Source organism: Caenorhabditis remanei, chromosome V, assembly GCF_010183535.1.
Source record: "Caenorhabditis remanei strain PX506 chromosome V, whole genome shotgun sequence".
NCBI lineage: Eukaryota > Metazoa > Nematoda > Chromadorea > Rhabditida > Rhabditidae > Caenorhabditis > Caenorhabditis remanei.
The window spans coordinates 13,425,905-13,955,453 of record NC_071332.1 but is presented as its reverse complement, the minus strand read 5'-3'; the positions used below and the strand labels follow the sequence as shown (position 1 = coordinate 13,955,453).

Genomic DNA, 529,549 nt, shown 5'->3' with positions numbered 1-529,549 from the left:
GTGGCAACACTTGCGGTGTATGCTTTGAGAATTTGGAGCCACTTGCACGGGCAATAGTACTCAAAGCAACGACAAGAGTGCGAGTCTGAGAAGTTTGTGATGTAGATGCCTTTGCGAGTTCAGTAAGAAGTTCGGTGACAAGCTCATCATAAAGCTGAGCATTGATTACGGAAGCGAGATGACCAATTCCAATGATTGCCTTCTTGCGGATAGCTGAACGAGATGAGTACAAGTGGTCCACCATCACTTTCAGACACGATTTATGCATTTCAGGCACCTGGAATTAGAGAAAAATGAGTAATTATCTGAACTGACAAGTAACTTACAGCATCTCCAAATCTCAACAAAACTTCTCCGATCAAATCAAGCACATCAATACGAGCAGCATCATCCGGAGCACACGAGGGCAACGAATCAATGAATTTCGGAAGCATTCTCTTGATAACTGTTGATGTAGCATTGTTAGTGGCAGTTGGAGCCAAATTGAGTATCATTGCTTTCAAAGTCAGCGCATGGATGTCACGCGCTTGCTCGATTTTTGAGAAGACGTGTGGAGTCAACTCCTCAACCAGATACTCCAAATGATGAGACTTGATTTTCGAGGGTTGAGCCAACATTCCAATGCACTTGATTGCTAGATTCTGGACTTCTCCGCTAGGATCGCTGAGCAAACGAATCAAAGCACGCATCACCTGAAAACTAAGGGTTGGAATGACGACTATGAACTTAAGGTTTGCTTTGGAAGCCGTTTTTGTGTAGTTCTTTTACCTTAGCAGTGGAATCATCTTCAAGTGTGATAGTATTTAAAGATAAATCTTTCATCAAGTCGTTACACGCCATGAAACGGAAATCCTTGTCAGGATTCGACATCTTGTCGACGAGCTGACCGATAATATAGCCACTCATCTGAAAAACTAATCTGTAAGATCTGGAAAAAAAAGAACGGTATATAACAAATAAGATAACCATTCGATGTGGCTAGTATAAGAAACTGAAAACGATCGATGATTTCAAGTTTTAGAACGTCTGAAACTCTAGAACGATTTTCATCGGGTTGAAAATGGTACGAACACGGGTCAACAATGTAACGAATATCCGGGTAAGGACAATAAAGGGAAACAAGAATTACGTAGAAAAAGAACATGGCTAGGAATGAAGGTAGAAAACAAGGAACAACAAGAGGAAAACACACGACCACAAAATTCAAAACTGGAAAAGAAAAATGCGCGAATAAATGTGAATTGCTCAAAAACGAGTGGAAAAATTAATATTTTTGCGTAATAGAAATAACAAGGTACTTTAAAATTGAGAGCATATATAAAGATACGAAGAACACTAGAAAAAATGTGAAGAAGAAACAAAATTAGTGGAAAGAGGCGAGTCTTTGAGTTCCTGGAGTCGCATTTCCGTTAATTTTCAACTTGTCCAGCATTTCTCCAACAAGATCTCCAGATGTCGATGAAGACGACTTCTGAAGTCCATCAAGAAGGGATCCCTCCTCTGCAACAACTTGAAGAGCAGGACTTCTAGACCCAGAGAAATAAGAGGTGAGTTGACCAGTAGCGGCGAGAAGAAGACCAAAGAATGGTGGAGATGGAGTGAGTGGATGAGAAAGATATTCTGGATGAAATTGAGCACCAACGAAGTATGGGTGATCTGGAATAGAATGAAGGAAATGAAACACTCAATAACAGTGACTATCGATTCTAGAGCCTATGGTCGCGCACTGTGCTATAGCAAGAAAGAAGTGAATGGAGGATATAAGAAAGGCAGGTCTAGATTACTCAATAAGACGGTAATTAGCAGAGAGAGATGATGAGAGTCACATCTTTCCGTTCAAGACCAGACTCAATACATTCAAAAAACGGTTAGCAGTGGAGCGCATTCACAAACTACTCTTCAATTTTGATGTCTCATCAAATTGTAATGAGCAATATTGATTTTTCGAATTATGTTTCTACTGATGTCAATAATCCCTTCGGTTTTTAATTTTAAAACTTGCTTCCTAGATTTAAGTTTTCAGTTACTTGTTTCCTTACCCTTCATTTCGAACATTTCCATTCGAACGGCTGGCCGAGTGACCCCGTCCCCTCCTCTTTGACACAAATCGTCAATCTTATGCAATAAATCGATCTCAGCTTGATCAGCCATCTGCATCAATTCAGCGGAGCTGTCTGTCCTCTTCTTTATATTCCAAATGTCCGTATTCTGCTCATCAACACCCATTCCAACGAACAAGAATCCCTTACGAGCCATTTGTGGAACGACACGTGGATTCACCTCGTAACGATGACGATGGCGTTCTTCCACGGTGTGAGCTCCATAGAGACGATCTGAAATTTTGTTTCATAATTTCTTATTATTTAGAATTCGATCAATCAATTTCAAATAGACATGGAGTCAAGTGTAGAACTGATAAGACAACCGTTCTTCGGTAATAAGGTCAATTTCGACACTACAGTTTTGTTAAAGACTGGTTTTCTTTCTTCTCCTGTTACTTACGAAGAATGCAATCATCAGTAAGAAAAACAGTTGAACGTCTACCAAGACGCATAGTTCCACCCAATCCATTCTCTTCAACGTTGTGCTCTGGCATGTCGATCACTGAAAATGTCATCGTAGATACATTCAAAAGTCATCTCATTCGATTTCCATACCGATTTGTTGATCCTCGTGCAATTCAGAGTTGAATTCCGTTGAATTGGCTCCTTTGATACCAAGAACGTTTCTAGCAAACTCGACAGCCGCCACTTGCATTCCGAGGCATACTCCCAAATATGGAACATTGTTCTTTCGGCAATACTCAGCGGCTTTAATCATTCCTTCCACACCACGAATATCGAATCCACCCGGAACGATGATTCCACTGAAATTTTTTTTTAAAACTCCAACTTTCCAAAAAATGCTCATGAAGTTAGTTTCCACGAGAGAAAACCTATACTTTATCGATCAACTTCGTTGTTTAGCTGCTCAACAAGAGATGCGGCTCGAGTCACTCTCTTCTATTAGCATGCTATTGCGGCCCAGAAAATGACTCTTAACTCACTCAGCAGCCTTGACCATGTTCCATGCCGCTGCGGATTGTTCTTCGAATCCTGGCTTATTCTCGAGAAGCTCAGAATCAACATAAGTGATCTTCAGCTTTCTCTTGGCGTGTATGGCAGCATGAGACAACGCTTTGTTGACTGATGCATAGGCATCGGCGATTTTAACGTATTTTCCGACCAAAGCAATGTTCACGACTTGTTGGAAGGCATCGCAACTGAAAACAACAAAATTTTTAAAAAACAAGTGTTTTTTTTTTCAAAAAACCATACAGATCAGAAAGATGTGACCAGTGCGTCATGTTGAATTTCAAATCCTTCTTCAAGTCTTCGCAAACTTCAGTAAGACAAAGACGGTGTTTTATTGCTTCAAGAACTCCTTGATCTTGCAAAAGCAACGGAACTTTGTATATATTTGAAACATCATGAACTCCAACAACTTGTTCCAAATCCATCATACCAAATCTTGAGATCTTCTCTCTCAAATGTGGATCCAACTTCTCCGTCGAACGACAGATCAACAAATCCGGTACAAGACCAGCAGCACGTAAATGGCGGACAGAATTTTGCATCGGTTTGGTTTTTGGCTCTCCAGTTGCATTTGGGTGCAATATTAATGAAACATGAACGTTCATCAAATGATTTTTAAGTGTTGGGCGTTGGAATCGTTCGAATGCCGAGAGATAAGTCATTCCTTCAATGTCCCCAATAGTTCCGCCCAATTCGATGATACATACATCCGGCTGCTCATTTGTTCCATCAACTGGAATCTTTGCGACACGTTCAACCCAATCAACAATAGCATCAGTCAAATGAGGAATCATTTGAACTGTTTTTCCACAGTAATCTCCTCGTCTCTCTTTTTCCATCACGTGTTTGAACATTTTTCCGGTTGTGATATTGTTATCCCTTGTGAGACGAATATCCAAAAATCGTTCGTAATTTCCCAAATCCAAGTCAACTTCACCTCCATCGTCGAGAACGAAAACTTCTCCGTGTTCGTATGGAGAGAAGGTTCCAGCATCAATATTGAGATAAGGGTCGATTTTTATGGCTGTGACCTGAAAGTGAAATTTTATTAATTTCATCAACTTTCCCTGGTATAATCCCTCATATTAGTTTGAACACCTTCTTCCATATTCTGAGATTACTCGCACCTTCTTACCTTATATCCGTTGTTTTTGAGCAAAACTCCCAAACTCGACGAGATGATGCCTTTGCCGACGCCAGAGATGACTCCTCCCGTCACCAGAATGTACTTGACGCGCTTCTCCGCCGGCATCTCTGAAAACGACATTTTCAAAGCGGCCGTAGTGGAAATTGCGATTATCGAAGGTTTTTATCATGAAAATTGAGGCCAAACTTCAAAATTGGCGGTGTTTTTAGGCAGAAATCGTCATAACAAAGATGTTTTTAAAAATTTTCGCGGGCACGAAAATTGCGTCAATGATATGGCGGGAAAAAAGCCAGTAAATTTGTTGGCGTGTCTTTCAAAAAAATTTTTTTTTGCTGGTTTTTTAAAGTTTTCGGAGGATTTTAGACAATTTCTCATCACTTTCTTGCTTTTTCTGTATGAAAAATTGATGCCATCTAGTTTCTCTATCTTAATTAAATGGTTTCAGGCGGATTTCGTCCGTTGGATGCTCAAACAACTGCTGCAAAGGCTTACCCGAATCATGACAAAGACAATTGAAGAGCCTGTTGCCGATAAGCTCAACCATGTTCAATCGGGTGGTGTGCACAAAGAGCCAAAAAAGCCAAGAGTGAAGCAGGCAAAATATGCTATGCTTTTGGGGTATCAAGGCAAAAAATACTACGGGATGCAGGTGATAAGATAACAAACTTTTTGAGGTCAAATGTGATAATTTTTTGATTTTTTCAGTTGCAAAAAGATCTTCCCACGATTGAGTCTAAACTTCTTGAGGCTATGGAAAAGGCTGGATGGATTACAGCTGCACAAAGAGACAAACCGTTCGATTTCTTCTTCCAGAGAGCAGCGAGAACTGATAGAGCAGTATCAGCTGCTAGACAGGTTCGATTCTTGAACGAAGTGAAATAATGATAAAAACATCACTGATTTCATTGAAAATTTCAACGAAAAATGATAAAATTTCATGTTTTTATTGTTTCAGATGTGCGGAATGCAATTACCACGAGACGATGATAAGTATCAAACTGATGGAGCTGGAGTTCTGAATAATTTGCTTCCCGATGATATTCGTGTATTTGGAATGAGAAGGACTATTAATTTCTTCCATCCCCAGAAACAATGTGATTATCGGACTTACAGTTATACTTGTCCATCGTTTGTATTTGCAAAACCGACAGAGGTACCTGAACCCTTCAAAAACTTGAATAGCGTCTATTTTTTCAGCTCACAAACTCTGCATTTCGATTACCGAAAGAGACGCTAGCAGAAGTAAATGACATCCTCTCAATCTATAAAGGAACTCACAATTTCTTTAATTACACTGCTAAACGGTATGAAACATTCTTGAATTCGAATTATTCAGTATTCCTCAGTTTTCAGCGCCTACAATGACATGAGCTCCAATCGATACATCGTATCATTCGAATGTAAGGAACCATTTTTGTTCCGGGACGAATTCAGGAAAGAAGATGTCGAATTCGTTCAGATTGTTGTCAAGGGACAGTCATTCGTTCTTCATCAAATCCGAAAAATGGTTGGAATGGTGATTACTGTTGTCAGAGAGCTTCACTTGAAATCTGCGATTCAGAGATCGTTTGAAGGACAAAGAGTGAGTTTTATCGTATTTCAATTATGTTCTTATTGAATTGTTTCTGCAGATGGATATTCCAATGGCTCCTGGATTGGGTCTTCTTCTTGAGAGAACTCATTATGATTGTTACGATAAGAAGAATGCAAAAGACCATCAGCCACTGACTGATTGGGGAGAGATTATCGAGAAGGAAGTGGAACGAACCAAGTTCGAGCTCATTACAAAAGACATGCTGGAGACGGAGTTAGTGTCACAAGGAATGATGAAATGGCTCGCTGACTTGGTTCATCACGATTTCACGTCTAATCCAGAAGCAGAAGAGCCGGAGAAGAAGACGTTCGTAACAATGGCAGCAGCATGCGCGAGCAATGCAGCTAAGGAGCAAGAAGCCGCTTCATCAGAAACTTCGGAAGCTGCCAAGGAGCAAGAATCCACTGAGCCAAAAATAGTTCCAGCTCCAGTCGAAGATTTGGAAGTGGAATCAGAAGGTCTCAAGATAGTAGAACCAGAGGATGACAAACAGCCGGTAGCTGCCTCGGCGTCACAGTAATAATCTTGTCTCCTCGAAAAACTTGTAATATTTGTTATCTTTTGTTTTGTTGGTTTAATTTTCAAACTTGTTCACTTTTTTCGCATTATAAATTAATTTTTTATTAAAACTGTAAAAAAGAAATGTAAAAAAAGAAACAGGGAATGAAAGAAACCGAAATTGAAGATTGCTAGTAATAGCAAAGCGGAGTGAGGTAAGTAGAAATCAATCAAATTCTCTTATTATACTTGCATACGACATATTCCTCATGAATCGACAACTCTTTTCTGTTCACTTTATCCTCGAGGAGATCGAAAAGGGCACAACACAATGCATCCATTTCTTTATTTGTTCCCTTCTTGCATCCCTCATAGATCCTCTTCATACACTTCACATCTTCAGTTTGCTCGGTTTCAGAGAACTTGGAGAGGGCATCGAGACGTATTTCCGAGACGTGAATGGCGATTGTTCGGAGCACTAAATGATTAGGAATTAGTTGATTGTGTTTTGTAAATGCAGAGTACCGGTCAATAGGTGAACTTTGGCCGTTTTCAGTGGAAATTGTCCAACTTTGAGAGTGTATCAAGGTAATACTGATTGTCCCTTAAAGTTGATTTTTAATGAATCAAACAGATCAAAAGTAGTACGTTTTTGTACGGGCACTGTCTGGAGAGTTATGATCATTTTAAGGCGACAGCTCAAAAATCGCACTAATTTGCACTGAAATTGGTCGAATTGAGGGAGATTACTTTGTCGATACGTAACTTGCTAGGAAGTGCTCGTACAAAAAAGTTGGCAACTACAAAAATGCAGCTCTACTTTTGATCTGTATGATTTATTAAAAACCTACTGGGTGTGACACTCAGAATTACCTTGATACACTTTCAAAGTTGGACAATTTCAACTGAAAACGGCCAAATTCCATATCTTTTTGACCGATACTGTAAACAGAGAAACTCACTTTCAGCTCCCCACTCGAAATATTTGTTGAACTTTTTGTGTACTTCCTCTTTTGTTTCCCTGCTGAAGCTGAGTTTATGATTGGTTTCATTGCTAGAGAAACCGCTTCTGGAGGTTGAAAACGTCGACGATGAAGTAGAAGAGCCAATTGAAGAACACGTGGATCCAATGGAGTTGACCTTTTGTCTTGGCACTTCGGGTGTACGGTAATCCAAGTTCATCTGATCGAACTTATTTCTCAGATTGTCGTATCCACCTGCTTTGCGATGGAGTTGACGAAGGATTGGGGTCTCGACGAGAGGCCGGACAGGCACTTTCTTCTTTTCTGGTGATGACTTTGGAGTTGAAGTGAACAGAATTGTTCGAGGTTTTGGGACTGGTGGCTGTTCATTTGATACAAACACCGGGTCCTCAAAGATACTCTCATCCAGATCCCACTCCTCAGAATCCTGCTCCAATACACTCTCCTCCACCGTCAAATCCAGTTGTCCCGTCTCAAACTTGTTCAATAATTTCGAAACTTTTCCAACTCCAGAAATAGTTTCATCTTCGAAACTCTTCTTCTTTTGCTCTGTTCTCGGTGTATAGAGCATATCATGGAGTGTTTGACGGTAGAGACCAGCGTTCGCGTACATGGAGTCAGAGGAGAATGGCATATTGAGTTTCTGGAAATGGGAAGATGGGGGAGGAAACGAAACGAAGGACGGAATAAGATGGAAATAGAGAGGTGGTTACAGTGAGACTCTGGGGGATAGGAAGACGCCGTAATGATGTCAGACGACGCTATTTCTCTGAATCGATAACTGGAAGCGAGTGTCTGAAATTCGAATTTCGAATAATTCCAACTGCAGAAATTGGGCTATAAATCATAATAAATGAATTATCTGAAGCAGCAGAAATCAATAAAAGAAGTAGAAATTGTGGATTAAAGAGCAGGTGAGAGTGAAATGACGGTGTTATGTGAGAAGACGAGTCAATTACTCTTCCTGGAGAACGCATAGATGTAGTGTTTCTCTTGGAGCAGAATTGTGTCTTTGGGAAGATTCTGATGGAAAGGGCAAACGAGAAAATCTATCGGAATGTTTGTTGATTCAGATAAGATAAACATTTGATTGTTCCATCGCTTCCTGATACTCGTAGTGCATGTTGAAAACGTTGAGAAAAAATCTGGAACCATTGAGCTTTGTTCAAACAAGAGCAAACTTGAAAACATATTCTTCACTGAAAGACATTACAAACACTACTACACACAAAAATACGAAATTGGTGGATTCTATTACAGATCAATAAGTAGAACGAATCGAGGTAAGAGCGGCATGAGCCAACAAAAGACGGGAAAGAAGAAGAGCTTCTTGTTGACGACGTGCATCTTCAATGAAATCAGCAGCCACTCGTCTGGTGGCACCATCGGTCATCTGAAGTACACGAATAGCGTCTCCTTTCTTTCCAGATTTCCACAATTGTTCAGCACGTGTCAGCAGGGTGAAATTGGTTTCAGCGGCAGGAATGAGACTCTCAGTAGTTCCTTGTTTAGGCTTCAATTCGATGGTCAGTGAGGATTTGAGCCAGGAATAGAGATGAGCGAGGGCACCTCCTTCATTCACATATGCAACACGACGACCAATTCGGCAGACTTTATTAAAACGAGTATTGAGATCTTCTTCAGTGTATTCTCCACGAACTTTTGATGCTTTCGCCATGGATGAGTCAACGGTTTTGACGAATTCATCTGAGTTGCCACCACACGAAAGAAGAGTTTTCATCTGATCTCCCAATGGCGCACGTCTTCCCTCCATACAGCACTTAGCACGATTTCCGAAAATAACAGTTTCTTTCAGATTTTGAGTGGCCAACCACATTTGTTTTGATCTTAAAATGAGGAATTAATTGGTAAAATATACTACTTGGTAACTGACTTTCTATTCTGAATATCCATTTGAATATGTCCGGCAAGTGCTCTCTCAATTCCTTCCAACTGAGCCAGTGCTTTTCCGACGGCTGATGAGTGTACCTGAAAAAATAGTTCTTTCAAACTCGGGTCCGAACTTTTTATTTTACATTTCTCTCTTTTTGAACAGCGTCATCTACATCCTTCGCATGTTCTATGTCATACAATTGCTTCTGAGTTCGAACGACTTCTTTCAACTTTTCATCGTACTTCTTTTGAATTTCAGCAGTTGCATGAGCAAGTTCCTCGTCTAACTTCTTCTTATCAACCTCTGGAATCGCAGCAAGCTTGGAGTTCGCTTCGAGACGAAACTTTTCGAGAAGATCATTTTTCTTTTTCGAAACAATTGACTGAACGCGTTTTTCTTCGTTTAACTGAAATAAATACACATTATCTTTTTACTTAATAGTTAGTTTTGGATACAACCTTATTATCAATCAACTTCTGACTGAGTTGATCAATTCTCAAATGAGCATGAGCAAGAATTGTCTGCAAATCAGTCTTTTTCAGTTTCATTCCCTCTTCATAATTCAAATTCGGATGAACCGCTTTCAATTCCAACTGAAATTTCTTTCGGCTTTCTGCCACTCGATCACTGTAATCATGCACGAAAATTCGCTCCGAGTCCACGTGTTTCACATTGGAAATCATTTCATCTAGTTCGTTGGTCAGTTTTGTTGCAGTTGCTTTCGAGATTGGAACGAGTGGATTGAGCTGTGTGGTCTCTCCTTGTCCACCGAGATTGGCTTCCTAAAAATGATAATTCAAAACTTTCGATGTTTTCTACAAGCAGTTTCCTACCGTAACAAGTTCAGCCACCGCATTTCTTGCTTTTTTCTCCCATTCCAAATCCTGTTCAGCCAACCGTTTAGCCTTCAAATGAGCTACAGTCACCGCGTCCCAATCTCCTTCTTTCCCTGCTTCAATCGCCTCTCGAATAGTTTGAATATGATGTTCAATAGCTCTAATCGTCTCCAACTTTGCTCCCGTTGCATTTTTCGTGGCTTTCTCAGCTTTGACCAAATGTTTTTTGAGGGAGTCAGTAAGATTTTCATTCTTTTGCTCAGGATTTGTCGAACTTTTGCCTCCTATATATGGGTTATCCGCCTTTTTAATACGTTTTTCAATTTTTGTAACAGTTTCCACAAATTTTACTTCGCCGGGTGAACTGTCTTTCGCATTTTCTTTCGAATCTTCTACTGCTTTTGGCTCGAATGGTTTTGGTGGAACTTTCGGATCAGCAGAGAATTGCAACGGACGAAGATCTTTCAGACGTGGTGCTGGTGGCTCTTGAACTCCAATAGCATAATTCAACAAGTTTTGAGAACCGGGAATCGAATTTTCCAACTGAAAAACGCATCAAATTTTTAGACAACGGGAAAAAGTTCTTATACCGTTTTTCTAAAATTGCTGTCGTATGAGGCGTATCCGGCAACTCCTGCCGCTCCAGCTGCTGCTGCACCGACAGCGATTCCAACGAACTTCACGCCTCCAGAAGCCCCGGAAGCACGGGACGAAGCCATTCGTTGAGTCTGTAACAATATACGTTAACTTGACGTTCCAGAGAACATTTGTGCCAACTTACTAATAAATTACGACTTCCACGCATTGTCTTTATCTTCAAATTACGACTGAAACCAATCAAAATCGTTGAAAATGAACAAGAAACAGAAAAATTCTATTTTGAAAAAAAGCGCGAGGCGAAGACACACTATCACGTCGCAATGCACAGAAACATTTCTACCGTAGTTGTTGGGAGAAAACGGTACCGCGCGACCCAATTTGTTTTTTGGGGTTATATTTTTTGCAGTTTTTCAAACGTTAACGTTTATTTATGAAACAAAGCCATATCATACCAAAAAGAAGTTTCTGAATTAATACAATTTTTGGAAAAAAAAATCGAAAAGTGCAAAATGTCAGTTACTCTCTTGTCTTCTTAAAAAATGTCTCCTAAAAATCGGCGACTTTGAATAAATACTTGTTTTGTATTGTTTTCTTTATCCGGTGATGATGTAGAAAATTATAAACTCATATATTCTTTCAGAAATGTCACATACAGAAGAAGTCAACACTCCGATCAGTAATGACGAAGTAGTAAGAGAATACTGCGATTCGGCATCAACAATCTCAACTTCGGATGTTCGAAAGAGAGCAGTTATTGAGAAGGAATTATACGAGAAAGAAATGAACGAAATGATTGATTACATCTCTGAAATAGCCAAGGATCCGGTACAGCCAATAAGCATGGGGCAGTTAGGCAAAGATTTCAAAGCAAGAAGTGGATCAAAGGAGAGTGCCAACTGTTTGAGAGTTCGGTTCGTTTCTATATATTTTCAATTTAAAACTGGCAGGACTTATAACAATAAAAGAAAACAACTTTCAGAATTTCGAGATATCGCTCAAAGATTCATGAATTGGATAGTGTCGACAAGAACACAAAAGTAAAAATGTTGTTTGTATTGGCTGCTCCAGTTCCAGAAGAGTTTCTGAATGAGTGAGTAGTCATCACTTGTTGAGAATCATACAATTCTGTTTTTAGACTCCGACAAGACGCCGTAGTAGAAGTGGACGACAGCAATCGAATTGCGGTGTACAAGGCGAATGACGGCACCTTGGATTTACAAAGAGAAGATATTCCGAACGAGAGAATCAGAAAGCAAGAATGTGGTCAAACTGAAAGTAAGGCTGTCATTTCGTCCACAAAAACCGTCTCCGGCATTGAAGAGAAAGAGCAGGACAAGAAGGTATTGGTGACCAGAAGTGGAAGAGTGTAAGCGACAATGATATTGCTTTTAAGATCTAAATTTATTGTATTTTAGATCGAAAAAACGAAATCTTAGCATTTCCGATCAATGCCACGCGCAAATAAGTTCCCAAAAAAGATCCTGCATCAGTTCTTCAATCTCGCATCTTCATAGTGATGATGGTATGGACAAGGCAATGAGTTCCGGTGATCCTAATGACACACAGAGATCAGTCGTTCATTCAACTGTCGAAGCTTGTGAAGATTCGAGGAATGTCTGTAATGATTCCATTCAACATGAGGAAGATGATTTAGAACTATATTCACGAATTGAAAACGACGATGAAGGTATGGGAGTACCTAAAAAGAAGTCTAGAAGAAGAAGACGTAAACCAAATACTGATGTGCCAGTTGAAGAACAAGAGGAAACAAATGTCCCACCATTAGACGAGACATTCCACAATCAAAGCGTTCTAACGAGTGACGAAAAGAATATCGAGCTGATGAATTTCTTTATCGAACGATCTATTCACGCAGTATCTCCTGTAAAAATGTATAAATTATGCACGGAATACAAAAAAGAAATGAATTGTGATCTCGCTGTTCTGAGTATTTATCATAGGTGAGTCTTGTCGTCTTCTCGATATCAAAATCACCCAAAATTCAGAATTAAAAGACTCCTCCCCGTAATTCACCTCATGGAAGATTTGGATCTCGATACCAAAATCAAAATGGTTTTTCTTCTTAGCGCTCCAATCGACCCGGACTTTTTGTTCGAGTAAGTTTCAAAAACTGAACTGTTTCGTTTCAATTTTTGTATTTCACAGGTTGAGACAGCATGCAGAAGTGAAGATAGATGATCGACAGAGGATTATTGAATACAAGAGAAATGGAGGTGGACTAGAATTGAAAGGAACTCATGTAAGACTTGAATTTTTTACATCGAATTGTCTGCTATTTGAACCAATAATTTTTAGTCAGCGGGCAATCGTGAAGTTGAAACGAAAGAAAAGGCAATTATGATGTTCTTGGAAGAGATATCGAAGACTGTAGACACTCCAATGCAACCTGGTTCACTTCTCAAAGAGTTTCAAGAATCCACTGGAACAAAGGACGCAAGGACAACATTAGATAGACTGTAATCATTTAAAAAATTTACAGATTTGAAATTTGAATTTCAGATATAAATCCGTCCGAAACAACATCTACTGGTCTCCAGATTTTGATAAGATCACAAAAGCGAAAATGATGTTTATTTCTAGCTCGAGAGTACCTGAATGTTTCTTGAAAGAGTTAGTGAACAATTAATTCTGAAATTTCATGAAAGAAGTAATTCTCATTGTTTCAGACTTCGAGAAATTGCATTCGTTGAGGTAGACGAAGCAAATATAATTCTAAAATTCAAAGTGGACGATGGAAGTGTCGAGTTCAGTGGAGATTCGAGTTTTTCTGCAAAAATGAGGGCATTGTGGTTTCATCGGAAGAGTGTTGGTGTCATGAACTCAACAGTTGAAATCGAAAATGAGGAATCAGAGAATAATGATACAGAGTTGGCGGATGAGCATGAAGAAAGAGAAGCAGCGGATGAAACAGTTGAAGATATGAATGAGTCATTTGTGATGAGAAGTGGGAGAGTGTAAGTTAGATGAAACCGATAATAATCTGTTGTATATAATTCAATTTCAGATCGAGAAAGCGAGTTCCCAACAAATCTCTATTTTCTGATGATGATGACTCTGAATTGGCAGGAAAGAAACGAAGCAATTCATATGCTCCGGTGTCAAAGATGATGAAGCCACCGAATGAAGACTCTGCTTCTGCGTCCTCTGGGAACACCTCGAAACCTGAGTTGGTTGATGAGCAGAAGCCATGTCAAATCGAAGAAAGTAGCATGAAGAGCACCGATGGATTATGCGAAGCTTCGAGAGAACAGAAGTCAAATAACATCTCAAACGTCTTTGATGATTCTGTCCAAAACGAAGGAAATTATGTGGAAACTCACGAAAATGATGATATGGACCTCAGTGTAACAGAATATGATTCTCGACGAAGAGAAGATGAATCGGATCCTTCTTTAATGGATATTACATCAATTGATAAAGATATCACATCAAGTTCTCACAAAGTTGACGATTCACATAGACGTTTGGAAGAATCGAGAGCAAGTTCTTCTCATCTCACCCATCCTAAAACGGAAGTCGTAACAAGAAAATCATCTGTTCGTCCCATTTCTAAAGCGCAGAAAGTATCAGATCGCCCACTGAAGTCAAGTGTGACGAGATCTCCCGAAGCGACGGCTTACTCTTCCTCATCTCCGCCAAGCAACGAGAAGATGGACACCGTCCGCAAGAGTTCTGAATCTCGTTCTAACATGACATCTGAAAATCAAGAGATCAGTTCAATAAGTGAATATATGCAGGAGACCTATATTCCCTTATATGATTCAATTACGATCGATCCAATGATAGTTGACCACGAGGAAGTGATTAGTGACACTGAATATAGAAATGACTATTCAAATCATCAAAGCGAAGACTCCAATCATCCAAATGCGGAAGCAACAGAGGATACAAGAACTGTTTCTGCGATTGACTTGAATTCAATTGAGTCTGACGAAATGCCTTTGAATATCCGTAAGAAATCATCGTCTATCGAATCGAAAAGGAGATCTAATCGCATGAATTCTGAAACAACTGTAATTTCTGTATCTACACAAACGTCAAACTTGGAACCGGCAATGGAAAAGAGTAAGCCGGAAACTTGTAATAGTGACTGTGAAATCATTGGTGTATTCAATGATGGGACACCTGCTGAACCTCTCGAGAATTTGAAGGACTTTTTCAAGCTTCTACGCGCTCATGTTTCAATGTTAAAGACAACAAATCTCGCCGACTTGCATATGAGAATAGGTGATATGATCACGAAACAGGGAGATAAAGTGAGCTTGTTTATTCTAAAGTCTGACTTTCAATGTGTTCTTCATTTCAGCCAGTTTCAATTGACAATATACGTGTTTCTCTTGAAACATGTTTCCTCTCACTGATTCAAAAAGGAGCACTGAAGTCACCACCAGAAGAAGAGTGGAGAAGTCTCCGTAATTTGATGGTTTCTCTGAAAACTATTACTTGTTTTTTCGAACATCCATCGCTTAATTCTTTCAAAGAAAAGTTGGAATGTGTTATTCGAGATCTTTCAATTCAGGATAAGGTTTAGCTCGTTTTGCTTGTTCGATAATAAATTCTGTCATTTTTCAGAGAATCACAATCGATGAAATTCGCTCTGCATTGGAGAGAACTCTCAACTTCGTCTCCTTTTGATATTTCCAACTGTTTTTTGTTACTTTGTTTTTTTGTTACTGTTGTTGTTCAAATCTGCTTCTTTAAAGCCAATCTGTATTATCGCATCTTGAAACGTGGCCGACTCCACTTGAATTAGGAAATTAGAGCTATTATTTGCAATATTTCACCTAATTGTTACTCATTATTGGCACGTCATTCTCATAATCCTAATGAATGAAAACTTGTTTCTTTTTTTTATTGTCGAATGATTATCGTTTCCAATCAACAGTAGTATTTTCATTACAGTTTCTTGCATTATTTCATTGATATCAGACCAGCAACGGTATTCTGATTTGTATGTATATTTTATTCTTAACGTACATCTTATTCAAAAGTTTTGCTTGTTTCAGCATGTCAGGTAAAAATACCAGTTTCGAACTGGAAAACTACGAAGAAACGAAGGAATGGATCAATTTTATAATTGAAAAGGCAGGAAAGGCAGTGGCACCTCTGAACCTCACTCAGCTTTGCGAAACGTTTAGGAAAGAAACGAAATCTGAACAATCGCTCAACTTCTTTTATAATAAGTAATTGGAGCAATTGAGAATAAAATGATGACAAGAATTTCAGATGCTATAGATTTCGTTCGAAAATTCATCAATTGAAAGATGTGGATACAGATACCAAAGTCAGAATGATTTTCTCACTGAATGCTTCGATTGACGCAGATTTTTATAATGAGTGAGATTGCAACAAATCAATCAATCGTACTTATTTCTGTTTTTACAGATTGAAGAAAGATGCAGAAGTTGTACTTGATGATGGCCGAAGAATTGTAAAATACAGAAAAAATGGAGGAGGATTGAGTCTTTTACGAAAAATAGTAAGACAAACACCACTAATCAGAATTCCGAATACTCATTTTTCCAGCCAATGCAAGAACGCGAAACCGAAAGAAAAGACGAAAAAATCCTGAGTTTTCTGGCAGAGAAATCAAACGTCGTTAACACGACTATCTCTTCTATTTCGTTCTTGAAAGACTTCAAAGAGAAAACTAAAAGCCCGCTCGCGTTGAGTTCACTGGAAACAAGGTATACACAAAACGTTTTTGTGTATATCAAAAGCTATTTTCAGATATCGATGCAGCAAGAATAAAATCTATTGGTCTCCACATTACGATCAAGCAACAAAGCTGAAAATGATGTTTATCTCTGGGGCGAAAGTGCCGGAATGTTTTCTAAAGCAGTAAGTGAAAATATGATAAGAAGATGTGAATCTGGTTGTATTTTGCAGGCTCCGAGAAGACGGTGTTATGGTAGAAATCGACGAAATGAATAGAATTACAAATTTCAAACTAAATGAAGAGTTAGGAAGAGATCAAAATGTGTCTTCCAGTACAAACGATTATCGAGCACAAGATGTTGGTAACGTAAACTCCACATTGGGGTCCACAGTAGGAAATGACGAAGGCAGTGACGAAGAAATGATAGATGATAATGGAAGAAATGCCATCTTGGAAACGAAAGCTGGAAAAATGTGTGTGATGGATGTGTAATCTGAAACCTATGACTCAATTTCAGATCGACGAACAATGAATATGATCGGGGAGCAGAATTTGATTACGAAGATCTTATACAAACAGATGGCGATCAAAAATATGTGAAGAGAGGGTTGCTACCGAAAAGTGAAAGATTGTGAGTACCAGTAATAAGGAAATATTTAAAAAAAAAATCTAATTTAGAGAAAAACATTGAGCCCGTAACAACGAAATCTTAGCTCTCCTGATAATAATGATATTAAGCAACCGTTTAAAATAATAAATCATTGACTTCATTTCAGTTCAAAAAAGAGATCTCTCAATGCTGGTACGTCATCAAATCCTGAAATGGAAGATGAGACGGATATGACAATAGATTCTTCTCATTCTGAAACTGTATATGCAATAGACAAGAAGAATATGATAATAACGGAAGAACTTTATATTGTCAGTCCAGATGGCGAAGATCTTGTTGAAGAAACGACTGAATCTACTGATTCTGTATCTCGGAAGAAACAACAGAACCCAACATCATCGATAACTGTTCATCCAATCATTAAGAGTGATTATCGAGTTCCCTTCAATCAGAAACCGTCGAAAGAATTGTCCAACTCTGCCTCTTCTTCTTCTTCAGAAGTCGTTAAGATGCTCATTCAACCAAAACTCTCTATGAAGACTGAACGATTGGATAAGATTAACGACAATTTTCTACAAGGACCAAGAACAGAGAAGAAGTGTGAAAAAGGGTTTCAGAATACTGTGAGAGCAGGGAAATTGACGAAATCTAGTAATATCCGTCTGGATGATCGACAAGTCTCTACGTCATCTTTCGTCAATTCACGCAAAAAATCAATTTGTGTTGAATCAGAGTCTATTGGAAATCCTACGAAAACTCACAATCAGATTCCGACAGAACCACCACTGAAAGTATGTAAAGTAGAAACAACAAGTTGTGATTTAGAAGTCATCGCAATTGTGAATGCGGGACATGATGGAATAGAAGGATCTGTTGAGAGTTTGGAAGGATTTTTGAAGCTTCTCCGTGCTCATGTATCCATGTTGAATTCTAGGAGTCTCGACGATTTCGAAATAAAAATTGACTACTTGACCACGACGCTCGGAGATAAGGTGAGACTTCTGAAATATGAACCTCAATAATCTCGTCATTTCAGCCTATTTCGATCGACAATATTCGTGTTTCTCTCGAGACATGTTTCCTCTCATTAGCTCAAAAAGGAGCATTGAAATCACCACCAGGAGAAGAAACGAAAAGTCTCCGGAACTTGATGGTTTCTCTGAAAACAATCACTTGTTACTTCCGACATTCTTCACTCAATTCTTTCAAAGAAAAGTTGGAAAACTTTATCAATGGTCTCTTCGTTAAGGACAAGGTTCAGTTTACTCACATACTTGAAACTTGTTGTTTCTTTCAGAGAATAACAATCGATGAGGTCCGTTCGGCGTTGGAGAGAGCTCTCGATTTTGTCACTCTATAATTCGCTTATTGTTTTCAAAGTTGCAGTTCCAACCCGGTCTCATTCAAATGATTATCTGTATAATGTATTATCAATGTTTATGTTATTCGAAATTTTGAACAATTTGTTAGCAATTTATCACCCAGTTAGCGCAAATCATTATTTGCACGTCCTTGTTATGTTCTCAATAAAGTAATATTTTGTTGTTGATCTATTCCTTTAACGTTCGTTAAAAATATCGTTTCACATCGATTGTCTTACTTTCCAAAAAGATTTTTCAGTTAAAAAATTTCATTCCTATTTTTACTGGAATTCTGTTTTTTTAATAGTCACTTTATCAGCACTGTCTCTTTTGATAATTTGTCACGCTTGCTCGTCTAACGTGATTACAGCATTTTAAGAGACAATGTCTCGCTCAAGCCACCAGGCCATGTTACACATAAACCAAAGTGATCCGTTTCAGCTGATTTTTTGATATGTTAGTATCCTAAAAATTCTAAGAATTTTATACCATACCAGATTAGGCTCCGCCCCCTTTTACCTACCGAAACGATCGATTGAAGTTGAAAAATGAAAATTTTTCTTTCGAAAGATAGGACCGAAATCTCTTCAGAAATGAATTGCCAGCCTTATCCATGGTAAAAAATGACTGGGTGACGAAAATCAAAAATATTTTTGATTTGAGTTATTTGAAGCTAAAATAATATTCACACAAGTTTTCAGACAATTCTAGCCATGTTTCAGTAAGTTTCAGGCACCTCCTCCATTTTTTCGAGCCAAAAAGTTTGAGCTCTCGTAACTTTCCAGATTATGACTCAAAGTTTATGAAACTTTGGGAAGGAAGTGAAATATACTTTAAAAACTTTGACTATTTTTTCAAAAATGTGATTTTTCTATATGATGCAGGAGAGTTAGAAAAAAGTTGTTATCTTGTAAAATGCACAAAATAAGGCTGGCAATTCATTTCTGAAGAGATTTCGGTCCTATCTTTCGAAAGAAAAATTTTCATTTTTCAATTTCAATCGATCGTTTCGGTAGGTAAAAGGGAGCGGAGCCTAATAATGGTATGGTATAAAATTCTTAGAATTCCTAGGGTAGTAACATATCGAAAAATCAGCTGAAACGGATCACTTTGGTTTATGTGTAACATGGCCTGGTGGCCTATGCTCGAGGCAGTCAGAGATTGTCTCTTAAGAAGTCTCCATATTTAAATGAAATTACCTGCTATTTATGTCGTTTCAGAATTTTCAGAAAAGATCCCTTTAAGAAGTCTTCATATTTAAATTAAATTATTACCTTGTTTCAGAACTAATTTTTTGCATGAAGATCTCTTCGAAACTCCGTATTATTTTGAAGTTTTAATTTGTTATCTCATTATATAAATCACATCATTTGTATTTATTTAGTGAAAAAAAATGCAAATTTGGAAATAATCATACTTACAAACCGGGCCGAAACGGGATGGCGCGTATCTCGCTTAGTACCCAATGTTCTGGGCTGAAAAGTATACCAAAATCTATATCAAAAAACGCGAAAATGGCCAAAACAAGCCATTCTAGCCCTGCCCGCTGGGAGATTAACGTTTAGCCATCCGGCCCTTAGTATTTAGGTTAGAGATATAGAACTCGCTGAGATCTACATTTTGGTATATTTTTAAGCTCATAAAACTAAGCTTGAAGTGAATTACGCCCCAGCCCGTTTCGGCCCGGTTTCAAATATGAAAATTACTGTGACACATTTCTGCAGCATCACATATTTTTTCTGTAATAATGTCAATATATCTGCAGAAATGCCGTAAATTTCGAAACCAAGCTAACTGTTCCAATTAGATAAAAACCGGAAGTTTCATAGCTGGACTTTATAACATTTCAGAGAACATGTCAACTACTGACATTCACCGTGAGCTGATGGAATTCATTATCAGAAAAGCAGAAAACATCAAATCTCCATTTAAAATTTCTCAGTTGATCAATGGTTTCAAACGAGAGTACAAAAGAATGGATTCTGCGGATAGTTTGAGACACAAGTAAGGGATTCATTATCTTCGTTTTCGAGAAATATGCAAAAACTGTCTCATTGCAGAATTGAAACTCTTCGCTCAAAAATTCCCGAATTAGAAGGAATAGAAACCGAGATGAAGGTCAAAATGCTATTCGGATTGCATGCTCCAGTTGATCCAGATTTTCTAGAAAAGTAAGAAAACGTGATAATACTGAAATAATTAATGATTTACAGGCTTAAAGTGAATGCTGATTCTTTGAAATTAGATGAATTTCAACGCATCATTGAATACACAGATACAAAGAGAGGCCTAGAGTTGAAAGGAAGACATGTGAGTTTGTATTAGCTTTTTTCAAATAAACACATTTTTTCTGTTTCAGCAGGCCTTAAAAGCTCGAGACGAAACAACAGATAAACAGTTATTGAAGTTTTTGGTAGAAAAATCAAAAAATGTGGATGCTCCACTTGTTGGCAATTCATTCTTGAGAGAATTCAAATCTTTGACTAGAAATTCTTCTTCACTTAAATCTCTGAAATTTAGGTTAGTTTGACTAGGTTGTGCTTGTCAGATTTTTTTTCAGTTTTGATCTTCTCAAGAAAAAATTATTTCGAAGCTCCAATTTCGATAAGAATACACGTGTCAAACTGTTATTCATTTCGAGTGCCAAAATTCCCGGATGTTTCCTAAAAGAGTGAGTACAATTTTTATAGGAAGCCACTAAAAGTACGAAGACATACTGAAAAATTTCAGACTTCAAAAAGATGCAACCGTGGTTGTTGATGAGAAAGGAAGAATTACGAAATACGAGGGAAATGATGGAAGTCTAATACTGAAGGGAGATCAAAGTAATTTGTCGAAAATGAAACTATCTCTCGCAGAAAGATGGAATAGTATTCGTCAAAAAATTGAATGTGGAAAAAACAAGGACAGCGATACGGACAGCGATAATAACCATGGCTACGAGAGAGAAATGTCTCAATTGATCAAATTTGTGATTGAGAGAGCAAAAAGTGTGAATATGCCAATGAACATTCGCAGTATGTGTGAAGATTTCAAGAGGTTGTATGGATCTTCTAACAAACTTTCTTGTTTGTATATGAGGTAAATTAATGTTGCACATTCCATGAAACTAAACTAAAACCTCAATTACAGAGTAAGAAATTTTGGTGAGAAAATCTGTCGAATGAATGAGTTCGACATATCTGTAAAAGTCAGGACGATGTTCGCTCTTTCTACTCGAGTTTCAGACGAATTCTTGAATGAGTTAGTCATAAATCAATCCCATGTAGCAAACTGATAATTACAGACTTCGAAAAGATGCCGTCGTGCAAGTTGATAGTCTTAAGAGAATAATCAAATATCAAGCAAATGACGGAACTTTGAGCTTGGAAGGAGAGCATAGTATATCAGCGAAACGAAAATTGGCATCGGTTGCTCGACGAAATAAAATTGCCGCTAGAGCAGAAAACGATGAAGTAACTGATGAGGAGGCAGAAACTGAAAGAAAGAAAATGAAAGCGACAAAAAGGAAGACTCCAGAAACAGAAAATGGAAAAAGGTGAATGAGATTGCAGTTATTGAAATTTTCCTTCTATATTTTTTGATTAATTTCGGTGCGTGGTCTGTTTGCAAAACTTGAGTTATCTACGAAATTACCCCAATTTGTTTCAGATCGAGAGTGGATCTCCTCAAAAATGTTTCTGAATTCGATGAAGATGAATCGGAGACATCTCCAGACGAATCAGATGAATCATATGAACCAGAAGAGACTATCTTTTCTCGTTCGAATGAAGAATTTGGAAGAGATCAAAATGTGTCTTCCAGTACAAACGATTATCGAGCACAATATGTTGGTAACTTAAACACTACATTGGGGTCTACTGTAGGAAATGAAGAAGACAGTGATGAAGAAATTTTAGATAATGATGAAGGAAATGTCATCTTGAAAACGAAAGCTGGAAAAATGTGAGTGATGGATGTGTAACCTGAAACTCATTACTCAATTTCAGATTGACACATAAAGAATATGATCGGGGAGCAGAATTTGATTATGAAGATCTTATACAAATCACAGAACAAGATAATCTGAAAATGTGCAGGAATCAAGATGTCAGCTCGAAGTATTCGCTGCAAAACAAAGATGTGCCAACCGTTTCTCCTGCTATGACAGATGGGGATCAAGAATATGTAAAGAGAGGATTGAAAAGTGAAAGATTGTGAGTACCAGTAATAGAGGAAACTTTTTAAAATCTAAAATAGAGAAAAACATTGAGCCCGTAACAACGAAATCTAAACAGTTCAAAATAATAAATCATTGACTTCATTTCAGTTCAAAAAAGAGATCTCTCAATGCTGGTACGTCATCAAAACTTGAAATGGAAGAAGATGGGAATATGACAAACGCTTCTCCTTCTTCTGCATACTCAACAGACAAGAAGAATATGATAATAACGGAAGAACTTTATATTGTCAGTCCAGATGGCGAAGATCTTGTTGAAGAAACGACTGAATCTACTGATTCTGTATTTCGGAAGACACAACAGGACCCAACATCATCGATCACTGTTCATCCAATCAATAAGAGTGATTATCGAGTTCCCTTCAATCAGAAACCGTCGAAAGAATTGTCCAACTATGCCTCTTCTTCTTCTTCAGAAGTCGTTAAGAAGCTCATTCAACCAAAACTTTATATGAAAACTGAACGATTGGATAAGATTAACGACAATTTTCAACAAAAGCCAACAACAGAGAAGAAGTGTGAAAAAGGGTTTCAGAATACTGTGAGAGCAGGAAAATTAAGGAAATCTAGTAATATCCGTCTGGATGATCGACAAGTCTCTACGTCATCTTTCGTCAATTCACGCAAAAAATCAATTTGTGTTGAATCAGAGTCTATTGGAAATCCTACGAAAACTCACAATCAGATTCCGACAGAACCACCACTGAAAGTATGTAAAGTAGAAACAACAAGTTGTGATTTAGAAGTCATCGCAATTGTGAATGCGGGACATGAAGGAATAGAAGGATCTGTTGAGAGTTTGGAAGGATTTTTGAAGCTTCTCCGTGCTCATGTATCCATGTTGAATTCTAGGAGTCTCGACGATTTCGAAATAAAAATAGACTACTTGACCACGACGCTCGGAGATAAGGTGAGACTTCTGAAGTATGAACCTCAATAATCTCGTCATTTCAGCCTATTTCGATCGACAATATTCGTGTTTCTCTTGAGACATGTTTCCTCTCATTAGCTCAAAAAGGAGCATTGAAATCACCACCAGGAGAAGAAACGAAAAGTCTCCGGAACTTGATGGTTTCTCTGAAAACAATCACTTGTTACTTCCGACATTCTTCACTCAATTCTTTCAAAGAAAAGTTGGAAAACTTTATCAATGGCCTCTTCGTTAAGGACAAGGTTCAGTTTACTCACATACTTGAAACTTGTTGTTTCTTTCAGAGAATAACAATCGATGAGGTCCGTTCGGCGTTGGAGAGAGCTCTCGATTTTGTCACTCTATAATTCGCTTATTGTTTTCAAAGTTGCAGTTCCAACCCGGTCTCATTCAAATGATTATCTGTATAATGTATTATCAATGTTTATGTTATTCGAAATTTTGAACAATTTGTTAGCAATTTATCACCCAGTTAGCGCAAATCATTATTTGCACGTCCTTGTTATGTTCTCAATAAAGTAATATTTTGTTGTTGATCTATTCCTTTAACGTTCGTTAAAAATATCGTTTCACATCGATTGTCTTACTTTCCAAAAAGATTTTTCAGTTAAAAAATTTCATTCCTATTTTTACTGGAATTCTGTTTTTTTAATAGTCACTTTATCAGCACTGTCTCTTTTGATAATTTGTCACGCTTGCTCGTCTAACGTGATTACAGCATTTTAAGAGACAATGTCTCGCTCAAGCCACCAGGCCATGTTACACATAAACCAAAGTGATCCGTTTCAGCTGATTTTTTGATATGTTAGTATCCTAAAAATTCTAAGAATTTTATACCATACCAGATTAGGCTCCGCCCCCTTTTACCTACCGAAACGATCGATTGAAGTTGAAAAATGAAAATTTTTCTTTCGAAAGATAGGACCGAAATCTCTTCAGAAATGAATTGCCAGCCTTATCCATGGTAAAAAATGACTGGGTGACGAAAATCAAAAATATTTTTGATTTGAGTTATTTGAAGCTAAAATAATATTCACACAAGTTTTCAGACAATTCTAGCCATGTTTCAGTAAGTTTCAGGCACCTCCTCCATTTTTTCGAGCCAAAAAGTTTGAGCTCTCGTAACTTTCCAGATTATGACTCAAAGTTTATGAAACTTTGGGAAGGAAGTGAAATATACTTTAAAAACTTTGACTATTTTTTCAAAAATGTGATTTTTCTATATGATGCAGGAGAGTTAGAAAAAAGTTGTTATCTTGTAAAATGCACAAAATAAGGCTGGCAATTCATTTCTGAAGAGATTTCGGTCCTATCTTTCGAAAGAAAAATTTTCATTTTTCAATTTCAATCGATCGTTTCGGTAGGTAAAAGGGAGCGGAGCCTAATAATGGTATGGTATAAAATTCTTAGAATTCCTAGGGTAGTAACATATCGAAAAATCAGCTGAAACGGATCACTTTGGTTTATGTGTAACATGGCCTGGTGGCCTATGCTCGAGGCAGTCAGAGATTGTCTCTTAAGAAGTCTCCATATTTAAATGAAATTACCTGCTATTTATGTCGTTTCAGAATTTTCAGAAAAGATCCCTTTAAGAAGTCTTCATATTTAAATTAAATTATTACCTTGTTTCAGAACTAATTTTTTGCATGAAGATCTCTTCGAAACTCCGTATTATTTTGAAGTTTTAATTTGTTATCTCATTATATAAATCACATCATTTGTATTTATTTAGTGAAAAAAAATGCAAATTTGGAAATAATCATACTTACAAACCGGGCCGAAACGGGATGGCGCGTATCTCGCTTAGTACCCAATGTTCTGGGCTGAAAAGTATACCAAAATCTATATCAAAAAACGCGAAAATGGCCAAAACAAGCCATTCTAGCCCTGCCCGCTGGGAGATTAACGTTTAGCCATCCGGCCCTTAGTATTTAGGTTAGAGATATAGAACTCGCTGAGATCTACATTTTGGTATATTTTTAAGCTCATAAAACTAAGCTTGAAGTGAATTACGCCCCAGCCCGTTTCGGCCCGGTTTCAAATATGAAAATTACTGTGACACATTTCTGCAGCATCACATATTTTTTCTGTAATAATGTCAATATATCTGCAGAAATGCCGTAAATTTCGAAACCAAGCTAACTGTTCCAATTAGATAAAAACCGGAAGTTTCATAGCTGGACTTTATAACATTTCAGAGAACATGTCAACTACTGACATTCACCGTGAGCTGATGGAATTCATTATCAGAAAAGCAGAAAACATCAAATCTCCATTTAAAATTTCTCAGTTGATCAATGGTTTCAAACGAGAGTACAAAAGAATGGATTCTGCGGATAGTTTGAGACACAAGTAAGGGATTCATTATCTTCGTTTTCGAGAAATATGCAAAAACTGTCTCATTGCAGAATTGAAACTCTTCGCTCAAAAATTCCCGAATTAGAAGGAATAGAAACCGAGATGAAGGTCAAAATGCTATTCGGATTGCATGCTCCAGTTGATCCAGATTTTCTAGAAAAGTAAGAAAACGTGATAATACTGAAATAATTAATGATTTACAGGCTTAAAGTGAATGCTGATTCTTTGAAATTAGATGAATTTCAACGCATCATTGAATACACAGATACAAAGAGAGGCCTAGAGTTGAAAGGAAGACATGTGAGTTTGTATTAGCTTTTTTCAAATAAACACATTTTTTCTGTTTCAGCAGGCCTTAAAAGCTCGAGACGAAACAACAGATAAACAGTTATTGAAGTTTTTGGTAGAAAAATCAAAAAATGTGGATGCTCCACTTGTTGGCAATTCATTCTTGAGAGAATTCAAATCTTTGACTAGAAATTCTTCTTCACTTAAATCTCTGAAATTTAGGTTAGTTTGACTAGGTTGTGCTTGTCAGATTTTTTTTCAGTTTTGATCTTCTCAAGAAAAAATTATTTCGAAGCTCCAATTTCGATAAGAATACACGTGTCAAACTGTTATTCATTTCGAGTGCCAAAATTCCCGGATGTTTCCTAAAAGAGTGAGTACAATTTTTATAGGAAGCCACTAAAAGTACGAAGACATACTGAAAAATTTCAGACTTCAAAAAGATGCAACCGTGGTTGTTGATGAGAAAGGAAGAATTACGAAATACGAGGGAAATGATGGAAGTCTAATACTGAAGGGAGATCAAAGTAATTTGTCGAAAATGAAACTATCTCTCGCAGAAAGATGGAATAGTATTCGTCAAAAAATTGAATGTGGAAAAAACAAGGACAGCGATACGGACAGCGATAATAACCATGGCTACGAGAGAGAAATGTCTCAATTGATCAAATTTGTGATTGAGAGAGCAAAAAGTGTGAATATGCCAATGAACATTCGCAGTATGTGTGAAGATTTCAAGAGGTTGTATGGATCTTCTAACAAACTTTCTTGTTTGTATATGAGGTAAATTAATGTTGCACATTCCATGAAACTAAACTAAAACCTCAATTACAGAGTAAGAAATTTTGGTGAGAAAATCTGTCGAATGAATGAGTTCGACATATCTGTAAAAGTCAGGACGATGTTCGCTCTTTCTACTCGAGTTTCAGACGAATTCTTGAATGAGTTAGTCATAAATCAATCCCATGTAGCAAACTGATAATTACAGACTTCGAAAAGATGCCGTCGTGCAAGTTGATAGTCTTAAGAGAATAATCAAATATCAAGCAAATGACGGAACTTTGAGCTTGGAAGGAGAGCATAGTATATCAGCGAAACGAAAATTGGCATCGGTTGCTCGACGAAATAAAATTGCCGCTAGAGCAGAAAACGATGAAGTAACTGATGAGGAGGCAGAAACTGAAAGAAAGAAAATGAAAGCGACAAAAAGGAAGACTCCAGAAACAGAAAATGGAAAAAGGTGAATGAGATTGCAGTTATTGAAATTTTCCTTCTATATTTTTTGATTAATTTCGGTGCGTGGTCTGTTTGCAAAACTTGAGTTATCTACGAAATTACCCCAATTTGTTTCAGATCGAGAGTGGATCTCCTCAAAAATGTTTCTGAATTCGATGAAGATGAATCGGAGACATCTCCAGACGAATCAGATGAATCATATGAACCAGAAGAGACTATCTTTTCTCGTTCGAATGAAGAATTTGGAAGAGATCAAAATGTGTCTTCCAGTACAAACGATTATCGAGCACAATATGTTGGTAACTTAAACACTACATTGGGGTCTACTGTAGGAAATGAAGAAGACAGTGATGAAGAAATTTTAGATAATGATGAAGGAAATGTCATCTTGAAAACGAAAGCTGGAAAAATGTGAGTGATGGATGTGTAACCTGAAACTCATTACTCAATTTCAGATTGACACATAAAGAATATGATCGGGGAGCAGAATTTGATTATGAAGATCTTATACAAATCACAGAACAAGATAATCTGAAAATGTGCAGGAATCAAGATGTCAGCTCGAAGTATTCGCTGCAAAACAAAGATGTGCCAACCGTTTCTCCTGCTATGACAGATGGGGATCAAGAATATGTAAAGAGAGGATTGAAAAGTGAAAGATTGTGAGTACCAGTAATAGAGGAAACTTTTTAAAATCTAAAATAGAGAAAAACATTGAGCCCGTAACAACGAAATCTAAACAGTTCAAAATAATAAATCATTGACTTCATTTCAGTTCAAAAAAGAGATCTCTCAATGCTGGTACGTCATCAAAACTTGAAATGGAAGAAGATGGGAATATGACAAACGCTTCTCCTTCTTCTGCATACTCAACAGACAAGAAGAATATGATAATAACGGAAGAACTTTATATTGTCAGTCCAGATGGCGAAGATCTTGTTGAAGAAACGACTGAATCTACTGATTCTGTATTTCGGAAGACACAACAGGACCCAACATCATCGATCACTGTTCATCCAATCAATAAGAGTGATTATCGAGTTCCCTTCAATCAGAAACCGTCGAAAGAATTGTCCAACTATGCCTCTTCTTCTTCTTCAGAAGTCGTTAAGAAGCTCATTCAACCAAAACTTTATATGAAAACTGAACGATTGGATAAGATTAACGACAATTTTCAACAAAAGCCAACAACAGAGAAGAAGTGTGAAAAAGGGTTTCAGAATACTGTGAGAGCAGGAAAATTAAGGAAATCTAGTAATATCCGTCTGGATGATCGACAAGTCTCTACGTCATCTTTCGTCAATTCACGCAAAAAATCAATTTGTGTTGAATCAGAGTCTATTGGAAATCCTACGAAAACTCACAATCAGATTCCGACAGAACCACCACTGAAAGTATGTAAAGTAGAAACAACAAGTTGTGATTTAGAAGTCATCGCAATTGTGAATGCGGGACATGAAGGAATAGAAGGATCTGTTGAGAGTTTGGAAGGATTTTTGAAGCTTCTCCGTGCTCATGTATCCATGTTGAATTCTAGGAGTCTCGACGATTTCGAAATAAAAATAGACTACTTGACCACGACGCTCGGAGATAAGGTGAGACTTCTGAAGTATGAACCTCAATAATCTCGTCATTTCAGCCTATTTCGATCGACAATATTCGTGTTTCTCTTGAGACATGTTTCCTCTCATTAGCTCAAAAAGGAGCATTGAAATCACCACCAGGAGAAGAAACGAAAAGTCTCCGGAACTTGATGGTTTCTCTGAAAACAATCACTTGTTACTTCCGACATTCTTCACTCAATTCTTTCAAAGAAAAGTTGGAAAACTTTATCAATGGCCTCTTCGTTAAGGACAAGGTTCAGTTTACTCACATACTTGAAACTTGTTGTTTCTTTCAGAGAATAACAATCGATGAGGTCCGTTCGGCGTTGGAGAGAGCTCTCGATTTTGTCACTCTATAATTCGCTTATTGTTTTCAAAGTTGCAGTTCCAACCCGGTCTCATTCAAATGATTATCTGTATAATGTATTATCAATGTTATATGTTATTCGAAATTTTGAACAATTTGTTAGCAGTTTATCACCCAGTTAGTGCAAATCATTATTTGTATTTGCACGTCCTTGTTATGTTCTCAATAAAGTAATATTTTGTTGTTAATCCATTCCTCTAACGTTCGTTGAAAAATGTCGTTTCACATCGATTGTTTTATTTACCAAAACGATTTTCACTTGAAAAATTTGCATTCGTATTCTTTCAGATAATGTCTCTTCCTGACAAATATGAAGAGGAAAATGCTCACCTAATGAGATATGCGGCAGAAAAGTCGAAAAATGTAAAATCTCCACTGTCTATTGCAAAACTATGCAAACAGTTTAAAGAAGAAATTGGTTCAGATAAAACAATGGAGTGTTTGAGGCAAAGGTTAATGGAACTCACGAAGATTTCAACTAATTTCTTATTTCAGAATCCAAAGACTTCGCATGAAAATTCATGAATCGGACGAGTTTGACATGGACACTAAAGTTGAAATGCTTTTTGCATTGAGCGTTCAAATTGAACCAGATTTTTTGACTGAGTAAGGACCTTTTATATAACATTTCTGAACACTTTTATATTACAGATTAAGAAAAGAAGCGTACGTGAAAGTGGATAGATACCAGCGAATCATTGAATACAAGAAGAATGGAGGAGGTCTCGAAATGAGCGGAAAACATGTTTGTAATCGTGATAGCAATCAAAAAAAAAATTGAAGTTTTTCAGATGGCCAATCCGAATCTCTGCGAATCAAAACATAAACTGATTCTTCAGTTTTTGGCAAATAAATCAGAAACAATGAAAACTCCACTTCCAGATAGACTGTTTTTGAGAGAATTCAAAGCGTTGAATTTGACTTCGAACGAGTTTCTAACTCTGAAGAGAAGGTTGGCGATGGGAATTTAATGAGAGTTTCAGAAGAATCAACACAACTGTTTCAGATATCCACGTATCAAAGATGAGATTTATGAATCTCCTAATTTCGATAAGGCCACAAAAATCCGAATGATGTTCATTTCAAGCACGAAACTTCCAGAACGTGTTCTCAAAGAGTATGTTGATATAATTTTTCTGGAAAAAGTTTTTATTGTAGACTTCGAGAAGACGCTGAAGTAGGAGTAGATGAAAAGAATCGAATTACAACGTACAGAGCAAATGACGGAAGTTTGGAATTAGAGGGTGAACACAGTCATTCTTCAAAAATTAGAGAAGGCCATAGAGCTGGACGGCAGCGGAAATGGGAAGAATACAATGAGGAAGAAGGCAAAGAGGATTATAATCAATCAGATAGATGTCGTAGGATCAATTTGTTGAAAGTCTTGATGAATCGAACGGAAAATGCTACCTCGCCTGTCAATATTGAACAATTAGCTTCAGAAATTAAGATGCAATTTGGTAGGCATCAAAGAGTCAGTCGTTTGAGAAGCAGGTAGTTGGTAGATATTAACTATATGCCATATGAAATTATTTATAGAATCGAGAGTATCCGTGAGAACATTCTTGAATACAAAAATATGGAAACTCCTACGAAAGTTAAGATGATGTTCGCATTGAGTGGTACTGTTAATCCTGATTTTCTTCGTCTGTAAGAGCAAATCTAGACTGCAAACGAAACACGCATACATTATTTTTAGACTTCGAAACGAGGCAATTGTCGAGGTGGATGAAAATAACAGAATTATTCGATACGAAGCATATGATGGGAGTTTGAAACTTGAAGGGAAACATTCTGAAGAACTCGATGTTAGTAGAAGACAGAGAGTTAGTAACATAGTTCTTCCCAGTGATTTGGATGAAACAGATGAGGGTGAAGAAGAGGATGAAAATACAGATGATACGTCTGATAATGGAGGAAGTGACTCTGATTTAAGTGAGATTGAGGACTTAGAAGAAGAACCCGCACAGGTGGAGGAGAAGAAGAAAGTTCCAATCATCACGAGAAGTGGAAGAGTGTAAGTCGGATGATATCATTTAGCTTTCCTTTAAAAAATAAATTTAGATCAAGAAAACGAAGTTTGAGTATCCGTTCTTCTTGTTTCGATAATGGAACTACATCCGAGATCAACCAGCGTCATGATATTGATAGAACCAAACGAACCAAACAGTCTTCAGGGGAAAGTTCTGGAGATTTCGGTTTACTAGCTCTTAGAGAACATTTGAAAATAGAGAATATGGAATGGGAATCCATTGCAATTAAACAAGAATCATCAATGGATTATGAGCATATTCCGATTTCTTCCTCCACCTCTAGACAACTTGTTGAGAGTAAGCAAGAGATTCCACTGGCCTGTTTTCCCAATGATGACGAATGGGTGGGCAGTGAGCAAACAGTTCCGATGGAGATTCAGCCAACTCTCAAAGAATGTAAAGTAGAGGAAATAATCGATGATTTTGAGAGCATCCCGGATATTCTTGCAAATGAAGATGAAACAGCACTCAAGGAGTATTTAGAAGCTCTTCATGGACTTGTACTGAAATTGAACACTCCAAATTTATCTGATGTCGATCTTAAAATTAAGTCTATGCTCGAGAAGTTCCAGTATGACGTGAGAGTTGTTCACAATCGCCTGATTATTCTGTTTGTTTTTCCAGGAAGTTCCAATCGATTATATTTCAATTTCCCTCGAGACTTGTCTCCTCATGGTTGTCAAGAACTCAACAATGAAATCAGAACCAGACAATGAGTCAAAAAGTCTCAAAAACTTCATTTACCATCTAGAAAACTCCATTTTCTGCATCAAGAACACATCGTTAGAGGCATTTAAACATAAATTGAGAGGACTACTCGTAGAACTACCAATTTTAGAAAAAGTTACACACAACCAGGAAGTTTGAAAATAATACTTGAATGTTACAGAAAATTTCCATCGACACGATTCGCCTTGCACTGAACACGACACTCGACATTTTGGCTCCTACTAATAGTCCCCAATAATTATTTCCGAAAATTGTCACTTTCAAAATTTTACTAGTATACAGTTACACAATAAAGCATTCATTTTAAAATACTGTATCACTCTCAATACTGTGAAAAAAATAAAGTTTGGCCAAGGATTTTCACAGTATGTTAATGTTAATGCTTTTCAGTGATCTTGCATGATTGTCTTCGCTTCTGAAACTGACACAACCAAGCTGTTTTGTTGTTGATTATTTTGTTCTCTATTTGATTACCCATTTTTGAGAATCAAAAACAGATTATTGAAAGTACTTATGACCGCTGTCTTTTATCAAGTTTCCGTGTCACAAAATTAAAATAGACTTGCAAATTTGTATCCCGCAACTGCGCGCAAAGTTTCAGCAAATTGCCGCACAAATTCCTCGCCCCGCCCATTATCATATAACTTCGCTATTTTTTCTTGTCTGTTTTCTTTTTCGCACAAGTTCAATGTTGATTCATTTATCTACTATTTTCGCAATTCCAGCAAGTATTTTTTCAGTCTAATTTGTCCATTAAACGCTTGAAAGGGTGCTAAATACTTCGTTTAAGAACTGCGCGAATAAGACCTGTACCGTTTATTAAAAAACGGGTTTAAATACTCTTCCGCGGAATCAGTTCTTAAACGGGACAATTCTTATTCTCGCAAATCTTAAACAAAGTATTTACCTCCTTTGAAAGAGCATTGTCGAGATTATTATTCCTATCCGTGCCGCCGACGCCGAGCCATTTTTCCTTCTAATTAAAGTTTTCTTTTCAGAAAATGTCTGCCGGGCAAGCAGAAAATATCGAAAGCGATGAGGAAACAACTAATCTGCTGTACAATTTCTTGATTGAAAAAGCGAAAACCGCCGAATCTCCGTTGAAAATCAAAGAATTGTGTAAAGAATTTCTGACAGAAACGAAGTCGGCGCTCACAGTCAATAGTTTGAGTACAAAGTAAGAATGAATCAGTTCGATGTCATAAAAACTCCTAATTAATTGTTATAGAATCTTTGAATATCGTGTAAAAATTCATGAACTCGAAAACATGGACGAAGAGACGAAAATTCGAATGATATTCGCTTTGAGCGCTTCGGTCGACAGTGGTTTTCTTTTAAAAATTAAGGAATCTGGAGACGTTCAAACAGATCATGCACGGAGAATTACTGAGTACAAAAAGAAAGGAGGCGGTTTCGAATTGAGAGGAATTCATGTAAGAACACCGGTATATATTGGTAACAATTCGTTTATTTTCAGCTCTGTCCACACCGTTTGAGCCAGGAAAGAGAAAAGAAAATGTTGGAGTTTCTAGCGAAAAAGTCACAGACGACCGATTATGTGTTGACTGACTCTACATTTATAACAGAATTTCAAAATTACTCTAAGACTTCAGTCTCACTCTCGATATTAGATAGCAGGTTTTAGAAGGTTCGCAACGCAAAACGAAATCATTATTACATTCAGATATCGGGCCATCAAAAGACACTTGCATTCGTCCACTCACTTCGCTGACAGTACTAAAGTCAAAATGATGTTTATATCTGGAGCGGTGGTTTCAGAAAAATATTTGAAGAAGTGGGTGGAAATTCATCGTCTGTTTTAACAAATGTATTATTTTAGACTTGAAGAAAACGCCGAAGTGAAGCTTGATTCCAAAAACAGAATCACCAAATACGTGGCAAATGACAAAAGTCTGAAGTTGAAAGGAGAACACAGTTTGTCTGCGAAAAGAAGATCAGAGATGACTCACAGGATCAATGACACCGTGGATGATGCTCTCGAATCTGATAAAGATGACAAAGAAAGCGTGAAAAATGATGAGAAAAAAGATGAATTGACAAGAAGTGGAAGAGTGTAAGTAATGACGAACGGAGGAAATGAGTGAATGCCAATGATATTTCAGGTCAAGAAAAAGAGTGTCAAGCTACGGTGTACTGTTTGATCAAAATGATTTGGAAAGGAAGCCGTTGACAAGTTATATAGATGTCACTAATATTGCTGAATCTATTAGCCGGAAGAAACCGAAGATAAGCGAAAAGAGTTCTGAGAAAACTATCAAAACTGAAGACACTGTGAATGGTGATTCAAACTGTAATCTGGGAAGTGATAACGTCTCAATTTCTATGAATGTGGAGTTGATCAAAAATGAAGAAGTTTCATCGCCGAGCCCGATTAATCATCAGGATATTTCAAAGGATTCAGGAACAGAAAGTGTTGACTCGAAGCCAGATGTGCAATCACGAACATTGGATTCTACTGGAGTCAAAACTATAAAAACCGAGAATAATCAAGACAAACGTGATGTATTAACAGAACAATCACAGGACTGGGTTAGTCTTCAAGAGTTTCTGAAATTGTTGTATTCTCCTGTCGTCACTTTGGATTCCGTCAAGCTTTACATAATTCAACAGAAGATGAAAGAAAAGATCAAGGAATTGAGACATCAAGATGAAGTGAGTTTTTTCTACAAAATAAAGCAATGCATTTTTATTTTTCAGGAAGTTCCAATCGAAGTTATTCGTTCTTCTTTGGAATCATGCCTCTACATATTCACAAAAAGTGCGGAACTGAGTGCAACACCAGAAGATACGACGCCGAAGCTGAAAGATTTAGTTCTGATTCTACTAATGGTCACTTGTTATTATGATCGATCCCTTTATGAGCTCCAACGGAAATTGAGGACCTTGACAAATGATCCCGAAAATCAGACGAAGGTTGGATTTTACTCAAATAAAAATATTTATCGATATGTTTCAGACAGTGGCAATGGAGAAGGTCTTATCTGCTTTCGAGACGATGCTCAATATTGTCTGCCATTAATTTCTTGTTGTTTATGTTGTCTATATCATTAGTTATCCGCTGAATAACATGTATTTATTAGAAATAACTTCGATACTATTGTTTTATTTTCTGTTATGTTTTATATATTTAGAATCAATTTGCAAATTCGTTTTAAATGTTCCGATCTTCGGTAACTATCGAAAGAATGATGAATGTTTCCCTTCAATTTGTTTTCGGTTTCTTTCTAATTGAATATTCTTTTTCATGACTTCTCAAGGTTTCAAACCTCGGCCAGGTGTCGTTATTTTCTAAAAACAAACATTATCATTTGTACATCAACTGATAACAAATCCCGTAATAGTGAACTCAACAATTACATTAATAGTTTCATGTTCTGTTCCATTCTGGTTAATCTCGGGATTGTTTTCCGCCGTATGTGTCTTTCGGTGAAAGTTAATATTATTTTATACCGTCAATAAAGTTAAAGGCTTATATTTTCTCCTTGAATTTAAATATTTAACTTCTCTGTAATTCGTGTTGTGAACCATTACATTCTGCAGAAAAGCACATAATTATTTCGCTCGCGGTATTCGTCGAGTAGAGTCTCTTTGACTTGTTCTTACACGTTTCTTATTGAAGAAAATAGCACGTGAACAACCGAACACTATGAATGAAAAACCTTGTTTTGTTCCAACTCATTTTCTTATTTCAGAAGATGAATTCTGGAAGTGACAACGAAGAAGATTTGTGCTTTGAATTGATGAAATACGTGGCATATCGATCGAGTAGACGAGAATCTTATTCATCACCGGCTCAATTGTTGAGACGGTTCATCGAAAAGTACAGATGCCCTCTTTCAGAAACAGCACTACGCGAGAAGTAAAATTTTGATAAATTCTCTGTTTTTATCGATGGAACATCAAACTCAACTTTCAGGCTCAATGAGCATCTTCTGAAACTTCACGAGAGGAAAGATGTTGATGAAGAAACAAAAGTGAGGATACTTTTCGCTCTACAAGCTCCAGTTCATCCCTCATTTCTGAAAGAGTAAGTAATTGTTTTCTGAAATTTGACAAGAGCCATCGAACAACGAGAATTGTCGCTTTCAGATTACACAAACACGCAATAGTGAGAACTCGAGACGTTAACAAAAGACGAATTGTGCAGTACAAGAAGACCGACGGAAGCATTGAATTGAGCGATAATGAAGTACTCTTCTATTTTTTAATTTTTATGTTGTATTGAAATCTTTTTTTCAGCGACAAAAATACCTTCTACAAATGAGAAATATTCTGAGTTACTGCGCGAGAATATCAAAGAAAGTTTCTCCGAATCGTATGCCGGCTATCGAAATGTTGAGATTTTATGAAGAAGAATATGAAATTGTGGAACTGAGAGAAAATGAAACTTTCGAAGACTTGTGAGAAAAAATAACAAACCGTGTTTTTATGAAAACTATATTTCAGAGTTCGCCTTTTGAATGAAGAGATTTATGAATATGTGCATAAAGATAAGGAGACGAGAATACGAATGTTGTATGTAATGAAAACAGAAATTGGAGAGGAACTTCTCGAAGAGTAAGCTATTTTGACATGATTCACAGATGGGAAATCGTGGAAATGTTTCAGACTTCAAAGAGATGGAATAGTAGAATTGGATGCCGAACAGAGAATCAAGAGATATGAAACAAAAGATGGAAACTTGAAGTTAGAAGTTATTCAGAGAAGTTCAGAAGAAGATGAGAGGAAAGAGGAAGTCGAAGAACGAGAAGATGCGAATGAAGATACTTTTGATAGTTCCGATAGAGTTGTGACAAATTCAGATGATTCTGAATCATGTCAGAGAAAGAGGAAATTGAGAAATAGCTCATCGAAGACGAATGCAACTGATCACATCTCTGATGAATCTCATCGAGTCGAAGACGATTACAAACAAAATGTCTTGCAAATACCAATCAGTTCGTCACAAAAGGCTAATGGAAACAGTACTGAAAGACAAGATTTGCTTACACCAAAACCAGAGGAACCATCGGATGATAGTGATCATTCTGGAGAGAAGGAAATTGGAGGGTTATCTACAAGTAAAGGAATCAGAAAACGAACGGATCCTGGCGACCTCAATCCGAGTAGTTCCAAGAGAATTAAACTGGAAAATAGTAATAATATGGAGCAAAGTGATAATCATACAATTAAAACAGAAAACCATCAGAGTTCACCAATGCGTGATAATATCGAATCCGAGCAGCAGTGGCTAGAAGATGTCGATGCTCTGATACCGGAACCAATAAACGATCTGATGCAGTTTAAGGACGAAGTCGAAGAATATCCTCTCGAAAATTTCGAAGCGGTTCCATTGATAAAGCCGGAGATTCTATATGAAACACTAGAAGAACCAGTTGATGACTCAACAAGCCTCAAAGATTTTCTACATCTTCTACTCGGAGTAGTTGGGACATTAGATACAAATTTTAGTTATAAATCTGTGAGCAAAATCAATGAACGGCTTCTAAAATTGGGAAGCAGAGATGTCGTAAGTGTTTCTCTGCTGTTTTCAGAATAATTTATTTTGTTTTCAGAGTGTTCCAATCAATAAAGTGCTCGTCGCCATGGGATCTTGTCTTCAAATTGTCAATCCGACGGCAAAGACCTGCGTGCCAGACAGTGTAGAAACTATGAGTCTTGGAGAATTCATTCTACTTTTGCAAGGATCTATACCCTTCATTGATCATCCGAAATTCGATTCTTTCCGAGAGAAGCTCAACCAAATTATGAATGAAGGTCAAGATAAGGTGAAAAAGAAGTGAGCAGGGCATAGAGTTAATCTTTTCGTTTCAGAAAATTCCAATTTCTTCGATTTGTCTTGCCATCACCATGACAGTTAGCACCGTTGCTCCCATGTGTCAATTGTAATTTTTTATGTTTGTTTTCAATCATTATTGTATTCTCGTTTCGATTTCGTCCTAGTTTTGTCATAGAAATTATCATGTTAGAGATCACTCGTAAAATCAAATGTTTTTACTATGTAGCATATTAAGATATAAATAATGTTCAATAAAACTATTTTATCAGTAAAAATCTGCGAACAGAAGTAAAACCTATATGAATGAAATTAAACACTTTCATAAGCGAACAGTGTCATACAATAAAACGAATTTTAGATGAATAATAAAAATGATAATTATAGGATGAGAAGTAATTGATGATTGATCGAACAGCAGAGAACACTCATATTTTTGTCAAAAGGAGAATGGTTTCGAATGCTGGCCGGATCTTCTCTATGGACACAGTCTGAAATAATACATTTATTTTCTGAAACAACTAGAAATTCTAGAAATTCAAACCTTATCGTCTTTTCCTATTTTATTGATTTCTTGTTTGATTTCTTCTCCAAAAGCACCCAGATCGGAAATTTCAAAATTGTTGAGAGTATGTCGAAGAACAGTGAGAAAACTTTTCAAACTTAATGAGCTATTCGAATTCTCTTCTGGTTTTGCAGAGTTTACAGTTACATAGAGAAGTGTTTGGAGTACTGAAATGATTCCTTGAATTGGAATTTTCTGAAAAAAAGATTGAAGATAAGATAATACTGTTAACCACCCTCACCTTGTCTTTAATTGTATTGAAATTGTCTTCAACTGCTTTACGAAGATCCACGAGTAATGGAGAATCCAAAGTTATTATTATAGCACGTAACTGGTGAAGCAATGCTTTAGAGTATATGAACCATTCCACTGGTTTAGATGAATCTTCTTCTCTTTTTGGTGACAGAAATTCAGGTTTCGGTTTTTTATCAGCAGTTGAATCAATTGAATCAATTTCAGAAGAACTTAATCCGACGTCTTCTGGATTCTCTTCAGTCCCAATCGGAGCACGTTTACTCTTTTCGTAACTGTCAGGAGCAGTCGAAATCAGAGAGTGTTCCGTATAAATGTTTTCTTTAATTGAGATTTTTGAGTTGGGAATCGAAGACCTGTGGATCTTTTCTGGTGGAATAACTATCGTTGGCTTTGTAGACGCCTTTTCTACACTAGATACCGAGCTTTTTGGGGCAATACGAGTTTCAGATTTATGAATGGCAGTCTCGTTGCTCTTCTTGGGATTTTGAATGCGAAAACTTGCAAGAATCGATGACCTTTCCTCCGGAAGTTCTTCTCTAGGTCTTTTCGGTGCAAAGCGAAACGACGGCGAAACTGATTTCTGTTTGTCCTGTATTTCATTATTGTGCGTTACAGGGATTTGAACGGATTGGCATCTTTGAGTACTTGTTGAGTGTCCGGAGACATCAGAGTAGATAAGCGGATTAGTCAAATCATGAGTTCTCTTCTGCGCGCATTTGTTGTTAATTGACACATCCAAAACATTGTTCAGATCTTGATTATTCGAAACGAAGTCCATCTCAAGTTGTGAGGCAATTATAGTTTCCTGAAGATTTGGTTCTGTGTCGCCCATTGCCACTGATTCAACTTCTTTCTGAGTTCTTTCCAAATTTAGTTCTTCTCTCGAACCCTCTGATTCCATATTGCAGCCAGTGCCAATAGCTTCCTTCACAATTTCAGATGATTCTTGGATTTCATTTCCCAATTCATTTGAAGCGAACTCTGTGGACTCTTCCGTAGAGTCGAGCCCATTTTCTGTAAATGTCTCAGTTACAATTATGAATTCAATCATCTTGCTACCTATTTGATCAGATGATCTGATTGAAACATTGGCTTCAACCGTTGAAACGTCTTCAACTTCTTTCTGAGTGATCTTCATATTATGTTCTTGCTCTCCTTCTCTCGAACGTTCTGTTTCCATTTCATAATCGTTGTGAATAGTTTCTTCAAAAGCCTCAGCTAATTCCTGGTTCACTTTATTGCTTATCAAAACGACATCTGGTGACTCTTCACCAGAATAGTGTTGGTTTCCTGTAATTTCACAATTTTTAAATGTTCGAAACTCTGACTGTAAATACCATTTCGTTCGGATGATTCGATTGGAATATTCGGATCGACGGGAATCGAATCATTCTGTTTTTGAGCGTTTTCCAAATTCATTTCATGGTCTCTTTCTTCAGAATCCTTTATCAATACATTACAATCCTTGTCAACAGTTTCTGTTAAAAAATATTTGGTACTTCGAAGAAACTTTGGATTTTTATTTACCTTGTTCATCAATACGTTTATCGGACACTTCTGAGGTTGAAAGAAACTTAGATTCTGCGAAACTTTGATAAAAAGGAAATTCGGCTGGTGAATCATCCTTTCTGTCTGCCGACTCATGACATCCGCCAATTCCAGAATCTTCTCTCTGAACTTTACAATCCATATTATTTCTATACTCTTCGATTTCAGTAGACTTTTCATTCGAATTTACAGCTCCATCGTGCTGAAACAATACATTTCCTCCACACTGCTCCTCCTCTCTTCGTTCAGAATTGATCTCTTCTGATATAGTTTCAATATCGATCAATTCCTCATCCTCATCTTCATTTTGAATATTTTCAGCCTCTTCCTGAGTTGAATTGATTTCTGGTTTGGGGAAATGTTGCGTTTGAGTTTGGATTAAAGACGTAGTGAAATAACTGGAACCTTCAGAATCTTGAAACTTGTTGTCTCTGATCTGATGATATTCTCCGCCACTTTGCTCATATTTCTCTCTTCTCGAATTTTTATAAAGCAGAAATTCCTCTTGTGTGTCTAGTAATTCTCTTTCATCTTCACTTTCAACCATCTCCTTGAGTGGTGGAATGTTCCACGGTGATGAATACTTCCCAGTCGACGACGTTTGCATGTTTTCTGCTAGAACTATCGGTCCCGACGAAAAATCATCTGGTTTAGAAAAATAATTTTCAGTCATTGTCGACGAGAAACGGAGGCCAGTTCCCATTGGCGCATCACTTGAAGAAGGACCAGATCCATCAGCATTGAGATAAGTGGATCGATCGAACGGAGACGTTGATGTACAAATGCGATGTCTTCTAGTATCTTCTGCTTCCCTTACATCTGATCTATTTCGTGCCGGTGCGTAATGATTGAGTATTCTCAACACTTTCTCATCATCAATCGAATATCGGCCTGTATGAGAATTTGGTTCGACGTTTTCTCTTCTAAAATCTGCCGTTTTCGATGTTGATTTTTCCGTAGTAGACTTCTTCTTCTTCTTCTGTTTTCTATCTGGTGTTTTTATAGGAGAGTATCGCACTCGTTTATGAATATTTCTTTTGGACCTATTTGAGGAAGAGGGGCCATCGGAAAACCGACTGAAGGCTGGATCGACGAACGAATCTTTAAGTGCTATGTTCTCTATTTCTCCGTCAGTGCCATCTAATTCATCTGATGCAGTAATTGACTCATTTACAATCGGCGTTTCCAATCGGTGTTTTTCTCTCAAGTTTCCGATTTGAGCGTTAAGCATTGTTGGCGGATTTTTGATTTTCGATTTTTTAGTCGACACTTTGCTTTTCTGAAAATACTTTTGTATATTTTCTCATACGAGTTCAATCTCATCTCATACCGATTTCATCGCCAATTCCAATCCTCCATCATATTTCTTGTATGAAATTATTCGTCCAGGACGATTGACTTCTACTTCGGCATTCTTTCGAAGTCTGTAATTAGTTGATATTTCAGAGTGGGCGGAGCCTGTTTACTAACACGACAAGAAATTCCGAATTGACTGGCACACGCAGAGCAAACATCATTCTCACTCTTAAATCCATGTCGTATTCGTTCTTTTCGTGAATTTTCAGACGCAATTTGCAGAATCTGAAACTCATTCTATAGGTTTTTATTCTGTGCAAGAAAGAGGAGCTCTCCACATTCTGTTCTCACTCACATTACTTTCAAATCATTGTGTGTAATATCAGTTTCGTATTTTTTCCTGAATTTACTGCAAAACGAGTTCAGTTCAAACGGAGAAGTGGCATTTTCCGATTCTTCTGCGAAGAATTTGAAGATTTGAGCCTCTTCTTCTTCGTTCAGTTGACGTGGCATTGACTGAAAAAATTTGAATAGAAAAGGCGAAGTAACTTTTTTAAAGATATTGACGATGTAGTAGTTTAGCATCCAAACTATCAAAAATTTAAATTTTTAAATTGCTCATTATTATCTGAAAAACGAAGATAAAGGTAATAAATGAAATCATGTTTGGGGCCTCTCAAAGCATGTGCACACCGACAAACAAAAACTCGAGAAAAATAAAGGAATTCGTCGTGAGACTCACAATGATTTGATATGTAATGCGCCTTTATTTCTTACGGTAGCTTCGAGCTTTCAAGGATGATTTGGCAAAAGCTCATTCGAATAAGAACACAGTAAATCACTTTCAAAATCAGAGTAATAAATATATTATTCACATTTCAATACCCAAAGATTCATTTGACAACCGGTACATAATGATATACAACAGAATAGACACATCGGTATGAAATGACACAAAATAAATAGGTTACAAAACGAGTGGGGAAAGTTTTCTCAAAATTAACGTATTTAAAGCACCAGAATATTGATAATATTTAGCGGATTCTGTAATTTTTCTGATATGATCCAAATCCGTGATTAGTTTCATATATTTTTCAAGAACTTTGTTCAAACCGTGTTTATCCGCGAGATAGAGAACGTCACCGACACCGAGATCACAGTTTTTCGTCAGCAAGTTTTTGATTTTTCTCAATAATATAGTTGTTTCAAATATGTTTCCGTATTCCAGAAAGTAATCCAAGTCTTCACCTGAAAGTAATCATTGCTGATACTCAGGCAACTCGATGTTAGTCTAATTAGACAACCGAAGTCTAATTAGACAGAATAACAATCTAAATACAATCTAGTTAGATTAGCTCGTTTTGAAAGTCTAATTAGACAGTTTTATAGTCTAAATAGACAGTTTTAAAGTCTAATTAGACAGACAAGTCTATTTAGATTATATGTTAGTTGGATTAGACAAAATTGTAGTCTAATTAGACAAAATGCTAGTCTAATTAGACTGTGGGTCAATCTAACTGGGTCGCGTTAGTCTCTAAATTTACTAGAATTAGATTAATATCGAGTTGCCTGAGTATTCTAATCAGTTTGTACTCACTCGTCGGGATATGAGACTCAAATTCATAAAATTCATTCAGAAATTTACAGAATTTCTTCCACTTGATAGTTTCTGTTTCCTCAATTATAATAACTGGGTTGTCTATTTCCTCGTACATTCTTTTGAAATATTTCGAAGATTTGTAGATACTCTGAAATTAGTAATTAGAATTTCAAAATTGTGACTCAGAAATTCCTTACGTTTCTCACAAGAAGTAATTTTGTGCCCGCATAAATTTCTATGTTCTTCGCGTATCCTCCTTTACCAAATCGTTGCGTGAATTCTTCCTTTAACGTCTCTTTCTCGAACTTCAAACTGAAATCACAATAACAGTAAATCGGCAGATTCTCTTTCAATTTTTCGACAGTTTCAATCATATAACCAGGATTGAAGCCAGTTAGACCACTCTGATCAATGAGAATATTGTTAATAATATTCCGTTCGCCGTCGGCCGATTTCGTATAGAATGACATGAAGCCATTACAGTACATATCGTCTATTCCGAATTTTTTTGTTTCCGAATAATCGAAAGTCAGTTTGGCAAAAGCGAAGAGTCTGAGTTCCACTTCCTCTTCTTCCTCATCCTCCTCTTCTTCTTCCTCTTCTTCTATTTTTTCTTTTTTCTTGTCTTTTCTTTCTTCCTTTTCTTCTTCTTTTTCCTCTTTCTCTTCTTCTTCTTCTTCCACTTTTTCCTCAACTTCTTCCACTTTTTCCTCTACTTTTTCTACTTTTCCCTCTTCATCTCCCTCGCTTTTCTTCCCATCACTCTGCTCGTTTTCAACTGAAGCTTCAACCTCTACTTTCTTTTCTCGAAACATTGAATAGTCATAAAATACATCCAATCTCCATTTGATTCCTCCTGACAAAACTCCATTTGTGATTTTTTTATTGAGAAACCCGTCGAAGTCCACCTGTCTCTCTCTTATACTGTGTTTGATAACCGTTTTTTCATCGATTTGAATCTTCTTGGGCATATGCTGAAAAAGGAACAGTTATTGTTTGAAATACTATGCGTTTGAAAAGACTGAAAATGAGACAAATTTTGTTCAAAAGAAAATAAATTTCGTTTGCTTTAAAACTTAAAAAATGAAGAAGTAGCGCCGATTTCGGAAATATCTTGCCTGCGTCTCACACTCTCTCGCACGTGTCAATAAAGCAAGTTTGCTATTTTGTCGTTTAGATGGCAGGTCTAATCGACGAACATTTTGCTAATACGTTTCAGTTTGTAGAGAATTCAAAGATGGTCATTTTGAGATCCTAACGAAAAAATTGAACCACTTTCCGAAAGTTTAGAGTGAAAAGCGTATTTTTTAAAAGTAATTTGCCAGTTTTTTCGGAATTTCATGTCTGAAGTTTTGTTAAATTCCATAAAAGACAAATGTATTCCTATTTATATGAAATCTCTGGCACTTTTGGAGACCGAAGTCTAATTCTCGACGATGTTATTCCATGGAAGGCTATCACCTTTTGTAAGTTTCTGTATAAAATAAACACAAATAAACCAATTTGTTTAGAATTCATTCAATACATCATACACATATAAATAATTCTTAAAAGAAGAAAAATTTTGATTTTTGGAAGAGGATTTGATCATTTGACATGAAAAATTGGGGTGATTGTGTGATTTTTTGACAAATTTGAGTCAATTTTTCGACAAAAAAACAATTTCGAAGATCATATGGCAAATTGTGTGTGCTGCGCGTTTTTCGGGATGGAGACAATTTTTTTGGGTTTGAAAAGGTGAAAACTAGATATTTCAGACTAGGAATGTATATGGAACAAGAGAAAACACGGGATGCAAAATATAAAACTGGGAAGAGAAAATTGAGAGAAAAGAGAAGGAAACGAAGAGATATGTGACAAGAAGATGCAAAATATAAAATGGGAAATGGATCAGCGGAGATTCAGATATTTTCAGAAAATTAGAATTCTATGACATGGAATTTTAGACGTAGACCGGAGTGACATTGTGCTCTTTCTCGTATGCATGCCACCGGACATCATCACTTTCATGCGTCACAAATCGTTGACCGACAGCTTTTTCGAGCACTCGGAGATCTGACCAGAGGGTATAGTTCTGAAAATTAAGAGAGAGTTAGAAGAGGAATGAAATAGGTTTGAAATTTCAGGTCAACAGGCCCTTTGAACCGTACCTGCATCCAAATCTGCGATTGCGCCTTTGCCACCGTATACCGTTTGCTCATTTTCACTTGCAACAGTCCGTTGATGAATTCGATTGCGTTCTCCGAAATCTCTTTCCACGGTGACGGTGGATACATGAATTCAGCATTCTGAATCTGGTCATTGATATCTTCGTCTTCATTGAATGGGAATGTTCCAGACAATGATACATAGACAATGACACCGACACTCCACATATCGAGAGATCGATTGAATCCTTTGTTGCGGAGAACCTCAGGTGCTAAATAAGCGGGCGTCCCGACTACACTCCTTCTGAAACTCTTCTCTCCAATAATTCGGGCAAATCCAAAGTCACACAGTTTGACTTGTGGGAAATCGGAATTCGAATTGAGCAGAATGTTCTCTGGTTTCAAATCACAATGAACTATATTTTGATGATGAAGATATCTGAAATCAGATGAGTTTTATCGACGTCTTCAGAACTCAAAATTCAATACCTCAAAGCCTCGAGAATCTGTGCAACGAGGAACTGTGTCGTTCTCTCGGAAAGTCGTCCTTTCTCACTTGACAATATCATTTCGAGCATATCTCCCTTCAATTTCTCCATCACCACAAAGATTCGATCAGTTGTTTCAAGCATTTGCATGAAATGGACGACTCCTGGATGATCGACTTGCTGAAAATCAATCAATCAATTCTAGTTTCGAAAATCTCTCCTCACCTCTAAAATCTGCACTTCAGCCCTCAACAAATCCTCTTTATTCGGTGGAAACTTCAATTTATCAATTAATTTCACTGCAACGTGTTGTCCATTTCTTCGATGAATACCACCATAAACAGTTCCGAATTGTCCCGATCCGAGAACTTCTTCGGCGAATATTTGATATAATTGAGAGAATTCTTGTTCCGTTTGAATCTTCGCTCCCAAATGACCCGTTTCTCCTGGAAACAAAAACAATGGTTGCCACGTGGAGAGATTCTAGTTTTTTTTGATGCTTCTGATTCATACGTCATCAGAATTCATCCTTTTGTTATATATTTGTTATTGTTTCTATTGTTTCCAAAAGTTGTCTAACATTAAAACCAGAAGTTCAGAATTCCCCTCAGATGACGTCGTCCAAGAAATAAACATGGTCCAGACAAATTTCTTGATTTTTGACCGAATAAATAACTCTAATTTGCAGGGAGAAAAATCAACAAAATCCTACAGAATTCTTCGTCAAATATTCAGAATCTCGCGTGTGTGGAATTAAATCTATAAACATGTTGTTCTTTTGTTTTTTCTCTCCTTCGTCAATCACCTTTTTACGACTAACTGACTGACTTCTTCCGATGACGTCACAACAAGAACACAGACAGTAATTGATCTCTTTTTCTCTTGAAGAGGAGGACCGTTAATGATATAACCGGAAAAAAGGGAGAGAGTAATAAACTAATAGTCACGGGTGATATGGAGACGAAGAAAGTTGAAAAGTCAAAATGTAGAAAATGAACAGAAAAAAAACGACCGGAGACTAAATGAAAAGAACGGTCACACTTTTTTCGAATGAGAAAAAAATGTCTAGGGAAGCTAGATAAACATCCAAAACTATTGGGTTACTGTATCTAAACTCTGAATCATCTTACCTTCTGTCGGCACTTTCAGCTTATCCACTCGTTTTCCACCAACAACTGAACTTTGTGGTGTCACTGGCATCAAAGCTGACTGAATGGCTGTTGTCCATGATTGAGCATCCAATGTTCCGGATCCCTTTTCATCGGCTGGTGAGCCAGCTGAAAACAAATACACAATTAAAATCAGAACACTTCCAGTTTTTAAAAGTTTTTATAAGTCAGGAAAGAATAGAAACCTCTGAAAATCTCCTCATCGTCATCTTCTTCTTCTTCTTCTTCCCGATCACCACCACTCCATCCATTCCGTTTTGTCATCAAAACGAGACAATCCGCTGCTCTTCCCAAATATTTCGAAGCTGTCGATGCAATCGATGAGAAACTTGAATAACTTTTCTCAGAATCCGCTTCTGAATTCCCTTCAGAAGACGTCGTCGACCCTCCACGCCTTGTCCGATCTACCGTAATCGTAGAACTGACAGTTGAGCCTTCACGACTTCTGACACATGAAGAAGATGCTCCAGAAGACCCAAGATACCCAGAATCCGTTGAAGATACTGTAGATGGTTTCCGGGCGATCGGAGATGCATGAATGATGTTATACAGCTCTTCATCTGTCATACTGGAGTCTTTGATGACATCAGAATCACCAACGCTGATAATCGTTCGGAATTTTTGATGCCGTCGTGGAGAGAAGTGAACGAGAGGATAGTCATTGGCTGATTGGGATGTTGTTGGCTCATCAGCATGCGGCAGACGGAGAATGTTTAGTATCATTCTCGTGTCTCAAGGGGGAGGTTTCGAGGGGAATCGTTTGTGTTTTTGTAGGTACGTATTCTGAAGGATTCATGGTGAAAATTGAGAACCGAAAGAGAACAAGAGTGAGAAAAAGTGAGGAATAGAAGAGAACAAACGAGAGTTAGTTGAGCTTTTTAAAAAGTTATTTGAAGTCTCAGGGCACTAAGTCTAACCTAGATGACATATGAAATCTGGAAATCAAGACAAAACCAGAAGAGTCTATACCCTAAATGAACCTTTTATTGACCACCCCTCTTCCCAATTCTCTAAGCCCCACCCCCTCTTCCTTATCAAACTTTTTGTACTCTAACTAACTATCTAAAGTACGATCACGTTCTATTTGTTGTGTTACGTTTAACGAAATCCTGATGGACCCTCGCGAGAGGAGAAAAACAACAAAAAGTTCATGTCTAAATTTACAGTGAATGTAAAAGTGACGGAGAGGTAAAATCAGATCAAGTGCATCATCTGAATACAAAACATACTTTCAGTCGACTACTTTGACAATTAGTACGATGAGAGAAAACAATACAAATGTATAAATGAAACTAGGAACTAGAAGAACAAGAGAAGAGACAAGAAGTGAACGCCTAAGAAAAAGAGAGAGAGGAAGAAACAAAACAATTAGATAATGAGTGAATGGACATGAATAAATCAAGAGGAGGAGGTAAGTGGGTGAACGGGCTGAAAATAGGTACAAAAACACGGGTTATTCTAGGTGACAAGCAGGAAGTAGTAGACTGAAAGGGTTACTGTAGCTAAGAGTTCTTAGCCTTTGACCTACTTCTTCCCAAAAGAAATCCACGTGTTGCTAACTTTCCTTTTTATATATATACAAGCTAATACATGTTTTTTTATTCCCAGAGTGTCCAGAGATAAAATCAGAGAACGAAAAGAGGAAACAGACCGGAATACTTCTCCTCATCAATTTGGAGAGAAATTAGGTGAAAAAAAGAGGAAAATGGGAGAGAGTAACTTTTGAAAGTTCTCAATATTTTCAGGTTGACTGGTTAAGCAACCTGCGAGACAAAAATTGTTTTTGTTTTTGCGCGTTTTTTGAATGTTTTCTGAAAGATGCGATAATCAATCAGTCGGATTTTAAAACTTCTGGTTTTTTATGAAAAGGGGCGTGGCTAAAAGGAACCACGTGACTCAGCTACTAGCATCTGGGAAGCTTTCTAGTTAGCATAATCCCTATAGCGGTTAGCCCACTGAATCCATCATCAAATCGGAAACAGGCGCCGTTCCAAATCCTTTCATCGGAAGGACAGAGGAGAGGACAGGTGGAAAAAAGGGAAATTGCTTCTTTTCCGTAGAAAAAAGTGACAAAAAGAAGGAAACGTAATGTTTTGTCATTCCTGCCAAGTCGTCATCTTTTCATAATTCAATCAGAAAAGATTCCGAAAATAGGCAGAGAACAGGTGCTAATTGGTCTAACCGAACATACTGATGGTCGGACATTGGTGGTCTAGAAAAAACAAAAAGTTAGGCCAGTAATCTACAGTAACCAATGCTTCCAGATCTTTGCAAACGAAATCAAAAACCAAACATCCAATTTTCAAAAAACAAAAAAAAGAACGTTTTTTTCTTCCTAACATGAGGTCTTTTTGGATGTTCAATTGGACAGTTTTCTCTCTTTTCAAACCTAAACCACCTAATTGAAAATCTCTTTTTCCCTCATCAAGTGTCTATTTATTTATTTGTGTGTAGGTGTGTTGTCCTTCAAAGATGTTCTTCTCCTTCTTCAAAAAATAAGTGGGAGGTGATGGTCTAAAAGTTGAAAGAAAGACCAAAAACTTGATCGAAAATATTCTGGCAACGTGCCAAATAGGACTACTGTAGGTGGAATTGATCTAATTAGGATCAGGATGGATTTCTATCTAAACGTCGGGAGAACGGTAGATTTCATGAGAATGAATTTTCAGCTTTTCCTACCTATAAAGCTATAAAAACTTCGATCAAGAACCGAAACCTATGAATAAATTAGAATCGGATCAAAAAGCGACAATGAGGGAAATGAAAAGAGGGGAATCTAGATTATAATCTATGCAAATTGCGCAACTTTTCGCACTCTCTCTCCTCCCCAGATATATCGGAAGACGATGGCTACAAACAGACTACAGTATGATGATGGCTAGATGATGTAGTCAATGAGAAAACAATACGTATCTGATGCACTTTCTGATTAGACAATGACAGAAACCACGAAAAATGCAGATTGTTACAATTGAGAATACCGAAAATCGACCGAGAACGCTCAAAAATGCTGAGAAATTTCAAATGTTTTGAGAACCTCTTCCAGCTTTCTCAGTTCTCAAAATTCCACAAAAACCTTTGAAAAACTCAAAATACTATAGACTACAGACGAAACGATTCGTAGTGATAATCGGAGAGATTTTTGCAGAAAAGATATGGTTTCGCTATTCGATGATGACGATTCAAAAAAGTGATAAGATGATAATAATGATGAGAAACGGAACAAAGTGACGTATTTTTTGAAAGAATGTTGGATTCAAATATGGGAAAAAGCGCTCTAGCGCTAAAATTTCCGAAAATACAAAAGAGCGCATTGGAATCTTGTTTCAGCCTATTTTCAGTATTTTAACAGTTCTGTGAATCGAGACGAATATAGAATTTTCAGAAACCTTCGGCTTTAAATGTCCCTTTTCAGTGATGTCATTTTTTTGTTGACTCAAAGAAAAATAAACAAACAGAATAGGTAAATTAGTTGAAGACGAACAACATAAAAATGGAACAACTGGTTCGCCAAATTTCAATTTGTGGATATTTTTTTTTATAAAAAAAGTTTTTTTCAGTAATAATAAACTTCATACGAATGTAAGTGGTCCATCTGAAGTGTACTTTAGACCACCAGCTGATCTTCGAAAATAAAGTGAAAAAAACGAGAGAAAACGGAGAACATTTTGGTCTAAAAATAGAAGAAGTGACCTAGCTTTTGGGGAAGAGGGACTAAAACTATGTAAACTGATCAAGAGTCTAGATTCCAACTGCTAATCCAAAAAAGCCTGATCTGAGACACCGTAATAAGCTCCGCCCCCTTTTTCCAGAGAGAAATAAGACAGACCGTGTGACTCTCGTCAACCGTAAAATCAGTTCATAATCGTTCAAAAATTCCAGAATTTTTTAGAAAAAAACCAAAGGAACCACGAGGAAAAAAGTGACTAATGTTTGTACGAGATGATGATTTTCAGAAAACGATCGGTGGCAGAAAAAGGAAAAAAGAAGAGTAAGAGAAATGATCGGAGAAGGAACAAATGTTTGTTTTGTAGACAAAAAAGTGAGAAAATGCAAAAAAAAACAGAAAAGAACACATATGTATAAAGTGCATGAGTCATGTATGTATTCAGAAGGCGTGACGTCGTCTGAAAAGATTCTGAAAGCTTCGAAATCGTACAAAATCGTATTCAAGCTTTCCAGAAGACCTCTTGGGTTCAATTTCCAAAACTTTCCCAGAAAGTTCCAAAAACCTAAAATCTAGATTCTGGAATCCAGTTTCTCTCCCACCTCCAATAGACTCCGCCCACTTCCCTTTATAAGCTCCGCCCATTTTATGTAAATGTTAAAGAAGAGAGTGGTGTGTGATAGTATAAATGAAGTGGTTGATATGACATCAGAATAATCAGAAGACGTCGAGAAAGAGAAAAAGAAGACAATGGAAGTGTAATTGAAGCAAGATAGAGTAGTTAACTATACCGAATTTTACACCATTCGTTTAGATGAATAAATGGAATTGATGTGTACGTCTTCTGAATTTAAATTCTGAATTCTGGAAATAGAATCCACGCATTCAGAAGTTCGAAAGAAATTCAGATGACGTAGAATACAGTAGTACACTGTTTTTCAAACATATCTTCTCGAAACGAACAAAAATAAAGTGAAGTTAAGGAAAAAGATAGAAGATGGGTGACTTCTCCGTTATCATTTGCCTACGTCATCTGTGACGTCGTCAACGTCTTCTGAATTCTCGAGGACAATCCGAAGACAACGACGGGATCGAAACCCTTTTTTGGTGTATGTGTTTGTTGGGATCACCCGACGACACATGATTGATTCGATTTCTCGGTCGGTCGACTCGTTGGACACAGAAAAGACGCTGATGGACTTTTGCGAAAAGTCGTCTTGTCAATTAGAGGAAAATGAAGAAGAAGAAGAAGAAGAAGTGTTGATACGTAGGAAGATGGAGTGTGACGTAGTGCACAAATCATACTCCCAGGAATACACGTGGCAGAGAGCCATAGATTCCTGTGAATCCAACTAGGAAAGCTGAAGTTGGAACACAGAAAGCTAGTCCATCAGGCTACGTGACCTGAGCCTTCGACTTGATTACTGTAGCCCTCAGGATCACTAGGAGCATAGCCTATGAAATGTTTCCTAAGGTTAACGTTTCTACTTTCCATAGAAGATTAATATAACATTCAGAAGCTAGTTCTACCTATCGTATTGACTCACCTGAGAAACAGTACTAGCCAACTACAGTAACCCCAAAACTAATTTTATCAGAGAAACGAAGTAACAAGTTGTCCAATCTCCTCCTCATTTCCATCCATTTATCTACTCTAGAACGACGGCGCCTCGAAGGTGTAAAACACACACATTCATGTATTGATAGGAAATGAAAAATAAGTGATAGTTACGAGGAGAATTTGTTTTTGTTCAATTGACTTCTTGAACAGTTTCCGAAAAGTGGAGACTTTCGAAGTTGAGATCAGTAAATTAGACGAGTTGATTGAGACGATGATCATACTAGATACGATGGAAATTTGAGCATCTCATCTGTGACACTGATAGTTTGAATAAATGGTAAGGGGTCGGAGGACTAGGATCTGAGAAGAATATGTTGGGGGCGTCAATTTTAATGAAGATTACATCTGGAACGCGAAATTGTCTCAAATCTCATTTTGATTTTTCAGATCTTTCAGAACCTTTAAATCACTTCAGGGTTACGGTTCCTACGTCACAAACCCCAAACTATCACCTAACAACAAACATCGCAACATCTCGACCACAATATCATCAACGTCTTCTGACTATTTTCCTGAGATCTATCCACTCACTATCAGATCAAAAACTTAAGAACACGAGTTCTTTCTTCTTTTTTCCCTTCCAAAGAACTACGTCATAAAAATGAAACGGATAGCGTCTGTAGGAAGGGGAGGAGACGACGGTTTGCAAACCATTCTCACCGCGATTTCCAAAAAACGCGTCAACGTCTTCTTCTCTCTCTTTGCTTCTTGAATCGGAAGTGAAGGACATGCTGCTAAACTAATACTATCAAAAAAGAAGACGTGAAAAAGATAAAAGTATATGGAGATATGAAAAAGCTGCGTGCGGTCGTATAACACCTATCGTAAAATTGGAACCTAGTCTCACTTTATTTGAAAATGAGAGGTGCAAATTGAGGGAAGAGAAGAGGTCTAAAATCACCGATCGAAAAACACTTTGTTTCTTGCAGAAGAAAAGAGTCTAGGAGGATAGCAACTACAGTATCCGGTTACGGTTTCCGATACATCTGTATCAACAGGTCAAAGAGTTTTTACAACCGTCCGAATGAACAGTTTGAGGGAGTACTGTAGGTTGGCACGTAGCCATCCGCCTGCAAATCTCCCTATTCTTTACTCTCAACGTCATCAGTACGTTATAGCTTCCGGTCATCCTGCACCATCTGCTTCTTATCGTTCTTTCAAGGTTGCGCAGGCGGAGGTTCAAAACCTCTTGGCGCCGTATACGTATAACCTAGTCTATGAAAACAAAATACCATCATTCAAAGAATGAAATGAAGACAATTTGATCATGATATAATTGTGGTAGTCTAGGTTAAGTTGACAATGAATTTTGGTCAAACTGGAATGATGTACTTTTGGTGGAGGTTGGAAAAACAGAGTGCGACAAAAATGTTTCAAAAAAGCTCCAGGATAATGAAATTGGTCTAGGTCCACTTGTACTCAGGTCAGTATGACCTCGTCCGTTTAACCATGCCAAAACAATGTCCGCCTTATCAAATAATCAAATAATTTTGAACTTGATCTCTTGTCACCTCTTCCATCTCCCCCCGTAGAAGATATCATATCACAAATCATAATATTAATATCAGTCCATCTCTCCGCCTCGAAACGCCGTCTGAATTATCATGTAACACAGCAAAAAGGACATGTTGCGAACGTGCGGATCATGATGGTACGGGCGGTCAAAAAGTTGGAAGACGATGAAAAGGTGTAGACAGGGACCGCCGCCTGAATGACGGAGGACGGGAAGCGGATATCTTCGCCCCAGGAGAAGAGGAAAGTTGATAAGGGGAAGGAGAAGAACAAGAAAATAAAGTTGAAGAAGACATAGAGGGTGAAGATCATCTGAAGATCCATTCACCGGAAGAAATAAAAAAAGCAAGAAAATGAAGAGAACAACACATGGTTACTATCATATTAGTGTACGAGACTATCAGCAGTGTTTTTGAAATTTCCAGGTGGGTCTGACGTGAGATCGTAATCTTATTAGGAGTTAATGAACAGATGATGAGACATTTGGAGAAGGTCAGAAAATCAACAAAATACTGGTCGAGATCAGGAAGAAATTGACTTCAAACTGGAAAAGTTATGCCCCACATCTACAGTACCCTCCACAAGTTTCTAGAACCTTCTCCTCTCCAAAAAGTGTTCAAATATTCAAAAGGAAACCCTTTTCTCACCTTCTTCATCAACATCTTTTTCTCCTTCTAAATTTCCATACTCAAGTACTCGGAACGCCCCCGTCTTCTTCTTCGTCTTCTCGTCGTATCTCTGACTGTAAGCGACCCACAAAATTTAATGATCCAAGGAGAAAAATAAGGAGGGGAAGAGGGATGAAACAAGACACAAAAATGTTTTCTTTTTTTGATTTTCAGAGGTCGAAAAGGTGTTGACAGGGAGAGACAGTGATGCATCTGAGCTCTATTGAACTCGAGTTCCACAGTAATTTCATGTTTCTCAATAGAGCGCGTTTGCCAGAATCTTAAACTCTTCGTACTAAAAATGTACTTTTCACCAGTAGTTTGTTTTTCTATATTATTGGTTCGCAGAACATCTGAAACAGTGTAAAAAATATAGAGTGACCATCACTATCTATACACTTTACACTTGCAGAGAAGAAGCAGAAGTAGTTTCAACGAAAAAAAAGTATCACCGAAAAAAGAGAAGAAGTTGAAAATGTAGTCGAAAATGTGACCGACTAGAACAACTTCTGAAAATGAAGGTCAATGGGGGAAACCGGGGGGAAGGACAGAGTGACCGGTAGAAGAAATGGTGATTGCTTCTGGTCAAGCATGTGGAGAGAGAAAGTTCAGAGATAGTTTGTTAATTGGAACTAGAACGACATTCTTGAAGAATTCGGAAAAATTTTGGAAACATTCCGAGTGTTGCATGTCGTGAGTTACAGAGGTGATAGGTCTATTTTAGTCAGTGTTTCAGGCTTGAACAGCCTATTTTTTTCGAGAATTGAATTGTTCAGCCGCATTCAGAACTCTCAACTCAAAAAAAGGAACAAAAAACTACTAAAAATACATCGTAAAGCATATCACCCGACTCGATCTATGTCCTATTTCCGTACGCATTTTCATTCGGAATTGAGAAAAAGAGATACTGAGCATCTGAATGTCGTCAAGTGAAAAAGAGAGCGAAGAAGAAGAGTGAAAATGAAAAATTTATGAAGAGATGACGTTCGTTTCAAAAAAGAAACGAGAACCGGAAAAATGTTCAAAAATCTTTTGAAAAATTGATTCTGTTTGCAAAAAAATAATTCTCGGAAAACAGGAACTGTCAGCGGAAAATAAGAAACCGACGACTGAATGGTCATTCTATTTCTGAAATCGCCGAATTGCCATTCCAATTGATAAGACGAAACTTCTCACTGATAACACCTCTCTCGACCCACTAACCCCTATTACCCACCTAAGCTCCGCCCTCTTTTTCACCTAAATTCCCAATTCTGCATTATCTCTCGTAATCTTATCATTCATTTCCATTTGGCACATGATAACCTATACCATTGAGAACAAAGAGAAATCTCTGCCATCATCAACATCTCGAGACGAAATTGAAAATTGAGGGGCGGAGTCACTGTTGACCGTCAAAACGTTTTTTTGCGGTAGTCGGACGGTGGCGCCACGCTTGACCTCCACTTTACTACGTAGGGCTTCTTCTAGTTTATATTTGATTGCTTTTCAGTAAGAGAAGCAAAGAGAATCAGAGAGTTGTTTTATGGTTGGAACAAAAATTCTTGGAAATTTGAAAGAAAAATAGTAAGAAAAGTGAATGGAAACGATCAAGAAAAACATTAATAGTGAAGGAAAATGGAGGAGTTTTGACAAAAGACCAAGACAATTCATGGAACTGAAAATGATAGAAAACCGGCAATAATTTTTAAAGATCCCGATTCAGTCGAGAGTTCAGAAAACGGTTGGTACATACTTGGAAGATTCGAAAATGTACTGAAAATCTATTGCAAAGAAATGTAAAAATTTCAGAAAAACTACGCGAAAATTCCGTTTAAACCGACCGAAAATTGGTTAAATCTGAAGTCTAAAAATGGGTCAAAAAAGTGAGAAAACAATAACATGGAATGGACACAAAACAACTGATGGGCTTTTGTGGTAAAGAAATTTGTTACACTCTTTTTTCATTTTTTCTGATCATCATCATCATCATCACAATTTCTTCTCAAAAATAACAACAGAAATGACAATTTTGGGTTGACCGAGACTGTCTCATGTTCCTTTTTTCTCTTCTCCCACATGCTTCTCCTCCTATCAAAATAACATCAAAACAACCCAACGATTTTACGATTTTGTTGTCTATTTTCAGAGATGAGAAGCATGAAAAATGGGAGTGGACAGTCAGAGAATCGTAATGATTCCTTGAAATTTGAAAAATAGAAAAAAAGCTGGAAATGGTCAGAATGCTGGTTATGGTAATTGGCAAATCGAAATTTCAGAGAGAAATTCCGAAAAAGCTGTTCGATTTGTTGTGATTCAAGAGTTCTGGCAGTGGACTGTTTTTCAGTGTCAAAATGAAAAAATCTTAAATTTTGCTCTCAACTTGCTGCCAACACATATACGTTCCTATCAGCTAAAACTGTTTGTTTTTGAGTTCAAAACAGTCAAAAACTCTCTAATCACGAAAGATCCAAATACAAAAGTCACCAGACTGTTCAAAGCACGGAATTCAGAAAAGTTCAATTTTCAGCCAATTTCCAATCTTCAAAGTATTCCCCAACTTCTTCTCATTTTCTCTCCGACCACCCCATCAATTTTCAATTTTCTCACTCTCTAAATGAAAATTGACAGTTTCAGACCGGTTTACATTTAGGTATAGTAGGTATACGGGACTATTCAGGAAGTGATTTCTAGAAAGAGAAAACCTCTTTACTGAAAAAATAAGGTTCCTTATCAGAAAAAGTTGAAGAGAAATGTCAGAAAATGTTATCAGCTGACGAAATTTCAGTGATCTGATACCGAAAACCACTGACTATAATAACTGGTTTTTGATTCTGGAAACGGGTGGCCTAGGCTGTGCAAAATCTAGTCCATCAAAAGCCTGGAAGTTTATGGGCTTTGCTTCTGATGGCCTAGAATCAGAGGCTGGGTCCTCAACGTTTCTCCTCCAGAATCCGACCCGAAAAGTGTCAATCTTCCATTTTGACTACATTTAAAATTCATAACCAATTGACATCTTACTCTTTTCTAATTCTTCATTTCTTCTCTTTTTCCTAATAGATTCTGAAACATAGATACTGAAAGTCATGTCTGTAACAGTCTGAATCTCTCACTGATTTTTCCTCTCGATTCTTCTGCGGTCGGGAATCGGCGATCGAGAAATCATAGAGAAGAAGAGAGTGGAGGTAATCAAGGGGAATGAGAAGAGAGAGGGAAATTTGGAAGAAAAAAAGAAATAGAGGAAAGTGATTTTTGAAAATCAAAAGTGAAAGAAGGATAGGAATTGACATGTTCTATTAGCTCGGAACAGTTCTTACAACTGCGCTCCACCGAAATCCCCTTGAGAAACGTCTTTTTTCTCTGAGTCTCTCAATTTCGCACGCTATTTACTTAGGTTTCGATAGAGTGCGGTTGTTAGAAACGTGCCGTGCTAATAGATGTTGAAAATCTGGAATTTTGGCGCATCAGAAGCATCGTGATCAAAATTTCAGAAATCTGAAACCAAAACATCATAATTATCAAAACCTTAACGATTTTCAGAAAAACCAGAAATATATGATGATAAGATGGTTGGAAAACTTTGTTACAGCTCCAAGAGGTCTTCTGAATATTCTCGAGTAGTCCAACTACCATTTCCACAGTCTTCTCGAGAAAAGACAAGAGAAGTGGGAGATGGTAAGGAGGAGGACACAAATTGACTATGCAAGAGAAAAAAGTAGAAGATGTGATGATGATTCTGATGAACAAAAAAAACCAAGGAGGGGAGACAGAGATGCTAATGTGGTGTCGCTTATGATGAACGTGTCGAGAATAAAAGTAGAAGACGTTGACGACGTCTTCTGTGTTATTCTGATTCTCGAGACAAGAAGAAGTAACTGCCGAAGATTGCGGGAATTCTCCCCCTCTCCGTTCAATTCTGTAAAGTTATTGGATTCCCGTGGAGGAGAAGTTACATTCTATAACAGATGAAATCTTCTTCTTATGAAGATGATGAACAATTCCAGTGGAATGTGAGAAGACTACGGGAAATGACAAAAAAAGAGAACATGAATCAAGTGGCAGGTGTGTGGAGATGAGTGGAAATGGAGAGAGAAATCTATCTAGAAGGTAATTGACTGTATAAAGAGAATAAGTAGAAGATGAAGATGCTTAAAGTAGGTAAGGATGTTTCCTTAAACCTTGAGGAAGTACTAGATTTTCACATTTTTCAGAGAGAATCTTGCCCTAAAAAAGGGACTAGACACTTTCCATGACCAAATTGAATACCTAACTCTGGAAAGCATGAAATTGTGTAAATAACAGTCAGACACTTTCAATTTTCGACAGTTTTTGATCAGAAAAAAGAAAAATGATTCCGAAAACTCCACTTCCGAATTGGACGTTCAAATTGTTATTCACCGAACTCATCGTCCTTTTTGGTCGACGGACTGACCTAAGTAGCTTATATGAATCATTCCGTGGTTTTTGTTTTATTTTATATTTTGCAATTTTGTTTTGCAAATACAACATTTGATGACTCAGAGAGAGTTCGAAAAAGTAGAAACCAAAACAAAACCCAGAGAAGAAATCCAGAATCTTCCCCCAAAACTTCTGTGCCCCAATACTCGGACAACAGCTGTCCTTTATCAAATAAATGAGTCCAGGTACCCCCAGTGACAACTGTTACATTCTCTCTTCATGGAATGAGGAAGCAGTAATTGAACAGAAAAAAGTGGGGAACGAGAGGAGCGAAGAAGAAGAAGAAGAAGAAGCTTAAGAATCTGGCAGTCTTCTTCTTCTTCCAAAATGAACAATGAAGAACAGTTGAACACCTTCTTGTGCCCTTCTTCTGTTTGTCCTTTTTTCGAAAGGTAGTGACAGAAAAGACAAGAGGTCACACTCATTAGGCATCTCTTCATCTGAAGAATAAGACGTCAAGAAGCACAAAAAGAAGGTGTTATCTAGATGAACATGAACAAGAGGAACATGGGGAAATGTGGGAGGCGACAAGAGCGACGGCGACGAGGAAATGTTCAAAAAATCTGAGATTTTGAGAACTTTGCGGCTCGAAACTCAGAAAAATTCGAAAAAAAACATTTCTTCTTATTCTTGTTAAAAAACTAAGCATTGAAGAAACCAAAACGTCGTCATCCCTCCCTCTCCTACGCCTGTCGGCGGATTATTGTGGTAAAGAGAAAACCGTCCAAAAAATATATTCATGGCGATGGTTTGTGTTGGTGACGCATAAATTTGACGGCAAAAGAGACGAAAGAAGCATTAAAAATATTGTAGAGAGAGAAGCCTACCGGTAGAAAAGGGACACGGGGATTTGACCTTCATTGGGGACGGGAAATGGGAGGAAGAAGATTCGAGAAAAAATATAAATAAATAAACAGAAAAAGGGGGCGAGAACTGGATGATGAAGCAGCTGGTTGAGGTAGCAAAAGTGATAAAATATCTATAAACTAGACGGAGGAATGGAGGTTGGTTGGAAGTAGAAGGAAGTTGCGATGGGAGTGACACGAATTGATAAAGAGGAAGTATGAGTAAGTTTCAGAGAATTTGATGTTTGTTTATTCGGATGCCTGGTTGAATCTGGATCAGGGCTGTGTCTTTTTGGTGGTTTTCGAAAAATTTTGTGAATTTATAATGAAATTTTTTTTGAATTTATAATGAAATTTCCAAAATAGTAATTTTTCGATATTTTTCTGAAACTCTGGGGGTCTTTCTTTAAATACTTACAGTTTTCATACATTTTCAAGATTTTTACTTCCGAAAAACTCATTTTTTTCAGCCAGTTTTCTGGAATTTTTTTTTCGAATTTTTCGGAATTTTTTTTAAAAGATTTTCGAAAAATAAGTTTGTCGAAAATTTTTCGGAAAAGCTTTTTCGCACAGCCCTGATCTGGATGTCTAATCCACAATTTTCTGGATGCCTCCATGACATCGGATTACTATTCGCTGAACCAAGTTTTCAAAATGTGTACTTTGGCCAAGAAAAACCGCCGTGAACAAGAGAAATAAGCCGTCTCAAGTGGTCTCTTGTCTTGGTTTTCACTCCTTTTTTTGAATTCGGTGGAAAAGGTCAAAAATTTCTTGAGAAGGAATTACAGAGAGCAAGCGTGTACTAGGTGCGAAGGTATTATAGGGAATTGGTACGAAGTTAGCAAGGGGAGTTCAACGACTAATCTTGTACAAAAAATGTGAGGAGGTCACGACAGTACACTTAGAAGAGATCCTGTATAATGTATGGAGTACCGAAGTGGAGAAAATAAAGACGAAAAGAATTACTGTAGAACCAGGACAACCGGAAAATTTAGAATTTCAGCATTTCAGCAAGAACCCGATTTTCCAACAAGACAAAATAATACAAAACCAAAATATTCATAAAGAACGGCAGCCTCCTTCTCTTTCTACCTCAAAAACATTTCAATGGCTTGTTTTATGGTCAAAACGGCTGCTTTTCCTGCGTCTTTTTGTTCTGCGGGGGAGGAGGTAAAGGTGGTCAAAAGAGGCGAAACGGAACCAATACCAAAACGAGAATGACCCATAGAAAAGAATCTACTATCAAATAAATCAATCAAGGTTCTGTTCTTTACACCTTTTCTTTTTACGGTTTCAAGTGTTTTCATGAATACTTTTAAAGAAAGCCAGTCGAAGATCGTGAATAGATGGATCAACGAAACACTTTTTGCCCACAAAACTACGAAAAATTAGGAAAAACTTGAACTTTTGCAATTAAAAGTACATGAAAAACTGTATAGTTCGGGATCATTTCGAACAAGTGGTCATGTGGAAATTAGCGGAGAAAAATACCTGATTTTCTACGAGAATTGTAATTTGGTGATTTGGTTACAGAAACATGCCAATTCAGAACCTCTTCATCATTGTTTCATTGCAAAATGTAATGCGAAAAGAGCATTACGAACCTCAGCTCAAAAATAGACTAGAATCAACCAATATTTAATATTCTTATTACTTTTAATAACCGCAATCAACCTATAGAATACCTAAATACAAACTCAAACAGAAAAGTTTCAAATTTCGAAGAAACCGAAATAAAATAAGTTCAAAAGTGATAAATAGTGTCAATCAAATAACGGATTGATAGGTTAGTTTGTTCAATTATAAAACCAGAAATGCTTGCTCCGAGAGAGCTCAGAGAGCATGAGTACACACGCAAAGGAGGAGGAATTTGACAGTTTTGAACCCGTCAAGAGCAGCAAGAACCTGTCGATTACACTTGTTTTTTCGGGGAATTTTGGAGGTTTTTGATGAGTGAAAATGTCAGTCTGTCCATCTGTTCATCCGGATGTCCAGGATTTCATCTGGATTTCTTGATGTCCCGATGTACGGTTTGTGTATCCACTTGTCCGGATATTTCCAACTTACCATTTTCAGAGATTTTCAGAGGTTTTTCTTTTCTTTCCCAAACTCTAAAACTCAAAAACTAATGAAAAAAATCAACTCACAAATGAAATAAATGCATACTCCAGTTCGAATTTCGAATAAATATTCTGACACTTTTTCAGGCGGTGACGTCATCACTCCGAGAATTTCGTTCAATGGAATCTCCTTATAATATCTCGTCGAATTCTCATCTTGATACATTGTGATTCCTTTCGTATCCAGTCGCCAATAGTGTTTTTTGCGCTGAAAGAATATAGGTGGTGAGAAAACTTATAGAAGAATTGTAGGTGCTTACCATATTCTGTTGATCCGTATAATGAACAATCCATCCTTCTTTCAGCAATTTATTATTTTTCCTCTTCGTCTGCTTCTTCGACATGACAACTCTCATCAAAGGTATATTCGCTGATTCTGAACTGATGACGTCATCATCTGGAACATTCGAAAGAGCACTGGCAAAGGAGACGACGGCTCCTGGTGATCCCGTTCCCTCGGATCCCTGGAAAACTCATTTCTTCGCCCATCATTCAAAAGTGTACTACCTGAAGTGGAGCACTCGGCGTATTCTGTGCTTTTTTGTGTCCTCCACTTCCACTTCTAAGCGACAAATCGTCGTCATGGCCCTCTGAGACACCTGAAATGAAGGAGATGAGTGCTGGAATTCAGAGATGTTTGGGGGTGATATAAACGTGATACCTTCTACAAAAACATTCCAGTTTTACGATATGAAACATATAGATTGTGGGAGTGTAACGGGTGAGTTAATGGTTGGAAATTAAAAAGGAATTGGATTGCGTTTGGACTACGGTAGGATAAGAAATACTGTCACTATAGAAAGTTTAAATTGAGAAAATGGTTTGAGAGTTCTTTTTATCTTGAAAATGAATTTCCAACTTGAGTCTAAATGCAACCCAACTCCTGATTGAAATCCCACTGGGTTACGGTAGCTACCGTAATCTACCGGGTGTTTCTTATAATTAACAGAAAAGGGGGTTTAGAGAAACTGAAAGAAGCCACACACTTGTTTAAGCACCATTTTTCTATAATAAGCCGTGCCATTTTTTTTGATTCTCGAATACAAAAGCGCTATAGGGTGAGTGAGATTATTCGTGTAATAATAAAATTAATAGAAACTGAAAATTCTAAAGAAAAAACGTTGTTTAGATAGGGGGTGTGAGTGTATGTGTGATATATATATATATAGATGATAGGGTGCTATATATGGTATTACGGTACCCGATGTTGACTGATCCGAACCGAATGGTACACTGCACATTCGCAGATTATCCATACTTCCCGACAAACTCGTACCTGTATATTGAGAGAGAAATGAGTGGGGGAATTCGATAAGTTAGAAATTTGAAAAAGAAGGAGAGGGAGAGAAGCTACAGTAATCTGAAGAAGAGAGGAGTACTGTAGGCACTTACCGTCGTCAGCTGTTCCCAAGAAGAATTGAGATGCCTTCGTGTTTCCAGAACAGTCTTTTGCCACGTGTTCCGAACACTTTTTGTGACAATTGTACTTGCAATCTGAAGGAAGGATTGGTTAGGATGGTCTGTGTGTCCGGATGTCTCTCACCTCTACACTGCATTCCTTGCCTCAATAATCCTTTGAGTAACTTCTTACAATGCTGGCAGACCGTCGGTAGTTTGTAGCTATGAACTTGGAATGTATGGGGCACCTGAATCTTCGAAACGTGTTGTTTAGGGGAAGACATTGAGTGGAATCGGAAGCGAAGGAAGTCGTTTTTATAGTCAAATTCGAATTCGTCAGTCGAAAAATTTTCAAAATTTTCATGTTTTACGTGTTTTTTTTTGTCTTTTCGTCAAGTGGAAATGTGACGAATTTATTAAAACTTTTCCATTTTTTCCAAGAGTCGGAAAGTCCGGAAATCAAAAGGAGAAAGTCGTAAAAATTTGAAGAATTCTTTAAGAAAAACCATAAAGTTTCGGAAAAGAAAGCGGACTGAAAAAGATCGTAAATCATCAGGAAAATTACATTCAGCTCGAAATTTTGGAAGAAAGTTTTCTAATCGAAATGAGGCAAAAAAGGAATGATTACTGCTTCCCAATTTCTAGGGCAAACGATATGATACTTACCTTAACCCTCGTCGCCTCTGCAATTTCCATCCAAAGTGGCCGACCACTCCACGAGCAAGAACGATCTTTTCGAGGCATTTGGAGAAACTGAAAATCACATTTTTCCTTCCTTCAAAATTGCATTTTCTGTGGGAGAGATTCCCAGTCGAAATGTTCTCTCTAAATGAGTCCTCATAAAAATATTCTCACATTTCCACCGACGGGGTCTCCACAATCATCTGAAGTTATGAATATATTCGGAGTGGCTGCCCCACCAAGAGTCGATGAAGGACGGGCGGCGTCGAGTGCTTCGAGACAAGAATCACGGCGAGATTGCTGGAAAAACTAAAAATTTAGAAATATCTGGAGTGTCTTCTGATTATATGGGAATAACTGAACTCATAGATAGAAAAATTTGGAGACTAACAGAGTATAAATGGAGGTGCGTCTTATTTCGAAAAGCGAACCCTTTAACTGGCGTACCTTCGGCGCGATTCTGGTACGTTCATTATTAATAAAACTCAAGAGTATTAGGAATTCAAAACATCTGGTATGTCTAGTATGACCTTATCTCTTTGCAAATTCTGAAATTTCAATAATTTCCGGGTTCTCTCCTCCTATTAAATAAAAACTGAAATGAACTAACCCTTCTCTCATTCAAATTCAAAATATTTGAATTCGATGGTGACAATGGAATGGCCGAAGGTCGTCTTTGTTTCGATCCATTACAGTTATTCGGTATTTTCGATGCACATCTTTTATGGTAGTTGAGTCCACACCCGAAACATTTGAGTCCTTGTTTGACGAGACCGAATAGAAGTTCTCCACAGAAATCACAGAATGTTGGAACTTTGTAGGAGTGGACGAATAGAGTATGAGGATGGACAACGATTCGTTCATTCTGTGGGCATGCTGAAATTATTGAGAATTTGAGATGTTTAGATGAACTTTGGGAGTTGTAAATTAAAAATTTTTTATTTTGAGAAAGTCAAGATTCTAGAACGTCACCAACATTGAATTTACAAGAGTTTTGAAAGAATTAAACGACGCGCAGCGATATCAACTTGAGTTTCAACATTCATCGTTTTCCTGTCTTAATTGTCCGGCTGTATTCATCGAATATGAGCTACTAGAGCAGCAGAGTTCTTACAACTGCGCTCCACCGAAATCATCTTGATAAATATCTCTATTTCTCTGCGCCTCTCACTTTTCCACCCTATAACCCTGAGCTTCAGTAGAGCGCAATCGTAAGTAAACTGTGGTGCTAATAACTACTAACTTCGATACTTCTAGATCTGTTTGTATGTTTGCTTGTCTAAGATGTCTCTCAGATCTCTGTTTTATAATTGCTCGTTTACCCCCAATAACAATCAGCGTCCTTCTTCCAACATCCGGTGCTTTCTCCTTTTTCCGTTGTTTCTCCTTCTCTTCTAATAACTTCAAATCCTTGAAATCTTCAACTATTTGAAATGAAGCCTGTTGTTGAAAAATGAATCGTTGCGCCGTCGGCGACGATGATATTGTCATTGCTTTCACTTCAAGACGAGGCGATTTTCTGCCCGAGTTTGGTGTCGCACAACTCTTCGCTCTTTGCTGTTTTTTCATCATTTTTAATGATGATGAGGTGTTGGAAAGAAGAGAATTCGATGATGAAGACGACGTCGTTGTATTGGTAGAAGGCGTCTGTTGATCCGTCATTTTTGTTGTTGTTTGAGAAGAAGGAGATGAAGCAAGATTGGTTGGGTTGGGTGTGTATATTGGGATGAGTAGTAATATAGTAGTAGTATCCAGTAGATATGGTGGGAGTTATTATAGATCCATGTATTGGAATGAGAAGATTCTGAAGTGAACGAAAAATATGAGATGACAAGAAGTGATGCAAGAGAAAGAACAGGAATAGAAGCGATTCAAAAATCAGGAATGAGATCATAAAGTTTATCTCAGAACAGGAGTGAAAAAACTGAGGGCGAATGAGGTGTTACAATAGAAAACCACAGCAAGAACTAAAAGATTTTCGAGTTTGTCATGGCTACGGTAGTTGTGGCAGACACTTGACTTCAGACAAGCTGCAGGAATATGTCAACTGCACATCAAAACTAACGAAAACTCTATTTTTAGAAATTTTCCGTTTAGAATGTTGAGAAAGTTGCTAGGATCCCTCCCTATAAAGCCAGTTCGAAGTCTCTCAAGTTCAAAAGTACTACAGTAAGCTGTGAAACAGATAGAGACTACAGTAGTTTCAGCCCATGATCTTTTATCCAATTTATAGAAGTTGTAAAAGGAATAATTCATAAAATCTCCAGCAAAAATCTGAGAAATGAAATAGATTGGAGATATGTATAGATTATCAGTCTCTCCTCTCTTATATAGAGATTCAGACAGTTAGATGAGCTTCTCGGATAATCCTCTCTCCACAAATTTGTCTCTTTCCTCCTATTTCTCGGAATTTTCTCTCGGAAAATGAGTGGGGGATAGCCAATTTCAGAGTGATAAATTGCTCATTTTGCTTCAAAGATTTCCTTGAATATAATCCGTTCGTTTCTATTTCCATATCTTCGCAGACGACGGATTTGTCTAATTGGGCAGCCAATTGATCTCTAATAATGATTAGAGGGAGGTGTCTAAATCCGTCCAAAGTGAGGGTGGGATTAAAAAATAGGAGAAAAAAGGGGAGAAGTTGAAAGAAAAAAGGCGGGAAATGGAAGGGCGGGAGTGGGGGACGACGACAGGGAGATGCGTGGATATACACAGATATGAATTATTCTATTTCTCCCCGTATGAAGAAGAAAAAAATGTAGAAAAAGGAAAGGGAAAAGCCCCCAGGAGCTGCTATGTCATATATGGAAGAGAAGAGCACATATACGTATATAAAGATACTTCTCCAGACGTATGGATATATGTTTGTCTTCTATATTTGTGGTGGTGAAGGAAAAGACGATGATGAAAAATATTATTATGATGAAGAAGAAAAAAAAAGAATGGAGAAAGATGAAGAATGGGTAAAAATAGATGATGATGATGCTTCGAGATGGTTCAAAGGTTAGGAGGAGCGGTGGCGGTGTTATTCGTTCTCTGAATACTTGGGATTTTTCTAGAACTATGAACTGGAATTCTGCTGAGATCAAGTCAGACGTGATCCCAGTAGAAATGCCTTCGGAACATCGAAACATGAGAGAGCTTCGCAGCCAGCTACAGTACCTTCCGAGCTATCTGTGTCGCAGATTCGAGTTTCAAGAAGTTCTTGACAAGAACACGAGTTCGCTATGACTGCCTCAAAACTCATTGCCTTTCACTAACAAAGCGAAGCCTCTATTTATACACACGAGCCTCTGCTTCTTTGATCCAGAACTTTAAAGCCACCTCTGGTTGCTCCGAGAGCTCCCGAATGCTCCGACATATGCTACATTCGCATTTCAAAATTACAAAAAAAAACGAATACGAAAAAACTCCGACATTGCTAACGACAACGAGCCGAGAAGAAAGTTTCTGTCTCTATGAGAAACGTGGATTGAGATATCCTCCAGAGCACTCCCCCTTTCGTCTATCGGAGAAAAGAGCACATGATGAAGATGATGAGGACGACAACGACGACGCAAAACCTATTTGATAAACAAGATTTAGAAAAAGAAAAAAAAGAAGAAGACACGATGAAGACGACGTAGATGAAGAGAAGGAGCAAAAGATTGGAGATGATGACGAAGAGAACGTTTGTTTATATACTTGAAAGAGAAACCCTCAAATGCACTTTCGAAAACGAAAAGGCGTCAAAGACAACAAATTTCCAACGGGAGGAAAAGCTCATGTTTGGTTTTCTTCGGATTTACATTGGTTTCCTGAACACGTGGCAATGAAGGAAGTAGAGGGGGATCGGAAGGAAGATGCTAAAGGATAGAGATTCCGTGACGTGGAATCAAATCCACTGAAATCTTTAATCGCACGGATTTATGATCATTCAAGCTGCTTTCGAGACGATCATCATAAACAATGGCTTATGAGAAAGATAGAGGACTAGAGGGTAGTGGTCAAGAAATGTTTGAATTATCTTTCAAACGGGAAGAAGATAAGCTTAACGATATTACACCGTACGCCGTGAAAAAAACAAATTGTCGGTTGGATCAATGACCGAGAGTGTATTTAACCGGAAGAACATTTCAAATCCCAAAATTTGACGGTCTTGCCGCTAGACTATCAGATCTTCAGACGCAACGAGCCAGTTTGGTTCCAGAATGGCGATCGAGAGAGCCTGAGAATATGAACTCGAACCAAATCAGTCGAAGTTTATCTACAGCCCGCGAATATAGTTAATCTCGTTAAGAAATCGTCAGATCAACAGTCTGAGCCTTCTCTTAATAATGGTCTGCGTTTTCAGCAAGAACTACACAAATAGCTTGGTAACTTTGCGGTGAAAAAAGAATCGGAGAAAAGCATCGAGCATCCAGAAGTTGGAGATATGAAGATATAGAAGAAGAGAGTGGCAACATCTTATTTTTCTTCTTCGTAATCTGATGAGCTTCTTCTCTCTTTTTCTCTTCATTTAATCCACACAAAACATCTTCTTCCATCTTCTGCTCTCTCTTCGTCATCATACCTTCGAATTTGAAAAAAAAACTGGAGAAGAGCATCACAAACTGACATAAAACTGGAACATTCAAAAGGGAATGAGAGTGAAAAACAAACAAAATTGATCTGGAAAAGCGGATTGTGATGCCTGATACTACTTGATGTAGCAGTAGTGTTTAGCCTTCAGTGGATAGGATATTCGACGTAAAAAAGTCTGAGAGGATGATAATGTCAAAGTGAGTCAGGGGGAACAAAGAGAGAGGAAATTGACTGGAAAATAGGGAAAACTTGACGAATTCGAAAATTTGGGAGGTCTAAGAAGCTGAAGACCGGAAAAAGATTTGTGAAATTCGGCAAAATGGAAGGCTTCTTTTTGTTAGAGATCAAACGGTTTTTTGAGGAAGGGATTCAGGAGGACTAGACTACAGAATCCACTTCTTGATTTTTTGATTCTCACAATCGAAAACTTCAGAAAAACGACACAGAGACTGTCAGTCTGAGAAAGTCTTCAGAATATGTGAGAATATGGAGGAGGAGAAGTACTTTTTGTGGACATATCCATATACTAAAAGTGTGAAAAAAGAGTAACGAAGTATGTTGTAAATGTAAATCAAGCTAATTTCATCACACTTCTCTTCATCAGAATCCTCGACGTCTTCTAAAGATATTCTGGATCAAGACACATTTTGAAGTGCTCCTTCAAGAGCATTCAATTTTCCAGAAGGCGATTCGAAAGTACTTTGAAAAAACTGAAATTGGAGGAAGAGGAAATGTGAAAAAAGAAACATAAAAGTGTAGAGAACATCGACAAAATGGAGCATTAGAATGCAAAATGAAGAGAAAAAAGAGCAAAAAAAAGTGGGAACCGGCTTCTCTTTTTGTCTGTCTGCGTCTCTTCATCTCTCATCTCTTTTTCAGAAAAAAGGCTCCGGAAGTCTATGGGAACAGACAAAAAAAAAAGAGAAAAAGAAACATAGTGACAATTGAAATAGAGTGGAAATGGAAGGGATCGGAAAGAGGGGTTGAGAAGAGAGGATTGGATCGAAAATAAAACAGAAAAAGAGAGAATAAAAACGAAAAAAAAAGAAACAGACCGAAAAAAGTTCAGCGGAAATTGAAAAAAAAAAAGAAACTGCTGTTCGAATTTAGTATTTCGGTCAGAAACCTTGTCTAAATTTAATAAATTTTCGTGTATTTCTCACTTTAAATTGTTAAAAACATTTCTGAAATCTTGACTTTCTCAAATTTTCACATCGAAAAATTTCAAAAACTCACATCCAATAACAACTTCAACGAGTGTTCCATCTGTTACATCTGATGACGTGGTGATTAATTGAAGAATATTGATTGATCGGAGATCATGTTTGTACAGTAAGATGTAGTCTTCTAGTGATCCACATTTCTTTTCCGGGTACTGTAATAATTTTGATTCTCATTTGTCTGTAAAAGTCTGGAATCAAAAAACTCACAATCTCCTTGACAAACTGGAACGCCTCATGTCTCAAATCTCTCAAAGCGATTTCATTTGCTTCGACAGCAACTGATTTTTTGTGAATTCCAGATTGAAGTTGGAATGTGAGACCACTCATCATCGGTTCACTTGATGATGAATATTGACGAGATGGTGGGTGATATGGGGATTGTGGAGGGAAGAATATATCGTCGTCTGGAAAATTAAATAATAGAATTAGAATTCTGAAATTTCTGTGTCTGAAATGTCCAATTATCCTTCAACTTCTCTAACGGAGCGTCCAGTAAGTTACGTATCGTCAAAGTAATTTCTCCTTCAAATCGACCCATATCAGTGCAAAATAGTGCGATTTTTGAGCTGTCGTCTCAAAATGACCGTTACTCTTTGGAGAGAGCCCGTACAAAAAAGTCGTTAACTACAAAAATTGAGCTTTACTTTTGATCTGCATAATTCATTAAAAATCTAGTTGATGGGACCATCAGTATTACCATGACACACTATCAAAGTTGGGCATTTCAACTGAAAAGGCAAAACTTAATACACTTTTGAGCGGTACTGTATCTGTCCCTCATCCCTTACCGTTCTGATCGAAAACCGTGGATGGCGTTGAAGTAACAAGAAGCGTTGGCAATTGGAAATGATGCGGTGGCTGTTGTGGTTGAGGACTATTCTCAGTTGGCTCATCTACAAAAGCCACGTGACCGTCGAATCCGAACGACGAATTGAGGCTTCTGGAGTCTGCGACGTCGTCTGATGAATTCTGCTGATTGGTGTTGAATGTACGGTTTTGATCATCCGGTGTGAGAGTTTTGTCGTGGGTGTTTCTACTGCAAAGAAAAGAAAATGGGAGATATTTGGGGGAGGAGCGATAAGACAGATTGGAGCAGGCAGCAAATGAGCTCTACTCGACAAAGTCATTTATCAATCGAGCATGCTTGCAGCCTCGAAAATCTAAATTTCTCAAAAAGTGACACATAATCTCGGAGCTTGAGATAGATATATAAAAGAGCACAAAGAGGTGCCTCCTATTCGAAATTGGGGGGGTGCTGAACAAACAAAACGAAACACGTCGTCGTCTCATCGAATGTCACAAAAAAAGGACGAGGAGAAGAAGGTAGTTGAAAAATTGTTTGAGAGCGATTTGGAAGAAATTGGGAAGAAGGAGAACTGGGAGTGTAGAAGGAGGAGGTAATCGGTTGGGAGACTTGACTATTGAGGATACGAATAGGAAGAGGAAAGAAGAAGAAGATGAAGTTGAAATCGGGAAAAGTGGTGGAGATTTTAGAAATGGCTCATTGAGCACCACCTGAGATGATGGATAAATGGGAGGACAGCTTCTGGAGGGAGCTTCAAAATGGAGACAAAATCAAACCACCAGAAGTCCAAAGGCATCTAGATCAGCTCAGCACAGTTTTTACAATTGTGCTCCACCGAAATGCCTTTGAAAAATGTCTCCTTTTCTCTGAGTCTCTCAATTTCGCATACTTATTCTATCATTACGGTAGAGCGCGGTTGTACGACGCGTGTCGTGCTAATAGATCAGGAGATTTACAGACGTTGACAGGAAGCAAACAGGACGGTCTATGACATTTAAAAATTTAAATTCTGACGAAATGACAGACATATAACTGATGAATATACAGATAAACAAGCTTGTGACCTTTCTGCTCTAAAATTTTTTCTTATTCACTGGTTCTAATACAGCCAAAATCGCAATTTTCTCGAAAATTGAAAAGATTCGAAAAAATCGACATTAAATTTTTGCACTGAAAAACGGAAAATAATATCGAGCAGATAGGTCATAAGCTTGTTTCAGAATGATTTGGTAGGCTGAATTCAAACTACAGTAATATAGATATCTGGTAGTGTAGAAGTTCCGGTAGACCGAACATATTTCGTCCGGGAACTTGGTCATCTAGACACACAGACTGACGTCGGAATTCTCGTTCAGAGTGGACACACAAAACGAAAGGACTCATTTTTCCATCGAAAAAACGATGTCATTTCAAGAAAACCAATATATTCTCATTCTCCGATCCACTATCAGGATTCAGTGTTTGAACAACTAACGCTTCTTTTCTTCTGGAAACTGAACAAAAATAGTAAAAAAGGGGGGAAAAGAATGCTTTTCCCCATGATCATTATCCTGACCAAATTCTTCTTTCAGTGTGGGTAAACAAGAAGAAAAAAGAAGGAGAGAAAAGAAAGAGGAATCCATGTCTTCTGTTGTCAAGCTGGGGAATTCCCAAAGAATTCCCAAAACTAGAAGAGGAAACAACTCTTTTATTCTTTAAAAAAATAGGAAAGAAAATGAAAGAAAAATAGAGAAAAAAATGAGAAAAAATGGAAAAAGAGAGGGAGTGAATAAAAACGGAGCAAAGTTTTTTTTCTCGTTTTCGCACAAAAAATTGAATTCACCGGAGGAGTCTAAAAAGTAGAAGACGTCAGGATAGAGAGAGAGAGAGCGAATAAGAAGAAGAAAGAAGTTGAGCAGGAAAGTCTCTTTTTTTGTGTGTCGGATGATGGGAAAAACCGGAGGAAAATAAAAGAAAAGAAGGTGGTGACGGAAAGAAGATTGATACAGATGAATCAAGGGGAAATGGGCGGGAGGACAGTCGGAAAGACGGATGGACATGCGGTGGGCGGATGAGAAGAATTGGGGATATTGGAAAAGCATTTTGTAACAATTTTAAGATTGGAACATTTTTTGGATATGTGGGCGGTCGACTAATGGGAATGAAAAATCTGAGAAACTGTGTCTTTTGAACACTTCCCTCTGATAAATCTGATTTTCCAAATATCCAGATGTCTTGTGACTACGATGAGTTTCAGTATAATAAAAAAGTGATCCCGGGCTACTGTAGCTTCAACGCCACGGAAAAATTACTCCACGGAAAACACCAGATCTGATAACACGTTGGGGAGAACTGTTTAGAAGAACGGAGTGAGAAAAAAAAGAATGAGTTCGAACTAGAAAACGAGATTAAGCGCTGCTGAACTTACTGAAAAAAAACGACAATTTTCACATTTAGGACCTTCCAAGTCTAAAGAACTTTCAGCTTTGCCATTTACAAAATATAAAAATTCCAGAAGTTTTCAAAAATTTCGCTTTTTTTTCAAGTTTCTTTCTACCAAAACTTTTCCAAAAATTTGAACACATACTTTCCACCCTTCCTCTTCCTAATCTTCCATCCCTTCCAGCCCATTTTGATGCATCATAAAATTGTGCACTTATAGAGCACTCAACACTTTCTCTCTCTCTCTTGGGAAGAAAAATGGGAGGTGTCTAAAATGTCTCAAGACGAGAGAAGAGAGACAGAGTTCGAGACATAGACAGTGAGAGAAAAAAGAAGAAATCTTTTTGCAATGTGTGTGTGAAAAGAATGAAAAATTTAGTAGGAGGGGAGAAGGCTAGAAACCTTTCTTATTTTTTTGAAGGAGCTTAGATTAAAAAGAAGAACAAAGTCTAGAGAAAAGTTGTAAAAAGAGGAAAGGTGTCATCACTTCGTTTTCTAATTAAAAAACCATGGAAAAATGAATTGACACGGAGAAGAAAAAAAAAACAGAAGCAGAAGTGACGACGTCTACTGAATCCATGTCTTCTAGAAATTCAGATGCTTCGTCTAACAGGGTTAAGGGGTCGCCCCAAAATGAAGCAAAGAGGGAAAACGGGGAGGGACAACTGGGAGGAGGAAAAACGAAAAGGGATCGAATTTCAGACATGACTAAACCACGATGGTCGTGGTTTCTTGGCTAAGAAGATGACAGAGAAAATTCTAGATTTTCATTTGGAATATCAAGAAAAGAACGAAGACCTGGAGGTTCTGAATCTATTAAAAAAAAACTACAAAAATAAGGAAAACCACTCTCAAAAAGTCATACTTATATCTAAAATCCAAATCCCTACATTTGAAATCCTACCAAAAGCAGATTGATTCGATTGCAAATCATCCAGAAGGCCAGTTTTTAACAAAATGAGTTTCTAGCGGTTTCGGATTTGGAAAAACCTACAAATCCAACAAAAAATCTAGGATAAGCCGATAAAAATACATCAGATTCTACAAAAAAGGTGACGAATCAAGTGAGACTGAAAGGTGGAACGGGCTAAGATTGAAATTTTCGGGATTTCAGCATTTGCAAAGCCTAGATTACGGAAAAAAGAACATCTGAAAATCCGAAGTGCAGAACACACACTGATCTCGGGGAATCCAAAAATGGAACAAGAAGAAAAAGAAGAACGATCTGAATAATCCCTATAATCCTGATCAATTATAGCGGATATAAAAAGTGTCTGACACAAAGTTCAGTGCACTCCCATTGTGGACAACGTCTTCTGAACTTCAGAATCTTCAGAAGTCGAAGGTGTGTAGCTCCTCCTCCTTCTCTTTGTGAGTTTAAATTTAAAAAGCAACACAAAGTATTGCGAGGGAAGTGAAGGATGTGTAGAAAACGAAAGGAAAACGAGAAGATGGAGAAGACGTGACGAGAGAGAAACGAAGGAGAGCTTTTCTTCTGAAGACGTGTGAAAACGAAAACGAGATAGTATTGAATCCAATTGGAGACGCAGACATGTAGACAACGGCTACTAAGGACGTGAATAAGGAGCCGAATAAGGAGAGAATCGGTGAGCTCTCTCTCTCGTAAACTGAGAGAGAGAGACAACTTGTATCCTTGGATAGGAATTCATTTCGGAAGAAGATCCCCCCTCTTCGAAAAATGAAATAAAAATTTCATTCTTTTCTCTTGTCAAACGGATGAATTCTCTTCTAATTATAACGGGGACCTCGCTTCACTGCACTTTCCCTCCGAGAGCTGATGTATCCATTTGGGAGAATGAGAAGAAATTTTCGTTTTTCACAAATTTTTTGGGTTTAGAGAGATAGATTCCAAATGTCATTTGGTCAAAGATGGAATCGGTTGGAATTGAAAATTAAATATTGTGTAGGATTCAGTCTCTTTTTTTTTTAGATCTAAACGATAAAATTGAGGATTTCAGATAAGACTAAAATATGAATTTCTCCACCTTCAGCTCAGTTAATGAGAGAATTATAAGAAAGGAGTTGGCTTAAGACAATAGCTCAATAAGTTGAGCAAATAAGTTGAACTACAGTTTCCAGGACTGCTAAATGTATGATACCTATCTATGATGTTTATATTTAGATTAGGACAGAAAAACCAAAAATCTCAAAAATCAAAACATCAACCTGGAGCATAAGTAGATTTTCTAAATTTTGTTTCTGGAATTCTCTGATATATTTAGTCTGATGATCCAGAATGTAGCCTAGATATGATCTTAGTGACTGGAACCTTAACTGGAACTACTCCAAGACTTGCTACAGTACTATTTTTGTGCAAAATCCTAAATCCTAATAGAAAAGAGCAACGAACCAATCTAGTCTGATTTTCAAAGATTGCTCCTCTCCTTCTCATCATTCCAATATTGTGTCTAATGAGAAACCCAACAATGGACAATTTTAAAAAAGGTCGCCTCTTGCATTATTCAAAGATCAAGATGTCTGGTCAGAAATAATGAAAACGATGAGAATAGAGGAGAGTACAATAGATTATACTCGTTCGTTTTCATTTGTTAAAGAAAAAAAAACGTTCTTAGGATTTTGATTAGGTTGGGGAGAGCTTTGAATCTATCATTGGAAAACGGCGTTTCGAATTGAGAAATCGAGAAAATTCGAATGCTTGCAGGAAATGTTTTCTTATTGAAAAAGTGTCTTCAGGATAAGCTAACATATCCGCTTATCGTATTCCCTTTTTCCAAGGGAAGATTTCTCATCATCACCACAAACCACTGGGAATATGAGGGGAAATTCGAATTTCCGGGTGTGCCGAATGGGGACGGCACGGTGCCCAAATGGACGTGTCTGGCTGATACCAGATGACTAGAAGCAAATTATAGTCGTTCCATTCGGTGTTTCAGATCTCACGGAAAATATTTAGGTGAATCAAAAAAACCTAGGTCAAGCACCTACTGATATATTCTGACCAACGAAGAAACGATTCATAAAAAGAAGAAAAATAAGGTGAATGAAAAAGAGAGTTCTCACGCTCTCACGCACACCGTCCCCAACTCTCCATAAAATGAGAGAAATAAAAAATAGAGAGACTGAATGAATTGAGAGATTGTTGATGCCTTTTACACCTGAGATTTCCTAATATTTGGTCAGAAATTGGAGTAAGGATACAAAAATATGGAGCGAAATGTCAGAAGATTTATCGATTTCTTTTGCCAAAATGAAGATGATCGAACAACATGAGAGGCCGGCACACGATAAAGAGACGTTTCAGATGTGCTGGATACCAAGATTCCCAGAATCCGGGGAGGTCTACAGGATCAACTGCTCTACAATACATAAGGAAGACATGAATCCGACCATCTCCGAAACAGAAAAAAAACAGAAGAAGCACAATACCCGACAAAAAGTGAAGAAAACTGGAGACCCCCAAACACTTTTAATGTACCCTTCTCTCCCCTTTTTTCTCTTCCTCCATATCCATTGCGTGCCCTCAAACAAACGGTCTCCAGGGGAATTCGGAAGAAGAGCTCTCTTGTTTTTTTTTTTGAGAAAGAGAAGAGGAATGGAGAGAAAAAGAAATCAACGTCTTCTGAATATATGGATGATGAAGACGTCGTTTGTCAGAAGACTTGGTAGAAGACATCTAGGAGAAGGTGTGTCGTGCCAGAAGACAAGGGTGAAGACGTCGGACGACGACGACTACAAGTATCTCTTTCTCATAGTCAGAAGAAGGGGAAGCAATGAATATCGATGATGAATTAGATTAATCTATTTGTGGAGAAGAAGAAGAAGACGTCGGAAAAGTAGAAGAAGAAGAAAATGATGACACGAAACTGCATTAATTTTCAAAAGTATAGTCAGTCAGGAGAGCAAAAAAAAGTGGAGAAGAAGAAAGAGTTATCGGGAAGAGGTTGAGCATTTTTTATTCGGAGAGATCTATCTTCTCGTGAGATATGAATATTAAATGAATTCAGAGAAGAAGATACCTCAGGATTCGGAAGAGAGAATGAAAGTATGTCCGGTTGTCTGTTCGTCCGGATGTCCGATTGATATGAAACTAGAGGGTTAGATTAGGAAGAGTTACTGTTTCTCCAGATGTCTCGGCTTTCGAAATTATAAATTTTTAAAATATCGTCACAAAGATCGTCTAGAAGTGTTGCTGGAACTGTGGATATGTTTAGCTGAATTTCAGTCTGTCAGTATATCCGGATGACTGCCTAGATGTCCAGATAATCAGCATCAAAAGGCTGGGACATTCAAATACCGCAAACCGAGACAGTCCAACGAAACAACGAAAAGTTAGGTTATCCCAGGGATCTTTAAATCTGAAAACTGCCAGAAAATGCAGCAAAAATGCTCCAAAAACTGCGTGGCTAACTCCGAAATGAACAAGTGAAAAGGAGGGGAACACCGGTGGGAACAACAATAATAACACCGACTTCCCTTTTCTTTATTTCCAGAAAAAGAAAGAGACAACACCAATTTCAATTCGAAAAAAGGGAGTCGAGCGGTGAAGAGAATGGAGAAAACGGGCGGTCCGATGGGGCGGATAATTGAATTTTTTGGGGGTTGGAAGGGGAGAAAAATTGAGAAAAAAGGGGAATGGAATGGAATAGAGGAGGGGAAGAAGAAGATGAATTTTAAGGATATTTAGAGGAAATTAGATGAATTTTTCATTTTGAGTTATGGATAGTTTTGGGTATTTTAGTAGTTGTCATCAGGCAAAAAGACGAAGAAAAATTAGAAACGGATAATAGATACGGACTGTTTTAGTCAAAGAATGGAAGGAGAGACAAGATTTATTTGAAAAGAAGGAAAAAAGGGGAACATTTTATGTTTCTGACTTGAAAATTCAAGAAGAGGGACCGATTTTTATGGAAAACAAGACTGAATTTCGTAGTTTTACTCCGTGTTTTTTGTGAGACATACCTGATCATTGAAGTGACCTCGTGAGCAGTGTAGAATGTATTCAGTGAGTAGTCGCAGTCCGACACTGGAATAAGATTTACATTTTTGAGAATTAGTGAACAAACTTCTAGAGTTTGAATGATTTTTCGCAGACTTTTCATTTAAAATTCGACGGAAAACGATCATTGACGATTTTTCTAATTAGCAATGTTTCGAAATTTTTGGCTTTTCACTTTTTGAAGACATTTCATCGAAACTTCGAAAAAGTTTGTCAAAAAATTGTGTTTTTATTATTTGTGTTCAAGTATTCAAGGAATTCGCCAAACAAAATCAATTAAAATTTCTGCTTGCTTTCAAATTTTGCCAGTTTTCAGCATATTTTTCTACGATTTTTTAATAGTTTTCTTTTTTAAGACACAAATAATACTCACCTCTCGTCTCCTCGATTTTCTCCGAAAGTTCAGATTTCACCGACACAATTTCCACGTTTTCTTCTTCTGAATTCTTCTTTGTCTCCACCGATTCGTTTGAAGAAGACGTGGGAAAAGAAGAAGACGTCGAGTGTCTTCTGAAGTCTTCACGAAGAATTAACGGCGAAAAACAAGCCGAAAATCTGTCGGAGCGGTAGGTTGAAGTGCTGCTCGAGGGCATCTGCAAACCGATTTATATTTTTATTTTTTCGGATTATTTCCTTTTTGAAAAAAAACTTTGAGAATCAAAAATCGACTGACACTTGTGTAAAAAAGTCTTGGAAAATCATTGGCGTCCATGAAAAATTCCGCAATTTTGACGGCGAATCGACGGATCGCTTCGATGGCGCCGCCCAATACTGATGAAACCTGAATTTTATTTAGAAAGTATATTATAATTATCAGAAATAATGTAAGTTTTAGAAACTCAAAAGTTATTTTGCAATACAAGCGAAATTGAAGAACATTAGAGAAAAATGCAAAAAATGGAGTGTAAAAGAGTAGTCAAATCAACTTTTTTTCGCAAAATCGAAGTGCAAACTTATCAGTGACGGTGATGGCCGGGCGGCCTCTCTTATCAGCTGATAATAGAAAAAGAATGAAGTCAAACTGAAAATTATTGATGGGGAAATTGAACATTTTGCTGTAAAATATGGAATACTACTGGTATTCCTTCCAATTTTGAATTACCCGCTGAAATTTTTAAAGGCGCATTGACTATTTTTTCTCTGGGTCTCGCAGAGAGTACAGTCTTCTCAGTATTCTGCTCTAATATTTTCTGCTTCGTTCAGAAAAAAAGTGTCTAAAAATGTGGTTTCGGGAAAATTCACATTACTTCAACTTCGAAAAAACGACAAAACAATCAATCTGGAAAACATAAATTGGTATTCACGCTGACGCTTTAGAATAAATTTTGTTTCAGAAAAAAATTCTCCATCGAAAGCAGTTTATTTTTAATTTTTTCTTAGATTGTTTGTAAAATAACACATTTCATTTACAAGTCAGTGTACAATTAGTGAAACGACTGAAAACAATTGAAAAAAGTCAAAATTCAGATGAGTTGCTGCTGGTCTATCATAAAATGTCCGTTTCAATGTTGCAGCTGTGGTGAGTGATTTACAGAGATTTATGAACTGGATTATATGAGTGAAAAACGAGAAGGATGGCTCTTACTACATATATTTTCAGTGCTGATGTCCACTTGTCTGCTTCCATTGTGTTGTTTCACCATCCTCATCGGAATATTTCTCTTCTTTTTCTTCCACGTGGAAATTATGGGATTCAAGAAAGAGGCGGAACATTTTTTCGGTGTTCATCATGAATAAAGATTCGTATTTTACTTCTTGTACGGGGAAATTGAAAAGAGGGTATAGGTACTCGTCTATTTTTATAATCTTTCTCAATTCTCTTTTTAATTTCTGCTATAAAATATAATATAATCGTGACCTCCCCTGTTCTCGGGTTCTTATGCTACGTGTCACTTTAGGCAAATATTCAAGACAGTCAATAGAAATCTATTCTTGATTCTCTCCGTTTTGGTCTCAAAGAATGATGGAATGGAGTGTTTTGCCGGATGAATCGAAGAGAGAAGTCATCAAGAGATTGGATTTTATGAGCAGGTACTGTAGACCACCGAGCCCCGACTTTACCAATTTCCAGACATGCTATGAGAAATGTCTCTCGTACTGATATGGAAGTTGAAAATTCCACTGAACTCTACGTTCCACGTGTTAGACTTTCGATCAAAGACGACAAGTGTCTGGTTGTGGTTTACACTGGAATCGACAAGTTTTTGAGAATGGAGATTTCGAAAGGAGAGAATGGTTGTGTGATTCATAAGTGAGCAGTGAAGGCACTCCTTCCAACTCACATTTCTTTTCAGAATGGAGAACAGTTATGACCTTAAAAAGGCAATTGTTAAAGTATTCACTGAATCTGTCCCTACTGTTTTGGCATGTTCCATCCTCAGAAACCTCTTCAATTATGAATCAACTCTCATTGGAACTTTTGAACTTGAATTCGATACTTGCAATTTCTTAAGCCAAATCAACCAATTAGAACGTATTCTTTCTGTAATTGGATCCAAGGCAAAAACGGGATCGAGTCAATTCAATGTGAAGAGATTCCATGCGAACTGGATGACTTCTCTTCAAATCATCGATGCATGTCATTTGTCACTATTCAATTGTATGGTGTTGGAAGAGGTGGAAAGAGAGGGAATTGTATGGGAAACAGAGTCACTGACACCGAGAATAACGATGGAAACATCTAAAAGATACGGAGAACAGATCATTCGTGAGTCTCTAGATCGTTGTTAGCTAGAGATATTTCTTCATTCCAGGTCTAAATGATATCTATATGGCGGAGCGTCGGGCTGATTGTCGTTTCAAAATGGTGGAAAAGGCCATGGAAACTGAAAATGGGTATACAACGTGTCGTTGGTCCAAAATTCAGGACGTATTCCTGTGGGACCATCAGAAAATTACTAGTGAGAGGTGAGACATCCGGATGAACAGACAAACATCTCTTCCTTACAGACTCAATAAAGATGTTGAGATGAAACGTGTCGTTGTTCCTCAAATTGACATAGTCACTCGCTGGAATAAGTCAAAGTGTGGTGTCTGGGTTCACATAATGAAAATGTATAACGAGAAAAAATACGTTAATTTTTTCAAGGTTTTCACATGTTTCATGTTTTTCCATATGAATTTCAGTAATTCCAGAACGAAACTTGTGGTCTTCGCTACCTTTGCGAGAAGTGCTCTGATCCATTCGACTACTGGTTCTATCAAAACTTGCCACGTCGTATCCATCATGAACCGGAATGGAGTGATGTAGGAATTCTTTCCCAAGATGCAAATAAAGACACAAAAGATATCGAAATGATAGAAAATGCAATGAAATTGAAAAAGAAATTTCAAGACGAAGACAAGAAAAGTAAGAGGAAACAGAAGAAACAGAAGAAATCCAAGACACTCACAAAGAAAGACGATGAGTTCAACTCGTGGGGATTTGGAATTCAAAAGAAAATTGAGATGGATCAACTTGTGAAATCAACAGCTCAAATGTCAGTTCATGAGAACTCTGGAGAGGTTAGCAAAAAATTATAAAACTGAAAGAAATCTAAATTTCCAGATCATCGTCTAGTCTATGCGTTCTCCGTTTCAAACATCTCGCCACCAACAATTCTTGAATATTCTCTTTTGAAGAATAAAGTATTGTAAATCATCTGATCCAGCTTTCTCCTTTTTCTTCTTCTTTCTTGTCTTATTCGATCGACATGTATCAGTTTTCTTGGTGCATGAGAATTTCTTTCATTCACTGACCAGCTTGTTCTCTAACAATTTGGGGCTCAAAAACGTTCAGTTTCTGATATTCAAGTTCAAGCGTTTAAAACAATTAGTGAAAAACGTGAAAAATTCGTTTCACGTGACCTTGCAGTTCTTTGTGGAGGCCGTGACGTGTCACTTTGTTTTTGTGTTTTGCCACGTGTTACACGAGAAGAAAAGCGAAAACTGCCAGTTACGGGATTTTTTTCATTTCCTTTTCTATTATTTCTCTGATATTTTTTTGTCTTCAAATGGAGTGGATTGATTTGCCGGATGACTCCAAGAGAGAGGTCTTCAAGAGATTGGATCTCATGAGCAGGTAAGCGAAGAGGAGTCTCTACAATAACCTGTTTCAATTTCCAGATATGCCATGAGATGTGTCTCTCATGCCGATCGGGAAGTCGTGGACTCCACTGATTTGTATGTTCCACGTGTCAGATTCTCGCAGGGACGTGATAACAAAGCTCTGATTGTTGTTTACACTGGAATTGAGGAGTTCTTGAGAATGGAGTTCTCGGAGATGAAAGAGGCAAGAGGAACTATGATTCATCGGTGAGTTGTTGGATTCAAACAGATTATTTTTTCTCTCACTGCTCATTTTTCATTTCTTCCATTTCAGCCTTCAAAACAGCTACGACTTGAACGAGGCCTCTGTTAAAGTGCTCCCTTACGATGAGAAAACGTCTGTTGAAGTAGCTGGATCAATCCTCAAAACTCTCTTTGTCCATAAATCAATTCTCATCGGAACAATGGAATTCGAGTTTTCAGAAGGAAGTGAAATGATTCAAATAATAACTTTCGGTTTGCTTACTCGTTCTCTGGATGGTAATCCATTGTACCCAGTCAATGTATTCCGAGTGAAGAAGATGGCAACCAATTGGTACATGAAAAGTGAAGTTATCAATGCAATTCGAGAAGTACTTCTCTCCAAAGAAGACTTGGTTGAATCGGATAATGATATTCTCAAAATTTATCCAAACATGGCACCTCCAGTAATGGCTTTCGACAGAACTTTTGAAATTGATGATCGCCAGAAAATCTTTCGTGAGTTTCTGTTTATTTGCCTGATTGAACTAATTCTTTCTCAGGTCAAACTCGAACTTTTATGGGTGTGAATATGCAGACGTTGCTGAATTATGCAAGAACTACCGATGGAATGACAACTGGTCGTTTTATTAAAGATGAACAACGTGCTATTTGGGATCTAGATCCTACTCCAATCACGAGGTACAGTCTCACAAATCATTTGTTATGAAATCAATTTCTATTTTGTTTTTCAGATTCAGCGACCAAATTCAGATGAAACGTTTCATGAACGAGTCATACGGTCTTGTGGTTCGCTATTACAAATCTGATTGTGGAGTCTGGATGCATATAATGCCACCACACTTCGAGAAGAAATTTGCCACTTTCTTGAAGGTATTTTTCTTTATTCTTTTAGCACTCACCATCAAAATTTTTAGAATGAAACCTGTGGTCTCCGCTATCTTTGCAAGAAGTGTGCAGATCCATTCGAGTATTGGTTCTATCAGAATCTGCCACGTCGTCTCTGCAATGAACCGGAATGGCTCAACATCATCTATCGTCCTTATGCTCGTTTCCCAAATGAACTCAAGAAATACAACAAAATAGTTGAGGAGTCGTTGAAAGTCGCTGCAGAGGACGAGAAAAGAAGAAAGAAGGCGGCGAAGAATAAGAGAAGAAAGGAGAAACAATTGGCTGGCGTCGAGACTCCAGAAGTTGAAGTTATCAAGTCGTGGGGATTCAAAAAGACTGCCGCCAAAAATAATTGATGTTTTTATAATGTCTACTGTTCTAGTTTTAGTGAACAAGTCAATGTTCTGTTTAATTCCTACGTCTGTTTTATCGTATTGTTCCCATTTCAAGTGATCCCATTTGTATGAAGTTTCTCTTTTGGGACATCTAGTTTTGTGAATTCAAAAAAAAAAACTATTTTCAATATAACGTGAACTTACGTAGTTGCTTTATCTCAAACCACGTGTCAAATGTTTACGTGGAGCTTTTGAAATATTCCACGTTGGTTTTCTAAACCAGTTCCACGTAAGAAAGGGAGAAAATTCAGTTTCAGTTTTTCCCAGCAGCTCACTGACAATGTTGAAATCGAGTGGTTTACCGAAGAAATTTGTTCCACGTATCAGACTTGCTGTTAAAGAAGACAAATGCTTGATTGTGGTTTACATAGATGTCGACGATTTTGAGAGGTTTGAGATTATACAAACTTCATCTGGAACCGCGAACATCTATCAGTGAGTACTTTTGCAACATGAAATATTGTTATCCATAATAATTCAGAATGAGAAACACATACGATCGGAGAAATGTTAAACCTCAACATTTTTCTATTCCATCCGATGAAGACTCATTTTCTTCGATTCTTTTTGGAACTTCTGCTATTCTCAAACACTATATCAACGATCCAACGATAATTGGAACTTTCGAGCTCGAATTTTCTGAAAGAGACGAGATGAAACAAGAAAAAATTGTAGAGGATATTGAACGTCATCTGAAATTAATCGATGGGCCTGATTCGAAACTTCTCATCAAGAAACTAGTGACTAATAGTGTTGTACATGAAAATGTTGCTGCATACGCATTAGCTCTACTTTTTCAATTTGATGGTGGAATTGGAGACACGAATGCGGAGAAATTGGTTATTCATTCGAAGGCAGCTTTCCCAATACAAGCTTTTGACAGCGTTTTCGAGTTAACGAACAATGGAGATATGTATCGTAAGTGGAGATACTGTCAATAGTGAAGGGTAAGTTTGATTTCAGGTAACTCTATGATCACATGCTATGGCTCAGAAGGGGTTTCGCTTCTGTACAAACTGGCAGAAGAAACCGAATGTTTTGCCACTTTACGCTTTTCACAAAAATATGGATCATGTGTTTTTGATGATCAAAAGTTCCCGATTAGAAGGTAAATTGAAAGATTGAATAGGTATTAACCCAATTTACAACATGTTTCAGACTCAACGAGAAAGTGGAATTGAAAAGATTTGTCAATAAGGAGAGGAATCAAGTAACTCGTATGAATAAGTCTGCGTGTGGAGTATGGTTTCATTGTTTGAGTCTGGAGAATGAGAAAAAGTATGAAGAGTATTTCAAGGTATCGTTGTTTTTTTCTGTTACATTAACAACTTTATAATATTTCAGAAAGAAACCTGCGGTCTCCGTTGGTTCTGCAAGGAATGCTCTGATCCATTTGAGTATTGGTTTTATCATAACCTACCACGTCGTGTCTATCATGAAACAGAATGGTGTGATGTCGTCGATCGTCCAGAATCAAAAGAAAAACTTCTGAAATATGAGAAAGAGTTAGAAGTAGTGAAGGCAAAAGTTGAGAAAGAAGAAAAGGAGAAGCAGAAAGAGTTGGAAGAGGAAAAACAAAGAATTTGGGAGGAGCAGGTTTCATTTTTTGTAACTTCTCATGTTTTAATCCTACTTGTTTTTCAGAATCTTCCTAGAAACTGCTGGACACGTTTACCATTGGAACTGAAACACGAAGTTATCAAGAAATTGGATCTAATGAGCAGGTTGGTGCGGATATTTACATATTCAAAACGGTTTATCATTTTCAGGCATGCCATGAGAACTGTCTCTCGTAGAGATCGTGTTGCTGTCGACTCGTCTCATTTTCATGTGCCACGAGTTAGACTTTCAATCAAGGAGGACAAGTGTATGCTAATGGTTTATATTGGCATTGAAACGTTTTTGAGATTGGAGCTTAGAAGAGGAAAGGGCGGAGTGGCGATCTATAAGTGCGTCTGATCTATATTTTTTGATAATGCAGTTTTAGAATTTTTAGGCTAGAAAACAGTTATAATCTGAAAGAAGCTGACATCAAACAAATTCCAAAGACCGCCTTGTTGCCACTGTCGATTTCAATTCTCAAGAGTCTTTTCCTTCACAAATCAGTCCTTCTCGGAACTATGGAAATCGAGTTTTTTGGAAAAGACGAGTTGATTCATATTGAGTTGACTTCTCAAATTTTGAAACGTCTGTGGAAAGAAATAGGAGAAAAAAGATCGTTCCGTGTGAAGAGACTCGTTTTCAGTCCTAATATGTCTCGGGAAATTCAAGGATTCTTCGTGGGTTTATTTGGTGACAATACTGTAAGAAAGGAAGCTAGAGTTGATGAAATTCTGATCGGAGCCGACCATCTCGTCCCAGAAGTGTTGGTGACTAAAGTCTGTATTCAAGATGAGATGAACTTGAGAAACAGTGAGTCTATACTGATTTATATTAATAATTTTGTTGTATTAACTCAACTTTTTTAGCCAGAACGGCACATAATATGTTAAAATGGGTGGGAGATGATGTCCTTGGAAGAATGAAATGGTTCGAAAACGCTTATGATGTTGGATTCACATCAATGCGCTTCAGCAAGCCTTACAAATTTCCTGCTGGTGGATTCGAAGTGGTTTCTAATGAAATGTTAGTGGTACTGATTGTGTAAAAAAGATATTTGCATAGTTGCATACAGAGAAAATTGTCTATTAATTTAATTATTTTATAGGCTTAATGAACATGTGAAGATGAGTCGTTGCGTAAATAAGGAGGAGAATCTAGTTCTTCGTATGAATCAGTCGTCGTGTGGTTTCTGGATGAATATGGTCAAAGCTGAAAATGAGGCCGAGTATCTCGAATATTTCAAGGTAGCACACTGTACAAGTTATTTTTTGTACCGAACTCTTTCAGACTGAAACTTGCGGCCTTGAAACTCTTTGCAAGAAGTGTTGTGATCCATTCGACTACTGGTTCTACCGTACTCTGCCACGTCGATTATACTACGAACCAGAATGGTGTGATGTTGTATTGTGTCAAACAGAAGAAGTTAGACCTAGTGTGGAATATTTGGCTGGATGCGCTGGAAAACTAATAAAAGATATAGTAGCTGAGGAGAAGTTGTCCATACCGGATGAGAAGAATCAAGTGAAATCGTGGGGATTTCGAAAAATGGTGGAGAATGTGGAGAGGTCTTCTGAATCCGAGGAATCAGGTGAACCCTCTGAAGTTGAGGAAGTGGAGCAAGAAGTCGAAGTGGAGGAGAAAAGTTCTGAAACAATTTGCGAATTACGAGTGGAGGCTTCAAGCGAGTTTTCTAAAAACGTTTACCACTTCATCGATGTTATCTTGTTCTCTATTATGTTCTTTTACATGTTCTACTCGTTTGTTTATTGATCATTTGCTAGTTGATACCAATGGTTTTCTTCCGTGTTTTACACGTGCCCTCCCACGAACACTGTTTTTTTTCTAATTGAGATTTGTTTCGATTAAATGAAGCCACTTATATAAACTATTCGTCTTAATTTTTCATTGACTAAACAGCATGTCGAATGAAATTCCCATCAAGTCGCAGTTGGATCTTCTTCAAGAAGCTGACTCGATTGTCAGGTATTGCTTACATTAATTTTGCAAATTATCCGAAGTGTTCATTTCCAGAAACTCCTCCTCAAACTCTTATGTACCACGTGCCAGATTTTCATTCAAGGACTTGGATAGATGTCTTGTTGTGATTTATACAGGAGTCCAGAGATTTCTGAGAATGGAGTTTGTGAGAGGATGCGGCGGAGTTGTTGTTCACAGGTAGACACATTATAATTCAGGTTTCATAATTCTGATAGTTTCAGATCAGAGAATAGTTATAACCAAGAGGATACTGTATCTGCAAAAGTCAATGATGTCTCCCCAATCCGTTTTGCATCTGCTATACTCAAGAGTGTCATTATCGACCAGTCTATACTTATCGGGGCTCTGGAAATCGAATTCTCGGATCCAGATCCTCAAGAACAGATGAAGATTTTTAAAGAGATGACAAAAGTATTGGGGTCAAAAGATAAGAGACCGGGAACCGTATTTCGTGCCAAAAAGTTCATCACCAACTCCTCCACTCATTCTCAAATTGAATCATACTTCCATCAATTCATAATTGATTTTTCTGTTCTCACAGAGGTCGCTATGGAAGGAATCTTCTTTGAAACTAACTACATAACCCCTCGGAAAGTGTTCGATACGACTGAAATTTGTGGTGAAATGACGCTTTGTGAGTTGAGAGAACAGAGGTATCTTCTTTAACTAAACTGTAATTTTTCTGCTCAGCTGAAACCCAAATGTTCATGTCTGGACCTTGTAAAGAAGACACAAATATGTTGATGCAGAAGGCTTGGAAAGTCGATGGAGTTGCCACGTGTCGTCTGTTGGATAAACGAGATGTTCGACTGTGGGAGGTTGAGAAGACGAAGAGTACAAAGTAAGCGTCTGCCTGTGTGTCTTTTTGTCCATTATTTCTTTATAGACTCAACCGTAAAGTTGAACTGAAACGAGTGGAAGCGCCTAACTTGAATCTTGTGCTCCGTTGGAATAAATCGGAATGTGGACTTTGGATTCACATGGTCAAAATGGATCGAGAAGAGAATTATTTGGAGTATTTCAAGGTAAATGTAACATGGGGAGAGAGTCTTCTCACATCAACATTCTTTTCAGAATGAAACTTGCGGTCTTCGTTGGTTTTGCAAGAAATGCTCTGACCCTTTTGACTATTGGTTCTACCGTAATCTGCCTCGTCGTGTCTACCATGAGCCACAGTGGACTGATATCGGATATCGACCGACGAACAAGAAGGAAATGTCAGGATTTTTGAGAACCGTGCGGACATTGAGAGAAAAAATAAGGGAGGAGCTGATGAAGGAACCAACAGATAACGATGAGATGAAGACGGTGGATTCAGGAGATCAAAAAAGTAAAAAACTGTTGAAATTGGTGTTGTCAATAGTGTTTCCAATTCTTCTCTCTATGTTGTTCTTTCTCTTTTTTTCTATCTTTCCGCTTGATTTCCAATAAATTTTTCAACAATTTATTTCACGTGACCTTTGGTATACAGTTTTGATGCTCATGTTATAAACAACACAAGAAAACGTGGCAATCATCAAATATTAATTCGAAAACTCATTCGTTCTCGTTTTTTCGTCTGTAGAACTAGAAAACGAAGAGGAATGGTTATCGAAGAGAAGTGAGTATCTATTTTTATTCTTCTTGCTACGTATATTTTTGTAAACTCTTTCAGACGAGTACTGCTCCAACTTGGTCCCGGCGATTTTGGTGCCTGTTGCTGGGCTAGTGCGACGGAAGATGGGAAAATAATGATTCACGAGACGGATCCACAGAAAATAAGAGTCTTCAAGGCTTATGGACAATTCAGGGATATTTTCGTTTATGAAGTGGAGGAGAAATTGAAGAAGAGTAAGAATAGATCGGTACGTGACCTGGAATATTGTATGCTCTTGACTAATTATTTTTTCTTTTAGAAAGTCAACAACAATGGAATTCTGACTGTTCCGGATATCATGACGGCAGCAATCCGCAGAGCTGAAGAGAGACGCAACTTTGCTCAAGGGAAAGGGAAAAACGCCAGATCGCCTCCGACTCCAGCTTATCGAAAACAGTCTCCGGAACCAAAGAAGACTGTTCCAGCAGCTCCCAAAAAGAAGACGAACACAAAGAAAACACCAGTTCCACTGAAATCAGAAGATCCAATTGTTGAGATTACCCCGAAGCCCAAAAATCTGATTTCAGTTGAGAAAAATCACGCGGAGAAGGAGTCAGATCCCATTCCAACTGCTTCCGAAATTTCAGCCCAAGCTGAGAAGGAAGCGTTTGAGCGAATGCTTCCCAATCTAATCCAGAAAAAATGTATTCCAAACTCTTCCGAAATCAACTGGAAACAAGTCTACTTCTATCTTTTTGTCCTTGCTCCCATCTATGTTCCACTCATTTGTTATGTCGGCTCCCCTCTTTTCGATGCTATCATCTTGTTCTTCAAACAACTTGTCATGTAAAATTATAGATATTTGGAAGATAAAACTTGTATTTATAAAATAGAAAATGTTTTAGAGATTCAGATAGAAACGTGACAGTCTGAGTTTCAACCTGTCCCTTCTGTTTGGATTCCACGTGGAAAATGTTTCCAAGCGGTTCTGAAAACATTGAATTCAGTTTCTATATTTAAATTCAGCAGAACAAAGAAAAATGGCTCAAAAGTAGGTTTTGAAGTTTCAAACAAAAGGAACCGTTTGTGTTTTCCAGAAGACAAATGCTCGTATTCGGTTCGATAGAAAATGGAATGTACTCTTATAGCAGTGTGACTGATGATGGAAAAATATTGATACACAGTCCGACTGAGAAAATAAAGAAAGAGCTCGGAAAGTACCCACAACTCAGAGATGCAATTATTTTTGACGATGAGGGAATCAAAAAAGAGGAGAAAAAGAAGACTGCAAAGGCTGGTGATCGAGGAAATCATGTAGAAAAAAGAGTCTTCAGAATCCAATGCCACTTGAACTTGTTTTCAGAAATTCCCACCTATGAAACCAACTCCGTTTGTCCATGATATCCTCGCATACGCAACTATGAAATACCGTGCCGAACGTGGAATTCCTATAATCGTAGATGTCCAAAATAAGAAACCAATGATAGTTCCCAGCTATCCAATCTTCACAATGGCTGTGCAGAACGGCAAGAAGACAGTCAGAACAAACAGCAGATGGTCTTGTTTCTGTGTTTTTATAGTTGTTCCTGTCCTTGTTGCAGTCATCTTTTATTTTCTCTACCCATTATGCTATAGAGTCGTCAAGCGTTATTTAAATTAATTTTTCAAGAGATTATGATGCATGATGTAAACATTTTTAAATAAACACGTTTGTTTAATCGCTTGTTCTCAATTTTTTGCATTTTTGACATGTGTCACTAGCAACTTTATTTATCTTGCTGCAAGAACTATTTCAGCAGTTTACAATGCCGAGAACCAAGAATAACTATCGGTAAGTCTTTGAACAATTGTTGAGAGTCGAACACGACTGAAATCATCGAAACAATTGTATCATTTAGACCACAAATGATCAAACGGCGAAAAATGAGAGCTTCTCAATATAGCAGAATGTTGCGTCTGGATACAGCAGACTGGGAGAATGATGATGGAGATATAGTGGACGAATACGCCGCTCTCTTTCTTCGTAAATTTGCAGAATTCTTCAATATTCCGAGAGATGGAACGGTAGGCGAGATGTGGTTATGAAATGTTCAATCATCTTGTTTTTCAGGAAAAACCATTGCTCGCCAACTTCTGTCTTCTCGTCTTGTATTTTATCTTCTACGTCATCCCTTTTCTTTTCAAATTATTCCTAGCTTGCTGTGGATGTTCATTTATGTGTTTGGGTGATTTCATAAATGAAAGTCATGTTTATTTCTGCCCTCAGTTCTTGTAGCAACAGTGCACTGTGCACTGTACAGTGTAGATAATCAGTTTCGAATGCTCGAAAGCATCATCATACTCTTCTCCAATTCTATATCAAAAAGTGAACTTTGTGTTGATTATTCACGTTTTTAACTCAAACTATAAGAAACTGAATTTTCTACAATTATGACGAATATGGCGTTTTGCGATTATTGAGACGGCTCAAAACCTTGAAACAAAGAATTGAATAAAAACGTGAAAAATTCGGATACACACTTCCACGTGAAAAGTCCACGTAAAAAGTTCAAACTGCGTCGTGGAAATTTCCGAGAAAGTCATCAGCATTTTGCCACGTCGTCTCTCTTTCTCTCCTCGAAAAATTCGTCGTTCACTTCAGTCAATAGTTCTGAATCATTTCAAAAATGGCTGTTGAATGGTCTGCTCTCCCACCCGAAGTGAAACAAGAAGCTTACAAAAAGCTGGATTTTATCAGCAGGTAATTGAACTTAATTTATAAAATCCTATAAAATCTATCAGAAATGCCATGAGTCTTACTTGTCATTGTGAAATGGACATCATTAAGTCGATGGAGTTGTACGTTCCACGTGTCAGATTCGGTATAAAAGAAGACAAATGCCTGGTTGTGATTCATACGGGAATCGGCCAGTTTTATAGATTGGAATTTGTGAAAAAGGAAGGAGGAACTTTGGTCTACAGGTAAGAGATTTTGAGATGTTCGGTCAATCAGAAAATCTTTTTTTCTTCTTAGAACCCAGAATAGCTATGACCCAAAAGAGGCTACTATCAAGTTTCTCCCTTCTGAAGATCCACACAAAACGGGTGCGTTCCTCCTGAGACAATTTTTCAATCGGAATCCCCATAGTCTCATCGAAACTTTCGAATGGGATTTGGAGTATTTCAATGAAAAGGATTCATGTGGAATCAGTTGGGAAACTATCAACATCCTTAATCATTTCCGTGCTTGCAAGTTTCGAATCAAAAAGTTGGTAATGGATGATACGACGCAGCTGGATATGCGAAAAGTGATGAGTTTGATCTGCGATTGGGAAATATTGGAGAGAATCGAGAGTCTCCGATTGGAAGTTGATCCGGAATGTCTGACACCGAGAAAGTTCTTCGATAGAACTGATTTGTTCTCGAGAACTGTTCCGTTCCGTGAGTCTTTTCTAGGAGTAGTTTCTGAAAGTCTTGTTTATTTCTAGATGATTCCGCCATCTGGATGTCTGATCGTCGTGGTGAAACACCCGGTTTCCTAGCACAGATTGCTCAAATCTCGACAAAAGATTGTGTGACAACTGCTCGTTTCGCCGAGATGGATGACTTGTGTCTTTTTGATGCACAGAATTTCCCCGCAACCAAGTTGGTTCTGAAAATCTTGCTTTCAGGATAGTATCTCGTTTTCAGAGTGAATGATAAAGTAACAGGAAAAAGACAATTGCATCGAAATATCAACGTTGTCTTCCGCTACTGTAAGTCTGAATGTGGATTCTGGTGCCATGCTGTCAAAAAAGAATACGAGAAGTTATTCATAGATTACTTCAAGGTTTGTTGTCAACAACAATAATCTCAGTATTCATTTCGTCGTTTCAGAATGAGAAATGCGGTCTCCGTTGGCTCTGCAAGAAGTGTTCAGATCCCTTCGAGTACTGGTACTATCAAAATATCGGTCGCCGCGTTCTGGATGAACCGGAATGGCTCGGAATTGTTGAAAAACCAGATGATGAGGATGAGGCGGAATTTTTAAAATTGAAATGTGAAACTATGAGACAGGAGTTTGAAAATAATGATAAGAAACAAAAAAAGGAGAATGTTCAAAAGCATGTTATTCAGAAGGCATGGGGATTCAGGACCTCTAACTCGGATAAGGTAAGAATTAGTGTCAGAGTTATTTGCAGATTTGAATTTTTCAGAATTTGGATGAGATTATCACGGAATTCTCACAAACAAAAATCTCGAGCTCTTCCGATTCTGCATCTTCTTCCGCCTTGAAACATGATAAAGAGGAGGAATTGGATTCGAAAGCTCTGAGAAGAGCTGAAAAGAACAAGAAGAGAAGTCAAAGAAATAGAGAGAAGCTGAAAAATAAGAAGCAGATAAAAAAAGCTGCGAAAAAGAGGGATTCAGATTCAACTGAATCTGAAACTTCAGGAAAGCTGCAATCTGAGAAAAGTGAAAAATGATGGACTTTAATTCTACTCGTTATCTTTCTATTAAATTATTCGCATGAACACTTCTATTCGTTCCATTATTTGAATAAAATGCTTTATTTAGATTTTCATAATTTTCATATGCACTTCAAGAAGATAATTTATAAATAAAAGTGAAGACGTTTTGTGATTAGACAAAACAGAAAAAGCAATAAGAAGGAAATAAGAAAGATAATAAAAATTGAGGCACACACGTTTCCTTGACACGAGCCTCTCTTCATTTTTTCCCGAAATTTCAATTATTTTCCATACTCTCAGTTTATTGATTTTCGAATCGAAGGAAAGCCATGGATGCCCCCAAAGATCTTGTATTGAATGCAACATATGAGTTGGTTGGTTTGAATGGAAAAGATAGAGAAATGGTTTGTGAAACTTCTTTTTTCCTGAAAATTATTCAGTTTTCAGGCGCTGAAAAACCCCATTCTTATGAGAATTATTATGCAATTGAGTTCAGAAATCATGAAGAATTCAAAGTCGGAGGTAAGAATTAGAAGTGATGGATTCATTGGAATCATGGAAGATGAGGAGAAAGTTCTGAAATTTTGTGAACAGATAAAGAAAGAAAGCGCGGAGAACGTTATGAAGTTAATGGCTTTAAAGGAAGTAATTTTTGGAAATATTGGCCCGGAAAAGAAGGATTCGGAAACAAAGGAGTCTGCGAGTGAAGTAAAGAAGAACTCTTCTTTCTATTCGAAAGCTCGCGAAATGGAGGAAAACAAAGAGGAAATAATGAAGCTGAAAGAGTATGAGAAGAGGTTGAAAACTGTTGTGGAGAACAGTTCTGAAGTGGCTATTATTTGGAAGTAGGGTGAGATTCTGTTTGTTTCTCTATTTGTTTCAAATGAAAGAAGTTTCAGGTCATGTCGGTATCGTGTGAACTTTCTACTTCGGTCTCGACTTTTTTTCATGTTTCATTCGGAAGGGTTGACTTGCATTTGTGTCTTTTAACCATTCCTTAAATAAAGTGCTATTTTCAACGAACAATCTTTTTTCCTGGGAAAAATACCCATCTTCCAGTCCTCAAAGAACAAGTATCTGAACTTGTTTATATAACTTATAAAGAAGAATCCAACAAACGCAGACAATCATGTAACCTGATCTCTCTCAGGTAATGCCTGAATTACACATTTACTCTGAAAAAATAAAATTCTAACAAGGATTTTCAAAAAAAATTTACGAGCTGAAACGCAAGTGCGGCAAGGGATGGTGGGCGGAGCTTAAACTGCAAGCGGCGCGGATGAAATTCCAGTTGATTTTATAATGAGCAAGATTGCATTTCAAGATAAACTCGTATGTTAATCGATTTTTTCAACGTTGTATGTTGGATATTTGCATATTTTTGATGTTTGATTAACTAAAACGCACGAATTTGTTTTTTTTTTCATATAGCCCGTCAAAAAATCAGCTGGAATTTCATCCGCGCCGGGTGCCGTCTCGCGTTTCAGCCCGCAAATTTTTCTCTGCAAATTCTTGTCGGAACTTTTTTTTTCATAGTACACAAATTACACTAAAATAAGAAAAATATTTCAGTGAGACAATGATAAATGATGAATATCTCGAAAGTATCGCTGTTGTATCGATGATGTTGTTGGACCCGGAAGGATTCAGAAGAAAAATGGAAACTGATGAAGAGTTCCGCAAGAAACAAATGGCATGGTACGAAAAACAAAAAGCTGTTTATGCAGAAGAGGAGAGATTGGAGAAAGAGATGAAGAAAAAGTGCAATTTGAAGGAGAAAGTTGAAGAGTTGGATCCAAAAGCTTTGGAAATGGCTGAAAAGAAGAAGGAGAGAAACAAAAGAAGCCGAGAGAATAAGAAAAAAAAGAAGTTGATTCAGAAGGAGGCAGAAGCTGTGAAAAAGATGGATTCAGATGCCAATAGATCTGACGAAGTAAGTGTCTTTCAGTCTATTTTACAGTATTCATTTGCTTAATTTTCAGATCAGAAACATCAACGACTAACCATGATCACTGTTCACGTCTTGTCTTCTAATAAAACTTGTTTTCTCAAGCATAGTTTTCAAGATTCATCTGTCAACTTTTTGTGCTAAATAAAATATTGTTTCTTTTTATAAAAATTTTTGCCGAATACTTTATAAGATCCGGTCTATGTGCTGGATCCCAACCATTTATGAGAGTATTGGCGCGATTAAAAAAAAATTACAGAAAATCGTTAATAATTTCGACTTGCACTGACCATGACCCTGGCGTCTGCCCTGCTTTCTCTTTTTCTCATTACGTGTAGTTTCAGTCTTCCAAATTTTACTCTTCAGGGACAATCGAGCTAACCAAAACTATTGATGTCTTCCAAGTATGTTCGAAAAACATTTCAGAACACGTCTTTCTCAGATTTGAATCCTTAGAACTTTTCAGAAAATTGAGAGCCCAGTTTCTTGAAATCTGCGTGATATCCGGATTTTCAAAAGAGCAATATAATCAGGTATCAAGCAGGATAAAATTAGTTTGAAAAATATCGTATTTTCAGATGAAATTCAGCGAAAGGTGTATGCAATTGATATATGTGGGTGTTTGTAAAGTGTTGAAGCGTCGCGGAATTATTAAACAAGATAATGTAAGTGAAGATTCAAGCTTCATGATTAAAGGCTACATAGTCTGCTATTTTTTGCAGTTTTAGCTTTCAAAAAACACAGATCCCGAATTCATTATTTCCAGACAGCATGTGCAGATCTTCTGGAATTGCTTGGAAGTGCCAGTGTGGCAAACGATATCTTGGATGAATTACTTCTTGGAACTCCTCATGACACAACTGATCCTTCTGAAATGAAATTGCGAAAATTCGTGGTGACTCAAATGGTGAAAAGATACAAAAAAGAATGGAATATGAAACCAAAAGAGGCAGAGGAATTGCATAAGCAACTAATGGGAACTGATAATTTAACAGCTATGCTTTCGGAGATTCCAGATGTGGAGAAGTTGGATTCGGAAGCTCACGAAATAGCTGAAAAGAAGAAAGAGAGAAATAAAAGAAGTCGGGAGAATAAGAAAAAGAAAAAGTTGATGCAACAAGCAACTGTCCCGGGGTTGAAAGAGAACGACACGGTTGAAAAGGACTCCGAAGACAATTCTCGACCTGATTCTTCAGAAACCACTGCATCTGTTGAGCATCTTGACACCAAACTCACGAGGGACACTTCTGCTGAAAAACCAAAGCCAGAGGTTAAAATCTTTTCTGTGATTAGTTTTATATCCACAGATGTTTCAGGGTTTCAATGAGAAGGCACCTACTTCTGTTGCAATTATCTGATGTCTTCGAGAAACTTCATCTCCAGCCAGAATTCTTCTATCTCTCTCTTTTCACTCTTTTTTTGTCTTTCAACAGTTCATCTGATCACGCAATGAATTATTCGAAAACCACCGATTTTTTCACTCTATAAGAATGGATTTCTGTCATTTTATTGGACGAAATCATAATTCATCAATAGATTCATCAACAGTTCTCAACATGTGCACCGTGCGTTAAATAATGTTTCAAACAAAATAATAGACAATCAACATCATTAAACCAGCCACAAAACCAAATGAATTTTCTCCTGATCCATTTCCAACTTTAGCCATTCCAGCTACCACATTCGACTCGATTCCACACTCGTTCGTTCCTCTTCTGATCTTGAAAAATCCTTTATCTCCGAAAGAAGTACCCCATGAGTTGGTGACAAGCCAGTAATCGACTCCTTTCTCGGTTCCCCATCCGATGATTTTTACGGCGTGACCTCCTGTATCTTTTCCAGTTACATGATGATATACTCCCGATTTGTAATGGTAGAAATCATCGTATACAGTGTATGCAACTTCGACAGGTCCATTCTGGTAGATCTCGTTTTGGATGATTGGAACGGCGTTAGAAGAAGTATCGAGACGGTAAGCAGAAGTACCTGAAGAAAAGATTTAATTTAATTTTGAAATTATTTCTCAATTAAGGTTAGAGTTATAAGAAATCAGACATTCTAAATGTTTGTGTCTCTCCGTGACCTTTCCTTCATTCTTACCGTAATGTTTATCTCCTTTATAGTTTGTTACCGTATACGTGGACTGACATTTACTTTGACACGAAGGTGTTGTCTTTGACTCCACACAATTACTACATGGAGCAAATGAATACGGTTTACATCCATCACCTTTATAATCTCCTCCGGTTACTGCTCCGTAAGTTGTCCAAAATTTCATAGCCTCCAACCCTTGTCCTCCTTGACATCCGTTACCACACGATTTGCCACAACAAGTGAGAATATCTTCAGCGGAAATCACAGGTTGTTCCTTTCCATTTGAATGAATGCATATACGATCAGAGATAACTTCAGCTGCTCCAAATGCCCAACACGAACCACAGTTAGACTGATCACGAACCATTTTGATAGAATTGCATTTCGGCCAGTTTGTACGAGCATCGAATGTGGTTGGGATACTTGGTAAAATACGTTGATTGCGGAGGACATATGAATCATCTTCATCCAAAGATGGATTGGCATATCTTGAGTCCATAACTTTAGACTTCTTCTCAGATTCCGAAATTTCAGTGTATTCAGCCACCCAAGATGATTGGACCTTGTTGATGTGCTCCACTAGAGCTTTTCCAGTCAGATGCACTTCTATTCGAGGAGATGGTGCATCTTGGATCACGAATACAGATTAAATCGCTATGAGAGCAAAGAAATAAATCATTTTCAGATATCAGAAAACTAGAAACAATGATGTTAGCCCAAATAGAGAGCTTTGTGACTTCCCAGTTCTCTCAACTCCTATTTGTAGCAATTTTCCTTAGCTCGTTGTCTTCCGCCCATTTCTCCTTGATAATATCTCAAAATTCAAAAGTTTAGTCACAGAAAGGAAGGGAAGGGATACAAAAGTGTTAGAGAGAAAATGTCAAATGAATCATTCTCATTTTCTAGAAGAAGTTTTCCAACACGAAACAGTACCCAGCAGGAAGTTTTTTTGAAATTCCTTAACGTTTTCAACTAATCAGTGTTTGTAGTCAAGTTGCTCTAATCTGACTTTTTGGAAATAGTCACGTAAAATACAGTATACCTTTCGGTCTACATATTGAGCACATTGTGTTTCATTTTCATCGCTGTATATTCTGATTCTCAAATCGCAACAGATTACAAATAGTGTTATGAGAGATCCACAGTTCCGTGGATTATCTCATACTTAAAAAAACTTATTTTACAAAATGAAAATGTTTCTCAAACTCTCAATTACTCTCGTGACCTCACCAATAAACATCACAATATGACAAAATGCAGTTTTGCCACGTAGCTTTTCCACAGAAATGAAAATTACCGGTTTTGTTGTTTCTACTGATATTCAAACTATCAACTGACATTCAAAGATGATGCACGATGCTGAAAAGAATAAGGCCTTCCAATCAATTTTTCATTATGTTGGATTGAGTGATGATCTGAAAATCAAGGTATGATTTCATTAAATAAAAGTTCAGAAAGAATGTCTGTTTCAGATGTTCAGAGATGCCAAAATCAATGAAATCATTAGAAAAGCGCTGAACGAGTGTATGTTAATTTGCAAGGAGCGTGAAGTAAGTGGGACTCGGAAAGTCCTTTTTATAGCTTCATTGGATCTGTAGCCATCTCTAACTCCAGTAAGAATATTTTTGCAATTCAGGAACGTAAAGAAAGGACTATGACTGTTGAATACCGTGAAATGATGTTTAGATTCTTGCAAAAATCCAATCCAGGAATGTTCAAATTCGCTAAAAACGGAGCGATCGAGTTGAGTGAGGAGTATCAGAAAAAGAAAGATGAGTTAGGAAAAACGGAAACTTTGGTATGAATACGTCCTAGATAATTTAGAAGTTTTCAGTTTTTTCAGGTAGCAAACGAAAGCACAGAATCTAACGACGATGTGGATCAAAGCTCCGACGACGAGAATAATGACAACAAAGTCACCGGAGTTCAAAGCTATCTTGTTTCCAGAATGACTCGTCAGAATTCAATCATCTTCACGCTTGGTTTTCTCTTCCCAATTCTGGTATCTCTTATTTTGTATTTATTTGTTAACGATTCCCTGTTTTTGATGGGTTACTAGAACTCATGAGTTCGTGAATGAACATTTTGTGATTTGATCCAGAAAGAACGTTCGAGACCACATTTATTCCTGATTTACATGTCAGAAACCGACAAAGAGTTAGAGAATTTCCTTGTATGAAATAATGCGTCTGGTTCTAATCTGTTACAATCTTATGTACTGAGAAGGGCACTTCCCTCGAATCAACATGAGACATCTCCGTGAAATGAATGTTCGATCCTTCGTTTACATACACCCGTGTGTCATTTATAACCGTCTTGCGTTCAAATAGATACATTCGGGTGTTGCACTGTCTTCTTATTATTATATTTAAATTTTGCCAGAAATTGTATGTAATTTGTTTTGATAAGGTGTGACACTCCCTCGATTGACTATTTATTTTCGTTGCTCTCGAAATAAAGTTGATACTCAACCAAACTCAAAATCCATTCATACTTATTTGAGCTGAAACAGGATAAAGCCAATTATTAAATTATTAACCGTTGAACTGTCCTCCCAAAAAAAACCGCTAGTAAATAAAAGACCATCCTGATAGCATCTGCACCCCACGTCATTCCTCTTTCTCTCTCAAAAACTATTCTTCAGTCTATATGCACTCTCTCCTTTTTTCTCGGTCTGAATCTCTCTTTTCGATCGGAAAGAAAAGTGTTTGAAATATTGCAAATAGAGATCAAAAGGTCTGTTTTTTGAGCATTGGAGAACTTTTTTTTTCTGTTCGTCGTTCGTTTTTTCAAAATGTTTCCAGGAATTAATATTGCAAAAATTTATATAGTTTTTTATTTTTCCACAATGTTGTTTTTTTTAACTAAATTCTGTTGTCTGACCATCGAAACAGACACATAAAACCTGGCAAATAAATGCACCCTCTTTGCAAAACAAAGAGAAACGAAATGAGTCATTTCATTTGTTTCCATGTCAACAACTCGGAAAATGAATTCATGTTTTATGATTTTTTTTTGAATTTCCTTGAGCTGCGGGCACCCGTTTTTTGTGCACATCACTATTTTTGATACTCTTTTATGATTAAATCTCTCAAAAACTCATTTTTCTCTCAACTCTTTAAATAATTTCAGCAAATGTGTCTAATATGCGGGGCACCGGAAGGTGAACCACATTTTGGAGGAATTTGTTGTCGGTAAGTTCACCTTCTGATTTGCAGTTTTCTATTGAATACACTCATTTTAAGAGCGTGTGCAGCCTTCTTCCGACGATATTTTCATTCCAAAAAAGTGTCCAAAAAGTGTACATGTAAAGAGAGAACAATAAAATCACATCCATGTAGAAAGTGTCGAGTTGAGAAATGTTTGAAGATTGGAATGACACCTGAAAGTGAGTTCTTTTTTCAGATTTTGAAAAATGTTGATTCAAAAACCTTCAAACGTGGCATTGCCCATAAATTTTTTGCTTTCAGAAATTCAAGGTGGTCGAGACAGAAACACAATGGATCATCTACAAATGATACCATCTGGAAGCTGCTCTCCAAGCAGTCCACCGTCTTTACTTACCGTTAGTTTCCGTCGAAAGAGTTTACTTTTGAATCGCTCTTTTTTTTAGGCTCGAATAATTTCCCGAGCTACATCTAATTTAGAATTCGCATATTCAAACTGGAAACAATTCAACAGGATGAGACGAGAAGTTGGTGGAATAACATACGATATGAATATTTATGATTTAACCTCTTTGACTAAAATAGATATTGAATTGACATGGAATATGGTCATTTCTATGTTCCCTTCTACCAGAAAACTAGAGGAATCTGATAAGGTTAGTCCAGAAAATATGAAAATGGTAACTATTTTATAGATTTCAGGCAGCTCTATTACGGAACTTTCATATGAAATTTTGGATGATTGTACCTATTTTCGATTGCATAGAAAATCCGGAATTTTATGAAAACACGAAAGAAGAAGATCATAAAAACATGATGGTCGAATTTTATGACGGATCATTTGAGAAAGGGAAAGAATTGACGAAAAAAGAGATTGTGAGGTAGGATATTTAGAAAACATATTTATAATATGTTCTAGAATTTTTTAGAATATTTGAACCATATTGGGGTTCATTCTATACAAAAACGGTCCCTCCGATAGTTGGATTGAATTTGGAAAAAGAGGAATTGATGGCGGTTCTTTGGTTATTGTTTTTTGATAATGGTTAGTTACATTAAACCTTTTTGAAGAAATTCATCAATACCTACTTGTTCCAGGATTCATAAACATATCTTCCGAGTGTTTGGAAATGTGTCGAAACATCAGAAAAATGATTCTTCGAGAACTGAAAAACTACCAAACGGACCGAAACTACGATGAAATGCGTTTCTTCGACACTGTCGAAACATTGGATATAATAGAGAAAGGAGAGCAGAAATTTATGGAAGAATTGCTGGTTTGTGAGATGCACAATGTCAGGATACATGACGACTTCAAAGCGATTCTCAAGGAAAACAAGTATTGATGTATTGTATTTATTTTTGAATTTTATCTGGAGAAACAATGAATTCTTTGGTTTTTTTTCTGAATTAGGACACTCATGAGAGAATACAAATTATTATTAGCCAATCTTTGGTCTTACTTGAAAATTTTTTGATAACATTGACAAAGTGTTGCAAATAGTTGAATGCCCGCGGGAGAGTAGCATTTCAGAACAAATTGTAGTACTGGCGAGACAAATGAGCAGAAAATCGAATCCTCTATTCTTCAATAAATGTTTTGATTTTGAGGAGATGACTTCAGTTACTCTAAAACTTTGTTTCAAGAAATCGCTTTTTGGTTCCATATTAAAGATAAGTTCAATTGTAACGACTAACGAATCTTCAAAAACCAATGAATTCTAGTTTTTCCTTGCAAAGTTCTGTACCAAATACACTTATTTCATCTGAAACTTCCCTAAAATGTATCTATTTTAGTCAATTTAGTTACATTCCCTCCAATCTACTTTCTGAATCTCCGACAAGTACCTCTGACCTTCAACCGATGTACTTATCTTCTCAATCATGCCTTTTCTAATTTACAAAACATCACGTTCTCATTCATGTCACCTCCATTTCGATGATGTTTTCCAATTGAATTTCAAAATTTGGCATTCAAAATGTTCCAATTAAGTTTCAAGTTTTCAATTTGGTCTTTTTACAATCTATTTAATGGAAACAAAGTCACACATAATCAATATGGCGTCCAACTGATATAATCTTCTCTACGTCACTCCAACCCACTTCTTCTCCCCGTGTGTCTGACTTTCTAAAACTCTCATCTCTTCGACTGCTGACCAAAAATGAAAAACGTGTTGATACTCAATGTGTCATATCGTTTATATACTCTACTTTGTAGTTTTTGGTTTTGTTTTTTCTCTGATTTGAACGTTTATTAGTTTTCTGCTTTTGTGAAAAAGTAGTCGGGTGCAATGAAACATTATTCATGTCCATTAAACCATTGAAACATATCAATTCTTATTGGAAAATAAAACAAAGTTCGAGGTAAAGAACTAAATAAAAACCATTTGGAATTTAAACAAATCTTGGAACGTTTTTTGACAACTGGAATATAAATAATTCATAAAGTTTCAAAGTAAGCATTTGTGAACTTTTTCATTCATACGTAACTTTTGAAAAAACCTTCATAAATCCGTTTGCAGATTCCTCACCCCTCCTCTCATGTGCCTAATCTGCGGATCCGAAGAATCTGAGCCTCACTTCGGAGGGACTTCTTGTCGGTGAGTCATAGTGTTCTCTCATCTCTCATTACTATGTATTTTGCAGAGCATGTGCCGCTTTCTTCCGTCGTTACTTCAAATCCAAAAAAGAGAATATAAATTGTACATGTAAACAAAGACAATCACGATCACATCCATGTAGAAAGTGTCGGATAGAGAAGTGTTTTAGTACTGGGATGACACCGGACAGTGAGTTTTTTAAAACTTGACCAATAATAAAAATGTAGTTCTGATTCTCAGAACTCCAAGGAAATCGAGACAGAAATTCAATTGATTTTCTGCCAATGACACCGTCTGGAAGTTCTTCAGAGAGCTCACCACCATCATTATTATCTGTCAGTTTGAATTCTTGAATTCAAATTTAACTTTCTTGAAACTTTCCAGACTCAAATAGTCCCACGAACGACAGCAAACTTAGATTTTGCAATTCCGAATTGGCAAAGATACGAAAAAATGAGAGAAAAATATATAGGCGGAATAATGGAATGGATGAATATATACGAATTGACTAAAATGACAGAAACGAATTATGAATTGACGTGGAATATGGTCAGTATTATGTTCCCATCCACAAGTAAACTGGAGGAAAAAGATAAGGTTTGTCTATCTTGACAGGAGAAAATATTCGGCGAATTCTAATATTTTCAGTCAGCTCTTTTACGAAACTTCATTCCAAAATTATGGCAGATTGCACCGATTTTCGATTGCATAAAGAATTATGATTATTACGAAAAGTTGAATGATACTCAGTATGAGAAAATGATAGTTTCGTTTTATAAAGGATCATTTGTGGAAGGAAAAGAGTTATCCAATAAGGAAATTATGAGGTGAGAAGGAGTGAGTATGAATCAAAATTATAGGAATTTCCAGAGTTTTTGAACCTTTTTGGGATTCATTTTACAACAAAACTGCTCCTCCGATAATTGGATTGAACCTGGAGAAAGAAGAGTTAATGGCTATCATACAGGGTGCGGCAGAATTACCCGCACAAGCTATAAGTGCTATATCTAAAAAAGTAAAAGTCAGAAAACCATGGGAATCAACAAAAAGTTTATTCATGACCATATCAACAATTATCAGCTAATCTTGTTCCATCCGACCTCCTCTCTTTTCGATGACAGCACGAAGACGTCTAGGGTAGGCATCGATGGTTGCACGCAGGTACTCCGGAGACAAAGCGTCCCATTCCTTGACCAGGGTCTTCTTCAGCGCCTCGATACTTGAGTGGGGTTTAGCGTTGACCTTGTTTTGTAAAACCCCCCAGATGGAGTAGTCCAAAGGATTGAGGTCTGGCGAGGACGGTGGCCATTCGTCCTTCGGGATGAACGCAGGGAAATGGGTTTCGCACCACTGTTGCGACAACTTGGCAGTGTGTGCTGGTGCGCCGTCTTGTTGGAACACCCAGCGACGTCCATTGAAGTGCTTCTGGGCCCAGGGAAGAAGTGTCTTTTCCAAAATCTGCGAAATGTAGACTTCTTTATTGATTTTGACTCCCTGATCGACAAAAAGCAATGGTGACTTGCCATCAGCACACACTGCTCCAAAAACCATCACACTAGCGGGATGAGAAGCTTGATGAATGGTCTTTCCGTTTGCAAAAGCTTCCTCAGATGTCTCAGCTAGTACTCGATGATTTTGAGGATTGAATTCGGCCTGTACCGTGAACAGCTTCTCGTCGGAGAACACTGTCACCAAGTGTTCACCATTGCGCGTGCGCTGAAGGAGCTTTTTTGACCTTTCGAGCCGTTTCTTCGTTGTAGCTTCCGAGAGAATGGCTGCTTTTCTTACACGGTAGCAGGTAAGTTTCAGCTTGTCTTTGACAATCCTTCCCATCGAACGTGAACTAATTTTCATACCTTTCGCCATTTTTCTGATGCTCCGATGTGGATTTCTTCTGATTCTCTCTTTCACAGCTTTAATCCGATCTGGAGTCACGACTGTTGGTTTTCTGCCTCTCCCACATCTATCCAAAAACGTGCCAAGCTTTTTGAAACGAGAAATCGAATCATAGACGGTTCTACTTGGGACTCCGAGCCGTTTAATGATGTCAACCGGAGGGACTCCTGCTTTGAAAAGGTTCAAAATAGAAGAGCGATGTGGACTCGGCGGTGCCATTTACCTAAAACAAAACCGATCAATCTGAAATTTGGCACAATGATAAAAAATGAAATAATTAACAAAAATTTAAATAATACGCGCGCCAGAATTGCGTCAATCGCCTTGCTTTATGGCGCCAAACTTTTGTGCGGGTAATTCTGCCGCACCCTGTATGGTTACTGTTTTTCGATAATTGTAAGTTTTTTTGAACTTCGAAAAAATATTATTTCTGTATTTTCATTTCAGGCTACACAAACATCTCGTTGGAATGTCTGGAAATGTGTCGAAATATCAAGAAAGTGATACTCCGAGAACTGAAAAACTTCCAAAACGAGAAGAATTACGATGAGATGCGATTCTTCGACACAGTTGAAACATTAGAAATAATTGATCGAGGAGAGAAAAAGTTTATGGGTGAAATGACGATTTGTGAAATGCATAATGTCAGGTTACACGACGAGTTCAAAGCGATTCTTATGGAAAATAAATATTAGAGATTCATGACGATGAGAATAAATGGATATTCTGAAACACTCATTTATGATCAAAATGAAGACTTCTATAAGATACTCGTCGATATTGGACAGTTCATTTTGTAATGAAAGAATTGACTCTCCGTGACGTGGATGGTGTAATCTAAAATACAGAATAGAAATTATTCCATTCGAAACAACAAAACAAGCATTTAGCGTATCCTGATACTCTTTCGATACGATTAATACTACTAACGGTCGGATAACAGCTCCAATTACTTGTTAGTCTCGATAATTCTGAAGAGAGAACGGCACTCGGTCTGAAAATTTGTATCTGAGAAAAGAGTACTACATATATGCCATAAAACATGTATCAGAAGTTCTACAAAATGATACTTCTAATACAGCTTTTACGATAAGTAACTCACTGCTCAGAAAATTCTCCATCTTCACAAGTCAACCATTTCCAATAATTAATAGCGTCAGAGAAAAAGGAAACGACGACGAAATAGAAAACCGGGCCCGTAGTTCTCTTGTTTTTGTTGTTCACTATTTTTCTTTCGAGTTTCATCAAATAAATGACATAAAACAAAATAAACACATATCTTACTATCTATGAATCCATTGCAGTTTGGGTCAAAAAATTACAAATTGTAGTCATCCAGTTAGAGTTATTTAGCATATACTTTTGGAATAGACTTAACGTCACTATTTATTTCATTTTTTTTTTAAATAAATTGATTATGAAAACTGTTCCAAAATACAGAAAATTTTTTAATGACATTTTCCCAGTTCCACATTCCATCATAACTTATAGTTTACTCTCCTTGAGTATCGCTTTGAAATCATCGTGTATTCTGACATTATACATTTCACAAATCATCATTTCTTCCATAAACTTTTTCTCTCCTCTCTCGATAAGTTGTAATGTCTCGATTGTTTCAATGAATCGCATATCATCGAAATCCTTTTCGTTTTGATAATTCTTCAGTTCCCGAAGAATCACTTTCTTAATATTTCGACACATTTCCATACAGTCCGGAGAGATATTCGTGTATCCTGAAATCGGAAATGATTTCCTTTCGTTTCCTTTACAATAAAATGCTTACCGTTATCAAAGAAAAGTAACCAAATGATCGCCATCAACTCAGCTCTCTCCAAATCCATATAAACTATTGGCAACACCATTTTCGTATAATAATATATCCAGATTGATTGGAATATTCTAAACGTTTGAGTATTAGAATTCAGATCACGATGTTCTAAAAATACTTCAAAATTTCAGTTTTCGACAATTCTTGTCCCTTTGGGAAAGTTCCTTCGTAGAAGTGTACAATGAGATTCTCAAATTCTTCTGCATCCATCATTGCATACTTCTCCGCGTTTTCTATATTTTCCAAAATTGGCTCAATTTGCCATAATTTCAACTGGAAGTTCCGGAGAAGAGCTGACTGAAAATCGATACTTTAAGAAAAAAGTGAACACCAAATAAATTAATTTACCTTATCAGTATCTTCCAAATTCACTGTCGCTGGGAATAAATTGTAGACCATTTTCCATGTCAATTCAATGTCTTGTCTTACTGTACTACTCAATTGGAATATGTTCATGTATCCGATCTTTCCTCCATTCATTTTGTCTCTCAATATTTCAAACTCCCGCCAGTTTGACGTAGCGAAAGTAAGACTCGACGAGTCCCGGGATACTATTCGGGCCTGGAAAAAACCATCGGAATGTAGAAAATTATGAAGATATTCTCTTACAGATAACAAGGACGGAAGAGTGCCGGTAGGTGAGTTTTCCAGAGATTTCTTTGAATGTTTATCACGAGTAGCTTGCACTTCTGAACAATTTTTTGTTTGAAGTCTTGAAAAAGAGGACAACTCACTGTCTGGCTTCATTCCAGCTGCAAAGCACTTCACTATTCTACAATTTCTACACGGATGAGAGTTCGATTCTCTTGTTTTGCATGTACATCTGGTGAAAACCTTTTTGGAATGGAAGTATCGACGAAAAAATGCAGCACAGGCACTGAAATAGCATGGAAATTAAAACCAAATAGTGTTTGCTCACCGACATGAGATCCCACCAAAATGAGGTTCAGCATCTGGAGATCCACAGACTAGACACATGACTTTAAAGCTTTAAAAGCTTGCCAGCAATAGGAAAATAACAGTTGAAAAGTAAAGTTGAATGTAAGAAATTGGCATGCAACAACCAATAAAAATTTTAAATCAGAATGTTGAAAAGAAGAAACATTTATCAGCAAGTTGTACATTGAGCAAATAAAACTAGAAAAACGAATTCCAGACCATAGATGTTGTAGTTTTCAGTCAATATTGTAAATTTTCAAATCCTCTGTTTCTTAACAATTTCTCTGAAGTCGTCATGTACTCTTATCTGATTCAGTTCACATATAATAAACTCATCCAGAAATTTCTGCTCTCCTCGTTCCACTATCATTGGTATTTCCAGAATATCCATGAAACGTATTGCAGCAGCCTCTTCGTTTCCGACTTTCTCCATTAGATAGTTTTTCAGCTCTCGATGTATCACTTTTCTTATATTCCAACAGAGATCAATGCTTTTCGAACTGATGTCGATGTAAGCTGAAAGAAAAAAGATTGATGAGAGTAGGTATTTAAGTGACAAGTATATAATACCATGATCGAAAAACAATATCCAGATTACTGCCATGAGCTCAATTCTGTCCAGAGATAGGAAAACAATAGCTTCAATGACTTTTTCGAAGAAATAAATCCAATGAGGACCGAAAATTCTGAAAAGAAGTTTTAGGAGGCATGTTTACGGTAAGGAAATGTTGTTGACTCACCTCCAAATATCATTTTCTGACAACTCAGAACCTTTCATGAAACTTCCATTGAAAAACGGAAATATAATATTCTGAATATCTTTTTCTTCCATCTTCCGATATTCTACTCGATTTGCCACGTGGTCCAATGCTGGCTCGATTTGCCATAATTTCAATACAAATCCATTTATCAAAGATCTTTTATCACTTGAAGACAACTTCCCAAAATCTGGGAAAACGTCGGCTACAAGGTCCTCAGTTAACAAGGTATCATTTTTAGTAAGGCTTGTAATGGCATAAACATTTTGAAGTCCGAGAGATGAGAACATGTGGATTCGTTTCTTTTCGAAAACTGAAAAATTGGAGATAGTGGAGGTGATGTTTGTGGTGTCCTTTGGAGGAATGTAGGGCTGAAAACGGAATTATAACCTGTGAAATTTACTGCAATGCTTACTGTGAGAGCCAGCTGGACGTTTTCGTTAGCTGAAGCGATGAGCCTATTTGAAGAACCATTGGGGTCTCGTTGTCCGCAGAGTTCTCAAAATTTCAAAACTTGATACTCAACTCTTCAATTCCCTAGATCCACTCACTTTGAGGTGTCATTCCAACTGCAAAACATTTGGCAACTCGACAACTTCGACATGGATGAGAATTGATAGTTTTTGACTTGCAAGAGCATTTGATTATAAACTTTTTCGAGTTGAAATACCGACGGAAGAATGCGGCACATGCTCTGAAATATCAGCATTTTTGAAACTATGTTTGATATCTCAGATTAAAGAAAACTCACCGACACGAGTTTCCTCCAAAATGTGATTCAGATTGACGGGAGCCACAGACAAGGCAAGTCATGGTTTTTTGAGAAAAAAACTGAGTTGAGAGATCTAAAGGGAAGAATTAGTGTCATATCAGAAAAAAAAATTTAAAAAATATAAATATGGTTATGTCAACCATAGTTATTGAAATAGCGAAATACAAACGAAGGGAAACACGAGTTTATCAGCATAAATTAGCCTGATTTATTTTGTTTTTTTATATAGAACTCAGTTCATATCATACGAATTTCAAATCCTTTGTTTCTTCATCATCACCCTGAAATCATCATGCATCCGAAGCTTATAAAGTTCACACAGAATCATCTCCTCGTGGAATTGCTTCTCTCCTCGTTCAACTATCAATGGGATTTCTAGAATTTCCAGAAATCGAGATTGTGCTTGTTCCTCAGTGAAATTCTTTTCCAGTTCATAATTTTTGAGTTCTTGAAGTATAACTTTTCTCATGTTCCAACTGAAATCGGAACAGTTTTGGCTGATATTAATGTAGGCTGAAAATTAGATGAATTTTTGATTGAAAAGTAGAATAGACTAACCATAATCAAAGAATAGTATCCATATAACTGCCATCATTTCCATTTTATCTAGAGCCAATGTGATTAGTGGGTCAATGAGCAAAGAAAAATAACGGTTCCAATGAACACCAAAAGTTCTGAAAAAAAGAGTGATGCGAGCAAAACAAGTGTAATTTATTAGACTTACCTCCAAATTTCATCCTTTCCCATCTCTTCTCCTTCCAAAAAACTTCCGTCGTACATAGGAAAAGCGACGGTCATCATTTCCTCTTCATTCATTTTCTCGTACTTCACCCGTTCTGCTACGTGGTCCATCACTGGCTCAATGTTCCAGATTTTTATCAAGAAATTGTTCAACATTGCTTTTTTATCACTTGCTAGCAGTTTTTGAAATTCTGGGAAACTTTCACTGACAAATTCCCACGTTATATCAAAATCTTGTTTTGTGAATGATGTGGCTTTGTAGAGACCAATCGATTCAGGTCTCTGAAATATTTCCCATCTTTTCTTTTCGTATTCAACAAAATTTGGAAGAGATAAACTGATGTTAGAAGTGTGTCTGGGTGAGATGTGAGTCTGAATATGTAGGATTCAAATGACACAACGAATTATTAAGAACTTACTGTGTAGGTTGGAAATTTCAGATCAAGCGGCGAAATTGATTTTTCAAGTTTTCTCGGAGATGAGCCATTCGGATCTCGTTGTCCATGGATTTCTAGAAACTTTGTACGTAGAGAATCTTTTGTAAAACATTCACAAAAACATTTAACATCTGTTCTACACATCATAAACTCATCATCACTTACTTAGAGGTGTCATTCCAATTGCAAAACATTTCGCCATTCGGCAACTTCTGCATGGATGAGAGTTGACTTTTTTGGTTTTGCATATACAAACGATGACTGACTTATTTGAGTTGAAATAACGGCGAAAGAATGCAGCACATGCACTGAAATTTGAGAGTTTTGAATAGGTTGGAGTGACGACAAAAGTTCAAGAACTTTATGAGAAAAGTTGGTTTATTTACCGACAAGAGTTGCCACCAAAATGGGGTTCGGACTGACGGGATCCACAAACCAGGCAAGTCATCTTTTGACTAGATAGGGGACGAAGATATCTGAAAAAAAATGTATTTAAGTATCGATAAAAATATCTTATCAAATACAGAGTAAAACGACTTGTGACCGGTTGATACAATTCTCACTGTCTCTTGAAATTATATAACATACGATTGTCTACTGTTGTCATGGTAGTCACTACACTCGGTTTATGCAGAAGTTGCCCTGCCGCTCGACGGACTAGCATAATGTATTTTTTGTTTGCCTCCCGTTGAAATAGAATTTGTTTCAATGGTCAGACCACACAACGCTATGAAATCAAAAAATCACTTGAACTCTAATTGACTTTTACAACAAAGAAATGGAAATCAGACTGTATAGTTTAGGAATTTTGAGTATCATGAATAATTTTTTTAAGGTTACAAATAACATACTTTTTACATTTTTGCAGTCCTTAGAATTGCTAGTCCAAAAAGTGTCTAGGTTTTCTAATGAGAATAGTTTTTCAGGAAAAAACGAATGAATAAAACAGAAAAAGGAAACCGAGTGCATCGAAACAAGACGGAATACACCTTTTGATTATTTTCTCCTCTATTTCTGCGACCACATGGCAAACAAAGTTTCCGTCATTTCTCTGTCTCCTCGTAAAAAAGAACAAAAAGAGGAGTAGTGTAGATTTAGACAACTAGAGAAATGGTTGAAAGAATCAGAGTACGTAAAGGATTTTAGATGACGTGGGTCGAATTTCAAAAAGTTGGAAACAGGAAATATTGGATTACAATTAGTTGCTCGAAATGTTTTATCAGCTCAAAAAATTTCGAGTCTCAACTGAAAACAGGAAAATAGTTCGAATAGGTGAAAAGCGTGTTTTGTAGCCAGCCGAGAAAAGAAAGTCAACAGATCAATATCTGTAATCAAATTAGAACGATCCGCCAGAACTACTACTTGAAATTACGTGTTTAGAGCGTGAAACCCAAGAAATACTTTTAAAAAGAAACAGATACGTAATACACTTTTATAAAAGTGTGTTCAATTCGGATGGTTCGTGGTTTGTTCCAAATGAAAGTCTGGTCTCTGCTGGACATGCAATCATAAAACATCTACAAAATTCTAAAATCTCTTTATTTACATAATGCATGAAATAAATGCTCAACCATTCAACTCATTCATTAATAACCTATAATCATCATGTAGATGCACATGGTGCATATCACAAATAAGCAACTCCTCGTGGAACTTTCTTTCTCCTTTCTCAACCATACTCAACGTATCCAAAGTGTCTATGAACTGCATCTCATCGTAGTTCTTGTCCATTTGGTATCCTTTCAGTTCTCGATATATCAGATTTCTGATATTTCGGCACATTTCAGAGCACTCCACGCTGATGTTCGTGTAGGCTGCAACGAAGTATAATAATTATTGTATCACAAACCTTTCAGAATAACCTCCATCAAAAAGAATAAGCAAAGCAAGAGCCATATATTCCGCTTTGTCTAAACTTTTTGCATGTATTGGAAGGATGACATGTTGCCCATAGTAGGCTAGTATTGGACCGAATGTTCTGAAACACTTTTTGTTGAAACTGCTTACATATCTCAGTTGTTCTCACTCTAATATATTTTCCGGTGTCATTCGGTACCGATTCGGAATTGAATCCGTATAAAAATTAACTATCAACCTCTTACAATCCTCTAAATTATTGAATTTCGAATATCTTTGTACATTCGCTTCCATGTCAATTGCAGCCGTCAACACTGACCATTTCGGCAAGAAGTTTCGGAGAAGGGCTTCCTGAAAAAAAGTAATTTTCTGTGAATTTCAGTTCTTACACTTGGTGTCAAGTCCCTTGCTCCTTACCTTATCCAACTTTCTCAAATTCCACGTGGCAGACGGGAACAAGTCTTCCACTATCTTCCAAACCATCGAACAATCCTCTCTCATGATGCATGATAATTCATAGTAATTAGTTTGATCCAATGTTTTATTGAACATCAGACTCCGTTTGTTTTGCACTTTCTGCCAACTCAAAGCTGTCAACGCAATTGTTGAAGAGTCTCGGGGAATGATTTGAAGCTGAAAAGAGGTCATTGTTCCATGAATAAAAAGTTTCAAAACTCACTGGTAACGGAGACATCGGAAGAGATGGTGGACTTGATGAAATATATGGATTATTTGAAGTTGAGGCCACCATTGAAACCTCCTCTTGAAGAACCCTCTTCTTTGGTGGATGCTTTTCACGTTTCTGTTGAACTTCTGAATACAGAATTTCGAAAAAATTATAATCTCACAAAACTAACTCTCCGGATTCATTCCTGCTTCCAGACACTTCAAAATCCTACATTCTCTACAAGGATGACTGTTTCGGAATCTGACTTGACAAGTGCATGATGCCACTGACTTTTTGGAATGGAAGTAGCGACGGAAGAATGCGGCACAAGCGCTGCAAAATAGAAAGGTGGGGAATGAAAATCAAATTAAGATAATCTGAATTACCTGCATGACACTCCACCAAAGTGAGGTTCTGTCTCTGATGCTCCGCATATGTGGCACGACATTTTCATTTTAAAACCTGGAAAAGTTAGAATTCTAAAATTAAGATTAATCTGTCAGAAATTAAAAAATTTTTAAATTAAAAAATTTTTCTAAAATTAAGATTAATCTGTCAAATATTTAGGCACTGGTTAAAAACCGATTAAATAAGCGAAGAAGGATAGTAAAAATATATTCATTTGTTTCTAGGAGAACCCGTGAGTAGTATGAAAGATGAAATAATAATATCAATCAATAATTATGTTCTCTAATCATCAACCGATAATCATCATGAATATGTACATTATTCATTTCGCACACCAATAGTTCCTCTTGGAACTTTGATTCTCCTTTCTGCATTAACTGTAGCACATCAATGGTTTCAATGAACCTCATCTCTTCCACATTTCTATCAGCATAATATCCACGTAATTCTCGAAGAACAATATTTTTGACATTATGGCAGAGTTCTGCACATTCTGAGCTGATGTTCGTGTGTGCTCCATCAAAAAACGCCATTACAGCAACTGCCATATACTCCACTGCATTGAAATCTTTACCACAAATCGGCAGTGCCAAATCAAATGCATAATATCGGAGATACGGTTCGAAAATTCTGCAGAATCACATTATGTGAAAACTCAAATGAACGATTTTCCCACCTCAAGATCTCATTTGGTTCCATTTGACAATTTTCGTACATCGATTGGCTATAGAATTTGATAACCATCCCATAGTAGTCAACAATACTTGTGCAATAGCCTTCGTAGACCGCCCGATTCCTTTCAAAATCAATTGCAGCTACCAAGAGTGCCCATTTGGGATAGAAGTTCCTCAGCAAAGAATTCTAGAAATTATACAAAAGTGAAGAGGGAAAAAAACTGAAACTTTTCAACTTACCTTATCCCAAGTGGAAAGCTCAATCAGTTGAGGGAATATCATCTCGATAACACTAAGCATAATTTCCACATCATTCTTAGTGGCTAGACATGTTTCGTAGTAAGTCACCTCGTCCAGTCGTTTTCCATAAAGCATACTTCTCTTTCCTTGAACATCAGCCCATCTAGAGACAACGCGGGAGATATTAGATTTATCTCGAGAGGTTATTTGAAACTGAAATGGATTTGAGAAACTTCATCTACTAGTTAGTCTCACTAACCGGAATTGGAGTCAAAGAGTGAGATGATGGGCTCTGTGATCCTGAAGACGAAGATGATGCTGTCACTTCAATTACCTCCATATTGTTCTGTTGCTTCGGTGCTTTCTGAAGATGCTTCTCCCTTTTGTGTTGAACTTCTGAAATATACCTCAACGTTAATATATACCCGAAATGCACGAAGTCTCACTTTCAGGGTTCATCCCTGCATCTAGACACTTTTGAATCCGACATTCTCTACATGGATGACTGTTTCGGAATCTTGTTCGACAAGTGCACGAAACACCTGACTTTTTCGAGTGAAAATAACGACGGAAAAATGCGGCACAGGCTCTGTAATTTGTGACTCTCTCAATTGAAGCAGCAAGAGGGCTATAAAATCCAAAAGATCTCACTCACCTACAAGTTATCCCTCCAAAATGTGGTTCAGAATCTGCGGCACCGCACACTCTACATGACGTTGACATCTTGAAGCTTGAATACTGTAGAAATTATATAGTTCTTATGGAAAAATTCTATTGGAAATAAGGATTTCGGTTGAAAACCTTTCAACACAACAGTAAAAATGCTAGTGATACAAATAATTTATTATTTCTTTACGAATTTGTATATAATATTTTTTCCGTTTTGGCAGGGTTTATTCATAAGGAAAGATGCAGAGGGATTGGAATTCATATTGAAGGGGTTGAGATCATTTTGAAAGTTGAACTAGAGACTACAAAGCATATTGTTTTCGATTACATGAAAAAACGGATTCAATAATTATGTTCTCTAATCATCAACCGATAATCATCATGAATATGCACATTATTCATTTCGCACACCAATAGTTCCTCTTGGAACTTTGATTCTCCTTTCTGCATTAACTGTAGCACATCAATGGTTTCAATGAACCTCATCTCTTCCACATTTCTATCAGCATAATATCCACGTAATTCTCGAAGAACAATATTTTTGACATTATGACAGAGGTCTGCACATTCCGAGCTGATGTTCGTGTGTGCTGTTACGAAAGAAAACAATTAGGTTGAGTTTCAGTTTTCTCCCTTTATTACCTCCATCAAAAAATATCATCAAAGCGATTGCCATGTACTCCACTGCATTAAACTTTTTCTCACAGATTGGCAGCGCCAAGACGAATGCGTAGTAGCGGAGAAATGGCTCGAATATTCTAAAAACTCACCAATAAGTAAACTCTCAAAGACGTCAAGGCTAACCTCAATATCTCCTTGGGCTCCATTTCACAATTCTCGTACATTGAGGAGTTCCAGAACTTAATTACCATCTGACAGTAGTCCTCTGGTGTGCAGATTCCTTCATAAACGGCACGATTCTTATCAAAATCAATAGAAGAGACTAGAAGAGACCACTTGGGATGGAAATTTCGGAGGAGAGCGCCCTAGAATCCAAATGTAAATAAACAGGAACATAGAGAGCGATTACCTTGTCCCAAGTAGGGAGCTCATGCAATTGTGGAAATATCACTTCAATGACACTCCACATAATTTCGACGTCTATTTTTGTTGCGAGACACATTTCATAATAGGTCACTTCATCTAGACGTCTTCCATACAATTGACTTCTTCTTCCTTGAACATTGACCCATTTTGAGACGACATGGGAGATGTTGGAGTTGTCTCGAGGTATGATTTGGAACTGAAAGAAGATGAAAACATACTTACAAGCATTGAGTTACTTACTGGTATTGGAGATAATGGGAGAGATGGTGGACTTTGAGAAGCAGATGATGAAGATGATGAGGTGGAAGTTATGTCAAGAATCTCCACCTCTTTTTGTGGTTTCTGAGGTTTCTGTGGATGTTTTTCTCGTTTGTGTTGAACTTCTGGAACGAGAATTTCGAAAAGTAGTTTCATCTTATAAAACTCACTTTCCGGAGTCATCCCGGCATCTAGACACTTTTGAATTCGACACTCTCTACACGGATGACTATTTTGGAATCTGATTTGGCAAGTACATGAGATCACAGCTTTCTTCGAGTGAAAATAACGACGGAAGAATGCGGCACAGGCTCTACAAGACATCCCACCAAAATGGGGCTCAGCCTCTGGTGCTCCACACACGTGGCAAGACATGGATTGGCTGGAAATTCAATTTTTCTGGCAGAAATGAAAACTGAATTCAAGCAACAACGAGTAAACTGTTTGAGCTATGAAACAAATACATAAATCCAACGTCTACGTTATGTGTCCATGGAAAAAAACACTAGCCTTTGCCTCGTCTGTCTACATGCTTATTGAATTGTTGCTAGGAAGCAAAACGGAGCAAAAGCAAAAGATTCAAACATCACACCACAACACATTAGATCAAAAAGTGAAAGTTTTCGGGTTGAGAGGTGACGCCAGATAAAGGAAACCAAATAAAATGTTGAAAAGAGATCTCTGATTTGGCAGAAAAAAGTTCAGGGAAATAATTTTCAGACAGGTGTGATTTTTGATGTGGAGAGAAGGTTTCTATGGCAGATTTCGTAATGTTTGCCAAGTTTTTGCTGGATACATTTTGCAAAAAAAGGTGTCTGGAATAGAAAAAATAGAGAATGTATTTGCTATTTTGAGGATCAGAAAGATAATTAACAATTAGGAAGTTCAAGTTAAGAAGTGGAGAATGAAACATTATAGTATTGCAAGATGCCAAAGAACTTTTCCAAAAACTACAAAAACCATGAAATGAGAAAAACCAAATGGAAAAGGAGGGGGTTTCCACGGAAAACTATTAAAATCAAAAAGTGTTTACAAAAGTGACAAATAATAATAGTCATCATAATGTCACATGTACTTTTTGTCTGTCTATCCCGAAAAAAGAGGGAGCAACAAGAAAGAGACCTTTTGATCTTCTGGGTCTCTCTGTCTACATAGAAAACGCAAACAAATTTCTTCCGTCGTAAAATATGAACAAAGAGAGAGAAAAGGGAGTTGAAATGAAAAGAGAGGATTAGAGGGAGAGACAAATTGCAGGTGGTTAGTCAGAAATAGTGAGTAGAATGGAGATGAAGAGAGAGAAAGAGGTGACGTGGCTTCAGAAAGTTACGTCAACATCTGACATTTGAAAAGTCAGTCATTAATTATCAGTCAGTATCTTCTTTATCAAGAACGAAGTACCACTGATTTTTATGATTTTTCTTTTTTCAATTTTCGATCAAGTATTACGCATCTTTTTAACAATCTGTAAATGTCAACGGAACACATTCAAATATTTGATCATGTTCGGATGTGATATTTGAGTAAAAGTTGGGATTTAAGATTCCGTCTATTTGTCCGCTTGCAAAACTTGTTTCCAGTTTTTCTGAAAGTGAAATTTTGATCTCATCTGTTTATTTCAGAAACTGAACCATCTACTCTCTAACAAAAAACACCAATTAAAATAACACACCTCCGCAAAACTCAAAAAATTCTAACTAGTCAAAAATCCATCAGAACCAAAAAACCATTTCCTCCGGTTGATCGGATTTTGTGGTTTGAGTGTAGACAGAAATGATGATCTTTTTTTGAATGAGAGAAATGGTTTTCCCCTTTTTTATTGCTGTCATCGGCCAATTTAGTGTCGTGTAAACTTTTCATATTTGTTGGTATTTAAAATATGAGTCACCCGACTAATAATTAAAAAAAAAGAGGTCTACTACAGACTAGTGTTCACAAATCAACTGGCGTGCCTGAAGAACGTTTTTCAGAAATCATGCTAATTCACGATCATACAAAAATTTATTCGCCTTATTACGTGTTGTCCTCCAACCTTTTTACATCAGTGTTCAAAAAATCATTTAGACGGTCGACCAACGAAACAGAAAGAGAAGTTCTCGTCACTTTTCTTGTTGCCTCCATTGCTTTTTCTCCCGCCGCTTCTTCTCAAAGAAAACTTTGAACTGAATGATTTTATAACTTTTTCTTTTAAACTATTTTCTCCATTTTTTCAGAAAAAAAAACAAAAATTCTATGGAGTCGTTGGGAGAAACTGACATTTTATCATTGTAAGTTTTGAAATTCCTAATTTGAGTCGTAATTTCAACAGTTTTAGGTTGAACAACCAGCCTATAACCAGAATTCACATCCGCCTTTATTCTGACTACATTTCTCTATTCTTGGCTTCTCCTGAAAAAGAAGTAGCCATTGATTACGAGAAGCATCCAGATGGATCTGCGATTACAGTTTTTCAAGGAAAGGAAAAACACTCTGAAGTTGTGAACAATTCATATTTTGCTCATGTGGCTTGTCAACACATTCAAACTGTTTTGATCAACCAGTCGTCTTCTCTTGATGAATTGGCCGTTGTAATGCTATTCAAACTCGACGAGAAAAGAGAACTGAATCAATGCGGAAAGTATACATTTGAGAAACTGAAGGAAATTCTTAAATCAAGAGAATGCCTTCTGAAGGTCGATAGTTTCATCGTAACGGTGACCGACGGATATCAAGTTCTTCAACTTCTCCCTCATATTTGCTCAGAATCACTGAGGAGATTGACAATAAATAATGCAAAAGAACCAAATCAGCAGAAGTCGGAGGAGTTGCTGGACATGGAAGAAATTGTGAAAACGATGCAATATGAGAAAGCAAAAGAGCTGGCTATTTTGGGCTTTGCTATAGAGCCGATGGTAGAGAGTTTAGTCGGATTTAGGACGGTGCAAGTAGCAGTGAAATCAATTTCTTTTGAGTGGTTTATGGAACTGAAAAAGGTATATCAGCTTGAAGTTTGTTTTGTGTTGATGTTTCATGTCTTCCAGTCCCTAGGAGAGTCCTCGAACTTCGAATTCATCCAACTTCGATTCCTGGAAGCTGATATTGATCAACTTATAGAGGCGCTGTACGGATTTCCATCAGGAGAAACTGACCAACTTGGACACAAACGAAGACAATGGTTTCTAAAAACTTCAGATCCCAAGAAAGTCGATTCTATCATAATTTTTCTTGATAATGTTCTGTATAGCCGAATGGAATCGAGCCGTGTTCCTGATGATGCACAAATTGTTTGATAGCTTTATGGTTTGAAAGTCATCACAAAATTTTATTTAAAGTTATTAAACGGTTTTGATTTATGAATATTTTACAAATAAAACAATTTTAGATTTACTGTCCATGTGGTCCATCTCCTCCACGATGCTCAGTATCTTTCCCTGAACACTCCTTCCGACAGTTACATCCGTTTTCACCAGAATGATCTCCGTGTTTATATACAACAACAAAGTCGTGTCCATGTGGTCCGTCTCCTTCATCGGGTCCACAATTGCATTTACAACGATCTTCACGATGATCTTCTCCATGTCTCAATTTCAGTGTCTTGACCGCAGGAGTGATACCTGAAAATGAGCTTGTAAATACTCACGATTTGTCTTCAATCATCTTACCGCAACACTGCACAAATCCACCAGCATCAGTGTTTCCTTCTTTCAGTATAATAAAACATTCTGTGGCCAGAATCGAGAAAGCAATCAAGAGCAAAATTATTTTCATTTTGAAAATACTGATACTGGCACGAAGTTGTGCTAGCTTTTATACTGACCCTCATTTTTCTCAATGTTTCAGAAAACAGAAAGAAAAGATTACTCATCAATTCCTTCCTGTTGTTATTTTTTTGACGATGATAAGAAAAACATTGAAACTTTTGTTGGTTCAGCCGACACTTTTATTTTTCATTTTATTTTAGAACATGTATTCAAACTTTCCATTCCGAGAATAATAACTGTTTTTGTTCAATTCGTTGCAGTAAAGTTTGCAATGTTTCCACTTCTCTCTTGTGTAATTGACGAGGAATGCTCGTAGCCAAGTTTTATCTTCACAGAAGATACCAAATCTGAATTTCAGCAAATGATGAATGCGAAAGTAGACGTACGTAACTACTCACTTCTGAAACATCTTCCATATTCCGATACGCAGTACATAATGCAAATTGAGTCGATAGCTGGATAAACTGTAAATCCACTCGCAAAAATGCTCGACGGAAAACTGATATTCAAATCGGCATAAGGAATGGATAGCATGAAGAAAACAGGAGAGAACAAGAAAATGGAAGGGGCAAATGTCTGGAATTGCAGACTCTCGATTTTTAGAGTCGACTTAATAATGCGTGAATGAGCTCATACCTGAATCAAAAGTGCCTTATAAAATTGGTTGTGAATTCTCCGATGCAATGGTGACATCGCTAACAATTTCTCTCTCATTCCTTTATACATCTTGAACGCACAGACACAAATTATAGTATACTGAACTGTAGATATGCCCGTAATCATTGAAAGTCCGTATAAACTTTCCCATTTTATACTATTCTTTTCATAGGATAACAAAGTGAGAATAGGAATATCCGAGATATTTTTATGGTATTTCACGACAAATTCATCTGCTAAATATTGTTTTCCATGGTCATCGAGAGCAAAAAAATAGCCAACTGCAAACGCCCAAAGAGCTCCAAAAAATATGTAGTATACTATCCAGATGAAATAGTTGAAACCGTCAAAATAAATTAGTTTTGGAGTATCGAAAACCGACCAGAATCGATACAAAAACTGAATGGCTAAAATGCACAGAGTAGCTGCAAATATTCCACAATAGGCAGCAGACATCCATTGGAGAATATAATTTGGAAGTTGGAAAGGGTGGAAGAAACTGAAGTAGACGAGTGTACGGTTATAAGTGTGGAGGAGCTGAAAAAGAATTCTTCATGATTTATTCATTAATGAAAACCCCACAGTGGGAAACACGTAATCAAAAGAGGCAAATATGAATCCAACCACTTGGAAGTTGACGAGTAATTTCTTATACGATCCGAACTGTCTTTTGATACAAAACACGGTCAAATATACTAGAATTCCACCGAATATAGCATTTGAGAAAAAGCCAAACTTTCCGACAAGTATACAATACTCTGTGATGGTGAGGAAAGCAAACGTCATGTTACTAATGACTGCCACGAAAAAAACACGAGTGTTAATGACAAGAAAGAAAATATGTATACTATTTTGTAGGCAAGAATAATATTCGTACTTTAAATCAGTGAAAAGCGGAGATCTCTTTGATAATACAAAAAGATGGGTGACGAAGTGAAATGAATTACTTCGTTTGACTGACTTCCCGGTTCACAGTGAACACAAACTGCGGATTCACTGATCCATATTTTATTCGGTCTGCTTCGCGGAGTTTTTACTACCCTTAATAATCAAACACATCCAACTTTTATATTGAAACATCGCCCTGCGTTCGGGAGAACTGAAACCTGAAAAGATGAATCATGTTTGTTTTAAATTCATGTTGAACCTACTGTTTTCGGTTTTTTCTTCTTGAGTCCAAACATTTCTCTAATCGCTTTTCTGTATTGTGATGATATTCCTACACAAATAAAGAAATGAGTCGATGAATTCAAAGTTTCAAAAATTAGGAGAATACCCATAATGTCATTAATAATATATCTGAAACTTCGGAACATTTCTAACAACTGATTCAGATGCATTAATCTACATACAGTAATCCCGTATGATTCGTTGCAAGACCATCAAGGACTACAACTATTCCAAGAGGTCCTTCGGTTAAGGAGAATATTATTGTCATAATGAAAACCAAATTTGAAGTGTGATCTAATTTTGACCTGCAAGAAAATTATTAACTTCAATAAAACTTTTAAAACTTGGCTGTTACTCTTCAGTCTTGCTTGAAACCTTTCGTTTGACATTTCCAGCCAGTTTTATCTGTTTGATCAGTAGACATGCAAGAATTGGCAAGAGTATAGACGGCACTATCTGAAAAACGAAACCATCTGATTTGAAAAAAAGACGCTTAATAAACCTTCAAGAGTCCTTCCAATAAAACAAATATCTCATAAATCCAGTCGGCACTGAGAAACCACTCTCTATCGACGATATCATAATCAGGAAAGCTAGTATTCTTGGGGAGCGTGCAGTTTTCTGCAGGTTTCCATCTCTCTGGAAGTTCCACAAACTTCACTCGTACAGAATAATACAGGGACATCAGTAAGCTGCATATGAATAGAATAATAACGAATCTTTGACCGGTTGCTTTTTTTGATAAGTTTTGGAAGTTTGATTTGAGAGCATACTTCATAACGAGATAACGAATAGACGCCATAATAACGGCGAGCCACGTGGATATTAGATGGAAACTCTCTCTGGCAGAAAGGAGGTAGAAATCAATGAGTTGGAGATAATAACTCATTGGTGGAAGACTGAAATTGTTTAATTATGTAAGTACAGGATTATGACGGACTGAACCTACCAATCATCAGAAACATTTGGCTGTGAGAAAAACAAAACAAATTGATAAACTAGTATACTCATTGAGAATAAATCGCTGATAGCAATACCAATCAACAAAACATTTATGCTGTTTGTGTTCATTGACTTTCTCGAAAGAATTGCCAAATGGAGAATGTTAATTATGACCCCAACAAAAGCAAATAGAAGATTAAATTTATATAAAGATAAAGAAACTGAACCGATGATGTTACCGATTCTCACTAAAGTTTGTTGTGTTGATCTACTGAATTCTTTAAAATCGGAAGCTGAATAAGTTAGAGACATGTGTAACGAGTAATGTGAGCCTTTGCTTTGTGGTCAGACTCAACAGATTATAATTTACTGGAATTTCTAGAATGCTTTTTAGAACAAGAACAATGATCAGCTTTTATGAATAAACCAGATATCGAGAAATATGTTTTTTGAACCAAAATCATGTTGCTTTGGTTTAACGAGATTCTATTACCACCAGGGTTGTGTTTTGTGTAATAGTTGAGACAAGGAAACAAAAAATACGTGAACATCACGCAGTAGATGAAATGCGAAACATGTTCATATGCATGTTTTTTTCAACGAAGTCAAAACACAAAACTATTTGAATAAATTCCAAATATGTAGAAAACGAATCTCTCCAGTTTATTTATAGAAAAATATATGAGAAATAAACAATAAACGGTGAAATTATCACAGAACACATTATTTCCCTTCTTTTCCATCATGACCATCGTGTCCTGCATGTCCACCAACACCTCCTGGTCCACCTTTTCCTCCTTCTCCTCCATGTCCACCAACTCCTCCGTTGCCACCGTTACCTCCATTTCCTCCGTTCCCTCCATGTCCACCATTTCCTCCTGGGCCACCGTTTCTGCCGTGTCCTCCGTTACCACCATTACCGGGATTCTCGGCAAAAATGAAATTTTCACCTCCACCAGATCCTCCGTTGCCACCGTTTCCGCCGTTTCCTCCATCACCGGCACTTTTGGCATAATTCACGTCAACAGTTTCATATCCTCCATGTCCTCCATTCCCTCCGTCGCCTCCATTGCCTCCATTTCCTCCATTGCCTCCATTGCCTCCATTTCCTCCATTTCCTCCGTTACCGCAATGTCTTCCAGCACCACCGTCGCCACCTCTTCCACCGTCTCCACCTCGACCTCCTTGTCCAGGTTTTCCATCTTCTCCCGGTTGTCCAGGTTGACCACAACCTCCTCCAGAGCCATCAGCTCCACCAGCTCCTCCTGAAATAAAATACGCGATGTTATTACAGTAAGGGAACACTTACCATGACTATTATCACCACCAGCAGGATACTGCTCCTGTTTCAAAACAAACGAGTTGACCACAACTAGAAAACAAACGGAGCACAAAATAATGTGTTTCATTTTGAATGCACACAGTATCGTCTTTCGAACTATCAGCTTTTATATTAGATCATACCAGTGAAATTGTTTCAAAATAACAGGTTGCGTTTCGAAATTGCCTTCCTGTTTGATACTTTGATAAACAAAGAAGAAGGAAGTTTTAGAACATCATTTCTATACACGATAACAAAAACAAATGTAATATGCCTTTTAGCTTTTCTTATTTTTGTGCTCCCATCTGAAGTAGACGGCAAAGATTTGGAGACAGAGAAAGCCACTGAAAACACTTTTTCATTTTTTTTTGAAAGCAGGGTAAGACCAATAACAAAATGACAGGCTATTTTGGAGAAAGCAAATTATTTGTTCTATGGCTTATAGGTAATCTGAAATCCCAAAATCCCAGAGAAAATCAACTGTTCAAACTGAAAAAGTTTATACAATCATGTCTTTTAAAAACATTTAAAAAAATAATCCAACAGACTCCTTAAAGAAAATATACCAAGGCATACAGACGGAAATTAAATCTTCCAGTGTGGATGATCATGAAACAGCGTATCTCGAAGTGATTTCATTCATAGAAATCGCAGTTTCCGTTCCAACTCGACTTTCTGGAGAAATCTTTTTGCAGCATTTCAGATAACCTGGAAACTAAATGACGATTCATGCATTTGAAATAGTCGACAGAAGAAATATTCGATAAAGTCATATCGTTAGCCTCCTATTCCCTCATTCTCTCCGATTTCTTACCAAAAACTGTCTCCCGATAAGGTTTGATGATGAAGATTGTTGGGAGTGCATCTGTTGCCAGGTAAAAAGAAATAGTGGTCGCCTGAAGTTTTCCGAAAAATGGAGTGGAGATATTCAGAAACAATGTCAAATAAAGGACGGACAAAGGGATTTGCATAAAAAGTATTGGAATGACTGTTTGAAAAACTAAAGCATAGAAAAGTTGCCATTGAAGTTTCCGAAAGTTTGGAGAGCAAGTAGACGCCATTAGTGTTTTTGTGATCAAGTAAGATCTTACTGCGTAGTAAACCATGAGAGTTTCCGAGCCAAACTGAAAATGAAATCAGCAGTTTCTGGCTGGATATGAAGGCTATCAACTGACCAGAATGCAAGTGCAAAGAGCCATCCCAATGAAAGAATTCAAATTTATTACGGTCATTCCGTTCTCTAGTTTTGGGTAGAAGTAGATTCCCACAAAACCAATGGTTTTGTTCTCCAAATTGCTTGGAAAATAATCTTGTCTGAAAGTTCATTTTGTTGATCGTCTCGATTGAATTCTCATACCTCATAACCATATCCACATACTCATTCCTCCCCAAAAATATCCAACAAGATAGTGTCCAAAGCATTGCAACAAGCAGAGGGATTCCGCCCCAAAAAGTAAAGTTGGCAAGACTGTAAGCAGTCCATGTGGTGTTACTGGAAGGTTAAATATTATACATGACGTGCAAAAAGTAGATTAACCAACCCTTGGAGAACCTGGTAACGATATGCGAACTGGACTCCAAAGATGGCAAGAGAGGTAGCAAAAGATCCACAGTAGATTACTAAAAAGTCTATTTTTTTAAATTTATTCTCTGTGTGATTTTATTCCTTACTACTGATTCTTTTCACTCACATATAGAAATCTGCAATGCACTATCCGGAAGAACTGCGTTATCAGGATCAATTGTCACAATGAAAGCAGATCCTTGAGTGAACAATTGGGGTACTGTCATTAACTCCAACCATCCGAAAAACAATTCGAAGACAGCAATGTACATCATGAGGAATTTGTAGACTCCGATATCAGATGGAGATCGATATAATATCATTGGAAGGAGAATGGCATTTGAGAACATTCCATAACAGGTGCATCCTCGTTCGATTTGATTGATGAGATCATCGGAATTAGATGATTCAAATTCAGAAGAGGCATCCATCAGATCCGAAACTTTTTGACGAATAGCCGAGGTAAGAGTCGGATCCATAGCTGCTGAAGGAACAGACGGGATATTACGTGAACGTCTCTTTCTAGACAATTCCCGTCTGGGGACCTACTTTACGATTAATTTCGTAGACGATAACAGTTTTTGTCTGGCCAAGCATCACTGTCTGGGTACGAGAGCACGAAAACACTGGTGGGCTGTAGAGCCATGGGACGGGAAAGGATCAGAACACACTTTTTAATTGACAGTGGAGTAGAAATTTCAATGATCAGATCAAAGATTTATAATATTTATCAGGTGTTTATTATCGAAATAAAAAAGTTCCGACATTTTTTACCGACGCGTGTTTGCGGACTCAGTGTAAAATTTAATAATTTAGCACTAAGTCCGCAAACACGCGTCGGTAAAAAATGTCGGAACTTTTTTGTCGCGACAATATAGTAAGGGAAAATTACCAATAATAAAGTTTGAGAAAACTTTAAAAGTCAGGAAACCTAACTTGTGAGAGTTTGATATCCAGAACGATCTCTTTGATTACGGTACCTTTTGGATATTTTATTTTAAACATGGGGAACTTCATTGTGCTGTAACATCGAACACATGAATCCCTTGAACACACACTCTTCTGGACATCGGGATCCTCGGAAACATACCACTTGTTATTTCTCATTGGCATTAAACTTTCGTATAGTTGTAGTCTATGTGTTACATCACCGTCACATTCTGACTTGTCTACATGGTCCCAAAGGGGTTCCATTTTCTGTCTCGACTCTGTTATTGCGTGCTTTTCCCATTTATCACTTTGCCACCTGCCTACCCAATTTCATTGATCATTGTCATCATGACAATGCAATCGTGGCTTCCCATATTCAACAAAATTCAACGCGGGGCCACATGCTTTGGAATGGCAGTTAATGCCTTTTTGGTCCCTCTCATCATATTTCGATCACCAAAAGATTTGGGTCTTTACAAGTATCTTATGATCTACATTTCATGTTTCGAAATATTCTTCGGTTGTGTCGAGCTTTTGATTATTCCGGTAAAGTAACAGAATTGGTGATCTTACCTGAAAATGTGAATTCCAGGACTTTTTCACCAAGGACTCTGCGTTTTTTGTGATGGTTGACCCGAGAAAAACTATTGTTCCAGAAAGTTTGATCCAGGAAGCAGATTGTAGGTCACATCTAATAATGAAGTTTTTTTTCACTCTTCGATGGTTACAGTACTCTTCTGCGGTTCTTTCGCTGTGTCTCTTGGGATATTCGGGTTTCAGTTTGCCTATCGATATCAGGTTCTGAGAGGGTGAGTAACAGTGTAAATTTCCGGAACGTTCAGGTAATTTACCGGACTTTTCAGAAACGCAGCATGGACTTCCAGTCGCCCAATAAACTTCATCTTTTGGTTAGGATCTCCACTCGTTTTTGCCAGTGTTTGGACAACCGCCCTTGGTATTTTCATGCCTCTAAATAACTACGGAAAAGCTGTATTGATGTATGAACTGTCTTTCTGAAAAAATTTAAACCTTTTCTTGTTAAGTAGAGAATCAATATTTCCCAGTGATGTAGATCTTGACAAAATTGGATTTGTTGGTGCACTATTCTACCCCAAACTGGATGATGGCACAGAAGTGATCAATTGGGATTCGCTGAGAGGAGTATCGGTGACTACTACTATATTGGTGAGAGCTGGAAATCATAGACATCTCCTAGTTTCTCACGTTGAGAATATTCCAGATGAGCTCTGAATTCGCCATGTTTTTTTTCGCCACGAAGTGTTTTCTGGCCACAAAAGGCCTTATGGCTCAAGCAGGTCATTCGAAAAGTTTCCGTCGTCTCCAATGGCAGCTTTTTTATGCTTTGGTTCTTCAAACAATGATTCCAATTACTTTCATCCAGGGACCTTTCTCGGTCATCTACTTTTTCACAATCATCATGGATGGCGCGTTTCCATTTTTGGGTCATTTTCTTGCACTCACTATCACATTGTATCTGGCAACTGATGCACTACCAACCATCTTTATTATCAAGCAGTATCGGGATACTGTATTGAGTACGCTGTCTGAAAAGTTGCCTGTTTCTTGATATGTTTCGTTTTTAGGTTACTTCAAAAGATTCAAAGTGATCCAAGTGCAACCACAACAGCCTATTTCAGTGACCTCTGTCAATTTCAAAAATTTATAATTTTTATTTAATTTTCAGTACTAACTTTCTGATCGGTGATGTCTGAAATACAATTTCTTTTGTCTGTCTATAAAGATCATAAAGTGAACCTTCATCATACAATTCTTTGGACTTCCCTTGTACTAGTCTCACACTGACGAGGAACCAAAATTGAGCATTTTTTCTTTATAAATTTCGTGTTTTTTCGTACTTTCGAGTCGAGTCAAAGAGGAGTCCGCTTCATTACCTTTTCCTGTCTTACGTGACATCAAAAACACATTATCTTTGATCTCCAACTGAACTCATCTACCGGAAATTAAAGACGAAAGTCTAGAAGGTATACGTTCTTCTTACTTGTTTTAATGAGCAGAGTCGACCCCCAAACTCCGAAAGTCGCCATCAGAACTTTTTTCAGTTTTTTCCTTTTAACATGTTCGCTCTTCACCCGGTACTAAATCTCTGCCAAAGAATACTAACTTGTGTTGGAATGTTATCAAACGTGCTGTTGATCAATTTGGTTATTTTTCAATCACCAAAAGACCTGGGTCTTTACAAATACCTGATGGTTTATATCTCTTGTTTCGAACTATTTTTCTCTACTCTGGAAATTCTCGTCCTTCCGGAACTAATCACTTTGGACTCTGAATTCTTTATTGTTGTAAATCCAGAGCACTCGTACCTACCACAACAATTTCTGCAATTTGTGGATTGTGAGTTCTGAAACTCTGAAATTTAAAAAAAATTTAATTTAAAAAAAATTTAAATTTTAAAAAACCTCTAATTTTCAGTGCTCTATTGTGGATCTTTCGCTGTTTCGCTAGTCATTTTCAGTTGCCAATTTGCTTATCGATATCAGGTTTTGAAAGGAAACAGCTCTTGGGTTGCAACCAAACCCATGAATTTATTCTTCTGGCTTGGTACTCCTCTACTTCTTGCCAGTTTTTATTCGTTTTTTGTCCACGAGTTCTTACAGAAAAATGATTTCTGTGATGTTGTTCTGAGGTACAAAAATTAAAAAAGGATTAAGTACAGTTGTACCTTTTAGAGAGCTTGGATACAGCGAAGATCTTATCTCGGATATGGGCTTTTATGGGATGGTGTTCTATCCGAAACTTAAAGATGGAACTTTCCTCATCAATTGGATTTCATTTTTGGGTGTTTCTGTTACTACTGGAACATTGGTGAGTATCTTATATAATCTCTTCTGAATCCATCGTTTTGTTTCAGATTGCGTCGGAGATCACCATGATTTATTTTGCCTATAAATGCTTCGACGCAACAAAATCACTCATAAAGAAGGGAAACTGCTCCTCGAATTTCCGACGTCTTCAATGGCAATTGTTCTATGCTCTCGTCGCCCAGACTACAATTCCGATACTCTTCATGCAGATTCCAATGACTATGATCTATTTCTCTACAATGGTTTTGAAAAGTTCGAAGCCATTTTTCGGACATTTGCAGTCAATTACAATATCGATATACCTTGCAACTGACACCCTTCCAACTATTTTTATAATCAAACATTATCGAGATACCGTCATGAGAATGATATGTTTCTGGAAGAAAGGGAGCATGTACAAAGTGGGTCCAAGACAGTTACATGTGACGGAATCCAGCCATTCGAAACATCTTCATGCGTCAATAATCTCCACTCATCTTTGATGTTTTTTTTTCGTTTCATCTCTTTCTTAAAATAAATACTTTTTTCTAATGTTTTAAAATATAGAAACAAGAAGTTTGGTTTTGGGGGACTATCCATCACTTATCCCAACACAGGGGTGTGAAGCGTAAGGTCGCGGCATGGTGCCAAAAAAGACTTGGCTGAGTGCCAAACTCAAATTTAGCGTTTATTTGTCGTATTTTTCAATAAAAACACCTCGCACCTATTTGTCCCAAAACATATTCAAGACCGGTGGTCGTGTACTATGACGTTGCTTTCCATCGGTAATATTTGAACTTTGAGGATCTTTCTGATAACAAGACTCGTGATAAAAGCAAATTTTATAAGATTTGTAGTTTTTTAAGGTTTTGGAGTCTTTCAAAATTTCCAAACTACTAATTACTTTTTTTATACTTCCTTGTACGTTCTTAGACATAGACTTTTCCAAAAATCAGAAAATGATTTCAGTCAAAAGTTCCTTGTCTGACCTACATCTAAACAGAAGATCAGATACAAAACAAGTAATTCATCATTCCACTTCTTCAGATCCCACCCCTACGCGTGTGTCAAAAACGTATCACCAATGATCTTCCGTAGTCCACTACGAAACCTTTGAACCGAAAAGTAAACATTAGTCTAGAAGAACTAGAGTATATAAAATAATTTGTTATTATCTCTTCTGCTCTGGTTATCTTATTCAACACTGTTTCATCCTCTCCTAGAATGACGAGCATATTTCTTACCATCACAGAATATTGTATGATTGTCGGGAAGATTGGATTCCTTTCGAATGCAATCTTCGGAGGAGTTCTGGTTTTGCTCACACTGTTTTGTATCAAAAGACAGTTCGGGTCGTATAAGAAATTGTTGGTCAATTTTCAAGTTGTTGGTTTTATATTCGCGTTGATTGAGTTTTTATTTCCAGTTGTAAGTTGTTGAGTTGAAAAAAAACTTCGATTGAAGAAAATGATTTATTTTTTAGATCCTCCACACATACAATCGTTCACTAGCCTACTTCAGTCACTCTCCTGTCTTCCATTTAACAAAATGTTCTCTTGAATTGTTGATTGGCATTTCGACTGGAGTATTCGCTGCAACTTTATGTCTTCTAGCAATCCAATTTTTATACCGATACTGGGCGGTATTTGACACATCAAAACTGGTGTATTTTGAAGGATGGTATTATCTCATTTGGATAGTGTACATGTTCGTTTTTGGTTTCTTCTGGGCGTATTCTGTTAGCTACTGTTTCTCACTTGATGATGCCGGAAAACAATATCTAGCCGACGAGATTTACTCTAAATATCAGGAAAATGTATCTGAAATTCCAATATTGAGTTTGATGTCTTATGAAGTGTCAAATGGGAAAGTATTTATGGAGTTTTGTTGATCACTATGGTATCTATCGTCCAATATTCAGTTATTTGTGTATGCGCCTTTAAAATGTATCGAGAAATGAGTGAGAAGTTATTGAAATTGTCTCCATCCCATCAGAGAATTCACAACCAATTTTATAAGGCACTCTTGATTCAGGTATCTATCGTTTTGATTCAACTTGTCATAACTATCAAATTTCCAGACATTCGCCCCTTCCACGTTTCTGTTCACTCCCGTCTTCTTCATGCTGTTCATCCCATATGCTGACTTACACTTCAGTTTTCCATCCGTCATTTTTGCGAGTGGATTCACAGTATACCCAGCTATCGACTCCATTTGCATCATGCTTTGTGTTTCAGAATATGGAAAATGTTTCAAGAGTGAGTTACTTAAGTTAATGGGTTCAGATAAGTATCTGGATGTTGAACCAGATGAACTACATCATAATTAATTGCCATGTATGTAGTTGTCATAAAGTATGTTTTCAGAGCTATTATCATCTGTGAAATCAAAATTCGGTTGTGCTGAAGTCACGTCATTATACTCAACAACACAAGAAGCCAGCGGAGGTTTTCACAGAGTGACAGGCACAATTTAAATGATTTTTTTGTTTTTGTTTCTTTCGTTAAATAATGAAAAATTATGTATTTAAATATGTATTCGAAGGCTCGGGGTTGCTGTTGTCCCCCAACTTTTTTGTTCAGATTTTCAACAACTTGTGAGCATTTTCTTGTGAGCAAAACCGATTTCATTGATGTGAATTCGGCAATGATTTTTGTACTAGACGGAATTCTAGTAATACTGAAATTATCTTTGTTCATAAAAACAATTCGTATAGTAGAAGTACGTTCTCAACCCTCAGGGATCTTCCTGTATTTCCGCCTACTCTTCGTTTGTTTTTAAATTTATAGGCATTTGAATCGTATCCACTTTCAATGAATATTACTACCGATTCTTCAATGAGTTCTGACTCGAACAGTACTCCATGGACCATCATAATCTCTCGAACCCAACGAGGATCTACTTGTTTTGGAATGCTCACAAACTTCATTTTAATTCTATTAATTTGGTTCAAATCTCCCAAAAATTTGGGTGTTTATAAGTACCTTATGATCTACGTTGCAAGTCTTGAGGTGGCATTCGGAGTTCTTGATTTACTGACAGTACCCGATATGTACTCACAAGACTCTGCATTTTTTGTTATGGTAGATCCAAGGAAGTCAGCTTTGCCAGAGAGTTTTATACAGGTGGCAGATTGTAAGTTGACTTGTGACAGACAGAAAGACAAAGTTGATGTTCAGTGGCATTCTGTGGAGCATTTGGAGTCTCTCTTGCCATTTTTGGTGTTCAATTCGCTTATCGATATTTTGTATTAACTGGGTAATTACAGCAAAAGAAAATCCACTTAAACATTTATTCAGACACTCATTCCTAGCCACCAATAAGCATAGAAATTTCGTAATCTGGCTTGGATCTCCGATACTTTTTGCCAGTGTTTGGACATTTTCATGTGCGACTTTTATGGGAAGAAATGATTTCGTCGATCAAGTTTTGAGGTGAGAGCAGATAACTCTTGTTAAGTAATCGCCTTGAGAATTTCAGAGAAGATGTTCTTCCCAACATATTGGATAATTTGGAAATTGACCGGCTGGCTTTTGTTGGCGTTATATTCTTTCCGAAACAAGAAAATTCAACAAAACCTACAGTTAACTTGGATTCGTTTTATGCGATGGGGATTTGCTCGGTCGTACTCGTAAACCATTCAGCTGTGTCTTTGCTAAAATTTCAGTTTTAATTTCCAGTCTTCCACTGAATTCATAATGTTCTTTTTTGCCATCAAAACTTATTTAGCTACAAAACGTTTCATGGCTCAAGCATCCGGCTCAACCAAACTAAAACGTCTCCAATGGCAGTTATTTTATGCAACTGTCTCCCAGTCTTGTATCCCTATATTTTTCATGCAGATCCCTATAACGGCAATTTACATCTCAACTTTTTTCAACAGTTCTTCTCAAATCTTCGGACAAATTCAAGCAATTACAGTATCTTTTTATCTGGCCACTGACGCACTTCCGACAATTTTCATCATCAAACCTTACAGAGAAACAATATTGAATTACTTCAGATGCATTAAAATTGAAATAACATTTGTTTGGCCAAAGAAGAGAAAAGGAGATACAACTGGAGGAACTACTTCTAATATTCAGCCAAAAGTTTCATAAGTGAAGTAGCTATAATAAGAATAAATGTTTGTGATTGCCAATGAATGTTGTGTAAAACAATAATTTTATAGACTTTATGTGAAAAATGTGTGAGAGCAACATTTCTCATTGGTCCACCTTAATTGATTATTATTTCAAATCCATCATAATGTACTCAAGAACTTGTGAGACCTGACTTATTTCAACTTAAGTTTAATTGTATGTACACAATTTTACTTTAAATTATTTTATTCTTATTATTTCAAATCTTCAGACTATCTTTAAAACAAGGCAGCATTATCTTATGCCTTATGATGAGGTGAAGCACGAGTTGGGCGACTTTTGGATACTTTTCTATCCGTAGAATTATGATACAATTTATGCAAGTAATGACCATGAGTAGCACGGTGATAATTTTTGAAGTCGCTTCCGTTGGTACCATTACCTGAAACAATCACACAATTTTTCAGAAAACTTGTGTTCCTGAGACGGGTTTACCGTTTCCAGAGGCGTTTTTCGGAGTATTGTGGTAAAATGGTGTGTATCTCCAACGACGAGTGGTTGCATTATTGTGATTCTTCGAATCATTCATGAAGATGGTACGATTGAATTTGGGATACATTGGTGTCCATTTTGGGGTGTTGTTGCGAGTTCGATAATAATTTCTCGTCATAGTATTCGAGTTTAATCTATCACCGTACGGAGGAAAATAATCAATTGTTTCGAATATTTTGGAGTTATTTCCTCGAATTCCTTTCTGAATTGTGTAGTTTCCTAGAAACGGAAAATGTTGACTGCAGCCTATTCATCTAGTGGCCTACCAGTATCTGATACATTCTCAGGTCTCGTACCATTGAAAGATGGATAACTTCTTCCACGTGTCGTTTGATTGTGTCTGTGGTCATACCTTACCGTGGTTCGGTAGAAACGAGGGTAGCTGTGATTCCGCGAGGCCAGATTTTGATGGATTCCGGAGTGATTCCTGATTGAGGTATCGTTTTCTGAAAGTTCTACGGTTAAGTCCTTTTCTGATACTTCGTTAACAAATTTCCGAGATTCATATTCATAAATCAAAGAAAATGTGTATTATGAATGAAACTAATAGCCTTTTGATTTCATAATTATTTTAATGGAACATACCAAACTCTGAGATATTTCTCCGGTTGTTGTTATACAACGGCGTAAATCTCCAACGACGAGTAGTTGCTTTATTGTGATTCTTCGAGTCATTCATGAAGATGGTACGATTGAATCTGGGATACATTGGTGTCCATTTCGGAGTGTTGTTGTAAATTCGATAATAATTCCTCGTCGTAGCATTCGAGTTTAATCTATCACCGTATGGAGGGAGAGAATCAATTTTTTCGAATATTCTGGAGTTATTTCCGTGAGTTCCATTTCGAACTGTGTAGTTTCCTACAAACGGAAAATGTTGAATGTAGCCTATTCATCTAGTGACCTACCAGTATCTGACGCATTCACAGGACTCGTACGGTTCCAAGATGGATAACTTCTTCCACGTGTCGTTTGATTGTGTCTGTGGTCATACCTTACCGTGGTTCGGTAGAAACGAGGGTAACTCTGATTCCGCGAGGTCAGATTTTGATGGATTCCGGAGTGATTCCTGATTTTGGTATCGTATTCTGAAAGTTCTAGGGGTAAGGAGCGGATACAAACATTTGAATGGAACATACCAAACTCTGAAATATTTCTCCGACTGCTGTTATAAAATGGCGTAAATCTCGATCGACGAGTTGTTGCATTAGTATAAGTCCAGGATTCTCTCATGAAGATGGTACGATTGTATCTGGGATACATTGGTGTCCATTTTGGAGTGTTGTTGTGAGCTCGATGATAATTCCTTGTCGTGGAGTTTGAATTGATTTTGTAGCTGTTCTCGTATGTTCCATTCCGAGTTGTGTAGTTTCCTAGAAACAAAATGTGTTCAGTAGTCACTTCGTCTAATCGCCTACCAGATACATTTGCATATATCGTACGATAGAACGGCGGATAACTCCATCCGCGTACCGTTTGATTGTGTCTGATGTCATAACTCATCGTGGTTCGGTTGAATCTCGGGTACTTCGGTGTCCGTGTAGTCTCATTTTGATTGATTCTAGAGCCATTGTTGACCGTATTATTCCGAAAGAGTCGATCATTGTATGGAGCATATGGTATTTTGTAAGATCCAGTATTGTGCGTGCCAGTACCATTCTCTCAAAATTTAAACATGTTTTTTTCAGATTACAGTGGTTTCGCTAGTGCACTTCTGTGCGACTGAATGCGAGCTGTTATGCGGATCTTTAGAATTGATGCGAGCAGCTACTTGTAGTATTGCATATGAGCTACCTGGAGTGGCAGTTTTGAAGGTTCTGCTTCTGTAGAATCTCGGATCTTTGGCAACTCGTGTAGTCCCATATGTTTCATTTCGGAGGATAGCGGCACTCAGATGGTGAAACACTCCTGAAAACGAGAAAAACGTTAAAAAAATGGATATGCCGGAATCTAGGAATGTGAGCTCACCAAAGAACAATAACGCCAGGAGGAGACGCTTCATCGCAGGTGGATTTCAAAAAATCACAAACGATTAAAACGATTAATGAAAGACAGAAGCAGTTTTTTTTTCGATAAACAAACCAAGTGTCACTAACATGGCACGTTGTAGTTTACGTTCAAAACATAGTGAACTTGGAATTTTGAAGTGACTATGACTGTTCAACTGGGGGTCACGTCTCTAACGTTATTCTCGTGTTATCTGAAAATAAAAATAAAAAATAATATTGGGCTGTGGTTCTGACGAAAACTATGTAGTCTCCACCTTTCTACTTTCTCTGAAACGCTCATTACTTTATTACAAATCTTTACAATCTCTCATTGCAAATCTTTTATTCACACAATTTATATTTATTTATTATTACGAGACCCATATTAATAACTAGAATTACAATCTCTTCCAGTTAACTTCCATGTCATCATCATCATCCGATGGAGTAGTTTCCTCATGAACGGTTTCTCCGAGAGACGGCGGAGGAGATCCAAATGCTTCAATATCTCCATCAAGTTTCGAGACACACAGTCCATCTTCCACATCATCATCTCCACAATCGGAACCAGGTGGACCATATTTCACCGTATGGAATGATCGTCTGAAATCAAACAATCAGTTTGTGTGTCTTCTTATCCGGATGTCTTACTGTGGTCCGATCAAACATTGAGATGAGTACTCAGCATACAACTGTCTTCTATAACCTCGGTATGACATTTGCTTATGAACAGAAGCACATCCAATTCTAGTTTGCAGAGGGAGCAGTGGTTCAAACCGGAAAACAGTATAGTTTTCATTCTTCTCAGACCATTTTGTGAATGCGGGCGAATCGTTCATCATATAATATTCAGTCCAATTGAATAGTTTGTTATCCAAGTCCATAGCATCTTTATTTCTCCCAACGAAGAAATATCGATAATTAGGCTGGAGTCCTCTCCACTCTTTCGGCATGTTCTTTCCAGTTTCCGCCAGTGATTCACTCCATTTCTGAAACATGAAAATCATCATGAACTAGTTGAAACTGAACAAACCAGTTTGTACATATTTGAAATGTTCATCGCTTTTGCGAACTCTCTTCTCTCGTAATTCAACTTAGCGAGAAGTTCTACGTATCCATGAGTAGCACTGTAGTCTACTGTAGGCCCTGGTTGTAGGTTTCTTTGAGGAGGAAGTGGAGGATATGGCAACTCAAAAAGCTTGAACTCTCCATGAAGCTTCGATACACATAAACCATCTTCCACATCATCGTCGCCACAAGCCGATCAAGCAGACCCTCTTATTTGACTCGTGTTTGTAGCTCTTAAAGATAATTTTGTGCTAATCTATCATTTGTTTAACTGTAAGAAACTTACTTCGGTCCAATTAGGCATATGGAAGAATATACGTTGTGGAAGTTTGAAGTCGTATAGTTGGTAGGTAAAGGATAACACCCGATTCCTCTAATACTCGAGGTAAACCTCTCAAGGACCAGTAGTGGGCTGGACTCTTCCATTCTCGATAGTTCTTGTATCTCTTCAACTTCGTCAACGTCACTTTTCTTTGAATAAGCCCATTCCAATGATTCGGCCCAATTATCGAATCTCATGGCGTCTTTGTTCCTTCCAGCCGGCACATAACGAAAGTTTGGCTTGTAGTCCCCATAACCAACCACCACTCTTGCCAGCTCATCGTTCCATTCCTGAAAGAAAATAATGAAAATAATTGCTCAGACTCTCACAGGCTAACCCACCAACTTGTACATGTTTGGAATATTGTTTGCCTTCGCGTATTCTCTTCTTTCGTAGTTGAATTTCGCGAGAAGTTCTTCATAGTTGTGAGCGGTACTTTGATGTACTGTGGCTCCGAAGAGCACTACTCCAATGATCAGAAGATTCATTCTTACCCAGGGGTCTAGGGAAGAGACGTAAACTGAGGTCTTTGGGGGTAATTGGTTTATTTATAATGAATTTAAATAGAGCACGAGATTTCAAGGCCGCTCACGTAATTTGTAGAGCGTGTTAGGCAGTTCAGGCAGACAATTCCTTAAAGTATTAGGCTGAGTCATAAGTTTCTTTCTTTTTTGAGATGATTTTTGACACGCAATTTCTCGAAGGCTAATAACTCATATAATGAGAAATATAATTGGTCAGTACTTATAACTCATTGTGATTCTACCTGTGACTTGACGTCCGCCATCTGCTTAATCTCAGCCGTAGACAAGTCAAAACACTAGATGAATCCTTTTTTGGTACCATTTTTCGACTCCATTTTTTTCCTAGAAAATGTTGACGAGAGTGTGTGAGCTATTGAGAATTAAAACAAGCAAGTACAATTATGTATAAAAAATCAATAAAGACATTTGAACTAAACAACGATGGTTTAATGCGGGTCTTTGAAGAACGGTGAGCATAAGCAATTTAGAGAGGTGCGAGTATTTTCGATTTTTCTTTAACGCTAGATAAGGAAATCAGTGGAAATGCTTATTATTAAATAGAGTAGACATTGATGTTTCTAAATTTATTTTGTTTCGGATATTCACATCATTTGTCTTTTTTCGCAAGAAGCCCGAAGTCAACATCATCAAATTCACGTGATTTTTGAGTTAGATGAAGCCTACTGCTCGTACTTTTGAATCAATGTACTAGATATTTTGCACAATTTTAGAACAATGTATCTACTGTTGATTACTAGTAACAAAATAATTCAGACTTGTTTGGGTGCGTTGAAAAGAGACCTAGACTTCACTCAGGTCTACTTCACTAATATTCTCAAAAGTTTGAAAATCTTAACAATCCAACCAAGTTTTATCACTTATTCGAATGACTTTGGTATATAGTTTTTTGTTGCATGACTTGCTTATGTTACTGTCTAACTTTTACAAACAGTTTGATATAAATGCTCTCTCCAATATTTTAGTAATTGATTTAAAACCAGGAGAACATTGTTTTCTCATACCTGTCGGTCGTCTGATCATAACTTCTTTGTCTTGGAGAGTTTCATCCAAAACTGAATTGTTATAACAAGACAAAGTCTTTCTTTTTAAATACCATTTGTTTTGTCATGAAAATCACAGAATTTTGATATAAATCCGACTAGAATCAAAAACCTTTTCAAAATAGAACTTTGATTGGAGACAGAAAAAACTGTCGTTTTCACGACTGGACTGTCTGTGCACTAACTTAAAACATTGTTTGTTAGCCACTGAGAAGTTCATTAGAATGCAAAAAAGTTTGGGTCGATAAACAATCACAGTATCTAGAAACCGTGAGTCAAAGTCCAACACCAAAAAAAGAAAGAAACTTATGACTCAACCTAATAGAAGGACTCCGTTGTGCCACCTGGATGGGATCGGCAAGATGTGACAAAAATGAGTGAAATTAACTCACGACTTAAACGGAAACTGATAGAACTCATCATTTACATTTACAATTCCTCTGGCAAATGAATGAAATAAATTAGAAAATTAGCCACTAAAACTAGACCTTTGCCTCCTATGCCATTTTTTCTTGCAACAAAATAGTTTCTGTAGAAACAAAATTTATTTGTGTATCTAAATACAACTACTGATAAATATGGGTTAAATGATAAGTATGTGAATTGATATTTTGAAGATTATTGCGGAACAAGCATCTCGTTACTGTGCTAAGTTTTCGATAAATCAAGCTCATTCCAACATCGCGGGTGTCTTCAAGAAACATGACCCCATATCATTTGGTGGACTATATTTTGATAATTTTTAATTTGAACGGAATGATCCAAAAATCCTGCCATCGGAGACAAAACAGTCTGAAGAGTTCAAACCAAGCGACAACAATGTACTCAAATTGTGTCTCCGAATGTTATGAAAAGAGCAAATTTACTAAGTTTTCTGATTCTGAATTGCGAGCTGGAACTGATGATGCACTGTTGCGACCATTTTTGCTGTCCACTTGAATCGACACGTTTCAACAAAGCTAGAAAACTTTTAATTTTATTATCACAATTTATATGCATTATTACGGTTGTTATAATCATTATTAGACCCTCAATTACACTTTCTTCCAGTCAATTTCGAGGTCAGAATTATCCAATGGAGGACGTGGTGTTCTCTCCGCATCACTATCGTTTTCTCCGAGATCATCATCCGATGGAGTTGTTTCCTCATGAGCGGTTTCTCCGAAAGAAGAATGTGGAGGTGATCCGAATGCTTCAATATCTCCGTCACGTTTCGAGACACACAGTCCATCTTCCTCATCATCATCTCCGCAATCGGAACCAGGTAACCCAAGTTTTCGAATCGAGTTCTTGAACGAACGTCTGAAATCAAATAATCGGTTTGTGTGTCTTCTTATCCGGATGTCTTACTCTGGTCCGATCAAACATTGAGATGAGTACTCAGCATACAACTGTCCTCTATAACCTCGGTATGACATTTCCTTGTGAACAGAAGCACATCCGATTCTAGTTTGTAAAGGAAGCAGTGGCTCAAACAGGAAAACAGAATAGTTTTCATTCTTGTCAGTCCATTTTTTGAGAGCTGACCAATTGTTTTTCAACTGAGCATCTGTCCAATTAAAAAGTTTATTTTCCAAGTCCATAGCATCTTTATTTCTCCCAACGAAGAAATATCGATAGTTTGGCTGGAGTCCTCTCCACTCTTTCGGCATGTTCTTTCCCATTTCCGCCAGTGATTCACTCCATTTCTGAAACATGAAAATGACCATAGACTAGTTGAAACTTAACACACCAGTTTGTACATATTTGAAATGTTCATCGCTTTTGCGAACTCTCTTCTCTCGTAATTCAACTTAGCGAGAAGTTCTACGTATCCATGAGTAGCACTGTAGTCTACTGTAGGCTCTGGTTGTAGGTTAGTTTGAGGATGAGAAGAAGGAGGGGGAGGAGGAGGAGGAAGTGCAGGATGTGGTAACTCATAAAGCTTGAACTCTCCATGAAGCTTCGATACACATAAACCATCTTCCACATCATCGTCGCCACAAGCCGATCCAGCAGGCCCTCTTATTTGACTCGTGTTTGTGTATCTAAAAAATGAGTGCGGGAAAATATGTCGTATTCTATATTGATAAATAGTTCCCCGAACTTACTTTGTTCCAATAAAGCACACAGATGAATAGTTTCTTTTGAAAACCGCTCCAGCAAAAGATCTTTGCCAATAACGACATCCAATTCCTCGTCTGTTTGAGGCAAATTTCTCGAAAGCTTCCTTGAAATCGAGCTCTCTTGAATTGAGTGTGTTTTGTATTTCTTCAATCTCGTCGACAACATATTTCTTTGAGTGAGCCCATTCCAATGATTCAACCCAATTATCGAATCTCATCGCATCTCTATTCCTTCCAACTTTTATTAACCGAAAATTTGGCTTGTAACTCGAAAAAGCTTCCCCTTTTTGAGCCAACTCTTCTCGGCAAGTGTCGCCAAGTCTAGGCCGAACTCCTCGCCTCCACAAGTCTGGGAGAAGGCTGCCACAAGTCTTGGCCAAACTTTGCGCCTGTCGCCGCATTGAGAGACTGGTTCCCAAGTCTTGGCCTTGATCCAAGAACTTTTTCCAATTTATTAAATCCGAATATAAAGGAAACACTGATATACCATCGATGAAATGCAGTCATAGTGATGAAGTCATCGTGGATGATGAGTCTAAATCCGAACTATTTGGATCGTGTTTTAGTGAATATTTCAACATGGACAAACAGGATATTCTTGATATTGCTAATCCAATAATTACCACATGTACTGATATTTTATTCTCGCCGGCTCAAATCGAACTATTACTGTCTAAATTGAAAAGCAGAAATAACACGTCTCCAGACAACATTCCTTCTATATTTCTCAAGATGGCCTGCACGTCTCTTGCTCTTCCTTTAACAATCATATTCAATGAAAGCTATAGAGTCGGTAGGTTACCAAGCTTATGGAAAACTGCCATAGTTCTTCCACTCCACAAAAAGGGCTCCCGTTCTGATCCCTCGAATTATCGTCCGATTTCTCTCACATCAAATATTTGCAAAGTTATGGAGAAAATGGTGAGAAAACATGTCGTGGATCATTTAACCGAATTTGAACTAATTTCCAAACGACAATTCGGTTTTCGGAATCGGAGAAGCACTGTATCTCAATTATTAGTTTATCAGAACAAACTGATTTCAAATATGCTCAATGGACTGGACACTCATAGTATCTATATCGACTTCCAACGTGCTTTCGATACTGTTCCAATCACTAAACTTATTCACAAACTACAATCATTTGGAATTTCAAACAAACTGATTAAGTGGATTGATTCATTTATTTCTAACAGAAGATTCCAAGTAATGGTAAACGGAACTTTATCTAGCGAAAGACCAGTGTTATCGGGAGTCCCTCAAGGCTCAGTTCTTGGACCAACTCTGTTTCTCCTATATATTAACTGCATTGGAACCGAACTCATAAGCAACCACTTGTTGTTTGCTGACGATTTAAAAATATATTCGCCATGTAACAAGTCGATCGACACTGATTTAAGAACGTTGGAAAAGTGGTGTGATACGTGGAAGATGAAAGTAGCTCCTATGAAGTGTGAACATATAATATTCTCGCACAAAAACAAACCAGCTATTGATAATGATCTGAATCTAAAATTGAATGATATGTCGATTCCAGCTGTGACCACAGTCCGCGATCTCGGAATCTATTTCTCCAGTCAACTTAGCTTTACTCATCATCACGCTCTGATTATTCGGAAAGCTCATCAAAGGATTAATATATTTTTTTCGGTCCTTAAATATGCGTCGTGGAAAGTATTCATCAAATGTTACGTGGTTTACATTCGTCCTCTACTGGAATATGGCACTGTGGTCACATCACCTATTCAGAAGGAGAATGTCATAATGCTGGAATCAGTCCAGAAATCTTTTATTTTCAGAGTTTATAAGAAATTCAAAATGTCGTATTCATCGTATTTCGAGGCTCTTGAAGAATGTGATCTAAAATCACTGGAACATCGAAGACTATGTATTGATTTAATCTTCACCTATAAACTGATGGTTACCAAGGAAATTATTATTGATGATCCTATATTCGAATTTTTGGAGCATTCAAGGCTAAGGCGGCATAGATATTATCTCAAATCCCTAACTACGAACTCGAATAAATTATCTTCTCAAATACTCTCTAATAGAGTTCTCCGTTGTTGGAATTCTTTATCAGAATTGGTGTTTCCGGTTAAACCGAGCACAGCTGTCTTTAAGAGCAGAATATGTAAATATGATCTCAATCATTTCCTGTCATTAAACCCAACAAATTATTAATTTTACTTTACCTCCTATGGATAGTGGAGCTAGTCTCGAGGTAGCAGAAAGTGCAGAAAACTATTTTTTTCTTTATTAAAAAGTAGTTTTTTGCTTTTTTTTTGCTACCGCTAGAATAGGCCCATTATCATTATGTATGTATTCTTTCTCTTTTTATTAACCATCTCTCACATGTAAATTCAAAAACCATTCCATTTTCTCGTGTTAGTGGTTTCCGCCCTTCGATGAAATAAAGAAATTAAAAAAATTAAATTAAAATCGAGCTCTCTTGAATTGAGTGTGTTTTGTATTTCTTCAATCTCGTCGACAACATATTTCTTTGAGTGAGCCCATTCCAATGATTCAACCCAATTATCGAATCTCATCGCATCTCTATTCCTTCCAACTTTTATTAACCGAAAATTTGGCTTGTAACTCGAAAAAGCTTCCCCTTTTTGAGCCAACTCTTCTCGGCAAGTGTCGCCAAGTCTAGGCCGAACTCCTCGCCTCCACAAGTCTGGGAGAAGGCTGCCACAAGTCTTGGCCAAACTTTGCGCCTGTCGCCGCATTGAGAGACTGGTTCCCAAGTCTTGGCCAAAGTTTGAATATTGATTTTTCAGCATTCAACCTCTTTATTAATTATTCGATTTTTATCACTTTTCACTTATTTTCAGTCTCTTTCGAATGTCGTTTACCTTATTTGGGTTTTTCTAACTGATTTTATTCCACTACCGTATTCAGAGAAAAATGAAAAGGACGGCATTTCGAGAAAAATTCGATATAGAAAAGGAACGATTGGAGAGAAGAAAGGTTCAAATCAGGAGAAAAACACGTGAGTGTTAAGAAAAAACGTTATTGAATAAGAAATTCTCGATAGCGCCCTTATTAGAAAAATAAGAGAAATCGGAGAGTTCGAGAATAGGATATCAAACAATGTCTCAATCGAAGACAATTTCGAAATTTTGGAACCGATGAGCTCTGAAATGATCAACTTGAACTTTGAACCACAACCTTCTATTCTACATTTTCATGGTAGGTTATTACTTTTTCTTCTTACCTCCGAGGAATTTTTTTCATTTTCAGACTTTGGATTCGATGCTCTCGGATGCTATCTTTCAGTAAACTTGTTATCTGGAGATATTGACGAAGAGAATGAGTAAGTGCAAATCAGTAATACTGCTTGAACTAATCATTTTCAAGTTTTTCATCAAACTTGGATCCGAGGCTCACGACGAAATCAAATATCGTCGTCAAGTGAGGGATACTGTGGAATCAGTGATCAATTCAAGCATCTACTACTCGCTGTGAGTCCATTCCTATGGGGATAAATAATCAACAGTCATTTAATACAGACAAAACCTTCGTAACTACTACTACGACATTGATCTGGAGCAACTTATTTATTGCTCGGTAAGTTAGAAATCCGCATTTCAAAAAAAAAAAACAAATATCGTCTTCAGAATCGGAAATTCTGCCATTTGCACTACCGATGGGACGATGTGAAGGCAATGAGACAGAGACGCCGAGAAGCAGGTTTAGATGTGGAGAATTACACAATTCAAGATGTGATGAGAATGTAAGAATATTCGAAAAAAACTTGAAAATATACTGATATTCTTATTCAGGTCTCGCCGAAGCGCATCGGATTCTCCAATCGACGACGACATGAGCCCGTATCCCATCAACGAAAACTAACAAATGTTTTCCCAGTTCCTTTTTTCATGTTCCCATTATTATATTCATTATTTGTTATTATGTTCTTTTCTATTTTTCTTTCAAATAAATTAAATCGATACAAACATTTTAGAACAAAAATGAGAAAGCCAATACAACAAATCTACAAGTTTAGGACAAGCTTTCCACAAGTCTAGGCGCACATCTCCCACAAGTCTTGGCCTGCTTTTACGTAACACTTGTGGGAGATGTGCGCCTAGACTTGTGGGAGGCTCGTGCTAGACTTGGCGACACTTGCCGAGTTGGTTCCATTCCTGAAAGAATATTATGAAAATAATTGCTCCGGCTTTCACAGGCTAACCCACCAACTTGTACATGTTTGGAATATTGTTTGCCTTCGCGTATTCTCTTCTTTCGTAATTGAGTTTTGCGAGAAGTTCTTCATAGTTGTGAGCGGTACTTTGATGTACTGTGGCTCCGAAGAGCACTACTCCAATGATCAGAAGATTCATTCTTACCCAGGGGTCTAGGGAAGAGACGTAAACTGAGGTCTTTGGGGGTAATTGGTTTATTTATAATGAATTTAAATAGAGCACGAGATTTCAAGACGGGTCATGTCAAGTTTTTTTTTTATGAAAAAAGTTAAAGAAAACTCAGTCACGTTACAAATAAAAAAATAGAGCATTGACCTCTTGCCACGTTTAGAAAATAATCTTCAGATTGACAAGATTTAGTCACAGTTTTTCTCTCACTGTCAACATGATTTTCAATCAACTTCTCATCTCTTCACTGCTGTTTGGATTGGTCATGGCAAAACGATACGAGGATATGTCGGCGGATGAGAAACAGAATGCTGAAACTGTCTTGATCGTGTGCATTGTGGTTGGAGTGCTCATATGTATCTCTGGAAGTGCTGCTGGTGGATTCTTCTACATGATGAGAAAGAGAAATAGCAACAATAATAATCCAGGAGTGATGGTCGTTCATTGATATGGGAGAGGATGGAAACAACCAATCGGTCAGATCAAATTAAAGAAGATTACATTATTTGGAAATAAAGATTTGTAATATTGTTATGTTTCAAGTTTACTTTTCAGCGCTTTTTAGAGTCAGAGAAAAGTTATAATAGACTTGAGAATACGGAAACAGCCAACAATTCACATAGTCGCTAACTAAACCTTTATTACTAATCAGGAAAAATAATAAAAGAAGACGAGGCTGAGCAAACTTCCCATAACAAGCATCCCACTGGAACCGTTGGTTTTAGTAGCATTCTCATTAAAATTTTTCCAATCGAACGTCTCTCCATAATCCGGAAGCACTTTCTTCTTTTTCTTATTTTTAGATTTACTGTTTGATCGTTTTGATGGTGTGGGAGTTGTAGATTCTTGAGTGGTTTTTCTGGTAGACGAGTGCTCAGAAACCGACGACTTTACTAGAAATTTAGATGAAGTCTCCTTGAATATCGGCTTCTCGAAAGCTGACACAGTCACATCACTCGAAGTTTCTATGACATCTTCTCGTTTTCGAATTGGCGAAGACCAAATGAGAGTTGAGTAAACTGAAATAATATTTATTTTTTACCAGAGGGAAGAACTGAATACCAATGAATAAGTATCCAAGGAGCAACCAACTTGTCTTCATTTCTGTGGATTTTTGATATTTCAGAGTGAAAAATATATTCGTTCGATTCCTGTACTGAAGTTGAACCGAACCGACCTTTCCTGTAATGGTCATCTTTGGTCAAAAACGTTTTTAGAAGAATATTTTCTGCCACCTTCTCTTCTTAAACCCACTAGGTATGGGGGGTGAATGTTTTGTAATTTGAAAAACGTTACAATTTTTCATTTCTCACTAGCAAAAATGTCACGCTTTGTTGACCGTTAATAACTTTGTCCGTTTTTCACATTTTCACCTAATTTTTATTTGACTATTAGGAATAGGCTGTCCCGTCATTCCTGGAAAATTTGGTGTTGATACCATCATTGGTGACCGAGCTATGGGCCATAGAGTGAAAGTCACTTTTTTTAGCTTGAAAAGTTTGTATTTTTAAGTGTTTTTCAGTGAAAATACATTCGTGACCTTTCAATGACCAAGGCCTAGAACAGTGACAATAACAAATTTATTTCCATTCATTTCAATTAGGAGTAAGTAGGCGGCTATAATTAAAGGCCCGGGAAGAACGTCACCCGCCTAATAAAAAAAAAATAAAGGTGGCAGACAGGGCCGAAGGCCCGGTTTTACTCTGGCTCAGGGCCGCAGGCCCTGGAACTCTTGAAGACCCGGGAAGCATAGCGGACCCCGCCGGCAGGCGGGTGACGCTAGTCCTGAAGTCTATAGATGCCCTAGAGGGTCCAATCGCCGTGTGTCATCTCGATTTCCCACAGCTCATTTTCGTTATTTTTCTTCCCACAGAGCTACATAGTCATCTCCTCGTTTGAATACATACCCAACCCGTTCAATCTCTCGTTTTGAATATTTTCCGCCAATACAAGTGAACATGGAAAATTTCGAACGTCTTGTTACAATCCTCAAGAACTTTGCCATGGCGGCTAACTCTGATCCTCCGATTCCATTGATTAGGACACGTATCAGACTACTAGCTCTTCCACAAAAGGCATTTGAGAATGTTTTGAGGCAGATGGATTTCATTTTTGTGTAAGTTTGCATTTTCTTTCAAACAAAAATAGTTTCGTATTCATAATTACAGATTCGACTTGTCGCTAACATCAAAGAGAATCAGAGGCTTGATTAAGGAGATGAATTTTCAATTTGACTGTGTGGAAATCAATAATATGCACAGAAGAAAATCAATAGTTTTTCGAAATAACTATAAGGAGCCCGACCTCATTTTCCGTTTTGATGAGAAATGTTGCGAGTGGGGATGGCAAATTCAAATGGGAAAGCAGGCGATTTTAGTACGGTGAGTATGTTTCTTCACTAGTTTGTCCCGATGTCTGTCTCTGTCTGTGTGTCCTCTGAATCCTGATGTCCTCAAATATCAATCAGCTTTGTTTCAGTGGACGGAACAACATGCAACGTGAATACTACTGCGAAACAAAATCATTCGAGTCAGATCTCAAACCAATGCTTGACTATATTTCCAGTGTATTTCGTTTCCGGGCAGGTTTTGCTCAAATTGAGTTGAATCAAAGAGCCGCAAAACTCAGAGAGCTCATTGAACACCCGATTTTTAACAACCGGTTGGTTATCCAATTGTCAGGATATTTGAGAGATGGATACAGAGGATTGGAGTCATTATTGCATACTTATCGAAATTTGGAAGGACTTTTGATCAACTTCCAGTTCATCAGGGGGTACTTTGACTTTAAAGACGTAAGTTAAATATTTGTTTGTAAAAAGAAATGACGTTTTCCTTTCAGATTTTTCATCTGAAACGTATCTGCTTTCTGGACGCAATGTGGATGACACGTGAAGATCTTCTGAGTCTTGAATTCCAGCGCTTGAAATTACTGTGTCATAATCTGTGCGGAGAAGACGTAAACTTGTTCATCAAGCACTGGCAGGCAGGTGGAAACCCTGGATTACGTCGTCTGGATCTGTCGACTGCTTATGGAAGAAATATTGAAATGGTGAAAGTTCTCGATGGATTGAATGTAGTTCTCTGGGATAAACAGAGAAGAGACGGAGATTATGTGTAAGTAATTCTGTGTGAAATTCACTAAAAATCATAGCTTTTACAGCATGGATATGATCCAAAGTCCCTACACAATAGACGCTCGCCGTGGGTACGATATCGAAAGAAGTGACGGTCTCCTTGCTACAATTCTCCAGACAGACGTCTCATTCTATTTTCTGGTTTGGCACAACCCATTCAATACTCAATTTTCTTATCCGAATAAGGCTTATCGGATTGTTAATAATCTGTAATTATCGTTCTTGTTCTTTTTTCTTTGATTTTTATATATTATTTTTTAATGATTGATTCATTTTTTCTAATTTTCAGAGTTTTATTTTTTCAAAAATGAAAATAACAAAAAATCACATCTTATCGAGATAATCATTAAGATCCGGAATACTCTCTTTGAGTCCTTTCCTTTTTCTGATATCCAACATAATTTTATTCGCCATTGTCCCGTCTTCAAGTGGATCTCCTGGTAGCAACTGCCAGTGATCGAATACATATTGAGGAATGGACAAAACACCCGGGATAGAGCGGGAATCAGTTATGAAACCAATAGATTCGTTGACAGGTAAATAGCCCTTCAGGGTGAATATTGATGCTCCGAAGGTTTTGAATTTTTCAAATACTTGACCTCTCCTACCGCTCAGCAATTCAGAAGTTTCTGGAAATATGTAGATGAATTTCAAATTCTATCGCAAAACCTATCAATTTACCTTCAATGGCGTCTTCTAAACATTGAATTTCCACCAAATAAACTGGTTCCAGAAGACGTGGTTCAGCAGTGAGAGCACATGAATAGAAATTACGACGGAATCCACAGATGATTTGACCACTTCCTCTTTCATTTGACCTTTGATGAAGGTTCATATCGACAATATTGAATTGAACACCACGCATATTCTCTTGACAAAGTACTCCCTCCGCGGTTGTCCATCGGAAACCAGCGATCACTGACTTTTTGATTTCATGGTTAAATTCAGAGTGTTTCGTGTTATCACATAAAATGTTTGGTCCAGCAACTTGAGTTCCGAAGCACCAAATGTTATCCGCATCCGCGATTCCATGTTTTTTAGCAAGAGTCACTCCATTATCTTTAGATACGTACCCTTCGATACCATTAACGTGATCACTTTCGAGATCTTTAATGAGATCAACTGGAACTGGTTCCGCAGTACAGAAAAATCTGTTCATCTTATTTGGTGATTTAGCCATACAAAGCTGATTAGACTTGGATAGAACTGTTTCTCGATATAAGACGAATGGCTCAGAAGTGTTGAGTGGAATGTATCCGTCGTCTTCCAGTATTTTGATACATGTCTCCAGATGATGATCGCTTGATCCTGCAATGAAGAGCTCTCCTTCTTCTTCACTAATAAACTGAACCGTCGGATCTACTTCAGTTAGTCTTTTCAGTCCATCAAGAAGTTTGGGAAGATCATCTGGATTCTTTGGTTCAACTGAAACTCTCATTACTGGAGAGACAGAGTATTTCATTGATCGAATGTTATGGGCATCTTTTAATGTGGTCAGAGTCCCTCCTTTCACAAGATATTGATCGATTCCAACGAGACAACAGACATTTCCAACTGGAATTTCATCGATAAACTCAATGAATCTTCCCATCAAGAATACAATTTGTTTAATCGGTGCTTCGTATAAATCCTTCTTCTGTCCTGACACATAACTTGGCCCTTGAATTCTGGCTTTCTGCCCGGTTACCACTTTTCCAGAGAAGACACGCCCAAATGCGTAAAACCTTTCCTTATTAGAAGTTGGAAGCATTTTGGATACATACATCATGAGTGGTCCATTAGAATCGCAAGCTCTGATTGCTAGAGCTGTTTCGTCGTCTAGTGATCCCTCGTATAAAATTTCCATTCTGTATTTCTGAGCAGTCACTGGAGAAGGTAAGTGGATAGCAGCCATCTGAAGAATACTGTCTCCTCCAGGAAGCCATTTCCTCATGAATGCTTTCATCACTGCTTGTCCTTCTAAATCTTTCTCGTAGTCAGTCAATTCAACACCAAGTTTTTCGGAGATTGTTTCGATTTTCTCTTTTTCAAGATTCAGGGTTGCATCCATGACCATGAAAATTGGCTCAAGTACGAATTGATTGAATCCACGTTTCTGATTTTCATTTGTCTTCGTGCTACTCCACTTTTTGGTGGTTGAATCAAAGAATCTATTGCCCCAGAGGTTTTTCATTATCTTGTCAACCTGGAATTATGATTTTAGTTAAAATACAAATTGGGGACTAGGACTCACCGAGATTCCAAACTTTTCAGCATACATTTCAGCAAACTGTTTTAATGTGAAGCCCCATCTTTGGACTGCAGATCCGAATCCGACATTTCCAATTGATGGATTCATTGGTTCAAATGGTGCATCTTCATTACCAAAAGTGGAAATTACGGTGTTGATGTTGTCAACGATATCCTGAGAAAAGTTGGATTGGGTTCTCAATTGAATGATTTTACAACACGAAATATAATGAAGAGACTTTGACTAGATTTCAAGCATAAACTAACTTTGAAGGTTTGATAAATCTCCTCTGGTCCCAGTTTCAATTCCAGAAGAGTTCTATCCATTTTGTTGATAAAAAGAATTTGTTTGACTCGTTCAGGAATTGCCTGGCGGAGTACAGATTCCGTTTGAATCTCAACACCAGAGACACAATCAACAACTACAATGGCTCCATCGACGATACGAAGTTGAGAAGACATTTCAGGAGAGAAGTTAGTAAGACGGGGTGATTCAATTAGATTGATCAGGAAACTATTCACTTTTTCTGTCTTCCCATCAATTTCGACAGTTTCCATTTGGTCTTCTCCTTTCACGAAATCCAAATCATCATTTTTCATTTTGAGTTCGAGTGAAATTGCTCTGAAAATCAAAATCCCTGTGTAAATGACAAAGAGTCTGTATATTTATGCATCTATTACTCACGCCGATGTGACAGTAATATACATTTCCGTTGTATCTTTCTCCATAATCATTATCCCAGCACTCGAAGTGAGACAGTTCGTAACGGACGTCTTCCCGTGTTCATTATTACCAATTACAGAGATATTACGAATATTTCGTGTGCGTCCCATCAGAGAACGCACCTCATTTATTGTGTAATTCACCTAAATCAGAGACAAATTCTGGAGAATATCTCACAAAAAATGCTTACCATGTTCAATTTTCAATATTCAGTTATAAGAAAAGGTTAGTATTACAGAGAATCAGGAATAAATACTTCAAAATTCATAAACTTTTAGAATATATCAACTCCATTCAATGCGGAAATTGCGAAATTTTTCCAAACGTTATTTCTCTCTGTTTGACTATGCATCGGTGTGTTTATCATCAACACATATGTTGAATTCTGCCCTGCAAATTGTTCTTTTGAACTCAAGATTTTTGATTTTTATGACTTTTATTATGACATTTTTCTAACAGATATTCGAAGTTGAAGTGGCTAGCTGCAAGATTTTCTGAAAACGGAGAGAACTTCGTTGTATTTTCAAAATGTCTCTCTTCTTCTCGAAAACTGCACTCATTAACGGAATTCCTGATATACTTTATCAAAATTACGATCACAAATTCGATGTAAATACTTTAAATTTATGAAAAATGAGCTTGAAACCATCCAAAACCCGGCTAGAAAGACTCCAAACACTTCAATTATTCCCTGTCGATTTACGGTAAACAAGGCGCTTTGGCGGAATAATGGCGTGTCGTTGCCAATTTCAAGCGATGACTCATTAAATTTCGAGGCCCCACAAATCGGGGAGAAACGTGGTGCGGGAAACACGAATCGGGGAGAAACAAATCGGGGAAATACCATTCGGGGAAATACAATTCGGGGAGAAAGGGGCGGAGTCGCGAAAAAACTGTGCGGCAGTTGCAAAACAAATTTTTTACAGTAATTTTTAAGAGGAAAAATTACCATGAGCAAATTTTTTTGCAACTGCCGCACAGTTTTTTCGCGACTCCGCCCCTTTCTCCCCGAATTGTATTTCCCCGAATAGTATTTCCCCGATTTGTTTCTCCCCGTTTCGTGTTTCCCGCACCACGTTTCTCCCCGATTTGTGGGGCCTCTAAATTTCAACCAATAGCTCATGCATTCACAGGAATTTATTAATTCTATTTGGTTCATAAAACTCTAAACATTGCACAGAACATGGAAAAGTTGAAATTGAAGTGAAAATACCCGGTATGGGAAGGGAAAAAGGCGGAAACAATCAAATGAAGAGTGAATTTGTTTTAGAATCTGATAGTGGAATCCGTATATATCAACATGTACAAAAAACAACGGGAAATTTTGGGGCCATTAGTGATGTGAATTAATAGAAATGTTAGATTAAGAAGTGCATAAATTAGTGTTAGAATTAGTCTTCGTGTTCACCGCCTTCTCCATCATTGAGAAGAGGCGATTCTTCTCCGCTTCGCAATTTCCGGAGAGATTTCATGTCGATGATGCAACGTTTGAGGATAGCGAGGATGGCAAATCCATTCTGAAATAAGAATGTGTTTGGAGAGAAAACAGAGCAGAAAAATTGGCAGAAAACATTCAAAAAATATAGAATTTGAGCGACGAATAGCTTACCAATAGCATAAATACATAGAAAACAGCCTTCCATCCCAAATCATCTTGAATAATCGGAATGAATAGTTGTCCAATAGCCGATCCAGCTGATCCAGTACCATCCAACAATCCGGATACTGTAGACATTGCCTGTGTGTTTCCAGCGAGTGCCGGTTGTGATCCGAGATCAATCGAAATTGAGCCAACGATCAAATTGTATGGTCCAGATACAGTCACACCGACAGTTGTCATTACGAGAGCATTCCAGAACATGTATGGACCGACGTGAGCGTAGAAGTAGAGAGATCCGATGGAACATATGAGCATCGCAACGATAAGAGGGGATCGTTTGCCCATTTTGTCCTGAAAAGAAGCAGATAAACGACGAACTATTTCCTCATCAACTCACCGTAATATATCCACCCAAAACACTTCCAATAATTCCACCGAAATCGTACCAAATACTCAATTGATCTGCTTGTGATTCTTCCCAGTGATATGCATCAGTCAAATACAATGGAAGCCAGAAGAAGAAGGCGTAATTCACAAGTTTCAGACATGCGTTACAGATACAATAGGCGAGAACTCCGGGAAGAAGAATTGCTTTGAATAGGGAAATGGGTTCGCCGTGGAAGTTGTGATGCGGTTCGTTGCTGGAATAATTTAGACATTTTCACAAAGAAATTGAACATGGAAGGGTGTTGAGGAAGTGGAAAACTCAGAAAACTCGAGATGAGTGACTAGAATCAGTGAGAAGTGGGATTACATGCTAAAACTTATTGTAAATATAAAACTGTCAGCTATGTTGGGCTTACGAAAACTCAAATTACATGCAAAAACCACTACAAAACAGAAGTAATAACGAACTTTCTAGAATTAGAGTCCCACCTGTTAGACCGGCGGAGTAGTCGGATTCTACAAAAACAAAATTTTAGTTTCGGTTCAAAATTCTGAATGGGATATAACTGAAAAGGAAAAGTCAGGGTCACGTGAGGCCCGTTTAAAATAATAAGTGCCGACTGTATGCATGTCTGTAAGTCTGTCTATGTGCAGTTAATGTCTTCTTGTCTGTAAGTCTTCTTGTCATTACTACTCACCTATTAGCCTCAACTCCAGCCTCCTGTTCTTCGTTTGGTGATGAATCAATAGCTGTCACTACAACGATTGCACCAACAGCAATGAGCACTGAATTGAGCAAGAAAGTATATTCATAACCCAATGGAAGAACCATTGCAGTAAAAATCGATCCGAATATATTTCCAACTGGTTGACATGCCGCCCATACACCCATCACGAATCCACGATTTCCTTTTCCGAACCAGTTGGCCATGATCGCGATTTCACTGGGCCATCCACAGGCTTGAACAAGACCGAACGCGATGTAAGTGATGACATAATAAGGGGCATGATAGAAATTGAGCCATTTTGGAATTGTTCCGAATAGAGTGAGCTGAAATGGTTGAGAAAGTATTACAAACATTTCGAAGAGAATATGCTAGCGCAATGACGACTAGCTACTTTCGACATGTTCGCAGGCATACTCCTGCTACTCCTGTGGATTTTCTTACCGTGACAGCAGATCCAATCATTCCAGCAGCTACAACGTATTTCGGGTTGAGACGATCACCCAACCATCCCCAAAAGAAGAGAGCCGCAGCATATGCAGCCATGAAAATGGCATCCAATGACCCCAAAAAGTGCTTGGCGTCTGCTTCATTTGCGAATAATGGTTCGTGTCCAGAGGTGTTACTCAACCAATCTGATTTTATCGACGATTTCACTCCGGATAATGATTTTCTGCTCGCGTGGTATAGGCCGTAACTGAAATAAGGCGAAATTTGGTTTGGGAGAATGAGAAATCGAATAGAAACTGTTGAAAATCAGCCAAAATTGTGAAACCTCTAGGAAACCTGTAGAAAAACTTGGTCTGAGGAGCGAAGTTATCGCTCATTTGTCGATTTTTTCCGAAAAATAAACCGAAAAACGAGTTTTCATATCATCTGAATGTAAAAAAACCGTTAAAATTTTATTTTCTGGCTAATTTATCATTCATGAGTTGTACCTCGTGAAGTCAAAGTTAGCGTATTGAAGAGACAACTAATGAAATAATAGTTATTTGTTATAAACAGTTGCCCTTTGGCAATCTAACATTATCTATTTTCGATTTTTATTTAACTTCATTCACTTTTCACATCTGATTCCGAAAAATAACTTTTCTATTTTTTTCTTACCTGACAAACGTTACGACGAAGACGAGCGCCTTCCGTGACGACGTCGACATCTGCACCATATGGAAAAATGTAAAAATTAAAAAGAAAGAGATGGGAATGGACTGTTACTTAAAACGAGCCATTCTGTGTGTGCATTCGTTATCATATCAACTGATAAGAGCGAAATACAAAGGAGAAGGACAAAAGTACTTGAAAAGTTGATAATAACTACATCTATAAGTTAATGAGTGGAGTGTCTGAAGAGAAGGGGTAGAAACTATAAAATATCACTTTTATTGGTGTTGAAATTAGATTGAAATACGATGAAAAGGGAATTTTGAATAAAATGAAACAAGTAGAAAATTGGAGGGAAAACAGAGAAATGATGGTAGAAAATCGAAAAAATAGAGGGGAAAGTGAGGATGGTTGTTGATGAATCATGAGACAAAAGAGAAAAAAGACAGAAAAATAAACAAAACCATGGGGGAAATTTGTAGAAACATTGAAAATCATGAGGTCTCGAAACGAAATGTTGCGAATTTGTCGAAAACTGGGCTTTTTACTACTCAGATTTTCCAACTTTAACTCATGATTCCCCACAACGAAATGGACAGAAGACAAAATTATTCAAGAATTCAGAACTGAAGGAACACAATTATTTAATGTATTTATCCATAAATTTCTTGTGGAATTCTGATCGAATGGCGTCATTAATGAATGTGACATTCTTCTTTCTCTCCTCAACTCCTTTCGCACAATTCTTGAATACAACATCATCATCCCATCGCCTCTTTACAGTGAAGTCCCCAGCAGAAGTCGATGCTCCAGATGATCCACTTGGTCCCTCATTCAACAATGGATTTCCTGCCAGAATATTCGCCATTCTCTGTTTCTCCTCTTTCTCTTTGATCTCTTCATCTCTTGCAGCCTTCTCCTCGGCTCTTTCTTTCTTGATTTTCTCCAATTCTGCCATCAATGCGGCAGTGTCATCCTCATCCGAATCATCGTCATCTGATGAGTTCAACTCGTCGACAGCTTCATCTGCGTCCACGGCTGCAGCCGATTCAGCGGCGATTTGATCCATCCGTTGACGTTTTGAGTGACTAGAAGAGGATGTAGATGAGGCAGATTCACGTGCACGTTTCTCACGGATTGCATTGCGCTCCTTGTCCTCCAATTCACGGCGGAGATCCTGAAAAAATTAATTAGGTTGACGACATCTATAGCTTTGCGGATATTCAAATGATCCAAATTAGTTATTTAGATTTAAAAGCAAAACTGGAATTTTGAGATTGTGTTGTCTACAGTTTCAGTATTGAGTTATGACTCAAAAAAAATGAAATTTCAGCAACATCAACGGCGGAGATTTTAAAAACTAGAAAAATTAAACTTTTATCTCCAGACAAATATTCCGAGTTCATTCGAACTTCCATAACTAGTTTTTCTCATTTTCGTTGATTTTTTTCTCACCTTCTTTCTCAAGTCTTCCTCAGTTCCCTGTCCGGTTTGTCTGTACTTCATTTTTGTGTGCGATGGCATGTCTTTTGACGAATATTGAGCCGAGAGCTTCGACAGATCACCCTCACCACGGGCGGTTCCTCCGCGAGCCGGGAAAAAGGTCGGACGATGGGCCGTAGTCATTTTGCTGGAAAATTGCAAAGTTATTTAGGTAAAAAGTACAAAAAACCGGCCAGCGGAAGAAAGAAAATCAACATGATTGAGCATAAATAATGTCATATGAATTAACGACGTAAAGTGCTACTTAGAACCATACATTGAGATCAGACGACGATATAAGTATACGAAGAGCTATTGTCAGTTGTTTGGATTTGATTATTATAAAAATATTTATTTCTGTGTTGAATTTCTCTAAATTTTTCAAATAAAACACATGAAACAAGTTATTAGTTTCACAAAAACTAGCTTTTAAGACAGAATCATTACGAAACATAGTTGAAAAAGTATTGCAAACGGGGAAGAACGAATAACGAGAAAAACAACAATAGTTTCTAGGGAACAATGCACGAAACTAACGCGTTTTTTTTTCGAAAATTGAATCTGTTTTGTGCTTTTCAGTTTTCGAATAAGAAAACTACACAAAACGACGGGAAGTGAAAGAAAACGGCTGAAAAATCGTTCGAAAATTGATTTGGCCGAAATGGAAGAGAAAGTCGCCTGCTAGTCCGCGCACACTCTTCCACGGCCAAAACAAACGGCGGGAGTTTGAATTAGGGTTTTCATTCGACGTAACAAGTTTTTTCAGTTTTTCAATGATTCAGACATTTTTTTCGAAATAATTTATTAATTATGAAAGATATACAACAAAATATCCATTCAAAATTTATCTGACACTCTGCTAGTCACTACTGACAGACTATGACCAGATCTTCGTTTGCGAATCAATGATATAATCCATCGACGATATTCTGCATTGAAGAAACATATGACTATTCTGTAATTCGTAACGTTTATTGTTTAGATGGAAAATACGAATTTGTGCTCTACTGCACTCCAACTCACGGTGCAATACAGTTGACTCCAGTTGAAGAAAGCGTAGTTGTTGTGAATATCTTCCAGTCTAATCTCTTTCCAGGCAGAAATGTATATCCAGACACATACCACATCCCAACAAACATCATTACTGATCCTTGGACTAATACCTAAAAGATATTATCAATAGAGCGCATGTGCATAGTTAAGAAACCTGCATTGCAAAATTGATCTCCCGTTTTCGAATATCTTTACTTTGTGATTTGAAAATTTTTCGACGACAAGTTACCAGTATGATAAAAGTGACAATATCGAACACCGAGATGGCAAAAACCAACAAAAATTGGAAGGTTAAACTTAAAAGGAGAAGTTTAGAGCCACATTTCTAAAATTTTTGAGAAATTTTAGGTTAGAAAGATGATGAATTTTCGATACCTCATTCCTCAGAGCTTCCATAAACACCCATCCAAATTGGAAAAATGGAAAATAACACCCGTGAAAAATATAGAAATAGGAATATACCACAGGTGGAACTGTCCAATTGATTATTATATAGATTATAACTGTTTTCGGACTGAAAGTTACACAGCGATAAGGAGCTCTAAAAGTTACCAACAGAGCGCATTCCCAACTTACCTGAAAACTTTCCTATAGCTAAATGGCATACTGGAAGCACAGAATCTGTTGAAAGCCATCAATGTATGAGATCCCAGAATAATTGGGAAAATAATCAAAGAAATGTTTCCAAATATTTCAGAATGACTAACAATTGCTAACCAATTTCTGAAATATATCATGTCTTCTCACCCAAATTTTGCAGTGAAAACATACAAAGTTAATCCAAAAAAGAAGAATGAAAAACTGAAAACAGTGGCTGCAAACTGTCCAAACGTCTCATTTAGAATAAGAGCCCCGAAAACAGATCCCTTGATATTTTTGATATTATAAGCCCCAGTGACAACAGCTGACTGGATAGTGACACCTAATATGCAAACCTGAAAAAAAGAGTAACACAAGGAAAGAAGCTCTCTCTAATGCTAAAATGATATCAAGTGATCAATTGACATGGTTGCTCTTCAAAAGTAACAAAAAATCAAAAACTTACAGAACTAATAATTATCCCAATAAGTGTATCTTCTGGTCCAAACTTGTAATTTTCATCGGCCTCTTTGAAATACGAGTCATTTCGAAATGTCGATCTGAAAGATGTATGACAAATTTAAACATTTAAAAAAAAGAGAGAATAACATCCGAAGAATTTCAAACTTCGGGGTGTAATACATAGAATAGAACATGCTGTCTTTAGGACAATTGGATGGGCAGCAGACATCCGGATATATCGACATACACGTGGACAGACAGACATACACACTCAAAATAGAAAATCGCCCCGACTTACACCATTTACTGACGTCGACACTTGACACTTGTAGATCATAGAATCCAAGCAGAGAGCACGAATGAAGGAAGGAATGTGTCTCCAATTTTAGAAAACACGAAAAGCAGCTGTTTTGTCACTTCCAAAGGTATCATAATTTCAGGGTTTGACTGGTCTCCGCCTACTTTTTTCCCTTCACTTTTTCTTTTCAACATCAGCACAGAAATGCATGACTACAAAGAGCAAATTGAGGGATAATTGATGGTTTGGACACTTTCTAAGCAAGAAAAAGAGAGTGGGTTGGTTGAAGAGTTTGAGGTAACACTGGGGGAAACAGGGAACAAGTTAGAAATTTCCGTATGGAAAACCGGAGAAATTGGGGGATCGACGGGTTTATGAGTGATCACGAGTCCTAGTTTCCCGATGTTGGAAAAAAAGTCTAGCTGTACTTTTATCTAGAAATAAATTCCACCTGGCCTTCCTCTCTATATTTTCATATTGATCCGAATGTCCAAATGTCCGATGGCTGTCTTCAACCAATCTGGAAACAGATGCCTGTTCAGTTGTTGAAATTTTTCCGATTTAGAATCTGGAAAACTCGCCTAAATATGGAATGATGTCATTGAGAAGCCTGGATTTTATCTGAATGTTCATTGCAGCTGTCCATCTGTCTGTCTCTCTGTCCGTCCGAAAATCTGAATGTCTTTTGTCAGTTCCCACTCTAGATGCATTCTTTCAATGTTCAAATTTTTCAAACTTTGATTTATTGAACACTTCTCCCTCGACCGAATAAATAGAATTCGAGTAAACAAAAATATAAGCAAACCTCCGAAAATGAAGTTAGTTAATTGGATTTGAACAAAATGTGAAACTTGAGGAGAGGAAACATTTAGATAATGGAATGAGCAGGTACCGGGGGAGTATAAAGTTCAACTGGATATTGCTGAGACGGCAGTCACTTGGTTCTTTTTGAAAGCGGAGTGATGGAATCTGATGATCCATCTACGGAATTCGGGGTTGAAGAGGAATACGATGAGACTGGAAAATGAATATTAGAAGAGCAGAATCAGACAGAAACGAACTTACGGATCAAACGTGTGAAGCAAGTTAGAAGAGAACGAGGTAGTGAAGAAGTACTTCCATCTCTCATCGTTTCCAGGAAGCCAAGAGTATCCCATATCGTACCAGAAACCGTGCATAAAGAATACGATTCCTTGGATTAAGACCTGAATAGTTATGAGGTGAAATGATTACTGTAAAGTGTAGCCTCACCTGCCCTGCAAAACTCATCTCTCGTTTACGGACGGAGGCACTCTGTTTCTTGTAGACACGACCCTGAACATTTTGGTTCATTTTATACAGTTTTCCTTCTATTAAAACTCACTCTCCCACAGACCAAGATACAGAGAGTGGCCACATCCAACACGAAAATGAGAGATGTCATGGTGAGTTGGACGACAGTATTGTAAGTAATTATAAGATCTCTACAGATTTCAGTGTAGACATCTCCAGTGAAAATCCATCCGTAGTGAAAGAAGACGAAATTACATTCACCTGAAAATAGAATTCTCATTAGAGTATTGCTGCCTACTGGAAGGAAACTAACGTGATAAGATCACCCAGGCCCAGAAGACACCTGAGAAAGCCCAGTTGAAAATTATAAAGCGACGTATATTCTCATTACTAAAGAAATGTTATATTTTATCTATATCTCTGTAAAATTGAAACTGAAACTTACGAGAAAATAGTTTTATAAGTAAAAACCATTGTCGACGCACAGAATCTATTCAAAGACATCAAGAAGAAGCTTCCAATAACCACCGGCAGCAGACAAATGGTGAAGTTTCCGAAGTAGTTGCTGTGATCCAACACGACTTTGATATTCCTAAAATGTATCAGACTCTTATTCGGTAATTTCCAGGCCAACAAAGTCAAGCCAAGCTGAAACCTACAGTAACACTCCCAGGAAGAAGAAGCTTCCACTAGTGAGGCATGCAATGAGTTGAGTAATGTTCTGATTCATCATGAGTATTCCGAATGGACTGCGCATAGCTGGAATTCTGTGACATCCCACAATGACAGCAAAGATCATCCAGAATCCAATAAAACATTCCTGAAATATTCATAAAGTTTATTCTATAAGTTTTGAACAAAACTCACCACAGAAACCATTGATCCTACCAGAGCGTCATCGCTGGAATAGATAAAACTCTGGTCTAGAATCTTCATCGCAGTCACATTACGGACGACCATCTAGGACGGTTTCGAAGGTATCTGATTTCAAGTCAAGGCGCGATTAGTCTGAAAAATAGAGTATATTTTGTATGGAAAATGAAATGGAATGATTATGATCAGAAGTAAAATGAGTAGAAAATAAACATGAATCCCTGAAGAGGAGCTTAGGGAAAAAAGCAGCGAGATTTTGAATCACGTTTCATAACATCACTTTGAAAAGTCTGATTAGAGGGAGGAGTCATCCGAGTGGTCTGTGGAGCACGTTTTAGTCGATGTCTTAATTAGTTGAGTAGAACCAGTTTTCTTGCGGAAAAGCAAATGTCTAGTAGAGCACACTTGCTGAATCTTTGCAAGCTTGCTAGAGAGTGATTCAAGTTGTTCATGTGATTGGTGAGACATTCAGATCCGGTTAAAAGTATTCAGTGGGATTGTGCTGTAGAACACTTCTCACAAAATTAACACAGTCTGTGAGAAAGAGAGTGAGAGGGAGAGGAAGAGGAAGAGATTTGGCATGCTGATGCTGAAAAATATTTTTATATGTAGTACATACAGACAAGTGCAGCGTCTTACTCGATCCCGGGAGACAAAGGGTTATACATAGTTCGGTATTAATACATGTACTTTTTACTGCTTTTTATATCTCTTTGTTTCCATAAAAGTACAATGCTTTTTGATCGTTTTTCTTTCCAAAAATATCTAATCCTTCCCCCATCTGAATACCATTTTCAAAGACACAAAAAAGTTTTCGACCACGGCAGGACTCGAACCTACAATCCCCAGATCCGAAGTCTGGTGCCTTATCCATTAGGCCACGCGGCCACGTCTTCTTCATGTATTCAACGAAAACATGTTTTGAGCAAGGAGGAATGGAGAAGGAAAAGAAGGGACACATTGGGAGAAGAAAAGAGGAGAACGTTCCCCTTGGAAGGAAGCAAGATGTCATGGAGAAGGGGAGCGAGGAGAGAGTGTGTAGGAGGAAGAGAAGCAGAGAATGGAGTTTTGGAAAAATGAGGATTAGTGGAAATAAATGGAAATGGATTGAGCCTTGAGCCGTACGGCCGAAATAAATTTTTTAAGAAAAACATTTAGAAGAATAATTTCTAAACGTGTACTCTTTATATTCGAAAGTACAACAAGTGAATAACAAAATCATCCGAAAATTAGAAATCGTATAGTGGGCGAGAGTCCTCGGAGAGCTATCTCACCTGATATTCAGAGTTTGTGATCGTGTGATTCATTAGTAGACACCAAATTCATCGGATGATAATTGGACTCTAGACATGAAAGACATAGAGAAAACATAGAGGTTAGTGCTTGTATTTACACCCCGAGGGGGCATGAGGGTGTTATGTAGAACACGCGTACATCCCAATAATAAATTAATAGGCGTGATTTTCGTTTTATTTTAGAGTGGAATTTTCACGCGAAAATTTATAAAATACTAAAATCATTTTTCCTGAATGAAAAAATACGAGCAGATAGAGCAGCGGTTAAAGCAGTTAAACGCAAAATAAACCACGCTGGTTCAATTCCTTCCAAATTTTTGTCCAATTTTTTTCTTAGCACTCTGGAAACAGTGATTACCTTAAAACAGGGACACCCTGGAGCTTGCTCTCGCCCCGCCCATAGGCTTCGAACCCCGGAAGCAGTGATTACCTTAAAACAGGGACACCCTGGAGCTTGCTCTCGCCCCGCCCCTAAGCTCAGCACCCGGAAGCAGTGATTACCTTAAAACAGGGACACCCTGGAGCTTGCTCTCGCCCCGTCCATAGGCTTCGAACCCCAGAAGCAGTGATTACCTTAAAACAGGGACACCCTGGAGCTTGCTCTCGCCCCGCCCATAGGCTTCGAACCTCGGAAGCAGTGATTACCTTAAAACAGGGACACCCTGGAGCTTGCTCTCGCCCTGTCCATCAGCTCTTTTTTTCAGCAATCCCTCCAAGCTTCTTTAACTGAAGGGCGCTAAAGGAGTTGGGGGCACTGAACTTTTTTTCGGTGATTCCGAATCAGTGTGCTGAAAGAGGAGAAAAGTTCACACAATGTCTGAAATATGTGATTCATATGAGGGATTTCATATGAGGGGGTCTTCACCATTCTCTTAGGCTTAGGTTTCTTAGAAATTCGGAAAAAACTTGACAAACACGGTTATTAATAGTTTTTGACAGTTTTTTTCCGCATTTCTAAGAAACCTAAGCCTAAGAGAAAGCAGAGGTAACAAAACAAGTGCGGTGAAGTCAATCACTCTCTACCGTTCTTTAGCATATTCTGCTAAAAGTGGTGAGTAAAAGTAACGAACAAAATTTTGTTAACGTGATGCAATAAATGCCAAAAAATCACAATACGAGAAAAATCACGCAGAAAATCTGGGGTTTTGGAAAATCGAAATGACGTGAAGTTATAATAACCAAAAAATTGTAACTTAGATGTGACCGTTTGGAGAAATGGTTATCGTGGATGGATTAGAATCGAAAGGTTCTTGGTTCGATTCCGGCTGAATGCAATCGTGTTTTGTATTCGAGCTAGGAGTCGGCCAGTCCACCCTCATGCCCCAGCCCCTGGGAAATTGAAACACCCCCATGCCCCCTCGGGTACGGATACGGGCGCGTCATAGAGGTCCCTTAGGGGAATTAGATCAGAAGCAGAAGATGAGTATTATGAAAAACAAGCAAAGTAGAGTTTAGCTAATTGTTTATAGTTTGGAAATTTTCAGATGTCCTCAGAGCGACTGAGACCAAATGGATCAAACAGTTCAGTTAAAAAGAAACGAAACGCGGAAAGACCGTATTACAAGAACAGCTTCCAATTTCCAGTCTGCTCTCTCCTCGTTCCAAACGGAACACCTGACCATTCCATTTCGTGACGAGACCTAAAAACCTGGAATTAAAATATTTTTCCTCGTGGTAATCTGTCATATAAGTTCCATCTTCTCGGAAAGAACACTGTTAATTTCTGACTGAGCCTTCACTCTGAGAAATCTGTAATTAATTTTTCGCTCTTTTTGTTTTTTGAAGAGGTTCTCTTTTTCTAGAAAATTAAGCAAAGATCAGTGTATCAGGTTTTCATCCAGGTGTCCAGATAAAAAACATTGATGAGCATTTTGATTATTGCAGAACGTTTCAAAAAAATTTCCCCCACCATAGAATAACAGTCCCCCACCGTAGTATAACACGCCCCCACCGTAGTATAACACGCCCCCACCATTGAAGAACTGAAGAATAAGCCCCCACCGTAGTATAACAGCCCCCCCCCCACCAACGGTTGACTAGTAGTTACCGTAATCTATACTTTTGGTTATACCGTAATCTTTACTTTTTTCTTACAACCACAAAAACTGATACATCATCCTCCAAATCTTCAGGCTTAGGTAAAAATGCTGGAGAGAAGCGTTTTTGGAAGGTCTCTTATTCTATGGTGGGGGTCTCTTATTCTATGGTGGGGGTATCTTATTCTATGGTGGGGGGCTGATATTCAATAGTGGGAGGCTGATGTTCAATAGTTCGATGATTAAAGTTAAATGATTTCCTCACGTAGTGGGGGGCTCTAGAGGGGTGGGGGCTATAAGTAAAGAATACCAGGTTCTTGAACAATCGTCCCCCACTTAGTACTGGTGGGGGGTTCTAGTTCAACGCACAAATTTAAGTAGAACCCCCCGCCGTGAGGAAGAAGCCCCCACCAGTTTTGTACTGGGTGGGGGGCTCTTCTAAGGTTGATTTCAACGTGGGGGGTTCTACTGCGGTGGGGGGCGATAAGTAAATAATACCAAAAATTCGTTTCACCGTGGGTTTCCGACAAACTAGTAACTCTCTCTAGCTATCCACTACAGATCACAAATAACTTTCAAAATACTTTATTATTACTAATTAAATTATTATCATTATAAAATTAGACACTGAATAGTAGAGCAGACATCAAAGCGAAGTACGGTGTTTGGCGTGATTCCACCGACTGTTTCCTACTGATTACTGGAATTAGATTCTTCTGAGCTTTGTCTGAAGATACACAATCCATCGTCATTAACGGCACTGTCAGTTGTCTCATCTACATTACACCATGATCCAGCTAATCCCACTTTTCGAGTAGCGTTTTTGAATGAAGATCTGGAAAAAGTCAATTCAATTCCACCCCAGTATGGAAAGACTCACTCTGGTCCAATGATACAAACTGTTGAATATTTCAAGTCAAATCTTCTTCTATCCCAAACGTCTTGGAAGTCAGATGGGTGTGCCCATGGAGCACATCCAATATTTCTTTGCATTGGAACAAGTTGTTCCAGGGCTGGGATGAAGAGGTGTTCTAGAGGAGCAGTGTATTTTTTCATGTCCTCCCAGTCCTCAACATGTGCAATATCATTTATCGCATTCGTAAATTTTGTCTCATAGTCAATAGTATCCCCGTCTCTTCCAGCGTGAAAGAAGCGAAATGGGCCACGAGGGATATCGCGATCTGTTGAGAATTTTTTGGCAATTTCAGCCAGAGTTTCACTCCATTCCTAAAAAAAACGAAGGGTAATATAAAACGGTTGAGTGATAATCGCTCACCAACTTGAACATATTTGCTACGTTTCTAGCTTTTGCGTACTCTCTTCTATCATAGTTCAACTTCACAACAAGATCCGAGTAATTTCCAGCAGTAGAAGTTTTCGATGTGGTTGCAGCAGTTTCGGTTGATTCAGCAGAAGTAGTCGATTCAGCAGTAGTAGTTGTGGCTGCAGAAGTAGAAGTAGTTGTAGTTCGTGTAGATTTCTCAGGAAATGGAACTCTGTAGACTTCAGATTCATCATTTTCTGAGATACACAGTCCATCTTCAATTTCACTGTATCGACAGAAAGAAGCTGGAGAACCCGCCTCCCAAGAACTGTTCGCGAATGAATATCTGGAAAAATATCATTTTCCTTGTATGGAACCTCGTTTCAAGCTCGAGTGATAACTTACTCTGGCCCAATCAAGCAAATTGAAGAATACTTCACTGTAAAGTTCTTTCCGAAAGCAGCTGCATCGATTGTATGTGATGATGGAGCACATCCAATGCTTGTTTGTAGTGGTACGAGATACTCAAGTTTGTTTAATTTTCTCTCTTTTTTCTCGCTTGCCCATGGATTCAATACTGGTTCCTTCTTCCTTCTCGTAATTTCGAGAGATTCAGATACGTAACTCTCAAAAACGATAGCATCTTCATTTCTTCCGACATAGAAGTGGCGGAAATTTGGTTGAAAGTACTTCCAATCTTCTGGGAGAGTTTTTCCAGCTACTGCTAATTTTTCGCTCCATTTCTGAAGAACCACTTTTGTTTAAAAAAAGAATCAGACATTATACTTATAAAGTACCCCTATTTCATTTTAAGACAAACCCAACTCACCAACTTGTACATATTCGAAATGTTCATGGCTTTCGCGTACTCTCTTCTCTCATAATTCAACTTGGCAAGCAGTTCCACGTATCCATGATTTGCACTGTAGTCCACTGTTGGTCCTGGTAGTTCATGTCCTCTGGTTGATGCTCTTCGTTTTGGAACAGATGGGGAGTTGTATATTTCAAAGTCTTCATCTAATTTTGACACACAGAGTCCATCCTCAACTTCATCACAGGAAATGGATTCCACTTCTTCTAGCTTCGGAAAAATATCCTCATTCACTATATTTCGACTAAAATAGTTTAACGTTTCTAATGCTTTCTATGCCCGATAGCTTACTGCGGTCCAATGAAACAAATCGAAGTGTACATTGTTTTCAGTGTGCTAGTTATTTTTCCTGTATTTGGGCTGACCAATGTTCTTTCCTTACTTCTATTATAAAGAGAACATCCAATTACTTTTTGCGTTGGGACAAGTTTTTCGAAAACTTCCGATTGAGACTCGTTCGGTTTCATAGGCTTGAAAGGGAGCACTTTATTGTGATTGTAGTCCCGTGTCTCTATTTTTCTAGAAAATGTTATGTCCCATAAAATAGCATCTTTGTTTTTGCCCACGAAAAAGACACGGAAATTTGGATTGAAGTTTTTCAGTTTGAATGGATAGTGTCTCGTTTCTTCTGCCATTTTTTCGTTCCATTCCTATAAATGACTATTTGAACCAGATCGGGAATCAGGGGTAAATGGAAACTCACCAACTTGAACATATTCGAAATGTTCCTCGCTTTGGCATGTTCTCTTCTGTCATAGTTCAACTTGGCAAGCAGTTCCTCATAGTTGTGAGCATCACTGTGGTGTACGGTAGCTGCGAGGAGCACAACTCCAATGAGAAGGAGATTCATCTTTGTCCAGATTTCAGAAATCCGGAGAAGAAGACAAATATTGAGGTTTTGTGAACGGACAGTTTCTTTTATGCGGAGAAAAATAGGGCATGAAACTTGGGAAGGGTCAGGTTATTAGGAAATGCGGTTGGGTCATTCGTTTTTTGTTTTTTATTTTTTTAAGTGTGAATTGACGTAATGAACTCCCAATCATGGAAAAACTGTTTGAAAAAATACAGGAGATATGTGGATGAATCGATAGAATAATCTAGAATACTCTAACAAAAAACAGTTTTTAAAGCATTTTTGTTCTGGGAGAATGAAATAAAAAATGTTCTGTATTCGAGTTCAACGGTTTAGGCAGGACGAGACGGCAACAATTGAATTTTGTTTTCCAAACGCCTTCCGGATGTATCTTTGAATGTCGGAGTTGTACAATATTGTTGTCAAGCTGGAATTTCAAAAAATTTGTACAGTAGCGAGCATAAGTGAGTACCCCTAGGTACTTTTATGTGTAACTCAGCTGAATCATGTCCGTTTCGCTTAAACTTTTATTTGAAAGGAAGCCAAAATATTCAGCAATACGAATATATGTTTTTTGAAAAATTTCCATCACTGATTTTTTCGATAATCGATTTTTCCTGATCTTGATTTGAAAATCCGAAAAAACTTTTTTATTTTTCTCTTGGAGTTATTGAGTTTTTTGTTTCAAAATGTTGGAAAATGATCAGATAAACAAAAAATTATGTTGAATTGGCTTCTCAACTCCTGAGCATCATGCTAGAGCTCCAGAAGTCAAAAGTAGTGCCCTCGGAAAAATCTTCATAACTCATAAAAAAAGGCTTCAAATTAGCCGAAACATGCACTAAAAGACGTGTCTTGTGTTTTTCTACAAATCAACATTAAAACTACAGTTTAAGAAAAAATAATTTTTCTAATTTTTTTCACTCAAAATTTTTTTATTCCTATTTTTTCTGAATTTCTGGTATTTTCTGGATGAAAAACAAACATAACTTTTAAAAACTGCTCGCAAAATGCTTTATCACACATAATAAAACAGATTTATGTGTTCCTTGTTCGTGCTGTAGTCAGAAAATACCAAAAATTGAGAAAAGAAAGGAATTTAAAAAAATTTTAAATGAAAAAAATTAGAAAAATTATTTTTTCCTAAACTGTAATTTTTTAAAGTTGGTTTGTAGAAAAACTTAAGACACGTCTTTTGGTGCATGTTTCGATTTCTGGTATTTTCTGACTACAGCACGAACAAGGAACACATAAATGTGTTTTATTATGTGTGATAAAGCATTTTGCGAGCAGTTTTTAAAAGTTATGTTTGTTTTTCATCCAGAAAATACCAGAAATTCAGAAAAAATAGGAATAAAAAAATTTTGAGTGAAAAAAATTAGAAAAATTATTTTTTCTTAAACTGTAGTTTTAATGTTGATTTGTAGAAAAACACAAGACACGTCTTTTAGTGCATGTTTCGGCTAATTTGAAGCCTTTTTTTATGAGTTATGAAGATTTTTCCGAGGGCACTACTTTTGACTTCTGGAGCTCTAGCATGATGCTCAGGAGTTGAGAAGCCAATTCAACATAATTTTTTGTTTATCTGATCATTTTCCAACATTTTGAAACAAAAAACTCAATAACTCCAAGAGAAAAATAAAAAAGTTTTTTCGGATTTTCAAATCAAGATCAGGAAAAATCGATTATCGAAAAAATCAGTGATGGAAATTTTTCAAAAAACATATATTCGTATTGCTGAATATTTTGGCTTCCTTTCAAAAAAAAGTTTAGGCAAAACGGACATGATTCAGTTGAGTTACACATGAAAGTACAAAGGGGTGCTCACTTATGCTCGCTACTGTATGTTTATCATGGATGAGTAACTGGTACGATTAGCAACTATTATGAGAAAGGCTGTTTCTTTGAAATCAGTAAAACTTGTTTTTCAGACTAATACTCTCAAGCATGATTGTTTTTTCAATCTTCCCACCCATCAAAAGCATGTAGAAAACACCAAAACAAGGAAGACATGAGGAATGCTCTCATTGGATCCATCACCATTTCCGGAGCAAAAATGAAAACTGAAAGTCCCAAAAATAACATGATTCCTTGACTGAATGACTGAAACATTACATATGTAGAAATAATTCAGATTCTCATTGACTTATTTACCTGTTTCAAAAAATCTATCTCTTTTTTGTTCAGCACGGAAGGCATGGAATTTGTTGATTTTTGGAGCTGAAATGTCAATTAGTTCAAGTCTACAACAGATCTATGAGCACCTTTTGTTTCTTGTAACATAATCTTGTCACAGTTATCGTGTCCAGAACCACATTTGAAATTGCAAAAAATGTGATTTTTCCCAAGTCATTAAATTTGAGATACGTTTGACAGATAGTCTGTTCAGAGTACTCAAACATCCACATAGTGTCGAGGTACGCCATTCTACAGTCAACTGAAAGCGTTGATCTATTTTCATTGTTTAGGATCTCTGAAACTTACGAAATCTGAAAAACAGAGTAATGATCGAAAAGGAAACTGCAAATGAAACTATGCATACTAGTTTTGTAATTCTCTGGCTGAAGATTTTTGCATATAAAAATGGAGTGAATACAGCTAAGAGCCTATTGATAGTCATTATAAAATGAATTTGCATCGAAGAGTCATAGCAAACCAATATCAGGTATCCAATATGATATGATTCATCTTTCAGGTAGGCGGAGTCTAGTGAGATCATAGGAAATACATAAAATAAATATATAGATGAGTGGATTGCCTGAAATTGGAGAGAAATTCCCATGTGATTCATCAGTATGAGGAATTGATGATCCTTATAGATCCGATGACAAAGATATGTACAAACCATGTTTTTTCGGAGAAAAACCCAATAACTGATGTTTGTGTATCAAAACCATAGTTGTCAAGGCCCGGCCCGAAGGCCCGGGCAAATTGGCGCGAAAGTCAAATTTTCAAATTTTTTCAAATTTTTTCGAATTTTTTGAATTTTTTCGCGAAAAAGTCAAATTTTCGACTATGATTCAGAATTAGAAGAAAATCTGAAAAATAGTAAAAAAATGGTCACATTTTCGATAAAAAATTGAAAAAATATCGAAAAAAAATTAGGAAAAAAAGGGTCATTTTTTGAAGCCGGGCCTTGAAAATTTTCTACCGGCCCGGCCCGGCCCGGCCCGGGCCTTGACAACTATGATCAAAACCCACCTGAAAAAATGATTGATTTGCAGTGAGAGTAACAAATGAATGTGAGAAGCTTCCAGACTTCCAGATAACAAAAACAATCATCCAGTTGCATACAAAACCAAGAAGACCGAACTGAAAATAGAGCATTTTAGACCTGGTTAAAGTTACTTCGTCAAGACTACATGAGTATGTTTATGAGGTATTTGATTTTCAAATATGTTTTTACTGAACGACTAATCTAATAGCAACAAAACTCACTGGTAACAAAGTAAATCCCATCCACTGTTGAGTTTCCATTACGAGTTTCTCTCGAAAACAAAGCGGACTCCAAATCAAATGGAAAACTGAAACCAAGATTTTTCTGATTAATGAAAGAATTTCTATCGTTTTGTTTTCTGTCTCCATTACGAGCTAGAGTGAAATAGTCTGAACCCTCTCAACGTAAACCCCCAAGATTTCAGGAAAAGTTCGTATTCTGAATGGAACTAATTTAATTTGAAATTGCCAGGTATCGAGTAAAAGAACCGATAACAATATAATTTTTTACAATCTAATTCTCATGCCCATTGTTTACTTACTACATGACTGGAAAATGATGACTGGTGGGAGATCCAACAAAAACATTTTTTCCTTGTTTTCTGTAACGAGTTTTGATTATTCAATCCAATCGTTTTCTGATTTATGAGTGAATTTCAAAGTTTGTTTTCTAAATACAGTTTCAAACACATTAAAAATATTCTTCACGTTTATATGATCCTCAATGTGCAATCATGTGACGCGACAACAAATTAAAATTTTAAGTGAAATGTTACACAGTACCCTGCACGAGGAACGAGCTCACAAAAAACGCGAAACGCGCACAGCTTTCAAAATTCCTCCCACTATCTGCGTATCTCTAATTCGCCTACTCTCTCGCATAGTGATTAGATAAATCAGCATAGTTTTGAGATTTTTCGACATTTACAGCATCAGAAAGTCATAAAAATGGAAAAACAATGTCTCTTGAGAGTCGGCGATCAACAAAAATCAGATTTTGTGAATTTTCGAAAATTTGAGAAATTCACAAAATCAGAGATTTTACACTATGTTTTTCTCATTTTCTGATTTGTTTCTGTTCAGAAACAGTATTCCGACTTCGAAAATTGAAAATCCAGCTGAAATAACACCGAAAAACTCGGTTTTTTAGGCGCCGTTGAAATACTGATTTTGCATAAATCTCGAGTCGGCACCACGAATACACAATATTAGAGTGTGAAAATTGACGAAATCATACAAAAAGTCTTCCTCTACACGAAATGGATATGCATTCTGAGAGCAAATTTCGGGAAATCGAGATATTCAAGATTTTATGCGCCCGACTCGGTAAAAATTTGACTTTTCTGTTGAGTATTACTGTAAGCAATGCGAACGTGCCCTACGGCTAATTTTTTTTTTGTTTGCGCGTTGCTGTGTGTTAACCTAAATTTGCCATCACTTTTGTGTAATGTAAGATATTGTGATTTCTAATCAGCGAGCTAATGCTTTTGGTATTTTTGAACAGTTCATTTAATGGTAATTCAGTTTGATCATGAGTCCAAGTCTAATGGAATTTGCTCTTCGCACCCGGCTGCATAAAACACCTGAGACCAATTTAATTTTCTAGGAGAAGCAGATGAATAAGTGCCATTTGATTCTGATAATTCCGCCTATTACTCCCTGAGATTCGAGTATAAGTCATTCTTTCTCACATTCGCAAAATGGATAACTTGAATAAATATATTGGAAATGAGCCTAGTTTAGTGAATAAAATCATTGTCTTCTTTTCTGCAATTTTGTTTTTTTTCTTGTTTTTATTTTTTCTAGTTCTTCTGATTCTGGTCTTCCCTCTTTTTGTTTTTGTTTATAAATCCAATCGAGAACGAGAACGAAAGGTAAGTATTCAATGAATGATTTTTGAATAACCATTTTATAGACGGCTGTGTTTCCTTTGATTAATCATTTCTACAAAGTAACCTGTTTCTATTATGTTTTATTCTTCCTTTTAGTTTCCTCTTTTCTTCTTCGTAGAATCTCCAAACCTTCAAAAACAAAGTTTATGTAAGTATTAAGATTAAAGAATTAGAAACTTATCCAATCACACAGGTTGCCGTATAATTTGACCGAAAAAGAAATTTATGAGGCAATATGTATTTGGATGATATTCATCATTGTTATCTATGTGCATATTCATCATTTAATCACTTCCTTGTTGGCCCTACAGAGATTTCTTCTTTACTTTTTTCCCAGCGTGGATAGATACGTCAATATTCCGGAAAAGTCAATGAATATTGTTTTATTCGGAATTTATGGAGTGTTTTATTCTTGTTGTCTTCTATTCACCGCAGTATATGAATATCTTGTCTTACAAGATTCCGAAAACTATGAGAAGATTTCCGATTCAAGTGTAATAATTGCAGTGGTGAGATGAGTTTTTGAAATGCTTCGAAAGCAAATATTCAGGTATATTACGGGATCATCATCACGATTCTCTTTCTATCTTCATCTTTATATGTTCTAATTGTGTTTCATGTTCGGAAACACTCATTTTTAATTTCGGTAATCAAAAAAAAGCCGGATAAATATATTTTGTACCAAACAAAGTTGATTATAGCTTTCAAAATTGTAAGTTGATTTTGTTCAACATTTAGCTTTTTATTCTCGTAAGACAACATTTTCAGATGCATTTCATTTCTTTCCTGAGTAACTATGTAGCTGCACGCCCTCTTTCATCGGTGAGAAAAAAGGGAATCGTAATTGAACGTTTTCATTTTATTTTATTAATTTTAATTTTATTTTATTTACGTCCGCAAGGGTACGTGATAGACAAAAATATGTATCAGTTCAATTTAGCCGTGTTCCAATTTCCTGTATTCGTAGCACAAATGCAACTTTTTCTTTTTCTTATTTCTTGGAACGAACGTTTTTTCGAGGGAGATTGGAGATGGATTAGCATGCTTATAGTTCTTTAACTCGATCCCCAGTGTGTCCAAAGTCACGATTTCAGTTCTTGGCTTACTTCTTGATGTGTTATATAATTACAACTCCTTTGATTATTCAAGTCTCATACTTTTTCTGCAACAAACAAAATTTACAAACTTTCAAAACTGCTTTTTCTCTCAAAACATGGTGCTGCATATTTTCAAGAACTCCGAGAGTTGATCCAACTCTTCACGGATTCAATGGAATTACAACTGCCTTTCCGTAACTTTTTATTTTGGAAAAATACACACATTGAAAAAATAAATATAGTTTAAGTAGTGTCTACTTACACTTATAACGTTCACCTGGCATTTATATGTTTTTTGTTTCTTTAAAAATGCTCACAGATTAAAACTGCACATTTGAGTTTTGCAGAGATTCAGCTGAATCTCTCAAAATAAAATAATTTTAAAAAAACATAACGTCTCATGAACCACACCAAACAATACTTCTCTCCAACTACAGAAAAATGGGTAGTTACTGTTTTCAACTTCACGATGGTTATACTTATTTTCGGCTTTGTCGTCATCTTAATTATTGTATTTCCATTATTTTTGATTGTGTATTGAGAGAATCGGAAACATGATGAATCAGTGAGAGCTTCGTACATCTGACCTCAAAACTTTCATTGTTATTTCAGGCTCCGATATATCCTATCATGAATCATTTCTACCAAGCAAATCAAGCATTTTACGTTGTTTTTGTGATGTTTATAACTAATTTTCTGTAAGTTTCTTCTTTTCTTGTTTCTATTCTCATAACTTGGTTCCCACGTTTTCAAAAATTGAGTTTTTCTAGATATTACACTTTGTTCAACCGACAGTCCATTTTTAACTACACACTCATCTTCTTCGCTGTCACAATTGTCATACTTGTTCACGTGCATCATTGTATCATCGCTTTATTGGGTCTACAGAGATTCCTCCTTTATTTTTTCAAAAAACTGGAAACTCGCATCAGTCTGAAAGAAAAGTTCATGAAATGGGTTATTTATAGTTTATATATACTTCTTTATAGTACATACAGCATAAGTGGAGGAGTTTATAAGTATTTGAGTACTTATAAGAACCAGGGTGATGAATCGGTTGCAGAAATTGGGTATAACATGTACCTGGTAAGTTTTATAGAGGCTTAACATCTCCAACAAAACAATTCAGATATACTACCTCATGATCAACATTATTCTACTAGTTTCTGCCTCTCTTTATATTCCAATATCCGTTAGTGTACATAGACTTGCAAAATTATCATCGTCTGTGACAAACAAGCCTCATAGATACATTCTAAATCAAACTATATCCACTGTTTTCTTCAAAAGTGTAAGTCGCTGCATGGCTTCCGATATTTTTTGTTTCAGCTACACCTGCTAATCTACTTCGTTCATGTTGTTACCTCACTTTCTAAAATTTTGGTAAGACTGAAGTTATTCAGTTTTATTGATAGAAAATGTTGCAGCTGTTCTCATATCTGCTACTTTTTGACATATTCTCAACCCCTTTGATTATTCAAATTTCTTATCTTTTTTGCAACAAAAGAAACTATTTGTCGTTGAGGAAACATATGACTTTAAAGAATGTTTGTTGTTTCTGTTGTTCCGGAAACAATCAAAGTACAACAAACTCTCAATTACGAATTCGTACAGTTACAGCTTTATAAAATGAATAAATTTGTTTCATGCAAAATTGATAGTGTATTTCATTTTTGACCCAATCAAAGATACACTAATAAATTGTAAAACAATCGCTGCCTGCCTTTTTTTTTTTCCGTTCGGCATTTAATTTTGAGGGTACAACAATTCTAGGGTACAACAGGGTACAACATTTTTAGGGTACAACTTTTTCAATTTTAGGGCACAACTTTCTCAATTCTAGGGTACAAAAATTCTAGGGTACATTAATTCTAGGGCGCAACTTTTCTAGGGTACAACTTCTCTATAATTCTAGGGTACAACTCGAATTAATTTGAGGGTACAACAAATATAATTCGAGGGTTCAACTTTTTCTGCTAGAAGTTTAACAGTTCGCAACCAAAAATATGATAAAACGCATAGGACAGTAAGCGAGAGAAATGCGGTTAGGAATGTAAACTGAACAGAGAGGTTTTGACAAATTAAAAACGCAACGTCACTAAAATGGTGGTGAATTGCTCGAATTCTACATTATGAAACAACATCTGAGCGGTATCGTATTTCTTGCCATTAACAGTTTGTTTCCCGGGCAAACACTCTTTCACTTCACCTTTCTCAATCACTACATAATTTGAATAGCTCTAATATTTATGACTCCAGAAATCAGTAAGCAGTTTTTGTGGAGTTCTAGAATCATTTTGGATCGTTAACTGAATATCTTGAGTAGGAGCTACAACATTAATTTCTATTAAATTGAAATATTAATCTACCATCACCGTTTTCCCTGTTCTAGGAATATTTGTGTGAGCAACCTACTAAAGTTTTGATTAACAACTCATGGCAATCCACTAAATTCAAACAATCTAAGTTGCTTGAGATATTGGAAAATAAGAGATCTATTCAACGTTTGAACTGTAGAATCTCCAACTTTCTAATTAGAACACTTTTTCGACTAGATCCATACCCGAGTTGCATGGAAATGAACATTGTTTATCCTGAAGTCGGAAATCGGGATCACATGAAACTCTGTTCTAGTCCAAAAAGAGGAATGTTAAAAGTGGTTGTGATTATAACTAATTGTTTTTCATTGGCAAAATTGACTATCCATTCACATGCAAACTGTTTAACTAACTCTCTGAGGCTCTAGTCAATATAGGATGTTCAGAGATCTTCCAACTATATAGAAGAAGGTGTATTCAAATAGACACTATTAGGAAAGTTAAATCAAAGAGACATAGGAGTCAAAGAGTGTTTGCCGGGAAAAAAAACTGTTAATGACAAGAATTACTGTTTCGCCCAGATGTTGAATGCTGAATTTTTAGAATGTAGAATTCGAGCAATTCACCACCATTTTAGTGACGTTGCGTTTTTAATTTGTCAAAACCTCTCTGTTCAGTTTACATTCATAACCGCATTTCTCTCGCTTACTGTCCTATGCGTTTTATCATATTTTTGGTTGCGAACTGTTAAACTTCTAGCAGAAAAAGTTGAACCCTCGAATTATATTTGTTGTACCCTTAAATTAATTCAAGTTGTACCCTAGAATTACAGAGAAGTTGTACCCTAGAAAAGTTGCGCCCTAGAATTAATGTACCCTAGAATTTTTGTACCCTAGAATTGAGAAAGTTGTGCCCTAAAATTGAAAAAGTTGTACCCTAAAAATGTTGTACCCTGTTGTACCCTAGAATTGTTGTACCCTCATAATTAAATGCCTTTCCGTTCCAATACATAGTGAACTGATTAGATTTCGTTCTCTTGTAATCCGGGTACTGATTGTCGGTGAGCACTGAAGAGTCAGAAAATTTATTTGTAAATCCTTTAGTGCATTTGTTCCAATGTGATTTCGCACCATCTTTGCAGTATGCTGTTGGATCGTCTCTGCAAGGAAAATGTACCATGAGAGATTTCACCAGCTCGTAGTAGCAAAGTTTCTGAAAATAATTATATAATGAGTTTAAGAAAGTTAAAAAGCAACATACCTCTTCATAATCAGGATCTGAAGAAAGTGGAAGCTCTGGAACTTCAGCCGAAATCATCTTGTCAACTTGAGCAGCGTTTGTGATGTGTTCTTTCAGCGACAACAACATATGGACATGATGCATTCCTCTTTGTTGGAACTCGACCGAATATACCACCAAAGCAATTTGCCAAACATTCCTTTCAAATTGCAATGTTTACCTTTTCTGCTGGAATTCTTCTTTTTCAATCCGATTACATCTTTTAACAATGTCTCGAATTTCGCGCGGAAAACGGTGTTTACCGGAGTTGGAATGCCCTCAGCCCATGTCACTCCCAATCTCTTGCATTCTCTCTGAATCTCTGGTCATTTTGGGTTGCCGGTGAATGTGAGAAATAAGTCTGTCTCAAGATTGTTCGCGAGAGTGACAGCAGACATGACCAATTCCCTTTGGTACTTTGCCGTTCCAGGTACACTTGATGGAATCGTGACCAATAGACCGAACTTCTTCAATCCTTTCAACTTCACAGCAATCAATTTCTGAAGGAACTGGAACACTCAGCGTCTTTTTGAGAAACTCTTGAATTCTGCTCGATTCATAACAATTGCTCCCATTCTTTCTTCGATCATTCGACATGCATAATCGATGACAAAAAGTTGACCGAGAATTCTGGATGCTCCTTGAAATCGACAGGGAATCTCATCCCGGTGTTGGAATAGAAAGTTGCCACATTCGGCTATACTTGAAACTCTCGTTGACCAACGTTTTGGACTTTGACACCGTCATTTTTACGTCCCAATGCAGATGGTTCTGCGTCATGTTCATCTTCATAGAACATCTCTACCGTATCAATTTCTGAAGCCGCCAAGTCTTCTTCTTGATCGATATCTATATTTTGGAAACTATCTGGATCGAAGTCATCGTATTTATCAGTTCCATCGATTGTACGGCGGTTCTTCTTCTCATAACTCTCCGATGTCTTCTGAACCGAATGGGTTGCCCGATACGAATGGAATATCAACTGCGGCGTTTGTCCTATCCACCATCGGATACATTTCATGATAACATTAGTTTGCTGACCGATGCATGAATCAATAGGTGCATCTTGCTCGTCTTCCAGAATTCTGTACAGAAGAATTTGCACGTTGTTGAGGCTGAAAAAAAGAACTATTCGAAATGCATAAAAAATCAAATCACTTTGTAGGATGTTCCTCTTCTTCTTCCAAGTCTTCCTCTTCTGAAATTTCATCTCTTTGATGCACAAATTCTGGAGATTGTTCTATTGAAACGTCTCCACTTTTAGATTTTCGGTCTGGCTCTAGATTTTCAGGCATTTCCTCAAACCCTGGCTCCAATATGTAGTAGTCAGCTGGATCTTCCCCATTCCTTCTCATTTCTTTGATATCATCCCTGATTCGTTCTTCATACGATGGCTTCGGTGTTTTAACTGTCCATTTTCGATATTTGTGAAGCGCATAAGCCTTTTCCATCTGGGAACAATAAAGGATAGCTGAGCGCATCGCAGAAGAGATTCGAAAAGATGGAAATTGATTCTTGAGGATTCCGGTTTGATGGGTTTTTTGGATAAATCGTCAGTCCTCTGGGCAGAATGGTTGAATCTTCTGGATTCAGACTGAATGCCACAGAAAGGAAATCTTTCCCAATCTGTTTCTCTCTTCCATACACTTTGTGATGAGCAGCTAAAACGTCTTGTCGATCCAACTCGTGTGGAGATATCAACTTGAACCGAAGATTGTCATTGCTTGATTCGTTTCCATCCAATCCAATTTCAATGAGCATCTCTTTTTCCATTTCTGCCATATTCTTATAGCATTAGTAAAGAGCGTTGTTTTCATTGAGATATAAGTGAACGTCTTCAAATATCTTCTTCAGGTTGATATTCTTCACTCTCAAAGTGTCAAATCTCATAGATTCAATTTACTCGTTTCCATGCTCCAGAACAATGAAGTTCGCATATCTCGGCCTTGCAGAGTCATGTGGATGAATTGCCGAGGGTAGGAAGCTGACCGCTCCACAAATTTTCAACGATTAAACACCATGAGGCTTCTGTTCTTGATGTGTGAAGTTTATACTCGCCATCAAGAAAGCTGCGTCTGTTTGAACAAGAGTGAATAAGTTTAGAATGGTGATTTTTGAAAAAAAAAACAGATTCTCAGAAAGATGAGTGGAATTTTTTCGGCAAAAAACATTTTCATACAGAAATTGCACATAAAGTACTGGAGGATTCTCTGAAACTGTTATATTATTTAGAAAATGAAATATTAGCTGAAATGGCCGAAAAAGTTTTGAATTGAAAATCGCAAAAACTATGATTTTCGATATAATTTGAAACAAAAGCAACGAAAGTCGTTAATTTGTGAAGCGAAATTTACCTTTTAATTTTTTAAATCATTGGAGTAGTCACCATTCTTGTTATTCCAATGAAACATACCTCTTTCTGTAAAACTTTGAATTTCTGGCGCGTAAATCAATGAATGTTCTCAAATTAAAAGCGGAAAAATAAAAAATAGTTATATTTATTTCATATAATCATTATTTCAACAAAAAAGCAAAACAAGTTGCTTTAAAAAACATAATTTATTGTTAGAACGATGAGAAAATAAAAAAATGCATGTGAAAAGCTGAAAACGCAAACGCGCTCCGCTGCAAAAGGCGTCTCCCGTTTTTTTAAACGAGATGGCTGGGATTAGCATTTGTGATGTACAGTCAATAAAAAAGAGTGCGAAATTCACAAAATCCTGATTACCTCAAGCATTTTCAATTTCACAGAATGCCCCTTTTCTATCTCTCTATCCTATTTTATTCATTTTTATAAATTTCATCATTTCCCACACAAAAACTACTCGCATCTGTTTTGAAACGATAATTTCTTTTTTTTCTTATTTTTTCGATTTTTGTACGTAACTGATAGTGACAAAACTAAAACATCTGTTTATATCCAACTTTTTTTGTTGGTGAATGTGAATGTGTTTGAAATGAAGGTTATCAAAGAATACTTCATGCACGTGTCATAGAATGTCCATATGAAGCAACTGCGCTCCAAAAAAAATTAGCGTAAAATTAACGCGAAATTCAAAAAATGTATCCAAAAATTTTTTTTGTGTATTAAAAATTTGTATTTTTTCTCTTTTTTAATGAATTCGATATTTTTTGTGCGAAGTTTTCTCGAAAATACCGAGAAAAATGGAAGAAAAGTACAGCTTCATTCGAAAAATTTGACTCCCTATCGTTCGTCTTACTGTGTCCACGTTATCAGGTCCCGCATTATGCTGAGTGGCGACTAAATTGGCAATCTGCCAAGTCGTGTGCAAACGCGCTTCACTGAGCTTCCGGTTTTGCGGGAAAATAATTTGAATTTATATGGACAAAATTTGACCCTGCACGGTGATTTTTTCTGTACATTTCCCGTTGACAAATTTTCGCCCCGTGGGGCGCAGAAAAATGGAAAAAATGTCAAACTAATAATCAGAATATGGCAGGAAGTCGTGATAGCTGAAATTGTTATGGTAGAAGAAAGTAGAATACAGAGTTTACAAACTTACTAATTAAATTTGTAAAAAAAACAATATTCAAGTTGTTAAATTTTTAAAAAGATTCATTCTGAAACCCAGCAGGAGTTTATCAAATACAACAAATTGAGGCAGAAATATATTCTTTTCAGTATAAACTTTAACAGACAACATATTTAGAAACTGTTATTAATAGTGAAAAACAAGACATTCACAATTACAACAATGAAAATAGAAATTCCAAACGACGATCCACTGGGCGGAGTTGGTGACACGTGTGGTCCGACACAGTTATTGGTAGTGCAACAACATCCAGAAAAACCCGAAGTTTTCTCGGAGCAAGAGTTAGATAAACCTGTAATTTTAAACATCGTTTTTTCTTTTTGAAGTGTTTTCTTCTTACCGAAAGAATCGCAGACAAATGTTGTATCACAGGTGTAGAGAGTCAAAATACTCTTGGATGAATTGAAAAGAGATGTGTAGGACACTGTAGCACACTGTCCATGACAAAGGCTGTAACTATCTTGCGTGATCGCAACTTCATTCAGATATATTGAAGAGCGACATGCAATTAAGTTGGGGTGTGCAATTTCCTGAAAAAAATTTGATGAATGTTTTTATTGTTTCAGTATTAAAAAAACGACTTACCGGTGATATCAAGTTTGTTGTGTTTACAGCTGGCTCCGTGACGTGACAGTTCGATCCAGCGGTACAGCAATAACCAGTGACGTTTTTATCCGTAGATATTGGGTTTTTCTTGTTAACCAAATTGAGCGATTTGCAAACAGACCTTGGCACACAATGATAAGACTTGTAAAAAGTGTTTTCGATAGTTATCTCCATAGATCCACAGTAACCATCACATGGTACAGTGGCTCCGTAATTGGTTTTGTTGTCAGAAGCATAAACTCCCACGTAGCAATTCACAGGTCCCGGCCAGGAATCAGTATACGGGTTCAAACAGCCATCGGTATTACAACAACATCCAGAAAGTCCTGATTAAAGAGTGTAACAGCCATTTGTGAGGTTAAGATACTGACAGATAGATGTAGAGTCACACGTATATAATGTTGAAATATGATTCTGTTTTTGTCCCGAGGTAGTGACGGTGAGTGAAGCACAATAACCATTGCATTCTTGAATAGTTAGATAATTCTTTTGACCATCGAGGACAAGTCCCTGGTAGCAAGAAACTGGTACAGCAGGAATTACTGGTGGCTTTGGTTTGAAATTGGGATCTTTGACGTTACAATTGTCAGAGCTGTTACAGCAGCAGCCAATAAGCTTTCCATAGCCCACCAGATTTGCACAGTTGTTTGTGATTTTCAGAGAATCACATACCTGGATCGAGAGACAGTGATAAGTGGTGACATTGTAACCTCCGACGACTCCATTGAACGAAGCACATTGACCGTCACATGCAATTTGAGACCCAAGACTTAATGCATCATAAGTTGACTGGATTCCGACAAAACAATTGAGAGGATGAGCAGGAGTAGGTGGTTGTGTTGTTAGTGTAGAAGTCGAGGCAAATGGAAGGGTAGAAGAAGAAATTGGAGAAAAAGTAGGAGAAGAAGATGAAGTGACGAGAGATACAGTGGATGTTGAAATGGTTGTCAGACGGGGAGTCGGTGTGACATTCGGACCAAGGCAAGCATTATCAGAACAGCAGCATCCAGTGAGACCTTGTTGAATTGAAAAACACGTATTGCTTAATCCTAATCGGTTGCAGTTTGTTTGATCACAGAAGTAAGACGTTGTATTCATCGGAGCATCAAAATTTGTTGTAGTGAAAGTAACAGATGCACATTCTCCAAAACATAACTGCCATCCTAAAGTTGACATTGGCTGACCATTGACAAAAAGTCCAGAGTAACAGCTGATTGGAATGTTGGAAAGGTTTGCAATCGGTTGGCTCGTGTCGATTTTTCCAGTCAAGCCAGCGAGATCAACATTGCAGTTGTCGTAGTTGTCACAGCAGCATGTTTTCTTATCACCAAATAAGGTTTCACACGAGTTATCCAGTTCTAATTGATGACAATACTTAGGATGGACACATTCAAAGAGTGTCACTGGATCATTGTTGACTGTTGTAGATATGGAGGCGCATGATCCATCACATAACACTTCCGATCCATTGGATTTTTCTTGAGCATAGATACCAGAGAAACATTTTTGTGGGGTATATGGAATAGTTCTGTTCTTTGTTGGGTCCATGCATAGATCAGAGTCACAGCAACACTCTACAACTCCCGGTGTCAAGGCGTAGCATCCATTTTTTATGTCTAGTTCCTCGCAAATAGTTTTTGGACTACAGCTGTATAGTTTTGCAATGTGGATTTGGCCTTGGATGGCGCTGGTATACTGGATAGATGTGCATCGTCCTTGACATACTTCTTTAGTGTCTGAACTCGTTGAAAGAGGGCTCCCGTCCACATAAAGACCGGAATAACAAACAATAGAATCATCGGAAGGTGTCAGTGGTGGTGGGATGATATCTGTGTTCTGCACGTTACAATTGTCAACATTGTTACAACAACAGAATGTAATAGCTCTGTCTTCATACAGTCTACGACATGAGTCTTTTATCTGCATACTTTTACATAATGAGTCATCGACGCAATGGTATGATGTCACATTATAACCGCCGACAATTCCTTCGAGAGAAGCACATTGCCCGTTACAATACACTTCGGATCCCAAACTGATGGACTCGTAGCTGCTTACAAAGCCCACATAGCATTTCAGCGGCGACTCTGGAGTTCGTGGCGGGACTACAGTTGGGTCGAGACAAGCATCTGAAGAGCAGCAACATCCGGAAACGCCTGACTCAATATTGGTGCAATTATTATTCATTTCAAGCTGGTAACATGTACTAGGAGTAGTACATGAATACATTGTCGCATTATTCGATTTTCCATTGAGGTTTGTAGTGAAACTGAATGAGGAACATACTCCTGTACAAGACTGCCAGCCGATGACAGATGCTGGTGCATTGTTGATGAAAAGACCATTGTAACACGAAATTGGATAATCACGAAGGTTAGAGGCAGGCAGAATGACGTTAATTTTTCCTTGGAGACCAGCGAAATCAATGTTGCAATTATTGTAATTGTCGCAACAGCAGGAAGTGATATCACGATCCGCTGCCACGGTGTTGCATTCGTTGTAAAGTTCCAGTTGACGACAAAATTTAGTTTCGATGCATCCAAGAATTGTTACGGGATCGTCGTTGATTAACGAGGACATTGAGAAGCATGATCCTTCGCAGATCATTTCAGATCCAATACCTCGACCTTGTTCATAAACTCCTGTGAAACATGTACGAACTACTGCGGGAGCTGTTTTGTTCAAAGCAGGATCCAAACAAACATCCGTATTGCAACAACATCCTTGGACTCCCGGAGAGACAGTGGAACACAAGTTGTTCATATTCAGTTGCTGGCACACAGGAGTTGCATCACATCCGTAATATGTTGCACTTGCAACAACTCCATCGGCAGAGCTGTTCAAAGAAGTGGATGAACACTGTCCTTGACAAACTTCCAAAGTGACTGGTGTTATAGCAATTCCATTGACATATACTCCACTATGACAGGCAATTGGAAAATCTGTGGTTTTCTGTGGTGGTGGCAGTATAATGCCGGTGGAAGCTATGTTACAGTTGTTTGCGTTGTTACAGCAACACACAGTGAATGTGCCATTGTGTTGGCAACTGTTGTGGAGACCAAATGAGTCACAAATCGAATTGGGAACACATTTGTAGCTAGTAGTGATATTTCCATTGACAAATCCAGAGAACGACGCACATTGTCCGTCACATGCAATTTGAGCTCCAATACTAATAGTATTCGACGGAGATACTGAATGGAGTCCAGAGTAGCACATCAGTTGATTTGCCGTTTCGATTATTCTAAAACAGATACATTTGAAATCTCAGTTATAAAACAAAACAACTCACTTTGAAACACTTCTCATTATCCCAATGGGAATATTTTCCTCCAACTCTACTTTATTACACTTGTCTCCGTTACAAAAACATGAAACTTCAAGCTCACTGCTGGAACATGACTGAACTCGTTCATCCATAATATTATTTTCACATGTCAATGAAACCAAGTGACCCACAGAAGATGGTAGGGTTTGTTTTCTGCATAAACCATGACACAACTTCTGGAAAGTAAATGTTCACACAAGCTTCTGGTCAGACCAACTCACAGATTCAACTGATTTGGAAACAATTAAATTTTCAAGAACTAGAAGATTTCCAACCAAACAGTCCTGAGAAGCATGGGCACAACTGAGAAGTCCGGCGGCAACAAGAAAGATGATCGACCACTTCATCTGAAAATTGTTAGGTTTTTTTGTGAAAAACTGTTTAAAGTTCTTGAAAAAAAGTAGGTCAACGTATTTAGAGTAAGAATGAACAAATGAAATGCGTTTTACAAATATATGAATTGTGAAATAATTACCAATATTTCATGATTTTTCTTAAGAAAGCTTTTTAAATAGGAGAATACTGTACATTGAGACCAATCGTCATTTGTTATTTTGTTTAAACAATTTTAATAAAAAGATGCGACTTAATGGGAGCCACTGACATCATTTGTGCCATTATTTATGACATTATACCTGATTTTTATCACATGAAACTAAGATGAAAAGGAAGATGTTTCTTATCAAACTATTCTTATTAATCATACTTAATCTTAAGCTTATCACTGATAAAACATTATTTCGCTGTGCAACAGTGTCTTATAATTCATTCTAATACAAGAATTTGATCATTCGAACTTCCAAATTTCAAAATGAATTAGGACCTTGTCGATTGTATGACAAATTTCGAAAATACAGACACCAATACTGGTTGCTCTTGTAGAACGTACCCGTGCTCCAAATGTTTCATTTCTGAAATACATTTTCTTAGTGAACCGATGGCACAAACAATAAATGCAACGGGCGATCTCGTAACTTCCTGCAATCAGTTCGTTTGTTCAAACTCTCTAGTTATCTTTCATTTCATCTATCTCATACTCAGGTTTAAGTCGGCTAAATCACAAACTTCACTCTATTCCATTCTCCGTGCTGAAAATTACTAATATGTCGTGTTATCAAACCTTTTCTCGTCATTACACTTCATTGAATCTGTTCAGTTTCATCTATTCTTATGTATGGTATTGTTAGTATTATACATTAATAATGTACGAAGTACGAAACCATCAAGATTAAAAAATACTAAAATTTCTTCCGTTTAACATTCAGTCGTTCTGAGAAAAGTACCACAAGTCCAGTCAAACATCAACAGATACAATGCTGACACTTAGAACATGAGAGTAATATTATGATAACATTTCACTAATCCTACTACGATTGTTTCAGTTTTATCCTCATTTATGATTATGATGCTCCAATACCACGGTTCAATATCCATATTGACAACGATGGTGACAAACAATATATAATGGAGATCCTCGCGCGGGTGCCAGTGTATTCAAAAAAGTGAGTGGAGTTCCCATTATGAACAATTGATTTTTATGTATTCGCTGTAATTGAATATAAAATGCATCAAAATAGGTGTTTCACTTTTATATCAGGCTGTGGTTCTACGCTCATCGCTTAAACTCGATCACTTTATGACCACTCTTTTCTTATCAATTTTTATTATTTTTTATTTTATTGGAAACCTCGCGCATTATCAAAAACCAAACTAGAGCGATTTTGAATGATTCATAAAACTTTATCAAATGATCAATGGAAAATGATGAAGAAGCACATTAGAACAGTGACGAAAAGAGAAATGCGATTCGAAGATGCTTTCAACAACTCAAAATCGATATAGATTCCATTACTCAAGTCGTCCTTAGAATCAAATTCAACGAGCAATGTGTCTCCGACAACTTGAATGACCTGATTCATAGCTGGTAGGTTGTAGGCAGAGAAGCTGAAACATAGAAGATAGATATTCCAAAAATATCCCTGATTGATACGCTCTCACCTTTGTCCATATGCAGCACTATCTCCGTTAGAAACTGTGATATTGAACTGACTGGATTTAGTAACATCAGCGGTTCGGATTACAATTGAGAACTTGGTCGGTGTGTTCTCTGGTGCTGAAATCTTTGCAGAAGCCCATTGAAGAGTCTTTTCAGTGTAATGATTAGAGACAATGAATCCTTTTCTTCCCATTTGACTCTTTTCGGAAGCAGTGTATAGAAGAGTGAAATTGATAGTAGCCCGTGCATTGGCACCATTCAACACATATGTTCTTGCATTTCCATTGAAAGATTGTGGAAGCCGGATTGCGCTGTTGTCAATTCTGAAAAGTGGAAGTCTAATAAGGAACAACATTTGCAACTATACTGACGGGTATGAAGCAATGAGATTCTTTTTATTCGCTGTGACACCTCCAATGTACACATCCAATGTTCCATTTCCACTCAAACTTGTCACTGTCTCGTATCCAAAATCTCCATTCAAGTATGTCACGAACGCAGATAATCCCTTCGAGTTATCGAGAACCCCTTGGCAGTCTCCGGATAACAGACTAGAACAAGCAACTCCTTTCAGATTATTGAGATTTTTAGTGTTCTCGTATTCTTGTAATAAAATATGCGTGTCACTGCAATCTTGTTCGAAAAGAGTTTGTATAGTGAGTTGATTTCCGGAAGATACCAATTGATTACCACTTTCAGAGAGTTGTTTAGCCGTTCCGAGGTATGTAGAGTTCCAGTTGGGTCCGTCGTAGAAGACAATTCCACGGAGAAGAGAAGAGAATTCGGGAGTTGACGTGGGGATAACTAAAGCTGATACTCTGGATTGGGCAGTGACTAGGGTGAGGTTAGGATGACAATAGCTGATGACTTGAGGTTCAGTATCCGATTGGTTCAGTTGGATGCTGTTGGGTTTGAATGTGGATGGATCTGAAATCAAAATGATTTCACTTCTTACAAAGTCGGTAACTGTTACATTGACGCCAATGAATGGAAAATGCGAAGCTGGAATTAGTCATAACAGTTGCCAATGTGATATTACCGCCAGTTGACATGAAATAGAAGAATTCTTTGTTAGCAGAGAGGATGCTGAAATTTCGAAATTAAAATGCTTTATATCAAACAGGACCGTCACTTTTCTGTTCTTCCTAATGAATCAGTGACAGTAACCAGAGGTAATGAAAAAGTTGTTCCAGTCGTTATGATAGTCATAACTACTTCTGCATATTGACCTTGAGGCACATTGATACGATAAGTGCAATTATAATTGGTTGGGAAGACGACAGGAGTATTGCCATTATACCCATCCGGGTATAATTCGATTAAATCATTTCCACTGAAGAATGGAGGAGGATTGTATTCGATGTAACCGCTATCGCATGAAGCTAAAATAAGAAAACATTATTGTACGGTGCTAATTGGATATCATTTTGAATATCAACAGTTAAGAAAACTTACGCTCGATCTTCGCTGCCCAGCATACTGTAGCAGCAAGCACTGAAAACAAGATTAACTTCATGTCCTGAGTGCAAGATGGTCTCCTATCAAATGTTAGTATTTTATATGAAACAAGAATGTTGATAAGAAGCCCATTACGTCATATTGATGCGTTCTTCGGCAGGTTGGTTGTGTGGGAAATCAAATGATCAGGTACAACTTTGACTCATAAAAGTTTCCTGTGGATGACAAAAGTCTAGTCACGGGACAACATTTTATTTATTTCTGACACGTCAGACTTATTTTTTGATGAACGAAACTCTCATATGTTTTGTAAAATTTGCTCTTGCACCCAGCCGGATCTCGGCTATCATATCCAGGTGTATCGGTCGCTCTAAATACTTTCAAATGTAATGATTTGATTTTTTGATCATTTTTTGATTGCACAAATAACTGTTTCTGCAATCACCACAATCTCAATATGATGTGATGTGTTTACAAGAAAAGTAACGAATAGAAAGGGCGGTTTTTGACCGGAAAAATTAGTATAAGACGACACACGTTGATAAGAGCGAGCTTATTTCCCGTGAGATAGCCTTGGTTTGTATTAACTAATTAAATAATATTTCTGATTGAACCCAATCTCCGAATTCCAAATGATCCACCTCATTCTTCTATTCTTGGTTTGTACTAACTTTTCTCTTGTATATTCTTCAACATCGTGTGTAACTGGGTACACATTAGTCAATCAGAAATGCTGGATGTTAGTCTCTCAATCTGCCGATGAGCCAACTGCAGATGAATATTGTCGACTTAACGGAGGAGGAGTTATCGCGACATTGAAGAATGCAATCGTATGTCAATTGCTTGCTCATTTTGCTTTCAGTGTATTGAGATTTTGTTTAAAAAATAATATCCTTCAGGACAATCGAGGACTACTCACAATTCTCAATGGAACAAGTGTTAGCCGTTTGTGGATTGGAATGATATGTACTGGACTTTCACCGTCTACTTGTCGATGGGCGGATACAACTACTGTACAGTATACAAGTTTCTCTAGTGGTAATTTAGACTTTATGATTCGAGAGCTAACGCTGCAGACTTTAGGTTTTCCGAATGATCGTTTCGGACAGTGTGTCTACTATTCAGCAGATGGCTATCCAGCGGGTCAGTGGGCTAGCGGACCTTGTGAGGAACAGCTTCCATTTGTGTGTGAACTTCCGACAACTTCTCCAGGTGGATTAATTTGTTCGATGCAAAAACTAATCAGATCAACATTTTACAGATGTGACCGGAGACTGTCTCGATTATGCAAACTATAATAACTACTGTTACATGAAAGAAGAAGATGTTCAATCCTTTTCGTGGGCTCAGAAAGACTGTGCTCGACACGGTGCAAACTTAGTATCTATTCACTCTTACCTGGAGAATCGATTCATCACTTCTCTTTTTCAAGAAGGAAAAATGGATTTGTGGATTGGAGCACTCGCTCCTGGATCTGCACTCATCGTTTGGACTGATGGAACACCGAATAATTATTACAATTTGAAGAATAGTGGGAATGGAAGTTGTGTTTCAATGGGTTTCGACCCGAATACTAATTCTACTGGAGACTGGTCTTCAGGTGACTGCGAAGCGGAATATCCGTCACTTTGTAAACGCCCTAATCAGAGTTCCTGAATAAATCATTTTTGTCATTCTCAAATAAATCACAATTCACAATACACACCCAAAATTACAGTTCACTCGAGAAAACGATGAATGGAAATTTTTAGTCACAAAACTTCTTTCAGTGTACACACGGAAAACCACTTTTGTTCATTGTGCATTCATCAGCACAAACTCAAAAGATCAGTGCGGACGTGTGAAAAGGTTTATCATCACACAAGAACTACATTAAATTTAGAAAATGATGCGAATTCTGACTTACATGTCAAAAAGATTATGTGAAATTATTGCATCGCAGAAACTATAAAACCGCAAAGTGCGGTAGATAGCCACAAATTTTCATTTTGTATTAGTTTCACTTCTTCTAAAATTTTCGTCTCATTTTGTGTCTTTTTCAGTCTAAACAATGCATAAACTCACTCATCTTATTTTCTCGTTTGTCCTCTTTTCAATAATCTCCGCGGATCCGATATGTACTTTGGGTTACACAATGGTCAATAATAAATGCTGGAAGCTATTCACTAAACATGAAAATCAAACATCTGCAGATGAGCGATGCAGAGAAAACGGAGGAGGAATATTAGTGACAATGAAAAACGCCATCGTAAGATTCCGTGTGCTGCCTGTTAAATCTTGACCGTATACATTTTCAGGACAACAGAGCGTTGCTAACCGTACTTAATGGAACAGGAATTCATCGTCTTTGGATGGGAATGACGTGTAGGGAATCATCAGTTTCCTGGTGTCAATGGGCGGATAAAACCGATGTGCAATACAATAGTTTTTCTAGTGGTAAGGTTATGGTTTTTTGCGAGAAAGTTCCAATCTCTGACATTAGGATATCCAAATAGTCAAGTTGGTAAATGTGTCTACTACAATTCGTACGGCGATCTAACAGGCCAGTGGACTAGTGAGCCATGTGAAGAGAAACTGCCGTTCGTGTGCGAAATTTTGTCATCCACTCCAGGTTAGTGAACAGACATACCGACAGACATAATAGCAGGAAATTTCAGAAATTGTTGGATCAGATTGTTACAGTCAATATAATAATTTTTGCTACACTCGTGTTCGTGATAAGTTGTCATTCAAAGCAGCTCAACAGAATTGTGTCCTGAAGAATTCTAGCTTAATTTCGATTCATTCCTATCTGGAAAACCGTTACATTACTACACTGTTTAATATTGATGGAAGTGTCTGGTTGGGAGGACAAATAACTCCGTACGATACACTTGAATGGACTGATATGACCCCATATGATTACTCTAATCTGAAACATGTTGGTAATGGAACTTGTGTTTCAATTGGTCTTGTCAAGTATACAAATGCAATGGATTGGTCAACTGGAAACTGTGAATCTACTTATCCATCTATTTGTAAACGACCTTTAACCATTTGATGAATAAAAACGTTTATCGACATACTTAAAGAGCTATACCGCAACATTCGGAACAACTGATAGCGGAACACGTGCAAAACGAGAGCGTTGATAGGAAAAGAAAAAATAAAGAGCATCGTCCGTAAAAGGAATTTTGAAATACCACTCCATTTCTTTGGATTTGTTGTTCGTGGTAGATGGAGGTCCAAAAGTCTCCCGAAGTCGTCTGTTCTCCAGAATTATTCGTCGCAGGTAGGAAATACCGTCATCCACAAAGTGCCTGTAGTGCAGCAAGAAATGTTTGAAGTGGCGGTTTTCAAGAAACGCCTGGAAAAAGTTTCGATGCTTTAAAGTTAACAAGACTTAGGTGTTATTTCTAGGTTGCCCATATCAAAGTAGCAACTTACTTCTTTCAACAGAAACAGCTCTTCCACTGTCACCCTATAAACTGTGATTTCAGCTCTTGATAAATGAATAAAGCACTCGACGCGTCCCAGAATAATTATATTCTCCATGTATAGTTCTTTTGTGTCATGAAATCGATCCATGAACTCCAGTTGTTCTGTCTCAATTTCTGTCGGTTTAGCCAGATGCAGTTCGATTCGAGACAGTGATTTAGGAGAAATATTTGACAGGATTTCGAACACTTGGTGCTTATCCGCTTTTATTTGAAAGTATTCAACTTCTAATTCTTGAAATTCATTTTTGTTTTTTAATGTTCTTTTCAATAACTTTGAAAACTCGGAATCGTATTCAGTGAGATTCAATCGGAAGCTATTCAGAAGTGACTTTTGCCTCGATAGTAAGAAATCGAGCTCTTCATAAAAGACGTTGAAGTAATCAGCATCTTCTAACACTTTTTTCTTCTTCCCGCATACGACCATTGTTCCGTTTCGATATTTTCGATAAAAAATATGATGAGAACTTTTAGAAGCCATGAGAATCAATGAAACTTCTCTGGCTCTTTGTCTTGTTAGTCCAATAGAAATTTCAATGCATTTAATCTGAAGATCCGGTTTAACGTCGTCAATGTAATTCCTCAGATCTCTACAGACTTTACGGAGAACCAATCTGAAGATGAAAACAAGTTTAACACACATACATTTTTCAAAAACTCACATCGATCGAGGATCGGAATTCGAAAAAATGTTATTTAATACCAAATCTGGCATATCAATTAGTGAGACCGGTAAAGTCATATTTCTGAGTTTCGGGTCAAAAAAGAAAAGAAAATAAATTTCAGTTTCGAAATGTTTCACAATTTGCTATTGATAATACTTTTCTGTTATCTACGTCTCTACCAATAATTCCACTCCGGGGTTGTTAGGTGTAGTTTGTTTGCCGATAAGTTTATTGACACGAAAAATCTAAGCTTTTACAGAAACGAAATTAATCATGAATTATTAAAAGGGAATCCAAAAGTATCCATCCTTCTGCTTCAACATATTTGAACAGAACCCATTTAGATGTGATCTCAATGCAAAGTTCTTCATTTTCATTTCCTGGTATTGGAAATGACCATCCCTTTTTGGCAAACTCGCCGACACTTTCAGTAGTTGCATTTCCAAGCAGTTCCAGGAGATGGTCCATGTTCACAAAATTAATATACCAAAATGTTAATTCTTTCCGCGTTTGTAGAAGAAGCTGCGAAATTTCGAATTGATAAAACTTTTTGAAACTCTCTACCGAACCTCTTTCAAGAAAAGAACATTCTCTGCTGAGATTGTGTGAAGAGCAACACGAACTTTCGAAAAATGAAGAAAGTCATGAACAGTCAAGTCAAATTTTATTCCTACAACACTGACATCGTCTGCATTTTTCCAATGATCCATTTCTGTGATTACCAGTTTCTCCTTTTTATGATCATGGATGTGTAAATCAAGTGATTTAATTGATTTTGGATCAAAATACGGTAGAACTTGAAGTATTTCCTTTTCAGTTGCGTACATTTCAAATTTTTTAACTTTGACCAATGCGTGTTTTGATCGAAGATTGGTGTTCAGCAGACCAATTGTTCCTGCATTTATTTTCTTATATTCCTCGGTTCCTAACCAATTTCGACAATCCAATTGTAAAAAAAACAAAGAAAAGTTGTTATTGTGCACTTCCATTATTGCATTCAAATCATGAAATGCTTTTGAGATAAAGTCCATTCCTTCAAACCGTGTTCCTTGTTCTTCCAGTGGTATATTTTTATTAACTCTAGAAAAAGTTCTGTCGAGCCATTCGGATTGACCATTTTGTAGTCTATAAAGTCTCTTAAGACTAACTTTTGTTTCGTGGAGTTGTACAACAACAGATACAAGTTCTGGTGGCCTGAAACATCTTTTTGGAACTAAAATTATGAAAAAGGAGACCTACTTCTGTTGTGTCATTTTCGCAAAGTCATCCATAACAATATTAACTTTATCATCAACAGAAGACATTTTCCAAAGAAAAATGGTTTCTTGAAATAAAATGAGTTAACTGAATTAAAAATATATACAAACGTTCAACATTGACTGATAACGATTTTAAAGAGTCAGCAGAGGCGTGGTTCTGGAATTTGATCAACATGAGTTTGGAAAACCGGAACAAACAGATAAATATTTAGAAATATTTTTTTTTATCAAGTAAAAGGAGCTACATCGACATTTTTGTATCTATTGCACAAATGTTTTTCAAATATTATTTTTTTCCACTGAAGCAGTTGACTTGTTTTTCTACACAGCCGTCGAGTCTGCAAAAAATCTTCATAACCATGATTCTGTTATAATCGAAAGTTAAAGTTTGTCTTCACACAATTTCAGCAACGTCTTGCAATGCACTCTGAATACCGTTTGACATCTCTCAACTGGTAGATCCAAGCTGAAATTGAGAGAAAAGAAGATAATTTAATTTTTTTCGACCTTCGACTTCTGGAGTTCCCAGTCATGGAGAATTCAGGCGGCTTTGAAGACAAGTTGTTTAAAAATTTAGCCTGTTTGGTTTAGCAAGTTATTTTTTATTGAAATTGAATTATGAATTGGTCGTATTCAAATTACTCAACCTTCAGCTGCTGCAGTTGTTACCTCGGCGTCTTGAGTTGCGGCTTTGTCCGTTGCAGTAGTGACAAGTGAATTTGTAGCGATTGATTCAGTAGTGTCCTTATCCTCTGTCACAGATGTCACTGTAGATTCAGTGGTCTCTGTTCTAAGAGAGAAATCAGTTACGGTAGAAACTGTAGACCTGAATGATATTTCTTCAGGTGGACTCACAACTTGAATTATCTACATAGCTATTCTATTTCTATTCATTAGTTCTCGATGTGTGCGAATTTCTATTTCTGTGTCATTTCGTGTTCAAATGTGTTTTCTTTTTGACCAGTCTAGAAGTGTGTCTCACAATCATCGCAACCATCGTATCTCCATCATCATACCGAAAAACAGGTTTTATTGCGTGAGATCAAAGAAACAAGAACATTTTTTGAACCCATATTTCGATCTTCTGTGAAATGATAAGATTTATTGCTGGAACACTGGAAAGTGAAACAAATGAATAATGAAAAAGGAAACCAACAGTAGCTTTACCAAAATTGTTATGAAATTTCAATGACAGCAAACATCCAATTATTCATTTCACCAGAAAGATTGAATTTCAGACATCGATCGTTTTGTGGAATATTGTATGTCCATGCATTTGTGATCTTTCCAAATCTACTTCGATCTGTAGATGCGGGGCCTAGTATTTCACAGTATTGTCTTATATTGACACACTTCGCGTTCACTTGGAACGATTTTAGTGAAGTAGAAGCAAGAAACATCTGTAAGGAGACAGATTGAAAACTCTCAAAAAGTTTCAAAAAGCTCACATCTTTCAATATTGTCACATCCTGCCCTGTTAGAAAATTGCAGACAATCGTGACTCTTGAAAAATGTGAGAAATGATGAAGTGAAGTCGAAGTCATAAGTTTTTGGATCGTCACTGTTTTTCCATTTTTCCATTGATTCAATTCTATTATCTGATCCATTTCCATTGGAATGATACGGTCATAATCTGGAGTCGAAAGCTCGATAGTCTCCAAACATTTTGCATCAAGATACGGTAGAATAGACATAATTTCTTTTTGAGATACAGTAGTCGAGTTGAATCTTTGAATCGGAATGGGATGATCCCAGGACTTCAGATTTTGCTCCATTCTTTTCAGAAAATTGTTTTCGTCTGACGAGAAAATCTTGAAGTGGAAATAGAAGTGATTCACTGAATCTTTTTGAAATCGGAGAAGAGCTTTGAAGTCTTCGAGGAAAACTTCAATAAAGTCCAAATTCAACAACAATTTCTGCTTTGATTTATAGCTGGTAATTAAACAACCGTCTAAATTTTTCTGATAATTCAAACTAATTATATTGAATGGCATATCCAATTTTATACTATCTGAAGTGACACAAACACCGACGTTTTGTAGATGGGATTCGGTTTTGTATTCGTCAATAAAGTTACGTAAATCATGACAGACTTTCCGGAGAACCAAACTGGAGAAAAAGAGATGTTCAAAGATAAAAGAATGAAAACTTACATTGATCGAAAATCAACTCGCTTCAAAATACAATTCATCACCTCATCCGGAACATTGAGTAAGAACGCTGGATCTGTCATTTTCAAGATTCACTTTTTCGTACTGTTAAACCAAGACTCTCTGAAAAATGTTTCTTGACTGGGGAAAGAAGAAACCAAGCCCAATGGCAAAGGAAGACGCAGTGATAAAAAACTTGACAGAAAAAGGTTGAGCGATGATGATATCATCACAGAGTTGATAAAAAATGTCAACGCGACCAATATATTTAGTCATGCAACCCCGTGTCAATAAATCACAAACGAATATCATTTTCAAAATTATACTATTAGGATTGGATCTTGTTCAACGTCAGAACAGAACGGAGACAATTGATCTTGAATAAAAGTGAAAGAAGTAATAAGTTTTCTGAATAATATTATCATTTTCACACCAAACATATATTTTTCCAATTTAGACCAAAGAATTCATGTGAACCTCCACCCGAACGTAAACCATTATAATCAATTCTGCAAACTTTCAGTGTTCAAAAAATGATTTATCCAGATTTGATGTTGTTCACCGTTTCAATTCTTCGAAAAAAAGATTTATCACTCGTTTATTTTGTCCCCACTTTTCATTAAAAAAAATCAATACAATCTCCTTATATTTATTTTTGTAAAAACTGTCTGGAATTAAATAGAACTAAAAGTTACATAAAAATTTAAAAACCCTTCATTTATCTGCAGGACATTTCACAGCTTCCGGTTGTGGAAATTTCTGAAGACGAAAAACATAATTTTTCTCTTTCCGAACCAAGGAGATTTGCAAGGTGCTATGAGGCAATCCAGTCTCCCATGTTTTTCTGTTTCTTGTCATTTCATCATGAGTTCCACAAGGTTGACCAAGTTGATCACATATTTCGGTTTTGTTGATGGAACTATAAGTTAGCTCCATGGATGTCAGTGTAGTTGATATGGAGAAAACCTGAAAGTTGAATTGAAAGAATAACTGCCCGCATTTTTGTAGTTGTGAGTTTACCTCCTTCAACTCGGTCAGTTCTTCTCCAGTAAGACTTGTTCGAAAAATAGAAACTGTCGAAAAATGAGAGAATTGTTCCAGCGGACAAGAAACTATCAAGTGGTTCATCTTCAATGTCTTCAAGTTTTTCCACTGTTTCAATTGTGTTATACTGTCAATATCAATTGGAAAGCTTTCCACATATCTCGCATCAAACATGTCAATAGATTCTAGAAACTCAGAGTCAAGGTACGGAAGCACTGACATAACTTCTTGTTTTGATACAGTGCTCATGATTAACTCTTTGACAGGAATCAGATGTCTCCATTGTTGCACACTTTGTCTCCACATCTCGAGAAACTTGGTTTCAAGCAGCTCCTCGTTTCGAAAATCATGGTCCTTGAACAGGTGGAAATGCACTTGAAAGTTTCCAACAGCAGACTTTTGATTTTTCATGATAATCTTGAAATCGTCCAGGAAAACTGACATAAAATCCAAGTTTTTCAATAGTTTCCTTCTCGATTTTCGTCCAGAAATCCAACAACCTCCTTCGTTTTTCTGATACTTCACACTATCGAATGGCATATCCAATTTGATAGACTCAGTATTAACAGATATTCTCACAAAATCAAGATGAGTTTCTGGCTTGTTAATGTCAATGAACTCCCGCAGTCCTCGACAAACTTTTCGAAGAATTAGTCTGAATAAATACTTACGATATGAAGACTTTTAGTAGGAACAACTCACATCGATCGAAGATCAGCATTTCTCAAAATTATCGCCATCACGACATCAGGCATTTCAAGCAGAGAAACTGACAGTGACATTCTGAATCAATTTTGGTAAAAGGTGCAGAATCCTAAACTTTCAAAGAAAGACAAATGAGACGCATTAGTTAATGAAGACAAAAAATAATGCCTCTGTTAAATGAAATATTGCAAAGAAAAAGAGACGACTAAAGGAAATTGATAAGAAAAGATAAGAATTAGATGTATGAGAATTAGTTGTACGTAACAAAAGAACAAACATGTGACACTATTTGTCCTCTAAGACATTGGTCGAAATGAAATGAATAAAATATGGTTTTATATAATACAAAAAGTTATATATGAACACACAAATAATATCAAATTTTAAATTTTTCAAAAATTACAAAATTCTTCTTGGACCTCTCAAGATGACTAACGACGAGTTGGCATAGTTTTTTGAATAGGAATTTTGCGAATGATAAAAGCATAACTCTTCTCTTTTGGAACCAGTGTGAATCTCAAAGTGTTTGGCGACACTCCAACTTCCCAAGTTTCTATTCTTGTGCCTAGAAAGTCTTGAGTAACAGTAGGCTGACCAAGTTGATTACAAATGCCTGATTTGTCCAAAAATTGGTATGTTACTTCCATGGATTTAAGTGAAGTCGATCCTTGGAATGCCTGAAAGTTTAAAATGAAACAGTCCACGATTGATATAAACTAACGTTTCTCAATTCAGTCAACTCATCTCCTGATAAACTTTTCCGAAAGACTGAACACGTCGTCAAATGAAAAAAATGTTTCAATTGAACTGAAACAATCAAACCGCTCATTTTCAAAGTTTTCAAATTTTTCCAATGATCGGTCCCCAAGATTTTATCGAACTCCATTGGAATACTGTCGACATATCTTGACGCTGACATTTCAAAATCTTCTAGTAGTTTCGGATCAAGATACCGGAGGATTGACATCACCTCTGTTTGGTTTACAGTGCCAATGATAACTCTTCTGACCGGAACTGGATGGTCCCACGACTGCAAGCTTTTTTCTAACTTTTCTCGGAATCCGGTGGCTATCAACTCCTGATCTCCAATATTGTCTAGACTGAACAATTTGAAACAAATGTTGAAAAATCCCACGCCGTTTTTCTGATTCTTCATGATCACTTTGAAATCATTCAAAGCAGTTTCAAGAAAATCAGAGTTATCCAGAATTTTTTCAGTAGTATTGTACGTTTTCTGACATATGACGCGGCATCCTTTCTCGTGTTTTTTGTATTTGACAACGATTGAATTAAACGGAAATCCCAGATGAACACTATCCAGATCAATGGAGAGAGTGGCCTGATCTATATACGATTCCGGTTTGTGCTCTTCAATAAAGTTTCGCAGATCTCGACAAACTTTTCGAAGAACTTGGCTGAAAATGTTCATTTCGTGTGGGATATTACAGGGAAGGTGCTTACACAGACTGAACTCCAACTTTTTTCAGAATGATATTCATAACGACGTCCGGCATTTTGAGTAGAGAAGGAGGAGAAGTCATTTCCGATTAGTTCGGGTACTTTTCTACTCAGATTTGAAAAATCTGAAATATTGGAGAAATTAAAATAGAATTATCACTTGAGAAGTTTTTTTCGGAACAGAAACATCTATTTCAAAGTAAAATCATCCACATGATGTGATTTTAAAATATTCGTCTTATTTCTCTGTCAGTGTCTCTGTTTGTATGAACGTGATGTGTACAGATGACGAATAAAGGTAAACAACAATCACATTTTGCACTGCGAGGAGAATCGATGTCAGTTGACATTTCCTCTGCAATAATTGATAAAGAATAGCAAACGGTCTCCAAGATTTTGGTTCAAGGTTTCTGCTCTATTTTTTCTCTTTCAAAGTTTGTGGATGATGACTTGTCTGGAAACGGTCCAACTGGTTTTAGATGCTTTCTATGGAACTGGAAAACATCAATTCGTGTGAGTGATTCTCTGTTCTCTTTTATCAAGTATGCATATTTTTCTAGAAATAATACGGTCACAACTGTATACATCGAAGTGCTTTCTACAGAAGTCCGTCTGAAATTTATCTGCAACATGGTGAATATCTCTGTCAATTATCTTCAAAAAAACCGAGGATGCCTGATTCAATGCTTTCAGCACGAAAAACTATTGGTGGATAGGATTTTTCTGGAAGTGGCGTTTCAAGATATGATAACTATTTTCAGGAAGCAAAGCCACGTGCTTTCCAGTCTTGAAATTCGATTTCAAGACAGTGATTCGTATGAATTTGTAGACAAAAGCTTGACTGTTTTGAATAACTATTTGAAGTCTGAAATTCAAGAACCAGTTAAAGTTGAAAGTTTTTTGATGGATGCGGACAGTCAAGATCAAGTGACTAAAGTGTTGTTACTTCTAAGCTCAGCCCATCTTCACAGAATCACTGTCCTCAATCGAACAACCGAAGAAAAAATTTTAGAAATTCATGAACTCTCAATGATGGAACAATGGAAACACGCAGAAGAAGTGAATATAAAGGGATTTATTTTGTCAGATTCTAGTAGAAGTTTTGAAAGTTTTGAGAAAATCAATATTTTGAAATAAAAAATGTTTATTGAGTACGTCAGTGATGATAGGAAAATAAATTGATAAGCACACCACGAATTTAGTTTCCATATAAAAATTCATTACCGCATAAAAATTTACATACCAGGAAACGCATTGGAAGTAGTGAATCAAAGTACAACCAAGTCATGTTTAGGAATTCCGAATTTATCAAAAGATCTTGGCTGAATATGAGCAAACTTAAAGCGATTTGTTTCCCAAATGACCAGCAGAGCATCTCGACCTCCCGGATATTTGTAGAACCATTTGTTCTTCATGCCCTCAGTCCTATGAGGCTGACCGAATAGACCGAAAAGTTGAGTTTCGTCAGTGAAATTTACGTAGGAAAAGCTGAACTCATTGAACCTCGTGGTCTGAAGTGCAGTCTGAAAAAGAAAATTGATATCTGTAAGTAGATAGAGTAAAATGATGCTCACCTGTCTCAGAGTCATAATATCTTCTGTTGTGACAGTCTCTATCATAAAATTGGCACTTGTTAAATGCGTGAAGTGTCTCATTTGATTAGGGACCACAAATCCAACAGCCTCAAATGCCTTTATTCTGCCCCATTGTGGCGAATTCAAGATTTCTTTAACATCAAGGGGTCGTCTCGGTTCACTGCTTTTATTTAGACGTTGGAACTCAATCTTATTAATGTGAATTGGATCAAAACGACTCAAGAGGGGAATTATTTGACCTTCATCAATAGAACCTTCCCAAGAAAAAGTCTTCAGTTTGAATGGAGAATCCCGTTCGGCCAATTGACCTGACAACGTTCCCACGAACTCGTCACATATTGTTGTGAGACAGCTCTCATTGCACATAAGACTGAACTCTTTCACTACAGAGAGTTGTTTTTTGAGTATCAATCCCAAATCATTTCCCAGTGTCGTTGCAATATTTTGACCAGTCACTTCTTTCCTCGTATTCCGATATTTCACAGAGCATCCATTTTCCCCATTTTTCAGATATTCGATTTCGAAAAGATCATTCGCAGTTTTGAGGTCAAGAGATATTTTTTCGGGATTTTGTAAGAACACTTCAATCTTCAGAATTCTTGAATCCAGTCTCGAGTGATCGACATAATACCGAAAGGTTGGTGACACTTTTCGCATAGTTTGTCTGGAATAGAAAAAACAGATGGAATGGCCGATGTGAGCTGCTGATAATAAGCTTTCACATCATCTTATAGTCTCACGAGACATTTCTTGACACAAAAACCAAAATACTTACACTGATTGAACATCCAGTTTGTTGAGAATTGATTTCAAGAAGAATTCTGGCATATTCATCAAGTTCGGATGAGGATTATCAGACATGGTTTCTGAAAAATAAAGTAAAATACAAATATAAGAATTGAACATTAAATAAAGAGTGGTTAGAAGGAATGAAGGAAGAAAACAATAAAATATGCCTATCAGAGCACTAACACATATAGAAGGTAGTAAAAATAACGAAGTGTGGTGCTACATAACTTGAGAAAAAAATCTTACTCGAAATGAAGATAAAGAAGTTTTCTATAAAGTGTTTTGATTAGAATTTTCAGTTCTGAAAGGAATTAAAAAAAAAGATTCAGTGAAAATAAGTTTATTTTGCTGAAAACGCCCAGAAAAGGTTAAAGCAAATAAGTAGGCTCAGGCGAATGAAAAATGAAAAGAGGGAACGGGGGGAAAACTAATAATTTTTTCCCATTGCCAACAGACAGAGTGGGAAAAGCCACCCGTTTTTCACAAACGTTTAGAGAACACTCACAGAAAATAGAGAACAAAGAGAAAAGCATTTGACTCGTTCAGAGTTGGGACGGAAATTGAGGAGAAGAGGAAGGACACCCTTTTCGTGTGTCATCTCATTTTATTGGAAAAGAAGACAGTGTGGGGAAATGAGAGAGATGATTGAACAAAGAGATGAGATGCTCAAAAAAAGAGATGAAGGGACCTCGAAGACAGAATAAATGAAGGCTTAAAAGAGGAAAAATTATGAATGGAAAGAACACGAATATGAAAAAGAATAATATGCAAGGCTTGAAAAAGATAAGTGAAGAAGTGAAGAATATATTTTTGCTTTCCTTTGATGCTCATATGAGATAAACGGAGAAAACAAAAGAAAAAAAAAAGAAATTTTTCAAATGAAAGGTAGAAATTTTGTATGTTAGGTAACCTGGAAATTTCTCAACGTTATTTTCGAAAGTTTTCGGAATTTCTTTGAATATTTTCAGTGTCACTTTCTTTTAGCCATATGCCGAGTCAATTCTGGAGATAAATGTGATAAACGTCAATAATCGAAAGTTATTTTCAGTTTGTTAGATTAGCTGTCATTTGCTATCTTTCATCTACACATCTACTAATTTAATTGTCATATTTAATGAGGAACCATAAAAAAGCTGTATAGTTTGATGAACAATGCCTATGGAAACCATTTTTCTTGGAATTGTTTGACCATCGAACGTTCAAGTTGATGATTAGCAGCAGCAGCTTGAATACATTTCAAATTCTAACTATGTTTTGGTTATTTATAGAATAATTTAAATTACAGATGCTAAAACGTTAGTTTTTCACCTGAGTACAAAGTTTTATGGTTATTTGTGAAGTCATTTTTTTTATATCGAATGAACCAGATTCTGAAGTTTTTCAAACTTTAATTGTCAAAGTTGTGAATACAACATTTTGAATTTAAGTGAGCTCGTAAAAGAAGTAGGGTCTCTAAAGGAATCCCTCATCTATTTTTTCATTTTGAAAGCAGGTGAACTCCATCGATTTTTTATCAACCTGAGTCTTTCTGATACGAGAGACTTTATTTTCAGTATTTCGTCCTCACTGACATGGAAACATCAACTATTAAAACAGAAGAATTATCAGCAGAACAGTATTTTCTCTTCCTTGTATATTTTCTCATCGTTATTATCTTGAGCTTTCTTTTCTATATTTTTCCTTTTTTTGTGAGTGTCTACAAGTCGAATCGGCAAACAGATGACAAAGTATGTTACCTACTTGCTTTATACCCGGAACAAGTTTTTTTTTCCCTTCGATAGCGAACGTATCTATTATCTTTTTTGCTACTTGAATTGATGATATCCGAACTGAGTGGTTTTTTTTTATGAGATCGAACAGTTTCTTTCAGAACCCCTTATCTCCAATCATCAAATGGGCTTTCAAGTTTTTGTATCTGTTTTATTTTCTCTGTCTAATGTTGGTCATTTTTTGTTCGTTAGCTCTTAAATATTTGAATAACACAGAAAGGTAACTGGAATTGATAGAAGTTGACAAAAAAGTTTTTTTATTATTTAAAAGGGTTGACACGAATAACTTGAAGAATATTGTATTCATATTGTTCTTCGTCTCACTCAGTGTTCTTGGGTATTCGATTATTGTGGGCATCCATGTTTATCAATTTATGATTTCTCTTTTTGCAATACAAAGAGTCCTACAATCAATTCTACCAAGATCCATTCAACTTGATGGAGAAACAATTCACAAGATGATGAGATTATTTTTTGTTTTAGAATTCTTACTACCTTTGCCGTTATATCTTAATTTTCAAGACTCTTTCAAGCAAAAAATATTGCATATTGTATTTGTAAGTCACAAAAGTTCAGATTTCGCATGAATTAATGTTTTCAAGAAAGCCTATGTAGCTCTCAGCTTCTTTCTACTCTGTTCAGTTCTTCTTTCAATTCCAATTCTCGTTAGAAACTGGAATATTTCGAAAGGCTCTCAGCTTGTTATCAACCCTCTCCAACAATGTTTTCAATATCAAATGGTGGCTGTTGCTGTCCTTAAATCAGTCAGTTTTCCCATTGGGGTCAAATCTTCATTCAAACTGTTTCAGTGTCACTTCTGGGCGGCAATACTTTTTTGGAACCGACCATTTCTTGTGCCAAATGTGAGTGAATCCAAAGTTACAAACCAAAGCAGAACTGTTTTCAGTACGTTATCGCAACAACTGTTCTCGATTTTCTGTCAACACCACTGTTCATTCAACTATCGTATCTGATATGTTACAAAAAGAAATTTCGCAATTTAAAAGATAATGTATCTTTCGGAATGATTCTTCAAGGAGTGATCAGAACACCGAAGGTTCAATCGGAAGATTTCAGTAACAGCAGCCATTTGAATAAATTATAATGCACCTTTCATGCTACTTGTTAAAAGGGATACAGGAAGTCTCGGATAATTTGAATATTTCCAGTCTACCATCGCAGGTGATATATTTCAATTATCGTGCCGGTCAGCGCAGTTTTCTTGCAGTTTTCTTACATCAGTCGTTTGATGAAATATCTTTTTTTCTTCCTGTTTCTCGTTCTGTTACCGCATGGAAAGATTCATTGATTATAGTCTGATGCAAAGATCCATTGTGTTTATTTCTTTGATATTGTCACTGTTGATTTTTGTTTTCCTAATTTACATTTTTCCTTTATTCCTACATTTACACCATAATAATCGTTATGATGATTGGAAGGTAAGTACGAGATATCGAAACGTTCCCAATGGAATAGAATTACACAAAAGTTGGAATAAACAACTAGAAAAAATAACTGTGTATCATTAAATTTTATGTTTTAAATTTTATTCATTTTGCATTAAATTTCAGTATGATTCTTTTGGTAACAGGTTTCAGAACCCTTTGTATCCAATTGTCAATAACAGCTATAAATTTGTGTGCTCATCCTATTTATTTATTACAATCACACTTCTGCTTCAATTCACAGGCGATTTTGATAAACTTTCAATAAAAGAGTAAGTTTTCATTATTGTCAATGTAAAAAATAATTACTTTAGAGACTATGGTTTAGCAATTTTTGGTTCATGTGTTGTTTTGGCATCAATGCTTATTTTATACACCCATCTCTATCAGTTCATACTTGCTCTATTAGCATTTCAAAGATTTCTATTACACTTTTTCCCTTGTCCAAAGAATTTTTTGTTGGCTGAGAGAAGCGCTTATAAAATTCTGAAATGGATGTATCCCATGAAATGTTGTGTATTGTGTTTAACATACATCTGGATTTTAAACCAAGAAAAGTACAACTGGTTCGAAGTCTACTGTGTATGTTTCAGTCGACGAAATGTTTCAAACCAAACAGTCTAAACTGCCACACATGAATCTCAGAAAAAAATTGACAGTATATTTTCAGAAGTATCAACTCATTTTGAGTATTATTTCACTAACATGTTGTTTTTTATATGGTCTAATTTATGTAAGGACTTTCTTATTTCTAAAATCGAAGTCAGCACATGCTCACAACCAGCTGCATAAATGTGTTTCTTATCAATTTATCGGAGTTGTTATCTTTAAAATAGTAAGTTTAAATTAAAAAACGCTTAATCAGTGTTTGTTCAGTGCCACGTTGTGATGTTCTGGATTACTCGAAGCCAACCAATTTTTTTGAAACATGTGAGCAATCAGACAAGTTTGCTTTCGATCTTTTTATTTTTCAGTATCTCCCGATTAGCTGTGTATTTGACGTCATCTCCACCCTTCTTCTCATTCAAATGTCTTACCTATTGTGCTACCAACAAACAATGCAGGAATTGAAAACGTATATGTCACTGATACAGTTATTTCTCAGAATAATAATGCGTAGAAGAGTACAGTCTGTTGCGCCTAATGGAAATGATTCTTTTACCAGATACTGATAAATTGTATTTCTCTTTTGTTTATAAGTTTAATGTAAATTCAAAAAATTGTTTAATCTTTAACACAGGTGAAACTATTACTATTACCTCACGTGCAGGATCTCTCTACTCATTGTTAATACTTGTAAGCCTTCCACCTATCTCAATTTGTTTTATATTCAAAAAATCGCAGAAACGATGTTAGTAGAATGTAAGGAAAACTTTACACCCACCGTCCCAAGAACAATTTTACACCCAAAGGGTGACGTCACCAGGTAAACCTGTAATTTTCTGAAAAAAGGCCTATCTGTGCTGCTGTATACCGTATTCTGTTTACCTATAATTGGTTTGTGTTAACAGTGATGCGACAAAAGAAAAGTGTCTATCTATTTTATGTTGTCTTGGGAAAGAGCGTGCAACAAAGGGGTCGCTGAGGTTAGAGAAAAACGTGACATATCAAACGAAAGAGAAGTCGTCTGGGAAAGAACAGGTGGGTCCTCTAATCCGACCGTTCAAGGTTCCAAGTTTTCCCAAATTTGAGAAGGTCCGAAGTTTTGAGGGGGTATCTGGTTTTTTCGAGATATCTGATTTCCGTTATCACTGATATTACAGGTTTGAGTTTCAAGTTTATACTCAGAGACTAGAGAAATTTGTTCAAGAGATAAAAGTTTCAAAAAAAGAATCAGGTGGTGAATACCGGAAGACCTGTAATAGAAGAGCCCTTTTAATTGAGACGCTCCCTGACTAGCGCTTTGAATGATTGTGGCGCACCAACTGCTCTGAATTGAGGATTTCAGTGTGATTTGATCAGAGAAAATGTTATGGTACAAAACTGAAGACTTGAGAGGTGAAAGATGAAGTTTTGCCGGTATACATGGTGATTTTACACTCTTTCAAACACGTTTCCCCTTTTTCCCTATTTTATCTCTCCTGACCTCTGTGAATAATTAGAACAAACAAACAACAGATGACGTAAGGTCTATTGTCTAGGTCAAATGTTCTTCACAAATACCACCTGTCATGTTATCTTCTTGAGAAATCCGATCGTATACAGTGCATGCCCCGCACCGGCACATATGAGGTTGGATGGATGGAATACAATCAGTTGTCCCTTTCACTCCTTCACCGAGCAGTCCTGTCTTTTTGAGCTCTCTTTGTTTCTAATTGCATTCGATCTAACTGCGCGTTTGATTGACATTATCAGCCCCTTTGGCTCTCTCCATGCCCTTTTTCAACTTTTAATTTCAAGGTTAAAACTGATAGCAACCGCCAGATACATCCAGCAGAAGGCACATTGCAACCGACTAACCACATGATCGATACCGAAGCGAAGGATGCATCACGTATCGATACAAAGAAGTGAGGAATGTGAATAACCGAAAATATTGAACACGTGTAAGTTCTCATCAACATTTTCAAAAAAGCAATAAGAGATCCGTCTATCATTAGAAAGCCCGTAGTATATTTTAATGAATATTTAATTATTTTTGAGATTTGGTCCAAAGGGAGTTTCCTTTCAAAATGATTTTTACCATACTTTTATCAGATTTTATCAAAACGGCGAAAATTTTTCATATCAGTAGAGAACCCGTATTCTTCTATTTGATCTGAAATTCTAGCCACAATCCAACTTTCAATACAATTCAAGCAATTATCAAATCACCCAAACAATTAATATTCTCAGCTCATTATTTAGTTACTGCCATAGTGTTTCGAAAAGTTACTCTAACAATGCCCTCCAATATTGATTCTTACTTGATAGTTTGAGTAAATAGCAGATGTTATCTCTCTAGGTATATTGTCAGGGATATTTTCTTCACATATTACCATCTGCCTTCTTATCTCCTTGGGAAATCTGACCCAATGCAGGAATTAGACTCCGCCTCTTGCGCTCAACTGCTAGTAGACCAGTACTAAGTCATTCTCCCCTCATTCCGGCCTACAACAAGGTCTCCGAGGTTTTACGAGGTTTCCTTTTTTGTTCAATTTCTTATAGTTTGGCACAACATATTATTTATGTATATCTTTTTTATTTTATACCATTTACGTTGAATTCAACTATTCATTTCAGCACCGCGTGCAAGCTGAGATGAACATGGCCTGCACATCGACAACTGGAGAACATGGGAATGGAAATGGCGAATCGATGATTGCCCTGACGAGGAGAGTTGCTTATCACACAAAAGAACGCGGAAATTGGTAAGTTATTGAAATCAACAAAATTATAATGGAAACTCCCAAAAACGGGATAATTTATTTTCTATTGACTTCCCCCACCATTCTTATCTGTGTCGGTTCCGGTTAGACTGATCGAGCATGGCGCTGTAATAGTCTATACTTATCCGGGCTGAAGGATACTTCAGTAGACGCGGGTTTGAATCCTCCCGATCTAGGAATCAGCAAAATTATAATTGAAACTCCCAAAAACGGGATAATTTCTTTCGATCTTGAAATCAACAAAATTATAATTGAAACTCCCAAAAACGGGATAATTTATTTTCTATTGACTTCCCCCACCATTCTTATCTGTGTCGGTTCCGGTTAGACTGATCGAGCATGGCGCTGTAATAGTCTATACTTATCCGGGCTGAGGTTTTCTTCAGTAGACGCGGGTTTGAATCCTCCCGATCTAGGAATCAACAAAATTAAAATTGAAACTCCCAAAAACGGGATAATTTATTTTCTATTGACTTCCCCCACCATTCTTATCTGTGTCGGTTCCGGTTAGACTGATCGAGCATGGCGCTGTAATAGTCTATACTTATCCGGGCTGAGGTTTTCTTCAGTAGACGCGGGTTTGAATCCTCCCGATCTAGGAATCAACAAAATTAAAATTGAAACTCCCAAAAACGGGATAATTTATTTTCTATTGACTTCCCCCACCATTCTTATCTGTGTCGGTTCCGGTTAGACTGATCGAGCATGGCGCTGTAATAGTCTATACTTATCCGGGCTGAAGGATACTTCAGTAGACGCGGGTTTGAATCCTCCCGATCTAGGAATCAGCAAAATTATAATTGAAACTCCCAAAAACGGGATAATTTCTTTCGATCTTGAAATCAACAAAATTATAATTGAAACTCCCAAAAACGGGATAATTTATTTTCTATTGACTTCCCCCACCATTCTTATCTGTGTCGGTTCCGGTTAGACTGATCGAGCATGGCGCTGTAATAGTCTATACTTATCCGGGCTGAGGTTTTCTTCAGTAGACGCGGGTTTGAATCCTCCCGATCTAGGAATCAACAAAATTAAAATTGAAACTCCCAAAAACGGGATAATTTATTTTCTATTGACTTCCCCCACCATTCTTATCTGTGTCGGTTCCGGTTAGACTGATCGAGCATGGCGCTGTAATAGTCTATACTTATCCGGGCTGAGGTTTTCTTCAGTAGACGCGGGTTTGAATCCTCCCGATCTAGGAATCAACAAAATTAAAATTGAAACTTTTTGTGCCCATAAAGGAAGGGTTTTCCCTTTAGGAGCACAAGTCAGGCAGGGTAGACATGAAGAGTGTTAGATAACGGAGAGGGAGTGAAGGCAACGAAGAGACGACGGAGATAGTGAGGAGAGACGGTGACGAGAGGACTAAGAGAGTTTGTGACTAGAAGAAAGATATAGAAATGACTATGTTTATAGTGATATTAGGCCTAAGTGTATGAAGATGTGAGAGACCTGAAAGGAGAGAGAAAACGAAGAATTGGTGGTAATTATAAAGATTTATTATTGTGGTTAAAGTGAGAACGCTTGGTGATTCGCGTTGTGAATGTTATTTATTATCATATTAGAAAACATATTAAAATTAGGGAAAAACGTGAGAGACGTGACAGCGGTCCGTCGTCATTCCAACCGATTCGAACTTGCCTCCGCCGACGGCAGGCCATCTCCACGGCAAGTGAGTCGCGACGCAGAGAAATGTCCAGCAGAGCGCGGATGCAGCAGGACAGTGAAGAGGAAAACAGAAGGAGGCGATTCCAGGGAAAAGGACGACGGGGAAGCTGAAAAGGGGGGTTAGAAGGGTGGAGCTTTGCTCCTTTTAACTGTTTGGGTGTTTAGGTATTATTATGTATCGTATACGACTTGTGAAATCAAGGGATTTCACAACACTCCCCCGGGCGGGGGGCTCCGACTAATGGAATTAGTCGGAGGAACCTAGTCCGTGTGTGTTCAGACCATCCATATTGCGTTGCTTTGCACGCAGATTTTCTGGACACCTTCCTGTTAGTTCTTCATCTGCTAACATTTCACCGAGGAATAGATCTGCTTTTTCGAACACGTATTCAGGTGTGATCGTTCTATTTTCTCTTTTCACTGCGCATCGTTGTCGTACTGGATACGGCATTTTTGCCAGCAGAGCTAGAGTGTGGTGATATGTGAAGAACTCTGGGTCGGCTTCGTTGATGCGATCGTAAAGTTGTCTTGCTACACAGAGGTGGTGGGTGAAGTTCGCTGAACTATCGGATGGTACTCTCACGCTTTCGAGTTCTCTTGCGAGGCTCGTGACGCTCACCTGGTCCATGTAGAATTTGTCTAGGCTCTGGAACGTAGCTCGGATTGCTTTTGTGGCATCCGTCACGAGTGAACGATGCACCGCGGCTTGTCCAGTAACCTTTTCGAGCAGAATGTCTCTGGCAATATCGAGATCAGTGTCTCCTAGCGTTACTATTTTGTTGAATAGTGTTCGGAATTTGGGGTAATATGACTTGTCTCCAGAGAATGGTGTGCAGCGTCGGAAATGGTCGAGCAGTTGCAAACTCTGTGCGCTGCTCATGTATCTTGGAGCTCTGTTTCGTTCTTCTTGAACGGATTCTTCATCGGAATCTTTTCTTTGTCTTTGGTTTTCGTTCGGTTTGTAATGGGACGGTTTCTTCTTCGGTTCTGGTAGGAAGCTCTCGTGCATTGACTGAGCTCTTTCCGGTTTCGGAGTTGACGTCGCGGTTGGAGCGTGATTTTCCGCTGAGTTGGAGTTCTTGAGTAGACTCAGCTCCATTTCTTTCTCCCGTAGTTGCCTTTCGGCCTCTTCATTTTTTAACTGACGCAGAGGACAGTTGTGATAGGTGTGAAGGAGCGATGTGCACTCCATGCACCTGTTTGTGTTCACACAGTATCTTCTGAGTGTGTCCTTATCCACCGTGCAGGTGGAGAGATGATGTCTTCCTTCACACAGTTCACACGTGGTCGGTCTCTGTTGTCTTATTGCCGCCTCGATGTTTTTGTTCACTTCTGAGTCTAATTGTTGGTTGGACTCACTCGAGAAGCGTGGATAGTTTTGCGGAAATTGTTGTTGATTTGAGTAGTATTCAGTGTTATGATTTCTTGAACGTGTTGGATTGTTGTCTGGGTTCTGAGTCTTACGAGCGTCTTGAGAGTTTACTCTGTATGTTGAGTGATCAGGTTGTCTGGAATGTTCGGTGTTGTTGTGCTGTCTTTGCGCGTGGTGTTGTAGATGGTTACTATAGTTTGTGGTGTTATCGAAAAGTGGCTGTACGTTTGGATTTCGGAAATTTGCATTGAAGTAATTGTCCGATATTTTTTCGGATGTTCTGGTGTTTCCTTGGTTATGGGAGTTTCCTCCCGTAGTCATAAGAATTGGTGTTTCTGGTATCTGGTTTGGCTGAGGGTGGGCCGAGTTATTCTCCTCATGGGTGGTTGTTTCAGGAAGTGGTGTATGGTTTGGGTGATGTGGTGGGCTGGTGATATGGTGAGTTGGTGGGCTGGTGGATGGTGTGGGTGATACAGAGCTAAGAGGTGGTGATAACTCTTGCTCCTCTTCTTGGAGATTGGACTCCTCGAAGGAGCGTTCCATTTCCTCCAAAATTTCTTCTGGAGAAACTGGAACGCTTACATTTAACTCATAAGACACAGTGTAAGCCGTTAGAATTGTAAGCAGATCTGCTATGATTGCTTTCTTTTCATTCAGGATCGGAGCATAACTAGATACCAGTGCGAGTCCTAATGACTCGACTTCTTCTGGGTCGGATCCTGACTCGAATGCTTTAGACTTAGCGTCAGATACCTTGTTCCCTAAGAGAACAGGAAGCTCACCGACTTGTTGCAGCATCCGTTGCAGGGACTCTGCGATCCGAGGCGCATGGACGCGATCCACATCATGTTGTTGACCGCCTTCCGAAGCTTCTTGGTCGCGGATGACTTTTTGGTCTCGCTGCCACAGTCTTGCTCCATCGATGACCTTGTCGATTTGTTTGTCGAAGGAAGTAACGTAGCTCTGGATCGTTCCGATCCTTTGTCTCGTGGTGCGAGGAGGAGGAGCGGGGGGACCTGGAGCCATGTTGGAGAGAGAGCACGAAAAACTGTTGAGATTCTGGAAACATATAGATTAGAGGGGAGAGAGGTCTTTACGACCGAACGAGAAGAGGGAGAAAGGGAGAGAGAGAAAACGAAACACAGCGGTGTAGAAACATAGAGGTTTTGCATCACAGAGTAGCAGTCGTCAGGTATCAATAGTTCGTATCTCGAGTTACGGTGGATTGTGTCAAGATTTATCCCTTCTGCGCAGAAGGGCTAATGAGAGAGAGTTGCCTAAGGTTTCGTGGTGTCGACTTCACAAACCCTTGTCTCTCTGCATAGTGTGTCTTGTTGGTGTTATCCTTTAACTATTGGTAGCTGATCCTACTTTTAACCGGGGGGCGTCCATGGGCGGGAGAGGCCCAACTATAAAAATTAGACATCCTTTGCAGGAGCGGTCTAGTGTAACATAAGAAAAAAGACGTGTTGACTAAGTGTTCAACTTGTTTGGTTTATTTTAAACCGTGGGCTTGTGCCTACATGAAAAAGAAAAACAGGGGGTTAACATGAAAAAAGAGGGAAGAAAAAATTGTGGGGAAACTGATAAAAGATTACTATAGGAAGAGGAAGGGGTGGAAGTGACTTGCTTTGTCACGGTGACTTCATCGTCCGGTTGGAATCGGTGGACGAATCGGTTGATCTGTAAAACAGATTTGTTAATTACGGAAGCGACGTGTTTCAGTCGTTTTTTTATTTCGTGCTGGGTGATTTGTCAGCGATTATATTATGTTTGGTGAATTCTGCTGTGTTCTTTATCAGCAATTTATGTTCGGGTTTGGGGTGAAAGTGGACTTGAAGAGGTTTATGGCGGTTAAGAGGAACTAAGAGAATAGAGAAAAATAAAGAGGAAAAATGGAGAAGAGAACTAGGGAGATAGTAGAGAGAAAGAGAGGTAATTGGGTTCGGAATATTGTTAACTCGGGCTGGTTGATGATTATTATTACTCGATTATTGTTGTAATCGACGGATCTGGCTAATATGTCACTGAAGTATTGAGATAGTGTTCTAATAACTTGCTATTGAGTACTGATATTAAGATAATCGCTCGTTGTTACGGCGTTTTTGTGAGAAAGATAAATAATTCGGAATTTTTCTTAGCTTTTTGATCTTTTTCATATTGATTTTTTGAGAATTTTGAAATAATACTTACATTGGGCTTATTCTCCTTTTGTTCCGACGTTGTTGTAGCCATCTTCGCTGGCGAAGACTCGGAAGGCATCTTTTCAGTTGGATGTGGAGAGAGAGAGAGAGAGAGAGATTGGGATGAGAATAGAAAAAAGGTTGTTCGAAAAAACTTATGAGATTTTCGAGAGAAAAAAAAATGCGATTAAACCGCTGATAGAGTGAAAGGTTCTTTTTGAATTTCGAAATTATTGTTCATTCTCATGTTTAATTTTTATCTTTGTGTGGGGAGAGAGATAGGGATTAGAGTCGTAAACAAGTTGATTGAAGGAACTCGACGAGATTTTCGAGAAAAAAGGGTTTTTAGAAAGAATTATGCGATTAAACTGATGAGAGAATGTAATATTTCCGAAATTTTTTCGAATTTCGAAATTATTGCTCATTTTTATATATTGAAAACTACTGTAGAGCGTGCGCCTTTGAATGTTGTTGCGTCTGTTATACACTTATGCGTTGTTCATACACTTGTGCTTTAAGGAGCGTCTTGTGCGTCCAAGGAGCGTGCGCGCTACGCACTACTATCACACGATGATTATCGATTAATTGAAGGGGATATTTGAAGATGATACGTGTAAAGATGAATGGGAAATAGCGGGTTAGACTCCATTTTCAGAACGATTTTTAGAAATTCAGAGTTTTATGTCCAATAACGACGGATATAAGCAGAAATGAATGGTTTTCGGAGTCTATTTTGACAGCGCACTTGTGATGGATGTGATATTATGAAGGGATTCGAGTTTTCGGACTAGATTGAAACTGTTTACTGTGTCTGTCTTGCTGATCGTTCTGAATGGTTTTTGATGCTTACTTCGAAAGAGGAATAACGTCTTCCGGTTTTGATTTGGTTCAGAAGGAATGAGAATCATACGGATGTTATTAGCACGATGAAATTTGAATATTTATGCATATTTTTCTGATTTTTAGTGATTTGTAACGCTAATTTTAACGAAATTCTGGCGTATTTGATTGCTTTTGCTATCGATTTTGCTCGAATTGCTCTATAATTTAAGTTTCTCATGAATAAGTTTGAAATTTGGATATGCGACTGAGATTTCGTTATTTTTTGGAGTGAACCGCTCATTTTTATTCGAAATTTGTGATTTTCTGGTTGAAACGGTGGTATTTCTGCTCGAGATGTTTTTGCTTTTGCTAGGAATAGTTGAATTCGCACTGTTGTGGCGAAAAGAATGTGATCGGAGTGCTTTTCCGATTAAAGACAGAGAAAATATCGATTTTTGCAGTGATGCAATTTTTTGATTTGGGTGAAAGATTTACGTCAGTGATGACGGTTCAGTGGTGGGTTCAGGTTCAGTGGTATGCTCGAGTTCGTAAAAAAGGGAGATGCACCATTTTGTGCCCATAAAGGAAGGGTTTTCCCTTTAGGAGCACAAGTCAGGCAGGGTAGACATGAAGAGTGTTAGATAACGGAGAGGGAGTGAAGGCAACGAAGAGACGACGGAGATAGTGAGGAGAGACGGTGACGAGAGGACTAAGAGAGTTTGTGACTAGAAGAAAGATATAGAAATGACTATGTTTATAGTGATATTAGGCCTAAGTGTATGAAGATGTGAGAGACCTGAAAGGAGAGAGAAAACGAAGAATTGGTGGTAATTATAAAGATTTATTATTGTGGTTAAAGTGAGAACGCTTGGTGATTCGCGTTGTGAATGTTATTTATTATCATATTAGAAAACATATTAAAATTAGGGAAAAACGTGAGAGACGTGACAGCGGTCCGTCGTCATTCCAACCGATTCGAACTTGCCTCCGCCGACGGCAGGCCATCTCCACGGCAAGTGAGTCGCGACGCAGAGAAATGTCCAGCAGAGCGCGGATGCAGCAGGACAGTGAAGAGGAAAACAGAAGGAGGCGATTCCAGGGAAAAGGACGACGGGGAAGCTGAAAAGGGGGGTTAGAAGGGTGGAGCTTTGCTCCTTTTAACTGTTTGGGTGTTTAGGTATTATTATGTATCGTATACGACTTGTGAAATCAAGGGATTTCACAACAAAACTCCCAAAAACGGGATAATTTCTTTCGATCTTGAAATCGACAAAATTATAATTGAAACTCCCAAAAACGGGATAATCTCTTTTCTATTGACTTCCCCTACAATTCTAAACGATACTATTCCCAAAATGTTTTTAATAGGTAGATGTACGGTAGTTTCAATTAACAGGTGTACGGTATACAAGTGTTCTGTAAAATCATAGGTAATCATACATGTAACTAGTTGTACAGGTGTACGGTAGGGGGTACGGTATCAGATCGGTTGTATTCAGAGAATGTTTTAATTGTAGGTAAACAGGTATACGGTATAAAACTGCACAGATAAGGTAAATACGTACCTGGGAATTATGAAAAAAAAGGTATGATGAATTACAGGTAGGCCTTGCAGGCCTTTTTTTCAGAAAGTTAGAGGTACACAGGTTTTCCGGGTGATGTCACCCTATGGGTGTAAAATTGTTCTTGAGACGGTGGGTGTAAAGTTTTCCTTACATTCTACTGATGTTTCACCATTCAACGAATAACATAGCTGAATTGGTTCTGTATGCAATAGTCTCAATAATTGTTTTATATCTTATTCTTGTTTTCCCGATCTTTGTCAACACTTTTCGAAAACGCCGTGACCAAGATCGGAAGGTAGACATCTAGCATTCAGACCCTCAGAAATCTACAACACTGGCTATTTTCAGAATCCAGTGTACCCATGCATAAGTCAGTTTTTCAAGTTTGTATGCATTTCGTATTTTATCATCATTGTGGGTTTACTAATACATTGGAAGTTTGATTTGAATAGCATGAAAGAATCTGAAAAGTAAGTCATCAGTTATGTGAGGTCAAAGAAACAATAAAGACATTTAGTTTGTTCTCCAAGTGTTGTTATCTGATTTTTTACTATCTTCTTTATGCGATGATTTTTTATACTCATGCTTATCAATTCACTCTATCTTTATTGGCTTGTCAGGCTTCATCGCGTTCACTATTTCGGAATTTAATCAGTTTCGTTTTGGAAGAAAAAGTTATACACAGAGCTATGTTACTTATTTATCCTTTAGCATGTATTTTTATCTTCTATACTTATGTGAAGAGTTTACAAACACCTGCCAACTACCTGTTATGTGGAATTTATGCCGTAAGTTTGCATGTCGTTTCGTCTAGGTTTATACAAATGCACAACATTTATTTAACTTTGTTCTAAAAATGTTTGACAGAGGTATTACTTTATTTTAAATCTGATTCTGCTGATATCCACTTCATTACGAATTTATGTTTTGATAAGGGAACACAAATATCCAATTGAAGCAAACCTTTCGCTATGCAAAAATCACCTACGACAAAGTGTTACTTATCAATTATTAGCAGCGGCTTTCTTTAAGCTAGTGAGTCGGGATACAAGATCGGGAAACAACTAAACTTTTCAGTGTCACTTCTGGATATACTTGATGGTAAAACACGACTTGCCCCTACTGTTGAGTGTAAGAGTTAACTGATAAATTAATTTTGTAAGTGTCTTTTCCAGTATGAAAATGCAACAATGGGGTTCGACCTTCTGTCAACCCTTGTTTTCATTCAAATGTTCTATTTATTGGTAAAGTTTCGAAGTATTCGAGAGGACATATCTCGACAGAGGAAAATCCAACCAGGAGGGCTTGATGCCTGAGATTTCAATAAGTGGTGATACTCCTATAAGTAGAAATGATCATGTTCATTCACAGGTCGAAATGGGAATTCGATGCACAACCGTTTACAACTTTATTATTTTTCTGTCTCCCTCTTTATTTGCTCTGCAGACACTAACAAGTGATTCATTAAGCTGAAAGTCTAAATGTTTCCAATAACCAACATCATTCTTATATATAAAAGACAAGTGGTGTTTGTCTGTTTGTCTGAGGCACTGTCCGCAACGTTTTTGGAAAGAGAAGAGAAACTGAGCCAGCGGGCAAAACCGAACTGGCGTGCTTTGGACAGCGACAGCCGCTTTAGACCACTCGGCCATGCGGGCACATTCGAAAGTCAATGACGACGTGAATGAAGAGAGACCAGCCGGCTCAACCGCCGAAGGCGGGGGAGACAGGCTGGTTAGTTTTATAATTATTTGACTTTTTGTTTAACAAAGTTTATCAACTCATTACCTAGTACAGCTGAATTCGTTTAAGCAGATGTTTCTCTCACAACAATTTAATATAAATGAGAAGGAAATCTTGTCAATTTCCTTTTCAGTGTTTTGTCATGTTCGACCGTACTCAACAAGCACTTCAAAGGGTTTCAATTTTAAACTACTTCACAGAATTTCTAGCAATGTTGATACTAATAATTTTGAGCTGTTTGGTTATTCTTTTTGTTAGCATTTTTCCAGTTTTTTTTAAAGTTTATCGAGCGAATAAAGAAAGAGAGAAAGAGGTAAGATAAAATTGTTGAAATGACTTTTTAAAACAATGAAATTCTTTCCAGACCGCAGTTTTTCCGATTGTCAATCACTTTTACAATTTTATAAAAATGTATTACCTGGCGGCTTTCGTATTATTGTTATTAGCGGTTCTCTTATTATTGACGGGAAACAAAAACACAGTGTAGGTTTTAAATTTTATTACTGTAGCCAAAAACGAACGTGAAACTCAAAAATTCTTGAATTTTTTGGTAACAAAATTTTTACAATAATTGCAGTTTTGATTTCAGTTTTTTGAGTCAAATGATATTATATTGGAAACTAGCGGCGATCTCATTATTCTCAATTTTTGTACATGTTAATCACATTATTATATTTTTATTATCTCTACAGAGGTTTATTCTTCTCTTTTTTCCCTCATCAGAATCTTACGTGAGACTTTTTGAAAAGAGGACCAGTGCAGTCATTTTCGCTCTCTATTTCATACTGTCACTACTGAATTTGTCATTTCTCGTTTGGACAATGTCTTCTGCTGGTAAAGATTTCCTAAAAGTTAAAGTTTATGTGGTAAAATACTTTCTTACTGTCAATAATTCCTCTAATTATTGTTTCAGGTCTATTTCGTTTTTGTGAATTGCATATTGCTCTCATCAGCTGCTTTATACATTCCAATTGTATTGAGCATCTGAAAGTATTCACAATTATCTTCGTCCGTTCAGAATCAGCCCCAAAAATATATTTTGTATCAGACATTTTTTTTTGGCAATGTTTAAAGCAGTAAGTGAAATTTTTTTCTGTAAAAAAACAACAACTTGCACTCAGCCACATGTTTGGGCAGCGTTGTACGTTCATTTCAAATCTACGGATCTGCAATTGGTTTGTTTTGCGTTCATTATTTGATTAAACATTGACTTTTTTCAGTGGATTATTCTTTGCGGCATTTTTGATGCGATCTCGACCCCAGTGTTAATTCAAGCTTCATATTTATGCTGTAATCAACGAAACGTGAAAAGTCTATCGAAAGCATTTTCTATTTTTAACATCAGGTCTCTGAGAATCAGTCCAGTTATCTTAAAAAGCGATAATACCACTTTTGCTAACACGGAGACAAAATTTTAACACGTTTGAAGATAAAAATGTTATGTTCAACGTTATTGTGAATCGGAATATTTAGTTTTAGTTATTGAGTTGGAAAATAGTTGTCGACATTCTTTGGCTTTTTCCTCTTCTTGCTTCCAATCTTTTCCCTGTGTGTATCTGATTCGCCTTTTCAGCCATGGTTTGAACAGATTTCTCACACTATCAGAAAAAAAAACACAAAGAAACTGGTGTAGATTGAGCAACAATTCAACATTTGATCTGTCTTTAAACCTTTCTTGATGTTTGGAATTTCAAATAAAGGCTAATCAACCACATTTCAGAAAGCAGCTGGATAAATTTTAATTGGTTTAGTTTTTCAATTAGTTTTTGTTCAACCATAAATTAATAAACCATAACATTAGATATTTGTATTTTAATTTAATGAAAGAGTCTTTTGAAAATGGCCAATTCGTTCACTTCTAATTTATTATTCATTTTCTTGGTGTTACTGTTCGGCAGTATCGGTACGCTTCTGGTTATTATATTTCCATTTTATGTGAGAGTTTCCTTGGCTAACCGGGAAAAAGATAAGAATGCTGTGGTCTATCCAATAATCAAACATTTTTTCAACGCAATATGTTTCTTCTATTTATCGGTTGTACTCTGTCTCACATTTTTTGCTATGAATGCACTGATGGGGATGTATGCTATTCTCAAAAAGTTACTCAGGCAAATATCAAAATTTCAGATTTGATAACAAAGATTTCGAAATTCTCCTACTCTTTCCTTGGGCCATTTTTGTGCACGCTCATCATTTAATTTTGTTTTTCCTATCGCTCCAGAAGTTTCTCATTTACTTCTTTCCGGAAACTGAGAATTTCCTGATAACAACGGGAAAATCTACTGATTTAATCGCATTCTCACTATACCTAATACTCACAACGACTCATTTAATATTCTTTCTTTGGATTATGTTTCAAAGTGGGGACGATTATCCTAATGTAGAGATTTATACGGTCTGTTAACTACTCATCATGAAACTTTATATTCCAAATTTCAGGGTTACTACATTTTTATAAACTCTGCTCTCTTTTCATCAGTTTTATTATACATTCCTATTGTGATCAGCATTGGAAAACATGCACATTTGTATTCATTCGTACGAAATAAGCCACATAAATTTATTGTATATCAAACATTATTGATAGCGTTTTTCAAATCTGTAGGCTCCAAAAAATTATCTTGGGAAACAACCATTTTGTTTTCAGCCATCACTTTGGTCCAGCTGGTATGCATACACCGAATCATATTCTATCATAATGGTAAACTAGTAGAAACTGAGTATCGAAAAACCTATTCACTGTTTTGCAGTGTCTCATAATGTGCATCGTGTTCGATTTGATATCTACGCCTGTATTGATACAAGTTTCTTACTTGTTCTGCAACAAGCGGAATGTTAATACTTTATCCAAGCAACTGCCTGCTATGAAATATATCAAACTTGTGTTTTACACAAAGACCTCTAGAGTTAATCCCATGACTATTCAAACAGATTTTCAAACTTTTGGGCAATAAATGGCAGCTGCTTTGATTTTTGATGATCGTAAATCTGCAATTTTTTACTGATTGAAAATAGGTGGAATACGAATCTGACTTCTAATGTAAAAAGAGATGACCACTGGAGTTTTAATTAAAAAATTTTATTCTGAACTGTTTATTTACTAGTTAGAGCATTTAATTAGTGATCTTCAATTATTTGCTCATTAAGGTTGATTTAAAGTTTGAGATTGTATCTTTCCTGCGACCGAAAATAAACTAGGACAATCTGATGAAAGCTTTAACTATTGCAATTAAAACGTTAATTTTGTTAATTTATTTTTTTGAGACGTCCAGTAACTTTTGCCAATGAATTGAGGTTTCAATTATGACGTCGGGACTGCATTCCTAATCCCGACAGGTTGCACTCGAGAGAGTCTTGAAAAACGGCAGCACGAAAATTTTCGAAACTTCGGCATTGTCCGCCATAATAAAACCACGTTCTGTCTGTTTCCCAATAAATACGATATTTGAACTAATGGCGGTGTGGAGATTAAATCCATGAAATAACAGTATATTAATATCCGGACAGGCAGGTTTGAGAAGATCCAAACTCTTGAATTGAATGTTAACAAAAAGATGAAACCAATTTGAGTCTGAAATAACATTTCCTGGAACTAAGATGAACTTTGGCTCTACTCCAGTTTAAGGTGCATTATAACAAATAGAGTACTGCTGAAATAATAGCGGACACAAAATATTCTCATATTGTCAGGAAATGTAAGTCCCATTTAGAGTCACCCATTTATTAAAAAAACCAACAAACTGGAATTGAGCCTGAACTTTCAGTACATACGGATTTGAATATGAAAATGAGAAGTGCCTGATAGAGAATAAACTTATGTGGCTTGTTTTCAACAGATGACGACAAACGTTCGAGTTTATAAACACTTATCGTAATGGAAATGTAGAAGAAGGCTGATATAAAGAGTAGTACGTTGAGAAAGAAATAGAAACACTGTAAGATATTGAATATTCAAATACCGGATTTCGTATAAGAAGCTTTTTTTCTTGTATAACTTACCAAATGTACTCTGACCAATGTGTCATTATTGTCACCTACTACAAGCGAATATAGTTCGCACAAAAATAAGTATATGTGAGTTATGAAAAACACCCAATAAACATATTTCGCTATTTGATTTGTTGCCTTCTTAGTCGTTTTTACAAACTTGTGAAATCTCGGAAAAAAGTACATCAAAAATCGCTGAGCAGCTAGAAAAAATATGATGAAGTTATGAGCTTGCACAAAAATAATTAGCACTGTGAAAGCTACGGTAATCACCAAAGAAATTATCAGTGATGGAAGTCTGTAAAAACTTATTTTCTTGATTTTTATTCAGTTTGCGGAAATAGTTTACCGTATCACATCAGAACCTTCCATAGAAACGAAGAAGAATCCTGCAGATACCAGGAAAGTTAATAACAAAATGTAAAACAAACATGTCCCTTTATATAAATGGTTCATTATTGGCCATACTGCTAGCTGTAATATGATATCATAAAAATAACTGGAGCATAGTTCCTTACTTTCTCATCTTCCTTTCTATTGGACCGTTGAACAATCATGTAAAATGGTAATGAAAATAAAGAAAACAGTGACAAAATTGTTGGCGAGACAACGGCTAACAGTCCTAGAGGGTTAAAGTCCAACGAGGATATCACGATTGATATGTTCATTTTGGGAAATTATGTTCGATAGAATATTGAAGTTGCTCGCGCGAAGTTTATCAGTTTGAAATAAAAATCAGCTGCCGAAATTTAATTTGAAACATGCTGAACAGTGGATTTTGTTACTTGTGAATGTCTTTATTACACAATAATATTCAAACTGTAACAGTTATGCTTGTGGATCCCACATAAATATTGGTTGAAATAACTTGGCAATTCCTCATGGAGATGCACTTAATGATCCTTCGTTCACTCTCACAAATGGATCCACTCTTGATCTTCGAATTAGTTTTAACATCATCAAATGGATTAATTCTAGTATATTTATACTTTTCCGCAACGTTAATACATTCTGTTTGTTGCTGAATAAATAGGATATTTGAATCAGCAAAGGATTAGATATTATATCCAGTATCAGAAAGTAACCAATGAACTGTAATGAGTAGTCGTCAAGTTGAAAAGTTTTACCCTCTCTCACTCACATAACTGGTAGGCCACTGAAGTGTAAAAAATAAAAAGATAATCCATACATGAGACTGAAAACATTCTTTATATACCTCCATATAAAACGACTTACTGATTTGAACACAATTATGAACAATGTTTGATATAGAATGTATTTGTGTGGCATGTTTGCAACTGAGCTGGATATTCGAGTTAGTTTACGAACGCTAATCATGATGGGGATGTAAAGAGCAGCGGATGCAAAAAGAAACAAGTTATGAAGTGCGTAGAATATCTGAAAGCTGAAGAATGAATACGAAGAATGACATGTATTTCACCAAAAAGAGAATCTCTGGCCAGTCGTTGTAATATTTGTACCACAGTTGATGTCCGTACCATGCTAAAAGGATGATGTTAATTGCGAAAAAGCAATTGTAGACCATGTATATAACTATTGTTATTTCTTTTCCAGATGCTTTTGCAATTCGTTCAAATTGAGGATAATAGAAAATAATAAAACGCTGTATCGCTAATAGAGAGATTATGAAACTATGTGCTTGTATAAAGATTACCAAGAAAAAGGACCCGACAAAAAAGAAACAAATAACAATTATTCCAGGTAAACTGTTCAAGGTATTCAAGGTATAGTCGTTTTCTGCTTTGGAGCCATTATATTGAATGTAGATATAAGTCACACAAAAAGTCGTGAGAGCGTAAAATAAGCAAGTGGCATTAAAGAAATGCTTAATTACTGTATAGACAATGATCTGAAAATGAATACTGTCTATTAATTATTGTTGTTTCTCTACCTTCCGATCATTTCCTCTATTTTTTATGCTAACCACTATATATAACGGGAAAACGAATATAAGAAGAATTAAAGAAATAAAAACTGCAAAAAATAGATAAATTACAGCAATTGCATGTGGAACTGTTACTTGCGGTTCGATAATTTTGTTATTCATACTAGGAAAAACTTGAGTTGTTTTAATAAGTAAATTTATTGAAAAATATAATATGGCGGAGTAAGCTTTTATAATCAAACGTAATCTGAATATCTGGAAACGGGTTTTCTTTCGAGACATTAATGTATTTCTTAATTAGAATAGCAGGTGAATTAAGTTTCGTCGAACTCTGGTGACCAGCTATGAACCATATAATCATGAAACTTTTTCTTCTTTATTTTTTGTAATAACTGAAACATAACAGGGAAAAAAAGGACGGAAAAAAGAATACAGAAAGAATAGAAAACAATAACATTCTTAAATGTTGACTTCCCAATTCTGTTATTATCAAAACAAAAAAAGTTTCGACATTTTTTCTTACGACAAAATGCAGACTCCGTGCAAAATTACTACTGAGTCGGCATTCTGACGTGAAAAAAATGTCGGAACTTTTTTATTTCGACAATAAGTCTTTGAAGAAGGACTGATTCCTAAAAGTTTATTATTGATAAAAGTTGATTTCTCCCCAATAATGAAGTCCCAGTCGCCACACACCCTATTAAACATTGCAAGCCCAACATAAACAATTTACTATCAACTGTTACTACTTTGGAGGATTTGAAAATGGATCTTCACAAATATTTTTTGAATTGGAATCTATCACTTTTTATTGCTTTACCAATCTTCTGCTAGTTCTGATATCTTTTCAAACATTCTTTCGAATCTTAATGCACTCACAGCTCACATTTTGCACTCACCAGAAAAATGTGACAATTAGAAAATTGGAAAGGTATAATTTCGTTTTGGTAACCTTTTCTTGTTTTGCAAGTTTTTCGTTTTCAAAATAGATTGAAACATCACATCATTTATTCAAAGATTACTGTAGCTTTTTTATTCAAAGTCTTCAATAAATGTATGGATTACGGTACCCTTTTGAGGAGAGAAACGTTTTAACTATTTAAAAACAATTGATTAACGTACAACTTCAGAGTGAGATGTAACCGAAACGAATGGAGTCCATCTATTGAAAACTCTAAGTCTTCCACGTAGCAATTCTTTACAAAACTCTCGATACGGATGATGACAGTATAGCATGATAAGTGTAGCAGATGCACCATGTATCGACATCATCATGTAGGCAACACTATTCATTTCGGGGGTATTGAGATTTAAGTATCCAATAAAAATGATCAGAATTTGAGGAGTTGCTATGATACAAGCAGGGATAGCAATCTAAAATGAAATTAGATGACTTCAATCCTAGTAAAATTGGCTTGCCTGCATATGGATAGCCTTCATAAAAGCCCTGTGCGCTGCTAGTGTCTTATCAGACATCGTCATGAGTTTCGTAGCATTTTTCATTTTAAATCTCAGCAAAAAGAAGAATGTGAGACTCTCGATTCCAACGATACATGTACTGACTATCATTCGGATACCAATCCAATCTCGAGCGACACTATCATAAGCTACCACAAATATGGGGTGTTCTGGACTGTCAAACCGACGAACTTCGGGGTGTTTCTGAAGATTAAACGATTCGAAGAAAACTATTCCAGGAATTTTCTCACCCTGAAAATCCACTCCCTTGCTTCAGTTTGATCTGGTATTCCAATCATCGTTGGCACATAATACAGAAATGCGAGTGCGACATTTATAATGTAATATGGGTAACGGGCAAAACGCCACCATGTTTTCTCAACGAACAATAGGTAGAAGCGGTTTTCGAAAATGGCACCCGTGGAAATAGAGACCACTGAAAAGTTGAAAATAGTCATTAGTTACTTTGAGTATTACTGACTCAAAATCAGAGTTACCATCATATAAACCATGATTCCTGGATCCACATTGAGTAGATGCAGTAAGCCCATTGGCGCCCCTCCGAAAACCGGAGGTACTATGAATGGTTGTCCCAAAAGACCCAATAAAATATCAAGAGAGCAACTCCACGCATGCAAATTGAACATAACCCACTTGACTCTTTTCATTGTGTCTGGAGTTTGACATAGGATACAGTAGGCACCAAACAAATGGATTGGAAGAGAAATCGAGCCAAGAATATAGAGAGCCAGAGAGTAGAATTCGGGAGAACTGATATACGATACTTCCATGTTCATTTTGAATAGTAAAACAACAAAAACTCAGATTAGGATGGAATGTATTGTTTATTCTAAACCAGAGAGAAGTAGGGAGGAGACTTGTTATTTGTAACCCCTCATTAAGGAAATCAGACAACCTTATCGTCTCCCTCGAAAACAGAAAAATGGAGGACTACAAATGGAGAAGCAAACTCAAAACATAGCAATTAAAAGAGGAGGCTGTTTGATCAAGACAGAAAGCATACATCATTCTTGATATTAACCAAAAATGTACTCAAATTCGATCACGTTGTAAGTGAAACAAAATTTCAGGATGAACAGGGAGGCCGGAAAACAGGAACGCTTTTCTGAGAAATGTGCAAACTGTTATCTGAAACTATTATTATCTTCTGAAACAAATCCATCTCTTTGGTTTGAATCCAGATTATAATACCGGTACCTTCACAGTAACGGAGTCATGAGATGATATATCTGAACAACTCGTTTTCTCAGAGAGCAAAGTTCGTACGGCTTTTCTAGCCTTTGTAGTCAGTTCAAATATTTCCAGACCACGGTTTAAAAAAAAACCGGAATACGTATAAGCAGCTGAACTGCAAATAACTATACTTGAAAATGTCTTGGAGACACAAAATTTCCGCATACCAACATTACGGATGAATGTATCCCTTCTCGCTTCTCCACAATTCTACTCCAGAACTCTTTACGTTGTCGGATGTATTTCTATCCCAATTCACATATTTGCTGGATACTGTATACTGTTTCAAACTCCCGTCTCAATGAAATCTGTAAAATGGAACTTGTTAAATTTGTACTTTTGGAGCACTTTCATGGACATATTCCTCAATATTATTACTCAACCGTTTTTAACCCCGCCTTCTATTAGTGGATTCTTAATGGGTCTCATTCATTACACTGGATTAGATACCGGAATTGTATTATACTTTGGAATCACTATGATGGCATGTCAGTGATGTTTTAACTTGAGTGATTTTATCTGAAAATTTCAGTCGTGGGCGTTTCGATAGTTTCCATATTTGAAAATCGTTATTTTATACTTTGTGGTCAGAATACATGGTGGAGGCGTGTAAGATATCCATTCTTGATAGTGAACTATTTACTGGCAAGTGTCCATTACATTCCAACTTTGATTGAAATTCCGGACCAAATAGCTGGGAGAGAAGGAATGTTTACGGTAATTGACAATGATTTTTCAAAATAAATATCTTGATTCGATCTTCTGTCTTCCAGATGTACCCGAAAGCTAGAGTGTTCGATAATCCAGAGAATCCAATTTACGTTATCAGTTACGAGAAAAATGATTGGTATGCAATAAGAGAAGCATCAATCATACTCATGTTCACTGCTGAGGTTACTGGTTTTGTCATACCTGTACAAATATATATGAGGAGAGCAGTGAAGAAATTCAACTTATCTGAACATTCCATAAGTATTCAGAAGACATTTTTGAGAGCTCTTCATCTTCAGGTATGTTTTTAAGAAGTTTTCCCAACAGCCAAATAAAAAAGGCTGCTGAAAATGTTTTTTGCAGATAGCCATTCCAGCTCTCATTATGTTGCTTCCTCACGTGGCAACTGCTATTTTAGGAATATTTGTGAGTACTAGTCAAGTAACGATGAACATTTCATATATTGTCATTTCAATGCACGGAGTATTTGCTAATTTGACAATGATGTATGTTCACAAACCCTATCGAGAATATTGCAAATCAAGAGTTTGTTTTTCATCAAGAGTTGATCGTTTTGTCAGTTCGACTGGACTTTTTTCTACGCATACGTAGGAAATGAAAATCTCAAAGATTGTATACTTTATATATTTGTTTCTTACTGACTTTAATAAATTTTCATAAATGTTTTCAAGCTGGTTACTTTTACTGAATTAACAAAGTACAGAACAATGCAATAGTACTGAACAATGCAAAAAGTTCTTGAAAGCGATTTTTTCAGTTTACAGATGTTTCGAAATCATTCATTCATAGTTATTGTGGAAATTCAAAAGAAACAGATTAAATTTTTGATTTAAAAAAGTGTGCCTGGCGTATGTGTGACTAACTTACACACACTTCGATATTGTGATACAAAAATGGAATTCTGTCATTAGATCAAATTCTAGGTTTTTTTCGTGAGACCCTGCAAATTCGTCGTTTCTCTTGGGATTATGTTCCACCTGTCAGACTTTTTCAAAAAACATATAGTTACTCATGAGGTCTGATCCATGATTCCTTGATAGAAACAGATTAAAGTACATGATTCATGGCGAGGTCTTATTTCAGGCAGTGACCATTTGGTTACAACGGATATGTCAATCATTTCAGGGCATGAAAGGTCGATAGTTTCAGACCTCTTAAGTTCATCTAGATATCGTTTTTGACCAATCACGTCATCAGTTTTCAAAAAAATTTCGGCTACACCGATCCGCGATCCCTAAACATTTGATCAAACAGGTGAAATGTGAAAATTGAAATTCAGAATTCGGAATTGACATTTAGAAATTATTGTGTTGCTCTTGGACAACACATTTACCGAAAAAAAACACTGGTGAAATTTTTGGAATCGATTAAAAAATGGCAGAGCTAGCCGGGGAATCTTTTTTTGCCAGTGCTCAATTCTTCTCCTTGACGCTCTATACGATCGGTTTCTTCTCTTTTCCAATTCATTTATTCGGTGGTTTCTGTATCCTCTTTCAAACCCCGGAATCAATGAAATCTGTCAAATGGAGCATGTTCAACTTACACTTCTGGAGTTCTTGTCTTGATTTAACTGTCAGTTTATTAACTCAACCGTACCTACTAAAATCTACTTGGTCTGGTATTCCATATGGGATTTTGATCAAGTTTGGGGTGCCGCTGTCATTGCAAAGTTATATGGTTTCGACACTTTTTTGTTGTGAGTTTTTGAAGACTTCCCATTTATGAATTTAAAAGTTATCCAATTTCAGTGGTAGCGGTCTCAATCATTACTATATTTGAAAACCGATACTTTCTGATCTTCGCGGAACACACCTGGTGGCGTCATGCTCGTTACCCATTCCTCGCGATTAACTACATTCTCGGACTACTCTATTATCTTCCAACTGTTCTGAGCGTTCCTGAGCAATCATCAGCTAGAGAAATAATATTCAAGGAGTTTCCTGAATTCCGAGCGTTGGATACTCCAAGTAATCCGGTGTATGTTCTCGTTCTGAATAATCCTTGGGTTTCTGTGAGACAAATTGCGATGGAGGCTACTGTAGTTATAGAAACACTGATTATTGTGCTCCTGTTGAAAATGAAAATGAAGAATGTGGTGAAGGAAATGAAGATGTCGGAGAGCACCGCAAAACTGCAAAAGGCTTTCTTGAAAGCCTTGTATATTCAGGTAGGTTTTCTAGTTCAGATGAAACTTTGAGACTTGAATCATTTCAGGTCTCCCTCCCTCTTCTTGTCATCCTCATCCCATCTGCCATTTCCGTATTCTCTGGTATCCTTGGAATCTCCACTCAAAGTGTCAATAATTTAGTTTATATCACTTTTTCCTGTCATGGACTTGTTTCTACCATTGTTATGTTGACTATTCAAATGCCTTATCGAGAATTTTGCATGGGAATGGTTGGGAAATCGGATAGAAGACAACGAAAAGTCACTGTATCCAATATAAGTGCAAGATCGAGTACTCAAGTTACCACTTTTTGACATATTCTTGTTTGTAAACCATAATTACTTTGAGCACTTTCTAATGAACAATTTTTGGTTTTTCTTCCTCAGAATATCTTCATTTATCTCTCAGAAAGTATTTACCCACGTTAGTCATAGTGGACCAAAACCTGTTTTCTTATCAATTGGTATTTGCTATTCCTTATTGTATTTGTGTACAAAAGTTGCTGGTTTGTCCGTTTCTCTTTACATTCAGTAACAAATATCTGAATCTTCATGCCAACCTGGCTAGATTTACCTTTACAATTTAAAATTTCCGTAGTGGAAATTCTGGATTACAAATCTAGGTGAGTCGCTACTTTTTCAAAAACACCTCCACCTGCAATCACATTTTTAGATCGCGATTTCGCCAATGTTCGACGTCCGAAAAGCTGATTGTGGACAGTTGCCCAGTCTATCTGGAATATGTAAAATTAGAGAATACCTCTAACTCAAACTACCAAATACCGAAGGCATTCCCTTGGAAGAATCTGCAATGTACCCAAAAACAAATAGATTCGACATTTCAGTTTTCTATCAAAGAGTATGATGAGTTCTATCCGGATACTTGTTCGTTGAAAACTTCTTCTTTTTCTGAATTCCTTTCTCTTTTCGAGAGTCCTTTTTCATCCGTGAGAAAGTTGGTGTTGAAAGGTTTTGATTATCAAAACTCAAAAATTATATTTTTGAATCAAATGAAACAGTCAATTCTATCAAAACGGGAAGCCAATTATGATCTTTTTGATCTGAAAATCAGGGCAAAATCAGTCTGCTGGTTTTTGGTTGGACAGGTTGGGAAAGAGCTTCTGGAGACTCTTGCGTTGTTTGATTCCAACGTTTTGAGAAGAGTATGTATCACAGAGTCGATTTCTCTTAAAGTCTTTGAGAAACTAGTGAGAACCGAACATTGGCGAAACTTGGAACGAGTTATGTTTGTGAGCCGTATGGATGTTTCAATAGACTATTTTCTGCATTTGGGGAGATACGATATCAAATTGAAAGAACTGAAGGCGACAGATGTTTGGAGAGCTGTGCAGGTGAAATTTAAATTTTCAATTTCAATTTTTCGCAAGTTTTTAATCTATACGCTTTCAGAAGATGCTCTTCAATGACTCTCCTCGCCTCTCTGGATTCACCATTTTCTACAGTAATACTCTTACAGTTGAAGAGATATTCAAACACACAATCATCCCGATGACTGATGAACCACTCAAGGAAACTTGGTAACTATATACTGTCTTAATATTTCGTAAAGTCTCTAAAGTTATTTTCAGGCTCACTGCTCAACATACTCAACGATTCAGAATGACTATTGGTGTCCATATATTCGTCCTCCTTTTTCTAGACGGATGGATTCAAGGATTTGTTGGGAGAGTGATTGATATTAATCAAGAATATTCGCGGTTTATGAACAATTTTTTCTGAGAAATCAAAGAGATCTAAAACTTAAATAAAGTTATAATTTATTGTGCAAAGACTGAGTTGTTCATTCTAGAATACCACGATCGACATTATCAAAAACGAATTTAGTGCACAATTTCATACATTCCATTGACATATTTGGAACGTCTTCGACTTTGAATACTTTCGAAAAGTCCGAAAACTTCAGATCTTTCAACAGATGTGTCTGTAATCGAAGTTAGAAAAATTGATTACGGGAAAGAGATACAAACCAATAAACGATCCCGATTGTGAGAGATTGCAATTCGAGATGAATTCAACACATCAGTTTTCCATCTCAAATTTTGAATCAACCGACGTTCACAATAACGAGCGACGTTCTTAAATCCAAAGATATCAGCGATTCTGATAGTTCCAAAGAGTTCTGAATCTGAAAGGTTGAATTCAGTTTCAGAAAAAATGCAGTTTATTTGTTCACCTGTAAGTTGTAGTTGGACACCATGAGCGATTTGGAGACATTTTTCCAAACAGTCGAATTTTGTATGTACATGTTTTTCAACGTCAGAAAAGTTCTCGGTGAAGTTTTCAGTGTGAAATTTGATGAGCTGAAAGATATCATCTCACGTTGGCTACAAATTATAAAGACACACTTTCATGTGAGAATAAAAAAGAATGTTTTTCTTCTTGCGTTCCATCGTAATCATATTCTTTCTTTCTTCCTCTGGGAACAGTTTGTCGTAGAAATTGAACTTCCAAATGCCATCTGAATACTGGATCGATTCCACGTGGATTCCGACATGAAGCATCAATTTATCTTCTTTCACATGCCCACTTTCTGGATTCAACAAATCCAACATTTTCAGACTCTTTGCAATCAAAGGCTTATCCGTATTCCAGTAGGAACAACCTTCGCACGTCTTCTCATACGAAGAATTATCATGACCAAGGCCCATTTCATAACGAATGTTTACTGTTTTTGGTAGATTCTCATAACGACAATTTATTTGAGGTTGAAAGTATGTGTCTCCGTTGATTGTTTCTTCAATCAATTTCACGGTCCTGAAATTCCAGAGGATACTTTTTATAGCTCAATCATGTAGCTGAACTCACCATGACCCAAATCCAGCACATTTAGAACGGAGAATGACCGTGTTCATGTTTAGAAAGATACAAGCTGGAAAGTCAACGAACATGGATTTTGAGCTTACTGGGTCTGAACTTGTCTTTATAAGAAATATGTGATAAAGATAGCTTACATTTACTGACACTCGTCATTGCATAAATTGAAAATGAATGTTAAAATAGGAATGATAAAATTATAAAACTTTTTCACGTCACTTTTATAAGCTCCATTCACCCTCTGTTCACGCTTTGCGGAAACATATTTTAATAATTTTAATTAAATGTTTTATGTTTGAAGATCCATATCCTAATTTTCCCGAATCTCAATCATGAATCTATGAAGTTTTAAATTTAGATGTCATCCGTGTTTTTTTTGATGAAAAATCTTGTTGCAAATCTATATGTAGTTTCGCTTGTTCAACAATCTGGAAGTGTCGGTCCGAACACACTCCTCCAAAATGCCTTTTTTGAAAATTAAAAAGACTGAGAGGCATTTTCGGAAAGAATAAAAGAGATTAGGACATAAATAAAAAATGATTTATAGGAATAATCCCGAAGAAAGGGTGTGGTGTGCTGAAAAAAAAACAAGATGACCTGCTTAGATGGGTATTGAGAACACAGGAGGGAGTTCATGGAGATTTCTTGTATCGGTTAAAAATTCTTTTCTCCTTAATTTTGGTTTGCTCAGCTTGATTTGCAAAGCACTCTCTACACAATATTATGAAAACTGTTTGGTTCAAAATTAGAGCTTCTGAATAACCTGGTTCTTGCTTTTATCAGTTACGTCATCCCACCTGATTTACTCGATCTGACTACTAATGAGTTCAACATTTGATAATTTTTCAAAATTACTGAAGTTTCGCAGTCTTGAAATAATAAATGTTTGGCAACTGTTTGTTTTTTAACATTATCCTGAACATTTCTTGTGAATTTTAGATTTGATACTGTAGACTTATTCCTAAATTCCAGTATCAAAGTTCCGACCGTAAAAAAACAATCTTTCCAGACCATCCAATCCCCGGGAACCTGCTTCCTCCCACTCATCACTTTTAAACATTCAGTGCGTCAAAACGTGGAGAAAGAGGGGGGGAACGGTTTCCGATTATACCGTCAGATTTAGACAGGCTTCAGATTTTAAAAGATACACGAGGAAGGAAAATAATAGTATCAGATCTACCGCTCTGTCCATCTGTTTTCCCAGTTTTTGATTTAATGACATAGCTATTTGTTGTTCTGGATATTGATTCCTTTGTATTTTTTGTTGTTCGATCTATATGAAATGCTGGAAATTATCAAGTTGTCCTCGAAGACTGATAATGGATTCCTTGTTGTCAAATACTCGAAAAAGGCATTCAAAAGCCCTATTTTTTGGATGATTATGGTTTATTCAGGTGGGTTTTTTATTCTATACTTTTTCTATGAAAAGTCATTTTAAATGTTTTACAGTGTTCCTACTCCGAGCAATACATGAAGATGATCCGTTAGAGTAAGTTCGCATTCTTTTTCCGTCCCAAGTTTTGACTTTCAAAACTTTTAGAATACCGTACCCTCCCGCACAAGTCAATTACAAAACTTCTCGGAAGTTTATATCCAGTAACTATGCCGCATCATCAAGACTTGGAAATCATCTCTTCGAGCTGGCATCCGTGCTTTCAATCGCAAGAGAACTCCAGAGAGTTCCCATATTTTTCATAGAAGACTGTTATCACGAGAAGATGTGGGAAGACACAAATGCATTGATACCCGGGTTGATGAATCAGTTTTTAGTTATTAATGGGAGTGTGAGTTTTTTTTTTACTTTCGAAGTCTGTTTGCGTGGTGCTCATGTGTCTATTCCAAAGTACTCAAAACTAGTTTTAGGTGCCCAGATCAATCAGACGTACTACTTTTCATGCGAAATGTTGTACATTCGAGAATCCAAGCGTTTTAGAGAATGTTCAAGATGAGTATCTACATCTAAAAGGCACTCATTATCAGGTAAACTTTTTTGATAACTGGCTCATGAGCTCATAAGCTCATAACCAACATCCAGACATAGGCATTGGCTCTACTCCACTTATTTCCAACAAAATCAATTACAGAGTTGGAAATACTTTTCCCAAATGAGAAATGAACTCATTGGTTTCTTGAAAATGCCGACTAATCATTTCTTCTATCTTCCAGTATCCAGTCGATCTACTTTCGTGTGAGTTTTTAAACATCATTTTTCAAAGTTTCAAAAAACGACCACAAAAAATCATGTAATCAAAATTTTTGATTCAAAAAAGATCATCTCTTCTTCTTTTTCTCATTCCTTGTTCCTTCCAATAAGACACCAGAAACAAGGACATACGCAATAAACATTGAAATCTTTTAAAAATCTTCGGAAACGGCTGCGATGAAAAAATCAACAATCTGATTTTGAACATGTTCGACGAATAAAATAGAGGGAAGGCGTGAAAAACTTTGGAAATGATCTGAAACAGTTTTTCAGCCCCAGAACCGAATCTTGAAAAACCGGAAATTTTTATTTTCAGGACGTGTGTCCATGTCAGAAGAGGAGATTTCTTGAGAGTTGGTTTCCACGTTGCAGATGAGAAGTTCATTAGAAGCGCAATGAATTTTGTGGCACGTCAAGGTAAAAACTGTATCAGAAATCTCAAAAATTTAGATATGATTTCAGAAGGAGCCCGTCGAAAACACATGACCACAGTATACTTTGGGGACGATTTCCAATTTATGGATTATCTTCGGAATGGTACGACCTCATCAGATGCCTACGTATCTCAGAATTCCCCATCTGATGATTTATTGTACTCGAAAAGTAATTGTGATGTGGTTTTCATCTCAGGTAGATTACTTTGAAGTGAAAACCAGACACTTCAGTTGTAAAACGTTTCAGCCGCTCATTCAACGTTCGGATGGTGGATGGGATACTTGTCGAAAGGAAACCGGGTCTACTATACAGATATTCAGTATACGAAAGATTATATTTTAGTGAGTGATTTTTCATGAAATACTGATTGCAAAATATCTAATTTCAGGAAACCGGTGAATTCAAGTCCGACGACTACTACCCGCCACATTGGATACCTCTCAAATATGCCGGTTCTGATAATTTAACAGTGATAAAGAGCTTTAAATAAAATCTTCTATTTTTGTAAACCCAAAAATAAGTTCCAAGCTTCATCCAGAAGCCCTCATATAGGATCACAAAACTACAGACAATATTTGAAAAAAGTGAAAACGTGTCCGTCCAAAGTCTGAACGAAAAGATTTCAGATGGGGAGTGAAGATATAAACATTCGTCACAAAGATGTCTATCTGCTTCAGAAAAACAACGATTCGTAGAAGATAAAAAAATACAAAAACTAGAAAGGAGACACAAAAATTAATTATGGTTATCTCATATTTCAGACCGCGGCAATCTCCAGAGTGAGAAATTTTGTGAGTAAAAAAATTAGACATCTTGAGTTAGACTTAACAGCTCACAACAGCAGGTGACCAACAATATATTTTTAATTATTTATTGAAACGAAGGAGCAAGTCACTGACACGTTACATTGAGATAAAATTCCAACAAATTGCGAGCGTTGATTTGATGTATTTTTAAGGGAGCACCGAATATAATATTTATGCGTTCTTAAGTTGATATCGGGGTAGCAAGTATGGAGATTATCATAAGTGCTGATTTTCTTGGATATGAGGGATTTATATATACATTTATAAGTTCCCTATATTCTAACGAATCCAACTTCCAAGTATCCAAGCAATATGTATACTGAAAGATGGCATTATTGGAACTAGTTTGGTTATTTTCAATCGATAGAAAAAAACCTTACTCAGAACGTAACCCAAGTGTCACAAAATCTTTCTCTCGGTTCGTTCCAATGCAACATTTATCCGATTTATTTATCTATCCAATCTATCTTTCAAAAATAAGCATCTTCCTGAATCTTTCCGTCATTTTTCTTTTAAAATTTCTAATTAATTTTCTCTGTTTCACATTCATTGGCATTTACGGGCGTATTCCGCAATTTTTGCCATCCACATCAGAAAATGAAGTTCAAAAGAAAGGTAAGCGTTATTTTTATGCGTTATTTTTATGCAAACTTTAAAACATGTAAACATGTAATTATAGGAATGGAAATTACTGTTGACTATTCTTTCACTGTTCCTTATCTTCTTCATTATACTGCCCTCATTAATAGGAAGTGACGATCGATTTATCAACTGGTATCTTAGTTTCCGACACAAAATTACTGTTCTCATTTTGGGAGACTCAGCCTCGAATACAGATGCATATATTATCAATACCTACTACTATCCGAGTTCCAAGTCGTTAGGGAACAATGCTGTGGCCATGGTTTTACTATTGGATAGAAATACGATGAGAGATATTACGAGGCATCAGATGAAATTGATTGCAACGAATGCAGATAACCAGTCAGTGGCCGTTGTGCCGAAACTCGTCAAGTGAGTGAAAAACGAAATGAGATAGAATATTGAACAATAATTTCAGAGAGCAACTCAACGAAGCCTGTCGGTTTGTGAACATTGTGGCAACCACTAATGTATTACCTCGAATGACAAAACTGGAAATTTCAGATGGAGAGCACAAAGTAGAAGTAAGTCACATGTTTTGATTTGTTTTCTATATTTTTAATTCCAGATCCCATTCAAACTGCCTAGAAATACTTCTCCATCTCGAGTCATAATTTGTATTTCACCTCAATTTATTGCTGAACAATGGCAACTTTTCATCACTCATTCCCACGTTGCTCGTCGTTTCGGAGGACACCTTCACATTTATGTGACCAGTATGCTCGACTCATTCTTCGAGTTGGTGCAGGAATATGAACTTCTTGGATATGTGACACTCGATTTCTGGATAAGAATGAAGTTCCAGAATGGTTCTGATACTTCTTTGGAGCCGAATTCTAACTCAGAACTTAGAAATCAAGCAGGCGCTCAAACAGATTGTCTGTTACAGTACAAGGAAGCAGCGGAGTTCATCACATTTTTTGATATTGATGACATTTTATTTCCACGTGGATACGATGCATACTTTGATGAATTCACTGCACTTCACGCTCAGAATCCCGGTATTCTGACATTTCACTACAGTAAACGAGAGATGATGGTTTACAACAAAGCGGACATTCACGATATCAACTTTCTTGAAATATTCGGGCACACTTGGTTTGTAAATGAAGAGGATTATGGGAAAGTGATGACTAAACCAACAAATATCAACTCGATGTGGATTCATGAATCATTCAATTTCTCGTATAAGAAGAAGTTCTTTATGGATTCGAATTATTTGATTCACATGCAGAAACCAATCGATACCAATGGAAAGAATACTATTCCGTACAAAATGAGCAAGTTTGAAATTATGCCGGAGATGCAATTGAATTCATCTGTTCTATTGGAAATCCAGGAAGAGTTTGTAAGGTTGGTGAGACGGGATCCACTTCCAAACTCCATTCATATAACATTGCAGCCTTCTCAACTTCACCAACATTTCCACAATTGCCGAAAAACTGCCCAAGCAATCCTACTACTTTCCCATAATCTATCGTTGCTACTACGAAAAATTCTACAAAAAATTCCAGAAGCAGTGTCCGAATGGGGAAGGATGTCTAGTGAGTTTTTCACTATTTCATCACAAAACACTCCAACTGAGTGTTTCAGATCCCTCAACGCTCTGATATGAACTGTGTCCATTCGGAAGTTGACTATAAATCGGGTCCTCAAATGAAGCCAATCACGTATCATTTTCATGAAAATCCACGTTGGATCAAAACAATCGGGTGCCATGCTTGACTTTTTTATTAGCAGAATAAAATGCATTTCTTTAACAAATTTTGTTAAATATTTACAGAACAGACTTTACACCGGTAGTCGCGCTCACAAATTGCTCAACTCTCTGTGAACAAGATAATTTCGATTTCAAGAATTTTCGATAAGGTTTCTGTACGTATAGCATTGTTGCAGTTGCAAGAGCACCGTGTGTTGATGTAACAATCCACGAAACATTCATAGTTTCTTGTTGAATTTCTATAAAAATTCCAAAAAACACGATGATGATTTGAGGGACAACCATAATGAAGAATGGGATAGCAACCTAAAATTTTTAAGTTATCAATGCCAAGCTCACCAGTCAAACCAGTTATACCTGCAGATACAGTGCCCTCAAAAACGCTCTCTGCATGTTTGCAGTACTTTTAGATATCGTCATTCCCTTGATTGCACGGATTATATTGTACTGTAACAAGATAACAAAAATAGCTCCCTGTCCAACAATATATGTTATGGTGCAGGCAGTTCTGATCATGTATACGTTGTCTTTGCGAAGATCCACAATGAATATTCGGTTTTCGGGACTGTCGAAGGCTTGGATGTGAGGATACATCTGGATTTTGACGTTCACAATGTTTTTGTTTCAAGCTCTTACTTCAAAAAGTTCCTTTCTTGCTGTTTCTTGCTCTGGAATTCCTAAAATACTTGGAACAAAAAACAAGACAGCAATAATATAATCTCCAATCAGAATGAGATATCTGACAAATTTCCACCATGTTCCTTTCGCCCAGAGCAAGTAAAAACGGTTCTCGAAAATGGAGACAACAGATACTGCGACTACTGAAATTTCATTTGCAATTTGTAAATATTCTCTCTACCTGTGATTCGCTTACGGGCCACAATCGTGATTCCAGAATAAATATGAAGCGGCAAGTTGATTCCAACACGACTCAAGAGACCCATTGCGAATCCGTCAATGGGTGGAGGGCACAGAAATGGTTGAGTCAACAAATTGAGATACACGTCAAGAAGTGTAGTCCAAAAATACATGTTCAACAGATTCGATTTGACAGATTTCATAGATTCAGGTGTCTGGAATAGAATACAGTACCCGCCGAGTATATGAATAGGCAAGGAAAGGAATCCTATGACATACAGAGTTTTTGAATAAAATTGAGGAGAGGCGAGGAGTGATACATTCATTGAGAATGAGAATTATGGAATGAAGCGAGCAATTTTATAGTTTTCAGCTGAGTTAAAGGTTTTGTTAGTGAGAAATACCACCTGCTTCAAAGGTTGGAAATATCAAAAAGAATGAGAAAATTTAATTTGTATGCTAATGTTCATTGATAGACACAAGCGGACAATTGAAAAACAGAGAAATACAATTTATTAAATCAGAGATCACAACTTTTGACTAAAAATTGCAAAAGATGGAATCATAAGTAATCTTCATATCTTTTTGTTTTCTGATTTGATGTGCAATTCAGTTTGTATCCCGGATTGTTTCTGTTCCTATGATACTCCACCTGAAAATAAGAGTCAATAAGAGAACACTATTAGCAGATAAAAACCGATATTGAATTCATGTAATAATCCTCATCAAAATTTTTATTCTCTTGTCCTAAAAACGTTCGATTGAACAATAGTTCAGCAGTACAATCAATGATAGACCAATCGAATGATGGGTACACCTGAAATAGTTTCAAAAGTTCGGTAGAGGACAAAAATCCATTTGACCAACCTTGTTCCAGGTCAAATGCGACATCTCTGCGATTGCTTTCAAGTCCTCAATTCCGAAGAGACATGTCTTGTGTCGAGTGGTTTTTGTTGCACATTTATATGATTCATTATCTGCTATTTGACTCATGCTGAAACCATGAAAATAAAACTTTGATAAAATAAAAAGAAACCTAGTAAAATGGGCGACTGGAACTCCTTGTTTGATGCATTCTGAAGTGAAGTGGCCGGGCATTCCCAGTTGAGAATTTGTATACAGTGAGGCGATGAACTTTTTGTCACCTCCATACTCCTAGAAATCCACTGACTTCGAAATATAGTTTCTTGCTTCAATAACTCACAGTCCGGTTCAATTGCTCAGTAAACACAGTCACATCTGTTGTATCAATAAGCCATTGCACAGATTCACGTGACAAGGAAGCTGCTACACTACCAGATACGAGGGTCACAGGAGTTTTGAGGTTATTTTCAGAAATTCCGGTTTCTGAAAACAGAAAATTATGGAACATCTGCTGCTCAAAAAGACCGTTTCTGAATAACTTCAGATTCTTCGGATTGAAATTGAACCTTCTCGAACTTCCATCTAGAGTATCATTTTCAATTTCCATGTCAGCAGCTCCATTCATTATTTCGAAAATTCTATCTAACTCATACACAGTCTTTGTGACGATATCATGATTTTGAAGAAGCATTAGATAGCTCCAGTTAGGGTACTGTAGCAGTGACCCCATGCACTGAGTGTGAGCCAGGTTCTGATTATGGCCTGCAATATCCATGTACAGAGTGACTGAAATATTTTATGAATTTACGGTGATACTACATAAGTCGAAAACAAACCTGGCAACATGGTCATCTGGTTTTCAAAACAATTCACAAGCTGAATCATTTTCCAGATAAAATGAATGTCCGCATCAATATCTACCACGAAACAATATCGATTCTCTGGATGCCACGTCATCTGCACTTGTTTTTCTATCAGTTCGTAATCAGTATAAACATTTCTAGCAAATGCAATGCCACCAAGTTTCAATGGATTCATTTCATAACTTGGTCGGATTCTGTTAGAAATCTGAGGGCATGTCATGTTGAGATACGGGTTGGATACAAGTGGGATCCGGTTCTCGCCAGTTATGGTGGATATATACGTCTGAACAATTATTCTGTGGGAGCACACAATTTTTGAAAACCAACCTTATTTCCTCTTAAAACTTCTCCGCAATTTATATGACGGGTTTCGGGACGTCTACAGTAGTTAAAGGTTCCTTCACAGATTTCTGAACTGTTCTCTCGCAAAGCTGATATCACTCTTTCGTAAAGTTTAACAATTCGCTCAATAGGTATTTCCGAATCTTGAAATTTTGTTTTGTTATTGAGTTTAAAAAAAGGATAAACCTACCAAAATCATCAGAAGGCTGTTGAACAACCCAATAGTATGAAACTAGGAAAAGGACCACTATGAGAATTTGCAAATAATTTCCGAGAAGTCTCATGACTAGGCAAAGAGGATGAAGCATGCTAAGCTGTCCTTTTTATTTTGAATTTGTAGCTATTAGCTTGAAGAAAAACGAATAATAGGTTCTACTATACAATTCCAATAGATCAAGAAGAGAAGATAGGAAACGGACAAGATCATTTCGAGAATATGTCATTTGATCTTGGAATCGGAAGTCTTGAAAACTAGAAACATTTCTTATTAATCTCACTAATATGATTATTTAATGTAGAAGGTTGCCATTTTAAGTTTTGGGGTTTTTGACACTCACTCACTAAAAAAACTTTTCTAAACTTTTTTATTGCTATTCTAATCACGATGATTTTATTCAGAATCATGGGAAATTTCTATGGGAATACTAATGGTAAATTTTGAGCCGATATAATACAGGTACAGTTCTATTACAGGTGCAGTTATAATATAGTTTTCACGGCAACACAATTTTCTGAATCAGTACATTATTGTGCACAGCATATTTCAAAAAAGTTCCGTAGTTGCGCCGTGTGTAAGAAAAAGAGGCTCTTCGTCGAGGTAGAAATGCGATACGATCAATCACAGAATTTCAAGAATAGTCCGGTCTAAAATTATCCGATCGTCCTAACATTGGTCTAAATAGCTCACGGTAGGTTTTGAAATTATAATAAATGCTGATACTATCATCCGAAAATCAAGACAGTATTCTCCAGCTTTCTATTTAATATTTCTTTATTTATTAAAATAACTAAAACAGTCTAACACGTAAAATGAATCCTGAAAAAAAAAACAAAACGAGATAGGAGAAAAAAACAACAGTTAACCATTTCTGTAATCCGCATCGTCATCCGCCTTCACCGTGAAATTTTGAGATTCTCCGAAGATGATATCGGACCAATTTTGAAGAAATGCCTCACAATACTTTTTTCTTTTTTCACCCGGTTTTTGGAAATCGCTCAGTTTTACTGCATGAAAACCAACCATGTTTTTATCGTAGACTTCTGCCCAGTGATCACGTTCTTCAAGCCAGATATAACTGGAAGAACGAATGAGCGATCTGAAAATAAGATGGGTTGCCAGAGGTTTTATGATGCTAACTTACGTTTGATGACGAACTGATTTCAAGAACTTGTTAATTGCTAACTCCAAGAAAAAGTTGTGTTGGTAAAATATTCTCATCAGACTTGCAAAATAATCAATTTCAGAACTCGGAAGATAGAAACTAAAAAACAAGATTTCTAATTTCAAGGGTTGTTTTTTTTTTGGGAACTCACAAATCTGATTGACTTCTTCCACTTCCCGATGTCATTTCCTGATTGACAGACCATCCTTTTCTGACATATCCATTGGCTTTAAGTCCATCCGAAAACCTCTTCCATGTCTCCGAAACTTTTGGGTCAGTGTTTGTTTTTATTGATTCCACAATTTTTCTTGCTGCAACAATTCCTGCAAGTTCAATCTTGCGAGTTACAAAGTCCGTTTTCCATTTAAAGAAAGCATACCGTAGTCATCAACAAACCACCATAGAGGGTCTTTTTCGTGATGGACACCAACCAAATGATGAACTCTCGAATAATCAATTCGTTGCCAAAGATTGAAAATGGCGTCATCAGACATTACAAAGTATCCTCTCACGTTGTTGAATCTCATTTCTTTAACAAGAGAAACACAGTGATATCCATAGTATCCTCTTCTGAGTTCAACTGGATTTATGTGGATGTAGTTGATTGGATTGATGGTTGAAGTGAAATTATCTTGCTCAATTATTAAATCAGGATACCAGGGACCACAGAATACAACAGATGCAAAGTAGGGTTGATAGAGTCGTTGAATTATTCCATGTCCGTACTTCCATGGATAGTTGTTCACAACAATCAGTACCTGAAAACAATAGTTTGAATTACACTTTTTCATAATCTGAAATCTGAAAATGACAAAGGTTTTATATTGACTCACACTATCTTTGTCCTTTTGCAAAACATACGACTCGTCATGCTTCTTGGCAAGTTGATTGGCAGATGGAAATTGTTTCGATAAATCTAGAAAATAACAGTTTCTTTGGGATGACTCAAACGGTATTTTACTCTGATATCCTGCTTCATTACACCATTCAACCAAATCTCCAAAGTAGTTCAATTTTTGTTCCGCTTTATATACATTCTGGTGTTGATATTCTCGCGGATCCACTAGATCAAACTCTAAATTCATTCGTCTGCAATTCACATTTCTATCCTCTTCATTATTAGATGCAGTATATGGATCTTGATAGTTTTCTCCGATTAGTTCGGGGAACTCGAATCTAGAAAATCTCATTGATTTCCTGATTGAAACAACATTAAAACTTACCCCATATATTTCAGATCATTCAAGAAAAATGACATCAGTTTGAAATCTTCTTTACCCCAAAGATTATTCGTGACTAAATCTTTCAACAAGTCATTGATGCACCCTTCCAAACTATTTCCGTTCGAACATTTCCAATTGCTCAAAAACTCAATCATTTTTCCCGAATCTTCGTATACTTGTTTTTCATCTTTGAAGTCTTTCAAATAATCATGGGCATTTCTAAATTGAATAGCATTGGTAGGTACGAATGAAACAGTTAATCCGGATAAATGAAGAATTTTTTGGGAAATGAATGATCTCCAGATGTCCGTTGTTCTAAAAGAGAAAAATATTGTGATAAAAGAGAACTAACTACCTGAAAGAAACAGTTGTCGGAAGAAATAGTGTGTGAAATGCTGATTTATGAAACAAAGTATTTTGGGAATTCCATGGAGAGTAGGTTCCAACTGATAATGTGATGGGAGGTGTAAATGTGTTAAGCTTAATATCTAATCCACTTTTTGAATCTGCATGCAGAAGTCTGGAAAACAATTAAACTCGAGTTTTCAATTTTCGTAAATTCTATTTACCTATAAACAGCATCAACATCTGGATCATGATGAACTAATCCCTGCTGTACGGATGATCTCTTCATTTTATAGCACAGTGCCTGCTGTTCTTTTCCATTCGAATGTTTTTCTATGTGCTCTAATGGAAACCCTCTTGGCCACATCTGATCTATTCCGTAGAAACGATATGGATTGAACAGACGTTCCCTGGAGAATCGCATAGTTCATAAATTAGTTTTATAATTGTTCACTTACAGTACTCCAGCTTCGGAATTTTTCACTTGAAACCGTACTCCCGATATGATTTCATCGTAATCAAATTGGTCCAGTCCTCGTCTTAAAATTGTTTTTTTTTCAATTGAGTATTACTTTAATTGTCACTTATCATAAGGTTTATTGTCATCGTCTGTATCGTAAATCCACTCGGCTCCTTGAGCAATCGCATACAAATATCCTATGTTTTTCCTTGTATAAGACTTGTAAGGAAGTGAATAAGACAACGAAAATGCTGAAATTGTTCAATGAGTCATCACTCTGCTTCATTCCTGCTTACGTAATGTTTTCTGATATAAAACGGATAAAAAATGAACGTCATCCAACTTCCAATCAACCGGTGTCTTGGTATCCGCAACAACTACTAAATTCCAGTCTTCAATAGATGCGAGTCTCTGTAATATTATCAATTTTTTTGTTTTTCAACACTTTGAATTACTTTGACATCTTCAGTCGGATAGCTTATACTTGTCACAACGATCCATTTATTCCCTTTCTTCACTCTGGCCACTGGCCGTACATATTTAAATTCTGAGATAGCTGACGCATTTTTAGATATCCTGAAAAATAAAAAAATATTTATCAGATGACACTTCTACTAAACCTTTTCAAATTGTGATCAGTTGGAAGCCCAACAGAACCGTAATCGCTATTATACGAATAATACATCATTATTATAGATGAAGCACAGAAGATTATCAGTAAAATTCTACTGACAATGGGCCATAACGTTATTGAACAGTTTCCAGATAAGAATGGAGAGCGGCAACGATCAGATAAAATTAAAACTGTGAGTTTTCCTGTTTCCATCATTTAAAAAAAATTCAATCTGTAAATATTAAATTGCTACAAATGGGGTTGAAACGGAGGAAAACAGTGCGTGTGTAGTCTTGTAGGAGAACGGAACATTTCCGAAGATGCGATTAGATTAGAATCTATGAAAAAGATATGAAATTGGAAAAGATCATCTCAAAATCGTAGTCAATTGATATTGATCGAAAAATTGAAAAAAAAAACGGGAAGCTAGATTCGCACGTCCGGTTCTCCTCTTCTACCTGCCGTCCTATGAATATAGTTTTTACCCAATAGCTCTGACTTTTTCTCCCAGACTGTTTCCCTAAGAAACGCCGTCACAGCCCAGACCTCATATTTACTCCCCTTTCCGAATAATGTACTCTAATTATGACTAGTACACATTAGAGCTTACTCTTTATTCTCAAACCACACTTCCACGTAATACTTTCTATTTTATATTCAAAATGTATTTTATATTTTTTTTTTCTATACTACTGTGCTATTCCCTCCTCCACCGGCTATTCTTTTAATTTGTTGCCCCGCGTTTTCACTTTGAACCCACCCTTTGAATGGTCTCGTGAGGGACTCATTCTTAGCCTCTCGCCTCTTATATTGATAATTTTTAACATGAATAAATACAATACAACTGAGTAGCTATACAATATTGGCGATCAAGAGAACAAAACGCAGTGGACAATATGGAAAAACCAAGTGAAAGTATTCGCAGGTAGCCTGAAGAAAAAGATGTTATCGTTGTGGTGGAAGGCAGGTTCCAGAAAGATGCTGGAGTGAAAAGAGAGAATGTTCCAGTGCGGAGAGAAAGGGCAAACTGCAAACAGATGTCAATCGGGAAATGGAAACAGGAATATGTGTATGTCCCTTGGAAGCAAATTGGGAAGGAATTCAAATGAGAAGATGTTCTGGAAAGGTGAGAATGAGAGGACGACTGGGCCATGAAGAGAAAGAGAAGTTCGGGAAACGAGAAGCTAGCGGAGAGAACTGTCATGCATTGCGTCTACTAAAAGTTAATATTCCAGACTCGACATGGAACAACAGACCAGCAGGTAATCAAAGGTGGCGTGATACTGGATATGGGGCCGAGAGAATGAGACCACGCAGACATTCGATGAGAAACAACTACTGGTTGTTGAGCCACGACAAGGAAGGTTGGTTCTACATATTTGGTCGGAAGTTTCGCTGGATTGTAAAAGAAAAGCCGAACATAGTGAACTTTTTAAATTACGAGGAAGGTTTTATTCGAGTAGCGAAGAAAGTGCTTCTCAACTTTGGTATTTTTGACCAACTTTCTATTTGAATCAATTTATTTTAATGATGTAAGCGCTTTTATTTTCTAATTGCTTTTTTTGTAGTTTCGTCATTTATTATTCAATTAAAACAGTCCAACACGTAAAATAAATTCTGAAAAAAACAGAACAAGATAGGAGAAGGGATAACAGTTAACCATTTTTGAAATCCGCATCGTCTTCCGCTTTTACTGTAAAATTTTGGGATCCTCCGAAGATGATATCGAACCAAAGTTGAAGAAATGCCTCACAATACTTTTTTCTTTTTTCACCGGGTTTTTGGAAATTGCTCAGTTTTACTGGATGGAAACCAACCATATTTTTATTGTACACTTCTGCCCAATGATCCCGTTTTTCAAGCCAGATATAACTGGAAGAACGAATGAGCGATCTGAAAATGAGATGGGTTGCTAGATATTGTATGATGTTAACTTACGTTTGATGACGAACTGATTTCAAGAACTTGTTAATTGCTAACTCCAAGAAAAAGTTGTGTTGGTAGAAGATTCTCATTAGACTTCCAAAATAATTAATTTCAGAACTCGGAACATAAAAGCTGAAAACAAGAAATTCAAATAACAAGGGTTGTTTCGAAAGCTTACAAATCTGCTTCACTTCTTCCACTTCCCGATGTCATTTCCTGATTGACAGACCATCCTTTTCTGACATATCCATTGGCTTCAAGTCCATCCGAAAACCTCTTCCATGTCTCCGAAACTTTTGGGTCAGAGTTAGTGTTTATTGATTTCACAATTTTTCGCGCAGCAACAATTCCTGTAAATTCAATCTTGCGAGTCACAAAGTCCTGTTTTCCATTTAAATAAAGCATACCGTAGTCACGATTAAACCACCAAGCAGGGTCATTTTCATGATTGACTCCAGTCACACTATGAACTCTCGAATAGTCAATTCGTTGCCAAAGATTGAAAATGGCGTCATCAGACATTACAAAATATCCTCTCACGTTGTTGAATCTCATTTCTTTAACAAGAGAAACACAGTGATATCCATAGTATCCTCTTCTGAGTTCAACTGGATTTATGTGGATGTAGTTGATTGGATTGATGGTTGAAGTGAAATTATCTTGCTCAATTATTAAATCAGGATACCAGGGACCACAGAATACAACAGATGCAAAGTAGGGTTGATAGAGTCGTTGAATTATTCCATGTCCGTACTTCCATGGATAGTTGTTCACAACAATCAGTACCTGAAAACAATAGTTTGAATTACACTTTTTCATAATCTGAAATCTGAAAATGACAAAGGTTTTATATTGACTCACACTATCTTTGTCCTTTTGCAAAACATACGACTCGTCATGCTTCTTGGCAAGTTGATTGGCAGATGGAAATTGTTTTGATAAATCTAGAAAATAACAGTTTCTATGGGATGACTCAAACGGTATTTTACTGTGATATCCTGCTTCATTACACCATTCAACCAAGTCTCCAAAGTAGTTTAATTTTTGTTCCGCTTTATATACATTCTGGTGTTGATATTCTCGCGGATCCACAACATCAAACTCTAAATTCATCCGTCTGCAATTCACATTTCTATCCTCTTCATTATTTGATGCAGTATATGGATCTTGATAGTTTTCTCCGATTAGTTCGGGGAACTCGAATCTAGAAAATCTCACTGATTTTCTGATTGAAACAACATTAAAACTTACCCCATATATTTCAGATCATTCAAGAAAAATGACATCAGTTTGAAATCTTCTTTATCCCAAAGATTATTCGTGACTAAATCTTTCAACAAGTCATTGATGCACCCTTCCAAACTATTTCCGTTCGAACATTTCCAATTGCTCAAAAACTCAATCATTTTTCCCGAATCTTCGTATACTTGTTTCTCATCTTTGAAGTCTTTCAAATAATCATGGGCATTTCTAAATTGAATAGCATTGGTAGGTACGAATGAAACAGTTAATCCGGATAAATGAAGAATTTTTTGGGAAATGAATGATCTCCAGATGTCTGTTGTTCTAAAAAGGGAGAATTATCGGTAAAATTAAAAACGAACTACCTGAAAGAAACAGTTGTCGGAAGAAATAATGTGTGGAATGCTGATTTATGAAACAAAGTATTTTGGGAATTCCATGGAGAGTAGGTTCCTACTGATAATGTGATGGGAGGTGTAAACGTGTTGAACTTAATATCTAATCCACTTTTTGAATCTGCATGCAGCAGTCTGAAAAACAAATCAACTCAAGTTTTCAATTTTCGCAAATTCTATTTACCTATAAACAGCATCAACATCTGGATCATGATGAACTAGTCCTTGCTGTACGGCTGATCTCTTCATTTTATAGCACAGTGCCTGCTGCTCTTTTCCATTTGAATGTTTTTCTATGTGCTCTAATGGAAACCCTCTTGGCCACATCTGATCCATTCCGTAGAAACGATATGGATTGAACAGACGTTCCCTGGAGAATCGCATAGTTCATAAATTAGTTTTATAATTGTTCACTTACAGTACTCCAGCTTCGGAATTTTTCACTTGAAACCGTACTCCCGATATGATTTCATCGTAATCAAATTGGTCCAGTCCTCGTCTTAAAATTGTTTTTTTTCAATTGAGTATTACTTTAATTGTCACTTATCATAAGGTTTATTGTCATCGTCTGTATCGTAAATCCACTCGGCTCCTTGAGCAATTGCATACAAATATCCTATGTTTTTCCTTGTATAAGACTTGTAAGGAAGTGAATAAGACAACGAAAATGCTGAAATTGTTCAATGAGTCATCACTCTGCTTCATTCCTGCTTACGTAATGTTTTCTGATATAAAACGGATAAAAAATGAACGTCATCCAACTTCCAATCAATAGGTGTCTTGGTATCCGCAACAACTACTAAATTCCAGTCTTCAATAGATGCGAGTCTCTGTAATATTATCAATTTTTTTGTTTTTCAGCACGTTGATTTACTTTGACATCTTCAGTCGGATAGCTTATACTTGTCACAACGATCCATTTATTTCCTTTCTTCACTCTGGTCACTGGCCGTACATATTTAAATTCTGAGATAGCTGACGCATTTTTAGATATCCTGAAAAATAAAAAAATATTTATCAGATGACACTTCTACTAAACCTTTTTAAATTGTGATCAGTTGGAAGCCCAACAGTACCGTAATCGCTATTATACGAATAATACATCATTATTATAGATGAAGCACAGAAGATTATCAGTAAAATTCTACTGACAATTGACAATATCATCATAGAAAAGTGTCCGGGTATAAATGGAGGGTGACAACGGTTCGATGAAAATGGAAGTTTCTCCATTCCTATCATTTCACAAAGGTTCAATCTGTAAATATTAAATTGGTAGAGAGGAAGCTGAAGAAGGCAGAAAACAATGCGTGTGTAGTCCTGTAGAAAAATCAACATTTCCGGAGATGCGGTTAGCATAGATTCTAGAAAAAAAAGAAATGGGAAAAGATCATTTCAAGATCTTAACCAATTGATCTTGATCGACTAGAAGACTTCAGGAAAACAATAACTGAGAGATTTACGAGGATGTGGGAATAGAGAACTGAAAGAAGACACTCTAACTTTGGTAATTTTGAAAATATCTTATTCATACAAAGCAAAAAAGAGAACATGTAACAGATGGAATAAGTACACCAATTTTCGTGAGTAAAAGAAGTGAAAACGGCGCGAGTCAGAAAACGAAAGATTTATATGCATTCCGAATGTCATCCAGATACAAGGAAAAGAGGGTGGATGATAGAGACTTCTAGAGGAATACAAGGCGCATATTTTCCTTTTAAGTCAGATCTTCCCAATTTTTACCGCACCGCGCTTTCCTTTGTCGGGAATTTTCTCGGGAGTTCTTTTTCGTTTGCTGCAGCATTTTATCTAAATAATATATGTTCAATCTCGAAAAGTTTTGAAGAAAGCTGTCAATTTTCGGGAGACTAGAACAATGATTAATCGAAAAAGAGTGTCTATAAAAGGATAATCGGCTTGGCATTTGAAAATTGGTGGCAGCTTATTTTTAAGTTTGTGACAGATATTTCTAATCAGATCACAACCAAACTTGCATCTATCGATCAATTTCTACAATATTCTCTCTCTTTCTTTTCTTTTGAAGTTTCTAAAAAATGAAAATGGCAACATGTACTTATTCAATCTTTTTCGTATCTAGATCTCTCGACCTGTCCTATTAATTTCTCTTCGCAACTTCCGATTCTGAGATCGAGAGTGCTAGCACCCACTTTCCGTATCTCTAGACTCGCATCTATTCTTATAGCCCATCAAGAAGTAAAACCATTTTTCCAGATTTATTACAAAAAATTGCCATCGCAAAATGTCATTTCATTTCTCTCTGATTTTCTTTTTTCTGTCCAGAGTAATGAGATTTCTCAAAAAATATCTAGTGATCTGGATAATATTTACACCATTTTTATGCTGGTATTTGGTGTTCCGATTCTCTGGGGTTTTTGGTAAGTTTATTTAAATTTTTTTATAAATCAATTCTGTATAAATAAAATTTTCATATCCTTACATATCTGATGAGAGGAAAGTCAAAATATATGAGAGAGTACTGCACGCCTTATGGAAAGAAAATTGGGATGACATTCTGAACAGTGATGGTTATATAAAACGTCCAGAGACCCGACATGTCAGTTGTGGAGAAGTATTGAGAGGAAATAAGGTTTGGAGAAGAGCAAAGCACTAAAAAAATAACTGTTGGTTGTTTAATTTTAGGCCTATTTATCCACTATCACTGGCAAAAACCGCATCCCACTCGTTGCCAATCCCTTTCTAAGCATGTCATGCTCTGAAATTTCCAAAAGAATACGTCCTAAGTACAATATGAGTTCTCTGAAACTAGGAGGAGTGGCTTTTGCTCGGAACGTGTTCACTGATTATGAGCTGATTGAGAAGCAAGTTCAGATGACATGGCATCCGGATAATCGATATTGTTTTGTGGTTGATAAGAATGCAAAAGATGATTTCAAGCAAAGGATCGAGCAGCTAGTTGGGTGTTTTGAAGATCAGATGGTTATGTTGCCAGGTACATAGCAATAATTGGCTTGAGTGATGATAATCTACGTAAATATTTTTGATTATAGTTTCCCTCTACATGGATAGTGCTGGTCATAATCAGAATCTAGGCCACACCCAATGTATGGAGGCACTCCTACGGTTTCCCAATTGGAGTTATGTCATGTTGCTTCAGAATCATGACTTAATCACAAAAAGTGTTTATGAACTGGATAGAGTATTCGAAATAATGGGAGGAGCAGCTGATGCAACATCATACTGGGAAAGAGCGAAACGAAGACTGATAGGGTCAAAATGGGATCCGAAATCTCTGAAGTTTTTCAGAAATGGTAAGAGATCAAATAGAGAACGGAAAACAAAAATATTTCCAGAATCTCTGGTCCCTGCACACGTCTTGAGTACACCTCTCACATTTGTCTCTGGCTTGGTGGAGGCTTCCTTGCCTCGGGCAGCCGTCCAGTGGCTCATTGAGACCGTTGACCTGACATTATTCATTCATCAGCTTAATAAAACTGTGAGTAAGCAAGATAAGTTTGAACATATTTTTTATTCAAGGAATACGCTAGCGACGAGCAATTCATGTCGATTCTTCAAATAAACTCTCAACTCGGAATGCCTGGACATTTCACAAATGACTGTTTGGATCAAGGGATTATTGTCAATCAAGTTAGCAGGTAAAATTTGTTTTAAAAAATACATCTTAAATTTTCCATCAATGGCTCACACAAATTTTTCTGCTCAGATTTTCTCAATGGGCTCGCACTGGCTCAGTCAATTGTGCCACCAAGACGGCGCGTCACGGTATTTGTCTCTTTGGAATTGAGGATTTGAGAGCGATGTCGGAACTTCAACCAGTGGCGTGGAATAAGGGATCAATTAAGGTAGAAAAGCTTATTTCGAATGTTTCTGTTTTCAGGTAAATCCATCCTTCGACTGGTCAATCATAGATTGTACTGCTGAACTGATTTTTAATCGAACATTTTTGGGGCAGGAAAATAACTTTCTTGATGAGGACTACTACAGTCAAATGGTTACGGTAGGAATCGTTTTAATTGGACTTTCGAAATATCATAACTTCAGGTCCAATACCATAAGAATCACAATAATCCTGAATACAAGTTGAACTGTACATCAAGTCGAAAGCAGAGAAGTTATGACGAATATTTGGACGAACAAAGATTCCAGTGGCTCTGAAAATTTTATCTCCCGTTTTCTCTCGTAATATTGATAAACTCAAATCTTCGAAGATTCAAAACGGTTTTTTGTGGGAACAATTAATAAGACGCAAGAAACGATCATTCATTTTTGCAGAAACGATTCAGAGATCTTGCAACTTTTTATTTCAGAAAACAAAAATGGAGTAAGCTTATTGATTTTTTCTTCGAATATTGATCATATAACATACGTTTTCTTTCTGGATTGTGAGCGAAAATACTTCCGTCGTAGAAAATCATGATCCTATATAATCTTCATACCTCCGTGGCTTTTGATTCGATATGCAATTCAATTTGTATCCTGGTTTTTTGTGGTTCTTATGGTATTGAACCTGAAAAAGTGATGATTTCTCAAAAGAAGTCACCTGAAATGTACTTACCGTGACCAAGTTACTGTAATAATCCTCATCAAAATGTTGATTATCTTGTCCTAAAAATGTTCGATTGAACACCAATTCAGCAGCACAATCTATGATTGACCAGTCGAATTTTGGATATACCTATAAAACAATAGCTCGAAAATCAGTTTTTATTGGAAATTCTAGACAATTACCTTATTGAATGATAAATGCGGAAGTTCTGCCATAGGTATCAAATCCTCAATTCCAAAAAGACAAACTCCGTGGCGAGAAATTTTGGTGACACAATTCGCGTGCCCCGTTGAAGACCAGTGGACAAGTCTAAATTTCAAAAGTTACAAGAATAGTCCGTGCTTCTTTACTAAATTAAACCTGGTGACCTGTTCAACGGAAACTCCTTGTTCCAAGCAATCTTTGGTGAAGTGTCCGGGAATTCCGAGTTGAGAGTTTATTTGAAAAGTCGAAATCATTTGTTCGTCACCACCGAATACCTGAAATGAAATGAACCTCAGAAAGCGCGAAACTGTAGGAACTTACAATTTGATTCTGTTGGTCAATGAATCTAGTCAAATCTGCGGTTTCTATGAGCCAACGAACAGTCTCACGAGATAAAGAAGCCTGGACTGAACCACATGCAAATGTGAGAGAAGTTTTGAGAACATCTTCCGGGACCGCAGATTCTGAATAAAATTATGTAGATCTATAAATATAGAAAGAATTTGGACTTTTTCGACTCACCATTTCTGAACAGCTTCAATGATTTTGGGTCCCATTTCAAATGTTTCATATCCCTCTCCCATATTACTCCCCCAGTTTTAACATCAATGACTCCACCCATTAGATCGAAGATTCTATCCAACTCATAGACTGTTTTCGTTATGAAATCATGATTTTGAAGCAGCATCGCATAGCCCCAGTTGGGATACTGTAGCAGAGCTTTCATACATTTCGTGTGAGCCAGATTTTGGTTGTGACCAGCACTATCCATGAAGAGAGTCACTGAAATGTTTTGAATTAATGTTTAAGAGAATGAAGGGGAGAATTGGTACCAGGCATAACCATCTGATCTTCAAAACACCCAACTAGCTGCTCGATCCTTCGCTTGAAATCATCTTTTGCATTCTTATCCACCACAAAACAATATCGATTATCCGGATGCCATGTCATCTGAACTTGCTTCTCAATCAGCTCATAATCAGTGAACACGTTCCGAGCAAAAGCCACTCCTCCTAGTTTCAGAGAACTCATATTGTACTTAGGACGTATTCTTTTGGAGATTTCCGGACATGACATGTTGAGAGATGGATTTCGGATTAATGGAATACGATTGTCTTCGATGATGGAAGATAAATAAGTCTGAAGTTTTGATTAGTTCAGTCTGTCACTAGTCTTTATCCAACATACCTTATCTCTTTTCAAAACTTCTCCACATTGGATGTGACGTGTCTCGGGACGTTTACAGTAATTCATACTCTCTCCACAATAATCCGAGTTTTCCTCACGTAAAGAAGCTATCATCCGCTCATAAATCTCTACTTTCTGGCTATCAGATAATTCAAATTCTATAACGTTTTAAAAATTTATTTTGTGTTACCGGATTGACAGAACCTACCATTCTTGGGAAAACTGAATCGAACTAATAAAAAAACCGACAAAATTAGGACCAAGACGACAAAGATTGGGCAACATATTTTCAGCGGGAGTTTGATTTTGGCATTCATGAAGACACGATACAAGCTTTGTATAAGACGAATGAATTGAGATTTCAATCTTTTGAAAAATATTATCAAGTTATCGACGACAGTTGTCTTCGGTCTGAAAAGAAACTTTTTCAGTGGGACAAAATTGTGAACACGGATTGTGAACACGGAGGAGCTCAAATATTATTTTCAAAATCTTTTCAAACAAACTAGAAAGTTTTCAATTTCTACACTCCTAATTGAATGTAAGACTTAGAATTTCAATTTACTGAAATAAAATTTTAAATTGAAATAACTATCATAACTCTAAGAAAGTGTAGTATGTTTCCTTGCTACATTACCCTATCTAAGATGACCTAATAAAAATATAATGTTACCTTATCACCGCTTCGCTCATATTATCCTTCTTCAATAAACAATGTAAAAATAAGCAAACATTCGTTTGTTAGTCTATCGACCTTTGTACAAAACACACTTTGAAAATGAGAAAAACCTATCTTATCGGTGATCTATCAATTTATTTTAAAAAATCAACGTTTCTCGAATATTTTTTTTTTTCAAATTTTCGGTTTTGAAAAAAGATGAGCTGGGGAAAAGAACTGTAAAAACAATATTACAGGCGCATGAGCCTTCATTTTCGAAACCACCTTTGTAAGAACGCCATTGTTAAAGGGGGTGCGTCAGCATTTTTGCATCTGGTCGTTTGGTTAATTTCAAAGCAGAGTCAAAGCATTTTTAAGAACTGTTTGAACATGAAAAGTGTACTTTCGCAGTTATATTACAGAGTGGGGAACCATCACGAGTGATCAAGCTTTTTAAAATAAGATACTCGGCAAACGGCAAATACTTTCTTTAGCATCTCTGCCAACTGTAGGCAAAGAGTCTACAGAAAGTTTCTAAAACTTCCGCATAAAGTCGGCAGAAGCTCCTCAGACAGTTGAGGGTACACGACAAAGTGCTGCAGAAAGTTGAGAGTCGAAATAATTTAGTGAAATTTTCTCTAAACCTCCATAGTAGCTTCAGAAAGTCGACAGCACTAAGACTGTCTGCATAGAGTTGGAGAAGTTCTCTGTTAGAGTAACACGAAAACAGATTCTCACAACCCTCAACTTTCTGCAGCACTTTGTCGTATACCCTCAACTGCCTGAGGAACTTCTGCCGACTTTTTTGCGGAAGCTTTAGAATTTTTCATGATAATTGGCGGGAACAATTATCAAACAAATAGTGACTCTGAAAAATATTCGTAACCGTCATCAAATGTGTTGAGAATTGGAAAGTGATATCGTAGAAAAGGAGCCGTATAAAGAAGCTTAAACTGGTTTATTTCAACAAATAAAGGAGTTCTATTTTGGTGTCTTCCCTCGTTCTGCACTTTTGCTTTCTCCCTTTTCTGGTTTCTCGGTGAATGGGATCAGCTCTGACATTGATCGGTGGTAGAAGACTGCTTCGTCTCGAAATCTGAAACAGGAGAGATTTGTTCTAGAGTCTCGTTTACTCAATCTACTCACTTCAGAACGCATTCTGCATGTTTTCCCTGTCGATCAAATATACACGTTTTGATGAAATCCATCAGTTTCTGACGACAATCATTTTTCCATGTTTGTGCATTTGCAGTTGCTTGCTCCGCCAGATCCGTTCGTTCCTTATGTTGTTGAGTGAGTGCATCGTCATAGCTCTCCATTGCCTCCCAATAGACTGCAAATCATTCGTCTGTTTTGTCTTTTTGAATCTAGAATCTCACCTTTCCGAAGTCTCGCATACTCCCAATAATCCTCTCCAATAAATTTCATCAGTGGCTTCAAGTTGTCCAACTGTTTCCTGACTCGTCTTTCATGCTCCAAATCTAAGCTTTGCAACGTCTTCATCACCGGTTCCAAACTTTCGTACGTCGTCCGATCCCTTCCTTTATTCAAAATACTCTCGAAAGTTCTCAGATACAGTGCAGCATAACGATAGTTTGGATCCGTTTTCACCACGAAAACGAGATCTCTCGCATATTCGGGAAATTCGACGAGCATCGTCATGAGCGCTTGATGGAGACGATCGGCACTTGTTTTGTAGGCTTCCACTTGTTTGCACATCTTTCTCACGTCGTCTGCCATTTTGAATTTTCTATTTTTTCTCTTCAAAATCGATGAGATGATACCGTGATTTGGATGATCCTGGAATAGAGAGAGCATGCGGACATCTGGACACACAGACAGAAACTCACAGCTAATCCATAGAAACCAGCTTGAGGCGCCGCTCCATCTTCGGAACTTTTTGTACTTTTTGTACTTTCTTTGGCCGCCATCAAATTTAGAAATAGTGAGATATCGATCGACTCTCATAAAAAGAAAAAAAATGGGGCGAGGTCATCCGAAGGTCATTTTATTCAGAGGCTATGGCAGTTCACGGTAAAAACTATTTTTTTTTCCTAAATTTTTATTGCGAGGCTGGAAATATTTCAAAAGTAGATTAGTTTCGAAGAAAGTTTTAATTGTGCATAAATATCTCTCTAAAACGTTTCAATAAAAAAATTTTATTTGAAATTACAGAAAACCATTAATCCATAAATCTACTTTTTCTTATCTTTTTCAGTTTTCTTTTCTCCTTTTCCATCTTTCTTCTCCTCCGTCTTCTTCTCCTCTGTCTTTTTGTCTTTCTCATCGTCCTTTTTCGGCTTTTCAGGTTCGTCATCAAGAGTTGGGAACTCATCTGTTTCCGGAGTCACAATCGGATTTGAGACCTCGGCGGCTTGCTGAAAAGCGATATTTTACGGATTTGTGTCTTCACTTTGCCCTAATTCTACCGTACCCCTTCTGGTCTTTTAGACGGTGTCGGTGCCTGATTTTCTTTCGAGTCTTTTTCCGTTGGTTTTTTCGGTGGATCTTCTTCTGTCGTCAGTTTCTCCGGTCGGTCTGGTCTCTGATAGTTGTCGTCTTCAGTTTTCGTCTTTGTTTTTTTCTCCGACTTCTTCGATTTTTTCGATCCTTTTTTAGACTCTTTCTTGTCGTCTTTCTTTGATTTCTTCTCAGACTTTTTCGACTTCTTCTCTGACTTTTTAGACTTCTTTCCAGATTTCTTGTCCGATTTCTTTGATTTTTTATCCGACTTTTTATCCGACTTTTTAGATTTCTCCTTCTTTTCCTCCGGTTTCTCTCCTTTAGCGGCATTGGGTTCCTGGAAAAAATAATTTCTGAAAATCAGGACATACAAAGAGTGTATACCTTTTCCAAGTTCACGACCTTACTCGCCGGTCTTTCTGGTTCAAGAGCTGGCGCCTTCAGAAGAGATGCACCGGCTGGAGGATTCGCAGAATCTGGTTTTGGACTTTTAGTGGATTTTGGTGTCGGCGGGGTTCCCACAGAGATGGAACTTTTCTTCGCATTCTTGTCAACCTTCTTTCCACCACACATCTGAAATAACAGTTGTATTGAAGAAACACTGATTCCTGAATTAAACTCACAAAGAGAGCACATCCTACTATGAGCAAAGAAGTGAGGAGATGTACAATTGAATCCATTGATTATCTTCTCTAAGTGATCTGACGACTTCTTCTCTTCGATCGAATAATTGTTTTTTACCGTTTCGGGTTGATGAGAGGATCAAGATTTGTACTCTCTCGATAGTTCGAACTGATTTTCCGAGAGGGAATGTGGCAGACATTAAAAAAAATAAAAAACAGAAGTTCACGTTGAGGTTCTCACTTTGAACATGTATTTGCAATTTTTCACGTACTTTAAGCATGATTTCAGGTTTTTCAAGTTAATATTTATGTATGTATACCGCATACAATATACTTTTTTTATAATTGAAAAATTTTCCAATTCAGTGATAAACTTCACAATGAAACCTATTTGTTTGTTTAGTAAACAACACTATTCTGTTCTTCTCTGCCGTATATACAACACCCTCTCAACATTCATGTTCTTACTTTCACTCTACTTTGCGAAATATTGCGAAAGACTTTGAAAAGAAAAACTGAAATAACCTTTCGATCATAAAACAATGTTACTCTCTGAAAAGTCTGAGAATATTCTAAACGCGATTTTAAAATACTCAGATATTCAAACAATGTGAGTTAAAAAAAATAGTTCAGTTTCACACTTAAAAAACTTTGTAATTCTAGTTTTGCTCTTCGTAAAGTTTGTCGCACAATTCGGAATCGTATCGATGACGTCAAGCCTGCGTCCGATGTCAAAATTATTTCAATTCACTTGGATTCAGACTTGTTCAAAAACCAAATCTGGCTGATTTCCAGTTCAGAAGTTATACATATTACATACGAAAAGTTTCAAAATGGCTGTCGGATTTCCTGGAATCAAAGCGAGAGATTCATTGAAGATGAAGATTTTTCTACACTATTTTTCAACGATCTGAAAATAATTATGGATTGTCGAAAATCGATGTTAACTGATTTTCAAGTAACAACTCACATCGTTCCAGCAGAATTGGTGACATTTTTGAAATCCAGAACTTCTCCGATTCAGTCCAAAAAAATCTCAATAACGACATCACATCAATCACAAGTAATTAATGTTCTCCCATGTTTTGATGCCAATTATTTGAAGGAAATAGGGGTTTTCGATATAAAGCAGAACCAAGTAAATGAACTATGGAAAATTGATGCAATAATCAAACTGGAACAATGGAAAAATGCGGAGAAGTTCCAAACATTCAGATTTTTTGTGAATGAGCCAATTCATCATTTTTTGCATTTCATGAAAGCTAACTTTCACGTCAAGAGCATTTCTACACAAGACTTGTTTATGTTGAAAAAGGTTAGCACATTCAAAGGAGATTTGTTTAATGTCCAGATATTCAAACAATTATTCAATTATTTTTCAGAACTATATTATGTTTCCAAACACCTTCAAGTTTTTCTACGTTGGATACCAAAATTTCTTGAACGAGGAAGCTTTATCAAGTGAAATGGGCACACCTTACTTGTCAACCGACCCAACAAAATGCAATCAAAAGAGATGGTTTTTCAAGTTTCCAGAGAATGATCATTTGATTTTAAGCATCTTACTTGTACCTAACCAGGTGTTTGTCACTTGTATTGGTCAGGAAGATGTACCTAATGGGGCTTGCATACAGAATAGTTAATAAATCGTTTTATTTGTTTTGTTTCTCAAGTTTTTCTTTAAAGTTACAATACTATCAATATCTGACATCATTTCTATGATTCCTTGACCAAGAAATCAGTTATATTTCCTTGATATGACACATTTCTTATCATTCCACTTTTCCACATATTTCGTTTTCGAACGCATAGTTATATTCTTCATTTCTAACACTCAATTCAGTTTCAATATCATGCCAAACCATAGGAAAAGACGTCCAAGAGTTGGTCTGACCGATATGCCAGAAGTAGTGATGAAGAATATTCTGGAGAAGTCAAATTTCCAATCGATGTGAGTTTTTGTTGAATCAAATTGAGAAAAATATTTTCAATTCCAGCCTGAAACTGCGAAAAGTATCTCGCGACTTCCGAAATTTTATTGATGATGAAAAGCCAGAATTCCATCTCGAAATCATTGGAATACATATGACTTCTGAGCAGATCAAAATATTCCTGAAGGGTTTATCAGAGAATGAGGCGCCTCATATCGAATACCAGAAGCATGAAAAAGGATGTCAAATTGTATGTTCAAGAAGAACGAAATCGAAGACATATTTACTGGAAAATGAAGATTTCGTAGAAGTTTTCTGTCGGGAATTCGAGCAAATCATGTCTCACCAAAAAAATTCAGTTCTCCTAAGCTTCAGCCTGACCGCTCCAAATATTCCAGACGAATTCAAACGTATTCTGAAGGCAAAACCTATTCCAATCAAAACTCAAATATTTGCAATGACAACTAAGACTCATAGTCAAGTAATGGATGTTCTCCCACATATGAACCCGAAGTATTTGAAAGAGTTATGCTTCTATTCGTCAGCGAATTCGCCGCATAAGAAATGGATTTTTGATGGTATCGTAGAGTCGGATCAGTGGAAAACAGCGAAAACGTTGGAAGCTGTGCAATTTTTTGTTGATGTGCCCCTCAAAAATTTCCATCATTTCTCGGCCGGAAACTATTTTGTGAACGCTGTTACAGCGGAGGAATTGTTTGAATTGAAGGAGGTCAGTGGCTGGGTTCTTTCTAGGAACAAAAAAAAACATAATTTTCAGAATTATCTCAATTCTAATAAGTTGAAACGAGTTTTCATCGGGTATCTGGACGAAGAACCCCTCAAAGAGCAAGAACTACATGCACTGTTCGGCAAGCCATACTTTCCGAATCCCCGTCGAAAAGTTGATAGAGGAAGATGGTATTTCCGGGTAGCTGATACTGATACGGTTATACATTTAGTTTTGTATTTTGCGAAAACTCTTCAATTTTCTCTTGTTAAACTTAACACCCCACCAATTCAATATTAGCCCCCCACCAATTCAATATTAACCCCCCACCTATTCAATATTAACCCCCCACCTATTCAATATTAACCCCCCACCTATTCAATATTAACCCCCCACCTATTCACCTTCTGGAATTAATTTTAAATGAGAAGAATAAAAATTATAGAAAAAAATCAACAAAACAAGTTTGAAAAGTTAAAAAACAACCAGTCGTCGAGCACATTTTCATTCGAAACTATGACGACCGGTGGGGGGCGCAACTTGAAAAACACGGTGGGGGGGGGGGGGGGGGCAACTTGATAAACAAGTTGATGAGTGTTGGATGGAGGTGGGGGGTTGTACTTATATACAACATGGGGGGCTGTATTTGAATTAGGGTGGGGGCCCATTTTGAATGTTACCGTCTGAAGTTCCATCAAATGCTGAGTTGCGATAAATTATTAAATAGTTTTCTTGTGAGTAATTGCTTACTGGGTGAAATGTTTTCAGCCCTACCAATAAGTGTATTGTAATATATACAAGTTTTGAATGATTTTCAGAGCATTTTAGACAGTTTGATTTTTACGTTCTAGAGTACGAAAAAATATTTTTGTTACTCTTTGAAAAAAATTTATTTTGAAAAACCTATATACTTCAAAACACAGCCGATACATTTCTAGATACATTATAGTTTTCTCTAGCAGCCAACATAAATTTTGAGGTCGGTATAGTAGTGGTAAGTGACTTGCTTCGAACCGTTGAGATCAACCAGTGTCGATAATGACGATTGAAATAAAGCATACTGATAGTACCCAAGAATGTGTGGAATGACATAAAAAGTAAAGAGATAAAGAAGGACACTGTAAGTATGAAGCATGTCAGAAACCGTTATAAAAGTTTTTTCCTTATTTTTGTTATGATCTCTCTTACTTTGAGTATTCGGTATCGTGAACATCAGTGGAGCAATCACCACAAAAAGAGGACCGTAAAATGCAAATATTGGAACAGAGATCTGAAAACTTTTGCCTGTTTTTATAACAAGAATTGAGATTCGTCATCGTTAGAATTCAAAATTCTCAGAACGGAGGGAAAACCATATGACAGAAAATGATGACAATACCCTACCTGATAACACAAATTTCGAATTAGTTGCAAATGTATCTTTCGAGTTTTTGCCGACAAATCGAATCTGTGTAGTGATATATTCGATATCCAAATTAGTAGAATTACTGTAATCATTCCGAGACCTAACCGAAAGAAACAAGAGAACAAGAATATGACGTGGACCAGTTCGACTATAACACATACAAAATACACGTGTTCATCTATGACGAGATACTGGAGCTCTGGGTAGAGATTTGCGAATTGTGCTCTGGCAACTTCTTGATCCGGTACCGCGGAATGGAAACTGATAATCATGATAGTAATAAGAACAACTTGATAGAGAGATACCAGAATAACAGATATTAAAGTGGTAAGTTTATAAGGGTGGCTATGAGGAAGTATTGCTTGATAACGAAGAAAAAATAGTAGTTCCACACTGCCAGCTGTAATAAAAATGGAAACAAAGACCATTATCTAAAAACTAAAATTTCCTCAATGTAAGAGTTCATATTAACTCACACACTGTGCCTCTGTACTCAATGAAATACCAAAAAACTGGAATATTCTAGTAAAAATTCCGTGAGGTCTTCCAATGGGAAATGGAGAATAGACAACTGGCAAAGTGCCTATATTGATGAAAAAGTCGGTGGTCATGGAGCATATCTGAAAATCTGTTTATCCGAATGTCTCACTCATGACAAACCTGATAAGTCAGCAGATGCCACCTCAATGACGCCAGCTGACTCTTCTGACAAAATAAAATAATAAGAACTCCTATGAAGTTGATTGGTGTAGTAAGCAGAGCTGTGAAGTGCATACTGTAGAAATACCATGCTGGATCCACGACGATTCCCATGAAATTTTGAAATAGAATAGTAAAATAGAGAGTGAGAATATAAAGTTTCAAAAGAAATACTGAGAAAAGTCACCAGCGAAACAAAAAGTAGAAAAAGAGGAAACCAGAAAACAAAATAAGAGAGATGAGTGAAGAAGTCACGTATTACGTTCCTCCCACTAATGAGATTGGAAAAGCAGAAGGCGTGAATAGATTTCAGAAGGTCTTGCTCAATACTTATAGGGACTTGGAACAGACCTAATAGATTACAAAAACTAATACTCGCTGTATGCCTACTCAGACTTTGATTGTTCCTATTAATTACTCACCAGCGAACAAACTCATTGGTATCTGGACGCTAATTTACGTACTTTAGACACACTTTCTAGACTCTAGATCACATATTTCCAGTTCAATTCACATGAAAAGATTAGTCATGAGCAGACTTCGAGAACAAAATACAATCATGGCCCGATGGAATACCAACGTTTCCAGGAGTGTCAATGCTCAATAATCTAGAAAACTGTGTCAATGCAAGTAATGTGTGTTCATCCGGGTGTCATAACCAGTTTTTATGTTTTAAAAAAGCCTAAGAAGGAAGGGAAGGATAAAAAATAAAAAACAAAATAAATACAAAACAAAATATGATTTTCACTAACTATGTACATGTATGTATAATAAATTGCCGAAAATGTTGTTTTTTTTTGTGTTGAAATATTTTTTTAGGAATCATGTTGTGTTCGAGTTTCTGAACTCTCGAAACTGTTTATATTTGAAAGGCATTCATTGTTGCCTATTCTAACTTTTCTTTGTATATTTTGTCGAGAAAAAATGAAGAAATTAACATTGTGAATATGAGCTCTGGTAGGCAAAACTATGGTTTGAAGGGTCACTGTTTTCGATCCCCGCTCATCAAAATCTGCTTGTCGGTCATCATTTTCTTATACTTCTTGTTTGTGTTTTGTTAGTGTCTGTATCTCTTTTTGTCCCCATTTCATTTCCATCGACTTCTTTTTCTTTGTCGCCATCTTCTTCTCCCGTCGCCGCCGCGCAAATCATCTCTCAACGTTCATTAATCAAATGTGATTTTTTGAACTCGACTTGATAGTGGCAATTTGAAAAGAAGATAGTGGTTGAAGAGACTCTCATAGACTTTGAAAGAAGTGAGATATGGAACAGTGTTGTCCAAATGCCAAAGATCTATAAAATCATGATGATCTATCAAATATCAAAACGGGAGAAGTTCCAAAGATCGTGGCTTGCATTTGCACAGTTTCTATGGCGACGGTGATTTATTATTCTAATTAATTACTACGACGGTTTTGAGATGCCAGAAGTTTTTGACAACGCTGTATATTGTTTCTTAGTTGTTGTGCATATTCACTAAATACCCTCCCTCGAATATGACAAGTTTAAGAGATTCCCATTGTTCCAGACTCTCAAAAATAAGCTTTGTAGTTTGAGATGATAATTGAGAGAGAAAACTGATTTTTGTAGACAATCTCAATAAAACCGCCCGACAGCTGAGTGAGTTTGCGGAAACACAACCATAAATTTAAATAAATTGTCTCTTGCCCCGGTAAAAAGGGTCGTTAAAAAAAGACTGCCACTTGATGAAGATGTTGGTCAAACTTTGTCGAAATGTCTATCTGAGATCACATAAAGGTGACGTGAAAGAATATCATTATTATTATCGCAAATGTGTGAAAAATTGAAAGTGTGAAAAACAAGAGGAACAGGAAAAGATAGGAATGAGGGAGAGTCCGTACGAGATTGACCGGGGAGTGCGAGTGGGTCGGACGGGAAAAAAGTCGAACATCGAGGAATTGGTAGAAATTTGAATAAGTTCGTGGTATGGTACAGATGAACTCGGAGAGCAAATTCCTAGGTATTTGAAGCCCAATGCACATTTCAGAACAGTAGGCTCTAACGTAAATTATCTTGTTTTTGTTTGAAATTCTAATGCCCTCCAATTGGAGAATGGACTAGCTTTCTCGTACAAAGGTTATGGATCTATCTGAATATCAGACTAAATGCCAATCCAGTTGCTTTATCTCTGAAAGTTCCCTCGAAACTATCTGAAACTTGTCCTTTTGCATCCAGAAAAAAAACCAGGACAACACTCAGTCTGACCGAACTCATGACGTAGTAATTTGGCGTACAGTTCATGCAAATGAGCCTATTCCCCCCCCCTTTTTCCCTTTTCCACACATCATCTTCTCTTCTCGTTTCCCAACTATCACATCAATGAATCGTATCACAGAACACACGCTCACATGGGGGTTCATCTTCAAAAGATCATATCACTTCTCTTTTCGGAAACTAGAGAAACATCAGTGAGACAACAGAGAAGATCATTTCGTGTACGAATAACGACTGCGTCACGAAGTCAGTCTCGGGCGATTTTTGGAAATCGAGTAGAGGGAAGAACACAAAAATAGCAATGATGAGTACGAAATGCAACGATGTGTACGAGGAATTTCTATTAGTTGATTGATCGGATATGATGGGGTTCATTAAGATTGAAGAAAGGGTACAATTAGATCATCTAAGCATCTTTTTGAACTGGGATGTACAAAAAAGAAGCTGGAAAATTGAAATGGGAAAAAATTGCAGAAAGGACATTCTGAGTGGTAATGGGGACAATTTGGACGTTTTGGAGGGCTCGGAAAGTTTCCATCTGCTACTAAAAGTAATACTGCAAGGCTGGAGCCCATTCGGAGCACAATTGGAGCAAACTTTCTAAAAAGGTTTTTATTCAAAAAACAGGTTTCAGAAGTATTTGGAAATTTATTGGAACCCCAGAATCTTTTCAAGTAAAAAAGTCAGGAAACCTGGTAAACTGTGAAAAACAAAACAAGATAAAGTTTCGATTTTTTCATCAAGTCCCACTAATTTGTGGAAGAGATTTTGACATTTTAAGCAATAGTTCTCAATTTTTCTTTGTTTGTCGAGATTCTCCGCTTGATCAAGAACCATTTACAAGTAAACACCTTTCATTTGGCTCGGGATATAACGTTCTTGCTTATTTTACATGAAAGCTTTAAGATTTTTCATAGTTAACTCGGCAAGTTATGTCAAAACTTGTTTTTAAATCTTTTAAACTGTTTGAGTCGAAATGAAATTTCTAACTTTCTGTATCCTCGATTTTCTGAAAATGGTTTGAGCCCATACTTTCATTTCTAAAGTTTTCTGAAACCCAAAATATATGTTCTTCTAAGATCTGTTTAATGTTGATTGATCTTTTTGATCTTTATTTGCAGAAAAAAACGTCACATGACTATCCGTTTTGAAGCTTTGATCTCGAAACATTTTAAGTGAATGAAGGTTTTATAGAACCCATACTTTTTGTTTTTGTAAAATGAAATTTCTTATCTTTACATGCTCTTCTTTTTTTATGCTCCACCCTTTCAGCTTATCCTTTCAGCTCTCTGCATTTCTTCCTCCTATCCAATTGTTTGTTCTTTGCTGGGTAGGAAGGATGACTGACCACGAAGGAAACTTGTGTCGTCATTTTGGGTCTACAGTATCACTATCATCATTTGAACCAACTTTTGATCCTACCCGCCCTCTTTTTCAACTACTGCGTCTCCGTTTTTTCGACACCTATATAAGGGTGCTAGCAGGAGTCAGAAAGGCACATTGAGTTTCAAATACCAGTTTAAATGTTTCTTTTATAAATATGGACTATCACCTTTGGTTTCGTTCCAGTTTGAAACTTTCTAAACATTTTGAATTTCTTCTCAATAATTTCCCGTTATTCGTTTCAGAATGGTCGGTTTCTCAGTATCCCGAAAGCTCTCTCAAGTGCAAAACACATCTGAAGAAGACCTCAACTTCCACCACAAAACTCGATTCATTATTCTGATAATTGTCACATTATGTTTGTCAATTGCTCAATCTGACACCCTCACACTGAATTTTACAATCATTTGTATGTCTGGAGATGGAGCTCAAGTAGGCAATCATTCCGCTTTATCGAATTTAGAGGATATGGAGATGACGCTGGTGAATGGATCTGGAACATTGAGAGAAAACGTGGAGCATATGGAGCACAAGATTGCAGATGGAAGGTATAACTACACACCATCGGAGAAGAGTTTGCTGTTTTCATTGGTAGCTGTCGGAGCAATGGTTGCAGTTTATCCAGTCATGCTTTTAATTGGGGTGAGTAACAAATTATTGCAATTGAAATTGATTTTATTGTTCCCTTCTTCAGAAATTCGGATCCCGCTCTGTCTGTTTCTGGATGGGAATGCTTTCCGCAGTGACTACTGCTCTTATCCCATGGATGGCATACATTGGATTCTACCCACTCCTTGTCATGAGATTCCTCCAAGGTGCTGGACTCTCCACTGGATTCACACTTATTGGAATCTGCACTCGTCAATGGTCCATGCAAGTTCAGAATGCACTGTACATTGCCGTATTGACCACGTTCTTCCAGGTAAAAACATCTGAAAAGTTTATTAAAAAGTAACATCATTTTTTAGATTGGTCCAATTTTCACCATGCCTGTGGCTGGAGCATTGTGTACATCTTCCCTCGGATGGCCAGCTGTCTACTACATTCATGCTGTTGTCACATTCGGTCTCTTCATTCTTTTTTACTTCTTCTATAGAGAGAACCCAACCCGTCACGCATTCGTCAGCACCAAGGAACTCGAAAAGATCCAAAGAGACAAAGGAGAGGGAAAGCGTGAAGCTGTTCCCCTCAAGGCTATCCTCACTGATCCTGTCATCTATTCCATCTGGATCTCAGCTATCGGAAATTTCATGGGAATCCAATTGACGATGCAGTTCTCACCAACGTACCTGAACAAAGTGATGGGATTCGCAGTCGAGCAAACCGGAACATTCAGTGCAATCCCTCAAGTCGTCACATTCTTCTTGAAAATTGCCGCCGGATATGCCGCTGATAAAATGAGATGTTGCACTCCACAAACTTCTGTCAAGATTTTCAACAATTTGGCGTTGGGTGGAATGAGTATTTCTTTCCTAGGTCTTGCTCTCATCCCAACATCTGAACCAGTTCTTGGACTGTGCATGCTCATATTCTCTTGCTCAATCATTGGATTCAACTGTGGTGCTTTCTTCAGAAGTTCGGCTATCTATGCTGCGTAAGTTCTTATTATAGGCAAACCGACACACAAATAGATAGGCATTGAAAAAGGAAGATAACTCGAGTGATAGACACGAAGATCAGTGTTACAAACACTCACTTCTACAAAAAAAACATGTGAAAACGGAGTGGGGAAGAGGGATTACATTCCGGAAAGAATTATAAAGTCAAATATTCAAAATTTTAAAACAACAAAAAATTCAAGAGATGATAGAGGGGATAGGCCGGTTAGATGGAACACCATTGGATTTACAGACACACCTACATATATTGATATCAACCTAATTTCAGCCAGCACAATCACTTCATAATGGGTGTCAACTCATTCCTCAACTGCCTCGCCTCCCTCATCGCTCCAGTCGTCGTCAATATTTTCGTTACAAATGACACCTGGGACGAGTGGTGGTGGGTGTGGATGGTATACTTCGTCGCTCTTTTCGTTGCCAACATTGTCTTCCAAATCTACGGAAAAGGAGTCCCAGCCGAGTGGACCAAAGCAGGATATGGAGCAAAGAGTGCCGTCGGAGACGTGATTCCTTCGATTCCAAAACCAACAGAGCCAGTTGAGACACCGAAAGTATAAGCATTCCATTCGTTGAAATTAAAGACCCTTTCTTGTATTTACTAAGAACACAAAATAACCCCTCTTATTAGCAGTATTCGGAGTTTCAGAATAACCAAAATCCCTAATAATCCTTCTCCTTTAACAACAGTATCCCTCATATCATACGCCAAAAGCTTTAAATTCTCAAAATTTTAAACTAAGCTGGTATTTTTTCATTAGTTTTTGACCTAGTGCCACTTGGCATCCCATACTCGACCCCATCAATTTATTCCATCATGCCAAATCAATTCACTGTAAACAGAAAACAAAAAAACTTTATTTGCAATTCAAACGTTTCTTTTACTTGTATTTCTTGTTTTACTATTTATGTACATAGCAAAATTTCAAAAATGTAATAATCGCTCTTCATTCTTCAAGTTTCATCACTCGATTCACACAAGAAACCATTGTTTTCTCGAGACTCCTCAACCATTCAGCAATGTGGATATACATTGTTCCGATGAAGAAGAACAAATAAATAATGATAGAGAAGATGCAGAAAATAACGATGGAATAGGAGACAAGATGGTCACATTGATCATTCTTGATGACTTCGTAGCTCCAAAGTTTTCCAATGAGCACGCTGAAAAAGCACTTTCTATTGAGAAATTATAATAAATTCTTAGGAAAAAATATAAAGTTTGAAGTGCAAATTTCCATACCTTGAAAACAGGACAACTCTTACAACTGCCATGAATCCCAATAGAGTTCTCGATGAACTCCAAACTCGATTCTCCTCCCAAGTCTTGATTCTTTCCATACTTCCGATTATACTGGGTCTCGGAAAAGTCTTCTCGAATTTCGTCTCATTCACAATGCGTCTCCAGAATATCAGTCTATCAATTACTATCAGAAACGCGACAATGATCATCCATGGTGGGAGGAAGGCGTTTCCGGGGCAACTCGTGACTTTCCAAATACCAATTACAAGAAAGTAAAGAGGAATTGTGAAGAAGATGACATTGGAGATAAGGATCAGAACTGAAAAATAAAAAATAAAAAATATTTTCTAGAGAAAAACACTTACAAACTGCTTTTCTCTTAGCGATTTTTTTGATTGAAATTGATCTCATTGGCATAATTTATTGAAGCTTTCTCTGAAAATCATAAACTGAAAAAAATAGTCAATTGAAATATTGAACGCAAAAAAAGACGATTCAGAACAAATATATGAAATCAGGTTTTCGAAAATTGAGAAGAAAAAATCTGCCTTCTACTAAAAAATTGTAGGGACAAAAAACTTCTCCCCCATATCTTATCACATTCGATTTGTGGTCATCCGCCAATCGCATCGTTCGACATTTCTCATGTTTTGGTTCACTTGACAAAAATTAAAAAGAAATGAAATGGACAGATTCGGACGAGCCAATCTTGTAATTCAGGCAAAAATTCGGAGTATTTAATCCAGAAAATCTGCTACAAAATCTGGAATCAGAAATGAATCAACGTCAGTCTAAATACAAAACCTGAGAGTTATTGTGACTGAATGAACTGAAATTGGTCTAGAAGACGTCAGAAGTAGCATACAAAAAACATGAATTTCAGTTGATTCAGAATCAAATCCAAGTCATTGTAGATTTGAATGACGCAGTTCTGTAACTCGTACATTTCTGGAACATGTCTGCTGAATAATAGAGATTATAAACCAAATAGAAAGAGAACAATTTTATACCAACAACTTCAGATGCTCAATAGTTTTCTCATAAACTCCCTCTTGCCAACGTAAAATTTGCAATTGGAAGAAACGAGCGAATTCAATCATATAGAAAAATAGGAAGAAGCAACAGAAAACCAAGATTTCAATGTGATAATCCAAGCGTTGAGATCCGAGAGCAATCATTTGGATACTGAAGCAAAACCCGTATGAGAATCTGAAAAAAGTAATTGATTGGCTCAGAAGTTTTGAGCAGCAGAAAACTTACAATAAGTAGAAAATCATCTTCATGAGTAGTTGGTGGTGTTCGATCGTGTCCTTCGTTTTTAAATATTTTTCTTCCGAAAGAACTTCCGATTTTTCAGTGACAGTGCTCGTGTATTTCGCTTCATTCAACAGATTCATCCAATAAGAGGCGATGTATACTAGCATCAGTGAAGAGGTCAAGAATATCCAGATGGTGAATGTGGAGTCGTCAATGTTCAAGATTCCAATAGTGACAAGGAATACTGGAGGGATCAGGTACAGAATAGTGTTGATGGCAATGTAAACTGAAAATATATTTTTTCGTACATGTTGTGGAATTATTCATTCCACAAGTCGTACTCTTGCATAATAAATACTAAATACAATAATATAAAAATATCTGATCCAAATCAGTAAAAGGAGCAAAGCTCCGTCCTTCTAACCCGCCTTTTCAGCTTCCCCGTCGTCCTTTTCCCTGGAATCGCCTCCTTCTGTTTTCCTCTTCACTGTCCCGCTGCATCCGCGCTCTGCTGGACACTTCGCTGCGTCGCGACTCACTTGTCATGAGAGGGGCTGCCGTGAACGGAGGCAAGTTCGAATGGTTTGGAAGGACAACGGACCGCTGTCACGTCTCTCCCTTTTTTTCCCTAATTTAATATATTTTCTAATATGATAATAACATTCACAACGCGAATCACCAAGCGTTCTCACTTTAACCACAATAATAAATCTTTATAATTACCACCAATTCTTCGTTCTCTCTCTCTTTTCAGGTTTCTCACATCTTCATACACTTAGGCCTAAAATCACTATAAACTTAGCCCTTTCTCTATCTTTCTTCTAGCCTAACACTCTCTTAGTCCTCTCGTCACCGTCTCTCCTCACTATCTCCGTCGTCTCTTCGTTGCCTTCACTCCCTCTCCGTTATCTAACACTCTTCATGTCTACCCTGCCTGACTTGTGCTCCTAAAGGGAAAACCCTTCCTTTATGGGCACAAAAGTACATAAAAACTTGGAAAAATAGAAAATACTTACAAACTGCTTCATCTTTGCACGGTTTCTTGCATTGCTCTTGTTTCTCTACATCCATGTTTTAGGTGTGATATTGCACGAAGCACGTCAAACACCTGAGTACCCGACAATCTTTATACTAAAGGAATGAAAATGAGGAAGGGTAAAAACGGACGACTATCGAAACAGAACTGGTTTTTATAGTGAGTCACGTCCTTGAGATCAGAGATTTTCACTCCAACAGAGACCCTTCGGACACATGTCGATAATCGTTGGCGAAATTCATGGTGGCCTCAGAACATTTGAACGATTCTATGACCTAATTAAACATTTTCTGGAATTAAACAGAAGCGACTTCAGTAGAGATGAGTACATTTAATTAAGAAAAACTTTGATGATGGAAAAAAATAGTTTGATGTTTCGCTGTTTCGTTCACCAGTTTTCTACATAAAGTTATTCTCGCTTTTGGCAATTCACCCCCTACTTAAATTTTGATTGCAGGCATTCTATAAAAGAAATTTCCGCCCGCTTGTTCTGCTCAACTACAAAATATGACAACTTTTCTTTTTGTATTTTTCCTAGCTGTTTCCCCTACACTTTCTATTATCCTCGGTGGAGATGGCGGAGGTGGCGGATTCCATGGTGGAGGGCATAGTGGCGGAAGATCGTCTTCCTCTTCAAGTTCTTCTGGTTCGTGGTCTTCTGAAGAACACGGTCATGGAGGCCACCGTCCACCTCATAGACCACGTCCCACTGTCCCTCCAAGATCCGAATGCGACTCCGGTTGGTTGAGATTCGAAAGACCGAGTGGCTTGATTTGGTGTATTTATGTAAGTGTGTCTGTCTGTTCATCTGTTTTTCAACCTATTAGTTGTACAGATTGCCTTCTCGGGAGTCACCAACGGATACTTTTCTCAATCAGAAGCGCAAGTTGCTTGCACTGCACTAGGTGCAACTCTCACGGGATTCCAAAATGACAATGAACGAATGACAGTTGCCACGACGGCATTGGCAAATGTCACAGCAAGAGGAGGACAAGTAGCCGGACTTTGGCTTGGAGCCACAAATCTTCCGGGATGTAGATCACCAAGTTGTGGTCCTTTTAACACATTCCAATGGACCGATGGTTTCACAACTGGAGTCGGTGGACTCAAGTGGGGAGTTGGAGAACCGGATGGAAACAATTGGCCGTCAGTTTGAATACACATATTTTTTAAAGAAAAAAAAACAAGCTATTGTAGAGGACCAACTGCTTGTATTCAACAATTCATTATTTCCCCAAACTTCGTGGCTGGAGCCAATGAATTTGCAGGTTGGAAAGGAGCATTTGTCAATGGAGATCTGGATAAATACGCTTGTGTATCACCCGCATATCCATACACCAGAATGTATGCGTGTGGAAAAGTTGGAGTCAGACAATGAATGGTTTTCGAAATTTTTTGTCAATGAAGGATTTTAATGATTACTGTACACAGCTACTATTTCAACTGAAATTCCGTGACGCTATCAGTAAAAATGCCACACGAAAGCGTATTATTTATTGTTCACAAAATGCATGACAAACAAGAGAGCGGTTGACTGTCCAACATGAACCAAAAAACACGAATCATTATTCGATTTCTCTTCTGAAGGTCTCATGACCCCCGCATCCATCGCCCGTATAGCTCAATGCATAGCTGTCTTGTAAACATAAGGTCGGCGGTTCCATCCCGCCTGGGGGCATTCTTTTCTGAAAATTTCTACTACAATGTTCATCAAATTACAAACACAAACTTGTGATATGTATAAATGTTTTAACTATGAATTTATGGATTTGGCATAGGTGCCTATTTCAAAAATATTTCATATTTAAACAGAGTTTAATTTAGTAGAGATAAGTACATTTCATCAGTATTGAGAAAAACGTTGATGGTCGAGAAAAATATGTAGTTTGATGTTTCGCTGTTTCGTTCACCAGTTTTCTACATAAAGTTATTCTCGCTGGGTGCATTTGGCAATTCACCCCCTACTTAAATTTTGATTGCAGGCATTCTATAAAAGAAATTTCCGCCCGCTTGTTCTGCTCAACTACAAAATGTGACAACTTTTCTTTTTTTATTTTTCCTAGCTGTTTCCCCTACACTTTCTATTATCATCGGTGGAGAAGGCATAGATGGCGGATTTCATGGAGGAGGGCATAGATCGTCTTCCTCTTCAAGTTCTTCTGAAGAACACGGTCATGGAGGTCACCGTCCTCCTCATAGACCACGTCCCACTGCCCCTCCAAGATCCGAATGCGACTCCGGTTGGTTGAGATTCGAAAGACCGAGTGGCTTGATTTGGTGTATTTATGTAAGTGTATCTGTCTGTGTATCTGGTTTTCAACCTATCAGTTGTACAGATCGGCTTCACAGGAGTCACCAACGGATACTTTTCTCTATCAGACGCGCAGCTTGCTTGCACTGCACTAGGTGCAACTCTCACTGGTTTCCAAAATGACAATGAACGAATGACAGTGGCCACGTTGGCATTGGGAAATCTTACAGCAAGAGGTGGAGCACAAGTAGCCGGACTTTGGCTTGGAGCCACAAATCTTCCGGGATGTAGATCACCAAGTTGTGGTCCATTTAACACGTTCCAATGGACCGATGGACACACAACTGGAGTCGGTGGAATCAAATGGGGAATTGGAGAACCGGATGGAAACAATTGGCCGTCAGTTTGAATACACATATTTTTTAAAGAAAAAAAAACAAGCTATTGTAGAGGACCAACTGCTTGTATTCAACAATTCATTATTTCCCCAAACTTCGTGGCTGGAGCCAATGAATTTGCAGGTTGGAAAGGAGCATTTGTCAATGGAGATCTGGATAAATACGCTTGTGTATCACCCGCATATCCATACACCAGAATGTATGCGTGTGGAAAAGTTGGAGTCAGACAATGAATGGTTTTCGAAATTTTTTGTCAATGAAGGATTTTAATGATTACTGCAGATACTATTTTTACTGAAATTTTGTGATGCTATCGGTAAGAACGCCATACTGAAGCGTATTGTTTTGTTTTTCACAAAATGCATGACAAACGAGAGAGCGGTTGACTGTCCAACATGAACCGAAACAACACGAATCATTATTCGATTTCTCTTCTGAAGGTCTCATGGCCCCCGCATCCATCGCCCGTATATCTCAATGCATAGCTGTCTCGTAAACAGAAGGTCGGCGGTTCAATCCCGCCTGTGGGCATTTTTTTCTGAAATTTTCTGCTACAATTTTCATCAATCTACAAACATACACATGGGATATCTAGAATTATTTATTTTGAACTATGAATTTATGGATTTGGCATAGGTGCCGGGCTAGTACTTTTAGATTTTTTCAAACGAGATGTACAAAAATTGACAGAATATTTCACAAACATGCAGAAATATACAAATAGGGCAAGCATTCCAAAATAAAAACTGAATATTATTGGGTCTGGATCAGCAGAACCTTTGCCATGAACAGCCTGAATGAGTACGTGAAGAGCAACTATTGTGAGTCCGAGAGTTCTGAAATTGAAAACTTTCTTGAAATCAAAGTTCAAAAACAGATTTGAATAATATGAAAAACAACTCACACTAAAAACAGAATCACTCTCAGAATCACACTGGAAGTCCTCAATTTCTTAGAACTGCTCCGTTTCTCCTTGTCTTTCTGCCATTGTTTGATTTGCTCCTTATTTGAGTGTCTGATAGAACTCCGTGGTCTTGGAAACTTTCCCTCAAAAATGACTCCATTGAATTTGTGTTTCCAATAAATCAGCCGATCGATGAATATCAAAACAGCCACTCCGATCATCCACGTTGGCAGGTAGAAACATACGTCCAGATGTCCAGACCAACAGTTGTCACGTATTCCAACATACAGAAAGAGGACACCAATACCGAGAAGGATAACATTGGTGACGTATATAACAACTAAAGAATGGATATAGTGATGGGAAGAACTATAAAACAAAACGAAGAACATACCGTATTCCAGGAGTGTCTTCATCCTTTTTGTTTTGTTCTGAAAATAGGAAATTCTTGGACAGAGATCAGCTTCAGTATATCGGAAAAACACAGACAAAAGTAACAAAAGACATTTTAAAAAATGACGTGATAAATATTATTTTGAACTACTTTTGGAAAATGTTGAAAATAAGAAACAAATAAAACAAGACACCATTGATAATAATGAAGGAAAAACAAAACGCTTAGCTGATAAGAAACCGAGAACAAATGTTTTGAGCTATCCAAAAGATTATATGAGGGGAAAAATCAATCTTTAAATATTGAAACTAAACTATATTTGTTTGATAAAAAGATAACTAACCTTGGCGAATTCAAGATAACCTAACAAAAGTGGTTGTCTTCGATTGAGTAAACTTGTTTCCCAATACACGATAAGGTCAGAAGTCATCTCTGTTTTCTTCTTCTTCTCGTTCTTCTCCATTTCTTCTTTTTTTTGTCTGACCGTGTTTTTATCAATTAGTTCGTTCTCGTTTTTTATATTATTGAGTGTGTTTTCGTTATCGTCTAATAGGAATGACATTGGCATATGATTAGAGAAAAAAACAAGGAAAACATATTTATGAAAAGTTTAAAAATGTCTTTAAAAATCATTACTGAAACACTTTCATATTTCAGAATACAACAGTTCAGTTCTGTCCTCTCCGCCCTTCCAGTATTTGATACACACCAAAATTAAGAATTTCAGGAGTATACAAATATAAATTTTCAGAATAATACATCCAAATGAAAATGCATAAATGAACAAGGTGGGAGCTTTTGAGAATCCTCCGACTGACTGGATGTAGATGAATTCCATGAGCACGCCGGGCACGGCGTTGAAAACTTGATATTTAGAATGTGTATTTTGATTCAAAACTTACACAACACAGACTCCAATCCTCACCACCAAATCAGACCAAAACAAACATTTCTCATGTGATGCACCTTCCTTATATACTTTCCACGAGACCAACAATTCCAGGATGACTAAAACTGCAACGATGCCCATCCAATATGGAACAAATGTATCCGAAGATTGACCCTGTTCAAGTTCTTCTTTGACACTAAAAACAAGGAGAAGAACAGATGTCAGGGACAAGGCAATAGTGGAAATTACGTGAGTGACTGAAATTTTTAAACTGAAATTGAGAAAAACGAGAAAAATCAACTTACAGAATTCAAAAGTGAACCGATTCATTTTTTCTGACTAGAAAAAAGTGAATCATTTTATAGCAATATCCACCCCATCATCAAATAGTATTTTCTCATTCTAAATAGATATGACTCATGGTTCAATTTAAACAGTTTTATTCCTAAGATTTTTTTATTAAAAAGAACTTTTTATTTACATGACTCGATTCAAAGAAGCTTTCGACTTCTGATCTAATTTCGAGAGAAATGAGACTACATGAATATAAAATGTTCCAATGAATGACACAAAATAACAGACTAATGCGACAATGCAGAAGAAGAAGACAGAAAAAAGAACGATTGGTTCACAATTATCTTTGAACAGAATGTCGTAACTCCACAGTGCGCCAAAGATGACACTGAAAACATCTTGATAATCTATTTTTCCCATACTTGCAACAGTCCGGGCCACAGTACAAAAATTTGAATTTTTTTGAAAATGTTGTCGATTTTTTGCAAAAAAGTCGATTTTTCGACTATGTGTTTACATTTCGATAAAATACAAGTTTACATAGGATTTTTGACTATTTTTAGATGAAAATTTAAAAAAATTTCGAAAAATTCTGTGTAAAAATCGTGCACATTTTTTGGCTCCGGGCCGGGCTGATATTTTGCAAGTCTGATTTTTCCTATTCCGAATTACAGTGAAGAACTTACGCCAAGAAGAACACAATCCTTAGATTCGTCTTCGCCAGAATCAAAATTTTTGATGAACTCTTCATTCTATCCTTCTCCCAAGCTTTTATATGGTTCAAATCATCAACTTCTGGTCTTGGAAAGTTCTTCTCGAAGTTCGTCTCATTTACCAGAATCTTCCAGAACATCACTCTATCGATAACGATCAGAATTGCTACTCCAATGAGCCAAAATGGGAGAAACTGATTTCCGGGACATTTTGTGATGGAAAACAGACCGACAACTATGAAATAGACGGGGATTATAGCGAAGATGATGTTGGAAGTGATGAGAAAATCTGAAAATGTGAAAAAATCATTAAAATAAAATTCAGTGAAATAAAAAATTCAAACTCACAAACTGCTGTTTTCTTTGAAACTTCTTCAATTCTCTGTACTAATATTATAGTTCAAAATCTGAAAGAAATAGGAAAAAAGTAAATGAACAAATCGATTGGATACAACAAATCAGTTACAAAAAATATATTTACCGAGAAAAAATGTTAGGAGACACTGTTTTTTTTGTTGACGAATATCTCCTCGTTTTGCGTGATCTTCTCTCTTGTATTTTATCATCATTCGGTTTACTTTCAGTTGTTTTAATAGGGTTGTTTTGGGCAAAGATTTATGTGAATTAGTACAAATGATGATAAGATTCAGTAGTATACGAAAAAGACAGATGAGTTTTGAAATACGGAAAATCGTGTATCAATTTCATTGTTTTTTAATCTTTCCAAAATGTATGCAGTTCGAACGGAAACTGCAACTAACATCTCGATCAATCATAAAATACCTTTTTGAACTGTTGAACCTTCCGCTTTTATTGCACCAAACCTTTAAAAACGATCGGTAAATTTCATCTTTTCGATTTTTCTCCGCTTCTGGGATGAACTTTCTGATATTATCACTATTACCACTTCTCGTGGTTTCTCGAGATTTCGATGATTCTTCTTGTAGTAGCAGTGAGGAATCGGGTGGTGGAGGACCTCATCGTCCACCAGGCGGCGGAGGAGGAGGTGGCGGTGATGGCAGGGGATGTCCAAGCGGATGGCTGAGATTCCGGAGACCTTCTGGTGTGTGGTGCGTATTGGTGTGTCTTGACTCAAAGCTTGATTCGACCATTCGTCTTATCATTTCTAGGTCGGACATCGCGCACAAGCGGATGGAATGCTCACTCAAGCAGCTGCTGAAGCTATCTGTCAAAGTCATGGTGCCACATTAACCGGATTCCAAAACTATGAGGAGCGAATGGCTGTTGCAAATGAGGGTCTGAAACATATCGCAACGCTGAAGAAGCTTGTTGGAGGGCTTTGGGTTGGAGCCACTAATAATGCTGGATGCAAGGAAAAGAGCTGTGGGCCATTAGGTACATTCAGATGGACAGATGGATCGACATCAGGAACAAGTGGATTCGGATGGGGCACCGGAGAACCGGATAACTTGAATTGGCCGTGAGTTTAATCTTCAATTGAGACATTGTCCGGAATAACATAAAATCTGGACAATAGACTAAAGTGAACTTTTTTAAGAGGAGCCACCGCCTGCATTCAACAACTCATTATGCACCCATCTTTCGCAACTTCTAATGATGGCTTGGCGGCATGGAGAACTAACTTCAAACATGGAGACCTCGATAAGTATCAATGTACGACTCCTGCTGGACCAGCTGCTAGATTGTATGCATGTGGAAAGAGAGGGTCTAGATAATTATGTTCTTTTTTCATGTCTTGAAAAATAAATGAGCTATAATGTTTTCTCTGTTTCTTTATTTTTAATCTTGATATTTAATTGTTATAACTATGGTCTATAATTTTAAAATTTCTGTCAGAAATAAATCAATAAGATTTATATGATACCTGGAAAATTAGTAATCTAATGAAATAAATTTTTAAAATGCCAGAATATAGCAGGTTTCAGATTAAAACACGAAAAGCGTTGTAGACATTTTGGACTTAAAATATTTCAATCTCAATCCGAAAATCTCACAAAGTTTATCAAAAATAAGTGAAAACTTACATTTTTATACGTTTTGAAATAAATTGACGGTAGGGACAAAACAACATCATCAACGAAACCATATCAATTGATGAATGTCCGGAAAACCACACAATACAAAGTTCAGATATAAATTGTGAGTGAGGGAGTTCGAGGAGATTGAATATCAAAACAATGAAAATTGGTAGAGAACAAAATAATACAGTGATACTTTGAACCATCAAACTTCTCATTGCTTCTTTGTGTTTTTGATAGGTCTGAACGGATATTTGGAGTCTCAAACGTTGCATTAATCGGAAAATGTCAACGACAAGATACGAAATAAACATAGTTTCTACGAACATAGAAGTTAATGCCAACACTGTAATGATAACATATTTGTAGTTTTGCTCCCAAACATCAACGTTTGGCAGTTGATTAATGTTATAAATATATTCTGGAGCATGCTGAATAAAAACACTTTTTATCAGACGTTACTTATCTTTTACCGTTTGTATGTACTGATATTGTTTTTCTCTTGGAACATGAATTATATATAAAGCTATAGCAGGCATCGGTATGATGGTAACAAAGTAAACCCATGCCAAAAGTTTAGAGTATCTGGGAAAAACATGAGTCTTCAATATGGATCCGATTGTCTGATGTTTGTTGATAAAACAGACAACCAACATTCCAAATTGCAGCAGAATGCAGGTAATGAAAACTTGCTGAAATATAGGTTTTCTTCAAATCGGTATTTAAACGAACCAATGAGATACTGGAAGAAACTGAAAACCATTTCCACAATAAGCCGACTGTATATACAGCAAATGAGGGAAAAAGAGGGAATGGCTGCATTAAAAATGTAAGATGAATGTCAGTCATGAAGCATGCAACCTGATAAATCAACAGGTAAAATCGAAAAATTCCCATTTTTTGCATTCGAATACAACTAAATAAATACCGAAAGAGTTCAAAAAAATTGAAATGATTCCAATGAAATGAAAGCAAGTGAGCATCCATTCGGGTTCGATAAAATCTATAGTGTACATGAAGATAATAAGATATATCCTTTGATATTACCTTGAATCTAGTACGGATGACTGTATAGCAGGTGAAACTCGAATTCCCTTTAGTAGCAGAGATCGAATTTCTGATTGTTCCAGTTTTTGTCTAATTGGAAGGAAAACAAAATCTAATTTCAGGAATAGCGAATCGAGCAAAAACACGATTCTACTGAAAATTCGAGTTTACTAAGAAATAAGCCTTGAGCTCTATGGCAATTGTTTTTCGCAAATTTTGAACCAAAGAAGTTGACAAAAACTAAAAACAACAAAACATTAACTCTTGTGATAAATGCAAGAACTGGAAAACTGGAAAATACTTTTGGTAACCAATACAAGTTAGGGAAGTATCCATAAAATCATCTTCTAAATTTATTTTCAAAGAGCTCTAAGAATTTTCCATGATAAAAATAAAGCGAAAAAGAGAATTATTTAGAAGAAGAAAAGCCATTAAAAGTTCAGGAGGATCTAGTAAGGTTCAGTAGAGCCTCAAGGTTGCTTCGAATCGTCTCAATTGACACCATTTTCTGAAATTTATATAGATTTTTTGATAAATATTCTCATTTTCACTGTACCTGGTTTCCAGAATTCTGCAACTGCTCAATGTCTTCTTTGATTCCTTGCATTGTTTGTTCCAGTGACTGAGCCTCCAAATCATACAGTACATTTGAACGGAAAAACATCAAGAACTCTTTCAGGCTGATTCCACCAGAATTCGGAGTAGGTGCACGCTTGATTTTACAAATGATTCCTTCGATAAAAATGGAGAAATCGACAGATTGGGAGATATTCTGAAATACAAATTGAATGAATTGGTAAAAACACTTCGTTCACGGATAACCTGTTTATTATCATGAACTCACTTTGTTATTATTTTGAAGATCCCTGACTCTTTGATTTGCCTCGTATTCCAAGTTGTCCAGATCATATACAGATGAGATTCGTCTGATTCCTTTCACTAGGTCTAACGCACTTATTGTCTCCGTTCCTCCCGTCGAGATTATTTCTGACGAAGAGAGACCAGATATATTGTTCGGGTCTTCCGGCGCTTCTGAAGACTTGACGATATCATGAGAAGGAGTATCTGGGACTTCTGATTTGATGGGAGTATCGAGAACTCTGAAAAGAAAAAATTAGAAATATAATCTTTTTGGTAACCTTACGATTGACTGATCGGGTTGGTATTGGAAAAACCTGAATAGTGAGCAGCTGGAGGAGGAACGGGAGCAAAAGAAACAGGTTGTTGGGCGCCATACATTCTTAAAAACAAAACAATCCCATTTGATTAAAATAAATGAAAACTTACTGATTTGAGTTCATTCCATTCCAGGAATTAGTCATCTGATTTCTCGAGTAACCTGGATTCTGCTCATTACCCCAGTTCCATGAATGCTGTGGTTGCATACCAATCCATGTTGGAGGGGGCTGTTGATCTACTTCCAACTTCTGTTCACTTCGATTGTATTGAGCAACTGGCGGCTGGTGATTTGGAGGATAATTGTCGATTATGACGTCATGATCGCCTCCAGTTGCATTCATTTCTTCGTCTTCGTCAGAGTCGGATTCCGAATCGACTTTTTTGGCTTTCACCCTGTAAAGTTAACATTGTTTTATTATAGTTTTTAGATTTAATGTTGACATCCAGAAAATCTAATAAGACTTAGATCAAAATGATTACACTCAAAGGTTTAAAAATTACTTTTCAGATCGTGATCTCAGTCTTGTGCCATTGCCATTATTCATGCATACAAGGGTTAAACTTCCATCATTTGCCTTGAATGTCTCAATATGTCCTGCATTGTCAATTTTATACGTGCCTATCTGATCCATTCTGAAAAAATTGTCATTGAATAAAGAAACGTTTTCAAATCACTCACTCTTTTTTGAACTCTTCGTTTACTACGCCACTCAGCACAAACATAATTCGAACTTTCGTGAGGGTATGCTTCTTCAAGAGGTGTGCTTTTGCCATGATTCTTCTACACCTGAAAAATCAGATTCTTGAAAGATTCATTTTTCGAATAAAGCAGCAGATACTTACACTTTTTCAATACTTCTCGTTTGTCGAACGACGTCTGTGGTCGTCAAGAAATCTCTCGCGAATACTCTCAAACTCAATGGGGTAGTTCTATCTTTGGTCTTCTCAACCATGTATCTGATTAATTGTTTTTTATAGTCACAAGATTTCGGCATTGTCGAATCTGAAAAAATAAACTTGAAAAAAGTACCTTGAATAGTTAAGACGGAGGGTTGAATATTTTGTATTAGATTCAGGGTAATCAACACACTAGTGCGTAATTTCGGAGAATTCAATAATCATTTATCATACTTGTCCCAGCCAGAAAGCCCCGAAACCGTCAAAATTTTTAATTTTTCAAAAAAAAATTGCACAAAGGTCAAATTTTCGACTATGATTCAGAATAAGAAGAAACTCTGAAAAATCATCAAAAATTTTCACATTTCGATGAAAAAAAATTTACTATTTTTCGGAAGCCGGGCCTTAACAAGTATGGACCGGAATTTGAGAAGTTCAGTTGAAATCAGAAATTGTACTAATGAAATTAGACAATCGAAAAAAAGCGTTTAAATCATCCGAAACCGTATTTATATATGTAGAAAAAGGTACAACGAATCAATACATTCTCAAAGGAACCTTTTTGCCGCGAAAAAGAGGCTACATTCGAATGGTTGAGACACTGAAGAGAGGGACATAAAGGAGAGACACTGTGAGGATGTAGGAGACGGATGGCAACAGAAAGAGAAGAGTAGGAGAGCACTATGAATTTGGAGACACACACATTCGATGGGTGAACACAAAACAAGGGGAACAAGGGGTCTAAAGGACCCTGAAGAAGAGGGAAAGAGGACATGGAAAAACGGAGAAGGGGGAAAAAGAAGAGGGAGAAGAGGGATGGTGGGTGACCCTTCCTACTCGTGAGTAAAATATGGGGGGCTGGTGGAGGAGAACGAATGGAGAGAAGACGTTGTTTGATTGCTAATTAAAAACAGAAGTAAAACTGGACATAAGTTTAAGACGAATAATTAATCGATTCAATTGATCAGATCCAGAAGAGAAATGAGACTGCTTCGAGCTGTTTCCAGTGTGATCTTTCTCTGAAAACATAAATTATTTGTATACTATTGAAAAACTATGTTATGTTTTATATACCTCAAAATCAATACGTGAAGTTTCATCGTTGATGAATTGAATTGTTTGGCTCATGGATTCTGCACCCACCAAATACAAAATTGTGTCCGCGATTTTCCCCAAGAAAACTTTCATAACAACAGTCTCAGTGCATCCATCTGGGAGCTGTGATCGTTGAACTCTTCCAACGAGACCTTCAACAAAAATTGACAAATCCCAGTTGATAACCTGAAAAATAGAAAACATTCTTGATTTTTCAATTCAAATTCGTTTGGGTTTGTAGGCCAGAATATCTTACCTGCTCTTGAATCCCTGGATCTGCAAGAGTTTTCTCCGTTTTCTGGTGAACGTCATCAAGACGACATGCGTATGCAACCATTTTGATTCCAGTTGCCAACTTAGAAGCACTTACAGCCTCTTTCTGCGGTTCCTCCATTTTGTAATCGAGGTCTCTCGCGGGGGATGGGACACTTTCAGCTTTGATCGCGGAGGGGACACGGCTGCTATTATCAGGTGTAACTGGTCCAGAATCTCCTTCCTCTTTGATGATGACATGTGTAGAGAGACTAAATCAGAAAAATAATTCATTGCCAAAGAGAAAAACAAATAACTCACTTGTTTTCGAGGGGCAATTGAGCTCCATTATTCACTTCCGGTTTTGCTTCTTCAACTTCTTCGGCACCAGGCTGCCTATCTTCGACTTGATCTGTTTCAACCTTCATCTCACCCAATTCTTCATCATTTCCCTCATCCCCATTACCACTGTCGTCTTCTTTTGTCACCGATCGAGATGGATTTCTGAAAACAAAAATGTGGTTATACTGTAGAAACATTAGCAATAAAAGCATGTTAATCTACAAGAAACTATATCTATTAATTCTGCGTCTATATAATTTTATAAAGATTACGAGTTCGGATCGCATCGAAGTCTCAATGATCCATCGTTCGAACGGAACTCCATAAGATAACCTTTTTTCAATTTGATGGTTCCAGCTGTCTTGATCCTGGAACATGTATTAATCAGTGAGATTTGTTGTAAAACTAATAACTTACTGTTTCTTCAAATGATAGTTTAGAAGCCCACGAAATAAAAATGCCAGTCTTGCTTTCACGAGGAGATCACACTCCAATTTATGCAACTTACGAAAAATTCGTGATATGCTGAACGTTTATAGTATGTATATGAATGTTCTATGCTGAATTTACTCACGCTTTCAAAACTAGGACCAAGCCGGAAGATGAAATTCTGGCATAGGAGTGGGCAAATTCCACTCTTCGCAATGTTGTTTTTCCTACAGTCTCCTTTATCATGTGTGAAAGGAGTTTTTTTTCATTAACGATAGCCGACATTTTTTTCACACTGAAAATTAGATCTTTAAATTCAGCAATATTGATTCATGGATCGTGGAAAAGCGAGAGACAGGCGTTCAAAAGATGAGTCAAAGTTCTAACAGATATCGAAAAATAAAGAAAATGAATTGATGTGAGTAAGAAGATGAGTAAAATCAATAAGAAATAAAAAAGCGATGAGTAGGCAGATGGGTCGTTCGGTCAAAATCCTGTGCAATGTGCAGCATTCAGAATGACTGAGAGGAGAGAGATATGACTGTGTGAATTGTAGAAAGAGAGCAAGTGTGAGTGAGATGTGCCGCATAAATAACATTTTCTTTGATCGATAGCATGTTTGACGATGCAAGAAAAAAGAAAACTCAATATTCAGTACGTATTTCAAAGTAAAAAAGGAAAAAAGGAGTTATAAAATTGCGTGTCTCAGAGAGTGTAAATAAAAATCGGAAAAGAAAAAGAAAGAAACTTGGAAAGGAGAGAAATATTTCTGTAGAAAAGAACATAGGATGTTACTATCAAGAGAGGAATGAAATTTGACATGGAAGGTTGTTGTAGTGAGCGAATGGGTATCTTAAACATTGCTTGTTCTGAACACTCCTATCTTTTTTCGGAATAGTCCGTTGACAGATGGAATGAGAATAGGTCTGTGAGAAAGAATGATTGACATATCCCTATAACAACAACATTGCATTGCATCTGAACTGAAGACAAACGGGAGATGTGACAGATTTTGGAAGGACAGATGACTAGAAGTTTCTAGCGATAGAGCAAACTCATATTTCAGTAATGCAGAATCTTCTGGAACAAGATTTTGAATTTTTATTGAGAATAAGAAAAACGGTTTAAATCAGATTCAAAATGAATTCTATAAACGTTTTAGTAAATTACCAAATCCGAGGGAAAAAAACAACAATTTTGAAACAAAAATAAACGGTAGAGATTAGAGAAAAGAACAGATTACAGAGAACAGGAGATGTGCAAAGAAGGTAATCCAAAGAAGAAACAACTGGAGATGGGTACGAGAGTAGGAGTTTTCAATGAGATCTTCTAGGACGATGCGGCAAATTGCAGTAGAGTATCGAGACATTCGCAAATGTTTGCAACGGATATCATCTTCTGAAAAATGAATATTATTTTCCAGAACATTTCTCGCTTAAACTATACCTCATCTTTCTCGTTACGAAGCTTTTCAATCACCTCCTCAGTTTCTTTCTGTATTGATTTTAAAGATTTCGCATTTGAATCGAACAGTACGCAAACGCAAAACAAGTTCAGAACCTCTACTAAAAGCATATGACCATTGACATCAGTGAGAAGACCATCTCTCTTCCATTTTCCAACAGTCCCATCAACAATAAGAGAGAAGTGTGCGGTCACGATCTAAACAAATGAAATTAGTTTTTGCAAAATTAAAATACAAATATCTCACTCTATTTTGTAAATCAGGATCCGCGATGATTCCGTCTGCTTTTTTGATCAGATGAGTAAGTTTACAGGCATATGCCATCCGTTTTATCCCTTTGGCAAGATCCAATGCATTGATTTCGTCAATTTCTTCGAGAGTCCCTTCAGGGTGAAACTTTACTTCTATGGGAGATTCTTCTTGTTCCACGTGGTTGATGTATATGTTTTGATCTGTTCCAGAATCCAAACGAGTTGCGGAACTAGAAGATGCGGATGGTTCGATTTCTGTCTTTAGATCAGTGGAAGTTGAATGAAAGAGATCATCACAAACATGAAAGTTGTCACTATTATTCTGATTTGAAATCGATCTGAAAAACATTATTCATAACTTTTGCCACTAGTATTAGGAAACTTACGGTGTTGCTTCATAGAAATGATCACTACTTGTCGACATGCCCACTGAAGACTGGTAGTTGTATGAATCGAACTGCGGCTTGGTTTCATCATTTTCGAAATGAAAAAAGGGTTCGATTCCAAAATCGTCAGAGCTGAATAAGGAAATAATGTTTGAACATGTTTTGGATACATTTTTGAAGGAGATATTACATTGTGCACACTAACCTCTCTTGTTTAATTTCAGCCAACAAAACCGTCTCTTCCTCCATAACAAATCGTTGTTCTTCTTTCATTTCCATCGGTTCAATACCATATTCTTCCACTAGCTCTTCTGGTTCGACTTCACGAACGACTTGCTCCGATACTATTAGATTTGCTAGCCAGCGTCTGTTCACTCCTTTCTCCTGAACGGGCTTTGTTTTTCTGTAAAAAATTTCATCAGCAGTAAAAAGCTCGAAAGTGTCAAAAATTTTCGTTGACGGAGATTTATCGTCACAAATAATCGTTCGCTTATAGTAATTATTTTCGGAAATCAGTTACGAATAAAACTTCCTATCACTAACCTTTTCGATTTCACAACTTTTGACTTTTTTGAACTTGGCTTGTTTTGAACTTCTCCGCTGTTCTCGGGTTTCTTTTGTAGAATATTTATTTTTTTACTGGCATGATGGAGTACCAAACCATCTGCATGGAAAAATGTTAAATGTCCTGCTTCGTCGAATCGGAAACTCGAAGAACTGTAAGTTGAGCTAATTTTGTTTCTCATCGCATCGCTGACTTTGGCGTGAAATTTGAACAACATTCGAATGTGCATTAGCAGATCGGAATCCGATTTGGGAACAGCTTTCAGAATGTTTTGAATACTGGAAAATATTGTGTTGGATAGTTTCAAAATAAAAATGATGATTACTGTGCTGAGATGCTTGCTGGTTTTCGAGTTAGTTTAGAATCCTCCAGAAATTCTTGACATAATCGGGGAATACTCATCAGTATTCTACTTTGTTTAGTCATTTTGGTCATGAATATGAGCAATAATTTTTCGATTGGAGTCATCTTGTGATCTGAAAAAGAAATTGAGAATAAGAATGGTGATTAGGAAGGAAGTAAATTCAAGGAAGCGAATAAACAGATTTCTTTTTTGTTATCTCAACATTAACTTGCCTAAAAGAGCAGCTGTATTCAAATTATAGTTGTTCGATTTCAACTTATTCACAATGTTACTTAGAAAATTGTTAAGTGTGGTCACTAGATTGAAGTTTGGAATGAATGATAAATAAAAATGGACAATCTCTGAAAAAAAATGGACAATCACAGCGAAAAATTTGAAACTGAATTATATGAAAAACTAACGAAACCTGCTTTTTTAAACATTTCAAATTTAAAAACATGAGAATGGAAGATAAATTTCCCGAGAAAACGCGACCATGATTAGAACAAAGCGCGGAAGTTTAAAAGGAAAAGGCAATTCATTTGAATAAATCGATTCATCGAACGGCAGAAAAAAGACAGAAAGAAGAAAGAGAGACAAGGGAAGAGTGAGAGAAATAGACAGTTAAACAGAGAGACACATTTACTCGTCCCTCGATTTCAAAAAACGTTTTTGCGAGAATAAACACAAGAGAAACGACTTTAGAAGTTTAAAAAAGGGATAAATAAGATAAACAAGTTGACCTATTTTTCAAATAACCGTCACGCTGGATCTTGATACCCAATTTCATTAAAGTTCAAAAAGCCGGGAGTTGTTGATGGAAAAAAAGAATATCATATTTACTTCTGGTCGGTCGAAGATTCGAAAACAAATGAAGAATGATATTAGCGATAGATCGAAAATAGCATTGGATGGACACTTTATTACACCAATACATCATGTTGCAAAGCAGCTTGAAAACTTTTCGATCTCCGCAAACTTTTTTGTTCAAAACTGAGTAAACTCATGAAAATGTCTTCTTCCGGTTCGATCATGCGTTCCTGTCCGCGATTTTATTTTTCCGCTTTGGTCAAAAAAGTTGCTTTTTGCAACCCACCTATTCCTACAAATATCGCGCCTTTTCCGCTCTTCAGTTTCAGGTTGAGAATGAACACCTTTGTTTTAGCTGTATTATTCATAACCGCGGCCACTGCAATCTACATTGGTGAAGGCGGCGGAGGAGGAAGAGGAGGCAGCTCTTCGTCATCTTCATGGTCTTCTGAAGAAGGCGGACGCGGTGGTGGACGTGGGCGGCCTCACAGACCCAGACCTCCGGGCAGACCTCCAGGTAGACCACATAGGCCACCACGACCGCCGAGACCACCACCAAGACCTGCCAGAGAAGAGTGTCCTACCGGGTGGCACAGATTTGAGAGACCGAATGGAGTTTGGTGTATTTTAGTGAGTAGAAATACTTTGAATCAGGTTCGGAAACTTTCGAATGCTCTAGGTCGGAAACCCTGGAATAACGAACGGATATTTTTCACATCAAGAAGCTGAAACTGCATGTGCTCGACAAGGAGCGACCCTCACCGGATTCCAGAATGATAATGAGAGAATGACAATTGCTAATGATGCTCTTCGAAAGGTTCAAGCTGTTGGCCGAACTGTTGGAGGTCTTTGGCTCGGAGCTACCAATAATGCAGGATGTGCAGTTGCCAGTTGTGGGCCATTCAACACATTCAGATGGACTGATGGACACACAACTGGAAACGGTGGATTCAAGTGGGGAGTTGGAGAGCCCGACAACCTGAACTGGGGGTGAGTTAGCTTTTTCTTCTCGACAATGGATTTTCCTTTATTTGTGCAAACTTTGTGATTCTACGTCTAGAAAACTAAATGTGTTAAATTTTAGAGCCACCAGCTGTATTCAACAATTCATAGTGGCTCCTAACTTTGTTGCGGGGCGTGATGATTGGGCGGTATGGAAGACTTCTTTCCAACACGGAGATCTGGACAAATACAGATGTGGAGTTCAAGCAAAGCCTGTCACCAGATTGTACGCATGTGGAAAGAGAGGTGTTAGAAGATAATTTATGCTTGAATTTAAATGATTCCTCATAAACATTGCTCCTGTTGCTTTTGTTTTTATCATGGAACAGTATAATATCAAGTTCTATCTAATTGGGTGGGAATGAATGTAAGTGTCAAAATGATTGATCCAATCTCAAAATAGGTTTTTGACTGTTATTGCCATGAAACGGATATGAAAAACAAAGCCACAAAGAAATCGAGCTAGATAGATTCAGTTTTAAGAAATCGCGACGGGTTCTCTGAAATTTTCGAGAACTGATCTCTTGGCGTGTTTACAATAATTTCAAATTCCGAGATTTACAGCTATTTAAAAAATGTTTCGTACAGAATGTGCCAGCACCATTTCAAAAAATGACTTGCTTTTTAAGCAGTTCGAAGATTATCCTGAATGTTCATCACATGACAATTTATTTTCTAGAACTAACCTGCATACGTTTTTGCTGAATTTTTATTCTTCCGCTTTTGAGAGGAAACGTTGAGAAACTTTTATTGCAGCTTCTCTTCCTACAAATATCGGACTTTTCGAGGTTTCTCGGTTCAGGTTAAGAATGAACACTCTTATTCTTACCCTACTGTTTGTGGCTACTGCCACTGCAATCTATAGTGGCGGAGGCGGTAGAGGAGGACGAGGAGGTGGTAGGTTCTCTTCATCTTCATGGTCTTCTGAAGAAGGAGGACGTGGTGGTGGACGTGGGCGACCGCAAAGACCCCCAGGAAGACCACCAGGCAGACCGAGACCACCACCAAGACCAAATAGAGAGGAGTGCCCATCGGGATGGCATAGATTTGACAGACCGAATGGAGTTTGGTGCATCATGGTGAGCAGATTATCTGAAATTTGATTTTTAAACTCGATTTTTAGGTAGGAAACCCAGGAGTTACTAACGGACAGTTCTCTCAACAACAGGCTGAAACTGCATGTGCTCGACAAGGAGCGACTCTCACCGGATTCCAGAATGATAATGAGAGAATGACTATTGCTAATGATGCCCTTGGAAAGGTTCAAGCTAATGGCCGAACTATTGGAGGTCTTTGGCTCGGAGCTACCAATAATGCAGGATGTGCAGTTGCCAGTTGTGGGCCATTCAACACATTCAGATGGACTGATGGACACACAACTGGAAACGGTGGATTCAAGTGGGGAGTTGGAGAGCCAGACAACTTGAGTTGGGGGTGAGTTAACTTTTTCTTCTCGACAATGGATTTGCCTTTATTTGTGCAAACTTTGTGATTCTACGCCTGAAAAACTAAATGTGTTAAATTTTAGAGCCTCCAGTTGTATTCAACAATTCATAGTGGCTCCCAATTGGGTTGTGGGCCCTAGTGATTTTGCCGTCTGGAGAACTCATTTCCAGCATGGAGACCTTGACAAGTACACGTGCGCATCGCCAGCTTCACCAGTTACCAGATTGTATGCATGTGGAAAGAGAGGTGTCAGAAGATAATTTTTGTTTGAAGTGATCAAATTTTCAATAAATGTTTATTGGGTTTCAATAGTTTTCTTTTCCGGAAAATGCGATTGGGAAGTGAGAAAGGAGTTTCAGGAAAAGAGTGTCTAAACACTTTTTCTGACTGGGACTTCAAGTAAAACGTAACGGAATAAGCGAACGTCGTCAAAACCATTTATTGTGGTAATTAAAGTCGATTCCAACTTCATAAAATTAATAAGCAGATTGACTCGTGTAATGAATTCCTGATGATAACAGAGTAATTCCCTAGTACTGGCTGAGCAGTGCTTCCAACTTTGCTTTTACGTTAATACAATGTTTTCAAAATCCATTACTTTTGATTTTTCGATTATTACTTCATTTTTGCATGTTTGTATGTAGTTTGCAACGAAAAGACAATAACTTGCGTGAAGCTTTTTATATGGTTCCGAAAGCACAACACAAGTTTTTCTTGGTTTTTATTGCACCGATCCTTCATAAAGAGAGCTTTCTCTGATACTTTTTCTTTCGATCATGCGGAAACTCATACTGTACCTCGCGTTATTCGGGATAGCATCAGCTATTGTTGTTTCTGGTGGTGGAGGAGGTCGTGGAGGTAGAAGACGCGGTGGTCGACAATTCTCTTCTTCGTCTTCCGTTTCTTCGCATTCATCTTCGCATTCATCTTCTGAAGAGCATGGTGGTCACAGACCACCAGGTAGACCACCAGGAAGACGTTCTACTCAACCCCCAACACCTGAATGTGATTCTGGATGGCTGCGATTTGTGAGACCGAATGGAGTTTGGTGTGTTCTGGTAAGCTACAGTAACGAAAGCTAGTAAACAATTTGCATACTTTATCAGGTTGGCAACAGTGGAGTTGTGAATGGGTACATGTCCCAACCGGATGCTGAAGTGGTCTGTTCCAGATATGGTGCGACTCTGACAGGATTCCAAAACTCCGAAGAAAGAATGAAAGTTGCTGACGAGGCACTGAAGCAGCTGGCTCCTTTGAATCAACAAATAGCAGGACTTTGGATTGGAGCAACTAATAATCCAGGATGCAGAGTAGCTAGTTGTGGGCCATTTGCAACTTTCAGATGGACAGATGGTCATACGACAGGAACAGATGGATTCAGTTGGTCACGCGATGAACCAGATGGAAACAACTGGCCGTGAGTCTCGGTGAATTAAAAGCAAATCCTGAGTCCTGTAAATTGGGAAGCTTACAGGGTTTGTCTTATTATCGGAATACTCACCTCACGAGTTCTGTTTTTCGGTTACATCTAACAAATCCTTCCGAAAATTTTTTTTCTTTTTTTTTCTTTTCTAAATTCTTTTTCTAAATGTAAACCCTATCAAATTGATACTTGCTTCTTTCAGCGGACCAACTGCGTGTATCCAACAAATCATCATGACACCTAACTATGTCACCGGACCCAATGACTACGCCTCGTGGATGACCTACTTCCGCCATGGAGCCTTTGATAAATTCCAATGTGGTTCCCCAGCTCTCCCAGTGACCAGAATGTACGCTTGTGGAAAACCTGGTGTCAGCAGATAAGTGAAATGTTTGGAATGGTGAATGAAATATGTTTATGCAAAAATGTCAGCTTATGTGTGGTTGTAATAATTGATTGTGCACAAATAGAGTCAATCATAATGTTCTGGCAATGCTTGGAAATTACCTAAGAACATTTGAAAACATTAAATGTAAAATAATGATTTTATTTGAGTTTGTTTCAAAAACAACAGGCTCGTAAGCGTTTTGCCTAAAGTAATTGAAACACGGGCAAAAAACAAGCAACTTAACAGTTGATAATTGGCCTAATTTGTCTCAACATATTCTCTGCGTCAGTATCAACCAGACCTAATTAAAGAAAATTCAGCAGCGCAATTTTAAGGGTCTGCTATTCATAATAGCTGTATTTAATCACAAGATCAAAGTGCAATTCAATAAAAAAGCAAAGAAAATAATTACTCCGAGTCATGAAAACCGTAGAAGAAATATTTACGTCTTCACGGAATAGTTAACTTCTAAAATAAAGTTTGTTTAAGATACAGAACGTTTTCAAAAACAAACTCTCGATCTTCTTCCTTGTCATCAACTCCCAGACTGCTCTCCTATAAGATCTGTGGACCAAAATAATAGCGAGACTTTCCCCGATACCATGTGATGCCAATCCAATAATTGCCAAGTTCACCATTCCTTGAGTGAAACTATTTGTTAATTGATCTAATAGGATACCAACCAGAAGGATTACAAGTACAGCCAATGGGATAGTTGTCTGGAATACCGTACCAATAAAGAACTTCTTCTGAATTCTCCGAGTTTCTGGTGACAAAACTTTGTTAGGTGTTAAGAATAGATAATAGACAGTACAAATGACATGAAATAGAATATGAAACATGACATGAAAAATCAGTCCAGGCCCAATGTAACGTTTTGTTATTTTTTGAAACTCATAATCGGTAGTCAGAATGAACATGTCGTATTTGAAAAATTCTTCAGTTGGACATGGCTCCATTTTCAGAACGTCTAGCTTTGCAATTTCTTGATCTTCTGGAGATTTGAAGAGTAACAGGAGAACTGAGCAGTTAATTATGTATACAGAAGAATGATAAACAATTCTAGCCCATGTGCTGGAAACTCTGAATCGATTCATTTGGAGTGAGTTGCTCCGGCTCTCAAAAACATAGATATATGAGCCTGCCATGCCTGAAATGACGGATATTGTTATCAGAAAGATATGACAAAAACTAGTTCATCTGTAATTCCAGTTGAATGCTGAGGACAGAAATCACTTCGATCAAAGAATAGAACTAATCACAAAAACTTACAATAAACTGAGAGTACTGATAAAATCACTTGCACCAGATTAGAAACACCTATATAACTGAGAAGTCCCATACATATAAACCCAAAAATTCGAATATATAAGTATGGTGTCACCAGTGAGCAAAACAATAAATCTACAAATGAGCACCTGAAAATGAACCGTCTAAACATAGGTTTATCCGGTCTTTACACTAACCAAAAGTGATTAATCAACAACGGCCACTTCATTGATTTCATTGTCATCGGTGTTTTCTTCAAAATGACATAAAACGTCAGTACTTGAAGTGGCAGAACAATCAATTGTATAACATGACATGGATAAATCAGACCTTCTCTCGATGATAAAAAACTATACGTAATATTACATCTTGGATATATCGTGGTATAATAGAAGTCAAGCTCTGGAGTCATTTGAACAAAAAAAAGCCGTGAAGTGACCCATAACAGAGATCAGGTGAAAAAAGTAATTGAATCTGGTACTGAGAACAAATGGTCAAAAACTAATAACTTAATCTTTGATTTGGTCTGTGAAAGCTTAATAAACAGCAGGTGGTACTTTGCTTTTTTTGCTTATTCACGAAGTAGTGGTCCAAAACGTTACCGAATCATCACACTTTAATTATATCTCACCAAAAGATGAATATATTCTTTTCCATCTTTAAAAAATGCATCATGGAAAGTATTCATCGAATGTTACGTGATTTAAATCCGTCCACTATTGGAATATGACACTGTAGTCACTTCACCTGTTCTCAGGGAAAACGTTATATTGCTGGAATCAGTCCAGAAATCCTTTATTTTCAGAATTTATAAAAAATTCAAGATGACGTATTCATCGTATTTCGAGGCCCTCGATGAATGTGATCCTCCGATTTTGAAATTCATTATGTGATTTGGTGTTTCCGGTTGAACCGTCAACAGCGGTCTTCAAGAGTAGAATATCTAAATACAACCTTGATCATTTTCTTGAACTAAATCCAACATATTATCCTAACTTTCCTTTACCACTTATGGTTCACACTTTTCGATAAAATAGATTTAATTTAAAAATTAATTTAAAAACTCGCATGCAAAATTGTTTTCCCATGGATTTCTTTATTGTTTTTCTTGTTATCTTCTGATTTCCCGTCAGTTCTGATTCATTCTACCTCAGTTCAAGCTATGAATGCGCTCATCAAATATGGTTCTGTTCAAGCTAATCCTCTTTATAATTGCAGGTACTGTTTTTCCAGACTGAATTTCCTATAATTGACCCGTTTTACAGCTCACGCACACCCTCAGAGTGGACAAGAGAAGGAGTTCCTCGTCATGCCTATGAAGCCACAGAAGTAATTTGCGGTATAACATTCGAACTTGCATATGTTCTTGCGCTTGCTGTCATGTTTGAAAAAGAGTCTTTTAAAAATTTAAAATTTTTTTTAATTATAAGATTATGATTTTCTTGTCTTTAGTTGATATAATTTCAATATTAGTTGGGATGATTATATCCAAGTGGTTTAGTTATCACGGTGCAGTTTTCTGTACCTATCCGGAGCTCATTTATTATTGCGGAATGATCGTTGGAAGTATGTAGTGCTGTTCCTCTCTAACTGATCTTACTCTTGTGACAAATCGGTTTTTCGACCTACAGCTTCCGAGAATTGCAAAGTTTTCATTTGATGGAAATCGAACTTTTTTGTCATTTTCTTGTCAATATTGTATGCTTTTTACTTTCTATTTTTGACACCCCAGTGTTATACACAACCAAATTCCATACTTGGACACTGGACCCAATGATATTCAATAGGACTGGAATATAGCAATGTTCAGAGCATCGAAATCTTTTTTCAATCCGCCATGATCTGTGGTGTCAACCTAATGGCTTCAGTGGTTTACGTCAGCATAAGTATTGTTGAAACTCCGTTCTTGTTTATTGTAATTGGTCACCTTTGTTGGCTTGCCGGCCATGCTGCCCCGGCGTTTGTATACTTGACTTTTAATAAAACGATTAGAATTGGAGTTCTCCGGAAATTTGGAATCTAGGTATAAATTATATCAGGAGATTCTACAAAAGTGTTATTGTTTTCAGAGAGGAAAAATTACCAATGCAATAAAGAAGAAAACAAAGTCTTCCGTGCACTTGAGTTCTACCCATATTGTTATTACAGCTTAATATGACAAACTGAATATATAAATTTTATTAAGTTACAAATACTACAACGCAAAAAACAGTGTATCATCTACAAGACTTTTGAACTTTGCAAAGTATGGACAGGCTCTACATTTCACACAAAAAACTGTGACAGCGTCGATCTTTAACATAACTATTCCGTGTCTTGTTTCTCTCTTATCACTCGGGCACTCGTGTGTTTTGTGTTCGATATAAACTCATAAAAGACTGAAAACTCTGAAAAAGAAATACCATTCAACACGATGACTCTCTACCAACCTTCCACTGGTATTTTGGAGACGCATGTGACGTGGCAAGATGTAGAGGAAGATATGCAGAAGGCGTTGGGGACTGAAGCAATTTTTGGGCCAAATAAAAAAGCGACAAACATTGGAGATATGAAGGTGAATAAGAGAAACATGGAGAGTTTAAAATTATGACTTTGAATTCTATTTCAGGGGTTTATGTCTCGCATTGCTTTGATTGATCCTGACTGGCAGAGTGTCGAGAAGAATGAGAATCTACCAACGAAATTTGCTGTGAAAGTAAGTTTTTACAAAATAAATTAAATATTTCAAGAATTTTCTCTAGATTTCCTCTCAACTAGCTCATGTCGCGTTGTCTAATGTAATTGGGACGGATGAGTTCAGCGAAGAAAAATTGGAGCACATGTCGACATTCACAAGAAAATTTCACAATCAAGAAGTGGAAGCTTATAAGTGTTTAATGAAATTTGACCATCCGGATATACCGTACACTAAGGTCAGAATAACATCTTTCCTCACTCTGTTTACTTAATTCCATCTTCCAGGTGTACGCTTTGAAACCATTCTTGAACGACACTGATCTCAAAGGTTACATGATTTTCGATTTTGTCTCGAATGTGTATGCAATGGGAATGCATCAATCTATTCCAGCAGAAGACTTGACTCAACTCATTCGAGGAGTGGCAACATTTTCAGCTCTTGGAGAGTCATTGACTCCAGAAGAAACGCAACTTTTTGGAGGGCCAGAATTCTTGGAGATTGGTCTTTCGGAATTTTTTGGAGAAGAACAACTTGAGAAACTGTTCGGGAATATGAGGTCAAGTTTTGAAATAGAGCACTCGGAAATTGTAGAAAAAGCGATTCCCATCTTCCGGCACTACACGAAATTACTCAAAAATTACTCTAAAATATCTGAACTACTTGGCTTCAAATTAGTATTGAACCATTGTGATTTATGGCAATCAAACATGTTGCACAGTATGGGTGATGATGGAAAGTTGAAGTTAGAGGCTATAATTGACTGGCAAGGAGTGTCAAGATTGTCTGTTGGATTTGGCTTGGCGAGGGTGTTTGCTGGATGTCTGAGCGCGAGAGTAAGAAACATATGACTTTGACTACGACAATGAATTTTAACAGGATCGTCGCAAACATGGTCTATCCCTCTTGTCACTCTATCAGAAAACTTTTACTGAAGTTCACGGAAAAGAGCTTTTCTCGTTGCAAGAGGTAAACTTTCGACAATTCATCATAATTCCTGTATATTCATAACATTTTTCAGCTGCAAGACGCCTACAATCTTCATCTTCCTATCAAAGCAATGATCCTAGTTCCACTCATCTTGCCATTCCTTGACGCCCAGACTTCCGAAAAGGAGAAAGAAAAATACCATGAGGAAAACGTGGCAAAATTGGTTGCACTTATGGAAGATGTTCTCATCGTGCATGACTATAATTTGAAGAAACATCCAGAATTTATGAAGATATAAGTTTTTTATGATGATCTGTCTGATTTTGAAAAATAAAAATGTTATAAAGACATTTTCAAGTTATCATATCGACCTTTTATATTTTGATATTCGTAAAACTCAGGCTACTGCAATCACACCTGCTTGTCTGTTTAGTCATGCAGTCCACATTTCATTTTCCATCTCTTGCTTTCAAATGTCTCCCGAACTAGAAAAATACTATAACACAAATTATACCAAATGTAACTGTTCCAATGAATTTCTTGCTTCCTGGCAAGGCGTTGCTTATCCATGTCATACACTTCAAGCAATTACACTGCCATTTCAACTACTAACTTTCTGGATTATAATCAATAAGACACCTGCGAACATGAAATCAATGAAGTTTCCATTACTTTTCAATCATATTTGGTAGGCGAAGCAAGATCTCGAAAGGCAATTAATGAATAATGTGAACTCTAATCATTATTCCAGTTGTGTGCTCCTAGATTTCCTCGTCTGTTCTATGTCAACTCCATACGTTTTCCTCCATTTTCTCGGTTTCTTTGGTGCTGGGTTCTTCAGTTGGTTTGGAGTTTCTAACATGGTTCAGATAGTAACGGGCTGTCTGGTTTTCATTGGTAGGTTTGAAGAAATGTATTTGACTTAAAAAACGATTTCTCCCAGGTATGGTGAACTCTAATATATTTGTATTTGAGAGTCGAAGTAGTTCTCTTCAAACGAATCGATTCAAAATGACAAGAACATCAGTTAGAATCATGTATCATGTTGTTTCGTTTTGCTTAAACTCATCAGTTTGCCTCTTCCTATTATTTGCCCCAGACGATCAATCAGCAGCTAAACTGGATGCCCTGAAACTAGATCCTTGTCCCACAAGAGAGTTTTTCATCAACGAAATTTTTATTGTTTCGACTGATATTCATACTATACACTTTATATTATGGATAGTTGGACCAGTGATTATGATACATATGACAATTCATTTACTTTTCCATGTCATCTGCACTGTTTACTATTTGTATATAGCCCCTTCCAAATCGATTTCCGTTGAGACACAGAGAAATCAACGGAAATTCTTCATGGGAATCATTTTTCAGACAACCATTCCTATGGTTGTATTCCTATCAATTGTGGGGCTCATTGTTATAGACAGTGTCAAACAAAGTATGAGTCAGTCTATTATGAATTCTACTATTATTGCAATTGGCGGACATGGAATTGTAGAAAGTATTTCTGTGATTTTAGTACATCGTTCTTATCGGAGAGTTGTTCTGAGGATGTTGAAGAAACAGGAAACAAAGAGTAAAATAAACATCTATTGTTTGAAGGAAATGCAACAAATTATGTTTTAGAAGTGAGCGACATCCATCACGTGGGTCAAGGAAACACGCCACAAATCTAAAAGAGTGATTTATAACTGAGGCACTTACTATCTACAATAATTTCTCATTCGAAGTCAAACATAGATGACGTAGACGGATAACGTAAGTACTCCATTTTTTCACAAAATATCATACGTTTTCACCTGACGATTTAAGTTCAGAACAGTGCGTCATTAACAGATTAGATGCTGGTGTTATGAATGCTCTCAGAGCTAGAGGGTTATTATCTAGTTAATTATTTCAAATGTAATTTAACTTGAATATATACTTGCACTTTTTCGAAATGCTTTTTTTCACCAGATCGTAATAAATTATTATTATTTATCATTATTACCAGTTCATACCACTATGAGAGTTGAAACAGTAATCTATAAACGAAGTTTTTGCATTAAAAATTTTTATACACAGTAATTTATATCAGCAATAAATAAAAAAGTATAGTTCATTTCTAAAATATTGAAGGAAGATCTCATTTATCACTTAAAACAGTTTTATATACTAAACGGTTGACACTTCTTTAGTGTATCTGGGTATAAATAATCCATTTCTTGAGTATACCGTTCTTGAGCTCTGAAAATACTTTCTTGAAATCTCAAAGCTTCCAACAGTGCTTACAAATCTCTTGCATAAGTCTGCTGGTGAGCAGTAACAGCTTGTGAATATGGAGTGTCGACTAGTTTGATTCCTTCATGGACATCGAAACCATGAGATAAGAGATGAAAGGTATAGTTCGCACGACAGAGATTGTAGATCTAAAAAATCATTACTGTTAGACTCACAAATTCCAATTACACTCGTGGAATCAATAGAACATGCGAAACAATTAAAAACTGTCGTACCAAAGACTGCATATTTTTGAACCTCGATGGAAAGTAGTCCGCATTATATGGATCGTTTTTATGAAGAATCGGTTGTGGTTCCCAGTCGGGATGCCTAAATACGCTTTTCAAATCTGACTTGGCAGAAACTAGTTTTTACATGTAAGGTATTGGCCAGGACTCTATTTGTGACGACTTTCCGGTAACATTGATTCAATGATCCAAGTTCTCAATTTTGTGTCCACCGAAATAGAATTTGTGATGGAACTCAAAGGTCTTGTTGTTCATGAGAGAATCTTTCAGTTGTCCAAAATCTCTGGGTATCACTGTATCGTTTGCATTCTCAAATCTCCTCACTAACAACACATTTCTTGATTTTCCATCGATCATTTTGTTTGTTATTGACTTTATTTTTCGAGCCAGTCCTTCGCTGACAATCATATCACCATCCATAATGAAATGAATATCTGATTTTACACCCCAATGGGCAATGTTTCTCATGAGACTACACGGATAGAGGATGAAGGGTCCGGAGATTTTCCGGCGTAGGGATTCTTCTGAAAAGGTGGCCTTTTAAAATAGCATTGCTTCATTTTTGCGTCATATTCACTGTTTCTCAAAAAGTTTTCGCAGAAAACTGTTTGTTTGGGTACTGAAACTGTTGGGCAAGAAGTTTGGAAAGCCGATATGCGATAGGCAAAATGAATGGTCATCTGAGCATTAACTTATAAGACCTTATACACATTGAGAGCAAACCTTTCTATTGAAATCTGGAAGACACTTGTGTAGTCCCTCCAAATACTTCAACGCGTTGACGGTGTGAATGTCAAGAAATAATCCAACAGAAATAGGGCCATCCCACATTTTTGGCATTTCTTCCAACGTTTTCATCATATCAGACGTGGCATGAGTCGCGAGAGTAACTGGTTCTAAACCGTCAGAATCATGAAATCTGAATTTTCATTTCATTTTAAGCGCGGTAACTTTAAAAACGTACGTCTCTGACGCTTCTAGAAAGTTGTAACCGATACAGAATTGATCTTCGTGAATTTGAGTACGGAAAATCCTGTTTTCATCAGAAGAATTATTTTCAAACTTCTCAAAGAAGTTATCAACAAACAAGACAGATTTTCGACTCTCAAATCGTAAGTTTTATAGATTTGAGGTGTTTGTTCAACTTACTTCTAACAATTTCGAAACAAAAAATAATATAACAAAACAAGAAATAAGTATGATTAGTTTTCCATTCTGAGGAGGCGCTCTGTAAAACATTCTGTGAATTGACCTACGTTATCTGAGTTTTTATAAGAGTTTTGAGTCCGGAAGTTGGTTGATCGAAATCAAATAACACCTATTAGAATTGGTTTGAAAAAAGAAAGAATGGATGCTCTCGCTTGTGTTTGATCTGAACAGAGAATATGTGTTTCTCCTGGGTGCAGGAAATTCACGAAAACGACCGAGATGGTCGTTTAGGATCGTTTCGCATTACAAAGGTTGATTTGCTTTCAAAGAAATTAAATAACTTTTTGAATTATCATTGCGTGATTCCGCACGGATTCTTTCTAATTAATCATATCCGCTTGCTTACTACAACTGTTTCTTTATAACTTTTCCAAAAAAAGTGTTTCGATGGTTGAACATATGTACTTGAGATCTCAATCGCCGACATCCTTCTACAAAGATTCCGGGATGGAAAGGAATAATCCTTCAATAGATCAACTAAGATAATTGTTCTCTCCATTCATAATGAATCGCTTTATTGCAGTGGCTTTGATTTTGATTATTTAATTTACTGACCTGATTTTTAGCACGTCAGGGATCCGTAAAGTATCAACATCATATTATTTTTTGAAATCAGATTCATTCAGGTAGTTTCTGTTGACTCAAACAGACCATCTATCAGAAATAACAGAGCTGTTATTGTTGAGAACTACACACCAATTTTGTATTTTAACTTTTGTCTTTTCATAAGCTATTATATTTTAGTCCATTATTATCATTCATAAACTTCTTAAAACTCCTCATGGCAACCTTTATGATCAGACAATACATAAAATGATGCTTCGAGCTGAGATTAGAAAAGTTCACAAGTTTAACAATATGTGTATAGTATCGCAGTTTGTCATGTTCCGAGAGAGAGAGAGAGACCACTTCACCAATCTCCACCTCCCCCATAGTCTCCACCGCCACCGTAGTCTCCACCTCCACCGTAATCTCCTCCACCAAAGTCACCGGCATCGTATCCGTTATCTCCAGCGTCATAACCACCGTAGTCCTGTTCTCCGTAGTTTCCAGAGTCATATGGATCATTTCCTTGTTCGACATCCTGATTCTCTTGCTGTTGCGGTTGGTTGTTTTGATTCTGCAAATTTCTATTATTCTCGTGGATAGCTCTTGTTTGCACTCACCTCAGTATTGTTGGCGTTATTCGTTCCTCCCACTGCATTGTTCCCACTATCAGTATTGTAGTAGTTGTTGGTTACAGTGGTGTCATTGTCAGAATAGTATCCACCGCCCATTCCCATTCCCATACCACCAAACGAATGCCCTCCCCACATTGATCCCAATCCATAACCCATGAGTCCACCAGCCAACATTCCAGTTCCCAAACCAACTGCTGCAGCCCCAAAAGCACTTCCATATCCATCATTGCCGTAACCTCCTCCTCCGTCTTGAACAATTACAGTAGTATGAGTAGAACTTCCCTGTGCATAGTTGTTCGGAGGGTACTGTTGCCCTCCATGGTGTCCAGCGTACTGATTTGGTGGTGGAGCATTTGGATATGCAGGTGGAGGGGCTGAAAACCAGACATTGAAAGGTTAGACTAAAATGAAAATGAGACCAACCGTATCCTCCATTATTTTGTTGTTGTGGTGGAGGAGCTACTTGTGGGGAACCTTGTGGTGGCCCCTGTGGCGGTCCATTCTGCGGTGGGTTTGCTGGTTTTGGCAATGTTTTTGTGATCTCAGTGAACCAGGATCTGAAGAATGAAAAATTATCATTAAAAAGTTCGACAAACTAACTCAATATACGAATCCGATGAGAAAAGTATCCAGTGACATGGATCCGCCTTCGAATTCATTCCGATTCCAACGACATGATGAACTGAGTTTCCTTCTGGTATGCTCGGTCTTTTAACTGTAACATTCACAGATTTCTAAATAAAAGACTGAGTTGATTTACTTGGCATTCTATCCGTCATGAGTCCAACGCAAATGTATGGAATGACCTCCGTCAACTGAACTCCTCCTTTTGGTTTTCGGTCTCCCTGAGAAAAATAAAATCTAAAACGTGTCATTTGCCTTATTAAAACTAACCTTTTGTTCATACCAAACAAGTTTTGAGTCACTGAACAAAACTGCATACATTTTCTTCCATTTTGAACTGAAGAATCCCGGACAGTACTTCAGAATTTCTCCATCTTTCAGACGACGGATATCCTCTCTTGCGCTATCTGAAAAGAAGTATTGATTCAACAACTCTGGATCCAAAGTTCAACAAGTCCCATCAATTCATTTGGTAAGAAAAGTTTGTTCCCCAAAATTTGCTTACCAACATCGATAGCGGACTCGGAGGTACAAAACATCTCAAAGAAAGCACCGAAAGTAGAGAGCGAGTATTGTCGGAAGTCGAGAAATAGGAACAGTGACGTTCAGCAGAATAAGAGAAAAAACGAGACTGCAGACAGAAAATACGAGTGGAGCGACAAGCGGTTGCTAGGTAACAAGCTGCGGGCGGATTCGGTTGAATGAGTTTTCGAAAAGATCGAAATGAGTACTGGAGCACTCAAAACAGGTGACATGTGATATTCATGCTCTACTTAATCACTTGTCAACAAAATGTCCTTAAAGCAAGAAAGATTCAAATTATTTACGTGACGTGATTTATATGTTAAATAAAAACTAGAAATTGATTCAAACTAAAACAAATTGAGATCATCATTCATGCTCCTCGCCGAGTTGTTGTTTCTAGATCATTGAGAACTCTCCGCATTTTTGTAAAGTGTCCGGATACTGCTCATCCATCTCTTTAATAAATCTATCACCAGCTCTTAAATGCTTTATATTATTGAAATCACGTTGGTTTCTCTTACGTTTTCATAGCATACGCTTCCTGGTGAGCAATAGTTGCTTTCGAGTATATCGTGTTGGTGTGTTTGATTCCTTCATGAACATCAAAGACGTGTGAGGGGACATGGAATGTGTAACCAGCACGACAGAGTGCGTAAACCTAAAAATAAGTAGGGAAATTTAAATTTACTAAGTCCAAATCTTACTAAAGAATGCATCACTTTGATTCTGGAAGGGAAATAGTCAGCGTTGTAGGGATCATTCCGATGGATAATTGTTTGTACTTCCCAAAGGTAACCACTGAAAAATGAACAGAGGTTTAGTAAAAACTATTTGGATAAACTCACGGATAAGTTATCTCGTTTGTAGACACCATATCCGTATGAATCGATGTTCGGAACCAATCATCCAAGTTCTCGATGTGATGCCCAGCTGCGAAGAATCGATGATGGAATTCGAATGTTCTGGAATGTTACTTTTGTATCTCTTGGCCTCTGGCAAAACAAACATACTTGTGCAGCTTTTTCGACTTCAACAACTTTCTATGATCTCTCGGAATATCTGCTCCAATCGATGTCTCAAATCTACGAACAACCAGGACCCGTTTACTTTTTCCATCAATGAATTGGTTAGCGATTGGCTTGATTTTAATGGCGAATTCCGTGCTAGGAATCATATCTCCATCCATGATGAATTGAATATCTGATAATGCTCCCTTCCGAGCAATATTTCTCATTAGGTTACTAGGGTACAGTTGAAATGGACCGACGATGGCGCTTCGGAGAAGTTCGTCTGAGATTTAAAAGAAGAATTTGAGATTCTAAAAAATAGTAAACCCACAAGAAGCAAAAAACTCTTGGCAAGTTCTGTTTGATTGCGGAAGTTCGAATACAGGGCAACTGATTTGGAATGGAGATTTTCGAAAAGCAAAATGAACCGTCATCTGGACACCTCATCTATTCTCTGTTTCTAACAATGACATACTTACTTTTCTGCGGAATCTGATATCACATCTGTAGATCTCAGCCAGATATTCAAGTACATTACTGGAGTGATAATCAACAAAAATTCCAATTGAAATAGGTCCATCCCATAGAGAAGGCATGTTTTCCACGGCGTCAATCATATCGGAAGTGGCATGAGTTGCAAGAGTGACTGGTTCTAGGTTGTCGGCCTCTCGGAATCTAAATTTCTCAGTTTGCTATCATATTCTATATTTCTTATAAACTCACGTTTCACTAGCCTCCAAAAACTTGTACGCAATGCAATACTGATCATCATGCATCTCTGTTGGAATCGAGTAGTTCCTCCGATCCCCTTCTTCCCCAAATTGTTCAATCGTATATTGTATTGGAGGTCTAGCCACCGGCGGTTTTTGATGGCCCTCATGATGCTCTTCTCTCTTTTGAATCCATTTATTTCGAAGCTGAAAACAAATTTCAATTAAAAAAAGGAAAGCGATGGAACTGATGAAGTCTTTCCTACCCTTTGAAGGTATATTAAAACTATAAAAACCAGTACGAGGGCATAAATTGTTGTCCTGTTTAATCGAACCATCTGAAATCACTATTTGTTCTAAGTCTGGAATAGAAAACACTCAAAATAGGGAAGAATCAAAAATAAATTCAACAAAAACCGAAAGAAAGGAAAGAAAAAAGTCTTGCCATGTCTGAATAATGGCCAGCATCCTCACCTAACATTTTTTAACATTTCGATCTTCGTACGTACGGCAAGCCGAAAATTGACATTTCGGGGCCTTATCCTGCGAATCTATCTTTCTTGAAAGCCTCTTTTTATCGGACTTTTCGGACATTCAGAAACAAAAAGAGAAGCCGTCGAAATATTTTGCGACGGAGACGAACATTATGATTCAGATCTTTATAAAAGTTTAGTTTGTGAAGTGCGGAAAGATACTCATAGAGCAGGTTGATAGTATAACGGCTGGATGTTTTAATTAATTTTGTCTATATGTATTGGAGCGGCACGGTTTTCACCAACGCGCTCTACCGAAATCACTTGAAAATTTTTCACGTTTCCTGTATCTTCCAATGCCAATGCATTACTTTTCACTTTTTATAAACCGTTTTGGTAAAATTCAGTATCGTTGGAAACTTTTTGTTCTGAAGTTTTTTTCTAACCCTCATTGCCGTGACTCCAGAAATGCCTGAAACCTGAAAAAACTAAAATCGATTCGAATCTCCGAATCAAATTTTTTCTTCCACCTCCGCCTTATCTGATTCGTAGTTCGCGAAGACAGCATTTTGAATCTCCGAATGGCTTTTCAGATATGTATGACACCAGAAACATTATTTCCTTGTCATGAAACAAAGCGTGTCTAGTTTGATGAAATCAGAAAATCATTTTATTTCATTGTGAATATAGGTGAACATAACTAATCGCATAGTTCCGGTCGAAGATTTTTCTCTTGTTTTTCGTATTCTTTCAGCATTGCATCATCACATTCTTTTCCAATTTGTTCCTTGATACATGGCTGTAGACCATCCCATTGAACACATTCGTCTACTTCTGGCTGTAAAAGTCAATTTTTCACTGGAAATATTTTCAATTTTGTGAGAAAGAACTCAAAAAATTCAAAAGAAATCCGTCGAGCCGGATTCGAACCAGCGACCTAAGGATACCCACTGACTCTACAGTCCTCCGCTCTACCAACTGAGCTATCGACGGCACGGCGACAAGTGCCCGCGGGAGGCATCAAAAGAGGGAGATAACAATTGACGAGGAAAGTGAATCAGATAGCAAACTAGTGTGATGGACGTACTTCTTTGTTACTAGAAACTAAAAAAGTGGCAAACCTCATGAATATCATTGAAAAGTGTGTTGAGACATGGAATCTTGTCATCTTTTTTGGCAATCAGCTGAAAAACGAGAGGGTTCAAGTGTTTTGGATTGAAATTGTCACCTTATGAGCACATGTAGAGAACTCTCGGTTATAAAACATGTAGAATAGACATGGACTGATCTTTTGTAGAAGAAGTGGCACCTTGGTAGCGTCTAATTCTGTCCCACAGTTCTGAAGACTGAGAAAATCGAGAAGTTCGAAATCAGATCAAACTCACAATGATTGCTTCACACTTATCCGCATATTCCTTATATTCCTCGGGTGATCTGAAGAACCGATCCGTTACATTGATGGCCTCGACAATAGGATCCAGCCCGTCCGAGATCTGAAAAGTTGTTACTGACAAGAAAGTTGGGATACTACCGAACTAAACTTCTGACAATCTTCTTTCGTTCTCGCTGCAAGACTCAAAGAAACACATAATAACAGAAAAACAGAGAAATATTCAGTCAACATCTTCTATTTCTCTTCTGAAGATACCAGAAGACTTGCGTCTCCTTTTATACTGTTCTCGACTGAAGTAAACAACTTTTTCTCTGTTATCAAGTGGAGAATTTCGATTAAAAAAGTGGGATGAGACGTTCGTGGCCTTGAACAGGTTGAAGACCAGAAGTTAAATTTCGATGTATTTTTTTCCAATTGTCTGTCTAGGATGGATGAAATTGATACTGGTTTTTCGATCCGTTTCGTTTTTTGTTTAATTTAAAGTGACATTTTGGGAGAGGTTCAAAGAGAGAAAGGAAAGTTCAAAGAAAAAATGCGGTAGGAATGGAAAAGTAAGAAGATTTTACTACAGAACAAAGAAAATGAATTATTTAAATGTGAAAAAGACAAATTCGAATTATTAACAAAAGTCTTTATTAGACATTCAGACATTCAATTATTCAACCTTCTTCTGCTCCAAGTTTTCTACCGCGTTCTTCTGTAAAACCTCGGCTCTTTTCATTTTATACTGCACTTGCATATTCTTGTCAACTTGATCCGCTTGGTCAATATCCTTGATCAATGGAATCGAGAATTCAGAGATTCTCCACGTCTTCATAAGGTTAATCAGAGTGAAGATGACATAAGCAGTTCCACTGTGGATAACGAACGAGAGAGCGGCCAAGGTATGAGCATCGATTATCGAGGTCTGGTAACAACAAATATGTCTGTACATCCAGAATTCCAGATGGCTTACCTGTTTGACTTTTGGTGGGAGAGTGGCAATCAAGTTTATCGTTATCTTCACTCCATCTGCATACGAGACATCCTGCCACCGAGTGCAAGCAAGAGTTACTGAAATGGATTCAAGTTTGTACCGCTACGCCTTCAATTTCTCAACTCACTCAAGAAGAAACACACAACGAAATAGACAATAGCAACAACCATGGCAGCCACCACATTCACTCTCAGCATTCTGTTTCTTCCTACTGTCCACGCTTCATGTTTTTTGTGACGGATGCAGATTTGGAGAACATTGGTAACGATGGAGTGGATAGCAGACACACTGGCTCCGACGGCGAATGTTGTGAAAATGGGAAGAATAGAACGAAAGATGATGTCAATGATTTTGGTGGAGGGCTTGTAGAATTTGAGATCAGAATCATCGCTTAGTTGGAAAGCATGGTCATACATTCTTTTGAACCTGGAAACATTAATTTGGAATCTCATTCGTCCTTTCTCTCGAAAACTCACGACAAACTCTTAGTCCACTTGAAAGTATACGTTTCCACAGTCAACATAGTCTTATTCAAGAAACCAGAAATAATTCCATAGACATCATTGGTGCCCAATGAGTATTTCGATGTGTAGGTCTGTGCAGATTCGGCGGAAGCAGCTAGACGTTGTTTCTCAAAGACCGCATTAGCGGCTAGAGTCTCAAAATTTTCCTGCTCGGATCTCCATTCACTGTCATACTCGAAACTGGAAAAGTTGATTCACCAAAAATGCTAGAAACACCTCGTGTAAAGTTGAGCTCCCGAACCTTTCCTAATTTTAGTCCCTGGTAAAATCATATGTATTAATACGGAACGATGTCCTGATCTTTTGTATCTCATTCAAATTATCGTCTTCTGCCTTTTCTCCTTCAGAAATGCGATCGTAATCTATTTTTTCCACGAGAAAGATATTGATCTATTTGAAGAACTATTCATGAGGCATCGGGAGTCTGCACTTTTGATATTTCTCCACAAAATGAAAATTTTTGTATTCAATGCATTTTCATACATTAGATATAACCCACTAGCTTCTTCTTCTTCTACTTCTTCTTTCAGATTTTGACCAGATCTCCCAGTAGCCTCCCCCATTTTTGAATTTATTCCCGGTTTTCCAACTTACTGAGAGAATCCATAAATCACTGCTGCGTAGGCTCCAGCTACCAATAATAGCAGAATAATCGGTCCGAAAATGCTTCGTGATACCAGCCGCCAATCTCTTTTTTTCACCATATTGAGACGAAAGAGCAGTCGGATGAAAACGTTTTGACGAAAGCAAATGTGAAATACACGAAAAGTCAGGCGGAAAGGGGATGAGATCCCGATGTATTCTAGCTGTTGCTAGGCGAGTTGCCGGGTGATTCGGACCGTTGTGAAGAGCCCCGTGCTCTCCAACATCCAAGAGCCACATGAGCCATTTCATGAAAGACTCGAGGAAAAATTGAGCCGAAAAAATGCACAAAAAGAAAAAAACAGAATTATAAAAGTTTGAACTCGAACTCTGTCCGTTTCAAAAGTAATCCTTCGAATAATCTTTCAAAGACTGATAGGTTTCCTCGTCAACTCTTTCTTATCAGTTTGAAGTTTGTGCCAGTGATAAGATCAATGTGATCAATGAGTTTTTGATTTATTTTCCATTCTGAAACTCCCACGCATCGTTATTTAATTACCAATAAAATTCCGTTTTATTGGTTCAAAATGCTCAGATGACCCAGAAAAATGAGTCAGTTGGATAGGTCATTTGGAATAGAATGAAGTCATATTTTCGTAGTTTTATCAATTTGAGAATGTCCATTCAGGAGAATTGATAATGATTAAAATATCGTCATTATTTTAAAAATCATAGGGAAGGCGATTATATAAAAGAGAAACTTGGCAGTGATAAAAATTGAACTCGAACTTTTTTGTGTTGAACTATGAAATATTTTATATTCTTGTTACTAATAGGTCTTCAGTCAGATTCTGTCCTGGCAGAGGATTGGAAAGTAAGTGATCCCTTCTTAAACCCTATAAACTATGTCATCCCTACGACCGGTCTAAATAAGAAACCGAAAATCCATTTGATGCGTCCGCCGAAACGGGGAAACATTTTTGATCTGATATCTGTGAACCGAATCGAAAAATGAGAATTCCGATTTTCATTGAGATGATCAAGACCACTTTCTTCTTGATTTCAGGAAACTCTACTCCTTCATCACTCCAAAAATATAACGGGAGTGAATGCCCAATGTGCGAATGATACGGAAACATGGCTTCATTCTTTGGATATTTTGACAGAAGTGTCAGCCGAATGTATTCTAACCAAGAAATGTACGAAAAAAGAAGAGAAACTACTCGAGGAGAACTTCTATGCATTGGAACAGTTGGATTCATTCGGAAAGTTTCCATCGTCGGGACTTTTTGAAATTCCTCTAATTTTCGATGGATCTTATCAAGAATGTGAGAGGATCAGTGGAAAGAAATACGAGACTAACTACTGCTACGTCATACTGATTCCTGGAAAGAACTCCTCTCATTGTCATGTCTCAAAATCTGGGGACCTCACACCAACAACCGTATTCTTCAGAAGTGCAGTATGCATGCCGAACTCTTGTGACCAAACTGAAATCTCTAATGTCATAAATCAAATTGCTGATATTCCATTCACTGTTTGTGGCTCTCATTGCTCTCGATACCCAGTTAAGAAGGATTCAGCATTCTGGGGATTCTCAGCTTTCATGATAGTTATGATTTCGATTGCCATTCTTGCCACTTCGGTGGACTACATTTTGGAAACAATTAGTTCAGAAGAAGAGAAAAAGGAGAAGAAAAATCTAGCATTGAGAATTCTTCTCAGTTTTTCTCTGTGGACCAATGCAGAGTTAATTTTGTCGGTGAAAGAGCAAAAACCTGGATTCATCAAGTGTCTGGATTGTATCAGATTTCTGTCAATGTTATGGGTTGTGTCTGGACACACAGTCAGTACTATAATGTTTCCAGGTATAAAGTACTCATCAAAACATCGTAGTGAAATGTTGTTTTCAGATGTCCTTCTTCCTATTACCACATTCACAAAACATTTCTGGAATCACCTCCTTCTCAATGCCTTTGTCTCAGTCGACACCTTCTTCTTACTATCTGGAATTGTCGTTGCCTACCTATTCTTCAAGCAAAGACCCAAGAAATCTCAAATCTTGAGTCCGATCACTTGGACTTTGTTCTATGTCCACAGATATCTTCGATTGACTCCTCCATACATGATCTTCCTTGGTTTCTATATCGTCTACAGTGAATATATTCAAGGACCAGTTGCTGCCGTGGGGTTGAGTAAGTGAATAAATTCTTTACAATTCGTATTTTCTGAATTTCAGACGCTGGCATCTACGCTGTTGAATCCTGTAAGAAAACCTGGTGGCGAAATCTTCTGTACATCAACAATTTCGGTGACAGCACTCAAGCATGCTACGGCATCACTTGGTACTTGGCAGTTGATACCCAGTTGTACTTGGTGGCTCCGATCGTTCTAATCGCCTTATGGTTTTCGTTTATTTGGGGTGCCGTCGCAGTAGCAGCTGGTTGTGTTGGAAGTATCATTACGGTATATGTACTGTACGCAGAGTATCATCTACCAGCAGATCAGTTTGGAAAGGGGTAAGGATAGAATAAGAAGTTAACTCAAATAACAATACATTTACTTCAGAAGTCTGATCAACTTTGGAAAAATGCTCTACCAGAAACCATGGATTCGGTGTACTCCATATCTGATTGGTCTTCTAGTTGGATACGGGATTGCTGTATTCGGCAAAAGAAGAGTACGCCTTCATTGGGCTCTGTCCGTTGTTGGATGGCTAATTGCACTGGGAATTGCATCTGCATGTTTATTCTCGACGAACGAATATGATAAAGGCGCGATTTGGACGTGAGTTATACTAAATTTACATCAGAACATAGACAAAAATTCGAACTGAAAAAAATTCCAGAGACTTCGAAAAAGCGACCTACTACAACTTCTCTCGATTCCTATGGGCTATCGCAGTCTCCTGGGTCATTGTGGCCAATCACATGGGATGGGGAGGTACAATTATCTCATTGTGATCTACAGTACTCTTTTTATTTCTTTTCAGGACCAATCAACAATTTCATGTCTCATCCACTCTGGCAACCACTTGGAAGACTTTCCTATTGTGCATATATTGTACACTTCTTTTTGATTGATTTCTATACAAATATCAATGATTCTCCAATGCATTATTACTCGACTTTTCAAGTGGTTAGTTGATTTTCATACTAGTTTTCCAACTGACCTCTTCATTTTTAGTGGATCTATTACGCGGTTCCTATCACAATAATTGCCTATATTTTCGCTTTTTTCTGGAGTTGCCTTTTTGAAATTCCGACGTTGAAGTAAGTTGAAAAGTTGTAAAACAGGCAAATATCGTTCTTACAGACTAGAAAAAATGTTGATCGAAGCTATTCTTGGAGTTGGCAATGGACGAGCTTCTGGAAAAGTCGGTGACGTGGCGAAGCTGGAAATAAAAAGTGAGAATCCGCTTCAAGTTAAGAGGATGGAAGACGTGGAAATCGTCCGGATAGAAGAAAAACTACCTTCAGACTTTAACATGAAGCTTTGAATATAAATGTACAAATTTTTGTAATTCAAAATAAGTAAAAGACGCGCAACATAATAAAGTTCAAGAGACCAAGGTTTTGTTGTGAGATACATCAGAAACAGAAACGGTAGATTTTGATCTCTGGCGGCAAAAGTTGAACGGATCTTTGCAGAGAAATACTATACTTGGGGTTTGGATCTTGGCTTGTGGCAATAATGAAAAATCGTGACTGAAACTTATTTTCAGCTCTCTAATTCGATGATACAGACATTTGAATTTTCAGCTATTCATGAATTGTTTACAGATTTATACTTGATAAGTTTGCATCCAAATTTGTCACAATTAGAGAATTTTCAGTTATATATAAGTGAAAACATTCATTTCAGTTCAAAACTTTTATCCAGAAGTTGCAAAACCCTCAAATTCTTTGATAAAATCTACCGTACTGCTCTCCATTTTCCATATCCCATTTCTGCATCTCCGAGAACGATGAAATGTGTGAAATCTCATGAAATTGTCTACAAAACTGAATGAATCGGCTACACAACACAGATTTCGAACATTTTGAAGGAAATTTGTGGCGACCGATTGAAAAATGGGCAGGTAGGGCAGTGAGAGAGAAGAGAAAAGAGAGAATTGAAACGGATCACACGCGCAGGTTTTTTATGTGTCAATTGAGTAATAGTACGAGAATACTGACGTAGATTTTATTCTTTTTGTTGCTTGAATTAGTATATTTCATCTTGGACTAAATTTTATTTTGAATATATTTTCTAAATACTTTAAAATTTTTCTATTCTATTTATATTGTTTGCTCTTTGTTTTTTCTCTTGAAAATATTTCATCCAGGCCTCTTTTCGAGTAATGATTTCCTAACTACATTTTGGATTCTCCGCTTTGAGAAAAATATACGAAAAAATAACTTATGATGAAGATTTCCGCCACTGACTGTTATTGAACAAAATACAAGAGCCTGACCGATTGTGTTCTAATCGGAGTGCGTACTTTGTCTGTATGTCTAATCATCTTCCTAACTTGTTGATCTCTGAAGAAACTGCGGCCGACAAGTTTAGAGATCAGGTGAGCGATTATATTGACGGAAAGAAAAAATATGAAAGTGTCTTCTGTTTATGTACAGGTTGATGTCCACATGTCTGGATGTCCGTACCTTTTAGGAGTTTCGTATATTATCCGGTTCTTTTTCAGGACTGATTCGCATAGAAACTTTTAAAAATTGCAAATGAAGAAAAGCAGAGAAAATTATTCTTCGATATTATTTTGCTGAATTTCCGATATAGAAACCGTGTCGTGTAACAATAAGTTCTAGGACTATTTGCATTTGAAAATATAATTAGCGGTTTTTTTTGTGCAAAAAATGATTGTTTCAAGCTGAAAATAATCATCATATGAATCATATTTCATTCAAGTTTTCTGCAACTGCGATTTTTGATCTTAAATTCCTTCTGAAAGAAGAACGGGGGACCCAACAAAACAATTGATCCGATGGTACTCTTCTCATCCCAAAATCTCCTATCGGTGTCTGGTACCTTCAATATTCATAATTCTTGAAGATGTATATAGTTTGTTCCTTCTAGACTTCTTTCCTCTGCATATCCTCCGAAACCGACCGCCTAAAGTCCACGAGGGACAGCACCGATGATATCAGGTGGAAACGGAGATTCTATTGTCCAGATAACAGAAACCATTGTGCCTCATTGTCCCTTATATCTATTGGTTTTGAGATTTTACACGATTCATTTGTTCATTTTTTCTCCTTCCTCGTTACTGTAAACAATCTTTGTTTGATTTTATTCAACTTCGCATAAATTTTAAGAGACCAAAAAGTCATGGTTGCCAGCCTATTGGCCCATGAAGTCATGATGCCTGTAAGTTTCTAATTGATCTTCTAAATTTTACCAGTGTTTCTAATTCAGAATCTCTCTCCACCTGCACCAATTCCCTGTGAAGTATGTACATATCCATCTCATGGTTATCATTTTAAAGTTATGTCATGTAGAGCCTGTGCCGCCTTTTATAGGTAAGCATCTTTTAAGAAATACGGTAGTTTCCAGTTTTTAAAATGTCAATAATGTTGAACCATCCATATAAATTACGAGAAAAGTTTTTTAAAAAAGTTTTTTCAGAAGATCACTAATTGCTGGATTACGATACATCTGTAAAGGAAGAAATAACAACTGTCATATTGATAGTTCTGTCAGATACTTTTGTAAGTCATGTCGGTTTCAAAAATGTCTGAAATCTGGAATGAGTGCGGAAAGTGAGTTTGTGTTACTTTACACTTTCAAATTCGAGATATTTTTCTCAGAAATTCAACAAAATCGAGATCCGATCTCGTCTACAATCCCTGGTGCATCGGCAGATTTTTTGCCACCAGTTATAGATGAATCCGTCAAAAAATCGATGTTCGATGGTCCATTGTATGATTTTGAAAGTTTTATAGGCAAAATAAGAGCAATTTTCGCACAAAAAGTGAGTTTCGTTTGATTCGAAAAATAAACAAAGAGAAAAAAACATTTTCAGAATTTTCCTATTGACGAACCTAAATTGTCCCCTTTGAGAGAAATGGAACAAGGTCTGAAGTTTATAAGAAGGAATCAAAAACGAAGATTTATAGATGTATAGACAAACTGTATTCCACAAATAATTTTGTTAAAATTTCAGATTGCCGATGAGATTGACTTTGAAAAAATTACAAAAACTCGTCTGGGAGTAATCAAGGACGCTGCCACGTGGCTGATGTACTCTTCATTTTTCCGAAATTTAGAAGAAAGAGAGAAACTGCTGATTCTGAAGACGACGTGGCATGTTTGGGGTAGATTGGAGCTTCTGTCTATTTCAGTGGAGATATTCGGAGAGAAAGTTAGCAAAGAAAAGGTAATTAAGTTGCTTTTAGAAAAAATGTTCATTTCGAATTTCAGATAGTTTTTATATCTGAAAACGAAGCAGTCTACTTGATTGAAATATTCCGAAACAACCTTATGAATTTGGATCCAAAAGAAGCTGAAGACGTTGATAAAGAAATCCAACCGTTGTTCACTGCAGTTTTTGATGACGTGGCAGTGAAGCTATCTAGTCTGAATGGAAGTCTCATAGAGGTTGCTTATATGTTGTGGCAAATGATTTGGTGTGTTGCAGGTGAGAAAGAATCCGTAAATATTCAACTTCTCATTTTTATTCATGATCTTTCAGGAAAAATTCTCACTGGTTCTTCTCTGACCGCTGGCGAAAAATTTCTGGATGAATTGGCTTCTGATCTCCACGACTATTACGAAAATGATCTCAAAATAGAAAATTATGCGACTCGGGTTATCAAAATGATGTCAATTATACGGACTCTTCAGAAAACTTATATTGATATTCATCGTGTCATTGATCATGCTAACTGTTTTAGACGGTTCTTTGTGGCGAAATAAATGTTTTTTCTATGAATCTCTGAGACTAAAACAAATGAAAAAAATGAATACTGGAAGCGAAGTGGGAGGGGCAGAGATAGAGCATGAATGAACAGCTGCGGTATCTGCATTCTTGCATTACTGTCACGGGAATGTGATAATTGAACAATTATGTCTGTGGCCCAGAGCTTCATAGTCCTCCTGTATCCAAACAGAGCTTTCTATTTTTGGATTTCTGATTCCTTCACTCTGAAAGAACCAGTGTGATGGAATGAAGTAAAAAAGCCAACAAACATACTTGTCAAGGCCCGACCAAGGGAAAAGTTTGAAGGCCCGGCTTCAAAAAAATAACAAATAGTTTTCAGCATTTTGTTTAATGATTTTATCAAAAAGTTCGAAAAGAATCTGAATTTTGAATTCTGGTGCCAATTATCCGCGCCTTAATTTAGCTGAGCGGGCCCGGCCCAGCCTGTCCCGGACCTTGAAAAGTATACCAACAACCCTTGTTTTGGCAGTGTTGAGTACTGAAGCTGTTGAATTCATTACAAAACCTGATCGAACCTACCGTAACTTTATCTATACTTTTTCTGAGAAAGGCCTAAATGTGTCCTTTGTTTCCGAAATTGCTTCGTTAGATTCGTATCTTGAAGATCACAAAATCCACCTCTCAATGTTGAAATATCTACCGTACGTATCAAGTCCAGTCAGCGGAATGTTTTGTTCCTGGTCTTTCTCCGTCCAGATAGGTCATCCCCAGTTTTCGTGAATTTCAAAGATTCGAATTTTCACCGAAACTTCAAAACAATGTTCAAAAATCTTCAATATCTAAAGAATCTCATCTTGAACTGTGAGGTCTTTTGAGTGAAATGAAGAAAAAAGGTGGCGATTCCTCTGTAGCTGAGGGACCGAAACCAAGACACATAGACTTCCGGGTCTTTTGTCGTAAAACTAAAATCCACTGCAAAGTGACATTTAACAATCACTGACATCACTGACGGATTTCAAAAGTATAAATTCTATGCTTTTGTTTTTGTAACTGACTGATTTCCCTTGAGCCCCAGAATTGCATTTTCGCCTTTACATAATGCGTGGGTTTCCATGCTCATTAGCTGTAAATTACAGAAGCAAATCGAAGTGGGATTTTAATAAATTGTTATTCAAGACTCGCGTTCTAGTATAAAGTAAAAAAAACAGACACATCTTCATAATAATCCGAAGGCAGTTCTATTCATTCTGAAAGCCGAAATGTCCACCGCTTGGTTGTCTATCCAAAACCGTATTCAACATGTTTCCACTGCAATTTCTTTTTTCTTGAACTCTATCCTCATCTATCTTATTTTGGTCTACTCACCCAAAAAAATCGGGACCTATAAGTACCTGATGGTCTACATCTCGTTTTTCCAAATGTTCTATTCAATAATGGATAATGTATCTCTGCCGGTTAGTTTGTCAGATACATTGTTTTAGTTTTTCGGTTTCCCAGGTTTATCATACCGTATCCTCTGTCTTTGTGGTCTTCAAAGATATCCATGAGGAGGACTATCTGCCGGTGCCACTTCATTATTGGCTCCTAGTGGTCTACACCGGGTGTTATGGTTTTTGCATGGCAATTTTTGGCATTCATTTCTTTTACAGATTCCTTGCAATTTATGGGTAATTCGGAAAGTTTTTGTAAATCATACTCTTCTCTTTTTTCATTCATGCGACAATACTCCGCACATTTACCGGTTTCAAACTATTCATCTGGCTTTTGATACCACCAATTTTTGCTTTCATTTGGGCACTGACGGTTGGCATTTGCTTTGCGCCAACACCAGAAACAACAAAGGAGATTGAGCATAGTATTCTGGAATCGTATGATTTGAAAATGGGAGAAATTGTGTATATAGCAGCGTTTATTTGGCCAAAAAATGAGATAACAGGAATGAAATACTTGAATATAACTCCAGCAATAGGAATAGCAATAGAGGAGATGATTGTGGTATGAACTTGTGCACCTCAAACTCTTTTTCTGATGTCATATATTATCATCTTCAGGTCACATCGCTCACCGCCATATTCTACTTTGGTTCTCGATGCTATTACAAAATTCAGGAGCAACTGAAAGTAGCCATTTCAGTCAGTCGCATCACCAAAAACCTTCATCGTCAACTATTCTATGCACTTGTTATGCAGGTGACTCATTCGATACCAAGATTTAAATTTTGAAAAAAATTGTTTTTTTTTCTTCAGACTGCAATCCCCATCATGCTGCTTCATGTCCCAGTATCCGGTCTGTTCATGTTCCCTATCATGGATTCTGACTTGGGATTTTTAACTGGATTTGTCACTATAACTATTGCAATCTACCCACCTATTGATCCGCTTCCGACAATGCTTGTGATTGAAAACTATCGGAAAGCAGTTTTTGGTAAGAGGATTAATAGTTTCAGATCGAAAAGAATCTGGAGCAATTTCAGCTTTTTTCAAAGCAGTTTTATGCTGCAAACATGGCAATAATAGTGGGAGAGCAGAGCAGACCAGCAGTTTCACAGAAGGTCAAATTTCGATGGCAACTTGCAATTGACATTTTTCTGTTCATTCCTTGATTTGGTTTTCGGAATGAATTTGTCTATATTCAATATTTCAGCATTATTCTACATATGTCGTCATTAAAAATTCCCCCATAAACCTCTTCTGAACTTTCAAAGTTTCTCAGAAATTTATTTCAATAAAAGTATACTTGCTTCTTCGTTTTTCAGAACTCTTTGGGATGTCTAGACACAAGAATGTTTTAGGAATCTCGATATGTTGTTCCCTTTAAAAGTGGGAGTACTTTATTGGTAGTTAATAATAAAAAATAAAGCGAAAAGATGAAATAACAAAAGTGCAAACTTTAATAAATAAATATCTTTACTATTAACAAACACCAGATTCTGTGTGTATGTGTGTATGTCGCCGACCCTACCGCCCTTCCTACTGAACCGATTTTCTTCGAACTTGGACCAAAAAATCAGAAATTTTCCCCTCGCAATGCCCGTCTTTTTCTTTCTCCAAAATTCTCAAAATTACGTCTTCTGAGCCAGAAAAACTGTTAAAGCATAGGGGAATGAAAATCGGAAAAAGTGGCGTGAAACTGTCGGCCTCAACTTCGTCATTTCTTTCCTTTCTCCGGCATGCATTTTCTGTCGGCCGCGTGGTTGTGGACGGCGTGTCGCCGCGTCAGATCTGGCAAGTTATGCAACGTTGACTACAGTTAGTTTTTAGTCCGATCCCGGGGGGCGAGAAAAGATTTTTTGGTTTTTTTTGTTGATAGACTCGAAAAAGTGATGTATCCGAACGTGCCGTTTGTTTCCAGTGAGATCAACGTCACAAAAAAACGAATCGGTTTCTAAAAAGAAACGACGAGAAAAATTTTTTGTTATCATCAGATTAAGAAAAAATCGAGGATTAAAAACGTTTCCTTTCCTTCCAGATTGATCGGTAACACAATTAGATACGGGCAGTTTTCAGGACACAGGTGATGGATCCATTGTTGATCCAAATGGGCCCACATTCCTTTAAAGTTGGATAAAAAAATCAGAAATTTTCAACTCGCGATGCCCGTCTTACTTTTCTTCCAAACTCCCAAATGGACGTCTTCTGAGCCAGAAACACTGATAAAGCAGAGGGGAATTGACAGCGGGAAAAGGGAGAGACGATCGACAAAGCGTCGTCTCTTCTTTAGTCGCGGCGTTCTTCCCATCACAGGTAGACCGACAAGTCCCAATTACGGACGACTGAGCGCAGGCATGCGAGTGGCGAACGGACGCGGCTAAACGACCGCCAGCGGGCTAACGACGGCCTATTACCAGCCCTCAAAATCATTAGAAAGTCGACACGCCAAGAAGCTCTTCGTGTTCAGGAAAGATCCGGCAAGATCTGGCAATTTAGGCAATGTTGACTGTAGTTAGTTTGTTCGAACCCATTCGAGGACATGAAAAAAAGTTCTCTTCACCAGATTTAGAAAAAGTAAAAGAGTAATGAATCGGAATCGTTCCAGAAAAGCAGAGATTCTTAGACTTCGATAGTCTCAACCGTTTGAGAAGTGCCGTAGGCGCTGTAACACCCAGAAGGGTGGTGTAGAAAAGGAGGTTTAGTCGCCGTTAGGCGACGTGAACCGACTGGTATCTTGAAAGACAACAGAAAAGAATGGGTTTGAATTTCCAAATAGGCTGTGGAGCAATTTTATATTAGAGTTACCAGTTATGGAAAATTTTCGCGTCTTCATACGGCCTTGCTTGTAGAGGAAGGACCAGGAAATTAGTCGATTTTCGAAAATCCAGCCCATTTGGTTAATCGGCAAAAAAAAAGAAACCAAAAACATGTAAAATGTTTTGATTGAGGGCAATGAGCTGCTCGAATCTAATAATCGCAAAGTATCGAAAGACCAAACATCTTGCTGATTAATCACTCATGTTTTCTTTCTCACGCTCGTAGAAAATTCACAAAAACATACCTCCCAACATTTTTCACTTCCGATTTGAAGTGAAACGTACTTTTCTTGGCCACTTATTAAAACTGTCATCTCTTTCCACCCGCTAATTTCCACTTCTAATAAAACAAAACAACTGAAAAAGAATGTATCACATGTGTGTACGGCATGTGTAGTCTTCGATAAGAAAGGTAGCAGATACTAGAGTGTGCATTCATAAAAACATTTGTTATATAGGTCACTTTTTTAGTTTATTTGTTTCATTGCATCTAATTATTTGAGGCAACATGCAACTTCTTACCTTGGCTATAATATTCTTCACTGGACTCATTATTTTCTACTATAAACTAATCTATGAAGCTGTTCGAGACCGTCTTCGCATCTATCACTACCTTCGGAAATTCGAAGGTCCCTTGGCTTTTCCTCTTGTAGGAAATTTGTACATGGTCAACATATTCAACATTTCTCAACTCACTGTAAAAGTTATGCAACTTGCTGTATTCTATTGTAACAAGGGATGTGGTATTGTAAGGCTGTGGGTTGGTCCGGTCCCTATGTTGGCTGTTGTGAATCCAGCGTATGCGAAAGAGATTCTGGAGTCGACGGAGGTGATCACGAAGGCAAATGAATATGATATTCTGTTTCCGTGGCTTGGAACTGGATTATTAACATCAACAGGTAATAGATTTTCAAAGTTTAGTGTTTTTATTGTCTTATCAGTGGTTGGAAAATTGTGTAGTTGGCTGATAAAGTTGGTTTCTTTGAAATGGCATGTGGTGGCCTAGAATTATCTGAGCCATCTCATCTTGTTTTTTTTAGTACTGAACTGTCTCTAAAGCCCAAATTTTAGTAGTGTTTTTTAACTCAAGGATCTAGACAACCCACTACAGCCTGAACTTGAATTCAAAAAATGTTTTAAGTTTTTTTCTCAAGTGTTTTCTAAAAACAAATTAATATGATGTCATAGAAAATCAGACACTAACAGGGAGATATTTTCCTTCGCTAACAATAAGATATTTTCAGGAGACAAATGGCGCCAACGTCGGAAAATGCTCACTCCGGCCTTTCATTTCAAAGTGCTCAACGATTTCTTGTGTGTTCATGACTATCAAGCAAAAGTTGTCTATCTGTGTAGTTGTTTATACGGATGTCCTCTTTCAGGTCTTCCTTGAACAATTGAAACCTCACGCTGAGAGTGGAAAAGAAGTTGACTTATTTCCATTTATCAAACGAATGGCGCTCGATATCATTTGTGAAACATCAATGGGTGCTACTGTGAATGCTCAAAACAACCATGACCATCCTTACGTGAAATCCGTCCATCGACTAAGTGAAATTGCGTTTCTTTGGATTATTTACCCCTGGCTGAAACTAAAACCGTTATGGTATCTCACTGGATACGGATCCGAATATGATCGTCACTTGAAAGTTGTCACTGATTTCACAAAGAATGTAATTGAGGAAAAATGGGAGGAATATCAACAGTTTCAGTTAGGAGCTGAGAAAAAAGACAAGAGAAGTATGGCTTTTCTTGATTTGTTACTTCAGTTGAGAAGTGAGGGATTGATGAATGAAGAGGATATTCGAGAGGAAGTGGACACGTTCATGTTTGAAGGCGAGTTTAGTTCTAACCAAAGAGATTTTCAAGGTTTGGTGTTGTCAGGTCACGACACCACAGCTGCATCTATTGGTTGGACGCTTTGGTGCCTCGCACATAATCCGGAAATTCAGGAGAAGGTTATTGAGGAAGTGGATAGAATATTTGGAACATCTGATAGAGATTGTACAAATGAGGATTTGAAACAGATGAAATATTTGGAAAAATGTCTGAAAGAATCGTTGAGAATGTTCCCATCGGTACCATTTTTTGGAAGGAGAGTGGAGAAAGATACAGTTATCAGTGAGTTTCCCCCGTTTGCAAAATCAATATTTCTACTTTTTCATTTTCAGATGGCGATTTCTTCCCTAAAGGTGTCCGTATAATAGTGGTCCCTCTGATCCTACAACGTAACCCACTTCTATTCGAGAACCCAAACACTTACAACCCTGAAAACTTTTCCGAAGAGAAGATTAGTACCCGGCATGCCTATGCAGATGTTCCTTTCAGTGCTGGTCCTCGAAATTGCATCGGTCAGAAGTTCGCAATGATGGAAGAGAAAGCAGTGATCTCTTGGCTCTTCCGAAAATACAGAGTGACTGCCAGCAAAGAATTCGAGGATAATAAAATACTGCCCGAGTTGATTATGAAAAGTTCACTTGGATTCCCATTGACTGTTCATAATAGAAACGATAACAAATGAATAAATTATTTATTGTACATAAAAATTTACTATTGAGTAACCCGAAATTTATAATAAAGCAATAAAAAAAGTGTACAGATTGAGAAACTTGTTAGATCAGTGTCTGATGAATAGTCAAGTAGAACTTTCGGTTCCATGGGTCAATGTTAAACAGGTTTTTGAAAAAGTAGATGGTTTTTGAAAACCAATTTTCTTTTAGTGACCCATCTTTTCTGATGACATCCGGGAAACCAAACTTGACGAATTCTCTGAAACAAAACCGTGTAAACTTCATTCTAGCTCTGTGCTCCCAACTCACCTCAACTTGTGAAAAGATCTCTCATCACACGTTCCATTTTCATGCCGAAACACGAAATGACCTCTTCTCAACACATCCATTTTAGTCTCTCCGGTTTTCTTGCCACCATCTAGCTGAATCAGAACAGGAACGTTGTCGCGCGGTCCTTCGAAATAGTTGAATGAAGACACCATCCACTGCGGAAGGAACTCGCATTTGTAGTGATGGTGGCCACAAAGATAGGTCATAATGGATGAGTCGGGACTTTGATAGGAGAGCATAAAAGATTCAACCTTAAATCAAAAAAGAGTGGTTATGAATCACAAACAGATATAAACTCACCTGACTGAAAAATTGAAATGTTGTCGGATTTCCTCTAACGAAAAACGTGGCGCCACACACCCAGTCTCTCATTCTATGATAAAGAGGATTCTGAATTGAAATGTTTGATTAATTGAGCGTTCAAACACCCCATACCTCATTCCCAATTGTATCAAACAACATGTTGGCATCTGGATATCTATCCTCCACATTCATCATATCAAAGTTCTGAGTCCACAGTGTGTCCTAAACTATCTAATGATGCCGTTTGAAATGTTTCCTTTAAGAAATACCCCACCTGATGCATGGACCAGAAGTCTATTCCTTGAAGAGCTAGACTAGCACAGATCTTAGAGTGCACCACCAATGCCAAAGTGTAAATTAGGTATCCACGATTCTGTTTCTGGGGGTGCAAAGAGTCCACCAAAGGTTTTAAATCAATAAGAACATTTGGGATCATCGGATGTTTTTGTCGGAGTATGAGCTCCGCTTGTTCATCAAAAGCAACGGCAACCAGTCGAGATAAGGTGTTGGGAATGAATTTGAGATTGCAAATATGATTGAGGACAACGTCAACATTGGAGGAGTCATACTGGAAAAAATAACGGAACTTAAACACATTATTGAATGAATTTGGATGTTTTGTTAGCAGGTCTGTTACACGCATTCTCTCGAATCGATTCTCTCTGTCTGTTTGTATCACGGACGATTGTAACAATCCAAACTGGCCGATTCACAACTGAATCCGCTTTTTTTCCAGATATCTCTAATTGAATCTATGCAATTTCGTGATAGATTTTGCAGGTCTTTTTAACATTGACGGGAAAGAGATAGATTGAAAAAATAGAGGATTAGGAAAATAATTTTATTTTCTGAATGAGGAGTTATTTGTGATTTAATAATTTTGGCTTTAGCTTCAATTTATCTGTGTACAATATTTTAAAAGTCTAAAAACACTTTTACACTTTCATCCACACAGAAATTGTATATCACTTCCTATTTATTAAAAGAAATGATAGAGGATAATCAAATTTAAAACTGAAACTGACCAAAATCAGGTAGGGCGCTTTCGGCATTGACTTCAGTACATTGGAGAACTCTTTGAACTCATAGTCATTGTGTATCTTTTCGAATGGAATCTAAACTTCTTACAGAAATAAAATTCATTGTTTTTGTTATGGATTACCTGAGCTGATAAGTTATTCAGTGTCTGAAGGAAATCCTTTTGTCGGAAGACTCGGTTGTCTATGTACACTTGCTGGAAGAGAGAGATTCTCGGTTGAAATAAAAATAAGATAAAATCAATTGAAACAACACTGACACTTAGCCAAAACTCACCGTAAACCTGATTACTAAAACTGCAATCCCAAAAACTAACAATATAATCAAGACAGGTGCCGAGTGTTTGGCATGTCCAACCATTTCCAAATGATGACACAGTCTGGCGATCTGAAAGACATCCTATTTATTTTGAGATCGGAAATAAAGATAAAAGTTCTTCCTCCTTATTCCTTCAGAATTTTAATATTTTTTTATAAATCTATCGGAAGATAGAGAAATAAAAGAATATGATTTAATTCATGTAGTCAAATCTCTAAAATCATCATAATGTATCTAGTCTTTAAAGATGGAATAGGCAAAAAAGGAGAGATTTGAACGAAAAAACGGCGATGAATCTATATTCATAAATTTTTGATTGAAAATTATGATTGGAATATGGAAATCAAAAATCGGAAGAAATGAGAATTCTCATTTGTCTAAAATTGCTACAAGCGTTGGTGCTGCACGAACATTGATTTACAAAATTCACTTTCCGCTTGCTTGTTTTGAAATAAAAATACTTTTGCTCTCACAGTTTGGCCACCTAGCTCTACGTTTTGAAAATTTGAAAATGTTTCGAATATCTAATTTCCGAATCTTTTCATTTCCATCTCCATGTCTTTTTCTATTTTTTCTATGTTTTAAAAGACCAAAAACCGGAATTCTTTTTGATTCCATCAATCTTCATCTTAATTTCAGGAAAAAAAGTTGCGTTTTTTTGATAGGAAAATAGCGGACATGCTGAAATTTTTTATGTGTATGGTCCGTGAAAAACATTTTGTAAATTTAATGACGGAATATGTCTAGAGATTCGGAAAAGCGATAAGGTTTCTTTTGCAAAATATTTTAAGCTTAAGAAATAAGTTTTTTTAAGGTTATTAAACAAACAGGAAGTCTCAAAATATTCAAAAACTTTTAATAGAACCCAACAGAATACTTCCGATCATTAAATCAAATAACAAAACCGAGAATTCCAATTTCAAAAAAAAAACTCGCCATTTTCAGTTGCAGAGAGAATACAAGAGTTTTCCACCAACACAAAACCGCTCTGCTTCTCCGTTTTCCGTCCGAAATGACCCTACGGGCCGGATTCCCAATGACCCAATTTTCCTTCTTCGTTCCATCCGTGAAACAACGAATATCGCATCGACGGATCTCTTAAAAACTTTCTAATTTTTAAAGATTCTCCGTTATATCTCAAAGCAGGTACAATTGTTTTAGGAAAATATGAAATCGAGACATGAAAAGGAAAGCAGACCACTTGGTCATTCAGGTGAACAGAAAGTTTGTTGAGAAACTGGTCAGAATTACAATAAGATAGCCTCAGCCAAAATTTCAAGTTTTGGCAAGAAGAACTCTGAAGCGTTTTATTTTGACCGGGTGGTAATGGAATGAGTAACTAAGACAGCAATGAGGTCATCTGTCTACAGACTCCGGGTCGTTTTGATCTAAAATACAATAAACATTTTCTCGAAAGTTTTAAGTAATTTATCCATACATTAAAATTTTCAAAACGTTTCCAATTAGTTCATTGACCAGATGGAAGCAAACAATGATATACATGGGAAAAGAGAATCGTAGGTTGGTTTGATCTGTGCACAAAGGAACAAATTGATCTTATCAGTTTGAGGTTTGTGCAAATTTTGGACAGAAAAAGATAACAAACGGTTAGGATCAAATAGAGTGATTTATGGATTAAAGTCAGAAAAATGAAAATTTCGGTCAGAAAAAGATTCTGTGGAGAGAGAAAACTACATTCAATTTGGTTGGGAGCACAATTTTTAAGACCGAATGCCCGGAATATTCGAAATAACTAAAATTGCTTCCTGAATAACTGTAACTATTTACTATCAGCATGAGCGTACAATAAAAAAAACTCTTCGATATCCGAATAAAAAACTTCCAAAGTTGGAATTGGTAGTTTTTCATCAATTCTAATAAACTTAAAAAGTGAAAACGAGTTGTTGGAAAGTTGGATATTGTTCTCTCATCATTAGTTCTCTGCTTCGAAATGTCAAGCTCGCTCATTCCGGATAAAAGACCATCAGGTTCTTCACTTTTTTTCCGTATTTTGACCGAAAAATGAGAGAAATGATTTCATTTTCCAGGCTTATCAGTTAGACAAATGATTCACAATCGCTCTGTGAATGAGAAAATCGTCACTCTCACACCTTCCCTGATAACAATAAGTACATATATAACACTCAATGATTGATAGCATTTTGTATTCAGAAAACGAAAATGAAACTTTTAACGTTTGTTTCCTTCTTATTTCTTTTCCATACTGCGGCTGGGCAATCTTGGAAGGTGAGTTTAAATCAAAATTGTAGTAAAATTTTCATGTTCTCCTAATTATTTATTTTTGATATTCAGGATATATTTCTCACTTCAAAAATTACTGGAGTGAGCGCTCAATGTGCAAGTGACACGGAAAGCTGGCAGAAATCTTTGAAGCTGGTGGCAGAGGTGTCTGCAAAATGTTTAATTGAGAAGAAGTGTACAAAAGCGGAAGAAAAAATTATTGAAAAGAACTTTTACGCAGTTGAGCGTTAGTTTTTTATTAACTCGAAAAAGCTTTCAAAAAAAGTATTTCTCAGAATACGACGCATGGGGAAAAATCCCCTTGACTGGACTCTTCCAAATCTCCATCTTATGGGATGGTTCATATCAAGAGTGTGAGAGGATCAGTGGACAGAAATATGAGACAAATTACTGCTATATGATTTTGTTCCCGGGAAAAGTAAGTTTCTGAGATGAATCTTATCAAACTCGGAAAGTTTTTAATCTAATTTACAGAATGCGACATGCCTCATGTCGAACGGTGAACCCACTTCTTCGCTCTTTCTGCGTAGAGCTGTTTGCATGCCGTATTCTTGTTCTCAAGAGGATCTTCCAGCCGTCTATAATCAAATTTCTGATCAACCATTTACTGCTTGCGGAACGTTTTGTTCAAAGTATCCAGTCAAAAAGACACCTGCATTCTGGGGGTTCACAACTTTCATGGCAGTAATGGTGGCTATTGTTGTGGTTACTACGTTGGCTGATTATCTGAAAGACACTTTGAAAAAAGAGGATGAAGTGAGGAAAGATGGGAAATTGCTTCAAATGGCTATGGCATTCTCGATGTGGACAAATGCAAGTTTACTCTTATCCGTGAAGGAACAGAAGCCCGGATTCATCAAATGTCTTGACTGCATCAGGTTCTTGTCAATGTTGTGGGTAGTAACGGGACACACATTTCAGCATTTGATGGTGCCAGGTAAATAGAAAATCAGAGAACAATCACACAAAACAACTAGAAAATTCAAAAATATCATTTTTCAGATCAGCTCCTCGGACTCCTTCCATTTACCGGTCGCTTCTGGAATCATTTGATTATGAGCGCCTTCTTCTCCGTCGACACTTTCTTCTTATTATCCGGAATCGTCGTCGCTTATCTTTTTTTTAAGACACGACCGAAACCATCTCAAATCAAGAGTCCCGTGACTTGGATTCTTTTTTATGTTCACAGATACCTTCGGCTGACTCCGCCATTTATGATTTTTATTGGATTTTTCGTAGTCTACGGGTATTATATTCAAGGTCCTGGTGTAGCTTCTATATTAAGTGAGTTTTCAGATATCAAAGAGTTTTTATTTCAAATTCGAATAAATTATACTTTTTTTCAGACCAGATGAATCCAGAGGTCGACACTTGTATCAAGTATTGGTGGAAAAACGTTCTGTATATCAACAATTTGGGTCCTGATGCAAAGCAATGCTACGCTATCTCGTGGTATCTTGGTGTGGATACGCAGATGTACCTGATTGCTCCAATATTTTTGATTGGATTGTATTTCTCATTTGCTGCTGGAACCGCGTTGTTAACTGCCGCGATTGTGGGAAGTATCATAACTGTGTATATTTTGTTTAGTGTCAATGACTTGCCAGCCGACTTTTTTGGAAATGGGTAAGTATTGATATGAAAAAAAATGCATAATCAAACAAAAATTGACATGAAATGAATTTTCCAAATGACTTATTTTCAGAGACAGCACAAACTTCTACGACCTTATCTATGACAAACCATGGGTGCGCGGTACTCCATATTTAATGGGGCTCTTCGTTGGGTACATCATTGCTACCTACGGAAAACGGAAGATCCGTTTGAACTGGGCACTTTCCGTAACTGGATGGCTCATTGCCTTCGGAATTGCCGTCATGTGTCTTTTCTCTACATACGATTATGATAAGAGAATATATTGGAGGTGGGTGTGAAATAAAAATATAGAGATGAAGTAATAATTTCAGTGTCTTCATTCGAGCCTCCTACTACAACTTCTCTCGGATTGCTTGGTCCATTGCAGTATCATGGGTCATTGTTGCTAATCATATGGGATGGGGAGGTAAAGTATTCCAACAATTTATTTTTCTCACTGTGACTTTCAATTCCAGGTCCGATTGACAATTTCATGTCCCATCCTATCTGGCAGCCATTTGGAAGGCTATCATACTGTGCTTTCATAGTTCATTTGGTAGTATTGTATGTTTACTTGAGCATCGGAGATGTCAGTATGCATTTTTATTCCAGCTTTCAAATTGTAAGTTACCTGAGATGACAATGGGTTTTCTTAATTTTAATATTTTTCAGTTTATGTATTACTCGGTTCCTACTACACTATTATCCTACATTTTTGCATTCTTCTGGAGTTGTTTCTTCGAAATTCCAGTTTTAAAGTGAGTTTTCATCACAAGTATCAGCTGAAAATAAGGAACATTTGAGACTTGAAAAAATGATGATCGAGGCGATTATTGGCGCGGGTACACAACAATCAACTGGTAGAGTTGGGGACAGTAGAATCGAGAACAAGTTGACGTTGAAGACAAAAATTCCAAAAGCTAAAGAAGGAGAGTTGTGGGATGCTGATGTGGAAGAAGTATCAGAGAAACCTTGGAGTACAAATGTGGAAGAGCAGAACAGAGAAACGTTACGAGTATAGATATTGGAGAGATGTATTATAAAATTGTAAATTTCATTTTAAATGTAATATTTCAAACTCTTAAATAAATTATTTTGAACAAAACTATACATTAACAATGGCGTCGAAACGCACACAAAGTCAACTGATGAATGAAAACTGAAAACAAATCGAAAAAAAATTATGATCAAAATGTGACTGCAAACCACAAAATCGAGATATTTTCAAATAAATTTCAGAAGACGTTCGGAAAGATGAGATATTTTAAAGCTCTACAACGTTCGCATCAATGGACATTGGACACGCCGATAGAGTCCACTAATGATCATACAAAACTCAACAACAGCTTCTTATTGTTGAAATGGAAATTTCGCTTTGTGCTTCAACTGATCTCTTCTTATCAGTCTAATCATAATCTTTAAAATCTTCCAGTTTCCGATTTTCCTGTCTGTGATAAGCGCAGGTATATATATAAACAGTTGATTGATGATGTGAAAACACAGAGCTATGAACATTTTTATTCTATTCATTTTAGCAGTTATTTTGAGCAAAACCTCCGGACAGGCTTGGAAGGTAATTCAGTTTCTATTCTTGGAAAAAGAATATCGAACTTTGTGTGTTCAGGATCAATTTCAAAAAATCACTGGAGTGAGTTCGCAATGTGCAAACGACACAGAAACATGGCAGAATTCTCTGAAGCTAGCGGAAGAGGTGTCTGTGAAATGTCTGATTGAGAAGAACTGTACAAAAGAAGAAGAAAAGATTATTGAAGATAATTTTTATGCAGTTGAACGTGAGTGAATCTGAAACAACCATATTTATTATCAACTGTATCTCAGAGTATGATGCTTGGGGGAAAATTCCTCTTACCGCAATTTTTCAAGCTCCCCTGTTGATGGAAGGATCTTATCAGGAATGTGAAAGGATAAATGGACAAAAATATGAGACTAATTACTGTTACATGGTTCTGTTTCCTGGAAAAGTGAGTATCTCTTTCACTAACAAATGTCATCAAACAAAGCTTTAAGAATGCAACGTGCCACATGTCAAATGGTAGGCCCAATTCTATCTACCTACGTGGTGCAGTCTGTATGCCGTATTCTTGTTCTCAAGAAGATCTTCCGACAGTCTACAATCAGATTTCCAATCAACCATTTACTGCCTGTGCTGCATTTTGTTCAAAGTATCCAGTCAAAAAGACCGCCGTATTCTGGGAATTCACAGCTTTCATGGCAGTTATGACGGCTATTGTGTTGATTTCTACATTGATTGATTATCTGAAAGACACTTTGAAAAAAGAGGATGAAGTTAGGAAAGATGGGAAATTACTTCAAATGGCTATGGCATTCTCAATGTGGACAAATGCTGAATTACTCTTGTCTGTGAAGGAACAGAAGCCTGGATTCATCAAATGTCTCGACTGCATCAGATTGTTGTCAATGTTATGGGTAGTCACAGGACACTCATTCAAATATATAGTCGTTCCTGATCAAGTTCTCACAATCCTTCCATTCACCACCAGATTTTGGAATCATTTCATCACAAATGCATTCTATGCTGTTGACACTTTCTTTCTGTTATCTGGAATTGTGGTCTCATATTTATTCTTCAAGACCAGACTGAAACCATCTCAAGTCAAGAGACCCGTTACTTGGATCTTATTTTATGTTCATCGGTATCTTCGGCTCACTCCACCATTGATGTTCTTCATTGGATTTTTTGTAGTCTACGGGTATTATATTCAAGGTCCTGAAGTTGCTTCTCAATTGAGTGAGTTTTACTGAATCCTCCTCGTTTTCAAGAAGTTGATCTAATTTTTCAGATAGACTGCTCCCAAAGGTTGATAGTTGCTCCGTGAACTGGTGGAAGAATATGCTGTACATCAACAATTTAGGGTCTGGTAAAGACCAATGCTACGGTATCACGTGGTACCTTGGTGTGGATACTCAACTGTATCTGATTGCTCCAGTGTTTTTGATTGGATTGTATTTCTCATTTGCTGCTGGGACTGCTCTTCTAGTTTCAGCAATCGTTGGAAGTGTAATTACTGTGTATATTTTGTTCAGCGTATATGATTTACCAGCAGACTTTTTTGGAGTTGGGTGAGCATCAAGACACTAGACTTTTTTTTTAATTCTTTTTTTTTGTAGAGACGTTTCCCATTTCTACAATGTTGTTTATGACAAACCGTGGGTTCGTTGTACCCCATATTTCATCGGTCTTTTTATTGGGTACATCATTGCTACCTACGGAAGACGAAAAATTCGTTTGAACTGGGCACTTTCCGTAACTGGATGGCTCATTGCCTTCGGAATAGCTGTCATGTGTCTTTTCTCTACCTACGACTATGATAAGAGAATATACTGGAGGTAGGTGTGAGAATAGACAATCTGAAAGATTTTTTCGATTCAGTGTCTTTATTCGTGCTTCATACTATAACTTCTCACGGATAGCCTGGGCCATAGCAGTCTCTTGGGTTATTGTTGCTAATCATATGGGATGGGGAGGTACAGTAGTCTTCTGGTGATAGTATGTTCTTATTCAACTTAAAGGACCTATTGACAACTTCATGTCACACCCCATTTGGCAACCATTCGGTAGATTGTCCTACTGTGCTTATATTGTTCACTTGATGGTGTTGTACTGGTATGTAAGCGTTTCAGGGGTCAGTGTACACTTCTATTCCAGTTTTCAAATTGTGAGTTTCACATAAAGTGTCGAGTCATTCTTGAAATTGACTAATTTCAGTTTATGTATTACTCAATACCGGCAACAGTGATGTCTTATATTTTTGCATTTTTTTGGAGCTGCTTCTTTGAAATTCCGTTTTTGAAGTGAGTCCTGATAAGAGGTATCATACTACAAATAATGACGTTTGCAGACTGGAAAAAATGCTTATTGAGGCAGTTATTGGCGTGGGTGTCCGGCAAACATCTGGGAAAGTTGGCGATAGTCCAGTTCAAAAAAGAATTAACTCACATGAAGGAACGCCAGAAGGAGGTCTGTGGGATGTTGGAAATAAGGATAAGTTGACAATTCGTGTGTAGCAGAAATGTGTTTCTAGTTTGGATTATTTTTATAAACTGATTTCTTCAATAATGTCTTATCGTTCACCACAAACGAAGTTCGCCTCATTATTTTTGGAACAGATCAGTCCTGATCCGTAATTCGTAGTATCTTGCGAGTTTCATATTCTTCTGATCTGTAATTGAATATATGCGAAAAATCACATCACTTTATGGTTCTGAAAATAGAACACGTGTTCTGTTTTAATTTAATTTTTGATCACAATGAAATCATACATTTCAGATTATCGGGATGCTACATTAAAACTTTTTTGTCAACCTCACGTTGAATAATTTTAAACATGTTTCCACTTCCGAGGGTCAAAGTCACTCTACCCGGATACTATACCACTAGTGATTCCTCCTCTTATTTTCGTATTTGGAACACAAAAAAATTCGAGAATGACTACATTTTCCAGGCCTTATCGGTTAGACTAATGATTAAGAAACTCACTATGAATGAAAAAAATCATTACTCTCCCCCGTCTACTCTGATAACTATGAGTGCATATTTAAAACACAAAGATCGTAAAGTTTCATGGTCAGAAAATTGAAGTATGATTATTTTAACATTTTCTTTTTTCTTTTTCTTGTTCACTCTAGTCGCTGGACAATCATGGAAGGTTAGTTTCAGCATTTTCTGTTCATCACATCTTTTTTGATTCAGGAGGTCTTTTTAACTTCAAACGTCACTGGAGTGAGTGCTCAATGTGCAAACGACACAGAAACATGGCTGAACTCTCTGAAACTGGTAGCAGAGGTGTCGAATAACTGCTTGACAGGGAAAAATTGTACAAAAGGCGAAGAAAAGATTATAGAAGACAACCTTTACGCAGTTGAACGTAAGAGTTTCGGAACGGTTTCAAACTTGTTCTTCAAGTTTTCTTCTTTCTTTGCGAAACAATTTCAAAAGTTTTATATAATTTATTTTCAGAATACGATGCATGGGGGAAATTCCCAGCGAGTGGAATTTTTCAAGTACCCCTGTTATGGGATGGGTCTTATCAAGAATGTGAAAGGATTAGCGGCGAGAAATATGAGACAAATTACTGCTACATGATCTTGTTCCCGGGAAAAGTAGGTTTTCTATCATTTTCATCCTTTTTCAGAGTGTCACCTTTATATATATATTTTATGATTTTTTAAATAGAATGCCACATGTCAAATGTCTGATGGTGAACCCACTTCCACCGCCATCCGCGGTGCAGTCTGTATGCCATATTCTTGTTCACAAGATGATCTTCCGACAGTCTACAATCAGATTTCAAATCAACCATTCACCGCCTGTGGTGCGTTTTGTTCAAAGTATCCAGTCAAAAAAACACCCGCATTCTGGGGGTTCACATCTTTCATGGCAGTAATGGTATCTATTGTTGTCGTTACTACGTTGGCTGATTATCTGAAAGACACTATGAAAAAAGAGGATGTAGTGAGGAAAGATGGGAAATTACTTCAAATGGCTATGGCATTCTCAATGTGGACAAATGCTGGTTTACTCTTATCGGTGAAGGAACAGAAGCCTGGATTCATCAAATGTTTGGATTGTATTCGCTTTCTGTCAATACTCTGGGTGATCACAGGACACACATTTTCATATTTGATGATGCCAGGTGAGTCGAAAATGGCATCTTTAAATCTTTTTGAGGCTTTTCTTTTTTAGATCAAGTTCTTTCGGTTCTCCCATTCACTGGTCGTTTCTGGAACCACTTGGTCTTGAGCGCTTTTTTCTCAGTCGACACTTTCTTCTTGTTATCTGGAATCGTCGTCGCTTATCTTTTCTTCAAGACAAGACCAAAGCTATCTCAAATCAAGAGTCCAGTGACTTGGATTCTTTTTTACGTTCACAGGTACCTTCGCTTGACTCCGCCATTGATGGTGTTTATCGGATTCTTAGTGGTTTATGGATATTATATTCAAGGTCCTGGTGTAGCTTCTCAGATGAGTAAGTTTTTAAAATACAATCTCGGATTTATCCTTAGCTCACATTCTGTTATTGCTGTTTATTTCAGACCAACTAAACCCGCAAGCGGATGTTTGTGCTCAGTACTGGTGGCAGAACATGCTTTATATCAATAATTTGTTTCCAAACGCGAATCAATGTTACGGTATCACCTGGTATCTTGGTGTAGATACCCAATTGTACCTAGTTGCTCCAATATTTTTGATTGGATTGTATTTTTCATTTGCTGTTGGGACAGCTCTTCTGGTTGCAGCAATAGTTGGTAGTGTAGTCGCAGTTTACGTTCTGTTTGGTACTTATGATTTGCCTGCTGACTTTTTTGGAGATGGGTTAGTATCGAGATTAATAGTTTTCTCTTTGCAAATATCCATTTTCAAGAGACAAAACATACTTTTACGACATTATCTATGATAAACCATGGATTCGTGGTACCCCATATTTCATCGGAATCTTAGTTGGATACTTCCTTGCAACCTATGGAAAACGGAAGGTTCGTTTGAATTGGGCGTTATCGATAACTGGATGGCTCATTGCTTTTGGAATAGCTATGATGTGTATATTTTCAAGTTATGATTATGATAGAGGAATACTGTGGAGGTAAGAAAGGGGATACAGATTGATTAGGAACAGTTTTTTCTTCAGTATCTTCATCCGTGCTTCCTATTATAACTTCTCTCGGATAGGCTGGGCCATAGCAGTCTCCTGGGTGATTGTTGCAAATCATATGGGATGGGGAGGTAAGGCTTTCAATGAACTTGATACAGATAAATGTATCAAATTTTCCGTTTCCAGGACCTATTGAAAATTTTATGTCTCATCCTTCTTGGCAACCACTCGGAAGATTGTCATACTGTGCATACATTGTCCATTATGTTATTTTATATTTTTACCTCAGCATCGGAGGCGTCAGTATTCATTTTTACTCAAGTTTCCAAATTGTGAGTTTACAATAGTGCTTCCTTCAAATGCTGATTTTTCCAGTTCATGTATTACTCGGTACCGACAGCATTGCTTACATATATTTTTGCATTTTTCTGGAGTTGCTTCTTTGAGATTCCATTTTCAAAGTGAGCTTCGTCTTGAGCTATCGAAAACAAGTTTTTATTTTCTAAAACCAACTCCAGACTAGAAAAAATACTGATCGAAGCAATTATTGGTGGGGGTGGCCGGAGAGCTGGAGACGCCGGAATTGATAACTCGAAACTTCCAAAAGCTAAAGAAGGAGAGTTGTGGGATGCTGATGTGGAAGAAGTATCAGAGAAACCTTTGAGTACAAATTTAGAAGAGCGTCGGGTATATTCAAATAAATAATGAGGCATTTGTCACATGATAGAGGAACGCAATCCTTTCGGAGGGCGTTCCTTCGTTTCTGTGTCTCTCTCTCTCTCTCCCGCACGGGTTTGTGACACCCGCTTGCCAGTAGAGAGCTAGGACACCAAGACTAACACCCGTCTTGAGGTCTTTCTTTATTTTAATTACTCTTTCCCTTTATCTAGTTTTATATGTTTATCTCCCTTGAATTCCTCATTCAGTATTAGTCTCCTGATTTAACTATAACCTACCTCTTTATCTTTATCTTTAGTATCTCTCCCATAATAAACCTCTATGTATTCTAAAAGACCGTGTTCTAAAGTGTTGGATATAAGTCAAAGTGGAAGGACAAGGAATAAGATCCACCATGGAACGTCAACCTTGTTAAATGGAGGTCCCGTCACCGAACTCTATTATGATCCAGTTTCACTGAGAGTGTTTTGAGTGTTACCAATTCCCACTTTTCCCTCACTTTAACTCTTCTTAGTAAACAGAAGAATGGTCCTAGCTCTACTCCAACCGCACGGAAAAGGTTGTAGTGTCACCTTGGACGGTTTTTATGAGCATTGTTTTTAGTAGTTCAGAGGTGCTTTTAACAATATTTGGTCCAGGTGTGGAGTAATTAACCCACCTCCCACTCATAAAATAACCCTCTGTATTTTTTCTCCATCTCAAGTACAGGGTAATCCAAGTGTTCTGGAGGTAAGTTTTGTATCTGTTAAACCGAAAAATCTCCACACAAATTCTCTCAAATCGTCCCTCGGCTCACCTAGGTCTATAATCACGTCCCCCTCCCAATTCATGTATCCACCCCAATATTGGTAACCATAAGTTTAGTTCCATTTTATTCAACATTAGGACGACACCTGATGGGGACCGCTGTACTTGCCCCGGTCCTTTACTCAATTCTGTGGTTCCCAGACCTGGAATATCAGGCAAAGGCAAATAGCAGGCTGAGAACTGTTTATTAATTATATATATAGTAAGATTATTAGTCGCTCGTTCACGTCCCTCGCGAGAATGACCACAGCTCAGCGAGTGCAGCTCGTGACGCCTGGGCTTTGGATGAAGGGCCCGCACAAGGGAGGAGCGCATTCTGAAAGAAGAAAAAGAAGAAGAAGAGCCTGTCGTAAAACTAAGCCAAGGGCGATTTCCGACTCAGTAGCACCTAGACGCTGGGAAGCTAGCTATGACCTAAATTTCTTTTCGATGCCCCGTAAAATTCTTAAGTTTTGATATGAGTCGGCGATATGGATTAGTCAACCATATCTTATCCACCTGGTCATGGATAGTGTGAGAGATACAGATCCAAACACTCTCTGACGTACGGCGTCAGAAACAGAACCGACACAAGATTGATAGATAGATTGTTTACTGTTTGTGGCATCGGCAAAATCTATCTCTAATCTTATGCATTTGAAGTGCACCATCCCGTAAACAAAGTCATTAAGTGCAATCCGACCCGATTAAATATTGCAAACGATAGCGTAAACAATATGCATCTCGTATCGGATTACGCGCATAATTAATGACAGCTGTTCGAGATGGCACCGCGGGGTACGCCTATCTGGCAAATGCGGTAAACAACATGGAAGAAGCCCCGCCCCAGAGATCGTGGAGCCAGTAAGACAGAACAGCCACATTCATTCAACACTCACCCGACGCATTCGTCCACTGCTCAGTTCATCGTTTGTTTCGTTTCTTTTCTTTTCTTGAATCTTAACTTTCGTTGACTTGCCGTGGCGATTGCCGCTGTTCTATTCTCTCGTCTTATTGACCGTCTACTTTCTCTCATCTTCCATTCTTCGCTTCCTTACTCCTCATCTCGTTTCACTCGTTCTTCTTAATTCAAATACTTACTTTTTCCATCAATCCTGGACAAGAAGACGAAGTACAAGAATCCACGGAATCCAACTGGACCAACGGACCGACGTACGAGGAGCCAACGGAAAGCAGAAGACTTAATTGCTGAAGCTGCAACAACTGCATCAACTGCGTCCACTGCATCGATTGCATCGACTACATCGGAGACAACTGCAGCAACATCGTCAACGACACCGACACCAACTTCATCGAATCCGACGTCCAACACTTCACCGGCCGTATCACCATCAAGTTCGTTCCAAACTCCAACCGCATCTCCATCGTCATTGGCTGAAAAGAAGACCCCAGAAGTAAGAAAAACTCTTTTTCCATTCTCAGTCAAGGAAGACTACTCACCGGCGCTCACAAAAAACTCTACGCCAGAAGAAGTCAACGCGTTTCTGGAGAAATTATTGCGGCTGAGATCACCTGGATCGAGAGCACCAACTTCAGGGAACCAGGAGCAGACGGATCTCTCACCACCAGGAAAATTCGTAAGAACCTCCACTCCTATTTCTTCTCGTCAATCTTCTCCTTGTATATCTCCATTCCACTCTCCTCTCAAATCCGATTCTCCAAACTCAACTCTCTCACTATCGGAGTATTTTGATTCCCTTGAGTCGAAGACTCTCGTTGCTTCTCCCCCACCTGGAAGCTACAACTTTGTTAGTGTGAAAGTTGAAAAAGACCCACCGTTGGACACAACTGAGAATTCGGAGAGAACAATCATGGGGGACGAGCAAAAGCCACCGACAGCCCCATACAATGATCGCTTTGAGACGGAGGAGACGCAGATCGACGTCACCGGTGGGACGGAGTGGAAGTCCACCGGAGACGTATTGCGGCTGTTGGAGAGGCGAGTTCGGAAATTCGGTGATGGCAAAGCCGCAGACATCACCGAGTGGCTGGACTCCCTGGCGCGGACCTTCTATCGAATCAAGGTCCCGTCGGAGGCAGCAGTTGGGATTCTGCCGTTTTTTCTGGAGGATGCAGCCCTCCACAAATACGACAGAATCCCAGCTGAGGAGAAGAAGACCTGGGCCGGCGTCACCAAGGCACTCCTCAAGGCTCATGAGTGCGATGCCGACAAGGAAATAGCTCTGCAGGAGATCAGTAATACCCATCAAGGGAAATCATCGATTTCGGAGTATGCGGAAAAAATCAGGAAACTCGGGACGTATGCATACGACGATCTGGAAGTGGCATCCAGAGATCGGCTCCTAGCGACTCAGTTCCTGAACGGAATCAACAAGGAAATCAGAACGGAGCTGCGCCGACTCCCCACTGCTCCGAAAACTCTAAAGGAAATGGTGAACCAAGCGGAGAAAATCGATCGACTCCTCAAAATCGAAGCGGAAGAAGATGATGATGAAGCACTGGTGGCCGTTGTCCAACAAGCCTTTCCAGCATGGCAACCTGGAAGGGGAGGACATTTTGGAGGACGAGGCAGAAGAGAAAAGACCTACCGGAGTTTTCCCAATTACCAGGGAACACTTGGACAAGTTCAAGGATGTCAGCATTGCCAGCATTGCCCTCATCATGTCCCTCAGCAACATCATCAGGCCCCTCCTCAGTATCACCAGGCCCCGCAGCAGTATGGTCAGCCAATGCAAGGATTTGGACACCAACCAATCCAAGGAGCGGGATACCAGCAAATCCAAGGAGCCACACACCAACCAACCCAAGCAATTGGACACCAGAGACCGCCACCACTTCCAATCGAGGATGCTCCACCAAAGGTTGGATTCAATAACCGGACAGGTAGACCGGTTATTAACAACGTCAGTAAGTTCCTTTTGGGGTTGATGACGTTGACCCTCCTTCCAACGGCTGATTCTCTACAAGTTTGTGGATTCGGAGTGACTGGAAACGTGTTCGTCCCACCGAAGCCCATCCAGTGCACCTTCAACACGGATGTCCATTTGCAACGCCATCAGATAGCAGTCTATGTGCCAAGGACCGAAGCGATGGAGCTCCAAGCCAACAAATGCTCCAAGACATCAATGAAGGCTCACACGTTTGGCTTTCTGACCATCTACCAGACAACCGAGACGGAAATTGGAGAGCAGGTGGAGGTAGCAGTCGAAGAGTGCAGGAAAGCGGTGCTGGAAAAGAAGTATGATGGAAAATCGTTGGAGGAGATCTCACCTGGCTACTTCCGGACAAATACCATGGAGAACGGGACAATCAAACCTAGCTGGTTCGGAAGCAAAACGTTTGAATTCCACGAATTCACACTCCAGACCGGACACGTAGCGACCATCGACGGAAGGACAATCATCTCCAATTTGGGCAACTTGGAACAATGCTCGTTCGAGTCAGGTAGCTGCAAGGAGGATCGATTCACCATTGTCTGGGAACCTCAAATCGCCAGAAGGGAATGCCCATTCCAATACTCCTTCTCGAGTGAAGCCATCATCCACCAGGATTACCTCGCGATCGAGGAGACTGGATTCTTTGCTGGAATTGAAAAAGATTTGAGGAAAGTGCGAACAATTCTCGATGACTGTGCAATGAACCAGGCTTTGATGACAGATGATGGTCTTCTCATCGAACTGCCACAGATACTTTATCAGAGACCGGAGTACACTGTCTTTCAAAAAGACTCACCGTTTCCATGGAGGATAAAGAGAGCGACTGCCGGAATCAAAGGAAATCTCAACGAATGGATTGAATTTGAAATCGGGGAAAACTTCACGACTCCGTTGGTTTGGAAGCTCTATGGAAAGAAGAACCTCAAGGATGTCGCGGTGGTCAACTCTCCAATTATAGACCAAGTACTTCTTCGTGAGTTCAAAAGGTACAACGTCACCAACAATTTGCTGAGCCAACGAGCCAAATTTTATCCGGAGGACAGGAGACATCAACAATCCACTCTTCTGATTGCCCTGAAAGCTATTCGGATTGCACAGTACGCTTGGAGAGAAATGAGAAGACTTACTTCGTTGAAGAATGGACTCACACATGCTGAGGAAACAATGTTTCGGATGATTGAACAACGAGATGCATTCATGTTCGACACGTTGCTGGAACGAGAGTTTGGGAAAAGTGAGCCAGATTTCATTCATTTGGATTCAAGTGCATTGGTTCCAAAATTCAACGAGACGAAGCTGAAAGAAATGGGAGAGTTTGCTCCAATCGATGAAGCTCAGTGGACACGGCCGACACCACCTCCCACAGAAAAACCGACGACTCCACCGAAGACAACAACAACAGCTCCACTTGTTACACCTCCTGTTCATACAGTCCCCGCTGCTCCTGCTATGTCTGCCAGACCTGATGCACCTGCTCCAGTGATAACATCGAACCATGCTCCGGTTATCAACCAAAACGATGTCAAATCATCAAAGGTTCGTACGAAGACAATTGAAGAGAGTTTCACCTCCACCTGCAAAGAACAATTCGCCACAAATTCCTTGTTCGACACTCTTCTTTCAATTGATCCGACTGCCGCAGTTCGCCAACTTCTGAAAAGAAAGGATATTTCTGCAAAAAGAATTGGAGAAAGCTTACTCATTTCGAAATGCAGGACAGTGACGCCATCTACAATTCATTGGGACAGGAAGGTCAACAACACTTGTTATGACTTGGTGCCAGTTACAGTGGATGGAATCATTTGGTTCCAACTGCCAGGATCTGAAGATTTGGTGACCGAAGCTGTGAAAATTTCGTGTGATGACCGACCAATTGGAATCCGGATGGAACATCATCGGTGGATTGGATCGGACAACAAAGAAGTCAGCCCTCAGCAGCTCATTCGACCAAACAGGATGACTCAAGATCAATTCTTGCTGGAACCACCAAAGACTTTCTACACCAATCTCAACCAAGAAATTGGAGTTTCGACGTCTGCTGACAAGGAAAACGAGAAGAAATCCAGTCGATTCCAAAGAGATCTGCAGAAGAGTTTGATTAAGGAAGGAGTGCTGAACACAGGAATTGATCTACTCACCGATTCTGCTACAAAAGTTGGAAAATCCGCAAAAGAGCTGTACGACACCACAGTTGATAAGGTTGGAAATGGACTTCGAAATGCACTCTTCTCTATTCTGGAACTTTTCATCTGGATCGGATCGTTGATTGCTGTCATATTGGTCATCGTATGCATTGGATACGCCTATTTGAAGTACCGAGCATTCCGGAAGGCAACAAAAGTGACCAGGAAAACAGCAATTGGATTGGCCGAATCTCTCGTGGGATTGACACAACAACTCCACATCAACAATGTCCAGATGACCAATCGACCAGCTCCACCACCACCCCAGAAAATTCGACAGAAGCCAATTGAAGAGGAATATCCTATGCTTGGAAAAGTCTGTGCAATCAAATCGAGAAAATGGAAAGGTATCAGACCTGCTCGTACTCCGCACATTCCTCTGGAAATCGAAGGAAGACCACTGAAAGCTTTGTGGGACACGGGAGCTGCAATCAGTTACATGCCGATGTCTTCAGTGGTGACAGATGTGGATACAAGAGGACAATTGGTGGCCCAAGCTGCAAATGGATCACCAATCAACTTCCTCGGGACAACCATGGCAACGATCAAAATTGGTCCATATGCGATGCAACACAACTTCTTGGTATCATCAGATGTCGATTGTCCAGCTCCAGTTCTGTTAGGTGCCGATATCCAAACAAGCATCAGTAAGAATTTTGGAAACATCAGCACAAATCTCTTCGAAGGAGTTATCGAGATTGGAGGCGTAAAAATTCCAATCAATTATGTTGGCTGTGACGAGGAAGACGAAGAAGAAAGCATCTTGGTATTTCCACAGGGAGACGTTGTAATTGATGCTAAGTCGGAAGCAGTAATCCCAGCCATCATCGAAAACTACAATCCAGAGATGGGACAGGAATTGTTGTTGGAAGATACCCAGGAAGATGGTGACGACATCTACGTGGTTGGAAGAGTGATTGCTCGTATCGAGGATGCTGGGAAAACAATGGTTCAAGTCTTCAATCCATCTGCAACTCCAGTGCGACTCCAGAAGAAGAGAGCAATTGCCAAAGCTTCGAAGATTGGATCCATCAAAACTTTTGATCAGGACAACGCATCACCGGAAGCTGATTGGGAATCGAAACTGCCGAAACTTCCACAGGAGACGCCTAGAAATTTTCGGATATCAGATTGGGTAGACCTTTCGAAATCAAAACTCACCGAAAATCAAAAGGAAGTTCTGAGAGTGATCATCGACGCACATGCGGAAGCATTTGTGGGACCAGACGGTATCCTTGGAGAGTATAAGGGAAAAATCAAACATCGGATTGATTTGGAAGATGGTTACAAAATACCGAATGCCAAGATCTACAGGATTCCATTGGAGAAGAGAGAAGAAATCGCGAGGCAGATAAAAATGATGTTGGAGCAACGAATCATACAACCGTCGGATTCTCCATTTTTGGCTCCAATCGTGTTGGTGAGAAAAGCTGATGGATTGACGTGGCGCTTCACCGTGGATTTTCGTGCTTTGAATGCCATCACCAAGCCAGTCCAGAGTGTTATCCCGAACATCCAGGAAATCTTGGATTTATGTGGAGGCCAAGAATTCTACACCAGTTTGGATTTCCAAGCGGGGTTTCATCAAATCATGGTGGAACCGGAACACTCTTCGAGGACTGCTTTCGCTTGTTTTTTGGGTGCTTTTGAGTATCTCCGAATGCCGATGGGTCTCAAAGGATCTCCAGGAACTTTCCAACGATGCATGAACGAACTCATCAAAGAAGTGCGAGCCAGAATCTTTGTTTACATCGACGACCTCATCATGACATCCAGAACAGCGGAAGAGCATCTTCAAGACATCGACGAAGTTCTCGGCAAGATCGAAGGAATCGGGATGAAGCTGAAAGCAGATAAATCAAAATTTGCAAGAGACCACATTGTATTTTTGGGATTTATCGTATCAAAGGATGGCCTGAAACCCGATCCAGCCAAGACACAAGCCGTAAAGGAGTATCCCGTTCCAAGAACAGTCAAGGATGTCCGAGCATTCATTGGAATGGCTTCTTTTTATCGCCGGTTTGTGAAAAATTTCTCAAAAATAGCCGCACCAATTCTGGAGTTAACCAAAAAGGATGTGAAATTTGAATGGACTACCGAGAGAGCAGAAGCATTTGAAAAGCTGAAAGAAGCACTCACTTCAGAACCAGTTCTGGTCGCACCTCAACTGGGAAAGCCGTTCGTCATCGAAGTTGATAGTTCCGGAAAAGGAGTTGGAGCAGTATTGTACCAACAACAAGACAAGGAAGGGAAGGATCTTCGAGTTGTGGCATATGCGAGTCGAGTGTACAATACACATGAACGGAACTATGCAGCCATCGAATTGGAAGCGCTAGGATTGGTCTACGCTGTGCAACAATTTCGTCCGTATATTGACGGGGCGAAGACAACAGTCATCACTGATCACGCTCCGTTGAAGGCACTTCTACATCGAAAAGATCTGATGGGAAGACTCGGGAAGTATCAAATCGTGCTACAGGAATTCGACATCGTCATCACCTATCGACCTGGAAAGCAGAATGTGGTATGTGATACTTTGTCAAGATATCATCCGCTGAAGAAATCCGAGAAGAATAACAAAAGACTTACCTCTCCAAAAATGCTCATCAATGCCCTCACTGCTACTCTGAAGATCGATTTTGACAAGATTCGTGAAGAACAATCCGAAGATGAGAGAACTTTGGATACAAGGGAACTTCTGAAAAACTGCCTAATTCATGAAGAAATCCTGTTCAAACGAAACAACGATCGACAATGGGTCATAAGTCTACCGGCTAAAACCAAATATGGACACGTCATCGCCAAGATGGTTCACGAATCGATTTTTGAAAGTGCTCACCTTGGTTGCGAAAAGACAGAGAAACGAGTTGGTGACATCGTTTCTTGGCCGGGAATGTCGAAAGCTATTCGAGGAATTGTGGAACGATGCCGAGTGTGCCAGAAGAACAAGGATCCTGCAAAAACGAGATTGAGAGCACCGATGGGAAAATTCGAAACAACATCAGCACCATTTGAGAGAGTACATTCGGATTTTATTGGACCAATGGCCGAAACGGATAGAAAAAACAAATTCATTGCGGTTTTTGTGGATTCATTCAGCAAGTTCATCATAGCTGAAGCCGTCAGAGACCAAACAGCAGAGGAATTGTGCACCGTGTTTATGGATCGAGTGGTATCAAGATTCGGGACACCCAAAACTCTTGTGACCGACCACGGAACCAATTACACTTCGAATCAATTCAAAGAACTGTTGAAGTCGTTAGCAGTGGAACACAAAATGAGTACTCCATATCACCACGAGGCTAATGGACAAGTAGAACGTGCAAATCAAACGATTCAACAAATGCTTCGACAGTGTGAGGACAGTCAAAATTGGGACCGAAAACTGCAAACGTTAGTCCACGCATACAACAATGCAAATAATGCTACCACTGGGGTATCTCCACACGTTGTAATGCACGGGCAGCAGGCGAGGTCACCACTCAAAAACGCGTTGCCCGAGAATACGTTATCGACAGGAGTGATGGATCATGTGTCGCAGGTCAGGTCAACTCAAGAGACCCTACAGAAGGAGTGTATGGAGAAGATTGAGAAAAGGTCCACGAGACAGAAGGAAAGACATGATTCGGAAAAAGTTATCAACGATGCAGCTATCAACGTTGGGGACAAGATTTTGATTCGGGAATCCAAATACAGCAAGATTGGAAAGCAATTTCGAGGACCGTTTGAAGTAATTGAAGTTAAGGAACCGAACATCACTGTCAGAATCTCTGGACCAAACACAAGATCGAAGAAGGAACGACTCAATACGGTGCACAAGAATCGATGCAAAGTGTACAAGTCGGAGAAGAAAGAAGTCCCCACAACACCGGAGGACCCCGCAGAAAAATGATGGTCAGTCTGTTTACAATCGCTTATCTTCGGGTCAAATCTATCGTATGTTATCGGGACATTTCATCATATACCCTTCAATATTGTCTGTTAGCTGTCACATCAACCAAGAAAAAAAACATGTATGAACAACAACAACAACAACAACAACAACAAAAAGAAGAAAAAAAAAAGAAGAACAAGAAGACTCAGCAGAGGCTATCCTCCACCTCGGGATCCTGACGACGCGACAAGAAGACACAGAGGAGGAGAAGAAGGAGCAGGACGACGAAGCCGAATCCGACAAGAATGAAGACGGTCCAAGCTGAAAGTGTGGAGTTATTTTATTTAAAATTCTCTTTCATTTACCTCCGGATCCGCTGGCGACGGTGGTCACGACAGGAGCCGCGACAGTCGTTGTGACGAGGGGGGACGCGGCAGTCGCTGCAACCTGCTCACAAGCCTCTCCAACAAATCCCTCATTGCAAACACACTGGAACGACTCCAACACTTGCACGCAGAAACCGTGGAAAGAGCAAGCTGCGGCACAAAAGAAAGAGGAAACTCTGGACATTTTTTCGCTGAAAATTCACAATTTTGGTGGAGAATTTGCTGCGAAAAATGGATTTTGGCATGGAAATCGTTGAAGAAAGAAGAAAATTCGAAGGAAAACGAAGGAAAACGAGGAAAAATGATGAAAATGGAAGAAAATCGAACGAAAATGGTCGTTTCTCGTAACCTGTGGTACGGTAAGCTTGGGAATTGCTCAGCTTAAAAGCGAGGGAACATTTCGATGGCGCCGCGCCTACCGTAATCCAAATTTAAAAGTTTCCGGTTCATTTCGGTCGTTTGGATGGTTTTCATTGGAACTTTCGGTCGTTTGGATGGTTTTCATTGGAACTTTCGGTCGTTTGGATGGTTTTCATTGGAACTTTCGGTCGTTTGGATGGTTTAATCGGGGTCAATTGCCATTTGCTAAATGCCAGTCAATTGCCAACTGCGTGTTCTACAGTCAATGGCGTCCTTCATGTTCTTGGTTTGGATCAATTCGTAATAATAATATTGTTGTTTATTGTGTATTAATTGGATTCTATTTTCGGTTGTATTGCATTCTTAATTGTAATTTTTGTATTATATTTTAATTTGATTTCCCTTTAGTTACCTCTTGTCTTTTAGGAATTTACTTGTAATATCTGTGTAACTGTAGGTTCCCCAATATTTCATATAGGCTCCGAGGACGTCACAGCTCTTTCGGAAGAAAGGGGGATGTCACATGATAGAGGAACGCAATCCTTTCGGAGGGCGTTCCTTCGTTTCTGTGTCTCTCTCTCTCTCTCCCGCACGGGTTTGTGACACCCGCTTGCCAGTAGAGAGCTAGGACACCAAGACTAACACCCGTCTTGAGGTCTTTCTTTATTTTAATTACTCTTTCCCTTTATCTAGTTTTATATGTTTATCTCCCTTGAATTCCTCATTCAGTATTAGTCTCCTGATTTAACTATAACCTACCTCTTTATCTTTATCTTTAGTATCTCTCCCATAATAAACCTCTATGTATTCTAAAAGACCGTGTTCTAAAGTGTTGGATATAAGTCAAAGTGGAAGGACAAGGAATAAGATCCACCATGGAACGTCAACCTTGTTAAACATTGCACAACCGGACGACATTCAAGAAAAATAATGATATAAGAGATAACAATCAATCCAAAAATATGGTAATCTGAGTATGATGACTAAATTTTTATCCCAAAATTCTGATCTTTGACCTATGTTTACCGATAAACAAAAATCCCATTATTTTCTGATTCTTTTTCTACTTCTACTTTTGATTTTCATCCGAAAATGCACGATCACGGAAACCAATTTTCTCCCTTTCCGAATAGGTGTGAGTGTGCTGTCCAATAAAAAATTTAATCTAATTCCCAACACTTGCAAAGCGTGAAAATCAGCTTCCGAAAAGAAAAGCTTGTTGTTGTTGTCATCAAAAATAAAATTTTAGTATTCAATAAAAACGGCCGAAACGGAGCACAACATTCTGAAATTTTCTATCGGAGAAAGAACCAAAAGCTCAACAAGGTCATAATCAACTTGTGAAAGTGGAAAACCCTCTAAAAGCCGAATCAAAAATGTTTGAGCATATTCCAATGTTTCATGTCGTATTTCAACTGATCTTTTGCTTTCTTGCATTTTTATTCATGCTCTATGATATTGCACTTCTTATGGCCACTTATGCATATCGAAATGATCAGAATATTCCATTTGCCTATTTAATTGTGATGAATGTTTGTGGAGTTTTGTGTAAAATTGCATTTATTACCGACTTTGTTACCTATTTGGTGCTACCGTATTATGAATATTTGGGTTAGTTTGAATCGGAAAACAAAGGAGCCAACGTGATCAAAACGATGAAGAACTTTGAAAAATAAAAGCTTTCATTGTACATCTCTTTTGTCTCGATGTCGGTTAGGGAATCATAATTGTTTGTCAGCTACAAAAGTTCTTCTGTGCTAACAGCCGAGGTTTCCATTGATATCAAAACATCAATTTTTGTTTGAAACTACAAACCGGGTCATAAATTTTGAGATCACATTAAACTGGCAAACTGACGTCAACGTTTCAAGAAGTCCAAAAATGTGTTATCAACCAGTATTTTCAATTCAAAATTCCCATTTCAGCCTACCGTGAACTTCTCGGACGAGAATTCACTATGCTTGGGACTCTCACCTATTTCATCCCGATGTGTGTCAGTGTACTGATGACACTGAACCGATTTTTCATTGTTCTACGACCGACTGATCAGAGAGCATTCGGACAAAAACGCATATTTTTCTACAGTTTTTTGATATTGGTATGACTTCTTTACTGCCGACATCTGAGTTATACTCCTTGCTTTCAGATTCTGTGCTTCACCCTTCTTCTCATTCCCCGTTTATCTTACTGCCCTGTAAACTTCCTTGCTAGCACACTCGTTTTCTTAACTGCCTGTGCTCCTGAAAGACATCCTGTCACGAAATTTACCAACATCAACGCCATTTGGGTTCCAACTACTCTTCTCGTCATCAACTTGTTGATGGTGCTCCATCTAAAAGCCAATCGATATGATATCTACTCCAGAATCCGTCAGAAGTCGTCAGTTATTTCAATGTCGTCTTCTAACTCGTTGGCTCAAAGTCAGATTCGAAGGGAGCACATGTTGATGCGACAGACTGTGGCGATTACTGTAGGCCTATCGTTTTATGAAGTTGGATCGCTTTTGATGAGAACGTTCCCAGTGAGTAGTAGTTTCTGTTTCATTGAAATGTTTTCTGATTCTCCAGTGAGTAATTCTCTAATTAATATTTTTCAGGACACATACAACAGTCTCCCCCAACAAGTTCGGGATCTCACTTTTTATTTTCGCCTCGAGACAATTTGTGCTATAAACTTCATCGTCTATTATATGGGGAGCCCATCAACCAGAAAAATGCTCAAAAAATATTTTCGCTCCGGAGAATTGAAAAGAGATTTGAGTACGAGGAAGATATCAAGTACATTTCAGATGTCTAGGATTGAAACTTAACAGTATTTAGAGTTTATTTTTCAATAATGAATGATTCAAGTTTTTATAGAGATTTTTTGTTTTTTTTTCGATTATGGAGGTCTAAATTTCCACCTTCAGAACTGCCCGATGGCTACTCCAATCGCGTCTAAGACACCCCAGCCTCTGATCAAATAGAGACGCAGACGGTGACACTTCGATTGCGTAATTCGACATAAAATTGTGTACAAAACCGTGTTTTGATCTTTTAGAAAAAGAAAATCGTTTTTTTTTGTACTGAAAAATTTGTCATTGTGAAAATGATTCAAATTTTGTTTCTTATCAGTACTTTGATTTCCGCCTGAATATATTTTACCATTTTTGTTTAAAAATGTATATTTTTTTGTTTTATTTTGTTTTTTTTATCAATTTGTCGGTTGGTGAGACTTGGAAGGTGAGTTTCAGTATGAAGAGGAATAGTCGACAGTTTTTATATTCAGGAAATTTTTCTCCGGGGTAAAAACTCATTTTCAAGCCTAGGAGTTAGTGATCAATGTCAAATTGATACAAACACTTGGCTGAATTCATTGAAATTGGTATCAGAAGTTACTGTGGAGTGTTTGGTTTCGAAGAAATGTACGAAAAAGGAAAGGAAATTGATAGAGGATAACTTTTATGCATTAGAACGTGAGTAGTTATTCAAGCTTTTGCTACTCTTTTTAAACAAAGAATAGTAGTTGATCATCAGTTACTAAAATTGTGTTTCCAGAACTCGATGCATTTGGGAAACTTCCTTCATCTGGTCTATTCGAAATACCTCTTGTGTTTGATGGGTCTTATCAGGAATGTCAAAGAATCAGAGGAAAGAAATACGAAACGAATTATTGCTATTTGGTGTTGGTTCCTGGAAGGGTGAGTATTGAAAAAAGTCAAAAAATGCTTTAATATTAGTTTTCTATAATGGTTTTCTAGGGTATTTTTTCCGAAATAGTCACTGACTCCTCACAAATACTGTTCCATTTTTCTTTGCTCTCATTACTGATCGTCTTCTCCAAACATACTCCACCATTTTTCAGAACTCGTCATGTTCCATCGGCGGAGGCGGTGGATTCACTCCCAGCGCCGCATTCTTCAGAAGTGCCACATGTATGTCAGAATCTTGTACTCCCGATGACCTCCCTACACTGTTCAACAAACTTCCATTGATGCCATTCACTGCTTGTGCTGCGTTTTGTTCCAAATTTCCAGTGGAAAAAGATTCGGCATTTTGGGGTTTTTCGGGATTCATGGTGGTTACCATATCTGTGTTGATAGTTGCAACATTTGTGGATTTCATTAGACAGTCCCAAGAAAATGACAGCAAAGTTCCCGGCACGTGGCTGAAAATGCTTCTGGCATTTTCAATTTGGACGAATGCAGAAGCTTTATTGTCGGTGAAGGTGCAAAAACCTGGATTCATAAAGTGCCTAGACTGTATCAGATTTCTCTCAATGTTATGGGTAGTCACAGGACATACATTTACGTTTCTGGTACCACCAGGTAAGACATCATTGATTTAGGCACCATACTCCAGATAAATACATTCAGATACTCTCCGATCACTCTCAACATTTATGGAACACTTTTGGAATCACCTCCTTCTCAACGCCTTCGTCTCAGTTGACACTTTCTTTTTACTGTCTGGAATCGTTGTGGCTTATTTATTTTTCAAGCAAAGACCCAAAGAATCTCAAATCAAAAGTCCGATGACTTGGATTCTGTTCTATATTCACAGATACCTCAGGCTGACTCCTCCTTACATGATTTTCATTGGTTTCTTCGTTGTATATGGGCCATATGTGCAAGGTCCATTTTCAGCGAGTCAATTTAGTAAGCTTTTTTTATTGGGTGCATCATGGATTGTTTCACTATTTTACAGACACTCTAGTTCCCGGTATCCAAACCTGCCAAACCAATTGGTGGAGGAATCTTCTGTACATCAACAACATGGGAGGATCGGAAACAGCTTGCTATGCTCCATCATGGTATCTGGCAGTTGATACCCAAATGTATATTTTTGCACCAATTGTTCTCATTGGTTTATACTATTCGCTGGCTATTGGTAGTGGTCTAGTAGCTGTAGGCTGTTTGGCTAGTGTGGTGACCGTGTATCTTCTCTATGTAATTTACGACTTGCCAGCTGACTTTTTCGGTAATGGGTGAGTCAGAAGGTTCTAGGTTTTCAATTTTTTTGATTATAACAGAAACACAAATCTTTTGTATGACATGATATATCACAAGCCGTGGATCCGATGTCCTCCGTACCTACTCGGTCTTCTCGTTGGCTATGGTTTAGCCGTTTATGGACAAAAAAAGATCCGAATTCATTGGACGCTTGCTGTGATTGGATGGATAGTGGCTTTTGGTCTTGGGGCCGCATGCATGTTTTCTACTTATGACTATGACAAGGGGGCACAGTGGAGGTGAGTATGTAGCATGTGTTAATCCAGAAAAAGTGATACTGAAGTATGGTGTTGAATATTAGAAACTGAAAAGTTTGGTTGTCTTGATTAGAAACTTTTTACGTTGTGTTTTATGTGAATTGGTAAATATTAACTTCCGGATTGTGACTCAGAAAAGTATATTTTAGCTTGATAAACGGGGGACTGAAGTTTTAAAATTTTATCTATTTTCAGCATATTCGCCCGAGCGTCATATTACAACTTCTCTCGAATAGCCTGGTCTGTTTTTGTCTCTTGGGTCATAGTGGCTAACCATTTGGGATGGGGAGGTACAGTAATCCTAGAATAATCTAAAAAGTAGTTACACATTATTTTCAGGACCCATTGACGCATTCATGTCTCATCCGATTTGGCAACCTCTTGGTCGACTTTCATACTGTGCTTACATCGTACACTTTTTCACACTGTTTTGGTATCTCAACATCAATGACTCAAGTATGCATTATTATTTCACATTTCAAGTAGTGAGTTTACACGATGTTGCTCTTCTACTTACTTTTTCAATACTTTCAGTTCATCTACTACGCTGTCCCCGCGTGTATACTCTCCTACATTTTTGCTTTCTTCTGGAGTTCCCTGTTTGAAGTTCCGATTTTGAAGTAGGCGAATTGCAATTCAGATCACAAACGAAATGTTCATTTCAGATTAGAGAAAATGCTGATTGAGGCAATATTGATGAGAGGAACACAGTCAAATGAGGAGAATAGAAACCACGTGGCAAGAAATGAGGAGACAACAGAAACGGGCAGTTCGGAGAGGCTAATAAGATTATGATCTCAAATTTGCAGTCATAAATTGAATACATTTTTAAATAATATCAAATCATATTGTTCTATTCATTGCTAATATACTGCTCGTTCGATCCATCTGAAATAGAAATTTCAGAAATATCGTCAAACAAGTTAGAGTTTGTCTGTGTGCTAGGGTATCTAACTCTCCCTTCCACTCACAGTTTTTCCACTGCAAAAGTTCACAAAACACTTCTGAATATCTCGATTCAATAATAACAACATTAACGGATTGAGGAAACTCAGATTCCCGGAGACCAATGGATACCATAGACGTAGTGAACGTAGAGCTTCTTGCTGCAGATTTCTATTTTCAGACACAGGATCATATTGGGACAAAACGACGTCGCCTACACCGATTTCATTGGAGTAAATTGCTTGGAAGACATAATAAGAGAATGTGGCAGCTGACATGACGGCCAGAAAGAAGACATGGATGCAGAGACGAGCTTCTTGGTAACGGTTCTGACGAGATTGCCTGGAAAGTGAAAATAAAAGATTTGCAAACGGATTTCTCTCCCCGTTTTTCCACTTCATGATGCATAACTCTACATATAAAGTTTTCAAATGAGAACACCTCATCACTCTCGTGAATAACTCGTGTGATTTTCCCATCGAGTTCCTTCTGTTTTCTTCTAGAAACATTTTTTTGAGAGCCGAGTCATTCTTTGTTTTTCTCTTCTTCACTGGTTTTTTTCTTGAAATGATCTTTGCAACTCACCTCCCGAAAAATTGAAAGAACCTACCAACTATTAGTCGTCATAACAACTGTACGCTTCGCTGAGCACAAAATTCGAATGATGGAAGAATACATAAATAATGTGGATATTCCACAGAACACAAATGTGCAAATGACGATGGTAGCGCTTGTCTGGAAATTGGAGACTTTGAGAAAAGTTCATTCTCAAAAACATGAATGCTCTCTGAAATTTCCAGTCTGATTGATCTCTCACCTTTTTATGATCTTCAGATGTAATGACGAAAAACGACTGAGGATTCTCAAAGTGCGCGTGACAGATCAGAACAGCTGGCATGTGAAGAGAAAATGCGATTAGCCAGTGACATAGAATCAAAGTAAACGAGGAAGTGATGGAAAGTATCTGGAATCGAAGAAAATCGTTTATTTTTCGTGTCTTTTTTGGAGAGTCTGTTATTTAGTTTTTTTCAAATTATAAAAACTCACATGGCTCAGCCTTCCATGTGGCCTACAAATCGTTGCATATCTCTGCATCGTTATCAAAAACAATCCGATTGACCTCAAAATAAACATCTGTGGACCAGAATTCACATAAAAATTAGAAGCTCCGTAATTATCGAGCCACCAGACTAATGAGTTTCCAATGTTGAAATATCGGGGAAGCATTTGAGTGACGAAAATAATAACAGTGAGAAAGTCAGCAGCACCCTGAAAAAGTTGATATCAATGTTTGTACTACATGGATATATCTCATTTGTGAGAACCCATCGCTTACCTGTGACATAACTAAAGTATAATAATGTGTCCTAAATGCTGATTTTCTGGGTCTCATGAACCATATCGCCCATAATACAACTGCATAGATTGGCATAAACACCATCATCTCATAGATTACAACATCAGCTTGCCAGTTTGTCGTGAGCATCTTTGAGAGTCAGAGTATTAGAGCGAAAGAAAAAATTGACTGAAATATAGTCTATTCAATTTTTATAAGACAAGAAAATCCCGCCCATCCATGTTATGGCATATGACTCTCTGAAACCAAAAGCAGTCAAAAGAACGAACTCCTCATTAGTGGCGACACATTATTTGTAAGGATCAGAACTAACACGTGGAGGCCGTTGTACACATAGACAGACAGATGGACAGACAGAAAAATACAAAAATAGGAGGAAAAGGCAAATGATCTTAGTCATGACGTCGGAGTCTGAGCCAACAGGAGGAATGAATGAATGGAAGAGTATGATTTTCGGTTTCCTTATCTCTATTGAGTGAAACATGAAACAAGTTGCAATGATTAGGTCTTATTCAGTTTTGAGAATATGCATCTTAAAAAGGATTATTATGTTTTGAGTTATAAATATACATACATGTGTATATGAAGTGAGTTTATTTATATACTATTTATTTAATTTTAATTTCAAAAAACCTTTTTAAACAAGTAACTCATCAGAAATTCCTTAAACTTATTTTCCAACTTTTTCCAACTTTAACTTTTCATTTTGACTCTGAATATCTGTTCAACTTGTTTTCTGATTAGAACATTAAAATATTTTAATTTAGTCTGTTCGTCTGGATGTCGTCATGAATAGGTGTTATCCATCCATTGACTAGACTGGTTTCTTGAATTCAATTCTCTTTACTGGGAAACCAAATGTAATCGAGAATACAAGTTAGTAAATGTGAAAGAAATAGCTCTACCAAAAAATAACATGATTTTTCTATACAAACCCGAAAAAACAACACAAAGAACAATTTCTTTTTTTGGAAACACGCCGGTCTCGGTATTATTTATTTTCATCTCGATTGCTAGTACAAGTACTTCCTTGCTGTGGCCTGAGCCTCTCTTTATGAACTGAGATGTCTGATGACAAAACCATCATACAGACGTACATCAGTCTTGTTCATTTGTTTCAGTATTCTTCCTCCTTATTGTGGCAAGAGGAATTCAAAAATGTATTTGTATTTGTATTTAATTATTTATTGTATGAGGTGCGTGAAACATGTGAACTTTTAAAACATAAAATACCTGCAATGAAACTCACTCGTTCGAGAGAATTCTTTGAATGACCTAGATCGAATAAAGATAAGATAGTAAAACTGCCAGAAAAGTATTTAGTTCCGTGTTCGGAACATGCGCAATTTGGTAGTTCGTAGAGGAAACCTTCTGACGTGAGAATAATGAGAAGAAGAGTACCTGGAAATATGAAATTTTGTCAAGGTTTTAAAATCACTTCGATTTGATTATGTATGTATTTCATTTCAATTTTAAAACTTGTCTTTTAAAAAAACCCATGGCTTCTCTCAGTTTAGACTAAAGACTAGATAAGGACACGGCGATCAGAATCAAGGTTTTTGCATCTTCTCTTCTTTTCTTATTTGTCACCGAAATCTTTGAAAACACTTCCTGGTCTAAAGAACCTATAAAACATACACGATCACTCCGAAACAATCAGTATTCAATGATGAAGACTCTTCTACTTCTCCTCGCTCTGGTTTCTGTCTCATATGGTTTCGCTTTGGGAATTGGTGTTCCACTCGGAGAAAAGGATGTCGCTTTGCCAATTTCCAGTGAAGAAGTGAAGGCATTCACAAGAACTTTGAAGAACGGACAGAAACAAGTCTGGAATTTGTCTGGACCAAACAAGGGAACATGGGTCGATTCGGTTAGTTTTTTTAAGCATTCAGTATTTTATTTGAAAAACCACACTTTGAGTTTGTGTGAAGAAACTAGATATTCCGATATTATTCTAAATCATAATTTTTATAGAAAGGAAAGAAGGTCCCATCTACCAACTTTGTCTTCAAGGCACCAGGAACTCTTATCATCAAGAAACTCTCTAATGATGACGCCGGAGTATATGACTACGAGCCACTCAAGGTCATCAAGGAAGAGAAGCTCCCACCAGGTGTCCACGTTGATCCCCATCAAAGAGGAATCGAACTTAGTGTTATTGGAAAACTCTAAATAATTTTTTATCAAACATTCATCATTGCATAATAAATTTAATAATAGCAAAAATGTTGAAACAAGAAATTGAAGTTTAAGAATCGACTAATGTTTTTTTACAAAACTGGATTATAACATGTGCCTGGTTATTTTGAGTAACTTCATGAACTGGTTCCAACTCTCTTATTCCCTAAAGGTCCAAAAAAAAATTCTTCTCTTGCAGTGTTTTAATTGAATACAAAAGTTTCAAAATGACTAATCGTCATTGCTACAAAAAAGATATCAGAGATCTCTTAATTAGATTCACTCAGCAAAACACAATCAGAAAATATGGAAATCAAAATCATGAATAGTCAATAGAACTGGTGCCTATAAAGCCAACCAATTGACTTTCTGAATTATTACTGCATTAGCTTTTTGCACGATGATAAGTTTCATTATTGTCTTACTTCTGCCCTCAGTTGTTCAAAGTTGTTTAAAAGTGAGAACAGTGGAGCCACGTGAGTTTTATTGAAGAACTCATTCGAATATACATAGAATATAATTCTAGCAAAATGTGAATGTTTATACTATGCTCTTGATAAAAACGATTTCTACGATACGATTGACAGCCACCCGTTCAGTAATCTAACATTTTATGGGTCTGATAAATTTGCTAAGCCAATCGTTAAAACCGATGAATGCTACGTGTCCCTTTATTGTGAAGGAGATTTCAGTCTAGTAGTTCTTGATACACAGAAAACTACTATTGTAAGACATTTGTACACAAAGAACCCGAATAATTGTATACTTATTCTAGTTTGGTGCGTATTCTGCAGATGGTATGTGCGATCCTTTAGTTCAAAAATGGCTCGTAGACGATGAAACTGGATTCGGGTACTATGACAGACTTTACGGGACCTGTGTAGATTTTAGTAGGCTTAAAAAGAACGTAACGTTTCTATAAAATGTTTCATTTCAGCCAATGGTGGACATTTACCATCTACTAAAAACCCGAGTTTGTTTAAATAAGCCTATGAAAACTTCGAGACATACAAGGATTTTATTATACAGAAACATGTGGTTGTGTGTACAAATCACTCGATAGCGATAATGTCAAGGAATATGCTTCTCACTTCGACATTTATCCGACGCTTCTATCTAAATATAGACTGGAACCGGCTTTATTGAGTGGTACAGATGAAAATGGGTGTGCAACTTACTGGCATTGCAGCTCTAACAATCTCAAGAAAATTGTTGTTGAACAGTCAAGAGCTTATGAGGTAAACTCTAGTAAATACTGAAGACAGCAATCAAATATAGACTATTGTAGACTACTGGACCGGAAGTTGTTACTTGCTATTATTTCGAGAATAAAAACTCGTATGAATGGTCCATAATTCCTGGAGATAATAAAGATGCAATGAGTACTTTCATATACGTGACTTGCATTGACTATGGTCAGTTGAAAATTGGTATTCAAGGAATCTACATATTTTCCAGCTGTTCCTATGCCTACCTTACTTCCACCAAGTACTCCAACCTGCTCCTGCAAAACTGATTTGTTATTAGACCGCAGTATAATGTATCCTGCTTCTCTAGTTACAAATTGGAACATCCAAGCAGAAATCAGTGAAGACAGATGCAAATGGAAAATATCTTGCAAAGAAAATGATGATGTCATCTTCACATATGATGACGATTCATCTGTGAAAGTCTCTGTGAAGGTATGTGATGTTTACTTCTTTTGATCCAAAAAGCCATTTCAGAGCCAGTTGCTATCTGCTCAATGTGACTTGGCAAGTAAAAAATGGATTGTCAGAGCGACTGTCACAAATGATACTTTGGCGTACGTCGTGGATACTTTGAATTATGCATGTGCTCGTAAATAGAAATATTTCTGATCATATTTTCATGACAAAAAAAGTGAAAAAATAAATTGTTTCCCATTACTGTTTTCAGATCAAAGAGACGCCACAGCAGTGCGAGGCATAAGATCGCTGTAACGCTCCCCGTCGCACAATGGTTGACACAGTGCCTAAAAATACTTGACTGAGTGCCAAATTCAAATTTTACGTTCATTTGTTGTATCTTTCAATATAAACCGCGACGCGCACGCAACGCGACTCGACTCGAAAAATTTAAATATTTTCGTTGCGGACCGTACACCTCGCACCCTTATAGATGCTTCTGTGTTGACAGATAAAACAATGACAACAGAGAAGATTCTTTCAGCGTGTTACACTTCTTACTTTAAAGAGAATTGCTTAAATTCAGTGGAACTTACTTTTCCCCTATTTCAAAGGGGCATTTTTAAACAGCAGGCAAATGATAACTGTGCAATCAGATCACTGAAGTACTTTCTACTAAACCACGCATAGATAATAAAGCAAAAAGTTCAAAAATCGCTGCTTATTTTCAAAATGTGAATTTTTTCCATCACCTTTATTGTCGCGACAAAAAAGTTCCGACATTTTTTACCGACGCGTGTTTGCGGACATAGTGCTAAATTATTAAATTTTGCATTGAGTCCGCAAACACGCGTCGGTAAAAAATGTCGGAACTTTTTTATTTCGATAATATATATATATATATATATATATATATATATATATATATATATATATATATATATATATATATATATATATATCAAATACGAATGAAATATTATTGAATTCATACTTTCGAACCCTGCTACTCGCCACTTCCGTTCTACTAACACACTTCCTTTTCCTCTTTGTTGGCTGCCCGAAGAGAGAAAAAGAGAGAGAATTTCGTGCAGAGAGCGGAAGAGAAGGAAGGAAAGAGCATTTTTAGATATAGACGCAGAGAAAAGGTCGGTGAAAGATCTAACAAATACAAGATACGCAGAGAAAACAAGGGAGAAAAGGAAACGGAGGTCGGGACTCTCTATTTCTCTGTTTCCTCTTTTGCTAGACGAAATTCCGCATTATGTTAGATTCTTTTGACTACTTTTATCTACTGGGGTAACATATAAATCTTCAACTATTTCTCCATGAAAACTTAAATATTTAAACTCGAAATTCGCATATTTTTTCTATTGAACATCGTTTTCCGCCGGAACCGGATCAGTTTTTTGTCGATTTGTTCCGGAATTGTTTTTAAATTTAAAAAATTTTGCAGAATGACATTTAAACGAAGCAAATACGATGTTTACTTTCAACGAATTGGAGAAATGGCTCACTGTCGATTGTGTACCAGACAAGTTCGATGGGCGAAAAACGGAGGGACCAATTGTCTTCGATTGCATTTGGCATCTCGACATCCTCAGGAAATGGAACAGGTATATATTTTATTTACAATAACTGTCATGGGTGAGTATATCTCTGTACTTTCATGAATATCTCAACTAAAACAAGTCCATAATTTCAGTTAAAAATCATAATTTTGAGAAAATTTTTTTCACTCAAAAAAATGTTGATTTCTAATTTTTACTCCAAATTTCTTTTTTTTAAATTATAAACGAGTCAACATGTATTGTATACTAAATGAAAAACATAAATTCACTGAGATACACATTAAGGTACAGAGACATACTCACCCATGACCGCTACTGTATTTATCCTTTCTATTGTTGAAATAAAAAAAGTGATACCCGGTGTTTGCGGACTTAGTGGAAAAATTATTAAAATTAGCATTAAGTCCGCAAACACCGGGTATCACTTTTTTTATTTCGACAATAATTTGAGAGCGAACACTTTTAACTTTGGGTTTTTCAGCTCAGTCATGCGCTAGCAAAACAAACCAGAAGTCCCGATGAGAGTGGTATTTCACTAGACTATACGGCACTATTTGGACATGAAGTTTGGGAAACCAGCCACTCTCCGGGAGGAAATGAAATTATTCAACCACAACCAAAAATGAAAATAAGTGAACATGATATATCAGTTATTGCTATGATTTGTGAGGATCGGCTTCCTGTGACAATGTTGGATGGATCTGGATTCCGAAAGTTTTTGGAGAAGTTGAGGCCGGGCGTTCAGTGAGTTTAAAAACATTTGATTGGAAATGGGAAAATATTCAAACACTAATAGTATTTCCATACTTGTCAAATGAGGGGCCGGCCCCCGGGCCCGGCCCCTCAGGCCCCTCTTTTCAGGGATATGGGATTTTTGAGAAAAATTTTCAAATTTTTTCCACAAATTCAATTTTTCATGGGGAAAAATTTCCCAATATACTCGTTTTTTATAGTTTTTTCATCATGATTTAGTATATTTTTCGAAAGATGGGCTGAATTTTTCAGCGAGACGCCTCCGGCAATGGAAAACTTGAAGGTGTAAATAGGTAAAATCTGATTTTTTCCCAGAATAATCTGTGTGTCTTCGGGAGCTCATTTTCATAACGAAAAAATATTAAATTCGGTCGAAACCCCGCTGAGATCGAGCGGCGAAACAGTTTGGGCAATTAAATTAAACAATTAAAAAATGGCGAAAGTAATTATATTATAAAACTTGAAAAAAAATCTTTGAAAATATTCTTTCGATATGAATATGAACTCAGACACACATGCATTATTCTATGAAAAAAATCAAAGTTGAACTTAGTCCAACTTTGCTCAAATTCGAAAAAAATTTTGAAAAAAATTTGAAAAAAAAAATTCTCTCCAAAAGAGGGGCCTGAGGGGCCGGGCCGGGCCGGCCATGGCCGGGCCGGGCTTGGGCCGGGCCGGGCCGGGCCTGAAGTTTTGGAAAAAAAGCCCGGCCCGGCCCGGCCCGGCCCGGCCCTTGACAAGTATGAGTATTTCAGACTCAAAAACGTACCGTACTACATTCAAAACGTCTTACCAGCACTATGTGATAACTTGGAAGAGAAGGTCCAAATAGATTTAATGTTTGCAAACAACGTTTCACTTGTCTTTGATACATTCAAGTCGGATGCTGATCGAGCTGAACACGTTTCTCTTTCAGGTGAGTTAGAAGATTTCAGCACGATTATTCTGATATTTTTAGTCCGATGAAAAATGTTGCGAATTTTTATATACATTTCGAGAGCATACATAGTTTAAAAAATAGTATAATGAAAACGAAGATCTGATTTTTTCGAACTTTCACTTTTTCCAAAATTTTTGTTTCAATAAAACCAAATAATACGCTAACTTTCCGTACCCTTCGAAATAATTGAAATTAAACGGGAACGTGACCGTGCTTTTGTCTGTCTGTCAAACTGTTTGGTACGCGACTGCCGCTACTGAAAAGTCTGGTGGACTGACACTACTTTTCAAATATCAAGCCCAATAATTTTTCAGCATACTGGACGAACGTTGAAACAATGGAACCAAGACATGCACTGCTTTTCTATGAAACTGGGCCGGAGTTTTCTGAAATCAGTTCACCTTTTCTTCATTCGAAGCTTACAAAATACGGAGTCCTTCATAAAATTATTGGTTACATGAGCGAAAGTCAGAGTATTTCGAAAATCGATTGGCTCGAAAATAGTTCGACAAAATTACCGAACTTTGAGGAAATTTTGGACGAGGTCGGTTTGATAATCCTGATATAAATTAGTTTTTTCTTCAGATCGCCCGTTCAATCTACAGTAACAGTCCCGACCTCCTTCGGAAAGTTGCACATACTGTGATTGACTTCCAGAATGTTCAGAAAGAACAAGTAACGATTGCTTCAGTAATTCTGTTTCAAGACACTGCATTACCAAATGTCGTTTTGGAAAGACCGGATTCTCTTTCATGGAGAGGACATCATGAAATTCTGAGAATTCTTTTGCAGATTTATGCGATAAGAAATTCTATTAATTCTTCTGATAAGGAAAATCAAAGGTGAGTATTCTGGACAATACTTAAAATAAGTATACTGTACCTACCGTTCTTACGTTCCGTTGTTACAGCTATACTGAGCTAACCGAAGAAGAAATGAAAGTAACGAACTTCATCTACAGTATACTTGAACAAGTTCAGGAAGCTCATGATCAAATTCGACATCGTCACTATCAAACCGCTTCAGTTATAATCCCATCATTGAGAGTTTTATTACACAAATTGACTGATGTTGTAAAGAACGAGTGAGTCATTTAGCCATCTGACAAGTTTCAACTGAAAAGTGTTTAGCCCATCATCGCCCGAACAGTTGATTGGACGCAATGTATTGAATAAATTGGAAACTGCTGCGAACTTCTCTCAGGAAAACATGGTTCTTAAAACTGCCACGTTTCTGGATCCTCGTTTTAAGGAGGAGTTCTTCTTCGAATGTCATAAGGTTGGTGTATTGTCATTCAAGTAGAAATTGCAAAAACCTTTTTTCAGAGTTACATGCTCAGCAATTTCAAAGATCAAAACAATAAAGTGATCAAAGAAGAAGTGCTGATCTCTCCGAAAGATGAGGAAAATACCCGGGGAATATCACTTTTCGATCGGTTCATTCAAGAGAAGAGCAGCAGATCGTCTTCCGAACCGAAAACTGAATCTCTCGAAAAAGTAAGTTTCCAACCAGATTCAATAAACTATTTTGTTATATCTTTCAGGAAATTGAAGATTATCTTCGAGAAGAAACCAATTCTCAAACTGATCCGACTGACTTCTGGATGCAGAATCCATGCAAATTTCCAATCCTCAAGTCTCTGACATCCCAATACTTGGCGATTCCCGCATCTGCTTCTGGGGCCAAAAAGTTATATGAAGACGGAGAGAAAATGGTTCCGACCGGCATTAGTGACAATATTCGAGATTGTTTTGTTTTTTGTTCAGCCAACATTGATATCTATGGATATTGATATAATTTCATTTACTTTATTTTCTGATTTAATTTAATTTGAAGGTCCAACTCGAGAACTTCTTAATTTATCTGTTATCTTCTTCCATATTCTCTTCATAAATACTTGTTTTAATTCATTCTTCCATTCCTTCTCACTGCAAATCAAATAAGAAACTTGTATCATAACAGGTGTAGACAACCTGTCAAGTGACTCCCAGACATTTATTCGGTATTCACTCTGAAATATGAAATGGCTGATAAAAATAATGATAAATTTGATGCATACATATCGATGATACTTGCCTGTCATTATGTAAGAGAGCACGTAGATATTGATATTCTTCCACTGAACAGAAAGTTCTAGAGTTGGGAAAAAGAAATACTTACAGTTTCCACGATGAATATCATGAGAGATAAATGAAGAAAATATATGTTAGGTTTGCGTTTTCTTTCCAAAAGAAGTCGGGGACGTATTTGATAGTGGATTATCAGGGGTAAGCATGTTAATACGGTCAGTAGGTTCAGAACATATGATACCACAAATTTTATCTGTGAATGGATCGAAAATATTTTCAGATTCAAGTGTAAATTACCTTCATAATTCTATAATAAAGCTCCTCGACATGATTGATTCGAACACAAAGTATAAACAAGACTATCACTTTTAGATATAAAATCAGATAAAGAAAAAATAAATACCAACTGAACGATGTTTTCTTCAAGACTAGATATTTCTTTGTTAGAGGAAAAAAATAAACAAGAAGTTGATAAATCGAAATGAAAAACAATATGATAAAATTGACATCTGAATAGGTATAAAATACGTGGTTAAGCAACAGCAAGAAGGGTTTCAGAACTTCTCCAAGAAGTGGAAATGATTTAGAACAACGTAATGAAACTTCGAAAGCAAGCATTTCTATCAATATTAATACATAAACAACAATTATTGACTTGTAAAAATAAGCATTTGAATGAGATAGAAATGAATTCGGTTCTTTTCCTTTCACTGTTTTTTGTCGGTATGTTTTGATATATATTGGAAATGCAAAGAACATCAGAATATAACAAAGACCGTGTGCTATAATAATCAGAAACAGGAATGCAGATAAAAAACTTCTCCAAATTATAAACAAAATTTCAGCTTTATCCTTTTCGGAGAAAAACATTCAAAACCAACTAAAGAAAAGTCAGAATCAGGAAGTTTGAGAGGTTTTCAAAATTCCGCAAACAGCTGAAAAAATTGCATCTGCAAAAAATAGTCCTGAGAATTACATGAAATTGTAAAATGAAACCAAAGAAACATAAGAAACCCACACAATCGGATAAAACAGATACATAAGTAAGTGTGAAAAATGTTAATTTTATCAAGGTGGATGGTGCGACGACTACATCAGTTTTTGTATTGTTATGGTCGGTTATTCGCATCTCAGGAACCAAAATAGCAAGTAAAAATACAAAAAACTTGTAGAAAACTTTACGAAGGGAGTCTAGTGAGACCCTATTTTACTGAAAGAATCATTAAAAACCCTGGATCTTTGTTTTTATTATTCAGCTCTTCAATTTGAATCACCTGTCATTCTAATCCACGACTACATCACCTAATTTTTTAATATATCTTCAAGCAACGCATTTCTTTTGAAGAAATCATATACAAAGCGGAAAACATCACTAGTTACAATTGTGATTTTGAGGCCGCAATTAATGAATTATCAGAATGTGGTTATCGATGCATCCTTTTTAGAGTTCCTGATTGAATCTGGTAGCTTGTTTATCATGATTAAACGCTAAACTAGCTTCCTCTAATATTCTTTGGTCGCTGAAAACAAGGTGGAATTAATTAACGACACTAGGTAGTTGTCGTTTCAAAAACCACCTGTCAATCTATACTCCAGTTACACCTAACTTTCTTTTTCCCGAAATTTTCTCAATGAACGCAGAAGTCAATTATCGAATCAGGTATAGTCTTTATGTTGTTTCTGGATTTATTCTTTTCATGTTAATTTGTGGTTCTGTCGTTCTATTCATCATCGTTTTTCCGTATTACGTTCTCGTATACAGATCAAATCGTGCAAAAGATAAAGACACCGTAGTGTTTCCTATAATACAACATTTTTATAATTCTACATGTTTCACTTATATTTTTCTATATGTATACGCAATTCTCAATGTTATTCTCGTAATTTCACAATCAATCAATATACAAACTGACTTGATTTTTCAAGTTATCCTTTGGTTTCTTTCACAACTTTATTTTGTATTTTTGAACGTACATAATATCTTGTTATCATTACTATCTCTCCAGAGATTCGTTCTTTACTTCTTTTCGAACTCGGATCAAATTATTAATTTGAAAGGAAAGACAATTAACTATATAATATTATTTACTTATTCTCTATTTTATACAAATCTATTTATCACTTACGTTATACTTGATGTGGCTGGTGGATTCAAGACTGATATGCACACTAAACTTATCATAGTGAGTTTGCTTTTTATTATTAAAAGTGAACTTCTCTCAATATAGTATTTTTCCAAATTGAATATTTGTCAATTTACTTCATAATAATTATGTCCACTCTGCTATACATCCCAATTATTTTGAATATTCGGAAAAACCAACACCTATCTTCAGTAGTTCAATTCAGACCAGATAAATATGTATTTTATCAACTTGTTTTTATCGCGGGAATGAAAACTGTAAGTCGGGTTTTTCTACATAGAAAATGTAGCAAGTTTTTTTTAGGTAACATTAATTTGTTGTATCGGTTTTGCTTGGTTACGAGAAAAAACGTTCTTTACAGTAAGAATTCAGTAAGAATGGAAAGGAAATTTTTGTATTCTTTCTTCAGGAAATACAGAGATCCATACTGCAAGCATCCGATATGTTTTCTACTTCTGTATTTGTTCAAGTGTCATATCTAATATGTAACAAAAGAAATATGGATACTCTTCGAAAGACCAAAACTTTCAAAGCTATCATCAAGTTGTCGGTGATGGGGTTTTTCAAAGCACAAAAAGTTCAGCCTGATACTTCTCAAAATGACAGGAGTACTACAGTACAAACATAATTTGGTTTTTAAGTATATTCAACAGAAGCAGATGGAAAATATTTCGAATACAGTGCAATAATATTTCACTTCCTGATAAACACTACCGCCTTCTCTCCGAAAAACTAATAAATCATGAATCAACGTCGTGTTTTCTTCATTTTTCTGTTATCTTCTTACCGTTTCCCAAACTGAAATCTACTTCCTGGTTCAAATGTTTTTATAAAAGACATCGGCAATACTGTGAAACCAGGTCACTTCAATCATGAAAACCCTCATCCTTCTACTAGCACTGACTGCTGTCTCCGTGGCTCAAATTGGACTAGCTGTCCCCGCTGGCACCAAAGATTTTGAGCTTCCTATTCATGCTTCTGACGTGAAGGCTTTTACCAGAAAGTTGAAAAATGGAGAAACCCAAACGTGGAATCTGAGTGGAGCGAATAAGGGAACATGGGTCGACTCGGTAAGCCTTTCTTGCTACATACCTACATAGTTCTTTACCAAATGTTTCGTTTCAGAAAGGAAAGAAAATTCCGTCTACAAATTTTGTCTTCGTCGCCCCATCTAATCTGAAAATCAAGAAAGTCACTAAGGGAGATGCAGGATTTTATGACTACATCTCGACTTTCGCACCAGTTGATCCGGCACCACTTCCACCAGGAGTTCATATCGACCCTGGAATGCCAACTGGTTTTGACCTCACTGTTAATTAATTATTTTAGAGTTCCTAATAACCATTTTATCCGTGTAATAAAAGATTTATTCGCTACGTTGTGATTAATGAAATATCAGAGCAAGATGGTTTTTAATCGGGGGATCTTCCTTAATCACAATTGTTTCTAGTTGCTTCCTTTTCTTCTAGCAGAAAGAATTTTTGACAAAATTGAAAAACTAGTGTAATAATGAGCAACAACTGAGCGATCAAACATTGCAAATCTTCCTGGTTCAAAAAAATATTTAAACAAAGGGCATTCCTACCCAAACTACACTTTCCCTCTCTAATCATGAGATTGTTGTTTGTTGTCTTTCTTGTGTTCCTAACTGCCTTCTCATATGCCTTATTCTTATCAACTCTCGTTAGACAAGAGGTCACTCTTCAGTTTTCCAGTGAAGGCTTTCGCAAGAAAATTGACTTGCGACTTGGAGGGTTCCATACATACAATCTCAGTGGAAAGAATAACGAAGTTTGGGTTGATGACGTGAGTGTCTGGTATCATCTTCAAAATTGTTCATCAAAGTTCAGTCCGGCAACACCTATCCGTCTAGCAACTTTGCATTCAAAGTGCCAGGAACTCTTATCATCAAGAAGGCCAACAAAGCCAATGCAGGAACTTACAATTTCATTCCAAAAAATACTGGACCAACTACCACTCTTCCACCAAATGTGCATGTAGACCCAGTTCCTTCCGATGGAGTTACTCTCGTCTTTTTGTAAATTTTTAACAAGAATTTTAAAATAAGAACATTTTTAATCTAAGTTGAATAATTGAAAAACGCGAAACAAAATTCACATATTTGAACTGTTCCCAGACCTGGCATTCTGGATGACACTGACCACTGACATCGTTTGGTTTTTCATAGAGATTCCTCTTGTGAAAAGCATTTTAACCGTCTTACGATACTGGGAAGACATGAAGAAACAAATTGAAAAATGGGTGAGAGTCATGACCACGTAGATCATGTTGAGGAGTTGAATTATGCTGGTAGTAACGTTTCTGAAAAACATAATAATATTAGTGTCGGGGTTCGTTTTATTCACTGACCCTTCGTTATAAGCGCTGGACGCCGCCTCCACCCAGAAGCATATTCCAATTGGGAATTCTATAGCAAAGAAGGATATTGTCATATAGATAACAAGTCGAGTAGTTAGTTCTTTTCTAGAAAAAGCATGTTGAGTACAAATCAAGTGCCTTGTTTCAATATCTTACCGTTTTCCCGCATTCACTTCCTTTTTTGCTGCTTCCCTTACTTTTCTCGCTTTCCTCAACTCTCTTATCAGTACAATTGTTAGTGCCGGAAATAATATACAAGGTAGAAACTTCGCCAGTCCACCCACAACCAATAAATTGATCTTCCGAAGTAATCCGTTTGCGGCTTTATAGAGATCTCGTTCTCGGAAAGTCAAATTGGGAACAGCATATCCCAATTCGTACTCGGAACAACTGAAATTTTCAGAGTTTGATTGGATTTGTAGCCGAGGAATACCTGACAGGTGGTGTCCAGAAAGTACCCGTTTCAACGACTTGAAATCGAAAATAGTAGAATATTGAAAAGAAAGAACTGAAGCCCGCAACAGAGAGATTGATTTTCCAGCCAAATGACGGTTGAGATATGTAGTTGAAACTGAAAATATAAACAAGTTGATGATATCCAGATATTCACGATGTCATACCTCTGATTCATTGAATTCCTGACAGCAATCGTTCGGACACCTGCCAACATAAGTCCAAGCCATGTAGAACACCTTCTGAAGTCGTCACGTAGAGTGTACAGTAACCAGTCGAAATTCATTTCGAGCATACTTTCTGGAGCGGTACTAGAAAACATTTGATGAAGAATGTTCTTAATGAAAAATCTCATACCATTCATTTGAACCGATGATCCATATTCTCACTTTCTTTTTGATAGCTACCAGAGGGAATATCATATCTGCCAATGCAATACCCAGTAGGATTGAATTCATTGAGGAGGTTCTCATCTGTCTTCTCGATAAAATATACACGTGAAAACTGTTTACAAGTAAGTCAATTGTAGCGAAAATGTATTCATAGGCGCCGACTACCGTAACCAGATTACTGTAAATATTCAATTATGTGTAGGAAGAGATATCGAGGAGCGACTAACCTGAAGAACAATTGCAGATTGCTAGGACTGCTACCATCCATTTCAGAATGTGGGAAAACAAGGAATCAGGAAAATTTGAAATCCTGAGTAATGTGAAGCAAAAAGAAATACGAAAGCTTGATTAACCTGGAGACTAACTTTTCGGTGGGAAAAGTGAAAAATAGGGAACGAATCTGATCTCTGCTTCCAAAATATGAAAGCAAGAAACGCGAAAACACAGAATAACAAACTTTTGAAAAATCATTTTGACATCAAAAAACCGTGACTCTTATTTTAGTTCTGATGAAGATCTAATAGACGTCATTGGAGAAGAATATTGGAATGCGTGGTGGAGAACAATCAGATGATGTTAGATTTTCTAGACATCAGAAGTATGGTTTTTAGTACATCAGAATTTCACAGAAGACTCGACTTATGTCTGAAATCTGTTTGTTGCCTTAAAAATATGTTTCTATTATTTTGACGTAATACTCACATCAAAACATACATGAACGCTAATTATAAATTTTAAAGAATTCTATTTCAGTTTCTGATCTCTGTGTGCGGCCACGGCACGACATCAAGGTTCCATGCCATAGAATTAAGCAGGGTTCGGTGAACTGTGATTTGTGACTCAGAAAAAGGTGATGATACCTGTGATGATGGTGAAGAACCTTGAATTCCAAATTCACGGATTTTTTCACATATGAGTAATGCTCGGACTCAAGGTGAGAGAACTAAAAATATCTAGTTTACGATTCTTGTTGATAAAAAACTGTCTGACTATGGATAATTTCAAAAGTTGTCTTGTTCCAGGACGTATTCAAAGAATCTAAAAGTCAGGTACCAGGAGTGTGATTTTATTGGTCAATCTTTTATTTTCTGAATCTTTTTCAGATTAAGGTACATCAAATTATATTATCACAATGAAAGAAACCTTTTTATGTCATTGTGCCTGTTAGTCAGTGACATTCAATTTTATTCCAGTCAATAATCGACTCCACATCCATGTGTACTTCTTCTGGAAAGTTTTTCTGAGCTTCAGTAACGTGCACTTTAATTTTATAATCGCTTTTTACAGTCGAAATTAAACTTTAAAAAACTAAGTAGGATGTGTTTATTCTAAAAAGGAAACAAACACTTCAATCGTTAATCCTGGCATCTGCTGGAATAGTTGTCACATCCATTCTTTGTAAATCAATACTACCAGAATATAATCGAATTGCCAATACTTGACTCGGATTCTCTGTTCGGAAGAACCACATTCTTCGACATCTTCTGTATCGGCCAACTAGAAAGAATGGAGGACCGAAGAGTAAATTCAGCTGATCTCCACAGTTAGATATATTGAATTTAATTTCAAAATATTCTCTGTTCGGATCGAGAAGAAACTTCTGGAAAAAATTTCAAAAGTTGATCAAGTTTAGAAACAGCGAGATTACCTCTTTCAAATAAGAAACATCATCCCAGGACGCCGTTCTGAAGAAAACAGAAACTTTTTTGAAATGGTCGAATTTCTGAATTGGTGAAGAAATAGCGAAGCTTCTTATGAACAATCGTTCAGCGTTTCTCCATTGATTCAACTCCATAAAATCTTGAATTTCTAGATTTTCTCTGTTTTCATTTTTGTTATTGATAACGATACATATTGAATCGATCTTCTTTAAAATTGGAGTTATTTGATTAGAAGTTGTCACGAAAAGGTGGAATTGATCGATTTGAAAATGATCATTCAACAAACTGGAGCACTGATTCAGAAACTCAGAATTCTCGTTTTCTCCGAAAAATTCTACAGAAAAACTGATCAATTCTCTTCTTTGATTTTTCCAGAAATTTTGAAAATCATGGCAGAATATTTCAAGGGAGTCTTGCTTCTCCAAATACGTTTCTCTCAGCATCCCGTTTATTTCTGATCGGACAAAACATCCACCAGGCAAATTTTCATAGACAACTGATAACTTGTTCCGTTCATCGAAAAAGTTGTAACTGACAGTGAATTTTCCACGTTCCACTGATATCGAAACGTACTTCAAATTTGAATCCGATCTGTGATGGTTGTCAATATAAGAACGTAGGTTTTGGCATACCTTGCGAACTGGTTGTCTGAAAAAGAAACAGAATATTTCGCAATATTCATATTGATTCATCAGTGCCACTTTCAAGAATTCATAGTTTTAGAAATGTCAACAAAAACTTACATTTCCAAAAAATCCAGATTTCGAAATATTTGTTCTAAGGCAACATTTGGAAGTTTTGGCAAAGAAGCTTTCTGGGCCATTTTAGAATTTTCAGAAGATGAAACGAGTTCAAATGGAAGTATGAGAGAAGTGTATAACAATTGATAAGAGAATGATAAGAATTCCGTGCCTTGGAGAAATATCACTGTTTACTAGTGGAAAAGTGTCATAAGTTATAGGAATGCAGAATTAACTGTTTTCAATGTTGTCATAAATCTCGTATTTCGAAAAAAAGTAAGCTGATTGAGGCTTTCAGTCTATATGCTCTTCAAATTCTGTCTGAAACCAAAACTTTCGCTCCCGGGTGGGCTCGTTTGATAGATTGAGTGAGGTCAAAAAATATAGGTCTGCAATTCATGAAGTAGAGAGAATCGGAAGATTTCTCTCGGGAATCTAGGATTCGGCTCCGCATGCTTCCGTGGCAACGCGTGCAGCTGTTAACCGAAAAGTTGGTGTTTCGAGCCCACACGGGAGCGAAACCGGGTGTGCTTTGGATAGGAGATCATTTATTTTTGAGTTCAAACATGTTGATGGATTTTCCAACGAAGTTTCATAATCGTTCTCTGGAAAATTTGATTTATTAGAAATTACAAAGCTCCAGTTATTGTTGTATTCATCAAAACAAAGTTGGTAAAAATCAGACATTCTTGCAATAAACAAAGGAAAATGTAACCAGAAGAAAGAATGCAATAAAATATGAGCAGGCACTGATAAAAGACAAATAGGACCATCCGAGCTGAAAAATTTCAAATTATTAATTTTTGCTTGATATTTTCAGATAATTACCCAAAAGTAACCAGAACCTCCTTTGATGTTCTTAATTTCTGTTGTGAATAAGAAGATTGAGATCAAAATCAACACGAATTCGATAAAAACGATTGAAGAGAAAACGAGATAATATTTGCGGAGTGCCAGACAATAGTCGATTTCTCGGGTTTTTCGAATCAGGAGAAAAAATAATATTAGTAGAGGAATACTGAAAGCGATGGAAATGTATACAAAGTAACTTGCAGCTATCTGAAATGTTTGTTACGTATGAATTTCTGTAGATCTGTGTGTCCGGATGTCCACGAAACTAACCGGAAAGTAGGGTTCAGAATCAGTTTGGTCTGGAGATTCAACAGTTTGAAACATCCAGTCTGGTATTATCAAGGAGAGGAAATTAGAGAGGAATCCAACCATCAGAAATGCAAATATAATTACTGTGTTCCAGTCTAGAGATCCACGGATTGTTAGGGGTTCGGACGTCTCAACATCATTATTTCTTCTCCGAAATAAAAAGAAACAAGTGAAGATTGGTAGAAAAATACTTGCATAAAACTGTGACATTCTGGCCAATTTCGGTTTTACAACGATGTTAGAATTGAATGATTGAGCAATTAAAATTTAAAATATGTCATGTTTAAAGAAACGTATTCATTCTTTATCGGCAATTTGCAATAGTCATAAAAACGGTTAATACTTCCCGTCGGGTGTTCAGCACGCCCTGATAATCGTCTTCTTCTTATGAGACATTTCTTGTATGAAATCAATTTTATTTTTATCGATGTCAGTTATGAAATCAAATAGTCTAACGTCTTTTAACTTTCTGGCTTATTACTTGAAAGTTCAAAAGAACATTATTTGTTTTCCTCATATCGAAAAATGTGTATAACCCATGAAACCAATAGCCTATTGTAGCACAAAGCACACTGTCTGGTTGACCTGTGTATAAAAATGAATTTGATAATTTTGAAGCTTCATTGGTAAGTTAGAATGATGTTCAAAACTTCAATGTTCTTATCGTTTATAGCTGGATTACTCTGTGCACGTGATACTGTGAAGCAGAAGGTTGATTTCCGTTAGTACCTATCCATATTTAGACAATGATCTAATTGTTTGATTTTCAGCATGCAAAGTGTGTAAGTCTCTATACAATACAACATGCCAAGGGATCAATCCAAAAGATATCAACTCGTGTGCAACTGCTGAACAAGCAAAAGTCAAGTATTATCTAGGATTACAACCCACTTCGAAACAACTTTTCATTCCACACGTTTCTTGCACGTAAGTAGTAATTGATGATATAACCTGAAACTCTAAATCAGTTTCCAGAATGGAGATGAAATGCCCGGAAGGAACTAAACTAGCATTTCCAATGGATGAATACTTCCAAAACCCTGTTATATGATGTGAAGAAAGTGGCCCTTTCTCTGGTCAATGGTTCGATGGAGATACAGTTATGACTAGAATTCAATTAGAGCATCTCATTTATGCATGTAGAGATATCCGAAGTGGAAACGTTCTTTAATCAGAATAACTTCAGATTCGAAATTGACTAATAAAGTGTTTATCATATTGAGTTTTCCCACAGAAGACTACCTAGAAAAAAAATTATAAAATATTTTTTAAGTATACTTTGATGTGTTGAAAGTGTTCCCTACCTCTTAATTTTCGTTCGACAGGTGCTGAAAACCAGCTACCATAGATTTGAACTAGGCGACTGGAATACATAAAACGGATAAACAAGAAAGAAAAAGTTCTCAAAAGTTGAAAAATATAACGACATGCCGTTGTATTACAGTTTTTACGGTAACTCAGAATGGATATAAACTGGTCAAAAGGAACGAAGATGTACTTCCGAAATCCCATGATGAATAAACAATGAGAATTTGAAATGTTTTCTTATAATATGTACAGTACCTTGAAAAAACATGATAATTATATTCTATGTATCAAGTGAAACAATTTAAAATACTTCATCAAGACATCTGGAACAACAGAAATCCAACTATCTATAAATACAAGCGATTCCATCTGTGACACAGTATGACCCGCCTTTTTGTGGCCACAAACCCCAACCGACCAGAACACAATGTTGTGCAATACTTCGCCAAGGAGTGTACACATCTCTCGCTGTCTCGTGGCCACTGACCACGAGTATAAAAGAAGAAGATTTTCAATGTGAATTTCATTCGTTTTATGAAAGGTTTCTAATTTTGGAGATTTTTAAAGCTCAATCTTATAATTACTTTAGATTTGAACATTTTGCTATTCCTATATTTTTTTCATTCAAAGAATTTTCAGATTTCTATCAAAATGGTTGAAACAGACAACACATCTACTGAAACCAATATGAAACTGACCCATCAGCCAGCCACGAAAGTCGCCGGACGCCGTGTCGCTGGACACAAAGAATACAAAAATGAGAGTTCCAATGATGCGATTCGAGAAGTTTTGGACTATGAGTTGCCGGCTAAAGTGAGTTAAAGGATACATAAGCATAGTGGAGATACAAGAATTAGTTCCAGATGGATCATGCATATCCGACTGAATCTGTCAAGAGAATTCATGAAAAACCAACACCAGCAGTTCAACAAACTCATGTAAACAGAGGAACAAGTGGAGGACAACAACGATTTATTCCACGTAAACAGACTCATTGATCTCCAGAATAAATAAAATATTTTGATGTAAATTATTCAATACATTTTGTAATAAAGTCGAAACTTTTTCTCAAAAAGCCACATAGTAGAATATCAGAAAGTATTTGAAAACAATAATTGAGAAAAAATCCTACCTTCCCGTTCCAAAATCCTACTCTCTTTACCAATGAAACCAGGAAATGTCAGAGGTCAGATGTCAGAATATTATCATAAAAGAAGAGAGTTTTCTCCGAGAACACTCACTTGTCTCTGCTTCATCCGAGTCAATTCGTCTTTGTTATCACGAGTGTTTCAACAATGAAGACGTCTCTCTTCTTCTTGTTTCTCGTATTCTTCACTGGTGGATACTCTGACCCTTCATCAGGATCAAGAGAAGAAGAAATATGGAAAGAATACAACGAAAAAAGGAGAAACTACGCAAAAGAGCATAGTATCGCCAATATGTGGAAGTTGGTCAGTTGAATTCAATCTGATATCTTTCATATAATCCAAAACAATTCAGGAATGGAGTGAGGAGTTGGTTGGCAAAGTGCACAGTTCTGCGACACTCTGTGATGGATTGAAATCGGGTCCCAACTTTCGCTTGGCTTCCAAAGGAAACCCATTTGGAAAGAAAAAGCGCCGAGATGTCAACCAAAAACAAAGACGTGCTTCTGAGAATATGGACGAAGTAGTGTGGCCTGGGCAGAAAATGGTTGGGTGTACACAAAGACAATGCTCGCCGAGACCTAACACTGGTATACATACAGGAGGACCGTTCTACTCATGGAGAATACCGCCAAACGTTCGGACGATTCCTCTAATTTTAAGTGGCTTTTGCCTCGCGGGACCTCTGTGAGTTGCCTCATTCAATATTCCATTTTAAGATGAAATCTCTTCTTTCAGTGGCATCGACGATAAAAATAAAATTGAGAATGGGGAAGCAGGATCGAAATGTGAGGCAGAAGGTGGAAAGAATGAAGATGGATTATGCGTTCCAGCAGATCCAATAGTTGAAACCTCCACTTCGAATAGCTCTGCTTCTTCCGTTGCTTTGTTTTCTTTTCCTCTCTTTCTTTTCATTTACTTGTTCGATTTGATTTCTTTTCAATAATACCTTTCTAACTAATAAAGAACCAACTATGTATATGAAAGACAATTAGTAAGTTGCAATTATTGGGGGTTTTCAGAAAAAAGATCTTACCTCACTCATTTTCTTCAAACTTCAACATGAACTATGAGGGGCCACTAGTGTATTATTGATTAGCAGGGATAAAACTTCATTTCATCGGTAAGAATCAGTTGGATTCACAAAAGATGGAACATATCCGATTGTTAAGTGATATATAAGACTAGCCGTGAAGCTTGTTTTAGAGAGCTAAAGAAAGAAAAACATGGATTGGCGAATAGAGTGGTGAGAGATAATGAAAGAGTGCTCCAATGAGCGAAGGGCGGGAACATGAATGAAGGGAACATGAAGAAACATAGGAACGCATCAGGGAATTCTAGTTTTACCAGTTTTATACAGGCATTTATGGGTTTCAGACAAATGAGAACAGAAATCATTCCAAGTCAAGAAGCTGTTGCTCGCTGAGATTCTGATACGGTGATATCAAATCGTTGGGCTCGGTGAGCAACAGGTCTTCTTCACTGAAATGATGAGTATCTAAATTGATTGTTTGGGGAACGTCTTCTGATGACGTCATGGGTTCGAGACTAGAATTCTGGTGATTAGATGATTCAGAAGTTGAAGGAATGGATGATGTTGAGGTAGTTTGCATGCCGTCTAACGAAAATTGCTGTGAAGACGGTTCTGGAAATAAAGGCGATTTGAAAGATGATTTTGGTTAGTGAGGAGTCATACCTCCTTGTGAAGTCTCACTGATTCCAGTAGTTCCAAAAAGTGGAACAATCATATTTGGAAGTCGCTCGAATGTTTTTCTTTTATGCCACGTCACAGGAGAATCCACGGGCGGTCCGCTAGCCGGGCGAGGAGGACGATCAGGTGATGAAGTGGACGGTTGGGAAGGGGTACCCGACTCAAGATTGATTTTGCATTGGATTGTTCTCTGAAAAATATCAATTCAAAGGTCCGGATGACCACTCTCCCTCAATACCTTAACTCCGCCCATTTTCGCCGGATCCGGTTTCATCGGAGTCTGGAGATAAGCGGGAAGTTCCTCTATCATTTGATTTCCTTCTTGTGATTCTACATCAATTTCCATTTGTTTCGTCTTCTCTTGTTTCAATTCTTCAATTTCTTCTTCTAGACGTGTTAACTGCTTCTCGTATGTCGATTTGATTGTTTCAATGGCGATGTATATGGCTTCCTGGAACTTTTTTGGAGGATTTATCATCGCTTTTCGAAACTAGATTGTATTTTTATGAAGCTTTTTTTTTCAAATTAAAAACAAAACATTCAAACTCAAACTGACCACTGTCATATCATCATAAGCTGCAGGGTTCTCCGACTTCAACTGATTCTCCAACTTCTCTATCTTCTCATTCGCATTTTTCAACTCAGATGTTGCCTTGTATCCAGCCACCCGAATTTCATCATCCTTCCGTGCCAAAAGTTGCTCAAATGACTGTTTTTCACTGATACTTGTTGTTTCCAATTGTCGAGAGCTCTCAAGTTCACGGAGAAGACGTTGTATTTCGAGATTAGCGCACTGCAAATCTGTCTCCGCTTTTCGAACGTTCAGTTGTGCAGTTTCAACCAGTTTCTGTTTTCCTTCAAGCCTAAAAAATCGAAAGTTATGGCAAGAAAAAGAGCAAAATGTGGTGATAGTTTTGAACTCGCGGAGCCGTGAAAGCTGATCACGCAAGTCTTCGAACTTCCCGTACTTCCATCTTGCATCCTTTATAAATCATACCAGCCCATTGAAAGGAAAGGCGTAGAGTGCAAGGTGCATATTTACTACTGCAAGAGTGTCGAACTTGCGACCCCCCGCCGATAAGAGTGACACGCTGCCGACTGCGCCGCGCGTGCATAACCTTCTTCACAGTCAACGTACTCTTCATATTGCCGTCGGTTCTGTGCGACCATCGTCTCGCATTTCGATTTTAGTGCTGCGTTTCGCTCGTTGAGAGCGTTGATTTGTTGGCGAACAATTTCTGATTGATAGGTTATGGCACGGATCTCCTCGTTTTTAGCTTCGATTCCTTTATTGGCATTAGCCACTTCCTCTCGAAGCATTCGACCAGACACCTCCAATCCATTGATTCTCTGTAATATGAGTCTTGATGAGAATATATCCGGTCTGTCTATCTGTTTATCCAGACTTCCCCTTACATTAGCCATTTCAGTCTTCATTTCAATCATCATCCGTCTCTCCGACATCACTTCGTTACATTTCTTATTCGCTTGATCTCTCTGTATTTGAGCATTTCTCAATTCTTGCTGTAACATGTGATTCCGCTGAATTTCGATTTGTTTTTGCCCTTGTTCAGCTATTAATGCACTGTTCAATCGAGCAATTTCAGCCTCCATCATGTTATTCGTTTGAAGAAGTTGTGTTGCTGAATACCCCATTTGTGATTGTGGAGGAGGTGCCGAGTGGGGTGGTGGCATACTGAAATGAAGCTTTTAAATATAGTTCTTCAAGGTTTGCACGTACGCGCTTTGAAAATCAATTTTAGCAGCGGAAATTACAAATTTTGAATTTCTTTCTTGCTTTTCAGTGTTTTCCCCACAGAAAATCTTGCTCAAAAATCTAAATTTCATTAAAAAATAAGCGTATCGATTGGCATTTTTTCTGGCAAAACTATATATCAAACATATAAAGTTTCTCATCGGCGACGCGAGTTTCTCACAATATTTATTATCCAATTTCTATATAATCGTACCCAAATGCTGGATTAATATGAATTCCTGAGCCCCCTGGCTGCCCATATCTTTCGAAAGATCTGCTTCGACTCCTAGTTCGAGATCGTCTTGATCTGTGTTTATGCTGTAATTTATATAATTTGTCTTCAATGCAATCAACTTTTCAATTCAACCTTCCGATGTTTTCTTCTACTACTTCGTTCTCTTGAACTCGAACGACTCCGATGATCATCCATTTTATACCCGCTGAAATTTTCTTATTTTGTCAATTTCAGAAGTTGTTATTAGAGAAAAATGATACATTTCTGTCAGTTCTATCACTGAAATCGGGATGAAAAAGCTGAAAATTTTAAAAACAACAAATACAAAAAAGAATGGTTCAATCGATAAATAAATTCATAAATGAATTTTCTTCTGTAATCAATGTTTTTGGGACGGAGAAACTATTTTAAGGGCTAGTTTAGATGGTTGTTTTGGAGAGACGAGAGATGAAGGAGAAAGTGGAGGGTACTAGAGAAATATAAAAGAAGAAAAATCTGAAAATTTCCAGGTAAACTCACATATTATGATGGAAACAAAAGAATGGAATAGTTGAAAAATAGAATTTTGGGATGGGAAATTTTTGGGAAAATTGAAAAAAAGTGGTGAGGAAGAAGAAGAAAGAAGGGGAAAAGAACACGAAGACATGGTGAGCAAAACACGAATTTTCAGAAAAAATAGTGAGGGAAATGAAAACAATTTCAGAAAGAAATAGACGAGAGATATCTGATTCTACGCAGACTTCTCAGAAGATTTTTCTCTGAACGTTCCAGAAAGGAAAGAGATTTACGAGGAAGAGACACAAACTGGGGAAAAAAATAATATTAATGGGGGGGCGATGTTTTAGACATATACAATTACGGTCTGGGATGAGAAGAAGTAGAAATCGAGGAGCGACAAAAAGACGTTTTGCACAAAAAAATAAACATCAGCAATAATAATTCGCTCTTTGTTCGATCCAGCAGACAATCGAGTGTGTGTGTGAAATAGAGAGAGTACAGAGGAGGAAAGAGTTATATCATCATTAGAAATCACCATTTGTCAGAAAGGAAATTGATATCGAGTTTGTGTGGGTTCGGGTTGATGGATAAGCGGGTGTAGTAGTAGAAAATGGATGGAGAAGAGACGATTACCTGCAAAATTAGAATTAAATCTTGATTGAAACGCTAGAATCATTCTTATATATAAAAGACAAGTGGGCGTTGTCTGAGGCGATGTCCGCAGCGGTTTTGGAAAGAAAAGAGAAACTGAGCCAGCGGGCAAAACCGAACTAGCGTGCTTTGGACAACGACCTCCGCTTTAGACCACTCGGCCATGCGGACACATTTGAAAAGGGGTTGCCACGTAAATCAGAAGAAGCCAGCCGGCTTAACCGCCGAAGGCGGGGAAGACAGGCTGGTATTTCATAATAAAGGGCGAATAGTATTAGAAATAGAAGTTTGTACAGTCCTAGCCATACAATATGAAGATTATGTTTTGCAATTTGCGACCGTTTTTGTTGAAACTCACTTTTTCGGCGTCGTATCCGAGCCTGTCGATGACTTTTTCACAACGGAAGGTGACTTATCTCCTCCTCCAGCTGCCGCCACTGGTTGAGGCACCACATTCGAACCGTCCTGCAAAAAGAATAAGATGAAAATGAACTAATACGTTTGGAACGCTGAAAGATACTTGTTTTTCTTTGTTTTTACATATGTGAACTTGACTAGAAACGTGAATTCATATTTCCTAGCACCGAGTCTCAGAACCTAATTTTTTCCGAAAAAATCCTATTACCGATTCTTGTGGATTCGACACTGTAAGGCCATTAAATGCCTTTTCCGTTGTGTCCACATCGGTTTCAGAATTTTTTGTTCCGTATTGGTAGTTGGATCGATTTTCCTGGAAAAAACTAATTTTCGCACCAAAGAAGTTAGAAAAAAAGTGTAATTTAAGTGAGACAGGTGCAATTTTTATTAAACAATGGTTAGAAATGGTGATTTTACATTAGATGTTTCTGTTGCGAGAGTTTTTTCATCTGATTTCGGCGACTATTTGCACGAATTCTAATCAAAGTGTGAACTCCGTTCACACATTTCGTTTCAACTTATTTTCATGAATTCAGTTTGAAGAATATTAATCACGGTGTTCGTTATTCTTGAGTTCAAACGAATTTAAAAAAATCCTCACCTTCTTCAAATAATCGGTTAATTTCTCTGGAAACAGTGAAGGCGTGACTTCTTTCCCTTCAGCCGGTGGATTCAATTCCAACGCTTCCATCTTCTTCCAGAACGCATCTCTATCTTTTTCTCTCTGCTTTTCCCGAATTCGTTCTCCTTTATACGTAGACGTGAGTTCATCGAATAATTTTCCATTCATCTCCATAAATGTTTTCAATACATTATAAACCAATGCGACAATCGTCTGATTCCAGTGCTCTTTTGAGATACGGTACAAAGCGGGGAACATGATTGGCATCACCTGGAAATGAGATGATTACAACAGTTTTTGATTACACAAACGAAAATTTTAATGGTAACTGATCTAATACTCTGTTTCAAAAATTAATGCTTGTATTTCGGCTGAAAACTTAAAATTTTAACTGTTTTTGACTTGAAATGTGACTTTTAAGCGATTTTCCTTAAAATTTTAATGAAATCAAGCTATAACTCACCAGGCTGCTTGTATCCTCGATAAGTGACAATATGTATTCGTTATTCCAAAAGTAGAGTGCTCGCTCGGCAACTTGGAAGTGTGGACTGCTGACACATTTCGCCAATTGACGGAACAATGGATCGATGATTTTCTTGAACTGTTCCGGTTCGATGATGTCGAGAATCTCCTCGACTTCTCCCAGGAACATCACCTCCTTCAGAAAACGGAGCACGATTAGATATCATATTTGAGAGAAAGGGGTAGGAGTGGGGTAAGCTGCGCTCTACTGTCTTAAATAATATTACAGACGCATGAACATTAGGTAATGCTCGAATCAGGCGGTGAGAAATCGATAAAAGGTCTAATTTCGGGTCAGATGTCTAGTTTTTATTAGTTACCTTGCTGCTGCATGTTCGTGGCCAGAACTTGAGAAGAGCTTCGAATACTTGTGGAGTCAGCGAAGAGTCTTTTTCGATGAATTGAACAACACAATATGCGAGCTGAAACAATGATTTGAAACATTTCAGATATTCATAATTGAAAAGGTACCTGAGCATGATAAAGTGATAAACACTTTGGTTTGTGCAGTGGGAGAAGAACTTTGACCAAGAAAACTTTATGCTCTTGCTTCAATGGAAGAGCGAATCCGTTAATGATAGATCCGAGAATTTCAAGAAGTTCTCCGACACCATTGAACGAATCAGTCTCGTACACAAATCTGAAACATTTAATTTTTGATATGAATTGACTTTTATATTGATTTTTTATAGAAATTATAAAAAAATCACTTTGTTTTTCACATTATTCCTAGCTCACCTCAAGAACATGTTATTGATGTGTTTGCGAATGAATGCTCTTAATCCGAGGAATTTTCCATAAATACGATGAAGGACTGTCTTCAGGAAATCTCGCTCACGTGGATCTTCCGAATCGAACAAATCGAGAAGTTTCAACACGAATCTCTGATCGATGTATTTCTTTCCGATGGATGCTTGGAAATCTGGTGATTCGAGGAACCGGAGGAACAGCTCGTAGACCAACTGGAAACAATTCATTTTGAGTGGAAAACTTGATAAACTCTTTCAGCGCATTTCTCTTTTATGCTTCCCAATTTTTCAGCAATTTTCGCTAATAAACTGTAAATTTACCTGTAAATGTGGCCATGACACTTCGAGTGTTGGCTCATCCTCCTCTGGATCAAATTCACAATTTTCCGATGGTGGCAACACACGGAATATATTCTTGGCGACCATTTTGATGACAGCTGGATAAATTGTCTCAACGATTGCTCCTTTTGTAGATGTGATATGGTCGATGAGCTCGTTTAGAGCAGCTCTTTTGATTTCTTTGCATTTCAATTGAGCAACTGGATCGTAGAAATCGAAGACGTGTTGGCATTGAACCAACTTCTCAATCACCAATGCTGGTTGTTCGTTCGTAGCAGTGTCTGTAAAGTTTGGGAAGTTAGAAGCATGATGAAGAATTCATAGATTTCCCCCAGTAATAAGCTTATTTTTACCTTTAATCAGCGGCAATTGAACGAGCTCTTGAGCCGAATCGACATTGTACCGACTGCTGTTGTTGATGCGTCTGAAAATTAGATAATGGAAGGGATTCATAAGTGTTAGAATGATATGAAGCCCAAAGATTGTTTTTTCAGTGAAAGGATTTGCAACAAAATTTTAAAAATTAGTTTTCAGTTTTTGCAACTTGCAAAAGAGCTCATGGAAAATATCTTACTTCAGATGCGTAAGTTTTCTAGTGATTTTTCTCATTTCATGTTGGTTTTTAAACTAAAAATTGCTTACAATCTGCGCGACGTGCCACGTTTATTGTGGAACGGATCGATTTTGTCGACAAATTGATTGGCGGTGGCTGATAGTTGTTGACCACCGGTTGCCGCTCCCTGGGTACGTGGCGGTGGAATCTGATGCGGAGCGCCCGTCAGACTGTGACCGCTTCCGTGCATTTTCGATTGACGTGGCAGATAATCTTTCAATTGTTCTGCTTCGAAACGTCTTCCAGATTCTTCGGAATCTTTCGAAGATGTGAACTTCGAGAGATGGAAAGTTTTGAAACGGTGAGAGTTCTGCAAAATTATTGACTTCTGGGGTTCTAGCGTGGAAACGGGAGAGAAAAGAGAATTAGAGAAAGAGAAATTATCGAAAATTATGATAAGAAGAGAGGGAAAGTGCGGAAATGTAGGTCGGGAAGTGATCAATTGGGGAACAAGGGAAGAATCGGTACAAAAAAGAAAAAGCGATACGACGTTCGCTGGAAAATAAGGAGTGATACCCTTCTTTCAACAAATTGATATTGAAATGTGCATTTTTTTTTCTGAAAACTTACAGAAAAGACACGAAAAGAAGTCAGAAAAGATGCAAAAAACGGTGGAAAATGTGGAAATCGACGCGTGAAATTCAAATTTATGCGGCAAAAAGTTGTAAGATGGAGCGCGATTGCGAGTGTCACGTTTTTGGCAAGTTTCAGATTTTTGTGACTCAAAACTGTTTGCTTTATTTTCCGGGAGTTTTATAAAGAATTTTATGAAAAATATAGAAAAAAGCAAAGAAAATTAGTGAAATTTTAACAAAAACAGCGCTCGTAATAAGAACATTGGCGATAAACACCTTCTTCAATATTTTTCTCAACTGAGAAACTTTCTTTAGGTTTCAAAGTTAATTTGGAATATATCAGGAAGTTAGCGGAATTTATAGTTAGGTGTTTTGTTTGGAAAACTAAATGAAAGCGGAGAATCAGTTAAAAAGAGGTTAGTTCAGAAAAAAGGAAGAAATCTTATTTGAAAAAGTAACAAACAAACCTAAACCTCTAAAGAAAAATCAGAAAGAAAAACACTAAATAGTTTGTTATCAAAAATAACTAGTTTTACAGTTCCCTGCAAACAAAAAAACAGTTGAAACTTCGTTTTGACGGTGCAAATATATAGCGACAAAAAGACTATATAACAGAAAAGACTATAAAATATTCCGAGTGAAACGTGACTATATAAACAAGAACAAAGTTCCAAATAACTCAAAATTGAGTCAGTTGAAAAAAGGCGAAAAAACTTCTATTTTTCTTTCTCTTCATCCCAACAACACTCACACACGAGGTATAAACGTCAACGTTTTGTTGTCCTCTTTCTTTTCTCTCTTATCTTCTGCGTCTCGTACTTTCTCACCCTGCTAGTGAGTGTGTCGGCGGTCGACCGGAGACAACGGGAATAGTGGTGAGCGGCGGCGGTCCAATGTGAGCGGACTGATGCTTAGAAGGTAGAGAAGCAGAGTATGTGTGTATAAAGAGTTGAAGATGAAGAGACGCAGTGATGATGAATCAATTGCACAGAAAATGAGAGAAAAGACGCGGGAATACGCACACAGGCCATCACAGGCCACTAAAGGAAGGGAAAAAGAGACATTTGAAAGGAATTGGAGAGAGTCGGTGACCGGCGGGATAAAATATAAAAGTATGATTAGCAAAGTGTTGGCCGCGGCCAAGCTTTTCCTATAGCCGACGGTCCGGAGATTAGTGACGGCTTTTGAATAAACTGGTAGTCTAATGTTTCTTGGCTATGAGGTTGGCCTAGGTCTGGATGCTTTCGGGAAAGCTCGGCCATCTATTGGTCCTCCCGGAAAAGGCACAATGTACCTGGAATCACATGCTCTTTATCATTCCGTATATATTTGCCAATGGTCAAATGATACGGGGCAAAACTGATACTAAACGCGGTTCGAAATTTGGCGAAACGTGTTAAGGAACAAGTAAAAGATAAAAAAGGAAATCGAAAGTGTCACAAATGACGTCTTTTGTTGCCAGTGGATAGGAGGGAAAGGAGCAGGAGGAGCAGAGATAATAGAGCAAAAAAGAGCAGACATTCGGAGTTTTTGCGGGAAATTTGAAGATTTTCCATGATATCCTAGAGTTTTCAGAACTTATTGTTGATCTAGAAACCCGAATATGAAGGGTATATCTGTCTGAAGCTCTGAACATCCAGATGTCCACTCGAACATTCACACATTCTAACATATTGAATATATTCGAAAATGTGGTGATTCGGATGAGAAGAATTGATGATATGGTCGTCGTGAAGGGGGAGACCCCCCGGTCTCTTCTGTTTCTTCTCCACACGATTCTTCGCCAATTCTTCACCGAGAAAACACGTGTGTGACCGGGGAGATATAGTGTGGAGAATAGAGAGACGCAGGGATTCAAAGATGTTATGGTAAAAAACATAACGAGATGATAGAGATAATTGTGGTCCTCATGGGATTCTCGGGGAGTGATAGCCGGCGTGGATAGATGGCCGCGTCACAGAGACAAATCAAGGTAACCACTCTCACTGTCGGTAAATACCCCAGTAAAATTTGTAGGAACAAGCACGTTTGTCATACCTATATCTGAAAGTCCCATCTTGCGTTCTCGAGTTTTCTAGAATTTTTCAATCCAAATTCCACCAGATCCAGATAAATCTGTCGACACATTCAAAAATCAAGAGCATATGCATTGACGCCAAAGAATGACTTCATGTGCTCTTATCAGAATGCTGGAATGGATTACAGAGTGTTTTGAGTCTCGGGGATTTGTATGGAAATGTGATGGATTTTTGGATGGTTGGGAATAAGAGGAGGAGCGGATGTACGTAGTTGGTTGGAAGGAAAAAGAGATAGAGGAGAAGGGATTAGATTAGGCAAGAGGAAAAGAAGCGTCCCTCCGAATAGGAAGAGAAGATTTATACAGTGCGTAACACAAGTATAAGGCCACCCATGAAATTGAGTTTATTGGCTCAGCGGAACATTTCTGGTTAAAACTAATAACGGATTTAGATTCCTCATCCAAAAATACCCCTAGGAAAATGTTTTTGTGACATGACCTCCAAAACTAGGATGGTGACGTGGCCAAATGTGAAAAGTGCGCACTTTCAGGCGTAACATAAGTATAAGGCCACCCCCGGAGTTGAGCAAAAAGAGTCGAATAAAAGCAAAGTTGCATTCTAGAATTGTATTTTAGGATTGTACAAATTAGATTCAAGTAGAAAACATCAAAACCATATAGTCCTGGCCCTACTGGTCTGCTGGGAACATGCATTCAAGTCTCTCTTCATTTTTTCTCTTTGGACGCTAAACCGGGGCTCTAAAAACGGCGTAAGTAGGTAAATTCTTTGAGAAACCATGTCTCCAAATGCTCATTCGTTGATTTCAAAAGTTTAGAAACATATCTTGTACGTTTCTGGGAAGAAATGTAAGGGTGGACTCTACGCACAGTCTGCACTGCTGTCAACATTAGAGGGATTTGAGTCGCTAGCTCGTCGAGATCTTGATAATGAGAGCTGGAAATGTTCTGTAATATTGCAGATAGATACTCAGTACCTGCTGGATACAAATACCCTTCAAATTTGTGGATATCTGATGGATTGTCTTGAGTCCAACTGCCGACATATCATAATTATGCATTAAGAAAAGTGGGCGTGTCGTGGGTGCTCAAGGTCTTACTCCGATCGTTATACAGAGTTGTATCATGCATTTTTAAGTTTTATTATGTTAGTAACATAATTTTTTTAAGTGGAAAAGTGCCAACAAAGGTTTTTTCGTGAGCAGTCTAACTACATCATTAGTAACAGTACTGCCCTGGCTTTAGTAACTCAGATGGGGTTTCGGAAAATTGACTACATCATTTGAACTAAACGGTATTTGCATCCAGCTGATACTGAGTATCTATCTGCATTATTACAGAACATTTCCAGCTCTCATTATCAAGATCTCGACGAGCTAGCGACTCAAATCCCTCTAATGTTGACAGCAGTGCAGACTGTGCGTAGAGTCCACCCTTACATTTCTTCCCAGAAACGTACAAGATATGTTTCTAAACTTTTGAAATCAACGAATGAGCATTTGGAGACATGGTTTCTCAAAGAATTTACCTACTTACGCCGTTTTTAGAGCCCCGGTTTAGCGTCCAAAGAGAAAAAATGAAGAGAGACTTGAATGCATGTTCCCAGCAGACCAGTAGGGCCAGGACTATATGGTTTTGATGTTTTCTACTTGAATCTAATTTGTACAATCCTAAAATACAATTCTAGAATGCAACTTTGCTTTTATTCGACTCTTTTTGCTCAACTCCGGGGGTGGCCTTATACTTATGTTACGCCTGAAAGTGCGCACTTTTCACATTTGGCCACGTCACCATCCTAGTTTTGGAGGTCATGTCACAAAAACATTTTCCTAGGGGTATTTTTGGATGAGGAATCTAAATCCGTTATTAGTTTTAACCAGAAATGTTCCGCTGAGCCAATAAACTCAATTTCATGGGTGGCCTTATACTTGTGTTACGCACTGTATTTGTGGTGAGAAATGAAAGTTTATGGATATTGGAATAGACGAGGCTGGAAATAGGGAAGGGACATCGGGACAAACAAGAAAAGCAAGAAAGGTAAGAGCTGGAAACTCGGAGATCGCCCAGACTGGAAACATGGACACCATGGAGACACAGACAGACCCCAACGTCTAGACTATCCCCTCGGGCATCTACTGGAAAATCAGGCATCTACTCGAAAAACATGTGAAAAATGGGACGCTTCACCTGTCAATCTATTTGTCTGAATCCTCTCATCTCTATCTCTTAACACCATGGTAACTGATTCAAGCCATCGACTCTCTCTCTCTCTCTCTTGAGAGCTCACAAGATTTGAGAGGGGATGAATAAATGACAGGGTTGGAAAAAAGATTTGTGCATACTAGAAGCTAAACTTTTAGTATAGAAGTGAGAGGATAATTTTTGGAAAAGGGAACGGGGACTTGAAGTTTGAAGAATTATTTGGAACGAGTTGAAGGATAAAGAATTGAAGGAGATGAGTACAGTAATGCATGCTACGTTAGTTTGAAGTACCGTTACAGTAACCCAGAACTTTGAGACTACATATTTACGAAAACTTGCGTACCGAATAGAACTACCGTAACTCCATTGAATAGGCGATTGCTATGGAAAGTCAAACATGCGAGAAAGGCCAAATTGAGATCAATTTTTAATTGAGTTCTCATGGAAAATATTTGTTCTGCAATTTACACTTAGAGAGTGGAGACGCAGAGATAAATTGGAGTAAAAAAAATTCCTAACTTTCATATGCTGACCTAGAAAGGTCTTGCTTTGCAAAAAGTACGAAAATAAAACAAATTTTCTTGGAAAACATTTCTTATAAATGTCATGTTTTACTTAAGTTTTCTTCTTCTCATTTATTTCTTCTCTCACCATCTGAGTCTCTCTAATTGGCATACTATCTCTCAATGTTTCTCAGCTCACTGAAAAAGAGCAGATCTAAAAAAATGTTGGTGCTCAGCAGAGAGAAAGAGAATTCAACTCGCCAATTATTACACCCGCGGCCCTGCTGGAGGAGAGAGATCCAGTCAACACACAAGCAAGCACAACAAGAAATTGGGATGCTTTTACTTCATTATTTTTTATTTTGAAAAGATAAGAGAGATAGGGATGGTGGAGAGACGCAGAGTGATTTGGGAGAGATGGAACGCCGAGCGAAGCGTTGATATCTAGTTGAACGCTGAGCGTTGCGAGATATTGGAGACGTAGACACTCAAAGAACATCAAAAATAAACTTGAAAAAAATGAAAATGACACCTGTTCGAACCCGAGGGAAGACGCACTTTTTGAGTGATTGTTGATGAAGAAGAGAGGGGGTTTTTGGGGTGTACTCGTCTAGAAAATCACGTTTTTTGAAAGGAAACGAAGGACATTGGGACGGAGGAATCTTGTGATGATATTTTGTTGAAAATGATGAATCCTCTTGGTTTTTCTCTTTTTTTTTGCAGAAATGAAAACTGAAAACAAGGTTGAGAATGGACACGTGCTGGAAATCTGAACGGATTGGAATAGTGAGAGAGATTCAGATTTAGAGAAAGAGAGACGATTGAAATTTGAGATAGGAAGAAGAAGATTGGTGGGAGGAGACAAATTAGAAGATAGGAAAGAAGGTGTTTACTAAAAATAGGGATAGGAATGTGTTATTTTTGAATTTTATGGACGGGAAGAATCGGAAGATCAAGTGAGAGGATAACGGGCTAGACTACTGTAGGATAACCCCGGTTTTAGCTGAAATTGTTGAAATATCGTGTTTATTTTTCTCTAGGGACTACTTTTCAAGAACTGAAAGTGTAAACGAGGAATCTGAAAACAAAAACAAGAGAAAAATAGACGTCGGGAATCAAGGCAATTTTCAGTTCCTGATGGTAGTTTTCTCTATTTAAATAATATTTCAGATGACATAACTCTTAAACTAAAAGCCACTAAGATTCCTCAGAAAACCATCAAAATCGAGGAAGATTGTTGTTAAACAAAGAATCAAGCAAAGTTTTTGTTTTCCTCCAAAAATATATGAATCACTAACGGGAAGAAACGTCAAAAGAGAATGAGAATACTTCTCTCATATAAACATTATTCTGGTTCCTACTGCCTTTAATCTTTTTTCTCTACTCTAAAAAGTGGGAAACAGCTCCAAAAAAGAAGAAGATGAAGCTGGTGGCCCACTCTTCTCCATCACCAGAAACACTCTTCCTCTGATAATCTGTGTGATGAAAAAAAGAGAAAAAGAATGGGGCAAAAAAGTAGGGAGAACTAGAAAATGAGAGAATTTCTTTCGTTTTTCTCCCTTCAACTTTTCCATCTCTTCCTCTCTTTCTCCCCTTCCACAACCACCCCTTCCCGCCACCACAAACATGCTCATGGTTGACCAAAGAGCGGTGAGATTATCTGAGTTTCTCTCTTTTCTACAGTCTCTCGTGTTGTGTCTCTGCGTCTCTCGGGAGCCAGTACTGTCTCTTCTGAGAAGGAGAAGGAGAAGCTGCTGCATTTGGAGTGAAAACTCTGGAAAAAAGGAGAAGAGGAAATGGAGGAGCACACAGACCCATATTTCACCTTTTTTGAAAATATGAGGGGAAGATGGGATTGTGGAGAAGAGAAGGCTGAAAATAGGGGTGCGAAAGATTAGGGAAACTGAAAGAAATCAAATAGGTTACGGTAACTTTCGGAAAATCTTTTCGGGGTTGCGACTATTTTATGCATTCAGAAAATCATTGAAACCAAGAATTCTTACGATTCCTCAAAATAATTGTTTCTCTTGGAGCATCGGTATGTCCAGATGTCCGGCCACATTGAAAATTCATGGTGTGTATTTCAAAAGTTCAGATGTTCGTTCGCTTTTGTCTTTGCAAACTTTCAAAATAGCGAGAAACTCTCAAGTTATGTACAATCAGGTACAACTTGATCGATTTCCAGAACTCTAATAATCGTTCTTCAGTTTTTCCTTCCGAAAAGATGCTCCCTTCTTTCTGCAATCTCAGTATTTATTTCCATTTTCATCAGAATCCCTACGTCCTTTCTCAACAAACAGATTCTCTTCGTGATCTTTTTCAGTATTAGTAATCTTCTGAAAACACGGCAGAAGCTAGACTAGACGTGTACATTTTCTCATGCACTTTTCGCTACAGAAGACAGGATTATGCAATTTTATAGTGTTACAGTAGAATTGATAACATTTTAAGAAGAAGAAGAAGGCTCAAGAGTTCAAATAAATTGTTGAAAATCTTAAAATTCTGGAATCAGAAAACTCTAAATTTACCAAGAAATTTGAAATCGCACGAAAAAATGTTGAGCAGAATTACTGATACATAAAACGACAAGATATGGATACTGTAGTTAATTCGGGATCCTCATTTGGAGTTATTTCAAACGACGTCGGCAAATGGGCCATTTAAATGTTTGGATTGGCAGATGCTGATGATGTTCTCGATACACTTCTTTGTGTTTGCATCAAGTTTTGTATATTTTCGGTATGAAACGTGTATAATAACAGAATCCAAGTTAATGGGAAGTAGTAGTTGTTGAGAACAGACTTATACAGTGTCGCGGCAAAAAATGATTGGTTGAAAACTAGGACTTTGAAGGGATTGTCTAGAATTCTTCACTCTAGAGCCAATTGATCTCAGCTGTCATGTAATTGCAAAAGTTCTCTTTTAGCTTCTTCACTCGTGCAGAATGATTCTGAACTAATAAGTTTCTCTTGCTGGTTCATACGTCGTTCTGAAGAATGTACATTACAGGTTAAGATGACCTTCCTGAGAGCTCCCGGAATCAAACATTTGTTATAAGCATATTCAGTGCTGAATCTCGTTGAGAAAATTTCTCTTCGTGATCTTTTTCAGTATTAGTAATCTTCTGAAAACACGGCAGAAGCTAGACGAGACGTGTACATTCTCTCATGCACTTTTCGCTACAGAAGACAGGATTATGCAATTTTATAGTGTTACAGTAGAATTGATAACATTTTAAGAAGAAGAAGAAGGCTCAAGAGTTCAAATAAATGGTTGAAAATGTTAGAATTCTGGAATCAGAAAACTCTAAATTTCGGTTTATTTCTATATTTACCAGGAATTTCGAGATCGCACGAAAAAATTGATCAGAATTACTCATAAAACGACAGGATTTCAGACACTTCTCATGAAAATACATGTGGCTCGTAATATGTTTGAGTATGTCTGTCTACGTGGTATTCCAGATGTCCATATGTTTGTCTGGATATCCGTATGTCCAAAAGATCAGCTATTTCTGGATGTACGATAGTATGAGGAGACGGCCGGATATTGACTTAAAAAGCAAAAAAAAAGGAAAATCACGTATCCTGATTTATTCCGGAAATGCAAAAAATGCACAAACTTGAAACTTGAGACGATTGCCCTTTTCGCCCAAAATTGCTACTTTTTTCGGCGAAAAAAGAGAAGGGAAAAGGAACCGGATGTGGTCAAAGAACATGGATTTCCTCTCTTTTTTCGGATTTCTCACTGGATTGTTGGGAGTGACCAATAATTGAAACCCGGGAAATGCTGTTGTGGTTTCAGAATGATATGGGGTAATGAAAGTCTGTAAGATACGATTTATTGAAAATGGAAGTACTTTAAATTTATTTCACTTCCTCAAGAGCTGAAAGATGCCAGAACGTTTTGCATTCCGTTTCTTTATAACTTAAATAATCTCTCTTGACAAAAATGATTCCACGAAGAAAATAATCACTCCATTTTAATATTATCTTACACGTCAAGGGGCTGTTCAAAATATCACTACCATCGTCCCGTTATTCTAGCCAGACCAAAAATATCAAAACACAAAAAACGAAAAGAATATGGAACCCAAAAATGCAGATGAGTGAATCGTCTTGTTTTTAAAACAAATAATATTTTTGTGTGTTGCAGAATATAGAACACTGTCTTCTTGGTTTCAGATCAATATTTTGAAAGATTATATCAATCAAGGGAATTTTCAATGTTCATATGTCAGTTGATCAGTAGTTTTCCATACAGTGGTTGCTGTATACATTTAGATCAAAATATATATCATGTCTCAGATCACAGGTCACTCTCAACCAAATTAACCCATTTCCCGTTTCCAAAAATTCTCTTCGTCAATTCCTACATCACCCGGAATATTCCTTTCAACCTCCATTTTGCTTCCTGAAAAGAGATTCTAACGAACTGGAACGGGGTGTGTTGAGTATCCAGAATATCTTTAACTAAGCCCCGCCCATTTCTCAATCCAGGATCTAGTATAAAAGAAGATGTTCCAGATTTAGAATTCATTCATCATTTTACTTTTTTCCTGGTCAGAATCCTCTGGTCAAAATCTGGATGACTCTTTTTTATTCATCCACAAATCAGACTAACTACACACCCTCTCTCCTCCGCATCTAGCGTCTTTTGTACTTCTTCAATTACTTCCGAATCACAAAACCTTGTCTAGTTTTGAGGAAAACGAGTACGTCATCTGAGACTCCAGATTCATCAGAAAATAGACAAAATTCACGTCGTCTTCATATGAACGAAAAGTTGAAACCATTCAGGTAAACAAGATGTGTACGCCTACTTTTTTTGATGGCGTCAACTTTTGGCCTGTCGACAAAATGATTTTAGATCTCTCTGATAAGGTGAATGGAGTTGAATGTCAACAATGAGATCTCACGGTTTGGGGTCTATGAGTCATTGAATTCCGTAGTCCGAGCACAATCTAGATTACTGTAGCGTTTGCCTGATATGACGATTTCTAGAATCCGCTTCAGGTGCAAAGTCTCAAAAGTTGTACACGCTAATAGATTATCAGAGTAATAGACTATCCGATGCCCTCACTCGGACTTCAGTATTTTTAATAGTCTCTAGTCCTCAAATCCTAGCCCATTTTCTCCCGTTCCAAATAAAATCTCTACCATCCACTTTCGTGCCCATCATTCTCGCTCCACTGCACTCTCATCTATTTCTGTTTGCACGCCTGCAATTTTCCACTTTTTTCTAGAGTTTCTGATCACTTTTTCAACACTTTTTATCGCTGTTTGAATCCAACTTCCTGTTTTTTCACTACACAGTTTTCCGCTCTGATTACCTATCTCATAAACATGTTAGAGGCGTGAAAAGTTCATGAAAGCGTAAAATGATAGGAATGTTTCGAATCTGAGAAATTCTTAAATTTCAGAGAATCTCAACATTCCATCGTGAATCGTAGTGATGTCGTCAACGAACACAACCTTGGATCACAGTACTGATGATGTTATTGCCGGAGCAACTATTTCTGTGGTAAGTCTGTCTGTCTGTATGTTTGTCCATCTCTTCCTAAAAATTCTGTACCTCTGTTTGTCCATTGTCTTCATTTCCCAATTTCCAGGTTCTAACCATTGGCTTCATCCTAATTGTTACCGTACTCATTGGCTGCCACCGTATTCCTGCGATGCGTGGATCCTTCGGAATCCTCACCGCGAATCAGAACTTTTCTCAACTAATCGCTTGTGTCTCCACTTTTGTTTTCTATACCTTTGGACTTGCTTTGTAAGTTTCCAGAAGGCAGCAATCATACAAGTTTCACTTTCAGCGATTTCACAGTCTTGGTTGATAATTCCAGCTACTTTGGAAACTGTTCAGCTCTGATTCTCAGCGTGATCACTACAAACTTCTTACTGATATCCTTGAACAGGACATGTGCTATATGTTTCCCTATCTATTATAAGCTGTTCTTCAGGTAAGACATGAAAGTAGTTTCATAGAGTATGAAGTGAAATGTTTTCAGTCATAACATGGTGTTGCTTCTTGTGGCGATCTGTTGGATCATTCCAGGCGGTATTTCGTTTTACTACATTTTTGGATGTAAGTTTCTGATGAAATTTTGAAAACGAACATAATCACATTTTTCATTTCCAGTAAATTGCCGACTCTCCTACACTCATTTCGGATGGCTCTTCACCTCTGACCTCACTATTGAAACCTGTGGGCCAAAGTTCAGAAGCTTTCTCCTATCATCCCAATCCGCCCTCTCATTCATGATTCTAGCTGCCGATATCGCAACATTGGCTCTTCTTATAATGAAGCGGAACGGTTTGGGTTCAATGAGTAAAGAAGCGAAACGAACGGAGAAGAACTTTGCTCTTCAAGTTTTGCTACAAGGAGTTGTGTTCAATTTACACACAATTTGGATATCAAATGCATTTAAATGGCTGCCCGGGGACTCTACCGAATGGAAATTGTTCTTTACTTCCACTTTCTCTTCCAACCTACTCATGATTTTTGATCCGTAAGTTAGAAAATCTTTGATAGTACTATGCATTCAATCATTTCCAGAGCCGTCATTATAATCTTCAACCGCGAATTCCGTAACTGGGTGTTCAACGCCCGCTCCACCGTATTCGTCGCAACAATCAGTGCTTCTGCAGGTGCACGTAGTCCAAACGCATCACCAAAACCCATAAATTCGTTCATGGTTGTTAGTTCAGTATCAAGATAATCTCTTTATTTTATTATTGTAATGTATAAAAACGTATAATTTATTGCTTTAGGAAAGCTTATAATAAAGTGTTCAATTCTAGTTCAGAGCACATGTAAAAATTCTCTACAGTAGCCGAACATCCTAATTGAATAAAAAATAAAGCTCTTGAAAATACCCTTAAAAACACATTGAAACCATTTCACCAATCAGAGCTTCCTCAACACCATCGTATACTGAGTCAACCCGAAGATTCCTTTAAAATGTAGACGTGCCGAAGTGAAGTCAAACGCCTTCTCCTCCTCTCCAGAATATGTTCCTAACCACTCAAATCCGTAGAACATCATGGCTAAACGTATTGATCCATAGATGCGATGAGCGTTGAATTGGATAGCGTCCGTTCCAAATGGGACACCGAGGAAGAGAAGTCCTGGAAAAATAGGAAAAATAAATGATGATCTTATCGTGATGAAACGAGAAGAGACAGGATGTTTTCAGTAGGGAGACCGGTTTAGGTGAACAGAAAATAATCAAAGATCTGTTTCTCGGAATGTTTGAGACGAATAAAAATTGAGGAACATGACTAGAAAAAGACTGTGCTTTTCTCACCTCCTTTTTTCAGCATGCACTTGATCTTTAACATCTCTCTCAAATCACCAATTGGATCCATAGGATCTCCGTATCTTCCCAACCCCGAATGCTCAATTGAGGAGAAGGATGCGGCAAAGTCAAAGGTCCCGGCGTAGCTAAAAATAAAAGTTGACAAACACATTTCTTGAGAAGTGGATATATAAGGTACTCACTCTTGCCAATTCCTGACAAATTCTACTGGGAGAATCGACGTTAGCCTGTCCTGATACTCTTGTTGAATAGTCAAGGGATTGTACTCAACTGTCAAAATTTGTTTAGCTCCTGAAATCGTAAATTCATTTTTGCAATTTCAATTTTAGTCTCACCATGTTTCAAAGCCATAACTTCTACCCACGGTTGCATCGATCCGACAATAAAACCTGTCAAATTATCTAATCGATTTTCAGCCATTGCGTGGTACATCGAAACTAAAAACTAGCAAATTCAGGTTTTCGTAGTTGTAAACCACCAACCCGACTCTACTGGATACGCTAGATCAGCTAACTGGGTTTTTGTATATGTCATCAAGTCTGAAATTCTATTCCAGTTCCTTGGTTTGTCACCTCCAACTGCGTTCTTGTCATTGAAGTACCACTAAAACAGATAAGATTATCGAACAAATATGGAAAGAAAATAACGAACAGAATCCAGTGCTGCATATCCATTTAACAAAAACTGCTCCGTCTGTCTGATTGGAATCTCTTTTTGTGGAATATCTGTTTGCGGCTCCTGAGAAATTCGGAGCCATTCAGCAAAAACAAGATCACAAGTCGGCTCATTGAGCATTCGAAGTGTTGGAACGGGGAGGGTCGGCTTAGAAATAGCGTAACCGAATGGTTTATAGACCTCAAATCTTAGAGTGTGCTGTTCGTTTCTCAGTTTGTTTTCTTACCTTCTCATTCAACTCACTCAGCGGGACGTACCCTTTATGAGTTTTCACACTGTACTCATTCAAGTCGGGCTCAGAGAATCCTGGACGAGGATAGTTTTGATAAGTGTATGGGGAGTTGGTACGTTCTTGATATTTTTCGATTCCGCTAGTTTTGAATCTAAATGAAGAAAAATAATTGGAGAAAAACATTTAAGACTTTTATCAAACTCACAGTGTAAACGTGATCAACACCAGAATAATCACTGCGAAAACTGGTATCAATCGAATACAAAACGGTGTTAACCGAGTCGTGTGGTTCATTCTTATCATGTGCATCTGAAAATTTAGGTGACTGAGAGATGGAAAATGAAAAGAAGTTTGAGAGAAATCGTCATACAAAATATGCTTTTTCAAATCATGGAAACATCTCTGAATGACTAAATATTCCCACATATAAAGTCCACCCCTACACATGATGTAACAAAAAAGTGAAACATTTATCTGCTGGATCTACCGTTCTTCCGAAATTAGCAGGCAACGTTCGTGGATGTTTTTTGTCAGTTCTGTCGAGATAAAAATCATATTTTCTGTATATTTCGAAGCATATTTTCCTGTAATTTAAAAACACTTGGCTACACGAACAAGCTTTCTGAATGCATTGAAATTTCGGAATGCATTTGTCCGTTCCTTTTTCTGTCAGGTTAATATGCATATTACAGATTCGGATGCTAGATAACTCGGAATGTCTTTTCGGGCACAAAACGGAAGAATCTTTTCCGGAAGGAAACGAAAGCTGACGAATTCGTATGTCGAATAAATAGGATAAGTATTTAATAGAAATCAGTTTATTTTCAAATCAAGGAAAATATTTCAAAAATTCGTATCACCCCGTCGTAGATTTCGCCCCGTTTCTTGCGATCAGTGATAGTGTTGTTGGTGGTCTCTGAAAGTTAAAATCAGTTTTTCCTCTGTTCGTCCAGATGTCCACAAACCTTCAATTTACAGCAAAACGCATTCTGAACATCTTTATTCAGAGTCAGTAACATTATTGGATTGATAAAAGATAAATTCCCCGATACAGTAGGGTAGTAGAGACGGAACGCACGGACTCGGGTATTCTGAAAACTTTGTTCTGTGTGTCTGGGGGACCTGGATGTCTGCACTTACGTCCTCATCATATGCCAGAATGTATTCACCAATGTAGAAGAAAAATGCAATGAAACAGAATATCACAAGAATGAAAACGTGAAGAGTAAGCCTAGCATCTTTCAGTTTTTTATTGGATGTTTTCCTGAAATTGAGACATTTACAGACTCTCAATTGACTATCAACTTACACTGTGATTTGTGAAACTCCATGATCGACTTTTCTTGCTCTTATCATAACTATAATAATCTGGGAATACATTAATATTACAGATATACAAGCAACCAAATAAGTGGACATTACAGTAATAGAGGTATACTGTAAATGGGTTCTGCTTGCGATTGTTAGTAGGGTTGTCTCATTTTCGAATCGGGTTTCTGTATGAAGAAGGGCAGGAAGGTAGATTAGGAGAGCAAGAAACCAGTGCCCAAGGCCTATGAGAAACGGAGGACAGTGATTCAGTTGCTGGAAAAGTAAAGAAAATTAATCAAACAAAGCCAACTCCCACTTACATAATTGAAAGTTCCGTGTGACTTGCACACTGTCAAATATCTCTGTGTAGTTATCAAAAACACTCCAACCCCTCTCAATGTGAACATGAATGGGCCAGAATTTGTATAAGCCATAGCCGAATAAGGAGATAATGAGTAGATCAAAATGTTGCCGAATGAAAAATAACGTGCAGCTAGGAGAGATGAGTAGATAATTATTGTGCAGATGTCAGCAAGACCCTGAAGGTAGGATGATTGTTTTTTTGTTTCTAGAACATCATACTTGCGATGAACATTTAGGGTTTATAATTTTAGTACTCATAACTAATCCCCAATTCTCCAAAAAAAAATTACACAAAATAAACAATTTTTTTTTGATTTCTGATGACGTAAGGTCCAATTCTGACTAGTTTTCACACGCTTCATAAACTACGAGTACGGAGTTTGTTCTCAAGAAGGAAGATCGGATTGGACTAAAAGTTCAATGAATGATTTCCATTTATTTGAAGCGGAAATTTAATGAAATGGGTCAATTTTGTATTAGTCAGGATTCAGAGAACGTTTGGAAAACTATTGTGTTATAAGAGCACAATGTGAAAAACGTAATTCATGAAATACATCAAAACATTTCTCGAATAGTGATAATCATTTTGCGTTTTTCTGACTTTTTTTCTGGGCATTTTTAATTTTTAGACAAACATTTGGTTTGTTATTAAAACAAGTCCGTTTTTCAGAAATGAAACGTCTAAAATTAGAATTAGACCGAAATCAGCAATCATGATTTTTTGGAAATACGGGTAAATGGACACAATAAGATGGAAAAATATCGGAAAAAGATTAGTTTTACTAGCAGAGCATATTATTTATTAGGTGAACTTCGTCATTATTTTTTCCCTCACTCACCTGTGAAACCATTAATGTATAATACGGACTTTGAAATGTCTTATGCCTCTTCCTAGTCACTACAAAACCCAATAAAATGAATATATAAATAGGAATCAGTATCAATGTTTCAAAAATGAACAGATCCATTTGCCACGTTGGAGTCAACATGTCTCTCGGTGATTTTTGAAGTCGAACTTCTGAAATACCTGCTGAAATTAAGGGGCTGGTAGACATGTCTTATGATAGGAAAATAAATGAAGTATATGAGAGAATTTCTAAAGTAAGAATGCAGACAAGAAAAGAAAAAGGACAGTCAGAAGTCTCTACTGCAAAAGTGTTACTCGAGATTTTTGGAATTTCTTGATGGTGTAAGAAGTATGTCAGCGTCAGAGAGCCGCAAATTCTAGTTGGTTGAACATTGTTCCAAAAACTGAAATTGGACGAACGACTTTTTTGTTTTCTTGTTTCCGTGATTACTCACTGCTTTCAACTTTTCTTATTTAGAATTTTCAGAAGTTTAGTCACTATTCCCATGTGGTCTAATACTATTAGGACAACAGTCTGGAATTCTCTCTGCCATGTCTAGCGTGTTCCATCCGGAATGCTGCTAATGAATGACTGTTTCACGTGTGTGCAACAAGTTTTGAAAGAAATATCAAAAATAATTTATTTTCAAGCGTGAACTTCTCTACATTTGATACTTTTCCACGGGTCCTCTCACTCTTACCCTTCCACGTGGTCACCCTTCTCACCGCCCATCCTTCGAAGAATCCATCTGAACTTCATAAAAAATCAGTTCTCGATTCTTCTCTATTCCTTTTCGAATCGAAAAATTGAGCGCTTGATTGAGAAGATTCGATGTCTCTCACTTTCAAGTAAGTTGCGCCACTTTATTCAGTAAAAAACTTTCTAAATGTACAAATTTTCAGTACATCGTCGTTGAAATGGGCTGCTCCAGAAGGGCAAGCAATTGTCAAGATTACCAACCCGACAACAACTCGTTTCGCCATTAAAATAAAGACGAGTAATGTGGATACTTACAAGTGAGAACTCCAAAAGAAACTATTGAATCTAAATTCTGTTTCATCTTCAGAACGACTCCAAATACCGACTTTATTCATCCAGGTTACACTTTGAACCTTGTTGTTCTTCGCTCGAAATCACCAATGAAGGAGGACAAGTTGGCTATAAATTATATTGAGGTATGATGATACCTGAAACTCTCTGCTTCGAAATATTTCTTTGTGCCGTGTCTCCCAGTTTTTAATTAGCAGACACCTGCCACAATGCGTGGGAAAAAAACTAGCACTAATTGTTGTTTTGACTTTTTCGATTTCAGAAAAGTTATTTAGAACCGTACTTGAGAGCATATGAGGACACTAGTCTCGATAACATTCTATTTTTGTTTCAGAGCGAATCCGGGGAAACCGATGCTGCGGAAGTGTTCAAAAAACCTGGAATTCGTCCGAACGTCTACATGATCACAATGAGATGCGAGGAGACTCCACCGGCTCCTGGAGCTCCGTAGTTGGATCTATGGATCAAATGTTGAAATTCGAATAGCTAAAACGACACAATCAATTAGAAGTAAAAATAAATTAGATTATTATGTATTTGTTGTGTATGGTTTTGAGAGGAAATGGCTCAATTTTTATTGGATTAAGTACAGAAACAGTACAGTATCAAGTTTATTGAAATATTCGCGGAAAGTATTTTCACTTTCTCTGACAGTATAGCTGAAAATAATTGTGTCCACCGTTCTCACTGTCATAGTTTGTCACCTTTATTATTTGTTCAGAATTAAAGTTTTCCTGGAATTCCAAGTATTTATTTTCTATCCTCATTTACCCAAAAAACAACATTTGTTTTTTAGAAATCTGGCACAAATAACTACACAAATAACGCACAAATAACAATCAGTGTCTATTGTCTTGATCTACGCAATTTTTCAAGAATAACAGGTAAAGTGAATTTGATCATGTCTGGGGTCAGTGAGCAGCAAATGGTGAACGAATTCTGTGTTATGGAAAATCTAATATAATTGTTTTTGTTATTTTTTGGAACGTTTTTGTGATAAAAATCTGGAGAATATCAGCGAGAATGGCTCTTTGTTCTGAAAATTTTTGGAATTCGTTCCAGTCACCCATTTCAAATCTTGACCACCATTCAATGGAATTCGCGCTTCTGGATCTCCATCAAAACTTCCAGATCCGTCCCATTTTGCCATTTGACTAAACCATAAACACTTCATTTAGCTTCAATCAATCAATCCCTTTGATGTTTCTCTGAGAAAAAGAGGCGTGGACAAAAATTTGATATCTTCTTCCTACTAATGGAATAGTTCTGTGTGTGTGTCCGTCCGACGCTTCTCCCTCAATAACTTTTTTCTCTCTGAACCGTTTCAAAAGATGTCTGGGTGTATAACCATGAACCTCCGAGCGCTTCACTTTTTTGGACCCCAGGTACCAGATTACTGTAGGATTACTGTAGCTTCCGTAACCCAAAAAATGAAAAAGGGTTCCAAACTGAACGAGGGGAGACCAGACTGGGGTGGTAACAACCTTGACCCCTCAGCATGACCCCCAAAAAAAGTTGGGCCGGTTACTGTAGGATTACGGTAGTTACAGAGTTTTGAACGTTAACAGTCGAATCTGAATACCTTGGAAGGTTCAGATCCCCACTTATCGAGTACGTTGATAAATTTGATAACTCTATATTCCTGTACTTTTCCTTGGGATACTTTGCAGATTTTCCACTGCCATACCCCTAAAGGGGTACTGTAGCTACCGTAACCCAAAAATCGGGAAAGCAGGTGCAAACTGAATATACGGGGCCAATACTTTGGCCGTGACACCCTTGGCAACTTAAGACAATACTCCGAAAAACTTGAGCCAGTTTGGCAGCAACATCCAGAAATTTCCAAAAGTTTTCAGAATGTTCCAGAAACTTCTAGAAACTTCTAAAAACTTCCAGATACATCTGGAAAGTTCTAGAAAGTTTTAGAAATTAAATTTTAGAAAAAAATTGAGGAACCGCCCAGAAAATTCCAGACTGACTTTTCCAGAGCCTTCCAAAAGATTCCAGAAGGTTCGGAATTTACTAGATTTTTCCTGAATTTTCTAGAAACTTCCGGAAACTTCCAAAAATATTTCCAATTCTAGAATGCAGATATTCGGGAATCTTCTAGAATCTTCTAGAAAAACTTTTGAATTTCGGCGGGAATTCAAATAACCCAGAACCTTCTAGAAACTTCTAGAAAAAACTTCGAGTCATCTAAAATCGCGGCGTAGCCGCGAATTTCCTGCTGGTATTGTTCTATTGAGAAAAAACACATTATGATCCTTGGAATGTTCTAGACTTCCTGAGATGACATCTTTTGAATGAGTACTTTTTGAATAGGCCTCTAATTTTTTCCAATGATATTCAGTTTATGATTTCCGGTCTTTCTTCAGTTTTTCTTTTCCTTGAACCTCGAAAATTTCAGATCAGAAGAAAAATGTTGACTCCAACATGGCAAATGGACCTTTTTATTTACCAAACGATCATATTGATTCCAATTTATATATTTATGTTGCTGGATTTCGTGATATCTCGAGGAAAACATAAAACGTTTCAAAGTCCATATTATACTCTGATGGTTTCACAGGTTAGCAGATATTCACTGATTTTCAGTTTCGTATTTCAAAAAATAGTAGCGTATTCAAAATGATCTGTCGTCCAGCTAACATGTGTGAATGCTCATTTTTTCGGTCACTGATTTTGTCTGGAATTGTATACATTTTGATCGAGATCTTCAAATATGCATTTAGTTTGATTTTGATAGAAAAAATTATGAGAAACGTATACTCAAGTGATCCTGTTATGATAGATTTCTAGAAAACACCACTTGAATTAAAATAGTTTTGACAAAAAAACATTTCAGGGCATAGCGGATATTGCCACCATCACTGTATTTTCCTCGTTGGTCCTTGCCAGATATTTTTCATTCGGCAACTTATTCCTCTACTCACTTCGTCCATTCATGCCAATTTTCTATGCAAACAGTGGTCCAATGATGTTCGTCATGAGAATAGTCGGAGTGTTTTTGATCACTACGCAGAGATATCTTACAGTATGCCGATCCCACGGGACACTCAACTTTGTAAGATTTTCTTTTAATTCATCTTTTGATTATCTATTTCCCAGCACCTCAATAACTGCCCACCAATTCTCCTGATTCTACTTCATTGGTTTCTCGGAACCCTGATCTACTTCCCAGCCCTTCTCAATTCAGATGCAACATTCGAAAACGAAATTTCTCTATTCATCATGACAAGTAGTATTCACGCTCAAGTATTTTCTGTCACGGTTACCACGTCATTCTTCACAATTGGATTATCAATAGTTATAATGTATTCAAGAATTGCAGTGGTGATGATGAAAGCAAGAAGAAAAGGGAGAATGAGGTGAGGGTCGGTGCATAATCAAATATCTGTGCAACTTGAGTTTCCAGTAATAAATCATCTACTCGAGTGCAGGATGCCCGACTAACGTTCCATGTTTTCGTGCTTATTGTTTTCTGCATCATTTGTTTTGTGTACTATCTCGGAGAGTTTGTTTTATCTTTTGATCTTGATGTGAGTTTCGAATTGAGAACATTCCAATCATTACCCCTATTTTAAGCGCACTCGTCTAAAAGCCTTCCGCCTCTACTATCCTACAGTTTCTGGAAATTTGTCTTTTATCAATCCCATTATGTTGTTAACGTTCAATCGTGATGTGCAGTGTAGGATTCGGAAGGTTTTCTGTGGTTGTTGCTATTCGGTAGGTTGGAAACAGAGGTTCAATTGGACGGACTGATTTTATTTTCAGAGTCCAAAAGTCACTGTTGCCAGTGTGATTAGGCCAGGAAAATCGGAAACGGGCGGAATGGTATAATGCCTTCGGTTTCTTGGTCTAGAAACAGTTGTAGCTTTTTGCTGGTGTTATCGTTTTGTTCAATAAATTTTATTGTTTATTCCACAGAAAAACATATAACAGTGAAGCTGCCTTCACGGTTGTTCTTCAGAAGTTTTGACACACGCCGTCAACAACAATTAACATATTTCTGCTGGAACTACATACCGTAAATCCTAAAGTATCAGTAGGCGTTGTTGTCTATTGGTCAACTAGCTATTTGCCACTTTTGCACACTCATCTAGTCAATTCATCATTTCATCGTATGATCTTTTTTCAAAATTCATAGACATCGTTTCTGGTGTGAGATTTCAAAGATCTCTGACATATTATTTTCTTTTTTGATACATTAAAATCGTGTTTACTTCTAGAATAACGACTTTTTCGATCTGTCTCCAAAAAGTCAAAAAATCAGAAACTGGACCGTGATATGTCATGGGAAAACTACAAAACTACGAGCTCGTCTGCATTTTATTTACGAAAACAACGTAAGAGTCTACTTGATTTCTATGTTCCTACTTCTGGCGGTCAATCGGTGGGAAAATGATCTACATTTTAAGTTTACCTGTTTCTAGAATGTCACGTACAGAATAGTGTTTGTTACAACAGATTCTCCATATTACAGAGTTCAGAACTTGTGTACTCTCAAACTTTTCCCAAACTTCTTTCTGATTAATTTCCCTTTTTTCTGTCCAGTCTCCACCCAACAAAACCAGACTTCTTCTCATCACATCATGTGTGAAAATAACGAACATTAGACATGCACCGACGAACGACACTAACAAAAATCGGTGGCTCTGATTCACTCAGAAAAATCATAACATTCTTCTTGTTTTTAGTTCGAAACTTTTAAATTTTCGATTATTTTTTTGCGACTTTTAGCTTAAGCAATGTTGACAATTTACTGGCAAATGGATGTGGTGTTCCTGGAGGCATTCACTATATTCCCATTATACGTATCGCTTTTAATTGACATTTGGACAAATCGAAAAAAGCAAAAGTTGTTTCAAAGTCCTTACTATACACTTATTCTATCACAGGTATGTCTTTTTGTTTGTCCAAATGTTCATTTCAATATAGGGGCTCGCTGATATCCTCATCATTCTTACCATCTTCAATCTTCTCGTCGCCAGATATTTTGGTTTCGGGAACATGCTTCTCTACAATATCCAGGATTACGGTGTTGCCTCGTTTCATTCTAACACCGGACCTCTTATGTTCATAGTTCGGATGTTCGGAATTTTTCTGATTACTTCACAGAGATACGTGGCGGTTTGTTGGCATGGAAGTCGATTGAATGTGGTGAGATCCTATTCTTTCGCGAGAATGTCTTAACTCAATAAAATCAGGATTGATTTCAGTTTATCGATAGATTGCATCCTCTGATTCTTGTCGCTATCCATTACATATTTCCATGTGTCATCTATATTCCCGCCTTTATTGTCAGCAGTGCTAAATTTCAAGACACCGAAAGATTATTCATTATCAACACACCCACACATTTACAAGTGAGTCCGTGTACACTGAAATAACAAAACAAACATTTTCAGACTTTTTCTATAATTGTGGTTTCTTCCTTTCTGGTTGCTTCTGTACTCGTGGTTTTTATGTATCTTTCAATTTTAAGAGTATTATTTATTACAAGAAAAAATGGGAAAAACTCAATGGGACAATGTGTTTTGTGAGTTTTCTTTTTCATCAGCAACTCATTTCTAATATCTCTAGAAGTTACAGCCGTCAACAAGCTCTCCGTTATCGAGAAATCCGTTTGGCTGCTCACGTCTTCTTATTGTCAGTAATGTCTGCAACTATTTTTATATACTATTGGATTGAGTTCTCAATGGCTGGGAACCCAGATGTAAGTAGTGAACTTTTGTAGAGTCGGATTAGTCCCAGTAAGCTGAGTTATCATTTAAATATTTACAGGACTCTGGCCGGAAAGCTCTCCGTGTGTACTATCCCATTTTATCTTCAAACTTCTCGTATATCAATCCATTGACTTTATTTGCTCTCAATAAAGATATCCAGAAAATGATCAAAGCTCAGTTCTGTCGAATCGTTTCGGTAAGCGTGAAAGAAAGATAACAACTTTTAACTAATCGGAAAACTTCAGTTTCACACTCCCAAAGTTATGGTATCACATGGAATTATAAAGAATGGATCAAGAAGTGATATGACATAATACTATTCCTCATTTATTCTTTAAAAAATTAGCGACGATAACCATGAACATCGAGAGCAAACAATCAATTGGAGCGGATCTGCTAGTGTATCCTCCTGAATAATTCTTTTCATATTTCACAACAATTCACAAAAAATATAACTTACTGCAATTCCCTCCATTATATGTCACATTTGTCCCTGTATGATATTGGAATTTCATACAAGATTTTACAGAATCGAAAATATAGTTATCCTCAATAACAGCTCTAGAGAACCCCCTGCATATACTTCCCTAAAAACAGTTAGAATTTGAAAATCAAAAAGCATAAAACACCAACATTCATTTTTGGCAGTTCCGCATTTTTCATGTTAGTGTTATTGATGATTCGAATAAGAGGGCGAGACTCTGAAATAATAAAGTTTGTGTTAATCTGCTTACAAGTCGAAGACAGTATGAGGAGTCTTCCAGACTCACCATTCAAATTTGCCATTTTATAGAGATTCCCTAGAAACTTCAAGTCGTCCAAGTCAGTGTTTTGAATGGTTAGAGTTCCAAAGATGATATTTACCGTTTTCAGTTTTTCGGTCTGTTTCTCTTCCCCTTTTCCAACTAACACATCTCCAAACAAATAAATACAGCTTGATTCTAATGAGGTCATATTTTCAAATCGACAAGTTTTCTGTTTGATTTCGGATACTTCAAAGTCGCAAACTCTAGCATGAAGAAAAAGGAAAATTGCATTTGAATCTAGAAATAAAAGAATTTCTTGCAATGTTAAACAGAAGTCTGGATGAAGGTTTTCAAAGTTGATAGTTGGAGAAGGGTAAAAGTCAATCGTCTGAAAATTTGTACACGCCTACAATTAAACTCACAGACACTCACTTTCAACGACTTCAATCCCAGTCGTGTCATCTCTGGGTTGTTATGAATATTAATATTGATTCCTTGCATTTTTTCATAAGTTGGAGATTCAATAAGTTCCACATTCTCCAAAAATGATAAGTTTCTCAATTGTGTGTCAGTTATTTCTATCGCCCCTGACAGAATTTTAAGATTTGACAGATTTTCGATAAAAGGTGGAATCGAAGCATTTGAAAGTTTTAAGCCATTGATAAGGACTGTGCAAGAGTTGTAGAAGTTCGGGTCGATAACATTGGACTTGTCACTAGGACACCCTAAAAAGTTTAGATAGTCTATTTGGTTTTGGTAACGCATAGTCACCCCAATCTCCTCCATAAAATGTGATATTTGGAAGATATTTTATGTCGAACAGCTGAAAGTAATCCACATTTTCAACCTTGACTAACTCTGGATGGTTGTCATGTACGAGTGCATATAGTTCACCTCTAGTGATTATGCTCTGAAAATTCAGATTTGATTTAAAACAGAAGACAATTTACTACCTTCAAGTTCGACAAGTGAGCGTTTTTTAGGTTTTTGTTAGAGACGATTTCAATGACTGGGAGAGATTCTGTAATAGTAAATGAACGATATTGTGTCCTGATATCAGCATAACCATACCGTCCAGCAAACCGATATATTCTAAAGTTGACAAGAAATTTAAATCTTCGAAATCACTATTTTTCACAATCAATCTTCCAAAAACATGAGATATTTTCTTTAGTTTTGCCACGTGTTTCTTATCTCCCGGTCCAATTTTCAAGTCGCCCAAAATATAAACGCAATCGTCCCCCAATTCGCTGATTTTTCCAGAGAAATGGCATAGTTTGATTTCATTCAAATCTCCAGTTTCTTCACAATATTTCGCATGAAGATTCATGAAACAAACATTAGATTCCAGAAAAGTTACAATCTCTCGGATAGTCAGACAAAAATCAGAATGGAGATTTTGGATATTCGCAATGCGGTATCCTTCTCTAGTGTTTGTCAGCTCCTGAAATTTTAGACAGTTGGACTTTCAAACATTCATGCACACTTCCTTACCTTTAAATTAGGAATTAAAAGTCTTGTCATGTTCGGATTATCGTGAATATCAAGCACGACTTTCATAGAGTACTCGAAATTATCAACCCTGATGAATTCCAAATTTTCGAAGAACGAAAGATTCTGAAAACTTGTGAACCCAATATCCACATCTCCATTTATAACTGTGATATTTGATAACCACTGAAAATCAGTGGAGAGTGAAGCATTAGTTATTTTCAGCCCGCCAAATATAGTCCGGCAATTAGTGAAGAGACTGGAAGTGTTGGTGAAAATCGCACCTCCTTGACAACCTGAAAAATTCTTAAGCTTAAAAATAAGTATTTTCTTATACTAATCAAGATGAAAATCATGCTCACCACAATCTCTCAAGTTCCCAGTGACGCTCATTTCGAGAAAACTAGACAAATGACCGTTGTCACACAACTCTTTTGCATCCAAATTCATGTTATCTTCTAATCGAATATCGCATTTTCCATTACTTCTTCCATCTTGATAATCAATACTCACAAGTGTTTTCGCATCGATGAGTTGCGTATTGTTTTGAATGTAGAAGCCGTCTGAAATTATTTGGATTTATATCTGTGTCGGTAATCTAAAAGTACTTACGTGTTTGACATCCAAATTCAAAAATTTCCTGATTTTTTCCATTTTTGAAAAACGACAAGTTTGTCAACTTGCTGTTCACAATCCGTATACCTCCATTTAACACTTTCATCCGTTTGAAAACTACTTTCAATTGTTTTTCAGATAAATCAGTATTTGAATTGAATTCCAGCAACCCACAAACTTTCTCACAATCCGGAAATAATGCGACGGTGGTTGAATTTATTTGAGAAAATGGAAAAATACACCCGAAATCTGAAATCTATTTGAATAATGTTTGACTAATGAATTTATTATTTTACCGCATTTATGGTATTTTATGATCCTCCTAATATCTGCTGAAAAATAGGAATATCCAGAAACCATAATCGAAAAATAAATTATTACGAAATAAATCATTGATAGGTGAAAGATAAAATATAAAACTAAGTGAGTCTTGTGGTATATCATATTGAAAACAAAGTATAATTATACACTTTGGTTTGAAAAACTCGAGACGTTGTTTGCCATTGAAGTTCTGATGTATGTTACATTTTTCCTGTTTCCTTTATTTTTGATAATCCGCTCCGATTTTTTAGAAGATCTGGATAAAGTAATAAAACACTATTCATGTGGTAATCATGAACTCTGAAAATGTAACTATTTCTAAATTTATTTCAGATTCAAAATGCACTTTCAATCAGTCGGAAATCAATTCTCAAACTGCGAAATTCTTCCCGAAATGCTCGGAAGTTTGTGGAATTCTCTCGATAAACCAAAATACAGATTTGTCTGAAATTCAGCTGACGAAACTTTTTGAACAAATGCATACATTATTTGGGGGAATAAATATAATTGATTCCGAACTAAAAACACTTTCGATTTTCAATATTGACAACGAGTATGGAGAATTCAATTTCTTTTGCGAAACTTGTAAGTGTATCTGTGCGTCCGGATGTCTTCAACAAGATTTCAGATGGATTTTTCATTAGAGATAACATAAGACTAGCCAATCTAGATGCTCTTTTTTATTTCTACATGTGGGGAGATGACGATTACAATGAATGTGAGTTGCGGATAGAGAATAATCAAGTGTTATATGCATACTCACTGAAAAACAATCCCTACAAGAAAACGTATCTGGATGTGAGAACCTCTGGAAACTTTAGAGAGTGTGGTAATTGACATTGGTATATTTGTTATCAACTATTTCGTTCAGGTTGTCGAGGCGATGATCTCTTTACCGGTTCCCTTGATTCCTATAAAACTTGCGAATTTCTTTTCGGGGGTCTTCATTTCTCCAGCACTCCAGACTCATCAATTCTCTCTGCTCTGTCAAGAATTCGAACTGTTAAAGGACGTTTCATAATTGAGAATACGGATCTGAAGGATTTATCATTTTTTGGAATATTTTATAGATTTGAAATTAAAAATATTGGATTAAAAGACGAAGTGTTTATCAATATCCGAAACAACACAAAAATGACAGGACTTGGAATGAACAGCTTCCGGAGTAATGGGGTAACTTATTCGACAGAAGCTTGAAATTTAATAATTGTTTTCAGGAATTTCAATATGATTGGGAGAACAATCGACTCGTAAACTTGGAAAACTTGCACCCCGATTTCTGTCTGACGATCCACGAAATGGAAGTTTTTTTGAAATACAATGTATTTTTCGTGAACATTCATGCAAAATACTGCAAAGAAATTGAGTATTTCGAGATTTTAAAGGTGTGCACCTTTTATAATATGAGCAGTTTGGATGGAGATTGTGATTATGTTCTTGGTGATTTGAACATAGGATCAGAAGATGAGAAATATGTGATAAAGTTGGGTAGAGTCACTCATATATTTGGCAGTTTGAAGATAAAGAATACAACATTCAAGGATTTGAGTTTTCTATCTGGATTGAAGTATATTGCATCGCTGGATGGTAAGGATAAATCCAATCAGGTATTTACATGGATGACTGCTCTTTTTCCAGAATCCCTACAGGCAATTCAACTGATATCCAATAAAGAACTGCGAAAAGCTTCTCTGCCAAGTGTTGAAGTTAGTTCGGAACCAAACTTTTAGAATACAATCTGTTAACATTTTCAGAACATTATAACAAGAAGAAAACAGTTTGTTCTTATTGAAGACAACCATCCCAAACTATTCAATTCTTCGCAGTTCTACAAAATGTTCAATCCGACATTTGAAGCAAGATCCAAATATTTGAGTGCGAAATATCATTTATGAAATTAAACGTTTCTCTCAGTTGTCTTGATGAAATGTATGTGTGTAGGCGACTGAAATATGTTATTTATCTGATATCATGTTAAACTTTAATAATGCAGATTGCAACCCTTTATTATCTTTGATCTATTATCACATGCAGTTTGAAACCGAAAACATAGCAATATGATATAATCGCTTCTCATAACTCACAATATCTCCCAATGTTCAAAATCTCTACTACTACTGTTATTCCATCGGGACCCACTACGGAACGATGGTATGGTCGGGACTTTCTGGACTACTATTACTATTATGATGGAGGTCCTTTTCCAAATTGGGAAGTCGATACCGATTTGGTTTTTGAGAAGAGAACTCAGGAGTTGATAGTTGAAAAATCGAAAGATGTTGATTATGGAGCATCTTTTGTTGGATTTTTTCTTAATTTAATTCATTTATTGATTCTGACAAGAAAGGAGTTAAGAAATAATGTGGTCTTCATAATCATGATTGGTATTTGTATATGTGATTTATTGGTTTCTTCGTGCAATATAATTCACAAAACTTATGAGAAAGTTGACAGCAGCACGTGTGGAACAAATGAGCAATGGTGGTTCGTTTTTATTGAGTTGATAGCTCTGGCAGTTCAAAAATTCGGAAGGTTGAACTCTGCAATTCTTGCATTGACAATGGCTGGAATCCGAGCTGTCACTGTAATGTTTCCTATGAATAAAGTATCTGATAGTCTCATGAAACCATCCTACGGGTTGAGAATTAGTATATTTGAATCGCTAGTTTGTGTTATTTGGTATATTTTGTCATATTCGAGTTACATTATTTACAAGGGAACTGGTTTTAGAGAAGGAAGAGAGTTCGTGTGGGAAGAGTTAGTTTCTTTTCTATATGTTCTCCATGTTTTCAATTTTAACTGTTTTCAGCTCTTGTTATTTTGCAGCAGATAAGGGAAATGGTCTGAATGACTACATAGAAGGAATTTTCGTTTTCTTACTGACTGCAGTCTATCTCATCACTACTGCAACACTTCTGATCACACTGAAACTTGCTCAGAAATCAAGAAAAAATTTGAAGAGTGACAAGTTGGTTTCACTGTAAAAAAATGAGTATTTTTACAAATATTTCAGAGGAAATAGCACAAGTCTATTGGTTACTATAATGGCTGTCTCCTTTCTCATCTCTGAAATAATTTATAGTTTTGTGTTTGTTGTCGGAAGTACGGACATGAAAAGATGGTCCCTCGTCATTGAGTCAGTTTGAAAAAAAGTTGAAATTAAAAAAAATGTATATCCGAAGTTTTCAGTCAATTGGCTATTGTATTTACCGACATTTCAAAAACAATTCTTACTTTCAATTCTGTTTTTCACTGCCTCTTGAGTTTTTTCTTGTCGTCTCAATATAGAGGAATTGTCAAGAAAATGTTGAGAATGGATAAGCCACAAAAGGTAACTGAAATAGATTTTTAAATCTGATGGAAATTCAATTTTTCAGGAGTTCGTGGGACCGGCGTCTTCTTCGACAGGTGCCCACACAATCAAGACTTCCCATGGTTTTAGTCACTAAATCTTTTATTGAATCTCGGTCATAACAGGAAAACTATAAGTTGAAAACGCATGAAGATTTCGATATTGCTTATAATTATAACATTTGCAAAGTGGCAGACAGGAGGGGTTGATATCATCAATTGAAAAAAATCACAAGTTTCTTAAGAAGCAAGAGGGTTCAGAAGAACAGATGAATCAAAAAAACTAACAGACAAATCAAGAAAGAAATACCAATAAAGAAGTAGAGTAGAAATGAGGCAAACCAAGAATTGAGGCGTTTATTTTTTGAAGTTATGATGAAAAAAGAACTGCCACATAAAATTTTAATTAGACCTGCTTCAGAAATATACAAATCACAAATCTGTTCTATGATATGGAAATGAAAAAAATAGGTCTGCGACACTGGCCCAAGACTCAGATATTGCTTCAAGATGATCTCTGAAATAAGAAATAAATAAAACTTCACCAGTTTAGTGACCGGATTATACTCAGCTAATTGAATAACAATCAATATTCTTCTAATCCAGAATCGCACTTTTGTGTAGTTGTTCTAGATTTTTTTTCCTCTTGTTCCTAATTAGTGCTGACGAAAACAGAAAAGAAAATCACTGACTAGGAATTAGACAGGTGACATATCTCTTTTTCTGAGTAATGGTTTCACAGAATTCAAAAGCCGAAATATTTTTCGTTTGTTCCTCACTCCTGCTTTATTAAACCTTAACGTTCCCCTATTTTCAACATGACAAACTTTCTAACTTCCCCTATAGTCTACTCTTTTATCTGTTATACCATTGGATGTTTCTCACTTCCTATTCACCTATTCGGTGGTTACTGTATCCTATTTCAGACTCCTTCCAGTATGAAATCTGTCAAATTCGCATTGTTGAATTTACATTTTTGGAGTTGCTCCACAGATTTGTTATTCAGTGTGATACTCCAGCCCTTCACATGTTTTTCTGCACCTATCAGTGTTTCTTTGGGTTTACTGAGATTTCTAATAGTAGGTCCAAATTTTGGCGTATGTTTAATGATGACTTCACTGTCACGTGAGTTTGAAGAAATAGAACAAATTAATAACTTTTCATCAGTGTTGCAGTAGTTGCAGTATCAACCATTTTCATTTTTGAAAACCGTTTCTATATTCTTTTCATGCAGCAAACATGGTGGAGACACTTCCGTTTTCTACTTCTGTTATTCAACTGCGGTGTTGTTATTTCCAATTTGATACCACCATGGCTGGAAATAGTGAAAGATCAAGATTCTATCAGAGAAATTGCTTTTCAGGTAGATATGAACATCACGAATTTCAAAACATTCCATTTTTTTCAGAAAACTTCCGAGCTCGTGACATTTGATAATCCTAAATTAATCTTTGCTACTCTCGAGAATTTTTGGATTTCAATGAGAGGACTTGCTCTACTTCTAGTGTTTTTCTCACAAACAGTAACACTGGTTATTTTAACTCACGTATTCATGAAAAATGCTGTGAAAACTAGTTCTGCGGAATTTCACAAAACACAGAAAACTCTGCTTCGAGCAATATATCTTCAGGTGAGGGAATATCCCAATTTCCAATGTCCATTGAAACTTTTCGGAACTTCAGATATCCATATCTTTCTGTCTTATTTTTATACCAGAATTGGCTGCTATTGTTGTTCGACTGTTTGCCAATTCAATTCAAGAAGCTGCTAACTTAACTAATCTATTTCTTTCGATTCATGGAGCTTCTGGAACCATTGTGATGCTTTATCTTTATAGACCCTATCGAACATTTTGTAGAAAATTATTGAATTACGCGATTTGTTGTAGGAAAAACAACAAACAAGGTTTCCTGAAACATAAAAATTTGCACTGAAAATAAAACTGTTAATATTCACATTCCTCGCTTTGCTGCTTGCCCGATTCTTCCTTCTCTAGCCCAAAATAGCTTTCTCAACACACAACATCTCTGAACACAAAAGGGCATATACAAAATGAAACTTTAAAAAAACATGATTGCTATTCTTGGAATGCCTGAACCTGAAGAAGTCAACCACCTCCCAAAAAAGAACAATGCATAATTAGAGATCACCCAAGAAAATCAGTGACAAGGAAGTAGATATGGGTGTTCTTTGTCTTAATTTCACATTTCGGTACTTTCTGACAACGAAAAACACAAACATGTTTTGGATTATTCCTTCACAGGTTGTTCGCGAGTAGACGCGTTACGGATGCGAATCTTGTGCGGAGTCTTTACGGATCCGTAACGACGCTTCTCGCGATAGGTCGTTCGCGCACGACTCGTATTCCTCATTCGCACACGGACCGTTTATGGATGTCCAACTTTTCTATCGACTGTGCGCGCACTGCTCGGATACGAGATCGCGTGAGGATGGTTTACGACGTCCTGCTCAGGGACTCTGATTGCTTTCGCGCACGGATCGTACATGGATGATTGGACTAACTTTTTCTCTCGCGGCCAGCTCAATTTTTATTTTTGTTTCGAATATTTTTTTCCTATTTTTTCTCAAATTTCTTTGAATTATTTACTTTTTCATGGTTTTTCAGGCCGATAAAATTATTGGAGACCGATTCGAACAAAATGGACAACAATTTTGTTGAGGTTTGTCTATCGGCTACCTATAAATACAGTATAGGACTTAATTTTTTCAGAATCTGGTCGGATATACAAATCAAGGAATAAGGAGCCGCAAATTCAATATTTTTTGATAAATGATGCAGAAACAATCTACTTTCAAGCAGTTTTTCGGTGAGTGAGCGATTTATTTCCAGATAAAAATGAGAAAAATAAATTTTCAGAGCATCAAGTGTTGGCTTGGCTCAGGCAAATCGATATTAATATAGCTAGATGTTGGGTCAATCTAGCATAAAAATGAAGTCTATCTAGACACATCGTCAATCTAGTGGCAGTGTAGCTATAATACAGCACTATTGCAAGTGTATATCAATCTAGATATGTGTGCCATCAGTATATCCCTAATCTAGCTAGATTGTGAAAAATGGAAGAGTCGATGTCAATCTAGCTAGATGTGGGGTTAATATAGCGCAAGAACCTAATCTAGCTAGCCAAGGCGTCAGTCTAGCTAGTTAGACATTCGAAAAACATTATTATTTTTATTTTTAAAACAATTTTGCAGTTTTTTTTCTGTTTTTCGAGTTACTCGATCTTTTCTCTGTATATATTTTTTAATCTACTGAAAAGACCATTTCCTATAATTTACCGCAGTTTTCCCAGAATACCACCGGTTTGAGACGTACACGTGAGATTTCGAAATGAAACATCTACGGATTACGGCGATGTCAATGACACTCTTTCCCAACTGAGTCCACAATATGGATCTTTAGGGAGGATCATCCAGCAAACAGCTAATCATTGGATTCGAACGGTACATATTGTATATCATTATTATCACAAACAAAGGTGAATTCAGGTGATTCCAGCAGAACGACCCATCGATAGAAGTTTCTGTTTACTTCAAACTGCGTGTCACAAATATGATGTGAGTTTTACAAAAGCTATCAAAACAAAAAGTTTTCATAACTACATCTTTATAGAAACCACCCACATTCCACTGCTCGTTTGGTACTTCGACAGTGATACTTCGGAGACACGACGCCTACATGTTATCGAAAATAATATGTTCCTATTTCTAGAATTTTTTGTTGTCACTACGGTATTGCTACTTTTTTGTCATTCATTTTCTTCGGATGAATAAATGTTGAAAACGCCACATTTCTATATAGAAAAATCAATAGACTATTCTAGCATTATTACTAGGCAAATCTAGCTAGACGCGTCGTCATTCTAGCGAGCTGCTTTTCAATCTAGCTAGCTCAGTCTCGCTATGCCAACATTGAAGCGAACCTAAGTAATGCCTGATTAATATCGATTTGCCTGAGGGCGGAAACGGAATGAGGCAACTACAACAGGATTTTGGCTTCAAAAATGGACAGAATTATGGATATTGGCACAAAATCGACACAAATCGACAAAAAAATTAGGAATGTTTCAATAAATTTTATATTAGTTTTTTTGTTGATTTTTCTATCTTTCTTGAATTTTTAATTGTTTAAATGATTTTTTCTGAAATAAATAAGTCATTATAAAAAACTTTTTTGCTTTGAAACCCAAGAAAAATAGGAAGGGGAGGGCAGGGAGAGCAACTAGAAATGAACGGATCGCGCACGGACCATATACGGACGTTCGCAAACGGGTCGGTTATGGATCCATAACGAGTCTTTTTTTCGGTACCGATATGGACCGTGCGCGATCGTCCGAAGCATCCGTAACGGATCGTTTGCGAACGACCTGTGTTACTTCTGAATCTGAAATCTCCTGATTTCTTCAGAATCCTAGAAAACTATCTGTAATACCAATGGATGTAGATCATAATTCGATTGAACAAAACAACATTCATTAATAATAATTTTTAATTTACCTGGCAATAGAAAAGCTTCTCCACTGTGGAAAACACTTCTAGTACAACATACATAACCGCTCCCACCAGTATTTCCCAGAATGAAATCACAAAATTAGACGAAAAAGAGCTGAATGCTGTTCGTCGAACTCAAAAATGAAAACATCAGTCAAAAGTGCAGTGGCCAGGAAGTTGACAGGTGAAATGAGTGTTCGGGTGAGAAATTCAGAGATCTGCTCAGTCTGACAACAGAAAACCACATATATAAGCATGTTTTGGAGACTGGGAGTTCCTCTTCGTTTATTTTTCTCTGTTCTCAAACATGCCGACTATTCTGGATTCCCCAACAAGCTATTCGATACTCCTGGACTCAATCGGATGTCTCTCAATACCTGTCCACCTGTTCGGTGGTTACTGTATCATATTTCAGACTCCTTCCAGTATGAAATCTGTGAAAAGTGTTTTGTTCAATTTACACTTTTGGAGTTGCTGGTTGGACTTAATATTCAGTATTATTGTACAACCGTTCATCTGTTCACCAACTCATGACGGAGTTATTTTGGGAATCATCAGGTATATAAATATGGATACACATGCACAAGTTTCTGTAACAGTTACTCTCTTATCACGTATATTTTCCACGGGAACCATACAATCAAGATATCTGTTTTACAGTAGTCGGAGTCTCAACAATTTCAATATTTGAGAATCGTTTCTTTCTTCTTTTCATGCAAAGAACATGGTGGAGATATTTCCGTTATCCATATATAGCTGCAAACTATATTTTGGCATTATCCAACTTTATACCTCCTCTGGTGGATATCCCCTCAGACCAAGGTTCACTGAAACTTGAAGCGTTTGAAGTGCTGAAACTCTGATATAGTTGGGAAAAATAATAATGTGAATTACAGCGAATTCCGGAGTTGAAACAGTTTGACAGTGCTGAGCACCCACTTATCATCATTCCTCTAGGATTCTCTATTAGAGCATTATTGGTTTCATTTGTTGTCCTTTTTCAAGCAGTAGGATTGGCTATTCTGATTAATATTCATATGAGGTATACATTCAAGAAAATTTTGATGTCGTCGGGAGCAAATAACATTCCGAAATTGCTGATTCGGGCGATATTGCTTCAGGTCTGAGATGGCGACACCTAAAGTCTCATTCTTTCCGTTTTCAGATATCAATTCCACTTTTTATTATGTTTATCCCCCAACTTGTAGTTCTGCTTACCAGATTACTAATCAACGTCACTCCGAGTATCACCAACATAACCAATATTATAATTTCGATTCATGGAGTGTCTGGAACTATCATGATGTTATATCTTCACAAACCGTATCGAGACTTTTGTTGGAAATTTTTTTGTTTGAAATGGGTAGTTGAGAGGAAACATGGAAATCTATTCCCTTACTAGCTATCCTACTCTGTGATATACAATAAAATGTGTTTGTTTTTTCTTTTAAAAACTCTAACAAATGCCTTTTGTGAAATTGCTTTCAAAAATCTTTCAGAATCTTTAAAAGATAGAGAAACTCGGGTCGTAAAGCATGCGGAGAATTTCCGTTCATCCGTGTACACTTTTACTGGTCTTCGTGAGATCCCTCAAAAATGGCCAGCAAGTGTACAATGCATCGTAAAGACCCTCCCACGGCCTCCTGCAGAGGCCCTCTCAAAGTAAATACTGTGCGCAGTGGGGCCCTCCTAATTTCTGTGTAGATTTACGATAAACAACACGCGAGGCGGAATTTCGGAACGTCGTTGCAAGTGTTGCACCTCTTTATTTCTTTTCCGATAACTATAGTTTTTCAGTGAATTTCAGCTTTTTTTTGAGTTCGGATGTGAAAATATAACGGAAAAAAATCCTCCATGCTTAAAAACATATACTTCAAATTATCAAGTCTGTGTTTGCATAATTTTCGTTATATTTTCCGTTATCCGTTAATATCGATTTGCCTGTGTTTCTCAGATGCGAAAACCAAAAAGTATCTGTGCTCCTCGTTGAATGAAAACAGAATTTTCTATTTTTCGGCGTATTTTCTTTTCGTATCAAAATCCGTTTCATGTTGATCGATTTTCAGCCAAAGTGACGAGATGTTCGATGAATTAGAAGGAATGGAAGAAGGCGGCGGTGAAGAACAACAAAATCAAGAGATTCCACAAGAAGAAGTTCCAGCCGAAGGTAATGTAACCGTTTTGTGCGGATATAACAACAAAAATGCTAAAAATAACCTAATGGGGCTATTCACACTCGGAAGAAAGTGTTTTCCTCTATTCGAGGAGCGGAATAACGACGTAAAACGGAAATTTAAACTATTTATTTAAACTTCATCGAGCTCTTAACATATCCTGATATAGTTTTTAGACTTTCCAATCGACCAAGACATTGATGATTTGCTCGGAGACGCCCCACTTCCAGATAATGATGAAATGATAGAAGAAGACGAAGAGAGACCACAAACAGCAGAATCTCGTGAGAAATCGCAAGAAATCGAGGAAGATAACGGATCGAAAGAAGACGATGAATCACCGATAGCTCCATCTAATTTAGGGAATGCAATTGATGCATTAATGATGAATTGGTGTCAGTTATTAACCAATGTAACCGTGAAACCACCTGTTCCCACACCATCCACACTTGATCATGTCAAAGAAGGCGCCGAGGTTTGCAGTAAACATGTAAGTGCTTGATTTACTTTGTTCAAACACCATCCAGAAATAGCTTTTTCAATAACAGTTGCATCCAAAAACTACCGCAATAGAAATGAAATATCCCGATTAGTATACTTACTACCGAACTTTCCCGAAAAAATAGATATCGATTACCGGCACATGATAGAATTTCTGGTGTCCGAAATCATCCGCTTTCGATATTCTCCAAAGAAGTACATTTTGACCAAAAACGTGTATTTAAATGAGTTTCCAACACGTTTCTTCTTTGAACCTTCTAATATTTCGTAATTTTCAGTTCCGTGATGCATCAGTGGACGTGAATAATGAATTCACTCGTCTCGGAATTCAATGGGAAATGGAAGAATTGATGGATCAGGCGGTAGTTGAAGAGAAGAATCTGGATGAAGCAATCGAAAGACAATTCAAATTAATGGAAAACGCAAGAGAGATTATAAAACAACGAACGGAAATGTATGCGCAGAAGTGCCCGGAGGCTGGCAAACATCTCACTACCTAATGATGATCATTCTTTCTTTCTCATTGCGTTCTTTCTTTTGTTGACAACTTTCAGTCTGAAATTTTAATCTCTAAATTATTGTCATGTTCATGTATTTATCTTCTCCCTATTCCAACACGCAGCATCGTTTAAAAATGTCATTTCCGTTTTCGAGTCTTTCTCTTAATTCTTACAATTGTTATAACTTTCAACAACTCGAACAGCAAAAGAACGAGCTTTGCCCGAAATGTCTTCAGTTTTTTATAAATTGTGATTTTATCTAATTAACTGAATAAAAATAAGTCTCTTCATAAGCGTTTTTGTTCCTTACAACCTCCGCCTCTATTTACAGATCGCCAGAAGTGGAACCTTCTGCAGTCCAGGAAATAATAATCTTTGAAGAATTCAAGGCAATGTGAAAATCAGTGGAAATAGTCTGTTCAACGCAACAAACCACATTTTTCCCAATGTTTCTCATAGTTTGTGACCGACTGATGTGTACTTAATACTTCTCTGTTTCTCACTGTTCTCTTACCTCTCGACAGGTATAAATAGAGAACTACCATACACATTCATTTCCACTCGTATCACAATATGGGAGGCTTCTTGTCTCATCTGAAACCTGAACAGAATTCAGAAGTTCTGCCAGCAACGTGTGGTCCTGTTCGAGGGAACATTTATAAGCATGTAAGTCAGATTATGGGACATATTAATGATAAACATCTAAATATTCAGAAGAATGACGTCATCGTGGACGGTTTTCTTGGAATACCGTATGCCAAACCTCCAGTAGACGAGCTTCGTTTCAAGAAGCCAATTCCAGCTGACACATGGAAAGAGGCTAGAAATTGTTATGAGTACGGACCGGCTTGTGTTCAGACTGGAGGCTTTGAAGGGGTTCGGGACTAGTCTGAGAACTCTAAAAACCTAAATATGGTATTCAGATAGCTGGTCCAAGACAAAAAACTCCAGAAGAAGCGGGTTGTCTCACTCTGAATGTATTTACTCCGCGTGGTCAGTCAGCTGAATTTGTGAGTTCTCAATCAAAGTCAGATAACTTTTTCAATCATCTTTTTCCAGAAATCGGGTCGTCCTGTGATGGTTTTCATTCATGGAGGAGGTTATGAATTGTGTGGTTCGTGTGATTACTGCGACTACTCACTTTCTGGAACACTCCCGCTAAAAGATGTTATTGTTGTCACTGTCAACTACCGCCTAGGAGTATTTGGGTTCCTCACGACTGACGATGATTCATGTCGAGGAAATATGGGTCTTTGGGATCAAACTCTAGCTCTCCGATGGGTTCAGAAACATATTTCTTCGTTCGGAGGAGATCCTTATTGCGTGACAGTCTTTGGACAGAGTGCAGGTGCATCGAGCACTGATTTACTGTCATTGAGTCCACATTCAAGGGATCTCTTCAGAAGATTCATTCCGATTTCTGGATCTGCTCATAGTGATTTTGCATTGAGAACTTCTGAAAATCAAGCAAAGATCTTCAGAGAGTTTGCAGAATTTCATGGATTCACGGGAGGGGACTCAAAAGTTCTATTCAATTGGTATCAGACACAACCAGCTGAAACTTTGAGTAATGTTAAAAACTTCAAGAAGTCAATTTCTGGATTTTTGACATTTATTCCCAACTTTGATGGAGATTTCTTCCCGAAACCACTCGACGAATTGAGAAAAGAGGCACCAAAAAAACAAATGATGACTGGAGTTACCGAGTACGAAGGTCTTATGATGGCTATGATCAATCCCACGCTTTCACCAGCTGACAATGGAATTAAACTTCTAGCAAAAGAATCATACGGGAAGGATGTAGTGAGTAATCCAGACGAAACTCAACGAATGTTTTATGAGAACTACACGAAGGAAGTGGACGCATCTGATGAGTTCGCTATGAAGAAGAAGTTGATTGAAGCATTTGGGGATGAATATTTCAATTTCGGAGTTCTGCAAGCAGCGAAATCGGCGGCAAAGTATGGGAATGATGTGTACCTGTACACTTTCAATTATACAAACCCAGATGGATTTGGAATGTGGAATGATATGCTCCCATTCAAAGGTAAGATTTAAATATCTTTTTGAGAGAATCATATTTCTGTTTTTCAGCTGCTCTTCACGGCACAGAACTCCGTTATATTCTCGGAGAAGGCGCATATTCGAAGTTCGATCCCAATGAGGAAGACTTGAAAGTTCTCGAAAAAATGACAACACTTTTCTCTAATTTTGCTAAATATGGGTATGCTTCTAAAAAAAACAAGAGAACCAATTCTACTTCAGAAATCCAAACGGAAAAAATTCAAATGGATGGGAGAAATATAGTCTGGACAATCCTGAACGACATTATCACATCGCTTATCCATCCAGTGAAATGAGAAATATTTTTCATGAGGGAAGAATTTCGTTTTTGGAAAAACTTGACGGTGAAAGTGAAAAGTATCAAGAATTGATGTACGGAAAGAAGAAATAGTGTTTGATTGTCGAATTCTCTAACATTCTGAAATAAAAAATGTGTATTTTGGACTATTTATATCGATTTTCTATCTGAACAGTGAGAAACTCAGATCCATAGAAACTAAATAAAAAGAATCAGCTCTGGTCAAAGGGCCAAAACTTGTTGCCAGAGAATTTGAAGCTCACTGTGAAATTTCAAAAAAAAATTGGTTCAAAATGACCGAAATCATTTTCATACAATTAGTTAGTTCAATTTCGTTGAAGTCCGGTGAAAATCACATTATGCGTTACTTTCGGTGAGTAGTTTTTAAAACTTCTGGAAATGAGAAAGTGTAAATAAAGATGGAAAACTAAAGTTAGACAGTGATCAATATTCACTTTAAAAATACTTACAAAGCCTACAAGTTGTATAAAACGGGATTGAAAACAAATTATTTGAAGGTGGATTTGAGAAAAACGTATGAACTGACAATCGAACATATACCGGTTTGAGAAAATGAAAGGACACGATGAGAAAATGTTGGAATACCTGAGAAAAAAGATGGCGATGTAGAAGTTACTTCAGTAAATTACTAATATGATAACTTTTAAATCGAATAGAGAATTAACACGACTAGGTAGTGAGATGTTTGCCAGCCTCCGGACACTTCTCCGCATACATTTCCGTTCGTTGTTTTATAATCTCTCTCGCGTTTTCCATCAGCTTTTCTTGTCTTTCGATTGCTTCATCGAGATTCTTCTCTTCGACTATCGACTGTTCCGACAATTCTTCCATTTCCCATTGAATTCCGAGACGTCTGAATTCATTATTCACGTCCACAGATGCATCACGGAACTGAAAATTACGAAATATTAGGTGGTTCATAAAGAGACGTGATATAGAAGCTCATTTAAATACACGTTTTGGGTCAAAAATGACATCTTTGCAAAATATCATATGTTTTTTTTCTGTTTAATTCCGGTAGTTTTCGGATGCAGTTGGGTTTGAAAAAACCATTTCCGGGCAGTGTGTAGTAGATTCACGAGTAAATCAAGCACTTACATGTTTACTGCAAACCTCGGCGACTTCTTTAACATGATCAAGTGTTGATGGTGTGGGAACAGGTGCTTTTGCTGTTACATTGGTTAATAACTGCAACCAATGCATCATTAATGAATCAATTGCATCTCCTAATCTAGATGGAGCTATCGGCGATTCATCATCTTCTTTCGATTCGTTCTCTTCCTCAACTACTTGTGATTCTTCTGATTTTTCACGAGATTCTGTTGTTTGTGGTCTCTCTTCGTCTTCTTCTATCATTTCATCATCGTCTGGAAGTGGAGCGTCTTCGAGCAGTTCATCGATGTCTTGCGCGATTGGGAAGTCTGGAAACGGAGAATCAGAATAGTTTCGAGCGAGGCATGAACAAAATAAAAATGGACAAAACAAGTGTACAATTTCTTTAAAAAGCTTTTGCATTGAATATTTGAAGAAAACTGTCAGTCTGAACAGTCCACAATAATTCCGCTAATAGAAATATGAAACTTTAAGAACGGAAAACGGCAACAATGACAATTATTCTGAAAGAAGATTGTTTGGAGGGGTTTTATGATTTTCTTACAATGCTCCATTCACATTTTTTGCTCACTATCAGTTTCCTCATTATGAGAAGAACTATTTGCAAAATAGACGCGCATCGAACGAGTGCTTTGAAAAAATGGAAGCGCATCCGCTTAAATAGATGGAAGTACAAAAATCCACCACCTTTAATTAGTTTTTTGCATTTTTATTTCGATTTTCTGTTAACAAACGCCAAATCACCTTCGGCTGGAATGTTTTCTTGTGGAATCTGTTGATTTTGTTGTTCCTCTTCGCCGACATCCTCCATTTCCTCTAATTCGTTGAACATTTCGAGAATATACCTTTAAATCGAAGAATTTAGGAAACCGATGAACCATTTTCAGAAAAATAAAAGCAAACGTAAAAGGTAAAGTCAATGAAAAATAAGCAAAAGAGAAACCAGCTTCGGAAAATTCAAGTTTATAAGGGAAACCCCAATTTTTAATAGAACTCAGCAAAGCAGAAATGTAAGTTGTTAGATAAGGAATAATCGATTTTAATTCTATTTATACAAAAAACCTCCGAAACTTCGAGAAATCACGGAAGAACTGACTTTAGTGTTCGCGAAGGTGAGCGAAACACTGCAACGATATTCCGAACTTCCGCATAGCGTGTTGTTTATCGTAAATCTACACAGGGTTTTTAAACTTCCGTCATTTTTATTCTCATTAAATACTTTTTTCAATTTTTTCAGATTCCACAATGCCGAATACTTGTGGCTATAAAAAACAATTAATCAGATACATGGTTGAGAAGACCAAAGATAGAACTACCCCATTGAGTTTGACATGTTTCGCGAGAGATTTCTTGACAACCACAGGCGTCGTTCGACATCCGAGAAGTGTTGAAAAAATGTAAGTATCTGCTGCTTTATTCGAAAAATGAATCTTTCAAGAATCTGATTTTTCAGGTGTAGAAGAATCATGGCAAAAGCACACCTCTTGAAGAAGAATACCCTCACGAAAGTTCGAATTATGTTTGTGCTGAGTGGCGTAGTAAACGAAGAGTTCAAAAAAGAGTGAGTGATTTGAAAACGTTTCTTTATTCAAATACAATTGTTTCAGAATGGATCAGATAGGCACGTTCACAATTGACAATACAGGACATATTGAGACATTCAAGGCAAATGATGGAAGTTTAACCCTTGTATGCATGAATAATGGTAATGGAACAAGACTGAGATCACGATCTGAAAAGTAATTTTTAAACCTTTGAGTGTAATCATTTTGATCTAAGTCTTATTAGATTTTGTGGATGTCAACATTAAATCTAAAAACTATAACAATGTTGACTTTACAGGGTGAAAGCCAAAAAAGTCGATTCGGAATCCGACTCTGACGAAGACGAAGAAATGAACGAAACTGGGGGCGATAATGACGTCATAATCGACAATTATCCTCCAAATCACCAGCCGCCAGTTGCTCAATACAATCGAAGTGAACAGAAGTTGAAAGAAGATCAACAATCCCCTCCACCATGGATGGGTATTCAACCACAGCATTCATGGAACTGGGGTAATGACCAGAATCCAGATTACTCGAGAAATCAGATGACTAATTCCTGGAATGGAATGAACCCAAATCAGTAAGTTTTCATTTATTTTAATCAAATGGGATTGTTTTGTTTTTAAGAATGTATGGCGCCCAACAACCTGTTGCTTTTGCTCCTGTCCCTCCTCCAGCTGCTCACTATCCAGGTTTTTCCAATACCAACCCGATCAGCCAATCGTAAGGTTACCAAAAGGATTATGATTCTAATTTTCTTTATTTTAGAGTTCTTGATACCCCCATCAAATCAGAAGTCCCAGATATTCCTTCTCATGCTATCGTTAAGTCTTCAGAAGCGCCGGAAGACTCGAACAATATATCTGGCCTCTGTTCGTCAGGACTTATCTCGATGGGAGTAACAGAGACAATAAGTGCATTGGAGCTAGTGAAAGGAATCAGGCGAATCTCATCTGTATATGATCTGGACAATTTGGAATACGAAGCAAATCAAAGAGTCAGGGATCTTCAAGATAATAACAAAGTGAGTTCATGATAATACTATTCGTGAACGAAGTGTTTTTACCAATTCATTCAATTTTTATTTCAGAATATCTCCCAATCTGTCGACTTCTCCATTTTTATCGAAGGAATCATTTGCAAAATCAAGCGTGCACCTGCTCCGAATTCTGGTGGAATCAGTCTGAAAGAGTTCTTGATGTTTTTCCGTTCAAATGTACTGTATGATTTAGAGGCGCAGTCACTGGAACAAACAATGCAAGGAATCAAAGAAGACATTGAGCAGTTGCAGAATTCTGGTAACCAGGTACAGTAAAAATGAGAATATTTATCAAGCAATCTAAATATATGAATTTCAGAAAATGGTGTCAATTGAGACGATTCGAAGCAACCTTGAGGCTCTTCTGAACCTCACCAGATCATCCTGAACGTTTAATGGATTTTTCTTGATCTTCTAAATACTTCTCTTGATATTTAATATTTAATTAGCCATCTAAATATACAGTAAAAGTTACTGGAGGTCAGGCAAGGTCCCTCTCTTTCTCGCCTTATTTTTACATAATTTATGAAAGCGTGGAAAATTGAAAAAGCTCTGTGATAATAATTCTAGCCGATGATTTTACTGATATTTTCCAAAGTTGTATTGATTGCCAAAAGTATTTTTCCGTTTTCAAATTCTTGCATTTAGCACATGAAGTTTATGCTGTGTTGTCAATAAAACTACTTTGTACACATCATTTCCACTTGTCTTCAACGGCTCATGTATATTTCAGCTTTTAAAGGTTAGTTAATTCAGAAAAAAGTGATAGTTTATCAAAAAACATGAAAGTTAAATCAAAATGGAGAGTAACATGTAAGTAATAAAGTACGAGAGATACAAGTACAATACGTAGGGTATCGTCGACTTTAGTAGTCATCATGAGCTGGCGTTCCGAAGAGTATAATACAAGCGACGACGACGATGACGATGACGATTCCAGATATGTAAACCTTCAGGAAGATGTCGAAGAATCGTCTTTCTGATTCTGTCATTGGACTGTGAACCTGTGGTTCCGGGTTTGCTTGTGGATTCTCCACTGGTGGAATTGCTGGTGGAGCCATCTGGAAATGATAACGGGTTGTAATGAATGAATATAAATTTGGATGATGTGAATCGAAGCTTCTCTTGCTGCTGTTGAATTATGATTTAGTTCACGAGAAGATTCTACTAAATGGACTTCAATCAGACCTTATGAAAAAAACATACCTTCAACAATCCCGGGATCTTGGAGTAATAATACAGAGAGAAAAGGAGGTGCAGAGAGTCGACGTCTCCAGAAATCAGAGCTGGAATGAGTGAACGAATGAGCTCTCTGCTTAAGAAGAATATGCCATCTAATTAAGCTCCGCCTCCTTATTCCTATTTTTGATCTTTTGGCAGAAAAATGTTGTTTTTAAGCTGACAACTCCCGTAAAGAAAGACAGAGAGAGAGTTTTATGACTGATTAGCAATCCCGAGGGAAGAGTGCTAATTGAAATAAATTCCCAGAAAAACGTGATATTTTTGCTGTTGAATATGAGGAATGAGTACGGGGTAGCGTGATGATGAGAATGGATAATGAAAAGATCAAACATGAAGTAGAACCTTCTAGAAGGGGATTTTGGAAAAAGTTCATCTGACCGTTAGGAAGACTTTCACGGCAGAAGATATCTATCATCTGTTAAAAACAGATTGCTGAAAGTAACAGTTCCTTTTGAAACAGCGTATTCCCGGGGGAATATAACAATGAAGATTTACATCGGGACTTGATCTTGTTGAGCTTCCTTCTGTAGCATTTATGTTAGATTTTATACAGACGGAAAACACGTGTCATCTCTTACCTGTTGCGTCGTTTTCTGATGTTTCTTGGAATTTCTATTGTCTTCTCTCATCATGTCGTCAATCATTTTTCTTCTAGTTTTTTCTGAATGTTAGATCAGAACGAAGCCGATACAAAACGAATCTCTGCAAACTCCAAATTCACAAAGGCGTCAACCTACTTTTGGAGGAACATCCGTACATTTACCCGTCCGAAAACTACTGCTAAGCTTCTGCTTCGAGAGAAAAGTTGGAGTCTGATGTGCATACTTTCAGCTTATTTCTCCGCTCTCACATCATCGTTCTTTCCAGATTCTGGTCAAATATCCATTGGATCAAATTATTTTCCGGTAGTTTGGAGAGGAAATTATTGAGTTTTAAAAGGAATTCACAGGTCTGAATTAAGTATCTGAAAAAGAGAGATTTCATATGAAGATGCTGTACAAATCGGTAAGTTACAGATATAGCCAGTTGGAAACAAATTGAAAATATATGTTCTTCCGAATGTGAAAACATTCCCTTTTCTTGAATATCAACCATTCAATATGAATGAACTGTTGTTTTTCAAATGTCAAAGTGATTATGATCAACTGATGTCTTCTTTGTTCAGTATTTTCACTGTGCGTTTTTTAATGCATATTAAAAGACAATAATTACGGGACATTGCTCTTGCTCTGCCCTTGATATTCTGATTCAACTATACTCTACATATCCAAGTTGTTTCATTTATTTACCTATTACGCAGACAAAACACAAGTTATGAGGCAGAAGGAAAAGAGAAATTGTCAACAAAATGCACCCAATAATTTAGTTTATTATCCAATTTTCTTTCAGAATAATATTCACATAATTGCAGTACCTTTTTGACACGTTTTTGGGCGGCGCTTTCCTCCATTTCTGACTTCATTTGATTGGAATCTTTGTCCGTTCTGTTTTATTCACTGGAAAAGTTTTCAGAGATTTCAACGCAAAAATGAATGCTACTTTTCTGAATGACCCGTATAACTATTCCATTTGTCTATACGTTCTTGGGATCACATCCCTTCCAATTCATGTCTTCGGAGTATATTGTATCCTCTTTCACACTCCTGAAACAATGAAAAGAGTGAAATGGGTCATGTTCAATTTACACCTTTGGAGCTGTTGTCTGGATATTTTATTGAGTATTTTGGGCCAACCATTCATTGTTCCTCCGGTGTTTGGTGGGGCTTCACTCGGATTATTACATCATTGGAATGTCAGTCCAGCAGTTATGGTTTACTGGATGGTGACATTGCTTGAGTGTAAGTTGTCGACTGTGAAGATGACAACATGGCATACAGTACCGCTCAAAAGTATATTAAGTTTTGCCTTTTCAGTTGAAAACGCCAAACTTTGAGAATGTGCCATAGTAATTCTGATTGTCACACCAAAAAACTTTTAATGGATCATACAGACCAAAAATAGAGCTTCATTTTTGTAGTTGAGGACTTTTTTATACGAACACTCCCTAGCAAGCTACATATCGTCAAAGTAATGTCTCCCTCGAATCGATTCTTTCCAGTGCAAAATAGTGCGATTTGTGAGCTGTCCCCTTAAAAAGACCATAACTCTCTAGGGAGTGTCCGAGCAAAAAAGTTGTCAACTACAAAAATGAAGTTCCATTCCTTGTCTGTTTGATCCAATAAAAAGTTATTTTGTGGGACAGTTAGTTTGACTACGACACACTCTCAAAGTTGGGCATTTTCAACTGAAAAAGTCACAACTTAATATACTTTTGAGCGGTACTGTATGTTTTCAGTAGTCTCCGTTTCCACTTCATCAATTTTCGAAAATCGTTTCTTCATACTGTTCGCTGAAAAATCGTTTTGGAGGATTGCGCGCTATCCATATTATTTGATTAATATAGCCTTGGCGTTTTTATATTTTGTACCGACTATGATGGGCGTTCCAGATCAAAAAGTAGCCAGGGATTGGATATTCAAGGTAAGTTTCCACATCTCGAAATATTGGAATCAAGTACAATTACATCACTTACCTTCTTTTTAGCTTTTGAAGTTTCAATTCATTCCAGAACTATCCTCAAATCCGCCATTTCGACAATTTCGAACATCCTATCTATGTGGTTGCTTATGAAACAAAAGCCCGAGATCAAATAGGGTACCGTATGATCACAAGTACAGTACTTCTTGGCATCGAACTCTTCACATTTTTCTTTTTGTTACATTGGAATATGAAAAAAGCAATCAGGAACATGACTTTGTCTCCCAAAACTTTAGCGACTCATTCCGCTTTTCTCAAAGCTATAAATATGCAGGTTACTTGATTGAACCTAATTGAACACACGCCTGGAAACCTAATATGTTCCAGATTGCCATACCTGCCGGTGTAATTTCCACCCCTCAAGTTCTTCTGATGGTTCTTGGATATGTAGATTACAGCAGTCCTGAAATCAACAGTATCGGATATATGTTGATGTCAATTCATGGTGCATCTTCCACTCTTATCATGTTGTACTGTCATACACCGTATCGTCAGTTTTGTCAAAGTTTGGTCGGTGGAAGACTGAAGATTTTTCGTCACCATAAGACATCCATGACAGTGACTTAAAGACTTGATGATTTACTTTTACTTTAACTTTAACTGCATTTGTCCCCATTTTCTTTTCGTATATTGAAATGGTTAACTGATGTTGTATTTGTTCAGTGTTTTAACTGTTTAGTTGTTTAATTAATGCATAATAAAGTACAATTGATTATATGATGTTGCTCTAGACATATCCCTGTAAAGACTTGAAAACTGGTGCTTTGCCCCTTCTGACTCAACTATTCTCTACATATCCAAGTAATTACATTTATCGGCCTATTACCCAAACAAAACACACGTTATGAGACAGAAGGAAAAGAGAAATTGTCAACAAAATGCACCCAATAATTTAATATATATGAAAGCTGGAATTTGGAAATTTTTGTTTTCGTTTCTACTTTTTGGAAACTTCGTAATTTTTATGTTGAAGCCCAGAAAATTCATCAAAATGGAATTTCCAAACAAAACTTCACTTGGTTTTATATTTTCTCTTCAATCATTTGAGTCGGCGACGTTGTCAATTCTGTGTTTTTGATATTCAAATAAAGTTTACGTATTTTTTTAATCAATGATGTAAAGTTTCAAAAAATGTAAACTTTATGTTACGCGGAACTGGAAAAACTCATAGTTGATATTTTACTGGAATTTCAATATTCGTGAAAAATATATTTTCCTGTGAAAAGACAGAAATTTTTAAAGTTTTTCATATTTTGTTATTCAAAATTAAAAATTTCCAAATTCTGGCTTTCTTATATCCAATTTTCTTTCAGAATACCTTTTTGGCACGTTTTTAGGCGGCGCCTTCCTCCATTTCTGACTTCTTGAAATCTTTGATCGTTCTGTTTTATTCAATGAATACGTTTTCAGAGATTTCAACGCAAAAATGAATGCTACTTTTCTGAATGACCCGTATAACTATTCCATTTGTTTATACGTTCTTGGGATCACATCCCTTCCAATTCATGTCTTCGGAGTATATTGTATCCTCTTTCACACTCCTGAAACAATGAAAAGAGTCAAATGGGTCATGTTCAATCTGCATGTTTTGAGCTGCTGTCTGGATATTTCGTTGAATATTTTGTGCCAACCATTCATTGTTACTCCAGTGTTTGGTGGGATTTTGCTGGGATTATTACATCATTGGAATGTCAGTCCGGCAGTTATTGTATACTTAATGGTGACATTGCTTGAGTGTAAGTTGTGGACCGTTGAGTCAAAGGAGGAGAACTTTGTATATGTTTTCAGTAGTCTACGTTTCTACATCATCAATTTTCGAAAATCGTTTCTTCATACTGTTCGCTGAAAAATCGTTTTGGCGGATTGTGCGCTATCCATATTATTTGATGAATACTGCCTTGGCGTTTTTATATTTTGTACCGACTATGATGGGCGTTCCAGATCAAAAAGTAGCCAGGGATTGGATATTCAAGGTAAGTTTCCACATCTCGAAATATTGGAATCAACTTCAATTACATTACTTACTTTCTTATTAGCTTTTGAAATTTCCATTCATTTCAGAACTATCCTCAAATCAGCCATTTTAACAATTTCGATATCTATGTGGTTTCCTATGAAACGAAAGCCCGAGATCAAATAGAGCACCGCATGATCATAAGTACAGTTATCCTTACCATTGAACTTTTCACTTTTTTCTTTTTGTTACATTGGAATATGAAAAAAGCAAAAAGAAATATGACTATGTCTCCCAAGACTTTAGCGGCGCATTCCGCTTTTCTCAGAGCTATAAATATGCAGGTAACTTGCTTGAATCTAATTGAATTCACACCTAGAAATCTGAATATGTTCCAGATTGCCATACCAGCTGTTATAATTGGCACTCCTCAAGTTCTTATGACGATTCTTGGATTTCTTGATTACAGTAGTCCTGAAATCGACATCATTGGATATATGTTGATGTCAATTCATGGTGTATCTTCCACTCTTGTCATGTTGTACTGTCATACACCGTATCGTCAGTTTTGTCAGAGTTTGGTCGGTAGAAGACTGAAGATTTTTCGTCATCATACGACATCCTTGACAGTGACTTAAAGATTTGATGTTTTACTTTAAATTTCACTTAAATTGCATGTGCCCCAGGTTCTTTGAACTAGACTAAAAATTAGGGAGAGTTGTAACCATAAATTATTTACACATTACTCCTTCTATACAGCTCATGACAACACAACTATTATCTTTCACAAATACAGAAACCAGAAAAAAGCAATTACATATACTTGTGTGTTTCTTTGGACTTTGACTCATCAACATGCTTCAACAAAAGGCTAAACATACACTAAAAAACCGGAAAAGAAGTACAACATTTTGTAAGAAAAAATGAAGATGAAGGGGATGAACACCTCTTTTTTCTTGTAAAGCTTCCTTCAAATCCAACTTTCCATGTTCAAAAAAAATGTGACGAATAACAGTGGTCATTAGAATGTATCATGTGAAAATCTCACAGTGCGAGGATAGTGTTCTAGTACAAAATCCGGGATAGATTATAATATAGGAATCAACTGAAAAGCATTGAATCTTCAATTAGTCCAATTAATTAATAAACACTCGTTTGATAACAAAATGCGAACGATTCAGGAAGTTGGGAAGAAGATGGACTCAAATAACAAACTTTAAGTGAGAAAATTATACGTCTTCAACTGAATTCCATGTGTCTCTGAATCTAATACATATAATAATTTCTGTCTGGTATAACTTAACTGACGTTTCATTTAAAGTTTGTTTGTGCATAGTGCAAATAAGTTGTTTCAGTAACTTTATTATATTTTCAAAGTGGTAAAACGTCGGTTCCAGTTGTACTAGCACGATTAGCTTCAACCTTTACAACTTGAAATTTTCTACAGAACAATTTTGAACAGTATTCTTTGTACGGAGCATGAAAATAAAGCATGATGAGAGTAGCTGACACGCCGTGCACTGACATTAACAAATAGGCCAAGCTGTTCATTTCGGGACTGTTACGATAGAGATAACCAAGTATAACCATAACGATTTGGGGAACTATCATGATGATAGCAGGTATTGCAATCTGATAAGAATTCTAAATTTGTTCACTTGTCCAGAGCTGCCATATCTCACCTGCATATAAACAGCCTTCAAGAAGGCCCGTTGCATTCTCAGTGTGTTTTGAGACATAGTCATTTTTCGTATTGAATTCCAGATATTGAAATGCAAAAGAAAGAGAAAAGTTGATCCTTCTGCTATAACAGTACCCAAACTTATCAACTGTCTGTAACCGATATGTTTCCTTATTTCATGATCATAGGCAACAACATAGACAGGGTGTTCAGGGGTGTCAAACGGTTTCACTTGAGGGTACATTTTGAAAATCACTTGTCTGGCCAAGTTCTGGTCTGGAATAAGGATTACGGTCGGGACGAAATACAATAAGGCCAACGCATAGTTCATTGTATAGAGGACTACTCGACCGTAGCGCCACCAAGAGTTTTCAGCGAATAGAAGGAAGAAACGGTTTTCGAAAATTGCAATTGTTGAGACGCCGACCACTGAAATATCGAAACCACTCTGTACTTAATAAAGTCTATGTGTTCAATTCTTTTCCCCAAAACTCACTCATAATCAATGTAACCATTATATAAACCTGAAGCCTCATATCCACTCCTAATGGATTCAGTATTCCCAAAAAGAATCCACCAAAGACGGGAGGAATCACAAATGGTTGACTGAATAAACTCATGGTAAGATCCAGCCAAGAGTTCCAAAAGTGCAAGTTAAACATGACCCATTTGACATGTCTCATTGTATGAGGAGTTTGAAAGAGTATGACATAAGCACCGAAGAACTGAATTGGCACAGAGAAGAGTGCAATTATATAAAGGCATAAAGAGTAATAATACGGATCACTTAGGAACGAAAAATCCATGGCTTTCTTTGTGGCAATAAGAAAATGAATAAACAAGGTGGAATGAGACAGAATATGTACCCAACAACTTGTTGGAAATATTCCAATTACACAGTAAAGGGTGTCATTTGCTGGTCAGAAAATTGGAAATTTTGTTTTGGGTACATTTTGTTGTCAAATTATTTTCCTTCCTTATTTGTGTATTAACTGTTTAGGCCAATGATATCACAAAGAGAATGTAGTTGGATTACCATGAATTGAAAGTGTAGGGAAAAACGGACAAATGTTCTGATGTTAGAAAAAGATGATGTTAGAAAGTTAAGAGATTTTGGATTGCGTGAGTGTTTTTCGCGTAAAATTAAGTCCTACTGACTAACTAGGGAAGGACTCCGAGTGACCGTGGAGTTATGATACGTGACCAATATCATTGGAAAGCTGAGAAAACGCTGATTCCCAATATATTTTCAGTATGACATAAGCATCTTTTGACCTCGATGCCTGGTATTCGAGGGCAAAAATTGAATATATATTTGGAATCAGTGTCTTCTGAGCTTTCCAATGATATACATAGGTTACGTTCCATAACTCCACGGTCACTCGGAGGCCTTCCCTAGTAAGAGAAACAGTTATAGAAAGGGAAAGTTCAGGAAAGTGTTACCACCAGATCTAGAGACCAGTGAACACAACTCACATTCCGGAACACTTCACAGTTAGGTATTTTGAAAATTTCGGCGAAAGAATTGGTTTTATTCCCTCTGAAATTTTAAAAAATCTTCCATGAATTCCTCAAAACCTTCAAAAATGTTTACCATTTCCTGGTTTAACTATATTCTTCTAATGATATCACAGCAATCATACGTAGAGTGTAAATAATAAAAACTGGCACCCGTTAACAAGATTGCAGACAAGGAAATTATACCCCCTGGTCTATAATTGACATGTTTCTAGACTCATACTACATAAGTTTAGTTTATGCACGTGTTTTGTCATTCCCCTGTCATTCTCTTCGATTGAGATCGCACTCTACATACCGTAAAAACTCTATTTGAGTTGCATGCAACTCTATTGTTCAAAGGGTCCGTCGGAGTGCAACTCTATTAGAGGGGCAATTCAAATAGAGGGTGCAACTCTATTGTTCAAAATGTTTTTTAAGATGAAATTTTAATTTTTTTAAACAACAAATTTAACAAGATTGGATTGAAATGAGATTAATCAATTTAAATTTCATCAACATCAAGTGATTCGTCACTGGAAAATCCTTCAACTTCTTCAGTTTCAAAAAATGCGTCTTCGCTGATTTCCGAGTTATCGATCAATTCCTCAACTGTGTCAGTTGAAATTGCCGCTGCGGGGGCAACTCTATTAGAGGGGCAATTCAATTAGGGGGTGCAACTCTATTGTTCAAAGCGTCCGTCGCAGGGCAACACTATTAGAGGGGCAATTCAAATAGAGGGGCAACTCAAATAGAGTTTTTACGGTATATACGAATACAAATGGATTTCTCATTTCTAAGCCAACCGTATTATTTCTCTTTTTGTCTCTACTTAATTGCATTTTTCTCAGTGCCAATTCATGTATTCGGTGCTTATTGCATACATTTTGAAACACCTCCAACTATGAAACATGTCAAATGGGTCATGTTCAATCTGCATTTCTGGAATTGTTGGTTGGATTTGACTATTAGTTTATTCAGTCAACCATTCATCATTCCTCCCGTTTTCGGAGGATACTTTTTGGGAATTTTGAATTCTTTAGGTGTGGATATAAAACTACAAGTTTATATAATGGTAACACTTCTTATAAGTGAGCTGGAAAAAAGAGAGCAACCGAAAAAAATCAAGCAAACGTTTCAGTGGTTGCTGTCTCCACCATCGCCATATTTGAAAACCGTTTCTTCCTTCTATTTGCTGAAAATACTTGGTGGCGATACGGACGGATAGTATTTTACATTGTCAACTATGCATTGGCGCTCTTGTATTTTGTACCGACCGTAATCCTTATACCGGATCAGAACCTTGCACGGCGAGAAATTTTCAAAATGTACCCGCAAGTCATTCACTTTGACACTCCGGCCCATTCTATTTATGTTGTGGCGTATGATATGGAAATCCGAGAATATATTGGGTACCGACAGCTGATAAGCCTTGGCACTGTCATCATAGAGGGCTCAACTTTCTTGTTACTTCTCCATTGCAATATCAGGAATTCCATACGGAAAATGACAATATCAGAAAGCACGTTGAGATTACAGAGAACATTTTTGAAAGCAGTTTACATGCAGGTAATGAGCGAGCGCAATTCGGTTAGCTGTCATTACCCAGGTGTTTTCAGATTTCCATCCCAGCAATCATCATGATTGTCCCTCAAATCGTTCTGAATGTTCTCGGATATTTATACGCAAACAGTCCAGAAATGAACAGTTTGGCATACATGTTCATGTCAATACATGGCGCTTCGGCTACTCTCATTATGCTGTACTTTCATACTCCTTATAGACAATTCTGCTCAAGAATTTTCTGCAAAAAGCTGGATCTTTTGAAGATCGATGTGAATTATGCAAACACTACCGCAACTGATAACAACTGATAACAATTAGTCTTGAAATCTATTTTTTAAATGAATATGAAGAAGATTCTGAGAATAAAAATTTGTACAGTTCATAATCAAGCACATACAAGATAAATAATTTGAACATATTTCAACGACTTCAAGTATTTATAGTGGATGCATTTCCAATCGATGCCAGTACTTCTTCGATCATTTATTGTAAATTTAGTTTCCTTGTCCAAATTCTTAGATCAAAAAACATTTGTTCAGACATATAGTCTTGTTTTAATGTCTTTTTTTGCGAAATTCGCTCTCATTTCCTCCATCATAATCGTTTCCAATGGACACCCGATGAGCCGCCTCATGTTCATTCTTCGATGAAAACACATATTCTTTTCATATTTCAAAAAATCGAAACATCCGAAAATGAATATGATTTTATTTATTTTAATGTTATGTGCATCTTTAACGGTAAGTTGGTTATCCTTGCTTCATCTGAAAAGTCGAATTAGAACAGTTTTTAGACTCCTGATAAAATGATTGTAATATTTGGAAGACCTCAGGAAGAGAGCATGTCTAAAAATAGCTTAGATTTCAAGTCTTGTATCGATTACTGTTATGAACTGGATTCGTGTATGGTGAGTTTTTCGGAAAGTTACAGTAGTCAGATGAATTTGATCTGCAGGCGGTGTACAGTGCTTCCGAAGCAGACGACTGTCATATATTTGATGTTGGCCAGTTGTCAAAAGTGACGGAAACCGATAAGAGTGATGGTCAAAAAGTTGCTTTCAAGGTATGAGTTGCTAAAACAGTTAACTAGTGCCACCTAAAAAATCATACTTGTCAAGGGCCGGGCCGGGCCGGGCTTTTTTTTCAAAACGTCAGGCCCGGCCCGGCCCGGCCCGTCAGGCCCGTCTTTTTGGAGGGAATTTTTTTTTCAATTTTTTTTCAATTTTTTTTTCAAATTTGATTAAGGTGTACTGAGATGAACTCAGACTTTTCTCATAGAATAATATGAGTGTCTTTTTGTCAATTTTTCCGCATGAAAAATTGAAAATTGAAAAAAAAAATTGAAAATTTTTCTCAAAAATCCCATATTCCTGACAAGACGGGCCTGACGGGCCGAAGCTTTTTAGGCCCGGCCCGTCATTTGACAAGTATGTAAAAAATGAAATTTAATTTTGATTCCAGATGAACACCACCATGTGCTATGAATCTTCGGAAGACAACTCAATGATAGTCAGTTTAATGAAAAAGAATAAGACTGAACTGTCCATACATTTCAGACAAATGGTCCACCGAACCAAATCTGTAATATAACCAATGCAAACGGAGTATGGAAATTCACTCCATGCCCATCTTGTCCCTCTAACTTCACAATGTTTACAAGACCCAAAGGAAAGTGGTGTATTGGAGTCAGTTAAATAAGTGGAACAGAGGAAACACTTGAAGTAAACAGTTTTAGGTTGTTCCAACAATCCCATTCGTAACGAATCCACAAGCAGAATCCTTGTGTCAGACGAACTATGGTGGTGTGCTGAGTGGATTGGAAAATGTGGACGAGTATAATTATATTATAGGTGGGATTGATATCAATGAGAGACATTCCCATGGACACTTTCAGACGTAGTGATACCAATGATCGGCTCGCCACTATGGTCAGCCTGGACGACAGTGGGCTTTTGGATAAATGGGCAGCGTAAGGAAGCTTGCAAAACTCAAAAGTCCTCGTTGTGCAACACTACAGCTGTGAGTTTCTATCGCCTGATTTTGTCATTCGAAATGTCTTCCTTACAGGGATTCGACTTCACTGATCCTTTGCTCTCAGCAAACCCCACCGGTTACATTTGGGGTGTTGGCCAACCAAGTGGGGGAGGAACTTTCAACTCAAGTTGTCTTCATTTATCTTTCAATACTTCCACAAGAGTGACTCAAAGTGTTGATGACTACACGTGAGAGTCACTAAAACATGATTTAAAATGATACCTTGTTCAGATGTGGCGTGAATTCTTCAACTACCGGAAGCGCAGGATTCGTTGGATATATTTGTGGTGTAGTTCCTTCATAACTTCAACATATTAATGAAAAAGTGTGGACATGTCTAGTTTTTAGTATGTTTTGTTTTTATTGCTGCTCTAATTTCACCTTGAACAAAAACAATTCAACAACCCAAGAATTTTTTTTATAAGAACACATAGTTCCTCTAAAAAGTATCTAAACATCTGGAACAAATTACTCGTGTTTTACAAAAGTTCTTGGAGCCAGAATACGGAATTTTCAACACCTGATTCATCAGGAACGTCATTAAATTCACAGTTAAAAGTTGATAATCTGAAACTTCAATTAATTATTCGGAAACCACCAATTCCTAGAACCTCTACTTGAGCTTTGTAATAATAATGAAAACACTCGGAAAGTTAAATCATGTAGCTGATATAATATGGTATGATTTTATCAGGTTCGGTGTTTGGCTTTCAACTAGGGCAGCCTATATGAAGGCCTACTCTGCTATTGAGAAGGAGAGACCATCCGGAGAGGGTCATCCAACGAGAAGAGGTCGAATAACAGCTGCCGGACGGGGACCTGACCGCTTTGTCTGGTGTCTCTTGTGTTCCGCATCTCTAATACTTCGGTCCGCCACCTCTTCCAATCAATAGAACGCGTGACTTTAAACTTTTTCTACGTTTACTAATTGTATTTAAATTATGGCAATAATTATCCCTGTAAAACTTCTTCATATGCCATCCATCCCACTGAACAAAGTTCTTCGACATTTCAGTGTTTTAGAATTGTGAGTTTTAATTACTATTCAGATAATCATTTCTATTATTATGTATTTCTAGATTTGAATTTTCCCAATGCTCTCAAAAAGCTGCTGCCGCAATCAAGTTAACTAATACGAAGAATTTTAAATTGGAGTTGAATTTTAACTTAAGTTATGTTAGAATCAACGACGATTTCAAGTTTGAAGTGAAAAAACTCCGCGCCGATGAAGTGGAAAATGTGACCGGTTTCCGAACATTTGAGAAAAATCAGAACATGATTTATATGGACTCGAGGAACAAGATGACATGTCTGTGGGAGGACAGATTTGCAAGATTGAGGACTATCTTCTCTCATCTTTCAAAACTGTTCGGATGCCCAACGTACTCCGTGAGATCTGATGCTTCAGTGCCGACACATGCTTTTTTGTTGGTGATGCATGAGATTATCTCCCGTCAGTCTGAAATTAATGTTCTGGAAATCGCTTGCAAGTCATTACAGGAGAATAACGTTAAATGGATTCTCGAAAAACTCACAGTTACCGATGAACTAATGTTGGGAGAGAAACTTTCGGAGGATTTCGGAAAGAATAACTCAATTCAATTTGTGGCAAAATCTTTGTTCATTTTCAACGCGAAATGGGTCACCCCACAGAAACTGTTATCTATGAGAAACTGTGTAGCTATCGAGCTTGACGGATCCCTCTTGACCGATCAAGATATCATCAACTTCTTCGAGAATTGGAAATCTGGACAATATCCTAATCTTGAGTTTCTATCTATAAAGAGTGAAAAGTTAACGAGAGATTTGGTTCTTCCTGGAGCACTTCGCATTGAAAGAGATTTCGGATGGTCTCAACCGAAGATGTGAGTTTATATTTTCTCAATTTCAAGTATTCTCAGTAGTTTATTTTCAGAATTTGTGGCAAACAACGATATATTCATTGCGATTTCCAAATATTAGCACATAATGGTACAATAGGAAGTGTTCAGCTCGATGAATTAGCTAGGGACGTACAATTCATGGTATCATAACTGTCATTTGATTTGATTACGTGTATTGGGTCTGTTATTTTTGAACACAATAAATAATTTTTGTTATGATGTTTCTTTCGTGTCCTACTTCTCCTATTGCGCTGAGTGAAACATAAATTATACTGTGTTGCATAAAACACAAGAGAGTATCCGAATGGGCCTCTCTCTCACTCTTGAGTCAACAAAAAGAGTGTGAAATTGTGTCTTCTATGAGGTTGCCTCTTACTATCTCTCAATGTCTATTTCTCTTGTGATGGGTGTCATTCTCATTTTGTGAGAAAAAATATATGAACTAGCTTTTAAATGGGTTATCGCAATATTTCAAAATTTCTCAAAATTTAATTGTTCACCACTTGAAACTAGAATGCTTCGTTTTGTTCTCACAATCTTTCAGATAAGCAGAACAAACTGCATTTAGTTTTTATGAAAATCAAAAGTGATTCTAGTTTTCAAACTACACACAAATCACCATTTCCTGTTATCTCGAAAATATGAACAAACAAGAAGAGAGACTGTCAGAAAGTAGCATTTGTTCAGTTGTCTGTTGTCTCTCTATTCTGAATGTTGTAGTTGATAATTCATATGAATGTTGTAGCCGCATTTTTTCTTATCTTCATTTTTCTTTTTATCTGTATTTTTCTGATTCAATATAACGCTACACCCTGTGTGGATTCCCGCTCTTTTTTCTTTTATTCTAGTTCTTTCTCATACAGTCTTTGAGTCATGGCTTCTCACTTTGATGTAGTTGTTGTTGGTGCTGGAATTTTTGGATCATGCACTGCATACCATTGCCAGAAACTTGGATTACGTACTTTACTTCTTGAGCAGGTCGGTATTTCTTTTGTTTCTGGCACGTTGGTGGCACGTTGGTGGCCTAGTCTGCATTAACAAACTCAATTACAGTTCTCACTAGGCCATTCCAAAGGAAGCTCTCACGGAAAAAGCCGAATCATTCGCTATGCACACACCGATCCGGAATATGTTCCACTTGTTGGAGACTCATATTCTCAAATTGCAAAGCTGGAGAAGAAACGAAATGAAAAACTTTGGAAGTGGGTATTTTCTTCTTGAACTACAATGTTACTACATATTTTAAAGTTTTTTTTAGTAAACTTGGATTATTATGGACTGCTACTGGAAATCAAGTCAATTCGATATCCGGTCATTTGAAGAAACATAACATTGATCATTCAGTAGTGACCGGATCTGAGGTAATGATTTAGCACTGAGCCACTTGAAACTCTTGTTTCATAACAAATAAAATTTTAGATTTCCAAACATTACCCACAATTCAAGTTTGATGATAGTTGGACAGGGTTGATTGATCCTATGGGTGGAGTGATCTATGCCGATAAATGGCTCAGCGCTTTTCAGGTGAGACAGAAACATATTATGAAAATTGTCATTTGAACAAACATAAGTTAATAGCTTTTTTGTTTCAGGAAGAGTTCAAAACTCTTGGTGGTACGATTCATGAAAACGAGTTGTTCGTTAGTCACGAGGAAAAAAATGGCGCCGAAATTACTGTCACTACTAAAGTCTGTTCATACACGACTAACAAGCTAATCTATACTGTCGGATGTTGGATCACTAAGCTATTCCCAAACATTAATTTTGAGATCAAGGTTGGAAAACTTTCTGAAGTTTGTAAATAATAATGTATTCCAGCCAACTAGCCTAGCTGTGTGTTACTGGAAACCAAAGGAAAAGAAGGATAGTCATCTTGTAAATGAAGAGCACATGCCTGTATTGATAGTAAAAGATCTAGAAAAACATGAAGAATATCTGGGATTACCAGATGTTGATTATCCGGGACATCTGAAAGTATGTTAGCTTTTTTCTAATTTCTCCGGATAATTCAATTTTCAGTTCCTCACCGATGATGGAGATGCTCTTAGGGGGGACTTGAACCATCCGGATGAACAATCTGGAGAACTTATCAATCTTCCTGCCAAGTTTATCAAAGAGCACATGCCAATAATTGATGGATCAAAACCATACAAAGTAGACAAGTGCAAATATACGGTAACCCTTTTGAAAAATTGGCTTCCTGTGTATCATTCATTTCAGTGCTCCCCGGATCATCATTATGTAATTGGCCCAATTTCTCCCAACCATCCTAATGTTTTAGTCGGTGGATGTGGATCAGGATCTGGATTTAAAGTGGCTCCTGGAATCGGAAGAGCTCTTGCAGAAATGGCTGCTGGAAAGGAAAAAACAACGGTGGACGTCTCACTTTTCTCGCCAAGAAGATTCGACAAAATTTAGTTTTGAGAGTTTTTGTAGTTTTCGATGTGTTCTCATTCTTGTGGAAAGGAAACAACACGTAATTTTATAGTTTATTCAAAAAATATTTATATGCGGTCATAAATTTCTTCTCAGTCAAACCAGCCCTCAATAACTCTACCAACACCACCGAACACTCCAATTTTACGAGCATATCCTTTGTGACCAGTTTTCTGAGCGCATAGTCCTTTGTAGCCGGCGATTCTATTGGATGGACACTTGGCTCCTGGTGATCCTTTGATGGCGGGAGTGCTGCTGAAATAGTACCGATATATCTGCTCGTTCACTCTATAATCACTCTATAATCTATAAACTCACTTGACGTCAGTGATAATACTGAAAACCGGTTTTCCGGTTTTTGAGCAAACTGACTGAACACATGCCATCATTGAACTTCCGGATCCAGAAATAAACTTGATCAAGTCCGATTTCTCTCCGTTTTCCATATCCAAAAAAGTGTCAAATCTATTCTGAGAAATTATGGATGGTTGTGGACATCCATCGTAATTCCGGAGCAGATTTTCAACTTTTTCCTCCAATTTCTTGTCATAACCCAATTCATTCATGTTTGCGATTCCATGCTCCTTCGCGTAGTTGGCTCTGACATGGTTGATGACTTCCAGACAAGTTTCTCTCCCAATTGTCTGTTTTTTGTGGATACCATAGGTGGAGTGTACCAGGAGCAACCCAACCAATACGAGTTTCATCATTTGTGGTTTGGATCACTCAAACTGAACTTTTAGGATTTTGGAGAAACTTATATAGCGATGAAATCAAGATAACAGATCTTATCTTTTGCAAAAAAAAAAGAACAGGTACACGTGAACACCACTAAAAGACACACTTTGTTTATCTTTATTTTATGAACGAAAAAAAAACAACGAAATGACGAAAACCGGCTAGGAAATTGAGCAATTACGGGAATCATGATCACTTCTTTCGAGACGTATAAAAAGGTAAGAGAGCCCAATCATTGGTGATTGTCTTATGGACTCGCGAAGTTGTTCAGAATTTGTGAATTCGATGTTTTCTTCGTTCTTGAAACCTGAAAATTTTCATGATATTCATTGTAGTGAAACCAGGTTTTTAATGTCATCACCCACCACAAAACATCCTCCACTTGCGGTTGGGAAATAAAATTTCAGCTTGCTGCTCCACTATTTTGAATATTTGTTCTTCTACAAATTGAATTTGCACGATTTTTCTTTTCTCTTTCGTAATAAATGTGATATTAAGACATGAAGTTGGCCTTTCAGTATTCCACCATCTTGACTGAAAACAGAATAATTATGAATTATCAGTTTTCAAACAGTACTAACATTCAATCGATTACAAAGAAGATCACGTTCAACTAAATTCATGAAACTTTCCTTGACTTGCTCACGTTTCTCAAATGGGACAAGCTCCAGTTCTGCTGAGAGATTCATTCTGAGAAATGAATTGAATCAATAATGAAGAGTAAGGAATACTTTGTTAAACTTTTCAGAAATTGAAACTGAAAGTGTAGCAGTGTCTTATCAGCGCATAAAACGACGGAGAAAGCATGTGTATGAAAAATCGCCACTTTTATTGGAAATGTCATTAACCGAGAAAACATTCAAAAATTCCAGAACTAGCATTTTACTTTGTTATTAAAACGGTTGTTCAAGAAAATTAATGATACAAATTTCAATCAGTCAATAGTTAGTACACAGAAGGAAACACATATCTTGGAGCATTACTAGTAATATAATTAGGAATTCTAGTTGTTCCCTTTCTGACGATTCGAAGCATGGCATGCTCTGGATGCAGAGATTTTGCTTCGCATTTCTGGCAGATATCAAAGTCTGCACACTCTGTACACTTGTAGCGATGTCCAAAAATCTTCTGATGACACACATCGCAATTAGCTTCTTGATCATCGAATCTGACAGGATGAAGACGTTCAAGATGGACCAGAAGGTAGTAGAATTTGCAGATTGGAGTGCGTTTGATAGAGTTCCAGACTTGATGGGAGCTTGTGAATTCGAAATCCGCTTGATTTTGGGTGCCTGGAAATCATAATACATGGAAAGTTTTTAGAGAATTCAGAAGAATACCCGAGAACACTCTCCACTGTATTGTTGGGAGCAACTCGGCTGCTTTTCCAGAAACTTGTTCCAGAGCATGAGTTTCACTCAAATACATTTGAACTACTTTTTTGTCCGAATGCGTATAAAATGTGACATATACCAACTTCTTCGAATTTTCCGAAGCCGAAGTTGTTATCTGGAAAATTAAAAATATTTTGAGCTATGGAAAAAGGCTTTTAACGTTTACTGAGCGGTATTCAAGAGTCCTAACTGCTTCCTCGTAGTTTTTTTGAGTTTTGTATTCATTTTCGACTTCTTGACGATGTTCTGCCGGAACCAGTTCCAATTCATCTAATATATCCATTCTGAAACATCACGTAAGTATTTTTATGAAAGGAATGCTCTCCGCCTCAACAGAAAAATAAGAAATATGACAACTCTCTCAACATAGAACCCATTTTATAGTGTTTCTTGAATACTGTTCAAAAACTGATAAGGTGGAAATTCGAGCAAAAATCAAACGAAAAATAGTTTCGCTATCAGTTCCTTGTACCAATCTTGTCATAAAAATGGAGAACGGAATTCGGTTCCGCTCTTGTACACAAAATCAACAATTCTTTTCACACACAGGCTAGTTGAGAGTACCAGATATTTCTAAAATCGTAAAAACTATTGTAATTACAGTACTTTCCATAAAGAATGCAACACTTGCAGCTTTAAGTTAAATATGGTCAAGTTTTTGAGTGTGAGACATCCTCCCGGACTGTATCACAATATCGATTGTTTATGGAGTATATAGATCACAACAACTAAAACTTCATTTTTGTAGTTGACAGTTTTTTATAGGCACATTCTAAGAAGTTATCAATCGTCAAAGTTATATCTCGCAGTTGTTGCCCTTTTTCAGTGCTAAAAGGAAAGATTTTCGAGCTGTTTACATGTGTTTACACTTCTTAGGATGTGACTGTACAAAATTTGTCAAACACAAAAATAAAGAACTACTCTATACACTCCATAAACAATCGCTATTGTGAGACAAAGATAAATGTTTTCACAGTTCCATTATACAGTAAAACTCTCCAAGCGAACTCGGCAACTGCTCAGTTTCCAAGAGGAATGCTTCTTTTAAGGTGGTCGGGTTAAGCCATAGTCTGAAATGATTTCGAAGTGTCTTAACTAACAGCAGGTCTCTTATAAAATGGATAAATTTGATAATCATACATAAACAGATATTGTCTAATTAAATTTATTCAAAGGCAGAACCATTCTACATGCAACTAGAGTTTCCCAATCAAGGTCTCAATAAACAAACATTTGTTAAGCGAACACATATCTTGGAGCATTTGCGGTAATGTAGTGTGGAATGTGAGTTGTTCCCTTGCTGACAATACGAAGCATGGCATGCTCTGGATGAATGGATCTAGCTTCACATCTCTGGCAGATGTCGAAGTCAGCACACTCGGTGCATTTGAAGCGATGTCCCAGAATCATCTGACGACACTCATTGCAATTTGCCTCCTGATCAAATGGTCTGACGGGATGAAGACGTTCAAGGCGGACCAAAAGGTAATTGAACTTGTAGATTAGAGTAGTCTTGATGGAGTCATAGACTTGTCTGGAACCAGTGAATTCGAAATCGGTTTGGTATTGCGTACCTGCAAATTTGGAAATGAAAATAATACTAGATAAGTTAGAAACTTACCCGAACACACTTTCCACTCTACAGTTGGCAGAAGCTCTGCTGCTTTTCTAGCGATTTGTTCTAACGCAATCCCATCTTCCAATCGCATTGCAACCATTTTTTTATCCATATGAGTGTAGAATGTGACGTATACTTTCTTTCCCTTAAACACGGAATCGTGAAACGATACAACATTGTTTCCATACCGGAGTTCCGCTGCACTGTACAAGTTGTCCCATACCGCTTTTCCATACATCAGTCGGATTGTTGTGTTCATCCTCAACTGCTTGACGAAGCTCTGGTGGGACCAACTCAAGTTCTTCCGATTTATCCATACTGAAATGAAACATAAGATCGAATGAAGTTTGCAAAGTGGAAAATCAAGCTGTTCAATATGTATTTCGAAATTGAGATATTTCGAAAACTGTGAGAATTGAGCTCTGTGGCATCTCTTTTATAATATTCCTCAAGAATGTAGATCTTCTCATGATAAACAAAAAAGAGCAAAAATCAAGCTGCAAGGAGTTATGTTATCAGTCAAAGTAGTAGTAAGCATAGTCATAAACACTAAAACACGTAAATTCGTTCCGCTCTTATCCATTTCTGAACAAACTAGAATTCAAGGAAAACGCTTCATTTGTTAAATGTCATCCGTATTTGTTGAAACAAACAAGAATACAGTATCAATACGTAGTTGCAACATTTGATACTTTTACACGTTTCTTGTATTTCTGGCATGTGATAATTCCTGAAAGTTTTAAATTTTTATGTTGACAAAACTACTTTAACTTTCTCAACCAATTATTCTCTTCCTGAAGCTCTCGACGAAATACATCGCTACCAGCGGTTCAAAACAAGGATAAATTGACACAGTAAATGGCACGATATTTTCCATAACTTCACTTTTTAGACCAAATACAGGAAACAAAAACAAGCAACCAACTGGAAAATACATGAACGCTGTTGGAATAATCGTTTGGACAACCAGAGTCCGGAATAGTTGATTCTGAAGTTCACGGCAGTCGTTACCAGATAGAACTCCAAGGTTTTTGAGGTACGCATATGTTTTTGTGCCGAAATAGGTTAAAGAGCCAAAAGTGAAGGTCATGACGAAGAACATGCTACCTGCAGCTATAAATGATGGGATATGAATTCTAGTATTTCCTGTTGTATGATCATAATATTAGGTTGGTACATAATTTTCTGCAATTTTTCGATAAAACTTTGATTTTATTTTTTCAAATCCAGAAAGATTTCTAGAATTCAAAATACTGTTTATCAGCATTGGAAGTCTTCTGACAAGATTTTGGTAGCTTACTGATTCTCTTCGCTTAGACCATCTACAGTACCGCCCAAAAGGTTATCAACTTTGGCTGTTTTCAGTAGAAAATGGCCAACTTTGAGAGTGTGTCATGGTAATACTGATTGTTCCACAAAGTAGATTTTTAATGAACTGTACAGAACAAAGGTAGATCTTCATTTTTGTAGTTGGCAACTTTTTTGTACGAGCACTTCCTAGAGAGTTATGGTCATTTTAAGACGACATCTCAAAAATCGCACTATCTTTGCACTGAAATGGGTCGATTTGGGGGAGAAATTACTTTGTCGATACGTAACTTGCTAGGGAGTGTCCGTACAAAAAAGTTGTCAACTACAGAAATGAAGATCTACCTTTGTTCTGTATGATTCATCAAAAATCTACTTTGTGGAACAATCAATATTACCATGACACACTCTCAAAGTTGGTCATTTTCAACTGAAAACAGCCAAAGTTGATAACCTTTTGGGCGGTACTGTATTCGAGATCACTGAAAAAGGAAACTAGCTTCTTTTTGATATCCCCTTTTTATTTGGATTCTTTCCTATTAAAATGCCGTTGAAGTCAGGCAAAATGTTTGTAATTAAAGAAAACAAGGTTGGATTAATACGATAAATAAAAAAGTGTTGTCCAGCCAGATGGCAACAGTTTGTTGTGGGTTACTTTCCCAACACATGAAAAAGCTTTGTCATACTGAAAACGCCGTTTTGTTATATCTCCCCGTCCCGAAGTCACATGATTTTAAATTTATCAAAATAAGAAACGTAAACATCTGATGTTACTTCCCTGTTTTCGTTCAGGAGTTTCCACCACTCCACCCAGAATACTGAGTACCAGATTCAAAAAACCACTTTTTTCGGTTTGAGAACATCCAGAACGCGCAAATCTTAGTCCACACATTCTACTTTCCTCACATCGTTAGAGTAACAACCCAACTACTTATTTCTAACAAATAAACAGCTCGACCATACGTGTGTTTGGTATAAAAGTACTATGAACCAACTTAGGTCCATGTGATGTGCCATCTCATGTTGTTTCAAAACGTGTGGTATGTTACGACGAATTTTCTCATTCCGATAATTTGTTTCCATCCATGAACTACAGTTACATAAGTCACCCTAAAAGAAACTGACAACCTAAGGGTGGTTTGATACAGATCCGCTTCAACGGTTCGCTGCAATAACTCCAAATCTAGCTCTGACTGCTGAAAGAGAAGAATTGTTTCAGTCAGATCCAAGTTTTGTTTGTCAAATCTTTTGAATTAAGATGTATTTGCGTTGGAACTAGGAGACCCTTGTTAACATACATCAGCAACTTCGTTTTGGATGGCATGATTTTTAGACCAGAAACGAATGAAAACAAAATAACGTTTCAAAAACGCAAAAGGTTGCGTGTAAATCAAAGCTCCGTTCTCGGCGAAAAAAAAAGCAAGGAGTAAAACTTTGAAACTGTAACAAGTACTTGAGTAGGTCTACCAAACCCAAAAACAACCACATCGAAAAACTAATCCTGTGCCAAGAAAACAAAACGACAACCGGCAAGCTCGAAAATTGCAGAAAATTATGAACCAACCTAATAAAAGTACTGTGGTCCAACATAAGAAAACTCATCAAGATTGAGGCAATAGGATTTGTTGAATTCATATTTCAATACTTCATCCTTCATGAGAGAGGGACCATTTACACAGTACACCAATATGAACCACAGCGTGAAATTCACAAGGTTGAGAATGAACCAAAGCGGAAGTTTTCTCATGGAAAACCTTGATAGCTTTGATGGACAGGTGACAGATAGAAAACGGTAGTAGAAATGGACAGTGAGCAAAGAAAGCATGGTTCCATAACAAGAGCAGTAAACGGCTGGAATAGATTAAAGTCTGTTGAGATGACATCTTGGATGTCCAGTTGCGGGCTATCCTATTGTTTTCCGATTCACTTACCCAATGAAACGGTTCCCCATGATTTAGAGAATCCTGTCGAGCTCCTAACATTAAAAACGTTGAAGGATGCATCAGTGATATGGGAGTTCTAGAAATTAGACCGCTTTGAACTACTAGATTCAATGTCTAGACTTGTCCCTGAAGACGAAACGGATCATCAGGAAACTTACCGGTTTGGTCCAAAAATTACAAGAAGAATAGAAAATTCCAGAAACCGAAAAAGCGAACAGCAGATATTTGTAACTTCCGAATGTCCTTTTCGGCATTTCAGAAATCAAACAATGAAGGATCATATTCAGTATAAGAGATAGTGCAAAACCAATAGTTTCGGCATAGAAAGTAAAGTCCAGCCAAGTTTTTGAGCACATATTCAAGAATTATTTTGAGCAACTACTGATGCAATCGGTAACGTTATTGAACGTGAATACTTTCTTGGTAGAATACATGTCTATCAAAACATCATAAGACTACTGTAATCCCAAGAGAACCCTTCAAACTCCGCTACCCATCGCTCAAAACATTAACAGACACTCTCAAAAACACTAAAATGTGCTCGACTATCTGGCTAGACCGTGTACGCTGAAATTATTGGATTTGTACTATCTGTTACTCTCAATTTGATTCTCCAATGTTTGATATATGAAATGCCGAAAAAGACTTTTGGAAACTATTATATAAATATCTTATGTTCTCATTCTCAACATGTGGAATTTACTATTCATGTTGCGATTACTGGAGTAAACCGGTAAGTATTTCAAAAATTCGTTATTGATTTTTGTTTCCAGAATATTCATCTCTCTGAGGTCTCGTTTGCTGTGTTCAACATCAGAAAAGTGACAGGGTTTAATAAACATCTTGGAGTAACGGCGCTGTGTTAGTAGTAACTCATATTCATAAAACAACAGCGTACATTTTCAGCTATTTACTGTGGCTGTTATGGAATGATGCTCGTTTCACTCACTACTCATTTCTACTACCGGTTCTTATCAGTCACTCGTCCGTCAAAGCTTTCTCGATTTTCTATGAGAAACTTTCCAATTTGGGCTCTCCTTGTATTGATCAGTTATTTTATATGGTTCAGTTTGACATACTTCGTAAACGGCTCCTCTTCTATTAAAGACGAAGTTTTGATACCTGAATTCAAAAGAGATTACTGTATGCAACCAGATGATTTTTCATATGTGGGAATACAGTACTATTATACTGATCCATTGACAGGAGAAACAAGGATGCATATCCCTTCACTCTTCTCAATTACTGTTTTTACATGTTTTATGACTCTTTCTTCCGGTTCCATGACATATTTTGGTGTGAAGACGTATGCTCATCTCAATGAGCTAACTATGATGACTAGTGTCGATTTCCGTGAACTTCAAAACCAGCTGTTCCGAACTTTGGTCATTCAAACTCTGATTCCCAGTGTCTTCATGTATTTACCAGTTGGTAGTACGTTTTTATTTCCGTTATTCGGTCTGACAAGTGAAGCTATGAGAAACTTTGTGCCGATATCTGTGGCTCTCTGTTTGTGTTTTGAGCCACTGGTGGCAATGTATTTCATCAAGATTTTCAGAACAAGAATAATTGGTATTCAAGATTTCTTTGGTTTGAGATTATCAAACACTGATTTTCAGAAGTTGTGACCTGCCAGAAGTATAAGAAAAGAGGACAAGTTTCAAGTATGCAAACAACAACTTGAATTTTCCTTCATATAAGAAGAAGTAAATTTTTGTAACTGCTTCATGAACCATAATTATTTGCTTAAATATATGTATTTTATGTAAATGAATTTGAACCACATTTTGAAATGTGGAAATTTGAATATTCTGATTAGGTCCATCTGTATAAATCAAAGCCGAAATGAAATTGTTCACTGTTTTTGAACACTGATGTTTCTCTGCCTTTTCCTAGCTTTTTTATTATTTACTTTGTGTCAGAACACTCAATTTGAAGAAGGAACAGAATGGAACCTTGATAAGGATTCAGAATTGTTTCAAGGAGATATTGTATTATCGAAGTAAGTAAACTTCTGTATTTTTATTGGAATTGTAAAAGAAAACAATTAAAGAGAAGAGCGCAAAACAATATATGGGACCCCTAAATCTAATGAGAAAATCCGTTCGAGACGTCAAGTAAGGATTAATCCTAATAGACAGTGGCCGGATGCTCTGGTACCATTTGAATACCATTACTCGTTGGCCCCTAGTATAAAATTTTCCATTGACCAAGCCATGAAGTACATCAGTGCCAGAACATGTATCAAATTCAAGGAAGATATAACGGCGACGGATCGAGTTTTGTTTATATTGTGAGTTCACGCTTGAGAGTTACATACAATACAGTTATTGTTCAGTCGTGGATACTGCTCATCAACAGTCGGAAAATCATTAGGAGGGGGCGTGCAGGAAGTGACAATGAGCAACGGATGTGATTCGGTGAGCTAAGCTTCAAAAAGAACACTTTAGATAATGATTGTAATAAAGTATAGACGGGACAGGCAGTACACGAACAACTCCATGCCCTGGGTATAACACATACCCAGAGTAGATACGATCGGGATGATTACTTGATAGTTAAACCAGAGTTGTTTAATGTAAGTATCAAAGACCCGATTCCGAGCCTATCCCACTTTTTGTTTGACTTTCAGTCCGCCGACGAAGTAAACTTTATGAAATACACTGACACGCAAACTTACAATAACATCCCATATGAATACGGTAGTGCCATGCACTACACTGCACAGACGGTCAGTGAACCAAAACAAACAATTTATCGGGAAACAATGGGAAATCGATTGGTCACTTTCTATGACATGAGATCTCTCCATGAAAGTTATAATTGCTCTTGTCCAGTTGAGTTGAATTGCAAAAATGGAGGAGTTACAAATCCAGCAAACTGTTCCGAATGCTTCTGCCCTGCTGGTTTCGGAGGAAAGTTGTGTGACGATGTGCCACGTGGATTCTCAAAGAAATTAGTCGCCAGCTCAAATTGGAGTGATTTCGAAATCACTTTTGGTTTCCCATGGCTCTTTGAATCAGAATACAAACGCCTGACACTCTTTATAGAGGTAAGCTCGAAAACTCAAAACCGAAAATCATAAATGTACTTCCAGGCTCCAAAAAACAAAACAATCCAAGTGCAAGTAACAAATATTGAGGGATACACCTTCTCTTCTAGTTGTATTTGGAACGGATATGAAGTGAAACATATGGGAGATCCAAGGATCATGAATCCATTGTAAGCTAGAGTGATCAATACCAGAACTAGGTTTTACAGTGGCTCTCAATATTTCAACAATTCTTTCAATGTAGTTATGATGTTGATATGCAACTCAGAATTTCATGCAACTAATGTTTTCTCTCCAGGTATTGCTGTACGACCCAACCACTTTGGAATACGACGTACACCTCCAAGATAAATCCGTCTCCAGTGATCCTTTATAACCGAAACGGGCAACAGAAGTTTGCAATGAGATACCGATATATTGATGGAAACGTGGCTGACCTTCCAAAAAGAAACAACACTTATGATTCCTTTGAGTATCCCATTTGAAGAGAAATAAACGCATGTTTGAACCTTAAAACGAGTTCTTCTACCAACCTGGCTGTCCCTCCTTCGGCGTTTCATCAGGCTGGCCTCTCCTCGTTTTCGTGTTCGCCTTCTCACAAACGTGTCTGCGTGAGAAATCGATCAAGTTTGTGAAATTTTGAACCAAGTTCGAAACCCGTCCATCAGAAATGTGTAAAACCCATTATCAAAAAATGGGTGAATAATTGCCTCAGACGAATTCTAAAACTTAAATTTTCCTACTCCAGACCTAGAGCTTTACGCTAAAAATTAAAGAAATGTAGCTGTAGACCTGCAGTTTTCTCAAAAGTTTCTTTTTTCAGTTCCATTATACAGTGCAAACTCTTCATGCGAACTCGAAAACTGCGCAGCTTCAATGAGGAATGCTTTTATTAAAGTGGTCGGGTAAAGCCATAGTTGAAATTATTTTGAAATGTCTTAACCAACATCCTTATTAAAAAAGATGAATGTGATAATCATACATAAACAGATATTGTCTAATTAACTTTATTCAATGTCAGAACCATTCTACTTGCAACTAGAGTTTTCCAATCAAGGACTCGATAAACAAATATTTGTTAAGCGAACACATATCTTGGAGCATTAACAGTAATGATGACGACGTTCAAGGTGGACCAAAAGGAAATTGAACTTGTAGAATAGAGTAGTCCTGATGGAGTTCCAGACTTGATGGGAACTAGTGAATTCGAAATCAGCTTGGTATTGCGTACCTGTAAATCTAGAAAAAATAAGAGTAAAAGATAAATTAGAAACTTACCAGAACACACTTTCCATTCTACAGTTGGCAGAAGCTCTGCTGCTTTTCTAGCGATTTCTTCTAACGCATACGCTTCATGCAAATACATTTCAACCATTTTTTTATCCAGATGAGTGTAGAACGTGACATATACTATCTTTCCATTCTCGAGCGTATACTTTAAACACGAAATCGTGAAATGAAGGATAATAATTCAGTTTTGTTTTCTTACCGGATTTCCGCTGCACTGCTGAATATCTACCATAGCGCTGCTCCGTACTCGAATCGGATTGTTGTGTTGAAACTCAACTGCTTGACGAAGCTCTGGTGGGACCAACTCAAGTTCTTCCGATTTATCCATACTGAAATTAAACATAAGATCGAAAGAAATTTGTAAAGTGAAAAATCGAGGTGTTAACATGTATTCCGAAGTTGTGGTCTTCTGGAAAACTGTGAGAATTGAGCTCTGTGGCATCTCTTTTATAATATTCCTCAAGAATGTCGTTCTTTTCATGATAACAAAAAAAGAGCAAGAATCAAGCTGCAAGGAGTTATGTTATCAGTCAAAGTAGTAGTAAGCATAGTCATAAACACTAAAACACGTAAATTCGTTCCGCTCTTATCCATTTCTGAACAAACTAGAATTCAAGGAAAACGCTTCATTTGTTAAATGTCATCCGTATTTGTTGAAACAAACAAGAATACAGTATCAATTCGTAGTTGCAACATTTGATACTTGTACACGTGCCTTGTATTTCTGACATGTGACAACTCCTGAAAGTTTTAAATTTTTATGTTGACAAAACTACTTTAACATTCTCAACCAATTATTCATTTCCTGAAGCTCTTGATGAAATACATCGCTACCAGCGGCTCAAAACAAGGATAAATTGACACAGTAAATGGAACGAGATTTTCGATAACTTCACTTTTTAGACCAAATACAGGAAACAAAAACAAGCAACCATCTGGAAAATAATTGAACGCTGTTGGAATAATAGTTTGGACAACCAGAGTCCGGAATAGTTGATGGTGAAGTTCACGGCAGTCGTTACTAGACAGACCTCCGGATACTGATTGTGGTAAAAATAATTCATGTACATTTATTTAATGGTTATCTGGAGTCACTGTAAAAAAAACAACGAGTCAAGGTGTTTCAAGAGTAAGTTTTTACTCTGCTTTTACTCACAATCAGAAAAATATAAACATTTTTCCCATTTCAGGTTGCTCGAATCAGTCTCCTGGATACGGATATTGTCTGTTCATTCGATACTTTTCCATTATTTCTATTTGCTCACTTCCAAAGTATCAATTTTAAAACGATTGAACCGTTGAGTGCAGTTTCAAAAAACTGGATTTTTATCGGAGGCATAATGATTTTCAGAGTGTTGCTTTTCGGAAAAAAATACATTTTTTACTTTTATCGACTAGCAAAGTTTCTCGAATCCCCTGATCCAATTTTAAAGCTAAACCTATTAATTGTAAAACAAACGTCATCTTAATCTAGACTCAATATTAAAATGAATACTAAAATCTGTGTGCATTGAGCTTCGTTACCCGTTTCTTCGAGAATCAAAGAGCACGGCACCCACACGATAAACATCAGATTGTTATTCATGATTGAGTTTGAGCACGGAAGTGAATCTCTTATATCTCTTGACCAATACGCATTCTTTCCAATCATGTGTTCGAACAAATGGCTAGAAATAACATTCATCACTGAAAAAATTGGTTTCTTTATGTCTGTAACTTCTCATTCATTTTTATTATTTTTAATTGGAAAGTCTGACAAAAGAAAGTTTGGAAGCTATAAATATTTGATGATCTGTTTCTCGGCATTAGGCATTTTTTATTCATGTTGCAATTTTTGGTGCAAACCGGTGAGTATCAAACAATCAAAATGTCTGTTCGAATGCAGTAGTGCTGTAGCGCTGTATGTGCACAAATGTACTTCGTTGTTCAAGTTTGAATATCTTCTCTAGTTGATTTGTTAGCCACAGTGCCGAATTCATTTCGTCCCTAAGTCAATTTTTAGAACGTCCATATCACCGAAACTACTTTCGTCATCTTCACAGTTCTGGAACACTGGAAAATGCCCAAATTTTATGGAACCGTTGCAATATGTATGTACATAATGAAACACTGAAATAGAGTGAAGTTTTCATCTTGATCATTTTCAGCAATCTACTCGTCCTGCTTTGCCATGATTCTATGTCTTCTGACCGTGCAATTTTATTATCGGTTCATTTCTGTGACGACTCCACTAACTCTGACAGAGAAGTTTTCTTGGAGAACTGCTCCTCGATACTTGATTCTGGTCATTGGATTTTCTACTGTTTGGGGCAGTCTGACATTCTTCGTCAATGGACCTTCAGAGCTGAAAGACATAGAACTAAATCCTGAGTTTCAGAAAGTTTATTGTCTCGATTCAACAGATTTCGCTTATATCGCAGCCAAATATTTCTATACCAACTCCCAAAATGCTTCTGAGAGAATAATTCACTGGCCATCTATAATAGTAATCAGTGTAATGACTCCAATGATGAGTGCCACGTTTTCCTGTCTCCTATTTTTCGGCATCAAGACCTACAGTAGTCTTAACAAGACACGTCTATCCAGTACTGGCAAAAAAAATATGCAACACCAACTGTTCCGAACATTGGTTATCCAAACATGTATTCCCACTATCTTCATGTATCTTCCCGTTTCTTGCTTGTTTTATTTTCCACTTTTTGGCTTCACCGTTCCGGAATTGCAACATCTGATACCAATTTTCGTGTCCATTTATCCATGTCTTGAGCCCTTGGTAGCTATGTATTTCATTCGGCATTTTCGGTCCAAAATTTATGGTAAAAACATCAGGATCTATTTCCAGGCAGATATTTTTCAGGTTTCATGAAATGCATATCAATAAACTCCGAACAAGTTTCGTCTCTACACATCAACTCCCAACATGCATTCACTTCTTGAAGCAATAAATTGGTTTAATTTGATAAAAGTTTTTGTTTCGATACTTTGAATCTTTAATTTAATTTAATTTGAAATCTTCTTTGAGCATAGACGAAATTCCACGGAACTGAGTCACAGACAGGTTAGGGTCTTCTGGTTTCCTCTAACTACACCTTCATATTTTTTCTCATGCGTCTCATTATCACTGGAGCATTAATAACAAAGTACAAACTTCGGTTCAATTCTGTGACTAGAAGATTTTCTTGCTTTTTTACTTTCATTCTGTCATCATTCTTCTTTTCAACTTCCCACTGTTCATTCAAAAGAAGAATGCCCGCAGCTAGCGTTATTGTGGTAGCGTCTATCGCTTTTTTATCGGCTCAAACTTCTTGTTTTTTGAATTTTTTCTTGTTGTACTCTATTTTTTTCAAGAGGAAGTCCCCGATAAAACAAGATTGGTCTCTCATATACTTCCGGTTTGGTGCAGATTTCGTTTACACACTATTCAGTAAGTTTTCTTTCCCAACATTCCTTTCTTTCTTTTTTCTACTTCGCCAATTAAAACATTTTGATTCAGTTGCCCTCAACATGCTCTATTACTTACTTCTTCAAATGTCTTCCATTTTCAACTCCAAAAACTTCATATTCTATCTCCTCTGGCCTTCTCTAACTCTTGGAACTATTCGAGCTACTGTTGTCTTTTTGATTACTTTGGATCGAGTTATTGCTGCTTACATTCCAGTTTTCTATCACAACTATCGCTCGGGGATACCCATTATTGCAGTTTTTGCAACTATTATCTGCTATATCGTTTTTGAACAATACGTTCTTTTTGGTTTCTGTGGATATGTCATTGATGTTCCATTGACTTGTGACAATCTGAAGTGTGCTATCAGTCAATGTTATTATGAATACTGGTTATGGTATGAACAGATTATGTATGTTTTGATTGGAATTCTCACTATATCTTTGGTTTTCCGATTATTTGTTTGGAATTATTGTAATGGAGTTTCTACAAGTCACGTGGTTACAAGAGTGAATAACTGCTCCTGAAGCCAGTGTTTCCAATCATTCCAAATTTTAGGCCACACGAATTGCCCTGCTTGAATCGGTCATGATTTGTACATTCGATGCTTTTCCATCTTTTCTTCTGGCACATATCCCGAGTGTCAATTTTCAAAGCGTTGGCCCAATTAGTGCTGCTTCTAAAAATACTGGTTTTGTTATAGAGGCAATTATAATTTGTAGATTGTTAATTTTCAAAAAAGAGTCTGTCCAACCGATGTGGTCGACTAGTAGAATTTCTCCCAGCTCATAATAAAGAAATCTGGACAGACATACATTTTCACCACAAGCTAAGCTTGACTGACAATTTTCATTCTAGAATTGCTAAGATATATGTTTTGTACATTGATCCCCTCTTTCATCCGAATTATACGACCGATTGCGCTGAAAGGATAGAAGAACGTCATAATTTTAGTGAAAAATCTAACAAACTTTTTATATTTTCGATTGGTTCTCGAGAGGGTTATGCTGAAAATTAAATATTGAATATAACAAGGGGTCTATAAAATTAAACTCACATATCTAATAGTAGCAATGGGTTGATAACTTCACTAATAACAACACTCAAAAGTTGGAACAGAACGAACACAGGAGAAGTCTCCATTTTCAAATTGACAGACCGATTAAAAAGTAGAGTAGATAAAGAAGACGACGTGAGATATAACTTTTTTTGAACACAAAGTCAGAACAAAACTTTTAAATTCTAAAAGACCATTTACAAGTGTTAGTGTTTTTGTTTGCTTCGAAGAGCATCTGATTGTGAGTTGTTCTGATTGCGGAACAGTGTACTTCAAAAAATCTGAAATATCTATTTGCTGTTTGTGAGTTTTTTATCATAATTGAAAAATTCTGATTTTCAATTTTTCTAGTGAGCTTTTGTGGTTTTAATGGTAAACTTGTTGATGACAATGTGATTAGCTAGGCTGAGGACTTTGAGGGGGATGAAAATTATTAAAGTTTGACGAGTTTACATGCCTTATCCATCTATTCTTATGATCGTTTCCGATATTTTTAATTGTTTCCGATATTTTTAATCCATGAAACCTTTTCCCTATCAACTACTGTTTTTTTGCGTTACCGACCTTATGAATTACGTTCTTCCGGTCTGAGAAATAAGGCAACCGAATAACAATTAATGATTGTTTTTGTGCAGACCAATACCTTTTTTCATCAATAATTTCCTGTCTAGGAAACTTTTTTTGTTTTTTATGATTAGCTTTTTATGGTTAGTGTACTGTGACAGAGCTGTTAACTATGGCTGAAAACACAAAATTTATTTCGAATCACTGCGGAGAGATAACTGAGCGATTTGTAACAGAATATATCTTTTTCACCACAAGGAATTTGTTGATCACTCCTGTTCTTATCGTTTTGTTCAGAGTGAGATATATGATGACAGGTGCTCCATGAATAAGCTGCCACATTTTTTGAGCCACAATAATTATCCAGATGGGTAGTTCTATGATATTCATTAAAACAAAAATAATTGAAGCAACGAAATTAATAAAACAAATCATAGCGGATTGAACCAAAATTTGAAAGCTCTGGAATCAAAAAAAGTTTTCCAAGTTTACGTGAACACTCACTAAATCATGTCTCCGATTCTTCCAGCTGATCGCAGCCAAATTTTCTTTCACTTCACGATACAACCATACATATAAAACACATGTTATGGCTACAATCAGAATGTTATTGATGCAGTGAGGAATGTTGACGTACTAAAAGGAGTGATACATCTGTGAAATAGCAGAAAAGATACCTGATCCGTCTTCTCGTCAGTTATCAACGGATTGAACAACCACGTGTAATATTTCGAGTTGAAGCCGACGGGATTTGTGAAAATGATGAAGTACAAACCATAGAAGAAAGGAATCAGCATGACCAGAAATGTGCGGTTTCTGAAAAAAGAAAAGAGTAAGTTTGAAAAAGTCTGGAACATTTCTAGCTTTTAGTGAGCATCACTTACCCATTAAACAACTTTTTTCCCAACCAGTGTTCACTTAAATCCAATAACCGATTTGCCACCAAAATCAATACAATAATACATGACCCGCACCATAGCCCCAACACAATCATTCCAACAATATAATTAAACACTGGATAAGTACACCAGACGGCTCCTTTCATAGCCAGGATTCCAGTAGTTATTGAGTTTATGCACAATGCCAGCATGTCAACTATACCGAGACAAATCATGATTTTAAAACAAGACATTTTGTAGTATTCCGGTCTAAACATTACGGATAGGATCGGAAGATACATGATCTAAATAATTTATTTGAACTAGCATAGCATAAGAAATTATGCTTACATTGATAATGGTTCCATAGGCAACATCAAACTGCCCCAGATATCCATGCCGAACACCATTCATTTTTGACCATTTTCTGGAGCTATGCTCACTAAAACTCTCTATCCATTAGAAGTATTACATCCGATCTAGTCACTTACCTGCAGTTATAAAGAGGAATATTTTCAATAGAACCGTACTCTAGAATTTTATTCATTTTTCAAAGAACAAGAAAAATGAGTGTAATGAATGTGTTGAGTGTTTTCAAAAGATCCTCACCGGAAATTAGACTGATTGGGTCTTCTGATACCCACGTTTTCGTACTATCCGCCAGAAACGACAGTGAACCAAAACACAAAGCTTGTCTATACTCTAACTTGATTCTGTGAGAAAAAAAGAAAAAAAGTAATTATCAAAGAGGTGATGACCGTACTGGACTTGGAAAATAGGTAGTCTTCTCAGTGAATCATGTTCAACATCCTACCTATCAATCAGACCGTTCAAGTCTTCGGTAATACATTAAATGCGGCAAACGATACAGCGATTATACATTCCGAGTAGTAGGAGACTTTATCAGGATCGATCTCCCATTTTATGGCAGCATTTCTACTATGCTTGGCGTACTTGTTTTGTAGTTCTTTGTTCAGATTTTTTTCCGAAGTGTGGTTTAAGTCGTGTATTATGAGAAAGAATCTTCATTTTTGTAAAAATTCAGTTGAAAATTGCAAGAATCAGGAAAGAAAGAGATAAGAAAAGGCATGAAACCGATTTTGACGTATTCATCACTTTGTAATCCATGTACAACCCTCGATTAACGACTCCGTTAGAGTTGAACGAAAGGGAGAGTTTATCACTAACAATTTCGATTGTTTGATTCATCGGTGGCAAATGATTTATATCGAATCTGAAAGTTTTGCAATGATGCAAGTGAACTGTAACTGATCTCTAAAACAACTCACGAAAATACTCACTTCTCATCATACACGTTATTTTTGCCATTACTTCCTGTCAGAACCAAAATAGTTCCAGGAGTAAAATCAACTGAATGAATGTTTATAGAGAATGTGGCCAACTGGTCTGGTGGAGCATTGATGATTGCACTGGCATACTGTGATTGACCGTCCTGTCCCCAGTGGTTCGATGAGATAAACCCTGTCCGTCCAGTTGTCTTAGTTGACGAAAATGAAGTGTCTCTCACAAGACTGAATGTTGCTTGTGAATATTTATCACCGCTAAACACATAAGTTTTGAAGTTTCCATAGAACTGCTGAGGAAGACGAAGAGAATCTGAACTGACCCTGAATACTATAGAGGTAAATGTGAATGTCTATACTCTCTTCACTCACGAGTAAGTGGCTATCAGGTTTTTCTTGCTTTGTGTGATTCCTCCAGCGTATACATCTAATGTACCGTCCCCTCCAAAGCTTCTCAAAGTTTCTACTGTTTGATCTTGTCCGTCATAGGTAATGATTGCTGATGATCCCTTTGTTGCATCGAATGAAAAAACTTTGTCTTCTGAATCTGAACGTATTCCTTCGAAGTGCTTTATATTCTTAGTGTTCTCAAAATCTTGAAAAACCAATCGAATTAAACTATCAGATGATGCTCCAAAAAGGAACTGTACAGTCATCTCTTTTCCAGTCGAGACCCATTGAGTCTTACTTTTCCACAGTTGCTTAGCTGTTCCGAGACATGTGGAATTCCATGTCAATCCATCATAGATCAGAATACCACGTAGAAGGTGCTGATACTTATTGTCCTGAGTAGGTATCACAAGAACAGATGTCCGAGTTTCAGCCGAAATGACATAGGGAACTGTATTGGAAAGATCCAAAAATTTCGGCACGGTATCGGAGAAGTTTAGATTAATCAAGTTCGGTGAAAAAGGTTGATCTGAAACTTTTCGTTTCGTTGAACGTTTTGATCTCCTAAACAAAAACCAACATTTCTTCCATTGAATCGAAAAACCGAGTTGTGTTTTTGTGGTTGTTGTTGATAGTTGAATACTTCCACCAGGCGAGATGAAATAGAACGAATCTTGAGAAGCGTATTGAATTCTGCAAAGAAATACGTTGCCGCAATTATTCACAATCAAATAGTTCACCCTTCAGTAGGTCCTATCTGATCTACCACTACAACTGAAACTCTTTCATCTGACTGATTTGCCAGCTGCACTGTCATCTGGATTTCCACCCACCATTCTTGTGGTACATTAATCTGAAGAGTTTTCTTTTTTCGATATGAATTCTTGAGGTCTTACTTGATAATTACATTGGTAGTTATCCGGGAAAAGCGGAGCATTATTACCATTGAAACTATTGGGATAGTATGTAACAATGGATGTGTCAAGAGGTGGATCAAAAGAGATAGTGCCGGTGAGGCAAGCTAAAAAGAAGGTTCATGATATTCTGGATAAAATGGAATTACCTGGAATTTCTGCCTCGGCAATAAAAACTACAATCAAGAGAAACAATAAAGCAGCTTTCATTTTTAGGCGGAATCAAAACGAGAAGAATGAAAAAGACTACAGTATTTGCATTTGGAAGCTGACAGCTTATATATGCCGTAGGGTCCTGATAAGAAACACGGCGTCATAAAAGTGTGTTTTGTACTCAAATTGAAATCAAACTATCAGTCTTCAAAGAGTTTTGTTTGATCGTTTGATTTTCTAGTTGTTAGAGAGAGAGAGAGTATGACTCATTTACTCGATGAGAACTGAAATTCATTATTTAGGAATTCCGTTACACAATGAGTTTACTTCAGCTATAAACTGGAGAAACTGGAAACGAGTCAGAGTGCGTTGTTTTCAAGTCACTTCGTTCTCTCAAACAGTGAAAATTTATATCACGACCTCAAGAAGGCTTCCCTGTAAAATCTGAAAATTCGAGAGCACCAACATTTCTTTCAGAATAACTTTATTCGAAAACAAATTAAAAGTTATGCAATACGAGAATATCAAGTATACGTTGATTGTCACAATAAATTTAACAAAACCAGAACCACAGATATCAAACACGAAAATCTATAGCAACTGTTAACAACTTCGAAAATCATATAAAATCCAGTTGTTGGAATCTGCGTGTCTTGTGAATAGAGAACATCTATCCGGTCTCCAAACACTTCTAAAACGCCTTCATCGAATTGATTTTCAGCAGAGAATCTGAATAATTCAATATTCATAAATGTCTTCTGAAATTCACTCACGTTTTCTGAGAATCAACACGGCTACCGTCCCACAAAGTGATCTTCACAAACTCTTTTCCAACAAAAGAAGGGGACAACGGATTCAGGCGAAACGCAGTTCCACCACTTGGCATTTTGATTTGTGCTTCGAAGGATTGATCGTTGCTTAGAGCCCCATAGTTTGGAGAAATAAAAAATCCTTTTCTTCCAATCGACTTTGTCCCCTGTAGTTGACTCCAATTGTCACTAATATTTATAAAGGATTTTCCTCCAGTTGACACATAAGTTCTGACGTCACTTTGAAATTCCTGGGGCAAGTTTGTCAAACTGTCATTAGCACTGAAAAATAGTGCCTGCATTTGTAAACTCGAATACATCAAACAACTCACCTATATGTCCTTACCATATTCTTCTTATCTTTTCTGACTCCTCCAAGATACGCGTGCAACAACCCATTTCCATTCATTCCAATCAAGATTTCTGAGTAATTTGTACAAGATTGAAGTGCAGATGGACCATTTGTTCCATCCAAAGTGAAAGTCAAACCGTTTGGCTGATCAGTATACACCACCGATTGAAATTGCACAATTTCTTTTGTGTTATCATAATCTTGCAAGAAGCAATGTAGTCCATCGTATCCTTCAAGTTGCACAACTGTCATGTACTGCCCAGTTGATACATATTGAGATTTTGCATTCAGCAACTGCAAACCAGTTCCAAAACTTGTCGAATTCGTTGTGGGACCATCGAAGAAAATGAGGCCACGCAAATATTGGAGAGAGTGACGTGGAGAAAATGGAGTAGCGACTGTTGCAGACACTCTTGTGTCTGCCTTCACATGGACGATGGGGTATTGCAAGGTTGAGTAAGCAGTTGGTTGATAATCGGACGATGACACATTGAATGTTTGTTTAGTTGATGGGTCTGAAACCGGTACAAAGCGTTTTAATTTCAAGTGGGAAGACACTTACACGAACTCCACGAAACTTGAATTCTAAACTGCACTTTAGAGTTTGTTGTTGATAATTTGACTTTGCCACCAGATGAAATGAAGAAGAAAAGATCGTCGTCAGACGAAACAACACTGAGTGAAAAGATATTTCTGAAATTTTCAACAATCAATGACTCACTCTTCGCTTCTATTCAATTGGTTTATAACTTGAACCGGTGCCGGTCCGTTCTGATAGTTAGTTACATTGACAACTAATTGAAATTTCGCAAACCATCCTTGAGGTACATTTATCTGAAAAAATACTTTTGATGAGTATAAATTTAAAAATGTCGGATACCTTGAAATCACAAATATAATTATCTGGGAATATTGGGAGATCATTTATATCCGGAAATCGTATTGTATTTTTTGAATAATCAAAGGTCATAGTCCCGCCATTGCAAGCTGAAAGTTGTGAATTCAACTCAACCGTTTCGTTGAGATTCCTACCGGGAACTTGGCTATTGGCAATAGAAAATTGGATGAAAAATAAAAATAAAAATTTAGACAAAGTTATCATTTGGAAAAATGATTGAAAAATTGGGGATGAAGTCAATAAAATAATGACGTCTGTGAGGTTGAAACATGATTTTTATCAACATTCGTAGGTGATAAGGCAGCCTTAAAAAGTTCAAAAGTTCATTTTTTATTTCCATTTAGTGTTACTCCATTCGAGTTTTCCTGATTTTGAAAAGAACACAACAGGAACAATATGAACTATCTTGTAATGGAATGACTTCATTCTTAATCCCGTCATTTATTTGAGAAATGAAATTTGCACTTTTCCTTCCTGTGTTAATTTGAACTTTTCTAATTGGAAACTTGCAAATAAAGTCAGTCAGAAGGTTCTCTTCTAGACTATAAGCTCCACTGATCCGGATAGTTCTACCGAAGGAAAATATGTTTTCTCCCTCCAAAACCTTTGTTTAATTCATCGAAGCATACACACCTCTCCTCTCTAATTTGTGATCGTACGGGCGTCTGACGTGAAGAAAAATCTGAAATTCTACAGTACTTTTTTTTTACATTTATGCTAATGAACAGAATCTAGAAAGAATGAAGACATTAGACCATTGAAACCTATTTCCAGATGAACTTTTTGCTTTAGCTGTGACGAACAACTTTCTAACCCAAAGTTTGTGAGAAAAAAACATTGCTTCTGACATTCACAAATCAGAAAACTGGTTATGTGCTCAATGAGTTTCTAGGTTAGACTCACCCCTTTATACGGTAGGTCGAGAAGTTTGAGTTTCATGTCATTCAATGAAAATGGCTTCTTCTTCTTCATCGATCATGATTTCTGAAGAATCGCATACAATGCAAAAATTGTGTGCAGTTTGTTCACGACCAGCAAGTGACTTCAATTACGGGGTAAGTCAAATTGGTGTTAATGTAGGATAATCCTTGGAGCACATGGATGGACCTATTCTAAAACGGACGATTTGAATTAGCCAAAATGATAGAGGCATATTTGTACAGCACAATTCCGATTAGTACGGAAGAAGCACTGCCAATTTGTTTGTCGTTGAGGGCAATTCTTTCTAATCGGTGACAGTAATAGTGAGAGAGGATCTATATTGGTAATAAGCATTTATCCGTGTTCCACGGTGAGAAACTCTCACAGTTTGTAGTTCTCACCTGCATCCTGCCGGTGTACATAGCGTTTTGAAATAAACAGTGTTGATCTATACATGTTGCTTGGCAGAACTACAGACTCAGAGTGTGATGTGCAAAAAACTTTCCTATCTCTCAAAAGTAAATCGTTTGTACGAAAGTGCCTTTAGACCAACATAAAACATCATCTCACAAGTCAATTTTCTAGGTACAATCTTGCAATGCTTGCAAGATGTTCTTTCGTCGTCATGTTGTCAGAACAGTACCATTGAGACCGTGCACGGGTGGCGAGAGTTGCTATAACTGTGAGTCCAAGCTGTTGAATCTCATTCATAACTAGAAATAATTACAGTAATTCCGACAGTCCATGAATGTCAGTGTTGTCGATTCCAAAAGTGTATTCAAACTGGAATGACAATTCTGACTTTACTTCAGAAAACTGATTTTCACAAAACAATTCAAACGTTATCAGAGTGGAATTATAATCGTAACATCACAATTTTTAACTGCTACCCTACTGACATCGACCTCAATGTTTCTACTATAATATCAGGCCCAGTACGGTACACCCCAAGAGCTCCGTATCTGGACTTTCAATCTTGGACCTATACATCTACAGTAACTACTATCGATTTCATGAGAAAGTTTCCATTTCTGTACTTTTCAAAACTGCAAGATCAAGAAAATCTGATCAAGGCATATTTTGTGAAGGTTGGAAGTTTGTGTGCAGCTTTTCGTGCTTATTCGGAGGGAAATGGCTTCTTGACATTCCCAGATGGGTCTGATGTTTTACCTCCTGGTGTGATGAGTCCCGATCTGGAAGATTTGGAGAATCGTATTCGATGTAGATTGGTGGGACAGTTAATAGAATTACAGATAACAATGGAAGAGTTTTTGTTTATGTTGGTTATCTTGATCACCAATCCAGGTAAGAAACAAGCAACTGAAACTGAGTGACTAGGTCGTTGGTCTTGTAAATGATCTAGCAGACCTGTCAGCTTAAACTTTTACCTAGTCACGTACAAACTAGTTTCAGCAATCCCCAACCTATCTGAAACTGGCCGTATACTCTCTTCTTCCTACCGTAACCTCTACACCTCTGCATTATTCGAGTATTGTATGCTCACTCATCAAAAGTATGGACCAACCAGATTGACTGATCTTCTATCTTTATCTCATGTCATTTCGAAACATTATGAAGATCTGAATCAGTATTTCGTGCTACTTCAGTTGAACAACACTGTTTTCCAGATTAAATATATTGTCAGAGAAGGGTTGGATTTGCTGTAAATTGATTAATTTTGTACTAATAAAGTTTTTAATAACCTGAGGACTTCAAAATTTCCTTGATCTCATCTTTTCTCACATGTTTTGCGAGCGAATCAACTCATTATTTCAGATCTTGACCTATGTATTTGAGTTAGTTTTGCGTCACAACAATTCGACCATCAGAACAAAGATGTGACAGATTTTAATGAAAGAGACGCACGAGAGTGAGAGGAAGCATAAATATGCATAAATCTATACGAAAATGAAAGTAATCTGGATTTGACAAGGGTGTCAGAAATGTAAGACAGATATAGTAACAGTGCCAGATCTGGACTTCTTTTTATACAGAAAACCAATATAAAATTGGACTACCTAACGCCGGAAATATTTGCGATGTGTCGTCACTGAAGGGACCCATCCATTAAATTATCTGAGAAGCTGAACTTTTGATTTCATGTAATTTTTTATGATCACACAGAGAGATAGAAATAAAAAAGGGATAACTCATTGGACCATTTCAGATGATCAAAATATAAACGGGGGTTTTCAGACAAGTTATCTTGTTTTCGACAATGATTTCCGAAGTCAAGAAATACGGTAGGATGTGTCCTATTCGTTATATTGTGATCTGTGTTCTCGTTTTCAATCCCAACAAAAATTGTACATTCATAGGATGCTCTTTGAGCAAATACGATGAGCAAATACGGAGGACATGATTCTTTTCACTGCGACTTTAGAATGGGTTTCTGCTTGGATTACTGTAAGAAAGAAAGAAAAGTTTGGACCAGATGTAGATTGGCAAACTCACAACACGCTTTGCGGTCTACCATTGTCAGATAAAAATAAACAACAAACAATTATCACAGCAGAAAATAATTCATCCATCAGACTGGAAATCGAGCTGGTAGAAGCCCGTTCTCTGAACTTTCGACATATTGCTTATAGCATTAAAAACTGATTATTTAAAAAAATAACAACAGTTCGACTATTACCGGGTCCCATACCAGATTTGTAGGCGTTCTGAAGTTCAATCAAATCTCTTCTAACAACGCACTAAACACCATTCTCATCAACTTTGCCGATTACATTCACCTGTTCAAACTCCACAAAAATTCAGCAACCGTATCAATTTTAGCTTTGAAAATCGTTTGGTTTTTCTCGTTTGGCAACTGAATAAATAGAAATGTGAATCAAAGAAGAGACGGTGAGCACTATAAAGCTACGGTCTCCGTCAGAATCTTCACTTCGTCGAGTCAATCACCAAACATGTTGGCTCCAATTTTCGCTCTTCTCGCAGAGAGAGGTAGGGATGGGGGCTTAGAAACACACAACTGAGGGGAGTCACGGGGGTGTCAGTGTAGGAGGGGAGGAGCGTGGGTGATACCAGCGTAGGGTCATCTGAACGGTGGTAATGGAAGATGTGAAGCGGTTGTTCACGGCTTTGCAATGGGTTACCAACTATGAATAAACGAAAATTTGTTGTAGAAACCAAAGTCTACGTAGATGTGTCTTAACAATACATGATTCTCTGATTAGCGTTATCACCGATGTAAACTTTGTGAGTGCATACCGGCAGTTTGTTGCTTCAAGCAAATCACTTTACATACCGCAAGGTTTCAAGTTATGGGGTGTGGGAATATTTTCGCATCTCTAAAAATTCTGAAACGACGCACGACTATGTTCTTGAGTTTATGCTCTCTCAAAGTCATGTATCTTATGCGTCATGTGAATTTCATTCCATATTCATTACGTCATTGTTCCGAGAAATTTCCTCAACTTTCGTTCGACACCAATTGATTCAGGTTAGCGACATTGTATACATCTACAAAAATTGGACAACGAACACTGCAATCAATTCGCTTAGTGACCAACGAAACAATTTACTCAGGTGCATGCAAAATTTGCTCCGCAATTCATCTACAGTTCTAGAAATTTAAGAAGTAGTGATGAGGATGCTACATCAACAATGCAACACAAGACAAACAGTCACACTTCTTCATTTCTCATAATTTTGGAAAACACGAACCAACATCATTGTTTCAAAGATGACGTGAACAAAGTACACAAGAAGTTTAGAAATAGAGGACAGGAACAAAAATTATCAGATTCACAGATTGAGTTCCTTCTTGAGTGACGGGCAATCGTGTTGGAAGAACTTCATGTTTTTCTGAGAAATTAGATGAGAGCGGCAGACGGAACACAAAGCAAGAGCTGAAATTTGGAAATTGAAACTTTTGAAATTTTGATACAAGTAAACTCACGAATCTGGATCATTCCATCTTCAATCTTGGAAGTTTCGCGGGTTGAGTTGAACTTCTTGCATGGAGTACACATGTGAACAATAAGTGGGTCCAAACCTTTGAAAAGACGTTCAGGCATAACATTGGCTTTGGCCTCGGTAGGAATAATGGATTCAGCAGCTTTCTCATACAACCACTATAAACAGAATCATTTTGAGTTTTCAACAAATTCAGGTCAACTCACACGCTTAGCACCAGGGTTTTCACCTTCAGCGGTAACGACCTTCTTTTTCGGAATCTTCTTCTTCTTCTTCTTCATCGGTACATGGTTAACCTCTTTGCCATCTTCAGAACATGGACCTTTCTCGCGTTGACAGTTCATCTTGGGTTTAGTAGGAGTACCATAATCGGGGTGAACACCAGACATTCTCTAAAAATCATAAGAAATTTGGAGCGAATAATTTATCGAGGAGAGGAAGCATAACAGGGGATGCGAATAAAAGTCGGAAAAGTGAAGGTGGAAATGAGAAAGTGATGAGTACATCGCGCTTAAATAGGTGTCTGAAAAACATGAGTCATCAGCAAAAAGGGGTAGGTCAAGTTGAAAAACTTAATTAAGCGAGGTGCAGGTGAAGCATGAATCATCACCAGTAGGTGAAAATCTTGCACGGAGTAGACGACTGGAGGACAATGAGCAAACAAACTAGGGTTTTGGTTGAATGTGGATAATGGGCATGGAACCCTTGGCAAAGTTGAAAACGTAGGCTTCAGGCTTCTTTTCAGGCTTTTGAGTTGATGGGGATGTATAAAAGTACTGATCCAGACCATTTGAAGAAACCTGAACGATTTTGGAATTTTTCAACTATCAAGTGTTTGTAATCCTCACCACTCCAATTTGATCTTGGGGACTAGGTTGATATACATATCCTGAGCTTACTTCATTACTCACGACAGGTTTTTGAATACCCATTGTGTTTTCGAAATGAGCAGCTACGATAACAACGAGATCACCACACTTGCTAGAGAGATGGTTGATGCGACAGTGGAGCAGTAGGAGTTGAGAAGGAATAAAGAGCCAGACGAAGTCAAATAGTTTTTCAATATAGTCCAAGGAACTAAGTCACGAAGGAGAGTGTGCGCTAAAGTTCTCAAAAATGGATCACCAATGCTTGATCGTCCTCGTGCATTAGGCAGACATTTTGCCCTATCGAAATCAGGTTTGCAGAATTGCAAAGGCAGCTTACGCGGTCGGAAGCAACGATGTCCTGAAAAATACATTATAAATTCAAGAATCGTGGATTTCACGTAATTCTTCTCTATATCTGAACGAGCGGTTAATGAACGCTTAACGAACTGTACTGAACAAAAAATAGCAATATTGTGCAGAGCACCCTATGCATCCTGTGTGATCACGAAGAGAACCTTCACAAATTTGGAAATGTGAATAATTCTGGGTTACCTTAGCAAGGACAGAAAACCACCTGAAACGTGGAGAACTGAGCATTCTCACCCAGAACAGAAAATCAGACTTATCCATACGAAAACTGTGTGAAACAATGAAATGAACACCAAACACAAAAATCGTAACGCAAAACCATTTGGTTTGATGACTCATCAGAATCGAAAGTTTGAAACCCTGAAAGTGACCTGTCGCAATGACTCATCAAGAATGACTCATCAAGAATGACTCATCAAGGATGACTCATCAATGATGACTCACTGTTTCAAGGTTCAGCATATATCGGGCAGAGCAAGGAATTCTTCATATTCCGTGGAAACCATCCAAGTTTCACTGAGGAAAGACGGAAATGAGTCATCACACTATGACACAAACAACCACTTTTCAACAGATTTCCGATGGGTCAATGAAAAATGGAGAAATGTGAGCTATAAGAACAGATAATGGTGCAAACTGACAAATCCTGGGGAGTAATTGAACACAACAGACGAGAATGAAGGGGTATATAAGGCAATCAACGCAATTCCACAAGCCATATCACACTTCACTCCGAAGTGAACGTCATTGATTTTCTTGACGCGATTTACCTTTATCAATTTCATCATCATCATCATCATCATCAATCCCAACCCTGTCTTGACTTCCATCATCACCATCAATCCCAACATTGTCTTGATTTTCAAGAAGATCTACAACCATAATGGTAGAAAACTTTGAAGAGGTAAGTCTTGAAGTTTGTGGTACCGTTACTAACAGCAATTTTTACCAGGAGCAAGTTGGTGGAGCAAAGGTCCGTGTTTTGGGAGTCCACGAAAAGACCCCCAAGGGTCATTTTGAAGGTCGAATCATTTCACGCACGCTAGGCTTGGAACTTCCTGACTCTATGACAACTGATCCACGAGGTCCTGAAATGTTTGCTGAAACTTTGATAGAACTCGCTCATCGCTATGACCCATTCAATAACCCCCGCACAAAAGTGGGTATTGTATTTGAATCAAGCGAGATTCCTGAAAGCGTCGGTTTGTGCTATCAACCGATTGATCGGATCAAGGCTGAACACATTGTTCAAAGTCTTGCTCTTCAGTCACAGTCAAACAAGTCTGTCTTGGAACTTGAAACTCCAAAAATCAATGCCAGATTTACATATATCAATCCACCAGTTGGTAGCGGTAAACGTCGCTTTGACACTGGCGAAATCCTAGAACTCACTGTATTTGAAAAACGACGAAAATCGAGTGAATTGGAGATTGAGATGAACGAGGAATTACCCAAAGTCAAACTACGCAGATCCAACATCATGCCGAACGAAGGTAAAACTCTATGAACCACGTTGTTCAAGTCAATATCATCATTTTGAACATTTTTCAGTAATCGAAGATTGTCTGGTTCATGCACTGTACCAGACATTGATGTACTACAATTGGAAAATCTGTAGAACACAGGAAAGCCAGAACAAGTATCGCAATGCACTGAGAAAGACGTTCAAGCGACCACACATTTGCCAAGAAGTTTACGAAGCTGTGAAAGCTATGAAGGAGGTAAGATTTGGATCAAATTCAGCAACTAAACTTCAGAAAACTTGCAGAAAGCAGGTGTTTCGAAATCGTCAAACTTCTGTAGGATGGATGTTGAGCGTTTTCAAAACACAGTTTTTGCCGGAACACATCAGCTTATTGTATTTGTGAAAAACTCCACCATACCCTTCTACTCAGGACCATACGTTGGTGACAAAAAACAACTGGCCCTGTACTTGGACGATGGACACTATAGAGGTGTCAGAAGTATTTGTGCACTACTCCGGACCGATTACTATTGTGCTCTCTGCAATAGAGGCTACCGCAATACTGTATTGCACTATAAATGCCCACTGGTTCACCGTTTATGCGGTCAACGTCATTGTCCAGTTACAGAGAGTGATCAACCAACTCGATGCAAGACATGCACCGTGTTATTCAAATCTCAAACCTGCTATGAAAATCATATCAAAAAAGGTAGGTGCTTGGTTGTAGGAAAGCTCCAGCTCAAAATCACTTCTTTCAGGTCCAAAGAATGGCAAAAGTCGATGTGATTATACGACAGTGTGTAAGAAATGCGAGGACGTCTACTACACGAACAAAGGCAATCGGCACAAGTGCGGGCAGAAATGGTGTTATCGCTGCAATTGCCAAAGAATTACGCCGCACAATTGCTTGATGCCCATTTCAAAGAAAAATGAGAAAAAGTTGACACGACGTCGTGTATATTTCGACATTGAGGTTTACATTTCACCAAAATTAAGTTCACACTCTAAAAATTTCAGAGCAGAGCCGACGAATCAACTGGACAGCAACACCCTGTCTTGTTCGTGGCGCTCCGTTGTTGTCCAGAGTGCACAACTTTTATTCCAAATGACATGGAACAAGCAAGAAACATGATGTGCTTGAAATGTGCACCTGATGGTCGATTGAAGGTCATTGAATGTATCACCATCGAGAATCAAAACGTGGATGTTGGAAGTGAGATGACAAAGTGGCTGTTTGCTGATCACCACCGAGGAGCGGTTGTCGTGGCACATAATGCATCTGGGTAAATTTTGATGTTGGTTATAATTACAAAGATGTGGTATATTTCAGGTACGATGGTCAATTCATTCTTGAGAATTTGATTGCCAGCAACAAAGCTTCACCCAAACTTGTCATGGATGGAACCAAACTGATTTTCATGGAACACAATGGAGTAAAACTTCTTGACTCAATTCGATACCTGTCAATGAGTCTGAGCTCACTTGGAAAGACGTTCAACGTGGATTCCGTCAAGGGGTATGACAGTGTGAGACCAGAGTGAAGTTATTCTTGAAATTTACAGGGATTTTCCGGTGTTGTTCATCAAACCCGAAAACTACACTTATGTGGGACCGCTTCCTGAAGATTGTCACTACGCTATGGACAACAAATCGTCTGCGGTCAAAGAGCAACTTTCAACATTTTTGAGTGCACAAAGGGATGAAGGCAAAATTTTCAACTTTGTCGAAGAGATTTTCAAGTATTGCTACAACGACGTATACATTCTGGCAACTTCAATGGGACTCTTCGAGACGGAATTTGAAAAAATCACCAACGTTTGTCTTCTGGAGGTAAGTTTCCGTAAAAATTGTACCACGCAAACACTTTCAGGAGTCTACGACTGCGGCATCAGCAGCTGCTCTTGTGTTTCGTCGAAATCATTTGGATTCAGAAAAGCCGATTGTCTTGGATGTGAAACCGTCAGTATCAATGAATGCATCAGAAGTCAGTCAAAAATATTTGGCGTGGTTCGCTTCGAAAGAGGATGTGCAGCTGAACATGTCAACCACGTATGGTGAAGAAAAGGTGAGTGAAGCACACAGGCTCACAGACGATAATGCAAAATTTTCAGATTGGGAGGTACCGAGTGGATGGTTTTGTACATCCATGTCCAAAATATCCTCAAGGACTCATCGTTGAGTTTTTCGTAAGTGAACACAGCTACGAGATTCCTAAATAATCACAATTGCAGGGCTGCTACTGGCATGCACACGAGTGCACTTATTCAGAAGAATCCATGATAGGTTGTGAAAGTGCCAAAGAAATTCGCCTGAAAGATGAGGAACGTTTGAATGCCTTACGTGAATTTCACCCAGTCAAAGTTGTATGGGAATGTGAAGTGAAGAAGCAGCTTTTGAGAAATCCTGAGATGGCCGCATTTTTTCGAGACTATGAAGCTGTGGTAAGATTTCAATGCATACACCATCTGCACATAAATGAATTTAGGGACTTCTACACTGTGACAGGGCACTGACAGGTGGCAGAACCGAAGTTTTTCGACTATACGCCAACAATGAGGGTAAAACACTACGATATGCAGACGTAGTCAGGTGATTTCCGGCTCTACTTTCATCAAAAACTATAGTCTTTTCAGTCTCTATCCTACGGTGATGAAACACGATCCATTTCCTATTGGTGCACCTGAAAATGTACCTAAAAGCTCCATGGAAGTACCAATGAAGAAACCAACCGATTTGACATTTCGCGGGTTTTTGAGCTGCAAAGTCTTACCACCACGACATCTGAAGCTACCAGTGTTACCAATCAAGGACAACGGAAAGCTCCTGTTTGGTCTTTGTAAAAGTTTGTCACGGAAAAAGTCAACATAGAAACCTCATCAGTTTTTCAGAATGCTGTAGAGACTCAAATCAACATGATTGTGAACACTCGGACAATGATCGTTTGTTCAGCGGAACGTTTACTACAGTGGAACTCCAGAAAGCATTGAGCTTAGGCTACCAAATTACAGAAGTGTTCCATGTGAAGACAGGTATTTGGGGGATTCATGTAATTTTATTTTTGCAGGGTGTCAAGTATGAAAACTGGGTGCAAAACGATGAAAGTGGTCGTGGAGGACTATTCACCTCGTACATCAACCAAATGATGGAGGAAAAAATTGTGAGTGAGACTGTGCTGGGTGCCTAATTTATTCAGCCGTTTTCAGTATAGCACAGGATGGCCAGCAAATGTCATCACAGATGCTCAAAAAGACGCGTACTGCAAAGCATACTTTGACAAGGAACAAATTCATCTCACGGACTACTCACGGTTTTCAAAAAATCCAGGGAAGAGAGCTGTTGCCAAGTTGATGTTGAACTCACTGGTATGGTTTTCAATGTTCTCACTGTAGATAAACCAATTTTTTTCAGTGGGGCAAATTTGCACAGCGAGTGGATCGTGAAACGACTTGCATAGTGACAGACCCAACGGTTTTCTGGAACATTTTCTATGACACAACAATCGTCATTTCGGATGTACTATGCGTGAATGATGCTCTGATCATCAAATACAGGAAACAGGCAGAAACTCTTGAAAGTTTCAAAACCAGTGCAATGCAACTTGCTGCACTCACTACGTCTTATGCTCGTCTTCGACTCTACCGCTTCATGGAGATGGTTGGTGCGGAAAACATCATGTACACAGGTATTTTCCAGTCAGTGGTCAATTTTTCGCACTCAAAATTTACAGATACGGACTCAATCATTTATGCTGTACCCGAAGGATCAAATGACCCATTGCGTGGAGAAATCGGACCTTATCTCGGACAGCTTACTGACGAATTGGATGGAGCAATGACAGAATTTGTAACCCTAGGTCCCAAAACGTATTGCTACAAGGAGGTGTCAGCCGATGAATCCCTGAAGGTGAGTGGTATAAACAAGTTTAATGCGATAGATTACCAAATTTTCAGGTCGTTCGAAAAGCAAAAGGCATCACAGTCAATTCCGTCGTCAAAAACCTAATGTCTTTTGATCTGATGAAAAACATGGTGGATGAAGTTCTGCAGGATGTATATCAACGAACCCGAGTTCAATTTCCGCAACACGTCATGTATCGCGATGCATATCACCACGTCTACAGCAAAAAGATTTTCAAAAAATTCCAGTTCACGTTCAACAAGAGACGCATCGTTTCCGATGGATCTACACTCCCATATGGATTTTGTGCCTGAACTTATGAAATTGTCTTTGCCCACATATAAATAATTGTCGTTGCTCACATATAAATAATTGTCGATGCCCACCTATAACCTATAAATAATTGTGAACCATGTGCTTCTACAAGTTTTCAGACAGAATTTGCTGTGACCAAGTTTTGAGCGTGAAGTATATCTGTAACCAAGTTATGAGTCTGAAGTAGTTTTGATATGGGGAAATTTCATAAACGGAGTGTATTTGTGAAATTTCAAAATTACATCATTCTGTGCCATATTTGGAGACTGGAGTGCTTTTGATATGACCAAATTTCCAAATTTACATCATTCTGCACCAAATTTGGAGATTGGAGTGCTCTTGCAATGACCAAGTTTTCAAATTTACATCATCCTGTGCCATATTTGGAGACTGGAGTGCTTTTGATATGACCAAATTTCCAAATTTACATCATTCTGCACCAAATTTGGAGATTGAAGTGCTTTTGATATGACCAAATTTCCAAATTTACATCATTCTGCACCAAATTTGGAGATTGAAGTGCTTTTGATATGACCAAATTTTCAAATTTACATCATTCTGTGTCACATTTGGAGAGTGGAGTGCTATTGCTATGGGCAAATCTTCATTCTTCTGTGCCTACATTTGAAGAGTGGAGTGCTTTTGCTATGAAATTTTTTAGATTCATACCCTTGTGACCAAATGTTCTGACTGAAGGTCTTCTGAAATTTTGTTTTCTGTGGCTAGAATTCAGACCCTAGTGTTACAATTTCGAGAATGCATATTTCCAACCATTGCAAATATCCACATCACGTGAACCTATGGCGTAACAACTGTAAAGCAACTCGTGACAGGTAAAATTCAGTTAAGATACATAATTTTTCCAGCTCATTCCCGAAGAAAGTCGTATCAATCCTTGGAAGTCCATGCTTAGGGGTTTCGACGAATCCTGTAAATGCAAAACCATAAGCCATTTTGAGCCACTATAAGGCCCACGAGAGGGAAATTGAGGGGTTTTAAGGACGCGGAGAGAAGTATGGGAGCGTATAAGGCGAACGAATTTTTGTAGTCGATGCGTCTCTCGCTTGGAAGGTGTGGGGCTAATTCTCTGCGTCTCTCTCACTCACCCACTCTCTCACTATGTAACCTATCCTTCACGCCTATCATTGATGAGGCGTCTATCCTTAATGAGGTCCTTAGTGCTTATCCTTAATGAGGTGCCTATCCTTAATGAGGTACACATCCTCAGTGACGTGCGTAGTACACATACCGGCCTATCTCTACGCATATCACACATTGGACTTTTTGGAAAATCAGTCAGAGTACCGGGTTGGGTATCGAACCTACCGGAGGCGATCGACCGCACGTGTAACCTAGACTGAGAGGTAAGAGGATGTTTATATACCGAGCGCCGGCGCCCCCTCGAGCGCCCGGTGTGGGGAGCGAGGGGGTTGTGTCTGCGTCTCTCATGCCAAACACACCTCGTGAGACGCAGACACAACCCCCTCGCTCCCCACACCGGGCGCTCGAGGGGGCGCCGGCGCTCGGTATATAAACATCCTCTTACCTCTCAGTCTAGGTTACACGTGCGGTCGATCGCCTCCGGTAGGTTCGATACCCAACCCGGTACTCTGACTGATTTTCCAAAAAGTCCAATGTGTGATATGCGTAGAGATAGGCCGGTATGTGTACTACGCACGTCACTGAGGATGTGTACCTCATTAAGGATAGGCACCTCATTAAGGATAAGCACTAAGGACCTCATTAAGGATAGGCGCCTCATCAATGATAGGCGTGAAGGATAGGTTACAGAGTGAGAGAGTGGGTGAGTGAGAGAGACGCAGAGAATTAGCCCCGCCCCCTCCAAGCTACAAAGTGAGAGAGTGTGTGAGGTGGAGAGACGCAGAGACATGACTACAAACTACAAAAGTTCGCCTTATACGCTCCCATACTTCTCTCCGCGTCCTTAAAACCCCTCAATTTCCCTCTCGTGGGCCTTATAGTGGCTCAAAATGGCTTATGGTTTTGCATTTACAGGATTCGTCGAAACCCCTAAGCATGGACTTCCAAGGATTGATACGACTTTCTTCGGGAATGAGCTGGAAAAATTATGTATCTTAACTGAATTTTACCTGTCACGAGTTGCTTTACAGTTGTTACGCCATAGGTTCACGTGATGTGGATATTTGCAATGGTTGGAAATATGCATTCTCGAAATTGTAACACTAGGGTCTGAATTCTAGCCACAGAAAACAAAATTTCAGAAGACCTTCAGTCAGAACATTTGGTCACAAGGGTATGAATCTAAAAAATTTCATAGCAAAAGCACTCCACTCTTCAAATGTAGGCACAGAAGAATGAAGATTTGCCCATAGCAATAGCACTCCACTCTCCAAATGTGACACAGAATGATGTAAATTTGAAAATTTGGTCATATCAAAAGCACTTCAATCTCCAAATTTGGTGCAGAATGATGTAAATTTGGAAATTTGGTCATATCAAAAGCACTTCAATCTCCAAATTTGGTGCAGAATGATGTAAATTTGGAAATTTGGTCATATCAAAAGCACTCCAGTCTCCAAATATGGCACAGGATGATGTAAATTTGAAAACTTGGTCATTGCAAGAGCACTCCAATCTCCAAATTTGGTGCAGAATGATGTAAATTTGGAAATTTGGTCATATCAAAAGCACTCCAGTCTCCAAATATGGCACAGAATGATGTAATTTTGAAATTTCACAAATACACTCCGTTTATGAAATTTCCCCATATCAAAACTACTTCAGACTCATAACTTGGTTACAGATATACTTCACGCTCAAAACTTGGTCACAGCAAATTCTGTCTGAAAACTTGTAGAAGCACATGGTTCACAATTATTTATAGGTTATAGGTGGGCATCGACAATTATTTATATGTGAGCAACGACAATTATTTATATGTGGGCAAAGACAATTTCATAAGTTCAGGCACAAAATCCATATGGGAGTGTAGATCCATCGGAAACGATGCGTCTCTTGTTGAACGTGAACTGGAATTTTTTGAAAATCTTTTTGCTGTAGACGTGGTGATATGCATCGCGATACATGACGTGTTGCGGAAATTGAACTCGGGTTCGTTGATATACATCCTGCAGAACTTCATCCACCATGTTTTTCATCAGATCAAAAGACATTAGGTTTTTGACGACGGAATTGACTGTGATGCCTTTTGCTTTTCGAACGACCTGAAAATTTGGTAATCTATCGCATTAAACTTGTTTATACCACTCACCTTCAGGGATTCATCGGCTGACACCTCCTTGTAGCAATACGTTTTGGGACCTAGGGTTACAAATTCTGTCATTGCTCCATCCAATTCGTCAGTAAGCTGTCCGAGATAAGGTCCGATTTCTCCACGCAATGGGTCATTTGATCCTTCGGGTACAGCATAAATGATTGAGTCCGTATCTGTAAATTTTGAGTGCGAAAAATTGACCACTGACTGGAAAATACCTGTGTACATGATGTTTTCCGCACCAACCATCTCCATGAAGCGGTAGAGTCGAAGACGAGCATAAGACGTAGTGAGTGCAGCAAGTTGCATTGCACTGGTTTTGAAACTTTCAAGAGTTTCTGCCTGTTTCCTGTATTTGATGATCAGAGCATCATTCACGCATAGTACATCCGAAATGACGATTGTTGTGTCATAGAAAATGTTCCAGAAAACCGTTGGGTCTGTCACTATGCAAGTCGTTTCACGATCCACTCGCTGTGCAAATTTGCCCCACTGAAAAAAATTGGTTTATCTACAGTGAGAACATTGAAAACCATACCAGTGAGTTCAACATCAACTTGGCAACAGCTCTCTTCCCTGGATTTTTTGAAAACCGTGAGTAGTCCGTGAGATGAATTTGTTCCTTGTCAAAGTATGCTTTGCAGTACGCGTCTTTTTGAGCATCTGTGATGACATTTGCTGGCCATCCTGTGCTATACTGAAAACGGCTGAATAAATTAGGCACCCAGCACAGTCTCACTCACAATTTTTTCCTCCATCATTTGGTTGATGTACGAGGTGAATAGTCCTCCACGACCACTTTCATCGTTTTGCACCCAGTTTTCATACTTGACACCCTGCAAAAATAAAATTACATGAATCCCCCAAATACCTGTCTTCACATGGAACACTTCTGTAATTTGGTAGCCTAAGCTCAATGCTTTCTGGAGTTCCACTGTAGTAAACGTTCCGCTGAACAAACGATCATTGTCCGAGTGTTCACAATCATGTTGATTTGAGTCTCTACAGCATTCTGAAAAACTGATGAGGTTTCTATGTTGACTTTTTCCGTGACAAACTTTTACAAAGACCAAACAGGAGCTTTCCGTTGTCCTTGATTGGTAACACTGGTAGCTTCAGATGTCGTGGTGGTAAGACTTTGCAGCTCAAAAACCCGCGAAATGTCAAATCGGTTGGTTTCTTCATTGGTACTTCCATGGAGCTTTTAGGTACATTTTCAGGTGCACCAATAGGAAATGGATCGTGTTTCATCACCGTAGGATAGAGACTGAAAAGACTATAGTTTTTGATGAAAGTAGAGCCGGAAATCACCTGACTACGTCTGCATATCGTAGTGTTTTACCCTCATTGTTGGCGTATAGTCGAAAAACTTCGGTTCTGCCACCTGTCAGTGCCCTGTCACAGTGTAGAAGTCCCTAAATTCATTTATGTGCAGATGGTGTATGCATTGAAATCTTACCACAGCTTCATAGTCTCGAAAAAATGCGGCCATCTCAGGATTTCTCAAAAGCTGCTTCTTCACTTCACATTCCCATACAACTTTGACTGGGTGAAATTCACGTAAGGCATTCAAACGTTCCTCATCTTTCAGGCGAATTTCTTTGGCACTTTCACAACCTATCATGGATTCTTCTGAATAAGTGCACTCGTGTGCATGCCAGTAGCAGCCCTGCAATTGTGATTATTTAGGAATCTCGTAGCTGTGTTCACTTACGAAAAACTCAACGATGAGTCCTTGAGGATATTTTGGACATGGATGTACAAAACCATCCACTCGGTACCTCCCAATCTGAAAATTTTGCATTATCGTCTGTGAGCCTGTGTGCTTCACTCACCTTTTCTTCACCATACGTGGTTGACATGTTCAGCTGCACATCCTCTTTCGAAGCGAACCACGCCAAATATTTTTGACTGACTTCTGATGCATTCATTGATACTGACGGTTTCACATCCAAGACAATCGGCTTTTCTGAATCCAAATGATTTCGACGAAACACAAGAGCAGCTGCTGATGCCGCAGTCGTAGACTCCTGAAAGTGTTTGCGTGGTACAATTTTTACGGAAACTTACCTCCAGAAGACAAACGTTGGTGATTTTTTCAAATTCCGTCTCGAAGAGTCCCATTGAAGTTGCCAGAATGTATACGTCGTTGTAGCAATACTTGAAAATCTCTTCGACAAAGTTGAAAATTTTGCCTTCATCCCTTTGTGCACTCAAAAATGTTGAAAGTTGCTCTTTGACCGCAGACGATTTGTTGTCCATAGCGTAGTGACAATCTTCAGGAAGCGGTCCCACATAAGTGTAGTTTTCGGGTTTGATGAACAACACCGGAAAATCCCTGTAAATTTCAAGAATAACTTCACTCTGGTCTCACACTGTCATACCCCTTGACGGAATCCACGTTGAACGTCTTTCCAAGTGAGCTCAGACTCATTGACAGGTATCGAATTGAGTCAAGAAGTTTTACTCCATTGTGTTCCATGAAAATCAGTTTGGTTCCATCCATGACAAGTTTGGGTGAAGCTTTGTTGCTGGCAATCAAATTCTCAAGAATGAATTGACCATCGTACCTGAAATATACCACATCTTTGTAATTATAACCAACATCAAAATTTACCCAGATGCATTATGTGCCACGACAACCGCTCCTCGGTGGTGATCAGCAAACAGCCACTTTGTCATCTCACTTCCAACATCCACGTTTTGATTCTCGATGGTGATACATTCAATGACCTTCAATCGACCATCAGGTGCACATTTCAAGCACATCATGTTTCTTGCTTGTTCCATGTCATTTGGAATAAAAGTTGTGCACTCTGGACAACAACGGAGCGCCACGAACAAGACAGGGTGTTGCTGTCCAGTTGATTCGTCGGCTCTGCTCTGAAATTTTTAGAGTGTGAACTTAATTTTGGTGAAATGTAAACCTCAATGTCGAAATATACACGACGTCGTGTCAACTTTTTCTCATTTTTCTTTGAAATGGGCATCAAGCAATTGTGCGGCGTAATTCTTTGGCAATTGCAGCGATAACACCATTTCTGCCCGCACTTGTGCCGATTGCCTTTGTTCGTGTAGTAGACGTCCTCGCATTTCTTACACACTGTCGTATAATCACATCGACTTTTGCCATTCTTTGGACCTGAAAGAAGTGATTTTGAGCTGGAGCTTTCCTACAACCAAGCACCTACCTTTTTTGATATGATTTTCATAGCAGGTTTGAGATTTGAATAACACGGTGCATGTCTTGCATCGAGTTGGTTGATCACTCTCTGTAACTGGACAATGACGTTGACCGCATAAACGGTGAACCAGTGGGCATTTATAGTGCAATACAGTATTGCGGTAGCCTCTATTGCAGAGAGCACAATAGTAATCGGTCCGGAGTAGTGCACAAATACTTCTGACACCTCTATAGTGTCCATCGTCCAAGTACAGGGCCAGTTGTTTTTTGTCACCAACGTATGGTCCTGAGTAGAAGGGTATGGTGGAGTTTTTCACAAATACAATAAGCTGATGTGTTCCGGCAAAAACTGTGTTTTGAAAACGCTCAACATCCATCCTACAGAAGTTTGACGATTTCGAAACACCTGCTTTCTGCAAGTTTTCTGAAGTTTAGTTGCTGAATTTGATCCAAATCTTACCTCCTTCATAGCTTTCACAGCTTCGTAAACTTCTTGGCAAATGTGTGGTCGCTTGAACGTCTTTCTCAGTGCATTGCGATACTTGTTCTGGCTTTCCTGTGTTCTACAGATTTTCCAATTGTAGTACATCAATGTCTGGTACAGTGCATGAACCAGACAATCTTCGATTACTGAAAAATGTTCAAAATGATGATATTGACTTGAACAACGTGGTTCATAGAGTTTTACCTTCGTTCGGCATGATGTTGGATCTGCGTAGTTTGACTTTGGGTAATTCCTCGTTCATCTCAATCTCCAATTCACTCGATTTTCGTCGTTTTTCAAATACAGTGAGTTCTAGGATTTCGCCAGTGTCAAAGCGACGTTTACCGCTACCAACTGGTGGATTGATATATGTAAATCTGGCATTGATTTTTGGAGTTTCAAGTTCCAAGACAGACTTGTTTGACTGTGACTGAAGAGCAAGACTTTGAACAATGTGTTCAGCCTTGATCCGATCAATCGGTTGATAGCACAAACCGACGCTTTCAGGAATCTCGCTTGATTCAAATACAATACCCACTTTTGTGCGGGGGTTATTGAATGGGTCATAGCGATGAGCGAGTTCTATCAAAGTTTCAGCAAACATTTCAGGACCTCGTGGATCAGTTGTCATAGAGTCAGGAAGTTCCAAGCCTAGCGTGCGTGAAATGATTCGACCTTCAAAATGACCCTTGGGGGTCTTTTCGTGGACTCCCAAAACACGGACCTTTGCTCCACCAACTTGCTCCTGGTAAAAATTGCTGTTAGTAACGGTACCACAAACTTCAAGACTTACCTCTTCAAAGTTTTCTACCATTATGGTTGTAGATCTTCTTGAAAATCAAGACAATGTTGGGATTGATGGTGATGATGGAAGTCAAGACAGGGTTGGGATTGATGATGATGATGATGATGATGAAATTGATAAAGGTAAATCGCGTCAAGAAAATCAATGACGTTCACTTCGGAGTGAAGTGTGATATGGCTTGTGGAATTGCGTTGATTGCCTTATATACCCCTTCATTCTCGTCTGTTGTGTTCAATTACTCCCCAGGATTTGTCAGTTTGCACCATTATCTGTTCTTATAGCTCACATTTCTCCATTTTTCATTGACCCATCGGAAATCTGTTGAAAAGTGGTTGTTTGTGTCATAGTGTGATGACTCATTTCCGTCTTTCCTCAGTGAAACTTGGATGGTTTCCACGGAATATGAAGAATTCCTTGCTCTGCCCGATATATGCTGAACCTTGAAACAGTGAGTCATCATTGATGAGTCATCCTTGATGAGTCATTCTTGATGAGTCATTCTTGATGAGTCATTGCGACAGGTCACTTTCAGGGTTTCAAACTTTCGATTCTGATGAGTCATCAAACCAAATGGTTTTGCGTTACGATTTTTGTGTTTGGTGTTCATTTCATTGTTTCACACAGTTTTCGTATGGATAAGTCTGATTTTCTGTTCTGGGTGAGAATGCTCAGTTCTCCACGTTTCAGGTGGTTTTCTGTCCTTGCTAAGGTAACCCAGAATTATTCACATTTCCAAATTTGTGAAGGTTCTCTTCGTGATCACACAGGATGCATAGGGTGCTCTGCACAATATTGCTATTTTTTGTTCAGTACAGTTCGTTAAGCGTTCATTAACCGCTCGTTCAGATATAGAGAAGAATTACGTGAAATCCACGATTCTTGAATTTATAATGTATTTTTCAGGACATCGTTGCTTCCGACCGCGTAAGCTGCCTTTGCAATTCTGCAAACCTGATTTCGATAGGGCAAAATGTCTGCCTAATGCACGAGGACGATCAAGCATTGGTGATCCATTTTTGAGAACTTTAGCGCACACTCTCCTTCGTGACTTAGTTCCTTGGACTATATTGAAAAACTATTTGACTTCGTCTGGCTCTTTATTCCTTCTCAACTCCTACTGCTCCACTGTCGCATCAACCATCTCTCTAGCAAGTGTGGTGATCTCGTTGTTATCGTAGCTGCTCATTTCGAAAACACAATGGGTATTCAAAAACCTGTCGTGAGTAATGAAGTAAGCTCAGGATATGTATATCAACCTAGTCCCCAAGATCAAATTGGAGTGGTGAGGATTACAAACACTTGATAGTTGAAAAATTCCAAAATCGTTCAGGTTTCTTCAAATGGTCTGGATCAGTACTTTTATACATCCCCATCAACTCAAAAGCCTGAAAAGAAGCCTGAAGCCTACGTTTTCAACTTTGCCAAGGGTTCCATGCCCATTATCCACATTCAACCAAAACCCTAGTTTGTTTGCTCATTGTCCTCCAGTCGTCTACTCCGTGCAAGATTTTCACCTACTGGTGATGATTCATGCTTCACCTGCACCTCGCTTAATTAAGTTTTTCAACTTGACCTACCCCTTTTTGCTGATGACTCATGTTTTTCAGACACCTATTTAAGCGCGATGTACTCATCACTTTCTCATTTCCACCTTCACTTTTCCGACTTTTATTCGCATCCCCTGTTATGCTTCCTCTCCTCGATAAATTATTCGCTCCAAATTTCTTATGATTTTTAGAGAATGTCTGGTGTTCACCCCGATTATGGTACTCCTACTAAACCCAAGATGAACTGTCAACGCGAGAAAGGTCCATGTTCTGAAGATGGCAAAGAGGTTAACCATGTACCGATGAAGAAGAAGAAGAAGAAGATTCCGAAAAAGAAGGTCGTTACCGCTGAAGGTGAAAACCCTGGTGCTAAGCGTGTGAGTTGACCTGAATTTGTTGAAAACTCAAAATGATTCTGTTTATAGTGGTTGTATGAGAAAGCTGCTGAATCCATTATTCCTACCGAGGCCAAAGCCAATGTTATGCCTGAACGTCTTTTCAAAGGTTTGGACCCACTTATTGTTCACATGTGTACTCCATGCAAGAAGTTCAACTCAACCCGCGAAACTTCCAAGATTGAAGATGGAATGATCCAGATTCGTGAGTTTACTTGTATCAAAATTTCAAAAGTTTCAATTTCCAAATTTCAGCTCTTGCTTTGTGTTCCGTCTGCCGCTCTCATCTAATTTCTCAGAAAAACATGAAGTTCTTCCAACACGATTGCCCGTCACTCAAGAAGGAACTCAATCTGTGAATCTGATAATTTTTGTTCCTGTCCTCTATTTCTAAACTTCTTGTGTACTTTGTTCACGTCATCTTTGAAACAATGATGTTGGTTCGTGTTTTCCAAAATTATGAGAAATGAAGAAGTGTGACTGTTTGTCTTGTGTTGCATTGTTGATGTAGCATCCTCATCACTACTTCTTAAATTTCTAGAACTGTAGATGAATTGCGGAGCAAATTTTGCATGCACCTGAGTAAATTGTTTCGTTGGTCACTAAGCGAATTGATTGCAGTGTTCGTTGTCCAATTTTTGTAGATGTATACAATGTCGCTAACCTGAATCAATTGGTGTCGAACGAAAGTTGAGGAAATTTCTCGGAACAATGACGTAATGAATATGGAATGAAATTCACATGACGCATAAGATACATGACTTTGAGAGAGCATAAACTCAAGAACATAGTCGTGCGTCGTTTCAGAATTTTTAGAGATGCGAAAATATTCCCACACCCCATAACTTGAAACCTTGCGGTATGTAAAGTGATTTGCTTGAAGCAACAAACTGCCGGTATGCACTCACAAAGTTTACATCGGTGATAACGCTAATCAGAGAATCATGTATTGTTAAGACACATCTACGTAGACTTTGGTTTCTACAACAAATTTTCGTTTATTCATAGTTGGTAACCCATTGCAAAGCCGTGAACAACCGCTTCACATCTTCCATTACCACCGTTCAGATGACCCTACGCTGGTATCACCCACGCTCCTCCCCTCCTACACTGACACCCCCGTGACTCCCCTCAGTTGTGTGTTTCTAAGCCCCCATCCCTACCTCTCTTCGCAGTATCTGCCGTGGCTGAAATCATAGATGAATTCAATTGCACTACTTATACCACTGAGGTGAGTTGAATTCTGATAATGATTCATAGCACAGAGATCAAATCAAATTCATCGGTATTTCAGTTTGTCTACTCTCCAAGTGCCGTCGTCTGCGATAACACCATATCAGATACATCTTGCCAGGCCTTGTACCTACCTGCCGATGACGCAGCTGAAGTTTTATATCCAGTTGCTGGTGGAAATGCTGGAAGACCATTCAATTGTTACAACACAGCCGGAGAAGCAGGAGCAGCAAATCCCGACATGGTCCGTGCCGCAATAAGTACATGCCCAAAGACTTGTGGTTTCTGTTGTCTGACTAGTGATTATAATTGCAGAAATGTTCAGTGTAAGGGATTCTTCTGTAAAACATCTCATCAAAACGAGTCCATTTTCAGTCCCTCGTCTCAACTGCGCTACCATCACTGCCGCACAATGTCGTTCCACTCAATGGCGTACTATCATTGCCGAGGATTGTCCATCTGCATGCGGATTCTGTAATTCTGGAGGATGTGTGGATGGTGTCATGGACTGTGCAAATGATCTCTCCGTCTGTAACGCTGTTGGAATGCAAGACTTTGTGAATACTTATTGTCAGAGAACTTGCAACCGATGTGCATCCACTACTGCGGCTTCCAGTGGCACCGGAACAAGTTGCACAAGATTTGTTGGAGATTCAAGTACCGCTTGTTCCGCATGGGCTGCTAATGGATTCTGTACAAACACATTCTACACGCTTGCACAGAGAAGACAGTACTGTGCGACAACGTGCAGAATCTGTTAGAACCGCCGGAATGCAGATAGATACACAGATGAGAAAATGGTGACAAGACGACGACGACAACGAGAATTCTTGTTTTTTGAATGACCAACTTGAAATAAAGAATTTTCTTCAATATTTCTCTTTTTTTCCCTGAAATTATATACAACTGAAATTTGTTCACACCAAAATCCAAAATATTCCATATCTCAGACCGAATCATTGCGTAGTTTAGTTCTGAACTTTGAGTTTTCGTCTTCCCTTCTAGAAAGCGTGAAATTTTTCCATTCTTCGCTTTGAAGAGAATCAAGAAACATACATACTCCACTCACTAAAAGTGAGGAAGTCAACGAACCGGATGACCAAGCATAGACGTGGGAAATTATGAAAGTTGAGTTGAGTTTTGTGATATCACGTAACACTACATGAAGCAGATCTTTCACTTTTGGTGAATTTAACGAAAAATGTGTTCCTCTTCAAAATGGCTCGAAATCACTTTTTGGGTGGAGTTCGTTGGATTTTTCTTGTCTGTCTCGTCACATTTCATTTTGATTTATTTTATTTTGGAGAAGCCGAAGGCAACATTCGGGAACTATAAGTATCTGATGATATCATTTTCGGCAAGTGGTATTTTCTACTCTTGTCTGAACTTTTGGTGCAAGCCGGTTAGTTTGAGAATGATGACTTTGAAAATACATGTGTTTCATAATTTTAAAGAACATTCATCTCTCGGAGACCAGTTTTGCAATTTTCACAATTTTGAAAACTTCTGGAGTATCCCAACCGATTGGTGTCGTGCTTATCAGTAATTTTGTTTTCAGGTTTAATATTTCTGAATTTTCTAATTCCAGCTTTCTACTGCTCTTCATATGCCATGATGCTCTCTCTTTTATCCGTACAATTCTTCTACCGTTACACTTCTGTCATTTCTCCTTTGAATTCCACTAGATTTTCTCGAAAAACAGCTCCATTCTATATAATCTATGTCATGTCATTCTTCAATATTTGGGCATTATTGACCTATTTCATAAATGGACCAAGCAATATGAAAAACCAAGAATTTATTCCTGCATTCCAGATTGAATATTGTCTTGGTCCAACTGATTTCTCATACATTGGAGCAAAATATTACTATTTTGAAAATGAAATTCGCAGGTATCACTGGCCATCCTTCATCTGTATCTTCACTATGTCCAGTCTGATGTGCTCCACATTTTCTGGTCTTTCTTATTTTGGAACATGTACATTTAAGACTCTCAAGAAGGTTGGATTGACTAGTTACGGATCTAAAGAACTGCAAAATCAACTGTTTCGAACTCTCGTTGTTCAAACTATCATCCCAACAATTTTCATGTATTTTCCAGTTTCCTGTATGTTTTTATTCCCAATGATTGGGTTGCAAATTGAGCAAGTTGCTATTTTTATACCTATCACTGTATCTATATATCCATGTTTGGAACCGATGGTAGCCATGTACTGTATCAAAGACTTCAGACATCGGATAAAAGGTTCGTCCTTGATGTTCAGAGTTCTTATAACACTACTCTTAAATATTCCTCTTTCAGGCATACTAACTTGTTCGACAGTCACCCGTATTCAAGTTTCTTCGACTCAGCGAGATTCTTTCTTTTGATTTGAATTGTGAAAAAAAAAACATTCTCCTTTAATTAAAACTTCATATTTACAAACACAAAACTCGAAATTACACATTTAAAAAACTATTTTACTGCGACAAATTTTACACTGAACTGCACTGGTCTTTTTAGAAGTCCAAACGGAGTAACTGTTTTCATTGTTGGGATTTCTCCAACTGGTTCAAGGTTATAATCGAGAAGCATGTTGCCGAGAACCTGGAAATAAATATTTTTGAAATTTCACCGGTTGTATTAAATCTCTTACCAAATAGAGCTCTGCTTTAGCCAATGATTCTCCGAGACATGCCCGTTTTCCAATTCCAAACGGTATCAATTTCTTGTCAAGACCCTCTTCCTTCAAAAATCTTTCCGGATCAAACTCCGTGTGATTCTTGAACAAATTCTCATCCACATGGATCATTCCAATATGCGCAGTGACGGCAGTACCGGCTCGAAGAGGCTGTCCGTCGATTACGGTATCTTGTTCAATAATCCGGAAAAGGTTTACATTGAGAATAGAAGCAATGCGTTGGACTTCCTGAAAATCAACTTTCCTATCGAAAATTTTATTTAAAAACTTGAGACTTCTTAACATATTAGATTGTTCTCAACTCACACTAATCACTGCTGACAGGTATGGTGTTGCTTTCCTATCATTCAAAGAGAGTGATCTATGTCCTCCAGTCACGTGTTCCAATTCTTCTCGGGCTTTTAGAACTACGTCAGGGTAATTCAAAAGACAAGCACATGCCCAAGTCAAGGTAGTTGAGGTTGTCTCCTGTCCGGCCAACCAAAGGTCGTAGAGGTCGACAGCAAGGTTATCAAGTCTGAAAGAGTACTGTAGACTAAGAGTCATAATATAATCTGACTCACGTAAAAGTAGACTCCAATCCATCCTTCTCATCTTTCTCCTTCTTCATCAGATAAGCATCCAAAAAGTCATCTGGCTCATCGTGTAACACATGCTCTCCTGACTCAATCTGTGCCACTCTTTTCGCAATATTTCTCTTTGTCAATTCCAGAACCCAATCGAATGGTTTAAAGATTGCATCTTGCCTCCATTTCAACCACTTGGATTGAAGAATGTGCACTGGACAGAATATATCCAGGAAACCAGTATTCTCAAATCCTTTTGATAGATTGGTCTTCAACTTATCGAAGTCAGCGTCGTCCTGAACGTCATAACATGAAGGTCGAAAGGATTAAAAGTATGAAATCTGAAATAATATGTACCTGCTCAAACCTCTCATTGATAAGGATTTTGTTGATGACACTGCCAGTGAGGAGATCAAAAAACGAGCGCGCACACGTCGAAAAACTTCCTCCTTTGTTGTTATTACCAGTTGATAAAAATTCTTCAAACCTGAAAACATATATTGCTAATTGGAATGTTATTTTCAGCTTACCTATGTCTATACTCATCCATGATTCTCTCCTCCATAATGTTCCTTCCAAATCCGAAGTTTCTCAACGTTGTCAATGCAAATCTCCTGTGCTCTTGCCAGAATTCTCCATTCGACGCCACAACTCCTTTGTCAAATCTGATATAATTCATGAGTCCTGGAGCATATCTTGTTCCGAACACATTTGCTCGCTTAACATGTGTTTCATGTGCCACTTCATAGTCAGAAATGAAAACAGTTGGGAGGGGGCCGATCCAGAGAGTGTATACTTTGCCGAAAGACTTCTCAATCTCAGCGTAACCTTCGACGATCCCTCCGTTCTTCCAGCAGTAGTAGAGAAGTTGGTGTAGGTTTCCAATGAGTGGAAGAGGGTACGGTCCTGGAATGGAATTCAATGACTGTGCTCTTGATCAGAGCTTGTTCAATAATGAATGCTCTCAGAGAATCTGAATTTTCCTGGGAGCTACACGGATAGAGTCTTTTCCTTGCCCACCAACCTCTTGGCAACTGCTTTCTAGCCTTCCATTGATGCACCAAAGCGACTGCCAAAATAGTTGAAAATAGAAGGATAAGAAACATTTTTTTAACGATTCAAAAACCTCTCCCTCTACTCTCTTTTTATAATCCAACCTATCAAAAAAGGGAAGAGAACACAGTGGTCTTATCATTAATCACGATTATCACCACTCCGGTATCATATTGAAAATAATGTAAACTCAAAGGTCAAAACAAAACAATGTTTTCATTTTGTGGGAGAATCGGGGAGAAATAGAGAAAAAGGGAAATAGAAAGAAGTGAAAAAGTCAAAGATCTTTGTGAAATTGTCGGTTCTTTTTGTCTCTTGTCTGACAGCTAGACATTTGATATATCGAATTAGGAAGATTAAAGAAGAGGAACGAAAGATAAGCAATTTCAGTGATGATGTCAGATGGTCAAGAATTGGAGAAACAAAACAAATGGTTTGAAATGAGAAGAATTCAAGAGGGAACAGTGAATTCTTGCATTGAGAAGACTACTGAATTGCTTGTACTTGCCACAAGGACGCCGACTTTCCTACGACGGTTTCGGGAGCAGCACATCTTGTCTGAAAGAATTTCAGATCATCTTCCCATCATCAGATCCATTTTTTTGATTCTCAACTCACTCGAACTTCTCAACTTCAAAGACTTGATGCACATAATTGCTACGAGAGGTTCAAGACACGGATAAATAGCCACAAAAACTGGAATTGAATTGGCCATCGTCTCAATTTTTACACCAAACATTGGTAGATAAAACATAATTGACCCAGGCAAATACATGAATATTGTAGGGATGATAGTTTGGATAATCAGAGTCTTGAATAGTTGTTTCTGAAGTTCTTTCGATGCATAACAAGTCAATCCATTTTCCTTCAAGACACTGTACGTGCGGCATCCGAAGAAGATAACGAAAATAAAAGTAGAACTCATCAGAAACGTCTGGATTCCAATACCAATAAAAGACGGAGCGTGAAATAATCTTTCTCCATTTTCCACGTTTTTATAATAATATTGTGGGCCAAGATAAGCATACTCTTCAGGCTTCAAGCAATAGGAATTTTGAAATTCTATTTCCATTTCTCTATCTTTGCTCTCTGTTGGCCCGCATAAAAAGTAACTCGAACATCCAAAGATACCAGAGTACACGACAACAAATAAAGTCCAGAATATGAAGGATTTGGAAGAGAAGCGGGAAGCCAAGTATAGAGGTGCAGTGACAGAAGTGTACCGATAGAAGAAATGAATGGAGAGGAGAGAGAGCATCATTGCATAACACGAACTGTATATTCCTGAAATAAAATAGCATGCTTTGTCAAGTGGAAAATTTAAAAACATTCGAATTATTGAACTTCCTTATTCTATGTCCACTATCAAAAACTTGCACAATACCTATCTGTTTCAGCTTAATGTTACATTCGGTTTTCAAATTTGACTCAAATCAAAATATCATTTCCTGTTTTTCTCAGATTCCAAAAACATGTTTTGAGTTTTCTATTTCGCAGACAAATGATATATGTTGGTGGCGTACTATTATCACGCCAGTAGTGACGAATATTACTTGGCATTTTGCTGAAATCAGACAGATTTTTCGTCATTCTGATCGTTTCGAACGATATAGACTAGAAATGTTTGGATTTGGAACTTGTTTCTCAAATAAATGTTTGTTTTCAACCAACCCAGTGCTCTTACATCAATTTTTGTATTTCGAAACTTACATATTAGGCGTTTCGAGAATTCTAATATTTCGAATAACGACTAGGTTTCTACAAGTGAGCTCCAACCAAACTAAAAAAATTAGCAAGAAAATGAGAGACGTAGAGATGATTAGAATTATTTTGAGTGGATTTAGTTGGAGCCATTTTTAATACACAATGCACATTTGAAACTGTTTTATACCATACTCACCAACTGCAATCGAACCAAGGAATTTGTTTAACTTTGAGTATCTCAAAACGGTAAACACAATGAATGAATTTTCTGTTATATGCACGTTCTGAAATTGTTTTTTTTACATGAAAAAATGAAATAACTTTTTCAGAACTGACCGGTTTGCTGATGAAATTGCAAGTGGAGTAGAACATCCCAAGTACGGAGAACGCCATCATCAGGTATTTGTAGTTCCCAAATGTCTTCCTTGATTTATCAGAAATTGCAATCAACAGGACACAGTTTGCAGCAATCGAGAGAAGAAATCCGACACTTTCCGCGTAAAAAGTTATGTGGAGCCATTTCGTCGAGCAAGAATTCATGTTTCAACGGGGGAGAATACGAGCCAAAAAGGTGGGAACAAGAAGAAAAAAAGAGGAAAAATGGGGAAATGAGTCGTGAGAAAATTGGAAGAGGGGAAGGGGTTATTAGTGATAAAAAGAGATATGTTGAGAGACAGACACTCTCTCTTGTCTATAGGGAATCTCGTCTAATTGGCACTTTCGAAATTTTGTTATTCGGAGTTTTAGTGGTGGAGATGTATGAGGAGTCAGTGACAAATTGATATTGTGGTGAAGTTGAAAACAACTGAGATTCAGGTAATGGATTTGAGCAAATCAAAAGCTTAGATATCTCTCTTCATACAAGTTCCGAAAGAAGTCGTACATTTCATATTACCTTTTGATTTCTCTAGGGACTTTTTGATTGCACTGTTACAAGTACATTTTTCAAGTAAAAAATCATGGTGTAAATATCAGATAATCAAAATGCTTTGTTAAAACACTAAAGTTTTTGATCTAGAAAGCCAATTCTTTTTAAACAACGACAGCAACATAAACTGCTAAAAAGTAGGAATAACAACAATCCATCCAAAATTATAAAATTCTATGTTCTGCTTCTTGTAAATCTTGTGTTACAGAAAAATCAAAATTCGACCCATTTTATTTCAAATTAATAAATTACTTTCACAAAAAAATTGTGCACAATTCAAGAATTCATTTTTATGCCCGTTTAGATGACAACGACCTAAAGTTATCAGGTGAGCACACCTTTTCAGAACAAATAAAACGTGAGCATCATCAATGTACACATCACAAAACTGCAGGATGTTGCTGAACCGTCATCGTCATCTCCCTTTTCAGCGTGCTGAAAATTTCCGATATTAATATATTTTAAGGTCGAAAATTTAAACTCACGGTTCCTAACTTTGCAACTCCAGCCACCACATTTGATTCGATTTGACATTCATTGGTACCTCTTCTAATTTTGAAAAATCCGCCTTCTCCAAATTTGATTCCCCAAGAATTGGCAACCAGCCAGTAGTCAACGTCATTTTCAGTTCCCCATCCAATAATTTTAACTGCGTGTCCCCCAACAAGTTTTCCCGAGACATAATGATAAACTCCTGATTTGTATTGATAGAAATCTTCATATACTTTGTAAGAGGCCTCAACTGGTCCATTATGATAGATTTCGTACTGGATAGTTGAGACGGCGTTAGTAGTGGTTGCTAGTCTGTAGGCAGAGGTACCGTAATGTTTATCCGTTGTATAGTTTGCAGTCGTGTATGAAGATTGGCAAGTGGTCTTGCAAGTGGGCGTTGTTGACTCAACACATGGAGATTTTTGACATGGAGCGAATGAATACGGCATGCATCCGTTCCCACTGTAATCTCCTCCGGTAACTGCTCCATTGGACTTCCAAAATCTCATTGCCTCAATACTATACCCTCCCTGACATCCTTTTCCACATGTGGTTCCACAACACGAAAGAATATCTTCCACAGAAATAATTGGTTGTTGAGTTCCATTCGATTGAATACAAATACGATCAGAGATCACTTCAGCCGCACCGAAAGCCCAACAAGATCCACAGGTTGCTTGGTTACGAATTAATTTGATGGATTTGCAGTCGGGCCAGTTTTCTCTTGCATCGAATGTGTCTGGAATTGGCTCCGGAACGATTTCCCCGCTGACAAGAATCTCGCCACTCTCCTCTTCCGGAAGAGGATCTGCAAATCTTTCATCCATAACTTTGAACTTCATTTCAGAATCAGAGATGTCATTGTGCTCGGCGAGCCAGGAGGTTTGAGCAGTATTAATGTGATCTACAAGTGCTTTTCCAGTGAGATGTGTCGTCAACGCAGGAGGAGCGTAGTTTTCTTGAACTACGAAGGCGTAGGTGGTGGATAGGAGGAACAATTGGATCTGCAATGTTAAATGTGGAATGTCAAACGGAAATATCACAAATTGAAAATCCAGCTTCAAACTATAAATCAGGGCTGAAGTATAAAAAAAGGAAAAAAACTCACGAAAAATTTCGAAACCATCCCGGAAAACTGAACGAAAAAGTGTTAGAAATGAGAAATTTTGGCTGGAATGACAATAAAACCACTTCGTTTTGGTTTCCTCTTTAAGCAAATACTTTTTCTAGTTTTCCTTTCACTCTTATCAGTTTAACATTTTCAGTTTAGTATCTTCACCTCCTCCTCTCTGATTTTTTGTTTGAGTATTGATCTAGAACAGGTGGTGTTAGTCATAGAGAGGACAAATCAAGGAATCAATTTGGAATTTGTTATCTGTAATTTGAAGATGATATCATGATTATGAATTAGTTTTTATTATCTATGAGTCAATGTGATTATGTCAAAGACAAGAGTGAGTTACACTGCAAATTAGTCTTTGGAAATCAGTCTTCAATAATGCTGAAATTAGTTGCCCGATTCAAAAGAGAAACATGCACCAGCAAAAATTATGATTCATTCGTATGACTTTTTTTGGCAAAAAAGTCTATTCAGATGAAATTCATCTACAACTAATCGGTTTCCATTGTTTTTTCGACAACAATTATTCAGATCTTATCACTTTCTCTCAGAGATACCATACTACAAATAAGTCGAAAGAAATAGCAATAAATCTGAAAATTCGAAACTCAACTTTTTCTTTTGTTTATATTGTGTGACTGTTTCAATATCTCATAAGTTTATAGTTCCAACATTTTAATGTGGTTTTTTCAACTTTATTGATTACAAACAGATAAAAAGTACGCATATATAAATATTTTCAAATATAATAAATATCTATTTGAATAAATTTTTAAAATTTCTGACAATTTTGAAATTTGATCTGAAACCATTATTTCTTAATGACTTCTGTGGAGATGGTGAACCAGTGAGTTCTTTAGAGAATGTTACATGTAAAATGTTAGCTGACAATTTTGAATACATGCACAAGTTTTATCAAGTTGAACATGATTACTTGGAAACTAATTAGAAGAATTCAGGCTCAAAGAATACTTCATTAAAAAATTTGGAGGAGAGGAGAAGCTTGTGAAGACACTGACCGAGTTGAAGTTTAAGGAGTGAGTATTAAAATCTGAAAATTGCTTTAAAACTTCTCAAATATCTCTCAAAAGCTTTCAGACCAAATGATAATAATCGCGGAAATCTTATCGCTAGTTTCATATTGCATGCAACTATCTCATTGAAACCAGAAGATAGAGTAAACTTGAAAGAGAATGTAAACAACATTTTCAAAATCGAAAATGGATTTGCATACCGTAAATTGAACGAAAATCAGGTCTCTCGTGGTTATACATACGTCACTCACTCATTTCTTACTTCCACGCAACTCCTGGAATTACGGAAGAAGACGTTCGAGAGATAGTTGAACAATCTCTTCAAGAACTGAGATCCCAAAAACCAATCGCTGAACCATCTGATCAGAACGAGAATCGCGGTTTCATGATAACCGGTTTTCTGTTAAAACTAGCGAGTACCCTTCAAAACAAACGTTTCTTCAGCCGCGTCAATTCAAATATCTGTGAAATTTTTAGACAAAATTTCAATGTAGGTGCTCTCCAATGAGAAAGTGCATATATCATATTTATTCTTTACAGAGAGTCACTCCTCAGATCCTTGAGGCTATTGTTAATCGCATCATTACCACAATGAACTATGACCATTCGGAGAATAATTGAATGAAGAACGAATACTGGTGCCGTGTAAATGCCTATTTTTCTTCCAATGTTCATTACGTATACTTTTTTTTCAAAGAACCTATATTGATTATTCTTCTATTATAGGAAATCTGCAATAAATTTTTCAATATTCACAACTACGAAAAATATAAAAATCAGTTTCAAAATGGAAAAAAATTAATTTGAAAATCTTCTGAACAGGAATTTTCGAGCAACTGTATAATCGAAAAACTACCACATCGAGTATACCCTTAATCAAATCAACAAAATTAGAACCGTCTTCACTTCTGATCATAATAATTGTTGTGTAATTAATTCAGTTATTCAGTGGGAGATACTGTAACCCTGATTCTTTTTCACTGATTTATTATGAATTGATTTCTAAAAGGAATGAATACTGATAGTGAGAACAAACTGTGCCATTTCATTTCACGCACGTAGGTCACATTTCTTCAATAATTCGACGATGAGTAGATCAATGGTATCCACATAATTTTTTAATTTTAAAATATTCTGCTTTTATTCCAACTACGGTTTTTCGTTTGCCACCATCTTCGGATATTCTAGGTACTGCCTAATCTTCGAACACAGAGTGCAGAGTTGCATGGAATTCCGACTTCCGACTTCCGACTTCCGACTTCCGGGCATTTTTTCCATTCCGACTTCCGACTTCCGACTTCCGGATAACACAAATCACTTCCGACTTCCGACTTCCGACTTCCGGATAAGGAATTTTACTTCCGACTTCCGACTTCCGACTTCCGGATAAGGAAAATCGCTTCCGACTTCCGACTTCCGACTTCCGGATAAGGAAATTCACTTCCGACTTCCGACTTCCGACTTCCGGATAAGAAAATTCACTTCCGACTTCCGACTTCCGGATAAGAAAATTTCACTTCCATGCAACTCTGACAGAGTGGCGGACTCTAACGCGTTTTCTACTGTCAATATTAAAACGAAAGGCAATAAATAAGTTCTTCATTTATGTTACGGCTTCTTCTCTTGAGAATATAAAAAAGATTGAATATGTACAAAAAAGCAGAATAACTGAGTTCAGAGCGTATGGGACTACAGTGCGCGTCATAAATATGTGCCACCCCCCAAAAGTGAGTGTTCCGTGGAAACGAGAAATTTTCGGAAAAAGTGACTGTTATAATCAAATTCAGCGTGCAAAAAAACCTATATTCAGAAGTTTTTACGAAAATCTGCCGAAAATTAAGGCCAAGCCACGAAAAAATCGAAAAAACGACCGCGTCATAAATATGTGCCACCTCCAAAAAATTGAAAATTTTTTCAACTTTTCGTATTTTTTTCAAAGTTTTTTGAACTTTTCTTTTGTTTAACTGATTGTTTACTTCAAATCAATTAAAATTACTACGTTTTTCACTTGAAATTCATTTATTCACAACAATTTTTTATGCGATAATAGCCAAATTGTCGTATTTTTAGGGTTATTGAGATAAGAAAGTGCAAAATCTAAAAATATTAAATATATCAGGGTCTGAAAAAAATGATATGGAGTATTACTAATTCTATGACAAAAAGTATTACGCTTACAGACTCCTAACCCGTTCGTTCAGGCATGTTGAATCTCGTATGAGATACCTTCTGCATGCCCAAATGAGATTGGGCAGTCAAATTGTCGTCCTGGATGAGCTAGTACCAGATTTTTAATGTGTTCACACTCTTGCATGTAATTTCTAGATATTTTACTGATGACTGAATGCCATTTAACTGATTCTTGACTCTGTCGAGGATTGTGAGTAGCTCCTGAATCCGAGAAATATGTATAAAATAGAGTCCTGCCGACAACACATGTCAAAATACGTGATTTCTCACAGTTCCTGGGATTCAGGAGCTACTCACAATCCTCGACAGAGTCAAGAATCAGTTAAATGGCATTCAGTCATCAGTAAAATATCTAGAAATTACATGCAAGAGTGTGAACACATTAAAAATCTGGTACTAGCTCATCCAGGACGACAATTTGACTGCCCAATCTCATTTGGGCATGCAGAAGGTATCTCATACGAGATTCAACATGCCTGAACGAACGGGTTAGGAGTCTGTAAGCGTAATATTTTTTGTCATAGAATTAGTAATACTCCATATCATTTTTTTCAGACCCTGATATATTTAATATTTTGAGATTTTGCACTTTCTTATCTCAATAACCCTAAAAATACGACAATTTGGCTATTATCGCATAAAAAATTGTTGTGAATAAATGAATTTCAAGTGAAAAACGTAGTAATTTTAATTGATTTGAAGTAAACAATCAGTTAAACAAAAGAAAAGTTCAAAAAACTTTGAAAAAAATACGAAAAGTTGAAAAAAATTTCAATTTTTTGGAGGTGGCACATATTTATGACGCGGTCGTTTTTTCGATTTTTTCGTGGCTTGGCCTTAATTTTCGGCAGATTTTCGTAAAAACTTCTGAATATAGGTTTTTTTGCACGCTGAATTTGATTATAACAGTCACTTTTTCCGAAAATTTCTCGTTTCCACGGAACACTCATTTTTGGGGGGTGGCACATATTTATGACGCGCACTGTATTAAAGCATCACAATATTAATTCAGGCATCGCCATTATGTTCAGTTCAAATTGATGTTTGTGCAATGGAACAACGTTAACGACAAGTTTTGGATGATCGTCTGAAAGTAATTATTTGAATGAAAAGAAATTGAATTTAATACTAACTTATTGTCGATTGAAACCGTTCCCATCCAATTCCGCTTTCTGGGAAGGCATCTCCCTTTGCATGGGACACAGTTCACAGGTGACGGAATTTCGTTTGACAGTTGCGAAGGTAGTTCCGTTGACAAAGGGAATAGGCATTCTTGGTTTCTGAAAAGCTCTCAATTCATGAATTAAGGTAAATTTATTCCACCTCGGGAACAGATCCAGACGTTTATAATCTTGACCAGTTATCAGTGGGAAAAGATGTTCGTAGTATCTAAATTGAAATTATGTAAACACTTTGACTGGCAACACGTTAACCTCAGATAAAGCTCAAGGGCAGAAAAGCCACTCAAAGTGGGCTCAAGTTGTGTTGCCTTCAAAAAACATTCCGTTTCATCGTATTTAGATGCGTTGTCAATCACGAACGTCAGAAGAGTTGTGTCCTGTTCAACAGTGAAGGATTCCTCTTCTTTTTTCTCCTTGTTGATGAACTCTTTTTCGAGAAGAACTGGATGCAATGAGGAAACGTGTTCAGAAGGTTGTCCAGTCATCAATGGGAACAAGTACTCATGGTTTCTGAAAACATAAAAAAACTGATGACTAAGAATTCATTGTTTGTTCAATTGTTTGTCATAAAAAAAGTGTAGATCTTTTTGAAACATAGACATCTTATAAGATCTGACTCATAAAATGCTATTTACTATTTCACAAAATGAACCTCATAAAACTATTTTCGATCAAACTTTTCAATTGCTAGAAGTCACGATTTGCACGTTTTTCTGAAACATGCTTTTGGAAAGTCGGTGAACATTCATTGAACTGAAATTCAAAAAGTGATCAGAAATTCTAGCTGATTATAAGATTTGTTAAACCGGTAAACTACCTCAAGTACAATTCCAACACAGTTTTTGCTGAAAGAGCGGAAAACTGTTGTCTCGCCTTTTCGAAAATTTCATATTGGTCGTAATGGTGAGCATTCTCGACAATAAACTGCAAGAGAGCTTTATCTTCTTCAAAAGTCAGAAAACCTTCATCAGAAGGTTTCGTGGGTGATGAAGATGTATTGTTTCGAAGTTCGGAATCCAACTCGAACGTCTCCTTGAATGGTTTACCGGTAATCATTGGATATAGATATTCACGATATCTGTAATTGCAAACAGGTTTTTTTTTTCTCATTCCGCATGAAAAACCTTAGCAAGAGTTCCAGAGCAGTGTTCTCAGAGAGTGCGGGCACGATTTGTTGGGCTTTCATGAAAACTTCCATCTCATCATATTTTGAAGAATTTTCGATCAAAAATTGCAGCAGAGCTTCATCTTCCTGAACAGTGAACGAGACTTTCATGCTGAAATTGGTCACTAAAATGAAAGCTTTGAGTTTAGTGAAAACATTTGAAAATATGTAGCTGGAAAGTGAAACATAGATTAGTCAAAAAGCTTGCGACATTTACAGTATTAAGTTGGAAAGTCTTTTAAAAAACTTTAAGAATATTTCAGAGATTACTCAAAAAGCAAAATTTGATTGTAATAGAATGCAGTCCAACGCCTATTTTATACATGTTTGAAAAGTATAAAGTTTATTCACTCAAGTCATCCTTGATTGTTTTGTAATTAAATATAGACGAGTATCAATAAACTTTTCTGAAGATAATAAAAAATTTCCGACTGGTTTATTTGCTTACAGTGCCTACAGAAAGTATTCAACTTTTTTTTGCATTATTTTACTCCCATTTTGAGAAATTAAAATTTAGGAACCAGAGAACTTATAAAACTATAAAAATGTTCAGGTTTACAAAACTAATGATTTTCCTACCGTTCTTTTCTCCTAAATTTATGTTACCCACATGTTTCATTTTCTCACATCAGTTCAAAATCAAAAAGAAAAGAAGAATAACAACTTTTACATCAAGAAAAGACATACAAAAAAATTAAAAACTTAAAAAATGAATAGAAAGATCAACGAAAAGTTCATCATATAGAGGGTTGTATTTTAAAAAGAGCGATAACTCCAACTTGATCAATTAACCGTTGTGCTGATCGCGCTCGAGGGTTTCGATGATAAGATCGAAAATACGTTCGATTGCGTTGACCGTGATTGGAGTGCCTTCCTGAAAATCAAATTGTACTTCAATGTTTTGTCAATATTCGTTCAACTCATTAACTTACATCGAAAGAATCCCCAAAAACTCGACGGAGTAGGCGTACGACACGTCCATTAAAATGAGTGTTGTTGAGTGTATGGCCAAGCTGAATAAGAAAGTTTCCGATGAGATTAGCAATATTCTCATCGTTGGAAACAACATTTTCCAAACGAGGCTCTCGGAGTATGTGGATGGTATCCTCGACGATTTCGCGGACTTCATCTTCCGACACGTTTTCCTAAAGTTCAACAAATTGATGACCGGTTGAATAATATGCATTTACCTGTCTACCGTCCAATCTAAGACTAACAATGCCGTTTTCAGTATGAAACATTTCATCAATCCGTGGTTGTAGATGATTGCGGGCTGCCTCGCCCAATCGCTGGATTGATTGGAGCAGAAATGTTAAAATGAGTCCTTCACGGTCATTGTTTGGAGCTTGATTCCCCCTGAAATATACAAAAGTGCAAATATATAATTGAACTTTGAGCTCACACTTGCTCCTCTCGATTTAGCATTTGCTGACGAAATGCTCGCAAAATAGCCAAGTGTCTGGAAATTTTAGGATGAAGAGATTTATTGAATCCAAACAAAATGAATGACAGGGCATAGAAAACATTCTGAAAGACATAGACAAAACACCACAATAGACTGAAGAATAGAACAAAGAACTCACTCCTCCATGATGTAGATCGCAAAGCCAACTGCCTGTAACGATTGATTGATAAAAGAGAAATATCGTTAGATTTGAAAATTCAGAGGTAAATTTCTTCGTAAAATTACTAATGAAACTCAAAACCCAACCCCATAAAAATAAAATTCAGAATGAGAAAACCTGGTACGAGTCAAACAATATACGTCCTCTTTTTTTTCAAATATATAAAATTAGCCGTTTTCTTCTTATCAAGATGGGCATTAAACAAGTGATAATTTAAAAAGGAGGAAGAAAATGATGGCGAAATTTCTAGTGACAAAAGTTATAGCGGAAAGAACTTTGGCTTTTAACTGTGGTTCAACACTAAAGTAGATCAGAACTTTTTGTTCACTAAATCTTCTTTCGTGGTCATGAACTGGTTACCAACTAGGGAAAGCTTTCCAGTCATCGGGGTCTTGCTCCGGGTCATGATTCAAAAATTTTTTCAGAGAAACAGTTTCTAATACGCAGTAAAAACAAACGAAATATCTTTAAAAGAATTCTGTCTTTGTTTTCTCTGTATTTCAAAATTATTAAAGAAAATAATAGCTTTCGTTTTGGGAAAAATAGAATTTTTAGAAATAGTCCTTAAAGAAGTTCTTTCTTCATGTCTTTGCAAAATAAAACAAAACATTTAAAAAAAAAGCCGTTCTATTTTTGGGCAAAAAATTTTTTTATTGTAAATCTGGTAAACGTCCTGTGAAAATTATGTTTTGAGCCTTAAAGTAGGAAAAGTGAAATATAAAAGAAGCGAATCTAGTAATATGGAAAAGTGAAGAGAGTCGAATTAATTTTATTACAATTTTTTGGTACTTCATGTGCAAATGAGAATCTTTCGACACGGAGTTTTTCATGGTTTTTGTTCAAACTTCGTCATCAGTTTATTCCTCATAGATTTTTATTTCTGCACATATTTCTGTCGATTGCAGTCATAATTTCTGATAACGGCCCTCTTTCAACACTCTTACCACGCGCAAATAACTATGCACACATACCGTATCCATCTCTTGTGATATTTTCATTGACGTCAACAACTATTTCAATGTCTTTCTTCTGATTTCAATACCAAACTAAAACTCCGCCTTCTCTTTTTTTCTGATTGGTCGATATTTTTAGATTTATTTCAACGTTTCGAAAAATTTTTGTCAGTTTAGGAGCTTGCTCACTACTAACCATTACCCAACCGTCAAAACTCTTGAATTTCCAAATAATTGTATTCCTCATAGTTATTCTAGATTCAACATTTTGAACTTTGATATGTTTATGTGTTTTAGTTATTTCGATATTCAAATTTTATTGACATTTTCATTTGTTATGATAATGTTAGACTTTACTCTACCATAAAATAGTACCGCCCATCTCCGGTTTTTGATTGGCTCTCTCTCTTGATTTAACGAACAAATTTTTCCTATTGTATCAGTTTTTCTTCTTTCTAACCTGATTTTCCTTTTCATAACTTCATTTTTCAGGGTTCGAAACATCTAAAAACACAAAAAAAAAATGGAATTCACTCCCGCAGAAGACATCACTCTGGTGGAGTTTGTGCTGGCAAATGAGAATAAGGATGATCGAGTTTTCATGGAAGCTCAACGACTTGAATCTCTTTCTCATTTCACTGTTTTGGAGTTGTACCTCAGGTAAGATATCGTGATGTGAAAGGGTCTTCAATTCATGTTTTTCTAGATATTACGAGCACCTCTTCCCATTGATCACCGGTCAACAGCCAAAGAAAGTTGCGGTACTTCACACCGCTCTTCGAGAGAAGAAAGTCTCGGAAGTCATCTCTGAAGTCATCCATGAAAAAGAATCCGCCGTTTGCTTGAAACCAACAGATGAAGGTTTCATGGATCACGAAGAAGATATTGATCTGGTTAAGTTTGTGCTGGAGAACTCTTCCAATTTCAAGGAGCATGAAATTTTCTGCAAAGCTCGAGAGTTGATCCCAGCTCTCGCAAAAAAAACTGCATTGGACTTATATTTGAGGTACTTTCCGCACTAATAGCGTTTGTTTCAATGTTTTATGTTGCACTTTAAAGATACTATGAGTACTTGTTCCCCTTGATCACTGGCCAGAAACCGAAAGATCGCATCGAATTGCATCCAGCTCTACGTGAAACTGGCTCCAATGAACGCTTGACTTCAAGCCGCTCGAAATTCACTCCAAAACAAGACGAGGCTCTGGTCAAATTTGTTGTTGAAAGAGATGCTGAGTATCCCAGCGATGTTGTTTTCATTAGAGCTCAGCAGATGGAGAGTAGTTTGTCCGAGTTCACGGTACTCGACTTGTACTTGAGGTTGTATTAGAGAAAAATGCTCAATGTCGGAACAGATTTTTTACAGATATTATGAGCATTTGTTCCCACTGATTACTGGAAAATCACCAAAAAAAGCATTCAAATTGCATTCAGCACTTCAGAATAATCAACCGAAAAATCCACGAAAATGTGAAAAAGATGCTGCTGACGAATCGAATCCACCGAGCAACCCAACTGCTCCTCATTTTTTGAATACCGAACAAGATAAAGTCCTCATTGAGTTCGTGTTGAATCACACGCTTGAATACGGTAGAGAGAAAGTTTTTGTTAAAGCTCAAGCTCTGGAGCCACTTCTCTCGAAGACAACAGTTTTGGAACTCTATTTGAGGTTTCTTGATAGTAAATATATGAATACTACTTTTATTTTCAGATATCACGAATACCTATTCCCAATGGTCACCGGCCAAAAGTCAGATAGAAAAGAGGAGTTGCACCCATCACTTCGAAAGGACAAAATGTAAGAATACTAAAAGGTTCAATACTTTTTTCATTTAATCGTTGAGATTTATAGGAAAAAAGAACTGGAATCTAAATGGAAGTTCATGGTCGAAGAAATAAAACTGGAAAACAGAAATGCGATTCTCAAACTCCAAAAACAGATGGAGTCACACTTGCAGGAATTGGAAGAGTACTCGTTAGTTTGCTTTTCTATACGATTCACAATTTTTTAAATATGAAAATACATTCTTATTGACATGATTTTTTCAGAAAACAGCTGAATAGCAATAAGTTGGACAACATAATTTACAACCAGAGAGCTGATCTTGACAAGAATGTTCGTCTTATTCAAGACAGAGATCAAGAAAAAACGAATGCGATTTTTGAACGAATGTTCAGTTTGGACCTCGGTATTAAGAAGATACCTTCGGGTTGTGGAACCTGTGGATTTAGGTGAGAATTGGTATCTCAGTCATGTTTCGTATCGATAAACTTTTGCAGTTCTACTCTGGGAAACGATGAAGAGTCCAGATTCTGTGACCATTCTTTGAAATTCTCAGAAAAGAGTGGAACACAGAAAAAGAGTGCTGGAAAGTTTGGTAGCAGTAATCATCAACAACTCAGCTATTGATCAAATAAATTTTTGCAGATTTGATAAATGTTTTTTCTTCAATAAAGCATTCATCGTTAATTTCTCTTCAGTTGTTTTGTCATTACCTTTCAGGATGTTTTATTTCTCAATGACTGGTCTGACAAGTTTTGAGATCTACCCAAACGTCCTTTAAAACAGAGCTGTCACTGATAACATTTTGATGATCTGGGTGATAAATGTTGTGCAAAAATAACTAGCTTTCAAATGCTCCTTTAAGCTCAATTTATGAAAATTCTTAGAAAATAGATTCGCATGTACTCAAAGTCTACCTTCGATTTTCTTCCTATGGGCACATTCTAGAACGCCAAAAGCAATCAGTTGACTCATATCCACTCTTTACACCCTATAATCACGTCGAGCTCTAAAAAACACGCATTTTATTGGTTTTTCAGCTTTAGTCAATTGTCTATAATCTCAGAATCACGCGTTGTTTTTCACATTCAGGGACATTCTTGGGGAGTGAATATTTAACCACTTTTGTTCGATTTCTGTCTTAGAATCTTGAGACTGAAAATGGCTGATCCAGACCATGACTACTTTAATGATTATACTGAATTTGATATCTACAAAACCATCTATCGAGCTTCTAATGATCTCAATATTTTTCTTCAGTTTTTCACTGTTATCATGAATATTCTTCATTTGATTGTTCTGCTCCAAAAAGAACTTCGTTGCGGAGCCATTTATATTTTGATGATTGGAATCTGTATTGCTGATATTCTTAACTTCTTATTGGACTTTTACAATGTCGGCTTTGAACGAAATTGGTGGAATCAGTATCCTCTAGATTTCAATACTTACTGCGCAGACTATAACTATGCTGTTATTAATCCTATATATCTATTTCAAAGTACATTAATTTTTATCACACGACCTGCAGCTGTTTGGCTATCTATTTTAATGGCATTGATCAGGACGTTGTCTGTTTACTTTCCGATGAGCATCTGGATCAATAACTTGACGAAATCTAAGACGGTGGTCAAAATTATTGTGTTTGTTTACGCATTTTGGTTCGTATTTTATACATATAACTTGGTCTTTTACAAAATTGTCTGGTATCCGGATATTTTGAGAAAGAGGTGAGAGGAAATATAATTTTTATATTCAATTCATCAAAATTTCAGCTGTGAATACTACAGTTTACATTTTAAAATCTTCGCTTTTCATGTTCTTGTCGTAACTTACCGAGACATGGAGTTTCAACTCAAACGAGAAGAGTGGGAACCGGTTGTCCGATTTGTTCCAACTGTTTTTTATCCAATTCTTACTGTGGCACTGATTTTACAGTTGAGAACTATCAAGAAAAAACAGAAAAAAGTTAACAAGAATGCTCTGAGCGATCGATCGAATAACACTACAAATCTTATAATATTCATGACCGGAAGTTTTATGTTATCTGAAGGGTTGGCTGGTTTAACTGGAATTTTGACTCAACAAGCTAGTAAAAGTGTTGCAGAAAATGAGACTGAGGAAAATATTAACTGGGTGTAAGTTGAAAATATCGAACCGAATGAACTTTTTCCGAAACTTCATTTTCCAAAAAAATAGAATGTTTAAAACCGGCTCCAACGTTTCAGTTCTGCACTCGGAACATTCCAATTCATTTGCATAAATCTTCGAACAATAAATGCTTCAACCCATCCATTTATATGTTTTGCAATGTCTTCTCAGTATAGAGAAACGGTCAAACGAATGTTGTGTTTGGGAAAAAAGAATAATGGAAAGGTTAGTTACTTGAGAATCTAGAATAACAGGTTTCTTTACCAGGTTTTCCAGACAATCAAAGTCAGCACAGCGAGTGCAGTCAGTCTACAAAGTATTACGGAAAGAAGTACGGATAGAAAGAAATGAAATCCATTGTATAATTATTCCCCATCTTTCTTTAAAAATGATTATTTTCATCAACAGATTTTCTTTTAAAAATAAATATGTTTTCTCATTCCTCGAATAATTGTCACTTTTCATTCATGCAAAATAAGTTTTGATCGGTTCAATGAATCCCCCTCTCCTATAATTTTCCCGGTTGTTTCTCAATTTCTTCGAATTCTTCAAAATTACGTATGTCCTTTTTGAGATCAAATCACAGCATCCACGTAGTCGAAGCCGTTCTAATAATGGTTATCAGCAAAAGTCTTTCTTCAAATTGTTACTGGCTCGTCATGCTAAAACTTTTCTTGAAATAAAAGCGGATTTTGTAGATTAAAACCACATAAAAATGGGAAATACTTTTCTGATTTCTTTTTTTCACGCTCGAGTGTTTCCATTTTGCATATTAATCCGAGAAATCATATTAGCATAGCACCTTTATCAAGCTTTTTTTTAGCTGAAACATCAGTGTTCTGCGGGAGAAATTCCGTTGTTTCAAGAAAATTAGAAATCTTAATTTTTACTAAGTATACATCTTCTCAATTTCGAGAAGAATTTGAGGTCTTCTTTGATTAACGCTTGATGTTGATATAAAAACAGACATTTTAGATAATTTTAAAATCATAGGTTAAATATCAGTCTTCCGTAAGTGTGTCACGAATGAATATAGTTTTGTTGAACTCAGTGACTTTCTTCGTGTAAACTCAGTTCCCGCATGTCCATCCCCCACTTCAACTTTTTGGATTCTGATCAAGTGAGCAGAATAGGAGTCTAGAGCACTCTCTGTTTTATGATCACATAAACTTGGTTTTCTTCGATCTCAATTCTAACTTTTATGAATTTCAGCTTCTCTGGATATGACAGATTATGACTATCAATATCAATACGAATACGAGGGTAGTCCCACATCTTCATATTCTTATCCATCGTATTCGTATGAAGTATCAAAAGATTACAATTATTTAGAAGAGCAAACTGTTTATGACAAAATTTACACATATTCTAGTGACGTTAACTTTTTATTCCAGGTAAGTCAAATGAACCTGGAATTTAGGATTTCAATCCAATTTTCAACTTCCAATTTCAGGCCATAGTAATTTTAATAAATCTAGTTCATCTACTTATTTTAATTCAACAAGAAATAAGATCGAACACGATATACGTTCTGATGATTGGAATTTGTGTGTCTGATCTTTTGAACTTCTCAATTTCCATTTATTTGGAAGGAGTGGATCGAGGCTGGTATCCTAGGATTTTTTCCTTTTCAAACCTCGATTGTCTTCGTGAAGATTATGAAATATTCAACGTCAGTTACGAAGTGTTTAGGTAGTTGTACGAGTTGCCACTCTAATACTTTCTGACTTCCAGAGCACTTCAAAACTCGACGAGACCTATTTCTGTATGGCTTGCAATCTTAATGGCATTGTTTCGCACTATCACAATTATCTTCCCTCTTAAACCATTCATGGCGAAAATATCAAGTTTCTCTTTTGCGCTGTGTCAGATTCTTCTTCATTCCTTTACATGGTTGGCATATTATTCATGGAATTTTTTGTTTCTATCTAGTCTAAACTATCCTCAAAACTTATGTGACGACGAAGAGAAGAAGATTGCAAATCGGAACAGCACTCAATACGTGTTCGCGATTCCAGTTCATATTTATGATATAACGAATGCAAGGGAAGGTTGGGAGCATTGGGTTAGGATAGTGCCTACAGTATCTTATCCGGTTTTGACTGCCTTGTTATTATTCAAACTTAGTGAAATCAAGGAGCGGAGGAGACATGCGAATGAGAGAAATAATAAGAAAAAGTCAGAGACTCTGTATGACACACAATACAAATAACCTTCTTTTACAGAGACAAATCCGACAATTTGACAAAACTGATTCTGTTCATGACAATTAGTTTTATGTTATCCGAAGGAATTGATGGAGTTCGTAGTTTCTTGATAATAGATGCATTTTCGTCGGGAAGTGAATTCCGAAACTTACGGTAAGTGTTCCGTCCTCCATTTCATCTGATCTCATCTCTCTCTTTCAGAAAAACTCTTTTCTCATCTCAATATATCATCACAAGTCTTCGATGTTTCAATGCAATGTCTCACTTGTTTGTGTGTTATGCAATGTCTTCTCAATATAGAAACACTACAAGACGGATACTATATTTGGAGAGAAAACAATCAATAACGATGAAAGTGATTCCAGTGACAAGTGCTAGTTCGACGGATCCAAGAACTTCGAGAAAACGAAAAACAAAGGATTCTGTGATACCTGCATGAGCTGAGATACCTGTATTTATTTATTCAAGTTTCAAACGTTTTGAAGCTTTTCCGGTATATGCTCTCAAATTTTTCCTGAAACAAATAAAAAATTTCTTGAATAAAATGTACGTATTTTGATTTGAATAGACAAGAATATGTTTCAAATTTCGGATGTAAACTCGATCATATGAAATTGCAATTACTGAAATCCCTGGAAAAAAATGGATTTCCAGACCAAAAACAAAAGAATTAAACTTGAAGATGAAAAATTTTTGTGTTTCTTTGGAATGTTTTTTCGAAGTGAGAAGAAAAACAAAAAAAAAACAAAAAAATCGATCCATTTGAACGTGAACCTCGTGGAGATGGAAATACAAATCAATGTTAAGACACGTGGACAAGTTAACAAAAACAAAAATACCTCATAACAGATCAGTCTCAATTTTTCTACATTCCTCCGCACCGAGTCCGCCATCCATTCTAATGAAGAGGTATCCTCCTTCTCTTATAATTTTGTCATGTGATGTAATGGAGAATAGGCTTCCAAAAATACATCCCTTTCTTTTTAAGAAACTGATTTTCTTGAATTCCAAAACTTTTTCAGATTTACCCGTACAGGAATGTTCCTAAAAATAATACAAATACACTAGAACTTTTGGCTGTCTGAACATTTTCTTTTTTCAGAAACTATCCCTCGAAAATGGGAAAGTTCCCAAATGGCAGTCGTGGTCCCCAGCAGAATCGCCAACCGAATCGGGAGCAATCTTCCAGAAGTACTCAACCAGTTAGTAACTGTTGTTTTCTCAATACGTTTATTTCATTTTGATCTTTGAGTTTTGTGAAAAATAATTTCTGGAGTTCGAGTCTTCTCACATTTGTTTTTTTTTCAGAACTCCAATAGCAACAATTCTGATGTCGCATTCGAAGAATCATTGAAGCTTTTCAACGAAACAGTCGATAAAGAAGTGACGAAACTGATGCAAAATGGTTGGAAAGCGATTTCGACAGAATTGAGCAAAATGATTCGGAATATTGAAAGTGCCAAGGCTCTTGACAAATGTTTTGGCTCACAGACAGTGAACTCCTCTGTACGTTGTTTTCAACCCTGTAGCAGAAATTGAACGGGAGCTTAGGATACCTTTACATTGTACTCAAAACTTGATAACATTTTTCTACATATTGATAATTTAAGTTTAAACCTTAAATTTCCAGACTCGCCAAGAGGGAACATCCTCTCAACATGCAACCTCCGAGTCGTCAACACAGATCGAAGTTGATGAGCTAATTGGATCCTTAAGAACAGTTGCACACAAGTTCAATGATTATTTGACCGAAATGTCTCTAAGATCGGACATCAGTGCAACTATTCGGAAATCTTATCTGACAAAGATCGCAGATGATCTGAAGGCTATTGATTTGCCTGATTTGTCTTCATCACATATGGATACAGTAAACGCGAGAAAAATAGTAGTGAAAACTGAACCGAACTCTTCAGATGATACTTCAAGAGACCAGCCAGGTAATTTCCCAGTGATGTACTACAAAGACACCTGTTTCTGAGTTTTTTTAGAGGCTGATTTTCGAAAAACTGATGATTTTTATAGTAGTCTGTTTTTTTTACTAAGAAGGCTTATATCTTTTAAAAAAATCATTGAATTTCTGAAAGTCAAGACTATTTGAACTCTATCGTTTTCAGATCAACAGTCGAAACGGGCTCGTTACTCTCGGAACTCCAAAAAGCAATGATTGAAGATTTGAAGCGAGAGGGATAGATGATTGTGCTTCAAGTTCCACCACGTCATTTAATTTGATTATCTCCACTTGATACAAATTTCGTTTAACTTTTCTCTGTAGTAGTTTTCCAACGATCCATCCTTTCCCATTTACTTGCTGAAATGTATTTTTATGAGTCACTGATACTTCAAATCACGCTCTTCTTCTAGTTTTTATTCGTTCCCAATAGAAAATTAACAACTCCCAATTGATTTTTCTGATTCAAATAACTTTTTTGTATCGCGTCACCGAATTTCAACTTTCTTCAATTCCAATCTACCTCGCATTGATGGAGTTGTGTCTGAAGATAAATGCTGGAAAATAATTTTCATTCTTTCTTCTTTCTTGAAAATTCAGTACTGTGCAGTAAGACATGGAAAGTTCTATATGATTTATATATACTTTACATTGTGGGACAATCAGTGATACCGTATCAACCGCTCAAAGTTGGTCATTTCAACTGAAAAAGCTGAATTGTACCTTTCTCTCTCTCTCTCCATTAGAAACACTACAAGACGGATACTATTTTTGGAAAAAAACAATCAATGACGATGAAAGTGATTTCAGTGATAAGTGCTAGTTCGTCGGATCCGAGAACTCCGAGAAAATAAAAAGAACTGACTTTGAATTATGTGTATTCTGATCACAGCAATAAAATTAAGTGTTCACTGAAAAATTGCTATTGTGTAAATTCTGGAAAAAAAAAGAATCGCAAGCGAGAATTGAGAGCTGCGCAATACAACGAGTCATTTGTCCTTGAAATTCGTTCTGACGAAAAAGACAAAAAGTATTGTCCCGAAAGTTTAAGATTCTGGCGCTGTATGTATTAAAAAAGTAACAGTGGAAAGGGGAAGCATGACCTAATTTATATTTAATTATTTATTTATAATTCACTTATTTATTGACATAAATAGAATTATTAAAGGAATACATGAAAACGGATAATAGATACAATCCTCTCACGTGGTGGACTAGTAAAAAAAGTTAGGAAGAAAATCCGGTAGAATTGGGTTAAGTGAAAAATAATGGATCCAATCTGAGAGAGAGAGAAAAATAACAGCAGCGGGAGAAAACAGGATAATGTTAGAAACGAGTAAAGGAAACATTTAAGAGAGTTTGGAATTTGGCCGTGGGCATGATATCATTCAATACTAAAATACTGAATGCAACGAAGTCAGGGACGGAAAGATGACAACAAAATAGAGATATTGGACATCGGAAATATTAACATGACAGGTTTCCAGATTTTTATACCCATCTCATCCATAATTCTTGCGAGAAATTCCATCCTTTCTTTGTTTAGGATCTGTAAATGAGATAATTGAAGTTTCCGGCTAGCTCGTTACACATTTTCAGCCAAAGAATCAGGAAAGTTTAATTAAATCGTCCCTACTTACCTCAGTCAATGAGTTTCGAGCCGTTTCACACCTGTACGCCTTGCTTATCAAATCGTTCCTTTCCAGGGCTTCTTGCCATCGAAGAGGGAACTGCGTGCTCTTTTCATCAGTGGCTCTAAATTGACAATAATTTAATTTAAACTTTGAAGGCAATGAGAACGCAAAAATTGTAATACTGAATAGGATGAATTATAATTTTTGAGTCGTCCTCTCAGTTACATCAGCAGCGCACGGAACGCGAAATCGGATTCAGCGGTGAAAAAATTCAGATGCTCACCGTGTATCGCTCAAATGTTTGGAGCTTTTGTTGTTTTCAGTGGAAAATGATGAATTTTGAACATTTGTCAACGGAGTCTAATAATACCAACTTCTACAAAAATTGTAGATCAAACCTACAGCTTCATTTTTGTAGTTGACAACTTTTTTGTACGGGCACTCCCTGAAAAGTTAAATATCATCAATGTGGTAAGCTCCAAAATTATACTATTTTGCACTGAAATTTGTTACTTTGAGAAAGAAATTAATTTGATAACATCTAACTTTTCATGGAGTGTTATTGCAAAATAATTGCTAACTACAAAAACTATGCACGGGGCAGAGTGGTGTGTCCGGATCGGTACGAAGTGTAGGAGAGATATATGTAGATGTGGTACCAAGCAAGGATAACGTAACGATTTTATCTCAAACTTGGGTAATTAAACCAGAATTAATAGTAACAAGAAATTATAAAGAGAAAAGGAAAGAAAAGAGAAAAATGTGATAGAAAAAGAGAGCCGACCGTCCGGTCGCTCTAGAAGCTTGAGAATGAGGAAAGAAGGGGGCGGGACGGCCCCTGGTGAGAGAGAGAAGAGGGATTATACAATCCGAGTGAGAAATATTATGGGGAAGACAGAAATATGATGGTAGGAATTTTATTGTGTAGGAGGGGAATGAAGAAATATATTGAAAGAATTTATATTAAAAGAATAGAGAAGGATTGGGATGAAAAGGAAGGTGCTCAGGTCGAGCACAAAAACGAAATTCTAGATTTGATCTGCAAATCATGTTAAATTTGGTATTATGAGATCTCCAATTGCCCCGTGACCCCGTATTCTCAAAGTTCATCACTTGTCACTGAAAACAGCAAAAGCTCCAACTTTTTGAGCGGTATTGTATATCAACTCACTTTGTGACCAAAAGAGTCAGAACCATAATTTGATGAATGTTTACGTTCTCCGTTAAGAAGGGTTGCATATGGGTCTGAAAATGGGAAATGTAGCAACTGAAACCCCGAAGCTCATTCGAGGTTTACCTGGTGGAGGAAGCTGAAATCATTAATCCAATTCCTCTCAGTCAAAGTCTTCAATGCAGCTCTTTGATCCCAGCTTTTCAAAATTCGAAAGCCATACTTCAGTTTGAATGGATGTTTCAGTGGGAGTCTCGTTTCGTTCGCATTCACCATGAAATGTTTGTGTGATATGCTGGAAAAATGCAATGTTTACAATCAAACAGGAAATAAACCAAATCGAAACAAGGAAAGTGTTTAGGTCATTATATTGGAAATTCTCAGATGCTACCCAAAGTTATACCTGAGAAGTTTCTTCACAGTTTTGCCGGACTTTCTCTGAAACTCGAGCACCGAGCTGTTACCCACTATACAGAAAAAAAGTCAAACCGGTGTTTTTGGGTTGGTATTATACATAGTTGGTACTCTGACAACTCATAACACATTAGTCCATATTTCATTTGGCTCCGCCCCCAACCGTCTAAAATAGCCTCTATGGGAGGTGAAAACTGTGAAAGTTTTTTTTTCAATTAAATTTCGAAGGGAACAAATAAAAAAGTCATATTAAGCATTTTTTGGATATATTTTTTGTCAGACCATACCTTTAGCTCCGCCTCAATTTCAGCAAATGTAATTTTTGTAAAATTTTCGGTTTTTTTTTCAAACTTTTCCTTATAACTCAAAAAAAATACAACGTTGATAAAGATTAAATCCTTTAAGATTCTACTGCATATGGTTTTAGCTTGATCAAAAAAAAGAAGAATAAGTTTCAGAAAGAAATTATGAGAGTTGTGTCATTTTTGTTTCTATTCTGACCTATCTTTTTGAATGTGATCGAAATTTCATTTGACTGAAAATTTTCCGGAACTTGGAACCTCCATACCAGGATTCCGACTGAGTCTTTTCTGATAATTCTTGTGAGAGTTTCTTGGATTATTCTGAGGGTTTCGTGAAGTTTTCAAGCAACAAAACTGTTGATTCTGCTACTTTGAAAATAAACCAATCGACTTCATAAAATTATTTCAAATGAATTGTCAATTGATTTCATTTTTTCTTACACCTTCATTGTGAAAGCTTTCATGAAATCGGTTTTATCTCGGCAGTGACCCGAGAAGACAACCTTTTTTTTTTTTAGAAAATCACAATCTACATGAAATAAAAACAATTTATCGGAAGGGTTTAAAAATTGAAATAGAAGTTGGCCTCATTCTTTCATGAAAAAGCCTAAAAATTTCATACATTTTGCAAATTTTCACGATGAAGGAGTAGACCTGAAATATTTTTTAGAAACGAAAAATGCTAAAATAGTGTATACAACAATTTCCTGTTGAGATTTCATAGCTAACTACTTCAGCAAAAATGTTCGAAAAATATTGACTTTTTGATTTTCCTAGGTCTAGGTCACGGACCGGGTCAAGTGACGGACCCGGCCAAAAAGTACCCCAATCCACTGAGAATACTTTATACTGCCTTTGATCAAAAGGATTGACAATCCGGAGATATTCAACTTTTTTCGTGTGCCTTCCGGTGATCAAACGAGTCAGAGAGCGCGTCTTCAACCCGGAACGTTGGTTAAGATTACTAACCGAACAGTCCCAGCAAAATTCAATATCCAGCCAAAACATCATGGATTCCAACCATTGAATAACTACAATAGTTCTTGTAGTGTTCATCAACCGAAAGTATCGAGTCGTCGTCGGTTTCAAGCAATCTCGGTTCTGGTGAGGGTCGTTTTTTCGGCTGTAAAAGACGAGTTTAGAAAACACTTTGAAATACGATCATTATGGGATCATATTTTCAGCTTTTTGCCTTTTGCCTTTTTTACACACTGTCAAAACTGGTTTCTATTATTTTTCAAAAAAAAAATTGTTTTGTTAACTATAGTTAAGAGTATACTCTTTGTTAGTTCTACTCTTTTCATTATCTAAATCAAAGACAGAGAGACTTAATCTCAGCTTGATGTTGTGAGTATTTCAAATGCAGGATTTATTGGTTAACTATAGACCCAAAATAAGAAAAAAAATTTTCTGCAAGTTAAATTCTCAACAACTTTTCAATTTAGTTTTGGAAAAAAATGTGCAGCCAAAAACGCGATTTTTCGATTCTGATGAAAAAAAGTTGAATGTTACCTTCGTGATTATGTCCAGACTTCTGATGACTGGTAGTCTGACGTCGACGTCATCAACTGAAGAGGACAAATTGATGTCCATGTCAGCCTGTAAAGGTGAGATCTCATCACAACGAAAGAAGAAAACTTCACAGCATTCAATATTACTTTTGACGAGTTGATTCCAGTTGAAACAAGAGTAAACATAAAGGTTAAGTTAAAAACTTACCGCTTCATTTTGATGTTCCCGGGTTATCGAGCTACTTCCAGTTTCGCTTTGTCTGTTTCTCACAACGTTTGTTGTTCCGAAATTATCAATTGAAGTCAGATGTTGGGGAGTTTCATTCTGTAACATCCTTATGTAAGAATGATAAGATTGAGCAAAACATTTGAATTAGAAACTAGGAGACAAGACGAATCCTTAATTTTATCAAGACAATCCATGGAAAAAAAAACATTAAGGTTTTTTTTTGAAAACCAACAGCTTATGCAGAATTGAGATTCTTTTCGGAATCCCTCACACACTCACACACTCGTTATCACGTGACTCGAAAGGCACACGAATGGAAAAATCTATGTGGTCAGATCTCTCGGACTGATGGCTCTGGCTCTGGTTACACTGTAGTCAATATCCTCGAATTGAAACGAAGATGAATAATGCTCAGAACTGCGAGCAGGCTGAAACGAAAGCGGATTAGTTTGTGTCTGAAAAGGCGTTTTGATTAAAAAGGTGCAATTTGAAGGTAAGGGACCTGATGCGGAGATCAGTTCCATTTGCTAATCTGAATTCAGCCTGCTTTTAAGACGTTTAATATGATTAAATTTCAGTTTATATGGAATCCAGACTGTAGAACAGTACTGTGCAGTAAGATAGACAATTTGGTCTGTTTTAGTCGAAAATTACCAACTTTGAGAGGGTACTACGATATCACCAAATAGTCCCTTTTTTCAGCCGTCCAATATTAATTGGACTACCTAGAAAATGGAATATCAAGTTGATTTTCATGGATTTATTTTTTTCGGGAAACTTGTAAAATCAATCGAAACCTACTTTTTCTGTAGTTTTCTTTTTAAATTATAATTGCGGCGTTTTCAACCTTGAAATCAAATTTTTTCCACTTTCGAATTTTCACCCACCTGTGATATTCACTGTTTCAGAACTGCGAGATCTTTCTTTTAGTGTTCCGATAACTTATCATTTTGAAACTTTAAGATGAAGTAAATCAAGACATTCAGGATAAATATGAGCATTGGATTTGCAAAAATATTCCTTTTCTGTAAAGTTATGCTCTCGATTCTAGCACCCATTTGGATCAAATTGCCTTATGAATTCCATCTTCCAAAATAAGGAAATTTGATCTAAATGGGTGCAAGAATCGAAAGTAAAAGTTTACAGAAAATGAATACTTTTGCAAATTCAATGCTCATATTTTCCCTGAATGTCTTGATTTCCTTTATCGGAAAGTTTCAGAATGATACGTTTACGGAGCACTGAGAAAAATGTCTCGAAGTATTTAAATTTCTCTATCTTTCTTCAAACATTAAACCTTGATTTCATTAAATTATATGTCTCAAAAGCAAATTTATGACAATGTTGATAATATTTTGAAACATCCGCTTTTTCTTCCGGTTAATTTACATTTGTAGTATTCCTATCTAACTCAAAAAGCTAGCAGTTTCAAATCAAATATCTTTTCAAAACTACCTCTTGGTTCAGCGGTTCAGCTTCCATCGGGATCACTTGTATAGAAGGAATCGTCGTATTTTGATCAATAATAGCATCATGTGTAATTATGAGGCCTTCACTCGATTCTAATCTGTTATTTGATACAAGATTCTCATGAGTTGCAGAAGATTGTGAAGTTGGTAGTGGAATTGCAGAGACCTCCGGGCCGTTATTTGTCAGCTGATCCACAATTTGCATTAAATTCACTCTGATCAGTCGAAAAATATGTGATGCTTTTCTCATCGAATCACAGGACGACGAACTTCTTTCATTGGACAATCTTCTGTTCTCATCATCTCCCATCATTTCAGAATCTTTCGACTTGTCACCATCATATGCTGATTCTGTACTTATTGATTCGTCGATTGCAGTAGAATTGTGAGCCTGGAACAAAGATAACGTCAATGTTTTATATGATATTTTCTCAAAATGTAGCTGATATTAGAGATTGAGGAGTTTGATTCTGTAACATTTTTATATGAGAATGAAAAGATTGAAAAAAAAAACATTGAAACATAAAAACACGATTTCGTAAGTTTATTAATATTCTTGAAAAGCAAAAAACATTTTCACTGCTTTTTTTCGATTTACGGAACCAGAAAATCACCGAAAAACTGAAAGTTTTTCGCTGGTGTTTTTACCGTTCGCTTCGAGACCTGCGGTGTCGAAAAAGGCATGTGCCAGCGAAAAATAGTTTTTTGCTGCTTCTTTCCAATTCACGAGAAAAGGAAACCAGCGAAAAACTATTTTTCGCTGGCACATGCCTTTTTCGACACCGCAGGTCTCAAAGCGAACGGTAAAAACACCAGAACAACGTTTAGTTTTTCGGTGATTTTCTGGTTCCGTGAATCGAAAAAAAGCAGCGAAAAACGTTTTTTGCTTGCCAAGAATAGGCCCATGAAAGACAATCCATAGAAAAACGACATTAAGGTTTTTTGAAAGGGTCTAACTCTGGAGTCGTCACTTTATTTACAACAGCCAAGAGTTATCTACATAGGCAGTGTGACCGCCACGTGTGACCGCACTTGCCACGTGTGGCCTAGCTTGCCACGTATTACCTCACTAGGCTAGGCCACGCTAGTTCACGTCGCAACACAAACAACTTTGTTACTGTTAATTAGCGATTCTATGATTAAATTGGAATCAAAATCGAAGAAAGTGCAAAAAATTTATTGCGGTCTTTACTATTAACAAACGCAATCTGTATACTATTAACAAACGCAAACGACTGTATGTTTGTCTGTCTGTCGCCGATCCTACAACCCTCACTACTGAACCGATTTTCTTCGAACTTGGACCAAAAGATCCGAAATTTTAACCACTCGATGCCCGTCTGTTTCATTTTTCAAAGCTCAAAATGACGTCTTCTGCGTCAAAAAAACTGATAAAGCATGTGGAAATCGAGAGCGAAAAAAGGGAAGAGACGGTCGGCAAAGCATCGCCTTATCTAACCTCGCCCGGTCCAGCGTCTTTCTTGAGCCCCATGGTTCAAGTTGGTGCGTCGCCGCGTCCGATCTGGCAAGTTAAGCAACGTTGACTACAGTTAGTTGGTTCGATCCCATGTGACGACGTGAAAGATTTTTTGATACCATAGAATTCAGAAAATGTGGAGGATTCCAAAAATGTTGTCCGTTTTAAGATTGATCCACGTCATAAAAAGATACGGGCCGTTTTCTAAAAAGCGACGACGTGAAAGAATTTTCGATGGGGGGTTAGCTACCGTGAGGCGACGTGAACCGACTGGTTTGAACAAAACGAGGAGAATTACTGTACTACTTGACGGAAGTGTCTCAAAAACCCGACGTTAGTCTGAGTAACCGCAAATTCATAGTTGAATGCATGGCATTAACTGTGAATGATATTCACGTAAATGCATTATCTTCGCCGAGTTGAGTGATGAGAAATCGGGAGTGAAAAACAATGAATTCGTTTGAATTTCCCCTTTTTGTTGGGCTTAAACTTTGAATTCCGCATTCTTTGCTCACTTTATTACGCAGAGAATTTGCAAAAAAACGTCATTCAAGTTAGGTACTCCAAAAAAACAACTCACTTTTTTTTTTTCATTTTCAGACCATCAATTAAAAATGCATCTGAATTAAGAAACTGAAAATTTCACTGAGAACAGCAGAATTTTTCTGCTTGATTTAATTGTTTTTCTTTTCTATTCTGTCTCACTTTTGAGTGGTCTACATTCACATAAATTGGAGTTTTGAGTGAAAGCAAATTTCTGTTTTGTGCGAAATTTAACATTGATTTCAAATCAGGATTAATTTTCAGAGTTGATCTGAAGAAAAAATGAAACCCGTTTTATTTTTCGAGTTCAGCCACAGAGTAATGACGTGGTTTGTTTCTATTAGAACTGGTTATCAGCATGAGTGAAATGGAAACAAAATCAATAGAGAAAACAAAACGTTGAAATTATATTTTATTTATGACTTTAAATCTTTACACATAAACTCAAAACGTAATCATTTTGTCATTGAATTAGAAGTAGAGATTTGTGCAATTGTCAACTGAAACTCAAGGTTAAATAAAAACGATATGTTCATCAAACTTACATTATTCCTTTTAGACTTCTCCTGACAACAACACATAATTCGATATAAGGTATCCCGATATCGTGAAGACAAGAAGTAACACACAAAGAAGTGAGAGAATTCGTTCAAAGACCGCAGGTTATAAATCGGATAAGAAGAGAATGCGATAGCATTGACTACTTTCTCATCATCGAACCATTCGTGATTGTATATAAGTATCCCTTGAACTGCAGCAGTTCCTTCAGATAACATGAAACTGATGGTCATGAAAAGAATAAGACCAGTGGTATTATCCTTCGATTCATTATTCTGCATTTTGGATCTCCGTTTCTTCACTTTTATAAGCTCCAAGATTAATAGAATTGTAAGAATTGGATAGCCGATAGCCGGGAGAAATTTCATGAAAATCTTATCAAAAATAGTGGAAACATCGATAGCGTTAGTAACTGATTTTGGAAATGCCCATACATACCCAGTGGCATTAAGTTCTGCAGGGGATAGAGTGCAGAAACTGAACAGTTAAAGATAGTGATACGAGCATGAAACACAATCAACTTACGAGTTTACATAATCCGGCAACCACAATTTCTTCAACGATATCAATGGCCAGAAAGAGATTCCCATGAATACCAAAAGCAAGAGTACCATTACTCTCAACGTCATCTTGCAAGAAGTCATGCTTTGAACCAAATTATTCACCGGAAATCTAACAGATAAAGTTCTGGTTAACGCCATTAACAAAGAAAGGAGTGTGGATAGTCTCTGACTGATGAAGTTAGCTTCAGCAGTGAAAAAGTTATATGGAGTGAATTCAGTGAATTCGTAACTCAAGCATGGAGTTCCTGGAATTGAAAGAATTCTAAAAAACATGTCCAGATTGTTGAAAACCCAGATGCAGAAGTTAGTTGTGTCTAGAAGAGCAATCCATATCATAATAAGATAAATAGACAATCCACGTAACTCTTTTTGTGACAAGACCGATAAATGAATAATGTTTACAAAGATTGTGAGTGATTGAAGGATCAGATCAATCATTGCACATGCCATGCTTATTTTATTGTAGAACTCCATATCTGGATCGTAGTCAGACTGGATAGGGATTTCGGATGTTGGCAAAGATGTTGTAGTGTATATTCTTGGTTTTTTCGTCATTTTCAGACGTGGATACTGAAAAGTAGTAACAAGTTAATACCAAAATAAAAGTGAGTAAATCCAATTTAATTCTGGAATGTAGTCCAATCGGGGATATTAAGTTTTGAGGAAAAACTCGATTAGGCAATAAAAATGTCTAGTTTTATGTGTATCACAAACTGAAATATGTTAACACCAACCAGGAAATGTATAATAACAGTATAAAGAATGAAAATTAAAGACATGTTTGTCTAGACTTGAATCACCTAATAAGTGGTTTAGAAGGGAGTGAGAGCATGCGTAATGAATTTCACGAATTCTGAAACTCAAAACTTGTGAACCCCCCAATTAAAGTTGCGTGACTTGGGAGCAAACTGTAATAATGTTTAAAAATGACAAATTTCAAAAGAATTATGAACTAAAAAAAAGGACTAAAATTTTGAAAGAGAACAGTTAAGATATTACGTGAAGATTGAAAAAGGTGCTGAATGAAACCAGGAATTCTGACATTTTTTGTTTATCATCGAAATTTTATTGCAACTCATTAATATCTTCACTTCATGAGCCCCAAAAGTTCTTAAACTTGGACGTAAATCTTACGTAATCTCAACAGTATTTTTATTATATGTTTTTTTCACTGTAATCTGTTTACATATTAGTGTATCTGAAAGCCAGCCATTTTTTGGAGCAGTTCTATGTGAGTCTGTTTCCTCACACACCATACTATATAATTTTGTGAAAAATATTTACTTCGAAATGTACATTTGGATGTATAATTACAGAGTATTGGAATTTTAAATTTCAAGAAGAGAATGATTTCATAATTGAGCAATTCACTTCTGAGAATTTTTCATATGCAAACGGTAATTAACTTATTCACATGTGTTGGGAAGGAGGAGTTTGATGTCCGAGTACTGCTTTATCGACTTACTTTCATTCCGTCTTTTGTCGACTCTTGAGTTCAACTTCTTCTTCTACCAAATGTTCATCTATGAGTATGACTATCGTGCGGATCCATTTATATATGAAGACTCCTATAAAGTTTCTTCTTCTATCACTGATCTCATACACCTTGTTTTATCGCCTATAACAGTTCTAATCAACCTGATTCATCTAATGATTTTACTCAAAAAAGAACTCCGATCCACTTCATTTTTTATTCTTATGATTGGAATTTGTGTGTCTGATACCCTTCAACACGTTGCGATATTTTACGAGAAGGTATTTGAAGAAAAACGAATTTTGGAATTCTCTCATTGGAGTAAACACTCGACATGTTTAGAAAACGGTTTTTACCTTGTGGATCCATTCCACGGGTTGAAAGAGGCAGTTCTCAGTTCAACCAAATCGATTACTTTCTGGATATCAATTCTTCTTGTTTCCAAAAGTTTGTCCTCAAGAACTTCCATTTTCTTGGTGTCTCTTATATTCTCAATACGATTTTTTTATTACTCATGTCATTTTATGTTTTATCAAAAACTATGGTATCGCGACAATGGAGAGGCAAGTGAAGTTCTGTAAGTTCTGGATGTGCATGTATGTTGAAAGAATGTTTTGTACCTAGGTGCGCTCTTGAAACAAACGCAACCAAGCGTTGGGTGTTTCCCTCAAATCTGTACGGCTTCCTAGAAGCTAGAAATAGTATGGACCCATTGTTCCAAGTTATTCCTATTATTTTTGTCTATCCAAATGTTGTGATATGTTTATGCCAAAATCGACCAGGAAGGCTTGTATTAATCACCTCAATTTTTTTCATTTTGACGGAGGCGAATGCAACTATATTCAATATTTTATTTATCGTTCTGAAACCTGGAATGATGTCAAACTATTGGAAGTAAGAATCAATATAGCCTTGAATATTTTATTTATTCATTTTTACAGAGTCGGTACATTCATTGCGTTGCAAACATCTAACATTTCTCGGTCTCTCAATTCGATTTCACATTGTTTCATGTGTTATTTCTTATCTATCGAATATCGAAATACAGTTAAACAAATGTTTGGAAAAACAAGCGACAAATTCCACCCCTGATCAATATTTTTCATGCAATTTGCCATCCATACTTTTTGCTTCATATTGTATTAACTTTGCTTCATTTGTAGTAAATCATGGGAATAAATATTTTCTCAATGTTTCAGGTCAACTCGTCGAATAAAAACAATTAACTTCTAAATCAAGTTGATCTTTGACGCGGTACTAAACATGACATCGACAAGCCTACGTGGAAACAGTTGTTCTTCTTTAAAGTTTTACACGATGAAAAGAGAATACACACAGAATTTTATTGATAAGGAAAACTGTGGATTTACAACACACATGGATTGAAGACGGAACTCGACAGGAACAACTCGACAGGAACAATGTTGGCTGCGCCAGAAGTGTCAGAATTAGAATTTTTAAAAACAAAAAGGACAAGACTCGTGAGAGAATCGGAATATTTTTCAGGCCACCGTCAATATTGGACACCTGGTCAATTAGTCAGCATTTAACTGTTCACTGGTCATATCATTAGCCATCTATTTGAAATAATTTGATTCATATTTATTCGTAATACCAGAAATGAAACACATTTTCTACAATTACTTTGTGTTTTGATTTCATTCCCAACCTGCTCTGATTAGTCCGTGGGTAAGGACCAAACTAGAAATCCTTAGTAAATACTGAAACAAATTGCTTGATGATTGATTGACTTCATTTGTAACGAATATTATAAATTTCTAGTATGCTGCCTACCTACTCTCTATTACCATTTCTTGTCACGAACTTGGCCCATTCAACCAATTTTGTTTTCCTGTGGTCACCCCAATAACTACATCAAAGCAATAGTCATTTTCTGGAAGAGTGTCACAAGGAAAGCAGTTCTGGATAATTAAATGAAAAAATATAAGTCACTTTTGTTTTTCCCCTATTATATTATTACTTACCACGATCACCTTGTCTGGCAAATGTGAGAGAACCAGGTGATATTTTCCGCTGTTCTATCGTTCCTTTGGTGTTCATTTACAAAATTACCGTCAAAACAGAGAGTGCTTCTTTTCTAGACGACCACTCAGACGGTAATTCTTTGTTATTCTGAAAACTGAATGAGTAACGGAAAGATAGCAAATCTGTTTTTCACAAATACTTGATTTTTCGTTTTTCTGGTATAGAACTTGTCTCATTATGTTTTGTAGGTTATGAGTTAAAATTTCAGAATTTCAGTCATGCCAAAAAACTTTACAACTGCAACTACCACCACTACTCTTGCTCCCGATTACAATATTCTCCAAGACTATGAATATGAAGAAGACATCTACAAAATCGTTTTCAATATCTCCACCCGCACAAATCTTTCCCTTCAAATCGCCACTGTGATTGTTAATTTACTCCACTTGATCGTCTTATTGAGAAAAGAATTGCGTTCGTTTGCAATCTATATTTTCATGATAGGTATTTGTATTTCTGACATTCTCACCAACTCCTTGGATTTCATTAATGCCGCCGCTGAAATCATGTGGATCCCAATATTATTTCCTGGGTCTGGAGAGATGTCTTGTTTGAGAGAAGACTATTTAGAGATAAATATTGGTGCCCAGTTAGTCAACACATTTCTAGATATATCTAGACGACTATCCGTTTGGATGGCTATTTTGATGGCATCTATTCGATTGTTAACAGTGATATTTCCGATGAGTCGAAGGGTTCAAAACATCTCAAAACCGAAAGGAGCAATTATCACTTTATTAATATGTATCGCGTTTTGGGTTGTGTTTTGTACGTGGCAATTCGCGTTGTATCGAGTTTTCTGGCTGCCAGATAATCCAAGTAGAATGTAAGTATTTATGCTTCCTTGGGAGTCATTATGTGTTTCTGTAAACATCATATTTCTTTTCATATTTATTTTCAGATGTCTCGGAATGTTCAAGAATCTCATAAAACCTCGCTACGTCCTAGGCGCCCCGGAATCTCTTCCGGGAGCCATGTCCCATTGGGGTTTTATCGAAGTCATTATGAAATTTTCCGCCGCTATAATTTATCCTTTTCTCACTATTTCCTTGTTGATGGCACTTCGAAGAGTTAAGAAGAAACGTCAGAACCTTCAGAAAAAGGACTCCGATTCTTCTGATAATACTACTATCTTGATTTTATTTATGACAACAGCATTCATGTTGTCAGAAGGATTCGCTGGAGTCGAAGCACTTTTATTGTATAATATTGAAAGAATTCTGAGAAAAAACGAAGATTTAGGGTGATTGTTTCTTACTTGGAGTCATCTCGATAAAACAGTTCATTATTTCAGAAATGCAATCTTGGCTGCTCAATATCCCATTAGTATCCTTCGAACTGTCAACGCCCTTTCCCACCCTTTCGTTTGTTTTCTTCTGTCATCACAGTATCGAGACGCGGTGAGAGGAATCTTCGTGGGCAAACGTAAAGTAAGAGGATACTGTATAAAATGTCATGAAGTTTCATCTTTTTCAGGTCAAGAGAACGGAATTTACACGATCGACTAGCAATATACGAAGCAAGACAACCACGACAACAACCTCATTTTGAATCATTTTATCATTGTGAACAAATAAAATATTTACTTGAAAAAGGTTGTTGGAACACAGTTATTTAGTGTGCGTGCTTATTTTCCGCTTAAAAATACCAACGTTGGCAATACACGTATCCAAGCAAAGAAAATCAAATAAGGAATTTAAAAAAGACCAAGATATCAACTATGCGCGGGACTTGGTCGAAACCGGATAATAAAGAAGGAGATGATGTTACCAAGAACGAGGAAAAGAAAGAAAAGGGTGAGAAACAGGGACGAGCGGCAACGGAAAATTTCGGCAATCCGGCAATCCGGCAATTGCCGATTTCAAAAATCGGCAATTTTCGGCAACTTTCGGCAATTTTCAGCAACATGCAATAATAAGGATTATTCCTAAGTCGGGAGAAAAAAAATGCGAGCACAGTACACTATATATCGCCAATGATAGTTGCTTCGAATAAATAAAAGTCTTTTCCCTTTTTTTCGGAAAATATTCGAAAAATTCTTTTAGAAAATCGAAAAATATCCATGTTTGAAATATCCATTTTTCAACGTAGACAGGTCAACTAATTTACACATTGTCTCTCCCGGTATATTGTCAGAGACATTGTTTTTCACGTCTTACCATCTGCCTCCTTATCTCTTTGGGAAATCGGTCCAAACGGATGACTTTGGGGGAAACTTGGAACCTTGTAGAATAAGAGGTCCCACCTGTCCTTTGCCCGATGACTGTGTTTTTTCGTTTTTGTTTGACCTCATCAACCTCTTTCCTCCTTTTTCCGTGCCCTTTCCCAAGAGAACATATAATAGATAGACACTTGCCTATTGTCTCATTACTGTTAACACAAACCACCTTCTTACTTATCTCCTTGGGAAATCAATGATCCTATTAGACCAACAGATGGCGGTTTCCTACTAGACTCCGCCCACTGGCCCCCAGTCTCCTCATCATCATCTTCTTGGCTCAGTCGTCCACCATCTTTCCGTACTGGATGGTGACTCTTCTATCTTCTCTTTTTTGGCCATCGTTGAGATATCCACATAAACATGATTTATCTCGTACATATATTCCCTATTTTCTCAGCTCGTTTATAAACGAACGTTTTCTTTTTCAGTGTTAAAGCACAGCGCATGAAGAGCAAACCGACTGGCTTGATAGATCGGAAACGGAAGAGTGCAAGAAACGGTGGACAAGAAATTAATGGACCAAGACGAATCAAATGACGACCAACTTGCCAGACGTAAGTTAAAAACCCTAGAATCGAGATACATTATCGCTCTTAACTTTGACTTCCCCCACCATTCTTATCTGTGTCGGTTCCGGTTAGACTGATCGAGCATGGCGCTGTAATAGTCTATACTTATCCGGGCTAAGGTTCTCTTCAGTAGACGCGGGTTTGAATCCTCCCGGGTTAGAAATCAACGAAATTATAATCGAAATTCCTAAAAACAGGACTTTTTTAAACCTAGAAATCAATAAAATTATGATTGAAATTATTAAAAACAGGGTACTTTTAATGAAATTAACTTCCCCCACCATTCTAATCTGTGTCGGAACCGGTTAGACACACTTCAACCAGAGGGTGAAGGAGTCTATAATAAACGGGCTGAGGTTTTCTTCAGTAGACGCGGGTTTGAATCCTCCCGGGTTAGAAATCAACGAAATTATAATCGAAATTCCTAAAAACAGGACTTTTTTAAACCTAGAAATCAATAAAATTATGACTGATATTCCTAAAAACAGGACTTTTTTAAACCTAGAAATCATTAAAATTATGATTGAAATTATTAAAAACAGGGTACTTTTTATGAAATTAACTTCCCCCACCATTCTAATCTGTGTCGGAACCGGTTAGACACACTTCGACCAGAGGGTGAAGGAGTCTATAATAAACGGGCTGAGGTTTTCTTCAGTAGACGCGGGTTTGAATCCTCCCGGGTTAGAAATCAACGAAATTATAATCGAAATTCCTAAAAACAGGACTTTTTTAAACCTAGAAATCAATAAAATTATGAATGAAATTCCTAAAAACAGGACTTTTTTAAACCTAGAAATCATTAAAATTATGATTGAAATTATTAAAAACAGGGTACTTTTTATGAAATTAACTTCCCCCACCATTCTAATCTGTGTCGGAACCGGTTAGACACACTTCGACCAGAGGGTGAAGGAGTCTATAATAAACGGGCTGAAGTTTTCTTCAGTAGACGCGGGTTTGAATCCTCCCGGGTTAGAAATCAACGAAATTATAATCGAAATTCCTAAAAACAGGACTTTTTTAAACCTAGAAATCATTAAAATTATGATTGAAATTATTAAAAACAGGGTACTTTTTATGAAATTAACTTCCCCCACCATTCTTATCTGTGTCGGAACCGGTTAGACACACTTCGACCAGAGGGTGAAGGAGTCTATAATAAACGGGCTGAGGTTTTCTTCAGTAGACGCGGGTTTGAATCCTCCCGGGTTAGAAATCAATAAAATTATGAATGAAATTCCTAAAAACAGGACTTTTTTAAACCTAGAAATCATTAAAATTATGATTGAAATTATTAAAAACAGGGTACTTTTTATGAAATTAACTTCCCCCACCATTCTT

General features: G+C 37.3%; 174 protein-coding genes across 174 annotated transcripts; 90 read left to right on the top strand and 84 right to left on the bottom strand.

The window, feature by feature from the left end:
* Positions 1–1,363: 1,363 nt before the first annotated feature.
* Positions 1,364–4,326, bottom strand: GCK72_019818 (uncharacterized protein; the record flags this gene model as incomplete). Its single annotated transcript, XM_003116020.2, has 7 exons — positions 1,364–1,656; positions 2,040–2,333; positions 2,503–2,604; positions 2,658–2,866; positions 3,047–3,262; positions 3,318–4,105; positions 4,210–4,326. 7 exons carry the CDS (start codon positions 4,324–4,326, stop codon positions 1,364–1,366), a joined length of 2,019 nt encoding a protein of 672 aa, XP_003116068.2.
* A 394-nt stretch (positions 4,327–4,720) lies between these two features.
* Positions 4,721–6,335, top strand: GCK72_019817 (uncharacterized protein; the record flags this gene model as incomplete). Its single annotated transcript, XM_003116064.2, has 6 exons — positions 4,721–4,870; positions 4,927–5,076; positions 5,177–5,374; positions 5,419–5,525; positions 5,575–5,803; positions 5,853–6,335. The coding sequence occupies 6 exons, from the start codon at positions 4,721–4,723 to the stop codon at positions 6,333–6,335; spliced, it is 1,317 nt and encodes a 438-aa protein (XP_003116112.1).
* Positions 6,336–6,543: 208 nt separating this feature from the next.
* GCK72_019816 (uncharacterized protein) lies at positions 6,544–7,930 on the bottom strand (the record flags this gene model as incomplete). Its single annotated transcript, XM_003115943.2, has 2 exons — positions 6,544–6,791; positions 7,276–7,930. 2 exons carry the CDS (start codon positions 7,928–7,930, stop codon positions 6,544–6,546), a joined length of 903 nt encoding a protein of 300 aa, XP_003115991.1.
* Positions 7,931–8,557: 627 nt separating this feature from the next.
* GCK72_019815 (uncharacterized protein) lies at positions 8,558–10,831 on the bottom strand (the record flags this gene model as incomplete). The annotated part of the gene is made up of 7 exons (XM_053733243.1): positions 8,558–9,143; positions 9,191–9,285; positions 9,333–9,596; positions 9,649–9,972; positions 10,024–10,569; positions 10,617–10,754; positions 10,808–10,831. The coding sequence occupies 7 exons, from the start codon at positions 10,829–10,831 to the stop codon at positions 8,558–8,560; spliced, it is 1,977 nt and encodes a 658-aa protein (XP_053582156.1).
* A 437-nt stretch (positions 10,832–11,268) lies between these two features.
* Positions 11,269–15,282, top strand: GCK72_019814 (uncharacterized protein; the record flags this gene model as incomplete). The annotated part of the gene is made up of 12 exons (XM_003116072.2): positions 11,269–11,537; positions 11,606–11,716; positions 11,762–11,992; positions 12,042–12,587; positions 12,633–12,743; positions 12,793–12,886; positions 12,943–13,103; positions 13,147–13,257; positions 13,314–13,601; positions 13,652–14,903; positions 14,954–15,172; positions 15,220–15,282. 12 exons carry the CDS (start codon positions 11,269–11,271, stop codon positions 15,280–15,282), a joined length of 3,456 nt encoding a protein of 1,151 aa, XP_003116120.2.
* Positions 15,283–15,654: 372 nt separating this feature from the next.
* Positions 15,655–18,276, top strand: GCK72_019813 (uncharacterized protein; the record flags this gene model as incomplete). The annotated part of the gene is made up of 10 exons (XM_053733242.1): positions 15,655–15,830; positions 15,874–15,984; positions 16,033–16,126; positions 16,174–16,334; positions 16,378–16,488; positions 16,537–16,779; positions 16,824–16,937; positions 17,083–17,908; positions 17,953–18,171; positions 18,214–18,276. 10 exons carry the CDS (start codon positions 15,655–15,657, stop codon positions 18,274–18,276), a joined length of 2,118 nt encoding a protein of 705 aa, XP_053582155.1.
* Positions 18,277–20,132: 1,856 nt separating this feature from the next.
* On the top strand, positions 20,133–23,774 carry GCK72_019812 (uncharacterized protein; the record flags this gene model as incomplete). The annotated part of the gene is made up of 12 exons (XM_053733241.1): positions 20,133–20,281; positions 20,338–20,448; positions 20,491–20,587; positions 20,637–20,797; positions 21,008–21,358; positions 21,410–21,520; positions 21,564–21,815; positions 21,929–22,222; positions 22,267–22,473; positions 22,587–23,406; positions 23,451–23,669; positions 23,712–23,774. 12 exons carry the CDS (start codon positions 20,133–20,135, stop codon positions 23,772–23,774), a joined length of 2,835 nt encoding a protein of 944 aa, XP_053582154.1.
* A 1,856-nt stretch (positions 23,775–25,630) lies between these two features.
* GCK72_019811 (uncharacterized protein) lies at positions 25,631–29,272 on the top strand (the record flags this gene model as incomplete). The annotated part of the gene is made up of 12 exons (XM_053733240.1): positions 25,631–25,779; positions 25,836–25,946; positions 25,989–26,085; positions 26,135–26,295; positions 26,506–26,856; positions 26,908–27,018; positions 27,062–27,313; positions 27,427–27,720; positions 27,765–27,971; positions 28,085–28,904; positions 28,949–29,167; positions 29,210–29,272. The coding sequence occupies 12 exons, from the start codon at positions 25,631–25,633 to the stop codon at positions 29,270–29,272; spliced, it is 2,835 nt and encodes a 944-aa protein (XP_053582153.1).
* Positions 29,273–29,571: 299 nt separating this feature from the next.
* Positions 29,572–32,280, top strand: GCK72_019810 (uncharacterized protein; the record flags this gene model as incomplete). The annotated part of the gene is made up of 11 exons (XM_053733239.1): positions 29,572–29,732; positions 29,776–29,886; positions 29,932–30,025; positions 30,072–30,232; positions 30,287–30,397; positions 30,496–30,774; positions 30,820–30,930; positions 30,980–31,297; positions 31,345–31,891; positions 31,938–32,156; positions 32,203–32,280. 11 exons carry the CDS (start codon positions 29,572–29,574, stop codon positions 32,278–32,280), a joined length of 2,190 nt encoding a protein of 729 aa, XP_053582152.1.
* A 763-nt stretch (positions 32,281–33,043) lies between these two features.
* On the top strand, positions 33,044–35,082 carry GCK72_019809 (uncharacterized protein; the record flags this gene model as incomplete). The annotated part of the gene is made up of 8 exons (XM_003116676.2): positions 33,044–33,219; positions 33,271–33,475; positions 33,520–33,680; positions 33,727–33,837; positions 33,883–34,116; positions 34,166–34,715; positions 34,761–34,976; positions 35,020–35,082. The coding sequence occupies 8 exons, from the start codon at positions 33,044–33,046 to the stop codon at positions 35,080–35,082; spliced, it is 1,716 nt and encodes a 571-aa protein (XP_003116724.2).
* Positions 35,083–35,758: 676 nt separating this feature from the next.
* Positions 35,759–37,952, top strand: GCK72_019808 (uncharacterized protein; the record flags this gene model as incomplete). The annotated part of the gene is made up of 8 exons (XM_003115958.2): positions 35,759–35,922; positions 35,980–36,090; positions 36,153–36,252; positions 36,303–36,463; positions 36,510–36,620; positions 36,672–37,572; positions 37,619–37,831; positions 37,878–37,952. The coding sequence occupies 8 exons, from the start codon at positions 35,759–35,761 to the stop codon at positions 37,950–37,952; spliced, it is 1,836 nt and encodes a 611-aa protein (XP_003116006.2).
* Positions 37,953–38,267: 315 nt separating this feature from the next.
* Positions 38,268–42,016, bottom strand: GCK72_019807 (uncharacterized protein; the record flags this gene model as incomplete). The annotated part of the gene is made up of 8 exons (XM_003116564.2): positions 38,268–38,330; positions 38,384–38,599; positions 38,646–39,949; positions 39,997–40,137; positions 40,187–41,486; positions 41,538–41,631; positions 41,678–41,788; positions 41,859–42,016. The coding sequence occupies 8 exons, from the start codon at positions 42,014–42,016 to the stop codon at positions 38,268–38,270; spliced, it is 3,387 nt and encodes a 1,128-aa protein (XP_003116612.2).
* Positions 42,017–45,045: 3,029 nt separating this feature from the next.
* Positions 45,046–47,630, bottom strand: GCK72_019806 (uncharacterized protein; the record flags this gene model as incomplete). Its single annotated transcript, XM_003116457.2, has 6 exons — positions 45,046–45,177; positions 45,254–45,689; positions 45,740–45,918; positions 45,964–46,184; positions 46,869–47,015; positions 47,093–47,630. The coding sequence occupies 6 exons, from the start codon at positions 47,628–47,630 to the stop codon at positions 45,046–45,048; spliced, it is 1,653 nt and encodes a 550-aa protein (XP_003116505.2).
* A 14,145-nt stretch (positions 47,631–61,775) lies between these two features.
* GCK72_019805 (uncharacterized protein) lies at positions 61,776–65,518 on the bottom strand (the record flags this gene model as incomplete). Its single annotated transcript, XM_053733238.1, has 10 exons — positions 61,776–61,985; positions 62,038–62,241; positions 62,285–62,376; positions 62,979–63,053; positions 63,170–63,271; positions 63,321–63,423; positions 63,842–63,928; positions 64,031–64,156; positions 64,467–64,732; positions 65,179–65,518. The coding sequence occupies 10 exons, from the start codon at positions 65,516–65,518 to the stop codon at positions 61,776–61,778; spliced, it is 1,605 nt and encodes a 534-aa protein (XP_053582151.1).
* A 2,648-nt stretch (positions 65,519–68,166) lies between these two features.
* Positions 68,167–79,473, bottom strand: GCK72_019804 (uncharacterized protein; the record flags this gene model as incomplete). Its single annotated transcript, XM_053733237.1, has 8 exons — positions 68,167–68,408; positions 69,656–69,794; positions 69,850–70,046; positions 70,431–70,678; positions 77,810–77,873; positions 78,220–78,439; positions 78,520–78,627; positions 79,432–79,473. The coding sequence occupies 8 exons, from the start codon at positions 79,471–79,473 to the stop codon at positions 68,167–68,169; spliced, it is 1,260 nt and encodes a 419-aa protein (XP_053582150.1).
* Positions 79,474–79,809: 336 nt separating this feature from the next.
* Positions 79,810–81,405, top strand: GCK72_019803 (uncharacterized protein; the record flags this gene model as incomplete). Its single annotated transcript, XM_053733236.1, has 7 exons — positions 79,810–79,877; positions 79,993–80,097; positions 80,141–80,553; positions 80,600–80,753; positions 80,796–80,934; positions 80,982–81,350; positions 81,394–81,405. 7 exons carry the CDS (start codon positions 79,810–79,812, stop codon positions 81,403–81,405), a joined length of 1,260 nt encoding a protein of 419 aa, XP_053582149.1.
* A 433-nt stretch (positions 81,406–81,838) lies between these two features.
* On the top strand, positions 81,839–83,380 carry GCK72_019802 (uncharacterized protein; the record flags this gene model as incomplete). Its single annotated transcript, XM_003116522.2, has 6 exons — positions 81,839–81,906; positions 81,951–82,139; positions 82,207–82,631; positions 82,676–82,814; positions 82,868–83,006; positions 83,051–83,380. The coding sequence occupies 6 exons, from the start codon at positions 81,839–81,841 to the stop codon at positions 83,378–83,380; spliced, it is 1,290 nt and encodes a 429-aa protein (XP_003116570.2).
* Positions 83,381–83,699: 319 nt separating this feature from the next.
* GCK72_019801 (uncharacterized protein) lies at positions 83,700–86,791 on the top strand (the record flags this gene model as incomplete). The annotated part of the gene is made up of 11 exons (XM_053733235.1): positions 83,700–83,854; positions 83,901–84,337; positions 84,383–84,527; positions 84,578–84,716; positions 84,764–85,015; positions 85,064–85,143; positions 85,189–85,368; positions 85,416–85,831; positions 85,888–86,044; positions 86,127–86,265; positions 86,309–86,791. 11 exons carry the CDS (start codon positions 83,700–83,702, stop codon positions 86,789–86,791), a joined length of 2,583 nt encoding a protein of 860 aa, XP_053582148.1.
* A 148-nt stretch (positions 86,792–86,939) lies between these two features.
* Positions 86,940–89,445, top strand: GCK72_019800 (uncharacterized protein; the record flags this gene model as incomplete). The annotated part of the gene is made up of 9 exons (XM_053733234.1): positions 86,940–87,004; positions 87,053–87,196; positions 87,241–87,653; positions 87,710–87,860; positions 87,906–88,044; positions 88,094–88,236; positions 88,491–88,619; positions 88,674–88,863; positions 88,915–89,445. The coding sequence occupies 9 exons, from the start codon at positions 86,940–86,942 to the stop codon at positions 89,443–89,445; spliced, it is 1,905 nt and encodes a 634-aa protein (XP_053582147.1).
* Positions 89,446–89,635: 190 nt separating this feature from the next.
* GCK72_019799 (uncharacterized protein) lies at positions 89,636–90,255 on the top strand (the record flags this gene model as incomplete). Its single annotated transcript, XM_053733233.1, has 3 exons — positions 89,636–89,646; positions 89,693–89,909; positions 89,959–90,255. The coding sequence occupies 3 exons, from the start codon at positions 89,636–89,638 to the stop codon at positions 90,253–90,255; spliced, it is 525 nt and encodes a 174-aa protein (XP_053582146.1).
* Positions 90,256–90,518: 263 nt separating this feature from the next.
* GCK72_019798 (uncharacterized protein) lies at positions 90,519–90,870 on the top strand (the record flags this gene model as incomplete). The annotated part of the gene is made up of 2 exons (XM_053733232.1): positions 90,519–90,659; positions 90,706–90,870. The coding sequence occupies 2 exons, from the start codon at positions 90,519–90,521 to the stop codon at positions 90,868–90,870; spliced, it is 306 nt and encodes a 101-aa protein (XP_053582145.1).
* Positions 90,871–91,261: 391 nt separating this feature from the next.
* Positions 91,262–93,040, top strand: GCK72_019797 (uncharacterized protein; the record flags this gene model as incomplete). The annotated part of the gene is made up of 7 exons (XM_053733231.1): positions 91,262–91,335; positions 91,515–91,556; positions 91,609–92,015; positions 92,063–92,219; positions 92,265–92,403; positions 92,451–92,726; positions 92,771–93,040. The coding sequence occupies 7 exons, from the start codon at positions 91,262–91,264 to the stop codon at positions 93,038–93,040; spliced, it is 1,365 nt and encodes a 454-aa protein (XP_053582144.1).
* Positions 93,041–93,354: 314 nt separating this feature from the next.
* GCK72_019796 (uncharacterized protein) lies at positions 93,355–93,874 on the top strand (the record flags this gene model as incomplete). The annotated part of the gene is made up of 2 exons (XM_053733230.1): positions 93,355–93,429; positions 93,473–93,874. 2 exons carry the CDS (start codon positions 93,355–93,357, stop codon positions 93,872–93,874), a joined length of 477 nt encoding a protein of 158 aa, XP_053582143.1.
* A 730-nt stretch (positions 93,875–94,604) lies between these two features.
* GCK72_019795 (uncharacterized protein) lies at positions 94,605–95,028 on the top strand (the record flags this gene model as incomplete). Its single annotated transcript, XM_003116242.2, has 2 exons — positions 94,605–94,958; positions 95,008–95,028. 2 exons carry the CDS (start codon positions 94,605–94,607, stop codon positions 95,026–95,028), a joined length of 375 nt encoding a protein of 124 aa, XP_003116290.1.
* Positions 95,029–95,366: 338 nt separating this feature from the next.
* Positions 95,367–96,331, top strand: GCK72_019794 (uncharacterized protein; the record flags this gene model as incomplete). The annotated part of the gene is made up of 5 exons (XM_003115947.2): positions 95,367–95,377; positions 95,440–95,506; positions 95,552–95,638; positions 95,740–96,243; positions 96,290–96,331. 5 exons carry the CDS (start codon positions 95,367–95,369, stop codon positions 96,329–96,331), a joined length of 711 nt encoding a protein of 236 aa, XP_003115995.2.
* Positions 96,332–96,555: 224 nt separating this feature from the next.
* Positions 96,556–97,566, bottom strand: GCK72_019793 (uncharacterized protein; the record flags this gene model as incomplete). The annotated part of the gene is made up of 2 exons (XM_053733229.1): positions 96,556–96,959; positions 97,074–97,566. The coding sequence occupies 2 exons, from the start codon at positions 97,564–97,566 to the stop codon at positions 96,556–96,558; spliced, it is 897 nt and encodes a 298-aa protein (XP_053582142.1).
* An 847-nt stretch (positions 97,567–98,413) lies between these two features.
* GCK72_019792 (uncharacterized protein) lies at positions 98,414–99,126 on the top strand (the record flags this gene model as incomplete). The annotated part of the gene is made up of 4 exons (XM_003115990.1): positions 98,414–98,494; positions 98,540–98,617; positions 98,704–98,865; positions 98,911–99,126. 4 exons carry the CDS (start codon positions 98,414–98,416, stop codon positions 99,124–99,126), a joined length of 537 nt encoding a protein of 178 aa, XP_003116038.1.
* Positions 99,127–100,202: 1,076 nt separating this feature from the next.
* Positions 100,203–105,425, top strand: GCK72_019791 (uncharacterized protein; the record flags this gene model as incomplete). The annotated part of the gene is made up of 14 exons (XM_053733228.1): positions 100,203–100,261; positions 100,313–100,455; positions 100,538–100,632; positions 100,681–100,890; positions 100,937–101,115; positions 101,164–101,279; positions 101,333–101,573; positions 102,757–102,834; positions 102,881–103,023; positions 103,075–103,169; positions 103,219–103,431; positions 103,483–103,661; positions 103,705–103,802; positions 105,178–105,425. 14 exons carry the CDS (start codon positions 100,203–100,205, stop codon positions 105,423–105,425), a joined length of 2,097 nt encoding a protein of 698 aa, XP_053582141.1.
* A 790-nt stretch (positions 105,426–106,215) lies between these two features.
* Positions 106,216–107,536, bottom strand: GCK72_019790 (uncharacterized protein; the record flags this gene model as incomplete). Its single annotated transcript, XM_003116641.2, has 7 exons — positions 106,216–106,463; positions 106,514–106,629; positions 106,677–106,855; positions 106,907–107,119; positions 107,168–107,247; positions 107,293–107,435; positions 107,478–107,536. 7 exons carry the CDS (start codon positions 107,534–107,536, stop codon positions 106,216–106,218), a joined length of 1,038 nt encoding a protein of 345 aa, XP_003116689.2.
* Positions 107,537–107,753: 217 nt separating this feature from the next.
* On the bottom strand, positions 107,754–109,068 carry GCK72_019789 (uncharacterized protein; the record flags this gene model as incomplete). Its single annotated transcript, XM_053733227.1, has 6 exons — positions 107,754–108,013; positions 108,068–108,183; positions 108,238–108,626; positions 108,671–108,753; positions 108,807–108,949; positions 109,007–109,068. 6 exons carry the CDS (start codon positions 109,066–109,068, stop codon positions 107,754–107,756), a joined length of 1,053 nt encoding a protein of 350 aa, XP_053582140.1.
* A 212-nt stretch (positions 109,069–109,280) lies between these two features.
* GCK72_019788 (uncharacterized protein) lies at positions 109,281–113,177 on the bottom strand (the record flags this gene model as incomplete). Its single annotated transcript, XM_053733226.1, has 13 exons — positions 109,281–109,540; positions 109,586–109,701; positions 109,752–110,140; positions 110,188–110,279; positions 110,371–110,513; positions 110,592–110,681; positions 111,800–112,019; positions 112,068–112,183; positions 112,232–112,413; positions 112,480–112,695; positions 112,742–112,875; positions 112,920–113,062; positions 113,116–113,177. 13 exons carry the CDS (start codon positions 113,175–113,177, stop codon positions 109,281–109,283), a joined length of 2,163 nt encoding a protein of 720 aa, XP_053582139.1.
* A 226-nt stretch (positions 113,178–113,403) lies between these two features.
* GCK72_019787 (uncharacterized protein) lies at positions 113,404–114,774 on the bottom strand (the record flags this gene model as incomplete). Its single annotated transcript, XM_003115855.2, has 6 exons — positions 113,404–113,767; positions 113,814–113,998; positions 114,052–114,264; positions 114,311–114,447; positions 114,498–114,640; positions 114,707–114,774. 6 exons carry the CDS (start codon positions 114,772–114,774, stop codon positions 113,404–113,406), a joined length of 1,110 nt encoding a protein of 369 aa, XP_003115903.2.
* A 288-nt stretch (positions 114,775–115,062) lies between these two features.
* On the bottom strand, positions 115,063–116,400 carry GCK72_019786 (uncharacterized protein; the record flags this gene model as incomplete). Its single annotated transcript, XM_003115976.2, has 6 exons — positions 115,063–115,310; positions 115,363–115,478; positions 115,525–115,706; positions 115,751–115,963; positions 116,008–116,150; positions 116,196–116,400. The coding sequence occupies 6 exons, from the start codon at positions 116,398–116,400 to the stop codon at positions 115,063–115,065; spliced, it is 1,107 nt and encodes a 368-aa protein (XP_003116024.2).
* Positions 116,401–118,254: 1,854 nt separating this feature from the next.
* GCK72_019785 (uncharacterized protein) lies at positions 118,255–119,291 on the top strand (the record flags this gene model as incomplete). Its single annotated transcript, XM_053733225.1, has 3 exons — positions 118,255–118,289; positions 118,337–118,994; positions 119,043–119,291. 3 exons carry the CDS (start codon positions 118,255–118,257, stop codon positions 119,289–119,291), a joined length of 942 nt encoding a protein of 313 aa, XP_053582138.1.
* A 94-nt stretch (positions 119,292–119,385) lies between these two features.
* On the bottom strand, positions 119,386–119,769 carry GCK72_019784 (uncharacterized protein; the record flags this gene model as incomplete). Its single annotated transcript, XM_003098526.2, has 2 exons — positions 119,386–119,615; positions 119,664–119,769. 2 exons carry the CDS (start codon positions 119,767–119,769, stop codon positions 119,386–119,388), a joined length of 336 nt encoding a protein of 111 aa, XP_003098574.2.
* Positions 119,770–120,008: 239 nt separating this feature from the next.
* GCK72_019783 (uncharacterized protein) lies at positions 120,009–121,857 on the bottom strand (the record flags this gene model as incomplete). Its single annotated transcript, XM_053733224.1, has 5 exons — positions 120,009–120,109; positions 120,161–120,338; positions 120,399–120,956; positions 121,571–121,718; positions 121,772–121,857. The coding sequence occupies 5 exons, from the start codon at positions 121,855–121,857 to the stop codon at positions 120,009–120,011; spliced, it is 1,071 nt and encodes a 356-aa protein (XP_053582137.1).
* Positions 121,858–121,940: 83 nt separating this feature from the next.
* GCK72_019782 (uncharacterized protein) lies at positions 121,941–122,600 on the bottom strand (the record flags this gene model as incomplete). The annotated part of the gene is made up of 4 exons (XM_053733223.1): positions 121,941–122,045; positions 122,092–122,281; positions 122,363–122,488; positions 122,539–122,600. 4 exons carry the CDS (start codon positions 122,598–122,600, stop codon positions 121,941–121,943), a joined length of 483 nt encoding a protein of 160 aa, XP_053582136.1.
* Positions 122,601–123,254: 654 nt separating this feature from the next.
* GCK72_019781 (uncharacterized protein) lies at positions 123,255–125,895 on the bottom strand (the record flags this gene model as incomplete). Its single annotated transcript, XM_053733222.1, has 7 exons — positions 123,255–123,796; positions 123,841–123,903; positions 124,667–124,976; positions 125,028–125,166; positions 125,210–125,344; positions 125,394–125,472; positions 125,544–125,895. 7 exons carry the CDS (start codon positions 125,893–125,895, stop codon positions 123,255–123,257), a joined length of 1,620 nt encoding a protein of 539 aa, XP_053582135.1.
* An 805-nt stretch (positions 125,896–126,700) lies between these two features.
* On the top strand, positions 126,701–127,934 carry GCK72_019780 (uncharacterized protein; the record flags this gene model as incomplete). The annotated part of the gene is made up of 6 exons (XM_003098516.2): positions 126,701–126,892; positions 126,939–127,026; positions 127,077–127,155; positions 127,210–127,344; positions 127,390–127,531; positions 127,587–127,934. The coding sequence occupies 6 exons, from the start codon at positions 126,701–126,703 to the stop codon at positions 127,932–127,934; spliced, it is 984 nt and encodes a 327-aa protein (XP_003098564.2).
* A 508-nt stretch (positions 127,935–128,442) lies between these two features.
* GCK72_019779 (uncharacterized protein) lies at positions 128,443–129,674 on the top strand (the record flags this gene model as incomplete). Its single annotated transcript, XM_003098486.2, has 4 exons — positions 128,443–128,722; positions 128,801–129,014; positions 129,058–129,193; positions 129,240–129,674. 4 exons carry the CDS (start codon positions 128,443–128,445, stop codon positions 129,672–129,674), a joined length of 1,065 nt encoding a protein of 354 aa, XP_003098534.2.
* Positions 129,675–130,395: 721 nt separating this feature from the next.
* Positions 130,396–131,062, top strand: GCK72_019778 (uncharacterized protein; the record flags this gene model as incomplete). The annotated part of the gene is made up of 2 exons (XM_003098566.2): positions 130,396–130,599; positions 130,655–131,062. The coding sequence occupies 2 exons, from the start codon at positions 130,396–130,398 to the stop codon at positions 131,060–131,062; spliced, it is 612 nt and encodes a 203-aa protein (XP_003098614.2).
* A 65-nt stretch (positions 131,063–131,127) lies between these two features.
* On the top strand, positions 131,128–131,500 carry GCK72_019777 (uncharacterized protein; the record flags this gene model as incomplete). Its single annotated transcript, XM_053733221.1, has 2 exons — positions 131,128–131,205; positions 131,252–131,500. 2 exons carry the CDS (start codon positions 131,128–131,130, stop codon positions 131,498–131,500), a joined length of 327 nt encoding a protein of 108 aa, XP_053582134.1.
* Positions 131,501–131,984: 484 nt separating this feature from the next.
* Positions 131,985–132,425, top strand: GCK72_019776 (uncharacterized protein; the record flags this gene model as incomplete). The annotated part of the gene is made up of 1 exon (XM_053733220.1): positions 131,985–132,425. The coding sequence occupies one exon, from the start codon at positions 131,985–131,987 to the stop codon at positions 132,423–132,425; it is 441 nt and encodes a 146-aa protein (XP_053582133.1).
* A 1,127-nt stretch (positions 132,426–133,552) lies between these two features.
* On the bottom strand, positions 133,553–135,807 carry GCK72_019775 (uncharacterized protein; the record flags this gene model as incomplete). Its single annotated transcript, XM_053733219.1, has 9 exons — positions 133,553–133,695; positions 133,749–134,024; positions 134,072–134,251; positions 134,391–134,666; positions 134,714–134,893; positions 134,945–135,178; positions 135,224–135,466; positions 135,600–135,713; positions 135,774–135,807. 9 exons carry the CDS (start codon positions 135,805–135,807, stop codon positions 133,553–133,555), a joined length of 1,680 nt encoding a protein of 559 aa, XP_053582132.1.
* Positions 135,808–136,191: 384 nt separating this feature from the next.
* Positions 136,192–137,671, bottom strand: GCK72_019774 (uncharacterized protein; the record flags this gene model as incomplete). Its single annotated transcript, XM_053733218.1, has 5 exons — positions 136,192–136,396; positions 136,445–136,782; positions 136,827–136,920; positions 137,148–137,473; positions 137,525–137,671. 5 exons carry the CDS (start codon positions 137,669–137,671, stop codon positions 136,192–136,194), a joined length of 1,110 nt encoding a protein of 369 aa, XP_053582131.1.
* Positions 137,672–144,188: 6,517 nt separating this feature from the next.
* GCK72_019773 (uncharacterized protein) lies at positions 144,189–144,731 on the top strand (the record flags this gene model as incomplete). Its single annotated transcript, XM_053733217.1, has 4 exons — positions 144,189–144,340; positions 144,389–144,446; positions 144,497–144,612; positions 144,662–144,731. 4 exons carry the CDS (start codon positions 144,189–144,191, stop codon positions 144,729–144,731), a joined length of 396 nt encoding a protein of 131 aa, XP_053582130.1.
* Positions 144,732–145,469: 738 nt separating this feature from the next.
* On the top strand, positions 145,470–145,700 carry GCK72_019772 (uncharacterized protein; the record flags this gene model as incomplete). Its single annotated transcript, XM_053733216.1, has 1 exon — positions 145,470–145,700. One exon carries the CDS (start codon positions 145,470–145,472, stop codon positions 145,698–145,700), a length of 231 nt encoding a protein of 76 aa, XP_053582129.1.
* A 200-nt stretch (positions 145,701–145,900) lies between these two features.
* On the bottom strand, positions 145,901–146,354 carry GCK72_019771 (uncharacterized protein; the record flags this gene model as incomplete). Its single annotated transcript, XM_053733215.1, has 2 exons — positions 145,901–146,271; positions 146,315–146,354. 2 exons carry the CDS (start codon positions 146,352–146,354, stop codon positions 145,901–145,903), a joined length of 411 nt encoding a protein of 136 aa, XP_053582128.1.
* Positions 146,355–147,210: 856 nt separating this feature from the next.
* Positions 147,211–148,601, top strand: GCK72_019770 (uncharacterized protein; the record flags this gene model as incomplete). The annotated part of the gene is made up of 5 exons (XM_003098546.2): positions 147,211–147,368; positions 147,421–147,633; positions 147,731–148,046; positions 148,094–148,368; positions 148,415–148,601. 5 exons carry the CDS (start codon positions 147,211–147,213, stop codon positions 148,599–148,601), a joined length of 1,149 nt encoding a protein of 382 aa, XP_003098594.2.
* Positions 148,602–148,712: 111 nt separating this feature from the next.
* On the bottom strand, positions 148,713–151,451 carry GCK72_019769 (uncharacterized protein; the record flags this gene model as incomplete). The annotated part of the gene is made up of 5 exons (XM_003098569.2): positions 148,713–149,017; positions 149,070–150,573; positions 150,622–150,792; positions 150,885–151,239; positions 151,303–151,451. The coding sequence occupies 5 exons, from the start codon at positions 151,449–151,451 to the stop codon at positions 148,713–148,715; spliced, it is 2,484 nt and encodes an 827-aa protein (XP_003098617.2).
* A 1,281-nt stretch (positions 151,452–152,732) lies between these two features.
* Positions 152,733–155,219, bottom strand: GCK72_019768 (uncharacterized protein; the record flags this gene model as incomplete). Its single annotated transcript, XM_053733214.1, has 7 exons — positions 152,733–152,858; positions 152,951–153,292; positions 153,339–153,582; positions 153,818–153,844; positions 154,027–154,379; positions 154,498–154,750; positions 155,161–155,219. The coding sequence occupies 7 exons, from the start codon at positions 155,217–155,219 to the stop codon at positions 152,733–152,735; spliced, it is 1,404 nt and encodes a 467-aa protein (XP_053582127.1).
* A 575-nt stretch (positions 155,220–155,794) lies between these two features.
* Positions 155,795–158,975, bottom strand: GCK72_019767 (uncharacterized protein; the record flags this gene model as incomplete). The annotated part of the gene is made up of 5 exons (XM_053733213.1): positions 155,795–156,331; positions 156,610–156,784; positions 157,660–157,799; positions 158,735–158,828; positions 158,878–158,975. 5 exons carry the CDS (start codon positions 158,973–158,975, stop codon positions 155,795–155,797), a joined length of 1,044 nt encoding a protein of 347 aa, XP_053582126.1.
* Positions 158,976–159,936: 961 nt separating this feature from the next.
* GCK72_019766 (uncharacterized protein) lies at positions 159,937–161,260 on the bottom strand (the record flags this gene model as incomplete). The annotated part of the gene is made up of 8 exons (XM_003098535.2): positions 159,937–160,045; positions 160,094–160,233; positions 160,280–160,342; positions 160,392–160,561; positions 160,614–160,690; positions 160,746–160,892; positions 160,960–161,120; positions 161,168–161,260. 8 exons carry the CDS (start codon positions 161,258–161,260, stop codon positions 159,937–159,939), a joined length of 960 nt encoding a protein of 319 aa, XP_003098583.2.
* Positions 161,261–177,990: 16,730 nt separating this feature from the next.
* Positions 177,991–179,075, bottom strand: GCK72_019765 (uncharacterized protein; the record flags this gene model as incomplete). Its single annotated transcript, XM_053733212.1, has 3 exons — positions 177,991–178,408; positions 178,452–178,744; positions 178,941–179,075. The coding sequence occupies 3 exons, from the start codon at positions 179,073–179,075 to the stop codon at positions 177,991–177,993; spliced, it is 846 nt and encodes a 281-aa protein (XP_053582125.1).
* Positions 179,076–180,960: 1,885 nt separating this feature from the next.
* GCK72_019764 (uncharacterized protein) lies at positions 180,961–185,128 on the bottom strand (the record flags this gene model as incomplete). Its single annotated transcript, XM_053733211.1, has 6 exons — positions 180,961–181,139; positions 181,188–181,377; positions 181,433–181,779; positions 181,912–184,697; positions 184,746–184,957; positions 185,003–185,128. The coding sequence occupies 6 exons, from the start codon at positions 185,126–185,128 to the stop codon at positions 180,961–180,963; spliced, it is 3,840 nt and encodes a 1,279-aa protein (XP_053582124.1).
* A 1,404-nt stretch (positions 185,129–186,532) lies between these two features.
* Positions 186,533–188,293, bottom strand: GCK72_019763 (uncharacterized protein; the record flags this gene model as incomplete). The annotated part of the gene is made up of 6 exons (XM_053733210.1): positions 186,533–186,725; positions 186,780–187,100; positions 187,149–187,704; positions 187,751–187,863; positions 187,910–188,159; positions 188,233–188,293. The coding sequence occupies 6 exons, from the start codon at positions 188,291–188,293 to the stop codon at positions 186,533–186,535; spliced, it is 1,494 nt and encodes a 497-aa protein (XP_053582123.1).
* Positions 188,294–188,867: 574 nt separating this feature from the next.
* Positions 188,868–191,275, top strand: GCK72_019762 (uncharacterized protein; the record flags this gene model as incomplete). The annotated part of the gene is made up of 8 exons (XM_003098485.2): positions 188,868–189,065; positions 189,135–189,273; positions 189,319–189,447; positions 189,497–189,835; positions 190,428–190,483; positions 190,533–190,671; positions 190,718–190,846; positions 190,893–191,275. The coding sequence occupies 8 exons, from the start codon at positions 188,868–188,870 to the stop codon at positions 191,273–191,275; spliced, it is 1,512 nt and encodes a 503-aa protein (XP_003098533.2).
* Positions 191,276–191,308: 33 nt separating this feature from the next.
* Positions 191,309–192,453, bottom strand: GCK72_019761 (uncharacterized protein; the record flags this gene model as incomplete). The annotated part of the gene is made up of 3 exons (XM_003098540.2): positions 191,309–191,581; positions 191,662–192,325; positions 192,374–192,453. 3 exons carry the CDS (start codon positions 192,451–192,453, stop codon positions 191,309–191,311), a joined length of 1,017 nt encoding a protein of 338 aa, XP_003098588.2.
* Positions 192,454–192,643: 190 nt separating this feature from the next.
* On the bottom strand, positions 192,644–193,680 carry GCK72_019760 (uncharacterized protein; the record flags this gene model as incomplete). The annotated part of the gene is made up of 3 exons (XM_053733209.1): positions 192,644–192,898; positions 192,946–193,570; positions 193,616–193,680. The coding sequence occupies 3 exons, from the start codon at positions 193,678–193,680 to the stop codon at positions 192,644–192,646; spliced, it is 945 nt and encodes a 314-aa protein (XP_053582122.1).
* Positions 193,681–194,277: 597 nt separating this feature from the next.
* Positions 194,278–195,868, bottom strand: GCK72_019759 (uncharacterized protein; the record flags this gene model as incomplete). The annotated part of the gene is made up of 4 exons (XM_053733208.1): positions 194,278–194,402; positions 194,855–195,035; positions 195,084–195,744; positions 195,789–195,868. 4 exons carry the CDS (start codon positions 195,866–195,868, stop codon positions 194,278–194,280), a joined length of 1,047 nt encoding a protein of 348 aa, XP_053582121.1.
* Positions 195,869–196,499: 631 nt separating this feature from the next.
* GCK72_019758 (uncharacterized protein) lies at positions 196,500–197,611 on the bottom strand (the record flags this gene model as incomplete). The annotated part of the gene is made up of 3 exons (XM_003098534.2): positions 196,500–196,751; positions 196,806–197,484; positions 197,532–197,611. 3 exons carry the CDS (start codon positions 197,609–197,611, stop codon positions 196,500–196,502), a joined length of 1,011 nt encoding a protein of 336 aa, XP_003098582.2.
* A 354-nt stretch (positions 197,612–197,965) lies between these two features.
* On the bottom strand, positions 197,966–199,075 carry GCK72_019757 (uncharacterized protein; the record flags this gene model as incomplete). The annotated part of the gene is made up of 3 exons (XM_053733207.1): positions 197,966–198,211; positions 198,256–198,949; positions 198,996–199,075. The coding sequence occupies 3 exons, from the start codon at positions 199,073–199,075 to the stop codon at positions 197,966–197,968; spliced, it is 1,020 nt and encodes a 339-aa protein (XP_053582120.1).
* Positions 199,076–200,260: 1,185 nt separating this feature from the next.
* GCK72_019756 (uncharacterized protein) lies at positions 200,261–201,448 on the bottom strand (the record flags this gene model as incomplete). Its single annotated transcript, XM_003098549.2, has 3 exons — positions 200,261–200,515; positions 200,567–201,251; positions 201,363–201,448. 3 exons carry the CDS (start codon positions 201,446–201,448, stop codon positions 200,261–200,263), a joined length of 1,026 nt encoding a protein of 341 aa, XP_003098597.2.
* A 2,434-nt stretch (positions 201,449–203,882) lies between these two features.
* Positions 203,883–207,944, top strand: GCK72_019755 (uncharacterized protein; the record flags this gene model as incomplete). The annotated part of the gene is made up of 4 exons (XM_053733206.1): positions 203,883–203,909; positions 203,955–204,008; positions 204,053–204,202; positions 207,813–207,944. The coding sequence occupies 4 exons, from the start codon at positions 203,883–203,885 to the stop codon at positions 207,942–207,944; spliced, it is 363 nt and encodes a 120-aa protein (XP_053582119.1).
* A 16,379-nt stretch (positions 207,945–224,323) lies between these two features.
* Positions 224,324–225,465, bottom strand: GCK72_019754 (uncharacterized protein; the record flags this gene model as incomplete). Its single annotated transcript, XM_053733205.1, has 4 exons — positions 224,324–224,584; positions 224,774–224,872; positions 224,920–225,104; positions 225,150–225,465. 4 exons carry the CDS (start codon positions 225,463–225,465, stop codon positions 224,324–224,326), a joined length of 861 nt encoding a protein of 286 aa, XP_053582118.1.
* An 875-nt stretch (positions 225,466–226,340) lies between these two features.
* Positions 226,341–229,135, top strand: GCK72_019753 (uncharacterized protein; the record flags this gene model as incomplete). The annotated part of the gene is made up of 6 exons (XM_003098577.2): positions 226,341–226,410; positions 226,455–226,639; positions 226,696–226,932; positions 226,997–227,063; positions 228,403–228,821; positions 228,869–229,135. 6 exons carry the CDS (start codon positions 226,341–226,343, stop codon positions 229,133–229,135), a joined length of 1,245 nt encoding a protein of 414 aa, XP_003098625.2.
* Positions 229,136–229,830: 695 nt separating this feature from the next.
* GCK72_019752 (uncharacterized protein) lies at positions 229,831–230,560 on the top strand (the record flags this gene model as incomplete). Its single annotated transcript, XM_003098579.2, has 3 exons — positions 229,831–230,172; positions 230,231–230,358; positions 230,410–230,560. 3 exons carry the CDS (start codon positions 229,831–229,833, stop codon positions 230,558–230,560), a joined length of 621 nt encoding a protein of 206 aa, XP_003098627.2.
* A 61-nt stretch (positions 230,561–230,621) lies between these two features.
* Positions 230,622–231,693, bottom strand: GCK72_019751 (uncharacterized protein; the record flags this gene model as incomplete). The annotated part of the gene is made up of 5 exons (XM_053733204.1): positions 230,622–230,762; positions 230,809–230,966; positions 231,015–231,141; positions 231,187–231,595; positions 231,647–231,693. 5 exons carry the CDS (start codon positions 231,691–231,693, stop codon positions 230,622–230,624), a joined length of 882 nt encoding a protein of 293 aa, XP_053582117.1.
* A 1,244-nt stretch (positions 231,694–232,937) lies between these two features.
* GCK72_019750 (uncharacterized protein) lies at positions 232,938–237,466 on the top strand (the record flags this gene model as incomplete). Its single annotated transcript, XM_053733203.1, has 14 exons — positions 232,938–233,049; positions 233,105–233,144; positions 233,196–233,439; positions 233,519–233,635; positions 233,740–233,843; positions 234,175–234,275; positions 234,321–234,488; positions 234,540–234,634; positions 234,682–234,745; positions 235,849–236,113; positions 236,160–236,265; positions 236,310–237,094; positions 237,144–237,285; positions 237,335–237,466. 14 exons carry the CDS (start codon positions 232,938–232,940, stop codon positions 237,464–237,466), a joined length of 2,475 nt encoding a protein of 824 aa, XP_053582116.1.
* Positions 237,467–237,518: 52 nt separating this feature from the next.
* Positions 237,519–238,645, bottom strand: GCK72_019749 (uncharacterized protein; the record flags this gene model as incomplete). Its single annotated transcript, XM_003098573.2, has 4 exons — positions 237,519–237,767; positions 237,819–238,055; positions 238,098–238,282; positions 238,336–238,645. The coding sequence occupies 4 exons, from the start codon at positions 238,643–238,645 to the stop codon at positions 237,519–237,521; spliced, it is 981 nt and encodes a 326-aa protein (XP_003098621.2).
* Positions 238,646–238,881: 236 nt separating this feature from the next.
* GCK72_019748 (uncharacterized protein) lies at positions 238,882–240,696 on the bottom strand (the record flags this gene model as incomplete). The annotated part of the gene is made up of 8 exons (XM_053733202.1): positions 238,882–238,971; positions 239,017–239,136; positions 239,187–239,313; positions 239,356–239,474; positions 239,524–239,969; positions 240,020–240,329; positions 240,374–240,531; positions 240,579–240,696. The coding sequence occupies 8 exons, from the start codon at positions 240,694–240,696 to the stop codon at positions 238,882–238,884; spliced, it is 1,488 nt and encodes a 495-aa protein (XP_053582115.1).
* A 770-nt stretch (positions 240,697–241,466) lies between these two features.
* Positions 241,467–244,486, bottom strand: GCK72_019747 (uncharacterized protein; the record flags this gene model as incomplete). Its single annotated transcript, XM_053733201.1, has 14 exons — positions 241,467–241,704; positions 241,750–241,869; positions 241,922–242,093; positions 242,150–242,528; positions 242,604–242,686; positions 242,732–242,946; positions 242,994–243,212; positions 243,349–243,513; positions 243,563–243,748; positions 243,797–243,877; positions 243,923–244,049; positions 244,095–244,209; positions 244,254–244,374; positions 244,419–244,486. 14 exons carry the CDS (start codon positions 244,484–244,486, stop codon positions 241,467–241,469), a joined length of 2,289 nt encoding a protein of 762 aa, XP_053582114.1.
* A 1,580-nt stretch (positions 244,487–246,066) lies between these two features.
* On the bottom strand, positions 246,067–249,081 carry GCK72_019746 (uncharacterized protein; the record flags this gene model as incomplete). The annotated part of the gene is made up of 13 exons (XM_053733200.1): positions 246,067–246,304; positions 246,350–246,469; positions 246,516–247,123; positions 247,199–247,281; positions 247,327–247,541; positions 247,589–247,807; positions 247,945–248,109; positions 248,159–248,344; positions 248,393–248,473; positions 248,518–248,644; positions 248,690–248,804; positions 248,849–248,969; positions 249,014–249,081. The coding sequence occupies 13 exons, from the start codon at positions 249,079–249,081 to the stop codon at positions 246,067–246,069; spliced, it is 2,346 nt and encodes a 781-aa protein (XP_053582113.1).
* A 1,617-nt stretch (positions 249,082–250,698) lies between these two features.
* Positions 250,699–252,129, top strand: GCK72_019745 (uncharacterized protein; the record flags this gene model as incomplete). The annotated part of the gene is made up of 6 exons (XM_053733199.1): positions 250,699–250,945; positions 251,004–251,264; positions 251,307–251,410; positions 251,491–251,609; positions 251,678–251,816; positions 252,016–252,129. The coding sequence occupies 6 exons, from the start codon at positions 250,699–250,701 to the stop codon at positions 252,127–252,129; spliced, it is 984 nt and encodes a 327-aa protein (XP_053582112.1).
* Positions 252,130–252,385: 256 nt separating this feature from the next.
* Positions 252,386–254,229, bottom strand: GCK72_019744 (uncharacterized protein; the record flags this gene model as incomplete). The annotated part of the gene is made up of 9 exons (XM_053733198.1): positions 252,386–252,481; positions 252,530–252,649; positions 252,703–252,829; positions 252,881–252,999; positions 253,046–253,188; positions 253,247–253,507; positions 253,558–253,864; positions 253,913–254,070; positions 254,121–254,229. The coding sequence occupies 9 exons, from the start codon at positions 254,227–254,229 to the stop codon at positions 252,386–252,388; spliced, it is 1,440 nt and encodes a 479-aa protein (XP_053582111.1).
* A 1,322-nt stretch (positions 254,230–255,551) lies between these two features.
* GCK72_019743 (uncharacterized protein) lies at positions 255,552–256,501 on the bottom strand (the record flags this gene model as incomplete). The annotated part of the gene is made up of 4 exons (XM_053733197.1): positions 255,552–255,666; positions 255,717–255,903; positions 255,950–256,370; positions 256,421–256,501. The coding sequence occupies 4 exons, from the start codon at positions 256,499–256,501 to the stop codon at positions 255,552–255,554; spliced, it is 804 nt and encodes a 267-aa protein (XP_053582110.1).
* Positions 256,502–256,765: 264 nt separating this feature from the next.
* On the bottom strand, positions 256,766–257,713 carry GCK72_019742 (uncharacterized protein; the record flags this gene model as incomplete). Its single annotated transcript, XM_003098543.2, has 4 exons — positions 256,766–256,948; positions 257,005–257,370; positions 257,418–257,606; positions 257,657–257,713. 4 exons carry the CDS (start codon positions 257,711–257,713, stop codon positions 256,766–256,768), a joined length of 795 nt encoding a protein of 264 aa, XP_003098591.2.
* A 485-nt stretch (positions 257,714–258,198) lies between these two features.
* On the top strand, positions 258,199–259,299 carry GCK72_019741 (uncharacterized protein; the record flags this gene model as incomplete). Its single annotated transcript, XM_053733196.1, has 3 exons — positions 258,199–258,266; positions 258,320–258,971; positions 259,039–259,299. The coding sequence occupies 3 exons, from the start codon at positions 258,199–258,201 to the stop codon at positions 259,297–259,299; spliced, it is 981 nt and encodes a 326-aa protein (XP_053582109.1).
* Positions 259,300–259,509: 210 nt separating this feature from the next.
* On the top strand, positions 259,510–260,614 carry GCK72_019740 (uncharacterized protein; the record flags this gene model as incomplete). The annotated part of the gene is made up of 3 exons (XM_053733195.1): positions 259,510–259,607; positions 259,654–260,317; positions 260,366–260,614. The coding sequence occupies 3 exons, from the start codon at positions 259,510–259,512 to the stop codon at positions 260,612–260,614; spliced, it is 1,011 nt and encodes a 336-aa protein (XP_053582108.1).
* A 5,668-nt stretch (positions 260,615–266,282) lies between these two features.
* On the top strand, positions 266,283–268,215 carry GCK72_019739 (uncharacterized protein; the record flags this gene model as incomplete). Its single annotated transcript, XM_003098576.2, has 4 exons — positions 266,283–266,678; positions 266,731–266,958; positions 267,005–267,630; positions 267,924–268,215. 4 exons carry the CDS (start codon positions 266,283–266,285, stop codon positions 268,213–268,215), a joined length of 1,542 nt encoding a protein of 513 aa, XP_003098624.2.
* Positions 267,955–268,224, bottom strand: GCK72_019738 (uncharacterized protein; the record flags this gene model as incomplete). Its single annotated transcript, XM_053733194.1, has 1 exon — positions 267,955–268,224. The coding sequence occupies one exon, from the start codon at positions 268,222–268,224 to the stop codon at positions 267,955–267,957; it is 270 nt and encodes an 89-aa protein (XP_053582107.1).
* A 378-nt stretch (positions 268,225–268,602) lies between these two features.
* On the bottom strand, positions 268,603–269,315 carry GCK72_019737 (uncharacterized protein; the record flags this gene model as incomplete). Its single annotated transcript, XM_003098564.2, has 3 exons — positions 268,603–268,819; positions 268,899–269,217; positions 269,264–269,315. The coding sequence occupies 3 exons, from the start codon at positions 269,313–269,315 to the stop codon at positions 268,603–268,605; spliced, it is 588 nt and encodes a 195-aa protein (XP_003098612.2).
* A 433-nt stretch (positions 269,316–269,748) lies between these two features.
* GCK72_019736 (uncharacterized protein) lies at positions 269,749–271,226 on the bottom strand (the record flags this gene model as incomplete). The annotated part of the gene is made up of 4 exons (XM_003098495.2): positions 269,749–269,860; positions 269,913–270,107; positions 270,159–270,441; positions 271,172–271,226. The coding sequence occupies 4 exons, from the start codon at positions 271,224–271,226 to the stop codon at positions 269,749–269,751; spliced, it is 645 nt and encodes a 214-aa protein (XP_003098543.2).
* Positions 271,227–271,698: 472 nt separating this feature from the next.
* GCK72_019735 (uncharacterized protein) lies at positions 271,699–272,569 on the top strand (the record flags this gene model as incomplete). The annotated part of the gene is made up of 3 exons (XM_053733193.1): positions 271,699–271,977; positions 272,027–272,337; positions 272,389–272,569. The coding sequence occupies 3 exons, from the start codon at positions 271,699–271,701 to the stop codon at positions 272,567–272,569; spliced, it is 771 nt and encodes a 256-aa protein (XP_053582106.1).
* A 730-nt stretch (positions 272,570–273,299) lies between these two features.
* On the top strand, positions 273,300–274,073 carry GCK72_019734 (uncharacterized protein; the record flags this gene model as incomplete). The annotated part of the gene is made up of 3 exons (XM_053733192.1): positions 273,300–273,431; positions 273,528–273,841; positions 273,893–274,073. 3 exons carry the CDS (start codon positions 273,300–273,302, stop codon positions 274,071–274,073), a joined length of 627 nt encoding a protein of 208 aa, XP_053582105.1.
* Positions 274,074–274,459: 386 nt separating this feature from the next.
* Positions 274,460–275,601, bottom strand: GCK72_019733 (uncharacterized protein; the record flags this gene model as incomplete). Its single annotated transcript, XM_053733191.1, has 4 exons — positions 274,460–274,676; positions 274,745–275,084; positions 275,139–275,175; positions 275,482–275,601. The coding sequence occupies 4 exons, from the start codon at positions 275,599–275,601 to the stop codon at positions 274,460–274,462; spliced, it is 714 nt and encodes a 237-aa protein (XP_053582104.1).
* Positions 275,602–276,504: 903 nt separating this feature from the next.
* GCK72_019732 (uncharacterized protein) lies at positions 276,505–277,174 on the bottom strand (the record flags this gene model as incomplete). The annotated part of the gene is made up of 2 exons (XM_053733190.1): positions 276,505–276,709; positions 277,008–277,174. 2 exons carry the CDS (start codon positions 277,172–277,174, stop codon positions 276,505–276,507), a joined length of 372 nt encoding a protein of 123 aa, XP_053582103.1.
* Positions 277,097–277,327, top strand: GCK72_019731 (uncharacterized protein; the record flags this gene model as incomplete). Its single annotated transcript, XM_053733189.1, has 1 exon — positions 277,097–277,327. One exon carries the CDS (start codon positions 277,097–277,099, stop codon positions 277,325–277,327), a length of 231 nt encoding a protein of 76 aa, XP_053582102.1.
* A 583-nt stretch (positions 277,328–277,910) lies between these two features.
* GCK72_019730 (uncharacterized protein) lies at positions 277,911–278,731 on the top strand (the record flags this gene model as incomplete). Its single annotated transcript, XM_003098506.2, has 3 exons — positions 277,911–278,114; positions 278,165–278,475; positions 278,554–278,731. 3 exons carry the CDS (start codon positions 277,911–277,913, stop codon positions 278,729–278,731), a joined length of 693 nt encoding a protein of 230 aa, XP_003098554.2.
* Positions 278,732–280,520: 1,789 nt separating this feature from the next.
* On the bottom strand, positions 280,521–282,255 carry GCK72_019729 (uncharacterized protein; the record flags this gene model as incomplete). The annotated part of the gene is made up of 8 exons (XM_003098498.2): positions 280,521–280,589; positions 280,638–280,853; positions 280,926–281,181; positions 281,226–281,321; positions 281,369–281,653; positions 281,762–281,893; positions 281,940–282,047; positions 282,104–282,255. 8 exons carry the CDS (start codon positions 282,253–282,255, stop codon positions 280,521–280,523), a joined length of 1,314 nt encoding a protein of 437 aa, XP_003098546.2.
* An 858-nt stretch (positions 282,256–283,113) lies between these two features.
* GCK72_019728 (uncharacterized protein) lies at positions 283,114–284,560 on the bottom strand (the record flags this gene model as incomplete). The annotated part of the gene is made up of 7 exons (XM_003098500.2): positions 283,114–283,176; positions 283,232–283,438; positions 283,509–283,776; positions 283,826–284,008; positions 284,119–284,214; positions 284,264–284,371; positions 284,421–284,560. 7 exons carry the CDS (start codon positions 284,558–284,560, stop codon positions 283,114–283,116), a joined length of 1,065 nt encoding a protein of 354 aa, XP_003098548.2.
* Positions 284,561–285,604: 1,044 nt separating this feature from the next.
* Positions 285,605–287,410, bottom strand: GCK72_019727 (uncharacterized protein; the record flags this gene model as incomplete). Its single annotated transcript, XM_053733188.1, has 7 exons — positions 285,605–285,673; positions 285,722–285,937; positions 285,987–286,329; positions 286,378–286,509; positions 286,583–286,780; positions 286,921–287,220; positions 287,268–287,410. The coding sequence occupies 7 exons, from the start codon at positions 287,408–287,410 to the stop codon at positions 285,605–285,607; spliced, it is 1,401 nt and encodes a 466-aa protein (XP_053582101.1).
* A 1,021-nt stretch (positions 287,411–288,431) lies between these two features.
* Positions 288,432–289,357, top strand: GCK72_019726 (uncharacterized protein; the record flags this gene model as incomplete). Its single annotated transcript, XM_003098502.2, has 3 exons — positions 288,432–288,725; positions 288,775–289,085; positions 289,180–289,357. The coding sequence occupies 3 exons, from the start codon at positions 288,432–288,434 to the stop codon at positions 289,355–289,357; spliced, it is 783 nt and encodes a 260-aa protein (XP_003098550.2).
* Positions 289,358–289,906: 549 nt separating this feature from the next.
* GCK72_019725 (uncharacterized protein) lies at positions 289,907–290,803 on the top strand (the record flags this gene model as incomplete). The annotated part of the gene is made up of 3 exons (XM_003098548.2): positions 289,907–290,176; positions 290,221–290,531; positions 290,626–290,803. 3 exons carry the CDS (start codon positions 289,907–289,909, stop codon positions 290,801–290,803), a joined length of 759 nt encoding a protein of 252 aa, XP_003098596.2.
* Positions 289,957–293,696, bottom strand: GCK72_019723 (uncharacterized protein; the record flags this gene model as incomplete). The annotated part of the gene is made up of 5 exons (XM_053733187.1): positions 289,957–290,189; positions 290,304–290,476; positions 291,341–291,473; positions 292,869–293,504; positions 293,627–293,696. 5 exons carry the CDS (start codon positions 293,694–293,696, stop codon positions 289,957–289,959), a joined length of 1,245 nt encoding a protein of 414 aa, XP_053582100.1.
* Positions 291,320–292,349, top strand: GCK72_019724 (uncharacterized protein; the record flags this gene model as incomplete). Its single annotated transcript, XM_003098547.2, has 3 exons — positions 291,320–291,601; positions 291,650–291,960; positions 292,169–292,349. 3 exons carry the CDS (start codon positions 291,320–291,322, stop codon positions 292,347–292,349), a joined length of 774 nt encoding a protein of 257 aa, XP_003098595.2.
* A 2,340-nt stretch (positions 293,697–296,036) lies between the features above and the next one.
* On the top strand, positions 296,037–297,525 carry GCK72_019722 (uncharacterized protein; the record flags this gene model as incomplete). Its single annotated transcript, XM_003098541.2, has 6 exons — positions 296,037–296,177; positions 296,232–296,318; positions 296,365–296,535; positions 296,585–297,133; positions 297,177–297,266; positions 297,319–297,525. The coding sequence occupies 6 exons, from the start codon at positions 296,037–296,039 to the stop codon at positions 297,523–297,525; spliced, it is 1,245 nt and encodes a 414-aa protein (XP_003098589.2).
* Positions 297,526–299,377: 1,852 nt separating this feature from the next.
* Positions 299,378–299,737, bottom strand: GCK72_019721 (uncharacterized protein; the record flags this gene model as incomplete). Its single annotated transcript, XM_053733186.1, has 3 exons — positions 299,378–299,456; positions 299,502–299,638; positions 299,726–299,737. The coding sequence occupies 3 exons, from the start codon at positions 299,735–299,737 to the stop codon at positions 299,378–299,380; spliced, it is 228 nt and encodes a 75-aa protein (XP_053582099.1).
* Positions 299,738–299,917: 180 nt separating this feature from the next.
* GCK72_019720 (uncharacterized protein) lies at positions 299,918–303,290 on the bottom strand (the record flags this gene model as incomplete). The annotated part of the gene is made up of 10 exons (XM_053733185.1): positions 299,918–300,261; positions 300,315–300,417; positions 300,461–300,633; positions 301,871–302,066; positions 302,113–302,501; positions 302,551–302,684; positions 302,728–302,842; positions 302,888–302,972; positions 303,022–303,158; positions 303,257–303,290. The coding sequence occupies 10 exons, from the start codon at positions 303,288–303,290 to the stop codon at positions 299,918–299,920; spliced, it is 1,710 nt and encodes a 569-aa protein (XP_053582098.1).
* Positions 303,291–303,672: 382 nt separating this feature from the next.
* Positions 303,673–305,059, bottom strand: GCK72_019719 (uncharacterized protein; the record flags this gene model as incomplete). The annotated part of the gene is made up of 7 exons (XM_053733184.1): positions 303,673–303,754; positions 303,798–303,934; positions 303,981–304,074; positions 304,122–304,238; positions 304,287–304,566; positions 304,759–304,958; positions 305,007–305,059. 7 exons carry the CDS (start codon positions 305,057–305,059, stop codon positions 303,673–303,675), a joined length of 963 nt encoding a protein of 320 aa, XP_053582097.1.
* Positions 305,060–306,166: 1,107 nt separating this feature from the next.
* On the bottom strand, positions 306,167–309,063 carry GCK72_019718 (uncharacterized protein; the record flags this gene model as incomplete). Its single annotated transcript, XM_053733183.1, has 9 exons — positions 306,167–306,304; positions 306,588–306,650; positions 306,695–306,805; positions 306,852–306,959; positions 307,524–307,766; positions 307,815–307,912; positions 307,963–308,261; positions 308,312–308,539; positions 308,954–309,063. The coding sequence occupies 9 exons, from the start codon at positions 309,061–309,063 to the stop codon at positions 306,167–306,169; spliced, it is 1,398 nt and encodes a 465-aa protein (XP_053582096.1).
* A 683-nt stretch (positions 309,064–309,746) lies between these two features.
* GCK72_019717 (uncharacterized protein) lies at positions 309,747–312,440 on the top strand (the record flags this gene model as incomplete). The annotated part of the gene is made up of 9 exons (XM_053733182.1): positions 309,747–309,815; positions 310,008–310,809; positions 310,855–311,136; positions 311,181–311,460; positions 311,510–311,728; positions 311,790–311,884; positions 311,934–312,079; positions 312,128–312,213; positions 312,257–312,440. 9 exons carry the CDS (start codon positions 309,747–309,749, stop codon positions 312,438–312,440), a joined length of 2,163 nt encoding a protein of 720 aa, XP_053582095.1.
* Positions 312,441–314,266: 1,826 nt separating this feature from the next.
* GCK72_019716 (uncharacterized protein) lies at positions 314,267–315,853 on the top strand (the record flags this gene model as incomplete). The annotated part of the gene is made up of 8 exons (XM_053733181.1): positions 314,267–314,305; positions 314,354–314,457; positions 314,564–314,697; positions 314,746–314,909; positions 314,961–315,056; positions 315,102–315,314; positions 315,359–315,575; positions 315,630–315,853. 8 exons carry the CDS (start codon positions 314,267–314,269, stop codon positions 315,851–315,853), a joined length of 1,191 nt encoding a protein of 396 aa, XP_053582094.1.
* Positions 315,854–317,699: 1,846 nt separating this feature from the next.
* Positions 317,700–318,398, top strand: GCK72_019715 (uncharacterized protein; the record flags this gene model as incomplete). Its single annotated transcript, XM_053733180.1, has 4 exons — positions 317,700–317,813; positions 317,870–318,007; positions 318,065–318,242; positions 318,292–318,398. 4 exons carry the CDS (start codon positions 317,700–317,702, stop codon positions 318,396–318,398), a joined length of 537 nt encoding a protein of 178 aa, XP_053582093.1.
* Positions 318,399–320,572: 2,174 nt separating this feature from the next.
* GCK72_019714 (uncharacterized protein) lies at positions 320,573–322,585 on the top strand (the record flags this gene model as incomplete). The annotated part of the gene is made up of 5 exons (XM_053733179.1): positions 320,573–320,963; positions 321,309–321,403; positions 321,447–321,900; positions 321,949–322,185; positions 322,236–322,585. 5 exons carry the CDS (start codon positions 320,573–320,575, stop codon positions 322,583–322,585), a joined length of 1,527 nt encoding a protein of 508 aa, XP_053582092.1.
* A 91-nt stretch (positions 322,586–322,676) lies between these two features.
* GCK72_019713 (uncharacterized protein) lies at positions 322,677–324,605 on the bottom strand (the record flags this gene model as incomplete). The annotated part of the gene is made up of 8 exons (XM_053733178.1): positions 322,677–322,833; positions 322,884–323,155; positions 323,205–323,294; positions 323,340–323,429; positions 323,482–323,775; positions 324,233–324,322; positions 324,370–324,441; positions 324,522–324,605. The coding sequence occupies 8 exons, from the start codon at positions 324,603–324,605 to the stop codon at positions 322,677–322,679; spliced, it is 1,149 nt and encodes a 382-aa protein (XP_053582091.1).
* A 2,139-nt stretch (positions 324,606–326,744) lies between these two features.
* On the top strand, positions 326,745–329,481 carry GCK72_019712 (uncharacterized protein; the record flags this gene model as incomplete). Its single annotated transcript, XM_053733177.1, has 11 exons — positions 326,745–326,810; positions 326,877–327,051; positions 327,101–327,243; positions 327,300–327,762; positions 327,828–328,109; positions 328,172–328,451; positions 328,531–328,749; positions 328,793–328,887; positions 328,937–329,082; positions 329,133–329,218; positions 329,265–329,481. 11 exons carry the CDS (start codon positions 326,745–326,747, stop codon positions 329,479–329,481), a joined length of 2,172 nt encoding a protein of 723 aa, XP_053582090.1.
* Positions 329,482–329,967: 486 nt separating this feature from the next.
* GCK72_019711 (uncharacterized protein) lies at positions 329,968–332,507 on the top strand (the record flags this gene model as incomplete). The annotated part of the gene is made up of 10 exons (XM_053733176.1): positions 329,968–330,033; positions 330,085–330,253; positions 330,300–330,442; positions 330,489–331,230; positions 331,283–331,562; positions 331,611–331,829; positions 331,873–331,967; positions 332,013–332,110; positions 332,209–332,294; positions 332,342–332,507. The coding sequence occupies 10 exons, from the start codon at positions 329,968–329,970 to the stop codon at positions 332,505–332,507; spliced, it is 2,064 nt and encodes a 687-aa protein (XP_053582089.1).
* Positions 332,508–333,082: 575 nt separating this feature from the next.
* GCK72_019710 (uncharacterized protein) lies at positions 333,083–335,796 on the top strand (the record flags this gene model as incomplete). Its single annotated transcript, XM_053733175.1, has 11 exons — positions 333,083–333,148; positions 333,193–333,367; positions 333,460–333,602; positions 333,676–334,135; positions 334,186–334,467; positions 334,535–334,814; positions 334,864–335,082; positions 335,128–335,222; positions 335,278–335,423; positions 335,467–335,552; positions 335,610–335,796. 11 exons carry the CDS (start codon positions 333,083–333,085, stop codon positions 335,794–335,796), a joined length of 2,139 nt encoding a protein of 712 aa, XP_053582088.1.
* Positions 335,797–347,721: 11,925 nt separating this feature from the next.
* On the top strand, positions 347,722–352,318 carry GCK72_019709 (uncharacterized protein; the record flags this gene model as incomplete). The annotated part of the gene is made up of 13 exons (XM_053733174.1): positions 347,722–347,887; positions 348,202–348,374; positions 348,423–348,797; positions 348,873–349,035; positions 349,813–349,955; positions 350,120–350,582; positions 350,631–350,912; positions 350,962–351,241; positions 351,287–351,505; positions 351,719–351,813; positions 351,863–352,008; positions 352,058–352,143; positions 352,189–352,318. The coding sequence occupies 13 exons, from the start codon at positions 347,722–347,724 to the stop codon at positions 352,316–352,318; spliced, it is 2,721 nt and encodes a 906-aa protein (XP_053582087.1).
* Positions 352,319–352,473: 155 nt separating this feature from the next.
* Positions 352,474–353,954, bottom strand: GCK72_019708 (uncharacterized protein; the record flags this gene model as incomplete). Its single annotated transcript, XM_053733173.1, has 5 exons — positions 352,474–352,810; positions 353,079–353,203; positions 353,286–353,432; positions 353,516–353,737; positions 353,805–353,954. 5 exons carry the CDS (start codon positions 353,952–353,954, stop codon positions 352,474–352,476), a joined length of 981 nt encoding a protein of 326 aa, XP_053582086.1.
* Positions 353,955–355,491: 1,537 nt separating this feature from the next.
* On the top strand, positions 355,492–355,997 carry GCK72_019707 (uncharacterized protein; the record flags this gene model as incomplete). Its single annotated transcript, XM_003098507.2, has 2 exons — positions 355,492–355,695; positions 355,800–355,997. 2 exons carry the CDS (start codon positions 355,492–355,494, stop codon positions 355,995–355,997), a joined length of 402 nt encoding a protein of 133 aa, XP_003098555.2.
* A 406-nt stretch (positions 355,998–356,403) lies between these two features.
* GCK72_019706 (uncharacterized protein) lies at positions 356,404–357,850 on the top strand (the record flags this gene model as incomplete). The annotated part of the gene is made up of 8 exons (XM_003098509.2): positions 356,404–356,479; positions 356,530–356,729; positions 356,779–356,893; positions 356,941–356,976; positions 357,033–357,241; positions 357,292–357,418; positions 357,462–357,685; positions 357,728–357,850. 8 exons carry the CDS (start codon positions 356,404–356,406, stop codon positions 357,848–357,850), a joined length of 1,110 nt encoding a protein of 369 aa, XP_003098557.2.
* A 1,256-nt stretch (positions 357,851–359,106) lies between these two features.
* On the top strand, positions 359,107–362,705 carry GCK72_019705 (uncharacterized protein; the record flags this gene model as incomplete). Its single annotated transcript, XM_053733172.1, has 9 exons — positions 359,107–359,265; positions 359,702–359,964; positions 360,729–360,889; positions 361,228–361,457; positions 361,571–361,755; positions 361,824–361,997; positions 362,044–362,191; positions 362,239–362,409; positions 362,457–362,705. 9 exons carry the CDS (start codon positions 359,107–359,109, stop codon positions 362,703–362,705), a joined length of 1,740 nt encoding a protein of 579 aa, XP_053582085.1.
* Positions 362,706–365,998: 3,293 nt separating this feature from the next.
* On the top strand, positions 365,999–366,446 carry GCK72_019704 (uncharacterized protein; the record flags this gene model as incomplete). The annotated part of the gene is made up of 2 exons (XM_053733171.1): positions 365,999–366,196; positions 366,252–366,446. 2 exons carry the CDS (start codon positions 365,999–366,001, stop codon positions 366,444–366,446), a joined length of 393 nt encoding a protein of 130 aa, XP_053582084.1.
* Positions 366,447–366,737: 291 nt separating this feature from the next.
* Positions 366,738–367,168, top strand: GCK72_019703 (uncharacterized protein; the record flags this gene model as incomplete). The annotated part of the gene is made up of 2 exons (XM_003095611.2): positions 366,738–366,932; positions 366,977–367,168. 2 exons carry the CDS (start codon positions 366,738–366,740, stop codon positions 367,166–367,168), a joined length of 387 nt encoding a protein of 128 aa, XP_003095659.2.
* A 72-nt stretch (positions 367,169–367,240) lies between these two features.
* Positions 367,241–368,618, bottom strand: GCK72_019702 (uncharacterized protein; the record flags this gene model as incomplete). Its single annotated transcript, XM_053733170.1, has 7 exons — positions 367,241–367,448; positions 367,497–367,610; positions 367,662–367,895; positions 367,939–368,076; positions 368,126–368,269; positions 368,316–368,528; positions 368,578–368,618. 7 exons carry the CDS (start codon positions 368,616–368,618, stop codon positions 367,241–367,243), a joined length of 1,092 nt encoding a protein of 363 aa, XP_053582083.1.
* A 1,080-nt stretch (positions 368,619–369,698) lies between these two features.
* Positions 369,699–370,834, bottom strand: GCK72_019701 (uncharacterized protein; the record flags this gene model as incomplete). Its single annotated transcript, XM_053733169.1, has 4 exons — positions 369,699–369,950; positions 369,999–370,035; positions 370,441–370,659; positions 370,755–370,834. The coding sequence occupies 4 exons, from the start codon at positions 370,832–370,834 to the stop codon at positions 369,699–369,701; spliced, it is 588 nt and encodes a 195-aa protein (XP_053582082.1).
* Positions 370,835–372,548: 1,714 nt separating this feature from the next.
* Positions 372,549–372,963, top strand: GCK72_019700 (uncharacterized protein; the record flags this gene model as incomplete). The annotated part of the gene is made up of 3 exons (XM_053733168.1): positions 372,549–372,633; positions 372,683–372,839; positions 372,888–372,963. 3 exons carry the CDS (start codon positions 372,549–372,551, stop codon positions 372,961–372,963), a joined length of 318 nt encoding a protein of 105 aa, XP_053582081.1.
* Positions 372,964–373,871: 908 nt separating this feature from the next.
* Positions 373,872–374,218, top strand: GCK72_019699 (uncharacterized protein; the record flags this gene model as incomplete). Its single annotated transcript, XM_003095641.2, has 2 exons — positions 373,872–374,033; positions 374,084–374,218. The coding sequence occupies 2 exons, from the start codon at positions 373,872–373,874 to the stop codon at positions 374,216–374,218; spliced, it is 297 nt and encodes a 98-aa protein (XP_003095689.2).
* Positions 374,219–374,515: 297 nt separating this feature from the next.
* GCK72_019698 (uncharacterized protein) lies at positions 374,516–375,311 on the top strand (the record flags this gene model as incomplete). Its single annotated transcript, XM_003095647.2, has 3 exons — positions 374,516–374,671; positions 374,721–375,052; positions 375,104–375,311. 3 exons carry the CDS (start codon positions 374,516–374,518, stop codon positions 375,309–375,311), a joined length of 696 nt encoding a protein of 231 aa, XP_003095695.2.
* Positions 375,312–375,759: 448 nt separating this feature from the next.
* GCK72_019697 (uncharacterized protein) lies at positions 375,760–378,262 on the bottom strand (the record flags this gene model as incomplete). Its single annotated transcript, XM_003095602.2, has 8 exons — positions 375,760–376,010; positions 376,062–376,266; positions 376,315–376,527; positions 376,633–376,939; positions 377,215–377,426; positions 377,493–377,772; positions 378,047–378,150; positions 378,200–378,262. 8 exons carry the CDS (start codon positions 378,260–378,262, stop codon positions 375,760–375,762), a joined length of 1,635 nt encoding a protein of 544 aa, XP_003095650.2.
* Positions 378,263–379,194: 932 nt separating this feature from the next.
* Positions 379,195–386,149, bottom strand: GCK72_019696 (uncharacterized protein; the record flags this gene model as incomplete). The annotated part of the gene is made up of 12 exons (XM_053733167.1): positions 379,195–379,198; positions 379,575–379,681; positions 379,842–379,946; positions 380,235–380,525; positions 380,719–380,913; positions 381,098–381,199; positions 381,249–381,417; positions 381,516–381,739; positions 381,848–382,146; positions 382,219–382,289; positions 382,508–382,788; positions 386,066–386,149. The coding sequence occupies 12 exons, from the start codon at positions 386,147–386,149 to the stop codon at positions 379,195–379,197; spliced, it is 1,932 nt and encodes a 643-aa protein (XP_053582080.1).
* Positions 386,150–393,247: 7,098 nt separating this feature from the next.
* GCK72_019695 (uncharacterized protein) lies at positions 393,248–394,514 on the top strand (the record flags this gene model as incomplete). Its single annotated transcript, XM_003095620.2, has 6 exons — positions 393,248–393,316; positions 393,405–393,565; positions 393,609–393,755; positions 393,804–393,880; positions 393,935–394,304; positions 394,352–394,514. 6 exons carry the CDS (start codon positions 393,248–393,250, stop codon positions 394,512–394,514), a joined length of 987 nt encoding a protein of 328 aa, XP_003095668.2.
* Positions 394,515–394,702: 188 nt separating this feature from the next.
* On the bottom strand, positions 394,703–396,330 carry GCK72_019694 (uncharacterized protein; the record flags this gene model as incomplete). Its single annotated transcript, XM_053733166.1, has 8 exons — positions 394,703–394,923; positions 395,103–395,239; positions 395,297–395,405; positions 395,450–395,551; positions 395,597–395,717; positions 395,766–395,969; positions 396,016–396,172; positions 396,227–396,330. 8 exons carry the CDS (start codon positions 396,328–396,330, stop codon positions 394,703–394,705), a joined length of 1,155 nt encoding a protein of 384 aa, XP_053582079.1.
* A 547-nt stretch (positions 396,331–396,877) lies between these two features.
* Positions 396,878–397,377, bottom strand: GCK72_019693 (uncharacterized protein; the record flags this gene model as incomplete). The annotated part of the gene is made up of 4 exons (XM_003095631.2): positions 396,878–396,937; positions 396,987–397,112; positions 397,162–397,285; positions 397,331–397,377. 4 exons carry the CDS (start codon positions 397,375–397,377, stop codon positions 396,878–396,880), a joined length of 357 nt encoding a protein of 118 aa, XP_003095679.2.
* Positions 397,378–399,374: 1,997 nt separating this feature from the next.
* GCK72_019692 (uncharacterized protein) lies at positions 399,375–400,044 on the top strand (the record flags this gene model as incomplete). Its single annotated transcript, XM_003095649.2, has 4 exons — positions 399,375–399,391; positions 399,446–399,559; positions 399,610–399,718; positions 399,928–400,044. The coding sequence occupies 4 exons, from the start codon at positions 399,375–399,377 to the stop codon at positions 400,042–400,044; spliced, it is 357 nt and encodes a 118-aa protein (XP_003095697.2).
* A 1,968-nt stretch (positions 400,045–402,012) lies between these two features.
* Positions 402,013–403,433, top strand: GCK72_019691 (uncharacterized protein; the record flags this gene model as incomplete). Its single annotated transcript, XM_003095605.2, has 6 exons — positions 402,013–402,162; positions 402,439–402,657; positions 402,702–402,961; positions 403,009–403,132; positions 403,179–403,319; positions 403,368–403,433. The coding sequence occupies 6 exons, from the start codon at positions 402,013–402,015 to the stop codon at positions 403,431–403,433; spliced, it is 960 nt and encodes a 319-aa protein (XP_003095653.2).
* Positions 403,434–404,341: 908 nt separating this feature from the next.
* On the top strand, positions 404,342–405,633 carry GCK72_019690 (uncharacterized protein; the record flags this gene model as incomplete). The annotated part of the gene is made up of 7 exons (XM_053733165.1): positions 404,342–404,407; positions 404,532–404,753; positions 404,813–404,959; positions 405,002–405,132; positions 405,186–405,309; positions 405,378–405,515; positions 405,565–405,633. 7 exons carry the CDS (start codon positions 404,342–404,344, stop codon positions 405,631–405,633), a joined length of 897 nt encoding a protein of 298 aa, XP_053582078.1.
* A 9-nt stretch (positions 405,634–405,642) lies between these two features.
* On the bottom strand, positions 405,643–408,277 carry GCK72_019689 (uncharacterized protein; the record flags this gene model as incomplete). Its single annotated transcript, XM_053733164.1, has 11 exons — positions 405,643–405,728; positions 405,780–405,906; positions 405,953–406,020; positions 406,090–406,453; positions 406,498–406,790; positions 406,837–406,975; positions 407,019–407,086; positions 407,137–407,509; positions 407,560–407,852; positions 407,919–408,119; positions 408,169–408,277. The coding sequence occupies 11 exons, from the start codon at positions 408,275–408,277 to the stop codon at positions 405,643–405,645; spliced, it is 2,121 nt and encodes a 706-aa protein (XP_053582077.1).
* Positions 408,278–410,587: 2,310 nt separating this feature from the next.
* On the top strand, positions 410,588–411,476 carry GCK72_019688 (uncharacterized protein; the record flags this gene model as incomplete). The annotated part of the gene is made up of 2 exons (XM_003095634.2): positions 410,588–411,249; positions 411,302–411,476. 2 exons carry the CDS (start codon positions 410,588–410,590, stop codon positions 411,474–411,476), a joined length of 837 nt encoding a protein of 278 aa, XP_003095682.2.
* Positions 411,477–413,071: 1,595 nt separating this feature from the next.
* On the top strand, positions 413,072–414,761 carry GCK72_019687 (uncharacterized protein; the record flags this gene model as incomplete). Its single annotated transcript, XM_053733163.1, has 5 exons — positions 413,072–413,206; positions 413,252–413,473; positions 413,526–413,748; positions 414,575–414,671; positions 414,722–414,761. The coding sequence occupies 5 exons, from the start codon at positions 413,072–413,074 to the stop codon at positions 414,759–414,761; spliced, it is 717 nt and encodes a 238-aa protein (XP_053582076.1).
* A 1,901-nt stretch (positions 414,762–416,662) lies between these two features.
* On the top strand, positions 416,663–419,530 carry GCK72_019686 (uncharacterized protein; the record flags this gene model as incomplete). The annotated part of the gene is made up of 5 exons (XM_053733162.1): positions 416,663–416,734; positions 417,252–417,397; positions 418,422–418,522; positions 418,706–419,019; positions 419,309–419,530. The coding sequence occupies 5 exons, from the start codon at positions 416,663–416,665 to the stop codon at positions 419,528–419,530; spliced, it is 855 nt and encodes a 284-aa protein (XP_053582075.1).
* Positions 419,531–420,103: 573 nt separating this feature from the next.
* GCK72_019685 (uncharacterized protein) lies at positions 420,104–421,890 on the top strand (the record flags this gene model as incomplete). Its single annotated transcript, XM_053733161.1, has 5 exons — positions 420,104–420,196; positions 420,245–420,406; positions 420,454–420,540; positions 420,590–421,577; positions 421,625–421,890. 5 exons carry the CDS (start codon positions 420,104–420,106, stop codon positions 421,888–421,890), a joined length of 1,596 nt encoding a protein of 531 aa, XP_053582074.1.
* Positions 421,891–422,582: 692 nt separating this feature from the next.
* GCK72_019684 (uncharacterized protein) lies at positions 422,583–423,858 on the bottom strand (the record flags this gene model as incomplete). Its single annotated transcript, XM_003095624.2, has 3 exons — positions 422,583–422,804; positions 423,012–423,334; positions 423,771–423,858. 3 exons carry the CDS (start codon positions 423,856–423,858, stop codon positions 422,583–422,585), a joined length of 633 nt encoding a protein of 210 aa, XP_003095672.2.
* A 413-nt stretch (positions 423,859–424,271) lies between these two features.
* On the top strand, positions 424,272–426,000 carry GCK72_019683 (uncharacterized protein; the record flags this gene model as incomplete). Its single annotated transcript, XM_003095622.2, has 8 exons — positions 424,272–424,423; positions 424,480–424,587; positions 424,634–424,765; positions 424,869–425,153; positions 425,201–425,296; positions 425,342–425,597; positions 425,664–425,879; positions 425,932–426,000. 8 exons carry the CDS (start codon positions 424,272–424,274, stop codon positions 425,998–426,000), a joined length of 1,314 nt encoding a protein of 437 aa, XP_003095670.2.
* Positions 426,001–426,478: 478 nt separating this feature from the next.
* GCK72_019682 (uncharacterized protein) lies at positions 426,479–427,498 on the bottom strand (the record flags this gene model as incomplete). Its single annotated transcript, XM_053733160.1, has 2 exons — positions 426,479–426,673; positions 427,433–427,498. The coding sequence occupies 2 exons, from the start codon at positions 427,496–427,498 to the stop codon at positions 426,479–426,481; spliced, it is 261 nt and encodes an 86-aa protein (XP_053582073.1).
* Positions 427,499–429,326: 1,828 nt separating this feature from the next.
* GCK72_019681 (uncharacterized protein) lies at positions 429,327–429,998 on the top strand (the record flags this gene model as incomplete). Its single annotated transcript, XM_053733159.1, has 3 exons — positions 429,327–429,374; positions 429,463–429,705; positions 429,759–429,998. The coding sequence occupies 3 exons, from the start codon at positions 429,327–429,329 to the stop codon at positions 429,996–429,998; spliced, it is 531 nt and encodes a 176-aa protein (XP_053582072.1).
* A 1,725-nt stretch (positions 429,999–431,723) lies between these two features.
* On the top strand, positions 431,724–432,023 carry GCK72_019680 (uncharacterized protein; the record flags this gene model as incomplete). Its single annotated transcript, XM_003095650.2, has 2 exons — positions 431,724–431,729; positions 431,784–432,023. The coding sequence occupies 2 exons, from the start codon at positions 431,724–431,726 to the stop codon at positions 432,021–432,023; spliced, it is 246 nt and encodes an 81-aa protein (XP_003095698.2).
* A 733-nt stretch (positions 432,024–432,756) lies between these two features.
* Positions 432,757–433,130, bottom strand: GCK72_019679 (uncharacterized protein; the record flags this gene model as incomplete). Its single annotated transcript, XM_003095623.2, has 2 exons — positions 432,757–433,017; positions 433,068–433,130. 2 exons carry the CDS (start codon positions 433,128–433,130, stop codon positions 432,757–432,759), a joined length of 324 nt encoding a protein of 107 aa, XP_003095671.2.
* Positions 433,131–436,069: 2,939 nt separating this feature from the next.
* GCK72_019678 (uncharacterized protein) lies at positions 436,070–436,437 on the top strand (the record flags this gene model as incomplete). The annotated part of the gene is made up of 2 exons (XM_003095656.2): positions 436,070–436,132; positions 436,183–436,437. 2 exons carry the CDS (start codon positions 436,070–436,072, stop codon positions 436,435–436,437), a joined length of 318 nt encoding a protein of 105 aa, XP_003095704.2.
* Positions 436,438–436,934: 497 nt separating this feature from the next.
* On the top strand, positions 436,935–438,466 carry GCK72_019677 (uncharacterized protein; the record flags this gene model as incomplete). The annotated part of the gene is made up of 8 exons (XM_053733158.1): positions 436,935–437,036; positions 437,084–437,191; positions 437,590–437,637; positions 437,685–437,813; positions 437,864–437,978; positions 438,023–438,147; positions 438,196–438,350; positions 438,394–438,466. 8 exons carry the CDS (start codon positions 436,935–436,937, stop codon positions 438,464–438,466), a joined length of 855 nt encoding a protein of 284 aa, XP_053582071.1.
* A 637-nt stretch (positions 438,467–439,103) lies between these two features.
* Positions 439,104–440,195, top strand: GCK72_019676 (uncharacterized protein; the record flags this gene model as incomplete). The annotated part of the gene is made up of 3 exons (XM_003095637.2): positions 439,104–439,189; positions 439,242–440,027; positions 440,078–440,195. The coding sequence occupies 3 exons, from the start codon at positions 439,104–439,106 to the stop codon at positions 440,193–440,195; spliced, it is 990 nt and encodes a 329-aa protein (XP_003095685.2).
* A 723-nt stretch (positions 440,196–440,918) lies between these two features.
* GCK72_019675 (uncharacterized protein) lies at positions 440,919–442,463 on the top strand (the record flags this gene model as incomplete). Its single annotated transcript, XM_053733157.1, has 8 exons — positions 440,919–441,023; positions 441,099–441,247; positions 441,304–441,406; positions 441,465–441,569; positions 441,638–441,820; positions 441,864–442,019; positions 442,065–442,220; positions 442,266–442,463. 8 exons carry the CDS (start codon positions 440,919–440,921, stop codon positions 442,461–442,463), a joined length of 1,155 nt encoding a protein of 384 aa, XP_053582070.1.
* A 110-nt stretch (positions 442,464–442,573) lies between these two features.
* GCK72_019674 (uncharacterized protein) lies at positions 442,574–443,191 on the bottom strand (the record flags this gene model as incomplete). Its single annotated transcript, XM_003095612.1, has 2 exons — positions 442,574–442,736; positions 442,800–443,191. 2 exons carry the CDS (start codon positions 443,189–443,191, stop codon positions 442,574–442,576), a joined length of 555 nt encoding a protein of 184 aa, XP_003095660.1.
* Positions 443,192–443,380: 189 nt separating this feature from the next.
* Positions 443,381–443,908, bottom strand: GCK72_019673 (uncharacterized protein; the record flags this gene model as incomplete). The annotated part of the gene is made up of 3 exons (XM_003095608.2): positions 443,381–443,526; positions 443,585–443,753; positions 443,801–443,908. The coding sequence occupies 3 exons, from the start codon at positions 443,906–443,908 to the stop codon at positions 443,381–443,383; spliced, it is 423 nt and encodes a 140-aa protein (XP_003095656.2).
* Positions 443,909–444,164: 256 nt separating this feature from the next.
* On the bottom strand, positions 444,165–444,896 carry GCK72_019672 (uncharacterized protein; the record flags this gene model as incomplete). The annotated part of the gene is made up of 3 exons (XM_053733156.1): positions 444,165–444,511; positions 444,560–444,728; positions 444,780–444,896. The coding sequence occupies 3 exons, from the start codon at positions 444,894–444,896 to the stop codon at positions 444,165–444,167; spliced, it is 633 nt and encodes a 210-aa protein (XP_053582069.1).
* Positions 444,897–445,849: 953 nt separating this feature from the next.
* On the bottom strand, positions 445,850–446,548 carry GCK72_019671 (uncharacterized protein; the record flags this gene model as incomplete). Its single annotated transcript, XM_003095614.2, has 3 exons — positions 445,850–446,187; positions 446,235–446,376; positions 446,420–446,548. 3 exons carry the CDS (start codon positions 446,546–446,548, stop codon positions 445,850–445,852), a joined length of 609 nt encoding a protein of 202 aa, XP_003095662.2.
* Positions 445,943–451,166, top strand: GCK72_019670 (uncharacterized protein; the record flags this gene model as incomplete). The annotated part of the gene is made up of 4 exons (XM_053733155.1): positions 445,943–446,098; positions 450,256–450,343; positions 450,389–451,054; positions 451,102–451,166. The coding sequence occupies 4 exons, from the start codon at positions 445,943–445,945 to the stop codon at positions 451,164–451,166; spliced, it is 975 nt and encodes a 324-aa protein (XP_053582068.1).
* A 532-nt stretch (positions 451,167–451,698) lies between these two features.
* GCK72_019669 (uncharacterized protein) lies at positions 451,699–453,019 on the top strand (the record flags this gene model as incomplete). Its single annotated transcript, XM_053733154.1, has 6 exons — positions 451,699–451,775; positions 451,821–451,902; positions 451,956–452,060; positions 452,115–452,534; positions 452,580–452,704; positions 452,833–453,019. The coding sequence occupies 6 exons, from the start codon at positions 451,699–451,701 to the stop codon at positions 453,017–453,019; spliced, it is 996 nt and encodes a 331-aa protein (XP_053582067.1).
* Positions 453,020–453,637: 618 nt separating this feature from the next.
* Positions 453,638–454,152, bottom strand: GCK72_019668 (uncharacterized protein; the record flags this gene model as incomplete). The annotated part of the gene is made up of 3 exons (XM_003095657.2): positions 453,638–453,765; positions 453,813–453,969; positions 454,024–454,152. 3 exons carry the CDS (start codon positions 454,150–454,152, stop codon positions 453,638–453,640), a joined length of 414 nt encoding a protein of 137 aa, XP_003095705.2.
* Positions 454,153–457,328: 3,176 nt separating this feature from the next.
* On the top strand, positions 457,329–457,793 carry GCK72_019667 (uncharacterized protein; the record flags this gene model as incomplete). The annotated part of the gene is made up of 1 exon (XM_003095604.2): positions 457,329–457,793. The coding sequence occupies one exon, from the start codon at positions 457,329–457,331 to the stop codon at positions 457,791–457,793; it is 465 nt and encodes a 154-aa protein (XP_003095652.2).
* Positions 457,794–459,088: 1,295 nt separating this feature from the next.
* GCK72_019666 (uncharacterized protein) lies at positions 459,089–460,179 on the bottom strand (the record flags this gene model as incomplete). The annotated part of the gene is made up of 4 exons (XM_053733153.1): positions 459,089–459,349; positions 459,565–459,703; positions 459,772–460,070; positions 460,117–460,179. 4 exons carry the CDS (start codon positions 460,177–460,179, stop codon positions 459,089–459,091), a joined length of 762 nt encoding a protein of 253 aa, XP_053582066.1.
* Positions 460,180–461,062: 883 nt separating this feature from the next.
* On the bottom strand, positions 461,063–462,583 carry GCK72_019665 (uncharacterized protein; the record flags this gene model as incomplete). The annotated part of the gene is made up of 6 exons (XM_053733152.1): positions 461,063–461,393; positions 461,442–461,988; positions 462,040–462,152; positions 462,200–462,312; positions 462,356–462,480; positions 462,523–462,583. The coding sequence occupies 6 exons, from the start codon at positions 462,581–462,583 to the stop codon at positions 461,063–461,065; spliced, it is 1,290 nt and encodes a 429-aa protein (XP_053582065.1).
* A 485-nt stretch (positions 462,584–463,068) lies between these two features.
* Positions 463,069–465,557, bottom strand: GCK72_019664 (uncharacterized protein; the record flags this gene model as incomplete). The annotated part of the gene is made up of 6 exons (XM_053733151.1): positions 463,069–463,255; positions 463,300–463,631; positions 463,682–464,202; positions 464,250–464,362; positions 464,409–464,521; positions 465,489–465,557. 6 exons carry the CDS (start codon positions 465,555–465,557, stop codon positions 463,069–463,071), a joined length of 1,335 nt encoding a protein of 444 aa, XP_053582064.1.
* A 558-nt stretch (positions 465,558–466,115) lies between these two features.
* GCK72_019663 (uncharacterized protein) lies at positions 466,116–467,173 on the top strand (the record flags this gene model as incomplete). The annotated part of the gene is made up of 3 exons (XM_003095610.2): positions 466,116–466,188; positions 466,236–466,811; positions 466,920–467,173. 3 exons carry the CDS (start codon positions 466,116–466,118, stop codon positions 467,171–467,173), a joined length of 903 nt encoding a protein of 300 aa, XP_003095658.2.
* A 2,086-nt stretch (positions 467,174–469,259) lies between these two features.
* On the bottom strand, positions 469,260–469,819 carry GCK72_019662 (uncharacterized protein; the record flags this gene model as incomplete). Its single annotated transcript, XM_053733150.1, has 3 exons — positions 469,260–469,363; positions 469,414–469,588; positions 469,637–469,819. 3 exons carry the CDS (start codon positions 469,817–469,819, stop codon positions 469,260–469,262), a joined length of 462 nt encoding a protein of 153 aa, XP_053582063.1.
* Positions 469,820–470,095: 276 nt separating this feature from the next.
* On the bottom strand, positions 470,096–470,362 carry GCK72_019661 (uncharacterized protein; the record flags this gene model as incomplete). Its single annotated transcript, XM_053733149.1, has 2 exons — positions 470,096–470,230; positions 470,279–470,362. The coding sequence occupies 2 exons, from the start codon at positions 470,360–470,362 to the stop codon at positions 470,096–470,098; spliced, it is 219 nt and encodes a 72-aa protein (XP_053582062.1).
* A 14,910-nt stretch (positions 470,363–485,272) lies between these two features.
* On the top strand, positions 485,273–485,539 carry GCK72_019660 (uncharacterized protein; the record flags this gene model as incomplete). Its single annotated transcript, XM_053733148.1, has 2 exons — positions 485,273–485,356; positions 485,405–485,539. 2 exons carry the CDS (start codon positions 485,273–485,275, stop codon positions 485,537–485,539), a joined length of 219 nt encoding a protein of 72 aa, XP_053582061.1.
* Positions 485,540–485,815: 276 nt separating this feature from the next.
* On the top strand, positions 485,816–486,375 carry GCK72_019659 (uncharacterized protein; the record flags this gene model as incomplete). Its single annotated transcript, XM_003101916.2, has 3 exons — positions 485,816–485,998; positions 486,047–486,221; positions 486,272–486,375. The coding sequence occupies 3 exons, from the start codon at positions 485,816–485,818 to the stop codon at positions 486,373–486,375; spliced, it is 462 nt and encodes a 153-aa protein (XP_003101964.2).
* A 72-nt stretch (positions 486,376–486,447) lies between these two features.
* GCK72_019658 (uncharacterized protein) lies at positions 486,448–488,010 on the top strand (the record flags this gene model as incomplete). Its single annotated transcript, XM_053733147.1, has 3 exons — positions 486,448–486,456; positions 487,311–487,575; positions 487,625–488,010. 3 exons carry the CDS (start codon positions 486,448–486,450, stop codon positions 488,008–488,010), a joined length of 660 nt encoding a protein of 219 aa, XP_053582060.1.
* Positions 488,011–488,682: 672 nt separating this feature from the next.
* On the top strand, positions 488,683–489,619 carry GCK72_019657 (uncharacterized protein; the record flags this gene model as incomplete). Its single annotated transcript, XM_053733146.1, has 3 exons — positions 488,683–488,791; positions 488,838–489,494; positions 489,552–489,619. 3 exons carry the CDS (start codon positions 488,683–488,685, stop codon positions 489,617–489,619), a joined length of 834 nt encoding a protein of 277 aa, XP_053582059.1.
* Positions 489,620–489,704: 85 nt separating this feature from the next.
* GCK72_019656 (uncharacterized protein) lies at positions 489,705–491,602 on the bottom strand (the record flags this gene model as incomplete). The annotated part of the gene is made up of 7 exons (XM_003095659.2): positions 489,705–489,836; positions 489,886–490,158; positions 490,237–490,447; positions 490,494–490,792; positions 490,854–490,983; positions 491,027–491,402; positions 491,521–491,602. The coding sequence occupies 7 exons, from the start codon at positions 491,600–491,602 to the stop codon at positions 489,705–489,707; spliced, it is 1,503 nt and encodes a 500-aa protein (XP_003095707.2).
* Positions 491,603–492,000: 398 nt separating this feature from the next.
* On the bottom strand, positions 492,001–493,793 carry GCK72_019655 (uncharacterized protein; the record flags this gene model as incomplete). Its single annotated transcript, XM_053733145.1, has 4 exons — positions 492,001–492,107; positions 492,168–492,833; positions 493,450–493,537; positions 493,590–493,793. The coding sequence occupies 4 exons, from the start codon at positions 493,791–493,793 to the stop codon at positions 492,001–492,003; spliced, it is 1,065 nt and encodes a 354-aa protein (XP_053582058.1).
* Positions 493,794–494,523: 730 nt separating this feature from the next.
* On the bottom strand, positions 494,524–495,799 carry GCK72_019654 (uncharacterized protein; the record flags this gene model as incomplete). Its single annotated transcript, XM_003095651.2, has 3 exons — positions 494,524–494,616; positions 494,667–495,677; positions 495,782–495,799. 3 exons carry the CDS (start codon positions 495,797–495,799, stop codon positions 494,524–494,526), a joined length of 1,122 nt encoding a protein of 373 aa, XP_003095699.2.
* An 815-nt stretch (positions 495,800–496,614) lies between these two features.
* GCK72_019653 (uncharacterized protein) lies at positions 496,615–497,135 on the top strand (the record flags this gene model as incomplete). The annotated part of the gene is made up of 3 exons (XM_053733144.1): positions 496,615–496,640; positions 496,753–496,830; positions 496,892–497,135. The coding sequence occupies 3 exons, from the start codon at positions 496,615–496,617 to the stop codon at positions 497,133–497,135; spliced, it is 348 nt and encodes a 115-aa protein (XP_053582057.1).
* Positions 497,136–500,012: 2,877 nt separating this feature from the next.
* Positions 500,013–501,474, bottom strand: GCK72_019652 (uncharacterized protein; the record flags this gene model as incomplete). The annotated part of the gene is made up of 5 exons (XM_053733143.1): positions 500,013–500,104; positions 500,168–500,406; positions 500,451–500,708; positions 501,016–501,276; positions 501,323–501,474. 5 exons carry the CDS (start codon positions 501,472–501,474, stop codon positions 500,013–500,015), a joined length of 1,002 nt encoding a protein of 333 aa, XP_053582056.1.
* A 676-nt stretch (positions 501,475–502,150) lies between these two features.
* GCK72_019651 (uncharacterized protein) lies at positions 502,151–502,788 on the bottom strand (the record flags this gene model as incomplete). The annotated part of the gene is made up of 4 exons (XM_003095629.2): positions 502,151–502,237; positions 502,296–502,508; positions 502,554–502,719; positions 502,766–502,788. The coding sequence occupies 4 exons, from the start codon at positions 502,786–502,788 to the stop codon at positions 502,151–502,153; spliced, it is 489 nt and encodes a 162-aa protein (XP_003095677.2).
* Positions 502,789–504,464: 1,676 nt separating this feature from the next.
* On the top strand, positions 504,465–506,348 carry GCK72_019650 (uncharacterized protein; the record flags this gene model as incomplete). The annotated part of the gene is made up of 8 exons (XM_053733142.1): positions 504,465–504,601; positions 504,648–504,947; positions 505,001–505,258; positions 505,305–505,607; positions 505,650–505,736; positions 505,791–505,913; positions 505,988–506,170; positions 506,219–506,348. The coding sequence occupies 8 exons, from the start codon at positions 504,465–504,467 to the stop codon at positions 506,346–506,348; spliced, it is 1,521 nt and encodes a 506-aa protein (XP_053582055.1).
* A 921-nt stretch (positions 506,349–507,269) lies between these two features.
* GCK72_019649 (uncharacterized protein) lies at positions 507,270–510,515 on the top strand (the record flags this gene model as incomplete). The annotated part of the gene is made up of 9 exons (XM_053733141.1): positions 507,270–507,448; positions 507,494–507,856; positions 507,947–508,094; positions 508,146–508,200; positions 509,082–509,263; positions 509,323–509,477; positions 509,802–510,047; positions 510,095–510,229; positions 510,278–510,515. The coding sequence occupies 9 exons, from the start codon at positions 507,270–507,272 to the stop codon at positions 510,513–510,515; spliced, it is 1,701 nt and encodes a 566-aa protein (XP_053582054.1).
* Positions 510,516–511,194: 679 nt separating this feature from the next.
* Positions 511,195–512,240, top strand: GCK72_019648 (uncharacterized protein; the record flags this gene model as incomplete). The annotated part of the gene is made up of 4 exons (XM_053733140.1): positions 511,195–511,278; positions 511,385–511,582; positions 511,707–512,013; positions 512,191–512,240. The coding sequence occupies 4 exons, from the start codon at positions 511,195–511,197 to the stop codon at positions 512,238–512,240; spliced, it is 639 nt and encodes a 212-aa protein (XP_053582053.1).
* Positions 512,241–516,533: 4,293 nt separating this feature from the next.
* GCK72_019647 (uncharacterized protein) lies at positions 516,534–517,390 on the bottom strand (the record flags this gene model as incomplete). The annotated part of the gene is made up of 3 exons (XM_053733139.1): positions 516,534–516,668; positions 517,058–517,144; positions 517,265–517,390. 3 exons carry the CDS (start codon positions 517,388–517,390, stop codon positions 516,534–516,536), a joined length of 348 nt encoding a protein of 115 aa, XP_053582052.1.
* Positions 517,391–517,608: 218 nt separating this feature from the next.
* GCK72_019646 (uncharacterized protein) lies at positions 517,609–522,450 on the bottom strand (the record flags this gene model as incomplete). The annotated part of the gene is made up of 4 exons (XM_053733138.1): positions 517,609–517,713; positions 518,741–519,145; positions 521,320–521,809; positions 521,858–522,450. 4 exons carry the CDS (start codon positions 522,448–522,450, stop codon positions 517,609–517,611), a joined length of 1,593 nt encoding a protein of 530 aa, XP_053582051.1.
* Positions 522,451–525,633: 3,183 nt separating this feature from the next.
* On the top strand, positions 525,634–526,966 carry GCK72_019645 (uncharacterized protein; the record flags this gene model as incomplete). The annotated part of the gene is made up of 4 exons (XM_003115506.2): positions 525,634–526,241; positions 526,317–526,658; positions 526,710–526,845; positions 526,892–526,966. 4 exons carry the CDS (start codon positions 525,634–525,636, stop codon positions 526,964–526,966), a joined length of 1,161 nt encoding a protein of 386 aa, XP_003115554.2.
* Between the last annotated feature and the right edge of the window lie 2,583 nt (positions 526,967–529,549).